Source organism: Choloepus didactylus, chromosome 12 (genome assembly GCF_015220235.1).
Source record: "Choloepus didactylus isolate mChoDid1 chromosome 12, mChoDid1.pri, whole genome shotgun sequence".
Taxonomy (NCBI): domain Eukaryota; kingdom Metazoa; phylum Chordata; class Mammalia; order Pilosa; family Megalonychidae; genus Choloepus; species Choloepus didactylus.
Genome location: NC_051318.1, coordinates 58168939 through 58745654, shown reverse-complemented (window position 1 = coordinate 58745654; position 576716 = coordinate 58168939). Strand labels below are relative to the sequence as shown.

The 576716-nt window shown below is 38.7% G+C and overlaps 2 protein-coding genes, 2 long non-coding RNA genes and 1 pseudogene across 11 annotated transcripts; 2 read left to right on the top strand and 3 right to left on the bottom strand.

Moving 5' to 3' along the window:
* Window positions 1-97741: 97741 nt before the first annotated feature.
* Window positions 97742-99815, bottom strand: POU4F1 (POU class 4 homeobox 1). Of its 2 annotated transcripts, XM_037800375.1 has the most exons (3): window positions 99546-99815; window positions 98554-98887; window positions 97742-98484 (listed from the first exon to the last, which is right to left on the bottom strand). In XM_037800375.1, exons 1-3 carry the CDS (start codon window positions 99666-99668, stop codon window positions 97742-97744), a joined length of 1200 nt encoding a protein of 399 aa, XP_037656303.1. In that variant the 5' UTR covers window positions 99669-99815. The 2 variants fall into 2 exon arrangements, with proteins under 2 accessions (XP_037656303.1, XP_037656302.1); XM_037800374.1 differs by having other exon boundaries at window positions 97742-98887.
* Window positions 99816-109607: 9792 nt separating this feature from the next.
* OBI1 (ORC ubiquitin ligase 1) lies at window positions 109608-157379 on the bottom strand. 5 transcript variants are annotated; one of them, XM_037800459.1, is made up of 7 exons: window positions 157263-157379; window positions 140973-141108; window positions 138794-138885; window positions 136584-136832; window positions 133226-133314; window positions 111252-112613; window positions 109608-110342 (listed from the first exon to the last, which is right to left on the bottom strand). In XM_037800459.1, exons 1-7 carry the CDS (start codon window positions 157332-157334, stop codon window positions 110279-110281), a joined length of 2064 nt encoding a protein of 687 aa, XP_037656387.1. In that variant the 5' UTR covers window positions 157335-157379; the 3' UTR covers window positions 109608-110278. The 5 variants fall into 5 exon arrangements, with proteins under 5 accessions (XP_037656387.1, XP_037656386.1, XP_037656388.1 ...); XM_037800458.1 differs by having other exon boundaries at window positions 109608-112613; XM_037800460.1 differs by lacking the exon at window positions 157263-157379 and adding an exon at window positions 157047-157082 and having other exon boundaries at window positions 109608-112613.
* Window positions 157380-157431: 52 nt separating this feature from the next.
* Window positions 157432-406278, top strand: LOC119507223. Of its 3 annotated transcripts, XR_005211169.1 has the most exons (6): window positions 157432-157678; window positions 190393-190428; window positions 242450-242608; window positions 324820-324998; window positions 332191-332293; window positions 406201-406278. It is a non-coding gene; the product is annotated as an uncharacterized LOC119507223 (long non-coding RNA). The 3 variants fall into 3 exon arrangements; XR_005211171.1 differs by lacking the exon at window positions 242450-242608; XR_005211170.1 differs by lacking the exons at window positions 332191-332293; window positions 406201-406278 and adding an exon at window positions 329045-331464.
* On the bottom strand, window positions 224753-225597 carry LOC119507222 (annotated as a pseudogene).
* Window positions 406279-510920: 104642 nt separating the features above from the next.
* On the top strand, window positions 510921-552955 carry LOC119507224. The gene is made up of 3 exons (XR_005211172.1): window positions 510921-511036; window positions 513870-513931; window positions 552869-552955. It is a non-coding gene; the product is annotated as an uncharacterized LOC119507224 (long non-coding RNA).
* Window positions 552956-576716: the final 23761 nt, after the last annotated feature.

Sequence of the window (576716 nt, the reverse complement as noted above, 5' to 3'; positions counted from 1 at the left end):
GGCATGGGCTAAACACTTCACTAAAACCCAGTAAGTCAGTACTACTATTAGTCTCATTGTTTGGTTTATGGAAGAGTCTTTTTTTGCACTGTGTAGATATGCTTGCTTTTACCTACAGCCTTACAAAGAGGAAGTGCCTGAGGCTGAGGGTCACAGCCCAGGTGACTAGGCAGAGCAGGACCTGTCCCTGCTGACACTCAAGGAGTCTAAGCACCTGCAATAAAAATACGCAGCTTCCAAAGACAGCTAGGAGAGTGCCTTCATTGGAAGGAGGGCTCAAAATTTTCCAGAACATCTTCCAAAAAGCTCTGAGGAAACCAGAGACCTTAACCTGCAGTTGTTTTTGTTTTTGTTTTCATCAAGGGCAGTGACTAAAAATGTCTCCCATCTCTATAGTCATCCCTTTTCTTCAGAGCCAATAGCACAGCAATTTCAGAATGCAGGACTAGTCCATCTCAGTCCAAGGGAAGTTCCCTCTTCTCTAGTCTTTTTTGTGAATAATTAAAGAAACACTGTATATGAGAGTGAGGATTCCAGTGCTAGGCACTTAGTAATCAGAAACTTTGTAGAACTTGTAACTGCATAGACAAGCTATGCCTCCTTAGGCAAAATTAATTTCAGTCAACAAAATTATTGAAATGTACAGAGAATGGAGGAACAAATTGAATTTAGAAAGGTCAGGGAAGACTTCACTGAAGAAGTAACATCTGAAATCAGACTTAATGGACTAAGATATGCACCAAACAGGCAACTATTTGGGTGTTAGCAAGGGGCAAGGGACACTACTGGCAGAAGAAATAGCAGGGGCAAAGACAAATGGCATAAGGGAGCATGAAAGTTTCTAGAACAGAAAGCAGTTTTATTGGCATATGTTTTATGAGAAGAACACATGGAAGATGAACCTGGAAAGGTAATGGATGGGGATGGGGGGGAAATTATCAGGTTAAAAGGAGTATCAAGGCAGAATACACTGGGAGCTTCCATGCACGAGCCAATATTCTGTGGTGGACTCATCCCCAGGAAATGAACCAGATAAAGATGGGGTACTGCCCTGGCTTGGGGCCCTGACCAGAGACACAGAGGGAGTGGACCAGCAGCAGGGGTCCACACATCAGCTTGTGGGATCCACAACACCAGTGATACAGCCCTGATAAGGATAAAGTTTCCTAAATCACATGAAAAGATGCCCAGCAAAAGCAAAGAAGGAAACAAGTCAATGTTTTTCTGGCACTAAAAATCTTAGACACAGCATCTATCAAGAAGTTGCTCAGGTGAAAGTCTCCAGGCTCCCTGTCTTCTTGAGCCCTAGCCAGGTTTGGGAGTGAATTGCAGTAAATCGTATGTTGTTAGCCCAGGATGAAAAAAGTGTGGAGGATGGGGGACTGGGTTCTCTGTTCATTAGGATGGGTTACAGTTGCTGGAGCTTCCCTGGAGTCTGCTACTGTGGTTTTTTTGCTGCTGGCTTCCAGTGCAACACAAGCAACCTGCAGCCCTACTCTGTGCTCAGCTTTTATTCATGCTGGGGAGACCTTCAGGTTTTCAGAAAACTTACACGGCTGCTGGATCCAAACCAGAAGAGCTGCCTTTTAAATAAAGCTGAGACTTTCAGGCAATAATCACTCTAGCACTTGAAAACATAATGCTCATTTTTCATTGTGATCTCTTCATTGGTTCCTAGACCTCAAACTCTCCAGGGAGTGTCAGAAATTTACATGCCACCTCTGAAAAATAGATACAGCACTCACAGCTCTAATTTACCTAAAAAGGGGTGTTAAGAAAAAAAGGAAAAACAATGTAAACATGTAGCCAGATAGCTCCCTCTCACTTACACATATGAGAAAGCTATTTGAGAAAAAGGGTGAACGTTTTACATTAACAATTTGCCTTCCAGATCATCTTTTGCAGGGAGCTTTAGAATAATTTTTTTCCCGTTTCCTTTTTTTACCATACAACTTGTGAACAGGCAAAATAGTGCATAAAGAAGTGGTGGGTAGAATACAGTGTCCTAGGCAGAGTGGTTCAGTGACAGGAGTCAAAAACAATGAGGACAGACAGAGCTGGATTTGAATCCTGCCATTCATTAGCTGGGTGATCTGAGTGCGTACTTCAAACTCTCAATTTCTTATTGTTGCAAATAGCTCATAAGATTGAGAAGACAAAACTAGATAACATGTTGATTCAGATCCCCCAAGAAGCAGACACCAAGAGAGGACTGGCTGTTCAGAAGGTTTATTAGGGGAAACACCTGTGAGACAAAACAGGGTGGACGCAGCGGGAGTCTAACAGAGTTGTCAGATGGTATTGCAAGTCTGGCTGCCATGAAGGAGAGAGAGAAGGAAGGAAGTTTGGGTGGAAAAGACATAGATTATAGTTTCAAAAAACTTCTACAAGGCCAGTGGGGGGCAGGGGTCCTCAAGTCTAAGTCACCCAACAGGAAGGAGAATCCCCCCATCTCCCTTAGCATCCCGGTCCAAGGTCAGTGATGGACTGAAGCAGCCCCTGGGAAGTGTGGCCTCTATAAGGACCTGGAATAGACTGGCCACCAGCTGGGGCCAGTTGATTATGTTCCCTACTGAAGGAGATCTGAGACACACGTTCTCATGGCCACCATGGTTAACATATGAAAAGCATTTAGCACAGTAGTGGACATACAGAAGTCATTCAAGAAATGTACTCTTTTCCCCTTAGCTGTCAGACATTTTATTCAACTGCTGAATAGTTTTCATGGTCTCAATCAAATTTGGTTATAAATTGGCCTTCAATGTATGGAATGGAGCATGTGACTTGGTAACATCTCATTCAGATTTGGATAAAGGACATTTTTCATCATAAATATTGAGGTGAGAAGAGGATGAAAGTTTGCTGCTCTCCCAGCAAACACAAGTTCTCTGTCCTCACTCACTCTCAAGAGAAGAGAACCTGGGAGAGCACTGTCACACCTGGATATACCAGTCAGGTGGCCTGTCCCAAGGCAGTTTCAGACAAGTATACATCATGGCCAAGATGTTTCCAAACAATAAATTTTAGGTCCTACATGTTGTTAAAATATTTCATTCCTTGACAGCTGGTGAAATCATCTGCTGGTCTTCATCCTCTATGCTACCACAGCTTCCAGCTCAGGAGACCTCAAACTTCAGCTTGCCTTTCCTATTGAGCAAGGTTTCCCTATGAACACAGGAGTCTCCATGTTTACATCTATATAGTGTTCTAATACTCACACAAACATCTTTATCTAAGAATACACAAGTAATGAATATTTGAATACAGACTTGTTTTCGAGTACACAGAATTCCTGTCCAGGCTCATCCAAGCTTTCGGACCTTGGGAAAATTACTTAACCTCTCTGAACTCAGTGTCTTCATACACATAATCGGAATAATAATGTCTTGCCTTGAAAAGGTGTTGTGAGGTTTAAAGATAATATATACAGAACACCTAGTACAGTGCCTAATATATAATAGATGCTCAATAAATTATAACTAGTAGTAGCTTTCCTAGCCTTTTAACCATAGGGAACATTCAGGAAATGTGTTCTTATATGCACTGTATAATATCACATAGCTTATCAAAAAAAATTGTAATGGTAAACTCCTATAATAATCAGTGCCAACACATTGATTAGCAAGTATATCCTGATTACAGGTTTATATCTACTTAAAAAATAATAAACGTAAAATTTAAAGGTTAAAAAATAATCATAAATAAACCTCGTAAACCTGGGGCAAGGAGTGTTCTCTGTCACAGATTCACACCTGTGAGGCACACTTATTAAATCATATATGTAAAATTAGAAGGTACACACTACCACATGTTTGCTACCAGTTGCTTCATAGCATCTTCCAGATCAAAACACTACTAATCTTTACAAACCAGGAGCAAAGAGCTGGAATTAGATATTTTTCCTACATCTTTGTTAGTATTTCTTAGTTTATTTCATACTTTGATTTTCCATGCCTGAGTCCAACTATATACTTCTTTTCAAACAAACTGACTTATTCTTTCCCTTAGGAAACAGGGCCTTCTCTGAAATATATAGATCCTCTCCTGCCAAGAAGAGAAAAGTCTTCCTATCTTAATCAGGTCAAGGCCCCTCCTTGCTAGGCCCAAAGGTTATTCAGCAGTAGCTGATACAGAAAATGATTCCCTTTCTGCAACTGTCTGTTACCATGGAGACATGCTAATTAGTGGGTGATGAGAAACCAGAGAAGCTCAGGGTCTATAAAACCATGAGTAAGAAAGGGAAATAAATGGAAAAACATGGACAAAAAGAAATTAGAGGATGTTTAGGACAAATTATAGGTAAAGACGTCCAGGAATGCTAGGGTCATAGTGAAGAAGTGAAAGAGGGTTATGAGGAGAGAGTATCAATGACAAAAATTCAGAGACTGTGAGTTTGAAGACATGAAGGGGAGAAACTGCAGCTTAAGAGAAGAAGCAGAAAACTCCAGTTTTGCCTAGCACAAAGTCACAGGATAACAGAATGTTAAAGATCCAAATTCTACAGGTGTAGAATGAGAGGATTATATTTTTCTAAGGGGAAGGAAATGTAGCATCCAGGTCCATCAAAATAGATTGTAAATCTTGGCAGACATTTCTCTGCTATAACTTGAATTCACATTTACCAACCCATCATGATTTTCTGGGAGCAGTATCAAAGTGCCAATAAGTGGGGATCCCTGCCCCTCTGAGCCAAATATGCCCTTGGATTTCTATATCCAGACCTCTAAGGAATAAAAGCATAGAAAAGGAACATAGCTGAGATTTTCAGGAGTTATGTTTTAAAAAGATAATAAAGAGATAAAACTGCTATACTTAAGGCCATACAAGTACTTCTGTACCTATGGCATTTTGAAAACTTGACTAGGTGATGACATCCGTCTTCTAAAGAGATAATTTCATATTTCATTACTACAAATATTTTGCATTTCATATATTTAATATTATGCATTTATCACACATTATCACTGTTACAGTTTATTTGTTAAAGCATTTCAAAAGAGAGATACTTGTACACAAATGTGAAGATATTGTTGATACTCTAATAAGCAGAATAAGCAAGCAACTGGTGAAGGCCAAATATGACCAGAAGTATCTCAGCTATAAAGGACAAGAATTGGAGCATTGTCTGTGTTAATTTGAGGGAAGTTATGTAGTTGGGTAAGTCTGATGTGCAAAGTTATTCTTACCTGCACTTGCAGATGAATGAATTCATAGTATTCCTGGCCTTGAAAATTCCTCCCAACCTTGGATTTTCCTCCCCTCAACCTTCCATGATTGATGGCCATCGCCCCAGACTGTCTTCCACCCTACGGATTCTCTCTCATCCTTCAAATCTAAATCAAATACCATCTCCTCCATGGATACCTGCCTAAGTGTTCACAGGTGGTTAGCAGTGCCCTTCTTTGTGCTCCTGAAGCACGTCATACCTGCCTCTCTTATGGAGTTTACTTTCTTTGACATTGTGAACATTTGTCTAAACTGTCTACCCCAGATTATAAACTCCTCAAGGACAGAGTCAATATTTCATGCACCTTTATATTCCACGGTATGCCCAATACCATGCACAGTGCTCAGAATATAGGAGGTGCTTATTAAATATTTATTGAATACATGTTAATAGTAATTAATAACCACTAACTAATTTGTATAGTGATTTAAATTTTACAAAGGGCTCCTGTGTCACTATAGTGTGATCTCCTTAAACATCCATACCACTTTTGCTCACCTTTTCCTTCAGGACATAGTACAACCGGTGCCCATTTGTTCAATGAGTATACATATCCAGAATTAACCAGGGATACTGCCTTCCTTTCAAAATTAGTGGTTTCTCAGCAATGTTATAATGCCTAAAAATGTCTCTCCTCTGACTGTAGAGATTCAAACACCACCAAATATACATATATATTAAAAGGTAAGCTTTCCTAGCCAGTGAGTTTTCCCTTGGAGCTAACAAATGCAAGACGTGACTGTTGCAGAGGCTACAAAGCCTCCCCAAAACAACATAGGTGCCAATCAGGACGGGCAGTTAAGCCAGGTGCAATTCCAGGTTCTAACACCAGGGGAAGCCAGTCTCAGGCTGGAGTCAGGCTGGGTGGAGCCCATTTCTCTGGTTATTAAGAAAGCAAGAACGCTGACTCGATACAACCTGTTGACTTTATTCTCATATGTCTCATAGCCTTGCCATCACTCTGCTTTCTCTATTGTCTTTTTACTACTGTATTAAAAATCACCATGTTAAATTGAATATTACTTTTCAAAGATATTGAAAAGCACCATTTTAAGGAAAGGAGAACAATGTGTTCAGGGAAAGCAATTGCTGTTCCTTCTTTATCCCCACTTGTGAGTTAGCCAAATGTGTCAAGGAAGTATGCGAAGTCAATCCAAATCCCTCTCTTACCCAAAACTATCTCTCCCATCAACCCTACAAAAGTATCTGAAACTTCCACAATACTTATCACTTTAGGTGAAGAACTTGATGGCTCACACTTTTTAAAATCACTTTAGCTCCCACTATCTACAAATACTTAAACTGGACCACAGGACAGACCCATTTTGATGGGCAGAGGGAAAGAGTTGGAATGGAGGCCCCTGGGATGGAGGACAGGCCCACGCAGTGATGCTTTAGTTGAAGGTCTAAGCAACCAGCAAACAGCTTGGGAATGCTGGGTAACTAAGAACCACACTGACTGAGGGAATGAAAGGGAGGGAGCCAAGAAAGAAAGATGGAAATACAAATCCAAATTCCCTTATCACACAGTTTTGTCTCAGGACAGCTATGGTGAAAATCAAAACTAGGTCATCATGCTCCAGGCCATTTTACACAAATGGCCCTTTAAATGTATGATACAATGCTGTATATCAGAACATTTCCTGTTACCAAAATATATAGCAATCATATCACTATAAACATAGGGTGTGCATGTGTGTGTTAAAAAGGTGCAACCAGTTATTAAAAACATCTGGGTGTGACAAAATTATTAATTTAACTCCACACAAAATATTTTCACAAACTTTCAAAATACTCCCTTCTCAGACAGAGAGCATTTTTATTTACTTTTTCCAGATAAATTAAACAAACTTCATTAATATTATTTATTTTTAATATTGCAAGTGGATTTACTTAGTGAATATTTTCTTCACAGACCTATAACTGGAAATTATAAATTATAATTTGCTTTGTAATCACAGAAAGTCTAATTTAAGAAGTATCCAAGAGTATAAAAAAGCAATTGAACCAGTGAGTAAAACACTTGCACACAGTTAGTCCATCTCCCCTTAATCTCTCTGCTATAAGCATTCAGAATCCCAAATTCCTCATGCAAACAGAACCTGGCTTCTACTTATGCCTTTAGACTGTCTATTGATGGTCTGGACTTCTGACACCAGGCTGCTATCTGCCCCGCTGGTTCCAGCTCACCACCTCCATTGCTCTCAGTGGTTTCTGGAAATCTTCCAGTTACTTGTTTTGGTTTTTTTTTTTATGTTTTAGTTCCTATATTATGTTTTTGACTAGCAGAAATTTTACACAGAAATAAATGAAAACTCTGTCAACCCACCAAGTTCTTCCATACATCAAAGGATAGGATCCCACTTCTGAGTGATCTTATTGAGAAAAAGGGAGAGAAACCAATTAGGAGTTTCAAAGTACAACGATATAAGTTGGGGGAAAAAATGGCTTAAGTAAGAGCAGGGAAGAAATGATCAGTGGCTCACAGTGAGTAATAAATTAGCAGTAAGTTATCAACACGATACTGTAATTTCTACAAAACAATTAGAATATCAGGATGCACAAAAACAATCATTTTCTCCATAGTAATCATTTCTAGTTAGACTTTTATCAAGACGTATCACTCTGTAATCAGGTCTATAAAAAACAAATAGAGGATTCAGAGCCAATTCAGAACACTGCCACCAGGATGATTAAAGTGTGGGGAAAGGTCCAGGATGGTTTAATTACTGTCTTCACGTGTGTGAGGGGCTCCCACACCGAGTACAGTGGTTGTGGCAGAGTTACATCGAAGCCAGGCTTTAGCATAAGACACTGGATTCAGACCTAAGGACACATTTTCTGGCTTTGAATATTGTTGAATAATTGATTCAAACAATGAATTGGATAGGACTCACTTTTGAAGGTCTTTCAAAATAAGATTGTTTTCCATTTCTCTGTACCCGAGGAAGGAATTGGCAAGTTTCTCCAGTTTCTCCTAACTCAGTCAATTCCTGATTATCTGTGACTCTATACTGATTTATCAATTATTCAAACAATTTAGAGAAAAGCAATTTTCTCCTGTAAAGCTGATATTTAAATATCAGACACTCACTACGATGTCTTAGTCTTGAGTTGGGAGTTCTTCTGTCAAAAAGTACCACTTGAAATAATATTATCAATAACTCTAAAACGAATTTTTAATTTTGTTAGACCCAGTAAGAACTTAAAGTTTGCCCCGAACTAGAAAAATATATACTTGTTTAAAGAAAAGCAGTAAAACCAAGGTGTTCTGATTCCAATTACCCCTACCCCTGCTGAGTCAATTTAAACAAGTAAAGTGGAATAATTTTGTAATGGCACAAACAGGACACAACTGGGAAAAAAAAAAAGTGAAAGAACTGTATGTCACAATGGAAGCCTTAGCTTTAGAATTTTTTTAATCATTTGTTTCCCACTGTCAGTGTAAAAACCCTTAAGAAAGATGAGCTTAAGGAAGATGAGCTCATGTTCCCTTGTGACTCCCTCCCTAGTATCTAACAAGCACTAACATTAGATCTATTTCTTTCTTCAAAAGAAGTAAAACCAGGACTTATTTCATCAGGATAGCTCTGAAAGAGATTATAATTTTCTTTTCAATGTAAAAACAAATTAATTTTGATGTTCCCAAATTATCTTAATGTTTATACTTTTAAACAAAATTATAATATGAAAATAGTTTTAAAAGAGAAGGGCAAAACAAATCTGGATTTTACAAAGATAAACTTTTATTCCTGGAAGTTGGAAAAACTTCAACTGCATTACCTTTAGAACCACTGAGAAAAATATTCAAGGAAAGAGAAAAATACAAGAGAACTTATTAATAGCAGAGAGAGAGAGAGATTTAAACATTGCTGCAAATAGTGGGCTTGATTATTTTTCCCATTTGCTTAACTCATCAGGAATGAGGAAGTACACAATATTTAACATGAAAATATGAGGACTTTGAGTGTAAATCTTGGATGTTTTATTGTAATTCCTTTGTTAGTTGATAATTACAGTGAATGTTAGTCTTGAAAAATAGTTTTAAGATCTGGCTGTTAAGCATTCTCTAGAGTTAACCGTCTTATATTCCTCGAATAGTTGAGACTTATTCTACTAATGTCAAGTAAAAGGTTATTTAAAAGGTTTATTCCACCAATATCAAATAAAAGTTTACTTTTCTCAATGCTAACATCTTAAACATACCAAGTAACTGGTAATATTTTCTGCTTATAAATCTCAAGGTTATGAGGATCATAAATAGAATTCAATATTAAATTTACAGTATTTTATCAAATGAAAGCCATTATCATGGTTATATTATTCCCTTAGAAATTTTTCCTAAGTAAAAATATTTACCTACTGCCATGTCTGTGGAGACAAAATGATGTGGTGAAGGGTGGAATTTAACTAGATAATATATACAACTTAATTACTATTGCTACTTGTTTTTTTCCTTAAATGGGTGCATATACACTTTTAGGTTTTGCCCAGAGTTGGCAATGACATGTAATTAGTGCTCAATAAATATCCGTGATTTATTTGAGAAGAGGGGGATGTCTTAATCTGCACAATCTCTCCATTGTGCTTTGTTTGATAAATTCAGACAGGCTCAATGAATTGAGAACTCCTGCTCTTTGAAGAACAGTTTATAAAATGAAGGCATAGGCCCCAAAATGATGGAAAGTATTTGCAAAACATAGATCTGATAAAAGACTTGCATCCAAAACAAAAATGCTTACAGCTCAGTAATAAGACAGCCCATTTTTTATGGGAAAAGATTTGAACAAACAATTTAACAAGGAAGATGGAATACATGCATGAAAAATTACTCAACATCATTAGTCATTAGAGAAATCCATATTAAAACCAAAATGAGATATCACTACACACCAACTGAAAAGGCAAAAGTTTAAAAACTAACAATGGCAAATGTTGGCAAGGATGCAGAACCAATGGAACACTCATATACTGCTGGTAGAACATAAAATATTATAACTTGGGAAAATAGTTTGGTAATCTTATGAAGTAAAACATACATGTACCATTTGACCTATCCATCCCATTTCTAGCTATTTCACCAAGAGAAATTAAAATATATGTCCACACAAAGACCTGCAGGTTAATGTTTATAGCAGCTTTATTTATAATTTTCAAAAACTGGAAACAACCCAAATGTCCATGAACTGGTGACTGTATTAAAAAATAGGGATAGAACCATACAATGAAATATTCATCAGGAAAGGTAAGTGAACAAATTATTGATATGTGCAACAACATAGATCAATCTTAAAAGCAACATACTAAGTGAAAGAAGCCAGGCACAAAGAGCTGTATATGATTCCATTTACATGACATTCTGGAAAAGGTAGACTATAAGGACAGAAAACAGGTGAGGGCTTACCAGGGGCCAGGGTTGAGAAAGGGATTGATTATAGAGGAGCACGAAAGAACTTGAGGAGTGATAGAAATATTCTATAGAGTGAGATGGAAGTTACATGATTGTATAATTTTGTTAAAATTTGAGAAATTGTAAACCTAAAGAGCATAAGTTTTCCTTTATGTAAATTATACCTCGATGAGCTGACTCTTAAAAAATGATGTGTGTTTGTGTGTGTGTATACATCCTTGCATGCACACACACCCACACATAAAAAATGATGGGTGTCAAGCAGCTTGCCTTCCACTGATGATGAGTAAACTGGCAGAAAGGATTGGGTCATGCCCACCATTACATCCCATTCCACCAGTTGCCTCTATGCCATTAAGGCACTTTCAAAACAACCACCACCACCCACAACTGCCAGGAATCAGCATTTCCACACCCCCAACCAAATAACCAAGCTTCTCACATTTTATTTGGTTTGACATTTTGCTTTGTTCCCTTTAATTGTCCACTTGTCCAGCTGGTGTCCTAACCAACCCCACCACCTCTGACACATTTCCCTTGCCCTTTACAGGTTCTTAAACTTACCTGGAGTCATTTTCTATAGGGTGATAATAGAAACATTTTGGGCAGATTGCAGCACACAAGGGTATGGCAAAGATTTTACTTACATGGATCCTATCCACAAAAGTAGGAGCCCCAACCTCCCCACAGCAGGGCCACGGCAGCAATATCTGTGGAATAAACATCATCAGGAGGATTCATTTCCACTTTACTTTAGACCTTTTGCCACAATTCCTCATATAAAAATCTCTTTTTCTCCTTGACCATTAATACTGATAATTATATCTGTATTTCTTAGGAATATTATGAGTTGCCATTTCTGCATAGTAGCAGATTGAATTTATTCACCTTACGGATATATTATTATCACAGATAATAACTGCAGCATGATAATTATCATTAATTATTCATTTGGATTAAGAGGCAAATAGGCTTGTATTCAAGGGTCTTTCAGAGCACCATTCATTGTTCCCCAGCCCTCTGTGCCAGTGTGACTAATCTGTACTCTTTTCTGAGCCTCCACTGACATCTGACAGGTCCCATATGTATTTATTTGAAAATATAATAAAAGGATAAGTGCTTCATTTCACGATAGAGTCACTAAAATAGACGTATGGTTTCTTCTTTGCCCTTTGAGTGAGGGTAAGATTGTCTGTTAAAGCCAGGCTGCCGTGGGCATTGCTCCGGTAGATGTGTCTGCATTCCCTTTCTTTGCATCCTTGACTCAGACTATTTTAGCTCATATAAGCCTGTATATTTACATAACAGCCTTCTGAAAAATAATAATGCAGTAAATCCTGTACATCATCTTTCATTGAATAAAGTGTTTTAGCAGGGTTGTTTAGGCTCCCCTTTGAAGCAGACTTGAGTTTAAAATCAAAAAGAACCTCTGCTAGTAACAAATGTACCACACCAATGCAAGGTATTAATAACAGGGTGATAAGTAGGTACCCTGTATTTATGCATTATATTACAAGAAAAGAAACTCTGCAAAGTTTAGAAAATCCATAGAGAAATCAAGAAGAGAGGGGAGATGAAAAATGTAAAGAGGATGATACATCTCACAAACATGACTGCTATTTGGATGGTTTTTATAGCTAACATGCACCAAAAGTCAGAGTATTATTTATTTCTTCTATTGGTCTAAGTCCTTATCTCTTTTTTAAGCTTTGATTCATATCTATACCTTTAAAGCAGATATAAAATGACTGTTTGAAAGCTATGCCAGTAGAGCTGATATTTAACTTAAGCTGTAGTTCTTAGTGTCCTTTATGCAGTTGGAACTGCATTTTGAAATGACTGTGGGGATTTCCTTTCTTTGTTTCTATTGTTGATGCAGGAGGGATGCTAATCGACTGTGCTTAATGTTGCTTTTTAAAGAGTCTTGTGTTCATATTTGTCAATATACTTTCACGCCTATCATTCATTTTCTCCTAGTGACATTCCACTGAGGTACAATAGGAGAGCTAGCATTATTCCCATTTAGAGATGAGGAAATTGAGTTTGCAGAAGATTAAGTGCTGTTTAATCAGGAGCACACCGTGGTGGAACTAAATCAGGAGCCCACGCTTCCTGAGCCTCCACTCCTTCTCTGTGCTCCTCTGAGCAGGGCTATGAAAGTTTGATGGGGACCAGGAAGAAACATTTGGGAGAGTTTGAAAGCTCTGCCAGAGGGAACCACACAAAATTTCAGCCAGGAAGGAATGTCAGGAGTGGTGGCTTCATCATTGTGGACAACAGGCTCCAACTATACATTTCCCCTCTGTCTGTCACCCTACTGACAGTTTGAGGGTGGGAATTCAAGTCCACAGAAGGCTGATGATCAGAGACACTGTCGTGAGTAGCAGACGCATGCTGCTAAGATGTGGCCTATACTCTGGTGTGCAAACCTCATTTTTAACCTATCATACCTATAATAATAACAAGCAGTACTTAATTTTTACTATATATGCCAATAACTGCACTAAGCAGTTACATACATTATCTGCAGAGAAAATGGCTGCCTGAGCAGCCATCCCTTCTCAAGAGGTATTTTAGGAAGAAGTCTCAATCATGAGAAATTCATTTCTTTTGCAATTAACAAAGTAAAAGGGGGCCTTTCAAACATTTCTTCTGGTGGATTTGGACTTTAAGTTTACTATGCATTTATTCACCTACAAGTATTTATTGAGTACCTTCTATGGTACCAGGCTCTGTTCCAGGTATCAGGGCTATAACTGAATAATACAAAGCCCCTTCTCTTGAGAAGTTTACATTTTAGTGGGGGAGACAGATGATGCACAAATATTAATATTTCATATCAGTGAAAGTGCTGTGCATAAAAATAACAAGAGTACGGTGATAAAAAGGGACAGGTGTAATTGCGGGCAGCTTCTTAAAATGGGGTGGAGAGAAGGCATCAGCGGGCAGATGTGAAATAAGCAAAGATGTGAATGAAGGGGAAAAGCAAGGTGGTATGGGTGATTGAACTGTGTTCCCTTCAAAGGTAGGTTCAAGTCCTCACCCCTGTCCTGAAAATGAGCCCTGTTTGGAAGTAGGAACCTTGAAGAGGTCATGAGTTAAGAAGAGGTCAAGCAGGATTAAAGTGGGCCCTAATCCAATAGGACTGGAGCCCTGGAGAATGCCATGGACTGAGGCAACCACCAGGAGCTGGAAAAGACCTGAAACAGATTCTTCCCTACAGGCTTCAGAGGGGGCACAGCCCTGCTGACACCTTGATTTTGGACTTCCAGCCTCCAGAACCGTGAGACGGTAAACTCTGGTTGTTTTTAAGCCACCACCCAACTCGTGGTTCATGGTTACAGCAGCCCTAGGAAACCAAGACAGGGCACATCCCAGACAGAAAGCCAGCAAATACAAAGGTATGCAGTGGGAGAGCGTGTTTTCAAAAAGAATAATCAGCACCCACAAAGCATCTCACTCCAGATAAAAATGTTCTTGCTGACTATATTTAATTTGTTGTCAGCCTCTTTAATTTCCCTCTCAACAATTTTTCTCTCTTGCTCTGAATATGATTCTGTTCTGGCTGAGTCTTTGATCTGATTGTTTATGTGTTTCTCTTTAGGCCATGTTATGTTGACATTTCTGTCAACCTCCTAAAATTAGATTCTAACAATGGAATATTCTTCTAATAGTCACACTCACTTGAATATAAAGTAACCTGGCCCCATGAAAACCAGAGCAGTGAATTACAGTTGCTTTACAATTGAATTACAGTAAATTTTGATGGATTAGGGAACAGGCTAAATTACATGGATTGTCTCTCCTGATGCTTTCGTTATTCTGAAAGGAGAATCTACTTTAAATCTTTCATAGCCATAAAAAAAATTAATAGCTAAGAGCTAGCATTTATTGAAAGCCCCTATTGGGCAAGGGAGGGCGCTAAGCACTTGGCACGTTATTTCTGACCCTCACTGCGGTCCTGTGCAGAGGGCACCATTAGCCCTGTTCTCCGAGGAAGCTGAACTCTCATAGACTAACTGTCCCAAAGTTGTCTAGCCAATTCTCCCTGACTTCAAGGCATGGGCTCTTAACCATCATCTCTCATTTACAACAGGAAGATGGAAAATGGTTTTAACATGGGGGAGGATGACATAGTCAGATTTCTATTTAAAACAGATAATTCTGGCAGCAGTACAAAGGGTCAACTGGAAAGGGATGAGCCTGGAGTGAAGTAGGAGATAATTTCAGTTCAAGGAGAGAGAGTAAGGACCTTAACTGGCAGTGTTGTCAATTGTGATTACAGTAACAGTCAGCCACCCCGTGAAGGACACTGACACAATCTCCCATCCAAAATCAGGTGAATATGGGCAGAAATGCCTATTCAAATAAGCCACAGAATAACTTTACCACATTTGATGCAGTCTTCCTATAGCAGAGGAACACTGCCCTCTATTGCTTTATGTCTTGTGGCTCTCAATGGCCCATAACTAAACCCAAAGAGGAAGTACAGATATGCCCATGAGTCATGGGCACAGGTGTTGGGAATTGGAAGTGTGCCACTGGACAACCAGCAAAGGGGTCCCAAACTCAACTGCTGGTTCAGTTTCAAGGTCTCAGAAATCTCAACCAGTTCTGCAGCAAGTACAGGGGCTTCAGCTCTCTGGCCTGCCAGAAGTGATAAACAGGCTCTGATATGTTTGTACAATTGCACCAATTTTCAAACTTTATTGAAAATGTTAGTAACTGTAATTCAATTTCCTAATCTAAATCGCCATTCGGAATAAATTGAATGTACTTTGTTTTTGCTGTGCTCCTAAAAAGATGGAATAATTATGAATATAAATGGTTTCTGCTTCCTTCATGTAAAAAAACATTATATACATATAAGTCAAATACAGTATAAGGGAGAAATAGATGCAATGTAATAATGATAAGAAACCGTAATATCCGTGTGGAGGTGGATACAGAATTGCCACTCTTTACTCGAACAGCGAGAAAGTTAGTAGGCAATTAGCAACAGCAAATGCCAAGTGGAAGGATAATTTGTAAGACAATAACAAACAGTCTACACCAAATGAGGCAGAAAGAAAGAGGAAGCAGAAGTGCCAATAAAACAGAGCCGTCAAGGAGAGCACTGCACTAATACAATGAGAAAATGAAAATGAATCTTCCCCACTCCTCATAGCAACTTCAAGCATTTTCAGTTTTCTGCTTGTTCTGGACTAGCCATCACGATTGCCCACTTTAGAAAATTGTAATAATAATAATAAGCCACTTTATGTGAAAAGGTTTGCTTTCAGCTAGCTAAACATCACCAGTTTCTATTCACAGGGCAAAGAGACCCCTTCTGAAAGAAAGAAAAAAAAAAGCAAAAGGAGCTATAAAATAGAAAGCAATAATTCAGCCCTTGAAAATCAAAGGACAAATAATTATACAATCAGTGAAGAAAGACCCAAGGGATATAAATTTGTCTGCTCAGCTACATTCCCCCCCCTCCACCCCCCTCACACACAGGAAATAATTACAGTGAAAAATTTTTTAAATAAAGAAACACAATGCATGGAAAAGATCATGATAGAACATCTAACATATTAACTCATTTTCAGTGTTTATGTGACCTAAAGCACTCTAGACCAATTAAAAGATGTCTTAGTTTCAGTGACCTTTAGAGAGACTTTCTAACTTCCCTCAATAATCTATTCATTATGCAGGATAGCTTTTTATACATTTGTAGATATAATGGATGAAGACTGCACATAGTAATAATATGTACAAACATTTCTTATGTAATTTTAGAAATTCTTTATGTGTACTTTGCTATATTATGCCATTTAATCCTCACAGCCCTATAAGGTAGATACTATTATTTCATATTTTACATATGAGGAGACTGAGCCTTAAAACTTTAAATGCTTTGCTTAAAATTGAAGTTTGAATTTAAAGCCGGATCCATCCAGTTGCTAAGCCTGAATTCATAACAATCAGAGAAAAACAATAAAAATTATCACTTAGAAAAGCACTCTGGAAAAGTGAGAACAGACCAACTAAGTTGCAATCCTGGCTCTAATCATCCTAGTACCCCATTTAAGATCATTCGGTCCTCACAATAGCACTATAAGGAAAAGCTGAGGATGAAGAAGATGATGACAATGGAGATGATGGGGGGTGATGAGAAAGGGAGAGAAGGAGGAAAGGGAGGGAATAAGTACAATGATGGCGGTGGTGAAGATAATGATAACGTCCATTTTATAGCTTAGGAAAAATGAGAGGTGAAGTAACCTGCTCAGAGTCACCCAGGCTAAACTAAAGCCCAAGTCCATCTAACTGCAAAATATGTGTTTTGAGCCACCCTAGTAAAATCCTGGAACACTCTTTCCCCATCTAGGTACTCTCTTTCACATCTCAGCTGTGCTGTTTTTCTATTGCTGCATAACAAATTACCATAAACTTAGCTGCCTAAAACAACATGTTTTTTATAGCACAGTTTGCATGGATCAGGAATGTGAGTGCAGCCTAGCTGAGTCCTCTTATCAGTAAATCCCAAGGCTACTATCTGGGTGTCAACCAGGCTGTGTTCCTTGCTGAAGTTCAGGGTCCTATGTCAAAGCTCACACAATCTGTTGGCAGAGTTCAGTTCCTTGTGGGTATAGAACTGGGTTCTCCACTTTTTTGTGACTAGAAGCTTATAGAGGCTCCCATAACTCCTTGCCAAAATGCCCACTCATGGGCCCTGCCACAATGTGGAAACTTACTTTTTCAAAGCCAGAAGTCAAACACCCTGTCTTCTAGTCTCTTCTAACGTGTTCCCCTGATTAGGTCAGGCCCACCCAAGATAACCTCCCTTTTGGTTAACAAAGTCAACTGATTAGGAGCCTGAATTTACATGTGCCAAAACCCCTACACCTCTGTACATGGTGCAACATATCATGGCAGTTATAACCCATCATTTTGTCATATTCTATGATGAAGCAAGTTACAGGTTCCACTCTCACTCAAGGGGAGGGGAGTCAACAAAGACATGTCCCATTGGGGGTCACCTTAGAATTATGCCTACCACATCAGCTTTAATATCACTTCCTCTAGGGATTCTTGATTGATCCTCACAAGTGAATTACTTGCCAACCTCCAGTTGCCCTCCTGTACTTCCCCCAAAATAGAATTTGTCTCACAGTGTTGCGATGACTTATTCCCCACTAGATTCCAAGCTCTTCCCGCCAGAGTTTGTCTTGTTCACCACAGGACCCCCAGCCTCCTTCTCAATGCCTGCCACTTTGCTAGCATGTGATAAATGGGAGCAATTATTATTCAAATAACATTTCTTCAGAAATATTAGTGTCTATAAATAAATAGAGTTTAAATGTCATCTTATCCTCTTAGATTTTTAGCCAGTTGTCATACTTGGTCAATATTTTCACACACATAAAATAAAAAGTCAAAAGTCTACATTAACCTAGCAAACAATTATTTTTCACATCACCACTAACAGCAGAATTCCAATTCATTTATTTTCCCACTGCTTTCTGATCAAGATACTCTCACACTTGCAATGTGAATTATAACTTCTAGTATCACAATGCATTATTAAGAAAGAAAACTTCAAGTTGAATCATTTGACTTTACATAAGTGGATAAAGGAAAAAAAAGTTACCTAATTTTAGACTGAAAAAAAAACCTAAAATTATGGGTTAAACTGGAAATGGGCAAACCTATGGAAAGATTATATGAACACGATGTTATGAAATACCTATATACAGGAAAGTCTATGAGGAAAACAAAATAGAATATTTTGTTAACAAAGTAGAGGGCAAAATTGAAGCAACACCTCAATTGCTAAAAACATTTTAAAAAAGAAAAACAAAGTGGGAGGACTTTCACTGCCTGTCTTTGACACCTACTATAAAGCCACGGTAGTCAAAACAGTATGGTTTTGGCACAAAGATAGACATTATTGATCAATAGAATAGAATTGAGAAATCAGAAATAGACCCCCAGATCTACGGTCAACTGATTTTTGATAAGGTCCCCAAATCCACTGAACTGGGACATAATAGCCTCTTTATCAAATGGAGCCAGGAAAACTATATATCTATATCTAAAAGAATAAAAGGGGATCCCTATCTTACACCCTATATGAAAATTAGCTCAACATGGATCAAAGACCTCAATATAAGAGACAGTACCATAAAACCCCCAGAAGGTAATACAGGGAAACATCTTCAAGACCTAGTATTAGGAGGTTGCTTCTTAGACCTTACACCCAAAGCATAAGGAATGAAAGAAAAAATAGATAAATGGGAACTCCTTAGAATTAAAAGCTTCTGTACCTCAAAAGAATTTGTCAAAAAGGTAAAGAAGCAGCCAACTGGGAGAAAATATTTGGAAACCATGTACAAGAGACTGGTATCTTGCATATATAAAGAAATCTTACAAATCAATGACAATAGTACAAACAGCCCAATTATAAAATGGCAAAAGATACAGAAAAATATTTCTCTGAAGAGGAAATACAAAGGCTAAAAAACATGTGAAAAAAAAGTTCATCTTCGCTAGCTATTAGGGAGATACAAATCAAGACCACAATGAGGCATCATTTCACACCAATAAGAATGGCTGCCATTAAACAAACAGGAAACTACAAATGCTGGAGAGGATGGGGAGAAATTGGAACTCTTATTCATTGCTGGTGGGACTGTATAATGGTTCATCCATTCTGGAAGACAGTTTTCAGTTCCTTAGAACACTATATATTGCATTACCCTAACATCCAGCAATTTCACTTCTTGGTATTTACTCAGAGGATCTGAAAGCAGTGACAATAACAGATATCTGTACACCAGTGTTCATGGCAGCATTGTTTACAATTTGCCAAAGAGATGAAAACAACCTAAATGTCCTCACCAGATGAGTAGATAAACAAAATGTGGTATATACACATGATGGAATACTATGCAGCAGTAAGAAGGAATGAGGTTGTGAAACATATGACAACATGGATGAATCTTGAAGACATAATGCTGCGCGAAATAAGCCAGACCAAAAGGAGAGATATTGTATGTTACCACTAATGTGAACTCTGTGAAAAATGTAAAATAATTTTCTTATATTGTAGAATATAGGGGCCTAGAGACAGACAGCAGCTAGGGAAAGGGAATGATAATCTTTTAAGAACAGATAAAGATATTGAGGGTGAATCTTAATGATATGGGAAGGCTCAGGTGTGAGTATGGTTCATTAATTTTCTTTTGGTATGGTAGGAGTGTATCGGAAGGAATGAAGTTATTTCAGGATATTCGTTTTTCCCATAGCTTTGCTTTATTTTGTTGGAAATGTTTTTTATTTGATAAATAAAATAACTTTAAAATAAAAAAAATTGAAGCAACAGAAAATAGATATACAGGGGGAAAAATGTAAACTCTCAAGCCACAATTCTACTATGACTTACTCTAGGTAAGCAATTCAACATTATAGTAGAAACTGTAAACTGCGTTTTATCATTCACTTAAAATTCCATGATACTATGTCTCTGCATTCATGGGTAATTTAAATTTCATAATACTATTCTTCAAAAAATACATATATGAAATTTATCTTAACTTTTTCACAATCAGAGGTCCAAATCACTTGTTGAATTTTTCCCCCTAAAGTTTGAACTATTTTATTGTAGCTTTTATGCATATAAAGAACCACAAGTGTGGACAGTATTTTTAGAGTCTTTCCTATGTTTCTGGGTGTGTCTATCACTGGGATAATCGAAAATACATGCCAGCTCTGTAATTATTTAAGACTGAAAAATACATGTTCAGAATTTGGAAGACATTCAAACTGTTGCCTACAGCAGTCTTTTTAAAAAGTTCTAACGGGACTCCATAACCAGTTTATTTCTCCATTAAACAAAGTATATCTTTCCCTGACATGACTTTAGGATACTCTATTTGTGAAGGACCTAGCTTCAAAATTCCCAAAGAGAAAAGGTGTAAATCACACATGAAAATAAATGCAAGTCCAAATGTCTGGGCTGCAAGGCAGTGGGGAGGGAAGCAAAGGGGGAGAAGAAATCTGTTTGGCCTTTTAAAAAGTCAGATAACAAATAAAATTAAAAATAAGACATTGTGAATAAAACAAGAATTTACTTCATATTCTGTGCCCTGTGTTTGCAGCCAGGCCCAAAGTGCGCTCTGTATGTAGTCATTTGTGTTCACTTGCCCCAGTGAGGTCCAGAAAAAGGGAGAAATGGAAGGGCCAAAAAGCTTTTGTGGGCTGAAGAGAAATTGGCAGAATAAAGATATCTCAAATCTATATTTGTCAGGCTCTTACAGTAAGCTCTGCTTTCTATCGTCTATTAATAGTTGGCACTTAGGCAAATCTGTAGTTCAAAGATAGCTGATGTCCATAATTACGGCCTGAGGGCTGCAAGAGCCCAGAGAGCTTCCTGCTCCACCAAGAGGTCACATGTCCTTTGGCTTCTGAGCTCAAACCACCTTCCAGACAGGCTTGTGCTGTTCTGTAACACATCGAAGGAGGAAGCTCTGTGTCTTTCTTGGCATCCATGCTAGCAGCTCAGATTTCCTCTCTGTGCTAGTATGGTGCTATACCCAGAGTAGGGAGCTCCATAAACACTTGTTGAACTAATGTATGGAATTACATATTATAAAAACGTTTCCTTCTTAAGCATGGCTTAAGTCCTCAGGCTGTGGTGAAAGACACTTTTCTTTCTATATTTTGGTGATTTCCTCTGGACACACATGGGCTTCACCCTTCCCTCACTCCCTTGCTAACAAGTTGCTGTACTCTTTCCAAAGGCCTCTCATGATTTCTTTCACACTTAGTGCCTAGAACAGTCTGGCATACACATGGTATTCAGTAAAACATTGGTTAAATAAATGAATCTATAAATGAATGAGAGAATTGTCCCTACCACAATGTCTTCCCTGGGTGGTTGGTGAAAGGTCCGTCACCGGATCCACTACTGGTATACATATACTTTATTCTAAACTGGATTAGTCACTGTTTCCAAGACATGCCTAGATTTCCCCCCTGGTGTTTCTACCTTCCTGTATGTCCTCCAGGCCTGAGTCCAACAGTGGGCACTCTTTCTACTCTCCAAGGCCTAGTTCAAATCTCCCTTCCTCCAGGAAGTCTTCTGTGATAACTTTGGCTAACTATGAGAACCCCTCCTCCAAACTCTGATAATGCTGAGGCTTATCCCCTATTCCATGAATTCTCCTCACAAGGAAACCTTAAACTTAAATGTTATGGGTGAAAATTTTAGTGTAGAAATCCCCGTTTCTTATCTTCAAGACTAAAATGACTTTAGATGTATTTAAAGATAGTTTTGATATTTGGAATAAGGATACTTATTCTCTAATAAAAGCAGATAAATGAGAAGTTAAACATATTAAATTTGTCCAAAATTCTTTCCTTACTCTGAACATTATATAATGAGTAAAAGTCGATATAACTTGGTTAAACAAAAAAAGGAAAACATGATAACAGTTGTTAAAATGTGGAAGCTACTGGTTAATCGACAGAAACTTCCATTTTTAAGGTAGCTTTCCCAAAGCTAAGTATATAAAAATCTGAGCTTTGGGTTTCTGAACTGAGAGCACAGTTCTCTATGTTTTTAAATTCACCCAATCAATTCTATTAGTGAACATTTCTTACAAGGTTTGCAAACTGTATGTGCAACAAGGATTGTTTTCCCCCCAAGATAACACAGTTAGTCTTGACAGCTTGTTTACAATAGTACCCTGAAGACACATTCTATGGTGCTCAACTATATAAATATACATTTGAGATACACACTTGGGCTCATAGCATTTATTAAATATCTGAAACATGAAGTCAATCTGGTTAAAGTGTGTTCTTTGTATCTCTTTAAATATTATGAAGGGTGTGAGTCTCTAGACCTTACAAGTGCATCTATAAAGTCTTACTTCAAGTGGCATTCACCATTGTAGAAGTCAGAAAATAATTCAGATCCCAATAAAGAGCAAGAGATGGGGGACCCAAAGAGATATTATGAAAATATCTAGTAAGTAGAGAAGGGATACCAGTTATGAGAAATATGAGAAGTACAGGGAATCCATCCTTTATTCAGGCCTATCTTCACAGGGTCTAAATGTCTACCATTATGAATTCATCCCTTTGGATCAAAACACTTCATAGGAACAGTAATATCACCTGGAAGAGTAATACAGATTAGATACCAGCATCATGGACTCCCAACAAGGGTCAAGAATATCTCTGAAAACCCAATAAGAACAGATTTCATTGTAGACTTGTAACAATAGTGACACAATAGAATGTTTATGGCTCACCTCCCATCAATTCTTTAAGAAACCCAATCTCTTCCAATTCCTTTGAAATAGCCCTGGGAATCCCCACAGAGGGCTTTCACCTGCACTCCAGGAACTAGTCCTCCTGGTGTCCAGGTACACCTAGCATTTTGGTCATCTTGTCCCTGTGGGTGACCAAAGGGACAACTATGCTGTGAAGACCAAGTGCTCTACAGTGAAAAGCTCTGCATCTGAAGCTGCCAGCAGCACTGCCAGTGTGTTCTGTGAAGTGGCTGCTGATGGCTGATGTTGAAGGAACTCACGTCTGTCCTAGAAAGCCAGCTCCCCTTTCTGCCAAAACTCTAGTCAACCAATGCTTCTTATGCCTTGAGCTTTAATGTATCAGCATCTTACATTTTCATCACTATTTGATTGCAACCCCTGTGTCTCAGGACTCAGTCTTGAATCATTTGAGGTGTGTCATGAGGACAAGTTTAGTGAGAGCTGAGTAGGGGCTAATAATGTCCCCCTCCCTGACACTGATAATTTTCCTCTGGGAAGCAACTTGGTCTCCCATATAAAGAACAAGTAGATTTTCAGGTAAAAATAGTGGATTAAATATATACCTCTAATTTCTCTCAAAAAAAAAAAAAAAAGTAAACCAAAGAAATTTATATTTGTTTAAAACTGCATTGTCTTTTAACCTTCAGTATTGTTGTTGAGAAATCTGAATCACTTTTTCTGTCAATCCTTTGCATGGGACCAATTTTTTTTCTTTTAATCTCTGGAAAATAAAAAAATAAATAAAAATAAAAACCTCTAAAGAAAACGGCTTTCCATCCTGTAAGACTGGTTAGAGCTAACCATCAATATAATGTGAAGTAGAAGAAAGGCATTTTTGCACATTTAATGTCTCAAAAAATGTATATCTCTCTGACCATTTCTCAAGAAACTATTGGAAGATTTCCCACACCTAAATAATGGAATAATAATAGCAAGATAATAATGAGAAACAGGAACAGGAGATCTAACCCAGAGAGGCATAGGGAACTTCCCTAATAACAACAGTAGCCAGTGAGCTGTCCAGACGGTGTGGGGTTGGAAGCTCCAGAAGAGAATACTTCAAGAAAATGGACTTGTTGACTAGCTGAGGTAAATGAAAGTACTGAGAAGAGATTCAGACAACTGGAATGGGGTATGGATGTGAATCTGTGACCAACATAAAAAACTATGGAGATAAACAAACCAGATCATTTTCATTCCAGAAATAATTTAAAAAGTTGTGTATGAAAGGAAAGGTAATTACCATTTATCCCATGGCTTACCATGAATGTTACACAGAATCAATTCAGCGTCTATGCTGAGAATTGATACAATGAGAGTTGTAAATAACCATGCTGGGAGGATGGGGTATGAGAGGTGGGCATTTGTGTGTGGTGGAGGCAAGGGGGGAAAGAGTGCTTAGGTGCTCATCTTCCATATGAGAAGTCAATATATAATCTCCCAAACTGAAAAAGCCAAGAAGCAGTAATATAAGCATGCTGTTTAGAATTTGGGGGGTAAATACAAAGAGAATCTGCTAACAGGTTTTAAACAGGATACCTCTGAAGAAGGGGAAGTTGAGAGTGCTAGGGACAAAGCCTGATGACAGCTGAATATTGACAAAACATGTAGACCTGGGTGATTCTTCAAAGTGTGTGCATGTATAACTGTAATAAAATAAAAGCTTAAAAATTTTAAGAGAGCCAACCACAAGGACAGCTTGTAGATGAACCCAGAACATGTGCAAAAAGAAAGATATTGTCATTGGGAGTGCTTCCGTAGATATTAGAGTCTATTTGTTTCTGATGATAGTCCTTTTGGATAGATATTTTTGTCACCATTTTAGAGACGAGAAAACTGAGGTTTGGTGAGGTTGAATAACTAGCTTGAGATCCCAATTCATTCACTCATACACTTATTCAACAAATATTTATGGATTGTCTCCTTTGCAGACTAAAAGTTGGTCCAGATTTTCAGGGTCTAAAGTCTATGCTCTTTCCCTTTATACAATTCTGTCTCCTGTGAAAACAGATCTCTAAAACCAGAGAAATACCATGGACAGACCCTTTAAAAGAATATGATTCAAAAGAGAAAGGGAGGTATTGAAAAATGTAATGCTGACTATGCAAGTGAGAATAATTTAAGTGAGAAAGAAATGAGATTGAAGGTCAAAGCACCCAAAATAGCTACAAAATAGATCCCTGTGAGCTCAGATTTTTAAAATAAACCAAATGAGATAGAAGGAGCTCATAACAAAGAAAATGTAAAGAAGATAGGCACAAACCTGTCAGAATTGAGTCATAATAATTGTGGACCCAAACAAGACGAAGTTCTATAAATGCTCAAGATCACCAATAAAGGCTAGTCTCTCAGTTTCCCAGCTGCTAAAATGTATACTACACAATGGGTTGCCTTACACAATGGGAATTTATCAGCTCACAGTTTTGAATCTAGGAGAAGTCCAAAACTGAGGTATCAGTTCTCACTGAAAACTAGTACTGACTGCCGTAACCCTAGTCTTTGGCTTCTCTGCCACCTGGCAATATCCTTCCTCTCCTTTTCCTTCTGGGTTCATTGACTTCCAGCTTCTTGCTTCACTCGTGGCTTTCTCCCTGTGGCCTTCTCTGTAAGGCCTCCAGTAATAGGATTAATATCCATCCTGATTCACTTGGTCACTCTTAAATAGTACCTTCAAAAGGTCCTATTTAAAATGGGTTCACACCAACAGGACTGGATTAAGATTAAGAACATGTTTTTTGCCCTATCCCAATCAAAAGGTCAGACTGAGAAGTTTCAGGGCTCTTTCCCCCACAGAAGCTTTGAACAACCAACAAGAACTGGAAGAAACACCTTCCTCAAAGCTCCAGAAAGCAGGTAAAGGACTGTAATAACAGAGCAAGCACTGAACCAAGAAAAAAGCCACTTAAAAGTGGTGGGCTCCAGGTGCCCAGGCTGGCCCAGGTTGGTACTCGGGACCAACTCAACATGGAGCCAACCCATGCTCTCAGTACAGATCACTGTCCCAGTTCCAGAGGGAACAGAGTAACCCATGTGCATATCCTTGGAGCACGTATGTCTGGCCCAGTCTGTCTGGTGGTGATCTAAGGGACTTACCATCCCAGAACTTGTCCTGCATGTAGAAGACAGCTCACACAGCTAGCTCTCCTACAGAATACTGTGGGACAGCAGTAAAGTAGCTATGGGGCAAGGGATTGGTGTCCGTAGGACATACTGTGCAGTGCCTGGGACCAAGAAGAATCTGTTTCCTAGGGAAGACAGGATATTTGTAGTCATGTAAATGGGGAAATTCCTGGGGCCAAACAAACCCAAGACAAGCATTGTGCACAAAAAGAACCAGGAGATTTGGCCTGAAGCTATTCACTAAACTCACTGTATGAATAAGCTATGAAGGAGAACACTTACCTAGGTCAATTTGCAGAGACTGGGAAAGGTGTTTTCTTTCTTTTTTTTTCTTTTTCTTTGTTAGCTTCTGGCATTCAAGGAAAGCTCTGTCATAAAACAGGATACAAGCTTAGGGAACAGAAGCCCTCAGGGTCTAAATTCCAGCAATAACACATTAAAATGTCAAAATGTCCAAGTTTTATCGAAAGTTTATGAAACACACAAAGAAACAAGAGGCAATGGCCCAGGTAAAGAAGAAGAGTAAAACATTAGAAATCATCTATGGGAAGGACCAGACATGGAACATTCCAGAAAAAGGCTTTAAAAAATGGTCCTAAATATGCTCAAAGAGCTAACAGAAAACATGGACAAAGAATGAAAGGAAATCAGGAAAACAATAGATGAACACAAAGAATATCAATAGAATATCAATAGAATATCAATAGAGACAATAGAGACATAGAAATTATGACAAGACATAGAAATTATGACAAGACATAGAAATTATGACAAGGAAATTATGACAAGGAAACAAACAGAGCTGAAAGCCACAGTAACAGAAATTTAAAATTTCCTAGAGTGGTTCAACAGCATATTGGCGCTGACAAAGGAAAGAACAAGTGAACATAAAGATAAGACAATTGAAATCATGCAGTCTGAGAGGAAAAGGAAGAAAGAATGAAGAAAAGTGAAAAGGGCCTGAGGAAACTATGGGACATTAGTAAACGAACCAATATAAGCATTGTGGGAGTCCCAGAAGGAGAAGAAAGAGAGAAAGGACAGAGAGAATATTCAAAGAAGTAATAGCTGAAAACTTCCCCCATTTTAACAAAAGATATGAATATATACATCCCAGATGATCAACAAATGCCAAACAGGATAAGCCCAAACAGACCTACATTGCACCATGATATAATCAAACTGTCAAATGCCAAAGATAAAGAGAGAAATCTGAAAGTCACATAGGAGAAGCAATGTGTCACATACAAGGGAGTCTCAATAAGATTATATGCTGATTCCTCATCAGAAACCATGGAAGCAAAAAGACAGTCAGATGACATATTTAAAGTGCTGCAAGCAAAAATCTGCCAACCAAGAATTCTATATCCAGCAAAACTTTCTTTCAAAAATGAGCGGTTAATACATTCCCAGATAAAGCTGAGGGACTTCATCACTACTTGACTGGCCCTACAAAAAAAGCTAATGGGAGTTTTGTAGGAAAGGATGCTAGACAACTGACTGAAGCCACATGAAGAAATAAAGATCTCTGGTAAAGATAATGTCATGGTAAATATAAATATCATTACCACTGTATTTTTTTATTTGTAGCTCTACTTTTTACTTCATACAGGATCTAAATGCATAAAATGTAATGACAAATCAGTGGTTTTGAACTCATAATGTACAAACACGTAATTTGTGACAAGAACTACATAAAGGTTGGGGAATAGAGGAATATATAAACATATTTTATGTATGCTACTGAAGTTAACTTGGTATCAAAGCAAATGAGATTGTTAAAGATTTAGGATACTAAATTTAAGCCCCATGGTAACCATAAAGGAAATATCAGAGAATAGGAGGACAGGTTAATTCACAGAGACAGAAAGTAGAATATAGGTTACCAGTGGTGGGGGCAGGGACAATGGGAAATTAATGCAAAATGAATGTAGGGTTTGTTTGGGGTGAAGGGAAAAGTTCCAGTAATAGATGATGGTGACAGTACTGCAACATTATAAATGTAATTAATCCCCCAGAATGGTATGCTTGGGAGGGGTTGGGACAGGAAGATTTATTGTGTATTTATGTTCCCAAATTTAAAAAAGAAAGGAAAACCAAAGAGACAATGACAATTAAATGCAAAACATGAGACTGGATGGATGCTCAGAATAGAGGAGAAAAGGACATTATTCAGACATCAGAAAAAAATGGAAAATAGAATGTAAGTGTATATCAATGTGAAAATTCCTGAACTTGTTAACTATACATAAGGTGATTACATAAGTGAATATTCTTGTTTATAGGAAATGTATATGGAAGTATTAAATGTTCAAGGAGTATGATGTGTCATCTGTTTTCAAATGTTCAGAAAACAGATGGATAGATAGATATAGATAGTGATAGATGAACTGATAGATGATAAAGAAAGAAAGAAAGAGAGAAATAGAGAAAGAAAGATACAGCAAAGGTGGCAAAACGTTAAAACTGGTGGATCCGTGTATCTGGAAGGGTGGGGGTATGTTGGAGTTCTCTCCATGGGGATAGTATTATTTACATAACAGTCCTGAAATTATTTTGAAATTAAAACTTAAAAAATAAAGAAAAAAAAGAACTTTTTTCCAGGATACATAATTCAACCTACCACAACTAAAAAGAATGTGAAAGGGAAGGTATATATCTGCTTCTAAAAGAAGATGTAATGATGGTGGTAAATAAAAAAAGAAAGAGTCCAAATATACTTCAATTATTTTTCTATTTCCCTCATCAGGAAAAATGGTTTCTAAATTGAAAAGAATGGAAAAAATATTGCTGAGAGATGGTTGAAGGTCAAAGCAGAAGAAGAGATAGTGAGACAATGTTTGGAGAGTTGAACAAATTTAAATAAGCTTAATTCCCCAAACACAGTAGAATTGCATGCCATTGGTTGTTAAAGTTTCTTGTATATTTGCTCACAGAGACATCTATGAAAAATAGAAGACTGCTGGAGAAACCAAATATTGGTAAAATGAGAGAAAAGGTAGGTTTCAGAAACCAAAGACTGATAGGATCTAATAGGTTCCAGATCAAATTATTTACCTGTGTAGTAAATATTTAGAAAGGAAGAATTAACCAAAGGGAGGACAGAGCATCAGCTCTCTGGAATCAAGTTGTATGAGTGCTCCCTAACCACAGTCACAGGCTTTATAAACCATTGGTAAGACAGTGCTTCCCTTCCTCTTGATAGGTAGGTGATTCCTGAGCCCTAGTCAAGCTACCTGCTCTTACTGGTTCAAACTACAACTTTTCAGCTTCAACCCTGATATCGCTGCAGGCACCTGTGATGACTCTAAATCCTCTTTAGCTCTAAGACTCCAGCTACCCCTGCTGGGTCTATGTCACATGCAGACTTGAAAAGCATGTTTTCAACTCTTCATGCAAGTTATTGTCAAAGATATTGAATAAGGATCCATCCAACTACCTCATGCTCATTAACTCATGAGTTTACCTTCGTGTTCAACACAGTTTCTTGTATATTTGAACCCAGTCCTATTTCATGCAGAACCAGTCTTATTTCTTTGCTGGGGTGGGTAGATTAATTGATTTGGTAGACTGAGATGCTGTAGATGTGTCATTTCCAATCTCCTTCTTACCATCTCAACTTGGATGCTTCATCTCAACTTTAACATTTCCAAAATGTAACTCCTGACATTTCCCTCCAATCTGATTCTTCTGGTTTTCCTACTAGTCTGCCCTTACTCCTCCTTTTCCTTCATTCCTCATATCTAATCTTTAACCAGAATACATCCAAATGTATTCTGAATCCATCTTCCCATCCCCAGTACCACCAGCTGGTCCAAGCTCTTCCCCATCTCACTTGCATTTTGTCATAGATTTTATATTTCCCTCTTCTATTCTCTCCCTTCTCCAATTTACTCTTCATACAGCAGAGAATCCTTCAGAAAATGTAAACTACACCATGTTGCTCTACCCCTCAATGTCTTCCCATTGTATTTCAGCTAAAAACCACATTTGTAATCCTTGCTTATATAAAGCCTTGCTTGATCGGACCCTGCCTACTTCTCCAATCTCCAATTATGACCTTATCTGCCTTCTGCTCACTCTGTCCCTGTCCTACTGGCCTTTTATCCATTCTCAGAACATGCTAATTCCATTCTGGCTGGGAGGCCTCGGCTGTTTCTACCGCTTGGAATCTTCCCAGATTCTCTTCATTGCTGCCCCTTTTCATCTTTGAGACATTAATTATCAGTCACTCCTCAAAGGGGCCTTCCCTGCCTGTTCTTTATAAAGTAGGTTTTCCTAGAACTCTCTATCTTGTCACCCTATTTCTTTCTTTCATAGTTCCAATCACAACTGCAATTACTTGATTGTTTTTCTTTCCCACAATGTAAATTCCATGAATATAGGGGCCTTGACTATTTTGGTCTCCACTGCATTCCAGCACCTAATATGATGAACTCTCAGTTGATACTTGTTGAATGTTTTTATTATAGTATTACAAACCACATGAGATTTCCATGTAGATACCATGGCTATGGTGATACAATTAATTAGATTCAGAGCTGGGGTGAAGAGGGAGGCAGCCTGTGGATTGATGAGCATGAGGTAAGGATCCATCCTATTCAATACCTTTGACAGTTGAATGAAGAGTTGAAAACATGCTCTTCAAGTCTGCATGGGACATAGACCCAGGAGGGGTAACTGGAGTCCTAGGAAACAAAGGGGACTTAGGGTCATCTCAGGTGGCTGCAGAGGTATAAGGGTTGAAGCTGGAAGGATGTGGTTTGAACTGATAAGGGGAGAGAGAGCTTCTAATAGGGCTCAGGAATCATCCACCTTTGAACAGGAGGGGAAGAGCTGACTTACCAATGGTTTATGTAGTGTGGTCATCATGTAGGGAGTACACGTACAAATTTATTCATTTACCACTCTGCCTATAGTGACTATGGCCAGTTTCTGCCCATAATGAATTCATTCTTACATTTAGCTACAGTAGTCGGAGTACAGGATCCAGACCCAGTTGCAAGGGGGTCCCTCATGGGGATATGTATTGCCAGCCTAGAGGATTTTCAGAGACAAGGCAGCTTGGATGTTGAGTATTCTAGACGTTAGAACATATGATAAAGAATAGTTAAGAGTACTGGAGCTGTTCAATCCAGAAAGAGACCATATTTGAGAGATACAAGAGGCTATCTTCAAATATTTTGAAATTGCTGTGTAATAACTGTTACAGTAACTTCAGGACTGCTCCAAGTGACAGGGCTGAGAGCCGCAAGTGGATGCTGAAGGAGAAAGATTCTACCCCAAGGTGAGATGCATTCTAACAAGGACCTACAGCTGTTCTACAGTCCAATGATGGGGCAGGCTCCCTAGCAAAAGGGTGAGCCACTTCTCCTGGGGTACACATACATATCCAGTATAACCTTTCTTGTACATGAAAAGACTGCTGTGCAATAATGGGTTTGTGCCTCTCTGTTCCTGTCCAGCTCTGCCCAACAGTGATGCTGAGCCAGGGTGAAGCTCACAGAGGTCCAACCAGAATGAGCCTATATTTAAAGACAGAGCATAAGTTAAGACATTTTCATGTTTGGAAGATTTACTTTCATGAACTTATTCTCTGTGGAAACTGGAGTTGGGGAGTGCTGTATTCCTCATAAAGCTTTCCTATTATCATTGATCAGGCTACCTGGCTGGTGATGATAAATGAAAAACAGACATAAATTTCCAAATAATCAGACACTCACTTCTGTTTTTATATATACTAAATCTATTTTTCTCTTCTACATCCTGTGATAGCAGAGGAGCTTTTAGATGATTAAATATTACAAATGATTGAATTGGGAACCTTTTTTCCTAATGAAAGGATATTATGATTGTATATTTTTCTGACAACCTTTCGTCCCACCACACACACTCTTGGAGAAATCAGTTGAATATGGCTGAATGCATGAAATTGATATCTTCATCCTAGCACTCACACTAAACTTGCTCTGGAAAAAGTGTTTTTATTAATAACCTAAAAATTTAATGAGAGCCCTATCTTAAAAAAAAATATATCCAGTGCTCTTTTTAAACTAAATCTATAATGAGCCTTTGAGAAATTTCTGAAGCTTTTATACATGTATTTATTTCCATTAATTAACTTAGAGGCCAAAATGCAAATAAAAGTAGTATTGGTCCTTAAAAGGGCAGGACTCAGAGTAGGAGAAGAACACTTGACAGGATTTATTTCCAGTTTGAGTGAGGGTCTCTGATTCTTGATTCTAGCTCTCTGCTAAGACCAGTACTGAGCTACAGCAAGACTTACAGGAGACTATCAGTTTCCCACTATCTTGCCACACTAGCACATCAGGAGCTCCACAAAGTGATGGAAAGAACATACAGTCGGACTTTAACCCCCAGCTATATCTTTTACTATATGAACTTATACAAGCTACTTACTTCAACATGAAAATAAAAAGGAACCCCACAAAAGTAAGATAAATCAGTACTAAATGGTGGTCACAGTGGCATTTTCCTGATTCTACATCCTGCTACCTTTAGAAATATCTAAGGGATCTCCCCAGCTCCCTGTAGGAATTGGCAAAAACAATTATCTCCTAAAACATAAACTTCTGCTATGCCCGGAACATTATTTCAGGAAGAAAAAAAAAAACAGCTATTATGTCCATGAAGCAAGAATAATATAATGTTTCCCTAGGCCCTGAGATAATTTGAAATGGAGCTACAGCATGTTCTTGCTTAGCAACACCCCCTCCCCAAATGCATAGCCACATGAGCATTACTCAAACACTGCATGAGGATAAATGGCCACCTCAGAATTTGGACCTGGCATTTTAAAGCTGCTGCTTGGTCCGCTCAACCTTTACTTCAGCATAATGGCCTCATAGAAAGAGAATGCTGGCAGGCATTCTTCATCATCTGGCCTCCCAACACTGCGGCTCTCTGATTGTCCTACAGGAAGCTCTGCCGCACAAGGGGAAGTAATTATGTGCCCAAGGAAGGCAGAGAATGTGCTCAGTACGCTTACAGAATGCGAAGGGATTACAAGGAAGATAGCTGTGTTAGAACAAGTCTCTGGCCATCTATTCCGTCACGAGGCTGGTGGTCTAGCACAGCCCAGTGGGTTACAGAGAAGGGGCAAAGGGCTTTCACTGCTTTACTTTGGAGCCCAGGGAAAAAGCAGAAAGGAAAGAGAGGAAAGAGGAAGAAAAGGAAATTCAAGATTGGTTTTTTTAAGTGGAAAATAGCTACAAGTTAAAAGAGTGCTTCAGGAACACAAGGGAAAAGAGAAACATACACAAGCTTAATTAATAGAATTCAGATGAAAGAAGGGTGAAGCACTTAAATATTCATTATGGATCCCATAAAACTATGAGAGAAAACAAACTCTTAATTGAAACATGCATTGGTGAAACAAAAAGTTTAGAAATTAAGAATTTGGAGGAAAACAGAAAAATTACCAAGCTGTTCAAATTGAAATGTCAGTGTATGTGTGTGACAAAGTGTTCCACAGACTTAACATTTATTTGAATTTTTCACAAGTGACAGAGCACAAATTTGTGAGAGGAGACAGTGTAAGTCACAGCAGACATTGCAAATAAAAATTTCAATCCAATTTACTCCCTGGTGAGACACAAGCTTATAGAGGAGAAAATAAAACAGAGCTGGAGGACAAAATTAATGATGATAATAATTACAAAAATAATCATCATTTTGTGAAATGTTTTCATGTGCCTGGCAGCATGCTGAGTATTTTAAATTTATAACAACATTAAGAAATAGTTTCCATTATCATCCCATTTTACAGATGAGGAAAAGGAGATTCAGAGGGACACATTTGTTCAAGGCCAGAAAACTGTTAAGTAGCAGAGACAATACTTGAATCCAATATTTCTGACTTTGAGTTTACAAAATTTATACCAAATTTAAAAAATTGTGTACATTTTGTAACTGAGGCTTCTCCTGAAGTTCTCTAAGTACATGTATACTTAAAACCACAATCTGTTTATTTTCAAAATTCTTCCTCCTGAGACTTGTCCTTATGAAGCTCATCACTGCAAAGGAGAGGCTAAACCTGCTTATAATTGTGCCTAAGAGTTTCCCCCTGAGTGCCTCTTTGTTGCTCAGATGTGGCCCTCTTTCTCTAGCTAAGCCAACTTGGCAGGTGATGTCACTGCCCTCCCCCCCAACATGGGACCTGACTTCCAGGGGTGTAAATCTCCCTGGCAACGTGGGATATGACTCCCAGGGATGAATCTGGACCTGGCGTCTTGGGATTGAGAACATCTGCTTGACCAAAAGGGGGATGCGAAATGAAACGAAATAAAGTTTCAATGGCTGAGAGATTCCAAATGGAGTCTAGAGGTCACTCTGGTGAGCATTCTTATGCACTATATAGATAACCCTTTTTAGGTTTTAATGCTTTGGAATAGCTAGAAATAAATACCTGAAACTATCAAACTGCAACCCAGTAGCCTTGACTTTTGAAGACGATTGTATAGCAATGTAGCTTACAAGAGGTAACAGTGTGATTGTGAAAGCCTTATGGATCACATTCCCTCTATCCAGTGTATGGATGGATGAGTAGAAAAAAATGGGGACAAAAAAACTAAATGAAAAATAGGGTGGGGAGGGGGGTGTTTTGGGTGTTCTTCTTTACTTTTATTTTTTATTCTTATTTTCACTTTTTCTGGTACAAGGAAAATCAAAAAATAGATTGGGGTGATGAATGCACAACTATATGATGTTACTGTGAACAACTGATTATACACTTTGGATGACTGTATGGTATGTGAATATATCTCAATAAAATTGGAATAAAAAAATCCTTCCTCCTGAAATAAAAGATAAACTTAAAACTAAATTTTATCATCATGCTTATGGGGAGACCTAAAAGATGGGCTGGGAAACTGAGTTATGAATTTATATTTTAAAAGACTGAAAAACTTTCTCTTTGATTCGCGTTTTTATCTAAGTTAATTGATGCTTTGGAAAACTCAGAGAATTTCAAAGAGCCAGCCCTTTTAAGTCCAGGCAAATCCGCTGATATTTCTCACCAGATGGCTCAATCACATCTCTCCAGCTCTCTCAAGGCATTAATATGTAATCTGCATCAAGCAAAGGATCTGGTCAGCTAGCAAGTCACAGCACCACATAACACAGGTGCTTATTGGGTGAAATGATTGATCAACCTTCTTCCTCCTTCCCCATAGTTGTACTTTCTGCAAATCAAAAAGTATTTGCAAATCATGTGATGTTCTCCATGGGCATTCGATTGTAAGAAGAAACACTCTCCCCCACCCCCACCCCACAATCATCATCCGTAATCTCAAACCACAGAGAATAGAATCCACAGCATATGGACTTCCCTGGGGAAAAGAATGTTCCAGGCCCACCAATCCAGACAATTCTGGCAAAGCTTTTTAGGAAGCTAGAGTTACCACTTCTGAATTCCCATGCCAGTGAGGCCCCAGATACATTCCAGCCCTACCACCCCCAACCCCTCTTCCTTTTGGGGGATGGGCAGAGAGCAAAGCCACCCCTTGTAGAAATGTTCCTGTTTAGGAGCAAAAAGCATCACCAAATCAGCAAGGGGACTCCAAGCAGATCAGCCCTGCAAGCCTTAATGCTGTCACCCAACCTTGGGGTGCTCATAGATTAAAAAGGAAACAAGAGAGTGAAGACTCTAAAATGCTGTGCACACAATCAGATATCATTTTAACCGTCTGACTCTAAAATGCTGTGCATACAATCAGATATCATTTTAACCATCCTTTGAGCAAAGCATTTTACACGAGCTCCTCCACAGCCTCATTAGCTGAGGCCCTAAACTGCCGTCAGTGCTTCCTTGATCCAACACCTCCGTTCCAACTTTGGTCTCTTCTGCAAAGAATACTGCTTAATCGAGCAAAATTCTCCAGTACAAGTGTATTAACTACTCCCAGGAAATAGTACATCAATAGGCTGGAAGAGTAAAGCTTATTATTGGGTGATGACAGTGTGTTCAACGGCTTCAATGGAGCAAGGAAATACAGTCTTTGAGTATGTGCATTTGACCCCCTGAAGCACTCTGTGTGCTTTTCCCAGGAATCTGTTCTGTCTACTTCCCTTCTAAAGCCCTCACCCACTGGAAAGCCATACTCCCCACTTCGCCTTAGGAGGATGTATTTTTCCAAAAAAGGGAAGGAGGCACACAATTTAACCATCAGCTGCTCCCCCAAAGATTCTACTTTAACCTGCCAACACTTTTGCCAGGAACCCCCGTACCCCTAAAAAAGAGGAGTACATTAACCTGGTTTATTAAATTAAGCAATGAAATATATTCATGCCTTCTTCCTCTGGCTCAACTTGGGATTTTCCTTATGTATTTGCTTATCTTTTACTTCAATGTCTTTAGAAGTACAAATAGGACAACAAAAATCCTGCAAAAAGAAATAGATATAATGGGGGAAATTTTTTGCTTTAGATTTCAAAAAATTCTAAGTTTAATTTCTTTGATGTTCCACCCACAAGCAGTTCATCATAGCCCCCTTTTTTCCTTATTATATATGGTTTTTTAATACCCTGAGAAATAAAAGTACTGAACTATATCTGATATTTTACTGAACTTCTGAACTACTCTGAGTTAAGTATGACAGACGCCTTAATGCGTGAGCTAGGGACATCGTTCTTTTAGTTCAAGCACAGAATGTTTCCATTAAAAACCAAAGACCTCAGTTCTAACCTTGGCAATGCCTTCTTCACATGATTAATTATTTTTATGTGCACGGTAGTCCATTAGGGAAGTGTCATTAGGCCTTAGGACGCGGATGCCTTTACATGAATCATTTTGCTCACTTTGTTCTCCCCTCTGTCTTCATCCAGCAAAATAATCACATTTTCTGTACTTTTAATTCAGATATTTTTAAAAATTAGGGGGTTTACATTTTAAATTGTTCTTATTCAATAGTATTCTCTTGAAGAATTCTATGTTAGTGTAATTTAAATTTGTTCAAATATAAAGAGTTAAAATGGAAAAAATGCAATCAGTAAAATCTGGAACAATCATTTAGAAATAATTTAGGAAGGAAATAAATGATATTTAGTCTTTTTTGTCATTTAAGGCACTCTACGCTTTTATTTTTATATAGATAGTATTATCTGCTTTACATATTTTTACTGGTCATTAAACTACATTCTTTGGAACTGCTGCCTATTCAGTTCCAATGCTTTATTTATACCTTTGTTATGTATTAGTGAGTTAAAGCTCAGGGGAAGAGGACAACTGGTGATCTCTTCACATATTACTATGTGAAAGTAATGTACTGTATGTTCAGTAGGATACTTAAAAAGAGAATACAAAGAGTACATTAGAGAGAATGTTTTCGAAATGTTTTAAATAAGGGAATATGAATAGTTTTATAATTGAGTTGATGAAAAAACTCCCTGCATTTTCTAATCTAGTTCTCATTTTGGCAAGCAAAATTGCATCTCCACCCAGCAGCAGATAAACAAAAATACCAGCTTCCCTTTTATTTTTTTTTAAACTTTTATCTCACTCCTTGAAATTCCATTATGGTGGTGACTCTCACTTAATACTTTGATTTTCCAGCCACAACTGAATACAAGGTATAAAATCTCAGACATTTGGACTGTTCTCTCTTTATTTTGGTCATTACCTTTCATTTATTTTAAAAGTCTTTAAAATGCTTCTGTTGTTTTATTAAAGTTTTAATAAAATTAATATTGGCTCTGCTAGCTCCCAGTTTTCTAGCTGAAAAAGCCAGAGGAAAAGGAGAAAGAAGGTAAAGAAGGAAAAGAAAGAGGACAACACATTATTATTATTTATTAAGAAGTGATTTTGTGTTAGACACTGTTCTAGGTGCCTTAAATAAATTATCTCTAATGTTCCCAAGATAAAAGCAGGTTCAAAATATAGAAGCCTAGCTTCCAGTGGCTTGACTGCAATGCTTATTAACTAGTCTTTAATGTATCTCAGAAATTCTCACAATTTGATCCATTCAATCCATACCTCATCTACCAAAACCCAGACTGCAGCTTCTAAAAAAATAAGATGAAGTATTGTCTGGAATTTAGAATAAATGAGAAAAGTCGAAGGAAGTACTTCAATGGAACTGAGAAGGTACTTCAAGAACCTAATAAGATTGAGGTCTTTTATAAGACAATTTATACCCCAATTTGACCCTCAAAACCAAACCTAAATTTGTTTGTTAATGTACATTATGCAAATGAGGAAACTAAGGTTAAGAAAAGAGCAACTTGCAGGGGGTCATGTGGAAGGGACAGCAGAGGGAAGGCCTCTAGTTCAGACTATCCAACACAAAATCTCATGTACATAATGCCAGACCTTAATAAATTGCCATTCTTTCTTTAAAGGGCATCAAGGGTAAAGGAAATTAATGTGGATAGCACTTTATATCCAAAATAGGAGACTAGCCCTATTACTTCATTTACTATTTATGTCATATCCTGAAAATTATAATCCAGTTTAAGTAATTGGAAACTATGAAATACTTCTATTTCATTTGTTAGCCTTTTCCTTCATAAGACCCAAACAAACTATTTATCACTGATGAGTATGATCTTCACAAAAATATAAGCATATCTTGATCCACTTAATTCTAACAGTTTGGAGAAGTCATTGGAGGATTTTAAACAGGAATATTTCATGAGTCCTGAAATGCCATGTTATGTTAAGAAAAAGATGGGAAGTTCAAAATGACTGGATTTACAGTGTGCATGTAAGATGACTATTGGTGAAGTTGGAAAGATAAGTTATAACGATATTGTGCAAGGTCTTATTTACAGTCCTATGGAGTTTGTAGGCCACAGTAGCAAAACTCTTTTAAATAGGGGGATGTCATGATCAGGTTTAAGTTTTAAAAGACCTCTGGTGGTAGTAGACAATGGATTGGTGTGGCCCATCATTAGCAACAGAGACAACACTTGGGAAGCTGAGTCAATAGTACAAGCTAAAGATGATGCAAATCTGGGCCACTGACTTCAGAGGGGATAGGAGAGAACAGTTTGGGAAGATATTTAGAAGAATTGAGAAAATGGATCAGAGTTGGGAGCTGAGTGGACAGGAGGAGGAAAGAATACTTTTCCTATTACAGAGATAGGGAACTCAGGAGAAAGACCGGGTTTGAGAGGGAAGGCAATGAATCCAGTATGTGGTTGTTTGAGTTGCCTGCAGAATATGCAGATGTACAAGTAGGGTCCAATAGGCAATTCAGAGTAAGATTCTGGGGCACAAAATAAATGTGTGTTGAATAACTGGCTTTGCCCAACTTCCTCTGAAAAAACACAGCTGTTCACAGATCTTTAGGGAAAAGGAGCTAATTCTTTCCATCTTTCATCAACCTGTATTCACATTACATTATTGTCCAAATAGTTGCTTGCTCTATATATTAGAGAAAAATTGGTGTAATCAGAATCTCTTCATGAATACTATACATTAGCAATAGACTTACAACTGTAAACATCTTTTTAAATTTAAATACACTGCTGTGAAAGGGATGACTGTGCTTTAATACTTTTTTGGGTGAATAAGTCTGTGTATTCAGAAGATAAGTTCTGGTTGCCTCCTATGGCCAGGCCCTGTATTAGGCACTGGGAATTCAATAGTAAGCAAAAGTGGAGCCAGCTCCAACTCAAAGAAATTACCAGTTAGTGGGAGAAGACAAACCTAACTCAAATAAGCACTCACATGAAATTGAGTGATCTAAGAAGAGGAACAGAGTTCATTGTTCTATGAGCATCTATAAGAAAAGAAGCTGTCCTAGAGAAGGCTTCTCCAAGAAAGTGATGTTTTAACTGAAAACTGGAGGATAGTTAGGGGATGGCTGAAGAAGAACATGAAAAGGCCCTGTGGTGGAAAGAACACACCATATTTGAGGAGCTGCAAGAAGGCTCGTGTGGCTGTGCACAAGGGGGTGGGGGAGATGGCACAATTTGAGGCTGGATTGGTGGGCAGTGATTGTAGATCTTGTAAGAAGTTTATTCTTTAAATAAAGAGCAATGGGAAGCTAGAGGGTTGTGAACAGCAGACAACATAATCCGATTTCATTTGAGAAATCCACTTTGTCTACAATATACAGAGTGGCTGGACTTCCTTCTTGCCATGATTAAAATATTGCTCTATGTTGCTCTTTGCCTAAGTTGATTTTCTTTTCTCTTCTCTTCATCTTTGCATAGTGCTTAGAACCACAGTGGGGCTGAGCTAGGGCAAACTTGGAAATGGCTTTCTTGTACGTCCATGTAAGACATGAGCTGCCACCATGCACCCCCCCCCCCCCAATATTGAGGACAGGTTTGTTGAGAGTTGTTCAAGTACCAATGGTGAAAGGGCTCATCACTTACGAATCCACGGCTGGTGGGGAGTGTACAATAAGAGCAAGGACTTCTGTGTTCTATCTCATGCTGCCACTTTCTAGCTATAGAACCAGGGGAAAATCATTTCAAGTCTTCCCCTGCAGATAGCTCGTCTTTAGAATGAAGGCAGAACAGTTGACAGACAACCTCATGAGCTCCCTTCTGCCCTTCCAATTCTATTTAATAAGCAACAAAGAAATGGAAATTCTTAAGTCAAACCTCTATATGGTCCCACAGGCAATGAGATATATGTTGATACAAAGAAATTCACTTCTCTGGAGTTTCATGAGAGCATGCAGAGTTATACTCTCAAATTTAATTCATTTGCCTTTTATAAGAGGTATCATTTAAAACTTGATTATTTTTATGTAGAACTAAACACACAGCCTTTTTACTTGTTATATTTATATAGCTATAAATATTTATAGCATATATGCTATATATTTATAGCATAAATACCTGGAAATTTGTCCTTGGTCTTTTAAAAATCCTGGAATAGGTGCACTGTTTCCTTTCCATGTAAGCAAAGTATGCAAATCACCAACACACATGATTGTTGGTACTTTTTATTCCCTAGAATCTCAAATCCTTAAGGACTGTGTAGCTAATTTAAGCTTCATTGTATGAAATTGTGGAATATGCCATAAAATACTGATACTATAACTTGCATCACACAAGTAAACATTTGTTATGGGGACAGTAAAATTTACTTTTCACAAAAGGAGACTACAGTAATAATGCATTCAATTCTATTTCCCAGAATGCTTCTTAAGTATGTTAATAAAGTCTTTATTGTGTCTGCTTATAAAAGTCGCCACCATTTCCCATTAGAAAGTCTCTGTTTATTCATCAAACATTTACTGACAGTGACTGCTGGGAGCAGCCTCAGATTTCTACTCCATTACACGTTTGTGGCATAAAGCACATTAATTATAGATATATTACAATATTCAACTCATTGAGGAAAAATTAGATGATCAAGGCTCATTTTCCTTGACAATAAGCAAGTTAATGAAAATACTAATTACCTGATGATGAAGTGGAGCCTTCAGGATTGAATGCTTAGCATATGTAGAAGAGTTCAGTGAATCTAGTACAGAATATTAAAGCCAGAAGCATCAGAAGTGTATAAGGTGGCCCTTGCAACTGTCCAGTGTTCTTTAATCAGAGGATAAAGGGTAGGCAGAGGTGAGCTAGAGTTTTATAAAACATCTGGTGGCACTCATTTAAAAGCCACACTCTTTCACTAAAAAATTTTTAATAATCTTTTCTGTAACACAGTTCAGCCTTATTTGAAATAATTATGCAAAGACTTGGCTCATTGTCAGCAAAGGCATTGCCATCTCTTAGTTTTGTAATTATGTCAGAAACGTTTTCATCCATTTTAAAATTGTATGGGAGAAACTTGCAATTTTTAAAACTCCCTTCTGTCAACTTCTAGAAATTTAGATTGGATAATGATAACTATCAGCACAGGAAAGCCAGTTCACATTAGATAAGGGGGTTTTGGATCCTTAAAAATAGCCCCTTTCCAAATAAGCATATGAAAAATGCTGAACATCATTTGCCATTAGGGAAATGTGAATTAAAACAATGAGATGCCACTGCACACCTATTAGAATGACTAAAATCCAGAAAACCGACAACTGGCTAGGATGTGAAGCAACAGGAGCTCTCATTCTTTGCTGGTGGGAATGCAAATTGTACAACCTCTTTGGAAGATAGTGTGGCAGTTTTTAACAAAATTACACAGAGTCTTAACATATGATCCAGCAATACGGTCCTTAGGTATTTACTCAATTAATTTGAAAACTTATGTCCACACAAAAACCTGTACACAAATATTTAGAGCAGCTTAAGCACCCAAAACTGGAAGGAACCAAGATACCTTTCAGTAGATAAATACATAAACAAACTGCAGTACATCCACACAACAGAACTCTAATAAGCAAAAAAAAAAAGGAATGAGCTACCAGAAGACCACAGAAAACATGGATGAATGTTAAATGCACAATGCTAAGTGAAAGAAACCAGTCTGAAAAGGTCACATACATACTGTATGATTCCATATGTATGGCCTTCTGGAAAAGGTAAAACAATAGAGCAGTAAAGAGATCATTAATTGGCAGGGCTCTGAGGTGGTAGGAGGGTTGAGGCATAGGGGATTTTTCTATTTTAGGGCAGTGAGACAATTCTGTACGAAACTGTAAGAATAGATTCACGACACTATGCATTTATTTGTCAAAACCCATAGAACCTAATAGCACGTGAGTGAGACTTACCCAATCATTTTAAAAGATCATTTAGGAAATAGTGGGAGCCAAGAATGAAATGCCATATGTAGCAAAATAATTTAAGTGCATTGCCAATGTATGAAACAAACTCACTGAAGGGCGTGGGTAAAAAGCAGCTGACCTTAGTAAATTTAGAAATGAATGGAGTCTGTCAGACTACAGGCAAAAGGAACTGCACATAAGCATGGTATAGTAGTTGACAAAGTTGCCTCCCACAAGAGCATGAATAAACAATTCTGAACTCACTATCCATGTTTATTGGAATTGAACAACGAAGGAAATGATGGATGGTGGGAGGTAAAGATGAGCAAGAGAAGGAAGCTAGAATGATCTATGTGGTAACAGATTGAGTTCAAGACATCAATATGAACTCATGTTTAGGTTAATATATATACAGTTACATACAGAAATATTTATAGATATGTATATATATGTATATGTTAGTATAAATACACATATTTCTTGCTCTCTCAGCTGAGAGTCCTAGAAGTAACATGAATACCTAGTACCCAGATCTTGATTTCTAAGACCATTCTCCAATAAAAGGAACAAGGTTTCTTGGAGAATTGACTCATTCTAGGACTGGGTAAGGATATACACCAGATGAGCCTGGAGCAATCTGTAGTGGCAGAAAGTAAGGAAGTGCTAAAAAATTTGAAAAAAAAGACCACAGTGATGGGGATATGTCAAAGGAACACAAGAGCCAATTGAAAGAGCTCCCAATGGCCAAAGCTGGAACAATTTAAGGTACATATAAATAAAGTATCAGATTACAACCCAGAGTATAAAATAAATATCCATGAATCCATAGTCACATAAATATAAATATAGATTTAATAAATATTTCATTTCAAAAGATAAATTATCAACTGTTTATTTTATATATCATATTTTATATATTTATAATGATATAAATGATATAAACAAGTGATAGAATAATAAATAGGGGAAAGAGGCTAATCTCTCATAAAGAATTCCAAATATTTATGTAGGTATTCCATTCTCAAGGAGGAAGAGTATAAATCCCCACTCCTTAAGTGGAGACTGCACATAGTGACTTCATTCCAAAGAGTATAGTAGGAAAGCAGAGAAAAAAAGAGAAATTTTACAGTGGAGGAATTTTACAGTGGAGAAATCTGACACATTATTTCAGTGAAGTAGTCAAGGTTAACATCAAGGGCAAAAAGTCATGTTGATAGTATATATTCTTGACATGAAGTGGTGAGAATAGCACTTTACTTTTGTGGTCTTCCTCCCCAGAATACATTACTACAATTTAAGCATGACAAATCCCAACTGAGGGTCATTCTACAAAATACCTGACCAGTACTCCTCAGAACTATCAAGTTCATCGAAAACAGAGTCAGAAGCCATCACAGCCAAGAGGAGCCTGAGGAGATGTGACGACTAAATGTAGGATGGGACCCTGGAATAGAAAAAGACACTACATAAAAACTAAGGAAATCTGAATAATATATAAACCTTAGTTAATAAAAATAATGTGTCATTATTGGTTCATTGATTGTGACAAATGTACCACTGTAATGTAGGTATGTTAGTAATGGGAGTAGAGTATAAGGGAATACTCTGTACTGTTTTCTGATAGATCTAAAACTGTTCCAAAATAAAAGATGTAGTTAAAAAATAGGCCCTTTCCACAGGTGCCTGAATTATTTCTTCCATTTCTCAAACTGGCAGTCTAAATAAGAATAAGCAAAGTGCTGAGTATATCTTCTGATTTTGTTCCAGCATCAATTTGTATTTTCCATTCTCTTTCGAATTCAACTAATAGCTCTGCACAGCCTCTCCCTTTTCCTGTGCCTTATCCACTGAACGATTTCCAAATCACTCTGCTGTGGGGTGGCCAAAGATCCCATTTGATGGATGGTCATTTCACACACCTGTTTTTGGGTCTTTGATTGATGTGCTGGTATGCATCTAACAGGGAAGCGAGGAAAACATACATTTGTGCAAGCTGCAATCCAGTTTGCTGCTCATCCAGAAGGCTTAATTTAGAAATAGTTACTTAATAATTCAACATGGACAATTCCTCTATTCCAATTGACTTTCAATTCAATTGGCAAAGCTGCCTCTTGGATTTTTCATTATTATGAAGACTGATGTATTTGATAAGAGCAAACAGCTGTTCTGGCAGATTAATGTGCCTTCTTTTCACCCTGCATTGAAAGCTTACTTGGAATTCTCTTGTGAAAAGCAGTTTGGATCCAAGAAATTTAACTGGCTGACCACCAATGACTTTAGCATACTTTATGCCTGGTTTGTTCTTATAACCCTTGCCTACCAGAGTTCAGCAAGATTTTCAGATGGCCGCTTCTAAATCAAATGCCACATGTAATGAAATGACCAAGCACTTGGAGTTGAGAGAACTGGGCTTACATTTCAGACTTCTCATATACTCTGGACTAGTTACTTCACCCTAGAAAGCTTCATTCTCCCTCCATTAAATGGGAGAGATAATACTTCTGGGTCTGTCTCAGAGAGATATGGGAAGATCATTAGTTCATTTGACAAATTCTTCTTGAGTACCTACTACCTGGCAGGCACTGTCTCAGGCTCTGGGGACGCAGTAGTTTAGGGAGAAAAAAATCTGCTGCCCTTATGGAACTTACATTCTAGGAGAAAGACAAAGAGAATAATAAAGCTAAAATATATAGTACCTAGATGGTAATAAGGGCAATGAAAAAAATAATAGAGCAGAGGAGGCAGATGGGGACTCTTAGGGAGGAGCAAAGGCAATTTTAAATATTGGATCAGGATAGACCTCACTGCAAAATAACATTTGAGCAAATATCTGAAGGTGAGGGAGCAAGCCATGAGGATATCTGAAGAAAGAGCATTTCAGGAAAAGGAAACAAGTGGAAAGGCCCTGAGGCAAGAGCAAGGCTAGAATGTTCATGAGTAGCAAGAAGGCCAGTGTGACTGGAATACAGGGAGCAATGAGGAGAGTAGTAAGAGATGAGGTCAGCTTGATTCTTTTTTTTTTTTTTTTTTTTAATCTTCATTTTATTGAGATATATTCATATACCACGCAGTCATACAAAACAAATCGTACTTTTGATTGTTCACAGTACCATTACATAGTTGTACATTCATCACCCAAATCAATCCCTGACACCTTCATTAGCACACACACAAGAATAACAAGAATAATAATTAGAGTGAAAAAGAGCAATTGAAGTAAAAAAGAACACTGGGTACCTTTGTCTGTTTGTTTCCTTCCCCTATTTTTCTACTCATCCATCCATAAACTAGACAAAGTGGAGTGTGGTCCTTATGGCTTTCCCAATCCCCTTGTCACCACTCATAAGCTACATTTTTATAAAACTGTCTTCGAGATTCATGGGTTCTGGGTTGTAGTTTGATAGTTTCAGGTATCCACCACCTCAGCTTGATTCTTGAAGATGACTGTATAACTATGTAGATTGCATAGTGTGACTGTGTGATTGTGAAAACCTTGTGGCTTATACTCCCTTTATCCAGTGTATGGACAGATGAGCGGAAAAACGGGGACAAAAATTAGATGAAGAATAGGGTGAGATGGAGGGAATGGAAATATTTAGGTGTTCTTTTTTGCTTTATTTTTACTTTTGAGTAAGGAAAAGTTTCAAAAATTAATTCTGGTGATGAATACACAACTGTATGATGGTGCTGTGAATAACTGATTTTACACTGTGGATGAATGTAGGGTGTGTGAATATATCTCAATTAAACTGTATTTTTAAAAGTAAATGAACAATGGGGGAGGGGAATGGGATGTTTTGGATAGTCTTTATTTTAATTTTCATTTTATTTTTTGGAGTAATGAAAATGTTCAAAGTTTGATTGTGGTGATGAAAGCACAACTATACAATGACACTTTGAACAACTGATTGTTCACATTGAATGATTGTATGTTATGTGATTATATCTCAATAAAATTGCATTAAAAAATGAGGTCAGACCAAAAGGGGGATGCAAAATGAGACGAAATAGTTTCAGTGGCTGAGAGATTCCAAATGGAGTCAAAAGGTCACTCTGGTGGACATTCTTATGCACTATATAGATAACACCTCTTAGGCTTTAATGTATTGGAATAGCTAGAAGTAAATACCTGAAACTACCAAACTCCAACCCAGCAGTCTGGACTCCTGAAGACAATTATATAATAATGTAGATTACAAGGGGTGAAAGTGTGATTGTGAAGACCTTGTGGATCACACCCCCTTTATCTAGTGTATGGATGAGTGGAGGAATGGGGATAAAAACTAAAGGACAAATGGGGTGGGATGGGGGGATGATTTGGGTGCTTTTTTTTCACTTTTATTTTTTATTCTTGTTCTGGTTCTTTCTGATGTAAGGAAAATGTTCAGAGACAGATTGTGGTGATGAACACATAACTATGTTATCATACTGTGGACAGTGGATTATATATCATGGATGATTGTATGGTGTGTGAATGTATTTCAATAAAACTGAATTTAATAAAAAAAAATAACAAAAAAAAAATGAGGTCAGAGAGGTAATCGAAAGGACAGTCTGATTATTGGAGCCTTCCATGCCATTGTTAGTACTTTGTTTTTTACACTGGGTGAGATGGCGACCATTAAAGATAGGCAACCATTTTAAACAGGACAGTAACATGATCTGTTTTATGTTTTAATAGGATTATTAATGATGTTGAATTGAAAATAGATGAGGTACAAGGACAAAGCAGAGAGATCAGTGAGATCACTATTGAAATAATCTAAGGAAGAGATTTTGGTGGCTTGGATCAGGGTCCTGGCAGAGGAAGTATTGAGAAGTCACCACATGCTAGATATATTTTGAGGATACAGCCAACAGAATTTTCTGAGAGATTGGATGTGAGATATGAGAAAAAGAGAGACATCAAGGATATCTCAAAATGTTTCATCTTGATCAATTGAAAGGACAAAGTTGCCATTAATTGACACAGGGAATACAGTGTGAGTAACAATTTGGGGAATGGGAAAGAGCAGCAGCTCAGTTTTGGAAATGTTATGCTTGAGATGTCTGTTAAACATCCAAGAAAAGATTAAAAGTAGACAATTGGATTATGAGTCTCGGGTTTGGATGAAAGGTCCAAACTAGAAATATAAGTGTGTAAAAGTCATCATTGTATAGATGGTATTTAAAGCAATGACATTTTATTGGTCACCAAGTGAATCAGAAAAGATAGAAAAGAAAAGAGGTCCTCCAAGGATATAGCCCTAAGGCACTCTAATGTTAAGAAGCCAAAGAGATAAAAAGGAACCTGCAAAGGACATAGAGAAGAAGTAAGGGATGAGGATGAAGCAAAGGAGGAAGAGTGTGGTGGCTTGGAATCCAAGTGAAGAAAGTATATTAAGGGGGAGAGAATTATCAGCCACATCAAATACTGTTGATAGGTCAAGTAAAATAGGGTTTGAGAACTGATCTTTGGATTTTGGTGATGTAGAGGTCATTTTGACCTTGTTTGGAAGCAAGAAAGAGAGTGTAGTTGCATTGGGTTCAAAAGTAAATGGGATGCCCTGTCCCAATCAAGAAAGCAGAGTGAGATACTTCAGGGCTCTGTATCCCCACAGACACTTTGAACAACCAGCAAGAACTGGCAAAAGTATCTTTCTCAAAACTCCAGAAAACAGTTAAGGGACTGCAGTAGCAGGGTAAGCACTGTATCAAGAAAAATATCACTTAAAAGCAGTAGGATCTCCTGGCACACTAGCTGGCCCCTCCCCCACTCTTCATGGCCTCAGCATGGAGCCAGCCCATGCTCCCAGTATGGATACCTGGTCCCAGTTCCAAAAGGAACAGAATAACCCTCATAACACATACTGGTAGCACGTATGTCTGGCCCATCTGTCTGGTGGTTGCCTGAGGGACTCACCATCCTAGAACTTGCTCTGCATTTAGAAGGCAGCTCACAGAACTCTCCTACGGAATGCTGTGGAAGAGCAGTGATGTCATGCTTCCTGGGGCAAGTGAATGCTTGTTGTAAGACATAGTGCAGTGCCTGGAACCATGGGGAAACTTTTTCCTTGGGGGAACAGGGCATAGTCATATCCTTGTAAATGGGGAAATTCCTAGAGCCACTTGTGCATGCCCACAACAAGACATATATGAAGAAAGGACCAGGGAGGCACCCATACTTTGCCCTGGAGCTATTCTCTAAACTCATTGTATAGATATTCCCTGAAGGAGAGCACTCACATAGGTCAATCACAAAGACTGGGAAACATTTTCTTTTTTTCCTTCTTCTTCTTCTGTCTTTGTTTAAGCCCTTGGCATTCAAGCAAAGCTCTGTCATAACACTAGCTAGACACAAGCTTAAGGAACAGACACCTCAGAGTCTAAATTCCAGCAATAAAACATTAAAATGTCAAAGTGTCCAGTTTTCAGCAAAAAGTTATAAAACATACAAAGAAACAGGAAGCAATGGCTCAGGCAAAGAAGATGATTAAAAATTAGATAAACTATTAATGAGGAGGACCAGACATGAGACATTTCAGAAAAAGTTTTTCAAAAAATGATCCTAAATATGGTCAAAGAACTAATGGAAAACATGGACAAAGAACTAAAGGAAATCAGGAAAACAATAATGAACACAAAGAGAGTATCAACAGAGACATGGAAATTATGAAAAGGAAACCAACAGTGCTAAAAACTACAGAAACAGAAATTAAAAATTCCCTAGAGTGGTTCAACAGCAGATGGGAGCTGGCAGAAGAAAGAATAAGTGAACATGTAGATAAGACAATTGAAATGACCCAGTCTGAGGAGGAAAATGAAGAAAAAAAGAAGAAAGTGAACAGAGTCTGAGGAAACTGTGAGATGCCATAAAGCATACCAGTATATACATTGTAGGGGTCCCAGAAGGAGAAGAAAGAGAGAAAGGGTGGAGAGAATATTCAAATAAAAAATGGCTGAAAATTGCCCCAATTTAACAAAAGACATGAATGTACACATTCCAGATGCTCAATGAACTCCAAACAGGATAAGCCCAAACAGACCCACACCATGTCATATTATAATCAAACTGTTGAATATCAAATATAAAGAGAGAAATCTGAAAGCCACAAGAGAAAAGCAACATGTCATATACAAGAGAATCTTAATATGATTATGACCTGATTTCTCTTCAGAAACCATGGAAGCAAGAGGACAATGAGATGACATATTTAGAGGTCTGAAAGAAAAAAAAAAATGCCAGCCAAGAATTCTATTACCAGCAATACTGCCTTTCAAAATCGAGGGAGAGATTAATACCTTCCCAGATAAACAAAAGCTGAGAGAGTTCATCACTTCTAGATCAGCCCTGCAAGAGATACTAAAGAGATCTCTGCAGGTTGAAAGGAAAGGACAATAGAAAATAGATCATAGCTGCATGAAAATATAAAGATCTCTGGTGAGAGTAATGGCATGGTAAATATAAATACTAAAACTATTCTATTTTTGATTTGTAACTCCACTTTTTACTTTGTACAGGATCTAAAATGAAAATACATAAAATGCAATGATAAACCTGTGGTTTTGGACTCAACATATAAACATGTCATTTTTGACAAGAACTACATATATCTGGGGGGACAGAGGGGTATTGGAAGTTAAGTTGGTATCAAAGCAAACAAGATTGTTATAAATTTAGAATATTTAAGCCCTATGGTACCTACAAAGAAAATAGAGATTATGCAAGCCCATAGAGAACAAAAATTTGAATACAGGTTGTCAGGATGGAGGGCAAGGGGAATGGGGCGTTAATGCATAATGGATATAGGGTTTCTGTTTCTGGAGATGGAAAAGTATATGTTTATACATGTTCTCACAATTAAATAAAAGAAACAGCAACTAAAGAGACAAGACAATTAAATGCAATATGTGATTCTGGATAGGATCTAGCAAGGGAGGAGACAAAGTTCAAAAGGACATTATTGGTACATATGAAAATATTGGAATATAGCCATATTATATATTATATCCATATTAAATTTCTTGAACTTAAGAATTGCACTTCAGATGGTTACATAAGGGAATGTCCTTGTTCTTAGTAAATACGCACAGCAGTATTAAGTGTTCAAGGAGCATGATGAATACAACTTACACCCAAGGGTTCAGAAAATGGATAGATAGATAGATAGATAGATAGATAGATAGATAAAATGATGTGCTAAATGTGGCAAAATGTTAAAATTGGTGGATCTGGATCTGGCTATCTGGATAAGGATATGACGGCGTTCTCTGTATGAGGTTTGTATTATTTTTGTAACTTTCCTGTAAGTTTAAAAGTATTTCAAAATAAAGTTTTATAATAAAAAAAGTAAGTGGGAATTCCTGGTTTTTATAATTGTACTATCTTATGTAAGATGTGTTAGCATTAGGAGAAGCTAAGTGAAAGACACACAGGAATTCTCTGTACTTTGCAATTTTTCTATAAATGTGAAATTATTTCAGACTAAAAAGTTGGAAAAAGTACATGAGAAGAAAGTAACAGAAGACAGTGGAAAAGACTATTCTTTCATGGAATTTTGCTGAAAAGTAAGAAAAAATGTACGGTAGCTTGAGAAGGAAGTGGAATCCAGAAAGATCTTTGATTTGTTTTGTTTTTTAAGATGGGAGAAATAATACCATGTTGTATGTCAATGGGTATAAAAACAGATGATATCAGAAAGAGAAGAGTATCCCTGACACAGTGCCCTTGAAGAGGAAAGAGGGGACACAATCTCTTGTGCCTGTGGAGTGCTGGCTGTAGCCAAGAAAGGCAGGTGTAAGAGTGCAGATGCTGTACGCAAGTAGATGTACCAATGAAGCCTCTGCAAATCCTGTCTACTGCATTGCATATCTCACCAAAGTGGGCAATCAGCCTGCATATAAGAGTGAGGATGGCATCAAAAGTGGAGGAGTGTTGGGGTTTTGAGGAGAGGAGAAAAGAAGTAGAATACTCACCTAGTGAGTGACAGCAAATAGGTGACAGCATTTGAGAAGCTAGAAAAGGAGGATAATCTTGGACCTCGGAGGGCAGGGGTTAGCCGCCCTCCAAGGTCCAGTCTTTTCATGTCTGGTCATTATCAGTAGTAATAATTTGAATGGAGAAACAGCATACCAAGGAAAGTTCCTATGGCAATGGCACAGCCCATTTCTGTAGCCTTAGTCCTGCCACAGAAGGTTACAAAAATCCTCACATACCTAATGTCGAACAACTGTCCTTTATATCTATTTTGACTACTATAAAGCAGATGGCAGATCATACTACCATGACCATGTTACATTTTACAGATATATGCATGTAATTGTATACTTTCAAAATACACAATTCTTTAAAGCGGTGACTTTATTCATGAATGGGAAATACAAGCTGAGAGCCCAAAATTAAATTGAAAAAGTTATACGTCTTCAGCAGGCCAAGTGCTTCCCTATGATATTCAGTGCCCCCGCTAACTTCAGAGGAAGGGCATGCTCCCCCAAGTACTACCTCAAAAGTAGGGATGGAAAAAAGAAGTGTCCCTGGAGAATTCTCTCTCTCTACTCAGCAGCCCAGGGGAAGACTCCTAATTGAGTGACATTTCAACCAAGAGTCAGGAGGGATTGTTACTGCTTATCTAATAAAGCCCTTGTTCGTCAAGCTGGTTCCTGATCCTTGCAGAGGGGGAGTATTTCTCTGGACTAGTGCCTAAATTTGTCTCCTGCAGAGAACAGATGAATACCCAAGGCTAAACCATCACAGGCAAGATGAGACAGAGAAGCTAAGCAATTATTTTGATAATTCAGACTAAACGCACCTGTCAATGAAAGAAAAAGGCAGTTTACGTTCTTTGGGGCTGGCTAAGGGAATCAAATTCCAGGATAGTTGCAAGTTGTCCACTTGAATGCCATTGAAGTAGCCAAATAGCTTCCTCTCTCCTCAGAAATCCAGATAAAAGCAGTGAAATTTCCACCCCAGAGATCGCCTATATGTCCCCCTTTCCCACGAGTGTATAACAGTCCCACATAAGAGGCTCCAAGAACCTAGTCATTTTTCTGTCTATGATGAAAATTAGGTGTGTTTCTCACAACTATGAGCATGAGAAAGGAGATTATTTTTTCTCACTTGTTTAATTTCTAACTCCTTTCAAAGTGTATCAGGGCTTAATGCCTGCTTCTAGATATCTGGATATTTGTTAAGGTTCTGATTTTGACCTGAGCGTTTTCCCATAATTGTATCCCTCCAGCACGGCAAGCTTCAGTTACGTTAAGTGACTGTGGGAATACAAGGAAGACATTACAGCATTACAGAGCTAGAATCTCAAGTACTATTCCAACAGTTGTAGCAACTAGCTGGCCAGGAAATACTGATGCCTCCATTAATAAAGCTATTAATTTTGAAAAGCTTTGACAGCTGTACAATCTTTTTTAAAGGAGCAAAAAACATTCTTCCTTTATCTCCAAAATGCCTTCTTCTTTGTATGTAGCAGCTGCCTCTAGCCCCCTTCTACTGCCTGTTTTAATTTGTCTTTAATATCAGATGTGCCATATTGATTTCTTCTGTGTATATTTTCATTCTGAATAATTCAGAGGCACAAATTTTTTTTTCCATTATGGTCAATAGCAGGAGCAAATTTTGAGGATAATCAATTGAGCCCTGACTGACAATTCCTGCTGTTGATATCCCCAGAAATGAGGGAGGGGGGACAGCAGGAGATAATACTACCCAACAGTCAATCACAGCTATCAGCAAATGAGCCAACGCGGGTTCATGTGCAGACTGGAGAGCCATACTGCGGGCCCAAAAGGTCTGCTAATAGTTTGCTCTTTTTACTTTTCATCATCTGGCCCTCCAGCTGTGCCATGGAGAGTTATGGTCCATTCTCATAGAAATCACCTTTTCTACTAATGTTGTTTAAAAATCACGTTTTAAAGGTGTCATCTTTCACACGGATATATGCATCATATAGACATGAATTCTTAACCATTTGTTCATATTTTAGCAGAGCTTTTTCCAAAATGGGGTAGAAAAATTGGGAAGGTTCCAGTAAATCAGTTCAGGGAATAAATAATTGTCACCTTTAATTCTGATAATATTGTTGAAATTAATTATCACAGTGCCTTCAGAAACAATGCGAGTTTGTCTACTCTCCGCTCACCTGCAGAAAGAGCACATTTTCTGTGCCTGTTTTGATGCTGGCTCCCTTCCAAGTCTTTGACATACTTCATTTACTACAAAATTGGCAACTTTCGATCTCATAAAGGAACCCAAGTGTAACAATAAATTTTGGTCCCTAAGCACAACAGGACTAGAATAAGTCAGCATAGACCTAATGAGGATCAAATTGGTGGACTTAAATAATTATAACATTTATATTTTCCATTCCTTTCTAAACACACTTTCATAAAACCCTGATTTAACAGGATATGCTAGAGGAAGTCATTTGCATGGGGATGCTGAGATCAGAACAAAGTGAGAAAAAGAGAGGCTTAGGTTAACAGGCACAGTTCAATATCAATTATTGGAGTAAATGGTCTTTTTCAGGTCTGATGATTTTTGAAAACTATTTGAAGGTCTGATGTGATTTACATGCAGTTTGCTTTGATCTTTAAAAATCAGGGCTCTCCCACTACTCGAATGCTGTATTTGAATGTAATTATGATACATGGGCTGGTCATAAACAGGTATTCCTAAGGTAATTTTTAACAACCAACCAATCCCTAAAGAACTGTTTGTTATAAAATAAAGGCTGTAGAGTTAATATCTTCTACAACAGATATCTAGTTTTGCTTATCTCCAGAGGAGATCCATAAAATCACGGAAACATCTGTAGTTAATTGCTAAATTGCTTATAGTTAAATAATAGCCCAATGTATGCAAGTAAAAGAGGAAATCAGAAGTCCTGGTTTAGTTTACCATAGATAACTTATTTATAAATCTCTGTAATTTATTATTAATATCCTTACACAAAAATCACTCATGCATATAAACACAGTTAACCTTAAAATTTTATACTGATGCCTGTTTCTTTACAAAAGAGGTATTTTTGCTTTAGAACTCATTACTCTTAAAGATTTTCTGAAGACACTAAAGACGTATGTTACCATTATATTTTATGGGAAAAAATAGTGATTCTTTGTTTATGATTTTATTTTATTCATCAATAAATGTCATGGAGAAAAAATTACTCTCATTAAAACTACAATCTTCTTGGAATTAATTTTAGGGTTAAGACTGATATCTCAAAAATGTAAAGAATATTCAGGGATGAATTATTTGTAAAGTTAATATTTATTTTATAAATATCAGCAAGGCTTTCCTGTTGCAAATTACAACATCAGTATTCATATGCACCAATTGCTTTCATCAGAATAGGTCATTATCTGACTTGTTCTTGTTCTCAAGGGGGAAAATACCACTTTGGGGGTGAAAACTCAAAGAATTACATGGTGGATCAAGATGACATGTTGCATGAAAACAGAGAACAGAAGGAAAGAAACTGATCCTGTTTGTTTGTTTGTTTAATATGTAGCAACTGCTAGACTTGACAGAATGCAGGTATGAAGCTAAAGCATGTAATCAATAGTAAACTGGCAAATCACAGCCTATTGTAAAGTAACAACTAGAGTTTTTTAATAGAGCCAAAATTAATAATATAATGGTTTTAGCCTGTTTTTCCTGGTCAGCCATAAACTTTTTACAGGTTGATATTAAAGTCTATATCAATGTTGATATTAAAAGTAGAGATGGGATGCTCTGTCTTGGGAAGAAATAGAGAGGAAAAAGAATTGATCAGAGTAAGGATACCTAGGTTCTAGTGCCAGTTCTGGGAGTTCTACAAACTAGCTGGATGATCTTAGTTATATTAATAATAAATAATAAAAATAATAGTAGTAAGGGCTCCCATTTATTAGAGGTTTTCTCTGACTCAGAGATCATCTCACTTAATCCCCATAAGAACCCTATGGCTATTGCCATTTTGCAGATGAGGAACTAGGGCACAGAACTGTAGACAACTTGCCTAAAGTCACACACCTAGTAAGTGGCAGAAACAATGGGTTTGAAACTCAGGTCTGGCTGACACTAACCCACCATGAATATGTGTCCTCTGTACAAATATTGAGGATAGAGCGCATGGCAACTTTGCACTTCTAAACACCCTCGTTCCTCATTTTTATACACATTCCCAAGCAGAGAATTCCCCAACTTTCTTTTTTTTAAGAAGGAGCTACTTTTTTATTTCCCAAATATTTACAGTCAACATAGGGAAAGGAAGGAGCCTTTGTAGTGAAGTCACTGAGGGAAATGGAAAAGGGGCCCCACTGTGGGCTCACTGCCCTCTCTATGAGAATATTGGCAAAAGGGCCCATGGCAGCAGCTGATGATATTGATTTCTGCCACAGCTAGTATATGGTGCTCAGTTTAAATTATCTCACTAAAAGATGCAGGACTATGACAAGGGATAAAAGTATATGGTGAATAAATAGCTGGAGGACATCATGCTTCACTATAACTTACTTTCTAGCCTTGTGCTTGGGGTCAAACTTTATAAGTTATAGCCCAAACAACCTCCTGGTACTGTGCAGTTAAATTAGTGTTAAATGCCTTATAGAAAGTACATCTTTCTTCAAAGCAACTCTTCAGACAGTTAGTGGGGAAAGCTCAAGAGACTGTGATATCCGGCATGTTGTAGAGTTAGGAGGTATGTATGGAAGATATATATGGTAGAACTGCCCAAGACTACCAAGAACACTGCCAACACTTCATAGTCTTGGGCAATTTACATAATATCTTAGAGCTCTCATTTCCTCGTCTAGAAAAAAGTCTAACAAAATGACTTCATAGGATGGTGATGTAGAGTAAGCAAGATAATGTGTATACAGTGCACATCACAGGAGCAATACGCACTTTGTGGCAGGAGTTCCTTAACAATAGCTCCTGGGCTTTGCATTGCCATCACAGAGAAACGCTTCTTTCCTGATGTCACTGAAGAAAGATACTACCTTGAAAACTCACTCCAATGTTGAACATTCCTTACAAAGGGGGAAGCTAGTACCCAAGATCCTGGATTGAGAGATGCAAGGAAAAGGAAAACCAAGGCCAAGTTCTCCATCCGGGGCTTTAATTTCCCAGCAGTTTGTCCAAGCAGCCCTGGAAGCCCAAGCTAATTCTAAACTGCACTGTCCAAGAAGGACATGTGCCATGTTTGTGTGTCCTGGCTCCAGATGCAGTGAATTTTTAGGGGCCCCATGGATCTCCACATACCCAACAGGATGCTTTCATGTCTGTGTATTTAGGTTTATAATCACTTAATGGCACACAAATGTATTGAAGTATTATGAATAAAATTTCAACAAAGTAAACGACAGGTTTTTACATGCGCATTCAAGAAAGAAAAATGTGTCTCTTATGCAGGCCATAACTGTGGAACTTATGCTAATGGAAATCATTGTAACACTTTATTCATAAGGGTCATTTATAAATGATGTAGGAATTTCCATAAATGTCTCTCTTATTTGCTATTAATAGTTAGGAATGCTATTACTTTTGCATAAGCCAAGTATGATGTCTTTCAAATGAAATCAACAATAGGTATAATCTGTTGGAATGAGTCTACAGACAAAATAAGCATATTTTTGCTTGGTTATTAACTACAATAAAGTATTTCCATGTGGGTTATTTAAGGTTTTACTTAGATTTCATCTTTAATTTGGAAAAACCTCAGGGTGCTATTTTCAATGAAATGTATCAATCATAACACTTGGAATCCCAATTATCCACTTCAGCTAAATTACTTACTGTGATTTTACCATTTAAAGCAACACTTCAAAACCACAGTGAATTATCATAAAAGGATTTCCTTTTCTCTGACTCATATTTTTTAACGTATAATATGCATTAGTCCAATTTCATTTAAAGGAAAGGCATCCTCACACATTGACACTACCTGGTATAGTGAAAGGAATATAAACCCACAGCTCTTGGTCTTTTGGTTTCCCCTTACCACCATAAGTAAAGAGTCAAATACTGTCTTGTCCTTCCCAATGCAGAGCAGGGAGAGTTTGAGAGTAGAAGTGGAAGTTCTTGAATGATCTCATCAGGATTTGGCACATCTTATAAATGTTCATTTGCTAGAATTTTATGAAATGGTTTGTTTCAAATATAGAAGAAAAGGTAAATGCTCTGTGGGGTGATTAATCTAATACTAATTGGTCGCTATTTGCACAAGAGCCATTCAAAAGCCTTCCAGTTCTGCACTTCCAATTCGGTACACCCAAAAGGGTGGGAGAGCAGGCTCTCAGGAGGGTCTGTAGCTTGCCATTCTTTAGACATTGGTGGATGTGACACAAAGAGAGGGGACAACAACCCATCACAGAAATGACATCCTTCTCTCCTGATGTCATTGAAGCAAAGATACTACCTTGAAAACTCACTCCAATGTTGAACACTTCCTTACAAAGGGGAAGCTAGTACCCAAGATCCTGGATTGAGAGATGCAAGGAAAGGGAAAACCAAGGCCAAGTGAGTTTTAAGGATTAAACTGTGCCATGCCACAGAAGATGGGAAGGGTGGAGGGAAGGAAAAGGAAAAAGAGCATGCCTTTCTCCCATTTCTACTTACTTGTGCTAGCTTCTTTTACAATGTATCTTTGCCCTCTGCATGGAAGGGCTGAACTCATGGCTGAACTCACACAGGTCTAGATTAAACTGTCCTGTCCTGCAGACCATTTCCAAGTTCAAACTTCCATCAACTTAAGGTTCTGGTGCCTATTAAAATGCACAGTGCCAAAGAGGAGTTGCATTTGAGTTTCTTCTTCTGGACAACAACAAAAAAAATGACAGGCAGAACTTTGTGTGAGCTAGGAGAAGGGTGAACACTGCTAGAGAAGGAAGGATACCAGGCTCTGAGGCCAGCAGGTAGAAGACAATCTCAGCCAGGTTCATGTTTTAGCTTGGGGCCAGAGTTCTCTAAAAGCTTCACACTTTTGCACAGCTCCTCCCACAGGATTGTCAACTCTTCAAGGGGTCAAGCATGCTTATTTCCCCAGGCTCATCCCTTGGGGTAAACACCAGCAGATCTACCATTCAATTATACTTCCATTCTTTGGCTTCATGTGGACAATGATTTTTGGAGAGGGGGTTGTTAATAATTGATCAAACTTTCAATTCCTAAGAATAAAACCAAGAAGGCCCGTTGGTCCCTCCTAGGGTTCTCAGAGACATAGGCAAGGTGGAGGGTGAGATTCTGTTTAGTACTTTGTTCCTTGTTTCCAGGGTCAGAAGCTTCATTTTTCTGACTAGACCTTTGGAATTTAATCACAGAAATTCAAGACCAGGTGAAAGGAAACTGACCTGTGCTGACCACTTGTCATTCCATTCTTTTGGTCTCTGTAAACAGTACCTGTCACGTGGTATATTCACATAAATGTGGATTGAATAAATGGTGGAATAGATGGATGGATGGGTGGATGGATGGATGAATGGATGGAGAAGTGGAGTGATGAATGGATGAACTCAGTGTTAGTCATTGTTTTATTTAATTCTCACAACCCTGTGAGGCAAGTGCTGTTATGCTGGTTTTACAGATGAGGAAATGGAAAGCAACACATGGAGGAGGTAATATTCGCACCCCAGTTTTTTTGGTTCCAAAAGCCATTTACATGCCTGTTATGTTTACCCTATCTCCACTCCTAACACACATGGGGATACTGCCTCAGAAAACCGGAATAATTAAAACCCTAATCAGCCAGAATCTGACCCTTGTGGTATTATAGGCGCAAGAGTATTAACTCTCTGATCACCAAGGAGCCCACAGTACTCCCAGTAACAGAGAGGCCAGTTCTCCTCTTCATGTCCTAGCTCTAGTGCATGTGGTACAACTAGGAATAGGCTAAGGAATTATGGCACTAATGTTGTGGGTTATATGTTCAACTGATTTTTTTTTCCTTATTCATGGTACATCTAGTTTAAACTTAGCCTCATTTAAGGCACTCTGTGGACAGCACAAGAGATCCTCCATCACAGTAGAAGTTGATAAGACATTTTGAATTCTAGTATCTTAAGCTGGAGAGGGAACTGGGGGGGGGAGGTGGGAAGCACAAAGAGGGAATTAAAAATAGAATTGCTGAGAAATGGGATAATTTCATGTGGAGGAAAACTGAGAATGTAAAAAAAAATAATCTATGAATTCTATAGAATTAATTAGTTTTCTACATTTTTCTATCCATAGGAATAAGAGCTGAGATTAAATTAGAGTGAGAGAATGCAGATAATTTTTTATCTTTACCCCTTTGCCATATGGAAAATTTCTACTTATGTGTCAAGCTCCTGAGCTACTAGGATGATTTAAATCAAGCAGTCCTCTCCAATCAAAATCCCTTTGCTATGGAGAAAGGATGGGATGCAGTAAGAGGAGCTCAGACATTCATCTGTGTCTGACCCAGAGAAGAGGAGCAACAGCTAGCAAGCAGCCTTTAGCAGAATCCAAGACAACATTCAACATAGGAGGAAACAGAACAGGAGCAAACTAAACTCACCACAAACATCACTGAGCAGAATGACAACAATGGCTGCCATTTGTTGACAGCACCCAGCAAGATAATCACATTACCTAACTTAATCTTTACAAGAACACTTTTGGTAGGTACCATACTTATCCCCAGTATAACGATAAGTAAAAGAAGGTTCAGAGAGATTAAGTGTTTTACCCAATGCCATACGGTATGTGTCAAAGCTGTAATTCAAACCCAGGTCATCATGATTCCAATCTCTAATCTCAGATACTAACATCTAAATCCAACTAACTGGACCACCCAGTCAATCAAGTTTTTTTCCTGATCTTTACTTACATTCAAACAACCAAATGACATCATAAGATAACAGAGATTTAACTTTAAAAACAAATCAAAACATATCCAAGCTGTAGTCTCAGGGCAGTATAAATTTAGCTGTATTATTACACCTCATTGTTTCAATCATTATTCAGTCAGCCCACAGATATTTATTTAGAATTCATGTTTACACTGCTAGAACAAAGACCCTGAGTAGACAAGTCTATTATATGTATTAGATTATATCACATTCTGTACATATATATCACATATAATTACCATAAATTTGTTATATTAACCATAAATGGGAAAGTTATGGTTAACTTTCATGAATACATGAATACATGAATGAATGAATGAACATTAATAAATACTATGTTAAAATACTATGTTAAATTCTATATAAAAATACTATGTTAAAAAACCAGAGTATTTTAAATAATATGTTAAAAAACCAGAAGTTGGGAATTTCTGCTTTACCCTCAGGTTAAATCGATTAACGATTCCCTAAACATTACAGCATATTGTAATATTTTATGTGTATTTAGGTGACTTGCTAATAAACAACTAAGCAAAAATGTAGGTGGTTACCAGAAAAGCTGTCTTTTGAAGGCTCAAATTATTTAAATCCAGTAATACTGGATTTATCAAGATAGGAAAAGAGAGAAAACGATCCAAAATGTTCCTTGAGAAAACAGCTTCTCTTAGAATGACAGACAACTGGTTTCTACTTACTCTGTAGCCACATTGGAGAAATGCTTAGAAGTGGTGGAAGATGTTTGGGAAGATACAACTGGCCACTAGCCAACTACTATGCTGCTTCCCAAAGGGTCCACCCCTCAGACCAGAATAACCAAGCTCCTTCTAAGGAGCCCAGGGAGGAATTCCTGGAAATGGCAAAAATATTAGATTTCACATTATCCAACAACATAAAATGATGTATTAACATTCCCCCTGAATTCAAAATGTTTTATTGATTTTCTTAAATCTTAATTTCACTAGGTTACATTTGCATTATGCAGTATAAAATAAACATTTAAGTTATTTCTGCTCACATCTCAGACTATTTTGCCCAAGATATTCCTTCATTGCCTGATTTTTTGACATCAGCTGAGGTGGTACAAGTTGGCCAAAGTTAACTATCAAATATTTATGGGTGTTAAATAGTACTACAGTTATTCATAGTCTAAGACCAAAATAATTTTTAAAACATGAGCATGCCTGAGAGTTATATCCAATTGAGAAATTTGTGAGTTATTCTGTAGCATCTGATAACTGAAATGAGGTTCATTTATGGAAAAGAAATAAGAAAAAATATGCTGCCAGAAATAAAATTAAAAAAATGAAATTGACAATTTAAGTAAAATGTATAATAATATTCTGCAGCACAACGCTTATATCCTGTGATCTCAACTATCCAGAAAAGTGAGAAAAGACAAGAAAAAACTTCTGAACCATTACATAAACATCAAAGAATGTCAAGCCAGACTGGCTGGGCTCAAATCCAGGCACTGCCTCCTATGGGCTGTATTTCACACAAGCTACTTTACCACTCTGAACATGTCTTTCCTACTAACCCCTACCATATAGGACCATTGTTAGGATTAATGTTAATAGCCATCTTAGACTGTGCTGACACATAGTAGGCTCTCTGTGCAAAGTACTTACCATACTCATTGCCATCTTCTTAATAGTAGCATAGTGTGAAGGGGAACTGAAGTTTGTCATTTGAGTGACCATTGATTGATGTCAGCTCCGGGATTGACTGTAAACTCCTTTATGATTCTGCATTTATCCTCACATCTAGTACAGAGGCCTGTCACACTGGCTGTTCCCGGTAACTATTTGTTGAATATATGAATGAATGAATGAATATTAGTAAGAGGATAAGCCTCTAGTGCCAGGTATGACACAACTGACAGCTGACAGGCATAGGAACAACAACAAATGCTACTTCAGGCACTGTGCAGGAAAAATTCCAAAAAGCAAATGCAAAAATACAAAATCTTAGGAGTCTGAGGGTTTTTAGAATAAAGAAAAGCAGTTCATGTTCGCACTTCAATTATCTGCAAGCACTGCTGTGTAACCACTGGACCAGAGAGGCAGTGCTGTTTATGAGAAGGAGGACTATACCTGAAGCCAAAAGACAGTTTCCTTTCTTGTTCTTGCATTTACCAGGGATCTTTGGGAAAGTCACCAAGCCACTGTGAGCATCAGTTTCCCTTTCCGTAAAATGGTAATATTAGTACCTCTTCCACCCATTGCATAAAGCTGTGGGGTAGTTCAAATGAGAAGGCATGTGTGTGAAGATTATCTATAATCTATGGAATGTTATGTGACTTAAAAGTATTCAGTTCAAAATGATAATCCTAAATCAAGTAAATATTTAGATTATAATCTTCATACTAAATTTTTATATGAAAAAAGAAACAAAATATTTTTTAAGTATTCCATTGAAATAGAAAATTTGCTTTTAAAATTCAAGCACTTAAAAGTTTTTCTGGAAAATTCACTTACGTGGAAGTGTTCATTCCTAACATGGTCACCCTTCAATTTTTAAGACGATGTTTCTGATGATAATTATTTGAAAGAGTTGTACTTTGAGAAGTTCTAACTTTCAGATTCATGATTTTCTAAAATGATTGTAGTAGTACCTATTAGAATGTCCCAGTAAAAAATGCAATTTATTCTACTGAGTGATAGTGGTGCAGGAAAAAAAAAAATCCAAGCCATCTGCATAAACAACATATTTTAGGTCTGCTTAGTTGTTTATTTAAAATATATTTATATACATTCCACTTACCACTTCTAAAAATTCAATACCTAAAACACAAAACTTTTTCCATAAACATATCCACAGTACATTTTTGCCCTGCAGTACACACAACTAATGGAAAGGAAACAAGAAACAAGAGTGCAAAGGAAGGAAAGAGATAAATATAGAGAATAAACTCAATATTAGCAACCCCTGAGGTGCAAGAATCTAACTCAATTTTTAAAAATACTGACAATGCTGTCATTTTTAAAATAAATGATAGCAAAAATTTTAATAAATGTTTGGATTTCTGCTTAAATATTTGAGGCATGAATCTCTTCATTTTCTCCTTTTCTTTCTTTTCAACAGAGAAAATATCAAGCTTCATATTGTACATGTACAGTTGGTTTTGTTTCCCCTCCCCATCATTTGATTCCATTATTATTTTAAGTATTTTTTCTTCCAACCTTCACAATTTCTCTAATGTAAATAATATCACCTCTATTTTTAAAATGAAGAAACCGAGGCATAAAGAAGCTCAGAAATTTACTCAGCATTATTAGTAAGTGGCAAATATAGATGTAGAACTCAGATCTTTGACTCAAATTCTCACAGTGTTCAATAAATCACAGTCACCTCACAATATACAGCCTCACTGATATGACAAACCTGCCCAACTTCTCAATAACCAAGAGTTTCCTCTGAAGTACTCACCGGTGGGACTGTGTTGAGGCCTGCCTTTGGAAAATTCCAGGTACCTATATCTGGTAGGCTCTATGGTTTGGCCTGCCATAAATGAAAAATAGGAAATAGGAGATGTGCTGACCAGGAATTGGGATTATTTTCCTCATCTTACACTACAGTAATAAAATTCACACTTGAAAAGTCTGGGAAGCTCTTGGAGAGGAAAAACTGGGATATTGACTCATCTAGTTTTTGGATAAAGTCCCTTGAAACCAGCACTTATACAATTTCCAGATCATTCTTTGATTGGCCTTCTCAGTGTTTGGCAAGGAAAGAGATGATTTTTCCAACATGAAGCTAATTTTGTTCTGTTACAAATAGACCCATAAATGTTGGCCATTGTGCACCTGGGCAAGTAGTGTAGCCTCCATTTACCTATTTCTTTCCCCTTTTCTCTACCTCCTCTTATTTCTTCATCTACAAAATGGAGTTATTAATAAGAGTGTATGAAGTTATATAAAATAGTACATATAATAATTTCCAGATAGCACACTGGCACTACTCTTTATTTCAATCCCTTTTTGCCTTTTCTCCTTTTCCTTGCTCTCATTCTATTTCTACTACTCCAACATAGAAGAAGTAAAAAAAAAAAAAAAAATATGGACACTTGTAAAAAAAAATGGCCTGAATTATTCTTTGATAACAAGCATGTAATAATAATGCCTACAATTAGACAGGAATGGTGCAAGATCTTAGAGACACAAAGCAAAATAAGTTTTCCTAGAAAGTGGTGGAGAAAGCATAGGTTATAATGTTGTAAATTAAAAAAAAAAAAAATTTGCACAGAGGCTTGGGAGCTCAGAGGAAGAATTATCCTGAGCAACATGATTCAAAGAGCTTTTGAAGGCCTCCACCTTCCAAAACCACCAATCAGGGCTAAGGGCTTGTTTCATTTCCTTGTAACCAGAAAAATAAACTGGGGGTATTCTGTTTATTTTATTTAAATGAGAGTATAAAGGGGGGATTAATATGAACATGAACTGATCTCAAAGAGTGAGCCTGTAGGAAAAAGGTTTCCTGAGAGATTGTTGGAGAGTGAGAGCAAAATCCTGGAATCCTGGAAATAATTTCATGAGCAGAATCTGCAAAATCACAGCCCAGAACAGTCCACATTCCCAAAAATACCCTTCCAGCTGTCAGCTCCACATTTTTCTTGACATCTTTCAGGAGCAAGGGTATTTGAGCTTATTTTATTAGAAGATCTTAGACCCACATCAAACCAGATTTGGACAACAGAGCCCCAGAATGAGTGAACTCCCCTTGGGAAGACCCCGAGACCCTGAGCCCAGCGGGAGAAAGACACGTTTTGAAGTTCAGTCACAGCCTTCTCCTGAGTGAACTTGCTGTGCGACCTTGAGACAGTCACTTAACAGCTCCGTGTCTCAGTTTCCTCATTTGTATAATGGGGACAACAATGCTGACCTTCCTTGCCTGGCCCACTTTGAGGAAGTACTCATTAGCAATTATAAAGGACTTTGAAAATGTAAATGCTGAAATATAATTTTAATCAACAAATTAACCTTAGTGCTTCCCACTCAAGCACTCCCTCCTGGGTAAATGATCAAAACCACTGGCTGACCCAGGTGCTTCTGAGCTCAGAATTCACCCCTTACACAGTATCTGGCCTCCTCCAGAGACCCATGAGAGCCATTCACGGCCCTGTCGGGCTGCAGCTGCTTCCACCACCCATCAGGAATCAGGAACCCCAGCATGAAGGGTATCCAAGTTGTGCTTAACAGACACCTCAAACTCAATGAAATTCTGAGAAAGAAAATAACAGGCCCATCCCCCAGTGACCTATGAACCACATTTCCTCTGGGTTTGTGAAGTTTCAATTATAACAAGTATGTGTCCTAGTTTGCTAATGCTGCAGAATGCAAAACACCAGAGATGGATAGGCTTTTATAAAATGGGGGTTTATTTCGCTACACAGTTACAGTCTTAAGGCCACAAAGCGTCCAAGCAATTAGGTACCTTCACCGGAGGATGGCCAATGGCATCTGGAAAACTTCTACTAGCTAGGAAGGCAGCTGGCGTCTGCTCCAAAGCTCCGGCCTCAAAATGGCTTTCTCCCAGGACGTTCCTCTCCAGCAAGCTTGCTCCTCTTCAAAACATCACTCCCAGCTGCACTCCTTTTCCTCTCTTTGAGTCAGCTCATTTATATAGCTCCACCAATCAGGGCCCACCCTGAATGGGCGGGGCCACACCTCCATGGGAACATCTCATCAGAATCATCTCCACAGCTGGGTGGGGCACATTCAAGCAAATCCAACCAGCACCAAAACGGTTTGCCCCACACAAGACCACAAAGATAATGGCATTTGGGGGGGACACAATACACTCAAACCGGCACAGTATGTATCCATTAATTTATTTTTAAACAAATACATGTTGAACATCTAAAATGTGGACATTAGAAAGAAAATTCTTTACAGCTCAGCCAGTAAGAATCCTGTAGCAATAAGACTAATGTTCTATGGGCCGGCGATCCTTGCTAGAGGATTGGAGCACAGTCTCAAAGCCAGGCAATCATATCACAGACATCTCAAGCTCCTAAAAAGAACTGGGCAGTGGTGGGGATGCAGTCACACAAAAGCATAAGTCTTCAGTGGGTACGGGACTTTGCCCAGTCCTCAGACCTCTCAAAGCAGTTAATATCAAATATATCTTTGTAAAAATGATTCTTTTATTACAGGAAAAACAATCAACTAAGCCTGGATTTGATTTAGCACTGCCCTGGATAGGACACTCTCCCACTTAGGATAATAAGTATTCCTATCCCTATAATACTAAATGCACTTTGAGCTGAAACCAAAGATCCCTTATCACTTGGTGAGTAAGTTGGGTGGGTCATAAATTTAAGTGGAAATAAGTGCCAAGGAAATATCCCATTAGTGGGACTTGCAAATTTTCACAAGATTAATTAATAGTTGCAGGAAGAGTAAAACACAATCCCTGAGTTAAAATGGCTGAATTTCTTTCACAATTAATCTGAGCTATTCAAGATTTAATGTACTCATCCGAGTCATTCAACATCTCAAGCCTATTATTCATCATAAGTCTGGCATGGCTATACCTGCAAGGAATTTGTGAGACTAAAACCACTGGATGGAATGAGCACTGGGCTGGGAGTAAGCTGATAGATTCAGACCCAAGCACATCACTTTCTAACCCTGTGACCTTGGACAAGTCACTTAAATCCTCATAGCTTGAATTTCCGTCTCTATAAAAATGAGGATAACAAATGGCCTTCTTACTTCCAGGGTCATTATGAGTCACTACTAAGATGATGTATGCAAAAACACTTTGTGAACTAAAAAGCACTCTGCAAGTTTAAGGGATGATGATGATGATTATTTAATCTTCACGTAATAGGTGAAGCCCTTCACTGAAAAAAAATTTGTACAGTGCCTATGGGTGGTAATAAATATGCATTGATTATCACAAAGAGAAGGATATGAAAAAGCATTTTCTTCAGATTCTGTCTTTGATTAAAAAGATACAACTAGCTTCACTGTGCTTTCAACAGCCATTACATTTATGATTCTTGCAATTAACTTCTAAAATATTCATATTTAAATGGCATCTTTAAAAATAACGGATTCAGAAAATTACCATATGTGAAAAGAATAAAGGAAAAAACAAAACATTTCTCTCCTAAAAAGTCTCAAAAGTTTCAGAATCATAGTTAATGAAATTCAATATATTCTTGGACAGTATATACACACTAACAGAATATCATTTTGAAGATAATTTAACTCCCTGGTATCACCAAAGCCTACATAATACTATAACTGGCTATGATGAAATACATGACAAGATATAATAAATGGGTGTATAGGCAAGTGAAATGCAACATGGATTTCTAAAATAGAGTCATGAAACAAGTTTACATGTTATCAAATATTTTCAATTATTAATATAAACAAATTAATGTAAAATATATTAAAGTGACATGAAAAGTGAAATGATATGCCCCGAATCTTATAACAATGTAAATGTCTTCATCTCACTTTTTCTAAAAAAATCATATATTTTCACTTTCTGAATACTTTTAAAATTATTTATACATTTATCTGTTATTGGTTTATAATCATTTTTGTGTTACAAACCTGTTTTATTCTGTACACAGAGAAATCATAGATTGATTTTTATATTATTCTATAGCACCATCCTTCATATATTTGAACCTGTTTGGAAGCAAATATGCACTCCAGACAGTTCTCCAAGGGCTATCTTAGGATATGGGGAGAATATAAAGTTAGAGTCATTGACGGCATTGAAGGAAAGACAGAATCAACTTTTCTCTTCTCCTTCTTGCCCCTCCCCTGCTCTCACTGTCAATCTCTGTCTTTAGGACCCTCAGCAACAACAAATTGTTAGGGAAAAAGTGGTTACTATATTTCAAACATTTTACCTAACAAGGGTTTTTCTTAATAGTGTATTAGTTATTTATTGCTGCATAACAAATCACTCCAAAACTTCGCTTTTTAAAATTATCTCACAGTTTCTGCGGTTCAGGAATCTGGGGGTGGCTTAGCTGGACCACTCTGGCTCCAGGTCTCTCAAGAGGTTGCAGTCAAGCTGTCAGCTATGGCTGTGGTCATCAGTGCACTCAACTGGGTCTGATGGATTCACGTTTAAGTTCACTGCTCGTTGCCAGGCTGAAGAGCCTCACAGTTGTTGGACTGAGTGCCTCAGTTCCTCGTTATGTCATGGGGGCTCTCCATAGTGCTACTCACAGCATAGCACCTTACTTTCCCAAGGGCAAGCAATCCAAGACAGAGCCCAAGAAAGCACCCATGAAGGAAGTCATGGTCGTTTTATAATCTAATCTCTGAAATGATGTCCTATCAATCTTGCCACATTGTATTCATTAGAAGCAAGTCATTAGGTGCAGCCCACACTCAATAGAAGAGGATTAGACAAGAGCATGAACACCAGGAGGTGGGAATCATCAGCGGCCCTTCTAAAGCCTGCCTACCATAAATAGCATTGCATGTTATCAGACTTAAATCTTCAAAACATACAAGACAGCAAGCAATTAATTTATTTCTGATGAGATGAAACAAAATTAACATGCTCAACATGACTAACTCCACTCATAAAAATGTCCTTGATAATTCCAAGGTTCTTTTCCAAAAATAATCCAATTTATTCATTTTCAAAATTGTTTCTCCTCAAACCCCTAAAAACGACAGAGTGTCTAAGATATGCCAGGCACTGAGCTCAGTGCTGACAGTACAGAGAGACAGTCTCTGCCTTCAAGGTGCTTATAGTTTTGAACTTTGTTATTTATTTCCAGATCTTTGCAAATTCCTGTTGATATTTTAGTTACTGGGCTTTGGTCTGGTTTTGTTGCAACAAGGAAATATTACTCTACTAAATGAATATGCACTTAAAGGTGTCCTTCCAAAGAGTTTCAAGCTCTTAACTGTCAACATCTCACTAGACCTTAGACTCCCTAAAAAAACAGGTGGAGACTTGGTTTACAGTTATAGAAGCTAAGACATAAAAAAGTTAGCTTGCCAGTCTTATGCTATAAAGGTGAAAGTAGAAAATGGAAAAAAAAAAAAAAAAAAAAGAATCCATCTTCCTGCATGTCTATCCATTTTCCTATTTAGTAGGTATTACTGCATCTCTCTGAGCTTAACAAGCCAGACAGTTGAGAATCATCATTAATTTCACAAACTTACTTATTTAGTCCAGTCTATCTCTTTAACCTCTTTATCCCTTTGTTTACTGTTGTCACAAAAGTCCTTGTACTCTGCAACTCTGTTTGTTAGCATTAACCCATTCTGCTTTTGCCTGCCTTTGTCTTTGCCTTAAAACCTTTAACTATTACACCACATGGTTGTTCCACACCTCTACTCTTCCATTCCAAACAGACTGTGCTTTACCATTAATCTTAGAGCCCACCTTCAAGAAGCCACATCAGATGAACTTTTGTTTTTCAAAATTTTTGTTCTTTAGGGTACCTGTATTCAGCTTGGCTTTGATTAAGTCTCTTTTAGTTAACAACTGCTCTTTTCCACTAAAGGACCAAGGTCTTCATTCTGATGCACCAAACCAAATCATGCCTATTCCAGTGGTTTACATTTGAAGTTTCACTATCTCCAGTTTGTTTCCTTGTCTGAAATCAAATAATGAAATTGTCTGCAGATGAAGTAACAGTCACAAAGGCAAGATACCTGAGTCCCAATTCAGAGTTGGCTCTTTTGCTAACATAATATGAGAATTATAATAATATAGTTTGCTAATTGTCCAGCTACATAAAAGGGAATTCAATTATCTTTCTGGTCCATTTCAGCATAGCAAGGTGAAGGGTACAGACCCAATAGTTAAAGAGCAATAGTCCATTCATATTGCTATTTATTCAACATTTCTATGGTGATATAAAATGCCATACACGGTGAATTTATTGTGTTTGACACCACATCTGCCTAACCTTGTGACACTGCAAGTCTAATTCATATGACTAAGAGGCATAACAAGCATTGTGACTTTCAAGGATCTGCAACTCTGAAAAACTTAAAGGGAAAAACATTTCTGAAGAAAGGATTATAAAACGAAGATAGTTCTCATCCAATTGAATTAAATAAACATTACTGGATACATGGGTTGATGCTTAAAATCTAAATGTGCTATAGCAGTGAGTGGTCATAAAAGCATAAATTGCTGTCACTGACAGGTAGGCAATCTGTGACCTATAGGGAAACTAAATGTGTTCATGGTGTCTACCGTGGTTAGTAATATACAATAAAGAGCAAAACTAGGCCCCTGGAGAGACTCTGCAAAAGGTTGTAGACAGATGTTCTGAAGCTGAAAGTCCAACAGGAGTGTATTTAGGTCAAGGAATAAGGTTGAACAAGGAAAGAAAGAGCAGAAACAGAATTTGTTGTGTGACCTCTAGAAGCAGTTTCAATAGAAAATTGTCTTGATACATGCTTCCTAAAAAAGAAATGAGTTTAGTTCTGAACTACAGTTAAACCAACATCCAAAACCTGGGTCTACTTGCAGGTACATAGAAAGTATTGTAATATTTGAGGGTTCTATGATTTTCTTTTTAAAATGCACCAATGGGCAGTGTGCTTTTTAAAATGAGTTGTTTTATATCAGTCATTCAGTTAAATTAAACTTCCTTAGAAGCGTCATTTTAATTCTTCTTCATAGCCTTCTTCTTACTAACATACACATAAAAATATAGAAACTGATACATTCAAAAAAACATGTCACATTGGTGTGATTATGTATTTAAGTATACCAAAATTAGGCTTAATTCTTCAGTGAGAAGGACTATAAGAGTAGGAGCCTATGTAAATCCAGACTATATCCTAAATATAACTTGCTACCCCTATCCAGAAGGATATCTGGAATAATAGCTGTCTTCAGATAACGGAATAATGTCAGCAATTATGCAAGTATCTACATTATCAAATTCCCATCTCTTTTTCCCTTACCCCAACTTTTCCCTTGTCTCCACTGCCTTCTCTTCCAACACCTGCCCTACCCTTACCCTGCCCCCCCCCACACACACACACCCCACATGACTCCAGGCCCAGATCACTTACCTGGGCTGTGCTTGGCTTCTAAAAATCCTTCAAGAAACACACGATGATTGTATTTCTAGAGTCTATACTACCCCATACCCCTAACCCTCTCTACACCCATAATGAAGAGAAGAAAACGACATTAGTTGTCCCCCCACGGGAGAGGATTTATGCAACTTCTTAGCAATAGACAAAGAGGATCAACTCATATTTTCATTCATTCTCTCCTCCATTTATGAGTGGTCCTAATAAAGGGTGGTTTGCTGTTGATTAGAATCAATTCCATGGTATTAGGCCTCCTACTAAAGGAGACCAATGCACTGGTCTCAGCCTGGGTTATTTCTTCCTGTTTCTGAAAGGCACACCAAAAGGTAGCCCAACAACTAAATCATAGACAACTGGGTGCTGCCTCACCCACCTGGTGGCAACAGTATGGGCTGTGGATAAAAGCTCTAAGTCTCCGAAATAGACAGCAGCTGCTCATTTTCCTACTGACTTTTGTTTATGGCTTAGAGATGTTTTCAAGATTTGGCCCTACTTAAAAAGGTTAATACTTTTCTTATCTAACTCTTGGTCTGACATTCATGATAAATATCTTTATGCTTAGACCTGCCTTGGCACTGTTGGGGATGTCTAAGAGAAGAGAGCATAGCTCCCTCTTTCCATTGTGTGACATATGGCTAAACGAAATTACAAAAACAAAAAACACAAATTATGGCAAACACATAGTGCTTACTCTAGACAGGCACTGCAACAAGCCCCACCCTAAGTGTTTTGATTATATTAACCCATTAAATTCTCACACCACCCAATGAGATAGGATATATTATCTCCACTTTACTGACTAGGAAAAGTGAACCCTGGGGAATTTACATAATCTGACCAAGGTTACACATATAAACTGGATTCAGAATTCAAATCCATGCATTCTGATTTCCCAGTCTATATTCCTTTTTTTTTTCATTCTTTTCATTTTGAAACAATTAAAAACTTTCAGGACAGTTGGGAAACAATATAAAACCTATACAGGAAACTTACAACATACCCTCACCCAGATAGCCAGATCCACCAACTTTTAACATTTTGCCACAATTGCCATATCATTCTATCCACCTATCAACCTATCAATCCATCCATCCATCTATTTATCTAACTGTCTACATTTCTTTTCTCTATACATTTGACAGTTGGTGGTGTACATTACGTGCCTTGAACAGTTAATGCTTCCTTGTACATTTCCTAAGAACAAGGATATTCACTTTAGGTAAACACCTTACACACAGTTGTCAAGTTCAAGAAATGTAACATTGATTTAAGCTTATAGTCTATATTTCAAATTTTTGTCCCAAAAATGTCCTTTTGGGCATTTTCTCCTCCATTATTCGATCCAGTTCAGAATCATATATTGCATTTATAATCATTGTATCTTTTTTTAGTTGCTCTTTTTTAAAAAACTGTGAAAACATATATTCAACATAAACCTTCCCATCTCAACCATTCCCAAGCATACCATTCGTTTGAATTAATCACATTCACAGTGTTGTACTACCCTTACCTCCATCTATTACTGGAACTTCTTCCCATCACCCCAAACAGATACCCTTCACTTAGTATGTACTAACTCTCATCCTCTCTTTCCCCTTCCTTAGTAATCTGTACTCTACTTTCTGTTTCTAAGAATGTGCATATTCTAACTATTTCTTAAAAGTTGAGTCATATAACATCTATCACCCTGTGTCTGACTTATTTCATTCAACATGATGTCTTCAAGGTTGATTCATGTAGCAACATGTATCAGAACTTCATTCCTTTTTAAGACTGAGTAATATTCCATTGTGGGTATATACCACATTTTGTTTATCTATTCATCTGTTGGTGGTCACTTGGATTCCTTCCACCTTTTGGCTATTGTGATTAATGCAGCTATGAACATATGTGTACCAATATCCATCTGAGTCCTTGCTTTCACTTCTTTTGGGTTTATACCTAGAAGTGGGATTGCCAGGTGTTTTGGTTTGCTAAAGCTGCCAGAATGCAATATACCAGAAATGGGTTGGCTTTTAACAATGAGGATTTATTAAGTTGCAAGTTACAATTCTAAGGCTGTGGAAATGTCCAAATTAAGGCATGAACAAGAAGATATCTTCTCTGAGGAAGCTGGCATGCGAGGTTCTTCTGTCATATGGGAAGGCACATGGTGACATCTACTGGTCCCTCTCTCCTGGGTTCTGGTTTCAATGGCTTTCTCTCTCAGCTCCTGCGGATACTTGCTTGTTTCTCCTGGGGTGTTTCTCTCTAAGCTCTCTGGGCTTTTATTGTCTTTTATCCTCTTCATAAAGAACTCCAGTAAAGGATTAAGACCCACCTTGAAGGGCCTGGGTCACATCTCAATTGAAATAGCCTAACCAAAATGTCTCATCCACATTAGGTCTGCCCTCATAAGAATGTATTAAAAGTACATGGTCTTTTCTGGGGTACATGACAGATTCAAACCAGCACACCAGGTCATCTGGTAGTTCTATATTTAACTTTTTGAGGTACTACCAAACAGTTTTCTATAGCAGCTGCACCATTTCACAGCACCCTCAACAGCACTTGATATTTTCCATTTTTCAATAATAGCCATTCTAGTGGGTGTGAGGTGGTATCTCACTGTGGTTTTGATTTTCATTTCCCTAATCGCTAATGATTTTAAGCATCTTTTCATGTGCTTTTGGCCATTTGTTTATCTTCTTTGGAGAAATATCCATTCAAGTCCTTTGCCCATTTTTTAATTGGGTTGTTTGCCTTTTTATTGTTGAGTTGCAGGAGTTCTCTGGATATTAACCCCTTAGGAGATATGATTTTCAAATATTTTATTCCATTCTGTTGGCTGTTTTTTCCCAGTCTGCACTCTTAATCAACATGCTATACTGAAGCTCAAAATACTTGAGTGTTGTTACATGACTTCACAGATAAAAGAAGATAAATGAGGGCTGGAGATATTGCTACAGTCTTTGTGGAGAAAGTGGAATGGATTTGGAACTTGACAAATAGAGAGAACATGGCCAGGTGAGGAGCAAGGAATTCTGGCAAGAAGATGAACAATGAGCATGGATTGTCCATGGAGGAGTGAGGAGGCCCTTCTGACCAGAGTGGACATGAACAAGGAAAAATTAGATAAGATAATTAGGATAGGGCAGATTATGGGAATCCATAAACAATAAAGGAAAAAATGATTTCCTAAGAGGGTGAAGTTAAAACTAGGTTAAAAGGCATTACCTCAAAAGCATATTTGGCTACATTCCAACAGAAACAAAGCTTCTCTTAAGGTATAGTGAACCCTGAATGATTGTTTCACTATTGGCAAAGTGAACAAGAGAAAATACTGATTGGGGTAAATATCAATGCATGTTTATTCTTAGTAACATGTGAAAATGGCAGCCAAAAAGTCAGAATTTTCAGTAGTGACTTACAGTCTATTTTGATTTATACCCAATCATTGTGATCTCTGCCACTAAACTTATACTTAAGCTGAAATGTAGTGAGAGCCAGGAGGCCTGCCAGAAGGAAATGCAGGCTGAGGGAAATTTTCTCAATGCCACCTTCTCTTTGGAAGTGTTCTTAAAGGAAACTCAGTTGAAAGGCAAAGAGAAGTTCTGTCCTTCTGCAAATGGCAGAAAGGGAGATGAAGGAGAAAGGTGGAAACACATCTAAATCACCTCTGGGGAAAGGTGATAGCAAGGATGAACTGGTCAAAACAGTGAAGCTGAAGGAGGCAGGATAGTCTAAATGTGTCAAGAGAAAAGTTAAGAATCAGAGTGAAGCAGGCTCACCAGGAACATTGCCAGGATATTGGAGGAAGAACAGGGAGCAATTTCATAACCTCTCAGCCGTTTCCAACTCCTTACAGTGCTCAAGGAAAGAAAAAGTATGCTTGATAAGAATGATTTATTGAGCAATTATCTCTTTCCGCTCTCAGCTCTCTGAAACTGGACAGCAGACAAGTCTGGTGAATTATATTTGTGGAGTTCTCTGGAAGAGCTTCCTCTCAAGATGCACAATTTTCCAGTTAGTCACAAGGCAGCATCACAAGCAGAACAGGACTCCCTCTTTATTTAATAATGTCTGCTTTCTATACACAGCTTCTATAATTTCTACACTCCCTTCTCCTTCTCTTTCTCTGTCCATGCTCATCCTCTACTGATTTATGATTGTTTATTCCCCCACTATAAGCACTCTGCTCTATTCCCCTCCCCAAAGCCCTAGCTCCCTCTTCACAACTACCATCAGTCCTTCCTACTTGTCCTAGACTAGTCCAGCTGCTCCCTAAGCAAATCAGATCCCTCCATGTGCTGCCCCATCATCACTGTCTCTTCTTCCAGCGGTGCTCTCTTGGTTTCCCCATCTGCCTCTTGGCAAATGCCCTGCAGAAGGCAGACTTTCTGGGGCTCTCTTCCCCCACTAGGTTTCTTCTGGCTTCATGCCCCAGTCTCCCAAGTCTCCACTTACTCTTGTCCTTCCCTGCCTCTTGTGACTGCTGTCATTACTGCTGACAAGAGTGAGAAGAAGGATCAGAAGGAAAATTTTGTTTTTGCTCAATAATTACTCAGATATGATGTGGATAGCTTAAGAGTGCTGAAAAGTCTGTTTCAACAGACAGAGCATAGTACAGATTTAAATGTGGTAAGCCAGTCTCATTTTTCATCTACTGCCATGGTTAACTGGCAACTCCAGGAATGAGGTGACTATCTGCCATCTCAGGCACACCTATGAAGACAATTACATGAGGAAACCTAACAGATTACAGAACCATCAGGTTATATGTTAGTTGAGTCCTTCTAGCAGTAAATATGTACCAGCATCTTTAGGTCACTTGTGGCACATTGTTTCTGTTAGAAGTTTTGCTCCTGGACTACTTGGCATCTGATCCTTCCTGTACTTTCTTAAGGAGGAAACAAGTTTGGTTGAGTATTTCCAATCAACAATGACTCAGTGACAGGTGCCAAACTCATTTCACTTAGGATTGTAGGTTGAACTCAATTTGGGGTCCCTGAAGCCAAAGACCAGCCCTTTATCCAGTACATTAAAGAAAGTATTTCCTATTTCTATTAAGTAACCAGGAAAGGAAAGATTGTGCAACAGCTGAAAGAGCACTGAAAATATCAGGGTTACCTAGAGTCACCCAGAAACCTTTAAAACAATTTAAAATGGTGATAGAACAAGTAACACACTGTGCTTCTACTGATGCAGTAATCCTTAACCCTTGAACCTAACTTGGACTTGCATTGAGAAGTCAGTAGAACTGTTTCTAGTCGATCTACGAAGGCCATTTCCCATAGTTTGATTGATTTGGAATGATGTTGAAGATTTTCTCATTTAAATTGTCCACAAAGCACTAAAAAATGTGCGTCCTCTGGAATGTTCCCTCTGATAAAAAAGAAAACAAAATTTTGGGAAATTATATACAACTAATAAATGGGTCAAGATAATATTATACTGGGAAATCAAAACACATCAAAAATAAATGAAGATATACGATGATTTCTTCAATTCTTTGTGAGGTAACTCAAGTAATTCCAATAAGTCTTATTATATTAGGAACCAAATTTCTTAAATATTATAAATCTAAGGACACCGTTAGCAGAAGGCTACCTTGGGAGTGGAAGTCGGGTTAAGAAAAGATAAAATTAAAAGGTTAATTTCTGATGGGTATAGTAGGAACAAGTTCACAGAAATGTTGCTATATTAGGTAACTTTCTTGGGGTAGAGTAGGAACATGTTGGAAGTAAAGCAGTTATATTAGGTTAGTTGTCTTTTTCTTACTCCCTTGTTATGGTCTCTTTGAAATGTTCTTTTATTGTATGTTTTTTTAAATTATTTTTTAATTTTTTTTTTTTATTTTTCATACAGTTGATTTAAAAATAGTTTTAAGAAAAACAAGGGAAAAAATATGTAGCGCCCCCTTGAGGAGCCTGTGGAGAATGCAGGGGTATTGGCCTACCCCACCTCAATGGTTGCTAACATGACCACAGACATAGGGGACTGGTGGTTTGATGGGTTGAGCCCTCTACCACAGGATTTACCCTTGGGAAGACTGTTGCTGCAAAGGAGAGGCTAGGCCTCCCTATAATTGTGCCTAAGAGCCTCCTCCCGAATGCCTCTTTGTTGCTCAGATGTGGCCCTCTCTCTCTGGCTAAGCCAACTTTAAAGGTGAAATCACTGCCCTCCCCTCTACGTGGGATCAGACACCCCGGGGAGTGAATCTCCCTGGCAATGTGGAATATGACGACTCCCGGGGAGGAATGTAGACCCAGCATCGTGGGATGGAGAACATCTTCTTCACCGAAAGGGGGATGTGAAAGGAAATGAAATAAGCTTCAGTGGCAGAGAGATTCCAAAAGGAGCCGAGAGGTCACTCTGGTGGGCACTCTTACACACAATTTAGACAACCCTTTTTAGGTTCCAAAGAATTGGGGTAGCTGGTGGTAGATACCTGAAACTATCAAACTACAACCCAGAACCCATGAATCTCGAAGACAATTGTATAAAAATGTAGCTTATGAGGGGTGACAATGGGATTGGGAAAGCCATAAGGACCACACTCCCCTTTGTTTAGTTTATGGATGCATGAGTAGAAAAACAGGGGAAGGAAACAAACAAACAAACAGACAGACAAAGGTACCCAGTGTTCTTTTTTACTTCAATTGCTCTTTTTCACTTTAATTATTATTCTTGTTATTTTTGGGTGTGTGCTAATGAAGGTGTCAGGGATTGATTTAGGTGATGAATGTACAACTATATAATGGTACTGTGAACAACGGAATGCACGATTTGTTTTGTATGACTGTGTGGTATGTGAATATATCTCAATAAAATGAAGATTTAAAAAAATAATAAAAGAAAAAAAGAAAACAAGTAAAGGAGAATAAGATGCTTTAAATCATTAGTGGCATTACACATGCACAGAGAAATACAAAAACATCTAAAAGTGCCAGGACAAAATTAAACAGTAATGATGATTTATAGTAAGATACTCTGAGACATACAGAAGTCTCAGAACACCAACAGGAAAATCTTGTTTGCTCAAATTATTTGTTTCTTCTGTCTAATGAATGTAATTCTAATATACAAGTGATAACACTGGCATTTCTTTGAAATGTTGATTCAGTTTAATTATGAAAATCACCAAGGTATTTTCTAGCTGCTGCATCACTCCCTGTACTAAGATTAATCTCATCAACATCATTCATTTAATCTTCAAAGAGGAAGCAGTTGTCCACAAAAGGCTTCAAATAGCTTCATTAGTGCAACTTTTCAGTCTCAAACACTTAGCTGGCAGCATATGATTGAGAGTAAGGTCATTATATTCATCTATTTCCTAATCTAATTTTTTAATGTTTCTACATCTAATGTAGAAATATATGTATGGAGTTCTTGCCTTCTCTTTGTTTGGCAAACAGCTCAAAATATGAAGAAAATATGAATTTTGAGTAGCAAAAAATTTTGTCACTATGGCTGCAATTCATGAAATTTAATGTAAAAGCCCAGAACTGGTTCATTTCCCCTTTTGGGGTTTGTTTAATGGAGAAAGGATTGGACCCAAAAACAGCATGTTTCCTTGTCTCTCGTAGACAAAGAAAGACTTGGAGCATGAGAGATATCTTCTCAGTTCAAGAACTAGAATTAAAATAATCATTGAAATAATAATTTCTTTGGTGTTTTAAAATGCAAATTGGGATTTATATTTAAAAACAAATGATCAACCTCACCTGTATTTCTTTACTAAGATCTACTTTTAGCAACCTTCCCTTTGTAAGGACATTAACAATCACTTCCCTTAATGGGAACCAATAGGTATCAGGGTCCCATAAAATAAAACTGCAATATTTGATATGCTGATCAGGTCATAGTATCAATCATTAAAAATTATTCACGTGCAATCAAAAACATTCTCAGGGAGACTTAGAGCAGAGCCTGGCACCAAGGTGGCAAGGGGGTGGAGGTAGACTCATTTGTAATTACTGTATCTGCTCTGAAGGGTTATAAAATGTGTCAGAAAGTAAAATTTGCTGAGCCCCATTACCAAGAAGCAAAACCTGCTAACTGGTGCTTTAAACTTTGCATAAAGGAACGTATGCTAAGGAATCATAAAGGAATGATTTATTTGACTTTTGACTGATCCACTTGCAGAAATCATTACATTGCAATATTCAGTGACTGTGCAAAGGGGAAAGAAAGGATAAATCATGCAGAGACAGTATCAAGTTAATATCTGGCAACCATATAATGTCAAATCTTAAGGCAAGATCTGCCCATAATGGGGCAAATAATAGGGTATGTTTGGGGTTTTGACAAAGGGATTGGGATTTTTGGTCATGAAAACAGTCTGCAACCTATTGCAATCTGATGCAATTGAGCAAATTTTGTTTCCACAAATTGTATAAAAGATAGTTAAAGCATTTGCAGGATTAACCTTTTTTTTAAAATAGCTTTAGAATAAAACTACAATGGTTTTTTTGTGTAACTGAATTCTGGTTGATACAACATAATTTTAAGTTAAAATATGAAGTTGAGGATAACTCCACCCAAAGCTCAGGATTGCTGTTTGTCCAGTTACATGTGAAATTACCAGGGTAAGATGCAACTATATGAAAAAGTAACAAGAAACAAGTAACTGCATTATTTACATGTTCAATATGATAATCAGAAATTAAAAACTTTGTATATTCTTGAAGCTTTATTATCTACTGTATAATTAGACATTCTGGGGATATAAAGATAAAACAGATAAACTCCCTTCCCTCAAGAAGCTTTTGCTTTGGCAGAAATGTATCAGAATAGAAATATGTCATTACAATACAAAGTAATGTGAAGTAAGTGACAAAAGAAAGGAAGAATATGCCTGAGAATTCACAAGTAGAGTTAGCTTTGGCTTGAGGGCCATGGAAGACTTCATGGCAATGACGATATCTGGGTGTTGAAAGATGGATAAAGTGCTGAAAGGTCAAGTTGGGGGAGAGAAGATTAAATTTCACAGTTTAAAATATGTTATATACCCTTCCCAAAATTTACTGCATTTTATGTATCCCCTGCAGAGAAAAATAAGAGTTCTTTTATTTTCAGAAGTGTAAAAAGAATTTGTTGTAACAATAGACAAACAAATTCAAGAAGACTCAAGGCTCATTCCAGGTAGAATTTCTGAAACTGAGCCTAAAATAACCATTTCAACCATTAATGCTAGATATTTAATCCATATAATCCAAAGTGAGATTCAAAAACAACAAGAGCAACAACAAACCTGAGGCAGTAAATTTAAGCATATTCTGAAAAAAGAAAAAGGTGTCACTTTTCAAATTAAAAAACAAAGTATATTTCTTTTCATGTAGAGGCTGGCTGGAAAGAAAAATATTCATAATTTAAAGAAAATGTCTAAAACTATGAATCATGTGGTTTTGTGGATTTATAAAAATTGTTTCTTCTCACTACATATTTTTCCAATGCCTGCCTGGGGACAGAGGTGGAAATTTGGTGGTAGATAAAAGTGAACTCCTTCAAAACACCTGTGGTAATACAAGAATTCAATTATTTGTTTAAGGAAGGAAACTAAAAAAAATAATTATTAGAGTTCACTGAATTCATCTAAGTCACAAGCACTTCTGACATACTTCTGATAATTTCATTTATCATGTTAAAAGTAAAGATACTGACTTGCAATACTAGATAATATTGGGAATTCAACAAACTAAAATAGGCCCAGGAATAATGGATGTATATTCCTGTTTGTAAGCATATAAAGAATAAAAAGAGGTGCCTTGACAACATATGAAGAGTTCAGGAAGCAAAAATTATCTTATATAAACTAATACCTAGTTTGGGTAATATTCTGGGACTCTGGAATATGTCTTTACTAATATAAGAATATGCAGTGGCTCTTTTTAATTCTGGGAGTAACTGAGAAGCCTAAGGAGCTCAGAATCACCTTTATGACCATCTTTCCTGTCTTCTATATATCCTCATAAAATATTTACTGTTCTTCTGAATGACCACTCTGATTATCCTTAGACTCCTTTCAGATTCCCTGATGATGTCATGGAAATGTTAAACCCATTATGCTAAGTTAGGACCTCCATCTGCAGTGACCTCCTGGCACAAGCTTCGAGGGCAGCATGATACTTTTACATAAAAGTTAGTTTTCATTCAAATCCTGGAGCTCTGATCCTGGAGGTCTGATCCTGAAAAAACACTGACAGCTCAATCAACCCTAATAAATACTTAACTACATCCATGGAAAAAATAATAATACAATTCCCCCCAAAAAATCCATTACACATTTACAATTGAGTCATAAAAATGTCTATTAAATGTACCATTATTTTACCTCATTTTTATTGGAAAATAAGCATTTGTCCTAATTTACAGGTTTAACCCAAAGGTGGTACATGACATTCTTTTTCATTAAGCTATTAGGGGAGTGACGATTCATGGCATCCAGCTCTAATTATCTTTAATGTAGTGTTTCAAATTGATCATGCATAATGCAATTACAAATCATGATTAAATTAATTTATATTGATTTAAGATTTTATAAGTTGTTAATAACTACAGACTAGTACATCTATTTCTGCAAGCTAACATTTAATATTTTCAAATTGCCAAAGCACTTCCTCCTTTTTACTCCAGTTTTGTTCTCATTAAAAAGTTTACAGACTTGTAGCTACTTTATGCAGGTGAATGCTAACTTCAAAACTCTATAGGTGGAAGTTTTGAGTAATTCAAGTTTATCTGAGAAATGATGCCTAATACAATGTAAATTTAGGATTATCTGCAATTAAACGTCTAATTTATCTCTGAAACGCCTTGTCTTCCTCCATCTCCTAACTATTCCACCTGCCAGAACTGCTTCACAGCTGGTTAGCACAGTATTGGTTAGCTCAGTAGGAGTTCTGGTTGAAAGACTGACTCCTGAACCGGAAGGAAACCAATGCCAAAGGGAAGGAAGGAATCTGTAAGTCAAGTGGAGGCCCAAGAAAACTTCATCCAGGAAGCAAAACCCAGGGAGGTAAGCTTTCCCAAATACGTTCCTTCTTTCCTCATCTCATCCACATTCAAGAAACAAAGTTCCCTCAGAAATGTCCACATAAAAAGGCAAAGTGGGCAAACAGTCCAGGAAATTCAGGGATACCTTCCCCTTCTTGTTTCTCACAAGAACTGAAGGTGAAGTTATGGGGAGGAAAGGAGTGTGAAAAGGAAGCAGGATGGATTAACGATTCTGGAAGCCCCATCTAGTATGCTTTTGTTACAGAAACAATATTGAATAAATTTGCCACTTCAGTATGACCAGTTCCGTCACATAATAAAATATTTCTTCATTTCCTTATACTTGAACTGTAAATCCAGACACATGGCATAAACCACAAAAGACACATAATCTGTTCCCTCCACTCTCCACAAGCCTTAGAACTGAGAGTAGGGCCTTTGTGGATCGGTGCTCTCACATGGAAAGGTGAGCTCAAAGTGAAGAATTGTTTTTTCCAGTGCCTTTCTTCGAATGCATTAAATGCTTTAAAGTCCTACTTGAAGAAAATAGTAATCAGATTTGGGAGGGACGACTTGGAAACGGAAGAGAAATGTTCATGAGAAAAGCGCAGAAATGACTATCGTTAGTTTCTTGGATCCCAGCTGCCACGGAGTAGCAGTGAGCAGTAACCGCCCCCGCTAAACTGTGGGACGGCATGCTCAAAGAAAGTTGAGGCAGGAAGTCAGCATAACCCCCGGCCGTCCCTGCGGCGCGGGAAGCTTTCTGCTCAGTGGCGCGCCCTCCAGGTCTGATCCGGAAACGAGCAGCTGCAGGAGCTCAGTCAAGACCGACACCGCACTTGCGGCGGGCAGTCGAACTCCCTTCGGAGGATGAAGGTAGCCTTAGCCCCACAGTCCCATTAGAGAGCTCTGCAAGCCGGGAGTGCGAACGTCTGCCCGCCGCCAGCCTTGCCCAGCTTAGACTGGGCGCCAGAGCCAGGCGCCAGTAACAGGCAGGCGACTGCGGAGGCGAGCCGGGAGAGACCCTCATCACCACCATCGAAAAGCCGAGGTCTCAGAGAGCACGAGCGTAAACCAAACAGGAGGGAAAAGTCCGAGGAAGAACGTGCGGACCCCAAATTCAGCCAGAGCCGGCGGAGGCGTGGGGCTGCAAGGCGCGGGAAATCCACGGCACAACCGGCGGAGGCGGGGGGAGGCAGTGGCAGGGGTCAGTAACCCTCCCCTTTAAGACCACGTTTGCACTGAAATCTGCATTTGGAGTCGAATCACCGCGATGGTTTCGGATACCAAGGAGCTAGAGCAACACTTTACACACACACACCACCGGCCCCGAGCAAGAAAGCAAAAGGGAGTCCAAAACTTAAGCGGATTTCAAGGCCCACTTCCTCCCTCAGCCAAACGTGGGACCAGTCTACACCCTGACCGCCCTCGCCTAGCGGGCGGGACTGCATTCACAGGACACACCCCGCTGTTAAATGCAGGATCCGTTCTGTTCTTCTAGGTTTCCAAGTCCCCAGTTTGAGCAGTCTCATCATCAACTGCCAAATCAGTTCTCTAGTCTGATACTTCTGAAGATACTTCTCTTTTAGTCAAGGACATTGCCATAACCGATGGGCCCCGGTGGCATTTCATTCTCCCCAACACTACACAAAGAATTTTTCAAATGGACCATTGTGACTTAGCCAGATTTCAGAACGATTCTTGAATCATGAAGTCTTTTCACTAAAAGGTGCTGAAAGGAGAATAAGTAGGAGAGGGATGGAACAAATATTTTCAACAATTTCCAAGCACACTGCTGGTCTGGAGAATAAAAACAACTCAATAAAATATAATGCATTATTTTCCTTAACTAATAATACTCAGAGGTGGTGATATGGATTTCCTTGGACTTGCTTGACTCACAGTTTGGCAATAAACTCAATACTGCAGCCCTGAGATTGGACTGGAAATGCCAGCCATGAATTCTCTTGTGTGCACTGTCCCTAGGAATGGTTTAATGAAACCCTACCCTCCAGAAATTAGAACATTTTCTGGGTTAAAAAAAAAAAAAAAAAAAAAAAAAAAACAGCCATAAAAGAACTATTTTAGGGAATAGTTTGGAAGCATTTCTTTTTTCTTTTTTCTTTTCTTTTCTTTCTTTCTTTCTTTTTTTTTTCTTTTTCTTTTTGGAGGGAGGGGGCATTGGAATGTGTGACAAGCAGGTTGTTAAATTTCCAAGCAGGAATCAGCTTAAAATGCATGGATTCTATTATATGTTCAATTTAATCACAAGATATTTAAAATAGACATTTCCATCTAAAATCCAATCAGAAATCAACACAGTTCCTCCAGGCATTAGATGATCATCTTGATTTTGCATTTGTAAACTGGGAGAAATAAATGTGACTTGTGGATACCAAGAGGTCAAGTGCGGCTGCTCAAATATTTTTCTTACAAAATGACGGATTTATTAGACAAATAAGTAGCCCGGCTGATGCAAAACCCCCAGTGATTGAATTTTGACGTTAAGTCAACAACAACTCGAACTACATCAGTGCTTCAAGATTTAGTTATGATGGTAGAGATTACTGAACAAATAAGAGCCAGAAATGAATACAGATTTCTGAGGCTCTGCCCCTGGCACCCTCTTCTTGACATTCTCCTCCATATGCTCCCCCATTCATACTGTATTATAATTAAAGGACTTGCCTATGCTTTGCCGTTGGAAAAGAACTTGAAAATAATTAGGCATATTTTTCTGTTAAGAAAAAAAAAAAAATATGGGCTCATGGAGAGAGCCAATTGAGTTCTATTATAAATTCCTTTGTGACCTGAAAGTCAACCACCATCAGAAGCAAGGGAATGTGCAGTTGGTGGGGTAGTTTTTTACGATCTTATTTCATTAAGAGTTATGATAAGCTACTCTCCTCTCCCTTTCTTTTAAAACATCCCTTTCTAAAAGATTTGAGTACTTGGGCCACACTGGTATCCCACTTGCGGATCTGAATCCACTGTTAAACAATTGAACTGCCCCTAGAATTTCAGGAATACTTAAATTTCACTTCTCATGTTTGGGTCAAAGCTGCAAACACACATACATACCCTACCCACGGGATCTGGCCAGGGTGCTGAAAATCCTGCCTGACTCTTGTGGAAAGGGTGGTACCACACACGGAGTCTTCGGAGGAATTACTATCTTTGTTCCTCATGAAAAGGGGCTTAAATAATTGAGGCTTCATTTAAACAGAAGCAGTTCATTTCTCATCTTTTCATGAAGAACAAGACTAACCTACTCCAACTGTGAAAATATTTTATTTATTCTTTATGTGACTTCCATATTGTAGTGGAATTGGTGACAATTTCCACTTAAATCTTGTTTAGCCCAACCAAGAACTCATTCCTTCCATCCTCTCCTTCCCTTCTTCCATGATTTTCAGGAATAGTTTGGTATCCCCTAGTTAATGGAAATGCTTATTTTGCAGGTACAAATCTGCCTTTGACTTTAAGGGTTTGTCTGATCAAGAGTTTGAGACAATTTCTCTTAGAGCATAGAAATTTGCTTTCTGGGTATCCAGACTCAGACAGTTAGAGGCAATGAACTGATTCCAGATTTTTATCCCAGATTTTATTTAAGAGCAAGAATAATTCCACTCTATAAAATAGGTTGTCCATCTGGTCTTCTTTCCCAAATTTTCATATTCCCATTTCACATATACATGTACCCATATTTCTACAAATTATTTCATCATGCTGGATTTCAAGTCATTTGTTGTATTAGTTGTTTTCCCTGATAAATAAACCTGGAAATCCAAAATTGCTAACCACATAACAGCAATAGAATCCACTAAATATAAAAGAATGTTTTATTATATTTTGCCAACTCCCAGAATTAAATAAATTGTGCCAATGTAGCCTTTCTACTGAAGAGGATAGTGTAGTTATTTTTTCTTCCTTTTTTTTTTTTTTTAAATTCTGAGTAGTACCATCATTCCAATAATGTGTCTGTTTACAGTTTGCATGAACATGTTTCTGGATTTATATTTCAACATGCTCTTTAGGATGCAAAATTCCTGTCAAATTAAAGAGTGCTTGTGCCTTGCCCGCTTCCAGCAAATCACTTGCAGCACCTAATAAATCCAGCTGGGGTTCCTTCCATAGCTGGATGCTGCCGAAATCATTATTGTCCTGCCTTGTTTCATGTCAGAGGACTCTTCGCCTCATCTGTCATGAAACCAATTTCACTTTATTTACATCCATTTGCTAGTTTAATTACTGTGCTGATGAATAGCCTGAAGGAATTAAGTTACGAGTCTTTGGAAACCCAAAGCGACAGATATATGGGCTACCTTTTAACTACAGGGAAAGAAATGAAGCCTAGTGGCATGCACCAAAATTTAAAGATAATAAGTGTTTCTTCCTATGCAGCTACTCTTGAAATTCAGGGTGATTCTTTCTGTATGTGTTCCTCTCCTCCTGGATGAAATATAGTGCTTTAAAATCCCTCATATGTCCAGACTGACTGCAAGTTAAATGCAGTTCTCTGTTTTTTAATGCTTTTTTTTTTTATTAAAGGAGTCATAGATGACTTTTCAGCCAAACCAAATAATCTGATGCAGTGGTATTTTTAATTAAAGGCACCTACAAATGTTTCCCTGTAACTGAAAACTTACTTCTTTATAAAAAGATAAATGCCTTTGTAAAAATAAAGAATATTTAATACAGTTAAACTAATGTACAGTAAAGAGTACTCCATATATACACTTACTATAAAAAATGTAATAGATCTCATTCACATAATGTTTCTTGTTTCTTATCATTGAGCACAATTTCACAAGTATCCTCCGTTTTTATATTTTAATATATATATAAAGCATAAGTAAGAACATTCTGCTGCCTCTCTTTTACTTGCTCAATATATGTTAATGAAAAAGGGCTTGTGGTGTGGGTGAATAATTTGTGTTCTCAAATATATATAAGAAGTCAATTATTTGTGTATATATTTAAAAACCAAAGATTAATATACTTTTCAGTCTGCATTTTTCTGTAAATTAACTACTGCAGCATATTCCTATTATCATGACTTAAGATTAAAGAACAATTTCAAGGGTATTCTTTCCTAAATTCTGTCATTAATTATAGATTTTAAATCTTAAAATTGATAATCCAGCCTTTAAGTCTTCATGTGGTTCATCTTTATTGGCTGCTGATTAAAACAATAAGTACATTTGCCTGAATTTACCTTTGATTTTATATTTTCTCTTTTGTCCAGTAGCATCCCACATGAAAAGAATGCAACTTTTAAATCTAATTACCTATATGTTTCATTTTCATTGCTCTGTTTCTGGTATAGTTTTTGACGTTTTAAAATCTGTGATTTTATTTGATTTCCCAAAAATGACGAATTTAAGACACATGAGAAATATACTGACCATTTCAAGAAAGTACTTAATTTTTTGTGTATGTACTTGGTATATACTTACTCATTTATATCATCTGCATGCTGAGTATATAATTACTTCTAAGGGTGTGCAAACTTGCTATTTATCTATTTGTCTAACTGAAAATTATTTTTAACCTTCAAGGGCAAGAGGTATTTCTAAACAAAGAAGAAATAAGAAAGATAGGTGTTTTAGATACTTTCTCATTCCTTTTCACCTTAAAAGAATCACCTAAAAGAATTAAGTAATTTTTGCCAGCCCATAGACTCTGCTGTTTCATTTATCATAAAGTTAGCTTAAGGGAAGGTATTCAAATGTAAACACTTTACATTTACTATCAGAAGAACTAAGGATGGTGAGAACTCGTGTCCATGCAGATATATATTAATAAATTATATATTCATTACAAATCCTCCAGGCACCTCCTTCCATGACCTTCTTACATCCCCTAAACATATATCCCCCTTCCCCCCACTACTTTTAATAAAATCCTCTACAAAACAACATAGGTAAGAAAAACAACTTTGTTTTTGCACCAAGAGAATCTTGCCTATAAAGTCTTACAATAAAGGTACCACAACAACAGATAAAATTTCCTTCTATTTTAATAGAACCAGATACTATTCTAATCCTTTAGTAGATCCTTGTGAACCATCTTTAACTTGACACAAAGGAAATCTGTGTTGGTTAAATCTTATTCAGATATTTTTATTCACTTGCTTTTTATATAAAAGAAATGAGAAAATCGTGGGTTTAAAATGCTTTCTAATTTTCTCCCTCCTCCCCCATCTCTCTCATTTTCCCCCTTTCCAAGACCCTTTCCTCTCTCTCCAGCTCTTTTTGATTAATAGATCCATGTGGCTAACGGCCTGACATATGGTGTGCGAAGCAGCTTGAGATGGTACCTTAGGCATCCCCTACGGCCATTAACATATTAGGGGCTTATGTGCAGTCAGTCAGTCAGACCTCAACGAGAACCCAGCGTTTCCAGAAAGGCTGCGCCCTAGAGCTGTTTGATAGAGCGTTTCAATAATGCTCCACTCTTCAATTTTAAGGGGAGTTACTTCTTAACTGAAACATTGGTACAGTACAGGAATAAGTTTAGAAAGTAGACTCTGTTACAATCAACAACAGTAAAAATGTGCTTACATCTGTTTATATATGGATATGCACGTGGCGGCGCAGCTTCAAGCTCACAAACATGAACCAGCTCCTGAGTATTATCAGTAAACAGGCACGTCAGCTGCCCGAATTTATTTTGTTTAAAGTCTTCTTTACACCGGGAATACTAACAGTTCAGTTACTGATTGAGACAATTAAAAAGCAAACCAAAACGCAATAAAATAAACGTTCAAAAAAGAAACTTAGTTATGAATCAAGTAGCTTGATTTTTAATCCCTAGTAGAAGAAATTAAGTGCATGTTTCCATCAATAGCCTTAAAACAAGAAAAAGAGAAAGAAAATAATGAAAAATTTAACTTCACAAGATGTGATCATATCTCAAATGAATTTGCAGATCAAATCCCTAGAGAGGCAGCCAATATTACTCCACAAAATATGAAAGTCTACAAACGGAAGAAAAAGTCTTGACAACAACCCCGAAAGGTGGGAAAAGCCTCTAGATTAAATGTCATATATAACGTTCAAAAACAAGGGACATGCCACTTGAAGCTTATTTAATTCACTTTAATGTGTCTATACTAAAAGCTTGACATTCGCTTTGTCCACGTTCTTCTCCTTGCAGCCTCCTGCTGATAAACCACTGTACCCCTTTTGAACTGTACTCTGGTTGTTTGCTTGGCAAATAAATGCTCTTCCGCCCTATTAAACCTTTTAGGTACTTTCATCTTCGGATTTCTCAAATACAGAACTAATAAGGAGGTGCTTTGATACTATTTTACTTTCAAACTATAGCCTCGAGGCGTTAAAACGCACAAAAAGTAACAGGAAAAGTAAATTGCCATGAGCAAAGCGCACCCTCTCTTTCAAAATCTCTCCTACAATCTGCAGGGCACTGCGTGGCAGCCGAAAATCGCTCTATCCCTGTCCCTATGTATATGCCCCTATGTCGCACTGGCAGACCCGGAGGTTCTGAGCTCCTGCCACATTACCGGGCTGTGGAGGGGTGGTGGGGGCGACGAGAGAAGAGGTACGTTTAAATTTAACAGCACTGGAATCCCTGGGGGGGAGTAAAGAGGCGGAGGTAGAGACCGAAAAGCTTTCCAAAAGTTGATTCTAGGCAAACAAATATCAGGTAGGAGGTGAAGATTAAGCAGCCAGTAATAAAACTTTCTCAAAAGGCGTGGCGGTGGTGCTCTAGAGGCTGCTCATAGCTGCTAAGGCTCCAGCTCAGATTACGCTTTGGAGGGAAGAACCCTGCGCGCGCGCGCAGGCACGCCCTGAGCATTTTTCATTTCGCCGTTCCTCTGCCATACACAGGACCCCTTGGTTGAATATAACAAATGAAACACCTGGAACAAATCTGTTTCCTTTTAACTAAGATGAAAGCGTCTCCCGCTCAAAGGCATCACAGTCCGGTCTCATCTAGATACATTTTCAGAAGAAATGCAAGCCCCCAGGAGAAACCTCTGCCCAGAGTCAAACGGACACTACCTGCTTTTTAAAATGCCCACATTTCCATTGCTAACTCATAAAACACATTTTAAGATTGCGTAAAGTGCAGGGCAATTGAGCTCCAAGCCCAGCCTCGGAACTCCTTGCCACATTCCGCTTATCTTTCTCTTTCTTTCACTACAATGCTTTGGTAAAGTTGCATAAATGATCAAAATTAACATAAATCATTATTAGTTATTAGGATCTGCTCTAAATTACTCTGTGAATATCACATCAGCCCCATCTGCCGCTCCTGCTCTCGTAGCAATAGATTGCAGATAAAATAAATGTCCTTACCCCATTAGAAGGTTCCTGTCTCTGTAGCCAAAAGCCAAACAAAAGCAATAAATACCGGGCTTTTTCTCTCCACTATTCAGCTGTGACTCTTTTCATCTGCTCTTCTTCTAGAAAAGCTCGATAGCTGCCTGAAAATATTGCATTTTATATCACCAAAGGGCGATTAATATTGCATTAACTGTGTTTAACATTTTTAAGCGCGAATAATCTACATTGAGTTAGTTTCTATTAGTAAGTACAGGGGATATCAGAACTACTACAGACCACTTAAGATATCCATATAAACGTATTATTTGTCTCACACTTTGTATTTTTTCATAATGTTGGAGTGTAGCACGCGATGTTTGAAGTGGAAGAAGCCATGCAAATGTTCTGTTTAAAGTATTCCGACCCTGTCTGGAGACAGCGAGGTCTCTGCCTTCATTAAATGTTTATTGTCAACACTTGGGGGGAGGGGGACTACTTTAAGTGTATTTCCACGGCTGGAAACTGTCAACACTTTGTTTTATTCTGATCCATGCCTACAAAAGTTTGTATGCATTATGCGGGACTGAGGCCAGGCGTCAAACTTCCGAGTTGCCAAACAAACTTCCGTTTGAAATTCGTTTTACCAAACCAAGGCAAGGAGTCTCTCTCTCTCCCTCCCTCCCTCCTCTCCACCATCCCTCCTTTTGCCACTTCTCCTTCTAGGCTCTCAGCCACTTCCTTTTCCCTCCTCCTGTTCCTACCCTCTTCCCTTTCTAACCGAGAGAAGAGATCTCCCGGGAATGCGGTCTTGGGGACAGGGCGTGGGTCTGTAAAGGAGGGGGGTCGCGTTTTCGCCTCACCCCTGGGGCCAGGGACACCAATTTCACTACTTAGGCTCCGCGGGATTCTCCCACACCCGAGATTTCGACCTCAGTTTTACGATCCAGGATTTCACTGAATTCCCCGGGCCGAAAACCCAGCAGCCAGCCTTCCTCTCGCAACGAGTACAGACCCCTATTAAATTTAAATAGCGAGGCTTATTCCTCCCAATTCTTTAAAAAAAAAAATGTAAACCAGTTAAAGTTTTGTGTTGATTAAGGCCTCTGTTGACTTAGGCGAACTGGAGGAAGGAGGGATATTTTACCCTCTGTGCAAAAACGGTTCATCCCCTTTCTTCTCAGGATGTCCTCAAAGGCACTTACTGGTGGGAGCGAACCTCGCCGAGCGCTTAATTTGAGTCGCGCAATTCCCGCTCTCCTCTCCGACTCCGCCCGCGCAGCGCGCATGTGCGGGCTCGGCGCCCTCCCCGCCGTCCTCACCCCGCCGGCCACCCTTGCGCACGCGCGTCGGTCGCCGGGGCCTCTAGTCATTAACCCGCTCGAGTGTTCCGCGGCTTTGTCGAATCCCCGCGGGGATCTGCAAGCTGGTGGCTGTCCCGCCGGCAGAGCAGAGCTGCGGCCTCAAGCTGCTAGAAACTTCCGGGCTGCGAGCCTGTGGAAAGGCGGCGGAGGGGCGCAAACAGGGCGTGCCGCGGTCGCTGCGCGGCGGCCCGCAGACCGCGAGAGCAGGGGCCGGAGCTCTGGCGCTTGGGGCGCTGGGGCTACCCGGCGGGACGGCCCGGGATGATTGGGTGTTTCCGTGGAAAAGCAGGAACTTGGCGTGGTCGGGGGCGGGGGGGGATCTCTTCATGGCTGCCAATTCTGACCCAATCAGCTCAGCCTGTGGTTTGAAAAGGCAACCCAACCCGAAGTCCGAAAGTCACGCCGCAGAGACAGGCGAGCTGCCGACGGCGGCTAGAGGGGAGGGAGCAGCTCCAAGAGACCGCCTCGGAAATAACTCCCGGAGTCAGAAGAGCTTTTGGCCGCTCAAATTTTGAGGCTCACCCCCAGCCCGCACCTGCCAGACAGATTTGCCAGGTTTGGGGGAGGGTGCTGCCTGTCTCTCAGCAAACTAAACTGGCAACAATTACGAAAGTTTTTAATTAGACCCATGTTATCATTCATTTTATTAATTTCTAGAAATCTCAAGCCATGAATTATTTAAAGGTCAACCCAACCGGCGTGGGGCCGCCGCGCACCTCCCCTGCGCGTTCCGGGCGGACTCCGGCCGCGCCTCTCGCCCGATGCCCGGGAGAGCGGAAGCCAGCCGGGCACTTGCAGTCGCGACGGAGCGAGGGTTTTATCAAATATTACATAACGTGATTATTGCGACAAGGCTTATCTTGCAGGTGAAAAGAGGTCCCCGTAAAAAATGGAATTCGGCTGCTATTTTAAAAATCAGTTAAGCCTGCGGTCGCCTTTGAAACAGTCCGCGACTACTCTGTGGCTCTCATTGTGGGCTAAGACTGCAGCAGCAGCAGCAGTGAAAGCAGAACCAAACCAGATGATAGATAATAGTAATTGTGGTCATCACCTTTATCATCCCGGTGGCCACCGGGGCTGTTCGAATGGGGTGAAGGATGCTGATTTTAGCCAGGGTCAGAAGTCACATTTGCAACTTCACGGGCAAAACTATGAAAGCCTATCAAAGTGAAAAATCAAGCAGGGATGCTTCACGCAGGGTCTACGGGGGAGAGGCCTCAGCGACCTGGCTGGAGGCCGCGAGCCAGGACCTGGCTAGGTGAACCCTGGGGGTAGGGCGCCTTCTCTTCTTAGCACAGAATGTGGATCGCTATATCCACCCAGTGACTGATGCCAGAATACAAATTAGAGCAAACCGAACCGAAGCGGTCTTAGTATTACAAGAAAGTAAAAACCGATACAATCACGGCAGAGGGTGCCTACGGTTTATTTATGAGAGTGTAATCGAAGTTGAGAGCAATTGCAGAACAGCATTTAAACAAAAATCTAATCAAAATTTAGTGGGTCCTGAAAAAATCATCTCTTAGGCCTAAAGGAGCAGGATCCCGAATTAAGACTGGAGAAAAAAGGGAGACTAAAGAGGAACGGATCACATAAACGTGGCAGGTGCATTTTATGCGTATTTTCCCCTTGCCTTTCCTAGTCCGTTTCCGCCTGGATTTCCTGAGAAGTTGAAGTGCATATGGAGCCCAATTTTTCCACTCTCTCCAACTTACCCACCATTATGCTTTAAAGGAACTCGAGTCACACATTTTACTATTTTCACCCACGGACTGGTGTGGAATCTACTTAGAGTGAAGTTTAGCTCTTCAGAACCATAAAACTTTAAAAAGCCAAACTACAGCTGAGTGGTAAGCCTTTGCACTCTTTACAGGAGGACATTTTTTGCTTCCTCATGGATTGATAGGTAAAGACCTTTTAGAATAGTCTTACTATTGGCCATACACAGATTCATTCACCTAGAGAGCAAACCATTTTTTGTTTTGCACAGTTTCCTACTACATAAAATAGGAAACTCTGCAAAGCACATATTTTCATGATATTTTATTAACATAATATTGTTTTCTTTTTACTTGGTAAGGATTTTACTTAATACAAAAACAAATGCCTAAGTTCTTAATACACACATTGGTCATTATTGTATAATACAAATGTATTAGCCTGCAACATTTCCATTTTTGGCAGATTTTTTTCTTTTTAAACAGCCTTTTAAATCTTTTCATTTGTTCTTTCCTGGTTCTCCAACAATGAAATCCGGCCATACTTTTCTATAAAATAAACTTTTTTTTTTTTTACAAATGCATTTTATTAAAAACTCTGATGACAATTCAAGTCAATAACAGAAACAAATCAGTTTTGATGGAAGAGATCTATTTTTAAAAATACCTCTAATGCTTTTCTTAAACATTAACAACTGTTTAAAATCACAGCTTTTTTAATGTACTTTTCTTTTCTGAACATCAAGTGTTTTTTGTTTTTTGTTTTTCACAGATTTGCCGGTGAAATTAAAAAGATTTGGCTAAAATAGGATGACTTCAGAAGATATAATCCCAGCTATTAAGAAACTTTGTACATTTGGCATCTGATCTAGTCCCAGGTCACAAGGAAATAGAGACTCTGGTCACTTGGAGCAGTAGGTGGCACACTAAATGTTGCAAACAAGCAGAGGCATTTGGAAAGGTATATGTATAGATCAGTGGATGCTTTTTATATTTATTAACCTCCAAACAAAAGTCATTTAGTACAACATTTTTAAAAGTGTTTTTAGGCTAGAACAACACATACAAACCCCCAAATGCCTCTGTCCCTGACCCTCAATTTAAATTTGTTTTGCGGGCACTTGGTTATTTATTACCTCTCACCACTCTGAAGAGAGTGATGTGATTTAAGAGTTCTGCAGTTCAAAACTTTAATAAACACAGGCAACTAATATAGAATTCATTTTATTCAGAACACTGGTTTTCACGTAGAGCTATCTGAAAGTAATGAATTCTGATTCAGCAGAAAAATACATCTTTCTTAGCCCCCCTTTCAATCCCCTTTCAACATCCTCCATTTCCAGTTTTTTGTTTTTTGTGTGTGTGGGGTGGGGTAGGGGGGTGGGTGGGTGTTGAATTGAGTCTCACTTGTTGAACAGCTCTACCAGGACTTGTCCCAGTATAGAAACAAAAATGCACCCAAATCATAAAATTGCTCTTCTTTCAGTTATGTTTTATTTGTAGGTGTGCTGGGACACATCCCCCTGTTGTGTTTTGGCGCATAGAAGTAGTTCTGACAGAAGTCAGGGGAGAAAAGGTAATAGAGCAAAGACAAAACCAAAGAGAAAGCTCAGCAGACATCCAAGGTCAGGTAGATCGATCCATGAGACATATCAGGATTAACACTGGCAGTTTGTAACCACTGTGCGAGTGTGTGCATTAAAGAAAATATTTACAATAATCTTGCTTTTCTCTTTTTCTTCTCAATACAAGAATATGACAAAACTGTTGTGTTTTCGGTGAAAACAGGCAGTAGACTGTGAAATCACACCATCCACAAACGGGTCTATCAGAAAGCTAGTCCAAATTAGTGCTTGGTTTCAAATGCATAGAATGTTTGCGCTGCAAACAATGATATACAACACAATTAAATAAATAATGACTAACCAGAGTGAGATCTAATTGTGTTTCTTTCTGCACCTTTAAGATCATGCATGATTTCAGTCTTATTAAATGGCAGGTTTGTTTTTCCTTTTCTCATTTGTTCTGCCTTTTTTTTTTTTTTTTCTCTTCCTTTTTATCCTGGATGGCAAAAAACCATCTCTGCATGAGATCCAAAGAATATCTTGTGCACAAAGCAGGCATTTTACCTAACCACCCTCAACTGTCTTTCTCATTTTTTTAAAAACCATCAGCAGTTAATAGGTACCTTGATTATTACTATGAAATACTATACATGATTTTCTATTTGGGAGACTGATAGTGCAAATTAAAGTTCTTGCTACCCAACATTTATCCCCAACCATAAATGACTCTTGAATTGTAACAATAATAATTAATAACAATTAAAAGTAAACACAGTTGTTCTGCTTTATCCCGCAACATGCAGACCCCTTTGAAACAAATGGAGGGTTTAAACCTGTCTTCTCATCTAGGATTGAGTTGATTTTCTCACAGCTAAGTCCTGCCCCAACTGAAAGCAGAAACTTCTCAACAGAGAAAGGGAAAGGGAACCTAGAAGAGCAAGATGGGTCTTGTGAGGAAAATGGGACAGAGTATTTCTCCTGGTATCTTCCACCACAGTCCAGTGTATTTGAATGGACAGAAAAAAATTTTCAGTAGATATTGTAAAATAAACGACACTCAGAAAGAGAAATGAAAGGTTAAGACAAGGTAGATTTCTATTAATGGGGAAACAACCATTTTGAAATGATCTGTTTTCTAGAGCTTGACCAAATAGTAAGAGCAAAAAAAGAAAAGAAAAGAAAAAAAAAAAAAAAACCCTGGTTAAAATTGTTTTATTTTCTTAGAATAAAATATTTATTTCGGAGCTCCTAAATCGTGCCTGTGTGTCACCTCAAAGACTGCCCCTCTCTCCCTAAAGGCTCCTCTCCAACCCAGGCCAGCCACACAGCTGTAGGCCAGGCCACTGGAAACTTGGACCCCAGAAAACAAACAGCAAGTCCCCCCTTCAGTTCTGCCTCCACTCACTTCCCAGCGATGGAGAGCAGCCATCAGAGTCTCAATGAAACGGAGGAAATAAATCAAAGAGGATATGGATGTGGAGGAGGTGAGACTTGGGGTGGAGAATTAAATTAAACACACAGACAAAACAACTAGCTTAGCTATCCAGAATTTCACTTTCCGGTTCGTTTGGTTTTTCGTTATTGACTCACTTTGCGTGTGTAGGGTTGGGGCGGTGGTAATAAAGGTGGCGCTCTTTTTATCTTCTTTGGGGGGAAATAAACCTGCAGATTACGGCTCCCGGAATTTAATTTCTAAAACGTTTTTCTTTACTTTTACTCTGTTTTGTTTTAGTTTCTATTTGTCTAGTTTTTTGGTGGTTGGTAGGTTTGTTTCTGTACATAGTTCCTTGGTCCCCAGAGATTTAATGGGTCTCTGGTCAAAAACCGTCCATTTCCCTACCCGTTCCGCGTCTCCCCCCACCCCCAACCCCCAGACCCATTCTGCTCCTCAAAAACCCCTGCTCCAGTGTCCACTCTCCTTCCCGCCCCCACTCCATCTCCACTCACCCAAATGTTCCCCCTTCTCCCCCACCTTCTCCTCAAGACTCCACAACAAGCACCCGGTCCTCTAAGACCGGCGGAAGATGAAGGCAGGAAGAACCGAGAAGGGACAGAGGAGAACGCACAGAGAGAATCCGTCCAGATGTAAGCAGGGTAAAGGACACTCCAAACCTGGGGAAAAGCAGACAGGGGAGGGGCGGGGGGAAGGAAGGCGGACAGAGGAAACCCCCCAATTCCCTTTTAGCTCCCTCTGCCGCGCCCGGCATCTCCTACTCCCAACCCCCCTCAGTAAGTGGCGGAGAATTTCATCCGCTTCTGCTTCTGTCTCTGGTTGCAAAACCACACCCGCACCACGTTCTTTTTGAGGTCCAGTTTCTCAGCGATGGCGGCGATCTTCTCGGACGAGGGCCGAGGCTGTACCGCGAAGTAGGCCTCGAGGGAGCGCTTCTCCGGGGCGGCGATGGAAGTCCGCTTGCGTTTCTTCTCGCCGCCGTTGAAGAGCTCAGGCTTGTTCATTTTCTCGCGCTGCGCGCCCTCGGCCTCCTCGAGCCAAGCCTGCAGGATGGGTTTGAGCGCGATCATGTTATTGTGCGAGAGCGTGAGCGATTCGAACCTGCAGATGGTGCTCTGGCTGAGAGAGCCCACACCTGGGATTTTGAGGTTGGCTAGCGCCGAGCCCACGTCGGCCTGCGTCACACCCAGCTTGATGCGCCGCTGCTTGAAGCGCTCGGCGAACGCCTCGAGCTCGCGCGGGTCCGTGTCCGAGTCGCAGATGGACGCCAGGCCCGCCGCACCCACCACGGCCGCCGCCGCCGACGCCGCTGCCACCTGCCCTGCCGCCGCCGCCGCTGCAGCCGCCGCCGCGCCGTGATGAGCCGCCGCCGCCACCAGCCCAGGGTGCGGCAGCCCCGACGGCATGTTCATGGCGGCTGCCGCCGCCGGGTGCGACAGGTGGCCCAGGCCGTGCATGTGCGGATGCGGGTGCGCCGAGCCGCCTAGCAGCCCACCGCCCGGGCCACCGCCGCCCCCTGGGCCACCGCCGCCGCCACCGCCGGCCCCTGGGCCGCCGCCGCCGGGACCGCCGCCGCCCGGACCACCGCCGCCGCCCCCCGGGCCGTCGTGAGCGCTGCCACCTCCGCCCGCCGCGCCCGCGCCGCCCGCGCCAGCCATCAGCGCGAGCGACGGCGATGAGATGTGGTCCAGCAGGTCACCAGGCTCGAGCGCCTGGTGGTGGTGGTGGTGGTGGTGGTGGTGGTGCGCCAGCGGCACGGTGGACGTGGACGTGCACGGCACGCTGTTCATCGTGTGGTACGTGGCGTCTGGCTTGAACGGGTGGCTCTTGCCCTGGGATACCGCGATGTCCACCGCCGCCAGCGCCTCGGCCCGCGCCAGCAGTGTCTCATCCAGGCTGGCGAAGAGGTTGCTCTGCAGCTGCAGGCGACACAAACCAAACCAAAAACACCACAAAACCAAAAGAAGAAAAAAGGGGGAAAAAAGCAAAAGAAACACAAGCCAGAAAGCACAACAAGCAAAGGGCAAACACAAAGCAACCAAAATAACAACAACGGGTGGTCGGGGGTTGGGGAGGAAAACCGGAAAGATTGAATAGAAACACATTGGACGAGGCAGGGGGATAGACGAAAAGGAACGGTGCGTGAGGAGGGAGGCAAACGCAAGGGATACAGGAACACGTTCCGGGGGATGGAGGTGGGGAGACGAAAAAGGAGGGGAAAAAGAAGAAATGGAGATGTAACTAGCAGCAGGTGAACCATGTCACGCACCCGAGCACACAGAGAAACTGCCTTTCCTAGGCATGAAATTAACAGAGAAAGTGGAGAGAAGTCAAGAGTCACGGCCCCAGCTCTCCTGACTCTGATCGCAGGCGCCCGACACGCAGGCAGAGGCGGACGGGAGCACGACATTAAGCGCCACTGGACAAAATGTGCCTCGCAGCCGGATTCCTCTAAGAAGCCCTGCCCGCACATCCCCGCTCGGGGACCTGGGCACACACCGGAACTCGACATGCAGCGTCTCAGAGACTGGGAGGGGGCGGGCGCGTGGGTCGGGGCCGCGAGCTTGGGGCGCTTACCGGCGGCGTGGGCAGGCAGGCCCTCCGGATGGCCTCGGAGCTGGAGTGCAGCGACGGGTACTTGTGCTCAGGGAGGGTGGGATGCATGGCAAAGTGAGGCTGCTTGCTGTTCATGGACATCATCTTGAAAGCTTGGCATGTAAATCCACAAACACTCCGAAAGTCCGCGGGAAAGTGAGCACGCCGGCTCCCCCGGCCTCTCCTCAGAGGCTGCAACCGCTGCAGCTGGTGGCGCGGAGGCGGCGGCCGCGCCGGGGATTGCTGCTGCTGCCGCTGTTGCCACCCGACGCTCCCTTTGACAGCGCAGAATGCCGCGCTCCGGCCTCGCGGTCCAGCTTCTCCGAGAGCTCTAGCCCGGTGCGCCGACGGGATGCGCTCTTCTTACACCTGAGCCCCACTTCTCGCGGCCGGTCCAGGGAGCTCTCGCGAGAGCTCCCGGCCCCGCCGCCCTGACAAGCATCAGCTGTCTTCGTCTGTCTGGTGCGCGTTCTCCGTTTCGGCGGTCCCGTGCGTCTGCGCGCGCGCGCGCGGGCGGGCGCGTGCTTGCCCGACTGCGACCGACGCGTAGGAGCCACTCTTACAGTGACCACCGGCAAGAACAGCGCAGGTGATACACCTGTAGCTGCCCGGGCATGCGCACTGCACGCCTCACCTTTCCCACTGCGGGTCTGCAAAGATCAAAAGGACCAGCTATTGTCTGAGGGTAGGCTCCTTTTAGGGGGAGAAAGACAAGATGCTTGCACGCCCCTCTGGACTGCCCCCTCCCCATCCCCCCGCCGCAGGCCCCGAAAATATATGCGCATTACTTAGGCACATCTCCTGTCCAGGATGCCTAACAAGCCATTATATAATGTATACAGTTGGGCATTTGTATGTTAAATTATGCCTGCACATTTCTCAGCATACAGTATAAATAACAACATAGAAATGCAGAGGTGCTGTCTTTTACTGAAAGAACCTGTTTCTTTCAAGGTTTATAAATAGGTTCCTGGAGAATAATCGCGGTGACAGACATTTGTTTGAAGCAGTTAGACGCTATTGATTTCCATATAATTTAATTTTCTCCGCATACTTTGTTGTGAATATCACTGTGTCAGGCATCGCCAGTGACAGCCACTTAGGAGTCACAAAGAGCGTGTGCTTTCTACTCGGGAACGGATGTTGAAATGAAATTGTTTATTTCTCTTGTTTGTCTCCTTTAACTGAGTACAAACCCGAGTTTCAAGCGAGCTCCGGGTGATCTGAGGGTTCTAGTAATCAAAAGAAGAAAAATAGTTAACAGGGTATAGTTGAGATCCTTTCCTCTCCTCAGCGTGAGCACACACGCACACACGCACACACACACTCATTTTACTGGAAACTCCAAGGAAAAGAAATCGCTATAGAGAAAAGGGAATAAGATGCTGAAAAGAAAACTTTCTATTCCCTTCAATCCTTTTGGCCTCTTTCCTCTTATCTCTGCTTCCTTATGTATTTTTTTTTTTCAATTGGAAACAGGATCAAGCCAGCTTATAGGATAGCTGATTCAAAATTAATTCAAATCAATTTGAAAGAAGGCACCCAACCTTTGATTTTTTCTTTCCTTCTTTCTTCCTTCCTTTGTCTTTCTTCCTTTCTTTTTTCTTCTTTTCTATTTTTTCTCCCCTCTCTCTCTCCTCCCTCCTCCCCCCCACCCCTACCCCATCCCTCTCTCTCTCTTACTGTGAAATCAAAACCTAAGACGAAGAATAAATCAATTACCCAACCTGTTATATGGCCCTTAAGTGGCAGGCAGATAGATAAAGGATCTCCCGGGGGAACGACTGTTCAGGTGCCCGAGTCCCCAGCGACACAGCGCTTGCCCGAGGTGATAATAATGGCCCAGATGTTATCACCTCCGTGGCGAGAGAGCTCTAGAGAGCAGCAAGGGGCTGCTTATGGGAAGCAGAGATCCGATAAATAATCTTTCTGATCTCTACCACATTAAGGAGGTCTATATTTCCACCAAAGAGCAGATCTTATTTCTATAAACCTAAATTTGCGTTCCCGTGGATATCTTTCCTTCGCATACACGGGTGTGGATTTAGCATACACACTTACCTACTCAAATTCCAAGAAGAGCCCACAGGCGTCACCATGGCTTTTTCTTTCTTTCGTTTCTTTTCTGCCCACCCTTCCTCCTCCTCCGTCCTTCTGGCCTGAGAGGGAAGTGAGAAGGGATGTTCACTTGCTGGTGCGAGAAGGAGCCGCTTCTCCATCCATTATGTTGTCCCCCGGGAAAGCTAAATGCAACTTTATCTCGACGGGGAATGGATGATGAGCGGGACATCGCTGGAGGGAGATAGTGAGTTCTATGGTAGTCGTCGCACCGGGTGTCCAGGCTTAACCTAATCCTTCCTGACACCCACCGTGGCGTTTCCCTTATCTCCCCCGCGGAGAGAAGGAAGGGTCCCGCAGTGGGCGAGCGCTAAGAGACTGCCCCCGCCCAGGGAAACGCTAGCCTTTAGGGACCCTGAAGAGTATAGGGCGGAGAGAAACGCAAACAGCACAAGTTTGGGGCCAGGTGGATCCGCAGAGAGCCCGGGGGTGGGGGTGGGGGGACTGCCTGGAGCCCCTGAGTAGCGGAAGCGCATCTGGATTTACCCTATGACGCTGGGAGGGCAGCGGGGAAGCACCACTCCCAGCCAGGAGGTACCCCCGGGCCTGAGGTCAAGAGTTCACTGTCCAGTCCAGATTCCCCTCCCAGCTCACCTCTCTTTAGACAACTGGAGACCCTGACCACTTCGGAACGGGGCCAAACATTTGCCTAGAATCAATCGCTTTTTGGTGGGGCTAGAAATGTGAGGATTGAGAGTACAATCCTCTTCCCCTTCCCCAGCAATGGATTGGAAGCCCATTTGGGGCACATCTGTCTTCCACCATTCTGGTTAGCACGGTGCCTGTCACACAGTAAAAGTGGTCCATAAATCAGGACAGTGTATGAAGGAAGAAAAGCCAGCTGGGGGTGGGGGGTGGGCAGAGAAAAAGTGAAAGAGGGTTCAACAAGCCAGTGCTGATTGGAGATGAGCAGGAAGATCCCTGGAAGATGTCTCCTCTCTCTCTAAAAAGGAGATGGAAACTGGGCAGGAGAGGTGTGCTTTCCCGTGGCAGAGATGTAAACCTTGATTCCAGCCAGTTCTTTTTCAGAGGCCAGTTATTTTGCTCTGCCCTCATTTCCTTTCTACCTTACCTTCTTTCCTAAAGTGTTTGCTGAATACCATTTTGGGCCAGTGCAAGAGAATGGAGATAAAATGAGGTATAAAATATGATGCTCTTCAGGGCATGACAATGTATGAAGCGGGCAGTCATAGAGGAAGGGGAGTTTATGGTAAGGTGTGAAAGGCCAGAAATACAGGAGTGGGGTGATGTTTAGAAAGTTATCCGGCACATATTCGGCATGTTGGGGAATCTGCAGGCAGTTCCTTGAAAGTATCAAGCATCTTCCCATTTATCCAGTGGCCTGGGTGAAAGGAAAGGGTTGTAGGCCTGGGCTCAGCTCACTGATACCTCACTGCTTTGTGTTCTGGGTTTGGCAACTGCTATAACTAGTTGGCCCCTGCCTGCGCTAATAATGATGCCCACATGGGGTCTGAGCCTTGACATAGATTCCTGGGCAGTTTATTTCCTCCTCCTCCTCCTTCTCCTTCTCCAATGGCCACCGCAGAACTGCCCCAACTCTCATTTCATAGCTTGCGTTTTATCAAGAAGGGGATAACGAATGGACAGTTATTGGCTTCCAAGGAATTTCCGCCCCCAGAGACAGGGAGTCTATCGTCTGGATCACAGACACATTTCTTTCCCTCATTAATTGTCTCCTCTTTCTTTGGCAGGCCAAATCCGTTGGCAGCACTCCGCACCCCCGCCCCCCCCCCCCCCCCCCCCAGCACAGGGAGCAGATATTCATTGGTTGGGTTGAAGATCGGAGAGAAGGGCGCAGTGCAACAGCCAGCGCTGTTGGGGGAGAACTCTTCTCGCCTTTGACCCCTGGCCCCACCCCTTCCCCAGCTGCGGAGAGCGCGCGTGACAGCTGCTTCCCGCTTCCCACTGCTTTTCTCCTTCCAAAACCACCGTGGAGAAAGTTAGCGCTTTCCCTCAGCAGCCACTAACAGCACGCTTCCTCCCCTCCCTTGGAGGCTTGAACCCGAGTTGCTTGTCCGGGTTTAGGGGCGTGGGTGAGAGCCTGGGAAGTGTTCACGGAAGCATGTGTGTCCAGGGAAAAGTGTTGGGCCCCCACGCTTCTGCCCGAACCCCAGGATCTGACCCCACCTTGGGTTGTGGCAGCTGAAGCAGAAGGTCTGCTCCGCCGAGACTCGGGGAGTCCGTTTTCCGCAGGCAGTTGCCCAGTTTGAGAAGATGCATATTTCACTGCTCAGCCAGCAAGCTGCTTGCTGAAGAAGCCTCCCAGGGCTCAGAGACAGCGGACTTCAGAGGTCGTTTGGGGTTGTCTTAAGTAGGTGAAGGGGCAGGCAGGGAAGAAGCAGGCCCAGGGTGAGAGATTCAGTTCTCGGAAAAGGAACCGCAGATTGGCTGTCCCAGGGTCCCCCTCCTCGCACAATTGCTTTCCGAATGGTGGAGTGGAACAGGGACTGGTGCGGTACTTTCGCTTTCCCTCCCGCCTTTTTCCCCAGGGCCACGCCTTGGCTGCTTTGATCCTGTCTTCTTAGCGCTACGCCTGCTGCGTCCGGGGCCCAGTCCCTCTTGGGATTGTGGTGACTGGGCTCCTGGGGGCTATTGGACCTGCCCTCCACGGCTCGCCGGGGCCCAGCCCAGCCCGGAGACACCGGTCCCGGACCGCGCGCTCGCTAGTGGCAGCTCGGAGATTACCGGGAAGCCACTGGCCCCCTCTCAACCCCCACCTCCCACGCTGCCTGCCACTCGCAGCCGCCCACATCCATCGGTCCCCAAAGCCAAGATCGGGTGAATTATTGGGGCTAATGGTGATCTCTTCTGAGGTTCCCTAAGGACGGGACACCTTCTAGATTATAAAGGTGAGTCCCAGCCCCGCATTCAGACTCGTCTCTAGCTGAAGCGGGAGGCGGGAGTTCTTGAGTCAGCCCACGGGGCAAAACAATAACAACTCCCAAACACTCTTTTCTTCCCTCTCGCCATTTAATTCAAACGCACTTTCGGTTGGAGACGTTTCCATGGGTGTCGACCACCCTACCCACCCAAGGATATCGCCGATGCCCTAGCGACCTGCATGATGCGTCCCAGCAAAGTTCACTGTCATTCTCACTCTTGGCGTTACATATACAGATATGGATAGAGGTAGGGGTCTATGTAAGTATCTTCATCCTGGTCTTTCTGCGGCCACAAAACCCACCCAGCCTGTGAAAGCCCTACGGACGATGCAAGGCAACTACATCCCATTCCTAACGGGCTCGACGAGCGCGCGTGCCCACACACAGCTCCCCGCCTACTAGTTACAAGAACCGCGTTCGCAGCCCAAGTGAACAACGTTGCACTACTAGCTAAACATGACCAATGCGCCCCTGTCATTTAGCTCCCAAGACAAGCATAGGCATCACTGTTCCACCCCGGCCCCTTCTAAGGCTAGAAGAGCCGGCTGATCAGAGATTTACGAAGGCCCCGGGTTAAAAGAAAACAACAAACAAAATTCCACAGGACACACACGCCCGTGAACCCAGGTGACGGATGAAAGTTCTGTCGCTTTCCCTCTCCGAAGGCGCAGTGACCTGGACACACGCACGCCCCGGTTGGAGGAAGCTCGGTTGGCTTAAATGGACCGCGGAGGACCTACTTAGTCCCCACCCCCCTCCCCACCCCCAAACAGTGCAGTTCCAAGGACCGAGAGATGGGCGCCCATCACCCTCTGAAGGCTCTGTTCTGCCCCCAGGAGCAGAACTCCCAAGAGGGTCTAGAAGCCACGGAGGTAACCGCCATGCAGCGAGTCCAAACCCGTGAGTGCGGACCTGGGTCGCGTAGCCGGGTTCTAACGCTCGCCGGCGCCGCCGCCAGTCGCCCCTCCTTTCCGCCGTCCGCACAAATCAAAGCCCCTTGTGAGGACTGGGAAATAGTTGCCTTGTCATGTAACACATTGCCCTGATTTATTATAAAATTTTAACGAAATCATGCATATTTTAACAGCCTTTAATCACTGCATGAAAATTTAATTCATGGACTGTAGAGCGTTTAAATAAATGAAGTGTTAATTCATTAGGATTAATTAATTTGTTAAAGGATTGTGTGCAAGGTTAAGGTGGAAAGAAAACTCTTTGTTGGTTTCGCGTCTTAATCGCCAGGTTTCGCGAGTGGTAATAAAATGCCAGGAAACCGCAGAGCCGGTTCCTTCTTCGGGTGGGGTCTGGGCCGGACGAGCTGAGAGCACCCGGGAGAACGCGGGGAACTCCGGCCAGAGCAGTGCCGGCGGGTCTAGGCCCCCAGGAGACAGTGTGTCGGGGAGTGTGAGGTGGAGACGCCCAGGCAAAGGGAATCCGGCAAGACCTGCTTCTCTGGAATCCCAAGGACTGAAGGAGACTCAGAGCCGAGGCGGGCGGATCAGACTCCACCTCCCCACCCCCCGGCACGAAGATGACCCCATGGGTGAGGCGGCGTCGCTCTTTCTTGCCCTCAGGGGGCCAGGTCGCGCTTAATGGACAGATGATGGGCCAGCCCTGCCACCTCCTGTAGCCTTCCAGCTCCAAGGGAACCGCCGTCTCGCCATCAGGCCGCCGGCCCAGGTGGTGAGGGCCAGCCCAGAGCCTCCCGGGACGCTCTGAGGAGGCAGAGCAAGGCCAAACGTGCAAGCTCAGGCTGAAGCAATCCAGTAAACCTTTTGCAATGAAGATGTTAAGGGCATGGTTCCTTCAATGCCTTTTATGAGGCGGCCTCTGAGAAGTTCCTGTTCCAACCTAGGGAACACGCATAAGAGACTAACTACCCTTCCGCGCTGAACTCTTATTCATCCTTCAGGACCCAGCGCAAGTTATCTCCGAAGTCTCCTAGCTTCTTCACTGCTTCACGCACTTTTCTACTCACCTCTATCGTAGGAAGTGACTTCTTTCCTCATCTCTGTCGTAAGAGGAATCAAAATGGATCAGAATCAGGCCTTCCTCCTCACAGTCTCAATAAATGTCTACATCATATCCATATCCCTGAGGATTAGATTTTTACAGCCCCAAGTTATGCCACACAGATGCACACTTCTACACTTACTTAGTTCAACCAACATTTACTATAGAGGATCTACTCCCTTTTAAAGCACAAGACCTGGGAATCGACAGTTTCAAGAAGTGCAGCTGCACCTTAAGGTATTCTAGACTGCCTCGGTCATATAAAACTTTAGCCAGCACTCCAGATGGGTTCTTAGAAGAAATCTGCATCTTAATAGATGATTCCTCTCTCAGAGTGGGGTTCCGAGAATTAAGCAATAAATGTTCACTATGCACTCTGAGATCATTGCTTAAAAGGTTTTCTCTCTGCCAAGTATTATTAAAGGGATCAGGTTACATCACAATAAGCAAAGGCTGTGTTGTAGGACTCCCACAAATAGGAATGAAAGACCTCCTTTCTAACTTAATAGGCCACATTCCTTAAAGTTAAACTGTTAACGCCAGTTTGATGCTCTCTACAGTATCATGGGCAAGTACAAAAGCAAGACAAAAAAATATCTGGTGCACGTATTACACTTTTGAATAAATGAAAACCATTCAAGCATACAAAAACAGCAGTTTCTGAAACATCTTTATGGTCCAAGACCAAAGTTCCATCTTTGTTCAGTGGCACTTTTAGTTGTTTCAAACCAATGTAGACACCAGAGAGATGGTAGGAAAATATGGCAGATTTGAAATTATGGGGGTATAAACCTTAAAGTCTATCATATTCAGTTTTAACCTCAGGTGATTCATTAATATAGAAGATCATTTTTGGATGGGGTGAAGATCTTGAAAGTTAAAGACGAACAAAAAGTCCTAAGGAAAAAATCTAGCCTACTGTCACATTCCTATAGCCATAGCCTTTTACAAAGATGAAGCAGTCAAGAGGTGCTGTTTTTTTTTTAATAGACATAAACTGGTGTTTGCTCCCTTTATTATTACATCTTTCTCTAACACAGCTTTAGTGAAATTAACTAAAAAATGAGGTTAAATGTCAAAGTTCTGCAAATCTTTGTAAACTCCCATCACTGAGCTATTTAGTAATAGAATTAGACTCAGGAACACAAGCAGGAATTAAATGCTACTTGAAAAGCAGCATGCTAGTATTTCTGAAGTATTACTACTTCTTTAAAAAAAGTATCCTTGGGAAATTTAAAGTCTATCTTCCCTCCATATTCATCCATTGATCTACAAATGTAGACTACCATATATTGGAGAGGAAGACCACAGGCTCTGGAGTCAAAGACACAGCTCCAAGACATCTCCACTCTATCGCAGTTGTGTGATCACTAATCCTCAATTCACTTATCTGTGAATTGGGGATATTCCCACCTAGCTCACAAGGTTTAAAATGTGATTAGAATGAGTTAGAGGTTGGCACAATACCTGAACTCAATAAAAGGTAGTTTTGTTTGCTTGGAGTGTGTGTATTTTAAAATCTGTGACTGATATCACCATATTTATCATGACATAGTTATGGTAAAGATGGTAAGGAGTAAAGATGAGAATGTGTGATTAAGTTCAAATCCCATAGAGATTATTCCTTTCAATGGAGTAATGTTATAAATTAGATTAATATATTAAATACTGTTTTGGGGAGGATGGAGTATTTCCGAAGATATGGAGCTGGAAAATACTCTGATTCAACACAGAGCTTCTAACCTCTATTAGGCAACTTTACTTTAGTAAATCAGGTTACAAACTCTGGATTTTCATGGCACAGTGCCAACAGATTAAAAATTCACACACTCTTGGTAAAGAATTATAGACAAAATTAGAGCCAGGTGTGCCAGTTTGAATGTATTGTGTCCCCCAAACGCCATTATCTTTGATGTAATCTTGTGTGGGCAGATGTTATCAGTTTTGATTAGATTTCTTTGAGTGTTTCTTTGGAGATGCACCCCACCCAACTGTAGGTGATAACTCTGATGAGATCATTTCCATGGAGGTGTGGCCCCACCCATTTAGGGTAGGCCTTGATCAGTGGAACCATATAAATGAACCGATGGGCAGAGGCAACTCAGGGCAGCTGAGAATGACATTTTGAAGAGGAGCTACAACCAAGAGAGACACTTTGAAGAAAGCACAGGAGCTGCAGATGAGAGACATTTTGCAGACAGCTGTTGAAAGCAGACTCTTGCTCTGGAGAAGTTGAGAGAGGACAAATACCCCAAGTGCAACTAAGAGTGACATTTTTGAGGAACTGCAGCCTAGAGAGGAATGTCCTGGGAGAAAGCCATTTTGAAACCAGTACTTTGGAGCAGACACCGGCCACGTGCCTTCCCAGCTGACAGAGGTTTTCCGGACACCATTGGCCATCCTCCAGTGAAGGTACCCAATTGCTGATGTGTTACCTTGGACACTTTATGGCCTTAAGACTGTAACTGTGTAACCAAATAAAACCCCTTTTATAAAAGCCAATCCATCTCTGGTGTTTTGCATTCTGGCAGCATTAGCAAACTAGAACACCAGGCTTACCACCAAATTTACTCTGTGACTATTTGTTCAGAAAAATTTTAGACTTCACATTTAATTGAGTTCCTACTTTATAATCACATTGGGAAAGGAATTTAAACCAGTATCTCTGAAAGTATGCATTGCCCGGTTTAACCATCAAAAAAATAACACATAAATAACTACAGGAACAGATATATGATAAAACAAAAAGTACATTTTGTTAAGTTTTTTCTAGTTCTTACTACTTCTAAAAGTGGAAGGCATAATCTCCAAATCATAAAAGTGACTTGTTATACTTTTATGGTTTCACCGAATCCTACGGTGCTTAGCAAATTTTTCTGTAAAATGCCAGAAAGTAAATATTTTAAGCTTTGTAGGCCATATGTTCTCTGTCACATCTATTCAATGCTGCTGTTGTAGTGCAAAAGCAGCCACAGATAACATGTAAACAAATGAGAGTGGCTATGTTCCAACACGACTTTATTTAGAGACATTAAAACTTCAATTTCATATAATTTTCACGTCAAGAAATCTTCTTGACTATTTTCAACCATTTAAAAATGTAAAAACCACTTTTAACTTGCAGACCTTACAAAAACAGGTGGCAGGCCAGATTTGTCCTGGTCTTTATACACTGAATTAATTCAAAATCTGAGACTACTTCAACGATTACAGTGCTTATGACATCTTTTATTCAATTCACATAAAAAAGCATGCAGTATTAATGTAAAATGTTCAGTGAACATCAGATAAACAAGTTATTAGCATACAGAACCATTTTTAAAGGCCTACACAGGCATACCAAACATGTTTGGAATAATAATATACTTTTCTTAGAGCCTAAATTAAAAATTGTGCTTAGCTCTTACCTATCATTGCTTCCTCAACACTCTTCATGGGAAAAAAAAAGAATTTGCCCTACGTAAAAGATACTCTATTAGCCAACTGAAACTTATTTTTCTTAATATGGAGAACAGAGCAAGCAAGAATGCTACCCATGCATACAGAGTTCCTGTAAAGAACAGTAACATGCAAACAACAACTTCATTACTCCAAAAGAAGCTCCCCTGGGATGTCAATGGATAAAGAACTTGGAAAGAGTACTTTCACAGCTGTACATCCAGAACATTGAAGCTACCATGTTTAGGTTCTTCTAAACTCAATTCCTCCATGTCTTCTTTCCAAAGATGGCTCAACTTCAGATATTCTGTACACACAAAAAAAGATGAGCATATGTAACCTAGCTGATATAAAATGACTGTTTTCAAATAGAAAATGTGTCCTTTCATACTAGCAGAACATTTTCACATAAACTGACAAAACACAATGTTAAAAAATACAAACATATACATATGACATAAAACAAAGTAAATGACTACTGGGCTAGGGTTAGAGTGCTATTTCTCCATCATGCCCTTGCATAAAATTAGGCCATCACTAAACATAAATAAAAAGGGATAGGTAAAATAATTTCCACCCTAGGAAAGGCTTTAAAGAAACTCACGTGTCTTGTGGGCAGTTGTGTAGACAGCACTAAAGATTTTAAGAAATCTAAGTTCTGAAAAGAACTGAGACTGAGGCTCATCAATAGGCAGGCCACTGTATCTAACAGTTAAATCAACAGTCAAGAAAACAAAATACACCTAACCCAGACAAACATGATATTCATTAAAAACAAAACAAAACAAAACTCTCTCCCTACCATCTCTGGTCAAAAAGATCCCCAAACAAAAATGCAGTCAAAAAACCAAACTCCTTTCAAAATGACAAAAGTATTCTGAGTACAGGTTAATCCACCATACTGACTTGACACTTGACCAAAGGTTATCAAATCAAAATTGTATAGAACTTTTCCTGAGAGGGGGAAAAAAAAACTTAAAAAAAATCTCTATATTCCTCTCAGGACAAAAACACAAACGATATCTTTCTAACGAGTCAACTTTTAGTTGCTTTTGATGGGCTGGCATTGGAAAGGCTGCTCTGGATTTTTCTTTTTGTTGACTGATTCACATTTTTATTCCTCTTTTCAGGCACAAAGGAAGTAGACCAAGGAGACTGAAGGTGGTTATGAAGACCATGCATCTCTGAGGACATCTTAAACAAAGATGACCCAAACCTTTGATCTTCAAATAGCTGGTGTGAACTGCTTAACAAAACACTCTGGGAAAACTCCGTCTGAAACAAACATCTTGGGGGTTTGATTTCATTAGTTCCCGGATTGGAACTGGGATGGAGTGAAAAATCTTCACTCATTTCTTGATCAGATGGAGAGAGGAGAAAAAAAGAACTGGGTTTCCATTCATTTCCATTTTCTAACTGATCAGCAGTTAGAGAACCCTTGGAAAGGTTTGGCTTAGTTCTTTCCTCCAACTTATCAGGTTCATCAAGAAATTCACTGCCTTGAGATGGCTTTGACAACCCATCTAAATCCACTGACTTAAAACCATTATTACAGGGGCTCTTGCTATTGTCCGACTCCGACATCATTGAATCCAACTCAGAGATTTTGTCAAGATAAGCCGCATCCATTGATGCTTCACTGGAAGTTCTTGTCCGATTCATTTCAAAAGAGCGAATAGAATTCAACCTCTTGGATAAACATGAGCCTGATTTCTCATTTGTTTTTGAAGATATTTCTCCAACAGAATTTGCCATTGTGTTCCCCTCTGTACTTTCAAAATCCAAACTTTGGGCATAGCTTGAAGAGCAACAATCCCAAAACCCTGTCTTGGAAGAAGTAAAGCATTCTGATTTCTTTTCATTTTCACTTCTACTTATATCATCCTCTGAAAAATCTTTATTACAAACATTCGGAGAATCACAAAAATCATCAAACACCAGTTTTCTGAGATGATTTGAGTGCTTTTTGAAACCTCCAGCTTTGACCACAGAGCTTTCTCTATTTTCTGGAGTACTGAGCTGAAGGCAACTAAGGGACAAAGGAGTACAAGGAGCTGGAAGATCAAAAAGTTCTTCATCTTTGTAGGATACACAATCACTTGTTTTACTACCCCACTCTCTTTCCAAGTAAGTGTCCATACTTGTATCTGTCGCATCCAACATTATTTCTACCCGTTTTTGGTAAAGGTCTTTGTTCTTTGAACAATCTGGTTCTGTTTTGCTGGTGCATTCCTTCCTGGCAGAACTGGCATCAGAGAGTATGCTGCTGGGAGGCTTTATCAGGTGGGAAGAACTTGGAGTGGATGAACCAGGCTGCTTGCTGGTACTGTCACCTTGGTTCTCTGATGCTACTTCCTCCTCACTGCCTTTGTTCCCCTTGCTATCTGTAGAAAGTGCTCTCTGGCAAATGGAATTCATAACTTCTTTCTCTTCACTTGAATCTTTTAGCTGAGCAACTTGAGATTCTAGTTCCTCTATATATTTATCACTTCGTTCCAGGGCTTTCTTGAGGCGACTGGTTTCACGTTCATACTGTTCTACTTTGGACTGAAGGGCAGCAATTGTAAACCTTCCAAACCTGCAAGGAATGGGAGGATAATTAATTGTTCTAGCTCAAACTTTTTTTCTTTCCTTTTCAAAGTTGAAGACCACAAATTGTCCTAGCTCATTCTAATTTCACATAGAACACAGTAATATTTACCATTCAGTGAACAAGACAAAAGCATGCAGGTAATAACAGCTTCAAAAAAGGATTTCCCTTTTTAGGTCATTATAAGCACACAATAATACTGGCAAAGATCTAATGGACACTTTTGTGGTCAAAATCAGGCTTGTGGTAGCACAGAGAGAGAAAATTTCCCTTCTAAGAGCTGGCTCTATCAGTTTGGCTTATATATGCATGAAGAGTTATCCCCTAAAACAATGGCAAAGATTTATGATAACATTTGAACAGTGGTCCACATCTTGAAATATTTACATTCAATCATTTTCTTATGGCACAGCAGTGTTTTACAATACATTTCTTATACAATGTCACCTTGTCAAACATAAAATGCCAATTTGAAATTTAAAAATCTTAGCAGTCCCAGGAGGGATGGTTTTAAATACTTATTTGGCCCCTTTCAATTATAGCCACCCTTATCTGAAGTTTTTACTTGGCCTTTTTAAGCACTGGGCTTTAATTCATTTCAGCTCTACTTATTTTTGGCATTTTACAACAGTGTGGGATATCAATCTCATTTTCTTCCCAGTTTAAATACAAAGTCAGTGCTCATCGTTCCAACACGCCACACATAAAAAATTCTCATATTTTCTGACAGGGATCCTTTTGGAGAGTGACTGAAAAAGAGCACATTAAATACTCACCACTTTTACTGGGATCATCCTTTTTTCACGATTCCCTCAAGAATGAGTATGGGGTTCACCTCAGAAAATAATTTTTGAGTATCTAGTATGGGTTTGGGGTATATTTGCAGTTGGGGATACAAAGATGAGTAAGACAGTCCCATTCCCATCTCCGAGGGACATAAAATGTCTACCTTTAATTCCATCTGACCACCAAGGAGAACTCCATCTTTTAAGAAATTGCTTCTTATAAGCCAATAAACATAAACTTTATGTTCTAACTCCATGAAGATCTCTCTGTCCCAAAGTTCTTTTAAAAAGTCTTTTCTTAAGCCTTTTTTTTTTTTTGATGACTTCAATACGTTGGCCCTTCTTGAAGAATTCAGGGGTTGTCTGTCTGGAGGAGGGTACTTGAGAAGGTGACTTCTAAAAAATCGCTTTCATCTATGGGTTAATCTTGTTCTTTCTTTTTTCCTAATTATAAAAATAACTAAAGCTAAGAAAATGTGCTAAGTATTTAAAAAATATATAAAACTATAAAGGAGCAGGAGACAGTACCTCCACCTCTCAGAGCCAGCAACAGCATGTTCTATGACTCCCAGTTAAATACCCACTACCTCCTAAACTCCAACCCAATCTCACTTCCCAGATCACTCTAACTTGATCCTTGTTCTCTTGTCAGTGAGTGAAAAAAGCAGGGCCCAAGGTAAATATAGAATCATAAAATCTGGGCATTAGAAAGGGTCTTAAAAGACATGATTGCCAAATATTGATTTACTCACTGCAATTAACTGAACTCCCAGAGAGAGAGCACACTCCCTTAAACTTCTAAAAAGCAAAGCAAAAACCATAGTAATAGCAAAAACAAAATCAACTACAACAATAAACCTCTCCATTTTAAGGACAAGTTTACTACTATGAGTATTTGGTTAAAATGAATGGTAGGAGCTTTTCTTTAATAGCAGAAGTGACAGCCTTAAATCTGCTTACCAAGAAAAAACTTGTTTTTTCAAGTACACTTTTTATAATAAAGGTATCATCAGATGAAAAATCAAAATGATTTAAAATCAAGTAATATTACCATATAATAAGTCAGCTCCTGCCAAAGGATGTCTCTGGGAACTCAGAAGCTTACATAAGGAAAGAACAGTGACAAATAAGGAAACTTTCCCAAAATGTTAGCGTTTTTTATTCCAGATTTTAACTCATGCACATTTCAAACATAATGTCACTATTTTTTTTATTAGTGCACTTATAGGTTTACAGAAAAATCATGCAGAAATATAGAGTTCCAATATGTATCCTCTCAGTAGTTTTCCCCATTATTAACATTCTGTGTGTGCCATTTTAACACTATATATTTGCCCTATTTTTTTTTATCATGTTTTGAAAAGAATTAAGTTAACAAATGGTTCTGAGTTGAAGTTAAGGACAGCCTTAAGCATAATTTTTTGTGTTGCTTCAGAGAAAAAGCTGAAGTTCTATGAGCATTAGCAACAAAGGCCAGCAACTGAGCACACATGAGAAGGACAGGCAAGCCTGAGAAGTCACTGATGAGTTAGGATGCTTTGTAAAAGGTCATTGCCCTCAACTCCCCAAAGTTCCATTTCAATACTTTAAAAGTCTATAATACTTTGACTGATCAGACCTTTTTACTGTGCTAATAAAGGATCCATGTTTGTGGGCAAACTGATAGAATGTGTTGTGAATGCATGGAACTGATCAATTAATCAATCCATGTAAGTTATTTGTTTTCTGTTCTCACCCCCATTAGAGTATAAGCTCCAGGAAAGTGGGGATTTTGATTGTCATATCCATTGCTAGATCTCTAACACAATTTCTGGTACATAATAGTCCCTCATTAAATATCTGTTGAATAAATGTGATTTTCTTACTTTAAGATATATCAGTGCCTTACATCAAGACTGAGTCAACACCACAGGATAAGCTAACAATCCTTAGGTCTCTTACACATGTAGATATTATAAAAGTCACTGCACTAGTAAATAAAATGTGACCCATTGGGCCAGTTTGGATATATTATGTTCCCCAGAAAAAGCCATGATCTTTTAGTCCAATCTCGTGGGATATTGGATTAGGTTCTTTCCATTGGAGAGGTGACCCACCCGACTGTGAGTGACACCTTTGGTTAGGGTGTGACCTCTGATTGAATGATTCCATGGAGGTGTGGCCCTGCCCATTCAGCTTGGGCCTTGATTAGTTCACTGGAGCCCTATAAAAGCTCAGACAGAAGGAGCTCACTGCTGCTGCAACTTACAGAGACATTCTGAAGATGGCCATTGAAAGCAGATTTGCTGATTCTTTGAAAGTACTAGCCCAGAGTTTGCCCCAAGAAGCTGACACAGAGACATTTTGGAGAACACCATTTGAAACACAATCTATCTAAGAGCAGCTAAGAGAAACATTTTGGAGAACTGCTGCAGCCTAGAGAGGAACGCCCTGGGAGAAAGCCCTTTTGAAACCAGAAATTCAGAGCAGACACCAGCCATGTGTCTTCCCAGCTAATGGAGGTTTTCTGGACGCCATTGGCCAACCTCCAGTGAAGGTATGAGATTGTTGATGCCTTACCTTGGACACTTTATGGCCTTAAGACTGTAACCAAATTAACCCCCTTTATAAAAGCCAATCCATTTCTGGTACTTTGCATAACAGCAGCATTAGCAAGCTGGAACACTCATAACCCTGACTGTTAACACTCTTTTTCGCCCTGACACCAAAAAACACAATAGAGTGACATATATACAGTATAGCTTTTTCACTATAGGCTTGCCATTCTACACTACTCCATCCAAAAGAACTTCCATTTTCACCTTACCTTATTAAAATAATGTAAACAGATGAGAATTCTGACATGCTAGATTTTCAGCTTACCCTAAATATCTATATTAAATTCAGCAAAGAGCAATTTACTTTGTCATAAAGAAATACCAACAGCTAGGGATAGAGATCTATATGACACTTCCATGGGAAACAGACAATGAGGTAAGAGCTTATCTTCGGGTCTTAAGCTCTCGTATTCACACTACCTCTAAATATTTCCAGAGTACATAACATTAAATGAATCAATGCCAAGGCAAATCAGAGGGACTCCTAACATCATTTACTATACTTCCTTTTCCTGAGCAAATTTCAAAATGGAGCATTTTTATAACATTCCATTAGAGACCAAAAGGCTTTGATTTTCAAAGCTGCAATGATGACCAAAGGCTTCATTATGCTAGAGAAACATTGTAGAGCAGTTTGGGAGCTGCAAATGATATCAGAAGTATATTCTGCCAGAATCTAGGAGATGCTTAAAGCATTATTTAGCTTGCAATGTTAACCAATGTATATATTCTGAATGAAAGAAAAAGGACAAAGGCTCTCCTTGACCAAACAGCTACAGAGCTACAAGACTGTTCCTATCCCTACAAGAAATAAGAGAAATAAAACTCCTACTGGTTGACTTTGAGTCATTATACCTCGAGTAACAGCATTTCTAACAACAGAAAGGATGTAGTCCTCAATACCATTATTTTCTCTTCAAAATCACCATAGTCCATCACATAGGAATGTCAGGTGTATGTTTGAAGGAGGATAAAAGAAAATTTGGTAAAAGAATAAATCTTAGAACCAAATATCAAGCGAACTAAACTCTAAGCTGCCATTAAAAAGTGGTAGAACCATGAGCATTTCACTTTGCCTCTCTGGTTCTCAATGGCATCATTTATAAAACCAGAGGATTGAACTAGGTCAGGGGTTGGGAAAGTATGACTCATTGACTGTTTTTGTCAATAAAGTTTCACTGGAACATAGCCATGTGCGCATGTTTACATATCATTCTATGGCTGCTTTTGTCTACAATGGTAGAACTGAGTAGTTACAACACAGAACATATAGCCTGGAAAGCCTAAAATATTTACTATCTGGCATTTTACAGAAATAATTTGCCAACCATTGCACTAGACGATCTTTATGTCCCTTCCAAATTTAGCTTTCTATGTTCTGTGAACTATCTTTCAATATTGGTCAAAAAGAATCCTTTCCTGTGAACACCCATTATACTTTATCTGTGCTCCTCTTTGAATATTTTCCATTTTCTACTGACTTGCATTACAGTTATTTAAATGGAAAAAGTATCTCTCGTGTTGTACTGAAGGCTCACGGAAGCTTTTATAACTGTTTTTGTTTTTCTTCATTGTCTAACATAGTTCTTTGAACTAACAAGGTGAGTGGTAGGCCAGGTCTGCTATGCTGAGAACTTAAAGAGTCCTGGAACGGAAGTAACTAGGTTATATAACCGTATCACAGAAGAAGTCAAGACTCCAGTATCTGGACATTAACTTTTGCTGACTACTTAATATGACCTTCCCCCAACTCTAGCCCTCTCCCCAACAAAAGGGATAAATGTGGCAAGCTCAGTGGGTTGCTAAAACCATCAACTTTAGAATCAACTTCTTAAGGAACAAAGGGGATACTGGAGAGGGAAACCACTTGCCCTCTCATGTATCTTTCAATTTAATATTGTTTGCCTTACTTGCTGGCTGAAGTAATAGTGAAACAATGGGAAGCAATCTTGGAATGTGGGCCAGTTTCTGTGGTCTAGGCTATCCAACAGGTTTTCATTGTTAATGTCCTCCCTTTACATGGTGCTAACAGGCACAAATTTCGGTTACCACAGTTCTGTTCAGTCAAATAACATCAACATAGCTGTCACTCAACAAGATTCAAATTTCAGTTACCACATTTTATTAACTGAGTAACTATATAAAGTACAAACATTGCTGCTAGCTCTTCAGTCTGAAAATCACTTCATGAATAACCGTGTGCATCATGACCTGGGACCAATAATGTCACTTCGTTCAGTCTGTCTGTGATTGGTCACTGACCACCTGTGATTCAGTTCACATATAGATAGAAGAGTATGTAGTTGTGATGCCGCCTTGTCTCCCAGTGATAAAACTCCATGACATTTTACCAACAAAACTGAAGGTACAGCAAGAAATGAAAGTGATAATATTGGAAGTAAAATCAGAATAAAATGTAACTACACTTTCAAAAAAAAAAACAGCTGACCATGGGAATTTTGAAACTGCTACTGTTTAAGAGACAATAGATAGGCAGCCAGAGGAACCTAGCAGAAACTAACTCATCAATTGATATGAATAAGGAAAGTTGTTATGATAGAAAGATAAAGATGCTCTGAATCATAAGTTATATGATAAGAAAAGCACTATTCAAACTATTCTCTAAGTTTTTTTTACAAAGAAGTAAATCACTTTAGTTCTCAATGTTTCTAGTGTTTTAAATTATACTATATATTAGCTGTACTACTATTCATTTCCATATACAATTATAACTGACAGAGTTTTAATGCTTTGACAAAAAATTTTTAAGGCCAGAGAACAACTGTAATTTTTCCCACTGATTATCAAGATTGCTTTGTATGGTTTTAGCTTGTGTGGCCATTATTATGGTCCTGCACCACTGTGCAAAACGAGGATTGCCTATACTAAAATAATGGTTGATATGCAAGAAAACCAAATAAAGTCATGTGTCTCAATTTTTTTTTTTTAAAGAACTCCCATCCTTAACCAAAGAAAGAATGATCCAGATATTGAGTAGATTTTATCGTTGAGTTGCCCATCTACATAGCTTTAGTTGTTTGTCTTCTCATTCCTCAACTTTCAAAATTATTAGGAAAGTAGGACATTTATTTTAAACATGGAGAGATGGAGTTTCAGAAGAAAAAGGTTTTCATTGCTCCTTTCTCTAAGCACCTTCTCTCGAAGGGCAATCCAGTAGTTAAGAGATTCTTTGGGTTCACAAACTCCTCCTTTTGTCTACATATATTTTGTTAGTAGCCTGCAACATGAGATCTTCAGGAATTTGAGTTTTAATAGGAGTAAGAAGAAAAGAGAAAGGTTCAAGTAGTGGACCTTGCCTTGTGTGTATATGTGGGGTGGGTAGGGGAGCTTATTTCAGGGACAGAACACAGGTAGGACTACAACTGTACTAGTACGTATTTGGTGGTGGTCGTGGCTCAAAACCTTTGGTATTCTTTCTCTCTCACCTGCTTCCTTTGAACTGCATGTGTGTTACCCGTATCTACATCTCAACTTTGTGTGTGTCTTTAACGTAGGAAAACTTTGGGAGGTGACCCACATATTTTTATCCACTGCTGATCCATATGACTTGCCAGTGCTTCCTCAAAGAGAATTTTTTCTTTTTAAAACAAAACACTTATTAAGGTGATACATTCCTAAGAATTTGTTAATCATAAAAGTACTGTCTATGGCCAATCCTAGTCATACGAGTTGGTTCTCCAAAAATATATTAGATAATTTGAAGCATACTGAGAGAAGAAACACATCTCTCCTGAAGCCTCAAGGCAGAAAATTTCTGTTCCCAGTACCATCTTAAAACAAACAAACAAACAAACAGAAACAAAAGAAAGTGAATCTGGGGATGGCAGAAAGAAACAGAAATGGAACTTTCCTTAGGAAAGTATTTGATATAAGCTTTGTATTCTGTGGCCTATACTGTTATTATTCAATTGCCACAACAACTCATCATCCATTTTATACTCTCTCTGTGACTTCCTGCCTTTTGACCCTGTATTTACAATACTTTCTTTCCAAGGGCTTCTTTTCGTAAGTAACAGTACCTTCAATTATCCACTCAAAAGCTTTATTATTTGCCTCCTTTGGCATTTTAAAAATTTTATTAAAATATTTTATTTATTTTTTATTGTTGAGAAACATATCCATTCTATAACATGTAAAATAATTGTGTAAGGTATAACAATTATCTTAAAAGAAAGTAAAAGAAAATAATGAAATATAAAATACGTTCAGAAAGACTATAAAAGACACCTTATCTTTACATGGACTCTGGCCTTTCCAATACAGAGACTGAAGGACACTTTTTTACATATTCTGTTTTCGTGAGAGTACAGGTGGTTCTTTCATGGACACAGAGGTGGTAACAGATGGAGTGAAAACTCTGTAATATAATAAACTACTTCCTCAAATAGGGCTAAATATAAGCTGTAAATTTTCCCTTGTTTTTAAACATAAAAAGAAACCAGGGTTTAGACAAATTTTCATACTCACATGAATTTGTGAGATGCCATAAGTATCTTAAAAAGTTATGACAGTTCAAACTAGCAATCAAATAATTGAGAAAACTGAGTTTGGACAGAAGTTTAGCTTTCTCAATCCAAGTACTCTCCCTCCTCACACATGGGTAATTAATTGGAAGTTGATATTTCCTCGTTTTTTATTTTCTTACAAGGCAACTAGATAAGAAATTTGGTAGGCAGAATCAAGAGTACCATAACATCACATTTTGTACTTTACTGAAGATACCAAGAGTAAGTGTAATAAATTTTTAACGGTAGTATAAGTGGCCATCATTGACAATGAGGATGATAATAAGAGCAGCAGTCACCTTTTATCGAGTATTTATTTGATGCCAAGCACCTTTCTATATGCTTGATATATACTAGCTCATAATTTGTCATGTCAACTTTATGGAGCAAGATCTTAATTCTTATTTTAAAGTTGGGAAAGAAGAAGCTTTAAAGGGTTAAAGATCTTGTTCAAGGTTACACAGCAGGTAAATGGCAGGGATGAGGTTAAATCCAAGTCTTTCTGACTCCAAACACCATGTCTGAAACCAAAAACTATGTGTTTGTTTGATACAAAATCCCTTCTGAGTAATATCAGCACCTATTCATCACTTAACATTGAAATGCATGCAAGGTTTACTGAGTGTGAAGTCTATATACACAGTCAAGTGACAAGCATTGTTGTGATATTTATTAATAGAGACATCTGCTCATCAAAACATGGAGAGGAAATAAGAAAACAAGAAGTGGGAAGACAATCTTCTCTATATGCAAACAGTCAACAAATATTCATCAAAAACCTACTATGTGCTAGTCACAAGCCCAAGAATATTTTGAAACTGTCACCGAAGACCATTTATTAAAGTGACCTTTATCTAACGCACACACACACACACCCTGGATATGCCAGTCCAAAGCAGGTGGATATTTTTAACCAGAGATAAGACAAATCTAAACCAAAATCATGAACTAAAAACACAGTCTTTAAATGTGCTAAGTGCAGAAAGTACACACACTCATCTTGTCTACCTCGTGCACAGTCATCAGGTATCTTCAACTATGGGGAAAATAAGTTACTTATGCGAAATAAGCAAAATTTAAAATGCAAATTTTAGAGTCAAAACATCACAGAGGAGCTGTGTCAGGGTCTAATTTTGAAAAAAAATACAAGCTATGTTACGTTGCATCACATTTTTATCACAAAAAAAATGCTTCAATATTTGCAAGAATAAAAAAATACCACAATTTCTCCCTTCAAAACAAAGCTTTTCGTGGGCAGTGGAACTAGACAAAGACTTAAGCCCCTTCTTGTAATTCCTTCTTCCTCCATCTCCCAAAAATACTGATTTTTAATCAAGGTACACTCTGCTTTGCAGGTTTTCAAATGGAGTGCAGAGTTTTAAAATAATAGCTCATTATTTTAAGATAATTTGTTAAAGGAAGTCTTTTTGTGTGTGTTTGTTTTACTGAACTAACCGCATTTGTTAGTTAAAAATGACAGTGTTGAAAATTCCTGCTGAGCTACCCAGAAATTTTTTATAGAAACTACTTAAGTGTTGGGCAGCATATATGAATCGAATAGGAACAGATTAGTCCCTTCTTTTGGTAAATTTCTCACAAGGGCTGATCCATATACAGGGCCAGCAGGTGTCATAAAGATAGATAGGAACTAAACTCTTTCATGCTGGCCACTTTCCTTCCCTGCCCTGTGTTGACTGGGACTTGATCTCTGACCCTTTGCTTGGAAATCACAACTAGTTAACTTCCATTTCTAAGGCGGCTTTGGTATTTCTGGGCAGCACCCTGGGAAAAGCTGCTGAAAACTCCAAGTACTACTTTCTCTCCATTGTGTGAAGACAGCCTAGTCTTCTTACTTTGGAATAAATTCCATCCTATTTGACAAATGTATTTCATTTCAACTCCATACAGAAATGCCCCAATTTTCTGCCTCAAAAGAAAAGATCTGCCTTAAAGTTTATGTGACATCAATGGGGATCCTAATCTTTAATGGAAGGAGAGAATACAAAGATATTACTTAGTATCTTTTTATAGTTCTAAGAGGAATAAAGGATTTATTATACCTTTCCCCAAAATATTAATAACTGTAACAATGACAAGAACAAAATCTCACAAGTATAACAAGAGCATAACTATCTTTGGGAAAAAACAGCATACTTAAAAATCTCTGAACTAGTTTCTACACATTTTTTCACTTCAGGCAAATTCTCTGTCTTTTAACATGGCAAACAATCTGAAACACAATAAAACAAAATAAAAATGTGTGATCCAGTCATGCTGCAAATATTACTTAGATAACAGTTAAGGACTAATGTTGAGGGGCTAATGAGGAAGGAAAACAAAAAATGGAGAAGACCTCATCCCTGTTCTCAGGTAGTTTAAAATCCCTCTGATAATAACCTTATTGCTTAATCATTAGCCTGCATTGCAGGCTCTGAAAATATCTGATCAATACTGTAAAGACAAGTAGACAGAAAACAGCAATACTGTCTATCCCCAATTAGTGGAGGTTCCAGAGAAGGGCCCTTCAGGTGGCTAAGGGGCCTGAGTATGCCCAACTGTCAGTCTGGACTGAGGGTATCATCAGGCTCCCCTGACAGTCTACCAGTTCCCCTTCCAGGAAAACCAAAGGGCATACCAGAATCAGTCATCAGATCATGGGAGGGTCAAATATCAGAAATCACAGCATTTGTGAGAGCAGAATCATGAGAAACAGAAAAGGCCAGAATAGGTCAAGAAGGGACAACGGCCAGCCAGACCAGAGGTGCTGATGAGGAAGCAGAAAGCCTTGAGTAGTCCGAGTGGTACTAGGATGTTCTGGGACACAGTATACACAGAGCAGCCCATGGCTCAGAGTCAGCATGGAAGGGCAGGAAAAACTGATTCAAGTAAAGAGACTTAGACGAGAAATTCTCACCTAGAGCCAGGCAACCCCTAATATCTGTATCTGCTCCTCCTTTCCCCTTTCAACCTCTCACCTTCAGCACAACTTAGAGAGGAAACCTCCAGGAAATCCCTCTGCTCCCCTCATTTGGAAAAAATGCCAGAAATCTGATTTCCTGCCCTCTTAAACCCTTATATTTCAAGCTTAAAATCTTGAATCTAAAAATCTTTACCAGGGATTATCTGGTCAGTTCCTTCCAAGTGGTAGTATGGAGTATAAAGATTCCTGTCTTATATCAGGCCCCAAAGAAGGAAGTACCCATACATGTACACATCTATGTACATGTATACATATTGTGTATAAATATAAGTATTGTGTTTTTAAAAAAATATGTCTTAGCTCCAAGGAGCTGACAGATTAACTGAGCAGGGAAGTTACGGAACTCGTCATAGTACAATGTGATTGTTAAAACAATAAGATAAAAGAACAATTGGTAGAGCAAGGGAAAGTGTTTCTTCTGTCTGGGGAAATCATGGAGGCCTTACAGATAAAGTGACAACAGGGTTAGATCTCAAATGATGGATGGATAGGAATTTAGCAGGCAGAATAAAAAAGGAGAGGCGAATGGGGAAGACCAGACGAGGCAAGGGAAAAGGCACTGTGCAAGTATGGATGTATTATGTCCCCCAAAAACCCATGTTCTTTAATGCAATCTTGTGGGGGCAGACATATTAGTATTGATTAGCTTGGAATTCTTTGATTGTTTCCATGGAGATGTGAGTGAAATGTTTGACTGGATTATTTCCATGGAGATATGGACCCCACCCATTTAGGGTGGGTCTTGATTTAATCACTGGACTCCTATAAAAGAACTCACAAACAGAAGGACTTCAGAACAACTGAGATTGACATTTTGCTGCTGTAGCCAAGAGAGACATTTTGGAGATGGCCATTGAATGTAGACTTTTGCTAGTCCAGAGTTTGCCTGGGAGAAACTAAGAGGACAACCCCAGAAGCCTAGAGAGGAACATCCTGAGAGAAAGCCATTTTGAAATCAGAACTCCAGAGCAGATGCCAGCCTCGTGACTGTGCCTTCCCAGCTAACAGAGGTTTATGACGTCACTGGCCTTGCTTTGGAAAAAATGCCTTGCTTTGGTGACGGTATACTTGTGTTGATACCTTAATGTGGAAATTTTCATGGCCTTCAGACTGTAACTTTGCAACCAAATAAACACCCTTTATAAAAAGCCAATCCATTTCTGGTATTTTGCATAATGGCAGCATTAGCAAACCGGAACAGGCATGAACAAAGGCACAAAGGCATGCCACAACACAGAGAAACTAGCCCAGTAAGAAATTTGCCATGGTCAGAGCAGAGCACAAGAAACGAGAGGGAAGAAGAGTTGAGAAGATTAAGCTGGAGTCACAAAGTAAGAAGACTCCTATACACTACTAAGAAATTTGGGCTTTAGCTAGCAGGCTTTAGCTAGCAGGAAATGGGGAATCATTATTAAGCAGGGGAATGAGATGATCAAATTTACAGAATTCAGGAAACAATAAAGCAGATGCTTAAGGGTTTGGTGTAGAAAAGAAGGGCAAACAGTTGGATAGTTGTTACCATATGGAAAGTAAGAAATAATGTGAGAGCTAAGAGGTAGGACTGATAAACATACTGAAGAATTATGTATGGAGTAAGGAGAAGGGGTAGAGGAACATATGAACATTGAGATTTTTATATTAAGCAACTAGATGAGTAGGAAAGCCATTAATGAGGAGGGACAAAGAAAGAGCATGAACAATCTTTTGTGTGGTATGGATGGGAGGTGTAATAGTATAATTATTTAGAGACACACAGAAACACTCCCATCCCCAGCTCACCTTCACCCATTCTTTGCACTACAAATTGTGCCAATAACAAACAGATTACATCCTTTAATTCATGAGAAATAGGGATCTCTTATCTGTATTTTACATAAAGAAAATGGTGTGTTATGGGTTGAATTGTGTCCCTCAAAGGACATGTTCAAGTCCTAACTCCAGTCCATGAAGGTGACCTTATCTGAAAATAGTCTCTTTGAAAGATGTTAAAATGTGGCTTTGCTGGTTTGGTTGTTTTATGTCCCCCAAAACTCCATGTTCTTTGATGCAATCTTGTGGGGACAGACAATATTTAGTCTTGACTAGGTTGGAACCTATTGATTGTTTCCATGGAGATGAGACTCAATCAACTGTGGGCAAGACCTTTGATTGGATAATTCCATGGAGGTGTTACCCTAGCCATTCAGGGTGGGTCTGCATTAAATCACTGGAGCCAATATTAGAAAGCTGACAAACAGAAGGAAATCAGAGCAATTGAGAGGACATTTTGAAGAGAGCAACTGAGAGTGACATTTTGAAGAGGAGCTGCAGCTAAGAGACGACAAAATGTCCCAAGAGCAACATTTTAGAGAACGCCATTTCGAAACGCAACCTGGGAGCAAGTGGATGCCAGCCATGTGCCTTCTGGGCTAAAAGAGGTTTTCCGGATGCCAATGGCCATCCTTCAGTGAAGGCACCCTGTTGCTGATGCCTTACTTTGGACATTTTTATGGCCTTAAGACTGTAACTTTGTAACCAAATAAACCTCTTTTATAAAAGCCAATCCATTTCTGGTATTTTGCATAATGGTAGCATTAGCAAACCAGAACAGTGGCCAAACTGTATTAAGGTAGGCTCTAATCCAATATGACCAGAGGCTTTATAAGAAGAGGAGAGGACACACAGGGAAACAGAGACAGAAGATGGCTATGTGACGATGGAGGCAGAGAGAGAGCTACATAACCAGTCAAGGAATGCCAGCAAACAGTTTAAGCAATTAAATGAAGATGATCATTTCAGACTGTGGTAAGGGCTATGAAGATAATAATACTAACATCTACTGAGCATTAACTATGAGATCTGTTGTAAGCACATTTCATGTTTTAATTCATTTAATCCTCACTACAGTCTGTAAGGTTGTAAAAGCTGTTGGCCCCATTACAAGGAAGATACAAACTGAGATACAGTAAGGTTAAGTAACTTCCTTAACACCATAGAGCTAGTACGTAGACAGAGCCAGTGTTCAGTCCTAGGAGTCTTGCTCCAGAGCCTGTGCACATAGTCACCATGCTATACTGCCTCATAACACCATGATTTTATCATTATGGTATTATAACAAGATAGAGTAAGGAAGGAGATGGTGTTAAGATGGAGTTCTGCTTTAAAAGGCATGATCAAGAAAGGCCTATCAGAAACCTGATGACAGAAGGAAACAGCTATGTAAATATCTGGAAGCAGAACATTCTAAGCAGAGGGAAAAAATCTAGCCTGTTTTATAAACATATCAAAGCCAGTATGCTTGGAGTAGGATGAGCCAAGGGGACCTAGAATGAGATGAAGCTAAAGAGGCAGGTGTAGACTAGCTTATGAAGAGTCTTTTAGACCATGGTAAAGAGTCTGGATTTTATTTTAGGAAGGCACTGGATAGTTTTAGGCAGGAAATTTAAATAATTTTAGTTATACTTATAAAAAGACAATTCTGATTATGGTGAGAAATGAACTGGGTGGAAGAGAAAGGGGCAGGGTGGAAGCAGGGAAATTTGAATGCAGACAGTCTATCTTAAGAGCTAAGCTAGGTGGTGAATTTAAGATACAGGGCCTCAACTGAAGGTATAGATTAGATGGATGGAAATATAAATCTACATTTTAGGAGCAGCTGAAGCCAAAGACTTAGATTTTATTTTGTAATATCTGACATAGAGATAGATGATTATTAAAGCCATGAGAGTAGAAGAGAGAGCTTAAAGAACAAAAATACAACAAAAGGGGAAAAAGCCACTATGAAGCAAATTCTTTCCTTTTCAGAGTAATTCTTTTCAAATACTAATAACAGGATATACTGCTTACTGTCTACAGAGTATCTAGACAGAACTTTTATTCTACACCCAAAGGACTTGGCACATGGATGAAGACTGGTCTGTAATGTGAAGACCTAGGATTGCTGTGCAGTAAAATGAGCTGCATGCAGAGAGACATTATAAAATCCATATATCTCCCTCAAGATACAATGACAAGAACACATACCATTCCTGAATATATATTTATAGAAGGAAAAGTCATCAATTAAGTATAAGCAAGTTTGATATAAATGTCCTAGGAAATTTTGTACAAGTAGTTTTATACCCCATGTCATTAAGATGAGTTAGTTGCTGAGGAGAAGAATAGGTGCTCATATACCCTATTTGAGGCGCAATCCCTGCCTAACATGGTCGGAGTTAAGAATATGGCACAACTGAATAGAGAGACCTGGTAGAGAAGGCAGAGAACTTTCAAATGCTTTACAAGTCAATTCTTCACACATTTTCAAGCTAAAAGAACACTAAGGAAGGCCTAACTCCCTCAAGGACAAATATACCCACATTTCCTGGCACAGTTTAGGAGTAGTAACTGAAGCAAAGGGAATTTAGGAATAAAATATATAATACTAAAATGCTGTTTCATCTTCTTCCCATTCTTGATATTTCTTAACATGTAGAAATATGATACTCCTGGCATTTGCCACTAAATAGGAAAGTGAGAATAGGCCTGTCTGCTTAGAGCAGAGAGTGGTGGATGCAGAGGAGTAGTGCTTACCAGCTGTGTAAGTAGGGTGATGATGGGTCATAATAGAGAGATGTGAAAATTACACAGAAGATTTTCACTCTGATGAGACTGAGAAGAAAACCACCATGTTTCTTGAGCCTGACAGTGTACTACTGCAGACAAGGGACTGGAGCAGAAGGAACTACTCGGAACTCCTCAGCAGCTCAAGCTGTTTCCTCTTCCTCACAGAAATCTCCATCCTTCAAAGCTGGGATCAAGTCCTGCCTCTTTCATACTCTCCTTATCAGGGAGACTCACATCATCTTACCTTCTCTGAATCCATACTGCTTTATGCTATGAAGCTTAGGATTTGTTTAGTATTAAACTCGTTTTAGTCTCTTGCTTTCATTAGACTATGAACTTCCTGGGTCAGGGACCATGTTTGTTAATTTTAATTTTGTATTATAAAATTTTTCAAATATTCAAAGAAGTACAGAGAACAATAATTATTAGCAGTTGGGATGTGAGCTAAGAAGGAAAAGTACAAGGAAGTAAGAAAGAATATAACAAAGGAACCTAACCAACTTTAGGGGTCAGGGAGGAATTTATTGTTGTATAATTCAAAGCACCTAGGACAGTGTTAACAAAATAAATATTCAATATTTTGGGTTGGCTAGGAGAGGAAGTTTTCTTCAGGTATTATAAACAAAAGGACATATCACCATCCCTTAAATAGCTGTGTGAGGTTCAATTTATATCAGAATACTTTTCTTGGTGTTATGGTAGGAACATGTTGAAAGCAATGTAGTTATTTTAGGTTATTTGTTTTTCTTATTCCTTTGTTTTGGTTCTGTTTGAAATTTTTTTTATTGTTTGTTTTTTAATTTTTTGATAAAGTTAAAAAATAAAAAATTAAAAAAAATTAAAAAATCAGAACATTGACTAGAAAATCTAGTTCAGAGTCCATGTGATGGACTTCAGGCAACCAAAAACTCTCTGAAATTGTATGCAAAATTATATATGTGTGCAGTAAATGTGAGTAGAGATTTGTGCATTTTCTAGGAAGAAGGTCCACAACTTTAATTAGCATCTATAAGGTTACTTAAACCAGGAATCCTGACATTAAGTAACATAGTACCAACTAACTAAAGGCCAATCTACCCCAAATGTTATCATCCAATAACAAAAGATGTTGGGATCACCCCAATGTTTGGGACTATCTGTACTTCAGCTGCTTTTCATATTTCTAGATGGATAAGAATTATTATTGTCATTAACTAGAGCTTATTTCCTTTCCTTTTAAAGAACTTCCTCAAATCGAGGATTAAAACAAATCACTTGGGTTCTAATCATAAGATTTGACTCCTTTAGGAGTCCATATTACAAAACACTGAAGGAGCAAACAGTTGGTTTCCTCCAGGTGAAGTAAAGTACTTTAGAAAAACAAGAATTCAGGAAGTGGCTATACCCATAAAGTAAAAAAACAGATTCCATTTTTTCTGGATTACCAGTTTAGATATTAGAACAATGACTGTTACCAAACAGAATGAATATTACGAATCTACCCCCCAAGCCCCCCCAAAAAAACATGCTTAGCAGAGTAGGATATCTGCCACACTGTTCAAGATGGCTTTTGAGTGAAACTGAGGAAGGGAAAATACCCAGCGATGCTTTAAGATATAATGGAGGAAAAGAGAATAATAAAAAACAAAACAAAACAAAATAAACTAGCAGAGGAGACAAATGATAATCTAAATCTTCATTTAACAAGATTACAGCACGGGAATGATGGAAGTATTTTGGTAATGGATGGTGGTTGTGCTGGTCTGAAGGTATTATGTCCCTCAAAATGCCATTATCTTTGATGTAATCTTGTGTGGGCAGAGGTATCAATGTTGATTAGACTGTAATTCTTTCAGTGTTTCCATGGAGATTTGCCCCACCCAACTGTGGGTGATGACTCTGATTGGATAATTTCCATGGAGGTATTATCCCACCCATTCAGGGTGGGTCTAAATTAAATTACTGGAGCCATATAAATGAGCTGACAAACAGAAGGAACTCACTGCAGCCGAGACTGACATTTTGAAGAGGAGCTACAGCCAAGAGGGACACTTTGAAGAAGGCACAGATGAGAGAGTAGCTGCAGATGAGAGACAGTTTGAAGACGGTCATTGAAAGCAGACTTTTGCTTCCGAGAAGCGAAGAGAGGACAAATGCCCCAAGAGCAACTAAGTGACATTTTTGAGGAGCTGAAGCCTAGAGAGGAACATCCTGGGAGAAAGCCATTTTGAAACCAGAACTTGGAGCAGACGCCGGCCACGTGCCTTCCCAGCTAACAGAGGTTTTCCGGACGCCATTGGCCATCTTCCAGTGAAGGTACCCAATTGTTGATGCGTTACCTTGGACACTTTATGGCCTTCAGACTGTGACTGTGTAACCAAATAAACCCCTTTTTATAAAAGCCAATCCATTTCTGGTGTTTTGCATTCCAGCAGCATTAGCACACTAGAACAGTGGTGATGGTAGTAAAACACTGTGAATGCCATTAAGAGCAGTGAAATATATATCTGAATATAATAAAAAGAGGAAAATGTTAGATTGTATATATGTTAAGAGAATAAAATTAAAAAAAAAAAAAACAACCATGGAACTACACTACACAGTGAACTCCAAGTCAAACCACGGATTTTAATTAATAGTACAATTATAAAAATGTGCTTTCATCAATTGTAACAAATGTTCCACACCAATGCAAGGTGTTGGTGGGGTAGTGTATGGGAATCCTGTATTTTATGCATGATTGTTCTATAAACCCACAACTTCTCTAATTCAAAAAACAAAACAAAACAAAAAAGGTCTGGGCACCAAAGATGCTGGTTGCTACTGGGGTGTCACTGCTTCTGGGCCCTCTCAGCAGACAAAGATAGGAAATATATGTATGTATGCTAACCCACGAATATAGGTATGTCTATAATTCCTTCTGTATCTATCTGTAAAAATAAATGTGTTCTTAAAATTAATAAAAGATTATAACTGTTGAATGAAATATTACTTTTATAGAGTGCTATCTAAGATCAATATAAATGTTTAAGACCCCCTTGATCACACTGGATGTTAATTTAATTCTGGGGCAACAGCTCTATTTGAGCTTCTTAGAAAGAAAAACCCTCCGTATTTTTTCCTTCTCTATTGTCCAAATTTTAAAGGTTTCTCCTCTAAATTATTGCAGAACATGTCTATTCAACTTGTAGGATATATCAGAGACCAAGGTCATGTGTATAAAAAACATACTTGATACCTAACCAAGCAGATAAGAGAAAAATATTGGTCAAGGTACTTCCTAAATAGAAGGAATGAAATGGGATAGTGGTTATTTGCTTGCATTTACTTTTATACTTTTGAAATTTCATATTCTTTTTCATACAAGATAGGAACTCTCCTCAGGTGAACCAGATCTGAGTATTTTCAGCTGTGGTCAGCTACTCTCTGAATCCCACTAGGGTTTGGTGATGCAGAGTAAACAAGGCTATAAATCAAATGCAATGCATTTAATACCTCAATGCATTGTAAATTGATCTAGAATAGGGGTCAGCTAAAATTGCTTTTTCAAGTGAAAATTTTCACATTCAAGGTGAGGGAAGGGAAAGGAGGGAAGGAAGGATAACAAGTCCTAAAATTATATAGGATTCATAAGTGTGGCTGTTTTTCATAGAGTAGAACTAAGTCAAGTTTCCTTAGGTGAGATTCTTCAGTTCCTGGTAATTTATCAAGTTGGAGCCAAGGATATTTAAAAACACATATCCTTGGGGCTGGCATTAAGTCTGAAATCTGGTGGGCAACTTTTCAAGAAATAAAAGCTACAAACAAAATAGCTTTACTTCCATTCAGCCTGCTGTGGGAAATGGCTAATGGACAAGCATTACCATGGCTGGCAAGGCGAGCTGCCAACATATGAGAGGAACAGAGATTCAAACCACCATATAACAATACTTCCTAAGCTTATTTCACTAATTTGTCAAAGTAGGACATTATCCAAGCCAAGTGAAAGAAAAACAGGGTTGGAAAGAAGAGGAGAAGGAACTATTTAAAAGTAAAAGCTAGCCATCTTGGTTAGCCATCTCTGCTTTGAATAATTATGGCTCACTTCTACCAATTCCTGATATCACACTTGGTTTTACTGAAGACAGTGTTTTCTCCTTTTCAAATGACAAACAGAGCTATTTCTGATGGAATAATTTTCTATTATTTGCTTATGCTTGCCTTGTCTTTTTCCAATAACAAGAAATGAAGACTAGTGGTTGGATGGGAAGAAAGTGTATAGTCCTGACATGTTGCTCCTCAGAGAAGCTGCCTGACCTTGGTGACCATTTTCTTTTCTTACTTGTCCTTTTTTTCCTAGAGAAAGAACCTCAAGCACCAACTCCCATCTTCTCTCCATCTTCAAATCACATTTCCCAACTCATCTTTAGAATTTTAACAAGGGAAACTAACTGTTGGGGGGGTAAGGAATACTTCAAATCCCTTATCACTAGAATGGAGTGAGAACTATCCACACATAAAGCAAGAATAAATTCGCTTAGTTGTTTAGTTTCAAATCAGTCCAAAATTCAATGTGCAATACTTTAAATTCTATTTCAGGCTTTTAAGTGTACTGGTTAACAGCACAGACCCTTGGGCCAGGCTACCTTGATTCAAAATCTATTTTCACCACTTATTAGCTGGGCAGATTTAGAAAAATTAATTTAATATCTTGATGCCTTTGTTTCCTCATCTTTAAAGAGGGAATAACAATAGCTCTACATCACTGGTTTTTGTACCAGGCACAAAATGTTAACCCTTATTATGATTATCTCAAAAAATAGCCAGAGGGCATTACATTAATCTGCCTACTATTTATTAGTACTATTAAACAGTTACATGTAAAGCCAAGTGAATATTAACCTGTCTTAGGTCATATAATATAAACCTCTTGCAAATCTGATAAGGAAAAAGTTGAAAAACTTAAGAATGAAATCCTTTCTTCAAAATTAGCCTGAACTGAGGCTAAGATTTTACCAATAACACAATTATGCACTTGCCTTAAAAGCAAAACATTCTATGTAAACCTAAACTTAAAGAGTCAAATGACAAACACAGACTATCACAAGAGCCTTTTAAAACACTGACATGATCATAATCTGAAACACTGCTCCGTGAGCAAAACACATACTTCTGGGGTGATCTGTTATCAACTTCAGCCTTCAGTCGTAAATTCTCCCTCACCAGGCCACCATTTTCCAATTTTAATTTTTTATTTGCCTAAAAAGAAAAGAGTTGAAAATAATTATGTACAAGCTAAAACAAAAGTGATTTGTAGAAATTAAGACATGAGCCACCTGTATTTTTAGAGCAATTATATCAGAAAACTGAATATTGGAGCATGGACTTGGAAACTTCAAGTCACCACTGGGAATGACTTGTGAAACTATGAACCCAACCAAACATTTTAAATTCTTATTCCCCAATCACTTTGCAAATCTCCTAACTGAGGAAATAGAGTTGTGTTAGTCAGCACAGTCATTAAGGGACCATATTAATGTTAAATACATGTTCTATATATTTTTTTCTTTCTCACATAATGGAATACGTTAAGCACGGTAATATACCACATGCAATTATTAGCAAAACTAATGTCGAAGAATAAATTCTGTGAGCTATGAGATTTTTTTGGTTGTTATTAAAAAATATTTTTCTAGTGATAACAAGTCTAATATGATTAAACCACATGCTTTCTTTCTTCAGAAAGGCTTTCTCAATGCCCTAGCTCATAATTTCTGGATCCTCAAAATTGGGTCAATATTTCATCAATTCCATGACTCTCCTTCAAAAAAAAAAAAAAAAAAAAAAAACAAACCTCTCTTTCTTGAACTGTATGAGATCTAAAAATTATCTAATAAAACACTAATTGCTAGAAAATCTGGAGGCTCATCAATATGGATTCTGGATAGCTGGAAAAGCAGTGTGCCTATATTTTAGAGTCTTCTTAAAAGCTATTTCTTTTAAATTCCTTAGCCATTGCATTTGTGAATACTAAAGAAAATAAGACTCCTGGACTAGAATACCAGCCTCACTAACTTGGTTAAGAGAAATTCTCTGTTTGACTAAAACATTTACACTCCAAGAAGGTCATAAGAATTGTTGTCAACAAAAAAAAGCTAAGTCAGGAAGCCTTAAAAACAGATTTCAAAACTTTAACCGATATTTTTGACTAATTACCATAACTTCTGAGTATATGACTTGCCCAGCCCCACATAAATGCCTCAGAATGATCAAAAGTGAAGCACAGGCAGTGGACATTCTTTGGGGGCATAAAGCCTAACTCCCCTACTTAGACTCATCCAGGTTCCTTTTGGGCTTTTGGCACCTACATATCTTCCTGATGCTCATCAATTAGGATTTCAAGAGTTAATTCTTTAAGTGACTGATAAACATCATTACTGCCCCTCTAAAGATATAATGAAAGCCATTTACTTCCTCATACACACAGACAATGAATTAAGCTCTTAAGGATAGCACCATAAGGGAAAGCACTTAGTGAATGCTTTTTGATGATGACGACAAGCTTAAATTAGAAACTCATTTGATTTCCTTTCTCCATCCCTGATACTGTACTATATCCCTATGTTTTAAGATCTCTCACCAATCCTGTGGTTCTCTAATACTTCTCATAATGAGCTGGCTAGTTCCTTAACTATATCAGGGATATTTTCAAATTCAGGATCCTTAGATGAGTTCATGTTATGAAAGCAGAATTCTACCTATTTGCTGTAACTAAAAGAGGAATGAAAACTTCAGCTATCTATTCTGCATACTCAACACTGATTGGGCAATGATACTGGCCTCATGATGGTTCAAAACCCACCTAGTACAGGAAACATCAGGAAAAAAGTCCACTTCACCCATACCAAGAGGTCTTTTATTCTGAATTTTTTGTACTCATGTATTTGATTTAGTTTATGTTACTATTTTGCTCTTCATATTTGTTTCTGTATTCCATGCCCTAGTTTATAGCCTAATATCTAATACTACCACTAGTCATCCAAAAACGGGCTTATTAAATATCCTAAGTAGTTCTGAGGAGTGAGGGTACAGAATTTGGATATAGAATTTAAAGCATGAAAATTAAAAGAGCAAAGAGACACTAACTGTGCTTTATATTCTCTTCTTTCACATTCATCCACCACACCATCCTTATCAGCCCAGAGTAAAATTTTGTTATATAGCTTCATGTTCTAAGTAAAGAAGAATTTATTGCCAGAAATTTAAATGAAGTGTAATAATGACAAAGGAGAATATTTAGGACTTACTGATGGTTCAAGAAAAGGCAGAGATATTAAAGAGGGCATGGTAGATTGATAAATTCTGTAACCTTCCAGCTCTCATTCTTCTTTATGTTCTTTTCACTTCTTAAACAAACCAACAAGCTAATGTTGGCCATCAATACCCAAAGAAACTACACACTTACCCTAAAGTTGTTACAAACTTGGCACAGTTTCTTTTCTCTGAAAGCACCAAGTTCCCTTCTTCCTTTCATTGTGGCCTTCTCTAAGCCCAAATAGCTTAATATGTAGGTGTGTGGAATGGCTTAGTATACATACTAAGTGGCAGACACTTCTCTGCTACTGAGCCTCACCAAGGATCTTAGAGCCATTACATGGTGGTACTTCTTTAAAATACCATATGGAACTCCTTAATAATTTTAGGAGTCAGGATTTAGTAATTCAGCATAGAATAGTATTTTAGGGGAATGTAGATAGGTTGAGCGGATATCTGTGGACCTGGCTATCAAAAAAAAAAATCTCCGTTCAGCAGAACAGGACTCCACTTTGTATAAAGTTAAAGTCACACTAAAGGCCGGTCTTTGGTCAAGAGAGTGCCTCAGCACTTGATTGCAGCCTCTAGTGCTGATGATATGGATCTCATCTCTCTTCCTAGACTAGAAAATCCTAGTATACATTCTGCTGTGCATTTCCTATTTTGCTGGATAAATAGGATCATTGAAAAAATTAACCAGTCTCATAAACTACAATATTATTTTACATAATAGCTCCCGAATTCCAAAAGAGCTACTTCCAAGGCATTAAGCCTTTATCTATTTAAATCTTAATAATCAGAGAATGTACATGCTAGAAAAGATATGATCCAAACTTTCATTTTATAGGTAGGGAAATGGGAAAGTGTTAGACTAATGACAGGGGAGTCACTGACATAACCTTTAAAAATTGAATCACAAAGACAGGAAAACAGAAAAAATTCTTTAAATTGATATCATTCTCCTAGAAGAAGATATAAACTCACAGAAACACTATAGTCTCCAATGATAGTGACAAATGGAAGCACTTTGACCTTTTTTGGTAGCTAATGACATTTAAGGAGAAAAACTAAGTTTTCCTACTGCATACAAATGCTCATCCAGGAGTTTTGTCCTTCCCCCATAAATCATCTAATGATCAGTCAAGATAATATGGCTACTTATACTTTTGAAGGTGCTTAAATATTCTAGAATTAAAAAAACAATCACAACTTACCTCCTTTAACTTATCCACATCATCTTTCACTTTTTCATAGATTTCATTGGCTGTTCTGAGTTTTTTCTTCCACTCTGCTACAGTTTCTGGGTCAATTTTACTTGGATTATCTGCAATTGGATGCTTGTCTTCACTTTGGTTGCCTTGCATCAAAGTTAAAGGATCCAGAATGGTCTTGATCTGTGACTCCAAGCTGAGATTTTTACTCTTAAGTTCTTCTACCTCTTTTTGTAGACAATCTATTTCATCCTGTAAAAGGATTGCATAGTCATTAGGCAGACAGAAACACTAAACAAAGCTTGCTAAACCATAGCCAATTTTTTTTTTGAATTTTATACTCAAAATGTTGTAGATATATAAATTCTTTATGCATCAGAACACCTTTGTAGCCAGAAAGTCATGTCCATTTCTGAAGAAAATTTTGAGGCATGTATCATTACAACTTTGCTTCTAAACTTGAAGTAAGGTGAAAACATATACCATTTCTTTACATTTACCATTTCCTTACATTTTCCATTTCAGAATAATACATGTGGTTACTCTTGAATGTTTCTGGATTCTGGTTCTTCAGTTAACACCATGAATATTCTGAGTATTAGTTTCCCCACTCTGGAACTGGTTATAACCTAAAATCCAATCACTAGACATTTGAGATTGAACCCTTTTCTGTTATACCACTTATTTATCTATAATGACTATTTTGCCTTAAACTGACATTGTTAGAAATTCTGTTTTTAGAAAATAAACTCCACTGTATCCAAATAGCTCAATATGCCTGTGATCTCCCAAAAGATCAATCTGATTAGGATCTGAGTATGATAAATGATCATTTAAGTACAAAAATCCTAACATTTCAGAGTTAATACTGATTAGCAAAGATAGCACTACTTATAATTTTAAATTACAATTCATTTCAAGTTAAATAGAATTATAAAATTAAACAATTGCTTCATTTGTTTGAATAAATATATTAATGAATAAACAAATATAACAGGAACACATATATATGAATGAACACCAATTCAGTCATTTATTCATGTCCCACTTCATTTAAAAAATTATTTGGGGCAGCTGAGATAGTTTCCATGTATACATTTTAACTTACAGATATTTTATGTCTAAAGAGGAGATCAAAAATTCTTACCCTTTCCTCAATTTAAAATAGCTTAGTCTAGACAACTGGCTTAAAGTCCACTATTCAAAAGTACATGTATTCTATCAACATGAACTTACTGGAAAAATTCTGTTGCCATGTTAAATAAGCCCCCCAATCACCTTTAGACAAAAATTAGGAAACAGCATATTTCAAACTAAAATCTCTTTGCTGACAGTTGACATAAGGTATGTATATATATTTTTAGCATTTTTTGTTGTGAAATATAACATATATGCAGGAAAATGATAAAGTTCAAAACACAGTTTGACAAGTAGTTACAGAGCAAATTCCAAAATATACTATGGGCTACAGTTCCACAATTTCATGTATTTCTTTCTGACTGTTTTAATACACTAAAAACTAAAAAGAAGGATCTATATAATGATTCAGTAGACATAATCATTTGTTGAATCCTAAATTCTCTATTACAACTCCTTCCTCTCATTTGATCATTCTCTCAATCTTCAGGGATATCTAGGCAATGACCATTCTAACTTCTTCATGTTGAAAAGGGGTGTTGACATTATGGGGTAGGAGAATGCAACTGGTTTGAGATAAGGTATATTTACTTTACCATCACTGGTAAATTTAAAGGCAGAAGGAAAAAAGGAATGAAGGTTTTGGTCACTGTTTACCAGAGTGTTCAAAATGACTTGTGGGGGTCAAAACTCTGACCTTCACAAGAGGGTTTCCTTTATCTCCAAACTTCTTGAAGGAGTAAATACTTACAAAATGATGTCCCTGTTGAGGTACAAATTTTATATTAAAAAAGAAAAAAAATGCTTCCATTTGTTACTCTTCTCTGGAATCCTATTCCCCACTTCCTTTGGTACTTAAAGGGGTGGGGTGGGGTGGCAAAAGCAAAAACAAAAAACAAAAACCCACAAGCTTTCTTCTTTTTGAAATGGCAAATGAGAAAAGACAAATAATTTATCAAATAAGATTTTACTGGCATTTAAAATATTTCATTGGATGTTTATTCCAAGAAGTCCAGGGACTGAGGTAGTTCACTTTTACCTGAGCTCACTGCTTTCAGTGAATTACAATTATTTACCTCATATTCTTTGTGGAGTAATTCAAGTCTAGTTTTCCGAAGGTGCTTTCTGACTGTATGGCTTAGCATAGGTTCACTTTCACTTGTTCCTCCTACAGAGAAAAAAAAATTCTCATTTTTCACTGTGATTTGTGCAGAGTGAAAATGAAAGCAAATTCTTTTCTTATTACTTAATATAGTGATAGTGTCCCACCATAATTTGTACCTTTTTCCTTATAAACACCCTTGAGGTTGTCATCTAGGTCTTTTCTCTATCCCAATCCTTAGAAAAAATAAATATCAAATAACTCCATAAGAAATACCTTCATTCAAATATCATGTGTGTTTACTTACCTATGTATCTTCTTGTAGTAAATTATAATTATTATTATAGTAAATTAAGTCAAGGGCTATATTTTATTAATATATTTTATTAATGTATCATATTTAGACAATTATATACTTGAATACCAGACAACTGTTAAATAATGATAAAACCAATTAGCTAGTCAAACATGCCTGGTTACTGGTAACACAACTGAAAATACTAATGCCTCTTTTCACTAATTCTAACAACTCAGTTACAATGGATTATGAGTCACAGCATTAATTGTATGCCCATAATGACTTCTTACAAATACACTCAAAATGAATACTTCCTGACAGCTCTTCACTTGTGCCATGATTACCCTATTTTTCTTTATACTTCTTAGCATCATGATAGCAAGGCATTTTACAGATTTTCTTTTTCAGCACTTTCTATCCAAATACAAGGGTGAATGAACTATTTTACTAAGGCAATCTATTAAATATCTCTTGAATATGAATGAATTAAGGTATGAGAAGGGATTTGAAGAGAAGCTGGGGAAAAACAAATTAGTTTAATCATCAAAGTTCATATTCTACCAGAAAAGACTTGGCTCCTTGGTGAAGTTCAGTATAGGTAAAAAATTAGAGATAAAAAGGTTAACACTGTATCTTGCAACACAGCAGAGAATTATTCTTTTATCAGTCTTCACCCAGTTACTTAAGAAAGAAACCATAAAGCCATTTCTGATTCCTCCTTTGGATCTCAGTTCCAATGTCCAATGTTCATCCTTTGCTTTCTAGCATGGATAGGCTTCCATTCCATTTCCATTGCAAAAGAAATCTTATTTAATTCCATTTTCCTTAATTTGCTGCTATTATAATGACTTCTTAAGTGTTCTGAAAGGTGTTTGCTATACATGGAAATTATAGATTCACTTTCAATTTCTCCTAAAATAAAAACTGAAAACCATTTTAATTTTTGCAATCCAGGAGAAAGAACTTATATGAGCAGAATAAAAACCAAACACTAAAAAGAGTGTTTAAATGTTTTCTTTTTTTTAAGGATCCTCTCCTAATTCAAGTTTTACCTCCCATCTTGTGCCAATTAGTGTGGCAATGACTGTTCCTTTCTACCCTAACCAGTCTTCCATTCTTCCTCACCTGGGCAAGAACCTAACTAACCTACTCACATCCTGTCACTCCCCTACAATCCAACTTATACATCACCATCTGAGTAATGTTGCTAAAGCACATTTGGAGCATGCTATGCCCTTGCTGAAAACCATCATGCCCACCTCACCCTTCTTCCCTTCCATGGAGCAAGTTCCTGATTTGTCACTCAAGGCTCTCTACAATAAAGTCTCAATTTACCTGTTCAGTCTTATTTCAGTATTCAGATCCAACCTAGGCTACTCATCACTTCCGAAAACATGCCATGTTTTACTGCTTATAAATTTTAGATCACGTTTCCTCGGCATGAAACGCCTTCCCTAATCTTTACCAGCTGAAATTTTATCCATCATTAAATGTCCAGCTTGAAGGACATGAAGCCCTTCTCAAAGTTCCTTGCCTGAACTCCCTATGCTCTCTAGGGCTTTTTTGGTTCTTATTGTCTGCTGTTTTAAACCATAAATATTTTGGTCCACATGCATAGCCTCTACCAGAATGTAAGCTCCATGAAGCTCTTTAAGGTTTATTTCTTTCAGCGTCTCTCACAGTGCCTTGCACCCCTAAGTTGCTCTACATGTACATTATACAATTACTAATTTACCCAGTAGGATGCTGCCCAAATAACAACATTGAAAATGGTCATTTCAGTCTTCCCCCAAATAAACATAATATGGAGACTGTTTCAAATCTACTTCTATGTGTATATAAAACAGGCCCTTACCGATAATCTCTTTGCAAGGATTTTCAGGAGTGATGGGGACTCTGCAAGCTGGACACTGGCTATTATTCTTCAACCACAAATCAATACAAATGGAACAAAATACATGGTTGTTGATGCATATGACAGGTTGGCGTACCTATGAAAAAAGAAACATAATTTTCAGTAAAGGGTAAGAGTCATAACTAGACTCCTAATACGGTTTAGAGCAAACAGATTGCTTCTTTAGAGCCCAGCTGAGTAGGTCTTCAAAAGGGAACACAAAAAGTTTTGGGATTTATAAAAATGCTGTTTCTGCTGACACACAGTTTCTTACATATGTGTAACAGATACCAGCAGAGAGCTGGCCATGAAGACTGAAACTTGACATATCATGAAATACTTTATTTTGTAAACAACCACACTCTTGATCAAAAGAAGAAAACCTTTTTGCTCCACTGAGTCTAGGACAATTTTCCTCAAATTATTCTATTTTAGAATTATTAAATATCAAGATTAGATGGTTCTTTAAAGACTTTTAGCTCAAGGATACCTGAATCCTTCCTCAATTCATTCCACTATATTACAGATTAACAGCAACAAGCCAATAAGCATTGACATCTTACTATAAATTTCCAAAATCCTACAAGGCATGAAAGCCAAAGTAATCCCAAAAGGCATGGGTCCCACTCGTAAGTGTTTTTTAATCTAAACGGCAAACAATGCTGACAGAAATACTGACAAACACCAAATACACAAATCCTTGACTCTGTCTAAAAAAATACAAATAACAATACCTTATATTTATATAGAATCTTACATTTTATGAAGGACTTTCACATGCATTCTCTCTCTTCCCTGCTCTTGTTCTCTGTGTTTATTTAACAAAACTCTGTGAAGTAAAGAGGGTAGTTATATTTTACAAATGAAGAAACCAAGAAGAAATGAGAGGGCTTGCTGGATGTTTTGATCGTGGGTAGCTGTTTTTTCAGGAGGAAAAGAGAAAAGTTGCCTTGGTTTTCTTCATGGCATTTATACTACCTGATATATGTTTGCTTGTTTGCAAATGTATTGCCTGTCTTCCCAGTTAGAATGTAAGTTCTATGACAGCATGAAGTTCTTCAGTCTTGTTCATTCCTAAATCCCTGGCACCTAAAAGAATGCCTGGTACACAGTAGACACTCGATAAGTTATTTGTTGAATGAACTAATTATTTCATATTCATTTAGTTGAGAAACTTATCAGAGGGAATAATGGATTACTCTTCCTCAAATAGCACAAATTTAACAATAAAAAACAATAACCAAAAAAAAAAAAAAAGCACAGAAATACTTAGGTTTTCACTTGATTTGTATGGCACTTTCACCATGGGACTCAAAACACTACATAGCCATTTTCAGTATTTTTTTGTTCCAATATTACTAACAATAGTAGTGCATAGCCCTTCTGCAAATGGAGACTAGAGAACTAGAAGACCAAGGGGAATCAGAGGAAGTAGAAGGAGAATGAAACGACAGGACCACTAGGAGACACTTTTCTTAAAGAAATACTTGTCCTGCTTTGTGTCTGCCTCAGAAGGACATAGTGAGTGTCCATTAATTTGAAAGAATTTCTTACCCTCAAAAAAATCACAGATGTATGGCTATCCATGATAGGTAATCATTTCAGTCTCACTGCAACAGTCTTTCTAGTCTCAGTCCGGCTTTCCAAACATTTAGGTGCTCCCTTGATTGTAAACACTAACATAAGAAAACTGAACAGAGAAGATAGTTCAAGATGAACTTAAAGACTTAGACTGGGAGAAAATTAAATGTTTCGTTCATTGCAACTGGTATGACAGGATTGATTAAAAATAAAATAAAATAAGACCATGAAGCACAGCTCTGCAAACTCTTCTTCCCAAGTGCTAATATCAGAAGCAAGGAGTGAATGCTTATCTCTAAGGTATTCGTGGTCAGAGTCTCAAGTAGCAGACAAAGCCTGAAATTTCTTTGCAGGTGGCCTTTTTTGTAAAAATTCTTAAGATTCTAAAGTTCAGACCATAATATATTCATGCATGTTTCAACTGCATCTTTAAATCATGTAGCCTTTTAGGGGCACAAAAAAACCCCAACTAAGTACCAAGAAGATACTGCCATATCTATTCTGTAGCTCCCCCAAACACACACACATCAACCATATCCATGCAATATTCATTAAAGTACATATACCCTGAAATTAAGAAACTTAGCCTAAACAAGAGTTATCTCCTTGTCCTGTTACCTACTTTTAAAGCAGTGACTTAATTTATTTTTTTAGAAGTCATTACTTGTTGGAGAGTAGATGAAAGCCAATGCTTATAACATAAAACTGTGCACATTATTTAAGAGGATTCAAGATGCTCTCCCACCTGCCATAGGCTTTCTCCATTGGAAGCACATTTAAAGGCAATCTATATTTCTGTGTATTTGCTCCCATAACAAAGAGTAAATATCTCCCTAATCTAAAAGAAGGTTTTGAGCAACTCAGTGGATGGGACTATCATTTACTGGGGGACAACACAGGAGGAGCAGGTTTCACACACGATGGAATTCAAGAATTCTATTTTGGCCATGTTAAATTTGTGATCTTAAGCAGATTTTCAAGTGACAAGTTGAACAACGTACGGCTGAGAGTCAATGACATAAAAAATAATGAAATTTAAAGCCACTGGATTATGAGATCCCCTGCCCAGACAGAATAGTTGGAGAAAAGAGTGTTCTAGGGCCAGACCTGGGACATTCCAACAAGCAGAAATCAAACAGGAAGAGGAGGAGGAACAAGCAAAGGAAACTGATTTGGAAAGGGCCTGTGATGCAGGAGAGGAGAGTATGGTATCACAGAAGTGTAAGAGAAAAAAAGTTTTTCAAGAGGGAGATAATGGCCAGGTTTGCTAAATGTTGATGAGTGACTGAATTTGATGTGGACAGAGAAGTGGTTATGGGATTCAATTGCATGGAAATCACTGTGATCTGTCACTGACAAGCAGTTTCAGTGAATGGTGGAGGATGGAAACCTGATTGGAGGCTGAGAAACAATGGGAGGTGAGGAAGTGAAGACAGAATGCTGACATTTCCTTCATGTTTTGCTGTAAAGGAGAGAGCATAAAGAATGAGACCATGGCTAGGAATACAAATGGGAATGATATAATAAAAAGGGGAATATTAATGATATAGTAAAGAAGGCAGGGGTAATAACCATAGATAGCAAAGTCCCTAAGAAGTCAAGTGAGAAATGGATCCAAAGCACACGGAGAGGCTGTGACTGAGATAGGTGAGAGGACCTGCAATCCTCTGAAGCAGAAAGGAAGCCAGAGGGTTTAAGAACAAATAGTTGAAAAAAAAAGAAAAAAAAAAAAAAGCCATTGCATTAAAAAAAAAATTAACTTCAATGTAGTTATTTTAGGTTATTCGGTTTTTCTTATACCTTTGTTTGATTATGGTTTGTTAATTTTCTTGTGGTATGGTGGGAACATGTTGGAAGCAATGTAGTTATTTTACATTATATGTTTTTCTTATTCCACTGTTTGGTTATGGTTTGTTAATTTTCTTAGGGTATGGCAGGAACATGTTGGAAGCAAAGTAGTTATTTTAGGTTATTTGTTTTTCGTAATCCTCTGCTTTGTTTTGTTTGAAATGTTCTTTTTTTGTTGTTTATTTGCTTTTATAATTTTTCGATAAAGTCAAAAAAAAAAAAAGAAAAAAAAAGAACAAATACAGAGGGGTTTGAAGATCTATTGATAGAAAGATGAGGTTCCACTGTCCTAATCATTTTATTTTATCATTAAATATGAGATGAGGTTACCACCTGAAAGTGAGAAGGGGGAAGGGATATAGAAGTGAGAAAATTGGGAAGGTAAATTTACTAGGGACATGTAGCAGGATTGCCAAACATTACTGAGTTCCTATTTGAGGTCTGTGGTTTTGAATTTAAAGTAAGGCTAATTAACACAGGTGTGTATTTTTCTTAGCAGTATTTAACTGCTTAGGTTCAGGAAGGAAGATGAATAGCTGGGTTTACCCAGAGTTGGGGTTTTGCCAGAGGAAGAGAAAGACAAGAGTCTGATGATAATAAATGGGAATAATAAATTCCCGTAATAAGGGAAATGTGGACATATGTAACAACAATGGTGGTGGAAAATTGAATCAATGGATGGGTCTCGATGAGGCTGAGGTAATGCTGGAGAATAAGGAAGAAGGAAATATGATCAGAGAGTGACATGCTTACAGCCAAGATATTGGAGGTGGCACAACTGCTTTCTCAAATGTTGTGTCCTGCTCTTCTTTCTTAATCTAGGTGTCACAAGACATTAAGTTTGGTTCTATGCTGATGACTCCTAAATCTCCCTCTGCAACTGGACCTCAGTAAGTGCAGTAAGTGACACAGATTAGGTTTTGACAGACAAACCTGGGATCAATTCCAGCTCTGCCACTTACTGAGCTATTGGACCTTGGGTAAGCCATTTAGTTATCCTGGCTGTCAGCTTTCTCTGAATGGTGGCTTGACCTAGTACCCTTTCCATTCAGGTGCGGGGATTAATTAAGATAATGGATGTTGGCATAGAGGCTTCCACATAGCAATCCCTCAAAACAACAATAGCAGCAGCAGCATTATCAAAAAATCATCTCTATATGGAGATTCTGCAGCTGCAGCCATACATAACATGTCCCAAACCAAAACTCAGCCTCCTCCACGTATCTGCTCCAACTCCTACACTCCCTCCAGTCTAAGTAAATGGCACCAGCACCTCACCACTTGGGCTAGAACACTCAGAGCTGTCTCTGACTCACCCTTTTTATATTCTCACCATCCAATCTGTCACCTAATCCAGATATTGCATATCAAGTCTAAGAAGCCATAGATTTTAATGAGCCAATATTTTATATACCACTAAGAAAAACAAATGAAAAGCACTTCTAATTACAATTGTAAGATGCCATCACTTGTAGGCTGCAACCAGATTTCAGAGATGTTTATAAATAAGAAAAAAGTCTGCATCTCAAAATAGCAGAAATATGGCAATTCTACCTTCAAATGTTTCCTCACCTATTATCTTTCTCTGCATTTCTATCCTCACCTCACTAATGAGTTTAAGTTCTCATTCTTTTACTCCTGATGTATTGCAATGACTTCTCCCAAGTTGCCTTGTTTCCAAACATTCACTTCTCCTATCCACCTTTCATACTGATGCTAGAGCTACGTTCCTAAATATCCATCAGCAGCTTTCACTGCTCTCCTACAAAACAGCAATGTTTTTCTCCCTGCTCATAGTTTTAAGTGTAGCATTCAAAGAACAACATAATCTGTTATTAATCAGCCATTTTCCCTTGATCTGCTATTTTAATAGTTGACACAACCTGTACTTCAGCCACACAGATCTACTTGATGATCACCAGGGAGCGGGGGTTCCCCGTTTATCATGTTCTCATCTCTTAGCTTGATATATCCTCCTGGCCTCGCCACCCTCTCTGTGCCAGCTTGAATGCATTATGTCCCCCAAATGCCATTACCTTTGATGTAATATTGTGTGGGCAGACCTATCAGTGTTAATTAGATTGTAATTGTTTGAGTATTTCCATGGATATGTGACCCACCCAACTGTAGGTGATAACATCGATGAGATAATTTCCATGGAGGTGTGGCCCCACCCACTGAGGGTGGGTCTTGATTACTGGAGCAGTCTATAAGCTCAGAAAGAAGGAGGGAGCTTGCTACAGCTAAGAGGGACACTTTGAAGAAAGCACAGGAGCTGCAGATGAGAGACAGTCTGAAGACGGCCGTTGAAAGCAGACTCTTGCTCCGGAGAAGCTGAGAGAGAACAAATATCCCAAGTGCAACTACGAGTGACATTTTGGAGGAACTGCAGCTTAGAGAGGGACGTCCTGGGAGAAAGCCATTTTGAAACCAGAACTTTGGAGCAAATGCCAGCCACGTGCCTTCCCAGCTAACAGAGGTTTTCTGGACACCATTGGCCATCCTCCAGTGAAGGTACCCAATTGCTGATGTGTTACCTTGGACACTTTATGGCCTTACGACTGTAACTCTGTAATCAAATAAACCCCCTTTATAAAAGCCAATCCATCTCTTATTTTGCATTCTGGCAGCATTAGCAAACTAGAGCAGATTTTGGTACCAGAGAAGTGGGGTGCTTTTGCTGCTGAGTTTGCAAACACCAAACATGTTGGAGTGGCTTTTTAAATGGATAAGGGGAAGATTATGGAAGAATTGTGAGGAGCTTGATAGAAAAGGCCTAAACTGCTTTGAAGAGACTGTTTGTGGAAATATGGACTCAAAAGATACTTCTGACAAGGCCTTGAACAGAAACGATGAATGTGTTGTTGCAAACTGGAAGAGAGGTGATCCTTGTTTTAAAGTGGCAGAGAATTTGGCAAAATTGAGTCCTGGTGTCAGATGGAAGAATCTGAAAGCGACAACCTGGAATACTTAGCTGAGGAGATCTCCAGACTACCTGTGGAGATGTACCCTGGCTTTTCCTTGCAGCTTATAGCAAAATGCGAGAGGAGAGAGATACACTTAGAACTGAACTTTTGGGTTCAAAGAAACCAGCTGATGGCTTAGAAAATTACGAGCTTCCAGGGAGTGGAATCCCAGAAGCTACAGCTCGACCTGAGGATGTAACCAAACATGGAACCCAGCTGCCATTTCAGTACAAGCCAAGATTGGAAAAGGAGTTAAGCAGAAAGGATTTCTGGAAAGTCCTATTGTCTAATGGCTTTGACCCCTGCGTGCTTCATGCAAAGCCAGCAGAATTTTTGCAAGCTCTTTACAGACAGAACCACTGCCAGTCAGGACTTGAGGAGACAGACAAGGAACAAATTGAAGGAAAAATTTCTTCAAATACAGAGCCGTGGAGGTTGAGGTCTGGAGTGTAGAGGCCTTGGGCTGGGAGAGTGGAGTGGCCCACATGCATGGAAAGGGTGAGTTTGCCCCGGAGGTCGAGGATGGGCCTTCTGCTCGATGCTCCAGAAGAGTTTTGCCACCCCGGGCCCCAAAGAGGGTGGAGCACATTCCCAGGGAATTGGGGAGAGCCTGGCTGCCACCCCACTGTTCTGAAGGGGTTGAGCGTGTGCCCCAAAGATGGAAGGGAATCTGGGTGCTGCCCCGATGTTTGAGGAGGGTGGGGCCGAGAAGGTGGTCTCCCCAATGTGTGGATATGTTGGGGCACTCACCCCAGCATTTGGAGAGGAAAGGGCTGACACAAAGGCCCTTGGGAAGGGTTAGACTCCCACTCTCTCAAGCCCCAAGGATGCAAGATCATTCTGTTAATGACTCTCAGACTTTGAAATCTAATGGAGTTTGTCCTCTGGGTTTTAGGAACTGTTTTGGTTCTGTGAACATCATTTTCCTTACTGTTTCTCCTTACAGCTATGGGAATGTTTATCCTATGAAAGTCCCTCCTTTGTATATTGGAAGCACATAACTTGTTCTACGTTCACAGAGCCAAAGCTAAAGGAGAATTATGTCTTAGGACCGAACACACCTATAATTGATTTTGATGAAATCTTGTACTTAACTATTATTACTGAAACGATTTAAGTTTCTGTGATATTGTTGTGGGACGAATGTATTTTGTATGTGGAAAGATAATGTCATTTTGGGGTCCAGGGGGTGGAATGTGCCAGCTTGAATGTATAATGTCCCCCAAACGCCATTATCTTTGATGTAATATTGTGTGGGCAGACCTATCAGTGTTAATTAGATTGTAATTGTTTCAGTATTTCCATGGAGATGTGACCCACCCAACTGTAGGTGATAACACTGATGAGATAATTTCCATGGAGACGTGGCCCCACCCATTCAGGGTGGGTCTTGATTACTGGAGCAGTCTATAAGCTCAGAAAGAAGGAGGGAGCTTGCTACAGCTAAGAGGGACACTTTAAAGAAAGCACAGGAGCTGCAGATGAGAGACAGTCTGAAGATGGCCGTTGAAAGCAGACTCTTGCTCCGGAGAAGCTGAGAGAGGACAAATATCCCAAGTGCAACTACGAGTGACATTTTGGAGGAACTGCAGCTTAGAGAGGAACGTCCTGGGAGAAAGCCATTTTGAAACCAGAACTTTGGAGCAAATGCCAGCCACGTGCCTTCCCAGCTAACAGAGGTTTTCTGGACACCATTGGCCATCCTCCAGTGAAGGTACCCAATTGCTGATGTGTTACCTTGGACACTTTATGGCCTTAACACTGTAACCGTGTAACCAAATAAAACCCCTTTTATAAATGCCAATCCATCTCTGGTGTTTTGCATTCCGGCAGTATTAGCAAACTAGAACATTCTCCATACAAACAAAATCCAATGCTTCCCATTTTTTAAGGTGTAAATGAAATACAACCTCCTCTGCAAGGACTTCACTACTCCTTTTTAGAAACAGTGTCCTTTTCTGAGTCTCATAAGTTATGCCTTGACATTTATTTAATGCTTACTTCTTTTTGCATTGTGCTGTACTTAGAAAATTGTTTACATCCTGTGTTCCCTATTAGATTTCAGGATCCTTGGGAGCAGAGCAATGTCCTGTTCATCTTTGTAGTCACCTACAGCAGAAGCACAATGCCTGGCCCACTGTAAGATTAATAAATGTTAATTCTGATGTGCTAAAATGAAAGGCTGGGATAATGTTCACAAAAGCATCTCAAGAAGCAAAAGATCAATGGCCACTGCCAAACTGTGAAAAAGCAAGTTTAACCTCTCCATTTAAACTGCCAAAATGGTACAGGAGAACAACCACAAGCAGACTGCTTGGCTCTGTCTGCTAAGAGCCACTGACAGTATCATCCACTGGAGAATCATTTTCAGTGTTCAATACCTGTATCATCACTGTCTTTGTGTTAGATTTTTGAAACTGTTGACTAATTCATTTCTTTAGTACAAGTATTTATTGGATGATGATTTTCAGATAATGGTCTATATACAGTTTAGGAGAATAGAAACCCATTAAAGAGAAAGAACTATTCTTCCCAAAACAAATAACTTATTTATTTTACTGCAACCTGCAGGAGCAAAATACAAAGCTAGCCCTCCCTCGATCCTTCTCCACCTATCCTCCTCTACCCAGATCCTGATATAATACAACACTAAAACATACATATTGTTTTCTTTAATAAAATCTTCTCAAAACAGAGAGAAAGTCATAATTTGCCTAAGTTATTAGTATATATACCTGTCCTAGTTTGCTAATGCTGCCGGAATACAAAACACCACAGATGGATAGACTTTTATAAAAGGGGGTTTATTTGGTTACACAGCTGCAATCTTAAGGCCATGAAGTGTCCAAGGTAACACATCAGCAATCCAGTACCTTCACTGGAGGATGGCCAATGGTGTCCGGAAAACCTCTGTTAGCTGGGAAGCCATGTGGCTGGCGTCTGCTCCAGAGTTCTGGTTTCAAGATGGCTTTCTCCCAGGATGTTCCTCTCTAGGCTTCAGCTCCTCAAAAATGTCCCTTTTAGTTGCTCTTGGGGCATCTGTCCTCTCTTAGCTTCTCTGGAGCAAAAGTCTGCTTTCAAAGGCCATCTCCAAAATGTCTCTGTAAGCTGAAGCTCCTCTCAGTTACAGTGCATTCTTCAAAGTGTCCCTTTTGGCTGTAGCTCCTCCTCAAAATGTCACTCTCAGCTGCACTGAGTTCCTTCTGTCTGAGCTTATATAGTGCTCCAGTAATTTAATTCAGACCCACCTTGAATGGGTGGGGCAACACCTCCATGGAAATTATCCAGACAAAGGTCTTATCCACAGTTGACTGAATCACATCTCCACGGAAACACCCAAAGGATTCCAAAATCTAATCAACACTAATATGTCTGCCCACACAAGATTGCATCAAAGATATGGTGTTTTAGGGGATTTAATACATTGAATTGGCACATTCCACTCCCTGGACCCCAAAATGACATTATCTTTCCATATACAAAATACATTCATCCCACAACAATATCACAGAAACTTCAATCATTTCAGTAACAATAGTTAAGTACAAGATCCCATCAAAATCAATTATAGGTGTGGTCGGTCCTAAGGCATAATTCTCCTTTAGCTTTGGCTCTGTGAACTTAGAACAAGTTATGTGCTTCCAATACACAAAGGAGGGACATTCATAGGATAAACATTCCCACCGCCATAAGCCGAAACAGTAAGAAAAACAGGGTTAACAGGACCAAAACAGTTCCTAAAACCCAGAGGACAAACTCCATTAGATTTCAAAGTCTGAGAATCATTGACAGAACAGACATCGCATCCTTGGGGCTTGAGAGAGTGGGAGTCTAACCCTTCCTAAGGGCCTTTTCGGCAGCCCTTTTCTCTCCAAACGCTTGGGTGAGTGCCCCAACATATCCACACACTGGGGAGACCACTTTCTTGGCCCCACCCTCCTCAAACATCGGGGCAGCACCCGGATTCCCTTCCATCTTTGGGGCACACGCTCAACCCCTTCAGAACAGTGGGGTGGCAGCCAGGCTCTCCCCAATTCCCTGGGAATGTGCTCCACCCTCTTTGGGGCCCGGGGTGGCAAAACTCTTCTGGAGCATCGAGCAGAAGGCCCATCCTCGACCTTCGGGGCAAACTCACCCTTTCCATGCATGTGGGCCACTCCACTCTCCCAGCCCAAGGCCTCCACACTCCAGACCTCAACCTCCACGGCTCTGTCTTTGAAGAAATTTTTCCTTCAATTTGTTCCTTGTCTGTCTCCTCAAGTCCTGACCGGCAGTGGTTCTGTCTGTAAAGAGCTTGCAAAAATTCTGCTGGCTTTGCATGAAGCACGCAGGGGTCAAAGCCATTAGACAATAGGACTTTCCAGAAATCCTTTCTGCTTAACTCCTTTTCCAATCTTGGCTTGTATTGAAATGGCAGCTGGGTTCCACATTTTGTTAAATCCTCATGTTGGGCTGTAGCTTCTGGGGTTTCATCCCCTGGAAGCCCAGAGTTTTTCAGGCCATCAATTTCTGGTTTCTTTGAAACCAAGAGTTCATTTCTCAGCTTATCTCTGTCCTCTTGCATTATACTATAAGTTGCAAGTAAAAACCAGGCTACTTCTTCTATATTTTGCTTGGAGATCTCATCAGCTAAATATTCCAGGTCGTTGCTTTCAAATTCTGCCTTCCATCCAACACCAGAATTCAATTTTGCCAAATTCTCTGCCACTTTAAAGCAAGGATCACCTTCCTTCCAATGTGCAACACATTCATCGTTTCTGTTCAAGGCGTCGTCAGAATTATCTTTAGGTTATAAGTGGCAGAGCCAGTATCTCTATTCAGTGTGATTCAACTGCAAATCAAGTTCAACTTTAAACTAAGTAATAGTTCTTTCTTCCTCAGAGCAGGGTTAGTAAAGAATATTCTGGGAATAAGCAAGCAATAGAGGGCACATGCCTGAAAGAAGCAAAAAGCTACAATGGGCAGGGGCTGCAGAAAAGGGGACTTGAACGAGGCCATGGGAGGGAAGAGGCTATAGATCAATTTTACCAACTGTCCTGGCAATTACACTCAAAATCAACTGCTTTGCCTTTCTGGCACCCTTGCTAGAGCCAACAGCCAACATTTCTTGAAAGAATAATAATCTTTCTTGTACCTATGTGAAAACTTTGTTTCCTAGTGAAGGACCAGAAAAACTACGAAAAAGAATTTAGGTGCAATGCAGAAATAACTTAGTACCAGGGTTCCCTCCACTTCATCACGGAAATCTAGAAACTATACAAAATAGAATTCCTGGATAACCCTTGCTGGTTTTGTTTTTACTTTTTATTTGAAATAATTTCAAACCTACAGGACAGTTGCAAAAACACACACCCCATAAAGAGAACTCCAACAACCCCCTCCCCCAGATCCACCAATTTTAACATTTTGCTAACTCCACCTTTGCTGTATCATTCTATCCTCTATCAATCTATCGATTTTCTGAACATTTGAGAGCAGGCTGCACATAATACTCCTTGAAAACATAATACTTCCATGTATACTTCCTACAAACAAGGATATTCATTTATGTAATCACCTTCAATGCAGTTATCAAGTTCAAGAAATTTAACGTTGATCTAAAGCATACATTTTGTATTCCAATTTTTCTTATGTCCCAACAATATCCTTTTGAGCCTTTTCTCCTCCATTTCTGAGATCTCATCCGGGATCATGTACTACATTAACTGTCATTATCTCTTTAGTTTTTCTCTTTTTGTTTAATTGTGGAAACATACAACATAAATATCCCCATCCCAGCCCCTCCATATATACCATTCAGTGGGATTAATCACATTCATAATGTTGCAGTACCATCACCACCATCCATTACTATCACTTCCCTTCACCCCAACAGAAACTCCACACTCACTGGGCATTAACTCCTCATTGCGTCCCCAACCCTGGTACCCTATACTCTACTTTCTGTCCCTATGAGTTTACCTATTCTCTGACATTTTCTTGGGGCTTAAATTTAACACCCTAAATCTATAGCAATCTTGTCTGCTTTGATACTAACTTAACAACTTCAATAATACCCATAAACTATATTCCTATACCCCTCCATCCCTCCACCTTTATGTAGTTCTTATCACAAATTACATATTTTTACATCAAGAATCCAAAACCATTGATTTATCATTTATTTTATGCATTTGCCTTTTAGATCCTACAGAAAGTAAAAGGTGGAGTTACAAATAAAAAAATACAATAGTACTGGATTTATATTTACCCATGTCACTATCTTTACCAGTATTTCCTCATTCAGCCTCAGTCAACTGTATAGTGTCCTCTCCTTTCATCCTGCAGAACTCCCTTTAGCATGTCTTACAGGGCCGTCTAGTGGTGACAAAGTCCCTCAGCTTTTATATGGGAATATTTTAATTCCTCCCTCATTTTTGAAAGACAGTTTTGTTAAATACAGAAATACTGACTGGCAATTTTTTTGCTTTCAGCACTTTAAATATGTTTTCTCACTGCCTTCTTGCCGCCAAAGTTTCTGAAGACAAAATGGCACTTAACCTTATTGAGGCTCCCTTGTACGTGACATGCTGCTTCTTTCTTGCAGCTTTCAGAATGCTATCTTCATCTTTGTTGTTCAACAGTTTATAACATGGCATGGTGCGAGTCTATTTGGGTTTATTCTGTTCAGAATTCATTGAGAATCTGGGATGTGTATACTCATGTCTTTCACTACATTTGGGAAGTTTTCAGCCATTATTTCTTTGAATATTCTCTCTTTGCCTTGTTCTCTTTCTTCTTCTGGGACTCCCACAATGCATGTATTGGTACACTTGACAGTGTTCCACAAGTTCCTCCACCTCTGTTCACTTTTCTTCATTCTTTCCTCTTTCTGTCCCTCAGGATGGATGATTTCAATTGTCTTATCTTCAAGTTCTCTGATTTTTTCATCTGCCAACTCCAATCTGCTGCTGATTCCCTCAATTTTTAATTTCCGTTACTGTGGTCTTCAACTCTTTTTGGTTGCACTTCAAAATTTCCATCCCAATACCAATATTCTCTTTGTATACATCTCTCATTTTCATAGTTTCCTTTAGTTCTTTGTTCATGTTTTCCTTTAGCTCTTTGAGCATAGTTAGACCATTTTTAAAAAGTCTTTGTCTGGAATGTCTCAGGTCTGATCCTCCTTATTGATGGTTTCTAATGCTTTAATCTTTCTTTTGCCTAGACCATCACTTCCTATTTCTTTGCATGTTTTATATTCTTTACAGAACTCTGGGCGTTTTGATATTTTACTCTATCATCGCCGGAATTCAGATCTTGAGGCATCTGTTCCTTAAACTTGTATCCAGCTAGTGTTATGACAGAGCATTTCTTAAATGCCAGGAGCTAAACAAAAAAAAAAAAAAAAAAAAAAGGAGAAAAAGAAAACACCATTCCCAGTCTTTGCAGATTGAGCTGTGCCTGTGCTCTCTTCCAGGGTTTACCGATACAATGAGTTTGGAGAATAGCTCTGGGGCACAGCCTAGAGGCCTTCCGGATCCTTTCTCTTGTCTTGGGCATGTGCCTGTGGCCCTACGAATTCCTCCATTTACGGGGATACAATTGTCCTCTCTTCTTTAGGAAACAGTTTTGATTTCTAATTAAAGAGATAACCTCCTGGAATTATCTAATGATAAACTATTCTATAGCATTCTGGTGGTAGTGTCAAAATGTTATTTAACTACTATCTTGGGCTAGATCATGCCTGCATGTCTGCTTACTGATCCACTAGTCCAAGGCATGGGCAAAAATTACAGAAGAATAGGCAAGAAAATGTTATACATAAATCTTCCTAGAGGATGGGTACGTAACTTAATCAGGCTGCATAGTGCTCTTACAATACTGACAAGGTTGCTAAACATTATTGGGTAGCGACAATCTACTTTTAAGACAGAGGTAGAGACAGAGGTAGTAAATACAAAATGTCTAAACTCTCTGATTTTAAGTACATTTATATTCAAGGCAGTGCATCAACCACATGCTCTCCTTTCCATTCTGCGCTACCCTTACCCCCTTGCCCGGGAATCTGTATCTCTTTTTAAGATTTAAGGTCTGGCACACAGTCTCTGCTCTCATGAATGAGTTTGAGTGAGGGTTTCAGAAAGTAATCTACTAAGGCACAAATGATAACTATAGAAGTTCAACCAACATAGACTCTAAGCCTTGGTATCCTTATTTAAAATTGACTACCTGTCTCACAGGATTGGGATGAGTAGTAAATGAAATAATTTAATACATACAAAAGCATTCTATAATCTGTAAATCACTATGTTCTATTAAGTATCATTTCTGTTAAGTAAAACAAGCATAGGTTTTGGGAAATAAAGCAGGCAGAACACATTTTCAACACAACTGCAAAAGATACCCTAGTAACCAATGAAAACTAGGTATAACGTGTACTACTAAGAGCAAGAGAAAATTATTTCCCAAGGATATTTTTTCCAGCCTTTAAGGCTAGTGGTAGAAGAAATTCACTCAGAACTAACAAATACTTCTGGGAACTTCATGTCAGGAGACTAAGTTAGCGAACTGTAGCAAATAAAAAGATCACCTCCCTTACCTACCCTTCCCTGGCCACCAGCGTGTATGTAAACAGTCATAGCCAAGTGCCAGCTGAAATAACACCCTCCATTGAGGCCTTCCTTGATCTCTCTATAGTCAGAATTGAACAAGCTATCCCCCATACGCTCTCACCACACCTTTGTTATTTCGCTGGCATTTCATTCTGACTGGTATCAGAGTTATCTGTTGCTCCCAAGCCTGGCTTCCTACTAGTTCTTGAATTCAGTAAATGCACACAAACCCCAACAAGTAAGATAGATGCTCCTATTGGCCGGAATTAAATGCTCTACGAAGCTCTATTTCTCAATTCTAAGCCTCCAGCCGTAGTTTCACAGTCTGCACTTGGGAGTAAACACGCAGGCAGGCGCGCGCACACACGCGCGCACACACACACACACACACACACACACACACACACACACACCACAAACGTAAAAATAAATCAGGGTGAAAAAAACCTGCGGGTGCACAGTATCTTCTCTTGATTACGCGGTAAAGAATTGATCTTTAAGGAACCGAATGGAGGCACAAAGGGAAATAAAAGGAGGCCAATGCAATAGAACATTCAAAACTCCCTTTCTAATTCAAAACTACTTTCTCCACCTTATTTCACAAACACATTAGGCACCTCTTGCACCACAAAGCTGGTATTCTATCTCCAGACTGACCCGTACTTGGAATTAAAGCCCGTATCTTTTTCTAAACACCATTTGGGTGTACGTACTATTTACTTTTCACATTTAGTGCCCAAACCCAGAGTAAATGCTATCCTCAAGGCCCAGTTAAAAAGGACGTTGGAAATAGCACCATAGGCCCTACAACATAAACGCTCTGGTTGTATAGGGGGCGAAGGAACATGACAGTGAAGGCTCCCTGAAAATGTGCTTTAGTGGGCTTCCCTATACACCACACTAGATCGCACATGGACAAAAAAAAAAATTGTTACGATTCGTTTTTGACTGCGCCTCCATCGATGCCGGCGCCGGCCCGCGTGAGGCCGCCGGCCGCGGCAGAGCAGCCGTCGAGCCTTCCCTGCAGACCCCCGGGTCGCTGTCACCTCATCCTAAACGCGTTCAGGTGAACCCAATAATCACCGCGCACTCCTCCTGATCCCAAGAACGTGACCTCCAGTCCCAGAGAACACGGGTTACCGTCTTCTCTCATCTCGGCGCCTCACGCCCCTTCCCCGCCCCTCACCGAGACTGCTGTTGGCTTTGATGGGCGACTTCCTACCAGACCCCGTTTCGCAACTGTGCCCAGAATCACGCATTACCTTCCCCAAGCAAATGTGGCACGTGATGGGCAGAGTGAGCGACAATGTAACGTTCTGCACGGTCTGAGCCATGGCAGCGTTCAGAATCCCGCCAACACGGAAGTCCCGCCGACCTCGGCTTCTCGCTGCGACTGGGGCCACGCGAGGCCGGCTACGGCGGCCCGGTAGGGGCACAGCCCGCCTTCCGCGAGGAAACGAAAACGCGCTTTCGAAATGCGTGGAAGCGGCGGGTTTTACCTTCCTTCCTTTCAATGTTTCAAACTTTCCTCGGTTCGGAAGTTGCAAGATTCCTGAGAAGGGGAAGGAAAGTAGTTTACTACACGAACTGAGGGTCTTGAAAGTTTAAAGGAAAGCACACTTAGTGGAAGAAGAAAGGAAGACACGGAAAATCGGTTTTAAATCTCCGAATCTTTCGGGTGAGTGGGGTGGGAGGAGATTTTATCGACTAATGATTAAGCCCCATACAGTCTTTAAACACACGAAGCAGTCATAACTTAAAGAGAAAAGACGTTATCTTTTCATTTTAATTTTTCAAAACAACTTTTCACTTCGCTGGCTCCCTTTCATTATTAAATGATGCTATATGCTTCAAGAGGGCAAGATAATGCACTTAAAAGCGAATCTCCTTATCTATTTCTGAGACATTCTGGATATATTTAATCGCAGCTTTCCCTTAAGATAACACTTTCTCTTTTGGTCCTTCTACGGTTTCTACCTAACGGAGATTCATGGGTGGGAGCCACGGACTCATTTTTACCCATAGATCTGTAGCCTCAAATTGTGAGCCAACCACGATATCTGAAAGCTCTTGCACAATGCGTTTTAACTCCTTCATTTCAGTGCATGGTTGGATATGAAATGTACCACTGTGTTGTTGAAACTAGTGAATAAATTAGCATTTCCTAATAATGAAAGAAAAAAAATTAAATTTCCTAAATGAATCTTAAGTATATCAGACTTGGAATCGAACTGCAACTTGCTTTAAGTGAGGGAGAGCTGATGTGATAAATTTATGCTAACAAAAACAGCTTGTAAGTTGGGAGATTTAGACACCAAACCAATGGAACAACTTTTAGTAATCTTAAGGAAAGAGAGACAGTATAATCACAATAGGCAGCCTCGTGGTTAAGAGCAAGGGTTCTGGACCACCACTGCTGGGGTAGAAATTCCAGCCCCAATAACTTACTAGCTCTGTGGTCTCAGAAGTTGTTTAAACTCTCTACCTTTTAAGTTCCTCATTGGTAAAATGGCTTTTGTTTTTTTTGTAAGGATTAAATGATGCCAGTGTATTTAACATGTTTATAAAAGGACCAGGCAATAATGAGATTGGAGCATTCAGTAGTTTACTTGAAGTCCAAGTCCAGTTCAAACTTGGCTCACAGGTGACAGGGAGAATTCTTGCAAACAGTGCAGTAACTGCATTTCCTAGGAATTGGAAACTACCTGGTGCTTTGAATTGGGGAACTGGGCAAAGAGTAATATTCATTTTCTGTTAAATAGCCCCTTTTTTTTCAGAATACCGGTATAAAAGTCATCTTGTTTGGCTATTTCCTGGCTGTTGGAAGGCAAAGTCATATTTATATGGGGTCTAGAATTCACATGTTTTGTTAACGCATATTTCATGTTGCTGGCTGTAGATCCCAGGCTTCCAAGATGAGTACCCACTGTTCTTTTGCCTTTTCCCGATATTACTGATTTCTTCTCTGTTATCTCCTTGTCTGGGCTTATCCCCACCATGTTATTTTAGGGCCTGTCATTTCCACCCTCTGAGTGGAGTGTAAGACAGAATGTTCTCACATCAAGCCCTGGAAACAGTGCTACAGGAAAACACTTTTGAGACTTTTCCATTGCTTCTTACTGGGGCAAGTCCATTTCTTCTAACTCATCCTGATTATTGGTGCCAAAACCTAGTCAGGAAGGTAAATTTTAAACATCATGACCTGCAGTTAGTTAAGTAGAATATCAAAAATTTCTACCGTCTCTTTCCACATTTACTATCATATGTCATTCATGCAGTTTCTCAGTGCTGCTTTAGTGCTTTGTCTATGTGGCTTTTTCTGCACAGATCACATTGTATTCCTTGTTTGTGTGCTGTCCCCACAATAGACTATATGTTTCTTTTCTTTTAACTGGTTTAATAGTTTATAATTTACATAGCATACAATTCACCCATTTAATGTGTACAGTTCAGTAGGTTTTAGTATATTCACAACCATCACCACACTCAATTTTATAACATTTTCATCACCTCAAAAGAGAAATCTGTACCTTTAGCTATTGCCCCTGTTTTCAAAAACCTCTATTCTCCCAGCCCTAAGCAATCCCTAATTTACTTTCTGTCTCTATAGATTTGCCTATTATGGGCATTTCATATAAATGGAGTCATATAATGCGTGACTGTTTGTGAATGGTCTTTTCTTTCACTTAGCATGTTTTCAAGGTTCATCCATGTTGTAGCATGTATCAGTACTGCATCCCTTTTTATGGCCAAATAATGTTCCATTGTATAAATATGCCACATTTTGTTTATCCATGCATCAGTTGATAGATCTTTGGATTGTTTCCACCTTCAGGCTCCTATGAATAATGCTACTCTGAACATTAGCATACAAGTTTTTGGGTGAACATAGGTTTTGATTTCTCTCAGATGTCTATGAGTAGAATTGCTGGGTCAGATGGTAACTCTTTGTTTAACCATTTGAGGAACTGCCAGGCTGTTTTCCAAAGCAGCTGCACTATTTTTACATTTCCACCAGCAGTGTTTGAGGGTTTCTATTTTGCCACATTCTCACCAGTACTTATTATCTAACTTTTGGCTTCTGGCCATCTTAGTGGGTGTGAAGTGGTATCCCATTGTGGTTTTGATTTGCATTTCCTGGAAAACTAACGATGTTGAGCATCTTTTTATTAATTGACTGGTCATTTGCATATCTTTTTTTTTTCAGAGCCTTTGTCTATTTTTAATTGTTATTTGTCTTTTTATTATTGAGTTGTAAGAGTTATTTTTATATTCGAGATAGAAGTCAGACCACAAGTTTCTTGAAGTTAGGGAATGCATCTAATGTATCTAGTATCCAGTACTAAGCAATTATTCCACAAATAGTAATCTTTTCTTTAGCTCCAGTCTAATCTTATTATAGACCTGGGCATTGTCTTTATTTGATTTTCACTAAAAAATGGAAAGTTGTATTGCTTTTTGCTAATTATAAAAATAACACAGGCTCATCTTAAACAAACTAAACCCTGCTAAAAAATATAATAAGAAAAAGTTTCCCTAGACTTTTGCATCACCTCCTTACCCCATGAGGTAAGCACTATTGACATTCTAGAGCATATCCTTACAAACATTTGAACTCATATCATAAGTACAAATAGGATCATAACATACCTTCCTTGTTCATGTAATGCTTTCTGCAAATTATATATGCATATAATAGATTATTATATTCAGTTTATGGCTAAATACTATTTTTAGTAGTGCAGGTTAATTAGGACTCTCTCTAGGTCCAGGTTGATTACAGGCCAGTTTCTGGCTTTGCTTTTAATAATGCAAGTGGTTTTAGGTGAGGAGTTATCTCTTCTCTTTCCTCTACAAAGGACATTTTCCATTTTTCTCTTTTTTTTTTTAATCAAATAGTGTTCTAAATACACTTATTTGGCCCAAATCATTAAATGATGCTCCTGTTACTCTAATAGGAAATCAAAGATTACATGGCTTATGGACTTTCTACTTTATTTCTTTCTCAACTTCTTACTAGTCTTATGGGGAGTTCTGTGATCTGAGGAGTTCTTTTAGATATAGCACTTTGTATGGATTAAAACCTTCTAAATCCTTAGAATCACAAACTTTTGGTGCTAGAAAGGATCTTAGGGTTGTTGCATGGACCTTTCCTTTCACACTTGAGGAAATCGAGGCCTGGATAAAGTAAACCACTAGTTAATGATGAAATTGGAGCTAAATCCTGGATCTCACTTAATGGAGTCTTTGAGATTGTTGGCCCAATGCCTTCGTGTAAGTGCAAGATGTGTTATTATTAATAAAGTAGTTTGGTAATAAAAAGTCAGTCATAATTGAATTTCTTTGCTAAGAAAACCATCAAATAGCTATGGAACACCTTTTACCCCTTGTTTAAATCAGATTCATTTTTATGATAAATTATTTAAAAGCAAGTTTAAAAAAATATAAAATCTTAAGTGCTATTAAAAATTGATTAGGAATGCATTATTCTTTCATTGACCCAATTCAGATTGTTTTTAATTTTTTTGGTCAAAGCTAATAAATTTGAGTAGATGTTTCAGACAGACTTCTTGTAATCATTTGGTCATCAGTCAATTAATCATAGCTTCATAAATATTGATCTCAGATTACATTTATTTTTCATTCCTGAAAGACAGTCTTTTTTTGTTTTAAATTTGTATTTCCCACATGGATTGTGGTTAACACTGAGAAAACTCATAAAAAGTTGTATTAAAAATTAATCAGAGGTACTGGCCCAGTAGCATGGACACCAGGCATGGTACCATACACTCAGGCAGGAACTGGGAATTCTGAGCTCAAATGTTTCAAGATGGGAGCATAAAAGATGCTTCTTAGCTAGAGTGAGGAACTTGGATTCCTCTTGCCAATGGTTTTTCTAGAATAGATTGATACTTTTGGTGTGAAACTGCTGGAAGTTAGTACTCATTCACTTAATGTATTTTTATTAAAATATGTTAAGGAACAACTAACCCAGACAAAATTCTCTCTCATGGAGCTTGCCTTCTAGAGGTAAAGTTTTGCTGCACTGGCTGGAACTCAAATCTTGGCCTCTTAAGTATCAGCAGAGTTTTAATACTGAACCTGCACATCAAGTTAGTATACAGTCACAATATAAATGATTGTATAATTAATAAATACATGCAACTTGTTATTTATTTTTTAATTCCTCCAATATTTAATTTTTTTATGTTCCTGGTAGTGGTCTGAGGGCTGGATATACAGCTGTGAATCATACTGACAAGGTCTCTGACTTCATTTATTTATTCAACAAATAATTTTATTGTCTACCAATTACATGCCTTGGTACTATTATTGAGCTATTTTATAAACGGAACAACTGAGTCTAACTCTCCCATTCCATTATAGAATGCCTATTTCTACAGTAGCTTCTCTTCTGGAAGGTCTTATTGTTAGTTAGCCCCTGGTCATTGTGACATAGCAACTTAAGATTTTAAATATTTTTAAATTTTCAAATTGGGTGATTGTTTTTAAATTAGGTAATTTTTAAAAGAATGTTTTAGTTCCACCTAAGGCAAGGTGGTGCTTCACAAATGTTTGTTGAATGTTAGAGAATAAATAAAGGAAATATTGCCTCTAGGGAAATTGTAACAGAAACCACAAATACACAGAGGTTGCAGGATTTACCAAAGGAGCAGAATAGGGAATCCAGCTCTAAGAACCTGACTGCTTTTTTCCATTGGAGCACCTTCATTTTCTTCCTGCCATTACTTTAGATGTGAGCAAACTTTCCAAGGTGAGATCCCCTTCCCCCCCTAGAGTAATCCAAGGCCAGTTCTTTTAAATATAACTAATATTTCATTCTATTTACTGAAGCCTACAAATAAATGCATTCTATGAGAGGGCACCTCTTCACAAAGGCATCATGTACTTGGCCATGGAGCCCTCAGCAGCTGGCTGGAGTCTTGCCAAGCTGTTTTAGGCTGCTCAAGCAAATACCATGAAATGGGTTGACTTAGACAGTGGGAATTTATTCATTCACGGTTTGAAGCTGGGAAGAAGTCCAAATCAAGGCATCATCAAGGTGATGCTTTTTTCCCTGAAGACTGGTATTCTTGGGCTGGCTGCCAGGGATCCTTGGCTCCTCTGTCACATGGCAAGGCACATGGTGGTGTCTCCTGTTCCCTCCCTTCTCTTCTTGTTTCGGTTGATATCCAGCCTCTCGCTTCCTGTGGCTTTCTCACTCTCTGTCTCAAATTTCATTCCTCTTATAAAGGACTCAAGCAATAGGATTAAGACGCATCCGATTGAGGTGGGCCACCCCCTAATTGAAGTAGCCTCATCAAAAGGTCCTATTTACCATCAGTCCACACCCAAAGGAATGGATTAAATTTAAGAACATGTTTTTCTGGCATATATACAGCTTCAAACCACCATATTTGGACAAAGGGCCCAATACCTCTTTTACACTATCAACACTTCCAGGAATTGTTTTAGCAGCAGAATCATTTATTACAAATGTTATTTAAGGTATGACTTAATTTCCCCAGATCACCTTCCTCAACTGTTTTATCTTTTCTCCTCACATCATTCATTATGACAGGTTTCAAGTTTCTTCTTCTTCATGATGCCTGTCCAGTGTGCTTCATCTTCCTTATAAGCCCCTTGCTTCAAATCCTTTTTATTTATGATCTATATCAACTAATTTTGTACATCATGCATTTATTCTAGAAACATTTTTTTCTCGGACCAAGCACTATGATAAATGCTAAAGCTAAAAAGTTGAACAATCATGCCCTGTCCTGGTGAAGGTTACAGTCTAACTCAAGAAGGTTAATATATTAGTAATAAGAACAATTATGTAGTTGATACTGATCAAAGCATGTGTACTCTGCCCCATGTGCACAATAACCAATCCTGTGACACTGTGGTTTCAAAGGGAGAAATAGCTTTATTGTAAAGGGCAAAGCAAGGAGAACAGTAGGCTTATGGGCCTCAGATCTGTCTTCCCAAATTGCAGTAACTCTGAGTTTTATAGTATACAAAGACAAGCAGATTTAGAATAGTGAATATAATGGCTCGAGATGATGAAGTTAGAAATAGTCCAGTTTGAAGTTAGAGATAGTCCAGTTATTGAGCATGTGCACATTGATTACATGCTTAGTCACAGTATGTATATAAGAAAATGGTGGCCTTAAAATAAGGGACATGATTTTTAGAATTATAACAAGTTATAGGTCACCTATAAGTTAAGGTTTAAACTGCTGTGCTTGTCAAGCAAAGCCAATTCTGGTTAGAACTAACTTGTCTAGTAAGATAGCCTTGGAATTGGGGTGGGTTAGTTCTGAGCTGACTCAGGTTCCTTTGTTAATAAACATTAAGGGGCTGTCTGCATGATCACAAGTCTTCAAAGTTGTAAAACAAGATAAGGAAGTATAAGCAGGGCCAGTCACAAGTTATGAGCCTTTACAGTTACAAGGTAAAGATTATATAGTTAGACAATTAAGCATCATCATCAAAGATCAAGGCATTTGGGTTACAGTTCTGTGATTTTCAGTAGTTTGAGGTATTTACTTTTGGCTGTTCTACAAGATACTAGAAAGTAAGAAAACATCTATATAATGACTCAGTAACTATAATCATTTGTTAACTCTTAACTCTTGGTTACATAGTGAGTTAATTTCTGCAGGAGTGGAGAGTGAGAGCACCTAACTCAGCCATGCATAGAGGCATATACGCTTTCTATGTTCCCCTACAGTTTTCAAAAATCTTCCCTGATGTAGACTGAAGGTCTCTGAACATGGGGAATCCAACATTATACATGCCTGGACAGTACTAAGTCCACAGTGGGTCTCAGTAAATAATGGCTAATCGATAAGCAATCTATCATTTCTGTCTCTTTAGCTCTGTGTCTCTGTCCATTTTTCTCTCTATCGTTATTTCCACGCCACCTTTGTAGACTTTATGTTAATTTATTTGAGTTGATGCTCTTAGGATTAGAAAGAACATATGTATACATATGTATATATTTTTTTCTTACTCGAAAATAATGTTTTCAAACTATAATATAAATATATGCTTCCGTGTTAAGAAATAGTAAGATCTGTCCAGAATAGGAAGGTCATTGGAAGAGCCCTTCAGAGTAAGCTAGGAAAATGACCTCTTCTGCGATATAGCAATTAACATTCAATTTAGAAGAAAAGGTTCACTACATAACAGAGCAAGTACAGTAAGGTATTTTCTTAGGTAACAGCTGGAAGCTCATCACATACAAAGCACTTTTCTTTCACTCTTCCTCCACCAACTCTTCCTACTGTCTTCATTCTGTTTCTCAGAGATTGCTGTCCTTCCATTCCTAGAAAATTGAAGTGGCCTCCATAGTGCCAGTGGATTCCCTCCAAGTTGCTTGATCTGGTTGTTATTAAAACAAAAAATGAAATCGTATGATCGCTTTAGAACTGTCTCCTACAAAAAGCAATTTTGAAGGAGTGCTAATTTAATAATTAAATCATAGTTATCTGGTAATCAAATCCAAAGTTCTCCCATTCCTCAGCATGGTTTAATGAAGGTGTGGCCATTTTATAATAGTTTGACTTTTGTGACTAGAAAAGATAATACCCAGTGTGGACAAGAGTATGGGCAAACACACTCTCCTACACGATAAATTAACAGTATAACCTGAATTATTCTGTGGCAAACTAGTTCCTATAGTAGCTGACATTACTGTTCACAATTACATCCATCTCTCTGCCCTGTCTGGCCCTCCTGCCTTTGGTGGGGCTCTAGGTCTAGCTTGGTGAGTAAGTTGTGTGAAGTAATGTGCTCACTTCTTGGCTGGAGATTTCCATTGCCTGTTTAAGGTTGTGGGGAGTTCTCTTTCCCTCTGCTGTGGTGACCAATAACATTCAGATGGTTCTTGCTCCCTCAGAGTGAAGCAACACAGAGCAGAGCCCCAAGCTGACTGTTGAAGTGTAGTGGCTTGAATGAGAAATAAACCGTTATTATAAGCCCCTAGGATGTGATAATATAGCATAAACTAGTCTCTTCTGACTGATATGAATTTTGAAGTTATGGTTTATTTTTCTTTTCTTATTAATGTGTTTTCTTTTTTATATTTATACTTTCTTCTTATTTGTACTTTGTTCTAGTTTGCTAATGTTGCTGGAATGCAAAACACCAGAAATGGATTGGCGTTTATAAAAGGGAGTTTATTTGGTTACACAGTTACAGTCTTAAGGCCATAAAGTGTCCAAGGTAATGCATCAACAATCGAGTACCTTCACTGGAGGATGGCCAATGGCATCCGGAAAACCTGTTAGCTGGGAAGGCAAGTGGCCAGCATCTGCTCCGGAGTTCTGGTTTCAAAATGGCTTTCTCCCAGGATGTTCCTGTCTAGGCTTCAGCTTCTCAAAAATTTCACTCTTACTTGCTTTTGGGGCTTTGTCCTCTGTTAGCATCTCCAGAGCAAAAGTCTACCCTCAAAGCCTGTCTCCAAAATGTCTTTGTAAGCTGAAGCTCCTCTCCCAATTCCAGTGCGTTCCTCAAAGTGTCCCTCTTGGCTGTAGCATCTGGAGTTTCACCCCCTGGAAGCCCAGAGTTTTTCAGGCCATCAGTTTCTGGTTTCCTTGAAACCAAGAGTTTGTTCCTCAGCTTAGGTCTGTCCTCTTGCATTTTACTATAAGCTGCAAGTAAAATCCAGGCTACTTCTTCAATATTTGACTTGGAGATCTCATCAGCTAAATGTTCCAGGTCATTGCTTTCAAATTCTGCCTTCCATCCAACACCAGGACTCAATTTTGCCAAATTTTTTGCCACGTTAAAGCAAGGATCACCTTCCTTCCAGTGTACAACAATACATTCATCATTTCTGCTCAAGGCCTCATCAGAAGTATCTTTAGAGTCCATATTTCCACAAACAGTCTCTTTAAAGCAGTTTAGGGCTTTTCTATCAAGCTCCTCACAGTTCTTCCAGAATCTTCCCCTTCTCCATTTAAAAAGCCACTTCAACATGTTTGGTATTTGCAAACTCAGCAGAACCCCACTTCTCTGGTACCAAAATCTGTCCTAGTTTGCTAATGCTGCTGGAATGCAAAACACCAGGGATGGATTGGCTTTTATAAAAGGGGGTTTATTTGGTTACAAAGTTACAGTCTGAAAGCCATAAAGTGTCCAAGGTAACACATCAGCAATCGGGTACCTTCACTGGAGGATGGCCAATGGTGTCCAGAAAACCTCTGTTAGCTGGGCGTCTGCGCCAGAGTTCTGGTTTCAAAATGGCTTTCTCCCAGGACATTCCTCTCTAGGCTGCAGCTCCTCTTCAAAATGTCACTCTCAGTTGCTCTTGGGGCATTTCTCCTCTCTTAGCTTCTCCAGAGCAAGAGTCTGCTTTCAATGGCTCTCTTCAAACTGTCTCTCATCTGCAACTCCTGTGCTTTCTTCAAAATGTCCCTCTTGGCTGTAGCAAGCTCGCTCCTTCTTTCTGAGCTTATATACTACTCCAGTAATCAAGGCCCACACTGAATGGGTGGAAATTATCTCATCAGAGTTATCACCTACAGTTGGGTGGGTCACATCTCCACAGAAACACCCAAAGGATTCCAATCCAGTCAGCACTAAAACGTCTAACCCACAAGATTGCGTCAAAGAATACGGCTTTTTCTGGGGGACACAATACATTCAAACCAGCACATACTTAGTTATACCTTTTCTTATTTATAATTTTTTATTTATACTTTACTGATTTTCTTAAACTTAAAAAATGCTATAATTATAAAAGTTTTAACATTAAAAAAAATCAGCTTTCAAAGCATAAATCATGCTTTAATGGCTACACTACCTGTGTTATCTTTATGAAGAACCACAATCAAAAGAAACCCACATGAAAACTTCAACTTAATTCAACTTCATAGAAATGTATTAAGACCTGCTCTGTCCAGCCACAGCTCTAAAGGGTGCTTTCCAGAAGGACTTACACAAATCTCCCACATCTATTTCTGCAGTTACATGCTTTTAATTATAACACATACCATTTCTGGACTAAAAATGGTGACTTGCAGAATTGTTCTTAATATCTCTGGAGTGTTCCTTGCAATTAATGTAACTGTGGTGAATTATGTTACTGTTCATGAGTATCTGCTTTCCCTTTCTAACTGGGAGAGGATTACTCTTTTTACTGTCTCAGTGAAGTGAGTCTTGATCATGTGATTTTCTTTGGCCAATGAAATATGAGCAGAAGTAATATATATCTCTTCCATGATGAAGCTCTAAGAGTCAGTGTTTGCTTCATGATGTCTCCTTTGCTTTTTCCATTAGTACTGGAAGGTTTCAGTGGAGGCTGCTCTGTTAGCTTGGGTCCCAGGGGGAGGAAAAGAGAGAGCAAAGCCTTATGCTTAATCTGCAATGGATGTGATAGTGACCTAGAAATGAGCCTTCATTGTTATAAGCCACTGAGATTGTGGAGTAATTTTTTTTTTATAGCCACTAATCCTAGCCCATCCTTGTGATACAATAGCCCTGCCCTCTTTTTTTTTTTTAATTTTATTTTGAAATAAATTCAAAGTTACAGGAACAGTTGCAAAAACAATACAAACCCCATACACAGCATACCCTGACCCCACTCCCCTGATACCCCGATCCATCAACTTTAACATGCTGTCGCACTGCCATTTCTTTCTTTCCCTCCCTCCCTCCTTCCCTTCCTATCTATCATCTATCATCTATTGTTCTGTCTTCTGAATATATGAGAGCAAGTTGTGTACATCCTTGAACAAACACTATAATTCACATATACAATTCCCATGAATAAGAACATTCTTTTATGCAATCCCATTAAGCGCAGCTAAGAAGTTCAAGAAATTCAACATTGATGCAAAGTTTACAGTCTATATTTCCTTTTTTTTTTTTTTTCTTATGTCCCAACTGTGTCCCTTTGAGCCTCCTCTCCTCCATCCTTAGATCCCATCCAGGATCATTCTTGGCATTCAATTGTCATCTATGTAGACTTTTTTTTTTTTTTTCAATTGTGGAAACATATATACAGCCTAAATCTTCCCATTCCACCCCCTCCCTAGCATTCCGTTAGTGGGATTAATCACATTTAGAATGTTGTAATTCCATCACCTTCCCACCATCCATTACTAGAAATTTCCCTTCACCTCAAACAGCAACCCTACACTCATTTGTTAACTCCCCATTGCCCCTTCCCCCACTTCTCATAACCCATACTCTACTTTTCATCTCTATGGTCATATTCTCTGATAATTTCTTTGTGTTTACTGTGGGGTTTAAATTTAACCTCTTAAATCCGTAACAATCTTGGTTTTCTTTGATACCAACTTAACTTTGCGGGTGTCTGAGCTTGTACCTCGACTTACCAGGCCTGGGCCAGGGGACCTGATATCACCCCCTGGGGAGGGTAGTAGGTACGGGCGTGAGTGCCCTCTGCAGCCCCCCCGAGCCTGGGGAGCGAGGTCAGGGCAGCTCCCTTTTCCTCACCCAAAATGCCACTGGCAGGGGAGGCTTGCCGGAGGAAACCGCCTTTCTCCCAACTGCCCTTTCCCCACTTCCTTATCTTACCCACTCACTCCCTGGTGCCAAGGCCACTCCTGCCACCGCCAGCGCGCATGCCCGTGGCCAGAACTACCCCCGCCCCGCTGCAACGGCTCCGGCGCTCTCAGAACCAATCCTAGCCCCTCTCCCTTCAATATTGCCATTTAAGGCTGCTTCACCTCCTTTCCAGCCCTGCCCTTCTTACCAGCCTATATAACCTGTAATCACCCCTGAATAAATCTCTTTGGCGCATACTCCTACTGGATGAAGAGTGTCTTGTCCCTATCGCCGCCCTCCATACCTTGCACGCCTCCCGCCGAGGACCCCGGCCACGTCCTCCGCCTCGCCCTCGCCTCCGGGAAAGAGCCCCCGCCGCCGGTACCCTTTAAGCAGCCCCGAGAGCTGAGGGCTTAACTACCGGCCGCCCCTCCCCCTAGAAGCAGTAACCGCGACCGCAGCTGGTGCCCCGTGTGAGGAAACGTCTCCACACAACAGTTCAGCAGGTCGATCGCTCGCCCGGACGCCTCTCCAGCTTCCCGTTTCCTCGCCTGCAAGGTAGGGCCGCCTCTCCTTCGCCGCTTCTGGAGCCGTGGGAGGTTCACTGCTCCGAAGCCGCTCATCCCTTCCCCCACGCTCTCTTCATCCAGTAGGAACTCCTCCCTTCCCCCACGCTCTCTTCGTCCTTTTGTATGCGCACTTCTATGACCCCCGTTCCTCCTAACACTCTCCCTCTTCCCCTCCATTACTTTGCTGTAGTTCTTTGTATCTTTATTTCTTCATTTGGTGCCGTGTGCCTCTTTGCAACCGCCCCCCCTGACTGCTCCCGTTGCCAAAGGGCACTGCTTTCCGCTCTCGCCGTCTCCTTCGGCCTTGCGGCCACAGCTTATCTCATTCTCTCTGCTCGGTAAACAACTCCTCCTCCTCTTCCCCGCCAGCCGGCCGGCCCGGCTCGGGAGCAACCCCCCCTCCTCCCCCCTCAGCTATGGGTAATCGTATATCTACGTGTCAGGCACCTCAAGTTCGTGCTCTAGCGGGTCTCCTAGACACGCATAGCTGTAAAGTGTCTGTCCGGCAGCTGCAGGTATACTGGGACCTCCTGCTGCCCTTTAACCCATGGCTCACCACTTGCCATCTTTGGGACCCTGTTACTTATGATCGCCTTATTGATCGGGTCACCAACGCCATGGAACATGAGAGCAAGCGCTTCCCTCCCGGCTTGCTCCCCACCTTAATAACCATCCGCTCCTGCCTTCAAGGCTCCCTCCCCCCTGATCGAGGCCTCGTTAAATCCAAGGAGGCCCTATCAACCCAGCCAACAGATTCAGATAGCGATACTAATTCAAATCATGACTCGGACACGGAGTCCTTAGTCGAGCAGATTAACAACGCGCTCGAGGTGACTCCCAAAAAGCAAAATAACACTGCGCCACGCCAAGATGGCGAACTTCCTCCTTCTTCTTCCATCGAGGGGAGGAAATGCTCCGGCAATGACATCAGCCCTAAGCTGGGCCGGAAACCGCATATGCTTTACCCCGCCCTTCCACAGGGCGGAGCTAGTCCGCCATCTTATGCCTTGGCCCCACCCTTTCACAGGGCGGGGCTGATCCACCATCTTGTGTCTTAGCCACGCCCACCGCGCCGCCATCTTGCGACGCTTGGGGCCTCCCACTCCCACCTCCCCCTTCGGCGAGCTCCCCCTCGGAGCCGTTACCAGCAGCTGCCGCCGCTCCTTCCACCCCGCCAACTAACAACCCCTGGCTGCCTTCTACACCTCAAGGCAACCCTTGGGGCAACGCTCCCCCTACCCTCACTTCCGCGCCAAGCCTTCTTCAAGCGCGTCCTCCTTTCTCTCGTGCTTTTCGCTGCTTTCCTCTTAACCTTGCCCCCACCCCACAGAAACCGTATGACTGGTATCCCATTGACTCAGATACTATCAAGCAGCTTCGCAGGGCCGTCGGGGAGGACGGGTTAGGTAGCCCATATGCTTCCCAAATACTGCAGGATCTCGGCATGGACTATTGCATCCCCCAAGACTGGGCCTCGCTTGCCCGTTCCATTCTTAACCCCGGTCAGTTTGTTGACTGGCGTGCTCACTTCCAGGCAGAAGCAGCTCAGCAAAGTGAGCAAGACGCAGCCCTTGGAGTCTATCATCCCCCTGAAGCCTATATGGGCACTGAAGCGTTTCTAAATGCGTCTGCTTATATTAATGCACCTGCCACCTTTTGGCCTATCCTTTGGGGAATCGCCTTACAAGCGTTTGCCAATTGCTCTGCCTGTCGGCCTAATAAATTCACCAAGCTCTTCCAGGAGCCGAGTAAGCCTTTCGCCACCTTTGTCTCCAGAGTCGAAGAAACCTGCGCTCGAAAGGTAAGTGATCCCCAGGCCCAATATTACATGTGCCCATCCTCAAATCCTGGAAAATCGTACTGTAATTCCCCCAACGAGTACTACTGTGCATACTGGGGGTATGAAACACTAACCACTAATTGGAAGCCTCCTGTTCCTAATCATTACCTTACCCTAAAGTGGGCCCCTACAGGGTGCAAACTCCCTACTGTTAACTGGCTCGGCCAAGAAAGTAAGGGATCCTGCACACATCTTAATCTTACAGTGCAGCTCCCCACTGATCCCTCCTGGTTACTCGGTCAAACTTGAGGCTTCAGAATCTATGAGAAAGGAACCGACCGAGGATCACTTATTCTAATAAAAAAGGAGGCTATAAACCAACCAAAGAAAGATACCATTATAAAAAAGCCCTTTAATATTAGTCCCAACAAGGTCATTAACCTCTTTTTCCACAGCTCTCCAGCCTCACCTCAACTCCAACCAGCCGCACCTCAGCTGCAAACAACGCATCGCCAACCCCACCACCCCAGCTTCCTCTGCCCCCTTCTCGTTATTCCTCTCCCCTCCTCAGCCTCATCCAAGCCGCCTTTGCCTCAGTAAACTCCTCCAACCCCAATTTTACCTCATCCTGCTGGCTCTGCCTCTCCACCTCTTCCTCTCTATACGAGCCCGTTGCCTCCAACCTCTCCTTTTCAGAAAGCACAGAAAACAGCCCCTTGGAATGCAATTGGAATACCTCTACCGTCCCCCTAACCTTTCATTCAGTCTCCTATACGGGAAAGTGCGTCCGCCCTCGCTCCAGGAACTCTCCCGACCTCACTGCCTGTGCCAGCTACTCATCTCCCAGCAGCTCGGCAAAATTTCTCATTCCTCATAACTCCTCCCAATGGCTCTGTTCCTCTACAGGACTTACCCCCTGTCTCAGCACGAATGTCATCAATGAATATAAAGAAACTTGCCTCCTAATTGTCCTTATCCCTAGGGTCTTATACCACAGCGAAGAAGACTTCTTCCTCCGTCTGGAAAAAACTGCAGCTCCTGCCCTTCTGCAAAAGCGAGAGCCCATCACCGTCCTTACAATTGCCTCCCTCCTAGGTCTTGCCGGCGCTGGCACTGGAATCGCTGCACTAGCCAGTCAAGACTCCGCCCTAACTCACCTCAGGGCGGCTGTTGACGAAGACATTCATCACTTACAAAACGCTATTCACCATCTAAAAAATTCTGTCAATTCCCTCTCTGAGGTAGTGCTCCAAAACCGCCGAGGTCTTGACCTTCTCCTCCTCAAAGAAGGAGGCCTCTGCGCCGCCCTAGGAGAAGAGTGCTGTGTTTATGCCAATTCCACAGGTCTCGTCGAGGACAGCCTGAAAAGGGTCCGAGAAGGACTGGAAAAGCGTAAAAGAGATCGTGAAGCCACCAGTTATTGGTCCAGTTTTTTCACTCCCATCCTCTCATACATCCTTCCTTTTCTTGGCCCCTTATTAATAATTATTCTAGCTCTCATCTTAGGACCCTGCCTCATCCGCAAAATTGTCCAGCTTGTAAGAAAACAAACGGATGCCATTTTTTCCTCGCTCGTGCAAATCCAGTATCAGCGACTCGCCACCTCTGACGCCCCCCGCTCCAAGATAACAGCCAACCCTCCGCGACCTCAACGCCACCGGTCGACTCGCCAACCGCGAGACCCTTCTCAATTACCTGAACATCGTTCTCACCTCGAGTTCCAGCTTCTCTGAACCCCTGAACTTTAAACCCCTCACCTTCGCCCAGCCCGCTGCAGCGAAGCCATTGTCAAGCGCCCAGGCACCACACCAACACTGAGCTCCAGCCTCGCTGAACCACCGTCAACCCCTTTTTTCCCTTCCCTAACCTCCCCCTTCCCTCACCCTTAGCGGGCCTCTCCGGTAAAGCCTCTTCCTCTAATTAGAAAAGAAAGGGGAATTGCGGGTGTCTGAGCTTGTACCTCGACTTACCAGGCCTGGGCCAGGGGACCTGATATCACCCCCTGGGGAGGGTAGTAGGTACGGGCGTGAGTGCCCTCTGCAGCCCCCCCGAGCCTGGGGAGCGAGGTCAGGGCAGCTCCCTTTTCCTCACCCAAAATGCCACTGGCAGGGGAGGCTTGCCGGAGGAAACCGCCTTTCTCCCAACTGCCCTTTCCCCACTTCCTTATCTTACCCACTCACTCCCTGGTGCCAAGGCCACTCCTGCCACCGCCAGCGCGCATGCCCGTGGCCAGAACTACCCCCGCCCCGCTGCAACGGCTCCGGCGCTCTCAGAACCAATCCTAGCCCCTCTCCCTTCAATATTGCCATTTAAGGCTGCTTCACCTCCTTTCCAGCCCTGCCCTTCTTACCAGCCTATATAACCTGTAATCACCCCTGAATAAATCTCTTTGGCGCATACTCCTACTGGATGAAGAGTGTCTTGTCCCTATCGCCGCCCTCCATACCTTGCACGCCTCCCGCCGAGGACCCCGGCCACGTCCTCCGCCTCGCCCTCGCCTCCGGGAAAGAGCCCCCGCCGCCGGTACCCTTTAAGCAGCCCCGAGAGCTGAGGGCTTAACTACCGGCCGCCCCTCCCCCTAGAAGCAGTAACCGCGACCGCATAACTTCAATAGGACACATAACCTATGTTCCTATACTCCTCCATTCCCCCGCCTTTGTATAGTTCTTGTCAAAATTTACATATTTTACATTGAGTCCAAAACCACTGATTTGTCATTAGAGTTTATGTATTTTATATCCTGTAGGAAGTAAATAGTGGAGTTACAAATCAAAAATTATTGACTTCTATTTGTGTTCCATTGTGGTCAGAGAATGTGCTTTGAATATATTCAATTGTTTTTTTTGTTGTTGTTTTTTTTTTTAATTCATTGAGGCTTGTTTTATGTCCCAGCATATGGTCTATTCTGGAGAAAGATCCGTGATCACCAGAGAAAAATGTGTGTCCTGGTGATTTGGGATGTAAGGTTCTATATATGTCTTTTAAAATTCTTTATATCTCTCTCCTTTCTTTGTTTCTCTGTTGGTAGGGCTTCCTTTAGTATCTGAAGTAGGGCAGGTCTTTTATTGGCAAAATCTGAAGTAGGGCAGGTCTTTTATTGGCAAAATCTCTCAGCATTTGTTTGTCTGTGAAAAATTTAAGCTCTCCCTCAATTTTGAAGGAGAGTTTTGCTGGATAAAGCATTCTTGGTTGGAAATTTTTCTCTCTCAGAATTTTAAATATGTCATGCCATTGCCTTCTTGCCTCTTTGGTGGCCACTGAGTAGTCACTACTTAGTCTTATGTTGTTTCCTTTGTATGTGGTGAATTGCTTTGCTCTTGCTGCTTTCAGAACTTGCTCCTTCTCTTCAGTATTTGAGAGTCTGATCAGAGTATGTCTTAGAGTGGGTTTATTTGGATTTATTCTATTTGGAGTTTGCTGGGCATTTATGGTTTGTGTATTTATATTGTGTAGAAGGTTTGGGAAGTTTTCCCCAACAATTTCTTTGAATACTCTTTCTAGACCTTTACTCTTCTCTTCCCCTTCTGGGATACCAATGGGTCTTAAATTTGGACGTTTTATTTTATCTATCATATCCCTGAGATCCATTTCGATTTTTTTTTATTTTTTTCTCCATTCTTTCTTTTGTTCTTTCATTTTCTGTTCTGTGGTCCTCTAGGACACTGAGTCTTTGTTCATCTTCCTCTAATCTTGTATTATGAGTATCCAGAGTCTTTTTAATTTGGCCAACAGTTTCTTTTATTTCCATAAGATCTTCTATTTTTTTATTTACTCTTGCAATTTATTCTTTATGCTCTTCTAGTGTTTCCTTTATGTCCTTTATATCCTGTGCCATGTTCTTCATGTCCTTTATATCCTGTGCCATGCTCTCATTCTTTGACTGTAGTTCTTTAATTAATTGCGCCAAGTACTGTGTCTCTTCTGATCGTTTGATTTGGGTGTTTGGGATTGGGTTCTCTATAGCGTCTGGTTTTATCATATGCTTTAAGATTTTCTGTAGTTTTTGGCCTCTTGGCATTTTCTTTGCTTGATAGGGTTCTTTCAAGTTATAAAAAATACCAATCTGATTTTTCAGATCTGCAACTTGGTGGCATTCACTTTCTCTAACTAACCAGCAGATGGCATCTGCAAGTCACCTAGTCCCCTCAAGTCAGTTCTCCTCAACTTTGTCTTTGTGGTGTGTGGGGAAATGATTCTTGTAGGGTTCAATTGGTGCACTCAGTTTGGGTGTGTTGTTGGTGCTGTCCGCCCTGAATGTGGGGCGTGTGGGTGGTTTGGGAGGCAGGGCAGCTTTAATATTCAAACCTCCCAGGTGTTCCCAGAGATTCAAGGCTGTTGCAAGAGTCTAAGCCTTCATTTCAGTCTTGCCACAGATTTTCTCTGCCGCTGACCCACAAGTCCCTGGCATTGACATAGGGTCCCTGGGTTTTCCAAGCCGGCCCCCCTTCTCAGCTGTGATCTTCCAGGACCTCTGTTGAGGGAAGGCTATGCTATGTCACAAGTGTGCGCTGTCCCTCAAGGAAAGCCCTGGGCCGCCGGGCCGTGCAGGGGTGCTCCCAGCCTGATGCAAAAATGGCTAAATGGGGTGTCTCAGCCCCCCCCCCCCCTTTTCACACAGCTCTGCCTTCCCAGCTCCGGGACAACTAGCTGTGGGTGCACCCAAGGCCACTGTCCACGGCCGATATTGTGGCGTGTGCACGGTGCCATGGGATACACTTGCCATCACACTGGGTTTCCTGGCGCGGCTCTGGGCTGTGGGTCTGGCCCAGGGCAGGAGTGTCTCCAGCATGCTGGGGAGCCGGCTACAAGCGGCGTGGTTTCTTTCTCCTTTTGGCTCTTCCCTCTGCCCTCCTGGCCCAGAGGCAATCAGCAGTGGGCTCTCCTCCACGCCAGATGCTGAGAGGTTGGCACAGCCTGCTTCTGCTGTGCTTCACTGCACGGTTCTCACCATCATAACTGCAGCCGCTCCTGGGTTTTTTGTTTTTTTTTTTTTCTTTTAAAAGAACTAGTCCGTCTCCAAATGCCAACCCCCGGTTTCCCCATACCGCAGCATGGCTGCGGGACTTTCAGCCGGCTTACTCACTCATTTCAGAATGCAGACTCCCAGTTTCACCAAGTGCATGATCCCTGTGGTTTTAGCAGACCTTGTCCAGCTGATGCATCGCTGGAAGTGGTGTTCTGGATTGCTTTCTGGTTTTTATCTAGTATTTTTCATGGAGGTGTTTTTTTGCCCTGTCTCACCTAGCCGCCATTTTAGGTTCTCCAGCCCTGCCCTCTTAAGTAATCATTTTGTGTGAATGTGTGTGAGTGTGTGTCCATACAGACGACACAGGCTAGCCTTTCTTGGGAATATACGTGTGATAGACACATAGATGAACCACTCAGATCTCTTTTTAAGGGGGATCTTGTTGCCCCAGTTATTGGGTGTTTTGTCAGCAGACAATGTCATCTGTCAGCCCCTTGGGATTGCCTCAGCTACCTTTCTCAACCAGTGTCATGTCCTTCCAATAGTCACCCACAGCCTGGCTATTTCAGGCTGTTGTAGGAAGACTCCAAAGGACCAGTTTAGCTCTAGAGCTCCCCCTTGGGGTCTGCTGAGGTGTTGATGGGCCTGTATCCCGGCTCAACTTCTTCCTTTGCCCAATCCTACTTCTTTTCCCTTCCTTCCACAGGTGTTGATCACAAGGGCACTTCCTGACAAACCTCCTGTGAATTCACTTCCATGTCCGTGTTTGCTTCCCGGAGAACCCAACCTGTGGCAACACGTCTATTTTTAAAGAAAATAAGAGAGCTATGTATGGTATGGTGTGGTATGCTTGTGTGTATGAATGGACATTATGTTTAATTGTCTGTGTATGTATTCCTGGTTTCATGGACACCTCCCTAATAATTCTATGAAGATGCCACTGGGTTTAAGAGGAAAAAAAAAAAAAAAAAAAGCCAGAAAAGGAGGGGAGGAAGGAAAGAGAGAGATAGATTGAGAACTGAGGGGAATTTCCACCCTGAAGTTCTTTCCTCTCTCACTGTCCCAGATTCTACATAGACGTGTTTGATACTGGGCTTTTCCAGGTGGGCCCAGCAGCACTTCAATTCACAGCTTCTCTCCCTCATATTCTTATTTTCATCGAAATAGCCTACCCCTCATTATATGTTCTTCTCTGACCCCCACATTGTCACAGTCTAAATACATTTTACCATGAGATGATTGCCCACATGTTTAATTTACAGTAATCTCAGAGATAACTGACCTGGGTCATTGGGTAGCTGCCAACCCTGGCACTGCACATAGTTGCCTCCTTGACCTTGGGCAGTTCCTTTCACCTCTGTGGATCTTGGTTCTCTCATTGGTATGTGAGGACAATTGGACAAAACAATTTCTGAGGAGTCTTTTGAGTCTAAAAATTTGGTTCTAATTGTTAAATGTAATTATTACATAGAAATAATTATTAGATAAAGAAATTCCTCATATGATTTTAGGGAGAGTCTAAGTGGCTGAGGAATTCCATGGTACCAGTGGGACACCCAAGAGATTTTCAAAATAAATAGAAGTGCCAGGGTGACACTATTGAATAGTCTGTCACAGGATTCATAGGTGATATTATTTTGGCCAACTTAACTTCCTTCAGGGTCTTGGTCTCACCCTTGAAATTCTAGACACTGGAAATGTCCCTACGGTCAATAGTTATCATATTCACCTTAATGAGACTCCCTGTTGTGGATTCAATTGTGTCCCCCAAAAGATATGTTGAAGTCCTTCTCTCCAGTACCTCAGGATGTGGCCTTTATGGGAAATAGACTCATTACAGATGGAACCAGGCAAGTTAAAATGAGGTCATATTGGAGTAGAGTGGGTCCTTAATCCAATGTGATCAGTGTCCTTATAAGAAGAAATTTGGACACAGACTGATGGGAAAACACCATGTAACGACTGAGATAGAGAATGCCATGGATTGCCAGCAAGTCACCACCAGAAGCCAGGAGAGAGAGAACAGATTCTTCTCCACAGACCTCAGAGGAAGCATGGCCCTACCAACACCTTGATTTTGGACCTCTAGCTTTCAGAACTGTGAAACAATAAATTTATGTTATTTTACACCATCCAATTTGTGGTACTTTGTTACAGCAGCCCTTTTAGAAAACTAAAACATTAACCAATGACTGATACATAAAAAAGAATGTGAATTCATGAATTTACAAAGAGGGAAATTTCTTTCTAGTCACTTGTATCTAAAGGGAGACTACCCAGGGTACCCTTTTTCACTTGGTGACTAGTTTTGAAGCAAAGGAAAGTGGAGAGTTTGGAAGTACATTATTCCCAAGTTATGGAAAATCATGGAGAGATATCACCAAGAAAACCTCTCCTTTCTGATTTTTGAGATCAGTGATTTTCCCAACTAGAGCAGGTTGGGCACAGGTATCCTGCCGGATGTGTTTCTGGGCTCCTCTGACGACCCACTTGTTCTTTAGATATGCTGTTACTACTGATTAGTTGCAGCCAACTTCTGCTCCTGTGAACCTAGGAGACAGTCTACCTTCTTATAGTATATGTGCATGTTTAACTTTCAGAGGGCAATCTTGTTTCTTTTGTTTCAAGACATGGGGGATAACTCCATATCATCTAAAGGTATAAGAATTTTTCAGGAGTCCTGAACTACTTTGTTTTTTGTTTTTTGTTATGTTTTTAAGCTCTCCAGTATATTTAAAAACAAAAACTACCAATACAGTATTACAAATATTGTGGTGATTTGACAATTTACTTTTTTTAAAATTCATTTTTACTAAGATATATTCATGTACCATACAGTCATCCACAATATACAATCAGTTAGTCACAGTACTATCATATAGTTGTGCATTCATCACCACAATCAATTTTTGAACTTTTTCCTTACTCCAAAAAAAAATATGAATAAAAATAAAAGTAAAAAGGAACACCCAAAGCATTCCATGCCCTCCATCCCACCCTATTTTTCATTTAATTTTTGTCCCCATTTTTCTACTTATCTGTCCATACACTTGATAAAGGGAGTGCAAGCCACAAGGTTTTCACAATCACACAGTCACACCGTGTAAGCTATGTAATTATTCCGTCATCGTCAAGAATCAAGGCTACTGGCTTGCAGTTCAACAATTTCAGGTATTTCCTTCTAGCTAATTCCAATACACTAAAAACTAAAAAAGAATATCTATATAGTACATAAGAATGCCCTCCAGAGTGACCTCTCTACTCCATTAGAAATCTCTCAACCACTGAAACTTTGTTTTGTTTCATTTTGCTTCCACTTTTTGGTCAAGAAGATGTTCTCAAACCCAAGATGCTGGATCCAGGCTCACCCCTGGGAATCATGTCCTGTGTTGCAGGGAGAGTCACACCTCTGGGATTGACATTTACTTTTTTTTTTTTTTTTTTTAATCTTCATTTTATTGAGATATAGTCACATACCATGCAGTCATACAAAACAAATCGTACTTTCGATTGTTTACAGTACCATTACATAGTGGTACATTCATCACCCAAATCAATACCTGACACCTTCATTAGCACACACACAAAAATAACAAGAATAATAATTAGAGTGAAAAAGAGCAATTGAAGTAAAAAAGAACACTGGGTACCTTTGTCTGTTTGTTTGCTTCCCCTACTTTTCTACACATCCATCCATAAACTAGACAAAGTGGAGTTTGGTCCTTATGGCATTCCCAATCCCACTGTCACCCCTCATAAGCTACATTTTTATACAACTGTCTTCGAGATTCATGGGTTCTGGGTTGCAGTTTGATAGTTTCAGGTATCCACCACCAGCTACCCCAATTCTTTAGAACCTAAAAAGGGTTGTCTAAAGTGTGCATAAGAGTGCCCACCAGAGTGACCTCTCGGCTCCTTTTGGAATCTCTCTGCCACTGAAGCTTATTTCATTTCCTTTCACATCCCCCTTTTGGTCAAGAAGATGTTCTCCGTCCCACGATGCCAGGTCTACATTCCTCCCCGGGAGTCATATTCCACGTTGCCAGGGAGATTCACTCCCCTGGGTGTCTGATCCCACGTAGGGGGGAGGGCAGTGATTTCACCTTTCAAGTTGGCTTAGCTAGAGAGACAGGGCCACATCTGAGCAACAAAGAGGCATTCGGGAGGAGGCTCTTAGGCACAATTATAGGGAAGCCTAGCCTCTCCTTTGCAGCAACAGTCTTCCCAAGGGTAAATCTGATGGTAGAGGGCTCAACCCATCAAACCACCAGTCCCCTATGTCTGTGGTCATGTTAGCAACCATGGAGGTGGGGTAGGCGAATACCCCTGCATTCTCCACAGGCTCCTCAAGGGGGCACTACATCTTTTTTTTTTCCTTGTTTTTCTTTTTCTTTTTTTTTTTTTTAACTTTCCCTTCTTTTTTAAATCAACTGTATGAAAAAAAAGTTAAAAAGAAAACAAACATACAATAAAAGAACATTTCAAAGAGACCATAACAAGGGAGTAAGAAAAAGACAACTAACCTAAGATAACTGCTTAACTTCCAACATGTTCCTACTTTACCCCAAGAAAGTTACCTAATATAGCAACATTTCTGTGAACTTGCTCCTACTATATCCATCAGAAATTAACAGACCATAGTCATTCCTGGGCATCCCCAGAACGTTAAATAGCTTATCTGTTCTTCTTGGATTATTGTTCCCCCTTCCTTAATTGCTCTCTATTGCTAGTTCCCCTACATTCTACATTATAAACCATTTGTTTTACATTTTTCAAAGTTCACATTAGTGGTAGCATATAATATTTCTCTTTTTGTGCCTGGCTTATTTCGCTCAGCATTATGTCTTCAAGGTTCATCCATGTTGTCATATGTTTCACGAGATCGTTCCTTCTTACTGCCGCGTAGTATTCCATCGTGTGTATATACCACATTTTATTTATCCACTCATCTGTTGAAGGACATTTGGGTTGTTTCCATCTCTTGGCAATTGTGAATAATGCTGCTGTGAACATTGGCGTGCAGATATCTGTTCGTGTCACTGCTTTCCGACCTTCCGGGTATATACCGAGAAGTGCAATTGCTGGATCGAATGGTAACTCTATATCTGCTTTTCTAAGGAACTGCCAGACTGACTTCCAGAGTGGCTGAACCATTATACAGTCCCACCAACAATGAATAAGAGTTCCAATTTCTCCACATCCCCTCCAGCATTTGTAGTTTCCTGTTTGTTTAATGGCAGCCATTCTAACCGGTGTTAGATGGTATCTCATTGTGGTCTTAATTTGCATCTCTCTAATAGCTAGTGAAGCTGAACATTTTTTCATGTGTTTCTTGGCCATTTGTATTTCCTCTTCAGAGAACTGTCTTTTCATATCTTTTGCCCATTTTATAATTGGGCCGACTGTACTATTGTCATTGAGTTGTAGGATTTCTTTATATATGCAAGATACCAGTCTTTTGTCAGATACATGGTTTCCAAAAATTTTTTCCCATTGAGTTGGCTGCCTCTTTACCTTTTTGAGAAATTCCTTTGAGGTGCACAAACTTCTAAGCTTGAGGAGTTCCCATTTATCTATTTTCTCTTTTGTTGCTTGTGCTTTGGGTGTAAAGTCTAGGAAGTGGCCGCCTAATACAAGGTCTTGAAGATGTTTTCCTACATTATCTTCTAGGAGTTTTATGGTACTTTCTTTTATATTGAGATCTTTCGTCCATTTTGAGTTAATTTTTGTGTAGGGGGTGAGGTAGGGGTCTTCTTTCATTCTTTTGGATATGGATATCCAACTCTCCCAGCCCCATTTGTTGAAAAGACCATTATGACTCAGTTCAGTGACTTTGGGGGCCTTATCAAAGATCAGTCGGCCATAGATCTGAGGGTCTATCTCCGAATTCTCAATTCGATTCCATTGATCTATATGTCTATCTTTGTGCCAGTACCATGCTGTTTTGGCAACTGTGGCTTTATAATAAGCTTCAAAGTCAGGGAGTGTAAGTCCTCCCACTTCGTTTTTCTTTTTTAGAGTGTCTTTAGCAATTCGAGGCATCTTCCCTTTCCAAATAAATTTGATAGCTAGCTTTTCCAAGTCTGCAAAGTAGGTTGTTGGAATTTTGATTGGGATTGCATTGAATCTGTAGATGAGTTTGGGTAGAATTGACATCTTAATGACATTTAGCCTTCCTATCCATGAACATGGAATATTTTTCCATCTTTTAAGGTCCCCTTCTATTTCTTTTAGTAGAGGTATGTAGTTTTCTTTGTATAGGTCTTTTACATCTTTGGTTAAGTTTATTCCTAGGTACTTGATTTTTTTTAGTTGCTATTGAAAATGGTATCTTTTTCTTGAGTGTCTCTTCAGTTTGTTCATTTCTAGCATATAGAAACATTACTGACTTATGTGCATTAACCTTGTATCCCGCTACTTTGCTAAATTTGTTTATTAGCTCTAGTAGCTGTATCGTCGATTTCTCAGGGTTTTCTAGATATAAGATTATATCATCTGCAAAAAATGACAGTTTTACTTCTTCTTTTCCAATTTGGATGCCTTTTATTTCTTTGTCTTGCCGGATTGCCCAGGCTAGCACTTCCAGCACAATGTTGAATAACAGTGGTGACAGCGGGCATCCTTGTCTTGTTCCTGATCTTAGAGGGAAGGCTTTCAGTCTCTCACCATTGAGTACTATGCTGGCTGTGGGTTTTTCATATATGCTCTTTATCATGTTGAGGAAGTTTCCTTCAATTCCTACCTTTTGAAGTGTTTTTATCAAAAAGGGATGTTGGATTTTGTCAAATGCTTTTTCAGCATCTATTGAGAAGATCAGTTGATTTTTCCCTTTTGACTTGTTAATGTGTTGTAATACGTTGATTAATTTTCTTATGTTGAACCATCCTTGCATGCCTGGAATTAACCCCACTTGGTCATGGTGTATGATTTTTTTAATGTGTCTTTGGATTCGATTTGCAAGTATTTTGTTGAGGATTTTTGCATCTATATTCATTAGGGAGATTGGCTGGTAGTTTTCCTTTTTTGTAGCATCTTTGCCTGGTTTTGGTATTAGATTGATGTTAGCTTCATAAAATGAGTTAGGTAGTGTTCCCTTTTCTTCAATGTTTTGAAAGAGTTTGAGTAAGATTGGTGTCAGTTCTTTCTGGAAAGTTTGGTAGAATTCCCCTGTGAAGCCATCTGGCCCTGGGCATTTATTTGTGGGAAGATTTTTGATGACTGATTGGATCTCTTTGCTTGTGATGGGTTGGTTGAGGTCTTCTATTTCTTCTCTGGTCAGTCTAGGTTGTTCATATATTTCCAGGAAATTATCCATTTCCTCTACATTATCCAGTTTGTTGCCATACAGTTGTTCATAGTATCCTCTTATAATTTTTTTAATTTCTTCAGGATCTGCAGTTATGTCACCTTTTTCATTCATTATTTTGTTTATATGGGTCTTCTCTCTTTTTGATTTTGTCAGTCTAGCTAGGGGCTTGTCAATCTTGTTGATCTTCTCAAAGAACCAACTTTTGGTGATATTTAGCCTCTCTATTGTTTTTTTGTTCTCTATGTCATTTATTTCTGCTTTAATCCTTGTTATTTCTTTTCTTGTACTTGGTTTAGGATTGGTTTGCTGTTCATTTTCTAGCTTCTTCAGTTGATCCATTAGTTCTTTGATTTGGCTCTTTCTTCGTTTTTAATATATGCGTTTAGTGCTATAAATTTCCCCCTTAGGACTGCTTTTGCTGCATCCCATAGGTTTTGGTATGTTGTGTTCTCATTTTCATTCGTCTCTATATATTTAGCAATTTCTCTTGCTATTTCTTCTTTAACCCACTGATTGTTTAGGAGTGTGTTGTTTAACCTCCAGGTATTTGTGAATTTTCTAAGTCTCTGATGGTTATTGACTTCTAATTGTATTTCATTGTGGTCAGAGAATGTGCTTTGAATAATTTCAATCTTTTTAAATTTATTGAGGCTTGTTTTATGTCCCAGCATATGATCTATTCTGGAGAAAGTTCCATGAGCACTAGAAAAGTATGTGTATCCTGGTGATTTGGGATGTAATGTCCTGTATATGTCTGGTAAATCTAATTCATTTATCAGATTGTTTAAGTTTTCAATTTCCTTATTGCTCTTCTGTCTGGTTGATCTATCTATAGGAGAGAGTGATGTGTTGAAGTCTCCCACAATTATTGTGGAAACATCAATTGCTTCCTTTAATTTTGCCAGTGGTTCTCTCATGTATTTTGTGGCACCTTGATTGGGTGCATAGACATTTACGATTGTTATTTCTTCTTGCTGAATTGCCCCTTTTATTAGTATGTAGTGGCCTTCTTTGTCTCTCAAAACATGCCTGCATTTGAAGTCTATTTTATCTGAGATTAATATTGCTACACCTGCTTTCTTTTGGCTGTAGCTTGCATGAAATATTTTTTTCCATCCTTTCACTTTCAATTTCTTTGTGTCCCTGTGTCTAAGATGAGTCTCTTGTATGCAACATATTGATGGTTCATTTTTTTTGATCCATTCTGCGAATCTATATCTTTTGATTGGGGAGTTTAATCCATTTACATTCAATGTTATAACCGTGAAGGCATTTCTTGAATCAGCCATCTTATCCTTTGGTTTTTGTTTGTCATGTTTTTCCCCTCTGTCTATTAATATCCTTTATTGTACCCATACCGAATCTCTTTAGTACTGAACCTTTCTCCAAGTCTCTCTGTCCTTTCTTTGTTTCTCTGTCTGTAGGGCTCCCTTGAGTATCTCCAGTAGGGCAGGTCTCTTGTTAGCAAATTCTCTCAGCATTTGTTTGTCTGTGAAAAATTTAAGCTCTCCCTCAAATTTGAAGGAGAGCTTTGCTGGATAAAGTATTCTTGGCTGGAAATTTTTCTCGCTCAGAATTTTAAATATATCGTGCCACTGCCTTCTTGCTTCCATGGTGGCTGCTGAGTAGTCACTACTTAGTCTTATGCTGTTTCCTTTGTATGTGGTGAATTGCTTTTCTCTTGCTGCTTTCAGAACTTGCTCCTTCTCTTCTGTGTTTTACAGTGTGATCAGTATATGTCTCGGAGTGGGTTTATTTGGATTTATTCTATTTGGAGTTCGCTGAGCATTTATGATTTGTGTATTTATGTTGTTTAGAAGATTTGGGAAGTTTTCCCCAACAATTTCTTTGAATACTCTTCCTAGACCTTTACCCTTTTCTTCCCCTTCTGGGGCACCAATGAGTCTTGTATTTGGACGTTTCTTATTATCTATCATATCCCTGAGGTCCATTTCGATTTTTTCATTTTTTTTCCCCATTCTTTCTTTTATGCTTTCATTTTCCATTCTGTCATCTTCGAGGTCACTGATTCATTGTTCAACTTCCTCTAGTCTTGTACTGTGAGTGTCCAGAATCTTTTTAATTTGGTCAACAGTTTCTTTAATTTCCATAAGATCATCCATTTTTTTATTTAGTCTTGCAATGTCTTCTTTATGCTCTTCTAGGGTCTTCTTGATTTCCTTTGTCTCCCGTACTATGGTCTCATTGTTCATCTTTAGTTCTTTGAGTAGCTGCTCTAGGTTCTGTGTCTCTTCTGATCTTTTGATTTGGGTGCTTGGGCTTGGGTTATCCATATCGTCTGGTTTTTTCATATGCTTTATAATTTTCTGTTGTTTTTGGCCTCGAGGCATTTGCTGAACTTGATAGGGTTCTTTTAGGATTTGCAGACCAATTGAAGTCCTTATCTCTAATTTATCAGATCTACAGCTTCGTGGAGCACACTTTCTCTAACTAACCAGCAGGTGGCGTCCACGAGCCACCTGTTCTCCACAAGCCAGTTCTCCCCTGCTTAGCCTTTTTGGTGAGTGAGGGAGTGAGTCTTGTGGGGTCCAATTGGTGTACCAAGCTTGCGTGTGTAGTTGGTGTTGCCTGCCCTGTATATGGGGCGTGTTTCTGGGCAGTCAGGGAGGGGAGGGTGGCTCTAACAATGAAATCTCCCTGGTGATCCTAGAGTTTTAAAGCTGCTGCAATAGTCTAATCCTTCAGTTCAGTCCTGCCACAGTTTGTCTCTGCCACTGACCCACAAGTCCTTGGTATTGGCGTATGGCTCCTGAGACTTGCAAGTGGGCCCCTCTTCCAGGCCGTGCACCCCGGGTCCTCTGTTGAGGGATGACTGTGCTATGTCACAGGTGAGTGCCGTCCCCCCAGGGCAGTTCTGGGCTGCTGGGCTGTGTAGGGAGGCTCCCAGTCTGCTGAAATGATGGCTGAATGGGGCTTTGTTAATTCACACTGCTCTACCTTCCCAACTCTGGGACAATCAGCTGAGGTTGCAGGGAAGGCTAATGTCCACGCCCAGTTTTGTGGTGTGTGCCTGTTATTTGAAGCACTTCTGTCACACTGGGTTGTCTGGGGCAGTTCTGGGCTGTGGGGCTGGCGATGGGCAGGAGTGTTTCCTGTCCACCAGGATGATGGCTGTGAGTGGACACCCCCCTTTTCTTGGAAAGTTGTGGTGTTTAGTGAATTTTCTCAGCCACTGGATTATTGCGTTTTGTCTAAGAGCTCTCCTAGTTCTGCTCTTGACTTGACCTGCCCAAATTGTAAGTCTTTGAAGCTTTCTGTATTGGGCTTCTTAGAGTAATTGTTTTAGAAAAAGAAAAAAGGATTAAAAAAAACGGCGCTCCTCAGAGATCTAATGGGTTATTGAAATGCTAAGAGACAAAGCAACCAGGGCCATTAAGGAAAGTTCCACAGGGCAGAGAGATCAGCTTTTCTTCGGGATTTGCATATGCGCCTCAGGGCCTGAGCTCAGGCCTGAGCTCTGCCCTTCCCCCTTCCACGTTCACCAGAACTCCAAAAATCCTCCGCTTTTATTTTGGAGTTTTTCGTGTTGTTTTTTTTCTATGCCTGTCTCCTCTCTACTGGGCTGGCTGCTCTCAGATTGTCTGGTGTCTGGTCTCCGTCTATCTATGGTTGGAGTTTGGATCAGCAGAATGAGTTTCCGATAAGGGCTGCCACTGCAGTTCTCCCTTCTCCTTCCCGGAGCTGACAGCCCCTCCTCCCACGGGACTCAGCCTGGCAGTGAGGGGCGCGGGTCCCCTGGCCGCAGAAACTTACAGATTTCGCTGATCTCAGCAGTTCCACGTTTTCATGAGTGTTGTATGAAGTATGCCCAAAGTCAGATTGCTCTGTGGTGTCCAGTCCACGCAGTTCCTGGCTTTCTACCTACTTTCCTGGAGGAGTAACTAAAACATACAGCTCACCAGTCTGCCATCTTGCCCTGCCTCCGACATTTACTTTTAATTGATTAGTTCCTTTAGTGCAAATCTACAATGCAATATAATTACTTTCACATTGTCCACGGTAATTATAGGATTCATCGTAAAATATTAATTTCTGGGTTATTCCAAACAGTGTTGTCTTGTAAAGTTTTGTTTTGTTTTTGTTTGCATTTTTCTTTCAACCCATAGGTCCCATACCCATTAGTGGGTCATGAAATCAATTAGTGGGTGAAGATCAGGTTCAGATGTAAAAAACTTCACCCTCTCTTCCCCTAGCAAGGGTTGACAAGCTGACAAATTTCTGTGGGATTTCTGTCTGACCCCCTTCTAGCCCACAGGGCCTTCGTAACTTGTCCTGACTTTCTCCACTTTTCTTCATCTTCTCACCCTCACCTCCATCTGTCTTGGGTGCAACCAGCGCATTAAGAAACTTTAAATAGAATAGAACAGAAAATACAACATTTCATTGCATATGGTTATGTAAGTACTGTATTGTGCTGTGTTGTGATGTAAACGGATTTTTTACTGTGGTTTATATTTCAAAGTTTGAGAACTATCTTAATATATAAATTCAGGCTGCATGATGGATGTCTTCTTTTATTGTCATCAGTGTGTCTCTATGATGAAGTATACATTCTTTTTGCGATAATGCTAAAAACCAAAATTTGAGTTGTGATAAATGTGAGACTTGGATCGGATGATTCTTCCAGTCCTCCCCCATCCACTCAACCCTAATCAAGAAGGCATTTTACCAACTCAAAGGTGCTTTGATGAATATTTTTCTTCCCTGTTCTCCCATACCCTCCTCTTTTTGCTCCTCCATCAAAACATAACGTTAAACATTATACATCTCAAGAAATAGTCTCAACCTCCTTGCTCTGTCTTTGCAAAACTGAGAAGAATCCAAAGGAAAAGTTCTGACTTTTATCTTAATCTCTATCTCCAGCACATATAGCAGGGCTACAAAAAGTAACCAAATGAGAATGGTGGTTCAGCCCAGCAGACATTTCTGGAGTGTGTACTATGCATTCCTCACAACAACTCTAATTGATAGCCTGTCATTCTTCTGTTTTATAGTTCAGGAAAGTGAGTTTCAGCGAGTTAGCACAACTACAGAGCTGTTAGATGCCATAAATGGATTTTCTGACTCGTGTTCCAGTGGCTGATCATTCAACAATCATTTGTCAAGGATGCATTATGTTCTAGGAACCAGGTATTACTCCTGGAGGGTATGAAACTGAGTGAGACACACTGTCTGCCCTCAAAGAGCTTGAATCACTGTGGGGCTATAGATACATTTAAAACTCCATAACTACAGTCATAATAGTCACTAGTTAATGAATACTTACTCTGGGCCAGGCATGAGATCTGTGTAGTGCTGTGGGGATGCTGAGGAGAGAGTCTCTTTCAGGATAAGGATCAGGTAAGTTTTCCCATCCTGTTTTCCTATAAGTTTTCTCATCCTGATGGCTAGAAAGCTAGCAGCCAGAGAGAACAGCAAGGCCTTTCAGAACAGAGGGGCAGCATCTGCAGAGGAACTGGCTGGGTGAGAGAATACCTTTTGTCAGCAGGATGTGAGCAGGAGTTTGGTTATGGGGTAGAGAAGGGGAGTTGGGGAATTTTCCAGGATTTTTGGCTTGGACACCAGAATGGGAGCTGGTCCACAGGCACTTACTAAATTTGATAAGTTTGTGCAATATTCAGTGTTGTGTTCTTAACGTGGGTACTCATTGCCTGAGACAATGAATACTTTCCAAACTGTTAGGCTTATATTTGTCATGAATAATTAAGTTGTGGAAAAGCTGACTGAGTTAAATCAGTGTTTTATTTTGAGAATTTAATTTATGAAAAGCAATACAATCATAGCGTACTTCCATATGCCAACTTGCCAATAAAAGGCTCTTTTACCTTTATTTAATACCTATCCTAAAAGATTAATGAAATAAAGGAGCTCAGTTCTAGAGTGTTTATGTGGACAGGAGAAACTGATTCAGTTGGGAGGTAAGGGGCAGGTGATCACCAGAAGATACAGTCTTGTTGAATGATAGCAAGATACAATTCATAAATAAATTTTTAATTCATTGATGTTTGAGTAGTTCTGTCATTGTTTTGTCATTTATACTATTATTTGGATGATCTGCAAGAGATAAAACAACATTGTTTTAAAATAAACTTTTAAAATTACAAAAACATAAATCCCTAGGAGTCAAAGCACATGCTGAGTGGAAATTTTAAAATCACTGCCTTGGGCCCTTTTTAAAACTGGTGAAAATGTTTTATTTAGAACGTTTTATGCTTTTTTACAGGAAAATGGAGGCAGTGTTTTGGAAAAGGAAGGCAAGGTAGGAAAGAAATGTATACATTCTTTATTCATGCTGTATGTGTACGTACACACACACACTCCTGCCTTATTAATACAGCTAATTAACAAATATCTATTATCCAGAATTCAAACAACCAAAAAGCTCGAATAACCAATATCAGTACTACACAATTATAATTGGAACTCTTAGTGATGATTCCATGACACTTAAAGATCTTGGGATGCCTCTGGGATCCTCAAGGGTATGTTAAATTATGTCAAAGTCAGTATTACCACCAATTATATTATACTATTTAAATATTGGGAATCCCCATGTTATACATTGTTACTCTCATTTGACCTAAATATTCAATTAACTATTGCTTTAATTTGCTATGTGTGAATATTTGTGATAAAAGGAGTTAAGATCCACTTTTTCATGTTGTCTTCAGGTGTGGCTGTAAATGTTGCATTTAATGAAACATCCCCTGAATATTAAAGAAATATAAACCTAGATGCCCTAAGACTGCCTTATTTATATATTTACTTTCATATTAAAGTTTTAAGGCAACTGGTAGGAAAAAATATTTTTCTGGTTTAAGAAAAAAATTTGACATATAATATTAGTGTTTGGCATTAGTGAGCTCTCTTTTTCAGATGTTCAAAGTTCTGACCTGTAGTGATAATGCTTGTTTTGGTAAAGACATCTCTGGGCAACCAACATTTGTCAGAATGTACCTTCTAACTTTTTCTAGGTTTTGATCCACAGTGATAAAGATTGGGTGTTCAGGTTAGAAAACCCATCCTTCTGCAGCGCCTCCACCCCCAGTGCCTATTGGAAAGGACAGGTTTGTTTTCAAGATTATGATAGAGGCTAGCCTTACTGGATTCCAGACACTCTAAAGCGTTTTTAGTGCTTCTGTTCATTTAATTCACAATACAGCCCTACAAGATTATTACTATTTTACTTTTGAGAAAATTAAGGCTTATTCATTCATTTTAAAAATATTTATTGAACACATACTGTGTTTTAGGCACTGATGTAAGCTTGGAGACATAGCGATGAATGAAACACACAAAAAGTCCCCATCTTCCTAGAGTTTACGTTCTAGTGGAGGTTCAGAAAGGTTTTGAGACATTGTCCAAGACTGTGCTCTCAATCCATGGTGGGGCTCAGAACATGTTCTCCTTACCACTGTACTTCAATGTTATCTTTTTAGTCAGGTAAATTCTAATTGTTCACAGTATCATCATACAGTTTTGCATTCATCACCACAATCAGCGCTTGAACACATTCATTACTCCAAAAAAAAGAACAATAAAAAATAACAATAAAATAAAAGATCAGACAACACTACCACCACCAAGAATCCCATACTCTTCCCTTATATCTCCCTCTTATTGAGATTTAGCTTTGGTATATTGCCTTTGTTACAATTAATGGAAGTATATTTCAATGTTACTGTTAACTATAGACTCTAGTTTGCATTGATTGTATTTTTTATCCAATGCCATTTGTTCTGGTTTGCTAATGCTGCTGTTAGGCAATATAGCAGAAATGGATTGGCTTTTATAAAGGGAGTTTATCTGGTTACAGAGTTACAGTATTAAGGCCATAAAAGTGTCCAAGCTAAGGTGTCAACAATAGGGTACCTTCACAGAAGAATGGCCAATGGCATCTGGAACACCTCTGTTGTCTGGGAAATCACATGGCTGGCATCTTCTTCGTTTCCTCCCAGGTTGTGTTTCAAAATGGCTTTCTCCCAAGATGTTTCTCTCTAGGCGTCTGGGGGTATTCTCTTCATTTCTCCAAGGCAAACTCTGGAGTAGCAAAAGTCTATTTCAATGGCTGTCCTCAAAATACCAGAAATGGATTGGCTTTTATAAAGGGGATTTATTTGGTTACAAATTTACAGTCTGAAGGCCATGAAAATGTCCAAATTAAGACATCAACATAAGTATACCTTTTCAACACTTTGCAAAGTTGGCATTCATTTGTTGTCTCTCATGTAAACATATTCTTATATGTGTACATTTAATCACCATCATTGACCACTTCAGATTTCACTAAGTTATATAGTCCCAGTCTTTATATTCTAGCTTTCCTTCTGGTGTCATATATGCCCCTAGTCTTCCTCTTTCAACCATACTCACAGTCATCTTTGTTTAGTGTACTTACAGTATTGTGCTACTAATCACACAATATTGTGCTATCCATTTCTGGATCTATACAGTCAATCCTGTTGAACATTCTATACTCCTTCAACATCAAATGCTGATCTCTACCCTCTTTCTATCTCCTGATAACTTGTGTTCTCAGCTTTAGCTCTCAGAGTTTGCTCATTAATGTTAATTCATATAAGTGAGACCATATATTATTTGTCCATTTGTTTCTGGCTAATTTCACTCAACATAACATCCTCAAGGTTCACCTACGTTGTTATATGTTTTGTGACTTTATTCTGTCTCACAGCTGTGTAATATTCCATTGTTTTTGTATACCACATTTTGTTTGTTCACTCTTCCATTGATGGACATTTGGGCTGTTTCCATCTGAGCTAGTTTGGATGTATTTTGTCCCCCAAAATGCCATGTTCTTTAAAGCAGTCTTGTGGGGGAAGACATATTAGCGTTGATTAGGTTGGAATCTTTGATCAGGTTGTTTCCATGGAGATGTGGCCCACCCAGCTGTGGGTAATACCTTTGATTGGATTGTTTCCATTGAGGTGTGGCCCCACCCATTCAGCATGGGTCTTGATTAGTTACTGGGGCTCTATAAGAACTCAGACAGAAGGAGCTCACTGCTGGAGCCAAGAGAGACATTTTGGAAACGGCTGTTGAAAGCAGACTTTTGCTAGCCCAGAGTTTGCCTGGGAGAAACTAAGAGAACACCCCCAGATGCTTAGAGAGGAACATCCTGGGAGAAAGCCGTTTTGAAACCAGAACCCCAGAGCAGACACCAGCCACGTGCCTGTGCCTTCCCAGCTAACAGAGGTTTTCCAGACACCATTGGTGCTTTTCAGTGAAGGTTGCCTACTGTTGATGCCTTCATTTGAACACTTTTATGGCCTTAGGACTATAATTTTGCAACCAAATAACTCCCCTTTATAAAAGCCAATCCATTTCTGGTATTTTGCGTAAAGGCAGCATTAGCAAAGCAGAACAATGTGATGTGTTACATTAATTGATTTTCTTGTATTGAACCAGCCTTGCATACCTGGAATAAATCCCACTTGGTCGTGGTGTATAATTTTTTAATGTGCTGCTGGATTTGATTTGTGAGTATTTTGTTGAGGATTTTTGCATGTATATTCATTGAAAAGATTGATCTATAGTTTTCTTTTCTTGTATTTTTGTCTGGCTTTGGTATTAAGGTGATGTTGGCTTCATAGAATGAGTTGGGTATCTTTCCCTTCCCTTCAGTTATTTTGAAGAGTTTGAGCAGGATTGGTACTAATTCTTTCTTGAATGCTTGGTAGAATTCACATGTGAAGTCATCTGGTCCTGGACTTTTCTTTTTTGGGAGCTTTTTGAAGACTGACTCAATCTCTTTATATGTGATTGGTTTGTTGAGGTCATCTGTTTCTTCTATAGTCAATGTTGGTGTTTCATGCTTTTCTAAGAAGTTGTCCATTTAGTCTAAGTTGTCTAGTTCATTAGCATATAGTTGCTCTTAGTGTCCTCTCATTATCTCCTTTATTTCTGCAGGGTCAGTAATTATGTCCCCTTTCCCATTTCTGATTTTACTTATTTGCATCATCCTCTCTCTTTGTTAGCCTGGCTAAAGGTCCATCAATTTTATTGACTTTCTCAAAGAACCAACTTCTGGTTTTGATGTCTCTCTCTATTGTTTTCATGTTCTCAATTTCATTTATTTCTGCTCTAATGTTTGTTATTTCTTTCCTTCTGTTTGTTTGGGATTGGTTTGCTATTCTTTCTCTAGTTCCTTCAGGTGAACAGTTAATTCCTTGATTTTTGCTCTTTCTTCTTTTTTAATATAGGTGGTGTAGGACAATAAATTTCCTTCTCAGCACCAACTTTACTGCATCCCATATGTTTTGATATGTTGTGTTTTCATTTTCATTTGCCTCTAGATATTTGCTAATTTCTCCTGTAATTTCTTCCTTGATCTCCTGGTTAAGAATATGTTATTTAGGCTCTGTATATTTGTGAATTTTCCAGCCTTCCACCTGTTTTTGATTTCCAACTTCATTCCATTATGATCCAAGAAAATGTTTTGCATAATATCAGTATTTTAAAATTTATTGAGACTTGCTTGGTGACCCAACATGTGGTCTATCCCGGAGAATTATCCATAAGCATTTGAGAAAAATGTGTACCTTGCTGTTGTGGGGTGTAGTGTTCTATAAATGTCTGTTAAGTCTAGTTGATTTATGGTACAATTCAACAACATCTCTGTTTCCTTACTGATCCTGTGTCTAGACATTCTATCCATTGATGAGAGTGGTGTATTGTAGTCTCGAACTACTATTGTAGAGGTGTCTGTTTCTCCCTTCTGTGTTGTCAGTGTTTGCCTCATGTATTTTGGGGCATTCTGGCTCAATGCATAAATATTTATGATTGTTATGTCTTCTTGATGAATTGTCCCTTTTATTAATATAAAGTATCATTCTTTGTCTCTTTGAATTGTTTTACATTTGAAGTCTAATTTGTCTGATATTATATAGCTATCCCTGCTCTTTTCTGATTGTTATTTGCATGAAGTATCTTTTTCCAGCCTTCACTTTCAACCTATTTTTGTCTTTGTGTCTAAAGTGAGATTCTTGTAGATGGCATATAGATGGGTCCTGTTTTTTAATCCATTCTGCCAGTCTATGTCTTTTAATTGGGGTGTTTAATCCATTAACATTTAATGTTATTGCTGTAAGGGCAGTACTTTCTTCTACCATTTTGTCTTTTGCATTTTATATATCATATCTTATTTTCTTTCTCTCTTTCCTTTTACCCTTCTTGATAGTCTTAGTTTCTACATTATTCTCCAAACCTCTCTAGTCTTTTCCTATCAGCCTGTAGCACTCCCTTTAGTATTTCTTATAGAGCAGGTATCTTTTTCACAAACTCGCTCAGTGTCTGTCTGAAAATATTTTAAACTCTCCCTCATTTTTAAAGGACAGTTTTGCAGATAGAGAATTCTTTGTTGGCAGTTTTTCTCTTTCCATATCTTAAATATACCAAACCACTGCCTTTTCACCTCCATGTTTTCTGCAGAGGAATCTGTGCATAGTTTTATCAAGCTTCCCTTGAATGTGATGGATCACTTTTCTCTTGCTGCTCTGAGAATTCTCTCTTTGTCTTTGACATTGGACAATCTGATCAGGAAGTGTCTTGGAGTAGGTCTATTCAGAACTATTCTGATTGGGGTATGCTGCATTTCTTGAATCTGTAATTTTATGTCTTTCATATGAGTTGGGAAATTTTCAGTGATTATTTCCTCCATTATTCTTTCTGCCCCTTTTCCCTTCTTTTCTCATTCTGGGACACCCATAACATTTATATTCATGTGCTTCATGTCATTCAGTGCCCTGAGACTCTGCTCATATTTTTCCATTCTTTTCCCTGTCTCTTCTTGTGTGAATGATTTCAGATATCCTGTCTTCTAGTTCACTTATCCTATTTTCTGCCTCTTCAGATCTGCTGTTGTGTGTCTCCATTGTGTTTTTCTTCTCTTCTATGGTGCCTTTCATCGTCATAAGTTCTGCCATTTGTTTCTTCAAGCTTATGAATTCTTCTTTATGGTCACCCAGTGTCTTGTTTGTGTCCTTCATCTCTTTTGCCACATTATCCTTCAGCTTGTTGATTTGATTTAGAATATTTGTTTGAACATCTTTAATTGTTTCAACTCCTGTATCTCAGTTGAAGTGTTAGAATGTTCTTTTGGCTGTGTCCATATCTTCATGCTTCCTAGTATGACTTGTGATATTTTTGCTGTCTAGGCATCTGATTTTCTTGGTTAGTTTTCTGGAGCTCATTTTCACTCTTTTTCCTGGGTTTTCTTGTTGGTTGGCTTTGTTCTCTATCTGTTCTTTGGTCTTCAGTTCAACTTATTCTAGACCTCTAGCATAGCTTCTGTTTAATTGATCAGAATTTTTCAGCTCTTGTTTTTCTTGTTCTTGCCCTGCCTATATGTAACCTTTTTATGATGGGGTCTCCCCACGTATGACCAAACCCGATCATATTTTCCCAGGCAGACAAGCCCAGGTCTCTAGGGGAGGGTATACTCTCTGAGAATGAGATCCTGCAGGTTTTCAGACCCTCCTGTGAAGCTCTGGACTCTGTACTTTTCCTATCCTGTCCAGCAGGTGGCACTTGTCAGCCCACAGCTCCCCGCTGGCATAAAGAGATGTGGTGCCTCTGATTCTCAGCAGCCTCTGTCCCTTCCAGTGGCTAACTCAAGTTGTTTCTGTTTTCCAGCCCCTGGGGTCTGAGTTCTCTGAATGTGGGCCACCACTTGAGCTGGGCCATGCCCCTCGTTTTTTAGGGGAAGATATGCCCTTTTGGGAATTATCTCTCCAACTTGATTCATTGCCTTGTGTCTCAGACCTATCTTAGCTTCTCCTTTGCCTGGGTCCAGTTGCCAATTGAAAATTTCTGAGGTTTTCTCTAATGAGCTACATATAATAGTTTTTAAAAAGGAGAAAAGCTTTAAAAAGAAAAAAAAAAAAAAGGAAAAAAAATAAATCCCTTTTCAGAGCTTTCCCCAGCCCCCATGTTTTGCTAGTCAAGAGCCGGAGTCGGTACCTGGCTCTGTGCACCCTCCTTCTTGGGGCATAGCCGCTTCCCAGCACTCTGAGCTTGGCTGACTTCAAAAGCACCTGTCTTTATTGTTTTTTATTTCATTTCATTTTATTTTTTCTGTCAGCCCCATCTCCTCTTGGCTGTGATTAAAGCCACACTTGTAGCTTTGTTGAGCTACTTTCCCTTGCTCCCAGTAGAGACTACTTAAAGATATACCCTTTAGGGAATTCTCTCCTTCACCTGACTAGATACTCTTAGACATAACTTAATTCTGCCCTTGCTCAGGGCAGTGCTGAAACCTGAGAGTTCTGGCAGCTCTAATGGGCTATTGAGAAGTCAAAAAAAAAAAAAAGAAAGAAATGGAATGCAATGGAATGGAGAGAAAGAAAAGAAAAAAACAAAAAACAAAAAACCCTTTACAGAGCTGAACCCCAGCTCTCAGGTTTGCCAATCAAGAGATGAATTTGGTACCCATTTCTATGTGCGCCTTTTTCTTAGGGCCAGCCCTTTTCTGGTATTCTGGGCTCTGCTGACTCCAAAAGTATATGTTCGTTGTTGTTGTTATTGTTGTTGTTGTTAGCTCCGCCTCCTCTTTGCCAGGGCGAAACCTTCTGGTTCTTTTCATGCTTGCTCTTGAGTTATCTGTGCTCAGAGCTTTTATTCAGCAGTCTGAAATTCTTAATTAATTTGGCATTAGGAGCATTGTTGGGCCACCCTTCTTCTCCCAGCAGAGACTGCTTCTTTTTTCCTCAGGGAACCAGCTCCATGATAGCCTGCCATGCCAGTGGGGGAGGGGTGCCAGCCCCTGGCTGGGGAAACCTACAGTTCTTCACTGCAATCTCAGCCATTCCACCCATTCCAGACTGGTGTATGATGTGTTCCAGACAGTTCCTGGCTATTTACCAGCTGCCCTAGGGGAGTAACTAAATTACACACCTCACCATACCACCATCTTACCCTGCCACTTGCCAACTGATTTTCAACAAGGGGGCAAAGACCACTCAATTGGGAAAGAATAGTCTCTTCAACAAATGGTGCTGGGGAAACTGGATCCCCATTTGCAAAAAAAATGTGGGACCCGTACCTTACACCTTATACAAAAATCAACTCTATATGGATCAAAGAGCTAAATAGAAGGTCCAGAACTGTCAAACTTCTAGAAGAAAGAAGAAAGGGAGGCACCTTCAGGACCTTGTGCTAGACAATGGTTTATAACACTTTACATCCAAATCACAAGCAAAAAAAGAAAAAATAAATAGGACCTCATCAAAATTTAAAACTTTTGTGCCTCAGATACTTTATCATGAAAGTAAAATGACAACCTCCACAATAGGATAAAATATTTGGAAACCACGTATCCAATAAAGGTTTCATATCTAGACTATGTAAAGAAATTCTCTAACATAACAACAAAAAGACAACCCAATTTAAAAATGAGCAAAAACTTGAATAGACATCTCACCAAAGAAGATACACAATTTCCAGAAAGCACATGAAAAGATATTCAGCATAAATAGCCATTAGGGAAATGCAAATCAAACCCACAATGAGATACCATTTTACACCCATTAGAATGGCTGCTATTAAAAAATAATGGAAAATTACAAGCATTGGAGAGGATGCAGGGAAATAGGAACACTCATTCATTGCTGGTGGCAATGTAAAATGGTGCAGCCACTGTGGAAGATAGTTTGGCGGTTCCTCAGAAAGTTAAGTATAGAATTACCAAATGACATGGCAATCCCACTACTAGGTATATACCCAAAAGAACTGAAATCAGACACTTGAACAGATATTGCACACCAATGTTCATAGTGGCATTATTCACAATTACCAACAGATGGAAGCAACCCATGTGTCCATCAACCAATGAATGGATAAACAAAATGTGTTATATGTGTGTGTGTGTGTGTGTGTGTGCATGTGTGTGTATACAATGGGATAGTATTCAGTTGTAAAAAGAAATGAAGTCCCAGAATATGTGACAACATGGATGAACCTGGAAGTCATCACATTGGGTGAAATAACCCAGACAGAAAAGGCCAAATATTGTGTGAACTCACTGTTATAAAATAATTTTAATAAGCAAACTCATAGAGTCAGAATCTAGAATATAGGTTACCAGGGGATGGGATGAGGATAGGAGATGGGAAGTTAAGGCTTAAAACATACAGGGAACAATGGAAATGTTTTGGTTATGGGTGGCTCAACACTGTGAATGTTATTAACAGTACTGAAATATATATCTGAATGTGGTTAAAAGGGGAAATGTTATGTTAGGTTGTATATGTGGTAACAATAAAATTTTTAAAAAATCCATGAAACTGCACTACGTAAACAATGAACCCTAAGTTAAACCATGGACTACAGTTAATAGTACAATTATAAAAATGTGCTTTCATCAGTTGTAACAGGTGTTTCATACCAATGCAAGCTGTTAATATTTGGGTGGTGTTCCAGTTTGCTAATGCTGCCATCATGCAAAATACCAGAAATGTCTTGACTTCACTGAAGGATGGCTGATGGCATCCGGAAAACCTCTGTTAGCTGGGAAGGTACATGGCTGGTGTCTGTTGATCCCAGGTTGTGTTCCAGCTCCTCTCTCAGCTCCTGTGCATTCTTGGTTCTTTCTCCCAAGACATTTCGAAATGGCTTTCTCCAAAATGTCTCTGTGTCTCTCTTAGCTTCTTCAGCTCCTGGGCATCTAAGCATCAGGGTTCTCTCTTAGCTTCTCTGGAGCAAACTCCTCTCCTTCTGTTTGTGGGCTCTTTTATGGGACACAAGTGATTAAATCAAGACTCACCCTGAATGGTCAGGGTCCATATCTCCATGGAAATAATTTAATCAAATGTTTTGCCCACAGTTGATTGAGTCACATCTCCATGGAAACACTCAAAGATTCCAACCTAATCAACACTAATATGTCTGCCCCCACAAGATTGCATTAAAGAATATGGATTTTGGGGGGACTCAATACATCCAAACTGGCATAGGTGGTATATGGGAATCTTGTATTTTATCCATGATTGTTCTCTAATCCCACCAAGAAAAAAAAAAAAAACATTGTGGACAAATCACAGAAGCTCAGTCTGAAGCAAAGTAGCTCTGCTGTAAACAGCTGGGAAACTGTTGACAACCCCCACTGGCACTCTGCTGTTAGTGCCAGGTGTGCTCAATACCATACTCAGTACCAGGAGAAGTGGCAGGCGATTGCAAGGGTAAAAACAGGGCATCAGGCTTTGCAGATCGGGCCTGAGAGACATAAGAGGGCAGCCCTCTTTCTGCTAGTTGATTTATTGTATTTCACTTGCCCAGCAAGGGAAAATTGACAGCTGACTATCCTCCTTGTTGCAAAAGGAAGATCAGGATGTCCCATTTTAAGTTTCTTAGGTCCCATATGCCAATGCTGTCTATAAAGCAGTCTCCTGCAGTTAACAGACTTTAATGCATTTGTATTTTAAGAAATTGCCAAAATGTTGTCCAAAGTGGTTTATCATTTTCCATTGCCATCAGCAACATATGGGAATTCCAATTGTTCCACATCCTAGCCAAGAGTTGATATGGTCAATCTTTCATAAGTTTTAACCATTCTAATAGGTGAGCAGTGGTATCTATTGTGCATTTGCCTAATGACTATGAAGTTAAACATCTTTTCATGTGCCTATTTGACAACCCTGTATCTGCTTTGGTGAAATGTCTGCTCAAATCCTTGGCTGGTTTAAAAAAATTGGATGTCAATCTTCTTTTTGAATTGTAAGATTCCTTTATATATTCGAGATTCGAGTCCTTTGTCAAACATGTTTGCAAATATTTTCTCACCAGTTTATGGCTCTTATCTTTTCATTTTCTTACCAGAAGAGAAGAAATTTTTAATGTTGATGAAATATTTGCTTTCTCCTTCCCCCATTTCTTAATGTTTTTTTCCTCCCTCCTGCATCTCTTTGATCCTTTCATATCTAGGGTGTGGCAGTCTCTTTTGCCCTGCTTTGGCTGATGTTTGAGCTAGGTCATGCCATTTTTTCTTTTTTTTTTTTTAGCTTTAAACATAGTTTATTTCCACCCTCATAAACACATGAATCTGAACATTATGCAAGGTACCACACATTGAATAACAATCTATATTAGAATATATTTGTCTTAAGCATGATTTAAGATAAAGTAGATTTTAAAAGCAAGTGGGTGCTGATCACAAGGTAGAGTGGGGCTCGGGGCAGGTACCTGCAAGAGGGTTCATGTATTTTTCTGCAGTATTTATTGAAGCAGGCAGGAATCAGCACATGTAGATTAGACAGTTATTCAAGATTAGCATATCCAGAAGCAGCGTGAAGTCTCATAGTTTCTTGTCTGTATAATAAAAATACCAAAAGTACTTCCCTAAAATGCAATGACTTTCCTTTGGTAGTCTTGGTACCATAACAGAATATGATTACTAAACATCTTCAATCTGGTTTTCATTACAAAAAAAAAAAAAAAAAACATGTTTCACATAAAATTGTCATAATATAATCCAGAGACAGCATGTTTAAAATGTGAAGCTGGGATGGCCATTTCTGATCATTTTTTCATTTATTCAGTGTTTTTTACTTTTATAAATATGCATCCAGTTTACTACCAGTTTAAACACACACAAAACACTTTGCTTTGAGCACCACGATTTGCTTTTCTGAAGCCTCTCTGGAAGTATAATCTCAGTTCAGGGAGAAAAGCCCTAATTTCTATTAATATTTGCTCCATCTCCCAAATCATTTTATTGTTAACCAAACCCTAGCAAATGTCAGATAGAAACAAAGGTTTGTGGACTAAGGCCCAAATAATATTTATTAATAATTTCACAGTTATCTAGGTAAGAAAACACACAAAAATGAATGAATTTGCTTTATCAAAAGTCTTAATTTGAATGTGGTTTCTGTGGCTAAGAACAGAAAGCTGGAGTAGGTCAAGGTAAAGTGGAGGTTTTATGGTGACTGTCATCAGGTCTTAGGTTCAGCCAAGACTGACAATCAGTCCACTCCAAAAAGATTTTGAGGGAGTTTCTCTTCTATTTAATGGAAGGAAATTCCTTGACAAGGATCTTCTTGGAGTCACTTGAATCCCTTGCAAAATATGAGTTATGTAGGAAGCCTGGGAAATTTGAGTCTGAGCCTTGTGACTTGTGGTAGTAGAGCTCCTTAAAGTACTCCTCAAATGATTTGAAAGTATTCTGATAATTTGCTTCTTCACCCATAGTCTTGATAGTCAACGAGTTTGCCTTTTGGCTAGTGATTCTGTTTATTTATTTGCCTGGGATAGGAAGTTAACTGGCCTTAATTTTCAGAAAGATAGAAAACCACACTCCATTTCTCAAAATGTGATCTTCACCAGGGGCATCTAGAAATGCAGATATATATTTCCAACCCCATACCTAATGAATCAGAATTTCTAGATTTCGTGTCTCCATGTGATTTTTGTGTGCACTCCAAGTTTGAGAACCATGGGGAGAAACATCTTTCCTCTGGTTGGTCAGTTCTATAATATCAATGCCAGCCTCTGTGCTGCAGCCAAAAGGTCATAGGAAGGAAGAATATATACCATCTCATGGTTTTTACAACTGAAATGTTGTGCCTTGAAAGAAAGTGCAAGGAGAACAGGAAGAGATTCCCACATCTGCTTCTGGGAGAGGAGTTAACTTGTAAGATACTAACTAGCTGGGCTGGATTAGTACCTGCTCTGCACCTAAATCTATGGTTGCAGGCAACAGAGTCTCTGAGGTGTGTGGGGAAGAGGCATCTGTGGTTGGGAGGCAATATTTACTGCCTATTCTGTAGGGCTAAAAAAAAGTGAATCTTATTTTATTGGAGTTGGAAGGTGTGGAGGGGAATGGCTGAATGAACTTGCTACCTAGAGGTCTGGCATTTGGTTACGGAGGTACAATACAGGTCAAAGAATGGCTTTTTAAAAGTTTTTTCTAACAAAATACAAGCCTCTTTGTAATTAGGTTTGATAACCAGTATGTGAGCACAATACTGAAAAAGAAATGGTGTTTATCATGAAACATTAAAAAAAACAAAAACAAAAACAAAAACTAGTAGGCAAATAAGACATCCCCTTCAGTCAACAGGTAAGACCAAAGCTGATAAAGCTCTCTGGCCATATTGGATATATATCGTACTTTGTTACCTCCTCACCCACCACTGTCCATTATTTTTCCCTAACTCTCATCAACATTCTATCCGACTTTCAAGGATAGACTTAAATCCCAAGTTCCAAGTCACCCCCCAGTTTGCAACCCCCACCCCTACCCCTTTTACTTGAAAACTCTCCACATCTTGCTACTTGTCCACTTTTCAACCTTCTTGCAGGAACTCATCGCTTTGCCTAGTTAGGTCTCCTCACTGTCCTCACAATGCCAGGCAGAGTCCAACACCTGTTTCATTGTACTTGCCATTTTTCCATCTAAAAATGTTTTTCCTCTTTCTAGTATTTTAACCCTACCCATATTTTAAGATCCAGAAAAAATCCCACTTCGTTCTCAAGTTCTTGCCTGACCATGAAGTCCACAGTGATTTTTGCCTTTTCTTCTCCTCTAAGAGTCTGTAACTCTTTGGCATTTTTCATGCTTTTCCTTGTATGATTCATTATCTTTTTGTGAGTTTTATCTTCCCAACACAAGTGTAAGTTTCTTGTTGGCTGTGTTGTCTTCAGCTTCTGCATATTCCACACAAGGCTCTGCTCATAAAACTCTAGCAAGTCTAATGTTTTCTGGTGGAATTCAATATGTGAAAAGAAGATTCTAGAGACTGGATGTCAAAGAATAGTTATAGACTCTTAGAGAAGTAGAAGAGGCAGCTATCACTATGGACTTCATGGTCAGGCAAGAACTTGTGAAGTAAGTGGGATTTTCTGGATCTTAAAATATGGGTAGGGTTAAAATAGAGTTAAATTCATAGAGTTATATACTAATCTACAGCTTAGACCAATATCTGAGTCATGTCTATGCTTCCGATATCTCACCAGGCGGTGAGCCTCTAGATGGCAAGGAGTCTCATGTATGTTATGGTATTCCTAGTTGCCCTTAGTATTTATTGAGTTAATGATTATAAAGAACTTTGTTATATCCAAAAACATGGTATACTCCATTCCTCCTTCAGAGCATTCTTTCCATTGTTTTTCATGTGCCTTTTAAAACTCTAGTGTTAGCAGATAGAGCTGCTTGGAACTGGATGTAGTTGCTCACACATACCCAGCTGTTTCACACCTCCATATCTGCGCATGCATTTCCCTCTGCCTGGAATGTTCTTTCCATCTTTCCATTGATTGGTGAATTGATCTGTTCATGCACCTGTCTTCCTTGTTAAACATACACATTCCTTCAGATCAGAACTGTGTCTGATCTGGTTATTTTTCAGTCCTAACCCTTACCCATCCCCTGTTCCTCACCTCATACAGAGTCAGGTTATAATATTATAGGCATTCAATAAATATTTGTTGAACTGTTAGCCAGTGGTTCTCAACTCAGGGAAGGTGGTGATTTTGTCCCTCAGGGTTAGTTTGGCAGTGTTGTCTGGAGACACAGGTTGTCACATTATGATGGATATGATGGGGATGGGGGTGCTACTGGCATCTAGTGGGTAGAAGTCAGTGATACTGCTAAGCAATAAACAGGACAGCACTCCCCAGCCCTACCCCCTGCCCCAAACAAATAATTAGTTAGCCCAAAATGTCAATAGTGCAGAGGCTGAGAAATCTTGCCTAAACTCTGATATGGAAAAGGGCTCGAATTTTTAGAGGCTGCACTCTCTGTATTAGTTATTCTATATTAATCTCTGTATTATTTATTTACTTTTCAGGAATTCTTTTACATACGCATTTACAATTGGGAATAAACTTGTAATAACAGCAAATTCTGATATGCTGGTGAAATGGCTTGGTTTGTAAGTGTGATCAATGTTGCAAATTAGAAGTTAAAAGCTTTTGTTCATGCAGGGTTCTATAGGTTTACTAAAAACCTCTCTAAGCAGCTCTTTGAATTAGTTTCAGGAGAATTTAAAAGATCAGACTTGTGTGTGTGCAAAATCAATCCCACAGGGATTCAGAATAGCTTCTCCTGGTCATTTATGAACTGAACCGGGGAACTTTGTGAATTTTATGTACTAAATGTAGCTATACTCCCACATAAAACTACAGGGGGAACCGTACTTACAGGAGAGACTCTGGTACGTAGCTGCATGGAAACACAGCTTTCAAATGACTTCAACACACCTATTTAGACCAAAGAGACTGTCAGTTAATTTAACAAACTATCCCTGTTCCCTGTTCTTGGGCCATAAAAATTGTTCATCTGCTCAGTCACAGGCCATTTAATTGTGGATGCATAGTTGCCAGTTGGTTACAGTAATTAGCATTCTCTATATTGTGGCAGCTTCCCTGAAGCTATGCTAAGTAGGGTTGCACTTTTGTGGGGAAACATAAGCTGGGTTGTACAAATGAGCTTGGCCACCCATCTTAGAGACAGAAGCCCTAACTACCGTCTTCTTGGCTCGGGGTGCCTTCCAAGCCCACCTGCAGATCTTATTTACTGATTATTAATGACAAGAACTGTAGACAGCTGTGAAAGGCACAGCATGGCAACTCAAAGCTGCGACTCAAAACTATCCTCTGTGGGACTGTAATTTTCTTGAATGACACCTGACTTCATTTTAATTTCTTTCTTTGCTCAAAATGCACTTGTGCTGGAGAAATGCAATAGAAATTCAATGAGCTCCATGTTTAATAGGCAGACTTGCAACATTTGTTGGTGCATCTGTTAGTTTCCTGGCAGGAGTGGGACATTTGGAGAGAAAATATACGTTCATGTTTGTTACAGAGTTGGCACACAACCTGTAAGATGATTCAGTAACATCCCTGGGGAGATACCAAAGAAAAAGGTTACCTGGTGGTTCACTACTTGCCAGTCTATGGAGATCATATTTAAAAAAACAAATTTGATTGAGTAAATGTTAATCTTTATGCATCAGTGTTCATGCTTAGATCAAATTTTTAATTTCAGTTTAGAGGGACATGATATTCTTCATGAAAGTCTGAGAATGAATTGGCTTCATTAGGAATGAAAACTGGATTTAGTTCTTTGAAATGAACACATCTGCATTTTAGTTTGTACATCTGCAGTTTTAGTTTCCTGGGAAACCACCATGCAAGAGTTTGGATGAAGGGTTCACCACATACTGCTTTATATCCAGGGTGATTTTATTTCTTTTTCTAATACACTAGAAAGTAATATTTCAGCAGTGGAATTCATTTTTGCTTGCTTAATTTTCAGATTAATAGTACGGACACCTTGAATGTAATTAAAAATAGGTTATGTTGTTTTCTTCTATTTGCTGCTAATGCAAATATGGGGCTTTAGCTCACAATAGTTGCCTTCTTGTCTTTTACTGCAAAGCTGAATTGTTCAAATGAATAAAAGCATCTTAAGTTGAAATTTGGGGGGTGAGGAAATTATAAATTTTATGATGGATTGGCTATTTTGTTGTCCTATTTAATCATCATCTTCTCTAAGCATGGTGAACTCTGTTAATTAAAAAATGATCTACATAGTCTGGGTACAATTAATCTTTATTTGCGTAAGTTTTGAGGTAAAATAAAGTAAACATTACAAATGGAGAAAAAAGCCACTTTCAGTATTTGGTGATTGTGCATGCAGTGGGACACGGCGATGATGACCCACGAAGGGCAAGACACAAAGACAAGGAATGTGCTTGTTGATGCTGTTTTACTTTACAATTTTGAGCAGGAGTTTACAGAGGATCATTTTCATAAATGTGAACACAAGCATTAGAACTGAATAAGAATAAGGGATGTTTGAGAAAAAAGGGAAATCTGGGTCCAAGTCCAGTAATTTTTCATTTCACTTGTTACCAATAAAAAAAAAAAAAATGAAAATAAAGCATGCAATGCCCAACAGAATAGCTACAGCAGGAGAAGCAAGGAGCAAAAGGATTCCGGGATCCCATTTTAGAAATTCCTTTAGACCACATGACAAGAGCTATAGTAGAAAGAAAAAGTGGGACAAGTTCTCATTGTCCATGATGTATTTCTGTTAGAGGGGGTATCTTTGAAAACTGTAACAGGATAGAAAAGCTAAAGTCTACTTCCAATTGCCTTCTCCTTGTATTCTTTTTTTTTTTTAGGTAACAAAAATAGGTCTTGCTTTTGATAGTGGGGGAGGAAAGAATGTAAATACTTGTCTAAGTATTGTGGTGAATGGCCTTTGGAAAGCTTTATTGACAAGCTCAACCTCAATTATAAATGAAGGGAAAGGCAAAGTGTAAAGGCAGCCTTTTTATTTTGGTCTCCCAGCAGGTTATTCTTGTCAATGTCCAGGATGAATCAAGAAAGTGAGGAATTCAGAGCCACTAAAATTCTGTGCTCCATTTTACCAGCCTCAATGGCTATGGAGGGTGGGGGCAATTCCTTAGGTGATTGCAAAGAAACTTTTATTTTGGCCAAGAAGACTTTTTCCAAGGGAATCAGTAGGATAGGAAGAAACAAAGCCCTAAGTTTTTGAACTTCACAAAGTTATTTCTTGTATGGAACAAAGACATATATTTTGCTCAGTCTCATCTGTCAGTTAACATTAACAATGCATATCTTCTAGTGGTATCTTAGAAAACTATATTAGAAGTCTGAAAAAATAAGATGATGGTAATTGTCATAAAATCATATAATTTAAAAACTGAAAGGAAGCATTTACATCACCAAAGCATAGAAAGTAAATTCATAAAAAATGAATTTTTTTCTCAAGAAATGGGCAAACCATGGTTTTGTATTAAAACAGTGGCCAGGCTTCCTCTAAGTTGTTGTGTGATGCTTGTTCCACTTTGCTATTGTCTTCAGGAATATGAGGCCTGGCTGTCAAAAATTCACTGAAGTGAATATTCTCATTGCAGATCAGAGGTGGGTCTGAGCCTGGCCCAACTTTCCATGTGGGTGATGTTTAGTCCTGGAAGGCATTTTTGGGAAGCCAAGTTGATTCTCTAGACATTCAGATATTCAGGTCTAGTATGAAGTTAATATGGAGTGGAGGTGGGGAGGGGTGTATCATCAAGGTACACACTTGCACTCCGATGGTGATATCTCAGTTGATGCAAATTTAGGGGTTAATCAAAGAACAAAATCACCTGGGGTAGGTCTGATTTCCTAGCTTTGTTTCAATCATAAAGCTCCAGTCTTTAGGGTAAAGGTGAGCGTTTGAGGTTGACTTGATGTTGGTCTTCCACTCAGAAGGAAAAGCGGGACCTTGGCAACAGATGGGAGCTTATTTTAAATTCTTGGCTAAATAACACTGAAGGGAGTGTGATGGTAATCATAATTACTATTTATTGATTCATTTCTAGGGACCAGGTACTATGTTATGCACTTTGCACATCTTATTGTGCCAGTTTGGTTGTATTATGTCCCCCCAAATGATGTGTTCTTTAATGAAATCTTCTGGGAGCAGACATATTAGTGTTGATTAGGTTGGAACCTTTTGATTGAATGTTTCCATGGAGATTTGACTCAATCAACTGTGGGCAAGAACTTTGATTGGATAATTTCCATGGAAGTGTTAGCCCACCCATTCAGGATGGGTCTTAGTTAAATCACTGGAGCCATATAAAAGAGCTGACAAACAGAAGAAACTTAGTGCTGCAGCTGAGAGACACATTTTGAAGATGGCCATTGACAGCTGATGCTGACATTTTGGAGATCACCATTTTGAAATGCAACCTGGGAGCAAGCAGATGCCAGCCATGTGCCTTCTGAGCTAACAGAGGTTTTCAAATGCCATTGGCCATCCTTCAGTGGAGGTACCCTATTGTTGATGCCGTAGCTTGGATGCTTTATGGCCTCAAGACTGTAACTTTGTAACCAAATAAACCTGCTTTATAAAAGCCAATCCATTTCTGATATTTTGCATAACGGCAGCATTAGCAAACTGGAACACTTATTTATTTCTTATTTAATGCCCTCACAATGTAAGTAATGGTATCTCTGTTGTAACATTAGTAAACAAAAGCTTAGAGCTGGTTAGCGACTTGTCAATGATTACTTCTTCAATTAGTAGCAGAACAAGGATTTGAATACAGCTCTGACCATCCTAACGTAAGCTCTTAACCTCTACAGTGGACTCTCAGATTTCACAGATCATGTAAAAATAAACAACAGTAGAGATGAAGAGATGGACTGAGAATTGCCAACATTTTAGTTTCTCAAAGGATGACCATTTAATGTACCATCCCAACAAAAGGATATTTTAAAAACAGAAAAAGAAAGAAATATACAATGACAGAAGACAAGGCTACCCTTTCCACAGAAATATATACAGTTTTATGAAAATTCACCACAGTGTCCTTGTTTTCTCCTTTTCCTGCAGAGAGGTCTCTGATAGGCACTGGTCTAGGATTGGCGTGGGACAACAGAGCAGTCCTGAGTAGTGATGAAGGACCCTGACACCATATGGTACTGCCCAGATTCTAATATCATCCCCTACAGGAGGCCATGGCTCAGTGTTGCAAAGAGACACACAGGGGTTAGCGTGACAGGTGAGGGCTAAACAGTCTTTCTAGAAACACCATTTTGAGAAGTCCTGAGCAAAGTCTTGACAAAGGGTGAAAGGTATTTAAGGTGAATAGGAAAAGAAGGGGATGGATTAGGTAACAGTTTGAGTGAAAGACAACAGGAAAAATGGTTTGTTCATAAGATAAAATTGAACAAAGCTGATGAGGATAAAGGTGAGGGATGATTGAATAAGGACATGAGGACTTTTTGCAAAGATGACTGGTGACCACATCTCATTAAGGACAGGCAAAAAGGGGACATGGGCTAAAATAGCAGCAGGAAGGTAATAAATCAGACACAGAGGAGCACATGATGACTATAAGGTTTCTGAAATATTGGAATTAAAAAGAATAAGCCCTGATCTGACTTCTTAGCCTCATTAATTCTTTGCTGTTGACCAATCTGAACAATGGAATTCATTTTTCCAGTCCTCTCATTGCTGTTTAGAGCTGAAGCCAAGTTCAAGGACAGGTCTTTTCTACTTGCCACTTTGCATTTTTCACTCAGATAAAATATTTTTTACATTTCTTTTTCAGAGCTATCCACAGAACTGAAATATGGGACTTTCTTTTTTAAGGTTTAGAAAGGCAAATGAGGCAGACTGAAGAGGGAGATGTCCCACCTTGATCTCAGTTTGACCTTTAAAAATGACAGCAATTCTTTGTCTATATAGATGTAAGGTAATACTAATACTACCTATGACTGAGATATTATGCTGGGAATTGGTAATCATCAATTCAGGAAATGGAATGGAAGGGAAGATATAAGTATTAGGAAAAGAGCCTGGCAAAGTCAAACCCAGAATACCTGGGTTCCAACTTTTGTTTTTCTTCTAACAGTTTCTGCTTGTATATTTACACCTTTGCACTTAGCTTGTTAACCATCATCAAGCTATGGTTACTGTAAAGAAGATAGCAGATATAAATTAGACTTCTTGGAGGATAACCTTAAATAACACTTGTACCTTTGTGAACACAACTTTTCTAGGTACTTTATCTTTATCCTTATGACAGCCTGGTTAGGAAGATAAATTTTTCTCCATTTCATAAATCAGGAATCTGGGACCCAGAGAGCTTAGGTGACTTGATGAAAGCTATACAGTAATGGAGATGAGATTGAAAACCTGGGCTATCTAGTTCCAAACCTTGTTCTAGTACAAATGTGAGGGCTTCTCCAGCTTCGATGTGCACATGGATCACCTGGGGACCTTTAAAATAGACATGAGAACTTTTTTTTCCTTAAATGTTTTATTTTGAAACAATTTCAAACTTATACGACAATTGCAAAAATAATACAAAACCCATATGAAGAACTATCACCCCCCCATACCCAGACTCATCAATTTTAACATTTTGCCACATTTGCTATATAATTCTGTATCCCTATTTATCTAGTTATCTAGCTATCATCTACAATCTGTCATCTATGTATTTATCTATGATTTTCTAAACATTTGAAAGTGGGTTGTATACATCATGCTCCTTGAACACTTAATACATCAAGGTACATTTACTGAGAACAAGGATATCCACTTATGTAACCAACTTGAGTACAGTTATCAAGTTCAAGAAATTTAGCAATTTAAGCTTACAGTCTATATTCCAATTTTTTCAGATGTCCCCATTATGTCTTTTTGAGCCTTTTCTCCTCCATTATTAGATCTAGTCAAGGATTTTGAATTGCAATTAGTAATGAATGTCTATTCAGTCACTCTTTTTTTTCTTAATTATGGGAACATACATACAACATAAACTTCCCCATCTCAACCCCTCCCAAACATACTGTTCAGTGGGATTAATCACAGTCACAATGTTGCAGTACCCTCACCACCATCCATTACCAGAATTTTCTCATCACCCCAAACAGGTAACCCTATACCCATTAAGCATTAGCCTCCCTAATCTTCCTCCCCCTAACCCTCACCTCTGGTAACGTGTACTCTATTTTCTGTATCTATGAATTTGCATATTCTAACTATTCCATATAAGTAGAATCATACCATATCTGTTCATCTGTATCTGACTTACTTCACTCAGCATGATGTCTTCAAGGTGCATCCATATAGCAGTGTGTATCAGAATTTCATGCCTTTTTAAGACTGAGTAATGTTGCATTGTATGTATATACCACCTTTTGATTACCCATTCATCTGTTGATGGATATTTGGGCTGCTTTTGGCTATTGTACATAATCTGCTATGAACATTGCTATGTACAAATATCTGTTTGAATCCCTCCTTTCAATTCTTTTTGGTATATACCTAGAAGTGGGATTGCCAGGTCATATGGTAGTTCTCTGTTTAACTCTGAGGAATTACTAAGCTGTTTTCCACAGTAGCTGCCCATTTTATATTTCCACCAGCAACATACTAAGGTTCCTATTTCTCTGTATTCTCACCAGCATGTTTAATTTTCTGTTTTTTTTAAATACCAGCCATTAAGCCAATATAGCCTATTAAGACATGCAAACATTTTTTTCTATCTTACAAATTATGTTTTCCCTAATTTGTCATTTAACTTTATGATGTGTGGTATACACAGTTTTTAAAAGTTTATTTAGTTAAGTATGTTAATGTACTGAAATCTTGTATTAGTTTCAATAGCTTTTCTGTTGATTTTTAAAGATTCTTTTTGGGAAGATCATCTTGTCATGTTCAAATAAGTACAATTTTGTATCTTCGTATTTCTTTCCTATGCAAGAACTATATACATCTTGTTTCTTATTATTGTCTTATTGCATTGGCTAGGATTTTTAGAACGTTTTTAAAAGTAACAATGATAGCATCTCTTGTTTTTGTCTTTAATCAACAAGGGCCTAGTATTTTACTGTCTAGAATGATCTTTATCATTGGTTCCTAAAATAAACTTTTATCATAATGAGAATGTTTCTTTCTAGTTCTAGATCACAAATAATTTTATCAGTAATAGCTGATTCCTGATTTTAATGAAAACCAGCAATTTTTGTCTCTGGTAAGTGACAAGGATGGAACCTCAAACCATTTCATTTAGTTTTCAAAGTTAGTTAGTTTCAAAGTTATAGAATTCTTTTTGGCAACAGATGCAAACCCAGATTGTCAGTTGGGTACTGCTGTACACTTTAGCAGTACATCCATCCAGACCACAACAATCAAGCCAGACTTTGGCTACTTTCTTACAGAAAGTCTCCATATTCATTATAGCTCTGAAGAAAACCAAGTCCCCAAGTATTAGAGGTTTCTACTATTTCTATCATGTGTCAGAATACTTCAGAATAAGTACTCCTGTTTTTATTCTTTCCTCTTGGAATAGGACCCCCCTAGAACAATCATTCCAGTCTCCTGCTTGTCAGGGCCCAGGGCCACTCCTCTCCCCATCCCCAGTGTACTGAGGATGGCTGATTCCAATTCTTTTAAAATGCCTGCAACCAACTAAATCCTCCCTGTTTCCCATGGGCTTGGAATTGAAGGTTTCAAAAGAAATTAGAAAAGCTGGAGGCAGGGAAGCAGGTAAGCCATTCGATCAACTCTAAAAGCTTCAGTTGTACTTAGAGGCACTGCTCCTTAGAATTCTGGAAATTTCAGAATCTACTTTACTAAGGAGCAAAGAGTGGAGCAGTGATTAGGGTATCTTTCAACTTTGTTTCAGAAGAAGGGATTTGTTCTCATTTGTGAGAGGCTTCATAACAAAGTGGGTTGTTCTGGTTTGCCAATGTGGCCGGGATGCAAAACATCAGAAATGGATTGGCTTTTATAAAGGGGATTTATTTGGTTACACAGTTACAGTTTTAAGGCCATAAAATGTCCAAGGTAACGCATCAACAATCAGTTACCTTCACTGGAGGATTGCCAGTGGCATCTGGAAAACCTCTGTTAGCTGGGAGGAGACACGTGGCTGGTATCTGCTCCAAGTTCTGGTTTCAAAATGGCTTTCTCCAAGGATGTTCCTCTCTAGTTTGCAGCTCCTCTTCAAAATGTCACCCTCAGTTGCTCTTGGGGCGTTTGTCCTCTCTTAGCTTCTTGGGAGCAAGAGTCTGTTTTCACCAGGTCCTCAAACTGTCTCTCATCCACAGCTCCTGTGCTTTCTTCAAAGTGTCCCTCTTGGCTGTAGCAAGCTTTCTCCTTCTGTCTGAGCTTATGTAGTGCTCTAGTAAACTAATTAAGGCCCATGCTGAATGGGCAGGGCCACACCTCCACAGAAACTATCCAATTAAAGATCTTGCCCTCAATTGAGTGATCGCATCTCCACGGAAACATCCAATCAAAACTCTTCAACCCAATTAACACCAATATGTTTCCTGCATCAAAGATAATGACTGCATCAAAGATAATGGTGTTTTGGGGGACATAATACCAGCACATGGGTAAAAGCAAAACTCTGGAACCTGGAAATATGGGTTTGAATTGTGACTCTAAATTTTTAAAACAATTTGATCTTGGGTAAGTGAACTTAACCTCTATCTCAGTTTTCTCAGATGTAAAATTGGGATAATAAAGATACCTATCTTCAAGGGTTCTTTGGAAGGTTAAGTGAGTTAATATATATGAAGAGTTTGAAACGAGTGCCTGGCACAGAGTAAGTAATCATTATTGAGGTGAAGAATAATAAACATCTATTTATTGTTCTTAATCCAACTCCTTTGACCTTTTCATAAGCAGAAAAATCTCCCCAATTACTAATATAGACTGTCACTTTTAGATTTTAGTGGTTGTATGAAATTTATGTTTTAAAAAATACTTTATTTTAATATGCATAAGATACTCTCTATATTTTTAAATATTGAGGTAGGAGAGGCTGTCAGAGTATGACAGGTAGATACCACTTAAAACTCTTCTTCCAATCTTGTTAGTTTTGGCATAAAATAATAGGGATAAAAATCAGTAGGCTTGGCTATTCTATCTAGCGTGCCATTCTTGTAAGCACCATATTAATAATTTAAAATTTACTTGATAGATATGTTACTGCCTAATTAATACTTTTATATTTATGACTACTATCAGTAGCACCATTTTTAGATTCAGTCTGATTTTTTAATGTAGTATAACTATAAGATAAAGCAGCTACCTGATATTAAAATAATTAATATTTTTGCATGCCAAGATGGATGTAGACCAGAATTGTGTTTAGGGTCAGATGATATCACAGTACCAGATTTAGTGGTTGCCAACTAAACTGCATGCAAAATGTAAATATCATCTGCACATACCATTATAAATTCACCAGAATGGGTTACTACTATGATTATTAAAGACAAGATTCAAGTTGTTGGTAAAGCAAATTTAATATTTCATTGCTTGGATTACTAATTTGGTCTAAAGCCTCTTTCTTTACTTAAAGCTTTGTTTGCAGATCAACAGCTTTGGCATCACTTGGGAGCTTGTCAAAAATGTGGAATCTCAGATCCCTACCCAAGACCTGCTAAATCAAATCTGTATTTTACACTCTGCACTCCCCCCCCCCCCAGGTGATTCACAAGCACATTGAATTTTGGGAATTACCAGTCTAGTACAGTGTCTCTTGAACTGGCTGTACAATAGAATCACCCAGTGAGGATTTGCTCAGGTTGCACCCCTTTCTTACCAAATAACCAGAATCTCTGATGTTGGAACTTAAGGCCTTGGCATTTTTGAAAACTCACCATATATAATTCTAAATGTGCAGCCCTGTTTGAGAACCAGTGGTCCAGAGCCAGCTGAGGAATCTTCAAAGAGAACTCCTGTCATGGCCCAAGAGGGCTTTTGTAGCCAAAAGACTAAAGAAAGCACTGGACATGTTCTGAGACATGAGTTTTTATTATAGGGCTTACCTATAGGGTGGGAAGTTGAGTCACATTGCCCTGAACTCAGGAGCTTCTCTGAATGGATTCAGGAGCTGCTCTGAATGGCGGCAGGTTCAGAGCTCAACATGAAGATACTCCACACTTTGACGGGGCTGGATGAACTGGTTATAAGGGCTCAACACTCCAGTGGGTATGAGAGCATAAGACAGGCTTTCAATGTAAGGAAGGGTTGGTTGTAATCAGCAGGGTGGAGGGGAGGATTATAGATTATCTTGTAGATAACAATATCTCAGGGAGTCTCAGGGAGGAGGTAGTTATAGATCACATTGAGCAAGGAGGCCTGATGTTACAAGGAGAACAGGTCAAACATTAACTGTCTTAGGTCAAGGAAACTGCTGTGTGCCGTCTCCAAGACACTTGAGGGCCCGGGGTTCCCGCAACTCCCATTCCCTCTTTTTCTTCACTTCCAATTCCAAATTGTAGTTAATGAGCCAGTGCATTCTGAGGCTACATTCTCTGTGCACTTAAGCTCCAGGTCCTCCAGGGACTCAGGCATTCGACTCTATAGTCTTCATGACTTTAAAGTGCTGATAAGATAGAATAAGGAATGGGAAGTATCTCCTCTAATATGATTTGCATTTAACAGTTTCTGATGAGTGTTACTCAAGGAAGAATTGTGATGAGTGCTGTTATTACCATATTGTAATTTATATTCTGTGTCTCTCATTGTAGCCCTTGTTATTTTCATTTACAGTGAGGGCAGTATGGAGTCAGTGGAAGACACCATGTGAACTGTCTTGGGGAAGCTTCCACTCTCCAGTAACCAGTCTCTGTAAGCCTTGGCTTAGCACCTGGATGATGCAGCTACATCCTTAAGAGCATCACTGGTGCTGCTTTGAGAAACACCTATGCCCACAAAGCTCGGTGGTTTTTTTTTCCCTGCTGGGAACGGTCCTCATTTGCATTGACTTCCAATAACCTACCTGTAGGCAGACACCCTTCTGCATTTAGCAATATGGTTTAAAATAGAACAGAGTATTTAATGAAAAACAATTTCCACAAATGGTTTTTGGTGGTTTCTCATCCTTAGCAGCGTCTATAAGCTTGTGGTCCTGGATCAGCCAGGCGGAGGGTAGGAGATGGGCACAGGTTAGGAGGTAGAAGAGGTAATGCTAATGATAACGGGGCTCCTACCCAGAGCCTCATGGCCTTTCTGCCTAAAACCTCCCTTGTTCGTTTCATTAATGTGATTATAGCCTTTTCGTTTTTTCTTTTGTAAACTCACTCGCGACTTTGCTCATTATCACATGCCCTTTGCAACAGGGGAGCCTGACTTGAGGTGAGAGGGAAACAGCAGGAGAATATGAACTCGTAAAGATTCAGCTTTCATGGCAGCCTTGCAGCTTGAAAACAGACATAGAAAAATAGAGACAATATTGCCAATAAGCAATGGTATTGTTGATTTGAGTTTTTGTAAATAATTGCCTGCATGCAGGCAATTCTTCATGTAGAAAAATGTCTTTAGGGGTTTGGGGAAGATGAGGGAGCCACCAGAAATATTTAAGTTTAGGAAAAAAACAACTATTTAGCATGCACAGTGGCTACTTTCCTGCTGTATTTTAATGTATGCAAATATAGTTAATATTGTAACAATAATCTCATGGCAGGTCCAAATGAAGCCAATGTAGGTGGCACTTTTAGGTTGTTTTGGTAGGAAACTACAATTAGAAAATTATGAGTGCATCATGTTGTGGCAGCACACTGTAATGCAGGGAGAGAATATTGATTTTTTTTCACTCATTCTAAAATAGAGAAAAGCGTTGTGTTGCAAATGATGTGATTAGGCAAACTATTAACATTTTAAAACCCCTTGAGATTTAGTTTTTATGTGTTTTGGACAAACAAATCAATATTGAATTCTATTGTTAGTCTACTATATACATGTATATTTGGGCATTATTTAACTCTAGATATAAGGGAGGAGGGGAGAGCTCTTGATCTTTTATAACCAATTCCAAGACATTTTTTTCTAGACCCATTAAAATTTATTTCAGTGTAAGCCATAAATATCTATTCTGCTTAAATTGATCATTAATACTTTTTGTAGCTGTATACTTGTAATCTTCTAGAATCATGTTGTAAAAATCCAGTAGTGATGATTAAAACCTGATCATTCACACTTGGTCTTGCTGAAGTTTTTTATGTAATCATTCAGTAATTATTGAGTGTCCATTGTATGAAGAGAAATTATGGAGGAGTCATAAAATATAGAAACTTTGATCCTTAGCCTGAAGGAGAAAGAAAAGAAGCTACCATTTATGGAGTACCTACAGTGCTCCAAGCACTAGCCTATTTTCATGTTATCATGTAATAAGCCATACAACAAGCCCCTGTTTACAGATTAGAAATCTGAACCTCACAAAAGTAAGTCAAACAAGAATTCAAACTCAGGTCTCCTGTAGCAACACCTTGCTTTTTTTATTAGAAAGAAAGTGTACTATTTAGAACATTTTTGCCATGATTACAGCTTTACAGTCCAATATATAAATGTTGAGGGGATGCTACAAGGATTAACCAGATGGAGTTAATCTGGTAAGACTTCTTGGAGAGGGTGTTTTAGGTACCTTATTTGTATGCGTCACCATTGCCCTCTTCTGCCTAGCAATGTTGTTATTCTACTATTACCCTCTTCTGCCTTGTAGAAACGTGATGCTATTTTACCAACAATGCTTATGGCTGCTTTCCTGAAATTGTAGCTGTGGAAAAGCAGTTTCTATTTTCTGGCAGTCCCTGTGCAGATGCATTTTCTAATTCATATTGCAATTTTACAAAACGTGGACTTTCACATAAAAAATTATTATTAAGAAATAGCTTGTTCTTTCTTAAGGCAAAATAGGATAGTATTTAACTGAATCACATCTATTCTACTGGTAACTTGGTATTATTACAGCTATTTCCTTTCTTCCTAAATTACCCATATCAACAAGTTTATATGCTTTGTTGATATTGTGTGGATTTCTCACCAATGTTAGTAAACCAACTTCTGGATGATAATTCCTAGTTATTATGTTTACAGACAAGAAAGCAAAATGAGAACTCTCAGAGACAGATGAAATTAACCTGGATAAGTTTTCCCATATAATGCCATCTTCTATGGTGTATCAGTTTCAAAATTATAGCACTGCTGTTTCAGGCACTGTTATCGTGGGCCAGAATTGTTTAGTAATATGAACAGTATCACACTTAGTATCCCAGGTTGTGCTACTTCCTCATATTCTTGCAATATTTGTTTCCTGTTAAATTGAGTAATATCGTTTTTGGCTTATTTGAAATACTGAGTTTATTAACGCACGCTCTCTATCCCTATTTAGGCCATAGTTCCCTGCTGGGCACAAGCGAGTGGCTTCCAAAGAAACTGACAGTTTGCCTCCTATAGAATAATTTGGGAGTCTCTGAGCTCTTTGGCCGATTATCTACAACAACTAATTCATAAATCAATACTGATATTACGATCTAAGAATGGCTTTATTGTATTTTACATATTAAAACATAAGCTTCTGATTTTTTTTTTTCTTTACAAAAATAATATACTGATTTATCTGTTTTGAATTCATAGCTTGGATCCTAAGAGCATAAAATTATTTAAAAAATTCATTTTTTGTGTGGACTCCTTTAAGTCAAATGGGAAGTAAACAACAAAGACTAAGCAATTATTGCTTAGAAATGTTGCTAGTTCGATGTGAGCACAATGTGACAGGCTGTTTAAGTTGCTGCTAGCTAGAGGCGATTCATGAAATAATTTAGACAACTTTTAATTGTAAAGGAATATCTTAAACACAACATATATTTATTTGATCTGGAGCCAGGCCACTAGACAAAGAGCTGGAAAATTTAGATCCTATTGGTGATTCAGTTACTGTCTAGTTATCAAAGCAAGTCATTAAGACCCTGTGCTATGTTCTGTGGGAGTGCTTGCTTCCCAAATGTGTGAATAAGCCAAGTATTGAAAAACTGCTGTTTCTAATCATATTCTGTCATATTTCATTTCTTGAAACTTTTACTATATCTGATAGACAGATTTCACATCTGTCCTTTGAAATTACTGATACTATTAGGCTCATAGTTTTCATTTACAGCTTTTTTTTTGTTTTTGTTAAATATTACTGCTGTTTTTAAAACTTAGAATTATTTCATGCTAGGAATGTGTCATTCTTGCTGCAGTTAAGTGCATAACTTATTGTTTGCAGTGATATTAATGGATCTTCCCTTGTTAGTTTCTCATTTTAAGCCTTGACAGAAGGGAACCATTTTTCCTCATCCATATGTCTCTGATTTGTCTTATTTTTCCAAAGTTGTATTTTAGTTTTTTTTCATATTGGGACCTCCTTTTACTGTTTTTTTGTATTAATAAAATTTGCTCATGTACCAGTGCTTTCTTCAGGAGTTTAAATGACATTTACAGCTTCAAATAAGTTTCTAAAAAAATATTTAAAATGTTTCAAATATGAGACAGGAAAGGAGAGGATGGGAACAAAATTGTTTTGGGAAGGAACAAAAATGAAAAGAAAAGAAGGAAAAGAAAACAAAAGGGAGAGAGAGGAGGAAAGGAAGAGAAACACCTGAAAACTTCATCCTGTCTTTATATGCCAGGACCTGGCATCTTCACAGACTTCTGCAGCCCAGGAGATGTGTGTAGAGAGTGGTAATCTATTTAAGGACATGTGTTCAGTCAGTCACTATTCACAACAAAAGGAGATAAGGCAACATGTGCTTGTCTGGCCTCTATTCCCACACTTTCTCTTTTTGCAGGCTTCCCGCCTCTATTTGAGAGGATGATAGGTCAGGACATTGTTCCAGAACAAGTTCCCTCCCCGGATTCTACCAATTTTGAAATATTAAGGGAAGGAAGAGAGTGCCTACAGTAGTGGCTGATACATAGTAGGGATACGATAAGTGGATAATGTGTGAGAGGATAACTCAGAGGATCTGAGAAGAACATGAAGTGATCTTTCTGAATCCAAATTCATCTGGAGGCTTAGTGAGGCAGCAAGCCTAAATTGGCTCACCTTCTGACTAGACTATTAGAAAGACTCTGGAAATGTATGGGTGAAGGCACAGAGATTTCTCTCAATGTAACCTTACCATCATTTAATTTTAAAAATTGATTCATAATTAACGTGCTTGTACCGGTTTGGACACATTATGTTCCCCAAAAAGCCATGTTATTTAATGCAATCTTGTGGGGCCAGACCTATTAGTCTTGATTAGGGTGGAAACTTTTGATTGAGTGTCTCCATGGAGATGTGACTCACCCAACTGTGGGTGATACTTTTGATTAGATTATTTCCATGGAGATGTGGCCCTGCCCACTCAGGGTGATTCTCGATTAGTTCATTGGAATATTTAAGAGAGATGCTAACAGCTGACACAGACCCAGATGCTGGCTGACACTTGGAGATTCTTGGAGATGTGGACAGAAGGATGTTTAGCTAAGAGATGAAGCCCAGAGTTTGCCCTGGAGAAGCTAAGAGAGGAGCCCCAGACACTTAGAGAGAAACGTCTTGGGAGAAAGAAACAAGGACACAGAGAAGCTGAGAGAGAGGACTGAAGAAAGAAGCCTGAGACATTTTGGAGAAAGCCATTTTGAAACACAACCCAGGAGCAAAGGTCCGGCAGATGCCAGCCATGTGCCTTCGCAGCTGATAGAGATGTTCCGGACACCATTGGACGTTCTTCAGTAAAGGTATCATCTTTTTGGACACTTCTTTGGCCTTAGAACTGTAACTTTGTAACCTAATAAATCCCCTTTATAAAAGTCAATCCCTTTCTGGTATTTTGCATTATGGCAACATTAGCAAACTGAAACAATGCTATAAAAAGCACAGATTTTAAGTGTTCATTTCATGAGTTTGGCAATAGCATACATCCATGTAACCCCTACCCCAGAAAAGAGAAAGGTCATTTCCATCATTGCCAAAAATTCCCTCATGCTCCTCTTTAATCAGTCTCCCCAACCCCCATGCCCATTCTGTAGATTAGTTTTGCCTATATTTGGGTTTCATTTAAATGGACTCAGATTTCCATTTATATAAATGGATGTGTGACTTCTTTCACTTAACATAATGTTTTGAGAAACATATAATAACCTATGTTATATGTATCAGAGGTCCTTTTTTATTGCTGAGTAATACTGTATTATATGGATATATCTCAATTTATTCATCCATACTTCTGATGGACATTTGGATTGTTTTGAGGTTTTGGCTATTATGAATAAAGCTGCTGTGAACATTGAACAATATCCCCCCATCCCAAATCCCTGGGAACCACTAAACTATTCTTCATTTCTATAATTTTGTCATTTCAAGAATGTCATATAAATGGAATTACACAGTATGTGATATTTGGGGATTGACTTTTTTTCACCCAGATAATTCTCTGGGGATTCATCCAAGTTTTTGCATGTATCTGTGGTCCATTCCTTTTTCTTGCTGAGGACTACATTTGGTTAACCATTAACCAGTTGAGGGCATCTGGACTGATTCTAGTTTTTGGCTATTACATAGAAAGCTGCTATGGACATTTGTGTACAGGGCTTTGTGTGGATTTAAGTTTTCATTTCTCTTGGACGAATGCCCAAGAGTGCAATTGCTGGCTTGGATAGTAATTATGCCCTTAAAGGGAAGGAGTGTGTCCACCCCATTCCCTTTTTCTTTCTTCCTGCTGTCTGGAATGTGAATGCGTTGGTGAGCTCTGTTTGATGTGAATGAAAGAGACACTCTAGGGATATTGGAGCAAAAATAGAGGGAGCTGGGGTTCTTGACATTGTAGGGCTACCATGTCAGCCCCAAACTGCTTGTGCTCAGTTTTGGGTCTTTTTTTAGGAGCTGAACCTGCCTCTTAACATAATCCTACCAACTATGAGATAAGCACTATGAATATTTTGGGGCAGCATTTACCAGTCATTTTTCTGTTGAATATCTTCATATAATGTTGAGATTACACTATATTTTTATTTCTGTACACTTTTACTAAACAATATATTGTGACAGCCTATCTAAATAAAAAGATACATAGTGACTAGTATTCCATTATGCACTTGTATCATAATTTAATTAACATTTCATCATTGTTGGACATTTTTGCTATGATAGATAATACTGCACTGAACACCTTTCTGTATAAATATTTGAACACATTTATGACTGTATCTTTAGGATAGATCATTTGAATTAGCCTTTCTTATTTGAGGAAAAGTAAAAGATTCTTAACTCTGGCATATTGCCTCCAAAAAGTTGTACCAATTTAAATGCCCCTGTATCAAGATAATTAACAAATTTTTTAATGTTGCAATTTGGATATGTGAAAGTATTTTGTTGTCATTTCAATTTGCATTTGTTTTAATGACTAATGAGATTAAATCACTTTTCTCATGTTTATCAGACAAATGAAATTCCTCTTCTATGAATTGGCTATTTGTATTCATTTCTCATATTACTATTGAATAATGTTTTCATTAGTCAATTTCTATGAATTCTTTCCATATTAAGACTGTTAATTCCTTATAATATTATGGCATGTATTCTCCTAATTTGTTTTATGTCTTTTAATTTTACGATATTTTTGATATACAGCATATGTTTGCAGATTAACATAAAACTTTAAAGTCTAATAACATTTCCCTTAATAATAGGAAAGTCTAATAATATTTTCCTTAGTATAAGTTCTTCCATTAATTTTAGGGTTAGAAAGTGTTCTTTCCTTCAGAAATAAGAGATTCTTTTAAAATTTTCTTTTATTTAAAAATTGTTCTATTTTTTTACACTGATTTCTGGAAACAATTTGAAAGGTATTGCAGTTAATTTTGTATGAAGTCTTAATTTTTTTTCCAAATACATAGCTAGTTTTCTTAGTGACATTACTTGGATATTTCATTCCTTCTCCATTGTTTTATGATGCTTGCTTTATCACATACATTTTTACATGTTCTGAGGTTTATCTAGGTATCTATATTGATTGATTCCTGAAGTGGTGGCAAGGCATTTTTATTGGCTCTTCTAAATAATATTTGAAAAAATTTAAAATATCAAAATGCCAAAGAAAAATATAGCATAAAGCCATATTCCCACTACCCAAAGTTAATAATGATTGATATTCAAATTTGAATCTGTTCAATTACTTTAGTGATTTTGGCTTTATAATATTTCATCTTGACTGGTAGGGCAACTTCCATATCAACTCTTTTTTCCAACAGTTTCTTATCTTTTTTTACTTATTTATTCTTTAAATGAACTTTAAAACCATTTTAAAGTACTCTTAAAATGTAGTCTTTCCCTTATATCACATTAAGTTCTCCCAAAAATTCATAGAGAATTTTATTGGAATTTTTCTGGCCCATAAAATGATTTATGAAAAATTGATTCACCCCCCGCCCCAGAAAAAGCATATTCATTTCTTTTCTTAGATCTTCATATTTCTCAAAAGATTTTTGATTTTTTATCTACATCAATCCCACATATTTGGGTTGGAATATTTCTAGGTATTTAATGATTAAAGTATGGGTATCTTTTCCCCCATTACATCTTCATGATGGTTACTGCTGGTATTCTTTTGCATGTTTATCCTTACAGTATATTTGGGGAACATTGTGTTTGTTAGATACCTTACCAAAATTATACAAAGAAGTGGAAAAACTGAGATTTGTACTCATGTATTTTTTTTTTTTTTTAAATGGGTATATTTTATTTATCTGTACTTAAAAATTTATAAATCAACCAAACTACTAAAATATTACTATAATGCAGCAAAAACAAAACACCTATCTACAAAGAGTAAAGTAATTAACAAACGAGAAGTAGCAAACAAAGAAGGGATGAAGGAAATCAATGAAGCAGGGTCATGATAGCTTAACAAGTCAGTGAAGCCTCCCAATGCCTTAGAATGAGTACTCCATCACACATTTTTATACTTTTACTCCCTATTCTTGAGGCTAGATCCTAAAGATATCCAAACTAATATTATATCTACTTCTCTATAGTCACAAACATCTATCTCATCCTGTATGTTGTCCAAAACAGCCAAGGTCATCTGGCCCATTACTACTTAATTTTTTAAATCTTTGAAATCTCTGATTAGACTCATAACATACCTATACCCACCCCAATTACCCAATGAATAAAGTCAGACACACAGCTTTCAAAATAATTCTGCAAGGAAAGAAGCAATGCAGCCTCTGCCCAGATTGAGCTTGTAGTCTATACCCATCTTCACCCTTATCTTCATACATCTTCAGGCTGGGTATTCATGAAGTAATTTGGGAATAAATCCATGGTGTGTAGGGTACTAAAATATTTAGCAGCTTGCTCTATTACATTATGGTTTTCCCCAGCACTTCCCAAGGTGGCCTCCAAATCACTGGCAGGAGAATTTTGCTGGAATTGGACCTGGAGCTGCAGGGATTCCTCTCCACTGTTCTGGAACTGATTGTTCCAGACTGGGTTATTATTCCAGGCTTGGGTGTACCAGTGCTGGCTGCTCCAGGAATGGCTGCTCCAAATTGGACTGTTCCAGGTCTGATTGCTCCACATGGGGAAGTTACCGGAAGTGTTCGCCAAGCAACCTGGATCACACTGTTGCCATTCTTTGACCAGTTGGTGTTTTTCTGCCACTTCTTACATTTCATTCTCTGGTTCTGGAACCAGGTCTTAACCTGTTTGTAGCTGAGGTTCAGAATGTTGGAAAGTTCTTGCATCTGCTGGAGACTGAGGTATTTCTGTTTTTGAAATCTATCATTGAGTATACACAGCTGGGTCTGAGAGAACACGGTTCTGATCTTCTGTTTCTTCACCTGGCCCTCATCTTCCTTCCTCCCTGCGCTCTTCCCTCCAGACATGGGTAGTTTTACTTTGGGACTGGTGGAAGAGTCGGGGCTATCCTGAATAAGCAGATCCACAGAGGAAGGAAGAGGAGAGACTGTCTCTGGCTGGTGCACCTCAGCAGACGACATTTGCAAGGATGCATAGTTTTTTTCAGCCTCATAAATCTCCGGCATTGGTGAAGACTCACGAGAATTGTCTGTTTCAGGGCAAGGCAGGCTTTGGGGAGAAGTTAGATCCACGCTCATGTTGTTGAGCAGAAGGAGGGGGGAGAAAAAATCAAAGGCCTAGTCTGTGAGAATGGCCAAGGTGGGCTTAAAAGACAATTTGGGTGGAAGAACTTAGAGAAATATGAAGATCTACAGATACAAAAGTATTAAAAAGGCAGGATGAAGGGAATCCCCTCTGCAGTAGCAATACCCAAACAGCCCAATGCAGGAAAAGATCTGTACTCATGTATTTTTCTGTAAGTATGTACTCTTTCCCTTATATCACATTCTGACTTTTGGCAAAGAGCCTAAAAAAATACCTGTAAGCGATATACTAGAACGCACTATGCTAAGTGCTATAATGGATAACCAATATTGTTTGCATTCAAGACACTTTGATTTTTAGAAAAACAAAAATCAAATCTAAGAAACATGCAATTAATTGAAAAAACAATGAAAGAGTGGACCTTTGTGAATTGAATGAATGCAAGATGAGCTATTGAATTTCCTTTTCTGTTGTTGTTGCCCATACAGCCCCTTTTTTTGGCTGCTGCACTTTTTACTGCTCATGCTTTTTTATGTTCTGGCTTCTAGATGCCTATAGTTGTGTATTCACCAATGTTGTATAAACAGGCTACATCCTCCAGCTGGAAGCCTTGCTTTTTGAGAAATGCCTGTGATTTTATCGCAACAAGTTCTAATGAAATTTGGTACAATTACATAAACTTATTAAATATTATATGAATAACGTTGCCACCACCACTGATGTATGTTGTGATTCACTCCCGATTCAACTGACAATAAATAGCCCATTCCCCCAGATAGATACACTTTTGCAGATGGTTGCTCTGCTCCTCGGCTGGCTGTTCTTCCCTCAGAGCTGACTTGGCTCCACAGCCATAGAAACTACGGTATTTACCAGGATGCTGATGAAGAGTGAGCCTGAAGCAGGGCAGAAAGGGAATCATTTATCACAGGATAAAATTTCTTCCCTTCTGCAGGTGGAGGAAGAAAACCCAGGGTAACAAGTTTATATGACAGATTTTTTCTTTTTTAACAAATACACCAGAACTTATATAACCAAGAATTGTGCTTTTGAAGATAATCATCTCCACTGAATTTGTATGGATTTCTAGCTTTTCTTTAGAAATTTCTTTCAGAGCATGCCTTCATTATGTTATTTCAAATATCTTCAGTGGAGTCTCATTTATTTTCCTTTTAGAGTGGCTTTGATTTCATGAAACAGCCAAAAGCCATTTGAAATTATGCCTAGTCAGTAAAATTATTAAACCAAATAGATAATTGGAGTTTTGATGGTTATTGAGATATGACTCTAAAGTGATAAAATTGATTTTTATTTGGATTTTTTAAAATTTGGGTTTTGCATTGACCCTTAATGACCAGGGAATTCAATACAATGGAGGGCTCATTGATTTATTTTTTATAGCTTTATAACTCCTGAGATTGCTTTATTTAAGGTCAAAATTCATTTGAAGGTATACAATCTAGTATGCCTACTTCAGTGCGAATCATATTGTCTAACTGACTCTTTCATATTATCGTTGGTAAATTGTGGGATTAGCCAGAACCTCACCATGTGCTTCTACTGCCAAATTCAGATTGCCTTTTGTTTAATTTGTTACCTGTCCAAGGGTCCTGGTAAGACCCAATTATAACATGGCCCCACCCATTCATTCCCTGAAGGAGGAGAAATATTTGAGTATTAAAATGATTGATTGATTAATTGCTGGGCCACCTGGCCATTTTATTTTCTGGAAAATTTCAGCCAGTTTATTTTTACATTGTTCTTGTTTGACAAGATCCAAATTTAAATATGTTCTCTTAGGTGATAGTCTCTGGTTCTTACTCATGAGGAACTTAGAAAAACTTTTTAAGGTATATTTGCCAAAAGTTAAAGGTCTTGGCTTAACTTTTTTTTTTTTTTTTTAAAAAAAAAGGCAGTCTAAACACTTAGATTATAAAATCCAGTTATTCAGTGATAATAGTAGTACAAGCAAGGGAAGCCTTCAAAAGTAGAGGTGGACCAAAGAGGAATAAAGAATAAAGAGCTCTGGAAGAACCAGCCAGAATATGTGCACATGGCATGCACTGCTTTTGGTACCTTCCCAGTATCATCTCACTTGATTCTTGAAAGTACTGTGTTAAGTTGTGTTTTAGTCAGGATCTCCAGGGAATCAGAACAGATGTATACATGCATTTATGTAAATATTATGAGACTTACTATAGGAATTGGCTCATGTGACCATGGGGATTGGCAAGTCTGAATTCCATAGGACAGGCAGTAAGTTGGCAACTCCAGTGAAGGTTGTGATTAATTCTCCAGGAGAAGCTGTTTGGCTGAAGTAAAGATAGAAATTCCTCTTTCTGACCATTGAAATAATGTTCTCCCTTTAAGGCCTTCAACTGATTGGATGACACTCCTCTCATTGCTGGAGGTAATCTCTTTTGTTGATTGTAGATGCAGTCAGCCATAGATGCAATCAATTGGCTAATGATTTAGATCCATGAAATATCCTCACAGTAGCAGTCTGGCCATTGCTTGCTTGACCAAACAACCTGACATTATAACTTAGCCATGTTGACACATGAACTTACCCATCACAGGTTACTATTTTCCACCCCACTTTATGGATTAGGAAGCAAAGCATCCTGTTCAAGATCACACAGTAAGAGGTTGTTCTAGTTTGCTAATGCCGCCAGAATGCAAAACACCAGAGATGGATTGGCTTTTATAAAAGAAGGTTGATTTGGTTACACAGTTACAGACTTCAGGCCATAAAGTGTCCAAGGTAACACATCAGCAATCGGGTACCTTCACTGGAGGATGGCCAATGGTGTCTGGAAAACCTCTGTTAGCCGGGAAGGCACGTGGCTGGCGTCTGCTCCAAAGTTCTGGTTTCAAAATGACTTTCTCCTGATGTCTTTCTTCCTCTCTAGACTGCAGTTCCTCAAAAATGTCACTCTTAGTTGCACTTTGGATATTTGTCCTCTCTCAGCTTCTCCGGAGCAAGAGTCTGCTTTCAATGGCCGTCTTCAAACTGTCTCTCATCTATAGCTCCTGTGCTTTCTTCAAAGTGTCCCTCTTGGCTGTAGCTCCTCTTCAAAATGTCACTCGCAGCTGCACTGAGTTCCCTCTGTTATGTCAGCTCATTTATATGGCTCCACTGATCAACTTAGACCCACCCTGAATGGGCAGAGCAACACCTCCATGGAAATTATCCAATCAGTCATCACCCACAGCTGGGTGGGGCGCATTCCAAAGAAACACTCAAAGAATTACAATCTAATCAACACTGGTAACGTCTGCCCACACAAGATTACATCAAAGATAATGGCGTTTGGGGGTACATAATACATTCAGACTGGCACAGAGGTGGTTGAAGTTGACTTTAAATCTGTATCTTTTTAACTACAAAGCCCATTTTCTTTCTTCTATGCCTTACTAGATTTGTATATTTGTCCAGGGCTGTAAAAGGTATGTCAGCCATTATGGTAGAGGAGAGAAAGAAGACACTCATTTTCTTCACTTGAATTCTTACAGCTATTTCAGAACTTTGTTCAAAAGGTGGAAGCGATATGAAACATTAAAATGCAATAAAAGCTAGGTTTGGGCCCCCAGAAAAATCAATTAATGAAAAAAGACAGAATTGGCCTCTGCTACCTTCAGTAGCACTGTGGGTGAGTTTCCTAATTAAGGTATGAAAGCATTTGATCGTCATCATTTTGCATAATCCAAAATATGTGAGGGAAGGTTATCTTTACACAACATTACAATCCTTTGATGTTCCCGTTCACTGTGCCATTTTTACTTTCTGATACTACATTCATATATAGTCTCTCTCTGAAGGCTTTCTTCCAGATCAAAACAAAATGGAGTAGCATCAATTATTTTGGTATGTGCATTGCTCCTTCTCTGAGGTGGAAATGTTTGCTTTTCTACATAAGGATGCTGGGAGACTAGCTCTGCACATAGAATTTCAAATATAGCCTTTGTACTCAATTTCTCCTGGTTAATTTACATATTGTTGCTTTATTACCTCTGCATTCAAGTAGAGCAGGAAGTTTTGCTGTTGCCAGATGACAAGGGTTAGATATTTATGGTAGATGGAAAACCAGACCCAGGTAAGAAGAGTTTCCTACAAAGCTCTTGTTCCCTCTCTCTTAAACAGATTTTGAAAACATCGAGAAGGATCTTTTGTTTGGCATCAACTCTCACAGCAAAATTGTTTGTCCCCTTCCTTTCCTTTGCACTTTTTTTTTGTTTGACTTATTTTGTAGTCAAACTTCATTTTTAAATTGTTTGTTTAATTGTGGATCTCCCACTAGACCAGAAGCTCTCCGTGTCTTGTTCAAAACTGTACACTCAGCACACAGCCAAGCACTTGACACTCATGGACTATTTGTAGAATAAATGAGTGAGTGTTAATTGAGTGGTTGGCTTCAACAGTTTCTTTACAGGAACGTTTTCTGCCTAATATTCAACCAGATCATTTTGCTATGAACATATTGTATCTTATTCTTGCAATGTAATAGTCTGAATACTTAAATATTTTTTTTTTTTGCAAAGAATATACAAAAAGGCTAAGATAACTGAGGAAGTGGGCCAGGAAAGGAGCTCCCACCTATGCAAATAGGGCTATCAGCTTCCCTTTTTTTTCCCTGGTTGCCAGGAGATTGAATCTTCTCCAGCTTAAATTTCCCTCTGCAGCTGCTAGTCCATGGGGACTCTGCAAGCTTTCAAAGAGCTGTGCAGCCACGAAGCCTGCTGAGAGATTACCATAGGGAAACTGAGGGGTAGTGCTGACTTTGGCTGCCAGTGCCACTACAATTTATTTCGAATTTAGCATTTTAATCCAGGCACATCCTCAGAGATTGCAGTTTAAGAGGAAAAACCACTATAGAGGAAAACCTACTTCTTTTTTTTTCGTTTTGAATTAGAAGATGGGTCATACTAATGACATTGTAGATTCCTCGATGTTAACCTTTATCACCTTTTTAATTAGTGTTCCTTTCACATATTTCTCCCTTCAAATCTTTTTTTTTTAATTAGAGAAGTTGTACAAATCATGCAGAAAGTATAGAGTTCCCATATATCCCCCTTTTACTCCTATGATTAACATTTTGCCCTAATGTGGTACGTTTGTTTCAATTGTTGACAAAATATTATTATAATTGTACTACTAACTGTAGTCCATGGTTTGCATTAGGGCTCATTCTTTGTGTGGTACATTTCTATGGTTGTTTTGTTTTTTTTTTAATTTTTATTCTGGTAACATATATACAACACGAAATTCCAATTTTATTTATTTTCAGATATACAATTTAGTGTTATTAATTACATTAGCAATGTTGTGCCACCATTACCACTATCCATTACCAAAACTTTTCTATCACTTCAAACAAATTCTGTACCAATTAAGCATTAACTCATTAACTCTCTACCCCCACCCAATCCCTGGTAACCTGTATTCTACCTTCTCTTCCTTTTGTTTAGGGAGAAGAGATAGGGATGATGACAGCATAGAAGAAGTATTTGTTGCAATTTCATATTCTTACCCAGATAATATGAAGTATTTTTCTACTTATAGTAAAAAACTGATATGGGTGTGTTAGCCTAATTCAGATTAAATTTATTCCTCAATACCAACATTATAATATGGGCTCATTTAATTCAATTTAATATATAATTATTGACCATTTTTTCTATGGGTAATGAATTGTGGGTTTGTGATCCATATTAATACAATAAATATTTAAATGAAATTGAAAGTGAGATTGATTGTTAAAGTAATACATGCAAAAAAAAAATGAACAACAACCAAAATGTAGGCAGCATTTCAGGAAAAAAAAATCTATGTAGAAAACAGAGCATTTTACAGGAATATTCCTATTGTTTTTCTTCCTTTTATTTCTTTTCCCTTTATTCAGTACTTATAATTGCTTGCTTTCTTCCAAAGTCTTCAATCCAAGCCTATGAGCTGTCAATCCTACAAGCTTGAAATACTTGGAGAGTAACTAGTCCAGATTTCAAATTTGGACCATCCATTACCTTAAGTGAATGGTTGTTCTTGTGTTGCCAATTCCACTGATGAGCCTTTGCCTCTAAGAAAATTTGAAAAAGAAGTCCTCAGACTTTGGAAATTCTTTATAACCAATGTCTTTTATTCTACTTACAAAATCAAAAGAAGTTTGCCTGGTATATTATACCAGTAGTGTCCTAAAGATTTCTTAAGAGAGTAAAATGATTAGAAAGAAAAGTGATAGGAAATATTTGCCTTTCTTTACTAAAAAGAGATAAAAGGATAACAAACATTTACTATTCTGAGAAAGTAAAAGGATGCCACAAGCATTAAAACTTCAGTTTATTAACACCTACTTTAATTCATGATTTCCATTTAGTTGACATACTGGAGAGATAAAATGATCCAAAGATTTAAAGACTTGGAAAGCCTTCTGTATAGATGCATATTGCTATCATGGGGTTTTAGGGGCACATGTTTAGGTACCTCCAGTATGAAGTTATGCTTTAAATCCTTGTGCTTTAAGACTGTCTTACTCTGCTACTTTCATTGACAATTGCTGGGTTTGCTTGGGTATGATCAAACAGAAATATGATCCCTCAACCCTGTAAGTACATGGCTAGCACAGTGTAGTAGAGTGACTAGGAACAGAATGGACAAAGGACTAATGTGGTCATACAATGGTGCCTTCATGGCTAGATTGAGAACGAGTTTGGTTGAAGAATTACCCTTTGGAGGAGGACCAAACTTGGACTATTCCCTTTTGCCCTTCAAAAAGAATCATTTATGCCAGAGGGCACATGGATATGTAATCTTTTCTGTCCTTTAGAGGAATATTATCTAATATAGTTACTATTTCTCAAGGCATATTTTGTAACAATGAGATGAAAGAGCAAATCATGCTTAAATCATTAAGAAATTAGACAGGATGGAGGGAGCAGCTACTTACATATTGTGATTTGAAGGAGTGAATTCAAACCAAAATATGATTTTGTTATGGAACAGTTAGAACTCTTTAAGACTGAGGTACTGGAACAACCAGAGGCAATGGAACACGGAATTGATATGTTTTGATGGTGTGACTGATATGTCAATTATATGGTTGACTTAGTTTCCTAGGGCCGCTCCAACAAATTACCACAAACTGGGTGGCTTAAAAGAACAGAATTCTCTCACAGTGTGGGAGAACAGAAGTCTGAAATCAAGGTGTTGCCAGGGCCATGCTCCCTCTGAAGGCTCTAGGGAAAAATCCTTCCTTGGCTTTTCCAGCTTCTGGTAGTTGCTGACAATCCTTGGCATCCCTTGGCTTGTAGCTACATCGCTCTAATTTCTGGCTCTGTTATCACATGGACTTTTTTGTGTCTCTATGGGTCTTCTCCTTTTCTTGTAAGAATACCAGACACATTGGATTTAGAGCCAACCCTAATTCAATATAATCTCATCTTAACTAATTGTATCTGGAAACAGTCTATTTTCAAATAAAGTCATACTCTGAGGTTCTAGGTGGACAAGAATTTTGGGGAGACACTATTCAATCCAGTACAGTGGTGCTATTAGAGAAGGCAGGCCTGAGCCAAGTACCATGAAAGGCAGTAGGCAGCACATGAGCAAAGGAATATATCTAGACTTTCAAAAGGCCAGAAGGTGCTGCACAGGATTCTGGGGGAGAAAATTACCTTTACTAAATTTTTTGACTCAGATAATTCATGTTTTGTGAAGTGGGGTCCCTTTCCCTTAATCCCAAAACATCTGCAAAGCAACAGTGTTGTGTAAACAGCATTAGGCCATGAGGCGGGGGGCAGTGAGACTGGGCCTGTACCAGTTAAAGAAATCAAAACTTTACCGTTTAGGGGAGGCAAAGCTGCGGTTGCACGCATCAGCCAAGCGTAACCCTTTTAACAATAACTGCTCCAGGTCCAAGTGAAACTTTTTGTAACCCTTTAATAATCAATAGCTGCTCCAGTCCCAAGTGGAACTCTTTGTGAAATTGTTCTTGTGAAATTGTTTTGTATGATCAATAACTGCTCCAGTTCCAAGTGAAACTCTTTGTGTAATTGTTTTTTGTGATCAAGAGCTAAACTGCCAACTCTGCTTCTGTTAGAATAGCTTGCTTGCTTGCGTTTCTAGGATACGGTTTCTGTCTATATAAGGCACCAGCGCACACAGGTGGGGGCTGCTTGCTGAACTCCCTGCGCGGAGTGAGACACGGCAGCCGCCTGCTAGCTGGCTAATAAAAGGCTCTTTAAATTCTGTTTGGCTGTCTCGTACTTTAACTCGCGGGCACCGTAACATTTTGCAGATTAGACTTTGGAAATTCTTTAGAATCAATCCCAGTTTCCACACATATGTGTCATGCTCCTTTGGCTAAACAAGTAAGATTTTAGTTTGGTTTCTATTTTCCTTTTAAAAATTGTTGTGACTGCATATTTCTTCATAGACTAAAACTAAATTAATCTTTTAAAATGGCATCTTGGAAATATATCATGTAAAACTAAAATAAAACCAGATAGTTTTAACAAATGCATATTGGTTTTCAGAGAACTTGTTTTGGTATCCAGTTCAATTTCCTTTTTAATCATATATTTCGTTCTACTTGAAACTGCTGCTTATGGAGTTCCAAGCAGCCCTTACTCCATGATGCCCTTGTCTTCCAGATCTACTCCTAACCATCTTGTCTTATACAGGGGACTTCTGGAACATGTAAGCAAATGAGGAAGTACAAATTCTCTCTCTCTCTCTCTCTCTCTCTCTCTCTCTCTCTCTCTCTCTCTCTTTCTCTCAATAGATCCACACAACTCCATTATCAAATTTAATTCTCATAAAAACAGTGATGGGTTTAAGTAGTCATGCAGGAAATATTTCTTACCTTTTCTAACATACTGTTTTTAATGTAGAAGCAGATGGTATATTTCCCTTCCATTAATCCAGCTCTATCTCTGAAAACTCATTTTCTTATTCACTTGTTAAACATGGATTGAAGATGCACAATGCAACAAGCATTGCACTAGGCATAGGGGTTGTGCTGGTTTGTATATATTATGTCCCCCAGAAAAAGCCATATTCTTTAATGTAATCTTGGGGCAGACTTATTAGTGTTAAGTTGGAGCCTTTGGATTAGGTTGTTTCCATGGAAATGTGACCCACCCAACTGTGGGTAATAACTGTGATTAAAATTTTTCATGGAGATATGGTCTCACCCATTATGGGTGGGCCTTAATTAAATTACTGGAGTACTTTAAAAAGAGCCAAACAGGCCCAGATGCTTGCTGCAGCTAAGAGACACATTTTGAAGATGGCCATTGGAAGCTGACACTGACATTTTGGAGAATGCCATTCTGAAACACAACCTGGGAGCAAGCAGATGCCAGCCACATGCCTTCCCAGTAAACAGAGGTTTCCAGATGCCATCAGCCATCCTTCAGTGAAGGTACCCTATTGTTGATGCCTTAACTTGGACACTTAATAGCCTTAAGACCATAACTTTGTAAACAAATAAACCCCCTTTATAAAAGCCAATCCATTTCTGGTGTTTTGTAAAATGGCAGCATTTGCAAACCATAACGGGTACAGAGATGAAAGTTCCTCTCTGTGCTCATGAAATTCATAGTCAAGAGGCAGATATAGACTATAAACTGGACATCACAATTCAGTATGGTAAGTATAGGCCACAGGGTGCTTGATGAATGCAGAGAAGAGCCGTTTTAACTTAGCTGAGGGAGAAGGGAGATTAGAAAAGGAAGAGGTTATGATTAAATTGAGTTCTTAAAGAATGAGGGATATTTAGGGAAAGGATGAGGGAAGAACTTGGAAAGGATTTTTTCAGTAAGTAGTAGAGCATTAGCAAAGGCATAGAGGCCAGTGTCATGAGGAGAAGTCATCATGTGTGGCTGAAGCATTGGTGTAGCATGGAGAGTGGGAGAAGATAAGATAGAAAATGAATGATCATGATTGGCATTGCAAACCACATAAAATTCTTGGCTCTAACCCAAAGGCAATGGGGATATGTAGTTGGGCATCAAAGCATTTTAAACAGGGGAGTGAGGAGGAGCTTAGGTTGGTTGCGGGTGGGAGGTGGCTCTTCCTTTAAGAAGACCAGGCAGGAGATTTGTAATCAGCCAAAATATGAAGAGCTTTTGAGCCAAATTACTAGCAATGAGTTGCAGACAAAGGGATAGTTATCAGAGATATTCTATAGGACTTGATGGAGATTCTCTATAGGAAGTGGATTCTATAAGACTTGGTGGCTGATGATATTGGAGGTGGAGAATTTGAGAAATGGTAGAGGTAAGGATCATTTCTAGGTTTCTGTCTTAGGTAACCTATCATGCTATTTACTAAAATAAGAATAAAGGAGAGTCAAAGAAAGCTCTGTCATAACACTATCTGGATACAAGCTTAAGAAACAGATACTTTGAGCCTAAATTCCAGTGATACACTTTAAAATATCAAAAAAGTACAGCTGTAAAAAAAAAAAGAGTTAAAGTGTCAACAAAAGGTTATACAACATACAAAAAAATGGGAAAGAATGGCCCAGGCAAAGGAGAAGATTAAAGCATTAGAAACCATCAGTGAGGAGGGTCAGATCTGGGACATTCCAGACAAAGACTTAAAAAAAAAATGTCCTCAATCTTCTCAAAGTGCTAAAAGAAAATATGGATAAAGAACAAAGGGAAATCAGAAAAATTGTAGATGAACACAGAGAGAATATCAGTGGGGATATGGATATTATAAAAAGGAACCAAACAGAACTGAAGTTCACAGTAATAGAAATTAAAAATTTCCTAGAGGGCTCAACAGCAGATAAAAGTTGGCAGAAGAAAGGATCAGAGAACTTGAAGATAAGACAATTGAACTCATCCAATCTGTGGAGCAGAAAGAGGAAACAATGAAGAGCAGTGAACAGAGCCTGAGGAACCTGTGGGACACCATCAAGTGTACCAGTTTACACATTGTGGGAGCCTCAGAAGAAAAGGAAGACAGAAAGGGGCAAAGAGACTATTCAAAGAAATAATGGCTGAAAACTTCTGAAATTTAATGAAAGTCATGAGTATATAGGCTCAATACACTCCAAATTGGATAAGCCCAAACAGATTCACACCATAGCATGTTAAAATCAAACTGTCAAATGCCAGAGATAAAGAGAGAATTCTGAAAGCTACAAGAGAGAAGCAATGTGTCACATACCAGGGGGGCCCAGTAAGATTGAAAGCTGATTTCTCATCAGAAACCATGGAGGCAAGAAGGCAGTGGAAGAACATATTTGAAGTTCTGAAAGCAAAAAATTGCCAACCAAGAGTTCTGTAAACAACAAAACTGTCTTTCAAAAATGAGGGAGGAATTAAGACATTCCGAGATAAACAAAAGCTGAAGGACTCTGTACTGCTAGAAGATCTACAAGACATGCTAAAGGAAGTCCTGCAGGTTGAAAGGAAAGGACACTAGACAATTAACTGAAGCCGCATGAGGAAGTACTGGTAAAGATAATGGCATGGGTAAATATAAACCCAGTACTATTGTATTTTTATTTGTAACTCCACCTTTTGCTTTCTATAGAATCTAAAAGGCATAAAATATAATGGCAAATCAATGGCTTTGGACTCTAGATGTATAAATATGTAATTTGTGACAAGAACTACATAAAGGTGGAGGGATGCTAAAGGGAGTTCTGCAGGTTAAAAGGACAACCCTTCAGACAAGTGTCTAAAGCCACATGAAGAAATACTGGTAAAGACAATGGTGTGGGTAAAGATAAATACCAGTATGATTGTATTTTTATTTGTAACTTCATTTATTACCTCTTGTAGTATCTAAAAGGCAAATGCATAAAATGTAATGATAAATAAATGGTTTTGGACTCGTAATAATATATAAATACGTTGTTTGTGACAAGAATTGCTAAAGGTGTGGGGGAGGGGAGGTATGGTATAGGAACATGGTTTACGTGTGCTGTTGAAATTAAGTTAGTATCAAAGCAAATGAGATTGTTATAGATTTCGGATGTTAAATTTAAGCCCCTTGGTAACCACAAAGAAAATGTCGGAGAGTAGGCAAACTCAGACAGAAAGTAGAGTACAGGTTAGTAGGGGTAGAGGCTAGGGGCAATGAAGAGTTAATGCAAAATGAGTGTAGAGTTTCTATTTGTGGTGAAAGGAAAGTTCCAATAATAGATGATGGTGAGGGCACTGCAACACTGTGAATGTGATTAATCCCATGGAATGGTATGCTTGGGAGGGGTCATTTGGGGGACACAAGAAAAAATTGAATCCAGAAAATAAGCTTTATATCAATGTTAAATTTCTTGAACTTGGTAACTACACATAAGTGAATATCCTTGTTCATAAGAAAGTACATGGAATTATTACATTTTCAAGAAGTGTAATGTTTCTTACCTGCTCTCAATTGCTCAGAAAATAATAGATAAATGATAGGTAGAATGATATAGCAAAGGTGGTGAAATGCTAAAATTGGTCATCTAGGTATCTGGGAGCTGGTGGGGTGGGAGTATGTTGGCACATTCCATATGGGTTTGTATTTACTTTTGTAAATTTGAAATTATTTCTAAAAAAAAGTTAGAAAAAGAAAAATAATAAATTCATGGCAAAAAAAAAAAGAATAAAGGAGAAGATTTTAGCATAAAATTATGAGTATGTTGAATGTAAAGGTTTATGGAGCATAACTAGAGACATCTAGGAGGCAGTCTAGGAGGAGCTAAGAAGAGTCATGAAAGCTGGAGAGCGATTGGGTGAGCTCCGAAGAGAGGTGCTAATTACAGCCAGGGCTGTGTGTGATTGCGAATCCCAGAAAGAGTAGAGGAAAGGTGAGAGCAGTAACAATGCCCTTATGGACATCAGGTTACCTCTTATGTGATAATTCACCAGGAAAAGAGCCTTGATGGCTTGTATAAATATTTTTAACCCCCTTAGAATAACAAACTTCTCACTAATATTTAAATTACTTCTCTTATTGTTCCTTATGCCTAGATGCCCTCACTCTGTTCTGAGTCATTTTCTGCAGGGATGTGATCAGCTGGTCTTTACTATCCTGTTGATAAAAAGCACATATTACTGAATTAGCTTCATGGTTTCTCTTCTGCTCACCAACATCTATTGTTACTTATCTTTAATGAATAATGTTCATGACGTTGCCCTTTTTATTTCCATCTTCTGAAGAATAGTTTTTTCTATCCCTATTAAAATTGAGCATTGTAATTTCATAAAGACTCAGATCAATGCCCAGTGTAACTGAAGACTTTGTTCCTAGTATCTATATGTGACACTCATGTTAAAGTGTTATCATGCAACAAAAATTTGTGGAGTTCCTACGTTTTCCAGACACTTTTCAGGTTCTAGGTATTCAGTGGTGAACATCTTCAGTCTTCACAAAGAGGACTTGACAGAGGCATTGATGAGAAAGCTGGGACATTTAGTACTCAAGGGCAGAGGAGGAAAAACAATGGGCACCTAAGCAGTGGGCTGGAGGTGAAGGCGGATCATATCATAATCTTTCTCCATTGTGTCTTGTTAGTTGCAGTTTTCCTTGCTTTGCTGTTCACCTATTCCTCCAAAGCTTTGGGCAATAATTTTTATGCCAGTGCCTTTTGTCTCTTATTGTTGCTTTATTTTTCCCACAGCCCCGTGTTATGGATTAAATCATGTCCTCCATAAGGACGTATCCTAACACCTAGCCCGTGGATGTTAACCCATTTGTAAGTAAGACCTTTGAAGATGGTATTACTTAATGTGAGGTCCACCTGAACTACAGTGGGCCTTAATCAAATATGACATAGGAAATGTGGACAAGGAGTAGGAGAAAGAAGGAGACAGATGGCCAAATGATGGAGTCAGGGATTGAGTTGTGGATTGCTGGCAAGATACCTCCAGATGCTGCAGACTTCAGAGACAGCATGATCCTGTCAACACCTTGATTGTGGACTTCTAGCTTCCAAAGCTGTGAGACAATAAATTCCTGTTTTTTAAGCCAAGTAGTCAGTGATACTTTGTTACAGCACCCTGACAAACTAAGACACCCCTTCCTGTCCCCAGCGACCCATTTCCCTGGTTCTGTGGTGAGTGCAATGTTCTTTTAACTCATGCTGTGTGACACTGTGGCATTTGGCATCTCCAGGCAGCATCCCCTTAAGTGCCTACTGTGACCTGCTACTTGCATGTGTCCAACTCCACAAACTGAAGATAAGGATACAAAGGGGTATGGACTGCTCATTCATGACCACTTTCATAAGTTTGGCATGCATGTGTTTTCTTTCTTAGATGAAAATGATCTCAGTGTGCCCCACCCTGTTAATAAGGCAAAGGCTTTGTATAATTCCCTTAGTTGTAATGGTGTGTATGCACAGTACTGTATACATACTTGCCTTGTTTTTTCTTGGGACCAAAGGTGGTCATCTCTGGGCTGGGCAGCTGGGTGTAGGGGTCTGTGAACTTTGTGATCTTCAGGCATCATCAAGTGCAACACCACACGATGGTGCCTGCACAACTTCACTGCCCTACTCTCTGACCATTCTGAGTGTACTGGGTGTTGCTCCTCCTGGACTGGCTATCTCAACCCTCCCAGGGGCAGAGAAGATCTTCCTACAGTGTCCTTTTGTTCTAATATGACTACAAGTCAACCACCTTAATTGGTGGAGCATCTACTATATATAAAGCACTGTGCCAGGTGCCAGAGATCATATCCAAAAAAGTTTGGCATCTCTGTTTTAGAAGAGAATACTGATATCTGTATCAATGATGAAAGGGTACACATCTTTTGAGTCTTTGCCTTTTTATTGGGGGGAACTGTTTAATTTTACCCAGTGGAGAGAACCCATTTGTCCTAGTTTGCTAATGCTGCAGAATGCAAAACACCAGAGATGGATTGGCTTTTATAAAAAGGGGGTTTATTTGGCTACACAGTTACAGTCTTAAGGCCATAAAGTGTCCAAGGTAACACATCAGTAATCGGGTACCTTCACTGGAGGATGGCCGATGGTGTCCGGAAAACCTCTGTTAGCTGGGAAGGCACGTGGCTGGCGTCTGCTCCAAAGTTCTGGTTTCAAAATGGCTTTCTCCCAGGACGTTCCTCTCTAGCAAGCTTGCTCCTCTTCAAAACATCACTCACAGCTGCATTCTATTCAGTCTCTTTGAGTCAGCACGTTTATATGGCTCCACTGATCAAGGCCCACCCTGAATGGGTGGGGCCACGCCTCCATGGGAGTATCCTACCAGAGTCACCACCCACAGCTGGGTGGGGCATATCTCCATGCAAACAACCTAATTCAAATGTTCCAACTTAATCTCCACTATTCTGTCTGCCCCACAAGATTGCATCAAAGAATATGGCTTTTTCTGGGGGACATAATACATTCAAACCAGCACACCATTCATTCCCTCTTTTAGTCATTTATTGTCTTCCTCACCTCCTTCAGGGAACCCTGGCTACCCTATCTAAAATTGCAGTCTCCCTTCCATACACACTCCCTGTCCACTTTCCCTGTTAAACGTTTCTTTTTAGTAACTATCACCATCTAGCACAGTATATATTTTATTTATTTTTCTTGTTATCTGTCTTCAGTGCCACAAAGACAGGGATTTTTGTCAGTTTTATTCATTGTTGTATCCCTAGTGCTTTGGTAAATATTTTTTAAATGAATAAATAAATAATAAACACACTAATTCTTTCAACAAAAATCTATTTGCCATGCATTTGGATAAAATGGTGAATAAAATTTCCATGATTCTGCCCTCATGGAGTTTACGTTTGATGGGAGAGAGTGACATAATTAGTCACAGAAATATGTAATTACAAACTCTATTCTCTACTTCCTGTCCCTGATTTTCCTGTCTCACATGGTGAACTCCAAATTATCTAAATTTGTCTCTTAGTCTGCAAAATTATTGCAATTTATTATAACCAGATTTGTAAAGACATTAACATTGAACACCTCTTGTAGACATATTTAAAAACTAATATAATGCTATACTGCCCTCTTCCAGTCTGTCTAGTATCTGGAAAATTAATTTGACACAAAGTTAATGTCATATGTATATAAAGGCATTTCCTTACCTGTTCAGAATATTTGCCCAGCAGGATGCCACACAGAGTAAAGTGCTTAGAATGTATGCATATATATTCTGGATTGGCTGGTTTTAAGAGGAGTCTCTTGTTTCAACAAAGGAAGTTTACAAATTTAGTCCTGAATGTCAGATTTTTCCAGATAAATTGTGTGTAATCTAAACCCATTGCATCTTTTTAGCTTTTTAAGTAAAATACAACCCAAATTGAACTTTCAGTTTCAAAACACACGTTTTGTTGAAGTGCTTTTGATGTTTTACCTTATTATTTTAAAGGTGAATCTAGTTTCTCTGACTTGATACTGAGTTTTTAGGGACAGATACAATATTATATTTATGAGATTATTTTAAAAGTTTATTAATCAGCAACTGTTCAAGTTCCTCTTATACTAATTTGTCAAGGAGTATATGAATAACATTTGTTTGAAAGTTTTATCTATGAGTAACCTCAATATTGTAATGCCGTTCCTTCTTGCTCAATTAGTATAATAAGCAATCTTCTGAGTTGGTAAATAAAGTTATCATATATATTGACAGTAATAACTAAACTGTCACTGCCCACAGGTCCCCCTCTCCTCACCAAATTTTATGGTTGCAGAATTAACACAACACATGCAATATAGATCTAAATATATACCAGCTACCATCTTTTAAAGTCTCGTATCATTTTGTTAGCACAATGCCTGTGTACATGAGCAAAAACATGGAACTGAATCCTAATGCAGTTGACAAGATTTTTTATTTTCATGATTATTTCTCTGCCTTTTTTTATTTTGCCTGCAGGCAAAGGTTGGCATACATGTCAAGAGAATGTTCTCCAGCTGGGGCCTGCAGTACAGAGAATTGTATATACCAGAGGGCTCATGGGACTCTAGGCAGATTATTATGGTAATATTGGAGGCTGTTGTCCTCTCCCTCCCACAGCTGGGCCGCCTCCTCATTGTAAGTATTGAAGCAATATGTTTTGCAAATTATACATTGGGAACAACAGGGACCCAGTAAAGTGAGGAAAAAGAGAAACATTGCAAAATGTTGCCTTTAATATTATATTTTTCTTGTTCATCAAGCAAAATAAATTAAAGCTTTAATTTTTTTTAATTAAATGATCATATATTGAAAAAAGAGCTATAAGAGTAAAAACTTAATATTGATTTTATTGAGTGAGAGTTTTAAGAAAATATCGTTACAGAGAAATTAGACAGTAGCCTGATTCAAGAGAATCATGGTAAGATTACATAATAGCCTTTATTGTGGATTTCAAAAATCCTTTTGAGTCCAATGAAGCTGGGTGAGCAAAAACGGCACAAAAAATATCATTTTAATTAGTGCTAATGTGATTTCGTCATGGTCCAGCTGTTTCTCGCAGGATGAAAATGCGTGTTACTTTATTAGTAATGCATCTTAGAAAAAAATGTTGCTTCTGATTTCCAACATTTGTTATTAAAGTACATTTTAATACAACAGTAGAGCAACATGATTGATTTAGCAAAATAAGGCATTAGTGAAATTCAGGCAAAGAGCCTTAAAAGCCTTCTTAATTGAGGAAGATATCTTTTCCTTCTGTCTGGCCTTCCTCTCTGGAAACATTAATAACAAAACGAGAGCCCTATTCTATTGCGGATTTTGAAGACTCATAGTTTGTAAGAGAGAATTAAAATGTCAATAATTTACAAATTAGCACTTTCTCCTAATGGAGCACAAAGTTTCTCCCCCAAATTTAAAATTGTAGGCTAATTTTAACAAATGCTCAGCTGTTTCAGTTTTCAATATTAAATTTAAATTTATTCATCAGCAAACATTTCCATGTGTCTCTTGATAGATACTCTACAACTCATTCTTTTGGATTCAGCTTTCATTATTTCAGTCAGTCTTATTTCATATTCTTCAGTCAGTATGAAATTCTGTTTCCTTAGAAAGAGAGCTAGCTACTTTTGATTTGAAAACTTTGGAGTATGGATCAAATCTTTGCCTTAAATTTTTTTTTGGTTTAGAGAGATTGAGTCCTCTCATATGAGACAACAACATTAAGTACAGTTCATTCATTTGTGATACTTCTTCTATTCCTTTGCCGCACACCTACAAAGAGCTCACATGTGCAATTCTGTGCCACACTAATATATTTTCTTCTTTATTTATTCAATATCATGTCATTATATTTTAGCTTGTTATTGATGGGGTATTCGCATACAACTTAGTCCCCTTGGCAGATAGTCATTTAGGAGGAATTTAGTAAATAAAAGGCTGGTAGGAAGTGATGTTCAGCATAAATGCCAGCCTCTATGATCTTTACTGAATTATAGCTATCATTCAGAAATGGTGGTAAAGGGGGAGAAACAGCCGGTAATTCTCTATTGTTTTTCGGCAGTGTTTCTCATTATTCCAATCACTGTCTCAGTGTTTAGTCAAAAAGAGTAGAAGCACTCAACTTGATTGATGCTACCAGGGAACTTATTTGTTTCAAGCTTCCATTGCTCGCTGCAGGACAGCTCTGTTTTACTGTTCTTTTAACTCTTCTTGTCATATGGACTCAAGCAAGTTTACTCCTTTGAAAGTCTTAAATATCAATCAAAAAACATCTTTCAATTTAATAAAATAGGCACTTTTCTCAAAGATTCTTTCCTGTGCTGTCTTGATATAGGAGAGCCTAGGTAGGTAAAACAGTTTTATACTGAGCTCATTTAGGCTGTTAAGTAATCAATCCTTTTGAATGGGACCCAAGAAAGCAACATTATTTTCTGCATATAATATCACTCCATGGTGAGTAGTGGTAATATGAGGTGTTCTTGTGATTTTACCGGTGAGAGAATGTGTGTCCCGTGAAGCCATGAGAAAGGACTAGAGGCTGGCTTTCCTATTTTTTTTTTTTGTCATGCTGATTGTCATTTTGCACACCTACCATGTGCTCCACTAATGATTAGTGGGTGAAATAATATTCCACACTAGTTATACCCTCATTATTTTTATTTGGAATTTATAATAATATTGAAGCATACTTTTTGGGGGAGGGAGGGCAAAATTTTTCATGTATTGAAAATACAGGTGTTTGCTTGCTTGTACTCCTGGCCTGTATCTACAGTTAGCTGAATCGAAGAAAATGAAGATCAGCAGTGACTGCAGGGAATTTTTCCCTCTTTTTCCCACTCTTTAGTGATATGAATGGATAAGAATGGGTCTGGACCCAGGTTTGGATTTCTATCATATGAAAGACAATATTCCCATAATGCCAAGTCACAGAATGAGCTTAGATGGAGGGAGTTGTGGTGGTTCTCGGTCCTAATAAAAGTGCTGGTGACTCTGTGGGCTGCCCAGCAGATGCCTTATGGCTTTCAGGAATAGCGAGACACTTCTGGGGATGCTCATGGTATTCAGTGTCATTGACTCTCATCAGTGGATACCTACTATGTGCAAAGGTCTGGGCTAGGCATTGTGGGGTATTCAGAAGAAACCTCAGATACAGTGTCTGCCCACAGAAGATCTTACAATTTTGTTAGGAAGAGAAATACTCAGAAAAGAAAAAAGCATGGGGTAAAAACTGCCAAGTTCTGAATGAGAGGCACAGACCTCAATTGCTGAAGGACACCAGAGCGATAACCAGGGACTGGAGTCTTAGGCGGAATTGCTGCATAGGCATGCAGATTTCTGCGTGAGTGTGAATGATGTGAGAGTCAAGGGGCTGAAGTGAGGATGTGACTGAAATGTTTCAGCAGAGGTCAGCACCAAAGGCAGGATCTCTAACCACTCTATAATAGAGGGGGCAGCTTAGAGATGAATTGCAATGGGGACATTCTCCCAGGAAGTCATTTCTGTCAGACTATTGAAACAAGGAAAGATGGGCTGAAGGCTGATTTCCAGGCCTAGTAAATTATAAAACACATTTGTATTGCCCCCATTTAAATTTCAAATTATTTTAAATTTTTGGGACTCATTCCATCCATGGCCAAATTCTGAAAATATTGCTCATGCACATGGCTCCATGAAGCTAACTCGGTTAGTATAACTTGACACTTTCTACATCATTTGTCAAGTATAATTTGCTTTGACCAAGTAAAATCTTTTCTTAATGAACACTGGAGACTTCCACATATATAGATCCAAGGAAAAGTGAAGAATGCTAATGCAGTCCAGAAAAGCATGAAAGGAAATACCAACAAAAATCTGCCAAAAATTCTTTCAAGTTAAGGGTCTTTTCTAAAGACCTGCAGATAGAGTTAAGGCTTGCGAACTTCTTGTAGGTGAGTCCTCAACCTTTCTTTGATAATTTCATTGGTATCTTTATGAATATAAAATTTCCTTCTGTTGAAGCCTCCATCCCATTTTCCAAAGCAAATTCAAGGAAAAACAACAGTACGATAATCTAGATAGCTTCTCCTTAATCCTTTTCTATACACTGATAAACTCCCAACTATACTGTCCTCATTTCATCACGTATTAATTCAAGATTAAGTTTTAGAAATCCCTTGTTAGTATAGATTTGCATTTTATGGGGCCTATGGCCTTCCTTCTCAGTAGTTATCAACATATAAACTGTGTAGTCATTACATGAGCCTTAGGAGGCTAAAGTAGCATCAGTTAATTTGGGCTGAGCCTGCTCTGGGTAAGTCATATTGTATGAAGGACTAATATAATATAGTATAATATAATAATATAATATAATATTAATATAATATAATATGATATAATATAATATAATATAATATAAAGCAGTGCTTAAAGTGTTTTTTTTGGAGCATACTTACTAAAAGTATAGATTCCTGGGCCCCACCCTAGGCTTTCTGAATCAAAATTCAGAGGGATTCAGGAAATCTGAACCTTAAACAATATCCCTAGTGATACCTGTTTACAATAAATTTGAAATATACCAGTATAGAAACTTCAAAATCTTTGCATTTATTCAAGAGGAAACTGGACTGGCCAACAGGTGTCAAATATAGACATAGCTGATTAACGTCTATGAACTTCAGGCTAACATGCTTGAAACACAGTGGCATGCTAGGCTCTTTTATAGGTGTCGTCCCTTTTAGTTACCACAATACTGTCATTGGGGTAGGTGTATTATTTTTCCACTGTACACATGGATAAATAAGCTCACAGAGGCTTGTGACTGTCTGGAGAACCCACAGGAATCAAGTGGCAGAGTTAAGATTCACACTGTTATATCCCAGCCACCTCTGTGGCATCCACGCCAGTTTCTCTCTGCTGTCCAGCTTCCTTGTGGCTCAGTATTTATGGATTTAGGGAATTAATTTCTTTTTACATTCACCTAAGGAATACCTAATTAGGAGGAAAAGTCTACTGATGCTAACATTGCCCAATACACTCAAATCCCTCCTTCTGAACCACCTTTGCCCTCACTAACATAGAAATGTGAAGGTTGAGGGGGTGCCAACAGACAGATGTAAAGAAAAGTTAACACCACATTGAAACTGAACTTACATTCAGTGTATAAAACTGGAAAACCAGAAGGGCAGCATAAGGGATGTGCATGAGGAACGATGCACTAGCCATTCAACACTTCTGAAACTTTAAACTCTACCAATAAAGCATTAGTTTGCAACATAGCATAGTAGATACTGACAGAGGCTCTGGAGGCAGTTTACCTGGGATTTAATCTGTCTTCCATCACTAAGAGCTGTGCAGTATAAGGGAAGTTGCTTGTATTTTCTGAACCTTGACTTTTCCAACTGTAAAATAGGAATAGTGGTAAAACCATCTTTTTAGAGTTGTGAAGATTAAATGTGACATTTCCTAAGAAACTTACAGGACAGTGCCTGGCACATGTAAGTATTTCATACATGTTAGGCATGTTAAAAAAAATGTCAAACTCACTGGACATATTAGGCCCTCAAGGATGTTTGTTGAATATAAGGCTATATCATCTTTGTATCCCTACCTCCAGGGGTACAGTACCCTTTCATAATTCCGCTTTCTTTCTTTCCATCTGTTTAAAGACTGGCTTGATATTAGAGATTCTTTTCAGTCTGGATGGATCTATTCTTAGGAACTGTTACTTTTTTGGAGATTGGAAGATAGATTGGGGGAAGGAAGAAAAGGAGGGAGGACAGAGAATTCTTCCAGTCATAGTTCTCAAACTTGAGCATATACTTCTGTGATGGATTGGAACCTTATGTACCCCAGAAAAACATGTTCTTAACGTTTGTCCATTCTTGTGGGTGTGAACCCATTGTAAGTAGGACCTTTTTATGAGGCGACTTCAGTTGAGGTGTGACCCACCTCAGCCAGAATGAGTCTTAATCCTATTACTGGAGTCCTTCGTAAGAGAATGAAATTCAGACAAAGAGAGAGAAAGCCACAGGAAACAAGAAGCTGGAATCGATGAGAAACCCAGAAGAGAAGGGAGAGACCTGCAGATGCCACCATATGCTTGGCCGTGTGACAGAGAGCCAAGGATCACCAGCAGCTAGGCTTCAGGAAGAAAGCATCACCTTGATGATACTTGATTTGGGCATTTTCCCGGCCTCAAAACTGAGCACATAAATTCCCATTGTCTAACCCAACCCATTTCATTGTATTTGCTTTGGGCAGCCTAGGAAAATAAAACACTGTCCCATCTGACCGGCCCCCCTCACCTTCCCCTTCACCCTTACCCTTACCTTGGAATTTGCTTTCTGCTTAAAGATTCCCAGGTGCTGGCTGTCTTTTCTCGTTGTCTTTTGTCTTCTACTCTGGAGTTGTGCTTGCTCAGGTTTTCAGCTTGCCCCTGATTTAGACCCCTACCCCACCTTCCTCCATCCCGTGCACACTGGTTTTTGTTTTTTTTTTCTTTTGTGAGAGTTCATTCTCTTGAAACATTCTAAAACAAGGTGTAAATTATTAACTCAGCTAATGCAATTAAACCAGCAGTAACTTAGGACCAAAAATATGTAGGTGGAAATTAAGACCTATCTAATAAGTTGTGTTTTTTTCCCTTGAAGAATAGAAGCTTCAGCAAAGCTGCTCAGTGTTTGGGTACTCATCAGAATCCACATAAGGACATGTTTAAACTATGGAGACTTTGACCACTCTGACACTCCCCCAGTGCTGAGCCACCACTAAAAGATTAAGTAGAAATAAGTGTGTGCATCTGTATGTTTTCTAAAATATATCTTTTCAATTATTTCTATAAATTATGGGAAAATGATCAAGTGATTTTTTTAGATCTCTGAATGAATTTAGCTTTGTGTAACTAGATTTTGCTGTGTCAGAGGCTTTTCTTGCAAGAAGAATTAGTAGCAGACTATCTTTTTTTGTTTGTTTGTTTATTCTTTTTTTTTAATTAAATTCAGTTTTATTGAAATACATTCACACATCATACAATCATCCATGATATACAATCCACTGTCCACAGTATGATAACATAGTTATGCATTCATCACCACAGTCTATCTCTGAACATTTTCCTTACATCAGAAAGAACCAGAACAAGAATAAAAAATAAAAGTGAAAAAAAAACACCCAAATCATCCCCCCATCCCACCCCATTTGTCCTTTAGTTTTTATCCCCATTCCTCCACTCATCCATACACTAGATAAAGGGGGTGTGATCCACAAGGTCTTCACAATCACACTGTCACCCCTTGTAATCTACATTATTATATAATTGTCTTCAGGAGTCCAGACTGTTGGGTTGGAGTTTGGTAGTTTCAGGTATTTACTTCTAGCTATTCCAATACATTAAAGCCTAAGAGGTGTTATCTACATAGTGCATAAGAATGTCCACCAGAGTGACCTCTCGACTCCATTTGGTATCTCTCAGCCACTGAAACTATTTCGTCTCATTTTGCATCCCCCTTTTGGTCAAGAAGATACTCAGTCCCACCATGCCGGGTCCACATTCATCCCCGGGAGTCATACTCTGCGTTGCCAGGGAGATTTACAACCCTGGGAGTCGGGTCCCACGTAGGGGGGAGGGCAGCGAGTTCACCTGTCGAGATGGCTCAGTTAGAGAGAGAGAGGGCCACATCTGAGCAACAAAGAGGTACTGAGGGGAAGACTCTTAGGCACCATTACATACAACTTTAGACTTTCCTTTGAGTAGCAGACTATCTTAACACTTTAAAATCTTATTTTGAAATTGGTGCCTGTAATATTTAGTATATTTGGTTTCTTTATTCTGTGCCTCCTATGTAAGAAAAAAAATGTTGGTATTTGTTCTTTAACATTCATGAAAATTCAGGGTATAGTCACCATGGGATTAAATAAAAGAAGATTTGTAACTGCATCAGAATTCCTGTTTATATCTGCACTATGAAGAGGTTTCTTAAGGGACTTTTATTTGCTTATTCTTTATCAATTTTATTTCTCTGTGATTATGTGGTACATTACTGCTATTATTGTTTATTTCTACATCACTACTGAAGACAGTATTGTATTTTCCTTTGCTAGATATTTTTTGTCTAGCATGAACCATATCAAAATTTAAATATTTATGGTAGAAATTGTTTTAAAAAGTATTTTGCTTTTCCTCTTAACCACTTCCAACAAGAGACATTATGAGAGAACAATATGAGAAAGTTAAGATAATAGTTGTCTTTACTGTGTTTTCATGCTGTTTTCCAGTTGATTTATATCATTATTTAATGTCAAAATGTGAGACCTGATAAAATAATAATGCAAAATGCTGTATGCTTGCTTGGTTTTTATTGTATCAATTTATATTGAAAATACATGAAATATTTAAAAAATAATAATGCAAAAATTAATTAGGTCTGATGAACACTAGGGTGTTCATCTTGACAGTCCTTGTATAACTGTGTATTGTTTTTGAGGAGAGTGCACTGTTGGTTTGAAAGAAATGAAGACTTAGTTGAAGAGGGACTAAAATATCAACTGTCACCCCTTTCCCGCAAACATTTTAATTTTTTGAAAGAATTCCACGGAGTTTTTATGGGTTGTTGAAGTGGTTATTGGTCAGCAGGGACTAATCAGCAAGTATCTATTTTTGACAGTTTACCAAGTGTTTTCACTTGCATTATCCAATATAATTTTCATACTAATTCTGTGAAGTAGGAACTAAACCTGAAACTGAAATCACTAACCATTAGCCCGTAGCTAGTTAACAGCAGAACCAGATTCCACATTCAAAATATGTACTCCTACTAGTTGGCAGGGGCTGTGCTAAGTGTTTTTTGACTGTTGTCTATGAGTCTCATGCCAAATGTGCAAGGTAGTACTGTCATCTTCTTTTAGAGTTGAGCAGATCAAAGCTAGATTACCAAGATTCAGCTGTCGGTACCAGGATTGGAACTGAGGCCTGATCGTAAGGACTGAATCAAAACTCCATTTATTGCCTCAGTGTCCTTTCCACTGAACACAATGTATTATCTAGATTTCATTCTCCCAATCAGCCTTACATACCAAGATTTCTAAGATCAACAGTAATAATTATTAAAGACATATGAGATAACACCTTTCCTTTTATCTGGGTTAAAAGGGAACCAGACTTGGAATCTTTTATTTATTTATTTATTTTTGCCTATTAAAAATGCTAAAGAAGTTCTTTCAAGATCTACATAATAAGGCAAATTAGGGAGCATTTGTAATGGCACATTGTCTCTGCTAAGGCAAAAGAAACAAACTTAAGCTGTGAAAGGAGAATGCAAATTGGTAATTACTACCATTTATCCTGTTTCTGCACAGTACAGGCTAGGGACAATGGAAGGAACATGAGAAATTCAAGCCAAAATCCTTGTCATTGTTGTACTTATAATCTAGATGTGAGTGGACCAAGTCTACCTGTGTGTTCACCATATGTGTCACATACCACAAGAGGAATCCTGTTTTTATTGGACATTTTATTTTTCCCATGTCCTTGGTGCACTCCTAGCTCCATGATTGAATTAAACACCTATAACTAGGGAATTTAAAACAAAAGACTTCTGCTTACAGCCAATATGGAGTAACAGGGATCAGATTTACCCTCCTGTATGAAATCAAATTAATCAGGAAAAAATTCCAAGACAGTAAAAGACAGTGGTCTCTGAGAGACAGCAACAAATGAGGCAAGCTCTATGATTGCTCCAGCTTACAGTGTAGAGAGAGTTTCCATAATGTAACTCAGGAAAGAGGAACTAGGCTGTACCTAGCAGGCTTCCCAAATTGAGAAGATGGAGCTGAATGGTTAGGGTGACCAAGGACGTTGGAGTTCATTGGACAGAGTACTTTAGCAGAGAGAGAGCTGCACAGAGAAAGAACCCCCAATATCTGCAGAGTCCTCCTCAGAATATTCAGATGAATACTTATCAGTGGATGTGTGTGAGGAAATTACCCATGGTTGGGGAAAGGGCCATCTGAATGGATTAGAAATACCTCTCACCCACCCAGAACCAGGCTGTTTTTCAGCCAGACTGAAAAACATCATAATTTATGGTGTAACATAAGGGTTTTTGCCTCTGTAATGGGGAGTAGTTAGCTCTACAATAACCAGAGCTCTGGCCCCATGTAAACATATTAAAAGTAAAACCTGAAAAGATTAGACTGCTTCCAAATAACTGCCTTCCAAAACAAAGCTCAAGAATATTATAGGAATACAAAAAATATCTAGCATCCAAGGTAAAATTCACAATGTCTTGTATATAACCAAAAATCACCAGGCATGCAAAGAAGCAGGGAAATATGATCATTCTGAGAAGAAGAATGAATGAATTGAAGTCAACCCAGAACTCACATAAATGTTTGAGTAATAGACTAAGACTAAGATAATCTTTATATCTATATTTCATAGGTTAAAAAAGTTAAAGTGAGACATGGAATATATTTAAAAAGACTCAAATTTCAGTTTTAGAGATTAAAAATACAACATGTGAGATGAAAAACACACTGGATTGGATTAATGGCAGATTAGACATAAAAGATGAAATCAGTGAAATTGAGACCATAGAAATAGAAACTATAGAAAAGGAAACATGAAGAGAAAAAAGAATTAAAATAAAATGAGCAAAAGGGAGCTAGAGACATCTACAAGTAGCCTAATGCATTTTTAACTGTAATTAGAAAAAAGAGGAGGAGGGTTCAGAAGAAATAGCTGAAAAAATAATGACCCCCCCAATTGCTCAAAACCAGTGTTAAAGAATAAAATCTTAATAGCAGCTAGAAAAAAAAAGTTTTCTTTACATGTAGAGAACAAAGATAAAAAAAAAAGTAGCTTTCTCTTGAGAAACAATGTAACTGAGAGGGTAGTAGAGCCAGATCTTTAAAGTACTGAGAGAAAAAAAATCTGTCAATCTAGAATTATATACACAGCAAAAGTTAATTTCAAAAAAGAAAGGGAAAGAGTGACACCATCCATGGTGTTGTAAACAGCGACTGAAAACTTCTCTTCAGAGATTCAGTGGAAAAAAAGGACAATTCTGAATTGTTTGAAACTCTGGAGGAGAATATAGACTAGAGAAGGACCCTGCAAATGTCAAATTGAAGAAAAAGAAGAAATATCCAGTAGGAATCTTCCATTCCAGACCAGCCATTCCTCTCCCCTCCCCCTCACTCAGTCTCAGTTGTGGGAAAGGCACAGAATCAGCAAAAGGAACCCTCCCACCTGTCCCGGCCCACGGGACGATCAACGGAGGCTCCAAATCCTGTGAGGGAGGAATGGTATGGGACAAGAGACACGAAGAATGACAGCAAGACAGGTTTCTGATCAAGCTGCAAAACTTTATTGAAGAGGCAGGGTATATATGCCCTGGAGGGAGAGGGGGTGGCTAATAAGGACAGGTAGCGGTCTGGGATTGATGATTGCTGTTGCTAGGGTGGATGGCAGATGTAGGGTTAGCATTTTTGGCGTGAACTAGCACTTTTGGCGCGAACTACTTCCGTAAAGAAGGCTGAGGGTAACTTAAGCTATTGTTGTATCAGCCCTGGTGGCCATGTTGCACATCTCCGGCATAGCTGAAGGTGGGCTTCATGCATGCTACCTTAATCGCCCTCTACATCTCCTCCCTTTGTTTTTCAAAAGGATGGAGGAAGAATGCTGATTGAGCATCCTTTTGGCATTAACCTGCTGGGGGAAGTAGAGGCCTCATTCCCCAAGTTGTTTGTGGCTTCTGTTTTTCTGGGGAGGGGAATTTGTGCAGAGTGAACCCCTATGCAAATGAGGCATACTTCTCAAGGAGCTCGAAAATGGCCTTTAATTGTTTTGGCCCTCCTTTGCAGTGCTTTGCCTCGCACCCAGTGGTACCAATCATAGCATAAGCTAGAAGCATACTTTCGAGTTATATGCTGCTCCCGTAGGAGGGGGCTTTCTTACCCGAAAGGGTGGGTAGCAGGTAGGTTTTCTGGATCCACACCTTGGTCAGCGAGGTGAAGCCGGTGATAAGGCACTTGAATAGGCTTGCCTAGGGCAGAATCAACTTGGTTCTTAACTAGCTGTATTATTCTTTTTATGGCCCAAGGTGCAAAAGATATTATAAGGAGTATGGTTATAAAGGGGCCTAATATAGGGAGGAGGTAAGGGAGAATTCCGTTGAGCCCCCAGGAGGTACTTCCTTGGGTTTCTCGCTCACGTTTGCGGTTTTCAATTCCTTCCCTAAGTTTGGTCATGGAATCTTTAACTATGCCAGAATGGTCAGCGTAAAAGCAACATTCTTCGCCCAGTGCAGCACAAAGCCCTCCCTGCTTAAGGAAAAGCAGATCCAAACCTCTCCTGTTTTGGAGAACAACCTCCGATAGGGACGTAAGGGATTTTTCAAGATGGGTGATGGAGGTTTCAATGCGGGCTAAATCTTCGTCTATAGCAGCTCTTAGGTGGGAGAAGCCTTGGCTGTGGAGGATAATAGAGGCAGTTCCAGTGCTTAGGCCAGCAATACCTAAAAGAGAAGCAATAGTGACAGCCGTGATAATTTCTCTTTTGTTTCTTAGCATGGTTGGAGGTTGCACGGTTAAGTGGTGATAAAGGTCTTCCTCTGCATGGAAGAGGACATGGGGTAGCACAGCCACTAAGAGGCACATTTCCCCTGTTTCAGTGAGGGCTTTTGCTGATACGCAAGGAGTAAGCCCCGTGGAAGAGCACAGCCATTTTGCCCCTATTGGGGGAATATAGAATTTACCTTCTGGAAAGGACGACTGTGCACAGACCTTTTTTAAGGAGGAGGAGGAGATGTTACCAACACAATACCCAGAGTGAAGAACGGATTGCATAGTAAGGCCGATTTTTCTGTTTGCATTCCAAGGACGTTGTGGAGGATTGTTCTCATTGGAAATATTAAATGTGACATTAAGAGCTATAGCATCATAATAAGGGGGTTTGACAGAGAAGCACAGCCAACAACTGCGAGTAAGGTTAGGTTGGGAGGAGTTTAGAGAGAGAAAGGTGGTTTGGAGTATTGGCCAAAGTGGTGTATTAAGCGACATGGGAGGGGTTGGGGACGACAATATTGAAATGTTAGTAGAGGGGGAAGTAGTGGAATGAATTTTGGAAGGATTTTTGCTTGGCGTGCTCGGCGTGAGAGGGATAGAAGGGGTAGCTGGAGGCGCAAGCACTGTATTTGGTCCAATGGCGGATGGTTTTTGTTGTACTGCTTCCTTCTTTATTAATATAAGGGACCCTGGGTCACTTCCTGTAACGTAAATTCGGAAGCCCCATGTTCGACCGAGTAGCCAAGAGGGATCAGTAGGAAGCTGCACGGTGAGCATAAGTTTTTTTGGGCAGGTGAGTGACATAAACCTAGGCACGCCGTGGTTGGATACGCAGGGATAAGGAACTTCTGTAAGGGTTAGAAAACGATCAGAGATGGGAGGTTTCCATCCAGTGGCTAATGTTTCACACCCCCAGTACAGGCAGTAATACTCGTTGGGGGAATTGCAATACGGTTTTTTAAGGTTTACTTGAGGACACATGTAATATTGGGCTTGGTTAAGACTGGTAGGAAAGTGACCTGGGGTGAATAGATCGGAGGCGTTAATGGAAAAGGAGGCTTGTATAGTGATATTGGTTCGTATAATTGTGGAATCTTCCCACCGCGCTAGAGTCCATTTCCAGGGCTGATGGGGGTTGGAATTGCCGAAGGTGGCACGCACACTTTGCAGGAGAAAATATAAGGTGGCAACTTTAAATGGCAGTAGGCTTAACAAAGCCATACTAATAGAGGCTATTGGTTCTTTCTATTAAGGGAAGCAAGCTAGCAGAGTGATACACCCTACAACGCACAAATATGTTATAGCAAGCAGGATTTTTTCTAACGGGTTCCAATCTTTTGGGGCAACGGTTGCTAATCCGGCTGCAAACAGCAAGGCCAAAAAACCAATTAGTAAAAGCCAATAGTAATTCAAGTGGTAATTCATGTGATTAGTGATGGAATAAACCTGTAAGCAGGACTTCTTTCCACTTCCGGTTGTGTGTGGGCTGGTCGTCTCCGGATGGGTTATAGCAGGAGTTATTGATGCGCTGGAAGAGAGAAGAAAGATATTTTTCTCAGGGAGAGGCTTCTACCCTGGAAAGGTTATCATTAAGAGGAGGGGAGGGAAGTGTCTCAGGGGTTTGTTTTGGCAATGAGGAATTAATATGTTTTATTAGCCTTTCTGGAAGCCAGCGAGGACCTTCCCTCTTTTGGTCGTATATGCAAGCAGAGCCTAGTCCCCAAATAATCACGGGGTCAGGCCCATTCCATTCTGACGTTAAGGGGTCACGCCACATAACAGTGGCTTGTTGCATCTGTGTTTTGGGATGCCAATGTCTGTCGGCTGCAGATTGCCCTTTATCATCCAGAGTTAGGAAGTTAAGAACAAAAAGAGCATGATGTAAAAGGTCTCGGGGACGTTGTTTTGTGAGGTTGAGAGTGCTTTCGGCTAGGCGACACAAAGCATCTTTTAGGGTGCGATGTGTTCGTTCTACTATTCCCTGGCCCTGCGGGTTATATGGTATTCCCGTAATATGCTTAATTTGTAATTGCTGACAAAAGGTTTGAAAATTTTTGCCAGTATATCCAGGCCCATTGTCTGTTTTAATGAGTTTAGGCTGGCCTAAAATGGTGAAACAATGCAGCAAGTGAGAAATAACATGTTTTGAAGCTTCTCCTGTTTGCAAACTAGCTTGAATAAATCCACTATATGTGTCAACGCAAACATGAATATATTTGAGTTGCCCAAAGCTGGCAAAGTGGGTGACATCCATTTGCCAGATTTCATTTGGGATAAGCCCTTTTGGGTTAACTCCCAAATGAGGGACTGGCAGTTGGGTTACACAGTTTTTGCAGGCTTTAACAATTTCCCTTGCTTGTTCCCTTGTAATATTGAATTTTAAGCAGAGGGTGTTTGCATTTAGGTGGTGTTGGGCATGGGCTTGGGAAGCTAAGGTTAGAGAATTAGAAAGATTGGGACATATTAATTGGGTGGCAGCATCTGCTAGCGCATTGCCTTCCGCAAGGGGACCTGGTAGATTTTGGTGGGCACGGAGGTGCCCCACAAAAAAGGGGTGCTGCCATTTGAGAATTAATTTTTGTAACTTTGAAAATAAGGGGACTGCATTGGTGGATGGTTTGATAAATGGAGTTGTTTCTAATAGCGGTACAGACTGAGCTATGTACGCACTATCAGTGTATAAATTAACAGGTTGGTCTTGCAGGCGGGAAAAGACCTGCAGGACTGCATAGAGCTCGACGAGTTGAGCTGAGGTATAGGGGGATTGCATGGAAAATGCTTGGCCTTGGATGACATATGCTGCGGTCCCATTTGCTGAACCATCAGTAAAGACTAAGATAGCAGGGTTTATTGGTTTTGTTTTAGTGACTTTTGGAAAGGTGAATTGATGGATTTTAGCGAACTGGATTAATGGATCACTGGGGTAATGGTTATCAATATTGCCTAGAAATGAAGAGCACGCGATAGCCCATTCGTCGTCGGTTTGAAAAAGCCAATGGATTTGATCTTGGGTGTACGGGACGATAAGGGAATCAGGGTCTTTTCCAAACAATTGGCGACTAGTTTGTCGGCCTTTAGTTATGAGGGCAGCTATAAGAGAAATATACGGTGAGAGCACCTTTGTTGGATTAGCTGGAAGGTGAACCCAGAGTAGTGGGTGGCCTTGCCCGTTTGGTTGTTTTAAATTGGATTGCCAGAATACACCTGTAGGTGTGTGGGTTGTAGCAAGAATTATAAAAATTAAGGGTTGGTGGTAATTTATTTGATAGCAAGTTTGATTTTGGATAGCTTGGTTTACGATGGTAAGTGCCTGCATTGCCTCTGGAGTTACGCTTCGGGGAGAGGAGGGGTTTGCGTCTCCTTTTAAGATATTATTGAGTGGCAGAAGAGCTTCAGTGGGTAGCTTTAGGTAGGGGCGAAGCCATTGAATGTCCCCTAAAAGTTTTTGGAAGTCATTTAACGTTAGTAGATGGGAGGTTCGCAGTTGAATGCGGGGTGTTAAAACTTGCTGGTGCCAAAGCTCGAACCCTAGATAAGAAAAGGGGTCTGAAGTTTGTACTTTGTTGGGGGCTATTTGAAGACCTTTTGCTGTTAAATTTTTAAGAAGGTCTTGAAAACAAGAATGTAGGTTGAACATGTCCTGACTCGCTAACAGGATATCATCCATGTAATGGAGAATGTAGATCTGTGGCCATAGTTGTCTGACAGGGTTAACGGCGTCAGCAACAAATTTTTGGCATAAAGTCGGACTATTGGCCATGCCTGTGGCAAGACTTTCCATTGAAATCGGGGCATAGGGCCTTGAAAATTGATTTGAGGAACACTAAAGGCAAAATGTTGCCTGTCTTCCGGGTGAAGAGGTATGGAGGAAAAACAATCTTTTAAATCTATGACTATTTTATAAAAATTAATAGGGATAGCAACTGGTGAAGGGAGGCCAGGTTGCAGTGCTCCCATGGGCAACATTGCTTTGTTTACAGCTCGTAAATCTTGCAAAAGTCTCCATTTGCCTGATTTCTTTTTTATAACAAAAATAGGAGTGTTCCAAGGGGACTGAGTAGGTTCAATATGTCCGGCATTAAGTTGTTCCTGTACTAACTCTATAGCCGCTAAGGTTTTTTCCTGAGTTAGGGGCCATTGATCAACCCATACTGGTTCTATGGATTTCCAAGAGATTTTTTCAGCATGGGGTACAGGGATGTCAATGGCCGTCAGGCTAAATTTTGGGAGAGCCCGAGTCCCGTTCTAGCTATATTAGGTGTTATAGAGATGGGCTGTCTTATTCCTTGATTAGCTTTGCCTAGGCCTTTGCCAGGGAGAAAATTCATTTTTAGCATTTGAGCAGTAACTGTATTACTAGGGCTGCACATAAAAACTTTCATTTGAGTTAAGATATCTCTGCCCCATAGATTGACGGGGAGATGGGGGATAACATATGGTATAACTGTACCAGTGTTTCCTTCCTCATCCTCCCATGTAAGGGTTTGTGAACTCTGTAGGGGATTTGTGGCTTCGCCTATTCCTTGTAAGTGGGTGGCAGCGGCCGTGAGAGGCCAGGATTTAGGCCAGTGATTTGAGGATATAATTGTGGCGTCAGCCCCTGTGTCTAAAATTTCTTCAAACGGTTTACCATTTAACTTTAATCGTAAGATGGGCCGATTATGGGATATTGGCTGTGCCCAAAAAATATCGGAGGATCCAGGGGCCTCTATAGGGCGCTGGAGTTTTTTGAAGTTTGAGCTGATATGCTGAATGGGGAGTATTATAAGTTGGGCTGTTCGAGAGCCAGAAGGAATAGGGATAATATTGTTTGAGGTGGCTGCAATTATTTGTATTTCACCTTTAAAGTCATTATCTAGCACACCTGGGGTGATTTGAATCCCGTGAAGGGCTGTACTGGCTCTTCCTAAGATGAGGCCAAAGGTATTTGGGGGCAGTGGTCCATAAACTCCCGTTGGTATGAGGAGAGGACTGTTTTCTGGGATTAATATTGATTTGGAAGTGGTACAGAGGTCCATCCCTGCGCCTCCTGCTGTTGCTCTCCATAAGTTTGCGACACGGCAGCATGGTTTATGGTGGGGAGAGCTGGTATTGTGACTGAGGATGGTCGAACGAACCGTACTGCCCCTGGGTTCATTCTGGTTGGGGCCTGGGGCCGCCCCATTGGAAGTTTCCCTGGGGCTTAGGCTTAAGGGGTTGGCCATTTATGTCTGCTCGAGAATGGCATTCAGACGCCCAATGGAACCCCTTTTTACAGCGGGGACAAATAGAGGGCGGCAATGGGGGTTTATTAGTAATGGGTAAGGAGGAACTGGTTTGTGGCACAGGGCAATTTTTTGAAAAATGGCCAGGTTGTTTTCAGTTATAGCACGTTGGAGGCTTTGCTTGTGCTGTAAAATTTTTATGCTGCGCTGCAAAATTTTGAAGGGCAGCACCAATGGCTATTCCAAGAGTTTGAGTGGGCCCAATGCCAGAACAGAGCTTTATGTAATTATTAAGATTGGTATTACAAAAGGGGCGGATTGCTGCTTGGCAGGCAGCGTTAGCATTTTCATAGGCCAGGTGTTTAATAAAATCACTTTCGTTTTCGCTGGCCCCAAATAGGCGCTCAGCCATGTTTTGCAGGCGGCTAAGGAATTCGCTATACGGTTCATCGGGCCCCTGTCTTAATTTAGCAAGAGAGGCAGTGGCGGCACCCTTTTGCGGAAGTTTTTTCCATGCTCTAAGCGCGGCCGTTTGTATTTGTGCTAGGAGACCTGGGGGGAATTGAGCCTGCTTATTATTCTGATGGTAGGGGCTTTGACCTAAAAATTTGTTTAATGTCCAGGTTTTAGAGGTGGCTTTACGGGCATTACGGGTGGAATACTTTTTACAATGCTCTTCATAATCGGATTTCCACAACAGGAAATCACCGCCGGACAGGGCAGCTCTGGCTAATTGGGACCAATCGTTAGGAGTGAGTTCTTTTTCACTGAGACTCTCTAATAGGGTGAGCATGAAGGGGGCAGTAGCGCCATAATCACTCACTGCCTTTTTTAATTTTTCTAAATATTTTAAACTGAGTTTTTTATATTTAACTGTTGAGGTAGTACTAGCTTCTTCCTGCTCTTCTTCGTTAGAACTAGGGGGATTTTATTGTTCATTTTCCTCGCTTTCGCTACTAGAATCGCCATTTTGGGAGCTGGCGGCGCCATTTTGGGTTTGACTACGTGTAACTGGAAAGGCGTATGTGTGGTGAGCGCAATGGGGACGTGATGAGGGGGCATTTTCTGGAAGCACAAGGGCTGCAACGCTTTGAGTTGCCGACTGGAGGTCGGCGAGCAAATTGGCGGCTCGCAGCCGCTCTTGATTAAAAGTTTCTCTAAAGTTATCGGCATGTAGCTGGAGGTTTTCTGTGGCCTCTTCCAAAGTGCGAAACTGAGGTAAGGACATGACTGGATAAAAATGAGAATATGGTTTTGGAAAATCGGGTGCGTAAGGGGGTGGCCGAAACGGAGGAAGGGAGTTGATCTCCAAAGAGGGAGAGATTTTAGCCTCCGGTTCCTCCAAAGGGGGAGAAATTTTAGCCTCTGGTTCGATATTGTGCTGATCGGGCGATAGACTAGCTTGACTGGTTGGGGTATTTGGCCTATCCCTGTTGGGGTTTTTGTTTAGGGGGTTTTCAGGTATGTTAATAATTACTGAGCTGCATGCTGAAGCGGGATGAGAGTGCTCTCTTAAAGCTTCCTCTCCTTTTTTGCAGAGGTTTTGAATGTCTGGAGCTAAAGAATGGACTCTTAGGATTTCATTAATTAGATTCCAATAAGAAAAGGCAGTAACCGGGACCTTTTCAGGACCAAAGGTCCGGGAATAATCTTTTAAACAGTTGCCGACTCTTAGCCAGCATTGGTGGTCTATAGTACCTTCTTGAGGGAACCAAGGGCAGGTTTTTAACAAAAAATCAAAAAAGCGCGTGAGATCTTTTTTCTTAACTCTAGTTCCTCGTGCCTTGAGCGATTGTTTGACCTGACTAATATATAATTCATGTTGGGAGATTGCTTGTCCCATGTTGGGGATGGGGGCTTACCTTTTGTTGCTTTCTTTTCTTCTTTCCGTTTCTTCCTTTCGCCGGCACTGATCGACTGGTGAACGGATCTGTCTCGCAAGCGCGCTTCCTCGCGGCGATCCCGGGTGCGGTGAGTGTGAGAGGCCTCTCTCCTTGAGTGCGGCGTTCCGTCTCTCACAGAACTCCAAGCCCCACGTTGGGCGCCAGTTTGTCCCGGCCCGCGGGACGATCAACGGAGGCTCCAAATCCTGTGAGGGAGGAATGGTATGGGACAAGAGACACGAAGAACGACAGCAAGACAGGTTTCTGATCAAGCTGCAAAACTTTATTGAAGAGGCAGGGTATATATGCCCTGGAGGGAGAGGGGGTGGCTAATAAGGACAGGTAGCGGTCTGGGATTGGTGATTGCTGTTGCTAGGGTGGATGGCAGATGTAGGGTTAGCATTTTTGGTGCGAACTAGCACTTTTGGCGCGAACTACTTCCGTAAAGAAGGCTGAGGGTAACTTAAGCTATTGTTGTATCAGCCCTGGTGGCCATGTTGCACATCTCCGGCATAGCTGAAGGTGGGCTTCATGCATGCTACCTTAATCGCCCTCTACACCCACCAGGGGCACAGACTACAAAATCTCTCACAGCATTGAGACATACCCCCGCTGTTTGAAGACCCAGGAGAGGGCAGGTCATTTCAAGGCCCAGGCCTGTGAGGGACAAAAAACTGAGGAGACATGGACAGAGACTGAGTTTCCAACCCTGGGTCTGAAAGCCCTTCCCCCATCCTTGAGGGAAGCAGCAGCAGGTGGCTGTTTCCTGGCCTGGCGGACAACTGGAGTACTGGGTTATCTGAGGGAGTCCTCTGCCTTAGGTGGAGTCCCACATCAAGCCAGATTTGGGCTGGAAAAGTAAGGACATAGGAATTCTGCACTTTCAGCTTGCCTGTGTAAACACAGCCTGTGCTCAGAGGCAAAGCAACTTAAGTTACCAAATAGTGTCATCTGCTGGACAGTCCAGAAGTGAGAGAGAATTAAAACACTTTTTAAAAATGTGCTCCAGACCCTTTCTTAGGACTACAGGAGCTGGTCTACACACTGCATGGAAACCTGGCTCTGTTTTGGCTGAGAAATATGGATGATCCAGCTGCTAAAGCAGGGCTCTAAAACAAACCCGGGTCTTGCTGGCCAGCAAAAAACAGAGCACCAATGGAAGGGAGCATATTTGTTTTACCACACACAGGAAACTTGCTGGGGTACCCTGTGCCTAACTCTATCCCTGTGGCAGGCCACCAGTATCACTTGATTTTGGGGAGGAAGACTGGGAGGCAGAGCCAATCTAACAACTGGCCAGTAAAAGAAACACAGAACAGATAGTGATCAAATACAACCAACGGGAAAACCCTAGGCAAAAGAGTGAAAATGACCTCAAGAATGAACTAATCAAGAAAATCAGATGCCTAGACAGCAAAAAAAAAATCATGAATCACATCAGCAAACAAGAAAATGTGGCCCAAAGGAACAAACTAATACCTCAACTGAGATTCAGGAATTGAAACAAATAATTAAAGATGTTCAAACAAACATGCTAAATCAATTCAAAAAATAAATCAACAAGTTGAGAGAAGATATGGCAAAAGAGATGAAGGATATAAAGAAGACATTTGGAAAACAGGAGGAACTCAAAAGTTTGAAAAAACAAATGGCATAACTTATGAGAATGAAAGGCAAAAGAGAAAAGATGAAAAACACAAAGGAAAAATATAACAGCAGACTTGAAGAGGCAGAAGAAAGGATTCAAGAACTAGAGGACAGGACATCTGAAATCCTATGCACAAAAGAACAGATAGGGAAAAAATGCAAAAATATGAGCAGAGTCTCAGGAAACTGAATGACAACGCGAAGTGCACAAATATACATGTTATAGGTGTCCCAGAAGGAGAATAGAAGGGAAAAGGGGCAGAAGCGACAATAGAGGAAATGATCAATGAAGATTTCCCAACTCTTATGAAAGACATAAAATTACAGGTCCAAGTACCTCAGCATACCCCAAACAGAATTGATTCAAACAGACCTACTCCAAGACACTTGTTAATCAGATTGTCAAATGTCAAAGACAAAGAGAGAATTCTGCAAGCAGCAAAAGAAAAGTGATCCATCACATACAATGGAAGCTCAATAAGACTAAGTGCAGATCCCTCAGCAGAAACCATGGAAGTGAGAAGACAATGGTATGATATATTCAAGATACTGAAAGACAAAAACTGCCAACCAAGAATAATATATCCAGCAAAACTGTCCTTCAAAATTGAGGAATTGGATTTCTGGAAAGATGGCGGATTAGGAGAGACAGAGCAAAATTCTCCTTTGTGAGCACCAGATAAAGGACAGAAAGTGCTCCAGAACAGTAGTGCCAGGGTTCCACCAGCTGGGCAGGGACTTCTATACCACATAGTGAGTATGTAGCTGGAGAAGCCAAGAGACTGTGTTTAGGACAGGTGAGTATTCAGCCCAGAATGCCACTGGGGAACAGGCAGTTGAAGCTGGCTGATGAGCATGGAGAGGAGCAGCCTTCCACACCCTGTGCACCTTTCTCAGCACTTGGCTGAGGTGATAACCCTTTGCAGACCCATGGCTAAGAGCCCCTTTGCCAGGGACTGGTGGTTGGAGCAGGCAGACGAGCGTGGAAGGGGGCAGCTTTCCATGCCCTGTGCAACCATTTCAGCAATTGGCTGGGGAGATAACTCTTCATAGCTTGATAGCTGCCAAACTGGGGACTGGCCACCAAGCATGGAGTGAGCAACTTTCTAAGCCCCATCTCAGCAGTTGTCTGGGGAGATAACCCTTCAGAGCCCTGTGGCTGGGAGAACCCTTGGGGGAACTTGGGATTCAGCAGACTTGTGACAACATCCACACTTTCTCCATGGAAGCCCATGGTGTGCACAACAGAGAGGCAAGGCTGCCACACAGAAGTGCCAGGAGCCACTCCCCAATCCCAGGGACTCACGGGCACATGGCAGACAGGGACCATGGGGCATTTGAGCTGGAGGGTGAGACGTGCAGTTCTGCAGCCCCAGAGTATTCCACTTGCAGCCTCAGGAACTGCCAGGACCATTGTACACTGGAGAGGACTCCCTGCCAAACTGCGCAGGGCACAACCTCCACCCACAGGGCTGGCAGTCCCTGGTGCACATGGAAAATTGGTGCACTGATTGGATTTCCACATGGTTTGGACTCCCCTCAGTGCATAGACAAAGTTGGGGAATAACTGGCTTGAGGGTAAGAGGTGGCTCAAAATTGCCATCTGCTGGTATGACAGGGAAGGTGCACTCCATCAAGCTGTAGCTTTGCTAAATTATAGGTAAATGTTCAAATAATTCTGCATATCCTAAAATAACCCTATCAAAATAAGCAAATGCCAAGAGGCCAAAAACAACAGAAAATTATAAAGCATATGAAGAAATCAGAATATATGGGCAACCCAAATGCCAAATTAAAAAGCCAGAGGAGACACAGAATTTGGAGCAATTAATCAAATAAGTATGCATAAATCTCCAAACAACATCAAGGTGATGGCTAAGGATATAAAAGATATCAAGAAGACTCTAGAAAAGCATAAAGAAGAATTTGAAAGAGTAAATAAGAAATAGCAGATCTTATAGAAATAAAAGATACTATTGATCAAATTACAAATATTCTTGAAACACACAATAGCAGATTTGAAGAGGCAGAGGAAAGAATTAGTGAACCAGAGGGTAGAATGATGGAATGTGAAAGCACATAACAACAAGTGGTGAAAAAATTGAAAAATTTAAAATGGATCTCAGGGAAATAATGGAAAACATGAAGCACACAAATATAAGAAACATTGGTATTCCAGAAGGTGGAGAGGGATAGGAAGAGTATTTGAAGACATTGTTGGGGTAAACTTCCCAACCCTTCTAAATGACATAGATATGCAAATCAAAGATGCCCAATGAACCCCAAATAGAATAAATCCAAATAAACCCAATCAAGACATATTCTGATCAGATTGTCACATGCTGAAGAGAAAGTTCTGAAAGCAGCAGAAAGAAGCAATTTACTACATACAAGGGAAACAACATAAGACTAAGTACTGACTACTTAGTAGGCACATGGAGGCAAGAAGGCAGTGGTATGACATATTTAAAATTCTGAAAGAGAAAAATTGCCAGCCAAGAATTCTTTATCAAGCAAAACTCTCCTTCAAAATTGACAGAGAGCTCAAAATTTTCACAGAAAACAAATGCTGAGACAATTTGTTAACAAGGGACTTGCTCTGCAATAAATACTAAAGGGAGCTTTATTGGCTGAGAAAAAAAGACAGGAGAGAGAGGCCTGGAGAAGGGCACAGAGCTGAAGAGTATTAGTAAGGGTAATTTAAAAGAAATAAATTTAAAGGAAATAGAGAGAGGGAAAAAATAGATCTGACAACTAAAAACCAAAGGATAAGATGACTGATTCAGGAACTGTCTGCACAGTAATAACAGTGAATGTGAATGAATTAAATCTCCAATTAAAAGATATGAATTGGCAAAATGGATTTAAAAATACGAACCATCAATTTGCTGTTTACATGAGACTCATCTTGGACTCAGCGATACAAAGAGATTGAAAGTGAAAGGATGGAAAAAAAATATTCCATGCAATCTACAGCCAAAAGAAAGCAGAGGTAGCAGTACTAATTTCAGATAAAATAGACTTTAAATGTAAGGATGTCATTAGAGACAAAGAAGGACACTATATACTAATAAAAGGGAAAATTCACCAAGAAGAAACAACAAAATATTTATGTACCCACTCAGGGTGCTCCAAAGTACATGAGACAAACATTGGCAAAACTGAAGGAAGCAATAGATGTTTCTACCGTAATCATGGAGACTTCAATACACCACTCTCCCCTATAGATAGAACAACCAGACAGAGGACCAATAAGGAAACTGAGAACCTAAACATTGTGATAAATGAATTAGACTTAACAGAGATATGTAGAGCATTACCTTACAAATTACCAGGATATACATTCTTCTGTAGTGCTCATGGAACATTCTCCAGGAGAGATCATACGCTGGTGCATAAAACAAGCCTCAGTAAATTTAAAAAGATTGAAATTATTCAAAGCACATTCTTTGATGACAATGGAATGCAACTAGAAGTCAATAACCATCAAAAATCCAGAACATTCACAAATATCTGGAAGTTAACACACTGCTAAACAATAATTGGGTCAAAGAAGAAATTGCAAGGGAAATTGCTAAATATCTAGAGACAAAAATGAGAATACAACATATCAAAACCTATGGGATGCAGCAGAGGTGGTGTTGAGGAGGAAATTTATAGCTCTAAATGCATACATTAAAAAGGAAGAAAGAGCTAAAATCAAAGAACTAACAGAACAACTGAAGAACCTAGAGAATGATCAGCAAACTAACCCTAAAACAAGTAGAAGAAAAGAAATAACAAAGACTAAAGCAGAAATAAATGACAGAGAGAACAAAAAAACAATAGAATAAATAAAACCAAAAGTTGGTTCTTTGAGAAGATCAACAAGACTGAAAAGACCATAGCTAGACTGACAAAGTAAAAAACAAGACCCAGATAAACAAAATCATAAATAAGAGGGGGACATTACTGTGGCTCCCAAAGAAATTTAAAAAGTCATCAGAGTATTCTATGAACAACTGTATGCCAACAAACAAGACAATTTACAGGAAATGGATAATTTCCTGGAAAGACATGAGCAACCTAGACTGACCTGAGAAGAAATAGAAGACTTCAACAAACCAGTCACAAGTAAAGAGATCCAATCGGTCATCAAAAATCTTCCTAAAAATAAAAGCCCAGGGCCAGATGGCTTCACAGGGGAATTTTACCAAACTTTCCAAAAAGAACTGATGCCATTTCTGCTCAAACCCTTTCAAAAATTGGAGAAAATGGAATACTACCTAACTCATTTTATGAAGCCAACATCACTCTAATACCAAAACCAGACAAAGATGCTACAAGAAAGGAAAACTACAGACCAATCTCCCTAATGAATATAGATGCAAAAATACTTGCAAATCAAATGCAAAGACACGTTAAAAAAGTCATACAACATGACCAGGTGGCATTCATCCCAGGAATGCAAGGGTGGTTCAACATAAGAAAATCAATCAATGTAATACAGCACATTAACAAATCAAAAGGAAAAATAAAATGATCATCTCAATAGATGCTGAAAAAGCATTCAACAAAATGCTGCATCCTTTTTTTTTTTTTTTTGATAAAAACTCTTCAAAATGTAGGAGTTGAAGGAAACTTCCTCAATGTGATGAAGAGTTTTATATATAAAACCCACAGCCAGCATAATACTCAATGGTGAGAGACTGAAAACCTTCCCTCTAAGATCGGGAACAAGACTAGGATGCCCGCTGTCACCACTGTTCTTCAACATTGTGCTGGAAGTTCTAGCCAGAGCAATCCAGCAAGATAAAGAAATGTCATCCAAATTCGAAAGGAAGAAGTAAAACTGTCATTATTTGCAGATGATATGATCTTATATTTGGAAAATCCTGAGAAATTGATGACAAATACTTGAGCTAATAAACAATTTCAGCAAAGTGGCAAGATAGAAGATTAATTCACATAAGTCACTAATGTTCCTATACACCACAGATGACCTAACTGAAGAGACACTCAAGAAAAAGATTCTACTCACAATAGCAACTGAAAAAAATCATGTACCTAGGGATAAACTTAACCAAGGATGTAAAAGATCTCTACACAGAAAATTACATAACTTTACTAAAAGAAATAAAAGGGAACCTGAAGAGATGGAAAGATATTCCATGTTCATGGATAGGAAGGCTACACACCATTAAGATGTTACTTCTGCCCAAACTGATGTACAGATTCAAAGGAATTCTAATCAAAATTCCAACAACCTATTTGCAGACTTGGAAAAGTGAGGTATCAAATTTATTTGGAAGGGAAAGGGGCCTTAAATAGCTAAAAACATTCTAAAAAAGAAAAATGAAGTGGGAGGACTTATACTTCCTGACTTTGAAGACTACTATAAAGCCACAGGAGTCAAAACAGCATGGTATTGGCACAAAGATAGACACATTGATCAATGGAATCAAACCAAGAATTTGGAAATAGACCCTGAGATCTATGGTTGACTGTTTTCTGACAAGGCCCCCAAATCCACTGAACTGGGACAGAGTCTCTTCAACAGATGGGGCTTGGAGAACTGGATATCCATAACCAAAAGAATGAAAGAGGACCCCTATGTCACACCTGATACAAAAATTAACTAAAAGTGGATCAAAGCCCTCAGTATAAGAAACTACCATAAAAACACCTAGAAGATAATGTAGGAAAACATCTTCAAGACCTGGTATTAGGAGGTAGCTTCTTAGACCTTACACCCAAAGCACTAGCAATGAAAGAAAAAAAATAGATAAATGGGAACACCTCAAAATGAAAATCTTCTGCACCTCAAAGGATTTTGTCAAAAAGGTGAAGAGGCAGCCAACACAATGGGAGAAAATATTTGGAAACCATGTATGTGATAAAAGATTGATGTCTTGCATATGTAAATAAATCCTACAACTCAATGATAATACTACAAACAGCCCAAGTATAAAATGGGCAAAAGATATGAAAAGACATTTCTCTGAAGGGGAAATACAAATGACTAAAAACACATGAAAAAATGTTCCTCTTCACTAACTGTTACAGAGATGCAAATCAAAATCATAATGAGATATCATCTCACACCAATAAGAATGGCTGCCATCAAACAAACAGGAAACTACAAATGGTGTGTGAATAAAACTGTTTAAAAAATAAACAGAGGGATACAGTTCTGGAGAAAATGTGGAGAGAGTGATGTACCTTTTCTCTGTTGGTGGGGAAGTAGAATGGTGTAGCCCATCTGCAGGTTAGTGTGGTAGTTCCATAGGAAGCTAACTGTGGGGTTGCCATATAGTCCTGTAACCCTATTGATGGGTACAAACTTGGAAGAACTGAGAGCAGGGACATGAATGGACATTTGCATCCTGGTGTTTATGGTGGCAGTATTCACAGGTCGTAATAGATGGAGGTGGCCTAAAGGTACATCAACTGATGAACAGAATAGTGAACTGTGATTATATATACAATGGAATATTGAGCAGCTAAAAGAAGAAATGAATTTGTGAGGTATGCAGATAGGTGAATAGACCTTGAGGACAGTATGTTGAGTGAAATAAACCAGAAATGAAAAGACAAACATTATAATGCCTCACTGGTATGGACTAATTATAATATGCAAACTGAGGATTGAATCTCAGAGCATAGGTTATCAGGGGAAGGCTTATGGTAAAGGTTTTTAGATTGTAAGCTCTTACAGCAGTTGCATGTATTCCTGAGTTGTAATGGTTATTTCTAACTTCCGAGATGCTGAGCTCTTTGTGTATAACTTGGTCAGTTCCTGGAACTTTGGGTTTATGTGTGACACCTGAGACTCAGAGCCAGAGTTCGGCAGCTATGAATGTCAGCATTACCCCACACAGCAAATGTCAAAGAGGTTGAAATAGAGATCAGGCTTCAATTAGAGGTATGAACAAAATGGATTTGGTTAGGACTAAGGTAAATCAGATTAAAGGATAAAGGATGATATTGATGGTGTGCCGTTTTGGATGTATTATGTCCCCCAAAATGCCATGTTCTTTGATGCAATCTTGTGGGGGCAGATGTATTAGTGTTGATTAGGTTGGAATATTGGGATTGGGTTGTTTCCCGGGAGATGCGACTCACCCAACTGTAGGTGAAACTTCTGATTAGATTATTTCCATGGAGGTGTGGCCATGCCCATTCAGTGTGGGTCTTGCTCAGTTTATTGGAATCCTTTAAACATGCTGGCACAGACCCAGACACCTGCTGGCTTAGCTCAGAGATGCCTGGAATTATGGACCCCTGACACTGCTGCAGCTTAGAAAGACATTTTGAAGATGGCCATTGAAAACTGATGCTGACATTTTAGAGAATGCCATTTTGAAACACAGCCTCAGAACAAGCAGATGCCAGCCACGTGCCTTCCAAGCTAACAGAGGTTTTCCAGATGTCAACAGCCTTTCTCCAGTGAAGGTACCCTATTTTTGATGCCTTACCTTGTTCACTTCATGGCCTTAAGACTGTAACTTTGTAACCAAATAAGCCCCTTTATAAAAGCCAATCCATTTCTGGTATTTTGCAAAATGGCAGCATTAGCAAACTGGAACAGATGGTGTTTTAAAATTTCAACTTCTGTGTGAGACCAAAGGAAAAGATGTTCATTCAGTGAAAATCTATATTTTCTGTAGCACACTATATAATTTAACTTGTATTGTCAGTTTGTTCAAACACCATAATTACATGGAACTTTGAATAATGAGTGAGATCTGGTTGGTTTGACAGATTAGTGTGAGGCCCTGATATATCCTAGAGTAATTTGGGCAGAGAACAAAAATGTATTTACAAAATCCCCTTGAGGGACTGAGGAAAAAATGTGGAAACATTAAACTTCCCCACCTGGGGAATTGCTGATATTCTCACAAGCATAGGGACTACTAATTCAGAAGGCTGAGCCCTCGATCTTGGGGATTGCTCCTATGAAGCTTGTTACTACAAAAGAGAGGCTCAACCTACTTATAATTGTACCTAAGAGTCACCCCCAGAGAACTTTTTTTGTTACTCAGGTGTGGCCTCTCTCTTTAGGCCAACTCTGCAGGTGGACTCACGGCCTTCCCTCCTACATGGGACATGACTCCCAGGGGTTTAAATCTCCCTGGCAATGTGGGACATGACTCCCAGGAATGAGCCAGGTGCTGGCATTATGGGGTTGAGAAAGCCTTCTTGACGAAAAGGGGGAAGAGAAATGAAACAAAATAATGTTTCCGTGGCTGAGAGATTTTAAATGGAGTTGAGAGGTCATTCTGGAGGTAATGCTTATGCATTATATAGATATTCCATCGTAGTTTTTAGTTATTGGAATACATAGAAGGAAATACCTGAAACTGTTGAACTGCAACCCAGTAGCCTTGATTCCTGAAGACAATTATATAATTATATAGCTTATATACTATGATTGTGAAAACCTTATGTCTCACATCCCCTTTATATGGTGTATGGACAGATGAATAGAAAAATGGGGGGAACAATTAAATGAATAATGAGGGGTATTGGGGTATGGGATTTTTGGGTATTCTTTTTTACTTTAATTTTTATTCTTATTTTTTTGGGGGAATGAAAACATTCAAACATTGATTGTGGTGATGAGTGTGCAAGTATATGATGATATTGTGAACAACTGATTGTACACTTTGGATGATCGTATGGTATGTGAATATATCTGAATAAAAAAACTGAAAAAAAAGAAAGGGAAATAAAGACTTTTTCAGACATACAAAAGCTGAAAGAATTTATCACCAAGAGACCTATACTATAAGAAATATTAAAAGAAGTCATTTATGCAGAAGAAAAATGATACCACCTTAAGAACTAGAAAAAGGAGAGCAAATTGAACTCTAAAAAGTACATAGAAGGAAGTAAAAAATAAAGATCAGCACAATACTCAAAGAAATAGAGAACCGAAATAAACAGTAGAGAAAATAAAAGAAACTAAAATCTGTATCTTTAAAAAGATCCATAAAATTAATAATCTTCTAACCAGACTGATTAGGAAGAAAAGGAGAAAAAACATGAATAACTAATAGCATGAATGAGAGGGTGACACCTCTACAGATGCTACAGGTATTAAAAAGATAACAAGGGAATGTTAAGGACAATTTTATTCCAGTAAAATTTTATACCTAAGATGAAATGGATTTATTATTTAAGGACACAAAGTACCAGAGCTCACTCAAGAAGAAATAGATAACCTGTGTAGCCCTGTATCTATCAAAGAAATTGAATGTGTAGTTATAAACATTCCCATAAAGTAAACTTCAGGCTTAGATGGCTTCATTGATGAATTCTAGCAAACACTTAAGGCAGGTATAATATGATTTATACCCATACTTTTTCAGAGATAACAGGATACTCTCCAACTCACTCTATGAGACCAGTATTACCCTGATATTAAAACCAACCAAAGATATTACAAGAAAAGAAAATAGTAGATCAATATCCCTTGTGAACATAGATGCTAAAATTATAAATAAAACATTAGTAAATTGAATCCAATAATATATAAAAATGATAATAAACTACCAAGTAAAGTTTATCCTAGGAGTGCATGGCTGGTTTAACATTAAAAAAATCACTCAATGTAATCCACTATATTAACAAATTAAACAAATAGCAGCAACATATAATCATTTCAATAATTGAATAAAATAATTTGACAAAATACAACATCTATTTCTGATTTTAAAAATTCCAAGCAAAGTAGGTATAGGAAAGAGATTCTTAAACCTGATAAAAGGCATCTAAAAAAAATCTAGAGTGAATGCTTTCCCCCTAAGATCAGGAACAAGACAAGGATGTCTGCTCTTGTCACCTCTTTTCAACCTTAAATTTGAGGTTCTAGCCAGCACATTAAGGCAAGAAAAAGAAATAGATTCTAGATTGGAAAGGAAAATGTAAAACTATCTTTATTGATAGATGACATGAATGTCTGTGTAAAGATTTTGAGGGAATCTACAATAAATCTACCAGAACTAATAAGTGAGTTTAGCAAGGTTGCAGCAAGCACAACTAATTCACAAATATCCAATTATATTTCTGTATACTAGCAAGAAACTACCAGAATTTGAAATAAAAGTGTCATTTACAATAAGCATGAAAAATATGAAATACTTAGGGATAACTCTGACAAAAGATGTGCAAGATCTGTACAACTAAATACCATAAAAACATTGATGTGAGATATTAAGATCTAAATAAATGGAGAAACATACCTTGTCCATGGGTTTGAAGATGAAATATTAGGGGTTGGTAAACTAGAGCCTGCAGGCCAAATTTGGCCTACCACCTGTTTTGGTAAATAAAGTTTTATTGGAATATAGCCATACCCATCCATTTACATATTTTCTATGGCTGCTTTTGCATTACAATGGTAAAGTTGTGTAGTTGAGGCAGAGTTCTATGGCCCACAAAGTCGAATATCTTTGCTCCTTGGCTCTTTATAGAAAAAGTCTGCTGGCCCCTGCTCAGTATTAAGATGTCAATTTTTCCCAAATTTATCTATAGATTCAATGCTATACCAATCAAAATCCCATCAGGTTTTTTGGAATAAATTTACAAGCTCATTTAAAATTCATATAGACCCGCAAAGACCTAGAACAACCAAAATAAAGGTGGAAAAGACAAATAAATTTGGAGGAATAACACTACCTTAATATAAAGTTACAGTAATGAAGACAGTGTGTCACTGGCATCAAGGTAAGTAAATATATCAACAGGGCAGAATAGAGAGTCTGGTAATAGACATTTTTAATAAAGTTGCAATAGCATGAAGAAAATAGTCTTTTCAAGAAATGGTGCTGAAACAACTGCATATCATAAGCAAAAAAAGCAAAGAAATTAGATTCATATGTCCCATCATGTACAAAAATTAACTCAAGATAGATCATAGACCCAAATGTAAAATCTTAATTTATTTATCTTCTAGCAGAAAACTTAGGAGAAAATCTTTTTGAACTTGAGTTAGGAAATGATTTCTTAGATACCACACCCAAAGCATGATCCCTAAAAAACAAATTGATAAACTGGACTTCAATGAAATTAAAAACTTCAGCTCTTTAAAAGACACACTTAAAAAAATAAAAAGGCAAACTAGAGACTGGGAGAAAATATTATCAAAGCATATATCTCATAAAGGACTTGTATCCAAAATCTACAAAGAACCCTCAAAACTCCATAATTAGGACAAAAAAATCAACTCAGTTTTAAAAAATAGGCAAATTTTGAAGACACTTCATATATATAGATTGTACAAGCCCTTGAAAAGATGCCCACATCATTAGTCATTAGGGAAAAGCAAATTAAAAGCACTATGAGATACACACCTATTAGAATGACAAAATTTAAAGAGACTGACTGTATCAAGTTTTGGTGAGGACCAGAAGCTTTTGTGAATTGCTGGTGGGAAGGTAAAATGATACAATTTTGAAAGAGTTTGGCTGTTTTAAAAAAGTTAATCCTATACCTCCACCTTTCATATTATCTAGCTATTCAATTTCCTAGATGTTTACCCAAGAGAATAGAAAGCATGTCTATACAAAGACTAGTACACAAATGATCAAAGCAGCTTACTTGTAATAGCACAAACCTGGAAACAATCCAAATGTCCGCCAACCGGTAAATGGATAAACAAATTATGGTATATCTTTACATGGGACTAATACTTGGAAATTAAATAGGGGCAAACTATTGATACACACAACAAAATGTATGAATTTCAAAATAATTATGCTGAGTAAAAGAAACCAAACAAAATAAAAAGAGTACATCCTGTGTGATTACAATTAAACTTTTAGAAAATGACAGAAACTAGTTCAGAGTTGCCTATGGAGGAGGGGAATTATAAAAGGACATGAAACTTTTGGGGGTAATGAATATGTTCACTAACTCGACTGTGGAGATGGTTTCATGGGTGTATACATATATCAAAACATCAAGTAACACATTTTAAATATGCGCACTTTATTATATGTCAATTATATCTCAATAAAGCCATTAAAAAGTATAATTAAAGTTTTAAAAAACCTAGAAAAGAAATATTTGAAAAAAAATGATAGAATTTTCAGCCATTTAGCACTTTGTAAGCTCATCCATATTTTTCTACATAAGCGTCATGTCCCTCCCTTAAGGTTCCTTTTTTCTTATGTTTTCTATTTACTGAAGTGCCTTAATGGCCTCCTGTGTGCCTGGCTCTTTATGAGGCTCTCTGGATATGTAATATTTGACTTTCCTTTAATTTTCTACTTTTTGAGTTTTCATTAATAGGGGTCTATTGTCCTCTCAATTCTAGAAATTATTTAGACCTAGGCTAGACAAAATTTTGTTTTTTTAAATTTGTATATGGTAGAAAAAAACACTAGTGAAATATTTATATTATAAGCTTTTAGGTTTTGAGGCACTTCCTGATGTTTGGGTATATGTTTTATGTTGGGTGTATTTAATATATACTCATTATTAAAGTCATTGATCATATTAATTAGCAGATGGAGGTCAAGAACTCTAAATACATTCCCTTAGGACAAGAAAAGACCAGTGAGAAAGCATGTAGAAATATAGATTAGTTTGAGAAAGCCTTCAAGGTATGCAGGAAAATAAATATTACAGTTTTTTTATTAAACCGTTAGAGATAATATAAAGCAATGTTTCTCAAACCAGGCTACATATTAAAATAACTTGGGAAGATTTTTTAAAATATCTGTGGCAGGGCTCCAACCTATGTGAATAGAATCAGATCTTTGGGGGTAAGTCTCTGTGCTGAATATTTTAAAAATATCTCCAAATAATTCTAATTGTGCTGCCAAGGTTTTAAGAACCACAGATTTACTTAGGAGAGTCATGAACTTTGGGACAGAAAGACTGTCCACTGTCACTTCCAACCTGAATGACCTTGGGTTAGGTACTAATAAAGTGATTATTCCTGACTTCTCTTCCCCTGGAATCATCTGCAGAGTTTAAATTATGTTGAAGCCTAGGTCCCACCCCCCAGAGATACTGATTTAATCCATCAGAGGTGCATCCTGGGCATGGAGTTATTTTTAGAATCTCCTCAGGTAATTCTAGTGTGAAGTCAAAGTTGTGAAACACTGTTCTAAGATGTGAGTCCTCATGACACTTCCAGATAATATTTCATAGGGATTTTTTTATGCTTTAGGGAATAATGTACTTCAAGCACTTAATATAGCTGTTTGGCTTAGAGTGAGAAGTCAATAAATGGTAGGCATTGTTATTGTATTTTCTGAAACCCCCAAACTCTGGAAAAGTGGGATCCATATAAAAGAACCCCAAACCCATGAAGGTTTTTACAAAACTGAAAAATTAGGACCAATTATAAAAAATGAAAAACTAAGTCCAAGAAGGACTATATGAGAAGCTTTTATTTTATACAGAATAGAGCTGAGACATAGTGAGGCTTTACCAGACTTTCAAAGGTAAATCTTATTCCCTTTGAATAAGAAGGCATTTATCTTATGAGAAAAATATTGTCTTGAAATGGTATGAATACAGAGGCTGAGGGATGTTCTAGTGGGCTTGTACCCATTCTCAGCCTCACTCAGGATCTGGTTGAGATGGGTTAGTTAATAAAAAAACTGGATTTTTTGAAAAATAAGGCTTTCTGTTGGTGATTTTTTTTTTTTTTTTTTGGCTGTTAAATATGTTTTTTTATTGTGAGAGCAGTAAAAGCTAGAAAGGCAAACAATGCCTCATAAGCATTCAAATTTCAGCCCACAAAGCCTAGTAGAAGCCTGTGCCAAGACTCCCTGGGACTGACTGGAGTTGGCTGCTCTAAAACATGTAATATGAATAGCCACATGCTATTAGTCATAGCCCATTATCACCGTCATCACTTATCTACCACGACTTTCACCACCACCATATAATCCCCTTTCCTCCAGTAATCCAGATTAAGGCCCACCCTCATTCTGTTGGGCCACACCTTGACTAAAAATAACATCCTCAAGAGGTGCTGTTTACAGGGGTTCACACCCACAAGGATGTGGATTATAAATAAGAACATGTGTTTTTTGGGGTACCTAATTCATCCTACCACATCTTCTATGTGACCATCTTCTTCTCTCACCTGTAAAGGCAACTTGCATCTATGGAGCACTCTGTTCAGTCATGGTGTCATTATTCCCACATGACTAATGAGAAACTTGAGCATTGGAGAGGTGAAATAATTTGGCTAAGGGCACACAGCTAGTAAGTGGTAGAACTGAGATTTACCTCTGGATTTGATCCCAAAGTCCATGGTTTTTCAAACTGTTAGTGTGTCACACCTTATAAATTTCCCCTCACCAAGAGCCATGACTTAAATTCTTTCAAATGTTATTAGGGATTTATTTTATGTTGCCCTGATAAAATCTTCCTAATTATGACTACCATAAGGAGTTCAGTTGAGACCACCTCCTTTATTCTAGCTTTCTAGTTCCTGAAATATATTAATTAGAATTAATAGACATTTTTTTAGCTTGGGTAGGATTTCTGTGTTACTATCATCCCTATTTAAGTTCCATTTATTGGACTCTTAAGTGTCTCATGAAGAGGGATTGCTCCATTGCACTTTATAGAGCTTGGTCAAAATTTGGGGGCAAAAATATGTCAGCTATCTTAAGAGGAGTATGATGTCAATAAATATCAGGCCAATTCCAGAATCCAGTCAAATACATCAATATGAATGGAGACTCTACTATGTGTTTCATGAACACATAGTGACCGAGTGATGAATGGTCTCTCCTTTCAAGAGGATTATGATCTAATGGAAACAAGAAAATTTTGAAAATAAAAGTAATACCTATTTTTTCTTAAATGAATCATTTAATTGATTTAGATTGTATAATTTACCAAATTGTATCCAAAAAAGGTGCAGGTACTGTAATTTGAATTTCTCACATGGTATATCGACTTGATACACAAAGCAGATAAGGGACCGGCTTCCAGTCTCTCACTAAGGGCAGGTATGGCCTCATGGCTGCAGAGAGCTCCTGCTCTCTGGCAAACTGTGCTGCAAGGCTGGAACCTGTGTGCCTGGCCATTGCCCTTTGTGGATGAGATCCAGGGGACGTTACGAAAATTTTATTTCTAAGAGTATTTATTGAGGGTTGATGGACTTCTTGGGAGTTTTCCCAAGTTTGATAAGCAAATGTAAAGGACACAGTAAATTAAATAACATTATAAATTAAATATAACACCTGACATATACAGTTCACTGACAAAATTTTCTTTATTAAAACACCTCAGACTAGCTGTGCCACATGGACATGTGTCTTGGGTTAGTTTCACAATAGAGTGTCATCAAGCAATTCAAAATGTACTTACCTAAAGCATATAATTTGCTGGGTTCAGTGTTGAAAAAAGACAGGAAAGGCATCTGATCTCCTGGAGGTTTTTTCTTTTTAATTTAATTTTATTGAGATTGTTCACATACCATATGATCATCCAAAGATCCAAAGTGGACAGTCAGTTGCCCATGGAACCATCATACAGCTGTGCATCCATCACAATTAATTTTTTTTCAATTTTTAGAATATTTTCATTACTCAAGAAAAGAAATAAAGACACAAAAAAAGAAAACTCAAATCCTCTCATTCCCCTAACCACCCCCCCTCCATTATTGACTCATGGTATTGGTGTAGTACACTTGTTACTGTTGATGAAAGAATGTTAAAATACTACTAACTGTGGTACACAGTTTGCAATAGGTATAATTTCCCCTATATACTCCTCTATTATTAACTTCTAATTATAGTGTCATACATTTGTTCTAGTTCATGAAAGAGATTTCTAATATTTGTACAGTTAATCATGGACATTGTCCACCACAAGATTCACTGTTTTATACATTCCCATCTTTTAACCTCCCACTTTCCTTCTGGTGACATACGCGACTCTAAGCTTCCCCTTTCTACCACATTCGCACACCATTCAGCACTGTTGGTTATTCTCATAATAACATGCTACCATCACCTCTGTCCATTTCCAAACACTTTTAAGTCAGACAACATCATCAATGCCAAGAGTCCCTTACTCCTCCCTTATGTCCCCCCTCTTATAGGCGTTTAGCTTTGGTATATTGCCTTTGTTATATTAAAGGAAGCATTAAACAGTGTTTCTGCTAACTATAGCCTCTAGTTTGCATTGATTGTATTTTTTCCCCAATACCACCCCATTTTTAACATCTTGTAATGTTGACATTCATTTGTTCTCCCTCATGTAAAAACATATTTGTACATTTTATCACAATTGTTGAGCACTCTAGGTTTCACTGAGTTACACAGTCCCAGTCTCTATCTCTCCTCTTTCCTTCTGTTGTCCCACATGATCCTAACCTTCCTCTTTCAACCATACTCACACTCATCTTTGTCCAGTGTACTTACATTGCTGTGCTACCATCACCCAAAACTGTGTTCCACACCTCTCACTCCTGTCTTTTCCTATCTGTCTGTAGTGCTCCCTTTAGTATTTCCTGTAGCGCAGGTATCTTGTACACAAACTCTCTCATTGTCTATTTCTCAGAGAATATCTTAAACTCTCCCTCATATTTGAAAGACAGTTTTGCCAGATATAGGATTCTTGGTTGGTGATTTTTCTCTTTCAGTATCTTAAATATATCACTCTACTTCCTTCTTACCTCCATGGTTTCTACTGAGAAATCCGCACATAGTCTTATCAAGCTTCCATTGTATGTGATGGATCGCTTTTCTCTTGCTGCTTTCAGGATTCTCTGTCTTTGATGTTTGATAATCTGATTATTGAGTGTCTTGGCATAAGTCTACTCAGATCTATTCTGTTTGGGGTATGCTGCACTTCTTGGATCTGTAATTTTATGTCTTTCATAAGAGATGGGAAATTTTCATTGATCATTTCCTCTATTATTGCTTCTGCCCCTTTTCCCGTCTCTTCTCCTTCTGGGACAACCATGACACATATCTTCATGCACTTCAAGTTGTCATTCAGTTCCCTGAGATGCTGCTCATATTTTTCCATTCTTTTCCCTATCTGTTCTTTGGCATGTAGGATTTCAGGTGTCTTGTTCTCCAATTCCTGAGTGTTTTCTTCTGCCTCTTGAGATCAGCTGTTGTATGTCTACATTGTGTTTTTCTCATCTCTTGAGTCGTGCCTTTCATTTCCATAGATTCTGCTGGTTGTTTTCTCAAACTTTTGATTCCTACCTTACGTTCACCCAGTATTTTCTTTATATCCTTCATCTCTTTTGCCATATCTTCCCTGAATTCATTTATTTTCTTTATATCCTTCATCTCTTTTGCCATATCTTCCCTGAACTCATTGATTTGGTTTTTGATTTGATTTAGCATATTTATTTGAAAATCCTTAATTGATTGTTTCATTAAAGTGAAATAATATCTCAACTGTTTCTTAATTGACATGTGAGTTTGTCCCTTTGTCTGGGCCATATCATCATTTTTCCTAATGTAGTTTGTAGTTTTCTGTTGTCTAGGCATCTGGTTTCCTTGGTTACCTCAGTCAGATTTTCCCAGACCAGAATGGGTTCAGATCTCAGAATGAGGTTATATTCATATTCAGGTTTCTCTGAGGGCATATCTTAGAAGATTGACAGACTTCCCTGTGAGGTCTCTAGCTGCTGTTTTTTTCCTAACCTGCCTGCAGGTGGCACCTGTCAGTCTGTCGCTCCTTACTGGTATAAGGAGGTGTGGCCTCTTTAGCTTCTGTTTTAGCTGTTTTCCCCCAGGCTCTGAGGTCTGCATTCTGAGTGGAAGGCTGGCACTAGAGCTGGGCCCCACTTCCTTCCTCTTAAGGAAGATATACCATCTAGGGAGTTATCTTCTGCATTTGAATTGCTCCTTTGTCTCTCTGACTCTGTTATCTCCACCACTGTCTGGGTCAGGGCACTGCGAACTGAAAATGGCTGAGGCTCTGTCCACTGAGCCACTCAAGTTGAGAGAGAGAAGAAGGGAAAGCAAGCCCCCTTTCAGAGCCAGTCCACAGCCCCCTAGTTTCTCCCATCGGCCAGAGATAGCACCTGGTCTTCTGGACTCCCTTTCCCGGGACATAGGCGTTTTCTGGCTCTTTCTGGCTCTTTAAGGTCTGTCATCAGTGAAAGCCTCTTTCTACTTGTTAGGGGTTTGTCTATGTTTGTAGCTTGCATCCAGCAGTCCACATTTGTTAATTAAAACCACAGTTGGAACTGGGCTGAGCTATATTTGCTTGCTCCAGGAGTGCTGATTTCTCCCACAGCAAGGTTTTGCAGCTCAGCCTGCCATGGTGGGAGGGGACTCCCAGCACGGTTACGCATTTTTTACTTACAGATTTTATGCTGCAATCTCAGCCATCCCACCCAGTCCAGATTGGTGTAGGATGTGGGGATAGTCACAGTTGTCCCCCAGCAGTTACTCCAGATTATTTACTAGTTGTTCCTGGTTGTTTATTAGTTACTGTAGGGGACTAACTAAATTCCACTCCTCTCTATGCCACCATCTTTCTCATGGAGTTTTTATTCTAGAGAGGGGGGTGAGGAGGAGAAGATGAAAGTAACCAAGTAAACCTTTAAATAGAGATATGCTATAGAGAATAATGTAGACATGGTAACTGGAGAAGATATCACTTAGAGCTGCCATTTGAACAGAAATCTGAAGGGGGGATAAAAGAATCAGCCATGTGAAGATCTAAGGGAATCCTTTTTGGTATTCAGAACAGCAGGGAAAGTGCAAAGGCCCTGCGTCGGGAGTGAGCTTAGCATGTGCAGAAGAAAAAGCCCATGCAGCTAAAGCAGAGTAAGTGAGGAGGAGAATAGTAGGAGAAGAGGGGGGCCTCATTCATGCAGGCACTATGAGGATTTTGCCTATGCTCTGAGTGAAATAAAGAACAAGGTTGTGAGTAGGAAAGTAGCATTAGTTTTATTTTGAGAGGATCACTCTGGCTCTTTTGCTGAGAATAGACTATAGAGCAGAAAGGGTAGCAATAGAGAGAACATTTAGGATGCCAGGAATAACCCAGGAGAGAGGAATGGCTTGGATGTTGTGGTACCTGGTGAGATGTTGTCAGGGTCCAGATATGTCTGAAGGATATCTTGTTGTGAGTGAAAGAGAGGAGTCAAGAAGGAGTCCAAGGTTTCTGGCCTGAACAACTAGATTTGGCATTGCCATCAACTGAGACAGGGAAGGCTGCAAGTGGAACAGTTTTGGAGGGAAGATCAGGAGTTTAGTTTTGGGCATCTTGAGGATAAGGTGTCTGTTAGAATTCTCAGCAGAGATTCCAAGTAAGCCATTAGATATAAACATCTGGCATTTGGGAGAGAGGTCTCTCCTAGAAATATACATTGGTCATTGATAACACATAGGTGGCATTTAAAGCTATGGGATTGAAAGATCTCAAGGGTGTGCTTGGTGCTGGGGAAGTGACGGAAGGCAGATGAGGAGCCCACCTTCATGGAGCTTGTATTCTAGGATGTGTCAAAGAAGACTCCTAGAATTTCTGTTTTGTGAGCCCTCCCTTTCTCCCAGGCTGATTTGGTTTGATTTCATCCGTTTTTCTTGAACCAATCTCTGATTTTACTGCCAGATGGCTATTTCACTGATTCCTGAAATTGCAAGAATAGTTAACACCAGGATAAAGAAACTATCTTAATTCAATGATTGGGAGGCTTCCATGAATTTGGAGGAAACACCTAAACTGGATAAGATATAGGTACAATTTTTAATGGAACCAGAGTGTCTCTTCTACTACCTTGTTAATGTAACATTTTGAATTAGCAAAATTTAGAATTAAAGACGATTCTGCTATAATATGTCTTCTTCAGCATTGAAGCTGGTTTCTTGGCCCTTTCAATTATGGAGGCCCCATCTCCAAGTTTTACTTAGGCTTGGAAGATGGTAGCCACATGCATGAGGAATTTCCTAAGTAAGAGTTTGTATATTTGTAAATGTTAAAAATTTAGTTTTTTGGGAGCCAGGGAAAGCATGAGTTATTCTTTCTGTTTTAAAATCCTCAAATGACAGTTTTCAATAGATGTATAAATTACTGACATGCTTTGGTTCTCCAAAATGGCCTTTCAAACATTCATGGGTTATTCATTATGTTGAATATTTTAAACTATTCTTTGCTCCTAAAAGTAAAATTGACATTTGAAGATTAGATTCTTTCTCTCTTAGGGATAATTTCTGATCACTGTATTCTTGACATCATTAATTCTTGTTTCTTCTGTACCCACTTTCTGAAGACAAAACTTAGAATAAAAGATAATCGCTAAGAGATTCATAACCGTATTAAAGTTCTGTCAGTGTACATGTCCAAGTTGGTATTCAAGTATGCTCAAAGGTAGTTTGATCAAAATGCAGTAGAGACCAGCATGTGACTGTCATTTAAAATAATTTTATGGAATCAGCATTCAACAATTGATTTGCCATAGCTGTAGAACCAAATCTTCAAATTGATAACCTATACTTTTTGTTTTTGTCTCTAAGAAAATAGGACTAGTTTTGAGTAAGAATATGTGTTTCTGACTAGTATCTTCAAAGGAAAGAGTCTTTTCTGTAAAATGTATCACAAGTCTTCTGAAAATATATCCCAAATCTTTTATACAACCAAAAGTTGGCACAGCAAGCTACCACTTAACATGACAGAATAAAATGTCTTTATGTCAGCTCAAACCTAAATCACATGCCTGTGAATTTAGTCCCCAGATGGTATTTATGGCCACTAATTAAAATTCATTTCTCACCATTGTATACTATTGTATGCATGGGGGAAGAGCTAAGCCATCTACATATTTCTGACCTTCTCATACACTTGCATTCATTAGGAAGTCAGTGTTTCCCCCAAGAAATGCTGGTGAGCCGCAAAAGACTGGCCACCAGGCCTGGGGGGAAGGAGGAGAAGGATGAGGAAATGCTAAAAGGTGGACATATTTTCTCCTTAGACATTATATTTGTCTCCTTCTATTAGATTTATTTTTGGCATGCAGAAGAGCACATCCATATGGGGAGCATTTTTAAATTGTTTGTGAAGAGCAGGCACATTTCCAAGAGGAAATGTAACCTTGCCTTCATCTGGTGTATCAGATCAATGCGCTGTAAAAGATCATGTTCAGTTACCTCATTTTTTTGAATTAGAATTAATGGCTCATTAGTCTTGATCATATCAATATTATAACACCACTTACATTTGCTAGGAAAGGGAAGGAGGCTGATGGAGTGCACTTATTCTCTTTTACTCTCTGTGAATAGACTGTGCCAGCCTCAGGGAAAACCAGCAAGAGCACAGAGGTGGCCCTTTTCAAACAGGCCCCACTTAGGGCAAATGTGGACTCTGGTAAGAGGCTCTTGGAGAAGAGTTAGAAGGTTCTAAAGCGCGGGACATATGTCAGTCAGTGTTTTCTCCCACTTTTGGCAGCCAGCCAGAGCGGGGGAATGAGACACCCTCAGCATTTCTTGGGCCACATGTTGCACCATATGTCAGAACCTGGAAAAAATCGACATTAATAATCTCTCAAACTTTTCTCCCACAGGGATTCCATTCCACAAAGGAGCATATATTTATGCAGGGCTCAGACAGAGATGCAGATCAACTTTTTTGAAATGAAAAATAAGAAATATTGCCAGATACATGATGCCATGATTTAAGATTTCTGCCCCTCCCAGTCCCTGAATTATGCCAAAAGAAACAGTAACCAAATGGGCTCTAAAATTAAAATGAAACAAACAAAAACCAACTACATAAAAGGAAACACCAGACCTGGGGTCAGGAAACGTTGCTGCATTATTGGTTTTGCCACTACCTAACTATGTGACCTTGGGTAGCAGGCATTCCTTACTTTTAACCTGCGTGACATCTTTCTCTTTTGGGAGCCCATACCTTATGAGGTTGTAAATGTATAGCACATGAATTAGTATCTTATCTCCCTGATCACAGTGACTAGCTCAGTGAGGAATACATGACCAAGCAGGCAAATGGGGTCGTCCCTAGGATTTTGCTGGAACTATCAGGAAAGAGGCACTTGTTTATTACATGGATTGTGAACTGAAAGGATAATACAAGCCAGTATCTTTTAGTATCCATCTTTGCCACATACAGCCATCCCAAAGGAAGGCAGGCCCATCCCAGAAGAAGGCAGGCCCATCCCAGAGGAAGGCAGGCCCAGAGAGAAGCAGAGCAGGGCGATAGATGTTTGAATCCCTGGATCTTTCTATGCTTGAAGTTGGTCACCCTTGGACTTTCTATTTAGTCTATGTAATACATCCCTCTGCTTTCAGTTGGGACTTTGTTACTTGGGGCCTGACTATGCCACTGTGTATACTGAGAGTCACCTCTCTGGGCTTCCCTTTTTTCGCTTGTGAAGGAATATAGTCATGTTAGTTGCTTTCTAAGTTACTTTCCATCTCTGAGCTTTTTAAGACACTAAATCTAAATCTTTTGATTTACAGAATAATTTCTTGAGATAATTTTTATCTTCATAGATAGGCATTAAGTCTCTTGGGAACCTCCAAAATTTCTCTCAAAGATGTCCTCCAATTATTTGGAACTTACAATGATTTTGCATGGAATTAAATGTATCTTTGTATTAACAATTAATGAAATGTTTGGTGAGAAAATTGATAGTGTAAACAGTATTTCAGAGAGTACCATTTAAAACCCTCTTAGGAATACAAGCAGCCTTTTAGAAGAGGGAGACATGCAAATCTAACATCTATTCATTAAAGGACACCTTAATGTTAAATATAGCTATCACATCTACTCGAAAGCAATAAGACCAAATACTAAAAACTTACTCAATGATTAAGACTGGTTAATCCCACCAGTCATTTCAGTTCTCTGTACCAATCAAGAATATAGTCAAAGTTCCATTATGCAAATGAATGTAACAAAATCTTTTTTTTTTTTTTTTTTTTTTTTTAATACCAGTGGCATGACTATATGCTGGCAAAGAAATAGAATTTAGGTAGAGAAGAGAACAATTTTGCCTTGAGAAAAGGTATTCAAGAACTTGGGGGTGTTGGTAAAAATTAACTAGCCTGAATTTTTTAAAAATTAAAGTATCCTTACTTTAGGCTTTTTTTCACTGTTCTCTAACCAGCTTTATTAAACATAAGCAAGGAGAAGACTGAATTAAGAAGTAACTGACATAAATATTCTTTCCTCTCTTATCCCTTGGAGAGGCTCACAAAATTTTACTAAGCTAATTTTTAGAAGGAATTTAATGTGAATGGAAATGTCATTTTGACAGCTCTGAAAATAGAACATCTCTCTGCAGAACAGCCTCAAAAGTACACTAGCATTAGCATTCATAACACTTGAAAGCTATTAATTAGCACACTCAGCATCCCTTCATGATATGTGAGTGTTGATTATAAAATGAGCATGATAATCAAAGTGGGAGAATTAGGAGCTTGAGCAAGCAGTCCCAGTTTTAGAGCTTATAGCTCTTGGTCATTTTCCTTGTGAAATTGCCTCTTGTTTCTCCATTTGGATGAACAGCTCTCTGCAAGAAGGGGCCTCATCCTCCACTCCTTTCTTCCTTCCCTGGAGTGCTTACTTTCCTGGAGAGCATGCTGGTGAGCGGTACCCTGTGAGTGCTCTGGCTGAGGTTTTGGAAGAATGGCCTCACTTCGGCTATAGGTCTTTAATGTATTATCAGGAACCACTGAGAAAATGATCATCTATTTTCCAAAGCAGAAGTGATTTAGGCAATCCTTGCTGGGTAAGTTCATCTCTGACTATTTTTGAAAGTATTTTTCCAGCACTAATTTATGCAAGTAGATTCTGCGGTTTGAGTGCCTCTGCAGATGTCACAGATGAAGCATCTGAGAAGTTAACAGTTAGTTGTGCATTGTCAACTTTGTGTGGCTCCAAGTAAGCAGATACAAAAATAAATGTGACCGAGGGGCGGGGCAAGATGGCAGACTGGTGAGCTGTAACTTTTAGTTACTCCTCCAGGAAAGTAGGTAAAAAGCCAGGAACTGCGTGGACTGGACACCACAGAGCAATCTGTCTTTGGGCATACTTCATACAACACTCATGAAAACGTGGAACTGCTGAGATCAGCGAAATCTGTAAGTTTTTGCGGCCAGGGGACCCGCGCCCCTCCCTGCCAGGCTCAATCCCAGGGAAGGAGGGGCTGTCAGCTCCGGGAAGGAGAAGGGAGAACTGCAGTGGCTGCTCTTATCGGAAACTCATTCTACTGATTCAAACTCCAACCATAGATAGACTGAGACCAGACACCAGACACTCTGAGAGCAGCCAGCCCAGCAGAGAGGAGACAGGCATAGAAAAAAAACAACACGAAAAACTCCAAAATAAAAGCAGAGGATTTTTGGAGTTCTGGTGAACACAGAAAGGGGAAGGGCGGAGCTCAGGCCTTGAGGCGCATATGCAAATCCCGAAGCAAAGCTGATCTCTCTGCCCTGTGCACCTTTCCTTAATGGCCCTGGTTGCTTTGTCTATTAGCATTTCAATAACCCATTAGATCTCTGAGGAGGGCCATTTTTTTTTTTTTTTTTTAAATCCTTTTTGCTTTTTCTAAAACAATTACTCTAAGAAGCTCAATACAGAAAGCTTCAAAGAATTGCAATTTGGGCACGTCAAGTCAAGAGCAGAACTAAGAGAGCTCTGAGACAAAAGGCAATAATCCAGTGGCTGAGAAAATTCACTAAACAACACAACTTCCCAAGAAAAGGGGGGTGTCCGCTCACAGCCATCATCCTGGTGGACAGGAAACACTCCTGCCCATCGCCAGCCCCATAGCCCAGAGCTGCCCCAGACAACCCAGTGTGACGGAAGTGCTTCAAATAACAGGCACACACCACAAAACTGGGCGTGGACATTAGCCTTCCCTGCAACCTCAGCTGAATGTCCCAGAGCTGGGAAGGTGGAGCAGTGTGAATTAACAAAGCCCCATTCAGCCATCATTTGAGCAGACTGGGAGCCTCCCTACACAGCCCAGCAGCCCAGAACTGCCCTGGGGGGATGGCACTCACCTGTGACATAGCACAGTCATCCCTCAACAGAGGACCCGGGGTGCACAGCCTGGAAGAGGGGCCCACTTGCAAGTCTCAGGAGCCATACGCCAATACCAAAGACTTGTGGGTCAGTGGCAGAGACAAACTGTGGCAGGACTGAACTGAAGGATTAGACTATTGCAGCAACTTTAAAACTCTAGGATCATCAGGGAGATTTGATTGTTAGGGCCACCCCCCCCTCCCCGACTGCCCAGAAACACGCCCCACATACAGGGCAGGCAACACCAACTACACACGCAAGCTTGGTACACCAATTGGGCCCCACAAGACTCACTCCCCCACTCACCAAAAAGGCTAAGCAGGGGAGATCTGGCTTGTGGAGAACAGGTGGCTCGTGGACGCCACCTGCTGGTTAGTTAGAGAAAGTGTACTCCACGAAGCTGTAGATCTGATAAATTAGAGATAAGGACTTCAACTGGTCTACAAACCCTAAAAGAACCCTATCAAGTTCAGCAAATGCCACGAAGCCAAAAACAACAGAAAATTATAAAGCATATGAAAAAACCAGACGATATGGATAACCCAAGCCCAAGCACCCAAATCAAAAGACCAGAAGAGACACAGCACCTAGAGCAGCTACTCAAAGAACTAAAGATGAACAATGAGACCATAGTACGAGATATGAAGGAAATCAAGAAGACCCTAGAAGAGCATAAAGAAGACATTGCAAGACTAAATAAAAAAATGGATGATCTTATGGAAATTAAAGAAACTGTTGACCAAATTAAAAAGATTCTGGACACTCATAGTACAAGACTAGAGGAAGTTGAACAACGAATCAGTGACCTGGAAGATGACAGAATGGAAAATGAAAGCATAAAAGAAAGAATGGGGAAAAAAATTGAAAAACTCGAAATGGACCTCAGGGATATGATAGATAATATGAAACGTCCGAATATAAGACTCATTGGTGTCCCAGAAGGGGAAGAAAAGGGTAAAGGTCTAGGAAGAGTATTCAAAGAAATTGTTGGGGAAAACTTCCCAAATCTTCTAAACAACATAAATACACAAATCATAAATGCTCAGCGAACTCCAAATAGAATAAATCCAAAAAAACCCACTCCGAGACATATACTGATCACACTGTCAAACATAGAAGAGAAGGAGCAAGTTCTGAAAGCAGCAAGAGAAAAGCAATTCACCACATACAAAGGAAACAGCATAAGACTAAGTAGTGACTACTCAGCAGCCACCATGGAGGCAAGAAGGCAGTGGCACGATATATTTAAAATTCTGAGTGAGAGGAATTTCCAGCCAAGAATACTTTATCCAGCAAAGCTCTCCTTCAAATTTGAGGGAGAGCTTAAATTTTTCACAGACAAAGAAATGCTGAGAGAATTTGCTAACAAGAGACCTGCCCTACTGGAGATACTAAAGGGAGCCCTACAGACAGAGAAACAAAGACAGGACAGAGAGACTTGGAGAAAGGTTCAGTACTAAAGAGATTCGGTATGGGTACAATAAAGGATATTAATAGAGAGAGGAAAAAATATGGCAAACATAAACCAAAGGATAAGATGGCCGATTCAAGAAATGCCTTCACGGTTTTAACGTTGAATGTAAATGGATTAAACTCCCCAATTAAAAGATATAGATTCGCAGAATGGATCAAAAAAAATGAACCATCAATATGTTGCATACAAGAGACTCATCTTAGACACAGGGACACAAGGAAACTGAAAGTGAAAGGATGGAAAAAAATATTTCATGCAAGCTACAGCCAAAAGAAAGCAGGTGTAGCAATATTAATCTCAGATAAAATAGACTTCAAATGCAGGGATGTTTTGAGAGACAAAGAAGGCCACTACATACTAATAAAAGGGGCAATTCAGCAAGAAGAAATAACAATCGTAAATGTCTATGCACCCAACCAAGGTGCCACAAAATACATGAGAGAAACACTGGCAAAACTAAAGGAAGCAATTGATGTTTCCACAATAATTGTGGGAGACTTCAACACATCACTCTCTCCTATAGATAGATCAACCAGACAGAAGACCAATAAGGAAATTGAAAACCTAAACAATCTGATAAATGAATTAGATTTAACAGACATCTACAGGACATTACATCCCAAATCACCAGGATACACATACTTTTCTAGTGCTCACGGAACTTTCTCCAGAATAGATCATATGCTGGGACATAAAACAAGCCTCAATAAATTTAAAAAGACTGAAATTATTCAAAGCACATTCTCTGACCACAATGGAAAACAATTAGAAGTCAATAACCATCAGAGACTTAGAAAATTCACAAATACCTGGAGGTTAAACAACACACTCCTAAACAATCAGTGGGTTAAAGAAGAAATAGCAAGAGAAATTGCTAAATATATAGAGACGAATGAAAATGAGAACACAACATACCAAAACCTATGGGATGTAGCAAAAGCAGTGCTAAGGGGGAAATTTATAGCACTAAACGCATATATTAAAAAGGAAGAAAGAGCCAAAATCAAAGAACTAATGGATCAACTGAAGAAGCTAGAAAATGAACAGCAAACCAATCCTAAACCAAGTACAAGAAAAGAAATAACAAGGATTAAAGCAGAAATAAATGACATAGAGAACAAAAAAACAATAGAAAGGATAAATATCACCAAAAGTTGGTTCTTTGAGAAGATCAACAAGATTGACAAGCCCCTAGCTAGACTGACAACGTCAAAAAGAGAGAAGACCCATATAAACAAAATAATGAATGAAAAAGGTGACATAACTGCAGATCCTGAAGAAATTAAAAAAATTATAAGAGGATATTATGAACAACTGTATGGCAACAAACTGGATAATGTAGAAGAAATGGACAATTTCCTGGAAACATATGAACAACCTAGACTGACCAGAGAAGAAATAGAAGACCTCAACCAACCCATCACAAGCAAAGAGATCCAATCAGTCATCAAAAATCTTCCCACAAATAAATGCCCAGGGCCAGATGGCTTCACAGGGGAATTCTACCAAACTTTCCAGAAAGAACTGACACCAATCTTACTCAAACTCTTTCAAAACATTGAAGAAAATGGAACACTACCTAACTCATTTTATGAAGCTAACATCAATCTAATACCAAAACCAGGCAAAGATGCTACAAAAAAGGAAAACTACCGGCCAATCTCCCTAATGAATATAGATGCAAAAATCCTCAACAAAATACTTGCAAATCGAATCCAAAGACACATTAAAAAAATCATACACCATGACCAAGTGGGGTTCATTCCAGGCATGCAAGGATGGTTCAACATAAGAAAAACAATCAATGTATTACAACACATTAAAAACTCGAAAGGGAAAAATCAATTGATCATCTCAATAGATGCTGAAAAAGCATTTGACAAAATCCAACATCCCTTTTTGATAAAAACACTTCAAAAGGTAGGAATTGAAGGAAACTTCCTCAACATGATAAAGAGCATATATGAAAAACCCACAGCCAGCATAGTACTCAATGGTGAGAGACTGAAAGCCTTCCCTCTAAGATCAGGAACAAGACAAGGATGCCCGCTGTCACCACTGTTATTCAACATTGTGCTGGAAGTGCTAGCCAGGGCAATCCGGCAAGACAAAGAAATAAAAGGCATCCAAATTGGAAAAGAAGAAGTAAAACTGTCATTGTTTGCAGATGATATGATCTTATATCTAGAAAACCCTGAGAAATCAACGATACACCTACTAGAGCTAATAAACAAATTTAGCAAAGTAGCGGGATACAAGATTAATGCACATAAGTCAGTAATGTTTCTATATGCTAGAAATGAACAAACTGAAGAGACACTCAAGAAAAAGATACCATTTTCAATAGCAACTAAAAAAATCAAGTACCTAGGAATAAACTTAACCAAAGATGTAAAAGACCTATACAAAGAAAACTACATAACTCTACTAAAAGAAATAGAAGGGGACCTTAAAAGATGGAAAAATATTCCTTGTTCATGGATAGGAAGGCTAAATGTCATTAAGATGTCAATTCTACCCAAACTCATCTACAGATTCAATGCAATCCCAATCAAAATTCCAACAACCTACTTTGCAGACTTGGAAAAGCTAGTTATCAAATTTATTTGGAAAGGGAAGATGCCTCGAATTGCTAAAGTCACTCTAAAAAAGAAAAACGAAGTGGGAGGACTTACACTCCCTGACTTTGAAGCTTATTATAAAGCCACAGTTGCCAAAACAGCATGGTACTGGCACAAAGATAGACATATAGATCAATGGAGTCGAATTGAGAATTCAGAGATAGACCCTCAGATCTATGGCCGACTGATCTTTGATAAGGCCCCCAAAGTCACCGAACTGAGCCATAATGGTCTTTTCAACAAATGGGGCTGGGAGAGTTGGATATCCATATCCAAAAGAATGAAAGAGGACCCCTACCTCACCCCCTACACAAAAATTAACTCAAAATGGACCAAAGATCTCAATATAAAAGAAAGTACCATAAAACTCCTAGAAGATAATGTAGGAAAACATCTTCAAGACCTTGTATTAGGAGGCCACTTCCTAGACTTTACACCCAAAGCACAAGCAACAAAAGAGAAAATAGATAAATGGGAACTCCTCAAGCTTAGAAGTTTCTGCACCTCAAAGGAATTTCTCAAAAAGGTAAAGAGGCAGCCAACTCAATGGGAAAAAATTTTTGGAAACCATGTATCTGACAAAAGACTGATATCTTGCATATACAAAGAAATCCTACAACTCAATGACAATAGTACAGACAGCCCAATTATAAAATGGGCAAAAGATATGAAAAGACAGTTCTCTGAAGAGGAAATACAAATGGCCAAGAAACACATGAAAAAATGTTCAGCTTCACTAGCTATTAGAGAGATGCAAATTAAGACCACAATGAGATACCATCTAACACCGGTTAGAATGGCTGCCATTAAACAAACAGGAAACTACAAATGCTGGAGGGGATGTGGAGAAATTGGAACTCTTATTCATTGTTGGTGGGACTGTATAATGGTTCAGCCACTCTGGAAGTCAGTCTGGCAGTTCCTTAGAAAACTAGATATAGAGCTACCATTCGCTCCAGCGATTGCACTTCTCGGTATATACCCGGAAGATCGGAAAGCAGTGACACGAACAGATATCTGCACGCCAATGTTCATAGCAGCATTATTCACAATTGCCAAGAGATGGAAACAACCCAAATGTCCTTCAACAGATGAGTGGATAAATAAAATGTGGTATATACACACGATGGAATACTACGCGGCAGTAAGAAGGAACGATCTGGTGAAACATATGACAACATGGATGAACCTTGAAGACATAATGCTGAGCGAAATAAGCCAGGCACAAAAAGAGAAATATTATATGCTTCCACTAATGTGAACTTTGAAAAATGTAAAACAAATGGTTTATAATGTAGAATGTAGGGGAACTAGCAGTAGAGAGCAATTAAGGAAGGGGGAACAATAATCCAAGAAGAACAGATAAGCTATTTAATGTTCTGGGGATGCCCAGAAATGACTATGGTCTGTTAATTTCTGATGGATGTAGTAGGAACAAGTTCACTGAAATGGTGCTATATTATGTAACTTTCTTGGGGTAAAGTAGGAACATGTTGGAAGTTAAGCAGTTATCTTAGGTTAGTTGTCTTTTTCTTACTCCCTTGTTATGGTCTCTTTGAAATGTTCTTTTATTGTATGTTTGTTTTCTTTTTAACTTTCTTTTTCATACAGTTGATTTAAAAAAGAAGGGAAAGTTAAAAAAAAAAAAAAGATGTAGTGCCCCCTTGAGGAGCCTGTGGAGAATGCAGGGGTATTTGCCTACCCCACCTCCATGGTTGCTAACATGACCACAGACATAGGGGACTCGGGGTTTGATGGGTTGAGCCCTCTACCATAAGTTTTACCCTTGGGAAGACGGTTGCTGCAAAGGAGAGGCTAGGCCTCCCTGTATTTGTGCCTAAGAGTCTCCTCCTGAATGCCTCTTTGTTGCTCAGATGTGGCCCTCTCTCTCTGGCTAAGCCAACTTGAAAGGTGAAATCACTGCCCTCCCCCCTACGTGGGATCAGACACCCAGGGAAGTGAATCTCCCTGGCAACGTGGAATATGACTCCCGGGGAGAAATGTAGACTCGGCATCGTGGGATGGAGAACATCTTCTTGACCAAAAGGGGGATGTGAAAGGAAATGAAATAAGCTTCAGTGGCAGAGAGATTCCAAAACGAGCCGAGAGATCACTCTGGTGGGCACTCTTACGTACACTTTAGACAACCTTTTTTAGGTTCTAAAGAATTGGGGTAGCTGGTGGTGGATACCTGAAACTATTAAACTACAACCCAGAACCCATGAATCTCGAAGACAGTTGTATAAAAATGTAGCTTATGAGGGGTGACAGTGGGATTGGGAATGCCATAAGGACCAAACTCCACTTTGTCTAGTTTATGGATGGATGTGTAGAAAAGTAGGGGAAGGAAACAAACAGACAAAGGTACCCAGTGTTCTTTTTTACTTCAATTGCTCTTTTTCACTCTAATTATTATTCTTGTTATTTTTGTGTGTGTGCTAATGAAGGTGTCAGGGATTGATTTAGGTGATGAATGTACAACTATGTAATGGTACTGTAAACAATCGAAAGTACAAAAAAAAAAAAAAAAAAAAAAAAATAAAGGTGACCATGTTCAATTCCTGGCAACATATCTGGCAGACTTCCTCTTTATGTGCACAGAATTAATTCATCCAAAAAACATTTGTGAATTCCCTGTGGGATCTATTGCTCTCTATAGGTTAGTGGTTCTCAAAGTTTGGTATGCATAACAGCCACCTGGGGAATGTATTAAATAACCAGTTCCTAGGACCCATCCCCACAAAGACACTGATTGAGCAAATTTTGGGTGTGGTTTCAGAATCTGATCCCCATTTGAGTGGTTCCCAAACATCCTTGGTTCCCTAATGCCTACTGTTGTTAGTGCTATGGGGACAGTACACACTCCTCACTGTGATTTACGCAATCACAATGGTCAGATGAGGTCCAGTAGCCCACACAGGTGAAACAGTAGCCCACACATGGCAAAGCCCCACAAAAGACCAGACAGAACCATGCTGGTCAGTGTTACTCAGGCAAGGGAATTTTCTAGTATCATGGGCTAGTTTTGACATGAAGGTGTTTGGCGTGGATTTAGAAAGTAAACTCCTGAACTTTAAAGGATATCAAATCTGGTCCAATCTTTCTGTCTTTTTCAGATCAGGAGAATGAGATCCAGAGAGGTTAAGTGACTTGCCTAAAATCACTCAGCTAAGAGCTGGAGGGCTAGGACTGAAAGCAGAGCCTTCTAACTTTGTGCCCAAGGCACTTAACCCTACAAGCAGCCCTTGGAGAGTTTTCCCTGGATGTAACAGGGTACACAGACCACCATCCTATTCAAGTGACATGGGAAAACATAGCTAAATATTAATACTGCTTTTAGATTTGGGTTGACAAAGCAGAGGATATATGTCAATAATTTCAGTGTTATACAGAGAACTCCATTAGAAGGGATTCTCTATTAACATTCTCTCCTAAACATTTTCATCACCAACTTAGAAGATATACATTGACAGTGTTATACTAACTAGTAAATATCAGATGCTTAACTCATTTAATCTTCTTTAAAAAACCCTACAAGATAGGCTGTATTATTTCTGATTTATAGATGAGAAAACCGAGTCTCAGAATGATTAAGAAACTTGCCCAAGTTCTCACAACTGGTAAATGGTGAAGTGTGGATGCAAATCAACCTTTCTGCCTCCAGAGCTCTCTCTATAACACTTCTCTTTAGAGAAGCTTATAAATCTGTGCATGATGGGTCTATGCTTGGAAAGGTGGCTAAATTATTAGAAGACAGGATTTTAAAAATATTGGATCAGGATTTTAAAAAGGTCCTGGTGGACTGAAACCAATGATGTAACTTAATAGAGATAAATGTAAAATTCTATATTTGTGTTAAAAAACCAGCTGCACAAGTATAGGGATGCTATTAAGACCTGACTTAAATATAATTCATGTAAAAAAGGTTTAGGGGTTTCAGCTGACTTTGCTCTCCAATGAACAAATAATGTGAAGTGGCTGCCAAAAGCTTATGCAATTTTAGACATCCAGCAGAACAAGGTAGATAAGAGTCCCACTGCATTTTAGATATTGTAGATCACAAGAGGAGCTAATTGGACAATAAATAAATTGGTTTATTTATTTTTTAAAGGAGATAAAGACAAACTAAGTTACTTCAGAGGTGGAAGTCTTTTGTATAGTAAAATGGAAATCTGTGGTTTTTGCAGTCCAACAGCCATTCCCTCGTTCTCCCCCGCCCCCCTCCCCACTGCTTTCTGTCTCGATTGTAATAACTTACTTTTCTTTGTGGAAGTACACACCCGTTCTTTGCGGTTCTGGTAGAACTATAAATCATAGGGCCCTTGTGCACCACCTCCTATCCCCATCCCTTTGACCAAGGAACAAGTCCATGGCCCAAACTCAGGCTGTACTCCATCTTGTGGCAATTTTTGTCTTGGAGTGACACATGAGACAAGATGGTTGAAGCTGAATCATTCTGATATCAGCATCTAAAGAAGACTGTCTGTGTGCTACTCACTGACATCTCTGGACGCTGCCCTGGTTCCTGATTTTGAGGCTGGCAGTCCAATTTGAACCCAGGTACATTTGCGTGGCTCATTCTTCATGATTATCAGCACATTCCTTCAAAAACATTAACATCAGGGCACAGTCCTAAAGACATTGTTTTCTCCTCCTCTTTTCCTCCTTTTCCTTTAATGGAAATGCTAGGTTCCACACTTGTGTGTAGAAGTGAATATGAATATGGCAAGTAATTTTCTGCTTAGCAAGTTTGACACAATGGAATTGTGTTTCTGAACCCATTCAGACACAGGAGATTTGAGTCTGGCACCTGATGAGTGATGGAATCAGTGAGAAAATGAGGAAATTGAGGAAAGAAAGAAAAAGTTATCAAGGCAGACACAGGATTTTGTATAGGAAAAAACTCTGAGAGGAAAGAGGTAAAATTACAATCAAAGGCAGGGTAAGAGAATGATGTTGCTGCTGCTGCTGGTTAAGTGTGTGTGTGTGTGTGTTTACAAAACATTTTCACAAATTTTCTTCCCTGTTGCTAGCAAACCCTTTAAGTCATCTTCATTATCTCTGGTTCCTTGGCAAGCATTCAGAGGGCTGGAAAATTTGACCTGCATCAAGTCCCAGAGTTACACATCAGTGCCTAAATTACCCAGTCACATTCTCCAATCCTCTGCACATCTCCTTCCAAACCCCTTCCTTTCTCCATCTTTCTTTCATTCTCGCTGGCTGTGAATCTCTGTTAAAACAAAACTGTTTTGGAAAGTTCCTAGCTTCCCTTTTCTTTCCTCTCTTTGAGCACACACTGTACCTTCCATTTTCATTTAGAATCAATTGCAAAACTCATCTTTGACTCATTAGACAAATGAATTAAACCAATTACTGAGTGCACTCTCTTTCTCTCTCCCAGCCTCGCTCTCCAATCAGTGTCTCCTGGACTTAGTTTTCTATATTTGTAGATTTCCTGGGTAAAGACCTCAAGAGATCATGAAGGGCACCACTTGTCAGTCACTAAGCGCCCTCTCAGTCAACCAAAATGCAGGGGGCTGCTCTCTGGCCAGGTCTGTGGTTCTCCAACATGAAGCCAAAATGTTGAGATTCTGTGTTGCTGTGACTTTCAGAGGCTGGAAGAAAGGACATGTTCTTAGTGTTAGCTAGAGATATTTCTGAAAGCAAAATGCCCAAGAAAAGAAACTAACTGTGTCTGAGTGGAATTTGTATTAAGTACCTGATTCCTACTGTGAACCGTGATATGTGGTTGTTTTATAAATTAGCCACATTTGAATTCTAAATCACTATGGTGCAGCAGAGCCTTTGATATAAGGCTAAGCTTATTTTTCAACAAACAAAATAATTGCTCAACATTGTGAGTTGGGGAGGGATGAGGGGAGAGTCTGCTTTTTGAGGAACTATACCTGCTACCCAGATAATATTCTGAATACCTGACAGTGTAAAATAATGGTATTGATAAAATGAATAAATCTGATCCTGGCTATTTCATGTCAAATAGGTGGAAGACAAATTTTTATGCAAGTATGGAGAAAAGTAATAAACCTGCTTAAGGAACAAATTTAATGGTTTCCAAGACTATATATTTCTAATAATTGTTTATACTTTTAATTTAATACTATTATTCCTAGCAGGAAGCTCATTTCAAGTTGTGGAGAGACTGGAATAAAAATGAAGAATCAGAATTTTCCATAAGGCAGTTTTCAAGGGAATTCAACATGGTTAGATACAATTCTATAATGTTCAGTTCCTCTTTGTCTCGAACATTTTATTGTAAATAAGTCTTGTAGTTCTCCCCCATCCTCCCTTGGGCATATGGGAAGGGAGAAGGGAGAAGGGATGGGTTTATAGAATTTTTTTCTATAATTTTTTTAATGTTTATTACTAAAGGCATCTCCACAATCCAAATTCATACATTTTTCCTCTAATTTAAGCATTTAAAAAGTCAAACCTTAACCTGATGGTATTTTCAAAAATCAAATGAGTTTGGGAGCAGGCAGGAGAGAGTTGCCAGGAATAGTTAAATGCAGCATTAAACAATCAGGGTAATCATTTCTGGCTGTTCTTTGGCTCATGAGAAATTCATTTGGGCTTTGCTAGACATACCATCACACACTCCCATTCACTATCGCCTCTTCAGGCCTTTAGCCTAAAAGTCAAGAATTAAGTTTAACGCAGCAAGTTTGAGGTTTCTTGGCAAGCCAAAGTGGAAAACTCCTTCTGCCATCGCTTCGGTTCTGCCCCTTCCGGGGATACAGAAAACCCTTTCTCCCCAGGATTGCCAAGTCAGCACTTTCCAGGAGCACTTATAAACAATGGCATCCCCACCTCTCCATCAATGACAGCCGAAAGCCCGAACTACTAGTAATGGCCTTAATGGGGAACTTTAGAAAGAGTCTCAGGAAATATTTTCCCGTAGTGAGTCAATACGGATGTGAGGATGTCTTCCAGAGTGAGTGGTAAAGTCTCGTCACCGGGATTCTGCCCCCTCGTGCTATTAATACAGTTGCTGCTATCGCTGCCGTGCACACTGATGGAGCAGGACTGATGCATTAGACTCTCCGTGGAACAGTGAGACAGGGTGTCTGCAAGACGGAGCACTCCAAAGTGTTCTGCAGGAAACATTCCCGTGCTGACAGGACGAGAGGGATGGATGGTCTCCGTATCAATTGTTTCTATTATAAATTAGATGCCTACTTAAAAAACGAGCAAAGTATAAATAATTTAAAACAAATCAAAGGCCTTTATTACCACCATCTTACCCAGGCTTTTGAAGATAACTCGCCTACCCTGGCACATTCATGGATGCTTGCTCTGCTTTGTTCTCGGCTATTTCTCCCATAAGGAGAAAAGAAAACAAAACCAAAGAAAGAAACAGAAAATCTAATAGGGGTTCTGGTCTACCGCGGCCTGCAAAGCCTGCACCTCAAAGGAGCCAAGAGTCCGTCCTTAGAGGGTCCACATCCGGGCTCTACCATGAGTAGTCTCCCCCTCCCTCCCTAGTGGAAGGGATCGTTTTAAAACTGGAGTGGAAGATCCCAGGGCGAAACTACCTAGGGATGCCCTTGGCAGCATTGAAAAGCAAACATTCATTGACCTAACTCTTCCCAGTCGTCCTTGTTATTGCTTTTAAATTTGGTTGCGCTGCATTTTCCTCTCCCTCTTTTGCTTTTTGTGTGGTGATCGGGGCTTGATGACAATATCCCTGACCGTCCTGCTGTTCATGATGTTTTGTGATTTAACTTTGTTTAACTCATATTTGTTCTTGTGGCAAAATGGCCTCATTCCTTTATAAAGAAAATGCTCAGAAAGTTTTTCACTGGGAGAAATGGAATCCAATAGAGAATTAGTAAAATCTGTGGTGAAACAAGTAACTTAATGTTCCACTAATATATAAAAATACTTCAGGAGCTTAAATAAGAAGGTAAGAAAGGAAAACTGGAAGTGAGTGTATCTGAGTCAGGAACACTTTGTAAAGGCTCCTGCTTTGCAAGAAAAGATAGAAATGAATAAAATTAGGGTAGGTGAGTTTAAGACCTCTGGCTGAGGCAAAAAACTGTTAGGTCCCAACTTGGCTGCACATCACAGCACTTGAGGCCCCTGTTAAATATGCAGGTTCCCTGGCTTCACACTGGGAGATTCTGCATCAAGAGATTTGGGGTGTGGCTCAAGAATAGGCACCTAGAGAATCACTGCTCTAAATTGAGAAGCAAAAAAAATGCTAGATCGATAGTTAACACTTTGATGGGTTCTATCTATTGATATTAACCATATAATTAAAATTAACGACTTTAAAAATATTTTAATTCATTAACAAGCAACATAAACCCATTACATACATAAATAACATTTTCTTTTTTTTTTGAAAAATAACTATCTTACAAACAATTTTGTGAAGAGTAGTGTTTTACATTTTGCAAGTCTTTTTAATGTTTGGCTTTGTAAAAGATAGTCGGATTTTCATAACTGCTTTGGCATTCAATGTTCTGCAATATGTTCTTTTGACTGAAGTATATAAAGAAACCCTGGCTTCACACAGATACGTGGCTGGAAAAGGGAGGACTCGCGGGTCCTGGGAAAGGGTCTTGGGGACTTCCAGGAGTCCTCAGACCATACTTTTAGAACCGCTCTTGTAGAATGACCCCAACACCTCGCCTTGTTGGTGAGCTGGAGACATTGGCTGAAGGCCTTGAGGTGGCACGTTCAAATCCAGAGGGTTTCAGATCTAAGCACAAGCCATATCTAGATAGTCCAGGAGAAGAAAATCAAGAATAAAGAAATGTGGGCCCTAGAAAGAAATGAAATAAGGGATGTCTATGACATAGTGTCTGGGACTGGAGATGAAGAGCTCATACAGTAGCATCCTTCAGTCTCACCATCATAACATCTGAGAGGAGACTGAGGTAGTTGTACAACATTTCTGCTGCTTTGTAATCTGAGGGTAGCTCGGACCTACTATTTTAGGCACACAAAAAAAAATCTCCTTAGTTTTTCTAGGGCATTCAGATGGCTTGTTAAGCTTTGCTCAAAGTTTCTAAGATGTCTTGCTGAGGTGTTTTGACATCAGAGCCTTTTTGTTCAGTAAGTAAAGGAGTGCCCATAACATTTATTCAGCCTTTTCTCTAAGGGAATTTCTGCCTTTTCTCTAAGGGAATTTCTTCCTTTTCTCCTTGTTCAGAAAATTCATAGTCTTCCCTATTTTTGAGCAACAATTTTCCTGGTTCTCTCACCTGCATAGATTAGCTAATTCAGCAGTTTGAGGAATAGTTTGTAGGTTAGGATCTTTTACAAGCTTTCTCATTTCCCTAATAATGTGACTGTAAAATTGATCTAGTCTCATCAATTCTGTGACCTTTCTCCCTGGTGCCTGAGTACCTCCCCAAATCCAGTGATGAAAATGGTTCAGCTTCAAACTTTGTTGAAGAAGAACCCCCTCATGGCATGAGGCTCTAGAGCTTCTCTCAAAGGGGTACAGAATCAGTCTGCACTTGTCTCATATGTAAGTTTATATTCCAGATTATTTATAAGGTCACATTGAGGTATGTGGCTAAAGACATCTTGCAGGCATTGGCTGGTTATTTGTAAGAAACTATATGCAGAGGCATCATCCTCTTATTTAACATGCCTTCATGTCAAGCCCTGAAATCACAATGCCACTCCATCATAGGGCCACAGAAGTTTCCCTTTCTCTCCGCTGTCTTCCTTTCTGTCTCCCTCCCCAGGCTGATGGACATCCAGGAGCACCTGGGGCCAACACCAACCTTAGTCTCTGCTTCTCAATTCTTGCCTTACCCTGCAAGTCCCCTGCAGAATTTCTAAAATCAGAGCCACTTCTGACCAGATGTTCTGGTTTACTAATGCTGCTGTTATGCAAAATATCAGAAATGGATTGGCTTTTATAAAGGGGATTTATTTGGTTACAAAGTTATAGTTTTAAGGCCATAAAGTATCCAAGGTAAGGCATCAACAACAGGGTACCTTCACTTAAGGATGGCCATTGGCTTCAGGAAAACCTCTGTTAGCCCTGAACATGTGGCTGGCATCTGCTTGCTCCCAAGTTGCGTTTCAAAATGGTGTTTTCCAAAATATTGCTCTTGGGGAGTGTTTTCCTCTCTTAGCTGCAGTTGCTCTCAGATCCTTCTGTTAGTCAGCTCATTTATATGGCTCCAGTGATTTAATTCAGACCCACCCTGAAGGGGTGGGGTAACACCTCCACAGAAATTATGTAATCAAAGGTCTTGCTGATAGTTGATTGAGTCACATCTCTATGGAAACAATCAATAGGTTCCAACCCAATCAGCACTAATACATCCACCCCCACAAGACTGCATCAAAGTACATGGTGTTTTGGGGGATATAATATATCTAAACTGGCACACCAGAGAAGGAAGGTGTGCCGGTTTGAATGTATTATGTCCCCCAAAATGTCATTATCTTTGATGTAATCTTGTGTGGGCAGACTTATCAGTGTTAATTAGATTGTAATTCTTTGAGTGTTTCCATGGAGATGCGCCCCACCCAACTGTGGGTGATGACACTGATTGCATGATTTCCATGGAGCTGTTGGCCTGCCCATTCAGGGTGGGTCTGAATTAAATTACTGGAGAACTACATAAGATCAGACAGAAGGAGCAAGCTGCTACAGCCAAGAGGGACACTTTGAAGAACGCACAGGAGCTGAGAGAGGAGTTGCAGATGAGAGACAGTTTGAAGACAGCAGTTGAAAGCAGACTCTTGCTCCAGAGAAGTTAAGAGAGGATTAATGTCCCAAGAGCAACAGAGAGAAGAGGAGCTGTGGCCTAGAAAGGAACGTCTTGGGAAAAAGCTATTTCAAAACCAGAACTTGGAGCAGACACCAGCCACGTGCCTTCCCAGCTAACAAGAGGTTTTCCGGACACCATTGGCCATCCTCTAGTGAAAGTACCCGATTGTTGATGCATTACCTTGGACACTTTATGGCCTTAAGACTAAGACTATGTAACCAAATAAACCCCCTTTATAAAAGCCAATCCATTTCTGATGTTTTGCATTCCAGCAGCATTAGCAAACTAGGACAGATTTTGGTACCAGAGAAGTGGGGTGGTGGTGCTGCTTCGTTTGCAAATACAAAACATGTTGAAATGGCTTTTTAAATGGATAAGGGGAAGATTCTGGAAGAATTGTGAGGAGCTTGATAGAAAAGGCCTAAACTGCTTTGAAGAGACTTTTTTTGGAAATATGGACTCTAAAGATACTTCTGATGAGGACTTCAGCAGACATGATGAATGTGTTGTTGCAAACTGGAAGGAAGGCAATCCTTGTTTTAAAGTGGCAGAGAATTTGGCAAAATTGAGTCCTGGTGTTGGATGGAAGGCAGAATTTGAAAGCAATGACCTGGAATATTTAGCTGATGAGATCTCCCAGCAAAATATAAAAGAAGTAGCCTGGCTTCTACTTGCAGCTTATAGTAAAATGCGACAGGACAGAGATAAACTTAGAACTGAACTCTTGGGTTCTAGGAAACCAGAAACTGAATGGTTTGGAAAATTCTGGATGTCCAGGGAGTGGAACTCCAGAAGCTACAGCCCAACATGAGGATTTAACCAAACATGGAACCCAGCCGACATTTCAATACAAGTCAAGATTGGAGATGTAGTTATCCAAAAAGGATTTGTGGAAAGTCCTATTGTCTGATGGCTTCGACCCCTGTGTTCTTCATGTGAAGCCAACAGAATTTTTGCGAGATCTTTATAGACAGAGCCTCTGCCAGTCTGAACTGGAGGGGACAGACAAGGAACAAACTGAAGGAAAAATTTCTTCAAAGACAGAGCCATAGAGGTTGAGGTCTGGAGTCAAGAGTTCTCGGGCTGGGGAGGATCTAAGATGGCGGCATAGAGAGAAGTGGAAGCTAAGTAGTCCCCCTGGAACAACTAAAAAAACCAGAAACAACTAGTAAATAATCCAGAATAACTGCAGGGGGACAAACATGACCATCTGCTCATCATACACCAACCTGAATTGGGTGGAATGCCCAAGATCACAGAATAAAATCTGTAAGTAAAAACTGTGGATCCAAATCGGAAGACCCCTCCCCCACAGCCTGAGCTACAAAGCCTTGTGGTGCCAGAGAGAAGCTCTCTCCCAGCAAGCGAATATAGCTTAGCTGAGCTCCAACTGGGGTTTTAATTAGTGAGTGTGAACTGCTGACTACAAGGTACAAATCCCCAACAAGTAGACAGAGGCTTTGAGTGACGACTGACCTTGGAGAGCCAGACGGTCGCCTTGAGTTAGCTCTGTTCCTTTTTTGACTCAGTGGAGAGGGCCTCAGCCATTTTCAGTTCCCAGTTCTGTGACCCAGACAAGGGTATAGCACAGGCAGAGAGAGACCATTGAAATGCTAATGACCGCCCCCTAGGGCATCTATCTTCTCTAAGAGGAAAGGGGTGGGGCCCAGCTCTACTACCTGCCTTTCATTCAGAACTTACACCAGTCAAGAATTATAGACTAACGGGCACCACCTGCTGGGCAGAAAAGCACAGTGACCGGAGGCATCAGAGGGTGTACCAATTTTCTAAGACACACCCTCAGGGAAACCAGATACTGAATATTTCTTCCTTCTGGGACCTTAGCCCATTCTGGTCTGGGGAGGCCTGATTGGGGTAACCAAGGAAACCATGCCTAGAGAACAGAAAACTACAACCTACACCAAGAAAAATGAGGTTATTGCCTGGTCAGGGGAACAAACTTGCACTTCAACTGTGATGCAGGAATTGAAACAACTAATAATAAGTGAATTCAAAAAGTTTAGGGAAGATTTGGAAAAAGAGATGAACCATATAATGAAAACACAGGACATAAATAAGGTAGAAATTGAAAGTTCAAAAAACCAACTGGCGGAATCTATGGAAATGAAAGGCACAACACAAGAGATGAAAGACACACTGGAAACATACAACAGCAGATCACAAGAGGCAGAAGAAAACACTCAGGAACTGGATGGAGAACAAGGCACCTGAAAGCCTACACACAAAAGAGCAGATAGAGAAAAGAATGGAAAAATACGAGCAATGTCTCCGGGAACTTAAAGACAAAACGAAAAGCAAGAATTTATGTGTCATTGGTGTCCCAGAAGGAGAAGAGAAGGGAAAAGGGGCAGAAGCAATAATGGAGGAAATAATCAATGAAAATTTCCCATGTCTTATGAAAGACATAAAATTACGGATCCAAGAAGCACAGCGTACCCCAAACAGAATAGATCTGAATAGGCCTATGCCAAGACACTTAGTAATCAGAGTATCAAACATCAGAGATAAAGAGAGAATCCTGAAAGCAGCAAGAGAGAAATGATCTATCACATACAAAGGAAGCTTGATAAGACTATGTGTGGATTTCTCAATAGAAACCATGGAGGCAAGAAGGAAGTGGGGTGATATATTTAAGACACTGAAAGAGAAAAACCACCAACCAAGAATCCTATATCTGGCAAAACTATCCTTCAGATATGAGGGAGAGCTTAAAATATTCTCTGACAAGCAGACAATGACCAAGTTTGTGAATAAGAAACCTCTTCTACAGGAAGCACTAAAGGAAGCACTGCAGATAGAAAGGAAAAGACAGGAGTGAGAGGTTTGGAAAACAATTTTGGGAGATAGTAGCACAGAAATGTAAGTACACTGAAAAAAGATGACTGTGAATGTGGTTGAAAGAGGAAGGGTGGGGTCATGTGGGACACCAGAACAAAAGATGAACGATAAAGACTGGGACTGTGTAACTCAGGGAAACCTAGGATGCTCAACGATTATAATAAAAGGTACAAATATGTTTTTACATGAGGTAGAACAAATGAATGTCAACATTGCAAGGTATTAAAAATAGGGTGGGATTGGGGGGAAAATACAATCAATGCAAACTAGAGGCTAGAATTAACAGAAACATTGTATTATGCTTCCTTTAATGTAACAAAAGCAATATACCAAAGCTAAATGCATATGGGGCGGTGGGGAATAGGGGAAGGGTATGGGACTCCTGGCATTGGTGATGTTGTCTGACTTTATTCTACTTTAGGTTAATGCTATCTTTCCTTTTGTCACTTTCTAGCTATCAAGGTTTTTTGTTTGTTTGTTTGTTTTTCTCTCTTTCTCTTGCCTTTTTCTTTTGCCTCTCTGCCTTCTTTGACTCTTCCTCCATCTTTGTGGAAGAAATGTCCTTATATAGAGGGTGGAGATGGTGCTCAATACATAAATACGTGACTATGCGGGGAACCAACGATTGTTTACTTAGGATGGAATGTATAGTGTTTGAACAAAACCATCTTAGAAATGGGTTGATGAAGAAACCTTGAGGGCACTATATTGAGTAAAATAAGACAGACACATAAAGGCAAATATTGCAGGGTCTCACTGATATGAACTAATTATAATATGTAAACTCATAGACGTTACCAGGATATAGAATGAGGCTAAAGAATGGGGAGCAGTTGCTTATTATAAGCAGAATGTTCAACTAGGGTGAACTTAAATATTTGGAAATGGACAGGGGTGATGGTAGCATGTAATGAGAATAACAATGCTAAAAGGTGTGTGAAGGTAGTGGAAGGGGTAAGCTCAGAGTCACTCATGTCACCAGAAGGAAAAGTTGGAGATTCAAAGTTGAGAATGTATAAAACAGTGAATCTTGTGGTGGACAATGTCCATGATTAACTATACAAATATTAGAAATCTCTCTCACTAACTAGAACAAATGTATGTCACTATAACTAGAGGTTAATAATAGAGAGGCATATAGGGAAAAAATATATACCTATTGCAAACTATGTATCTACAGTTAGTAGTATTTTAACATACTTTCATCAACAGTAACAAATGTACTATACCAAAACTATGAATCAATAATGGAGGGTGGGGGGCATGGTTAGGGGTATGGGAGGATGTGAGTTTCCTTTTTTTTGTCTTTGTTTCCTTTCTGGAGTAGTGAAAATGTTCTAAAAATGGAAAAAAACAGTAATTGTGTTGATGGATGCACAGCTGTATGGTGGTGCCGTGGGCAATTGATTGTACACTTTGGATCTTTGGATAGTTGTATGGTATCTGAACAATCTCAATAAAAATAAATGAATTAAAAAAAAAAAAAGAGTTCTCGGGCTGGGAGAGCGGAGCAGCCCACGTGCATGGAAAGGGTGAGTTTGCCCTGGAGGTCGAGGGTGGGTTTTCCTCCTCGATGCTCAAGAAATGTTCTGCCACCCCAAGCCCCAAAGAGGGTGGAGCACATTCCCAGGGAATTGGGGAGAGCCTGGTTGCCACCACACTGTTCTGAAGGGGTTGAGTGTGTGCCCTGGAAATGGAAGGGAATCTGGGTGCTGCCCCGATGTTTGAGGAGGGTGGGGCCGAGAAGGTGGTCTCCCCAATGTGTGGATATGTTGGAGAACTCACCCCAGCGTTTGGAGAGGAAAGGGCTGCTGAAAAGGCCCTGAGGAAGGGTTAGATTCCTACTCTCTCAAGCCCCAAGGATGCAATGTCATTCTGTAAATGACTCTCAGACTTTGAAATCTAATGGAGTTTGTCCTGTGGGTTTTAGGAACTATTTTGGTCCTGTGAACCCTGTTTTCCCTTCAGTTTCTCCTTATGGCTATGGGAATGTTTATCCTATGAATGTCCCTCCTTTGTATACTGGAAGCACATAACTTGTTCTAAGTTTACAGGTCCACAGTCAGAGGAGAATTTTGCTTTTGGACAGACCACACCTGTAAGTGATTTAATGGGATTGTCTTAGTTTGCTAATGCTGCGGAATGCAAAACACCAGAGATGGATTGGCTTCTACAAAAAGGGGGTTTATTTGGCGATACAGTTACAGTCTTAAGGCCATAAAGTGTCCAAGGTAACACATCAGTAATCAGGTACCTTCACTGGAGGATGGCAAATGGCGTCCGGAAAACCTCTGTTAGCTGGGAAGGCACGTGGCTGGCGTCTCCTCCAAAGTTCTGGTTTCAAAATGGCTTTCTCCCAGGACATTCCTCTCTAGCAAGCTTGCTCCTCTTCAAAACGTCACTCACAGCTGTACTCCGTTCGGTCTCTTTGAGTCAGCATGTTTATATGGCTCCCCTGATCAAGGCCCACCCTGAATGGGCAGGGCCATGCCTCCATGGGAGTATCCCACCAGAGTCACCACCCACAGCTGGGTGGGGCACATTCCAAGCACATCTAATCAGCACCAAAAGTCTGTCCCACAAGACTACATCAAAGATAATGGCGTTTGGGGGACAAAATGCATTCAAACTGGCACAGGGATCTTGTACTTAACTATTGTTCCTGAAATGATTTAAGTTTTTGTGATATTGTGATGGGATGAATGTATTTTATATATGGAAAGATCATGTCATTTTGGGGTCTGGGGGTGGAATGTGCCAGTTTGAATGTATTATGTCCCCCAAAACGCCATTATCTTTGATGCAGTCTTGTGTGGGCAGACCTATCAGTGTTAATTAGATTGTAATTCTTTAAGTGTTTCCATGGAGATGTGCCCCCCGCAACTATGGGTGATGACACTGATTGGATGATTTCCATGGAGGTGTTGGCCCACCCATTCAGGGTGGGTCTGAATTAAATTACTGCAGCACTATATAAGTTCAGACAGAAGGAGCAAGCTGCTACAGCCAAGAGGGACACTTTGAAGAATGCACAGGAGCTGAGAGAGGAGTTGCAGATGAGAGACAGTTTGAAGACAGCAGTTGAAAGCAGACTCTTGCTCCAGAGAAGTTAAGAGAGGATAAACACCCCAAGAGCAACAGAGAGTGACATTTTGAAGAGAAGCTGTGGCCTAGAAAGGAATGTCTTGGGAAAAAGCTGTTTTAAAACCGGAACTTGGAGCAGACGCCAGCCACGTGCCTTCCCAGCTAACAGAGGTTTTCCAGACACCATTGGCCATCCCCTAGTGAAGGTACCTGATTGTTGATGCATTACCTTGGACACTTTATGGCCTTAAGACTAAGACTGTGTAACCAAATAAACCCCCTTTATAAAAGCCAATCCATTTCTGGTGTTTTCATTCCAGCAGCATTAGCAAACTAGAACAGAAGGGTTAACCCTCTCTGCTAGCCTCTTTCTCTTTTATCCTCCTCCTCTCATCCATGCTCACTGACCTTTTCAACAGGAAAGGAAATTAATGTTTATTGAGTGCCTCCTTTGTGCCAGCCACTTTTGTAATCATTATGTATCTCAGTTAATCCTAAAATAACTTTAGAAATCTTTATTTTTGTAGATGGAGAAACTATTATTGCACAAGGGCACCCAAGGGTTTTATTTGATTCCAGACGGTCAGATTGCCTGGGTTCAAATTGTGTCTTTTTCAATGGCTAATTGCATAGTCTTCCGCAGTTGATTCAGTTTCTCTGTCTTGAAGTCCTCATCTGTAAAATGCTGACAATAATAGTACTTACCTCATATGGTTTCCTGGGGATTAAAATGGGTTAATGCAGGTAAAGCATTTCAAACGGTGCCAGGCATGTGTTGGATAAGTGTTAGCTGCCAGATTACTTTTCCTGCTATACAGCTCAGATCTGTTTGCTTCTCAGTGGAGCAAACTTCAATGACTCCCAATTCCATTATTTCAAATAAACTTGGACTTCATTGCTCTTTATTGTCTTCCTCCAATGTTACTTTCCAAGCTTCCTTTCCATTAGATTGCTCCAGCAAATCAGAACTGCTAGACATGTCCTCTGTATCTCTTTTATTCTTGCTTCCATATCTTTATTCTTCTGCACACTCAACTCTCTATACATTCAAATTCTATTTATTCTTCAAGACTTAAAGCTCAATGTCATCCTTTTCAGGAGGGCATCCCTAATCTTCCCAGCAAGAAGTAATCTATTTACCTTGTGGACTACCATAGCTCTTTATTATGCCTCTCTTCTGGCACTTTACCATGTTTTATTATCTATTATAGTTATTTATGTGTTTATCTACCCAACTAGAATTTAAACCTCTCAAACTAGAGATTGTGTCATATTCATCTTTGCATTCCCCTAAGTGAATGCAGTGTCATGTTCGTAGTGAGAAAACATTAAAAACTTTTTTGAATGACTGGCATGTGAGTAGGTTCTTATCATCATAATAGCTATCATTTTTTGGGCTCCTCATTGCTAAGCACTGTGGGAAGATATTTGTGTGTACTGCCTCATTTAGTCTTCACAACCCTGTGAGGCATTTATCGTTACTCCCATTTTTCAGATGAGGAAGTTGAGGCACAGATAGCTAAGTAATTTGCCCAATACCACCCAGCTATTAAATGGCATAACCTGAACCTGCCCCATGCTGTCCAATTTTAAGTCCATGCTTTTCTCCCATGCACTAGAGTCCTCTCACATTGTCAAAGAAAGGCTCTGTGGAGTTAGAGCCACGCATATACACATATACTTACTAGTACCTAATTGGCCATCGGGCCTGCTGCCATCTCTATGGTAGTTCTCTCTTAGCTGAAATGCATTTCCTCCTTTTGGGAGAGGGTGAATTCTGAAAATAGCCGTAGAGATCTCTCCTGCCAGCTCTGCTCCCAGGGACAGGAACTGGGCTCCACTTGGTGACTGACAGCAGTGAACTCTCCAAAAAATGTGTCAACAATTACGTGAGGCTGACTAAAATGCAGCAAACAAATCATTCACCACCTAGTGTGCAATGCATTGTAGCTTATTTGATAGCAGGTTTATGCATACATCTTCAGAAACAGTATTCTTGTAAATCTTGTATCAAACCCTTGGGGAGATATTGGTAGTAAGCAGGAAATCAGCAAGCACATTGATCCTGCATGCTCTGTGATGTTAGCAGTAGTCATGAAATTGAATTTCATCTTAACATATTAAAATCAATATACAGTGTTCAGTTTAATTTAGAATGTAAATACCGTCAAGGGTTTTCAACACAGAGAAAATAATAGTTTCTAACTCTGGTGTGTATGTATCATTACACAGGCCACTTTCTGTTATTTAAGGCAGGTAGGCCCCGGGAATAGAAAAATAGTTTGCTCAGCCTGTCAGAGTAAATGGGACCTCAAGTTCTCAATTGATCAGAATCAGTAGCTATGAAGTAGTTCTCGTTTTAAACTAACATATAAATTTTAGCTATTTTTCCCATAATTTTATTTCAAGATAAAATTTTGCATAATATTGAACTTAATGATCCTAATTTTCTTAACTGTATTTGGAGAGCATTACCTTGTGTAAAACTCTAGTGGGAGAGTGCCAAGAAGATTTTTGCAGCGTGTTACAAAACAAAACCAAATTCCCTTCACCATGGTGAGAGGTGTAGGCCCAAGTGATACCCTTATTTTGGTATGGGGGATATGACGTTTGGCATTTGAGGGCTCCCAAATTCTCTCTCGGTATTCTTTCTGCATTTTTTTTCTCCAATCCTTTCTAATGTTATAGATAAAATAGAAGACAGCAATAACTATTGATTATTGAAGAATTAAGATATTCTAGGGGTGACACTAAGTTCTTTACTGATGTGGTTTTAGTTAACACTCTAGCCCCATGATGTAAGTATCATTATTTCTATTTTATAGATGAAAAATGGAGACTTAGAAAAGTAAAACTACTTGTCCAAAATCACACAGCTTGTAAGTAACATAGTGAAATTTGAACCTAGGATTGTGTGACTCCAGAACTCTTGCCCCTTTCCAGGACTGCCCTTGAGGAGAGATCACTGCTATCTTGGAGAAAATTATTCTGTCTTCAAATGGCCATAAAGCCTCATCTCTTGAGAAACTCAAAAAGAAAACAGGAGATGAAAGGATCGTCTTAGGACTTCGGTGTGTAGGTGTGTATTTCCCAAAGCACAGGGATAAGGCAAAGAGTAGCCACAAGGACCATTAAGTAGCAGCAATCTCATGGCTAATATATTCTTAGTTTCATTGTTGCTTCTGGCTCTTGTGAATGCAATATTTCTGTAAGATCTCTTTCACGAAAGGCTAAATAGGAAGTATGTGGTCTATTGGGTAGTTTTCCAAAGTGCATAGTGGTGTGAGTCAGGCCTGCAGAGCACATTCATCTTTCTTTCTTCCCAACACTGGCACATGTAGATGCTAAAGAGTACATAATCATCTAGTCAAAAATGCTTATTGCCTTACTGCCCAAGCACTCTGGAAAAAAAAAAAAAAGCCCCTCAGTGGTATTTAAGTAGTCCCACTTTTATCCTTAAAAGAGTATATATTACCTACTGGTTTCTAGATTTCTTGTGGTGATTGAGTAGGGCTGTACTTTTAGCAGTCACTTCTCAGGTTAGGATCACAGGGATGTTGTGAGGTAATGTCTGGAAAGCACTTTGCGCTCCTTTGAGAAAGGTGCTATGTCAATACCATGTATTATTATTTATTATCAGCCTGAGAGAAAAGCACAGGCAGGAGATGCCTTTTGTTTCGTTCTCTGGATACAACAGTGCTGTGGCTTAAATAGATTTCAGCTGGGGGAATGTTCTAGCACCTGCAGCCTTTGACTGAAAAGATGTTGCATCAGGTGCCCTCTAGGGACAGACGCTGGATTTAGTGCCCCAGATGAAGTGGGAGAGAGACTCTCGGTTGTATAAACCAACTGTGCTCTGTCTTAAGGAGCAGAAGCTAGGGTCTCCTTAGACTGGCAATTGAATTCTGTGTTTGGGGGGAGGTGAATGGGGGTGGTGGTGTGGATTTTGTGTATCTGGCAATCATGAGGCACTCTTTTAAAAATGCACTCAGTACAGTAGCATGTGAACTGGTTTTCTGTCGCTTCCTGCCCATTTTATTTGCAAAATATATGCACATTCCAAGTTGATCTGGTTGAATTCAAGTTGTCCCCTCAGCCTCCTAAAAAAAAAAAAAGCCTCATTGTAGTTGTCTGCTAGAAAATTCAAGTCATCTTGTAAGTCCCAGCTCAGATGTAATTATGTGAAAGTAATTGTGTGAAGAAAGTAATTATGGGAAAAAAGATTATGCTCTCAGAGACTCTTGCTACTCAAAGTGCGGCCTGCAGACTGAAAAGCATTGGCTTCGCCTTGGAGTTGGTTAGAGCTGCAGAGTCTCGGGCATTGCCCAGTCCTTGGGAATCAAAATCTGCATTTTAACAAGATCCCCAGGTGATCTGTAGGCATATTAAGGTTTGAGAAGTGTAGTCACGGAATGTTTCAGTTTGCCTTAGCTGGGTAACAAACCACCCCAAAACTTAGTGTTTAAATCAGCAAGGATTTATTTTGTCTCACAATTCTGTGGGTTGGCTGGGTGCAGTTGTCTGCTGGTTTCATGTCGGCTCTCTCATGTACTTGCCTTCCTACAGCCTTTACAGAGCAACTGTATCTCATGAGTTGAGTGACAAATATATATTATATATATAAAATTTTATGTGTTGTTATGGCTACCTTGTATTTATGATTAGTGATACTATTTTGCTATTTATGGTGGGAATATAAAATTCCTTTTTTAAATAAATGCACTTTTTCTTAAAAAGGGTGTCAATTCAAAGACAGTTGTTAAGTAAATAATGACATGGGCTATCTGAGAATATAGCAAAAATTGTGAGTTAGCATGTGAACTATTAAAGTTTGAAGAACACTTTATTAGTCCAAAATTCACAGTTTCCAATGGTCAAAGTCCCACCTTCCACTTTCAATAGATGTAGGGGTGTTTGAGAAGATGGAAGGGAAGTGGAAAGACACGAGGTTGTTAAGATTTTCCTTCTACCTTAGACCCAGGGATCAAATGTGAGCTCAGGGTGGAGGTAAGAAGATCTCCCTCCTTCTCTTCTTACTCTGTTTCTTTTCCCCTAGGATTATTACAGTAATATCAGCCCCTGACATTTATGTGGGATTTTATGCTTTGAAAAGCTCTCAAACCTGCTTGATGTCATCTGATTTGTAAAGCATTTATCTGTATGGCATTTTATCCTATATAGAAAGTGAGCAGAGTGATCGCTTGTCTTTGGAGGGTGAGAAGGACTGATTATTGTTGGAATTATTCTCCTAGTGGGGGCAGAGCTTCCTCTGTATGCCTGGTTTTCTATAAGGCTGACCCTATTTGTTTGAGGCCAATTCTGCCTTTGGTTTTCTGGGAATTGCTGGGTAAAGGAGAGTCAACCCTAACTGCATATTTTCCAGAGAAGGGGAGGGCCAATGGCCTGAAGAGGGTGGTGGAGACCGGTTAACCCTAAACCAGGGAACTGCTTGGCCACATCACACCTTTAGTAGCCTAGCTTCGTGGTTTTGATAGGGACATTTAATAATAGGCAATATTGTCACAGAGTTGTGTGCCATCTCAAGTCCTCCCCATACTACAAGTCCTAACTTAAATCATAATTTCCTTCTCAAGTGGAATTTATTTCTCCCTTTCCTAGAATTCCATAGATATTTTAAGGTTTTTCTATTATAACATTTGTCTTAAATGACTTTGCTTTGGAGTTATGTTTGTGTCTATGTCCAATGCTGCAGATGGATCCCTAAGAGCAAAAAAATGTCTTACCAATGTTGACCACAGCACCTAGCACTGTGCTTTGCTTGTGGCAGGTGCTCATGGAGGTTCTGTGAGCTTGAAAATAAAACATTAGACACAAAATATTACCAAAGAAGGAAAAATTCTAAGCATGATTTTTTTTCATCACTATCCTTTTAAGAATTTTATACCTGTGTAGCTCAGGTATAAAATTTTGTGGTCCAACTCACTTTGTTTTCATTTTCTATTGTTCTTTCTAGGTGTAAGAATTTGGGGTCATCTAGTATAAACTATGGCTGAACCACGTGCTGCCGTCCCATAGGGCTTTGAGTAGATTTTCATGCTCAGTTTTAAAATGTGTGCTTCCCACTGCTCTGCTGAGTTTTGAAAATTACAGGCACATGTTTTGTGGAACGTTCTTACTTTTATTTAGGAATTATGTGTATATTAATGATTATTCAGACACTCATGTGTTAAATATGTCTCAGATAATATCACTTAAGTAGTATTTTAACAGGTGGAACTAATACCATGTGTAGCAATGATAATTTGCATGAGAATTGTGATTGGTTTAACATTCAAAACAAAGGCTTTTTAGGCAGGGAGAGAATTTAGCTTTCTAAGTTTATATGTAACTTATAATGAAAATGATTAATGCTAGGTATCCTTCACTAAACTCTACAGAATAAGCACTTTAATACTCATGAACACTTGGTTACTGTCTCAAATACTGAGGATTGCATTCACTGTTTGCATTCCAGTTTCTGAATTTTATTAAAGGAAAGTGTCAAACATTATTTAAAAGCTAAACAGTCTTTCTGACTGTGTGCTAAGCCCTGGACATATTTTGTTTGTGTAATAACTCCTCTTAGCTGTGAGCATTTGGAAGTGCAAGTATAGGAAGAAAGTCTGAATACCTTAGTGTATGTGTACCATATTTTGATTTTGAAAAATCTAAACATTTTCTGCAGTAAGGTGGTGACAAGCTAAAAGCAGTCCCTAATAAGACCGCTACCAACTTCCAATGAAAATACCCACAAAAAGCACAATATCTTTTACAAAACACAGGCCCTTGGAAAATTCCAAAATATCTCCTGGGGGACTGAAATGTATAGAGATGCAGAAGAGGTAGAGAAGAAAATAACCCTTGGCTGACACTTTAAAAAGCAAGGAAAGTGGGCTAAAATGCATATATTTTAAACCAAAATTAAAAGTATATTAAAAGGTAAAAAAGAAACACACCAATGAAGACTCAAAAATATGAAAGGCTTGAAATGCTGTTAGCCATATGGCAGAGTCTGGAGGGGAGGGGTGGTGCCATCTGTGGTTTGGGGGTGCTGGTTTGAGGAACCTGTTTATGACCTGCACATGCACTTTGAACCTGAATAGCATGGCTGGCTTTAAGTAGGATGGAGAACATGTTGACTCTTTAGTCTGTCTTCTTGGGTGAAGAAGTAGGGACAGATAACTGGGAAGCTACCACTTACTGCTTAGAACATGTCTTCTGCATTGGCCAGAATACAGGTAGCTTCTCTTTTTGTATATACAGTTACTTCCGGTATCTAATACATCCTGAGTTGAACAGTAGATTGCAGAATCCTGGCATCCTGGGATATATTTTGTTACCAGGTAAAGATCAAGTTCAGACAGATACACAAATACACATGTGCATGTACATACATGTATATTCTATAAAGTTGTGGAGAATCTGGAAACTATACTTTATCAGGTTATATGGACAGGCCAAGTTCTGTCACCATAGTGTAATAAACAAGAAAATTTTTAAAAGAATTTAAATAGAAATGTCCATCCAGACCCTTAAAAGCTAAAAAATGCACTCATAGTAAATTGGTTAAGGTAGAAATCAATAATGCAGTTGTAGATTATGTCAAACATACAAATACGAGAATATTACAAATCAAAATGTATGGTATATCTAAAAATATACTCAGAAATATCTTTATAGCCTTAAATGAGTTAATTAAAAGAGAGAAAATGTAAATAATTTAATTCTTGATCTTAACAGAAGAAAAGCAAAGAAAACCCCACAAGATAAGTAAAAAGATGGAAATAATAAAACTAATTGCAGGAATTAATGAGTTAGAAAACAAAATTATGTGAATTGAGAAATGAATCTAAGAACCATTTTGTATTTTAGGGAATTCAACAAAATAGATATGTGCCTAGCAAATCTAGTGAATAATCAAAGAGATAAAATACAAACAGAATTAGAAATAAGAAGTTATAACTCCTTGCATGAGCAGACTATGTACAATTTTTTCTTAATAACTTGAGAATCCAAATGAAATGTATGATTAATTAGGGAAAAAACTCTAAATGATCAAAACTGATGAACAATAAGAGACTTGCATAGATAAAAAGAAAAAACCTATAAAAGTCAGGAATAGCTTTACCGAGATATTACCCATAGTAAAAAAATCTGCAAAATTTGTTGTGGAGAAGTGAGGAGCCTTTGGGCAGACACCCTCATTGCTTCAGTGATCCTGGGAGAGGCTTCTGCGGAGCTGGGGCCTGGGCAGCTCAGGCTCCGGAGTGACCATGAGGAAGAGAGCCCCCTACTGACCTGCGCCGCATATGGAACTCGAGTGAGAAAATAAACTTCTGTTTTGTTACTCTGCAGTCATCTGGAAGTTGCTCGTTACTACCTAGTCTAGCTTAAGTGATACACTCATGTAAAAAAATATATTCAAGAGCATGGAATAAATAATTAGAAAACAGTTCCATTATCTAAAAGAATCTTACATGTGATAAAGAGGCAACACAGATAAATAGGGAGAAGGCTAAAAGATAAAAATAGAAATTTTGAATTAATTAAATGGAAAAATAGAAATTTTGATTCTCACTTAATATAAGATTAATTAAATGGAAAAATAGAAATTTTGATTCTCACTCAATATGAAATAACTAATTAAATGGAAAAATAGAGATTTTGATTCTCACTCAATACCATAGAATAAAATAAATTTCACATTGAAGAGTTAAGTGTAAAAACTCAAGTCATAGAAAGAAAAAGAAAAATGAGGGTGAATACTTAATCTGTGAATAGGGCTGGATGCTTTTGAGGGACTTTAAAAAAATTTGAAACTGGAAAGAAGTTATCCCCAAAGAAGAACCCATAAAATTTAAAGTAACAAACGTTGAATTAAATATTTTGAAACCATGACCTAGTCAACTGCCACTTAATTCATCTCTTATGTAATTAAACATGAGTTTACATCACAATTTAAAACATATTAATAAATTCAAATAAATAATTTATGGTTAGCAAAACTCAAATTTGAGTTTATAAGCTCTTATAATCAACATTGAATGCATCTTCTAAGATTCCAAGGTATCACTGGCTGGAGCTAGGAGCTTGGGTTCTAGAATTGACTATTCTGTTCATCAGTGATGAACGTGGAACTCTCAGAGACGGTTTCTTGATCATTAAATGAAGATATTGAACCAGATGATCTTTAAGGTCTTTTCCAATGTCAGATATTGTGATAGTGAAGCTGTCCACAGAATTCAAAATACTAAAATAATATTGTTATAGGGGAATGTTAAATGTTACCAAAAAACAGGGTGGTTTAAAAGGGAGAGCATGTATTTATAAAAGTATAAATTAGACAAGTTTGTTTTATTTTTTTCCTTAGGATTTGAAAATATGATGCATTTACGTAAGTATATAAGGTACAAAGAAGATATGTCAGTCTATTATTGGTGCAAAACTCTTGCATTCTATAGTCATGAATTTACCCAAATGACCTGACAACCTATTTTTGGCAAGTGAATTTTTGTAGATTATTCAGTAAGCAAGCCAACCCATTAAGTAAAAGGACACTGTATCACAAAAAATATTTAGGTAATTTATTTAGAAATGTGAGGTTTTATTTTAATTATTTATACAACTTCATAGTGCGATAGTGTGTCCTGTGGTATTTTTCTAAAAATATGAGCTCTCACTAGAGCATTTTGCTGTTAAATTGTTGCAGAAACATTTATTTAGTGAAATTAGTGACTTAAGGATAAATTACATTCAAATCAGTGAAGTTCTGATAAACTAAATGCGTTTTTAATTTTTTTTTCCAAAAAAGAAAATAGGTATGTCTTCTGGTTTGCTAATGCTGCCGTTATGCAAAATACCAGAAATGGATTGGCTTTTATAAAGGGGGTTTATTTGGTTACAGATATACAGTCTGAAAGCCATGAAAATGTCCAGTTGAAGGCATCAACACAAGTATACCTTCACTGAAGGAGGGCCAATAGCATCTGGAAACCCTCTGTTAGCTGGGAAGACAAGTGGCTGGCGTCTGCTGATTCCAGGTTGTGTTCCAGCTCCTCTCTCAGCTCCTGCATTCTTCAAAATGTTGCTCTTGGGGCAGTTTGTCCTCTCTTAGCTTCTTCAGAGCAAACACTGGGCTAGTATCCCCAAAATGTCAGCAAAAGTCTGCTTTCAGCGGCCACCTCCAAAATGTCTTTCTGTGCTGCTCTGAGGTCCTTCTGTTTTGTGAGCTTTTATAGGGCTCCAGTAAACTAATCAAGACCCATGCTGAATGGGCAGGGCGATACCTCCGTGGAAATAATCTAATCAAAGGTATTACCCACAGTTGGGTGGGTCACATCTCCATGGAAACAGCCGAATCCAAAGATTCCAATCTAATCAACACTAATATTTTGCCCCCCACAAGACTGCATTAAAGAACATGGCATTTTGGGGGACATATACATCCAAACCAGCACAGTATGTGCTTAAGAGTAGGAAATGAAATAACCACCTAGTAATTTGGACCTTTGCTCATCTGACCACTGCCTTTTCTCAAGGCCATGGCAGAGACTTCGGTCTTGGGGATGAAATACTAGGCTTTCCTACTGTGCTGAAGGATGAGAGTAAGTGTGCAGTGTATCTGGTGAGATTAAAGCCTGTCACTGATGGATGATTGTCAACAAACATTTGTGAAGCAGCTCTTCTGTGTCAGGTTCCATGCTAAACTCTAGAAATATAAAGGTGAACAAAACACAGTTCTTACCCTCCAAGAGCCTGAAATCTAGTGTGGAGATAAGCATGTGTGTTAGAGTAAATAAGGTTAATTTTTGTAGTATACAAACACCCAAAGTTCAATGGCTATCGCAGTACAAGTTTACTTCTTAGTGGTGGGTGACCTTCCATGTTGCCATTCAGAGACTCAGGCTTTCCCCGCTGCTGGCTGTGCGTTCTCCTCGGGCCGTGGGCACCTCTACTGGATTCTTGTATCTGGTCAGAAAAGAGAATGTGGAGGATAAGACCAGAGGATTTTATGGGCCAGGACAGTGATGTACACTCCATCACTTTGCTCAGAACTTTGTAAATAAGATCTTTCAAGATGTTATTAGTTAAGATGAGGCCAAACTGGATTAGAGTGGGTCCTAATTCAACATGACTTGTGTCCTTATAAAGAGAGGAAATTTGGACATTGACAGATAGCCAGAGGCAGAGAGGGAGACGGCCATGTAACACAGGCAGAGGCAGTGGTGGAGTTACTCTGCCACAAGGTGAGGAACCCTGCGGAGTGCTGGCACCCACCAGAAGCCAGGGGAGAGGTACAGCACAGACTCTCCCCTTTCAGAGGAAGCGTGGTCCACTGACACCTTGATTTTGGACTTCTAGATTCTAGAACTGTGAGATAATAAAGTCCTGTTGTTTCAGTCATCTAGTCTGTGTATTTTGTTACATCAGCTCTGTCAAACTAAGGCACGTAATAGTACTTAACTGCAAGGAAAGCTGGAAAATGTGGACCAGCTTTGTGCCTATGAAGTGGCAGAAATGTGTTTTAGTGAACATGTAGCAGTGTCTGTCATAGCATGTGCAGAAAAGAGACCACATTTTTACCTGGTTACTGTAACAGAGATAGAATACAAGGCCCAATGTGGGTCAAAGGACAGAATGATTCATCCCTGCTGGGGTGAGCTGACACAGGAAAGGGATATGGTTAATGGCAAATATCAGGCTACAATTGAAATTATGGGCTCATTAATCTTTATAGAATAAAAAGAACTAAAAATATTCCCAAATTATTTTAAATAAAACCTCAGTTACTTTATAATAAAGAACAATAGTGCTTTTTTAATTGAAATTTTTATTGAGATAATGGTAAATTCATATGTAGTTGTAAGATATAATGCAGTGATCTTGTGTACACTTTACCCAGTTTCTCCTAATGGTAACATTTTGTAAAATTATAGTAGAATATGACAACCAGGATAATGACTTTGATAGAATCCACATAAATCCACCAATTTCTGATTTTCCAATTTTTCCTAGACTCATTTATGTGTACATGTGTACTTAATTCTATTTGGCCTTATCACGTGTGTAGTTCACGTGTCCCATCACAGTGAAGACACAGAACAGTTCCATCACCACAAGGATCCCTCCTACTTTCTTCCTGCATCCGTCCCCCGCCTCCAATCCCTAACCTCTGGCAACCACTCATCTGTCCTCCATTTCTAAAATTTGCCATTTAAAAAAGGTTATATGAATGGAACCATATAGTATGCAACTGTTGGAGATTGGCTACTTTTTTTCACACAGCATAATTTCCTGCAGCCATCTGAGTTGTTGCATGTCTCAGTAGTTGGCTCCTTCTTTTTATCACTGAGTACTGCCGCATGGTATGAATGGACCACAGTTTGCTTAACCACTCACCCTCTGAAGGACATCTGTGCTGATTCCAGGTTTTGGTTATTACAGATAAAACTATTATGAACATTTGTGCATAGGTTTTTATGTGAATGTAGTTTTCATTTCTCTGGGATAAATGTCCAAGTGTGCCATTGCTGGGTCATATGTTATTTGCATGTTTAGTATTATAAGAAACTGCTGAACTCTTTTCCAGAGCAGCTGTACCATTTTACCTTCCCACCAGCAATGCATGAAAGCGCTGGGTTCTCTGCATCCTCACTAGCATTTGGTGATGCCACTATTTTATTTTACTTTAGTTATTTTGATAGGTGTGGTTTTAATTTGCATTTCCCTGATGACTAGTTATTTGAACATCTTTTCCTGAGTTTATTTGCGATCTGTATCTCAGAACCATGGCATTTTTTTTAATTTGAAATGGATTTTAGAAATTTTCTAGTTCTTGAAAATTACCCCTCCTCCCCTTTTTATATTAACTTAAAAAAAATTTGGAACATTCGTGTTGATCCTTCTGTACCTCATGTAAATGCCCCATTTTCTTTGAAGGCCTCTTTATCCCTTACCCCCAAGCCTGAGTTAATGAAACCTTTTCTTACTTCTAAAGGCAAAATGAATCTCTGCCTTCTGTGGGTTCCAGTTCATTTGTCCTTTAACTTCAGCAGTCCCCGAAGTGGATTTTCATTAAGGTGTTTCATGTCTGTGCTTTCCTCCAAACTGACCTGCAGGAGGAAGGGACTGTCTTAAATGTATTTTTGCCTTGCAGAACCTAGTATGATGTCTGGAGCATTTAAATGCTTACTAAACAGTTTCAATGATTTGGGGGTACTTCTTTAAGTTCTGCTTCTTTCCCCAAAAGCCTTGAACATCTACTTTTTGGCAGGCACAGTGTGGGGCACTTTCACAAACGCTACCTCATTCCTCATAGCCACCCTGAGGAATAGGGATCTTTTTCTCCATTTTGCAGGTAATGAATTAAGTAATTTGAAAATTACAATCCCAGTAGCTCTCAGAGCATAAGTTTGGCTATGGATCTTCTCTGTGCTGTGTTGCAGTTGCCCAGGGGTGTTGCAGAAAGACAACTGAGCTGTGTCATAGTGATGCCTCTCCACCCCCATCTTGCTCACTGACTGCTATAGAATTAGTCCACGCTTCCTACTGACCCTCTGTGTCCCCCAGACCATGTTCATCCCAGAATGGACAATGGACAATTGTTACACTTCCCTTCCCTGTCCTGCTCGTCCCTGAACACCACCTTGCCCACCAGCCTCAAGGCTTAAAGTGTCTATAAACCTCATCAACTACCCCACCCAGTTCCTCATTGCTCTTCATTCTCTTTCATGTCCCCAGCCTTTGGGTGGGTTCTTCTTCCTCTCTTCACTTCCTTTTTCTTTTCTTTTCTTTCTTTCTTTTTTTTTTTTTTTTTTTTTGCATCCTTTTAGTTTCATGCTACCTATTTCTCAAAAGAATTAGATTCCAATTAATTTGACTTTTTTGATGGCCTACTCCATAAAAAGTGGTGCAATAGGTTTTATGAAGAATATGAAGGTGGAGGCAACATCTTTGCCTCTTAGAAAATTACCATTTAATAACGGCGATAAGGAAAATATAAAAAAATAAAACTCCTCCTCTTACTCTGTATGACATGTAAGGTACTGTATTACACTTACTATGTATTACACTTATTACATATTACACTTAGCTTGTAGTTCTCCAGCCAACTTCCCTTCCAAATGCCCCAACATTTATGAAAATGAAAAGCCCAAGTGGACAGAGGTAGTGGCCTAAAACTTGTCCATTACCAAGGCAAGGCTATGTCCCAGAGGGCTCCATTTGATGATACTGACTTCACTCCTTTCTATAATATTAGAGTTGGACACTGAGAGTTTAGTTTTGTTATGTCCATGTGAAGGAAGCAATGAAGAAAAAAAAGATTCTAGGTAGAAAAAATAAATTATATTTATAAATTTAGTGCAAAAATCTCTTTCGTAGTTAAAATTTACAATGTAATATGAGTGGGAGATATTATACTCCCAAACACTATACCTTGAAGCAATAGAAATAAAGGCAACAAAGCATTCTAGCTCACCAGCAACCACGTTTCACTTCTTTACTCTTCCAGGCAACAAACAGATATTAATAAAACTCCATTAATTCTAAAATGCATAATTTTATCTCTTGAAATTGGAATGTGTCTTACAGTCGATGGCATTGCATGGTTTAATTGGCAACATTTTTTTTTTCTCTTTGTGGTGCAAAAAATAATGGTGCATCTTATAATTGTGTCTTAGATCCAATGAAATATAGTATTTATTTACTAGGTACTAGAGGAAATGAGCTCTATCCCCACTCTAGGTGATCATATGGCTCTATTGACAGATACAGGGAAGAGAGAAATGATTGGGTAAAGGGACAAAGCCAAACAAAACAATGTGAAAACTCAAGGAAAGTCTTTCAGGCCATGATGATTTCCAATTAAAATCTGTATTCATTTCCTAGGGCTGCTGTAACAAAATACCACAAACTTGGTGACTTAAAACAACAGAAATCTATTGTTTCACAGTTCTGGAGGCTAGAAATCCAAAATCAAGGTGTTGACAGGGGCATGCTCCCTCTGAAACCAGTAGGGGAGAAACCTTCTTTGCTGCTTCTTCTCTTCTGTTGTTTGCCTGCAATCCTTGGCTTGTAGCTACAGCACTTCAGTATCTGCCTCTGTCATCACTGGCCTTCTTCCCTCAGATGTCAGTCTCCTCTCCCCTTCTTATAAGGACACGTGTCATATTGGGTTATGAGCTCAACCTACTCCAGTGTGACCTCATCTAAATATAATGAATTCCATCTGCAGTGACCCTATTCTGAGATACTGTGGTTTGGGACTTTGACGTATCTTTTTCAGTGGACACAATTTAACCCATAACAAAATCCATTCCCTTCTTTTTCCTTGCTGGCAACAGGGACTCTGAGAGTTGGGGAGACAAGTACAAATGTCTTAGGCCTACACCCTGAGTGACGGCTGGTGCAAAAACCTGTAAAGCTTTTTAGTTATCCATCCTTGCTGGATGCTTTGCCGCTCCCCCGCTCCTTAGTTGTTGTTTTGCCCTAACCAGAGGCCAAATACAGATTCTAATTTTGTTTGGGTGTTTCCCTACTTCCCATGCTGTCACCTGCTCAGAGAAGGAGCTTCTCTTCAGCCCTGAGGGCATGACTCATGATTTCCTAAAGCCATCATGGCCATCCAATTCCCTGTCCAGTGTGGTTGAAACCCAGACATGTGTCTTAGTTCTGGCCAATGAGATGTGGAGGGAAGTCTCCAGGAGGATTTCTGAAAAACATTTTCCTTACTAAGAAAAAGAGATGCAAAGGAATTAACATTCATCTGTTTTTTAAAACTGGCTTTGTAGTGTCTACATGTGATGCCTGAAACTGCATTGGCCATGAGCGCAACCCCGAGGGCAAAAGCCCATGTTGGTGTTGATGGCAGAGGGGAAGATGGGAAGAATCTGTGTCTTTGATCCCGGAGATGTTACTGACATCCTACTGACATCTTACCTGGGAGCCCGACTTCTTATTACGTGAAAGTGTAAGTTTTTCTCATTGTTAAAGCCCTTCTGAGAGGGTATACTGTTTCTTGCAGCTTAAAATTTCATAACTAAGATTGTGACTAACTCTGTCTAAGGTTTTTGAGGAAACATCATTCAAAATAGTTAAATTCGAATCGGGTCTTGAAGAAAAAAGTAGAAGAAGTTACATAGAGAGAGGGAAGAGTACCTCAAAGGCAGGGCAGGAATGACCAGGCTATGTTGGGGTAACAATAAGAAATTTCATTTGTCCATAGCATAGAAATGAGGCTGGAGATGCCATAAAGAGCCTTTAAAAATATCATGTCACGGAATTTGGATTTTGATCTGTGGGCATCATGGAGCCAGTGATGCTTTAAAACAGGTGAATGTCATGATAAGATTTATGCATTAGTCACAAAACTCTGGGGGGAGGGGTGCAGAGTGACAGCAGGAGGGAGTAGAGGCTGTTGTCAAAAGACTCTTGTTCAAATGACAGGAATCTATTTTCATAGGCATAAACAAAAACATTTTAAAAATTGGCTATGTAATTGAAAATCCAGAGGTAGAACTTGCTCCAGGACTGACTATAACTAGATGCTCAGACAATGCTATTCAGGAATTTGCCTATCTTTCTCTTTCTCTTTGCAACTCTTGGCTCACTCTTCTCTGGTCTGGCTTTATGTTTTGCCTGCTTCTTGGCTGTGTTAATTTTCCATAATTGTCAGAACATCGTCCCAGACAAAAGAGTGTACCTATTTCCCAACAGCTCCAGAAAATGCCTTGGGGATGGCTCTTCTGGGCTTGACTTTATTTCTGTTCTCATCCCCAAACCAATTATTGTGGGCAGGCATCGGGAACATCCTAATTGGTTAGGTCTAGTTATCTACCCATGCCTGGAACCAGGGAAAGAATTGCTGAGTGACCCAGATTGAGAAAGGGGGGCACTCCCCCAAAGTGAAGAGATACAGAGCAGACCTCACTAGTAGCTAGTGACCAGTGAAGAGATTATGGAAGGAACCCAGGCAAAAATGAGATCTATATGAAGACCTGTGAACTAGGAATTGAGAAAATAGGCTTACCTCCAATTTGGGAGGTGAGTACGGTTATGTTGTCAGTTTTACAGATGAGGAAACTCAGGCTTAAATAGGATAAATCATTTGCCTATGGTCCCATAGCTTGTAAACGAGTAATGTGGGACCCAAACCAGATCTGACTGACTCTAAAGCCCATGCTCCTAACCACTAGCCACAAGGCCTCCCACTGAACAACTGAAGGAGGGGAATGGGTGAGGAAACCAACGTATCAGTATTCTCACCCAAGCTGCCTAAATGATGAGAAAATGAAGAAGAAATTATGTACTGCCTCTGTTCCCAACTCCATCCTCAAGACTGAGGGAAGAGGGAGAAGAAAGGTGTCCAGAAAGGCCTTACCTTAAACCAGGGTTCCTCAACATGGGCGTTATTGACAGATTAGGGCAGATAATTCTTAGTTGTAGGGGGCTGCATTATGTACTCCAGGATGTTTTTACCAGCATCCCTGGACTCTACCCATTAGATTCTTCTAGCAACTTCCTCCTCACTTTCATCCTCCTGTTGTGACAACCAAAAATGACTCCAGAATTGCCAAATGTCCCCTGGGGAGCAGAATTCCCCCACCCCCTAAATAAATCTCCACCATAGTAGGGGACTGAGGCCTGAGTTCTGCCTGGTTTCCCTGGAGCCATGCTCCCCTCTGCCCTAATGGATTCCCAGCTCCACGGAGAGACTCCAGTATTGTAAACCTGTGCATTTTCACCTTAGAAGTGACTCGATAACACTTCCCTTCTCTACGCTCCAAACAAGGTGGATCTCATCTTTTCCCTTTGCCCACTGGAGTTCTGGGATTCATGGGAAAGTTTTTGAGAAAGATATTCTCTGTTAACTGGGATCCTAAGATCTTTTGTTTCCAAATGAAGAAGCCCACAAGGAAAGGGGAGACTACACAGACAGTAGGTTAGTCAAGGTAAAGTTAAGTCATTCATCATCGGTTCTTTCATTTGAACGTTGCTACTTGGATTGTCTACATTATATTAAAGGCCATCGAGTGAGGAGAGGAAATCCTTGTGTTAACATTTCCAAGCAGTTTGACCCAGGGCAACTCTCTTAACTTCCTTCATCCTCACTTTATCTACAAAATGGAACTGATAATATGTACTTAAACATGTCTCAGAGGACATGATTTTATAGAGCAACAGTGTTGAGTATTTCAAATCTGGATCCAAGTCACCAAGAAAAAGCTAAATATTCAATGTATACCATTTCAGATTAAAAGAGAGTTGAGAACTGTCCAAGAAACAGCTTCAAAAATCTCTACCAGAAAAGGGAAAAGGATTAAAGTAAAACATTCCAGTATGCTGCTGAAAAATCCCCCCTGCAGAATGTTTGTTAACCTACATTGGTGTCTTAGTTTGCCAGGGCTCTGCTAAGACGAATACCTTAGAACTTAAACAACAGGAATTTATTGTTTCATGGTTCTGGAGGCTAGACATCCAAAAGCAAAGCTTCAACAGGCCATACTTACTTTGGAGTCTGCAAAGTTCTGGTGCTGACTTGCTGCAATCCTTGGGGTTCCTTGGCTTGTAACCCTGCCTACGTCTCATGGAGATAAGCCTCATTCTCTGGCCTCTTCTGGTTTCTGGCTTCTACTTCTGTGTCCAATTTCCTTTGCTTATAAAGGATTTCAGCTATATTGGATTAAGGCCAGCCCTCATTCAGGTTGGCCACACCTTAACTAACAATAACATCTTCAAAGGTCACATCTATAAATGGGTTCATACCCACAGGAATGTTGACTAAGACTTGACTTGTATTTTGTGGGGGATGTGATTCAATCCACAACAGTGGGTTAAGTGAGATTATTTTCTACTTAGTTACCAACATTTTCAAATTCTAAAAGATTTTAAATTTGTGAGTTTTGGCATTATCTCTTACTTAAGAAAAATTATTATGGTAAAATAATCTCTTCCTTGTGTTGTTTGTATTTTAAGAACCTTGTTTTAGCTCTTACTTGGGCCTCTAAATCTCCAACTAGGGAAAGGAGAGAATTCTCAAACTCAAATGTAAAACAGAAGAAAGTGACTTTCTGAAATAGAAAAGAGGAGAGAAAAAGGATAAAAATATATATACTTTTCTCCTTATGTTTAAATGGTAACATATGTTCTTCTAAAATATTCTCTAAGTCTTAATGCCCTGGTAAAATAAAATTTGAAGTTTGAAATTGCTTTTAATATCAAGTAATAGATGAATATACTTGAGTGAAATTTGCAAACCTTGTTTTGTCCAATAGCGGACCCACTTTTCCCATGGAGACCACATAGCTCCAGCCCTTTAGCATCTCCAGGCTATTTTCTCATTCTGCTTCTAATAACACTACCCCTCTGTTGACTGACTGCAGCTTTCTTAACTCCTTTACAAATCTCCATGCCTTTGCCCTCTTCTCCTCCTCTTTTTATTCTGGTGACCCACTGGGTGTTTTTCCATTAGAATATAGTTATTTGGTAACACCAGGAAGTGAGCGCTTATGGATAGGGAGGTAGGGAATTCCGAGAATACTTTAAGCGTTGACACTTTTTTAAATGTACCATTGATGAAGACCTTTGCAAAATGTATCATTGCATTTCCATGCCTAAATTGACCAAATTTGAATTTTTCTTAAAAAGTAACCAGCAGGAAATATAGTGTGATGACATAGAAATTTACAGAGTTTTATAAGGCTCGATTTGTTTTTTAATTGTGATTTCAACAAAGATTTATTGAGAACCTGTTATATACCATACAGCATCCTATGTCTTGGTACTTAATTCTCTGGTTGCCATGATAGTACACAAAATGTCCAGCACATAAGAAGCAAGGAATCCACATGTTTTCCATATTAAATATTTAAAAATAATTTCTTTCAGAAGTTAGGCGCAGAAATTAAGAAAACAAATGCAGTCAAATGTACTAAAATCCAGCATATTTTTATGATACGTATTCAAGCTATTTTATCAGGTTTTATCAATTCCTGCAAACTTCACTTTCCCATACAGATTTAAACTCAGGTATAAAACAGAAAAGAGTGAAAATGTACCTGAGCCTGATAAAAAGTTGTAATAAAGACCAAGAATATTGCTGTAATGAGATAAAAGGAGCAATACCAGCATTTTCAAGAAAAGACTATATTTGGTTAAATTTGAACACACATGAGACTTTCTACTTACACTTGATACCCATAGTTCTGTGGGGAGGCAAACAGCAGAGGCTCCAGACTGTGAAGACAAGACAAGAGCCAGAGGCCTGGGAGACTGAGCTGCGAAGAAGCCACCTAAGGGCTGCGGCAAGAGTCAACCAACGCGGAACCACCAAGGCCATTGACGAAGACTCCCTTTTCATGTGTACTTCATGAAATCGCAGAGAGCGACTGAAAACTTTTCAGAATTATTATGAAATCCAATTAGAAAGTAATTGGCCATTGATCACCAACTATGGCAGGGTGCTGCATATACCAAAGGCTGAGCTGAAAAGAGCAGTTTGGGGAACAGAAAGTGAATTTGCATGGCTGAGGGAACAGTAAGGTTAAACAGTGTAAGATGAGGTGAAGAAGAGCCAGATCAAAAGGGCCTCGAAAGCCATTTTACAGGAGGGTAATTGGCAACCACTGAAGGCTTAAGCAGAGGAATAACAACATCAGATTTGTGTTTTGAAAAGATGACTGGCAGCAGTGTGAGACTGAAAAGGAGGGGTGAGTCTAGAGGCAGCCAGAAGGAAATTTCAAAAAATAATAATTCAGACAACAAGGTCAATGGCTTGAACCAGGTTGCCGGTTTTGGGAATGGAGAGAATTGAACAGGTTGCAGAGACACCTGCAACTTGATGGTTGATGGAATGTGGGGGAAGAATTTGAGAGATGGGTCAAAAACAATGCCTTGATGTTTTCCTTGGGTAACCAGGTAAAAGCTGGTGCTGTTTCCTGGGATGGGGCAGCAAGAGAAGCAGACTTGGGGGAGAGAAAGATGGGGAATAATGTGAGACACGTTCACATTGGGGACATCCACATGGAGGTGCCCAGGAATCCAAACATATGGGCTTGGAGCTCACTGATGGAGAGATTTTGGCTGGCAGCGAATATGCAAAAGCTATAGAATTTGAAACACTTTAATGCAGGCTGCGCTGTTATCATATATATGCTTGCCTTTCTCATTTTATTGCTCTTAAGAAGCTGCACAGGAAGCATTCACAATTCTCGTTTCTGTCCCTGAAACAGTTGGATCTGCATTAACTTGGAGTATTGATTGGCATGTTTGATTTGTAGTGTCTGCCTCCTATCTGGAACTTTTAAAGCAGATCAGAAATGTGTAAAGATGTTTGGAACATGTGGAAATTGACATCTGAGACTGAAATTTAACCTGTTGTGTAATAGTCTTTTAACTAGCAACTGGTCTTTATGGTGTTGGTATTTTGCTTGTTATTGAAAGGCTATTTTTAGGGACTCAGAATTTCTCATATTTTTTTTTCCTTTAGTTGAGAAATATGTTGCTCATGGCCAGAAACTGTATAATTGAATTCACAGAAATAATTTGGTGATGAAATTAATAAAGAATCTTAATGTTCTCTAGGCAATTGTATGCTGCCAATGTGCTAAATCTTTGTTAACTTATTAGATTATTGTTTTATGAATCTTCTACAGGACTATATCCAAATTGAATGTTTTGCCAATATTAATCCCCTACTGGTGGTTCTAACAAAGAGTTCTCTTTCAGGGACAGGTCTTTTTCCTAGGGGAAGTAAATAGAGTCAGTGATTTACTGATAAAGCCACCCAGTATATACATCATCTCTGTCCCATATATCAATGTCACTGGCAACAGCTTGCTTTACTAAGTGATTCTGCAGTGTCTTCTCGAAGACTACTTTGTTTAGTAATCAGATCAAAGTGCCAACATGAATACTTTTTAGCATAGCGTAAATTGTTTGTATCTTTAATAGCACAATTAGTTCTGAGACATTTTTATGGAATGGTTTCCACTGCTGAAAATTTATCCCACCGTATTGGTCTATGTACAAAAATGTTACTTTATGTATCACTCATGTGCACTTGAGCACAGATTATTTGTTACACCCTTCATACTTAAAACTGAAATTGTATTCTTGTTACCAATTAGGACAATTCACGTATTTGCAGCTCTTCCTAACTGACCAGTTTTTAATTTGGTGTTAATTATCTAAATGATTTGGGAGACAGGACTGCCTTTCTGTTTTGTGCTATTAAATGGCATTAAATATTTCCTCCAAACCCTTGAAAATGGATTGTGAAACTAATGAGTGATAGCTTTGTGAAAATTTACATGGTGGTGAATAGAAAACTGTAAAGGAAAGCGTCCTCTTTGATGATGACTGACAGCTAATGATTTCTTAGTTTAAAAAAGGAGGTGTTACTGAGGGGCGGTTCCGTTTCACATCTTTGTAAGTTGGTCCTGGAAATGACTTTAGGAAGACAGCTGGAAGGACACAGAATTTTTTTTTTAAGTAAAACATTAAGATGAAGAAAAGTTTTTAAAAATGATATTTTCTAAACAAGGTATTGGTTTTCTTCTTGCGTTTGTGATGCAGGCATTTTAGCAAGTTCCATTTTAAATGGTTTCTCTGTAGAAGCGAGTTGTGCTATGTACATAATCTTTCATAAGGAATTCTACTTGCAGCATATTTTTCTTCAAAGGCTTTGCATTTCTGCATAAAAAGCTTATTAATTATTTGTAGCTCCTTGTCATCGTGTTCTGATAATAGAAGCCTGGTCAAGTATAATAATTACCACTTCACCTTTTTGGATCATATATATCCACTATTCCTAGTGCAATATTATCCAAAGCATCTCTGCTATCCCTGTACACAGGACCAAAAGTGCAGGCACATCATTTATTGATAAGACAAAAAGAATGTAATGAAATTATCAATGTTCTTGAATTAATTATGAACATGATTAAGAAAGCTAAAATCTCAGGAGCCAGGATCTCATTACCCATTCAGTCTTAGGGATTGCTTTCATTCAGCTAGGCAAAAAGGCTTTGAGCAGCCCCACAATTGCCTTTCTCTCATTTATTTGTGCTAGAATTAAGGTTTATTTGTTTTCTGTTTTCTTCTTCCTCAGATTGTTTCTCTCTCTTTATCCATTTAACAAACTGTTTCCTCCTGTTTCTCAGAAGGATGCACTTATAGGGCCTACAACTCTGCAGGCTACTACCTTCTTCTTCTGAGTGCATTTCTCTCAACTCATTTTGCTGGAGCTCCTAAATATCTCTCAAGGTAAGTCTGAGAATGTAGCCAAAAAGTTCTTTCAGATTTATGTCTGCAGCTATACAGCAGTTCTGTCTGAATCCCATTCAGCCAGGAGTCTTAATGACATCATTAGTACGCTGTCTGTACTAGGCTAGATTTTACTTAGAGCCCTCACTGTGTTATTACTTATCTTCCTTTCTGTGTGAACGTACGAATAATACTTGTTTAGGGTGGGGGAAATGATTCAAAACAAAGAGGGGAATACATTTTTTTTTTTAAATTCAAAGCAGACTTCCAAGAATAGTATATAAGCAATAAGCAAAAAGTAAATCCATTTAAAATTTATATTTTGGTGTACAGATATCCTGAGAGCTCTGGAATACTTACTATCTCTTCCTCACTTTTGCAGTTGAATTGAGAAGGATGACCAAAATGTAATATCAGACCTAGATTTATTGTTTAAATTCCCAAGTGTTCCCTTTTTAAAGACCTTCAGAGTTTCTGGTGTTGTAAGGTCCAGTGAAGAGGAATATTGAATTGGTGTCTATTATAAAATGTCTTGGTATTGTCTTAATGGCATCTTGACTGATCTCTTTTTAAAAAAATTAACCAAGGGTACTTTGGCAGCAAACTCTTCTGAAATCTGATAATAGGTCATTTATAAACAAGGTCATTGGTAAAGCAGGTAAAGTACTGTCAGCATGTGTTTACAATTGCATGCAGAGTGATTACAAAGACCACACAGTTGAGTGTTATTTTGGTTTAAATATATTAATATTGAACTCATATTCTTCAATGAGGGAATTAAGTATTGTGAAGATAAGATGGGGGGGAAAACTGTAGCTCTAGGCCATTGAATAAATATGGTGTATGGACACTAAATCCATTGATCCTGGTTTTCCTTAAAGTAGTGATTTGATAAGATTGCTAAAATATCCATGAATCTGAATGTATAAAATAATTGAAAAACTAAAGCATGTTGAAGCAATAAATGACAAAGTGATTTAACCATAGAACACAAAATATAAAAATGCCTTTTTCTCAAATCTTAGAAACAATCTTGAAATTTGAAGATTTGGTAGAAAATGTGATTAAGTAACACAAAGAGAGAAGGCTGTTTGCTTCTATAAACCTGGAGTCCCTGGATACAATATTTAGATAGTTCTGTATGTTACATTAAAAATGTTTGTTTCATTTTAGCTAAATACTCAAGACATTAAACATATACTGCTGGAATATTATCTGGTTCATGAACATAGTATCTTTTAATTTGGGGGCACATTAAGCATTTTAGCCTTTACATGCTCCCTGCTGCATTTTTGAGTTCTGTTAATTTAATAAGTAAATGGTTATTGGTGCTTATTAAAATTACAGTTGCTAGGTATTATGCTTAGTTCCTATGTTAACGAAATTCATCTAGATGGACGATTTAATTTGAAAGTGTTAAAGATGCAAAACGGCATGAAATCCTGTTTTCAGACATCAAACAAGAGAATCAGTAAAAATAATTTTCTCATTTTATGATCCCAGAATGCCTGGAAAGAAAGCATGTTTCTTAAGTAGAACTCCTTGTACTTCATCTCATTCTAGAAAATGGAAATATTTCTGAATTTCTTTTGATATTTCTTTCATATCTTATCAAAAAGGGAAAAATGAATCATAAAATATCCTGCATGCTGTTTCTACATGAAAGGAATGAACAGAAGTCCTGTGTGGCTCTCTCCAGGGGAAGCCCATTATTGTAGTTCTCTAGGTGGTCACCTGTGCTTCAGCAATTAGAGACCTTCAGGTGAAAGTCTGGAGTCAGAAAGAGATACAAACAGCAAAGCCTGAGGTGGAGGAGAAGGGAAATGCATCTCTAGCAGAAAAGTTGGTAAAGAGCCCTCTTATTTAGTTTGCTGGTGCCTAAGTGTCGATACATTTCTAAAAAAGAAAATACAAAAAAACAAAACAAAACAAAAAAAAACCACTACTCTTATCAATTTTATTATATTATCAGCCAGATGCAACTAATGACTTGAGCTTTTAATAAACTTTTAAAAAGTTGCATTAATGAAAAGTGCTTAAATGCTGATCTTGGAAAATTGAAAAGCATGAGCCTGTTTTATAAAGGAACTGTCAAAACATCGTGATTTTTATGTTTTCATTAGTTTCTATGGCAATAAAATGAAATGACAATTCCATGTGTCATCACTAACTTCACAAAATTCACAAAGATTGAAAACTAACAATTGAAAAACAGTGGAGAAGTCTGAGTATGTATCCCAGTCTTGAAGGCAGAATTATGTGAGAAAAAATAGTGATGGTATCCAAAACCACGCATAGTTGGTACCAGAGTAGATTTTTTTTCCTGTATATATCTGACTTTGACACTTTACACTCCTGATACTGAATGAAAAGGAGAATGAATTCAAATCTAGTTGATATGGACATAAAACAACACCCAAAAGTCAATAAAGGAATCTTAAATATTTAATACCTGACCACTATTTTGTTCATAGTTTGAATTAGTTCTGAAATTCAGAAAGTGCTAAAATCTCATATGTATGTGGAGTTATATTCACAAAGACTTCTATTTAAAAACATCAAGGTATATATATGAGAAAAAGTACTAACAGGTATAAGTGGGTTTCAATTCTGTCAATATCTGGTTGTGACTTTGGGTAAGTTATTGAACCTCTCGTAGTCTCTGTTTTCCGTATGTAAAATTAGTGGGGTAAAAAGATATTTAAGGCCCCTTCACATTCTAAAATCTGTTATTCTACATCTGTGTGTGTATTTGTGTTTCTCTGTGTGGTTGATCTATAAGTATCTTTGGCATTTATCCGAGTTTTAGGGAACTACTTTTCATTTAGAACATAAGAACTGTAATATTGTATGCCTGTGTCTTACTAGCACTTTTAACATCTGAGGTTCCTGCTAACTTAATTCCTGAAATTCAGGGCTTTATTTGCTCTTACACATTCCTCCATCCACATTTGTGCTGATCTGTGCCTATGAACAGTGGGATTTACTTCCCAGCAAATACATCGTTAATGAAATTCCCCAAGTGTAGAAAGAGAGATGTTTCATCTTCACATTTCTCACAGCAAGTTGTTGGGTCTTAGTAAATTGCTAATAGGCTCATTAAGCCCCTGCTATGTAGGTAGATCTACCGAGTGAACTCAGAATTGATAATTATAACTAAAACTAGATTCCAATTTTTGGTCAGTAGCCTGAATTCTGCACTTTCACAGCAGTGAGATTTTAATAAAGTGCTTGGTTTAGTGGACAGAAAGCGGTGTTTTGCAGCTTGTTTCTTCCTTAGGAGGTTCAGGACATGCAGTGACTGGGAAGGGTTTGAGGTTTCTCTCTGACAGGGGTCAAGTCTGCTCTGAATGGGTTAAGGAAAACTACCTGCTTAAGATTGATTTGAATCAGTAATGGATCATCTCATAAAGCTGCTGTTACTAGATATTACCCTGCTATCTCCGTCCTCTGATAGCACAGATCAGAAGTGCTTACCGCAGAGGAGGTTCCTAGAGGACAGATATTGTTTCCTGTACCTCAGGGAGTAAAAAGCCATACTGCTGGATCAGTGACTTTTCCTAACAGCAAGTAAATTCAGGCCTTATCAAGTTACAGCACAAACTGCACTCATGTTTTATTATTCTCATTAGAGATTTAAGGACTAATTCCAGTTGTTAGCGCTTAGCAGTTTAATGTTTTCCATAGATAAGAATTAAGATTCTTCTGGGGGATTTTTTTATTTGCTAAAGCTTGCAAAATATAATGCAGTGATGCACTTACTGTGATGTAATGTGGTAGATTTTTCTAAATGCCCTGAATATTTTTAAGGCATACATTTTAAAAATTTAAATCTAATGACTGAATTTTTCCAAATTGAACATGCCCTCATTTCCACTGAAACATGGCTTTCTTTGTCTGGGAACCCAAATCAGCTTTCCTTTTTGGAAATATGATGAAAGAGGATGCACTTGATGCTTCCACAGCTTGTCTTTACTGCGGTGTATTTTCTGAGAGTAAATTCACTTAATGGAGACTAAATGTAGTGTCTGATTCAGAAGGAAACCTTGAACAAGACCGATTTTGTAAGTAAACTTGGCTTTAAATTATTTCCTTAAAGTGAAGCATACCTTCCTTCCCTAACAGGTGGGGGAAAGCTGCGAATGTCAAGTTCATTCTATCTCTGTTTTCAAAGAGGCTGCAAAGTTCGAGCTTAAAAATAAAAATGCAGGCTTATTGTCAGCTTGGATACTAAAATTAGGACAATGATTTAGTGACTTTTAGGAAATATGAGTCTGCTGTTACCCAGAGTTATGCTTCCTAATGGTCATGAAGGAAAAATAATCATATTCAAATATGAAATTTTAATCTGTTACAAATGTGATAACATTGTTCTTGGAATTAAAGTTCAATGTTTATAACATATTTTTGTTTATCTTTATTAAATGTCTTCTTTTTTTATGACCTCTGTAGTGTGAAAAACCTTGTCTCCCCCACCCCCTTTTTTTCTTGAGTTTATCTTAGATCTTTCTTTACATGTGCTCTATAACTACATGGTAATTTCAGGGGTGGCTGAATTTCCATAGTGCAAGTCACATATATGATATTTGTCAAGTTTGGGGCTCATTTAGAAGAAAATATGTTACAAATAAATGAAAGTTATTGTCATTCGGAGGCATTTGTTGACTGACACTTTGATGTCTATTCTTGGAAAAACATTTTCCTGAGGGAAAATGGTTCTAGCGGGAATGCTAAAAGAATGGACTGCTTTATAGCAAGCAGTTAAGGAATCCTGAATATACCTACTAGGTAGGATTAATAATAAAGAGAGCAGCTATTATTTATTTATTAAATAGACACTATGACAAATGTGCTAAATACATTATCTTATACATCAGTTGTTTTCCAAAACAGTCTCAATGTGTTAAATTTAGCTTTTAATTTTTGAATACAGGGGATCTATCCTAGTTAATGTTTTGATTATTCCTGGCTTTGCAGGCTTTGTGCTTGTTTATGCCCCAGATTGTTTTTCCCTTTCAGCCATTGATACTCTCTCTGCCAGAAAAATTTAACATGCTTGTTCCAGTTATGTTACTGGGTGCAATCCTCCCTTATACAGGAAATAAATTTATTATGAAGAACTCCCAGTAGAAGCCTTGGAAAACTTACACAGAGCTTTGCTGTGTCCAAAATGCTGTTCAGTAGGTTTTCCAAAGCGCCCAGGTAACAGCTGGTGCAGGCCATGTGCCAGCTCTGACAGCCCATATGCTCTCTTTAGTGCAGTAATTATCTCAACACAAAACTCTGATAGCCTAGTCTACTGGGTCCAGTTTCCCTAGGTTAAATTGACTCAGTGGCTTTGTTAGTAAGTTCCTTTGGCACAGTAAGAACTTCATCAAGAGTTTAAGTATTGGGATAGGCTTCAAAGACCGATATGACTGCTCCTTTCAAGACAGGTGGCTTATTAACCCTAAGAGATTCTAGGTGGCAGTTTGTTAGGCTGTCACCCAGCAGCAGCACTCTACTTAAAGTTCTGTTGCTGTTTCTCCCAGATTCCAGGCTTTGGGTGGTGGTTAGCCCTTCTGTTTTGGTAATAGGCTAAGAGCTTAATTTTTGTAATTTATTTCTAAGACAGGAGCATGGCTTTCTTCTGTATTTCAGTGGTTGTGTTGGGGGTGACGGGGTTGGAGTGAGAAATTGCAGGGTAGGAAAAGCAACAAAGAAAAGTGAGTTTGGTCAAAACGGGCATAGGCTTTCTTACTTAGATCATCACAGAGAAAATGTTTTCCTCATTTTATGTTCCTTTGCCCTCTGAGATGTTAACAGCTCCTCTGTGTGTGTAAAATTCACATGTTGGAGGCATGGCCTCCATATTCATAAGTGGTTTCCTTCCTTCCTTCCTATTCCTTTTTTATTCCTTTCCTTCTTTTCTTCTAAGAAAGGCAAACACCCAAAGATCAGTTGCAATTAAACTAAAGATGCAACTCTTCAGTTATAACACAGATAAAGCTTCCCATAAATTCAGTTGCAATGATCTCGAAAATGTTACCTGGTAAGGAATTGCAGAATTCAGCCACAGATGTTTGAAACTGAACTAAGCCTATATGGTGTTATAATTTCAGCTTCTTTTCTGTCTTCTGTTCTTAGGGAACGTAGCATAGACCTTGAATGATGACTGTACTCTGCATGTCATGATTTATGTCAGGCACAAGTTTAAGCCTCACTTCTGGTCTACTCCAGATGACACCAGACTGATTCTTAGCTGGAAGCTTGAGCCACTATCTCTGTTGGCCAAGATCAACCTTCACTGTACCAAGATTGTCTACTAAGACTGCAAGAGCAGCCCACAGGACTGCTTCTCCAATGGGCCCTTTGTGGGGGTTAGTTTCAGATATCCCTAAGAAGAGGGATGGCTTTCTGCCCCATTTTAATCACTAAGTGGCACATAATAATAGATTGTTGCATCTTTTCCTAAAGATAAAATAGAGATTCCAGCAAGGGTTGTCTACTTTGTCAATGTGTCTTCCCTTTCTTGTGTTGAAGTGGAATTCTGAGGTGGAGAGGAATACACCAAAATAAATGGACTATAGATTCCAAGAGGAATTGGATTATACCTTATAATTCTATTTTTCCCCATAGACCAAATAATTCCTGATTATTTGATTTCTGTCATTTTTTCTTACCCCATACAGGCTTTTATCTGGTTCTGGCTAGATCTTGCCTGTCTTGTTCACTACTATAACTTCAGAAGGTAGAGTAGTGCCTGACATAGTTAATCTACCAAATTATTTGGTAAATGATTGATTAAATGGGTTGAAGTGGGCACCTGGCTGTATTCTTTATGGAAATGACTCAAGCTGCAAGTGGCAGTGTCCAATCTGGGGTGGGTACCAGGGACGGGCTGCAGTGCCCTCCTAAGTGTGGAGCCATCCAGGAAGGAGGGGAGATCTGACTCTCTTGTTGATGATTCCTGGCTGAAAAGATGCTTGAGAGGTTCAGGCTGCTCAAAGCTCTTTTCAGTGACCAAGGTTCAGGATTAGGAGCATGACCAGGGTTGATGTATTTCAAGTTGAACTCTAGGATAAATTGGTTTGCGGGCAGTATAATGTCATTGCATTATTATTTTCAATTTAATAATGCAAATTACAATACCAAACAACTTCTATAGAGACCTAGATCATCTAGTTCATAAGAACCAAAACACGGACCTTTGTTATTTAGTTTCCAACTACAGGTAGTTATACTTCTAAAGTCATCATTTATATGTTGTCAGGAGTATTCACCAAATTTATTGACTTGTACATTATTCTTTGCAAATAAGTTCTGGCTGCTCTCTGCATATTATAATTAAAACGACAGGGACTTTAATCATTTATGAAATTTTAAACTACATACTGAATATAAATGTATCATTCAATGTGATAGAATGAATTAGATTCATCACTGTCAAATAACTGTATAAAAGATGAAATATCTCTCATCCCACATCATTAACTTATTAAAAGAAAAAAACCAGCCAGATTTGCAAGCATTGTAATATAGAATACTTTTTAAAGACACTTTTAAAATGAAGACATTTGGCATATACAAGAAAAGTGCTTCAGACACACAAAAAAGCTGATTTTTAATTTTATCTGAAAAAGTTCCAATTTGAATTTGGTGATGAGTAATTTTTTCCTTGGTAGAGTCAAATTGATTGAAACTCTTCTACATCCCCAAGAAACTTTTTCTTATCCCCATGATACAATATGTGTACACAGGCAAAATAGAGTTTTGGTAATCCAAATCATTTGGGCAAAAATCTTTGCTGTGGGCGAAAAGGTTAATTTGTGAGAGGAGGGTAATTGAATATTTATCTGGAGCAGGTAAGTAGCTGACATTTGATCAGTTTCAACCTTTTGTATCTGTCTAGACACAACACCAACACCCAGATCTCTAAGGGAAACAAAACAGATTTAGAAAGCAATGATTCCGATAATTATTTTCATTTTCTAGCTTGCTCTAATCAAATTACTATTTTCAGCTGGTAGCTATATTTGTTAAATATTTCAGCTCAAAATAAATTTTAATATATAACTTTATGTCAGAACTCTTCAAAATGTGAAAATGTCTATTATTTATTGATTGATTTCAGAAAAATATAGTCTATAGACTTTTTACTGCTTCTCCCCACCCCAATCTAACTGACTCTTTTCACATTTCAATTATTTTATCTATGTTTCTTGATTTCTTTCCCTTGTTGGGTAGGATACTCATTAATTCATTGATTGATTGATTCATTCATTCATTCATTCATTTAATGAACTTTTATTGAGCCAGACAAGGTTGCAGCACGCGGAAGGAGGGGGCTTGGTTTGGGATAGGAACAGAAGCTGAGTCCCTCCTCTCCAGGGCTAATGGAGGCTAGACAAGTCTTGTTAAATCCTGAACTAGGTAGTGCTTTCATAAACTTTTGAACTAATTCTAATTTTGGGGGAAAAATAATAAATCAATTAAGGCACGTAAAACTGTCTTTCCCCGTCTCAGTTTGTATATATCATCAGTGATACTTTATTTTGTCAAAATTTTAGGTTGCATATTTTGGGAATGTAGTTAATGGTATTAAATTCCTTCTAGTCTCTGTCCTATTGAGTTCTTTTTGTCACATAATACAATAAACCAAGAAAATCAATCTATGCTGGAGTTTTATATTTATATATCATTATATTAGCTACCTTATCTCTGATTGACTTGAAGTTATTTGAATAGTATTTTTGAAGGGTAAGAATTATCTTTGGGGGAGAGGGAGAGGAGGGTAAGGAGGGTGTATAAGACTTGGGAATGTATAGCATAAAACACACATTGCTCTTGATTAATATACCCTGGCCCAGACATGGTTTGCTAAAAGCTGACTAGCAACCAATGTTGCCTGGTTTTTATATTATGGAATTATCTTTAGCTCAACTTTATCTGCAAGTTTAATAACAATACAACAACCAAAATGACTATAGTAATTAAAAAGAAAATACACACACAAAACCCAGAGACTGGAATAAATAATTTAAAGAAATATTTCAGACTAAAGAATTTGTCATTAAAGGAACGTTTCCAGTGCCACACACTATTTTTTTTTCCCAACACATGGGTTCCTATCTGTGAAATGTATTCCACATGCATCGTGCCTGCTTTTAAAAAAGGCGTTACTAGTTCCATTGTATTCTTTCTGGTTCAATTATTTATTTATCTATTTTTTGTGTGTCTTTGTTTTCACAATGCAGTACTTCCTCCTTAGCTTGCTTTAGGGACTTATAATGGACATGTTTTAATACATACCCTCATCGCTAAGAACCTGATAAAAAAATCATCAGTGTGTTTGGAAGCAGGAAATCTTTCTGAAATGTTTCCCCAAGATTTCTAGCAGTCTTCATTTATAGTATAGACTGCAACTGTGTATGGTAGTAGTTTATATGAAGTAAACACACATGGCTCAAGATAGAAAGATGCTTGCGATTTAAGCATCCCTTTCTAATAACTTTATGATAGAGCCCTTTATATTGAGAGATGTTATTAGGCTTGAAATATAATTTTCACGAAGTTGCCACAGAGTGAGAGTAAAGTGCATTTACTAAACCCTTTAAATTCTTTTCCCTCTGCTTCTCAGTACAGTTTCAAAATAGAAGGTGAAACTGTATTCCTTAGTGTGCAGTTTAAAGTCAAGAGCAACAATATTTAGCACATGCTTGGGCAACCTTGTTTGAAATCCATGCCGCCCCTCTCTAGTGTTCTGATGTGCCTTTAGGGGACGCTTGCCTGTTTGTAGTTTGTTTTCTTTTGTTTAGGATTTCAGCTACTGCATTGACTAATGATTATATAGCAGTAAACTCTCGTCCCTGCTAAATTCAGTAGTGATGCCTCAAAAGCATTTTTCCCTTGTGTGACATAAAACAATAAAAGAACTAGACAAACCCCTTTTGAGGAAGAAGAATCCTTTGTTTAAAGAAAAGAAAAAGCATCTCCTTGACGCCGGAAGGTGGAGAATTCCAATCAAAGGCTTAGCTAATTGATAAAAAAATAAAACAAGTGTTAATTCTGAAATTTTTTTCCAATCACAGTGGTTATTTGTTCAGAGTCATTATTAATATAACGATTTTTATCTACACATAACCTTTTTATGATACAACTCCACAACATTTATTTAACACATAATTACTTTGATTGACACTTTCTGCTCTTGGATATAAAGTCTAAATAAGGTTTCTGTTTCTACCGAATGCTGCTGCCAGTGTAATTTATCAATAGAATTTTTGTCAGACAGCTGTATTTTATTTCTTTGAAGATAATTGTATGTATCCTTTTCCCCTTGCATGTGTTCTTTAATAAAAATTGAAACAGTTGATTTCGAATTATAATTCATACATTACTAATTTGACTAAAAAAATTAAAGCAGCCATAAAGTAAACTATGCAGATTTATATAATGCATATTTGTAGTCTTTAGATTTACCAATGTTAGGTCCAAAGAATTTGAATGTGCCATTTAATTGTTCTCTGCAATTTTAAAAATGAGACTTGTGGTCATGATTCAGAGTGATAAATTCTTCTTGATTTGCCTCCAGTTGCCACTAGCCAAACCTTAGGGAATGAAAGATTAGTTATGGTTGCAAAAGATGTATAATTTTAAACTGGAGAATTTTTAATGTCCTTAACCCAATTAAGCAGAAAATGAAGAATCTATCCATATTGTTGTCAGTTTATTAGAGAAAAATCTTCCAAATTTTAATTGAGCTGTAGATGATGTTCAATTTCTGACTTTAACTTTGAAAATAAGATTGTTATTACATTAGTTGTTGACTCTGGTGCCTAAATGTCGCATCGCAAAACAGAGGAAAATGGTCTTGAGATCTAAACAATTTCAACCAGAGAGCATGATTTCAGCCCTCATCCAATTTTTAATAGCACTTGTCTTTTATCACCCAAGTCCTTGAATAATGTCAGCAAACTGCACAACACTTTGCAAATGTTTGGTCCTGCAGTAAGGTTAATATGTATATTTATAATTCAGTTTTTTTGAAACAAAAATTTCAAAACTCCAAGGGAAAAAGTTTTCCTGTTAAGTTTACGCACTGAATCCAAGAGACCACATTCAGGCTACCAAATAGTCCAAGTTGGCCCCAAACACAGGTGCTCCCAGCTTGAACATGGTGCCTGGGTTTTCTGCAGAGAAACTAAATGAAAAAGTGACTCCAAACACAGGTGCAAAACCCTGCATCTATGGGGGTGGGGACTGTGATGCAGCCTGAAACCGTGGCTTTCTCCTGACCGTTTTCGGCTTGTAAACCTCATCCTCCACGGAGCACCTGTGTCAGGACCAATCAGGGATGTGTATGAATGTTATCAACACCTACACATCATTACTTATTCATCAACATCAGCACCAAATATTGATGCAGACATGCAAGGATTTTTTTTCTGTGGAGCTGCTCTTTTCTGAAGCCTTCTGTCCGTTTGTCTGGTGGCTGAAGGGAGGAAGTAAAATACACAAATAAGAAAACTTGAAAGATTTCAGAGTCGAAATCCTCCAACCATTTGTGTTTGTATCACTTTTTAATCTTTAAAATCGAATTCCTTCCATGGGAAAATGGATAGAGAGGTTTAAACACAGATGACCTAAAGGCCTAATTGCAATAATTTAGTCTTTGGTGGTGTACTTTTGTGCACAGCCTCCTCCATGGTAGTCCGTTGCCTTGTTGCTATTTGATTAGCACTCAAAGATTCTACATTTGAAGCTGTGCAAGATTTTTGTCTTTCAGTAGCAGTGGCAAGCAGCAGAAGCAGCGGGATCTGGCTTCCTGGCAAACTCCACAAGCATTTGTGTTAGTGGCTTTGTACTTGCCTCTGGGCTTTTCCAGCACAGGGCTGAAGAGGGGCTATGGGGCTCTTAGAGGCTTTTGGAAACCATTTCTTCTTTGACAATTTAAATTTATGTGGTTTTTAATTGTCTGTAAACAAAGCCTTTTAAATCTAGCACTAAATCTCCATCCGAGGTCATCTGGCATCCAAAGGGATGGTTGCTGATTTGGTTCATGTCTGCTTTTCTTTTTCTAAAAAACCCTCTCCATCAGTTTATTGTCCTCCGATAGAGATACACAAAACACACAAATCACTTGGCCCCTCCCCCCCACTTTGAATGAATAGATAAAAATCCATCTGTTTTTTATCTGCATGTTTCCAGGGCCAAATTTGTGTCCTTTGTTAAAAAAAAAAAAAAAAAAATCCTCAGCAATACAATTTCCTAGCTAGCAGCTTGGAATATAGACTAATGCTTAGATTTGAACTCTGTGATAATTACAGTTGAGAAACTTTCAGTATAGTTTTGGCTAGAAATGTTTATTACATCTATATTGTTTATGCTTTGAATAATTAAGAATTAAAGATATGATACAGTAAATAAGTATCGCTTATTATTAGTCACAATTAGTTTGTATGACTTTCTTCATAAAATAAAAAGATATAAAAATTGGGAAAATAAATGGAGTAATGCAAATTTCTGCTTTTCTATAGATTATCATACTACTGACTACAGTCTATCAGGAACATATTTTAGGACACAAGCAGACAGATATCTGGCTGTGGGTCACTGCTTCCCATGAGCCCCAAAAAGCCCTGGACACACACCCTAATTGTTGTGTGTAGAGATCTGGCTGGGCCCTCTCTCCTCCTGGCCTTGCGCCTCCTGCAGATAAGTGTTATAATTCTCCCATTTCTCTGAGAACCAGCTCTTCCTGTCTGTCTCTGCCACAAGTGAGGAAAAAAAAAATGAAGCTTTACAAATAAGGAGGAGAATCGAGCTTTAGGAAAAAAGGAACACAGGACCCACAGAGCAACTGTGTTCAAGTAAGAGCTGTCACTGCTGAGCCAACTAAAGACTCAAACTGTGGCACAGGGTTCATTTTTTTAAGCAGCCCTGACTCAGTGACCAAGAAACAGAGAAGAGCTTTCAGATATTCCTTTGTCTCCAATGAACCCTCCGTTCCTGCTTTGAAAGCAAACCTAAAAGCAAAAAGAATACTTTGGTTTCTTTTTCTAAATATATCTGTATGAATATGTTGTTAGCTCATATGGAGGATTGATTTTTTTTCTTCCACATCTATTTCTAACTTTCAGCAGTCTCAAAGGATAAAGAGGAATCTGCCTGGCTTTTTAAAAGAGAGTGCATTTGATTCCTGACTTTGCTAGTTGTATGACCTTGGGAAAATTACTTTCCCCCCGGTTGCTTTTTCTCATCTGCAAAATGGGAATAATAATATCTACTATGCAGGATTGCAGCGAAGGCTAAAATAAGATAAATCAGAGCATAATTTATTACAGGACATGCCACATATTTGCATCAAAAACTTTGCAGACCAAGGAACTATTTGAGATCAAAACAATACATGACATCCTACAACTCAACAACAAAAATCAAACAACTCAATTAAAGAATGGCAAAGGACTTGAATAGACATTTTTCCAGAGAAGATATACAAGTGGCCAACAAGCAAATGAAAAAGTGTTCAACATCATTAGCCATTCGAGTAATGCAAATCAAAACAACAACGAGATACCACTTCACACCGACTAGGATGGCCATTATTACAGAAAAAGAAAATAACAAATGTTGACAATCATGCAGAGAAATTGGAACATGTGTTCTTTGTGGTAATGTAAAATGGTGCAATTACTGTAGAAAACAGTTTGGTGGTTCCTCAAAAAGTTAAAGATAAGATAGAATTACCATGTGGCTCAGCAATTCCATTCCTAAGTATATATCCAAGAGAACTGAAAACAAGGACTCAAACAGATACTTGTACACTAATGTTCATATCAGTATTATTCACAATAGCTAAAAGGTGGAATTAGCTTGTGTCCATCAACAGATGAATGAATAAACAAAATGTGGTATATGCTGACAATGGAGTACTACTCAACCATTAAAAGCAATGAAGTTCTGATGCTTGCTACTGCATGGAAGAACCTTGAAGGCATCTTGATGAGTGAAATAAAGCCAGACACAAAAGGACAAGTATTGTATGATTCCACTTACATGAAATATCTAGAATAAGCAAATTCATGCAGATAGAAAGTGGATTTGAGGTTACCAGGGCTGGAGGAGGGAAAATGGGGAATTATTGCTTAATGGGTACACATTTTCTGCTTTGGGCAATGAAAAAGTTTTGGAAATTGTTGGTGGTGATGGTAGCATAAGATTGCAAATGTAATTAATGCCACTGAATTGTACTTAAAAATGGTCAAAATGACATTTTTTGTTATGTATATGTTGCACAATAAAAAACTGTTTCATGAAAGAGCAGCTAATTCAACTCAGAACTCAAACAATTGCACAAGTACCTTCCCTCAAGACAGTCATCATATTTCAGTATGGAGAAGTGCATCCTTCTCCCTTCATCACACAGAATATTAAAAAGATGTGTACCTGAGTATCAAGATTGATACTGATAAAATCAGTATTTTTGCTACTCAAAAAAAACCCAAACAACCTACAATAATACATGACAACAACAAAAAGAAAGAAAGAAATGATAGAAAAAAGCCCTTGCAAATGGTAGAAATATTATTCAGAGAGTGAACCTGAAATATAAAATTATGGGAATTAAGTTAGATGTTTAAAATGTGAGGAATTAAAATAAAGAGTATTGTAGTGGCTTGGAGTTAGTGCTCCAGAAAAACAAGTTCTTGATCTTAATCTTAATCCATTCCTGTGGGTGTGAACCCATTGTAAATAGGACCTTTTGATGCAGTTACTTCAGTTAAGGTATGGCCCAATGGAATCAGGATGGGTATGCTGCTTTGGATGTATTATGTCCCCCAAAACCCCACGTTCTTTAATGCAATCTTGTGGAGGCAGACATATTAGTATTGATTAGGTTGGAACCTATTGATTATTTCCATGGAGATGTGACTCAATCAACTGTGGGCAAGATTTGATTGGATAATTTCCATGGAGATGTTACCCCACCCATTCAGGGTGGGTCTTAATTAAATCACTGGGGCCATATAAAAGAGCTGACAAACAGAAGGAACTTAGTGGTGCAGTTTTATAGAGACATTTTGAAGATGGCCGTTGAAAGCTGACGATTTGGAGAATGCCATTTTGAAATGCAGCCTGGGAGCAAGCAGACGCCAGCCATGTGCCTTCCCAGCTAACAGAGGTTTTCTGGATGCCAATGGCCTTTCTCCAGTGAAGGTGCCCTACTGTTGATGCCTTACCCTGGACACTTTATGGCCTTAAAACTGTAACTTTGTAACCACATAAACCCCCTTTATAAAAACCAATCCATTTTTAGTGTTTTGCAAAACGGCAGCATTAGCAAACCAGAACAATGGGTCTTAATCCTGGAAGAGAAAGAAGGTGCTGCCACGTACATTGTCATGTGCTGGAAAAGCAAAGGAACCCCAAATATTGCCAGCCAGTCAGAAGTTACTGACCCCAAGAGGAAGCAAGACTTCTAGCTTCTGAAACCACAAGCCAATAAATTCTTATTAATTAGCCAACCCATTGTATGGTATTTGTTTTGGCAGCCAGGAAAACAAAAGAAAGTGTATAATGTCACATTGCTGGTTAATGGAATTTGGTGTTTTATGAATAGCTCATTATGAAGAGCAGATGTTTAGAGAGATTATCCTCCTGATTCAGGGAGGGAGGAGTTTGAGCATGATTGAAAGGGCAGTGGGAAGTGGTCCCTTCCAGCAAGGTTTCAGCAGGAGCTTAGGAAGGAGAAGTATGTGGGAGCCTACACCTCTTCATATGATTCTAAGGCTTCTCAGCTTATAGGGCTTCCTGTGTACTTAACTCTGTGGTGCCACATACAGACAGATCAGTACTTTAATTGCCAAAGGTATACTCTTGAATGCTTTTTAGTGCTTTTTAATTTTTGTAGTGGGGATAGAAGAGCTTGTGCTTTTTCTTTCTTGTGCCAGGGAGTATTCTAAAGAATTTTTCTTATATGGATGGGTAAAGTTGTGCAAAATTGTTCCTATAGCACTAAAACTTGCAGGAAGAGAATTTTTCATGAGCACCATCTTTTTTTTTAATTCATTTTTATTGAGATATATTCACATACCATGCAGTCATACAAAGCATACATTCAATTGTTTACAGTACCATTATACAGTTGTGCATTCATCACCAAAATTAATTTTTGAGCATTTTCATTACCACAAACACAAAAATAATAAGAATAAAAATTAAAGTGAAAATGAACAATTAAAATAAAAAAGAACACTGGGTGCCATTTTTTTTTTTTTTTTGCCCCCGTTTTTTCTACACATCCATCCATACACTGGACAAAGGGGAGTGTGGTCCATATGGCTTTCCCAATCACATTGTCACCTATCATAAGCTACATTTTTATACAATTGTCTTCAAGATTTAAGGGTTCTAGGTTGTAGTTTGATAGTTTCAGGTATTTACTGCTAGCTATTCCAATTCATTAGAACCTAAAAAGGGTTGTCTATATTGTGCATAAGAGTGCCCACCAGGGTGAACTCTCGGCTCCTTTTGGAATCTCTCTGCCACTGAAGCTTATTTCATTTCCTTTCACATCTCCCTTTTGGTCAAGAAGATGTTCTCCATCCCATGATGCTGGGTCTAGATTCCTCCCCGGGAGTCATATTCCACGTTGCCAGGGAGACTTACTCCCCTGGGAGAGCACCATCTTTTAAAATGTTGAACTTGGATTAAGAAGGATAAAATACTGGCAGGGGCCAGTTTGTGTAAAATATCAAGTAGGCATGGACTTGCAAATGCAAGTCTTATGAAGTAATGCTCAATTCCACTTTGTAGTTACATACCACCTGAAGTCTGATGTTTCTGAGATTCCTTCCAAGTTTCAGTTCTCTTCAGACTCTACTCAAGGGCCTTGGATGTCCCACCTTCTCCCATGACCAAATTGCCAAATACATAGTGTTTATAATTTCATTTTATACCTCACCCTTATCTCCAGACACATTAATCCAACTGCCAACTGGAAATTGCCACTAGGATGTCTCATATTTTCCCCAAATCTAAGGTGTCTAAAATAGAATTCATCTTCTCATTAACCACTCCTCTTTCCATTTTTCCTAACATAGAAAATGACATAGCCCAATTGACTAAGCCAAAAACCTTGACTCATTGTCTCTTCCTCTCGGCTTGCCATTAATCACCATGTCTTACTGAATCAGCCTCTTAAATGTATTTCTCTTCATCCTCACCACTGTCCTCCATGATTCATATCTCTAGACTAAGAGTCTCCTAATTACATCCTTCCTCTAGTCTTGCTTCTCTCTAATTCATCATCTTCCTGCCCTCCAAAGTAGGATATGCAAATCTGCCAGTCTACCACCAGCTAAAAACTCTTCAAAGGTTCCATAATGCCTAGAGATAAAGTCCAAACTTCATAGCTTAGCAAGCCTCTCCAGCTAGCCTCTTTCTGTATTTCCCTTGCACATAGATTTCAGACACAATAATCCATTTGCAATTCTCAGAACATATTGATAGTTCCACAGTCATTGTGCTTTTACTCCCAAACTTCCATCTTTGAGGAAGCCTTTACCCTTTTTCTCCTTCCCAACACCTCTACCAATGATGACCTACTAATCCATCAAGACTTTCAAGACTCAGCTAAGGGTTCCCTTCTCTGTAAAACCTTCAGTGAACCACTCTCTACCCTCTGCAAAGAATTAACTACACCTTCATTTGGCTTCTATGTACTGGTTAGAACCTAAAACACATTTAACTTTTTATTGTGCTCACATTTTAATACATCTGTACCTCCTACAAACAGTTTTTTGTTTCTTCAACACCTAGTGCTAGTTCTTGGCATATAGTAGGTTAAATATATTTTGGGTGTTTGGTTGATTGAACAAATTAATGTGTACTCCTGAAGCAATATTTATGACACCAATAGGTTCTTAATTTTTGTTTCCTTTCCATTATCATAAGACTTTGTTCTTTCTGTACTGCTACATGCTGTTAATATCCGCTTTACATGAAATAATAATCTTGCTTTATATTGTTTCCAAGCTTCAATCTTTTCCAAGCCCTCCAGATTTATTTACTTCATTTTGTTACATAGTAAATACCCTTGATAATGTTAGGATTTAAATTGATTTACACAATAACTTTTTAACGGATGGTTATGGTTTTTTATATTGTCATCTTAAAAATATCTTCTTTCACTTTATTTAGACATCATTACCTCTTATGAATTATAATGAGTATTTATAGAGAATTACTCTTATCACTTTTAATTTGGTTATGTGATTTGGTCCCTTTGTAGCACTGTTATTGGAAACTACCTTATATGGAGTGCAGACTTGGTAGATCTGATTTTTTTGTTTTAAGATGGAATCTTCTTTACTCCCTACTTTGGATATTTCACTCAAAATTTATTTAGAGTTAGTCTTTTCCAGGCACATGCTAGGTAGAGATATAAAGATGAGTGAGCACAGCCTCTTACCAGAAGAAGTTTATAATATTGAAGGAAGAGAAGACAGTTGCACAGAGAACTATGATATAAATATGAGATAAATGCCAGGAGAAATATATGAAGTACTGTGGAACAAAGAAGAGGGACTTATTTCCAGTAAGGGGATCCAAGGAGAGAGTCAAGAAAAAAGGGGACTTTAAGCTTAACTTTGAAAATGAATTAGATTTCAGCAGGTGAAGATGGAACAAGGGCATTGCATCCTCAAGGACATGAGTGGTGGGGAGAGGTGGTGAAAATATCTGTATGTGGGGAGCCAGGAGAGGAGCGAGGTCCAGAGCCTACAAAGGCTATACTTACTTTTCCAATTTTCTACTTCTTCTGGGAGTCCCACAGTCCCTCTAAAAAGGGTGGCACTTCTAGATGAAGTAGAAAATTGGAAAGATAAATTATAGCCATGTTAAAGAAGCCCTTGAATGCCTCACCAACAATTGAGATGCATATAAGGCTTTGAACAGGGCCATGAACCTTCTTTTCTCTGCTAATTGTCTACTCACAGTAGCATATCATTTCCCCCCTTATCTTCTATGCTCTCCGTTTGCAAAGAAATCACCGTGATATCATATCTGTTTTGAGACCTTCTTCTCTACCCACTTTGAAATCATGCTTTTCCAACTCCAATTCAATCATTCTAGCACAATGTTTTGCTTGTGAATGTCAGCCATACTGTTTTTTTGTTTTGTTTTGTTTTTTAACTTTGGCTCCTTTGGGGCACTGTGGAATCTAATTGGCATGGGGGGTAAATCATTCTGTAATTACTAACTGCAATAAAGGTCTCTTATTGAATCCTTCTAAATTTCTACCTGATGCTTGATATAAATATTATAGTCTCTACTTAATATCTGTGTGTCATATTAATGATGCATATGGTAGAATGTTCTCTTGGGGATGTCATATTAACTTCTTTTACCCAGAGCTCTTTTTCTTAACTCAAAGATTCAGTTTATTTCACCCACTTTTTTTGGTGGGGGTGCACAAGTTCCATCACACACATATATTGTGACTATTTTCTCCCAGTCTATGGCTTGACTTAAAGGATTCATGTGTGTGTGTTTTAATGACTTTATTGAGATATAATTGACACCCACTTCAAGTGTATAATTCAATGAACTTTAGTATATTTATTGTATATATTGTATCAACCATCACTACAGTCTAATTTTAAAACATTTCCATCACTCTCCAAGTAAACCTTTTATCTCTTTAAAGTCATCCCCCCACCCCCAATCTCTTTTCTAGCCTAGGCAATCACCAATTTAGTTAGTGTCTTTCTAGTTGCCTTTTTTGGGGGCATTTTATATAAGTGAAATTATGCAACCATGCTTTCTTTTATGTCTGACTTCTTTCATGTAACATAATGCTTTTCATTTTTATCCATGTTGTAGCTTGTATCAATACCTCATTCCTTTTTATTGCTCAATAGTATTCCATTGTATGGATATACCACATTTTGTTTACCCACTCACCAGTTTATGGACACTTGGGTCATTTCCAGTTTTGGAATATTGTGTATATTGATGCTATGAACATCTGAGTACAAATTGTTGTATGGGTATGTTTCTATTTCTTTCAAGTAGTTACCTAGAAGTGGAATTGATGAATTGTATGATAAATTTGTGTTTAGCTTTTTAAGCAAGTGTCAAAAATGTTTTTCAAGGTTGTTGCACCATTTGCATTCTTACCAGCAATGTATGAATGTTCCCATTTTTCTGTATCCTTATCAACATTTGTTATTGTCTCCTTTTTGATTATAGCCATTTTAGAGGTGAGGAATAGTAGTATCTCATTGTGGTTTTGATTTGTGTTTTCCTAATGATTAATGATGTTGAGCATCTTTTCATGTGCTTATTGGTCATTTGTATATCTTCTTTGGAGAAACATATTCAAAACTTTTGGCCATTTCTTTTTTTTTTAAATTCAATTTTATTGAGATATATTCACATGCCATACAGTCATCCAAAGTGTACAACTAATTGTTCACAGTACCATCATATAGTTGTACATTCATCACAATTAATTTTTGAACAGTTTCATTGCCACACACACACAAAAATAAGGATAAGAATAAAAGTTAAAGTAAAAAAAGAACACCCAAAACATCCCATCTCCCCCATTCCTCCCTATTATTCATTTATTTTTTGTCCCATTTTTCTACTCATCTGCCCATACACTGGCTAAAGGGAGTATGAGCCACAGGTTTTCACAATCACACAGTCACACAGTGTAAGCTATATAGTTATAGAATCATCTTTAAGGACCAAGGCTACTGGGTTGCAGTTCAACAGTTTCAGGTATTTCCTTCTAGCTATTCCAATACATGCAAAATTAAAAAGGTGATATCTATATAACGCATAAGAATAACCTCCAGAATGTCCTCTTGACTCCATTTAAAATCTCTCAGCCACAGAAACTTTATTCTGTTTCATTTCTCTTCCCCCTTTTGGTCGAGAAGGCTTTCTCAATTCCATGATGCCAGCACCTGGCTCATCCCTGGGAGTCATGTCCCATGTTGCCAGGGAGATTTATACCCCTGGGAATCATGTCCCGCATAGCAGGGAGGGCAGTGAGTTTACCTGCAGAGTTGGTTTAGAGAGAGAGGTCACATTTGAACAACAAAAGATGTTCTCCGTGGGAGATTCTTAGGCACAATTATAAGTAGGATTATAAGTAGGCATAGCCTCTCCTTTGCAGTAACAAGCTTCATAAGGGCAAGCCCCAAGAGCGAGGGCTCAGCCTTCTAAACTGGTAGTTCCCAATGCTTGTGAGAATATCAGTAATTCCCTAGGTGGGGAAGTTTAATGTTTCCACATTTTTCCCCAGTCTCCCAAGAGGATTTTGCAAGTACATTTTATTCTCTGCTCAAATTACTCTGGGATATATCGGGGCTTCACCCTAACCTGTACAAACCATCCAGATCTTACTCCCTATTCAAAGTTCTATGTAATTATTGTGTCTGAATAAACTGACCATACAAGTTAAATTATATAGTATGCTACAGAAAATATAGATTTTGCAACGAATAAACATCTCTTCCTTCAGTTTCACACAGAACTTGAAGTTTCAAAACACTGTCAATGTCATCCTTTATCTTTAGTCTGATTTATCTCAGTCCTAACCAAGTCCATTTCATTCATATCTCTAATTGAAGTCTGATGTCTTTTTTTAAAATTTAATTTTATTGAGATCATTCACATACTATACAATTATCCAAATATCCAAAGAGCATAATCAATTCCCCACAGTACCATCATACAGCTGTGTATTCATCACAATTTTTTTTCCCAGTTTTTACAACATTTTCATTACTCCAGAAAAGAAATAAAGACAAAAAAGAAAACTCAATTCCTCCCCTACCCCTAACTACCCCTTCTCCATTATTGGCTCATAGTATTGGTATAGTACATTTGTTACTGTTGATAAAAGAATGTTAAAATAGTGTTAACTATAGTACATAGTTTGCAGTATGCATATTTTCCCTTATATACCCCTCTATTATTAGCTTCTAGTTATGCTGTCATACATTTGTTCTAGTTCATGAAAGAGATTTCTAATATTTGTACAGTTAATCACGGACATTGTCCACCACAAGATTCGCTGTTTTATACATTCCCATCTTTTAACCTCCAACTTTCCTTCTGGTGACCTACGTGACTCTGAGCTTCCCCTTTGCACCAAATTCACACACCATTCAGCACTGTTAGTTATTCTCACAATAACGTGCTACCATCACCTCTGTCCACTTCCAAACACTTAGGTTCAAACTAGTTGAACATTCTGCCCATGATAAGCAACTGCTCCTCATTATTTTAGCCTTTTTCTGTATCCTGTTAACTTACATTTCATATCTATATATTTACATACTATAATTAGTTCATATCAATGAGACCATGCAATATTTATCCTTATGTGTCTGACTTATTTCACTCAATGTAGCCCCCTCAAGATTTCTTCATCAACCCGTTTTTTTTTTTTAAGATGATTTTGTTCACCCACCATACTTTCCATCCTAAGTAAACAATTGATGGTTCCCTTTATAGTTACATATTTATGTATTCACCACCATCACCACTATCTGTATCAGGACATCTCCATTTCTTCCACAAAGGAGGAAGAGTCAAAGAAGTTAGAGAGACAAAAGAAAAAGAAAGAAAAAAAAGCATGACAGCTAAAAAGCAATGAAAGGAAAGATAGAATTAAACTAAAGTAGAATAAGAGTCAGACAACATCACCAACGCCAAGAGTTCCAAACCCCACCCTTATGTTCCCCTCTTATAGGCATTTAGCTTTGGTATGCTACCTTTGTTACTTTAAAGGAGGCACAATGCAATGTTTCTGTCAACTATAATCTCCAGTTTGCATTGATTGTATTTTCTCCCCAATACCACCTTATTTCTAACACCTTGCAAGGTTGACATTCATTTGTTCTCCCTCACGCAAAAACATATTTGTACATTTTATCACAATTGTTGAGCACTCTAGGTTTCATTGAGTTGTAAAGTCCCAGTCTTTATCTTTCCTCTTTCCTTCTGGTGTCCCACATGCTCCTAACCTTCCTCTTTCAACCATACGCACAGTCTTCTTTGTTCAGTGTACTTACATTGCTGTTCTACCATCACCCAAAACTGTGTTCCAAATCTCTCATTCCTATCTTTTTCCTATCTGTCTGTAGTGCTCCCTTTAGTATTTCCTGTAGTGCAGGTATCTTGTACAAACTCTCTCATTGTCTGTTTGTCAGAGAATATTTTAAACTCTCCCTCATACTTGAAGGACAGTTTTGCCAGATGTAGGATTCTTGGTTGGTGATTTTTCTCTTTCAGTATCTCACGTCACACCACTTCCTTCTTGCCCCCATGAGAAATCCGCACATAGTCTTATCAAGCTTCCTTTGTATGTGATGGATCACTTTTCTTTTGCTGCTTTCAGGATTCTCTCTTTGTCTTTGATGTTTGATAATCTGATTATTAAGTTGTCTTGGCATAGGCCTATTCAGATCTATTCTATTTGTGGTATGCTGTGCTTCTTGGGTCTGTAATTTTATGTCTTTCATAAGTGATGGGAAATTTTCCTTGATTATTTCCTCTATTATTGCTTCTGCCCCTTTTCCCTTCTCTTCTCCTTCTGGGTTACCCATGACATATACATTTGTGTATTTTATGTTATCCTTCAATTCCTTGAGACATTACTCATATTTTTCCATTCTTTTCCCTATCTGTTCTTTTGTTTGTAGGATTTCAGGTGTCTTGTTCTCCAGTTCCTGAGTGTTTTCTTCTGCCTCTTGAGATATGCTGTTCTATGTCTCCATTGTGTTTTTCATCCCTTGTGCTGTGCCTTTCATTTCCATAGATTCTGCCAGTTGTTTTTTCAAATTTCTGATTTCTACTTTATGTTTGCCCAGTGTTTTCTTTATAGCCTTCATCTCTTTTGTTATATCTTCCCTGAACTTGTTGATTTGGTTTTTTATTTCATTTAGCATATTTCTTTGAAAATCTTTAATAGATTGTTTCATTAAAGTGAAACAATATCTCAGCTGTATCTTGATTGAGGTGTAAGTTTGTTCCTTTGACTGGGCCATATCTTCATTTTTCCTAATATAGATTGTAGTTTTTTGTTGTCTAGGCATCTGGTTTCTTTGGTTACCCCAGTCAGATTTTCCTAGACCAGAATGGGTTCGGTCTCAGAATGGGGTTATATTCTGGGTGTATCTTAGAGGAATGACAGACTTTCCTGTGAGTTTTCCAGTCACTGTGTTTTTCCTAACCTTCCCAGCAGGTGGCGCCCGTCAGCCTGTTGCTCCCAACTGGTGTAAGGAGGTGGTCAACTTCTTCTGTTTTGGCTGTTTTACCCCAGGCTCTGGGATCTTGTTCTGAAGGGAAAGCTGAGCCCCACCTCCTTACTCTTAGAGAATATAAACCCCCTTGGGAGTGTTCATCTGCATTTGAATTATCGTCTCTCTGACTCTGTTATCTCCTCCCCTGTCTGGGTCAGAATGCTAGGAACTGAAAATCTCTGTGGCTCTCTTCTGAGCCCTTCAGGTTGAGAGAGAAAAAAAGGGACGGAAAGCCCCTCTTTGGAGCCCATACACAGCCCCCCAGATTCACTTGTCAGCCAGAGGTAACACCTGGTCTTCTGCGCTCACCCTCCCTGGTCAGATGAGTCTTCTGTTTTTTTAAGGTCAGTCATCACTAATAGCCTCTACCTGCTTTTTTGGGGGTTTGTAGCTTGTATTCAGCAGTCCACATTTGTTAATTAAAAACCCAGTTGAAGCTCAGCTGAGCTATATTTGCTCACTCTGCTCAGAGAATGCTGCTAGTTTCTACCACAGCAATGTTTTGTAGCTCAGACTTCCAGTGGGGAGGGGCTCTCCATGCAATTCCACAGCTTTTACTTAAAGATTTTATGCTGTGGTCTCAGGCATTCCTCGCAATCCAGGTTGGTGTACGATGTGCGGATAGTCACACTTGTTTCCCAGCAGTTATTTCAAATTATTTACTATTTGTTCCTGGTTGTTTATTAGTCGGTTCAGGAGACTAAATTCTACTCCTCTTCATGCTGCCATCTTGCCCCTCCTCCCTGAAGTCTTTTTCAGCCTCTTTAACATTTAACATTTGCTGTATGGGGTAATGCTGACATTCATAGCTGCTGAACTCTGGCTCTGAGTCTCAGGTGTCACATCACACAGATACCCAAAGTTCCAGGGACAGACCAGGTTGTACCCAAGAGCTCAGCACCTCAGAATTTAGAAATAGCCCTTACAACTCAGGAACAGATATAACTGCTGTAAGAGTTTACAATCTAGGAACTTTTATCATAAACCTTCCCCTGATAACCTATTTTCTCTCAGATTTCCTTCTCAGAGTTTGCACATTATAGTTAGTCCGCACCAGTGAAGCGTTATACTGTTTGTCTTTTCATTTCTGGTTTATTTCACTCACCATACTGTCATCAAGGTCCATTCACCTAGTTGCATACCTCACAACTTCATTCCTTCTCGTAGTCACTCAATATTCCATTGTATGTATACACCACAGTTCGCCATTCCATTCAACAGTCGATGCACCTTAGGCCACCTCCATCCATTGTGAATCATGAATTCTGCCACCATAATCCCCACTGTGCAAATGTCCATTCATGTCCCTGTTCTCAGTTCTTCCAAGTATATTACCAACAACAGGGTTGCAGGACCATATGATTTGCCCATTTCTTAATTGTTTTTGTTTCTTTTTTGTCTTTTTATTAATGTTTTCAAAATTTTTTTTAATGTATTCTCAATACAAGTTCCTTATGAAATTCACAGTTTGAGAATATTTTCTCCCACTCTGTAGGTCATCATTTCACTTTCTTGATACTGTGTTTTGAAGCACAAAAGTTTTTAATGTTGATGAAATCCAGTTTGTTCTTTTATCACTTGTGTTTTCAATGTTCACCCAGTTTTTTGGGTGTGGCTCAAGTTAACTTGTGAAAACGTTTTTGTTATGTTTATGATTACATAAATGCTGAGGGTCAGAAACCCTGCTTTTGTGCATACTTTTTATTAGTGTTTTGTTAGAAATTCCCCTCTCTTGTTTTATCCAGATTCTCCCTTTCTTCCAACCAGTTCCAAAATGGAACCTTCTTTGTCCATCCTAATCCATTGTGATTTTTTTTTTTCATTTTCAGAATTCCTATGTTACTTGTTCTTCTGTCACTAAATAAGTACAATGGAAAATAATACATAACTTCAAGCAATTTGTCTTTTAAAGCAATAATAAATATATATTTACAGTCCGGTCAATTAAAATGTCATAAGTTAAATGCTTTCACTTTTTGCCATCAAAGTAATTATGGGCATTTGAACTTTCTTTATCTTGGCTGGTCAGTTTGAGATACTTGTGGCCCCATTACTCACAACTAACAGCAATGTGGATGCTAAAGATTTTTTCAAAAGTACATGCCAGGGTCATTTGAGCCTCTTTTCCAGGCCCAGTTTATTCCAGGCTCTTCATTGAGGACCCAAATACAGTCAGGAAGGTCTAAGATGGTTTCACTCAGGGTAGCAGAGAGCCTGCTTAGTCTCTCTTAGGGACTATGGATTAGCCAAAGAAATGAAAGGAGAGTCTGGGTGGAGATATCAGAGCAGGAACAGTACATGATGTATTTAGGAAATTTGTTTTCTAAAATGGATTTCCTTGCACTTCTCTGTATGTCACCCTGTTTTCATATCTCCCTATTTCTTATCCATATCAAGTAGTTTTTGAATTATAAGTTATCTCTGCTAAAATACAAACCAGCTTAAGAAGCAGAATCTAGAGCCCATCATTGGAGTCAGTTGTAAAAACATTAAGCAGCACCAGGTGCAGGACTGACCCCTTGAGGACCATTATTCAATATGCCCCCAAGGCTGACGTTTAACCATTGATGACTTCTGAATAGGACCCTCTGACCAATATCACATCAATCAGTGGTTTTCTTCCAACCCCGCATCTCCAGAAGCACTTCTCTTTAGAAATATTCCCATTTATTCTCCTCTGACTCAGCATAGTAAAATTTAAGGACAATAAAGAGTATAAGACTCTGTGGTAAGACAGACATCAGTTGACTAACAAACATAAAAATATGATGACTTTTCAGCTTTCATTTTCCCTTGGGTTACCAAAAGAATCTCTGTCATCTTCCCTTTGTGTACTCTTTTTTCCTAAATGTCTTCACTGAATCTTAATCTGACATGTGGACTGTAGTGGTGTTTGTGTGTGTGTAGTAAACACGTAGAGAGATGGATATAGATATAGATGTACAGAAGCAGAAAGGTTAATATGTTCAATTAGCATTGGATTTTACATGATACTCTCTCTGGGAATATCCATTAATTAATTTTAGAATTTTTCCAAATAAATCTAACCAGTAGAATTTCTACTTTACTCTTGTATTTAATTATAATTTGATTTAAAAATTTCAAGAGTAAAATAGTCTTTTTAGAATTTCACTTCTGCCTAACATAGCAACCAAATGGATCACCGATCTCCAATATAGTTATTGAGAGAATTATTTCCATCCCACTATTCATAAGTTATCCAAGTCGAATGCGATGAAAAAAATTAAGTCTGACAACCCTGAATAATAGAGAATCTGTTTTCCCCTCAACACTTTAAAGATCCAGAAGTTTGTTTTTTAAGACATAAGTAATCAATTATATTGCAGGAAATTTGCCATGTTTAAGGTGAAGTTTCTGATACAGACTTTCTTTCACATGCTTCAAAAGTTTAAGTACATGTGGTTGAGGAAAAAATAAAAGCCTGCAAAGACAAACTTAAAATTTATAGCTCAAGGTTAAGTTTGGGGGATGGAATAGAATGGAATAGAATATTTCCATTCTATTCGTTGATATTTTGAAAAATGAGACTCAGTGAGTTTAAAGGTGCAGCTCTATTAAGAAGGGCCTCAAATACTTGATAGGGCATGATAAGGATCTAAATTGTAATTATATTTGATTTGTATTCAGAGATATATACATTGTTGAATTTGCAAGTGATATGCCAAGACATTATGATTCACTCCATTTGTTTATATGTTTATATAACTATATTTATAAATCAATATATATTTATTTATATACATGATTTATAAAGTATATAAATACAGTATTTCTGGAAGCCAATGTGAGTATTTCAAAATAGTTATGTGATTAAGAGCTCCGCTGCCTGGTACTGTGATTCCCATTCCTAGGCAGCCCTGAAATACCCATATATAATAGAATAAAAATCCTACGTTCTGATTGCACTGAACCCTCTCGGAGCTTAATAATAATGGTAAGATTTATAGTATGCTTCAGTGTACTTACTATTCTAAGTATATTATATGCATGAAGTCATTAAATTATTACAGCAACTTTATAAGACAGGCACTATTACTACCCCCTATTTTAGACATTAGGACCTGAGGAACAGAGAGGTTACATAATGTCATAACATATAAGGTCACCTGGCTAGCAGCTGTCAAAGACAAGATTTAAATTCAGGTAGTCTGAATCTAGAAATATGAATCTTGAACTTTCTGTCATCTACTGTGCCATCCTGGTTTCCACTTACAGAGACAAAATTAAACCAACAAAAACATTCAACTGTTTTAGTTTCTCAGCTCTTAAAACAAATACCATACAATAAATTGGCTTAATAACCGGAATTTATTGGCTCATGTCTTCAGAGGCTAGAAGGCTTGCTTCTTTCTGGGTCTGTATCTTCTGGCTGGCTGACAATCTTTGGGGTTCCTTGGTTTTTCCATCACATGGCAATGTGCATGGCAGTGCCTTCTCCTTTCTCTTCCAGTTCCACTGACTTCCAGCTTCTTGCTTCTCCCATGGCTTCTATTCCATGTCCAATTTCCTTTGCTTATAAGGACTTCAGCCACATTGGATTGAGGCCAGCCTCATTCAGTTTGGGCCCGCTTAACTAATAACATCTTGAAAGGTCCTTTGTACAAATAAGTTCACACCCACAGGACCAGGGATTGGGACATGAACATGTTTTTTGTGGGAGACATGATTCAATCCCCAACAAACTCCTATTTAACACGTTCTTTATTTCATCTTTTTGTACCTTGTAGACACTTTAGACAAAATCACAGGTTGGTCTCATCTCCATCTCTCAGACACATTCTTTTCATGGGGTTTGCCAAATGGCTACTAAAAGTCATATCCGAGCCGTTAAACAACTACAATGGAAAAGTTAATTATGCTTCTATTAATAGATTTATTTTGCTTATCAGAGGTCAAGAATCAACTTCATGATTTTGCTCAGAACTTTTTAACTTACAAATATTCTGAAAGGGCCTCTGTGTAACCATAAGCTGTAAACTCTTTTAAAGTTTTGGCCACCTTATTAACATTATCCATACCTCACACTAATTCATTTTTCAGGCAGAATTAATGTAAAGCACCTATATAGAGATGGTCATCTTGATTTAGCCCCCTTAATACACTACCCCCATGTGGTCTGACTGGTTCTTCTTATCCTTGCTCTGAGGTGGAAGAGGAAAGAAGACCCCACCCAAAGTGATGAAAAGGTGAATTAAACATGAGTAAAGTCACTAAACTGGGTGAGAACTTGATAAGGGCTGACTGACTTCTCTCCTTGGGGCATCTCCTCCTCCTTCCAGGCCTGGCCCTCAGCAGTTCTCCCAATTTCCCCACTTTCTGCTGATAATGTAATGAAGGCCATGGTCAGTTCTCCATGTATTAGGACATTTACTACTCTCTGAAGCTATAGGGTGTCTTGTCAGGTCTCCAAGAACATATATGGGACCTTGGCCCTCCCCTGACTCTCCAGGTATCCTAGAAATTCCCAAGGGTTTATGAATGTCCCAAGAAAGAATAGAGAAATGTCCTCCTGGCGTAGATAAATGATTTGTGCAAAGACTAAGGGCATAGCCAGGCTCATGATCCTCCTTCATACCTGATAATTTTCTCACTCATGTGGATGATTGGCAAGTGGGGTCCGGCAATGCAGCTAGACATTGCAAGTTGTCCACATTCACTGGGCCTGGAGTTGGATCTCTGGTGCAGCACAGCTCCTGGACACTAACATTTTATATGGTAGTACTTTTCCTGATCCACTTCCTGGCACTTTCCTGAAATATATGCACTCTCTGACCACACTGTGACATGAGGTCTTACTCAGACATTTGAAACTTCAAAGCTAGTGAGTGCCCTCTTGCTTGGTCCTTCCTCCTTTCTCCCTTCCTCTTGTGGATTTCCATCCACTCCTGGTTCCTCTCATATAAACATTCCTTAGTCCCCCTTCACTTCCACATGGTGCTTGGTAACCGTAACTCCAGATTCTCAGGACCTTAGCAACTTTAAAACTTATCGACTCTCTGAGAATTAAAAAAATGTCTTTACCATATAAGTACTATGAGGAGAACAGGGGGCTTTCTTTTTGTCCTTGGGACCTAAAGGTAAGACAGATGGTTTCAAAATCAGTAAACTGAAAAACAAATTGAGTTTTTTAGTTACACATTTGAGTTGAACTTTAAATATCCTGCCTTTCTTCTGTTACATAGCTATCTAGCTGGAGTACCTTGAAGAGGTGCCCAGTTCCTTATCTGTTCCCTTTCTCAGGATCAAGCAGATATGTAAATGATGTATGGCTCCATCTTCCTTCCAGATTATTCTTGCCTCATCACTGAAGGAATACCTGTTTTTTCCTTAGTCATCTCAATATAATAATCTTTAATATTATGATAAAGTATATAATATTAAAGTGCTAATAATAAGAGCACCATCAATTTATTTGTATTATTCTTTAAGATGTTCTTATATCTCTCAAGTTGATATAACCAAACTTATTTATTGTTGTTTTCCCCCAAATTTAAACTATTTGCTGAAAGTGACATTAGTGCCAAACTTGACCAATGGCCTCTTCATCTCATTATCAAATTAAATCAGGGAAGCCTACTAGGTTCTTATGGGTTTATGTGGGCTAATAAGCTCTAGAGGACCAAGTTATTTGAAAGTCTCATTAGTATTTATGATGATCATTGAACAGGCTAATGTATTTGAAGTCAGGATTATGTCATGCAAACAAAAGAAACTGCATTTTAATTGAATCGAACTTTAGCCTCAAGCATAGGATGTTGGAATGGAGTGTGTCACAAATGTGTATAGACCTCTCTGTATGTTGGGAATACCTGTGAAATCTCTTGATCTTTGCTGCATTTTTAGTTAACAGGATTGTTAACTTTTGTAGGAATTAACAACCTATTTTATTCACCACTTTTTAGCTGAAAGGTTAATATATTAACATATAGTGAACAATATTCTCATAAGGGATACATAAAAGTTGATTTTGATTGAAAATTTGAAAAATTCCTTGAAATGAAAATAAATGGCTTCAGACCAATTTTCAGTGAAATTGTGTTAGATTTCTATATATTTACTGAGAGCCAATATGATAACTTTCTGATCTTAAGTGTCATTTTAGAGAAAAGGAATATGATTCATTATTGTTTAGTGCTTAGTTATTGATTACAGTAACTACTCAGGTAGGCGTAAGATCTCGGGTTAAGTAGACTTGTAAGCTTTGTTTGCATTTATTACTGCTTCACAATTAATTCAAATGACTAAAAAGTGAATTTGAAAAGCCCACAAAAGAGCGTGAGAAAGTTTCAATTGATCTATCGTAATCATTACCAATGATATTATCACTTTGCTTAAAATCGTTAGAAAGTAATTTTGAAAAAGTAAAAACTCTCATCAGATTTACTGAGATAATTGTTAAATATGACTTAATTTGTAATTGTGTTCTTTATTAATTTTAGAGAAGGCTGTTCTTTCCAAATTAAAATTAACTAAAACTATTGAAGGAATTTTGTTATTTAGGGAATAATAATAACAAATCATTATATTGTGCTTATTGTGTGATAGGCACTGTTCTTAGTGCTTTATATGTATTGATTCATTTTTTTTCCCTCATAACAGCTCTAGGAGGGAGATACTATTGTAATCTCCATTCTAAAGACACAGTAGATAAATTGCCAAAGGTCACACAACTACTAAGTCACAGAGGCAGGGTTTAAACATAAGCAGACTAGCTTTTAACCACTGTGCCTGTACTTCAGTTCCAAGCAACAGGAACAGACTCTGGTTAACCTTTGCAAAACTCACAATCAACCAGAGAGTGGAGGATGGGTTTGGGAACATATGGGAACCAGGGTAATTCCAGAATTTGTGAAGCAGGGTGTAGGAACCTATGAAAAGTTTTCATATTGGTCTGAATACGATCATCCTTGAACCTCTTTAGTTTTATAGTATTTGCTCAAGATTCCTATGTCAAGAAGGTAGAACTCAATTGGTGTATTTTGGGTAACATGCCCTATCCTTGACTATGGGAGAATAGGATCCCCGAATTTAGTCCTATTAGATTGCAATGAGGAAGAAGTATTTCAATAAAGTAAATTGTAGCACTGTTAGGATGGGAATGGAAGTTGGCCAAGCAAAATCTAACAAATGTCCACTGTTGGAACTCTAGAGGACAACAGTGCACTCAAAAAGTAACTACTGAGTGTTAATTGATGGGTCTATGCTGCTCTTGATATTAGCACTACTCATCACAGACACTGAAGCAGGTGAAAAAATTAATGAAATTTGTGAAACCAATCAATAATTCTGCTAATGCCAAGTCAGGATAAAGACCATTTAAAAATGTTATTGATCCAATTAACCTAATGTTTTTCTTTAAAATTTATTTTATATTTTGCTTTGGATTTTGGATTTCATTGTTTATTTACTAAAGTTTTTGTTTTATCAAAGAGAATTCTTTTTGGTTTTTAATAAAATCATATTCCTAAGTATGGTAAAACAAGTGGGAATAACTTTTTTTAAAAAAGCAACCAGGGAGGAGAAACTAAGATGGCAGCTAGGTGAGACAGGGCAAAAAAACACCTCCGTAAAAAACACTAAATAAAAACCAGAAAGTGACCCAGAATACCGGTTACAGTGATGTGCCAGCTGGATGAGGTCTGCTAGTTCCACAGGGGCCGTATACTTGGTGAAAACAGGAGTCTGCACTCTGAAACGAGTGAGTAAGCTGGCTGGAGGACCCGCAGCTGCGCGGCGGTCTGGGGAAGCCAGGGTTTGGCGTTTGGAGACCGCCTGGCTCTTTAAAAAAAAAAAAAGAGAAAAACTCAGGAGTGGCTACAGCTGCGATAGTGGGAACCACACAGTAAAACACAGCAAGAGGGGGCTGGGCTGGCCTCTTGGTTCTGGCCTGGAAGATAGCCCACTGCAGATACCCTTGGGGCCAAGGAACGGAGGTGAGAGCTGGAAGCAGAAAGAAACTCCATGGCTAGCAGCTGGTGCCCCGGAGGGCTGGATAAACTCCTGCCCGGGGCCGTGCCCACAGCCCAGAGCCCTGCCAGTTGTCCCGGAGCTGGGAAGGAGGAACTGTGCAAGGAAGGGGGTGTTGAGACGCCCCGTTCGGCCATCTTTGCATCAGGCTGAAAGCGCCCTGGCACAGCCTGGCAGCCCGGGGCTTCCCTTGAGGGATGGCGTGCACTGGTGACGTAGCACGGCATTCCCTTGGCAGAGGTCCTGGAGGATTGCAGCTGGGCGGGGGGACCCACTTGGAGAACCCAGGGACACTACGCCAAGTCCGGTGGTTTGTAGGACAGTGAGAGAGAGGGTCTGGGGCTGAAATGAAATGAAGGCTTAGACTCTTTCGGCGGCCTTGAATCTCCGGGAACCTGGGGGATTTGAATATTAAAGCTTCCTCCCTGGCCACCCGTACACATGCCCCACATTCAGGGCAGACAGCTCCAGCAACACACCCAAACTGAGTTCTCCAACTGAACCCCACAAGAATCATTTCCTCACACACTGCGGGGACAAGGTGGAGAACAGACTTGAGGGGTGTAGGTGACTCACAGACATCATCTGCTGGTTAGTTAGAGAACGTGTACGCCACCAAACTGTGTTTCTGAAAAATTAGATAGATATTTTTTTTTTTTACAACTTGAAAGAACCCCATCAAGCAAAGCAAATGCCAAGAGGCCAAAAACAACAGAAAATCTTAATGCATATGATAAAACCAGACGATATGGAGAATCCAACTCCAAACACACAAATCAAGGTATTGGAAGAGACACAGTACCTCGCACAATTAATCAAAGAACTACAATCAAGGAATGAAAACATGGCAAAGGATTTAAAGGACATCAAGAAGACCATGGCCCAGGATATAAGTGACATAAAGAAGACCCTAGAAGAGCATAAAGAAGACATTGCAAGAGTAAATTAAAAAATAGAAGATCTTATGGAAATAAAAGAAACTGTTGGCCAAATTAAAAAGACTCTGGATATTCAGAATACAAGACTAGAGGAAGCTGAACAACATCTCAGTGTCCTAGAAGTCCACAGAACAGAAAATAAAAGAACAAAAGAAAGAATGGAGAAAAAAATTGAAAAAATTGAAGTGGATCTCAGGGATACGATAGATAAAATAAAACATCCAAACTTAAGACTCATTGGTGTCCCAGAAGGGGAAGAGAAGGGTAAAGGTCTAGAAAGTGTATTCAAAGAAATTGTTGGGGAAAACTTCCACAACCTTATACACAATATAAATACACAAAGCATAAATGCCCAGCGAACTCCAAATAGAATAAATCCAAATAAACCCACTCTGAGACATATTCTGATCAGACTCTCAAATACTGAAGAGAAGGAGCAAGTTCTGAAAGCAGCAAGAGAAAAGCAATTCCCCACATTCAAAGGAAACAACATAAGACTAAGTTGTGACTACTCAGTGGCCACCATGGAGGCAAGAAGGCAGTGGCATGACATATTTAAAATTCTGAGAGAGAAAAATTTCCAACTAAGAATACTTTATCCAGCAAAACTCTCCTTCAAAATTGAGGGAGAGCTTAAATTTTTCACAGACAAACAAATGCTGAGAGATTTTGCCAATAAAAGACCTGCCCTACTTCAGATTCTAAAGGGAGCCCTACCAACAGAGAAACAAAGAAAGGAGAAAGAGATATAGAGAATTTTAACAGACGTATGTAGTACCTTACATCCCAAATCACCAGGACACTCATTTTTCTCTAGTGATCACAGATCTTTCTCCAGAAGAGACCATAAGCTGGGACATAAAACGAGCCTCAAGAAATTAAAAAAAAAAAAAAAATGAATATACTTAAAGCACATTCTCCAACCACAATGGAATAGAAATAGAAGTCAATAATTTTTGAACTGTAACTCCACTATTTACTTCCTACATATAGAAAATACACAAACTCTAATGACAAATCAGTGGTTTTGAACTCAATGTAAAATATGTAATTTTAGACAACTATATAAAGGTGGGGGGATGAAGGAGTATAGGAATATAGTTTATGTGACCTATTGAAGTGAAGGTGGTATCAAAGAAAAACAAGTTTTATATGGATTTAAGAGGTTAATTTTAAGCCCCACAGTAAACACAAAGAAATTATCAGAGAATATGACCATAGAGATGAAAAGTAGAGTTTGGGTTAAGAGAAATGGGGGAAGGGGCAATGGGGAGTTAAGAAATGAGTGTAGGGTGGCTGTTTGAGGTGAAGGGAAATTTCTAGTAATGGATGGTGGGAAAGAGCGTTACAACATTCTAAATGTGATTAATCCCACTAATGGAAGGCTAGGGAGGGGGTGGAATGGGAAGATTTAGGCTGTGTATATGTTCCCACAACTGAAAAAAAAAAAAAAAGACAGTCTAAATAGATGACAATTGAATGCTAAGGATGAACTTGGATGGGATTGGAGGATAGAGGACAGGTGGCTCAAAGGGACACAGTTGAGACATAAGGAAAAGGAAATATAGAATGTAAGCTTTGTATCATTGTTGAATCTCTTGTACTTCTTAGCTGCGCTTAATGGGATTGCATACAAGAATATTCTTGTTCATGCGAAGTGTATACATGAATTATAGTGTCTGTTCAAGAATGTGTGCAGCTAGCTCTCATATGTTCAGAAGACAGAGCAATAGATGATGGATGATAGGGAGGGAGGGAGGGAGGGAAAGAAATAGCGAAGTGACAGCATGTTAAAGTTGGTAGATTGAGCTATCGGGGGAGGGGGTCAGGGTATGATGGAATTCTGTGTATGGGGGCAGTATTGTTTTTGCAACTGTTCCTATAACTTTGAATTTATTTCAAAAAAAAAAAAAAAAAAAGCAACCAGGACTTGATGATTTGGGAAATTCTCATTCTACCCCTGTGACATAAGGCAGTGTCAGGAAAGCTTGTTATAGAGAAAAGGCTGAGGGTGTGGTTGTCCAACTTTTGGCTGACACCTCAGAAAGACTGAAAGATCAAGGTGTTCAGTTACACAAAAGCCTCTTTGAGAATATTAAGGGTGTGACTCTCTCTAAATCAAATTAGAAGTCATCTTGGAACCTTAAGGGCTTTGTCCCTCAGCAGTAAGCACAAATAATCTAGGCAGGATCCGTGGATATATTTTTTTTGTCTAGTAGAGTGAATCCCTTTGAAACTACATGGGAGACCCACAAGTTTCTTGAGAATTTTATATCAACGGAAACATTGCTGTCTCGGACTGAAAGGGATGGAGAAAATATGAAATGCAGGAAGACTGTTGGATCCTCAAAATTCTACAGTCAGCAAGTACGCTGCTAGGACTACTCAGCTGAAAACATGGGCCACCTTTCATGAAAAAGGAAGGATGCCTCAGAAGAAGCCTAAGCCCAGAGGGTGGAGCCAAGAGCCACAGAAGATGATTCCCAGGCCTTGAAACCAAGTAGAGTATGCCTTTCTGGATTTTGAAGTTGCTTAGGACCCTTGACTCCTTTTGTCCCTCTATTTTCTCCCTTTTTGGCATATCTATAATTGTTAACACTCTTTTAGGTCATCAATTATCTGTATGAATATAAAAAAATTAATAATAGGTAGAACTTATGGGGTACTGTGAGGAATTTTACTTAGGACTTTCCATACATTATTTGGTGTAATTCTCACAACAATATTGTGCTTCAGGTTCTATTTTTATCCTAATTATATAGATGAGGAAACAGCCTAAGAAAGAGGAAATAAATTGTGGCATTAATTCAGATAGTAAATGGTAGACCCAACATATAAACTCTGATTCCAGAGTTGATGCTCTTACTAACCTGTCATTCATGATGGCAGCATCAAACAAACATTTCTTAGAAATATTTTTTAAAAAGAATGATACGTATTTTAAACTTAGCAAAATTATTCTGAGGTTGATTTGGAAAAATAAGCATGAAGGAATAGTTTTAAACTTTCTGGAAAAGAAGTGATGAGGAGGGACTTGCTTTACTAAATATTAAAATATATTGTAGCATAATAATACTAAAATTGTATGATAGTGCTGCATGAATTGTCATAATCATTACAAAGATAAATAGCCAAAAGCAGACAGACCAACAAACAAAAATCCAAAAACCAAAAAACAAGCCAGTTCCTAAGATACATAATTGCTTAGAATATGAGAACAAATACAACACAACAGAGAAATAATGCACTATTTAACAAATGGTGCTAGAAAAATGGCTAATTATTTTGAAAAAAAAAAATTAGAACTTTACTGTACATTCACATATTTTCCTGAAAGATGAAAAAGTAAATGCAAAAATATAATGAAAACTAGAAACAAATGCTAGTGATTATTCAACTGATAGTCTAATTGGGGAAAGAATTCCTTTTTTCTGTTTTGTTGTTTGTTTTTTGTCTTTTATACAATAAGAAAAAAACACAAAAGAAAATATTGATACTAATAGCCACAGTACAAATACAAACTTCTCTATGTCAAAAAATAAAAATAAACAAAATTAAAAGACAAGCAAAAAATAAGTAAAAATATTTGTAACTGCAGCAGATCATAAATCGATTTCCCAAATATATAAACTGCTTTTACATATTAAGAAAAAAATACTAGCATGAAAATAGAAAAATAGACACAGACCATAACCACAACATTTACAACTAGCTAATAAAGTCAGGGATAATAGTCACAATAATAATAAATACATAAATGATGAGTTTTTAAAGAATAATTAAACTGACCAAAATTTCTAATATATTAATCCTGCCAAAGGTTCAGTGAAGATGGTCTCTCCATCCAGTCTAATGGAACTGTCCAATAGAACTCTCTGCAATGATGGAAATGTTCTATGTATACTGTGCAGTCCAATGTAGTAGCTACTGAACACTTGAAATGTGGCTAGTATAAATAAAAGGTTGAATTTGTAGTTTTCAAAGTTTAATAATTTAAATTAAAATAGCCCCACTTGGCTAGTGGCTATTGTGTTAGATAACACAGGCGCAGCTTTTCTGGAAAGCAACTTAATAGCATGTATTAAGAACCCAAAAATATTAATATATTTTTATTTCAGGAAATATATTCTATGCTAAAACAGTCAGTGAAAGATTCATATGCCAGCATGTTTATCACAGTACCTACATTCTGAATAAACAGGGAGGAGTCAAAGTATTGATTGTACATGTCATGGTGGTTAAAATAATATTTAAACACATGGGTTAATGCTTATGCTATGGAGTTAAGTAACTATACCTGTTATCCCAAATATACTGTTATCCCAAAGTGAAATGCATATATTAAATGCATAATTAAAGTAATTGCAGGAAATAAGCCAAAATATTAATGAGCTTTATTTTTGAATAGTGAACATAGAAGTGATTTTTATTCTTCTTTACATTTTTCTTATAATTAAAAATTTTTTCCACACTGGAAAGTCCCTAACAAAAATCATTTTTAAGATAGTTGTAAATATCACAGAAAGTACGGAAAATAAAAATTGAGAAAAGAGCACTGGATTTGACAACTAGAAAACTCAGTGACGGAATTGGATAGAGCAGATTAAGATAGTGTTACAAGCCGCTCAAAAGAAATTGGAGAATGGGTGGGGGGTGGTGACAAGGAGGCACTGGGTTCAGAATGCCCCTTTGGAAATTGTGCCATGGTAGTATTGTCTTTTGTGTATACTAGATATCACACTGGGTTTTTACATTTAACCAAAAAAGCAATTCAGCATTGAATTGTACATTATAATAAGAAAACCAGTACTTGGAGAAACTGAATAATTTGTCTTACAAAAATGAAGCATCTGACACTAAAATCTAGAGACTTTCCACCAAGCTCATCTGTCTCCTATAGGTTGGTAAATAAAGTCAGGTGAATGTTGTCTTTTTTTTTTTTTTTCTTTCCTTTCAACTAGCGATGTCCATTCAAACAAGGTGCTCTCCTACCTATTTTCCTGAGCTTGGGCTCAGACTGGCTTGGATTCAAAACTCTGCTCCGCATTATACCACCTCCATGACTCAGGACACACCATTTAGCCCTTCCAAGACTGTTTTCTCATTTATCTAGTGGAAATTAGAGAGTTGTTATGAAGATTAAGAAGATAATGTATGCTAAAGCACCTAGCACAATCCCTGGCATAAAATATGTCCTTAATATACAGTTGTTGTTATTGTTGACACTGTTTTTGTTATAATATGATTGACTTGACCTTGATTTCTTTGAGGTGTTAGAGGGCAGGATTTGATCCTGTTGTTTCTTTAGAAACCTGCTACGTTTCAGTGTTCAAAGATGAATAAATTTTAGTCACTGACTGATTGGCTAATTCATTCCCTCAACAAACATCTGTTAATGCCAACCATGTGCCCAGTGTGGTACCAGGAAGTAGAGATGGAAAAATGAGTTAGACTTCGTCCCTCTTCTAAGAAGCAAGTGGAGAGACACTTATGGGAAGTGATTACTACAGTGCAATGTGATCAGTGCTCTGAGAGTGATATGAGCAGATTGCTAGGGGAACTCGGGGGAGGTCACCACTCGGCCTAGGGTAGTCACAAAAAGCATCAAAGAGGATGTGACTTTGTATAGGAAAAATAGCTAATAACGTCTTCTAGGGGCCAGGCCCTGTACTAAAACCTTTGCAGATTTTATTGTATTTGATCTTCCTTAATGTATTCTACCTCCGGTATTATGACCTTCTATGAGAAGTTACAATATTAGCAAATCCCTCCTATGCCATCCAGAAAAAGGGAAGGTACAGGCTTCCCCAAGTGTGTTCCAAGGGAAGAACACACAGATGTTACTTAAAAAGATTCCATTTGGGAAGTAAGTGATGCTTTTACTTCTTGGAGTTTGCAACATATGGACATATTTTACAGGTTCTGGAAAGGCTTGAGGTTTTTAAATTCAGACTTTCCCAAATGTCAACTACATTTTTTTGTTTGTTTGTTTGTTTTAAATACCTTCTATAAACATCTTTAAAAACAAAGAAGCATGGAACACTATGGAAGTCCTGAATCTCTTACCTTCGAAGCAAATGTCTGTGTGCTTTCTGGAATACTCTTTTTAAGAGAGGGAGGTATGGGGGATGGTGATTTTTGTTATACATTTTAGGATATTTCTAATGAAAATGGGACAGGATTGGCATAGGTGGAAATGGAAAGTAACGGAGTGGCATAAAGTACAGAACCAGAAAAAGTCAAAGCTGTGAAAGATTGTGTTGTTTAAGAGAGCAGGACCTGCTAAAAATTTACATTAAGCCCTGGTAAATTTTCAGAAAGATGCTGTCATGACAAAGTGTTTAGAAAAGATATACATAATTAACATTATAATAACATGATACTAAAATGTTACTAACATTATAGTAACATGAAATAATAAACTCAGTTTATTATTATTGTGGTAGGTTTTAATCTATTCCAAATCATGCCTAATTAAAATTTCTCTTGGTCCTTTTTTTTTCATATTCTCCCAGTATTCTGCAGTTAAGTTTTGCAATATGACCTGTTCATGAATAAGCCTTCGAGAGTCACTGAAAACTATTTTAAGCAGTTTACAGGTTTTAATTGCATGATTGGTTTTCAGTGATATTGTGGTCATGACCTGACTTTTCTTATCAAGTATAGTGCATCTTTCTGATGTCAAATTATTGCAGTTTAATGAATGTGTTTGATATAATGAAGTTGGAGCAATTTTAACTCATGTTTTACTTCAGTAGCATGATGTAAATGGTTCTAGAAGTTGATTAAGTGATACAAACACATATTCCAGGCATGTCCCTCCCCATTCTGATCCCACCTCTTTTGCACTTGGACTTAGTTTTATAGTTGTCATCAAATCAGAATTTTTAGGAGATGGCAAATGCTCCATTCAGTAATGTACACATAAACCTTTCATCAACATCGCAAACATGTTGCCCCTCAAAGGCTAGAACTTGGGTAGCTGCGGATTTGGCAGCACAGTAGCAAAATGTATTCCAGGGCTAAGGACCAGGTGCCGTCTGGTTTCAGAATGCCCTTTGGTGTCGGGACAAGCATTGAGGGGCTCCTGGAGAGGAACCACAAGATACTAATGAATAATTCGCCTCTATTGGGAGGGGAGAAGGGTTAGAAACAGCCAGGGTCAGAAGACTTCAGGGTATTTGTTTTCCTTTCCCCTCCACCATCAACCCAGTTTTACAATGTACATCTCTTATTTTCCTATACTACAGTAAAAAAAAAAAAAAAAAAAGAAAAAAAATTAACTAATGTTTGGTTTACTTTTTAATTAAATGTAGTACCACTTAGGAAGATGTATGCTAATCTGGAGCCAAATCTGCCGCCCTCAGCTCTACAAGCTGCTGCCCCAGCAGAGGCTGTAGAGCTCTCGATAAGAGAGGCAAGGAGCAAGGTGCAGGTCCCTCAGCGATAACCTCCTGACTCCGACATTATAGGTCTTTCTGCTGGAATTGAGTTCTACATCTTACTCGATGGGTTATTGTCACCGATGAGTAATGAATGCACCTCGCCGGAGTCCCAGGGTGCAGGAGGCAGGCAGGCAGGCCACGGGGAGGCCCAGCTGCGGGCCGCGGGGCGGGCAGATAAAGGGAAGGCAGTTAAAGGCGCAGCGACCCGGGCGACGGCGGGACCTGCCTGCCGCGGGGAGCAGCCACCGGCCGGGCCCGCTGGCTGGGGCAGGGAGCGTGCGCATTAATCACCGCGTTCCCTGGGCTAATGGGCAGTGCAGATAAAGTAGCCTGAACCAGCGGAACAAAGGGAGAACATGATGAAGAGGGCACCTCTGCCGGTTGGTAGTTCACAGGGTTGTATTTTATAAGGGGAAATCATTGATAGTTCCCGCGACCACGGACTGAGGGCGTAAGGCAGGATTAGGTGCCCTAAAGGAGTTCCTTTAGGGCAGTCCGTTTCGTTCCTGCCGGTGTTCCTTTGTGAAATGGGCCTGGTTTTGTTTGTTTGGATGTGTAATTTCCTTGCAGCCTCCAGAGGGAATACTTTCCAAGAAACAGCACTGCAGACTTGATAGGTCTAAGTTTCTGATTATAATTTTTGTAAATCATGTTTGGCTAACTTCAGAGATATAACAGATGACATAATCAATTGTAGTTTTAAAAATCCTTATACTCAATACATTTATATATTACTCTTAAATTTACCATGGAATTGAGTTATCAAATAGACCTTCACACACACACACACACACACACACACACACACACACACACACACACACTAACCAGTCTCTGTGTGCAGTGAATTCCCTTCACTTGATGGATATCCTGAGAAAGAGGGAGAGAAAGAGTGAGCAAGAGAGAGACAACATGCTTTACACCATAGACAGCAAAACTTTTAAGAACAGAACAGAGAATATGTGACCTAACTATTTCTGTTTCTCTGAGCTTAAGATATTGGACAGTTTTTAGAAATAATGATTTAGAGGGAGATAAAACAATTGACATTTTCTTTTATATTTTTGTAGCAATTGTGTTACACCAAAGTACAAGAAAAGGTGATTTATTTATAATCCTTTTTATTCAGAAAGATTTTTGTGATCCTCTTCAGACTTTGCAAAATAATAGCTATAATACTCCTTTTAAAAAAAAGTTTTAAGTCAGAAACTCTTGGAGAAAAAAGAGGGAGAAGGATGGAATTAAGTAGTAAGTTGAGTAACTAGTTCAGGCTGTGGCAAACAGGAGGTATAACCTTTCTTTCTTCCTTGTAAAGCCAAGTGCATCTCCTAAGGGCATGAGACCTGGGTGACAGTGTGGCAAACTTTCTTTCTCACCGAACACTCAGTTCGGAATAGGGACAGCCCCTTGCATTATTTTTGCTTTGCAAAGATGAAATTATGTGAGAGATATCTAGTGGGTGGGAAGAGCTATGTTATATTTCATGATTCAGTTCCATTTTTTAATAAACTTGCTTCTTTTTTCACTTTTAGTAACTGTGGTACTGTAATACCTTACCCCCACCACAATTCTATGTTGATGGGGAAGACAGCATGTTAGAAACATCAAACTAGTCGTCAGAAGATCTAAAATGTAGTTCTGCTTTGCCAATTATTAACTGTTTGGCCTTTGACAAGTCACTTCATTTTAGGGGTCTCCTCATTCTTGTCTCTAAAATATGGACTTGGCAATGAAGTTTTATCAGTTCTTTGCCTCATGCCCCTTAAATGCAATTAAACCACAAAACCTTCATGTCCCTTCTTGCCTTTGAAGAAGGTGTTCAGAATTGTAGATGAAAAGTCTATCATTAATTGATATGCTATTTATTCCAGTAATAGCAGTTTTACTAATTCACATGTATGGAATATGAGATTTACTCTGGTACCTGAAATATGGGGAAATCTTAGGTTTTTAGAAACTGATGTAGAGTATTCCAGCAATTGCAAAATTAGCTCATCAATTACCATAAGTTATGGTCCCTATTTGCGAGACTGTTCTGTGGTTCTTCTCTCAGACTTTCTGATTCTTGCAGTCAGACCCTCACCATCATTATAATATAGTGACCTGGGACCAAAGCAGACCCACCTCATTGGGCCTGTGGTGCATGAGTTAGTTTGTGTTTCATGCAAAGACCCAGGCCTTTGTGGGCTGGCAGGGACCCTCCTAACTCCTGGTTAGACACCTGGATAATATAGTTGGTTTCCACGGTCCCAGATATAAAGCAGGTGAATCAGAGAGCTCAGAGCTGCTCTCACTTTAGGAGATCAGTTGACTGTCTTATCATTTAAAGTAAATTGGGGAGTCCTATGTTGGGCTAGGAAAAAAGGTGATTGAACAAGTACATCATGATTTGGAAAATCAATTCTGTTAGTTAACCTTCAACCCACAGCAGTACCCCAATAGGCTTTAGTCAAATGAGTATTAATGAATTTTTTTTTTTGACTGTGTGATTTTGATGGGCCGGGCCACTATAGTATTTTTTTTTCACAATAAATATTTAAATTTTACAAATGGCTGAGTTAATTGGAAAGATATACAAAATGAATGATTTTTCAAAGAGAAAAACTCTCACAAGTAGAAGATGCTGAGCATAAGATCTGCATGTAATTGTAAAGTTTAATTTAAAGATATTGATTATGGGATAGAATCTGAAAATCTTATTTAGCTACAGAATACATTAAATATATATATTTTCTCTGTTATAATTTTCTCAGGTTGTATTCATTTTGAATCCTGCGGAAGTATCAGGAAGCAAACTTCATCATGCATTAAAGACTGATAGGGCAGATATTTAATCATGGAAAGCATGAGTGATTGTTTATTTCTTAGTATGTAAAGGTTATATTGATGAGAAAAATCTTCTGGAATGGAAATAATTCTGGCGCTCATTCTTCTAAAATAGGACTCTCTTTTTTAAAGTTTGGTGTAGCCTGTGCCATTGCACATTCTAATGCTTTTGAAATGCTGCTGAAAAGAAACTAAGTTCTTGTTGGAATTTCAAACGGAAAGGATCCATTTCTGCCTAACAGTCTTGTAGTTGCGCATTCCCTGAAGTGTATCCCATCTGCTTTTGGGAGCTCTCATTGCAATATGCAGTGATTGCAGGATAAGCACACCACTTTCCTGTCAATACTTTCCTATTAGCCTCCTGGATCCATACATCATCATCTTGCTGGCCTGCAGTTTGCTTATCTTTGTCTCTGAGGCTGCCTTTGATTTATCTAACACCCAAGCTAATGAGGCATGGAGCCCAGGGTGGCTCCAAGGATAATGCACTCCTGTATAAAAATGCTTAAGGAAGGATCAAGTGATAATCCATTCTAGACTAAAAGGCCTAGCCCTTCAACAAATGTTGTATTTCTTAATCGCTAAACTAAGACTGTAATAGCTCCCCCTTAAGCTACTGCCATCAGTAAAACTATATACACTAACTACATGCAATTTACCAAAAGAACCGAAAATTGGATTTTAATTTGTGCATCCAAAAAAAAAAAGGAAGACAAAAAATAGTTGCTATCTTTGCAACAGTTATCACCTTTATTTGACAGCATTCTTATGCAAAAATAAGTTAGCTTTAATATTTAATTTACAGTAATAGTTTTATATTCCCTTGCTGGGACCTATGTTTTTTTAAAAGACAAAAATAACAGGAACTACAATGTTACTGTGGCAAGGATAAATCAAGCTTGCTATTTCAATAATGGAGGTAATTACAAAGTGTACATATCTAAATGTACTGAGTGGTTAAGGGTTGTTTAATTAACATAAAAATTTCAATATCATCGGCAAGTGTGTTGGTATCACAAAAGCATTGTTAAAAACGTATTTTAAGATAATAATGGCTTCACTATTTCATTTATACAGATTTTAGCTACAGAAACACTTTTTACTGACACATGGTGTATCTACATCACTGAAACTATATAGCACAGCAAGAAGCAAGTGACCATTTAATTTGGTCAATATAAATAACCAACCTGGAAACATAGGTCCAAAATGTTTCTGTTAGATATAATGCCCAAATAGGACATCTTTACTGATTACATACATAGATAATTCCCAAATATTTTCTTCCTTGTTTCCTTTTTTCAACATAAAGAACCTTAAATTAAGTATAGAGACATTTTCTTAAATTATGTTGCTTTTTTATTAAATCATATGCAATGAAAAGTAGAACATAGGTGATTCTTCCCTTTATGAATCTTTTGCCAACATCAGGAGCAAAACTCTTCTGTTTAAAAGTAAATATGGAAGGAAGGAAGGGAGGGAGGGAAGGAGAGAGGAAGAGAGGGAGGAAAGAAGGGAGGGAGGGAAAAAGGGAGGGAGGGAAGAAGGAAGGGAGAGAGGGAAAGGAAAAAGAAAGAAGGAGAGAGAGGGAGTTGGGGGGAGAGAGAGAGAGAGAGAGAGAGAGAGATATGAGGGAGGGATCAAGGGAGGAGGAAAGAAAGAAGAGCCACCCTGCAATTAAATACTGTCAAAAAACCCAGAAGAAAGGCTTGCCCAGTATCATAGTGCAACAAGAAAATTCTTCCCCCATTTGTTCACTCTGTGCCTCTTAGGAACTGGCCAAGGTAATAAGTCCCTTTATTGGTCACTAACTGACATTGTTGAGAACCAAGGTGGAATTGAATGATGTGACATTATTAGGAATTGTTATTAAGATGTAAATGATCTTGGGTTGGTTTATTTAAGTCACATAAAGAACCTTTAGTTTAGAATGAAAATTACTTATTGATTATTAGAGCAATTAACAGAATAAATTTTAGTGCTGGTATTAACATTTTCCTAAAGTCAAAACTTGCTGCTTAAACACAGCAGGAGACTTAATTGGTCTGAGACTCAAGATTATCTTCTTTGGGGAGATTTACCATTAAAGGATTTTTAAATACAAGAAACTAATCACCAAAAAGCATTTGAAAATTTCTTTCATTTTGGCTTTTGGTGGGGAAAAAATGCCAGAATAAAATGGAGCTGCATAAACCTAATTGCACAAATAAAGAAATGGAATATTTCATTTTTAATTTATTAAAAAAAAAAAACTTTGTGTTCAATTACAGTAGAACCTGTGTCACAGACTTCCTTTTTCCTTTTCTTTTGCTAACATCTATCAGTCAAGCAACATCATTCATCATTTATGGAGTTCACTTCCCTTAGTTGTAGTTCTTTCTTTCTTGGATTAGTCTTTAATTTAAATATAGGTTCAATTCTTAGAATAAAACCTTTGTCAGAACTGAGTATCCTTTCTATGACTTTTGAGAAGTAATATTGGGGTGTAAATTTACATACACAAAGGTGTAGAATAAAATTATTTAGATGTATAGTTTCAACAACCAAATCTTTGAAATTTGAATTATTTTGATGTCATGGGCAAATTTTTTATTTTTTTAAACCTCTGTGATTGCTGTTAATTTCATCCCAGTGCCTCTGCCTATCCACGGTGCTACGCTAGATACCTGTTTTGGCTTCCTTAATCACATTATCCTTTTGTGCTTAACCATTATAAAACATAAATTAGAGGTAATAAAGTGGTGCCATGTTGCAAAAAAAAGAAAGTAATACTAAAGCCTGAGCAATAATTTGGGTTAAGTCATGTGAATAATTATCTATATTTTTACATGCTTTATTAATATCTACCATGTGCCAAACACTGCAATTTTTGTGCAATGGATTGGCTTAAACAATGGGAATTCATTAGTTCACGGTTTTGAGGCTGGAAAAATGTGCAAATCAAAGCATCATCAAAGTGATGCTTTCTTCCTGAAGACTGCCTGCCGGTGATGCTTTTTGGTCCTGGGCTCCTCTCTCACATGGCAATGTACATGGTGGCCTCTTCTGGACTCTTCTCTCTTTTGGGCTCCATTGACTTTGAGTTTCTTGTTTCCTGTGGTTTTTTTCTCTCTATGTGTCTGAATTTCTTTCTCTTATAAAGGACTCCAGTAATAGGATTAAGAGCCATCCTGATTGAGGTGGGCCACCCCTTCACTGAAGTAACCACATCAAAAAGTCCTACCTACAATAGGTTCGTATCCACAGGAATGGATGAAGTTTAAGAACATTTTTTTCGGGGGAACATATAGCTCCAAACCACTACAGTTCCCATCAAAGGGAATTTCTAATGGGCCTAACTGGTTACACATCAGTATTATACAGAGTGTCAAAAGTGATACTAAAGAGAAATAATTGACTTGAAATACATTCACAAAATAATTTGCCAGAAATACAACTCTTCTCAGGAATTAAAAACTGCCCATAGCAAATGATATACCATGAAAAAGAGTTCCTTTCCCCAAAACATTTACAAATGAAGCTTCCAGCTAAATGTACCTGGAAACCTAAAATTTATAACACAACTGCAGTAGAAGAGAACATTTTGAGAGTTTCAGTCCCCCAAAGATGGGGATACCACACAAAAGGTAACAAACTCTTGTGATGCCAATAATGTCAGAATCCTGTTCCTTATATATATTGCACCTACTAAGAAAAAGGAAGTATGTTTCAATAAGACCTTGGAAAGTGTGAAAACCTTTTTCTTAAGATTCTAAAGAATCTTCTGTGAGAAAAGCAACTTCAGATTTAAGATATCATATAGAAAGAAAAAGACATGCAAAAACTGTAATAAGCACTGTGCTTTGTCAAAGCTTGCATTTTAAGTCTGAGTTGAATTGTGTCACCTGGCTTAGATGAATGAGTTACCTGAACAACTTTGAGTCTTGCTGAAAACAAAACCTGGTATTAACTTCTTAACACAAATAACAACCCTCAGACCATTCTTAAGTGATTAAAACAAACCAGTAAAAATGAACTCCTACCTGTGATAAGTATGTATTCCTTTTAATTATCAAAAGCATCTATAATATCTTCTACATTATCCTTTTGTGATTAAACATTTTAAAACATAAATTAGAGGTAATAAAGTGGTGCCATGTTGCAAAAAAAGGAAAGTAATACTGAAGGCTGAGCAATAATTCAGGTTAAGTCGTGTGAATAATTACATTTTTATCTACCATGTGCCAAACACTGCAATTTTTTAACACATGTAAGCAAGGTATAGTTCCAATTTTACACATAAATAAATGTGATCACAGCGCTTGTGAGTGGCAGAGCTAGTGTTTAAATCTAGGCCTTTCCTATTCCAAAGTGCAAACAGTTTCCCACATGTGGTCTGTATGAATTAAAGGGAAAAGAAAGTTGTACTAGACTCAATCTATGATGTAAATGTCATATAATGACATAAATGTCAGCTAAATATTTATATGTAATTTCAGATTTAAGAGAAGACACTGCTTAGTCAAAACCTTGAGTGGTACTGACTAGCACAGACCCCACATGTGTGGATACCCTGACAGTGTTACATGAAACATAAAGAGTTCCACCCAATGTCTACTTTTGTTGTTCCAAAGGCGCCACATATTTTAAGAAGGAAATCTGCTAGAGGATATTTATAAAGCAGATCAATGGCTTTTTAAAAAGAAGTTGAAATAGCTGAGCAGTTATCACTTTGGAGAGGCCTTATGGGGATAATTTTAGATGTGAGCACTCTATATTAATATCTGCGTTTTCCTTTCAAATTGCTTTAGTGTAAACTTTCTAATTCAACATTATGCTTGCTGAAGCTTAAAATACTTTGCAAAAATCAGAGCTTATTCCTATAGACTAACTCAAGTGGAAAAGGAAGAATGAGCTTTAATAATTCCTGTATTTCTTTATTTATACTTTACTACAAAATTGATAGATTTAATAAAAACCTTACTTATAGAATTTGCATTTATTTGGCCATTATTAGTGAAGGTGAGCATTCAGAAATTATATTTCTTGGCCACTTGCAATATATGTATTTTTGTCTGTTCACATTTTAAGTCACTGTGGTATGTGTGTGTGTTGGGTGTGGTGAGGTGTGATATGGTGTTTTATTCCTACTGGCTTGCAAGAACTCTTTCTATATTCAGGATATTAATGATTTGTCTGCTATACCTGTTGTTTGATTTTTCTCTACTTGCTTATTTCTCTTTAACTTTGTTGGGCGTGTTTTTCTCTTAACTTCCCCCCATTTAATTCTTACATAACCACACATATTGCTGTCTTCCTTTATGGTTCCCTTTTTGGGGTCATGTTTAAAGTCACTTTGTTCCTCAAGATGATATAAGTATTTTCCTAACATTTTATGATGTTCCTTATCATCATCATCATTATTATTGTTCTGCATTTTAATCTTTAATCCATATGATGATTTTTGACCCAAGTTTCAAGACTTCATTCTCATTAAGTACCAGGAAGAAACACTGAGCTCCATACGTGAAGTAGCAACTGTGATGTGCCAGACTAGAGAAGGCAGCTCCTTGCCAGGGGAGTTGCTGCTGAATCTCACAGAATCTCAGGTTCTTTAGCCCATGTCAATAAAATGAGCTAAAAGCCATAAGCTGTCAAACTGCTTTCCTCATCCCTGTCTCAGTTACTCTGTTCGTGAACTGCTGCGGAGTATCACACTTGCCTCTAATTCTTCAGACGTTCTTGCCCATCACAAAACTGCTATTTGATTGTGCCACTTTTCATTAGTTAAGAGTACCAGACTATGTTTAAGGCAAAAGATAAGGGGAAATTACAAGTGATCAGCGTAGCCTTTCTGAGCTTGTTTGCTAATCTATAAAATGGAGGTAACAATAATACTTACTCATATGGTTGATGTGAGGAATAAATGATGTAATTTATATAAAAAGTAAATGCCATTAGAATTACTGCTAGCATCATTAATATTGACATTTCTTCAAGTTCAATAAAAGATTTGGATTGGAGAGCTTTTATATTCTCTGAGTTAGAGCTTATTTTTGGATTTCAATTACTGCACTAACTCTGCTTCAGTTAGAGGATTAATGTAGACCATCTGGGCTGTTATTTAGCCTAAGGAAAGGTGGATGGCTATGGTAACTAAATAAACTGTTGTATGATAATATAATTAAACTTTCTTAATATATTTTTCAGAGCCCAGTCACCAAATATTATCATTTAAAAATTTTTGGAGCAAGAAAGTAAAACAATAATTAGAATATGACCTAGAAATTTGAAAACACCATCTAGGGATACTTAGGGAATTATTGAATATATTTTATTTTATAGTATTTATTGTTTTACAATAATACTATTTGCATTACTATGTTGTGAAATGTTATAATGCAGGTAGCATTATAATCGCTACCTTATTCATTTTTATTGTTTAAGAACTGAATTGCAAGACTGAATCCCAGACTACTTAATAAGCTTTTTAAAGATTATTGACAAAAGAGACTACATCAAACCTGGAGCATATACAAATTCTTGATTTTAATGGAAATTCCACTTGAGTCAGCAAAAACATACATGGGATATTGTTCTCTGAACTAATCTAAGTGCATTAGGTCAACAGCAAACAACTGAACGACTGTCAATCTCCTGTAAATACACCCATCAGGGACAAAAAAAAGCTGTAACTACAAACTTCCACAGCACTTGTTTAGTGTTCTAAAACTACAGTTATTCTAAAATGACATTGTCAGAGATGGGCAACTTTCATCCTTATTTACCAACAGGCTTCATTGTCTTTGACAACATTTCAGAATAAAATTGTCTTGAATCATGCTGGAATCTTAAAATGTATTGTCTGTACCAAGGGAAACCTTAATCTCATGAAATTATGTGTGTGTGTGGGTGTGTGTGTGTATGTGTGTGCCAGTTTTAACCATGAAGATGTGCTTACTTCTCCTATACCCTGAAAACAAGTGGCACATTTAGTGTTTTGAGATGTTTATGATTTTGCAGCCTACATAATACCTGGTATTAGATAAAAATTGCTCCATGTTAATCATAGGCATTATTAATTAAAAACCACATGCTTAGTAATTAGCCCGTAGGGTTTGTCCTCCTGCCAGGACAGGGAAGACTCCCTGGATAGAAGATGTCACACTGACTAAACTGATGCTGTGCTTGCTCTTAGCCAAAAGGCCAAGAAGTAAGGCAGCCAGTTGGCTGGAATTTAGCAGTCAGTCAAATGGTTGAGTCCCTGCTGGATGTAAAGTAATGGACAGGGTGCCATGGGGGCTGGCTTCTGAAGCAGAAGACACACCAAGGGGTTCAAAATCAAATGAGAAAAGACCATTGAAAATGGAAGTAAATGATAATACAACTAACAAATGATAAAGGATGACCCAAACTATTATAAATGCCACAAAATTTGTTATTGAAGGTTCTTCTCTGGACAGTTAATTGCTTCAGGACCGAAAGCTAGATTATTTTTAGTCATCTCTAATGGACACTGTGATTACCTACCCAGCAGCTGCTGCTTTCTTCCTCCCTCCAAACAGGATTCCAGTACTGCCAAGGCATCTGCCCCAAGTCCGTCTTCACCTTGAGGGGTACCCTGCATTGCCACTATGCACTTGGTCTTCCACTGCTAATTGTTGTTTGTCCAGTTGTGAGGGCATGTGGCCAAGTTGGACCAACCAGTTGAAGGGAAAGGTTTTCATTCCGCATCGAAGGAAAGAGCATTTCTCTCTTTTAGCTGGGTGTGAACAAGGAAGTGTGGCAAGAGGGGGCTGCCAGCTAGGCCATGCTGGGCCCTGTAGGCAAGGTTAAGAACTCCTTATTTTATCCTAAGAGCATTAGTTACTGAGACCTCTTCAAGTGGGGGTAAAGGGGTGGGAAATTAGATTTTATTTAGAAAATATTAGTCAAGATGCAAGATGGAGAGTGAAGTCGAAGGGACAAGAGTGGAATTCTACCCATTTTTAAAGCTTTACTAATCACAGCAGTCTCCTTGGCAGTTGATTCCCTTACTTCTCCCAAGCTCCAAATATGAAAATGACCAAAAATGTTTCTACAGTTACTTTCTGACTGATCTCACTGAATTTCATGGCTTTAAATGCTATTATACGCCATTGACTTCCAAATTTATATCTCGAGCTCTGACTTTGCCCCTGAATGGCCAAATTCCCTTGTGGCCTCGACAACTTCTCTTGACATCTAATAGGCATCTCAAACACAACAGGTCCAAAGTTGATCTCCTGGCTTTCCTCCCCAAACTTTTCCCGCCCTTAGATTCCCATGTACCTTGTTGGCAACTTCAGGCTTCCAGGCTGAAAAGCTTGGAGTAATCCTTGATTCCTTTCTTTTCCTCACACGTCATGCCCAATCCATCACAAATGTTATTGGTTCTATTCTCAAAATCATATCAGAATCTAACCACTTCTTACCACTTCTACTTACCACTTACCATCCTGGTCCAATCCACCAGCATCTCTCACTTGAATTGTTTTAACTCATTTCAATGCTTTTAAGATTCTCTAGCCCCAACCCAGTCTCTTCACAACACAGCAGCCAGAGATTTCCATTAAAAAAATGTAAGTCCAAGTGCACACTCTTATGTTTGAAACCCTCCAATGGATCCCAATCTCACTCAGAGTAAAAGCCAACATCCTTACAATGTCCTACAAGGTCTCTGACATTTATGTTATTGCATCATCCACTACTCTGTCTTGCTTTCTCTGCTCAAGTCACCTCCTTGCTATCCCTTGAACACTCTAGGCATGATTCTACTCAGGGCCTTTGCACATGCTGTTCCTGCAGCCCGGAGGCTCATCCCTCATGATACTCACATCATTTGCTCCCTCATCTCCTCCAGGTCTTTATCTAAGGATTTTCTTTTCTGTGAAGACTTCCCGGGCCACTCTATCATAATTTTAACCCTTCCCATATTCCTGACATTCCCATACCCTCTCCCTGCTTTATTTTTCTTCATGGCTCTTATCACCAATTGAATTCTACAGTTTTTACTTAGTTATTCTGTTGAAGTCTTTCTTCCCACTGTGTACACCCAAACCACACTTTAAAATATGAGCCCCTTGAAGGCAAGAATTTTTGCTAAAATTTTTATGGATGCATCTTTTTTGCCTAGAAAAGTGCTTGACACATAGTAGCCTCTTCATAAATATTTGTGGTTGAATGAATTCACCTTTGCAATCTTAGCATTTATTGACTGTTTGGTATATAGTAAGTGCTCAATAAATGCTTCACAAGTGGCTGAGTAGAGGACTTAGCTATACATCTTACTGTCTATTGCCTTCTGAAACAGGGCTCAACAAAAGTTTTTCATTATTTCATCCATATGGTAGGCATTCAGTAAGTAGTTGTTGAATTTTGAGCAGTTTTCTCCAGCTTTTTCAGACTGTGCAGCCTACAATGATTTCTAAGATTTCTAATTTATTTGAATTCCTATACAGCAGTACTACTGTTTGAATTGTTCCTTTGTTATAGAGCCAGACTGGTAGATTTGGAAAGAAGTTTATTTCACAAAATTAACAGAAGCCCAGAAAAATTATCATTGATGAACTTCATTGTGTGAATGCCCAGTTTGCTACTTCACATTTAGAAAGAAACAGAGAGCTCGGAATAGAACCAGAGGAAATCAGCAGTAAGTACAGGCTTCTCTAACCCTTTTTGTCTAAGCAGATGTCATCAAAGGCCTTCACACGGGTACAGGGACAACCCATCTCCACCCTGAGCCTGTGGCCTGTTAATGCCTAAGCCCAAGAAACTGTTGGCTGAAGTTGAATAAAGGGATTAATGAAAAAATGCACAGATCAATGCAAAGAAAGTGAGAAGCTGGGCTGAGCAGGTTCCACCATCCTTTTTCCTTTCTCTGGTTTGTCCATAGAGTTTTTCTTCCCTCTAGTCTCTGCAATAAAATCAAATCCTGCTTCTGGTCAGTCCGATATGGACTCATGTCCCTTTTTTCCAAAGAAGAAGACTGGAAGAAGAGGAGAATGGCAGATAGAGGAAACCCCCTTTCAAGTATAATTCCCAGGGAATGTGCCTAAGAATCAATGGGATGGGGATTGGGGAGGATGCTGCGGATAGGTGCCTGCTACAAATGCAGATTCCAGTTCTGGCCCAGACCTCCTGTATAAGAATCTGGGGGTGAGGGTGGGGAGGGGTATGCCACAGCGACAGGAATCTGCACTCTTAACAATCTTCCCCAGTGATTCTCACATGAAAAAATGAGACCCAGTGTACGGTCCCTGATAGAAAGGCGAGAATTGATTTTCCATCCCTTTAAAGATGGCAGTGGGGACTGAGATGGTTTCATAGCTCACATGCAGAAAAATGCAGGAATTTATATGAGGGGACTCATCCTCATTGGGAGATTTCTGCTGCCGAACTAAATTGCACACACAGTCTAGTTTTTGATAGAACATTGGAAGCAGGATTTCTGGATGAAACAAGCTTGAAGGAATAACAACATTACTGCTCCAAATCTAGAGTAGTTTATGGCAGCTAAGAATTCTAGCACAAGAATATAGGACTGTGAGGTTAATAGCACTGGAAACATTTACACTAGAAACGAAGAGAGGGCAGTGATCTGAGAGTAGGATTTATATAAGAGAAGATAAAACTGCGACGAGACCCTCCATTCTCTATCCGTGGGAAATTCAGGTGGAGAAACTGATTGAAAACTACAATAGTGTGGATTTGAGTTCAATCGAATGTGTATTTTCCAAATTGTGCAATTGCTAAATCCTGAATTGAGCTTCCCGAGAGGGGAGTTTCGAATCTCCTTTGGTGAACGTCTTTAATTTGAGATAGATACAAACCTGTGTGGGGCGTTTAAGGAGAGATTTTGCTACAAAGCAGGGGCACGGGCTTGATAATATTTCAGGACCCCTCTGGTCCTTAACTTTGCAATTTGAAATATTTTCAAAGTATTATTTTACAGGTAATATTACAAACAAGCTCTATACAGATAAGCAGGTGGAGAACAAATGAATAAGATTTCAGTAGGACCTGTTTGGGAATTTGCATTCCCTAAGTTGTAGGGAAACAAAATGAATTTCAGGTTCTGTATGACTCTGCTTTATTAGCTTGATCATGGGCAAAATGAGATTCCTGTTCTCCACCTACAAAGTGGCATATGAGGTAGCAGTTTATTATTTATGCCTATTAGCAGATTAACACAGCAGGCATATGCAATAAGCAAATGGATTTGATGGTTTTTTCTGTTTACTTCTGACAGTATGGAAAGAAATTCATTTATGAATTTCTTCCCATTTTCTGGGATTTTTATATGAGACAGTATTCTTAAAAAGTGTCATACTGCAGATCTGTTAGCAAATAGAGAGCTTAATCTGCAAAAATAGAAGCAACAAGAGCTTTTGTCTTAGAAAAATACTTAGTTTTCATTTTAACAATAAATTTTTCCATCATTACACAGTATGCGTTTTTTTACTTTAATAATTATGATTTAATATATTCAGTTCCAAATTTGAGAAGTCATTTAAAAATACACCTATTATTTAATTTTCAAAGTCATAAACTTGCAGTAATTTAAAGAGGTTCCTATCTCTCAACCAAATGTTATCTTTTCTGGAAACGGCCCACAGAGCTCATTAGAAAAATCACTCAGATACACATCCACGTGAGAAGTGTAGTCATCTGGCTTTGTGAATCACATTTCTAATTCCAAGCGTCACAGCAGCACACTCTCGTTTTCAAGGCCCGTGGCCGATCCATGGAGACAGAGCATTTGTAGGCAGTGCCTGCCCCTTAACAGGAGAATTCTAGGGACCTCCAACAGAACTCTCAAGGCGTGTGGTTTTATGCTGCCACCAGCATCTTTAGAACTTGGCTTCTAGCTGGGTTTCTGTGTAAGATAAAAATCTTGGTGCAGTAGCTCTCCTCTCAGGTTTCTGGCAGGGGTGTGCTAGAGCCTGACTACTAAATACTTTGTAATTAGAATGCCTTGGGCAATCACTGTCATCCTACATCTGTAACGGAGCGAGGGCAGTGTTAGCATGACTGAGCTCGTTTCTTTAACTTCCCATGCCTGTAGACCCAAACACAGCCGCCTGAAGGGCCTGTGTTTGATGCGCGAACTACAGGAAGACCTCAGAAATGAATCTAATTATTTCCGTATCTGAATGCTTTGTGGAAGCAAGATGTATTATTCATCACCGAAACTGAACCGCTAGATAAGGAAAAATAGTCCAGCGTGTGTACTGCCACATTTTTAATAGCACTTGTCAGTTTTCTTGTTTATTATGTTTATTATCTGTCTTCCCAATACTGGAGTGCAAGTTGCTGGAAGGCAAGGAATTTTGTCTTAGTTACTGATGTAACCGCAGCTCTTAGATCAGTGCCTGGCACAAAGTAAGGGATCACGGAATAAATGAATATTATTAGCCTTTGATGTTAGCCGTGAAACCAGGATAGTTATAGGCAATTAATGGCTACACTTTGTTTGTTTAAAGAATTTTATCCAGTGTAATCAAGTGAGGGGAACATGTACTTCCTAAACAGTGTACTGAATATACTATTATCAGATAATCAAATGCAATCAAGAAAATGGAGTGGGAAAGGCAGTACACTATCTATGGAAACTATTGCTCTAAATGATTATAAATTCCTAAAGGGAAGGTTTTGAATTTTAAGATGTCCAGCCTGGTGTATGTTTAGATTCTTAGTGAATCATTGGAGGAATAATTAATGATGAAATAAAATTATAATCAGTATTCATTGTGTCATGTCATTAGAACTTCATTGCTAAGCTCAGCCTGTGATTATTTTCATGGTTAACATTGTTACATCTACAACATTTAGTGGTTTTCAACAATAGTTGAAGGAACTTGAAGTAACTCCAATTAAAGTTCTGGGAGTTGTTCAGTTAGTCCGTCATTCTTTACAAGAACACTTCAAATTGAATTTTGGCTTATAACTTTGTTTATCACCATTTAGAGAGAAAAGGCTTTATGATTCTAATTAAGAATAAGACTCTAAAATGTTCTAAAACTTCTAAAAGAATGGCCCTTGCATTATTACTATTTTAACATAATTTTGTATTATATTAAGTATTCATGTATGCATATAGTCAATTTTCTGAATAAAATGGATACAAAATGTAAACATCTCCCCTTTCTTACAAATATAATGCTTATGATCCCCTAACTGCAAACAAGATCGATTTGTCCATTGTGTAACTTCAGATTTTGCCTTTGTGGTCAATCAATGGACAAATATAAGTTGCTTACAGTTTTATCTCTCAGTTTTATGCTTCATTTCCTCTAATCCCTACCTCATTCACTTTCAAAGTTAGAATATGATCAAAGAAAACACAGTTTTAAAGGCTCAGAAAGCACAAGGGATTATTTGAAAGATTGGAGAGATTGTAGAGCCCATCTAGGCTAGTTATTTTAATTTAAAGAAAAGAAGGGCCAGCAAGATGATAGGGCAAAGATTATGCAGCTACTTCGTGGCAGAGATGGGACTGTGTAGAGCTTTCCCCGTCCCCTGGCAAAGTCCAATTTCCTTTTATTTTTCCTTTTGTGAACCCCATCCCCACCCCCACCCCAACATTTACCTGAGCACAGGAGGGAAGTGCAATTAATACTGGTTGATTTACATTGAACTAAAATTGAAACTTAAGTCAGAATGAATTCCTTTACAATTTATATGATATTAAAAACAGTCAGCCTGCTTTTTATTAGCTGTCTTAAAAACCCTCTTTGGAGAACACGCACAGATGTAATATTAAGTATAGATACAGCATGATTAAATAACGTGAATATTTATTGCTATACAAATTGCTGAAGGATAGTATCATTGCATTAGTGATGGCCCGGGTAGTGACAGAAGATAGATGAGGATTGGAGGGGGCCATAGGATAAGTGGATTATAAGAATTACAGCCACCATAGAACTCCCATGCAAGCCTGCCCAGCTTTATAAGAGAACAGATTATTAATTTGAATGAAGTTGTGGGAGCAGTTTCAGCATTTACTCCCAACTTTTGTATAACCTAGTTGACAGGTTTGCTTGTTAAAACTCTATTCTCTTAGACTTCCTTTTGGTCAGTTCCTATAATGTTCTAGTTTTACGATTTTATTTCTTTGGTCTTTTAAGCTACAAGTCTACATTTTAAAGTGTTCTGCAATGGAGTAATTATTTATATTATGTAGATGCATGAGATATCAAGTTTTTGTAAAGCATTGGGGGATTTTCAGTTTTGCCTAATTGTATTTATCCTTCCTTTTCTTAAAAAATGTGACAGAATCTTTATTTTGTTTAATTTACATACCGACAAATGTAAATCAGGAATACTTTGTATAAAGACATTTTTCCTAACTTCGGTTGTATCTGTCTGGGGAAGATCTGACTGAGGGAAAGAGAATAGCTCCCTGCCCATCAGAGTCCCGGGGGATGTCTCGGCTTGCATCTAGGAGGTCAGAAACTGAACTTGACGGCACGATTGTGACTTGGCACAGGAGACTGAGGAAGAAAGAGCAAAGTGATCTACCTTAGGTCTGGGATACAGCCCGGGAACGTTTCTCTCAACTGATGAAAAGCAAGAAAATGTCACTTTATTGCTTTATATCTGACAGTATTCAACACTGTCAGAAATGAAGATGAAATTTGACGGACTTTTTAGGTGTCAACAACTTCTCAGAATTATATCATTAACACATTTATTTTCTAATCTGATTGAAAGTTCTAACAGGATATTTGACAGCAGTTACTTTGAAATGTAATTTTACTTTTGGGGAAGTTTAGGATTTGCTAGAATTTATTCATTTAACAAATATTTTTTGAATCTATTTACTATGAAGAGCGGATTAAAGAGATATAGAAATGAATAAGAAAGTTCTTACAAAGAGTTCATTGTTGAGCTGTACGTGGAGTTTTAGAACACCAAGTATTGTAAAGGAATGGCACTGATAATATCGGTGTTAAAATGTCTTTAGAGACAAAGGTATATTTTCATGTAACATTTTAAACAAAAACATAAAAGAGAACAAAGTACTTGGAATAATGTTCACATTCATTTCTTCCTTCCCTTGCTCCTTCCTTCGCCTTTCTTCTCCCCTTGCTTGTAGCTCTAGCTTTTAAACCATCTTTAATTCCTTCTACTTTGTGCTCTTGGGAGGCCCTGCACTTTGAAAATACTTGACATTCAGGAAAATACACTTTATATGTTAAAAATCAATGGTGACATAATATTTACAGCCCAAAGGCCAAACATTTGGAGTTTCTTTATAGAGAGTAAGTGCTTGGAGACCAGCTTTGTGCTACTAAGCTGTAGACATCAAAGAATGATAATACAGCAGTTTTCAACTAGATGGCCCAAATGGGCTTCAGCCCAGTGAAGTGAAGTATCGAGCTGTTTCACAGATCTGTAATAGAGAGCCAGTGTGGAAATCCTTATTTTATCTTAATTACTAAGGAGCCCTTCATGTCTCAGAAGTCCCCATGTTTTGTTTCAAAACTTCTGTCTAGAGAATGAGTTTATAGACTTCTGTCTACAAAAGAATAACAATACTTTGAATTAGATTTTATGAAGATTCAAAGTGCAGCCAGAAAGGGAATTCTTTAGTTAGCCCCTTCTACATTGCAGGGTTTCAAAGAAAGCTGATGGTGGGTCTATGATTTGGTTGAAAGAAAAGAAAAGAAAACGTTGTAGTTGGCAACTCCCCTGCCTCCCAGTAAGTTTAATTTTCTTGCGTTAAGCACATACCCAGAAACACACATAAACACAGAGCAAAGCATTCATTAACTCGTTAGAAACTGCAATGATGTGTCTGGGCAACAGTATCATTTGGTTTGCACATCTGACCCCTCATTGTTATTACTTGCTCTTTACTAAAGCAGCAGAAAGAGAGAGGAAGGTAATAACTATTACTAAGCTAATAATAATTATCAAGACCATGGTTATTGATGGCTCTCGCATCCTTTCATATCAGCGCTTCTGGTAATACTGAAGAGCTACTTCTGTTATTGGGCATGAACTTTCTGTGACCTATCATTTATCATCAGACGAAGCTCTGCCTGACCTAATAGTTATATTATGTAATAGAGCTTTCTGGTGGTGAAAGGAATCTGCTCAAACCAGTGATGTGCTAGGGATCCATATAGAGTATAGAGTGTTCATTCTCTCTACTTGTAAAAGAGACTCAAAGAGAGCCATATGAGCACTTAAAATAAAGCATTCACCTTGGAGAAAACTGTTGATGAAACCAGACAGGACTGATAAAGCATTACTTTGGGAATGGATCCAAGCCTGTGAAGCATGGAGGATTTAGGGAAGAGAAACCTCTCAAAGTACCAGTAATATAATTATCAGATAAAGCATCTAGAGATTTCTAGTACACCTCTCTCCCTTATTTCCTCAGTGATTAGGTTAAGAGAGAGTTAAGGTCACACATCTTATTTACACCTTTTTTCTCCAAACTGCAATGTCTCTGGAGAAAAAAAGACAGGAAGTATGTAACCTTTGACCTCCTATGTCTCCGGGGCATCTAGGATACAGTCCCCTCATTGGTAATTACCACTAAGATCACTGCCAAGCAAAGAAGCATGTCTTCCAGGCCCTTCCATGAAATCATAGTGGGGAGTACATTAGCAAGAAAGTGACTGGCACTGTGGGCAGGAGGCTAGCTCCCAGGAATTCAGAACATATAGAAATAAATACAGGAATTCTGGATTGGCCCCACCAAGAATCTGTCAACTGGGTATGTCCCCCTTCCTGTGGAACAATAGCATGGACGGCTCATCTCTTGTGCTGGTGTGTTAAGAAAGAATACAATGACATCAGAAGGTCCATTGAAACCATTGGAAGTGCACATATATGAGGATAACCTTTTGGTTGATAGCTGTAGCCACTGTGGGCAAGGTCTAGCATAGTTTCTCTGGATGCTGGTGTTGGGTAATGCTCCAGAACCTCTGGGAATCTCTTTTATCCCAGCAGGCTTTGAATCTCATAGGTCCCTGAAGACAGTAAGCCAGAAGCATTTGCCAAGGGGTAATTATGTCTGTTTGATGTGCACAAGAAGAAAGTAGCAGAGAATCCACAGGCTGCTGTGCAGAAGGCAAAGCATCTGCAGCCCCAGGGTTCATCTTAAGCAGGTCTCATGAAGGCACTTGATGAATTCGGAAGGTTGGGGCAGGGATGCTGAAGGATGTTCCAACTGAGAGTCAAAAGTCTCTAGCTAAAGGACCTTGCGCTGGTCATTCTGAGTTTCATTTCCATGGCAGGAGGTGTGTTTTTGGATGCCAAAGAGGTTCTTGTTCTTGAGTTTGTGTGTGTGGCGTGCATGTGTTTGTGTGTGCACTAGTTGACCCTTCCTTAGCACGAGTCTCTGCTTATGGTCACTCCATGCTCTTCCACATCTTTGACCCATTTTAAAGCAAATCAGTTTCCTTTCTGGCAGTGGAAACTGTTTCTTCTTTCTCTATGCCCCTACTCCCTCCCGTTCCCTCTGACTGCCTCTCTCCCCTTACTTCTCTCTCGTACTTTTTAACAGATTTACATTTTGCTTTTGCTTATTGATGATCTTACTGCCCCTCATGTTCCTTCTCCCTTCATTTTATAACCTATTTTGTTTCCATATTTTCTAACATTCCATTCCATTTTGGCTTACATTATTTTCTTCTCATTTCAGTCTCCTTTAAGTATTATTTTTTTCTTCCATGGGTTGCAGGAAGGCAAAGACCTAAAAAGGGCTTCTTTACTTCTGGCGTCAGATTGGGAAATTTTTTATTATTCTTTTCACCGGAGTATTATTTGTCCTAGATTTTAACTTTCCAGAGAGTAGCCTTATACCATGTACAGATAATCTTTTAATGAATGTGCTTTGCTGTCAGTAGTTTGGAAATTCTTAGTGGTGATTTTGCAAAGAGGTCAGGGAGTTCAGTATTTTTTGAAACCTCACTTAAGTTCAGCCATCACTAAGGTTGAAAACACAGGTACATTGTACCGTCTTGGCTTCCAAAGAAAGGCTACCAACATATGATATTATAGAAGAAAGTAGAACTAATTGTTCTAATTGAAGGACTTTTTCATCCATTATTTTCCCTCCTTACTGCCCTTTTTAGCTCCTCAAGCTGGTATTCCACGATACATTGCTGGTAAATATTTAATTGCCATTCTCAGAAATGTTTTGCATTTTCACATTATCCTGTTCCACGTGGTGATGAAAGACAAGATGGGTAATATATATGTGTGTGTGTCATTGAGTATATACTCTGGGTATTGTCTTCATAATAAAAAAATAATGTATACATTAGATTTCCTGTAATGGGAGAACTTTGTTGTCTGCTTCTTAATGAGAGGTGCTGATATGAAATGACCCCTGCTTTCCTAAACACACAGCAATCTAATTTGAACCTGTACGCCAATTACAGGCCTCTGTGGAGCACTTTATGGTGAAACAATCACGTCACAATAGGATTACAACAGTAAGCTCCAGGACCCTAAGGGAAGCCAGCCCGGGCATAACTGCAGGTTTATTCCTCTAAATTGTCTGTAAACAGCATTGATAGCCACCTTGGTGCCACCTTGGTATTATTTCTATAAATCCTCCATAGAAACAATCTGAAATGAATAGACAATGAGCCAGTAATGGCCTGTTAGTTCCCAGCACAGGGTTGCACCACTGATCTGCCTCGTGAATCCCATTCGTAGGGACTGATCCTATATAAACATTCACAAACGGCAGAGCAGACAGGCTTATGGCAACAACCAGGTTTGATATTCATAGCAATCATTATGAATTGTGCCTTCTCTCTGATCTGCCCTTGCAGAAGTTATCTCCAAAAGTCCTCTTAGGAAATTTCTGCCATCACACACATTCCACCTTCTCTTCAATTGCATTAAGAATTTTTAGCAGTTACTCAACAGTGTTAACTGGTCTCTGACTAATGTGGAGAAGCAAGCAAAAAACTGGCATGTTTTGGTCATTAAGGCAGGTCTGAAGAAGAAGGTGAGATGAGCAGAAGTCAAGCTTCTAGAATGGAAATTAACCACCAGGTCCTGTCAGTAGGACTGGATAATTATGTGACATACTGTAGATGATCATTGTAACATTATTACGGGGTCAGTCATATCCCCTTATAAATTAAAACCAAATAGAGTAAAATTAAGCCATTAAACTGTAAAGAAGTGTTAGTTTTCTTTCCCAATATGGGATAAAATCATTTATAGCAAACCCCACTTCTCCTTTGACACGTGGTAATAAAAGTAAAATATTTTTATATGCTCTGCTGTATTGCTTAATATTTTTCTTCATTTCAGTGATTTACAGGTACTCAACATTTTTGTCTAAATGGGCCAAAGTAGTTCTGTAAAATGAAGACAGTATTCTACATTTGTTAGTGAGTTACATAAACAGTTTCAATATTGCTTATTCAGTGTTGCTGGTTGACTATAGGAACAATTTCTAATGAGAAAAGGACCTAAGAATGAATATAGTATGTTTGAAAAAATCACACATCCTCAATTCCCTAGGTTGTTATTTGGGTCTCAGAGAAAGGCCAGTGATGTTTAAGAGCACCTGTACGCAGATTGAGGTTTAGAGGTTTCCTACCACCTAGGCAGGGAAATGAACAGTGTTCATTAAGGAAAAGAAAAAATTGAATACTTTTGTGCACCAGCCACCATAGGGGACAAAATACAGACCCTACCCCAAGAATCGTATAGGCTGTTGACTGGTGAAGAGTCAAGAACATTTACTTAATTCAGACTAAAATAAAAATAAAAAATAAAAATGAAAATGAAAAAGACATTTGCCACTTGAGAGAAAAAGTAGGGTTAGGTCAGAGTGACTATTCTGCTTGACTGCTGTCAAGTTTGTTACTGGACCTATTTGGAAACACGTATTACTTATTTCAAAGAGCAGGTGAAATTTACTTCAACAGAAAATTTCAACCTAGAGCCACTCATGTGTTTCAGAATAAGGAGGTTGTTGTGTCCTGGAAATAGCACTCATTTGGAGTTAAAAGATATTAATTTGAGCACTAGTTGGGCCATTTGCTAGCTGTTGGGAATTTTACACCTAGTACAATCAAAATAGATGTCGCAGTCCTCGTATGCACTTACACCTCCTACTTCAGCATGGAACCACTCTCCCTCAGCCACAGACATAGAAAACTTCAGTCACCAAGCATTCCTCTTCCTTCCGTGAGCCCCTTATTCACTCATTTGCAAAGTCCTATTAGTTCCAGTAGTACCTCCCCGATGCCGCTACTCTGTTGCATTATCATCCTTCTCCCACCAGACCTTTCCCACACCTCTGACAAGGTCATTCTCTATTCAGAAATATTCACCAGTGCCCCCATTTACATATAGAATAAAGTCCAAACCTGACATTCCAGGTCTTATAATAGCTGTTTCCAACTGACCTTTCTCATTTGGTCCCTCACAACTCCACTTCATACAGCTATTGCCCCAGCAAGCTGAATAAATCATGACTTGCTACACTGCCCTTGTCCCTCCCCATACCTTCCAGATTTATCACTGTTTGCTTCTTTTGCATTCTAGCCATTTAACATTCAACAAAAATTTGTTCTAGTTCTAGTCATGTTCTATCACTCTTAGGTGCTGAGATATCCAAAGGGGTAAGACACAGCTCTGGCTTTCAGATTTCATTGTCTAATGAAATGGGGTCAGTCATGTAAACCAATAGTTACAATTTAATATGACAGATAAGAGCTCAAAGCTGTAATGCTTATTGTACCCTTCTTCACATCTTTGCATCTTACTCATCGAATTCTAGCTCATATGTCACTTACTCTCCAATTCCCTTCTCTTATTTCCAAGGCACTTTATCTGTGCTTTTCTTGTAGTCTGTATCACTTTCTCTATGTTTTAAACACATGTGTTTTCATGTCTTGTTTTTCTCAATTAGACTTTAAGCTTCTTGAAAGGAATACCTCCTCCATATTAAGCTTTGTATTCCCCACAGTGACCAACGTCACCTTTCATCTATGACTTATAAATGTGTTGATAAAAATAATTCCCCATTTGTGGAACCACAAACTAAGATTGTGGATCCTTCAAATAAAAGCATTTTCCTTGAATAATATTGAGAGTCGTGATTTTATCATGTTTTGGCTTATTAATTCAGTTAACCAAACAATTTATTAGAGGTTTTGGAATAAGCATTTCAAAATTAATTCAAAAAAAAAAAAAAATCCAGAGGTTGAGCATTGTATACAGAAAGTGTACATGAAACACTAATTATTACTAATATGATCTAAGCATTTAAAAGTAGATTTGATTATGATACTGTGTGACATGCTTCTGGATAGTATATAAGAAGAATCAGAAGCTCTGGCTACAAAGCCATTCATTAAATATAAAAAACAGAAACTATAAATTTTAACAAATATTTCCAACAATAAAGAAATATGATCCCCAGGAGTTTTTTGGTTTTATTTGAAAATATTATTCATTTTGTATTTTAAATTGGAACTTTATTTTATAAAAACCTTTGCAAAAGGTGAAAAGGTTAATCCTCAGTAAGAAATATAAAGTTATTCCATGCTGGTTTCACTAGTAGTAGTAGCTGTAAATAAAAACATGTAGAATTGGCACTCATTTTTTCAGAGAGGCTTAACACATACTCAACACTTGTCCTTTTCATTCATATTACTGACATAAACTCTCATAACCATTCAACCAAATGTAATTTATGGAATTGCAATAGTGTCTGTAAATTTGGCATTAATCTACTCTAGCAGCCAAGAGAAAGAGGAACACATAGGGTCAATTTTGTGATTGGCAAGTTATTGTAAGGCTAAAACATGCTAATATTAGAAAATTTGGAAATTATAGGAAAAAATCAAAATTATGAAAAACATCACCCATAATCCCACTGTATAGAAAAATTTAAAATTTTGGCACAGTTCTTTCCAATCTTTTCTTCCTATGTATTTTTAAAAATTACCTAGTGACCTTTATCACTTTTTTCTTTTCTTGCTTCAATTTAGCTACTATACAGAATAGTAAGTGTTATAGATGTCTGGGACATAGTATTAAAAATACCTTGCAATGTGCTTCGCTGGTCTCTCCCCACCTCAGCCCACCCCTCAACGTGTTCTTGTTAATGTTCTCCAGGCTTCTGTGTTTGACAAACTTCTGTTAAGGGTAATGCATGTACTAGACTCTGCCAGACTCTAGGACTAGAGTCTTGAAGAACTGTCAATATTTAAGGTCAGGCTATGGTAGAGCAGGGACACAGAGGAACTGGTCAGTTATTTTGATTCCAGATCATCTTTTTGTCTTGCATGATCTAAGCAATTTCACCTCTTTTCCTAACTTCATATCTGTTTGGTTAACATTTACTTCCCGCTTGAGTCAACCTGAATGCCCCCATGTGGGGAACAAATTACAAAGAGTGATCTTGGTTAAAATGTGCTGGGCAGGTTGATGGTTAGTAAGACATAACTGCTGTTATTGTCTACCTCCCTAATGTTCAAGCACATGAAAGTTCTGCCAACTCAGATCCAAGTTCAGATTCTGGAAAGACATAGATGCTATTTACTTATGAAATATAGTTAGGAATTACAAATGCTTCTTCCCTTGAGAGAATGTTTGCCACATATTGTGTCATTCTTTTTCCTTCTGCCATTCGTGTGAGAAGCTGGGTCACAGTCTGAGGGCGGGCACTCTCTTCTTCGTCATGTGTTCCTTGCCCAGTCCTTTACTCCATACTCAGTGAGTGTCCAATGCGTATTTAACTTGAATTAAACTGACCTATATTATATCTGAATTTGTTTAACGTGATCCATGCTGAATTTTTGGCAGTGTCTCACTAAGCATAAAACTGAAGCCATTTCATTTTGAATGATTGCAATATGACTTTTGTCAATCCCTTGAGGACAGATGCAAAGTTCCCCTCATCTTTGTATTCCTAATGACTAGGATATTGCCAAGTATACAGTAGGTACTTACTTAATGCTCATCAAACTGAATTAAACAGAGTTGCATTTGCTGGCCTCTAAAAAGTCATTAATATTTATGCAGGCTTTTGCCGAGTGTAAACTATCTGTAACTCAAAACTGCTTGAGCTCCCATTTTCAGAAGACTGAAAACCAATTTGTTCATGAAGTCATTTCCTCAGTTTCCTCCTCTCCCTACTAGATGACTTCTTGATATGCCTTCTTCTCACCATCAGCACACATATTTTCTTGTCTTTCTGTCATTCTTGGAGTGGAAGTTTTTTTATTATTATTAAAGTACTTGTAGGTTTGCAGAAAATAGAGTTCCCATACAGTTTTTAATTATTTATTTTAAGGGAAATGAAATATTTACCTCAATAGGATTATTTTTAGGAAATGAAAAAGACCCTTACTTACAAAAGAAGGTGTTAACCCCCCAAATGCAAACATGGCTATTTCTCAGCCTGAGCTTAGCTGAAAGCCTCATCAATGAGCTTTAAGAATTGAAACTTGGCATAATGAAATCACACCCTTGAGTTTTGCAGGAATGATTGCCATACTGTAATATGTATTGTACTTAGATACTTAGATTAAAGATCTATTTTTATTTTTACTTTGTTATCAATTATGCATTCAGAAGAGATATCCTATTACCAATGGATCCATTGAAATAGATACCGAGAGGAGTGGATGGATCACTTTATTTCTTGACAAGGTTCTATATTAGGCTTTCCAAACCCCATCTGAGTATTTATCTACTATTGTTACTGTTGAGAAGGACTGTACCTGGGGGAAATCTGGAATGTGAATGAATAGGCTTGAATTCTATATCTGATTCTGCCTTTTCTTGCTGTACAGTTTTAGCCTAGTAGCTTTTTCCCAGTAACTGGTCCATTCCACAAAAGGAAAAGACTTTATTTAGATTTTTATATCTATATCACTATTTTTAAAGTAAAAAGCCATCAGATTCTTTTAAATTGGGGCTATAATTTTATCTTTGCATAAGTTACTAGGTTGGAACCATTCACCTCTTTTATAGATGAGAAAATAGAAATACCTAATGGCTTAATTAAGTTAAAAAGTTATGCAACAGAATTAACATTAAAGATTGGTTTTGCTTGGAACACTTGCAGTCAAGATACTTTTCTTTAGCTCTGTGACTGAGTGACCTGAGATTTATGAGCAGAAGAAATACCTAACCTCTAGAAGGATTCAAGAGATAAATGGTCAAAAGTGAAATTTCAACTATTGTAAAAGAAAATGCATGGAAGGATAAGAGGTTATTAGAGGGGGAAAGGGAGATTCTTTGGCAGTGCTCTCCCAGTATGAGCCATACACACAACCACCTCAGCATCACCTGGGAACTGGTAAGAAATGCAAACTCTCTGTTCCCACTCCCAACACACTGAATCAGAAACTCTAGGGTTGGGGACCAGAAAACCATGATTTGTAAGCCCTCCAGATGATTCTGATCCTAAGGAAACACCTTAGACTCTGAAAAGTTCTTAAGAACTTCTTGTTCCCAGGCCTGTGACAGCCGGGGTAGGGGTCAGGTATGGTGGAAAGTACCACCCTTATGCCCAGACCCAAGCTGAAAGCAGACTGGGTCCTCTGGGCACCAGCAGCCATCTGGGTGCCCTTGGATGAGCACAGAACAGCTAGCCCTTCTGAGATATCTGGGGGCACTAGTGCTGTTCAGGTTGCACACATGGCTCTCCTGGTCCAAACATAGGGGAGATGCTTCAACCATGGTGTATTAGTCATGGTTCTCCAGAGAAACAGGATATGTATGGCTTACATGACCATGGGGATTGGCAAATATGAATTCTGTAGGGCAGACCAGCCGTGAGTTGGAAACTCCAATGACGGTGAAGTTGAGTTCCTCAGGAGAAGCTGGCTGGATAAAGAAGAGGCAGAAATTCTTCTTTATGACTTTTGAAATTTCCATTCTGCTTTAAGACCTCTAACTGATTGGAGGAAAAGACTCCCCTCATTGCTGAGGGCAATCTCCTTTGTTGATTGCAGATACAATTAACAGTAGATGCAGTCAACTGACTAATAGATGCAAATCCATCTACAAAATACCCTCAAACAACTGGACACGATAACCTAGCCAAGTCAACACATGAAATTAATGATCATGCATGGAAAACCAGGTATGGGTTGAGAGCTAGCTGAGATCCTATCTTTCTCGTCTCTGTATCTGGGGCCTAGCAAGGGACCTCCTTCACCTGGGTTGCTCAGTAAATGTGGTGATAAATGCTATCAACTCATTCTCAGCAGATTTGAGTAAGCTTGGGCAATTTTAGTGCACCTTTTTGAGCCATGATTTCCTTAACAGTATAGTGGATATAATGATACTACATGCCTCATAGAGTAGCTTTCAGTTTGAAGTCAGAAATTGTGTGTGGACCCACTTTCTGAGACCTAAAGAATGTTATAAATATAAGACATATACAAGTAGAGATGTGACATGAGTTGCTACATCTCAAATAGGGCCAGTTGGTAACATTTTCGTGGCTTTGAAAGCAGTGCCATTTGTTCATTAAAATTCTTCCGCATAATAAAGCAGCACTCTTAATTATGGCAACATTTAGAAATATTTCCAAGGAATTCAATACAGCTATTTTTACTTTGAATTATAGAAAAAAATGCAGCTTGAAAATATTTTTATTATTTCCTATATTGACCCTCATGCAAAATGGCTTATTCAGCATTGCTTTAGACCATTTGAAATGGGAATGAAGGAACGCTGTGAGACAGTATTTGCAATAGAGTGGTGGACATTTTTTCCCATTGCCCACCATGGAAGTCAACAGTTAAGAGGAACAACTCTTCACAAGCACTTGAGCCCAGAGGAAAGGCGTGGCCAGGAAAAGATGTCCAGGAAAGATGGACATCAAGTGAATACCTAAAGGGAGAATTCTGTGTTTGTTTTCCTAACTGGAGTGGGTAACCCTTGTGTCTACTGTGAATATATGCTGCGTACACTGCTAAAGAACAGAGTGCAAAACATGACAGCCCTTTGTTCTGTTCTAGCTCATTGGAAATCAAGGAGATGTTTCAGATAGGAAAAAAAAGTAAACCAATAAACAAGGCAGAAAAGTCAAGATTCCAAAGGGCAGATTAAAATCCAAAATACCAGGTGGCAAGTATGAAAGAGAAAAAGGATGACTGTTAACTGGAGTTCTTAGATGGTAATACTATTAAATAAGTCTGGGAAATACTGGTTAAAACAAACTCAAACAAGATTATTTCCTTCAGGATTTTTCATGGCCTTTAGGATTCTAATACACTTTGTGGCTCTTCAAGAGAGAGCTCTAGTAGGCAGTGCCTTCTCAACTCATTTGACCACGAACCTTTTTTCATGGAGCACTTTAAGAGGCTAGTATCTTACTGAACAAGCTGTGTAAATTCTGCACAATGCCATATGGACAAGGCATAAAACCAGAGTCTGTCCAGTAGAGAGTGATTCTAAAGCTTCTGAAGTTGACCCAGGTCTTTCTCAATTCTAAAATTCTACAGTTAGAATTCTAAAATTTTACAGTAAACGGGCTCTCCTCATTTCTCCCAACTTAGGAAATTATCAGTTGATGACTGAAATACTCTGAGACCCTTGCTTTAAAAAAAACATAGAAATTCATGACATACTTTTGCTACTATTTTCTTGACATTTTAAAATATATTGCTAAGGATGAGGGCATTAAAACCATTGTCTTTCCTTTCAAAGGACTTTCATATTAAAAGGAGGGAATATGTATACATACAAGTCGATGAATACAAACTGCCTATAGGAAAAAGGCCAACATCTTTAGGATGTCCAAGGAACCTTACAATTTGTCTCCAACCTGCTTTTCCATTTTTATCTTCTCCAATTCCCACTCACACATAGCATGCCTCTCCATCATGCCACTGTATTTCCATATAAGGCCTCTGCTTAGAACACACTTTCCCACCTCTTCAATCTGCTGAACTCAAGGTGACTTGCAAGACCCCATTCTCAGGTCATTTCCTCTTCACAACCTGCACCTTGTCCCACTGTGAACTCAGCACACTTTTTACCAATGCTGCCTTAGTACTATGGATGTATTTCTGTTAGCGTATTTGCTGCCTTTTTGGGGGTGAGTTTTTTCTAATAAGTCTCTCTTCCTACTCCAGATTAGGAGCATGTTACTTATCTCTATACCTTCAGTGTATGGGAAATGGTAGGAGTGCAGCAAAAAGTTGTTGAGATGGACAAATAAAATATGATCACATGTCAAAATTTTAGGAGAGGACTAACTTTTCCCCATTCAAACCTCCAGCTGCTTAGCATCATAAATATAAAACCTATAGATTTTGGATTGAATTTCAAGTAATATATGTGTGTGTACATATATGTGTATGTGTATAAATAGATATAAATGTGTGCATTTGTACACACTCAATTGACTTAGTTTCTTCACCTATGGAATGGGGTGATTATGGGCATATGCCCTTTTCACAGATTTAGGGAGATTAATGAGCTTAGATCTATAAAATGCATTGAGACCCTCAAATAAAAGAACTTGGGTCATTATAATATGTAGTGTTATTAACAGTAATTATTATTATAAATTGTGACATCTGTGATAATAGACAACAGTGAGTTATGGGGATATACTAATTCTTGCAGGGCATTCTGAGGGGTCATAAAAACTGCAAGAGTAAAGCATGAGTGGCTGTGATCAGATGCACCTAAGACTGAATTATTGCCTCATAATTCGACATCCCTATGCCTTTTATTCTCTCTAGTTATAAACCACCCAAGGGATCACCCTGGTTCTTCAAGTCCTAACCAATCCAATTTAATTGGTGGAATCCAAGTCTGTGTGACTATATTCCTGCTTCAAATAATCAGAGAGTCTTGGGGTATTAGAGTTTGGAAGGAACATAGAGATCTTTTAATCCAAGGGTTCTCACATCTGGCTGTATATTAAAATCACTGGTAAATTGGTAAATTTACAAATTACCAATTCCTAGGTATACTAGTAGACAACTTTAGATCTAAAGCTGGGGCTCATGCATTAACATTTTTGAAAGACTCCCCTAATTCTAATGTCGGTGTCCCTGATCTCGTCCAACCCCCTTGTGTTGTAAGTGACACCTGAGGTCTAGGAAAGTGACCAGAGTGGTGACTGGCTGTCAGAACCAGATTAGCATCTAACACTTGTGATTCCCAGTTCTCTTCCCATTATACTAGAGATGGCAAAGTGTGTTCAGCTCCTGTGTCTGATTGATTTGTTGGCTTCCTGGAATGCACTGATGAGAAGAATGTTCCTAAGCTGCAGTTGAGTAGGCAAGAAAGAACATGTGGATTGATAGCCATGTCTGCCGTCGTAGTGCAAGGGTTTGTCATCCCTGTACACCGTGCTGCAAATTTTCACTAGCCCCATCTAATCACTTACTGTAAGCTCTTTCATTCTTAGAGCATTTCTGTATATTGAAGTAGGGGGTATAAGTGCCTGTTTCTAGCATATCATGTTCAAATATTAAACTAAATATTGGGTGGAAGGCTGACACCTTACTTTTTTTTGTGGGGGAGGGTACGGGTATATGATTATCCTAAGTATGCATGATAGATTCTTGGTCATGGTCAGTGTGTCTGTATTTCTTTCAGTTTGTGAGCTTTGGCTCATTGCTATGGTTGGCTGAAATTTTTGTGGAGGCTTTTTATTGGCTTCCTAAAGCATCCTCAAACTATCTGTGATGGAGGACCCCCTTTTAAAAAATTTTCCAGCCCTTGTGGGCTGATACTTCTGCAAAATACAGTAAAACATAATTACTAGAAAAATTAAGTGAAAAAAATCCAAAGATATACAAGAAGGTAAGCTCCAATTTTAAAATAATTATAATTATTAAAAATATTTTATAATATAGTTTTTATAATCTAATAATAATTTTATAATATATAATTATAATATAACACTAGTATAGTAAATATAATATACAATATATTATAATAATTATAATTTTTCATAATTATATTCAACAGATAAATTAGTTCACCAATTGCTGTAATAGTTTATATATGCCTTCTCTCAGTTTTGGAACTTCTAGCACAGACTGTTTAGAGCAATTCACAGACCAGCACTGGTGCATGGACCACACTTTGAATAGCCCTAGTTCTTAGAACTTGTTTTGCTTCTTCTGCAGCTACAGTCAGAGTGACTGTCCTCATGTCCTAAGTCTTGGGGGATTCCTGGCACCTAGAACATGGAATTGATACGCTTAGTTACCTAGAGCTTGTGATACATTCACTCTGTCCAAATCCTAGGCATTTAAGAATGTTAATTGAAATATACACTTGCAAATAAAATTTGATATATGCATAGTCATGTAAGGAAATTTTGTTTTCTTTCTCTCTTTTTAAGTATTCTCTATCTGGATTACTTTATATAATTAGTGACAGCTGATTATTATTATTTTACTCTCGTGCAGAGGAATGCACACAACATTTGGCACAGACTAGAGAAGGTGGCTCATTGAAGGGTCAACCATCTGGAGCATTGAACAACCATGATCTACAGTCTGCAGTTCTTTCCGGTGACTTTGGGAGGGTTAACTGTCCTCTGGGAAGTGCAGTGTTTATCTCAGGAGTCAGCATTCTTTTCTGTAAAGGGTCAGATAATAAACATTTTATGCTTTACTGGCCAAATATGGTCTCTATGACATATTCCTCTTTCATTTTTTCCTCATAACCCACTGAAAAATAGAGATGTGGGGAGAATTTGACCCACAAGCCATAGTTTTCAACCCCTAGTTTATCTCCTGCTAAAAACTGGAAACCTAGCTCTTTTGATCCAACAATATTGGTATATAGATGTTGCTGTGTAACAAACTGCCCCAAATTTAGCAGCTTAAAACAATAAACATTTATTATTTCACAGTTTCTGTGGGCCAGGAACCCGTCCACTTTAGCTGGCTGCCTCTGGCCCTAGCTCTCTCAGGAGGTTCGTCGAGCTGATGGGGAACTGCTGTCCCATCTGAAGGTTTGACCGGTGGGGAGGACCCAATCATGCAATTGTTGGCAGACCTTGGTCTTTCTCCAGGTGGACCTCTCCACGAGGCTGCTTCATGACATGGCAGCTGGCTTCCCTCAGGGTCAGTCATTCAAAAGAGTGGGAGAAATTGAGCAAGACAGAAGTCAGAGTCTTTTTATAACCTAGTCTCAGAAGTGACTTCTCATCACTTCTGCTATAGAAAGTAATCAATCAGTCCAGCCAATTACTCAGGGGGAGGAGATTACACGAGGGCTTCAACATCAGGAGACAGTGATCACTGGGGTCATCTTACAGTCTGTCCACCCCAGTCACCACATCTTTTTTACATCAGTTCCAGCAAGATACAAATACAGATACAGATACAGATACAGATATGATTTTTAAATACCCTGTGATTTCTACCACAGACTTATTGTGCAGTTATTGCAGTTAGCATCATGCCATTAAATGTGGCAGTAATTATTTAAAGATAAATTTGGAAAGCACGTTAGGAGTTTTTAATTTTTGGACAGCCAATTATTAAGTAAAAATTGCTTCCAAAGAGCACAATATATGTGAGAAATTATTTCTCTGTTCTGCAGGCTTAAGAGGTGTTCATGAAAGTAGCAGTAAAACTGACTAGAAATGGGACTGTGGAATAAGCTTAAAAACAACATTTATCACAGGGTGCCTTGAACGGTCTTATATGTTTTCCTTATATAATCTCATTTGATCCTCACAACAACCATCTGAGGTAGTTCAATTTGATTCCCAGTTTATAGGTGGGGAAATTGAGACAGGCAGAAGGTAAGTAACTTACCCTAAATTAAATAGCTAAAAGGTGGTGGAATCAGAACTCAGAGCTGGGCATTCTGACCCAAGTCTCACTCTCTTTGAGATGCAAAAACTGTGACACAATCTTAATATAAATCAAATATTGGGAATAATACTTAAAGCGGTCAATGCTCTCACCAGTTAGAAAACCACATTAGTGCCTTTTCTGAAAAATATTTTAAAGTGTACACTGTCCTCAATGACAAATGGGAAAAAAAGTACAAAACAGTCACAACTTCAATACTATTGGTTTTCCACTACATATCATGGAGAATAAGAGTCACTGCAGCTTTATTTCTCCCTCCTTAAAGGTCCTTTCCTAGGAAGGTGCCCACTTTCTCTATGGTTCTCAATCTATAGCCCTTATATAGATCAGACTTTTATTGATTATTAGAGTCCCAGGAGAAGTATTTTCTTTATATAAAGCAAGAAGGATTCCAGTAGCTAATGTGCTCTGAAAATGCACAATCTTATTTTCAATGTTGATAAAGAGTTTATGGAGTTATATCTTTATATGAGTCTTAATCAATATTACTGGATGGTATCACTGATGATGAAATGACATCTGAAAAGTGTTATCCTCAGATAGGCATGATTTTTAAGTGAATAAAAAAGACTTTGAAAATGTATTCTTAATTTTTACTATAATTTCTAAGGACCAATTTGGCTATGAAAGTCTTAACATTTCATAAAACTGATTTTCATTTTTAAAAATTATCCATACAAACTTCTGTTTGCCTGAATAACAGGGCTCTTTTGGTTACACATTTGCTATCATAAGGTTAGCAATAGTTATTGTTAATTTTTTTACTGAAATGTAGGTAAAATAACGACAGAACATGATTAAAAAAAAATGACAAATAGCATGTCATCTGGCGAGGTCAGTGTGCCAGTTTGAATGTATTATGTCCCCCCAAACACCATTATCTTTGATGTAATCTTGTGTGGGCAAAGGTATTAGTGTTGATTAGATTTAATTCTTTGAGTGTTTCTGTGGAGATGTGCCCCACCCAACTGTGGGTGTTGACCATGATTGGATAATTTCCATGGAAGTGTTTCTCCACCCATTCAGGGTGGGTCTAAATTAAATTACTGGAGCCATATAAATGAGCTGACAAACAGAAGGAACTCAGTGCAGCTGTGAGTGATGTTTTGAAGAGGAGCTACAGCCAAGAGGGACACTTTGAAGAAAACACAGGAGCTGCAGATGAGAGACAGTTTGAAGATTGCCATTGAAAGCAGACTCTTGCTCCGGAGAAGCTAAGAGAGGACAAATACCCCAAGTGCAACTAAGAGTGACATGTTTGAGGAACTGCAGCCTAGAGAGGAACATCAGGAGATAGCCATTTTGAAACCAGAACTTTGGAGCAGACGCCAGCCATGTGCCTTCCCAGCTAACAGAGGTTTTCCAGACACCATTGGCCATCCTCCAGTGAAGGTACCCGATTGCTGATGTGTTACCGTGGACACTTTATGGTCTTAAGACTGTAACTGTGTAACCAAATACACCCCCTTTTATAGAAGCCAATCCATCTCTGGTGTTTTGCGTTCCCAGCATTAGCAAACTAGAACAGTCAGGAACACTCGGGAGGCCCTGTTGCTCATCCATGGCAGCCTGCCTCCGTGGCCATGCCCTTTTGCGGGGGATGCACTGCTCCTCACCTGTCAGCCTCCTCAACCACCTTGTGCCCCTGGGGTGCAACCCCATCAGCAGCAGCATCTTTACATATAAAAGATGCAGGAGCATCACAAATGGAGTTAGGGGCTAAATATTGGCATATGGTTGATAGTAATAAGTATTTTTGAGTGGCGGTCTAAATGAATAAATAACAAAGTAAAAAGTTTTAAACCATGACTTTAAGGATAACTCTTAAGCTGTCTAATGATCTCTTCTTTTTACTTTTTGGCTTCATGATACAGGAAAAGACAATTATATACACATTCAGGAAGCCTGGAACTGAACCCTGTGCCTACCAAAAGTTCTTAGCTCTTTTCAATCCCAGCTTTCTAATCTGTAACCTGAAGATAACAGCTAGATTCCAAAGTTAACAAAGGGGTTACATGAGAGAGAGTATGGCCCACAGTAGATATTCAATTAAGTTAGTTTTTTCCTCTAAATTCAGTTCTTGCAAAGAGTTTTGGATTTATCTCCATGCATCACGGAGAGCCTATCTCTGTTTTCTGTTCTCAGCTTGGCACCTTTTGTGGTACACCCAGGACCACCAGGGAACTTTGTTCAGGTCAAAGAATAGCCTAAAAATCCATGACCTCTCGGGAATGAGTAAAATGAGACCACTCTGAAAACCTTAAGAGTCACATCACTAGGAAGAAGAGGTCTTACGTAGCCGTAAGCATGAGTTAACACTCATATATGGAGAAAGTACAGGCGCTACAAGGCGAAGAAGGTAACAGGAGTATTGGACTGCCAAACACCGAGTTCAGTTTTGCCCGGACCTTCTCTGCCTAATTGCGTCGGGTCGAGCCATTCCGATTCTGCCTTTTTCCCCTGCCTACCCAGAATCAAAACCATGAAAGGACATTAATCCACAAGCCAACTCCCTGGGTCACAGTTAAAGTAGGAGAGGCTCAGAAAATGCTCAGGATCATATACAGGCAAGACAGGAACCCAGATCTCCCACCTCCCTAAAAAGGGCCTCTTGCCTAAATTCTTGTGTCTGATTTTCTCATCCTAATTAACTGTATGAAAATTTGAACAAGTTGTTTTCAATGTCATGTAACCACAGTTTTACAAGTGTCTGCAATAACTAACTCATGGAGGTACCTGAAAGAAAATGCAAATGAGATCATCCTGTTTCAGCAGGAAACTGGGCATTCCCTAACTACTCACTGAAAACACAGTCTACCCAGGTCCTCTCTGCATCAACTTCTTGCCTCAGACCTTTCATTTCTTTCCTAATAGCTTTTGCACTGTAAGAAGAATGCTCATCAATAATGCACATTTTCCAGGCATAGTAAAAATGTTTGTGAAAGGCTATTAATGCAGAAGCAAAATGCCCACATTGCAAACACTAATCCCCCATTTATTTTAACATTTTTTTTCCTTGAAAGTACTTAAAACAAAGTCTGCATTTTAAAAATCTGATAGAAAAAGGTCAGTTAAAGGAGGAACAAATTGCACCCATTTGAAAACCTTAGGAGTTCAGGAATTGGGCAATAGATATCCTTGGTTCCTTTGACTGTGAAATTCATGCACCTAATTTCTTTTGGAATTGATATGAAGAGAAATGAGAATACTCATGAGCTAAGATCCAACACAAAGTTTTCAAAGAAGAGTACATTTTTACTATGAAGTTGTTAAGCCCCGGAAAAGTGGGGTATATGATGGGAAAAATAGCCTCCTAACTATGGCGGAGATGGTACCATTATAATGAGAAAAACTATTGCTTGGAACCAGAACAGCTATATTCTTCTCTCAGCTTCCATGGTCCCCACACCCCTGGAGTACCATTCTAGACAGTGATGAACTGTGGTCTCAATTCCCTTATTAGCTGTAAGACCTAAAAATTATATGTGCAATTAAAAGGCAAAATGCTGATATTACTCATAGGAAGCCCTTTGTACATTAGCAAGGTACAAAAGTCTGCTGACACTTTGCAACAGAGATAGTCAGCAGGGCAGAAGATTAATAGAGGCTCATAAATTTGCAGGGTGAATACAGTAGATGGGGCAGAATAAGCATGTTGTGTTAGAGATAAATAAAGGGCATGGTCAGCTTGACAAAACCTTTAACAAGGAATACAACCAGCCCTTTTAGGTAATTTGCTGGGCTGGCATTAGTCCGTTTTATATAACTACACATAATTACCCCAGAGCAGTTACTGCTCATGTCACAAAGGCCTCCAGCATGACAAAGAGAAGGAGCACTGGGAAGGCCACCAATTCTGATGGATTATACACTGGGTCATGCTGCTCCATCCAGTTACGTTTCTCAACCAAATGTTCTGTCTACAATGGTGGCATCACACTCCAGGCCAGCGATCTCCTAGGGTTAATGGGCAGCATGTCATTTCTTTGTGTTTTGATCACTTGAATGAAAACAAGGGAGCATTTTAAAAATCCAAAGCAAAACAGATCATCTCTGGGATTTCTGTGATGGGACCTAGTTTCATTGTTTTTTTTGTTTGTTTGTTTTTTGTTTTTTTTTTAGGCACATCTAAAGAGTTAACTCACTTAGCTCTAGCCACTCTTACCCTGTGATTGCCAGTTTACAGAATGCAATTTGTTTTCTTATGATAGTTTGATTAGGAATAAGAGAACCTCAAAGGTCTTCAAATTTACTTTGTCTGTGAAATGATTCCCAAGGGAAGAAGCTTAATTTTTTTAGTGCCTGTATGTGAAAAGTGATATGAAAATTCCTCTTGGGAGTAACCTTTCTTGCAAGGAATTCGGCTGTTTCTGCTTTCAGTAGAGCTTGTCTCCTAAATTGCAGATCATGTGTATTCATTGAACAAAGGTCTAAACACTGACTATAAGCATTCCTAAAACATGTAACAGGGTCCATTGCTATGTGGAGCATGAAATGGCCACAAAGAAAAAGTCAGCTTCTAAGTAGCCAGTTGGGTCTGAGAACATTTGGGATTACAATGGTCATTCGGAGTTATGATGGACAAAAACAGCACATGAGCTTGCTACATGAGAAAGTAGTGTCTAAGACTGGGAGATCACTGGGGATTTGGACAGAGGCTAGTTAGACAAATCCATCCAAGGCAGACTGCTATTTAAATTTTACAGGAATATTTTAGGATTTTTCTTGTGTACAGTTTAAAGCAGTGCTACAAGTATTTTTAGGAAACTTGGTCTCTAACTCAAGCTGACATTCACTTGTATTCCAATCCTTATTCTGAAAGAGGAGGCAAGCTGACGATTGGGCCACAATGAGAATGCTTTCTAAAATTTTGTGGTATGAGAATTGCTCAAGGAACTTGTTAACTGTGCAGATTTTTGGCCCTCAAACCTAGAGATTGTGACTCAATAGATTTGGGATGAGCCAATTAATAAGTATTTTTTATCAACACCTGAGATGATATTGGGTCATGAGACATCCTTCGAACAACTCTGCAATGGGTTGTATAGGAAGCTGGCAGGCATTAGAGGGGTTTAGAGATGCTCTTCTAACTCCTCTTGTGTCCTCTGATACAACTGGTGGAAATGAATATGTGGTAGTCCTCTCTGGGGATCAGTTTGCTTGCCATTCAGACTAAATGAGTCCTAGTTTGCCCTAAGCCTAGTGGATGCTAAATAAGTTTCTTTTTTCTCTCCCTGAAGGACATTATGGGCCTTCACCCTGGGGAGAAGTTCACTATCCATTCCATTTGTGCCCTAGGATCGTGATGTTTATGAATTAGTCTCCTGTCCTAATTTAAGAGCTGTATTAAAAACCTAGCATTAGAAATTTTGGTCACTTAAGAATAAAAGTGAGGAGCCTAAAAGGTGAAGAAATGGAATATGACTTGAAAAAATACCTGCCTTTTAAAGCTTACTGCTAAAATATTTTGTTTTGTTTTGTTTTGTTTTGTTTTTTGGTATGATCTCTTAGCAAGGAGCTTTAAAGAAAGGGAAAGTCCAGATATAGAAATGCAAGAGAACATTTATTTAGCCCCAAGGGCATCTTTTATAGGGTGACAGTCCAAACTTCCAGAACTTTAGTCTACAGCGATGGAGAATTATAGCCACACAAGGCTCTCTGCTTATAGAGTCCTCTTCATACATACACATGAGCTTCTCCACCACCTACCTGGGGGGTTGTTTCTCATGACAAATTCTCCACTGCAGTGGTCCAATAAAGTAGCAGCCACTTGTTTCATTCCTACCTAATACTCTGAGTCTTTCCTTTTCTCCTGGGTGTGTCGGGGGGTAATCTGCTAAAATGGTGGGTCTTTGGGCTCTGACTTCCCTATGAGCAGATCTGGATGTAGGGGCTTACAACATAAACGCCAGTAAGGGCCCTTTAAGAGACCTGGAATTGGAAGTATACCTTGGTGTTCTGCTTAATGAGAACTATGCACTAATAGGGCTCTCACCTCAAACTTCAGCGTTCTGTTATCAGTAAACAAGCCTCCATTCTTTGAAAGGCTTATTTTTTTTTTTCTCTTTCAAATTTATGAACTAAATAATGCAGCCTCACTAAGGGAATAGGCTTGCCACAGACTTACTGCAAATAACATTAAGGAACCATAGCCATTCACATGCTTAAATAGGGTCGCTAATCAGACTGCACATTGTTCACCATGTTCCTCATCCTCTTGGCAAAAGCCTCATCTAAAAATAACCTGACATTCCATTTATAGGAGGCTGGGCACTTGGTTCTTCAAGATGAATGGTGTTTCAAGATGCAGCTCTCTTGTTAACCCTCCTAATCTGCTGCAAATATAACCCTTTTGACCAAGTATTTGAAAAGAATAAAAATAAATTTCTCTTGACATTCAACCCCATAGTGATTTGGAGTGTTCTCTCTCTTTCTTTCTCTCTCTCTCTCTCTCTCTCTCTCTCGCTCACTCACACACATACACATGTACAGTCTGTAAACATAACTAAAATTAATTTTAATCAATAAATGGGGTTAAAGGTGGAAGAAAAAGTCGATAAAATTTGAGAAATTTAATGAAGGAAAAAGAGGAAAATGTATATTATGTACTATATGATATGAGATCTGAAAAGTATAAGCTTTAAGACTAATCTATCAAAGCTGTTTTCTGCCTTTGAGATCAGAATCTTGCATTTGGAATTGACAGTATATAAAATCAGATATCTTTCCATCTAGTATAGAGATACCTTCTAAAATATTCCTCAAAAGAAGTAGGATTATCCAGCTTTTGCTCGGACATCTCCAGTGACAGGTGACTCAGTCTTACAAAGCAGCACTTCACACTGTTGACCATCTCTGCCACAAATTCTTTCCTTATACTGGAGTCTTTTCTCACCAAATTAACTTGGACAGGTTATTGTGTGAAATTGTAAAACCTGCTTTTTTGGTGGTCTTCAGATTGAGAGCAAAGGCTCATATATTTGGGAAATGTAGGAATGATTCTTCCGAAGTGATACACTTGTGAACCATCATTTTTGCAGGATTTAGATATTAAAGAGGGTCTTGATTTCATCTCATCCAGGTCTCCTTAACAAAAAGATGAGACTTGATCTTCTTCAACTCTTGTGCTGAGGACCACCATAGTAGCAGATATCTAAATTTGTATTAAAATTATTGATAAAAACATGTTTCCCTCATTCATGTTTTTTCATGCAGCTTTTTCATATTTTTAGCCCCTACAGTTGTGTCTAACATATTCATACATTCATGTAATGACAAATTATTGAGCACAACACTAGCTTCTGGGGGAACAAAGCTAAGTAGGAAATAGATCTTGCCCTCAAGTAATTCATTTCCTAATACATTCAAATACATTGATTATTCTAGTACAATTTGGTAGATAAGGACTTATGATAATGTGCTATATGGGATTCTATGTGGCTGCAGATAAATGTAACTGTAAAACTGAATCTAAATCTAAATCAATTTCCAGGGAGGATTTTTTGAAGACAGACAGTGCTAGGTAATGTTTGATCACAGAATTATTTTAACGTGGTCTATTTATTAAAGTCTTGCAGTGAGTATTCTTTGGTTTTTCAGGTAAGGAGATGAAGGACTGGAAAAGTAGGCAGAGTCCTGAAAATTAGGTGTTTTGGATGCTTCAAATTTATCTCTAATCTGTCAGGTATTATTAAATGGATTTATGCAGGGAAACAGTGAGATAATTTTTGTACTTTAAAAATAATGTCCTAAAAGACTAAAGAGACACTTGACAATTTGACAATTAAATGCAAATACATGATCTTGGACTAGACCTAATAACGGAGGAGAAAATGCCCAAAAGGACATTATTGGGACAATTGAAAAAAACTGGAATATAGATTGTATGCTTTTTATCAATCTTAAATTTCTTGAATTTAACAACTGTACTTAATATGGTTATGTAAGTGAGTATTCTTTTTCTCAGGAAATATTTATGGAAGTATTATGTGTTCAAGGAGCATGATGTATACCACCTACTCTTCAAATGTTTAGGAAAATAGAGATAGATGAAAGATAGATAGATAGATAGATAAAGTGATATAGCAAAAGTGGCAAATTGTTAAAAGTTGGTAAATATGAATAGGGGATATATTGAAGTATATTGAAGTTCTTTATATTGTTTTTTGTATTATTTTTGCAACTGTTGTGTGTTTGAAATTATTTCAAAATTAAAAGTTAAAAAAACAAACAAAGGTCCTTAGACTTGCCCTGAAAGTAAGTGTCACCTAGAAGAGAAGTGAAAAGGACCTGAGTTAGGGCCTCAACAGTAGGAATGGCTATGAGGGGAAAAATATGAAAGGTATTTACAGGGAAGCCATAGACGTTGGTAACTGAATATGGCGGGGTGCCTGGTGGGAAGGAGGCACTGCCAGTGTGCTCATTTGAGGGCCTGGGGGGGTACCAGAGCTGAAGGAGAGGTGTTTATGAAGGGTGGTGAACTGGCGAGCTCAGCTTTGAGTCTATTAAGTCTGAGGCACCTAATTCTAGGTAGAGGAGCCAAGCAAGCCATTGAATAAATGCACTCAATAGAATATGTAGCTTGGGCTGTGGGAATAGATTTGGAAGTCTGAAAGTGTATACCTGGTGACTGAATCCATGGGTTTGGTTGAAGGCAACTAGGGAAAAGAATTCAGGAAAAGAAGACCATAGGGTTGAAGTCAATGGGCTCGGGAACTAAGATTTAATCAACAAGTGGAGAGAGAATTGCTTAATGGAGAGTACCAGGGAGTTGGAGTAAAGTTGAGAATGAAATGGTGAGCTTAGGAATTCCTGCCTCTTATTCCCATAGTGCTTTTCAAAGTGTCTCTCACAACTCACTGCTGAGAGCAGCAGACCAAGGTACTCCATCATCCAGATGCACAGATGACCACATTCGGGGGCACATGGTCTTTCACTCAAGGGCCAGAGTAGGCAGCAGGGCTGTGAGATCATCAAAACCATGTGTAAACATAAGCCATGAAAAATAAGAGGCTGAAGGGGGGCCAGGACAGAGGTGAAGTTATTGCTTGGTAACAGAATGAGTTGTGAAAGTAGAACTCAAGTCATTACTGCGGTGGAGCATGAAGATAGGAGTCAACAGATTTCATCTGCTAAGGGGAGTAAACTGACCTAGTAAATTAGTGGTGATTTGAATCCTGAATCATCTTCTGGTTACTAACCTATGTTCTCATCTTTAAGAGTCTGAATATACTGCCTCCTCTGTTCTAGCTAAGGGGTCTCATGGTTTAGTTTTTAACTAAATCTGGTTACACAATCAAGATTCTTATCTCATCATGTCTAGATATATCTTAATAACCCTACTGTCTTAGGCATATCTTGCTGTGTAACAAATTACCCCAAGATTTAGTGACTTAAAACATCATCTCATGGATTTCTATGGTTTAAGAATCTGGATCTGGCTTACTTGGGTGCCTCTGCTTCAGGTTCTCTCACAAGGCTGCAGTCCAGGTTTCTCAAGACTCGAGTGAGGGAAGGTCCGATTCCAAGCTTGCTCCTGTGGTTGCTGACAGCATGCAGTTCCTCACAGTCTATTGCACTGATGGCCTCTGTTCCTTCCCGTCTGTTTGCCGGAGACCTCCCTCAGTTCCTTGCCAAATAAATGGGCCTCTCCATGAAATTGTGTAGCCTAATTTTAGAAGTGACATCTCATCCTTTTGTCATATTCCATCATCAGAAACAAGTCACTAGACCCAGCCCACATTCAAGGAGAGGGCATTACATAAGGATGTGAACACCAGGAGATGGAGATCACGAGGAGCCACGTTGGAAGATGCCTACCACATCTCACGTTACTAGAAGGAAACTGGGCTAGCTAATTTCATTGCAAATCCAGGAGTCCAGGTTGAGGAAAACCTGGGGAAGAGAAGGTTCCTGCCAAATGCTTCAGAGAAGTCAAGTACGAAGAGGGCCAAAAAGCAATCACTATATTTGGCATCATCAACATTATAGATGACCAATAAAGGCAGTTCAGAGAAGAGGAGGGAAACCAGTTGGTGGTGGGATGAAAGTGACCAGGGGTAACTGACAGTAATGACATTAATTGTCATTTATATCCAAGATGGTTGATACAGTAGTTTCTTGTTGCTGCTATAGCAAATCACCACAAACTTAATAGTTTAAAACAATGCAGTTATTATCTTATAGTTCTGGAGGTCAGAGTCCTAAAAGCAAGGTGTTAGCAGGAGAAGGTGCTGGGGCTGAATCCATTCCGTTGCTTTTTTCCAGCTTCTCAAGGCCTCTCTGAATTCTGTGGCTCATGACCCCTTCCTCTGTCTTCAAAGCCAACAGTGTCTGTAGCATCTTCAAATCTCTCTCTGGCCGCTGTTTCCGTCCTCACATCTTCTTCTCTGACTCTGAGCCTTCTGCCTTTTATAAAGTCCCTTGTGATTAGATTCTGTCCATCTGGATAATCCAGGATAATCTCCCATCTCCAGGTCCTTAATTTAATCACAGAATCCTTTTTGTCAGGTAAGGCAACATAGTCACAGTTTCCAAGATAAGGACAGACATCTTTGGGAGTCATTATTCTATCTATCACAGATGTGTAGAGTAGGAAGATAGAGGGTAGCATCTGGGTGCTCCAAGTCCAGACCAGTATTTTGCAAACTGGGTAAACTTGTCGATTTTATCACTGACAATATTAGTGATAAGATTTATCCAAAGAGCCTACTACAGAGTGATAGACTCTGGATAAATAGGTGAAAAATTCAGTCTCTCTGTTGATTGACTCCCCACACTTATAAGTCTCCTTTAAATGCTGAATTGAACTTAATAATGTCTAAGGTTTCCTCACATCTTTCAAATATTTTGAATTGTAAGTGTAAAAATGTGTATTCGTATTTCATGATTGATTGTGAGATCAAACTTCTCAAATGAATATTTGTTCTCCTTTCTCTCAGGTGAATAACTGGCAAATATTTTGCTTTGATAATTAGAGTCCATGCATTTTAAATCCGTGAATGGATAGTCAGTTTTCAATTTCAGGTCACATGACTGCAGATGGTAGGTCATTGAGAGAGAATGGATATTTTATTTACGTATCTTTAAATCTGGAGGTTGTTAGACAATAAAACTGTCTTTGGATAGGACTACCTGTTTATAAAATATGTCATTTTCGTCTTAGGCTTACTGGATCTATTCTTCTATTCTAATAAAGGATAAAATCTAGTCTAAAAGTAAAACGCATGTTCATGGGATAAATTGAAATATTTAATGCTTGCAAACATAGGGCACTGCCATTACCATACAGTGACTAATATAAATGAATAAAAAATAGATAGTGAAAGAAATGTACTCCACAGGACCTAAAGGTCATGTTAATTGTAATCAACTGTGTTAGTTACTAAGGCAATTTTTAATGATGTGAATCTGATGATTAGTGACAAACCCTTTGAAGAATTTTAAAAAGGCCCATAAGACACTCAAGAAAAAGTAGAAAGTATGTGCTGGCCATTTAAACAATAAAAATAAGTAGATATTACCCCATTCTTTTAATTTAACTATGGAGGCAAGAGAGACCCACATAAATATATATAAATGCATTCAGTAATTATAATTCACCATAGGGCTGAAGAATCACTAAGGGAAGAAGGTAACACATTTAAAATACATCAGGAAGTAGATCACAGGAAGAAATTTTCTGACATATTCTTTCAAGGGAGGAAATGAAAGACTCCCCTCCTGCACTATTTTTTTCTCACCAAAATTTTATTATGAAAATTTTCAAACACAAAGTTGAAAGCATTGTCATTATTATTTAACTATATTTACTTTCTTTATCCATCTGCCATCCATCCATCAATTCTCCAAAGATTCTTAAGGACAGTGTGACAATTATGTTTTGGAGGTGATTCAAGTGGTTGAGTGGTGATTTGTGATTCTCTGTTAGAAACAGGCTGTGAGAGGAGGAATAGGTCCTGAATCATTTGCAATTGCCTCCCCACCCTGGAATCCTGGCCCAGCAAACAACCGTTACTGTTATTTGTGAGGGGCAGAAAAACCATGAAAGAACTGCTGGCCTACATGTCTTAATCTTTCTACTAATACTCTGATTCCACTTACATTTTCAATTACCTTTTTTTCACAATATCACTAACTCATATCCTCCTTTTTAATCAGATCAGCTATCTCATTGATACAAGAACAAGCCAGTGTCATTCCTGCCTCTACACGTTTTTCTTTTACCTGGAAAATCTAATAATTTCTTCTTCTCCTATATTAATTTAACCTATGTTCTTAACACTGCTCAGAAAACAATGCATTTGTGTGGTCTTTCCTGACTATGTGTTCTTATTGCTCTCCCCTTTTCTAGGAATTTCCTTTTATTTATTTATTTATTTGGTGGGGGGTGTTTGTTTTAAGCCCATAGTTTGTACAGTAAGATGCAGCACCTTATTTTGTAAAGTCTTACATAGTTTGACGTGTCATCCGTGAGCTTATATTTAGGCCTCCTCCCACAGCACACCTAAACCTTTAGTCAAAATTTACCTGATTGGCGGATTGACATTTATAGAAGCTCAGAAACTCACGATGGGCAAAAGATTGTCATCAGGAGGTAGACCTGAAAATCAACTCTATTTCAGGATCTCTCTCCATGAGATTAGGTTTTTTGTACTGAGAGTCAGTTTTAGGGAAAGAAAACTAAAACTCAAGTTGTTGCTATCCTGCCCATTTAAAATAATTTATTATGAGTGGGTATGTAATTGTGTTGGTGAGCTGCAAATTTGTTCTCAGATCCTTTTCTCTACCTTTGCTGCTCTGCTCTGCTTTTAGGGGGCTGAGTCCTGCAAACTATATTTCCCAGGCTTCCTTGCCACTGGCTTCCTGCCGGGTTTGGCTAGTGGGTAGCACTGGTGTGAGACTGGAGGGTGGGAGGAGGCAAAAGACAGCATATTCCTTCCCCCAACCCCAGTCCCCCCTCCCCACCAACTATTACTTCAGTAGCATCTCTGACAGAGATGTCTCCTCCATGGCTTCATTTCCTGTGAAGAAAAAGCATCTCCCTCCACAGTTCCTGCTTCAGCTCAGCCTCCCCCATGTTGTTTCAAACTCCTTCCCCAGTGACCCACTTCTGGTCATACCTCCTGATCCCCATGTCCTTTCGGCCCTAGGGGTTGTAGCAGCTTTTTACTCTTGCTAATGTCTGGATTGTTTCACAGTCCCCTGTATGGCTTTTTGGCTCTTCCAATACCTCTGTATCTAATTACACATATGAAATTCCCTCTATTGATTCATCTAGCACAGGCTCTGTTTTCCTAACTGGATTCTAACTGAAACAATATCAGGGTCTCATATCTCCCTTCTCCAAGAAGACGTGATCTGGAGCACTTCACTGTTTCTGTCGAGAGATATACAAAAGTGCTTAAAGGAAAAAGAGCTTTAAGATTTTGTATTGGATGGAAGAGAAAACTCACCCATACTTCATGAATGCCCACATGCTTAATTTAGAACATGTCCCAATATTTCCACCTAACTTTTTGGTCACCTCATTAATATAAGGCTCTCCCAATTCTGAAACAGATGTGGTTTTCCCACTTTTATTTTGAATGTGTTTCTGCATCTTGTATAATGATGTGATGCTTAGCTTAATAGAATCAACACAAAAACCAAGTCCTTCCCCCAATACTACCAGTACCAATACATACACATACATATCTTTCTTTCTGTTCTTCCTTGGCTCCAAAGAGCTGCAAAGAGTAAACAATAAGTTCACTCAGGGATCTATGGACAGGACAGGAAACAGAACAAGAATAAGACTGAGCCCAGAGAGACTGGGCTAGTACAACTTGTGGCAAAGAGACAAACTCTCCTCGGTTATCTCTGCCTTGGCTTCATTTGAAAACTCTATAGTCACAGCTCCAGCATGTGGGCTTTCATCAGCTGGCAGTTCTCCAAGTTAGCACTTCATTTCACACAACAGTTCTAATTTTCAAATATTGACTTGAGAACTTAGGCTCCCTGGTGCCAGCTCAACTCCTAAACATTATTTCATCTCAAGCTTTGATTATTATGATCTACTATTGGTGTCCAGTTACCAGACTAAATTCATCTTTATGAAATTTTTTTTATTGTAGTTCACCAAAGGAACCACACTTGCATGTGTTCTTACATAAAAGATGACTTGTACGTTTAAAAATATGCATGCATGCAAAGATTTGTATTTAAAGTGTTCTTGAATTGTACAAATTATATATCCAGGATGATTAATGCTACATAACTGGACACACTGTCAATAAAGTTGTGTGCTGGCAATTTAGGATATGCAAAATTGTTTTAGTATTGTAGAGGCAGAGGCATTTTCACAAGTCTGACAGAATGCATCCTTTGCATTTGGTCAGGGCTCTTGGAGGAGGTTTAGTACATGCAAAAGGGAAATAGATTAATATTTATGAATTAGTAATTGTTTTTCTTAACAAGGAATACTATATTACTGCATTTTAAATGTGATTAAAAACAGATAATTACCATGGAGAAGAGTACATTTTAACAAAATGTTCAAAACACAGTGATGGAAAAAGTGCTGAACTTTATGCCCAAGAATCAAGGAAATCAAAGGAAACTTACTGAGAATTAGGCTCTTGAGGACGTAATTCAACCTAATTGTGGTTCCTTTTTGCTTTTCCACCTTGATTTGGTAGCCCTGATGGGAAATTGTTGAGGAGACAAAAACGACTGATTATTTAATGGATTTATTAATAAAGACCATATATTTGATGATTAAAAAACTAAAGTTAGGCAAAGTGGACAAAGGTTGGAGAAGGACAATCAAAGCAGTTGAAACCTTATGCACAAAGTCTAAAAATGTGGGACAGTATTTTTCAGAGCTTACAGTAGACCCATTACTATCGGTGGGTCCATTTCCAGGAGAAAGGAAAGCAGGGATGAGGCATGTGTGAGAGGCTGGGTTCAGTGAGCCGAGGATCTCCAGATCTGTGCCCAGAAGCTTGATCTTTATCCATCCACAGACAGGAGCCATCCACATGCTTTAACTGGGGGACTCCCAGGGCCAACACTGTCCCTCTAGTAGCACTAGGGAGGATGGGTTGAAAGGCAGAGATGGTGGGAAAACAACACCAATTCAGAAACTATCGTGATGATACAAGGGAGAATTGATGGCAGCTGAATTAAAAAAGACACCATGGAGATAGAAGGTGTGAATGGGGATACTGAGGAAGAGACTTAATAAATATTTAAGAATGAGAATTAAGATTATTTAGGTACGCCTCACTAACTCTCCTTATCCAACTAGTTTTAATGCTCACCAGTAGAAGTAAAACATGAATAAAGGTGTATTGGAAACCTTTCAATCATTTGTTTGGATTCAATTCAAAAGTAGTCATGTTCAACGAAATTAGAGAAACTTATCATCAGAAAGGACATTAGCAAAGTTTCCTCTAACAGATAATCAGTCAGCCTTGCTTTGAACTCTCAAGTGACTATCCCCTCTCTCTGTAGGCATCTTTCCACTCTGGCAGGTCCTAATTATTAGATGTTTCTCTCCTCAGTTAACTGGAAGTTTATCTTCTTGAAACTTTTACCCATTGGTTCTGTACTCTGTAATGCTGAGAAAGACTAAATTCCATTTTGTATGGCTGTTCTCCAGACATTTAAAGATGGTTATCGTATCCCTATTGGACTTTCTTTGGCTAGTTTTTCATAGCTCCTTTACTTGCATCTTCAAAATCTTTTCGTTCAGATTATCCTTCTCTGATGTCAATGCCCCTCTTATAATATGGTGCTCAGAATTCTATAGTTATTTTAGATGTGGTCAGATTAGCACAGAGATGGGGATCCCCCATCGGTAGGCCAGAATTCATAATTGTATCTCAAAGATTTACCTAGTTGTTCTCCATGTTTGTTACTGACACCCTATCTCTTTTTTACCACCTTCTCCATGTTTCTTTCACATTTCCCACCTCCTTCAAGATTTCGTAGAATTCTTATTAAGAATGGGAAAATTGGCATTCCTGTTAGGAATATTTTATTTTTATTAAGCTTTAGAATGCTCTAAAGCCTTTGGGGAATATAAAAGAAACTTATTTTCACAAAATCTTGGGTAATGCCTTAACTCTTACCAACTGCAGTAAATGACTTCTTGTGGAGCAATTAAATTAGAACTGGGGCAAGGGAATTCAATTGTAGAGAGGGCAAAAAAAAGTTCAGTTAATCCCAAAATATATGGTTCCAGAGGTGGTAGCTGTCTGATTTAACAGCCTATCAATAAGTAAGCAGTTTGCTGTTTGGTAGGTATACCTGTCATTTAACATGGGTCATTCCTTCTTTCATTCTTGTTTAGCCAGCACATAACTGATTCCCTCTTCCCTCTAACCATTTACTCATATTTATTGTTTCATTCTGAACACCCTCCAAGTTGTCATCATATTTCTTTTATCTAAGTGCCCTGAACTGTTATAAAAATAATCAGAAAGGAATGCCTGATAATTTTTTGATGGAATTATTAAACAGCCACTGTGCTTCTGCCATGATTGACTTTGCACCTGACCTTTAAAAGCTTCAGCTCCTACTCTCAAGAAGTTTCCATTCCAGCAGGCAAAGTATAAAAGGTGTGTGCTTACTTCAGTCATATCCCAGTACTTTCCTAAGACTTTCTGAAATAATTTTCCATCCTGACAATACCGATTTATTTTGTCTTTGAAAAGACTCATTAGAAGGAGTGTAACCCATGACACATCGGTGTTACCCATGACACATAAGGCCAGCCCTCGTGCAACTGGCAAAGAAGGATTTCACAGGGTTGTCCAGGGCTTGCTGTCTGGAGATTGGTCAGTGATCTTTTATAGTAAGTAAGATGGCATTGCCCAAATGTGAGATGGGTTTTAAGTTCAAATACTATGCTGGGAAAATATTCCCCTCAGGAAACATTAACGCCATCCATTACCCATCACAAATGGCACAGACCATGCAAGTTGAAACTGGCTGCCATAAAGACCCCAGGTATAACACACTGAAGCTAGAGAGAGCACTGCAGCATTTTGCAGAACATACTAGAAGAAAGTCAAGCTTGTTAGAGGAATCAGCGATAATGGCTTTATTTTCAAAGCTTGTCCTTTGAGAAACTGCTTGAGAGAAACAGAGATTCAAAATAAGCATCCAAAAGCAAGATATAGAACTCAGTACACAACAGAGTATCCCGAGAAAACACAGAGGATTCTCCTTCTCTTTCTGGTTAATGATTTAAAAATTTGTTAGTGAAATTATTGTATCGCAATGCCCATCCTTCCTAGGGTACCACAATTAAGTGACTAGAGCAAGGTTTCTCAGCCTCAACACTATTGATACTTAGGAATGAATAATAATTTGTGGTGGGGCCTGTCCTGTGCACGGTACAATGTTTAGCAACACCCCTGGCCTCTATCTATCAGGTTCTTGTAGCACCCTCCATACAATCTTGGGCAAGTTACTTAAATTTTCTAAAGTCCAGTTTTCTTATCCATGAGATGGGAATAATAGTTCTTACCTCATGGGGCTGTTGTGAGGATTAAAGATACTATATGAAAATCAAATAGCAGATTGCCTGTCATGTAGTAAGCAACTGAATAGATTTAGCTACTTTTCATTTGGTTTCTATGTAGTTTATGTTACAGAGAGGAGGTTCCATGCTTCTCAACATCTTCCTTGGTTGATTTCCCAAGTCAGAGACTCCTTTCATGTATTGTGACATCTGCAACCATGGGACTTGTATGATTATTCTCCCCAACATTTTGGACCTAAGAGAAAGCAAATCAGGAAAGATCTTCTAGGTAAGAGAGATTGATGCTGTGAGGCTGATTCCATTTCAGTGTGCAATATTTCACCTAAGATTAAAAGATAGAGAAGGTATAGGGGTTTAGTTAAGGAAAGAGGAAAAGGATTCTCATAGAATATCCATCTTAGACTATAAATCCTAGTAGATGAAAGTGTCTCTATGGAAAACTGACTCTGCTTTACAACAGCTTTTTGTTGATAATGAAGAATACCAGAGCACTGAGTTAAAGAACACCCTACAATTTTATTTGTTTTCTTTGTTACATTTAAAATTTGTTCCAGAAACTTTTGTTGAACAAATTACTTGGTCCACTTGTTGAGTTTGTTCCCAAGACAAATCATTCCAGTTAAAGAGTAAACTTACATGATAGTGCTTTTAAGTTTTTAATCTACAGTCATTTATATTTCTGCTTTCTCCTTCATTACTTCCCATTCCCACACACAAACACCTGCAGTCTCCAAGGCTGCCAGTAATTCCTTCTCTCCTGAGGTATACTAAGAGAAAACACCTAATTAGAATAAATAATTTGATAGTGTGTTGGCTGGAAAATTAATTCAGAATAGTTGGGAAATGAATGATGACAGTGGCTTGGGATGTTATTGGAGCTCTGCTTAGGAAAAAAAAAAGGAGAGGGGAAACTATGATCAAGATAAAGAGCAGTTTATGCATTTAGAAGGAGTCATCTAGGAACATGCGAGAAAGGTCAGTATTGAACCATATTTTAGGGTCTTAACTAGAGATATTAGAAGTTTGATAAACAGAACATCAATTAAATTGTAAGAGGACTTAATTGGATAGATACTATGAACACAAGAGAAGGTAAGGAAACGGGGCAAAAGGACTTGTAAAAAATTGCAATATTGGGAAATAAAGAGTATCAAAATGGGAAAATGAAGTCTAATATATTTGGAAGCAAGTTCATTTTAAAACCCCTATATTTAATTCCATTCCATTAATAATGCAGCACATCTGGGAAGAAGCATTTGAAATAGAGTAGCACTTAAAGAGATTTAAATATGAACGTGATTAAACCCAAAAAGTAGATATGATTTTGCAATGTGAATCTGGAAATATTGCCCATGTGATCTTGGCTGCAAACCCTAACAGTCCTTGTCATACAGATAAGGTATGAACTATTTTTTAGCTATTGCAGAGAGACAGGTTCCTTAATGGGGACTTTGGCTGAAAATCGATATGAACTAGAATGGCTTCTTACCAAACTTCTTCATAGATACATTGAAAAACAAAGAGAACAAACTTAAAAATGAGGTTAGTAATAAATAAGATGACTTTTTGATCTATACAGTTTAAGGTGTTGTGCTAGGCATTGTAGTTACAAATATCGATAATATTGGAGGTAAGATATCTAAGTCACAGTTGTTGCCCATAAGGAGATCATGATTTAGTGAGTAAAATAAGTCTTTACACAAACTGATTTAAATATGGGTGGGGGGTTAGAGGGATGCTAGTGCTCTTTGAACAAACAAACTAACAAGGCATTCAATAATCCTAAAGAAATATTAGGAAAACCAATAGACAGAGGCATTTGACCAGGACATTGACTGATGAGGAGCATTTGAAAAGCTGAAAGTTGTGGGCAGACTAAGGGGACAGACAGATGGACAAAAGGTGAGGGCAGGCCAAGCAAAGGGAACAGAATGGCAATGGGCAAATATCCTCTCTAAGGGAAAATGGTTCTCATGTGAAATATCTGAACAGTTCTTTAAACAAGACCATCACCATTCTCATAGACACAAAGCGATTTAAACTTGGAGATAAATGCGTTCAGAATCACCAGTTAGGTGGAAATAGTAGTGTTTTCTAACTACCTGATACTAGGGCTTAAGAATGGTGGCTATGATAAGTTAAGAATCTTAAGTATATTCCATATTAAGTTTTGAATTTTTCTCCTCTTTCTAACTTATTCCCTTGTCATAAATCAAAATCCTAAAAAAGGAAGCATCTACCCTTTGAAGGTACTATGACTCCAGTCACATAATTGGAGCACAGTTGCAGCAGCTCCTTAGAAGTCCAGAAACATTTATCTCCTCTCTGTTCCCTTTTACAGCCATCAGATGACTAAGACTCTAGAAAGAATACACATATTATATCATAAGTTTAACATCAAATATATTATCCTGACTTTGTTTCATCTGCAAATACTAAAGTTTCATTCCTTGATAAAGGAAATAGTTTCTTGTTGACGTTTATTGATTATATTGGTTTGCACAGCACTGAATTTGATGCCAAGGTACATTAAAAGCTTTTGAATTTGGATATGTTTTGGTAATGGATGGTGGTGATGGTAGCACAACATTTTGGACGTAATTAACAGTGCTGAAATATATATCCTAATGTTGTTAAAAGGGGCAATGTTAGGTTGTATATATGGCACTAGAATAATTTTTTTATAAATCCATGCAACTGCAAAACATCATGAACCTTAAGTTAAAGCATGGACTATAGTTAATAGTACAATTACAAAAATGTGCTTACATCAGTTGTAACAAATGTAACACACCAACGCAAGGTGTTAATAAAAGGGTGATACAGTATATGGGAATCTGGTATTTTATGCATAATTGTTCTGTAAACCCACAACTTCTTTAAAAAAAACAGATGAAAAATTTTTAAGAAACACGAAAAACATTTGAACCTATCAGAAATATCTTGAAGAATTAATATTTCCTCAATAAAGAAAATCATAGGACAAGGCAAACTTATTTAATGGTAGAGGTGGGAGTGGAGGAAGATCCTTTCTGCTTTTTTTATCCCATACCTCCCATTCATTATACCTCTTTAATTCATTCCCGTCCTCTGCCACCCTATCATCTGACCCCTCATCACTGCACACATCCTAACTCTCCTCCTTCATCTCATCACTCCCTCCTTCAATCCATCTTATGACGTGGGTTAAAAACCTATGTCTACTCTCGTGTGCAAACACATCCATTGTATTTCCTTCACATCTAAGAAATAGTTGATCTCCTCAGCCCTACATTCAAGACCACATATAACCCAACCTCTCCAGCTCTTTCTTCACTGTAATCAGGGTGGTCTCTCTGATAACTCCATGGTTATCTTTACTTCAGTTCTTCCATTTATTCTGCAGTGTTTAATTTTGATATGTTCCTGCACTATCTCACATATTTTATTTTGGACTGAATCAAAAGTGTGTATTTGCTTGGGGTTTTTATCAGGATCCAAGGACTTACTGATAGCACCAGTGTTTCTCAGGATGTTAGCAGAAACATTCCTACCAAAATTTAAACTATCTGGAAAAAAAAAAATCAGTTCTCCTGTTTCCATAGATATTTGAAGTATCATCAAAATAACATGAGGCAGACAAGCTTTAATACTATAATCATCCATTTCTTTCACGTCACTTCAATTTTCCTCACTCTAGATAAATGTCGTCTGACATATTGACTATCCATTCTTGGCCATGGGGTACTTTCACTCTCATACTGATCTAAGTGTTTGGTTTAGGGGAGTTTGTTTATATAGATGTCATATGATGATTCAGAAGGTTGGTGGTTCATCATAAAAAGTAACCCTATTAAACCAAATGCTACTGTACTGTGACAGCTACACATTGAACAGAAATAGAACTAGTCAAGATCTACTCTAAAAGAAGTGCTGCCCTGCAGGTCTGTCTGCTGTGGGCACCAAGACCTTGATGGCAAGTTCCAGGTGACTTTAATTGAGATAACTCTCCTTAGCAATACTTCTTGGAAGCTCAATTAACTTCATTGAATAATATAATTTACACATTATAAAATTCACCTGTTTTAAGTGTGCAATTCAATGATTTTTAGTATACTTGTTGAGCTGTATAACCATCATAATCCAATTTTAGACCATTTTTATCACTCAATAAGATCCCTCGTGCCCATCTACAGTTAATCCCCATTTCCACCCCCAGACCTAGGCAACCACTAATCTATTGTCTATCTCCATAGATTTGCCTTTTTTGGAAATTTCATAAAAATGAAATCATACAGTCTGTGTTCCTTTGTGTCTGCCTTCTTTCACTTAGCAAAATGTTTTTGAGGTTCCTCCATATTATAGCATATATTGCAATTTCATTCCATTTTATTGCTGAATAATATTGTTGTATGTAATTACCACATTTTGTTTCTCCATTCAACAGTTCATGGACATTTGGGTCAACTCCACTTTTGGGCTATTATGAATAATACTTCTATGAATATTTGTGTTCAAGTCTTCCAGTTCACATATGTTTTCATTTCTATTGCACCTATAAAATGTAGTAAGTTGAAATCAAAACTCCACATTTTAATAGTAAACTGAGAAAGAGGTTGGATTGATATCCTTTTCTGAAAAGGGAGAAGACTGACAAGGACATTTACCTAAGATAATAAGCCTAACTCTTCTACAGCAACAAGGTGAGAGAAAACCTTCTCCAAGGCAAGGCCAAATTCTCCACAGGATTTAATCCCCTAAATTCAGCAGTTATAGAAGTAAACTTAGCCACATCTCTGTGCCTTTTTTTCCCTAACATCAAGGGAGACAGCAGATGATTACCCTAAAATCCATGTCTCTTTTAGGTAACAAATATTAAAATTCTGTCAGACGATTGTATAAAAATGTAGCTTATGAGGAGTGACAATGTGATTGGGAAAGCCATATGGACCACACTCCCCTTTGTCTCATTTATGGATGGATGAGTAGAAAAATGGGGGAGAAAAAAAAAAGGAGAAAAAGGCACGCAGTGTTCTTTTTTACTTTAATTGTTCTTTTTCACTTTAATTTTTATTCTTATTATTTTTTGTGTGTGTGGTAATGAAAATGTCAAAAATTAATTTTGGTGATGAATGCACAACTATATAATGGTACTGTAAACAATTGAATGTATGCTTTGTTTTGTATGACTGCCTGTTATGTGAATATATCTCAATAAATATGAATAAAAAAAAATTCTGTCAGAACATCCAAACACATCACTTTACTACCTTCCAAAGAGTAGTGTCAGTTGCTGAGGGATGCAGTTTCCCAAGTATGAAGAAGGTGTAACTTTATTCTGCTCCTTAACACCAGGTGAAGTCAATATCCCTGCTGGTGCTACTCATCCTGTGTCTAGGAAGTCAAGGTTATTAGCAGAAAAACAGTTTTAGAATTGGGATGACTGAGCTATTTTGGTTGACTGGTAAGCAAGCAAAGGTGGAGGATTATCAAACATTGTATCCAGGGAGAGTGTTGTCAGACAATGGATACAGCCAACCCAAGAGTCATTCCACTTGTCAGGGAAGAGCAGGGAAAGATGTTCTTTCCTGATCATGGGTAGGATGTCCTTTCACCATATTGTGTAAAAATGGAGAAAGACTCATCATGGGGTGACAAGTAACCTTGACAAGATTATGCAAGATGACCCAACAGGATTTCTGAAGATAGAAAAGTACATAAAAACATGTTTTTAAAATTATTGCCTAGGACTTGATGCTGATTAACACCACTTAGAAATAATAATAATCTAACAATATCACTCTTTTCATATTTGGAAAGCTGGACTCCGTCACTTCTCAGTGTACCAAGAACTTTCCTAGGGATACTGAGACAAATGTATGCCTTGCTCTGCCTTCACTTCTCTTTAGGTTCCAATTTTCTGGGTGGGATTGGATTACCAAAATCTAGATTCTGTCAAAATAATATGGTTTCTTTGCTGAGAAGGGATGAGCAATCTAGAAATAAATGCACTTGATGAAGGCCGACGGCCAGCACCACCAGACTATGTCTCTTCCAAAGGGTAGCTAACAAGAGTTTAACAACCAACTGTTTTTTTTCACTAAAGTCAAGTCAAGACTTTGAGAACCCTTCACAGGGACTGTCTTCTCTTTGGCATTCCATCCTGACTCAGCATGCTTTGGGCACTATTTGCCCCACACCTTTGGCTTACATATGCTGGAGACCATAAATTTTAAAATGTATACAAAGATCAACTCAAAATGGATCCAAGGCCTAATACAGGAGCCAGAACTATCAAACTCCTAGATGAAAACATAGAGGAGCATCTCCATTGTGCTAGACAATGGTTTCTTAGACGTCATACCCGAAGCACAAGCAACAAAAGAAAAAATGGATAAATGGGACCTCATAAAAAATAAATACTTCTTAGCCTCAAAGGACTTTATCATAAAAGTAAATGACAACATATTCAATAAGATAAAATATTTGGAAACTATATATGCAATAAAGGTTAATATTCAGAATATATAAAGAAATCCTTTAACTTAACAACAAAAAACAAACAACCTAATTGATAAATAGACAAAAGACTTGGGTAGACATCTCTCCAAAGAAGATATACAAATGGCCAAAAAGCACATGAAAATGTGTTCAACATAATTAGCCATCAGGGAAATGCAAATCAGAACCAGAAGGATACCATTTCATACCCACTAGCATGGTTATTATTAAAAAGACAGAAAATTACAAGGTTTGGAGAAGATGCAGAAAAATTGGAACACTCATTCACTGCTGATGGTGCAGCTACTGTGGAAGACACTTTGGCAATTCCTCAGAAAGTTAAGTATAAAATTATCATATGACCTGCAATCCCACTGCTATGTATATACCAAAAAGAATTGAAATTCAAGGAATTGAAAAGATATTTGCACACTGATTTTCATAGTGGCATTATTCACAATTGCCCAAAGATGGAAGCAACCCAGGTGCCCATCAACCCACTAATAGATAAACAAAATGTGATATATACATGCAATAGAATATTATTCAGCCATTAAAAGGAATGAAATCTTGATTTGTGCAGCAACATGGATGAACAATGAAGACATCATGCTAAGTGAAATAAACCAGAAACAAAGGGACAAATATTGTATGATCTCACTGATATGAAATAACTAGAGTAAGCAAACTCATAGAGTCAGAATCTAGAATACAGGTTATCAGGGGGCAGGGTGGGGATAAGGAATAGGGACTTAAAGATTGAAATGTATAGAGTTCCTGTTTTAGACTATGGAAATGTTTTGGTAATGTATGGTGGTGATGCTAGCATGACATTGTGAACATAGTCAACAGCAGTGAAATACATATCTGAATGTGATTAAAACAAGAAATGTTAGGTTGTATATAAGGTAATAGAATAAAAATGTTTTTAAAAACCATGGAACTGCACTTCACAAACTGAGCCCTAATTTAAAGCATGACTATAGTTAATAGTTCAATTATGAAAATGTGCTTTCATCAATTAAAACAAATGTACCACACCAAAGCAAAGCATTAATAATAGGGTGGAATGTGGGAATCCTTGTAATTTATGCCGATTGTTCTGTAAACCCATAACTTCTCTAATAAAAATTTAAAAAATTAAAAAAGCAAATGTACCTGGATATGGTCCCTGGACCAGCAACATCGTAACATCTGTGAAACTTGTTCAAAATGCAAAGTTTCAGACTGTCCCCAAGTTCCACTAAATCTGGAGTTCTGGGAATGGGCCCTAGCATTCTGTGCTCTGTTAAGTCCTCCTGACAATTCAGAGCCAAACTAATATTTGAGAAACATTAGGAGCATCTCTATTTCAGTAAGTAAATTAATATTTGTGTACAGAATGACTTAAAGTACTGCAATACATAGTCCTCTGGATTACTGAAGTCTTTCAGGTTTAGAATTTGTATTATTTCTAAGTCTGGACTATTCACTGAGGAAAATCCAGGCAGGAGATCATTAGTATAGTTTAGATGTAAAAGGAAATCTGCCTCTGGAGGGCCAGAGGTAAATTTACTTTAAGTCTTTGAATTTCTGTTTCCTAATTTGTAAAATGAGTAAAGAAAAAGTTGCCTTTTAATGATTGCAGGGATACTTTTGATTCTAGAAAATAGAATAACAGCTTTATTCTTCTGTATCTAATGACCAAAACATTTTGACAGAATATATGGGAAAAAATCAGTTTTCAAGACACTGAACATCATAAAATAGGTGACAGTGAGCCTCAAGAGACAGGAAATAAATGAGGTGACCCCTATAATTGCCCTAGCTAACTACCTTGAGAGAGTTTATAGGCCCTACAGGGAACCCAGGTAGAGTGTGACAAACTCCTTAAGTTAAGGAGAAAGAGCTGAGCATCCAGAAAAATGGGTTAGCTAGAGTTTTAAGATAGAATACTGGACAGAAGAGAGCTCCACAGAAAAAGAACTCACGATGTCTGTGAAATATTCTCCTGTGTGCTAATCAGCATATGTTTGTAAGGAAACTATCACATGAATGAATTAGTGAGAACCATACCTGCACTCACAAAAGGCTAGGATTGGTGCCTCTTCCCACCAGCCAGATGGAAAACCTCATGAGGCCTGAGGCTTCGTGTGGAGTAATCAAAAGGCCCTTGTCTCAGTAGTGGGAAATAATTATCCATAGTCTGAGAGCTCCTCCAGCCCTGTCTAACAGATCTTAAAAGTGAGACCTGAAAGCATCAAATGATTTCCAAGCAACTTAATTGAATACAAGAACAAAGATCAAGAATATTTATAGGAAGATAAAAGTAGGCAGAACCTAACAAGGTAAAAATTTCAATGTCAGATATCCATGAAAAACTGCCAGGCATTCAAAAAAGCAGCCCATAGTAAGGAGAAAATTCAATCAATTGAAACTGTATTAGAACTGACACAAATATTAGGATTTACAGTAAAGGACATTGAAACAGCTATTAAACTGCATTCTATATGCTAAAAAAATTTAAGTAGAGACATGAAAGATATAAAAAAAAGACCCAAACTGAAATTTTAGGTATAAACAATGTATGAGATTTAAAAAAACTGAATGGGATTCAAGACAGATTAGATACTAAGAAAGAAAAAAACGATGACCATGAGGCCATAAAATTAGAAACTATATGTGCCAGTTTGAATGTATTATGTCCCCCAGAAAAAGCCACAGTCTTTGATGCAATCTTGTGGGGCAGACATATTAGTGGAGATTAAGTTGGAACGTTCGGATTAGGTTGTTTCCATGGAAATGCACCCCACCCAACTGTGGGTAATAACTCTGACTGGATAATTTCCATGGAGGTATGGCCCCACCCATTCAGCATGGGCCTTGACTAGTTTACTAGAGCACTATATAAGCTCAGACAGAAGGAGGAGCTGGCTACAGGCAAGAGGGACACTTTGAAGAATGCACGGGAGCTGAGAGAGGAGTTTCAGCTTACAGAGACATTTTGGAGATGACCATTTGAAAGATGACCAGAGAATCTAAGAAAGAACAAATGCCCCAAGAGCAACTGAGAGTGACATTTTGAAGAAGAGCTGTAGCCTAGAGAGGAATGTCCTGGGAGAAAGCCATTTTGAAAGCAGAACTTGGAGCAGATGCCAGCCACGTGCCTTCCCAGCTAACAGAGGTTTTCTGGACACCATTGATCATCCTCCAGTGAAGGTACCCAATTGTTGATGCATTACCTTGGATACTTTATGGCCTAAAGACTATAACTGTGTAACCAAATAAACCCCCTTTTATAAAAGCCAATCCATTTCTGGTGTTTTGCATTCCAGCAGCATTAGCAAACTAGAACACTATACAAAAAGAAACACAAAGAGAAAGAAATAATTTTAAAAGGAAAAAATATATAGTAAGCTATGAGACACTTTTAAGTGTAGTGTACATGCAATTGGAGCTCTTGCAGGAGGGAAAGGACATAAAAAGTATTTGAGGAAATATCCAAAAATATTCCAAACTTCATTAAAACTATAAACCCACAGATCCAAGACACTCAAACTTGAATCATAAGAAATATGAAGAAAATGACATCAAGTTATGTCATAATCAAATTGCTAAGAACTGGAAATAAAGAGACAATCTTAAAAGCAGCAATATTAAAAGACACATTACATACAGAGGGACAAAAATAAAGATGACTACAAACTCACAGGAAACAATGCAAGGAAAAACACAAGCAAACAATATCTTTAAATACTGAAAAAAACTGTCAACCCAGAAGACTATACTCAGCAAAAATGTATTTCAAGAACAAAGGTGAAATAAAGATTTTCAGACATAAAAAAGCTGGAAAAATGCATCACCAACAAACCTGAACTATGAGAAATGTTAAAGTAAGTCCTTCAGGCAGAAGAAAAACAATACCAGATAGCAATATGGATTTATACTAAGCAATGATTAGAACCCTGGAAATGGTAACTACATGAGTAAATATGTATGACTTTTTTCTCATTATTTAAATCACTTTAAAAAAGTAATTGACTAATCAAAAGTAACAACACTGTAGTATGGGATTTATAACATGTATATTTAAAATGTATGATAATAGCACAGAGTTTGGAAGAGGAGAAATGGAAGTATACTGTTATAAGGGTTTTGTACTACACATGAAGTGGTATAATACCACCTGAATGTAGGCTATATACCATAAACCCTCATGCAACCACTAAAATAACAAAGTTATAGCTAATAAGCTAAAAAATGAGATAAAATGAAATCATAACCAACTCAATCCAAAAAACCTGAAAAAGAACAAAGGAAGGAACAGATGGGACAAACTGAAAACAAGTTGCAAGATGATCGTTTTAAACTTAACCATAACAATAATTACATTATATGTAAATGGTCTTATCACACCCCAATTAAAAGGCATAGATGGTCAGATTAGGTAGAAAAGTCAGACCCAAATATATGCTGCCTGCAAGAAATGCACTTTAAAAGTAAAGACAAAAAAATAGGTTAAAAGTGCTCATGGTTGTGGGGAGTTTTAGAATTAATATATATAAAGCACTTAGCATTGTGTTTAATATCCAATAGATACTTAGAAAAAAAGCCAGTTTCACCTGGCTTATGAGACAGTTGTATGTCCCGTTCTTGGAATGTCCAATAACCTGGGTATCTTTGGTCCACTTAAGGGCATCAATTCTTCTTCTGTAACTATTAGAGACTAACACATTCTGAGTTGTTACCTATAAGGGAGGGTTATTTGGATGTGAGCTCCTGAACACTGTAGGTAGCTGAAAGGTAGATGGGGGAATACTTTTCTTCAAACATATCAACAGGCTTCTTTGGGGATTTATGTCATGGGGTGACATAAGTAATCAGAACTACTGACTACAGTTTGGTTTGAAAACCAATGCACTGGCCCAGTATTGTTAGGGTAGTTCTTTTAGCATTTTTCATGCCAAAAGCAGAGATTTCTTACACATTCCTTTACCTCCAACAAAGCTCTGCAGTTTCATCATTCTCAGTTCTCACAGGAATATGAAGAAAGCAGGAGAAAGAAGATTTGAAATTCGTTCTCTATGCTTGTGATGGGATCTCAGGCCTTTTAAAAATAATTATAAAATTAATGAATGATGAATGTATTTCCAAAGAGTCAAATGGTGTTATTAACTCATAAATTTTGACATCCCTTTAATACATCTAGAAATTAATATAGGATTTTGGATAGCAATTCTCTTATTCTCTCTGGTAGACTATATACATGTAATAGTTGAGCTACTTTTGTATCTTCAAAATATCAATATTTCCATCAGGCCCAAAAGAAGTCCAAATCAAAAGGGCAAATAACCACAACAAATCTATACTCAAATCCATATTTGATGCCAGAATGTTCTCTCTTTGCTGTTTGTTTGTTGTACATCTGATGAAGTTCCTGAGAGAAAATCTAATTATTTCTTTAAAGTTTTCTTTATTTTGTGCACCTATATATTTATGTTTATTGACTATTGTATTACCACAACCTTTCTTTCATTCTATTTCCCCTCTTCCACAACCTCCCTTTGTTTTATCTGACATTTTGTGGAATTTCTTTTTATCTTGCAAACTGTTATCTTATTTAGATATGAGTGAGTTTGCAGTCCTTTGTATCCGTACCTCATTAGGGAAAATACTTTAAATTTTCATTTTAAATTATAAGAGATTGCACTGATCCATCTACGAATTTTCTTATCCAGGCCTAGCAGAGATTGTTGACTGGGCTGAGGACTCAGACAATGGCTCTTGAAAAGAGTAAGACTGATATTCTTTGATTAAACTTCATCTTACAGGTCCCTATGTCTACAGTAATTATTGCTATCAAAGTCAGAGTTAGAGATTAAGTTATTGTTCTTAGCATGCCTTGGCATTAAGAATTTGCAATCTCAAATGTTCCGTATCTGCTCTGATGTGGGTCCTGCTTTCTTATCGTACTCTAACCTTGCTCCTCACATCTTACTAATAGCTGCTACAATAAGTGACTTCAGATGAATTCAGAATACATCCACACTTCTTCTTAAAGAGATTAATAGGTGTTTAAAAGAGCCACCTAATTGACATTGCTCTTTGAAGAATTAAGAGAATATTTAAAAAGAGTGCTTCGTAGGGGAAAAAGACCTATGTTTAAAGAGAGCATATGTTTTCCTTGAGGAAACCTACAGTTTCCACCTAAGTACCATATTGCTAAAACCTTTCCTTTAAAATGAGCACCTTAAGCTGCCCAAATAAGCTGTCTGCACACAAGCCTTGTCTTAAGGGGAACCCCAGCTAAAACAGTCAATGATCTAAAAAATATTGGGATCCACTATCCAAGAACCTATAAAGTTTAGCTCTTTGGTACATACTGTCCAATTATTTCCTTTTCTAGGGCCCTATGACTGTGGCCTCTGAATTTAAGCTCATGTTATATCCTTGGTGTAAAATACTGGTTGTATCTCTTCTATACAGTAGCTTGGGAGGTTTTGATTCATGAAAAGCTTGAAATGAGTTTTCTGTCCAAGTGGCACAAAAATACTCTAATAATCATAGTGTCAAGGAACCTAGCTTGTCCCCAGTTAACCAGTGGCTCTGACCTTTTCTTTGTCCTATTGCTTCCTTAACAGACTTTAGTCACTTACTCATCTGTGATTACACTCCTTTCTTAAATATATCTAGTCTGGCATAGGGTAGACAAAATTCTAAGATGATCCCCAATGACTAAGGCCCTTATGTAATTCTCTGCCCTTGAGTGTGGGCAGAACCTGTGATACCATGAGCTATCACTTGGTGATTGTGTTATTTTATATGTCAAAGATGAAAGGATTTTGTAGATGCAATTAAAGCCCCTAAACAGTGACCTTTGAGTTAGTCAAAAGGAGATTATCTTGGGTGGGTCTGACCTGATCAGGTAGGCCCTTTAAAAGGGGCCTAGGCTTTTCCTGAGTTCAGAGATTCTCTCTTACTAATCTTGAAGAAACAAGCCACCATGCTGTAAGGAAATGAACTCTGCCAACAATCACGTGAGTGTGGATGAGGACTCCAAGCCTCAGATGAGACTGCTGCCCTGGCCAGTGCTTTGATTGCAACCTTGTGAAACCCTGAGCTGAAGACCCAGATAGAATGTCCAGAATCCTGACCCACAGGAACTATGAGATAATAATGTGTGTTGCTTTAAGCCACTAAATTTGTAATAATTATTACACAGCCATAGAAAACTAGTACATAGCACTTGTCATGTAATTTCTGTTTACATTAATGCTAGGCAAAGCATTAAAGGGCAATGACTTTGCTCTTTTCATCTGAGTTTTACCAGTATCTAGCATTGGTGTATATAAATGTTTAATAAACCTTTGCTTAATAAGTGAAAGAGGTTTAATAGTCTGAAAATGAGAAGTATAAAAATATCCATTTTGATCTTTGTGGTGCCTTCTTGTATTAATTCTTTGAAATTTCAAATCTCTAAGTGTCTAGATAAAATTTAAAAAGTGCTTTTAGTTTCCAAGATTGTCTCATGTCTATTACTTTCGATGAGCTCCTGCTCATATTACCCATGGCAAAGGAAGGTGCTAGATCCTTGGGAGCCTTGAAAATTTTAAGAAACATTCCCAGGTCTAACTTTACTTCTATAGCATTGCTCAACAAAATAAATGGAGCAGATCTTCACTGAAAGTCAAGATTCTGATGTGACCTTGCCAAATCAGTACTAGGTGCTCAAGATGGTAAACTAAAGGAAATTTAAATCTTGAAAATAGATTTTTCAGTCTTAAAAAAGAGAGAAAACAGCAAAAATATATGTCCACCATACTGAATTTTACAGATATTAATGTTTAATGCTTAATCACTCTGTAAAGCTCAGGAACCATTGAGTGAATTAATATTTCTAATGTACTTAAAGGTACTTTGATTAAAAGTGTCAGAAAAATACAAAGATCTGAGTATCTAATAAGATGATAACTAAAATGTTAAAAAATGAGGAGTGTGGTTAAATTAACAAGAATATTCATCAAGTGAGACAGTACAAATGTGATTTTACCAATACAGGACGACTTTTTATTTTTACAGTCCTTTACCAAAATCTGTTGCTTGAGTTGAGTTGAATCTTTGTATCTGAACTCTTACTCTCAGGTATAATCTTGCTTGGAGAGGAAATAACCAGTTTCCTAGTTGTACAGATGACAGAAAAGAGAATAAATTGACATGCTTTTAATAAGTACAATTAGGTTGAACTGAGTAACTAGACCTTCAGATATAGCAAGTTCCATATTTGATCCTTAATTTTAGTTAATATATTTTAAGTTATAATGACATTTCAATAAATTAATGTGGCTATGATTACAGAATTAACTACTTATAAAAATTTTTTCTGTTTTGAAGCCATGTCATTATACTTCTGCTGAGCCTCAGGGGTTAGTTATCAAACGTCTAGGTGTGAATGCAATTCTGAGATCAGAGGTAAAATTCTCAAAAGAAAAAAAAAGCTATTTTGTAAGTGAGAGATAAAAAGTTATTACAGGCTAACCCTTTCTCATGTCAGTTTCTTAAATGTGAAAAATATCCAATGAACCCATTAAATACATTTTGACAGACCAACAGCAGGAGGCTTGTTGACATTTCACCTCATATTGATTTCCCTTTCAGCCATTTTCCTTGGTGATTTCCACTTTTCCTGCATATATTTTTGCCTCCCAGTCCACTCCCCACATGCCACTTTTGTAATCACTTGCAATAGAAACACACATGAAGACCTAAACTGCACACTTTGGAAAGACCTTGGAAATAAAGTAGCCATATTACTCACATCTGTCAGTATGTTACTCAATCTGCAAACATTTCTATAAAACATAGATACTCTTGCTATCCAGATAATGTTGCTGAACAGACAAAACACTTGGGTGAGCCAACATTTTCATTAATTATTATTTATTCATACACTCATCAATTTCACCAGTATTGATTAATGGGCCATGCTAGAAATGGCACCACAGTGGAGAGCCAAGGGATAGAAAGGAAGAGCAAGGCAGCCTTCTCTCAAGGAACTTTAGATGTAGGCAAATCCTGTAAGAAATAACTGGAAAAAAAATAGTTCAACAAGGTGAGAATCAGGACTGCATTTATAGATGCTCAAGAATTGAAATGACATGAGGATTCTGTGTGAACTAATCTTACCCCGAAGGAGTGAAGGAACAAATAGAAAGGGGGCTGGGATTGTTCTGATTTCGATTTTTGAAAAGCATTACTGTGTGTTCTGTCTATTTTCAGTAAGGAGAAATCAGGGGATAGTGGTAATAAATGTTATTCAGGTTCAGACTCAGTTATGCTGAAACCTAAGCTATACTGGGTAAAGGGTGTAGGGGGGCTGCATCTGAATTGTAAAAGCCTCAGACAGATTCTGTATCTGTTATCTAAAAATTAGAGTGAATCTTCTAAAGTAGTATTAGTCAAAAGTAAATATTTGGGGCCTTGTGAAAATAATGTTAACATTTTGAACCCTTATTAGTTTTTGTGTCTTATCTTGTATTTGTGGTTGTTGGCATTTGAATGTCACCAGTATGTGAATGTCTTTCTCTGGATTCTTCCATGCACTGATTTTCAAACAAGGCTCTCATGTGCCCCCACTCACGTAGAGAAGGAAGCAAATGTTTATATTAGAAGGAAACATAACAAACACCTCTTTGGCTGCCAGTCCTGGGGTATTCTTTTCACTTGTTCAGGATCCTCAGCTCCCTTAGGTCCATTTCCTGGCTCATGGTCTTTCCCCTGCTTTCTCTGTGATGTCTTTCTGCAGTCTTTTTAGGCAGACTACCTGAGCTCTGATTCAGCTCCAGGCGTTCATATCCATTGGCTTATCTACTGGCCAATAAAGAAGTCTCCAGCTACCAGAATCCACCTGCTTTCTAAGTCAATAGGAAATTGGACATTACAGATAATTATTTTTCACCCAAATATTTTCAGTTTTGGTTTTTGGTTTCAGTTTGCCTGTATTTTGGTTTCCCAGTTACATAAAATTAGGAATTATGAGATTATGAAAGTAGTTAATCCTTAATACAGGAAAAAAAAAAACATGGTGAAAGATATTCTTTATATTGAAATCAGCTCTCTTTCCCATTTCTTTGGCAAATATTCCAGTCCCCTTTTCTTCACAGATGCCCTGCTCCATACTCACTCCATTCACTCTTAGCATATGCTCTTGCCTCCAGCTTCACTGAGAAAATGGAGGTCGTTGTGTGGTTAACTCTTTGAAAGTTCCTCCCATTCTACCTACAAATAACTCCAGCTCCACAGATTCTTTCCTCCTTCCCTCTGCTGGAGAGTTGACCTCTCACTGTTAGAAGTTCATGTCTCCACTTCATGCTTGGATCTGATCCCTCTCTTTTCTGTAGATCTGATGGTCAGTTCCCTGCTTCAAGCTCTCCCGTGGCTCCCCATCACATCTCAGATAACGTCCACATTCCCTACTGTGACTGCCAGGGACCTGAGCCCCTGCCCACCTCTGACCTCATCTCCCACCACCCAGTTCCTGGATCTTTGTGGCTTCTTTTGGTTTCCCAGTCATCCCAAGTTCATTTCCACCCTGGAGATGCACACGGACTGTGCCTTCTATCTGGGATGGTCTTCCCCAGAACATCCATGACCAGCTCCTTTTTATTCAAGTTTCAGTCCTCAGAAAGGGCTTCCCTGAATACCCAATAATATAAAGTGCCCCTCCCTTCAATGAGAAAATAAAAAGGAAACATTCAATTCTCTATTATATCACTGTCTGAAAGTGCCTTGATTTTCTGGTCTATTCTCGTTGTTTATTGGCTCTCTTCCCCCATGAGAACGTAATCTCCACAAGAATAGGAACTTTGTCTGTTATTTCACTTCTAGGTCCCCAGTGTCTTAGGCAGTGCCTGGAGCGTGGTATCAGTTCTAAACATCACTGTTGAACTCATCACCCCCTCTCCTATACTTCCAGCCCATCATCTCTGTGACTATTTCTCCTCAGCATAAAAAACATGCTCAGATATTTCCCATTCTAAAAGCAGCAGCCCTCATCTGACCACACATCTCCCACTAGTTACCAGCCAGTGTCTTTCCTTTCCTTCAGAGCCATGTTTCCTTAACAAAGACCCTAAACCATCTATTCCCACTTTCTCTATACCCTTTCTCTCTTCAACCATTACAATCTGACTTTGCTACCCACCTCCAAGCCCAGTGTCTTTTACTAGGTTATAACTGACCACCAGATTGCCTCATCCAAAGACACCTTTCTCTCCTCATCTTACTTGACCATCTGTGACATTTGATACGGTTCACTGTCCCCTTTCTCCTGAAACTCTCTCCTTCAACTTCCATAAAGCCACCTTTTCCTAGAATTTCTTTTTTACCTTCTAATGGATTCTTCCTTTCCTACATGGGCTTCTTTTCCTCCACACTCTCTAGGGGTTGCAAGTCTAGGGCCTCTAATTACCCACAGGTGTGAAGGGGCAGAGGGTAATTAACAGGCTGGTGACAACTGAGGGTGAGTGCAGAGGGCTGCCAGCCCCTGCCAGAAGGCATTCAAATCCAAAGAAAGTGCTCTGCTAGCCAAGCAAACTCTATCTGTGGGCAAATGGAGGCCACTAATTTGTAGTCTGTGTATTATATGTCTGTGTTCCTCAGGACTTTTCCTTGGACCTCTGTTTTTTATTACATGCACTCTAATTTGGTAGCCTCACTTACAGCTTCAACTGTCATTTATGCCTCTTTGAATCTGGAGTCTCTATTACTCTAGTCTGTAAATCATAGGGGTTATACCACAGGTACAGGGTCACACAGACATGAGTTTGAGTCCCTGCTCTGCCATATACCAGCTCTGTGAGCTTGGGCAAATAATTTCCCTCTCTTAGCCTCAGTTTCCTTATATGTAAAATGAGGATCACAATAGTTATTCTTGTAATGGTCTTTAGAGGATGAAGACCATGTAAAGTGCTTAGCACAGTACCCAGCATGTAGGAAGTACTCAGTAAAAAGTTAGCTCTTAAATATCTACCTGCTTAATGAACATCTCCATGGATGTGGGTAATAGATAACACAAATTCAACATTTCAAAGCTGAATTCATCAACTTCTAGCACCGCTTGCTCCTTGTGTTACAAGCATCTACTTTTATGTAGGTATCCAGGCCAGAAGCTAGGAATCATTTAGACTCCTTCCCCACCTCTGTCTCACTCCCACACACCGTCACCTAATCCACCCCCACAGTCTCCAAAAGGCTCAGATATTTGACCTCCATTTTGACTTACTGAGTCCCTGCTCTTTCCTTCTTAATTCCAGCCCTCATTTTTACGTCTCATGGTCTCTTAATTCTCAGCCTCAGGTCTCCATCCCCTTCAATCCATTTGTGAATTGTTGTCAAAGTGATCTCTCTAAAGTGAAGGTTTAATCATGTCACTCCTCTACTTGAAAACATTCCAAGTCTTCCTCCCTGCCTGTGAGATAAATAACTTAGCTCAGGCAAGGCCCTTTTTATCTAGCCCTTGCTAGATAGAATCACCTTCCACTGTGATTCAGCCTGACCTCTTTGTCTTAGCTACCCCCCAAAGACTTTGACTTTCCTGTTCCAAGTTTCACTCTTTTTAGGGAAGCCCTTCCCTGCCTCTCTATCAGACAAACCTCCACCTACCTCAGTTCCAGTACTGCCTTTTCTGGAAGGTCTTTCCTGACATGCCAGCCTGATTTCCCCTGGACCATGCCTAGTGAACAGGGTTGTTCAGTTACCATAGATTTTAAAAACTTATGCTGTTTGGGGAGAGAAAGGACTAACAACCTGACCTGACAGATTTGACACTCTTTTATGGTGACAGAGAGTAAGAAAAATGAAGTTAGTGTATAGCATGCAGGTAAGAAGGACCATTTTATTTTTAAATATTTGTCATTTGGAAAAAAATTAGCAATGATAAAATATTTTAAGCTAATGATCACATTGTGTCTGAATCATATCTGAATAGAATGATGTAGACACTTATGAATGGCCTATCCATTTTTTGGGCAGCATAGACTCTGCCTGGGAACTGAGGAAAACTTATCTAAGTAAGTTATAGGAAGAAATTAGATTATAAGAAATTGTAAGAGTCAGTTAGGTTAATTATTTAGATTAGTTAAAATACTTTTGTGTTAAGAGAGAAGCTAAAATCTATGAATAGATAAAAATACACATACTGCATTACCATCTAATGTGAATTTAACTCATCTACATGATTATAAAATACAATTAAATCTACCTCAAGATAGAAATATATATTTGGATATGATGTATACATTCATGGATATATGCAAATTTATATTTATCACACACTCATCTATTTATATGTGTGCAAAACACATTACATTTTACCATTTCACCTTTTTTCTGTATTTTAAGAAATGATATGCCCACTAGTGTAATGTTTTTCAAACTGTGGTTCTCCACCCTTTAGTAGCTCATAAAATCAACTTGTAGGTTTTGACCAGAATTAAAAAACAAACAAAACAAAAATAGAGTAGATTAAAATATGCCAGAGTAATGCACAGTAAGGGAAGTATTGTTTTCTTAAATGCTTGTTTCAATATTTATGTATAAAACTGTGTATATAGTATGTGTCCTGGGTCATGGCATAAAATATATTTCTCACTGTGGGTCATGGTCAAAATGCAAAATGTTTGAAAAGCACTGCATTAGATAGGCTCAGGGAGAGAAATAGATTTAGATTACTTGGCCCATGAGATTTCTCAATTTTGACCCAGCGTTGAAAGCTGCTTGGAAATACCAGGCATCTACCAAGCCTATCCATGAAGACCCCCTTAAATGACATTGCAGCATTTTTGCACTTCCATCTTGGGGTACAGGGAGAAGGTAAACTTTGATTCTCCTGACAAACTGGAATGCCTTTTACCACTTGGCAATGAAAACTCTGTAATTGGTTTTGTTTTCTTTCCTCCTCTAGTTACCAGCAAATGAGAGTTAAGTTCAGCACACTATTAAGTTTTTTAACACTACGTGGCTTCCATGGCATTCCTCTGACTATCCCCACTCCCTTCCTTTCCCCAAACACACTACCTAATTTAATTCCTGGCTTTCGTCTCTTCACTTAATTAGCTTTTATGCCTGGGATCCTTTTTTTAAACTCCTCAAAATCTTTCTCAAAGTTAATGCCCTTAAATAACTCATGAAATGTAGGCATTCCCTCTACTTTTGATTTATCAGTTATCCTGCAAAACCATGAAAACAGTCATGTATGAAAAATTAGGATACCCTCTCTTGTTTTTGTAGACATTTTGCAGTAAAATATACAGGTGCAATATTACAGTCATGAGATAAATACTTGCTTCTTTATCCTCCACGAATTTTAGTTGGTGTGATTACATTACCATTTGTTAAAAAGTTGGACAATTTTAGCTGAAAGAACAGTAAAAAAAAAAAAAAAAAAAAGACAGTTGGAGTTTTATTCCTGTGCCATAATAGAGTGCCTCTCTCATTTCACCCATTTCATATGGCAGTTAATAAAAGTTGAATCAATTACTGTTATTTGTTTTTCATTGAAACAAAACAAAACAAAACTTACAATGCACCTCCCATGAAAATTCTCAGACATGATGGTTGTAAGGACTGCAAATTACTTAGTGATCCTTGAGGATGTTTAGATCTTACATATATGCTAAGGGGCCAGTAATTTTGAATATATGGAACCATAGATCATGGCTCATGTTTTCCAGTCTTCAGCATTCTCCTCCTCACCACCAGACCTTCATAAAAATGATTACCAGTCCTGAATTGATTAGACCGAAAGGATTGCCAGGACTTGAAAGCATCAAGTCTTAATGGAGATAATGGAGGTGGATGTTTCCAGATTCATACATTTCTAATCAGAAGGCAGTAGAATCTGAGCTAGCCCTAAGGGGTTTGTCAAGCCACTACTACAGTTGATATCTTGGTCCAGTTTTTAATTAAGGCTGCTAATTATGCAGAATAGTACCCTTTCCCTATTTTTTTTTTAGTAATGTAAATGACAAGAAGCTGATCTGAGACCACCATCTCCTGACTGTCTGAGACAGAGGTACGAGAACACTAATCTATGTGGAAATAATTAGATTCCAATTAGCTTTCCAGCTGTGGCATTGTTTTTAAAAAATAATCAAAGAAATGTCAAAGCAAGACAATGTTGACAGTAGTCATTACTGTGACTACTCATCTGGGTAGAATTAGAATCTGGAGCTTTAGGTGTTCAGATTTAATCTCTTACAGAAGGGGAAAGTGTGTTTTGTTTGTTCCAAAGCACCTGGATACTTATTTCCAGGCCTCTTCATTGGAAGATAGGAATGTGGCTTAGGAATTATAAGTGATTTCAGGCATCTGCTACTACTGCAGGCACAGTTGGTCTGATGCCTGGATATATGATCTCTCCCTTCACAGTGTCAGGAAGGACAAGGAGAGTATCAAGTTCCACAGAGGCCAAAAGGGACAGATCTGTTTACCTCATGAAGTTAATTGAATATGGTAAGATCACTATGATACAGGGGCATGGAGCAGCTCACCTCCTCAGGTAAGCTTGCCAGTTTTAGCAAATTAAAAATACAGGAAGCCCATTAGATTTGAGTTTCAGATAAACAATGAATAATTTTTAGTATAGGTTATGTCCCCAATATGGCATATTTTTTGCAATTATTTGTTTATCTGAAATTCAAATTTAACTGGGTGTCCTGTATTTTATCTGGCAACCTTATTTCAGGAGGTGAATATAGTTCCTATCAAGCTTACTCTCAGTCTAATGTAAGTATTTTAAGGAAAATAATTCAGAATAGCAGAGTCTCTATTTGCTGGTAAAATATGTACATACACACAGAGAAACAGATAGGTATCACCTTCCCCTCACCACCAGCAGGGTGCTTATAAAGAAAAGTGAGGTGTGGCTTTGACGCCCATCTGTAATTCTTCATGTATTAAAAGAACTGCTAGTCCCTGCTAATCCAAAGGGGATAGTATTTTAGGGGTCTCTAATTCTAAGAAACATTGAAGCTTTTTGTTTCAAGATAATATTTGTGAGAGAAACTGATGCTACATGTTCTACTTTTAGTAGGAACACATGGATAGTCTCAAAATATTCATTTTTATGGTATTTAAACATGTTTGTATAAGTATACATGTTCAGAGGGTTTGGTCTCTTGTGTTCACACTATTAATATTCTAAAGTTTTCATACTGCTTGTACTTTGGATAGGCAGCAAAGTACTATATTCTTACACAGTTTCTGGAAACTGTAAGGATTTAGTTCTGAAAGTTGATTTATTTCGTATAGTTTTTCTCATCGTGATTCTTCACAATTTAAGGTTTCTGAGCACTTTGCATGCATTTCCTCAGCCTGTGCTCCCAGGACCCTGTGTGTTAGAGAGTGTTACCCTCCTTTCAGAAAAGGGGAAACTCAAGTTCAGGAGAAGTACGATGCCTAAGGTTACTGGACAGGGAAGTGACAGGGGCAAGAAAATCCGTCAGGTGTTCTGACCCTAGCGTTCTGCTCCGTTAGGTAGAGCGATGGTCTCAGTAATGAGTTTAAAATGCAAACCTTGGATATTCACTAAGAATGAACCACCGAGCACGTTATGGAGAGCCTTTCCAAATGTCTGAAAACAATAATACTTGACAAATTGGTACCCCCACCTCTAAACTTTGTCTCACTGGAGGGTTTATTTAAGAGGCAGGTTGCCCTGATTTCTATACCCATCAGAGATTGCAGATGCACTGTTGATCTCGTGCCCCTTCTCTGCCGACCACATACCTTTATAACTCCCTTCGCCTTCCTCCCCAGCCTGCTGTGCTTTGGCACCAATTCTATCCTGTTTGTTAGACCTTAAGAGGACGCAGTGTCAGGAGAGGAAGAAAGATGGGAACCGTCAGGTGGGGGGAGATGAGAGAGGCTCTGCCTTCTATCTCCTTGTTGCCAGGAGGATGTGAAGATGCAAAACATCTCTGTGCCTTCTGCCCTCATTTTATTGGCTCAGGAACCCTCCTCCATCCCAAACAGCTCTTCATTCTAGAACCCTCACCTTGTCTCAGTGCTCCTATGGGAATAGCCAAGGTAGCTTGAACCTTGGTGGTTTTTAAAATATAGATTAATTAGTATTAATCCATTTCTCTATATCCCCAAAGATTCTTCATTCATTTCTGGGTGGAGTTTTGTCTTTCTTGGTAAAATTTTAAAAACAGAATGCAAAAGATACTGTGTCATAGGTAAGTTTTTACTTTCTATCCTTTTGTCAGAAATAGTAAAAATCCTTTAATTTTCCCCACTTTCCAAATGGTTACTTTTGCCTTTCAGAAGCAGATGAGTTGAGGAAAAGTTGTTAGATTGAGTGCAGATCCTCTCATCAGTGAACAAGATTAGAAAGACATTCTGGTGTAGAAACAACTGGTCTTGAGGTTAGATAAGGAGGTAGGCAAGTGGAAGAAAGATGGAAGGAAGAGTTTGCAAGTCATTCCAGGAATAAAATCTTTATGTATATGTCATTTATATCCCTAGTCCCATTCTCATGTCCCCATCTTGTCTTCACAGGCCTCTCCAGCATCTACTGACAGTTTATCTCCCCTAAAACTAGCATTTATTTAATGCTTACTATGTGCCAGGTGTTGGTTATTGGGTTTGATTTTACCCTATTTAAAAGTTGATAACTTAGCCTATTACTCTTTCATTAATTGGCAGAAGAAATGAGACTCCTGGATCAGAGACAAAGGACTTTATTACTTATGGCACAGCAAGCAGCATGAGCACCTTGTTAGTATCAATTCCTGTTACCCCCCAAGTCTCATGGAGATGATGTGATATGAGCTCAAACAGATGCCTGCACATGTGGTTGGTTGTATTACAGAAGAGGAACACTGGGCTTGGGGAACATGATGTTTTATAGCAGGCAGTAAACAAGTCTGCTCTTTGTCCCAGATGGTTGCCTCATCCATCAAAGTTGCTTGGTATAACACAACGCTGAGAAATGTCCCAGATGAAGAACTGTCAGGGTTTTGCCTTCTTGGCATCTCCAGCAAGAATGTGAAGGGATACTCAGGGCCCATAGCAGATTGCCTCTTCCGACATCAATCACTGTTTGAAGGACTTTGCATTTATTGATTCAGATATTCTTCAGTACAACACTATGAGGTAAGTATTTTTATGATCCCCATTTTATACATGAGGAAACTGACGCACAATGATAATATTTAAGTAATTTAGCTAGGATCCTACTGCCAATAAGATTCAAACTCAGGCCATCTGCTTCCAGAATCTGCCTTCTTTTCCAATGAACTATCATTTTTACTGTCAAGTCAGTAGAAATAAAGCACATGCTGACCTACTAGGAGGTATGTTCCCAGCCATTCAGGGAAGAGCTCTGGGCTCCTGTAGACACTTGCTACAATTCTGTGCTTTGCTCTTGTTCTTTCTTTCCTTACATATAATTCCTCTCTCACTGTCCCCCTTTTCTGCCTCGTTAAGTTTCTTGTCTACATTGCCAACCTTATACTGATTCATTGTACATTTTCAACTGAGCATTTTCATGCTCTACACTCTAAATTTATCAGTATCATCTTGGCTTCTGTTTTCCAAATGGAGGAAAATCATAATTATATTTTTCTGAGCTCAGTCTCCAATACATGACCTGTCACCTACTTTACCTCTCACACCTCCACAGGTTAGTATAAAATCATAACTGAAATTAAGAAATATCTTCTACAAAAATCCAGATCTGCCATTGAGCAGAAATATAGACAACATATTTCCTTGGTGACCAGAAAAACAGACTCCATATTTGCAATATAATAGGGATGCTCCTGTTGCACCATTTTATACTCCTATCACGGAAGCTACACTTTCATAACAGTATGCACTTGCAACATTTATGGCATATTTGATATGATGTTATATTATGTTTTTATTATATTTATTATATATTGTGTTGTTATGCATTGCATTGCATTGTATTTATTATTGTGCCTGTCTCTCCAACTGAGAACACTGAGCAGGTACGTCTCTTATTGAATACCTTTTTGGTCTCTCCACCTATTAGTCCAATGCTGGGGTCAAAAAAGGGCTCAACAGATGTTTATAGAATGACTACATGCACAAGTGATTACACTGCTATTAGTTTCTTGGGAAACTGGGAATCTCATGGACTCTGAATAGCATGGCAACTATGGAAAAATGTTTTATAAATTTTCAACAAATGCCAACAATTTTCTTTAGGATAAAACTCATTTTTAAGAAAATAATGTAGTTGGGTCTGAGAGCGCTCACTCTGGGGACTGAGTGGAAGATAGCTGTGTGCTTTGAAAACTGTAGAGACAAAATGGGCATTGTCATAGTCACCATCATCCATGCCAGTGAAGTATCACTGACAACTCTTCAAAGAGACTAAACTGTTGAGAAGAAAAATTAAGCCCCAATGGCTGTATAATTCCCAGACATGGATCAGAATCGCCCCTCACAATTTGTCAGTTAAACAGCATACAGAGGCATGGTTCAGAGAGCTTGGACACCCAGATATCCAGACAGCCATTCTACCCTCAGCCTTCACAGTGGCCGGTTCCCAAACTTGGCTGCCGTCGGAATCTCCTGGGGGGCTTTAAAACTGACTAACGGCTGGGTGCCCTCCCCAGAGATCCTGAAGTAATTGGGTTGAGGTGCGGCCTGGCCACTGGGATTTTGAAAATCTTCCCAGGTGATTCTAATGTGCAGCCAGAGATTAGAACCACAGTTTGACTTTCTTTATGATTAGCATTCCATTTGACTCCAAGGGCCCTGCATTTTCACTTATCAGGGTTTTGAAACTATCAGCCCACCAAGCACTATTCAACTAAAAAACTGATTTAATGACTGACAGCTTCTCAGTTGTAAGGTGCTCTCTAACAGGAATGTACTGCCGTTCCTAGCTGCTTTTTTTATTGTAATGCTGAGAGAGTACTTCTTCCATATCAAAGACAAACATTTTACCAGGTAGGAATTTTGATATTTTGTTCAGGAAGGCTTTTTTTTTTTTGCCTTGATTGTGATTTTTTAAAACCGTTGCTTTATATGTTATTTCTCTTGATTACTGAGTTTTGGAGGCCTCCTAAAATTTTGCCACAAAGGTGAGCACCTCACTTACTTCTCCCTCCTAATCTCGGCACTGAACATAACATTCTCTGCCTTATATTGTTTCATCTTGTCCTTTCAACTTCCCCATGAGAAGCCCGGGCGGATTCTATTTCTCCTATCTTATAGATAAAGAAACAAGCTGAGAGAGGTCAAATGAATGGGCCAAAGGCATGCAGGTTTTTACACGGCAGAGCCAGGGTTTCTGACTCCTGGTACAGTGCTCTTTTAACTGTGGCGGTGTTATTATCTATTGCTTTCTAATGCTCTGCAAAGCCATTCTGTAAATAAATTGTTGGTGTCCAATCCTAATGAAAACTGATTCTGGAGCCCAGAGATTCTGTTTGCTGCTTTTTCCACTTTGCAGTGCCTATTATGTTTTCAAGTTTTGCCCCAGCAGTTGTGCTAGCAGCCCTTTTATTCTGCTTATAAATTGGTGAACAAATAGCTTAACCGATTTCCTGTTCTAAGCCCACGAATAAAAGCTGTGATCTCTCATGACAAAATAGTTCTTCCATATTAAGCAGTGGAAAGTCTGTAATATCGTTTCATCCTAAAGGACAAAGAAAATACAGTGAAGTGTATAGTTATCTGACCTGGGACATCTGAGGTCCATATCTCATTAATTGCTCATTTGATGGGGAAGTAGAGTAGCCTCCCTGAAATATTAACGGGGAGTCTGCATTCCCTTGTGGCTTTAATTCTTAAACATAAAAGATGCTGTAACCTCTCTGGCCATCTATGTGGCACTGTGGAGAAGTCCACCTGCTTACATTGATCACGGAGAAGAAATGGAAATGGCCATGGCTGAAATGATCTGGGGCAGAAGGGGAAATCCATGCTCTGCATTGCAGTAGGGCGCCACTCTTATTTAAATTTAAAACGAAGGTTTCGCCAGATAGCCAGCTTTTTCCCAGCCTCAGAAACATGGCATTAGTGAAATGTCAGCTTGCATTACCATCACCAGTGGCCTTTGCTGTGCACATTCTTCCATGTTCCTGCACAAAGATAGTGGAGCATGGTCCTGTCTCTGTTCTGGAGATTGATCTGCCTTCATGTCTGATATTACCTTACATCGCGGGGGCCAGACAGGTGTGAGATGGGGGAAGAGGGACCATGTGTACTCACTGAACCTTGAGATGGAACTTTAGAAAATGGCTGGGCGGCTTTGAGTCACTGCACTGACTGCAGTTTGGGCTCCCTTTTAGGGTTTGCAGTGATAAGAGCAGATCTCTGAGGAGTTGAATGTCTGCATGATCTAAAACCAGGGCAGTCAAGCTGAAGAGGATGTGTGCACTAACCTGTTTGCACTGAATACTTTCCATAAATAATTTACAGCCATGACTGCTAGCTATTATTACAAAAATACCGGATTGCATTTTGACACATGCATCCAGCTTGTAAGTCAATAGATTGTTTCACCTAGTGTGTGTAGACCTGGCTTAAGTCAACCATCTAAGAGTGTTTTACAACAATGTAATTTTAACACTCTCAAACTAGAAGAGCTTTCTGGGGAAGTCCCCACACCCCTCCCTCACAAAACAAGAGACCATTCTTCCAACTCCTTATTTTATTATTTCTTAACAGGTTTAAGAGTTTCCCCTTCTCTTTGCAGCATTCTTGTGAATTTCAAGTCATTTGCACCTAGTTAAATTGAAACTGTTTAGATGCTAGAAATATTCCTCTGCTTTTCTGATTCAAAGGATATCTTCTTTGAAACACTGCATGGTGTTTCCTCTAAGATGCAGTCAAATCACCAGAAGTATTTCACCACTGATTTCACTACCCCCACCCACAAATAGCAGGGTGGCTTTCTTCAGACTGGCATTTTTGCCAAAGTCCAGAGTATTGCTCCATGGAGATAAGACTCATGGCTTTGTAAATTCTCTTTAGAAAGTCTGCTTTCTGTGGTCTAGAAAATGCATAATAAAGCAGCCTACTAAATATGTAATAACATAACCACGTAGAGCCCCGTATGCCGGTTAGTAAAGTTACATGACTCAGTTTTGTTTTTTTTTAAGAGAAAGACTGAGAATACCATTCAGATATTACACTATCTTTATGACCAATCGATAGTGGAGTTACAGGGTCTCCCCTACTCTTTGATGAGGTACATTTATATGCAACAACGGACTGCATGTATATTTAATAAGAAACTCCATTATGTGTACACATGGCGGGAGAAAGGAAAAAGAAGATGTTTGTGCTGGCTGTGGTAATGCTATAATAAGAAATGCATCTAAAAATTATTTGCTACAGATAGGAAAGGATAATCCTGGGTGGAAGATGAGGTAGGTAGGAAATGGTGGTTGCAGATGAAGATGGCTTTTAAATATTCACATGCTATAAGCAGAAAGCATCTGACAGCAAGCTGCTGATAGAATACAAGGTGCTCTCAGTAGAAGCCAGCCGTTCTGTTAGGGTGAAATGCCTAGACATTTGAAAAAAAGGAAAGTTATGGCATGGACAGATTTTCTATGAAAACAGCCTTTTCTAAGCCCACTCACATAAATAGCCACAGAAATAATAACAGTAGTGTTTGTTAAAGGCTTGCTTTTCTTGGTAAAGATTATTCAGTAGCAGTGGCCCTGGGTTGGATGAGGAATATGTACATGCAGTTCATCAGAAAGGAGTAATTTTGGAATGCACAAAACTTTCTGTTAAAGTGTTCTGGTTTGCTAAAGCTGACAAAATGCAATGCACCAGAAATGGGTTGGCTTTACAATGGGGATTTATTAACTTAGAATTTACAGTTCTTAGGCCATGAAAAGTGTCCAACTCAAGGCATCAACAGGATGATACCCAGACTCTGAAGACAGGCTGCTGGCATCTGGGGCTCCTTTGTCACATGGCAAGACACATGGCAATGTCTGTTGGTCCTTCTCTCCTGGGTTTCATGGCTTTCAGCTTCTGGCTCCAGTGGCTCCCTCTCTCATCTCTCTGGTGGTCTCTGAATTTCATCTCTTAGCTTCTGGATGTGTTTTATCCTCTTAAAAAGGACTCCAGCAAGAGGATCAAGACCCACCTTGAATGAGGCAGTTCACATCTCAATTGAAATAGATCCCAACTACAATAGGTCTACACCTACAGGAATGGATTAAAAGAACATGGCTTTTTCTGGGGTACATAACAACTTCAAACTACCACAGCTAGACTATCCGGATAATTAATCTACTGGTAAATGCTTTCAAAGCTGAATCTTGAGGGGAAAAACAGAAAAAACAAACAAACAAACAAACAAACAAAAACCACAAAGTCAACAGATACCATCCAATATCATTAATTCAATTGAAAGAAATTTTCTTAAAGGAAATTATGGTTTCACCTAGATTTGATTAGCCAAATGTGCTGACTAAAGAAAATCACAGCATCCGGGTAATAGAAGAGAATACCTTTGAATTAGTTTTTAAATAAGGTAATATTGACTGTGGGTTTATATGGCTATGTCTTGCTGTCTCTTCCTTGCATCTCACATTCACCCTTACCATTTCCACTTCTCCCCACTTCATCTTGCAAATGCATCAGCTTCTGGGTGCCCACCCTGACTCCAGTTGCCCCATTCTCCGTCAGTCTCCCGTGCAAATGCCACTCTCCAGCGGGCCTTCCCCAGTCACCACTGGCAGCCCCACCTTGCCTTTTCCTTCCTGGTCCTCACGGCAGGATCACGTTGCTGACTAAATTGCTCTTACGCACGGCTTCACGGTCAGTCGGACTTCACACAGGCCCCCAGCTTCCTACAGGCCCCCAGCTTCCTACAGCGTGTCGCTGTAGCCCCCGGAAACAGATGCGCCCCCTGCTTCCGCCCTTCCTCTCGAGTTCAGTTCCTGAGAATTTCAATGCACGCCCATTTCACCTTTTCCACGGGGGACTTCCCTGCTGATTTGGGCTCACCTCCATTACTACCTTAAATTCACAGCTTCTATATCTTTAGCCTCTAAATTGTTGTTCTTTCATCTGCCTGGAGAAAAACCCTTCTTCTCTTCTCCCCTCTTCCTAAACCCTCATTTTTCTCTTACGCTTCGAATTACAGGGTACTGGAGCTTTCCATGACTCCTAAATTTAGTGGGTTTCAAATTCAAAGTGCCTGGTGCGGGTCTGTGAGAAGTTTACAGAGGTCCACAAGAAAATGAGAAAAAAATTTATTCTCACACAATTAAATGTGATCAATTAAAAGGATTGTCCTTTATTCTTAACATATTTATTTCTTCTTTTTAGATAGTAACATTTTATTAAATGAGGGTAGTAGTAGAACACTTTTATTATGATATTTCTAGTTTTAAATATCTTTGTATTTATCCTATCTGGGGCTTGTAGAACTTCTTGACTCTGAACCTAAGTAACTTTTCATTAGTTTTAGAAAATTTTGGTCAGTATCTCTTCAAATATTGTTTATGTCCTATTCTTTCTCCTATTTTTGTGACTACAATACGTTCAACTTTCTTACCCTGTCCCATACATCTCTTATGCTTTTTTCTGTGTCTTCCAACCTTTTTACTCTCTGTTAACTACCTAACAGAATAATAAAAACTTGACAACGCCATATTAGTTGCCCTGTAATTTTTTTGTAATTTTTTTTTGTCCAGGAAATAATGAATCTGAAAACCACTTCCCTAAGGCTGGGTTAGAGAAGCACAGTACCCTACAGACATTGCTACAGTAGCACTTACCATGCTGGCATCTAACTATAGACACGTTTGTCAGTCTCTCATTAAGCTGTGAGTACTTGGAGGAAAGGGACTGTATGCTATTCATCACAGTATCCTTGGCATCTAGCACAAGGAAATAGCAGGGAAATGTTTAGAACTTTATTGTACCAAAGGTATTAGTCCATTTCCTGTAGTGAGTGGTTCTTAGAAATCTTAGAACTCTTAATCTGAGTTCTAGGATCCCACGGGCAGGTCCACAGAAGGACCTCAGAGGACCCCAAAACACCCTAAAATATGCGAGATATTCATGTACAGCATATATTCACTTTTTTTTCTGGGGAGGGGGGTCTATAGCATTTTCAAAGCTGTCATAGCCTTCAAAGATTAATAATCACAACACAGGAATGGTGTCACTCCCCATAGACTCATCTAACATTTCCTAAATAACTGAGATGTGCAAGACCCTGAACTGACACTGGAACTGCAAAAATGAGTACAGTGCCTTCTTCCCTTCAAAGAACTCATTCAGAGTTGCACTGGCCCGACAGAACAGGCAAATAAAAATGACTCCGGGTGGTAAAGGCTGCAGTAAATGTAGGTAGTTATAAAGGAGCATGTTAGATGCTGCTTGATGGTGGGGCAGGATACCCAGAAGAGATGATGTTTAAGGTGAATTCTGAATAATAAGCAATTTATTATGCAGCAAAGGAAAGAGATGGGAATGATATTCTAGGCAGGTCATCCAAATTAAGCAACAGCAAGAACAAAAATTGCTAAGTTTGCACACATACATCTGTGCAATGTAAATATGCATGCACATACACAATTCTTTTTTTTTTTTTTTTCCATTCCTAATATCATCTAACCTAGTGATAGTCACACTACACCACTACCTCAAACTTAGGATGCTACCGAATATGGGTAAGTAATACCAGGGCATAATAACAAATTCAGATTATCAAACAATTTTAAGTGCAAGAACTAAATAGAAACTTATACTCCTCCAAGCTAGCTGAAATGGAGAGATGTCATGGCTTTATTTGAGGGCTGTTCCCACAAATAGTGAGGATGAACCATGTGCTTAGGAAGGGAGGAGAGTCTCAAAAAGGCAGAATTGGGCCTCTAGACCTGGTTTATGTGGCTCTTGCTATGCGCAGGGCTGCCACCAGTCGGGTGCTGCTGTGAAAGTTAGAATTGGGCGCCCCTCCCTCTGCGTGGATCCAGCATCATGCCAAGACACACAGCTTGGTGGGAAAAATGTGGGCTTGATTCTGGCCCCCACTCACCCCTCAGCTGAGTGCCTCAAATGCTCAATTCCTGACAATGCAACACAGACAATGAAGATAACTTATTTTACCTAATTTTAGGATGTGTTGAGCTGATCCGTGTTGAGCTGACCTTGGGATGCCATCCTGGGATGGCAAAAAGCTAGAGGAGCCCCCCCAGAGCTCATCTCTCAGTCCATCTCTCAGGTCAAGTGTGTGTAAAGCAGCAAGAAGCGCTAGGGACTGAAAGACACTAGCCTACTGTGGAATTTTAAGTCTTGCAACATTCTTGCAATACATTACTAAACTTGGCACATTTTAGGATACGGCTCCAGAGAATAGTCATTCTAAGGAAGAAAATTATCACTTGGTTTGTCCATTATTTGGAAGGAAAATTTCAGAGTTAACAGCAGACTATGGATTTCCAATAGAACAGCATAATATGGAATGAAAAACAGGGCTAACCGTGCTCATAGTGTTATGCCATTGGTTTCCTTCATGGCGTTTCAACCATCTCCTCTTCTAATGAGTCTCAGTAAATACAAACAATTCTAAAGCAGACATGACTTTGACTAGTTCAATATATAAAATTGGCATCAGATTAAAAAAATAACACAACAGTTACCTGTGATTCAGCACCAAATCTGAATAAGAAGGATACAAAGCCCTGAAAAATATCTCCCTGACATGCTTTGTGTAGGTATTTCCAGTTCTTTGTGGTAGAAATTCAAAACATCAGGGAGAAGGGTATTCTAAATGCAGGCCATCGGTGCTGGTTCCAGAAGTTCACCTGTGCACTGCGTCCTCTACATAGGAGCACACAGGAGGCCTTCAGTGTATTCTATGCTATCTCAGTATCACACAGATCAACTTATTATGTCTCCTATTTGCCACCCTAAAGGACACAAAATCCCCAGCTTAGAGAATGGGAAGAAGGCATACATCCATATATTTCAAAAGGAAGAGATGATGAGGATACCTGATTTTGGTCTCCAGGTAAACTGTAAACTCCTTGCATGTAGTATCTTTTACCTGCACCCAAACAGGAGATGATCAGTTAGTATTTGCAGAATAATTGCCTGGGAAAAGGAAAGTCCTGGAGAGAACAATGAATTGTATGAATCCTAAAAATTTTCCTGGAAGAAGATTGCATTTTTCACATGCTGATTTTAATCTTTTTTTCCCCACCACTATTTCTCTCTTTTTAAATGGCACTTGAGTGACTTGGGGTGAGAAATCTGGCCGAATTGTTCATAGAGTCCTTAACTCAGGGCTGCACAGCATTTGCTTCTCTACACAGTTCACCAGTGAGTCAGGATTGTTCAAAAATGCTGAATGAATGACTGCAGCAAATCTGTGTTCTGGAGGAGGAAACAGACCCTGCTAGAATACTTCTTGGTTTTCAATAACAGTTATCAAGAAAATACAAATTTCCATAAATCTGTAACCAAACACCCTCCCAGGTGAATAGCTAATGGGAGCTAATAGGCACATCCAGTTCCTAGGACCCACGGGGGCATCACAGCATGTATGCTAAGCTTCTGGACTCGGAACAAACCGCATTTCACAAATCAAGGCACTCGAAGACCCACTAGATCCCACTGCCTTAGTTCCTGATATCTTTTTTTCAGTTGTTTTCCTCTCCTTTTAGCTTTTTAATCTCATTTTGGTTTTCTCTTTTCAAGCTCAGTAGGTGAGCAGTTGGCAACATTCTGAAATAAGTAGAAAATCTTTCAGATTCCCTGATTCTCTGTGGGTGGCACAGGAGAGCTCTGATGCTGGATGCTACTCACACTTAATTGCTGCCAAATTTGGAGCCACAGACATGGCCTTGATCATCCATAGGCATAGGTGATGGATAGCTACTCCAGGAGTTCGCTCGGCCATCCATCTCTGTAGGAATACAACTGTGATAGCTGGAGAGCAGGGAGCTGACATCGGCAGAAATGACCACAGAGTCCCAGGAAAAGGCACTAGCAGGTGGGGAACTTGGTCTTTAATCTGCTCTCAGAGGCTTTTTGTGAATGAGGGCGATTGTAGTTACTTTGGTCCAGACACTTTGCAAATTTTTCAGCGCAAAGAAAATGGCATATCTCTAGGGGCAGGCAGCCATAAAAATTTAGCAGAGCTAGTGGGTCAAGAATATTGATCTTCTAACTTTCCTCATATTCTGAAAGATGGAAATTTAAATTGAGGCAAACTATATCCACACCAGTCCATCGGATGCTTTGGTCTATTTTATGGATTGGAACATTATTATTGAATAAAGCTTCCACCATGCCTACAGCAAAGCTAATGAAAGTGACATGGTTCTTGCCCCCTGAAGCATACAACCTAGAGATAATTTTACTTTGTACATAAAAGTAAAGTACAGATGTGGGTAACAGTCCCAGTTAACTTATGTGATTTATAAAGGGGTACTTTTGCAGACAATGGTTTATATCTCAAAGGAATAATTCTATGATGAAAATGTCAAGCAGAATGTTAGTATTAAGCAAACAGGATCGTGTTCTGCTGCTTAAAACAGAAATTAATAGAAGTATTTGCATTACATATTTTCATATTTTCTAGCATTATTATAATTATATAATGGTCATTTCAGTCTAAGTTTGTACCTCCAGGCCTGACTTCTTGCCTGAGCTCCAGACTTAGATATCCAACTGCCTCCTAGATTCTTCCACTTGGTTTTCTACTAGTCATCTCAAATTTAACAGAACCCCTGATTAGTCTTCCAAAGTAAGTTTTTCCCTTAGTATTTCTTACTATCTGTTGTTCAGGCTGAAAAAAATGTCCAGATCATCTTAGATTTTTTTCTTCCCCCAGCATAACAGATATTCAATCCATCAGCAAGTCCTGCTACATGCAAGATAGACCACAAGTCTGACCACTTCTCACCACCTGTTTGACTACTACCTTAGTCAAATCTTCTCCCACCTGGATTTCTGCTGTAGCCTCCTAGATACTCTTCCATGTCCACTTCTCTGCTTCTTATAATGCAGTATCACCACAAAGGGCAGAAATGAATAACCTTTTAAAAATATGTATCAGATCATATTCCATTTCCTGTGCTGGTTCCTGCTCCAAGGTCTTTGTAGATACTCTTCCCTTTTCCTGGAATGCTTGTCCCTCAAATATTATAATGTCTATTTCTGAGTCTTCTGCTTCCTCCTTTGACAGAGTAATCATCAAACCAGCCTTCCCACTGAGAACAACTATTAAAACTAAGCAAAATTCAAAAGCAAAACAAAACAACCGTTTGAAGGCATCAGTGAGCAATCAAGGCAACCAGGATTTTAGGGGCCAAGATATCAGAGAGAAGGGAAATGCATGAGGGTGGACAGCAGTCTCTGCTGCTTTTCTCCTTGGGGCATTTGTTGATGTGTGGCATGAGTTCAGAAGGCTGCATAGAAAGGAGTGGCTTGGAACGTTCAGCGCCTCATGGGACTTGGGAGACAAAAGTTGTAATTCAGGGTTACTAAGGCAGCTGGAATTAAGGGGAAGAGATCTTGGAGAAAAGGGAACTTCAGAGAAGTGAGCTCAACATTCTGTGTTCCTTTTCTCTCCAACAGATCTGCTACTTCTTAAACTGCCGTGGTTGAAAGGCCTGGAAGCCAAGAATAAACTATCAGTTAAGATGGTAAAAAGCAAAGCAGGCCTTTTAACAGTTTCACAGTACTGGGGAGATAAAATTGAGCTTCAGCATCTGCCAAGGTGGAGTATCCCTGTTAAACGCTCAAGGCTTTAGGTTGAAACTCCTAAAAGACATGCTCAAGTGAGGGCAAGCCAGAAATAAACTCATCCTTATTTTGTCTGGATCCTTGATTGGGTCAAGGTGATCTGCTCCTATGCTAAGCACTTGCCAGAAGAAAATTAAATCCTCTCTAGAAGAAGATAACACAAAGTGGAGATGCTATAATTTTTTATATGCAATTTCTGACAATCAGACAAAAAATAGCAGGTTGTCAGCATACAGGGCCAAATGCTGGAAAAAAAAAAAAAGAGAAAAGAATAGATTTTAGACACGCCACAGGTGTTTCAGATATTGGCATTACCTGACACAGATTTTAAAATAAATATAATTAATATGTTCAAGAGAATAGATGACAAGATGGAGAATTTCATTAAAAAAAAAAACAAACAACTAGAATCTCTACAAAATAATCAGATAGGTTTCCTGGAACTGAAAAATATAACTGAAATTAAGAAATAATAGGTAAGTCTAACAGGCTAGACATAGTGGAGGAGAAGATTAGTAAACTGGAAGACAGGTAAACTCAAACTATCTAGACTGGTAGGTAGTTACAGAGAGTAAAAAGTTGGAAGACACAGAAAAAAGCATAAGAGATGTATGGGACATGGTAAGAAAGTTGAACGTATTGCAGTCACAAAAATAGGAGAAAAAATAGGACATAAACAATATTTGAAGAGATATTGACCAAAAGTTTCTAAAACTAATGAAAACTTACTTAGGCTCAGAGTCAAGAAGCTCTACAAGCCCCAGATAGGATAAATACAAAGATATTTATAACTAGAAATATCATAATAAAACTGCTAAAAACCAAAGATGAAGAGAAAATCTTAAAATCAGTCAATAATAAGACTAACATCTGACTTTTCAATAGAAAAGAGAGAAGACAATGCAATAGCATCTTTTAAGTACTGAAAGAAAATACTACCAACCAAGAAGTCTATATCCAGTGATAATATGCTTCACAAATACATGTGAAATAAAGATGTTTTTAGACAAACAAACAGAGAATCACCAGCAGACTTAAGAGAAACTAAAAGGAGTTCCTTGGCCAGGGGGAAAATAACCCCAGATAGAGTGTAAAGATGCAGGAGGAAATGAAAAGTGCTGGAAAGGCTGAATATGAGTAAATTTAAATAAAAAATTAATCATATAATGCAATAATAATACCTAACATTTATATAGGTAGAATTAAATTACATGACAACAGTAGCACAAAAGGCGGGTGTGTTTAAGGTCCTTGCTTTTTCTGGAAATTAGTAAAAATACTAATTTTTAGCAGACTCTACTATGTCATGAGTTATGTAAGACCTAGGATGCCACAAAAGAATAATGAAAGCATGCATGATTTTAAAAACAAACCAAGGGAAAAATGAAACAATAAAAACACTCAATAAACCAAAGGAAGTCATTAAGGGAGCCAAAAAGGAAAAATATTGAGTAACAGAATTGGAGAACAGCAGAAGCTCAGTCCCTAAATTTAAAACCCTGGTATCACTTTAAGCACCTTCTTCTCTTTGATCCCCAAAGCTGGTCACTCCCTGACCGCTATATATACATGTGCATGTGCTCACACCCACATTGAATTGTGAATGAACACTGGAAAATAACTGTTGAAGAGACCAGAACTCTCAATGGCTAATGATCAGTGCATTTACTCCCCAAAGCTGAGTGCTTCCCAGGGGAGTTGAGAGCACACCCAGCTAGGAAGGTGTTCCTGTTTGCTAAAGCTGCTGGAATGCAAAAACCAGAAATGGATTGGCTTTTACAAAGGGGATTTATTAGGTTACAAATTTATAGTTCTAAAGCCATACAAGTGTCCAAACTAAGGCATCAACAAGAGGATACCTTCACTGAGGAAAGGCCGATGGCAAGACACATGGGAAGACACAAAGGCCATGGGAAGACACATGGTGACATCTGTTGGTCCTTCTCTCCTGGGCTATGGTTTCAAAATGGTTTTCTCCAAAATGTCTCTGGGTATTTTCTTTCTCTCTAAGGCTCTTGCTGAGCTTTCTTCAAAATGTCCCTACCTTTTATCCTCTCATAATGATGCCAGTAAACTATTTAAGACCTACCTTGAGTGGGCGGGTTCATACCTCCATGGAAATAATCTAATTGAAAGGTCCCACCCCCCGTTGGGTGGGTCATATCTCCATGAAAACAAAATAATCAAAAGACCCCACCCACAATAAGCTGTACCCACAAGACTGGGTCAAAAGAACATGGCTTTTCTGGGGTACATAATAGATTCAAACCAGTACAGAAGGATAAAGCAAAACCACTTGGAGAACATTATTATTTCTTAAAGTTTTAAAATTAGTTCCTTGTTTGACCAAAATAACATATGCATATAGCTTTTTAAAAGTCATAGAGTACTAAAAGTTTTATACTGAAAAACATTTCCTACCCTAGTTTTTGCCATGCCTCAGGACATCATCGTAGAGGCCACCACTGTTAACTCTTAACCATTTAATATTTACCCCCTTATTTCTAAATAACATGCTTGTATTGATAACCCCTTATTTCTAAATAACATGCTAGTATTGATAATCCTTAATTTAGCAGACATTACCTATTTATCTTCCTCTTATGGTAAATGGGGATTTAACCTTTTGCACTACCATCCCTAATTTTCTGACTTCTCTATCTTTCTAATAGATTTACAAAATATTTTTGTAAAAAATGGTCAATGTTTACATTCTTATGAAATGCAAATACTGTTCATTGCTGAACCAAGGAGTGTACTTTGAAAATGGATTCTTTCTAGTTCAACTTTTGTTTTTCCTTAATAAGTGCATCATTTCATTAGTTTTCTATGAATACAGTGCTTATTTCTTTTTACTAGATGCTCTAATGTGTGTGTGTGTGTGTGTGTGTGTGTGTGTGTGTGTGTACACTGTTTGTTAACATATTCTAAAATAGTCAAATAGAGTAGATCATTTATTGTTTCCATCTTATTTTCTTGGAGACCTCACTCCCACAGCCCTTTGATTTCTTGTGGTTGCTTCTGGGCACTGCTGCAGAGTTTTCACTCAGAACCTCCTTTTTCCCCATCCTGGGAAATCATGATGCCTTTCTTTTGTGTTGCAACCTGATCTACTTCCTCACGTTGCTGGAGCACATCCTCCAGCATCTTACTAAGAAAGTTGTGCCAAATCTGATAGTGTCTTTAGTTCATTCTCAGATTTGATTAGTAGCTTGTTTGATTAGGAAATTGATTTGGAAATCATTTTCCATCAGAATTTTTAAAACTTTGCTCTTCTGTCTTTAGCTTCCTGCGTTTGCTGTTGAAAGTTTGATGTCGTTTTGATTCTTCATCCTTTTGCTATGACCTTTCTTTTTTTCTTTCTCTCTAAAAGTTTTTAATATCATATTTTTATCCATATACTCTAAAATTCCATGGTGATGGAAAAAATGAAATGTTCATTTATTATGCTGGACATTTGGTAGGCCCTTTCAATTTAGAAACTCATGTTTAACAGTTTTGAGAATTTTTTCCTTTATTATTAATTTGACAATTTCCTCTCCTTCATTTAAAAAAAAAAATTCGTATTTTCTGGATCTCCTATACATAAGATGTTATTTATATTCTCATCATACTCTCCATATATTTACCATTTTTAATACACTCTGGGCAATTTCCTTGAGTTTATCTTCTAGTGGTTTCTTATATGGACTATTTTATTTTAATTTCCAAGAACTTTTTCCGTTTTTTGAGTGTTCTGTTTCATAGATACAATATATTTTCTTATGTCTCAGAGAATTTTAGGCTTCTTCTTTTCTTGCCTTGATTTGAATTGCCCAGATATCCTTGTTCTGTTTGTTTTTTTGTTTGTTTATTGACTTTTCATTTGAAGGAATTACTCAATAGCCATTCACTCATAATTAATAGGAAGAAATACAGAGCTGAGTGGAGGCTCTGCCTGCATAAGTGGGTCTTATCAATTCAAGGATTTACTGTGTAGTGAGCAGCAGAAACCTGGCTTTTTCATTTAGGAAACTCCCACATGTCAGCATCTGGAAATACTATCTTTGTGGCAGTTCAGGATTCCAGGAAATGTCTAGGGGTTTGAGGTAGAAGGGAGAAAATGGTGTATGCCTGACTATAGGGGTTCTGGAAATAGGACAGGAAAGTGGTGATGAGGCTAGAAATCCCACTATTGGGGTAGAGAATTCCACTTACTCTTCATCTTTTCAGCTCCCTGCTTCATTCTGCCTATCACTGTGCCCCAAGTCTGAACTTTCTCTGGCTGAATTTGTTCAGAGAATAAACTTCCAATTTCTTTTCTTGGGATGGTGAGAAGCAGTGATCATTTGTGTAGGGATGGAGGGAACCCAGGGAAGCAAGTCCTCTGCCTATAGAGTTTCAATCAATCTTGCTTTTTGCCACTCAGGTTTCCGCTCCATTCCCTCAGGACTTGGTATACTTAGGGCCTATTCTGCTGAGCAAGTTGGTTATTTTTTTTTTTTTTTTTGCTCTTCTCACATGATATACTTTTTATCTCTCTTGGGATATTAATCATGGATTTTTAAAAGGATTTCTACTGATCGCTGCCTACATTTTGGGTTTTTGCCTCTTTCTGTCTTTCAAAAATCGGTTGAAATTGCTTGTCCTCCACTGCCTCCTCTCCCATTCTCTTTGTCCCTGTAGCCATATACATTTTTAAAATAGCCTTACCGTGTGTAGAGTGAGAGTGTGTGGTTAATCCTCCATCTTCTCCCATTCATCCTTTCTTTACAATATCTATGAAATGTCAAGAGGCAATTTGGTTCATTGAGAAGATCCTGAAATTTGGGATTTTCAAATTCCAGCTTTGTTACTTATTGAATGTGTGATTTTTCTGCATGATTTTTCTGCGTGTCACTCAATTGTCCTGTCAAGTCCAGCAGAGACACGTAATAAAACATTGACTGAAAAGCATTCATTGAATTGGGTAATTAGAAGGTCATTGCTGACCTTCACCAGAGCAGTTTCCATAGAGTAATGAAGGCAGAAACCAGGCAGCACTGGGATTTATTCATTAATTATGCTTCAGTCTCTGTCTGCTGGGTAAGTCTCCTCTACCATAGTTTCTAGAAAAGCTGAGTTACTCACACCTTTTGGGCTCTGCTCAGTTTGCCAGCTGCTTTAGCACTTCAAATGTGCTGCCACATGTATGCATACTTTCCCATCAAGGCTCATATAAGCCAGCTGTTGCAACAAGCTTCAAAATGCTCCCCCAAACTGGCAGGAGTCCAAAGGGACCAGGTAAAAACAGTGTAGCAGGAAAATTGCTTTGGGAAGGCAATGTGGAAGGGAAGGTCTGAGAAAGGAGGAGCTCACCACAGGAAAATAAAATAATGGCCTTTTGCCAATAATATAGTTGGTGAAGAAATATGGCAGCAAGAAAAAAAGAGGAAGAAGCATCTCTGAGTCCTCCTTGAGTGGCTAGGCTGCCAAACCTGATATTAATTAGCTCAGATCTAGGCCAAAGCAGAGAAGCTGATGGTTAAAGATGCATGACCAATGGAAGACAAAGATAAATAAAATGGATCACTTTGGATCACCTGCAACTCTTCTATGGCAGGTGATCTCTTCTTAGCCAGAAGCAGGCTCTGACCTTTAAAGGAAGAAATTCTATAAGGGACCATTTCAGGAAGGCTTAGATTGCTAAGTTTTATAAACAGTCCCAGAGCTCCTTTCTGGGGCTCTAACTTCTAGTCAGTGTTTTGTTACCTCAATTGCAGTGTTGTTTGTTTGTTTGGTGGTTTTACTACACAATCCATTTTCATAAACTGTTGCCCAGCTGCACACACTGGTGGAACCACAGCTGAAACAAAAATGCCATTATTTACTCTGTTCAGAAATGGAGTTTAAATTCTACAGACTGGGAAATAGTAAAATGAGAAGCCAAAAAGAAAATCTTTTTTAGTACAGAAGCTCGGTACCAATTTTGAGATCTTTGTACCTGAGGAATACTTACGACATCTTTTTTAATAGAGCAGAGTCTCACATATAATGTAATCTGATTGAAGTTTTTTCTACTGACTTTAAAAAATAATTCTTAATATTGCTTATACAATTCTCCTAAAAAGTGCTCATTTTAATCATCAGTCAGCATTTTTATTATATTATAATCCTTAATTGATTGACATTTAATCACAGCCTTTGTATTTTACTATCCCTTGCCTCATAAGAGGCAATTTTCTCTTTACTATAGTTTAACAGCTGATGAAAAAGATTTAAGGAAACCTATAAACTTAAGATTGGTTAATGGTCCCTTATAAAAGAATATTACACTTCTAGGATCCATTGCACAGATGTGATACTCAATTGTAGAAATGTGCATGGGGTTTATTAAATTACAGCACAAATCTTCAGTCTTCTGAGTTATTGTCCATGTTGGTATTGTTAGGCAAATGGGGAGACACATTATTGCTTCCAGTTGTTCACATTACTGTGGTGTAATGCAGTCAGAGACAGCTGGCGCATCGCTGTCGGCAAACGCAGAGCCGCAGCAGCTGCCGAGAGCTGGGCCCCCAGTGAAGGTCTAGCTCCGCTGAGTCAGTGCTGGGCGGCTCGTCAAAGGTGTCCAGAAAACGAGAAATAAATAAATAAACCAAGCTATTTTTCAGGGGCACAAATGGAGAGGGGGACAGGCGGAGGGAAAGGGCAAGGGAGTAAGAGAAAAGAGGAAGAGATGATCTTAGATAATGACTTTTCTAGATTGTTTTTGGATTTTAGTATTTCTCCCGCACCCTGGGTACCTTTGCAGAGCTAATTGCTTACAAACGGCCTTTTGGCTTCTTTACTAGGCAGACCCTTAGTTCTGGTTGGTGCAATTTTTTTAATCCAAGTTGAGAAGATATTTTTGTGGGCTTTTTTGTTGTGTGTTTTTCAAACCAAACCAAAATAAAAACAACAACAACAACAAAACCACACAAGGGTCCTCGTGGTACTACTATATTTGAATATAAGGAAAGCTACCATGGCAAGTGGAAATACCTTGGGCTCTGGGGTCTGAGAAGCCTGGACCAAAATCTCCACCTCACCATTAATTTTCTGTGTGATATTAGGTGATGTGCACAATCTCTCAGAGCCTCATTTTTTCTCATCTGTAGATGGGGAGGTTGACAACACTCCTACAGGGATTAGAGGTAATAAACGTAAGTGCCTGGCACAGTGTATGGGGTTAATAAGTACGCACTAACTGATTGCTTTTGTTATTGTTGTTGAATTGTGATTTTTAGGCAATAAAACCAAAGCTCATAACAATTTGAATGGAGACTTGAGTGAAACGTTCCCTTCACCCCATCAAATTTCCCCTTAAAGGAAGAAGAGCCCAGCAGGAAAAGATCAGGTTCGGGAGTCAAACATGGATGCAAATCTGTGTGACCTCTAGCAAGTTTAAATCTTCTCCAAGCTTTAGTTTTATCATATGAAAATGGGATAATAATGCTACTCGTTTAATAAAATTGTTCTGAAAATTATACAAGTTAATGTATATGTATGTAAGACAATAATTTAGCACAGTATCTCCGAAGCAATAAGCATTTAATACATGTTAGCTACTAAAATTACATCGATGAATCTCAGTTTATGAATTAGATTACTAAAAGTAGTGATACCTGATTTTGTTTCTTCGTGCCTCCTTTTTCTACATTTCTTATTGCATCATCCAAAACCTAGTCCTTTTTAAAATTTCCTTTCTATGTGCCCTCTGCCTAGGTTGTTCTTTAGTTCAGCCTGAAAATTTTATTTAATTTCAGAAAAAAATAGAGGTAAATATTATTATCTTATATGTACACCATTTCATCCATTATTTATTAACTGAATGACTACTATACTCAAGAAGGTGTGTTAGATTTTCAGGATACGAATATGAATATGACAAAGCTCCTTGCCTCAAGGAACATATGGTCTGGTAAGGAGAAATAACCATGTAAATAAATGAATGTTGCAAAACATCATTTCTATGAAGAATGCTTATATAAGATATGATGGCGTCCAAACATGAAGTTCAAATCTGCATGGGCTGCGGTACAGAGCCACATTCATATATTCAGCCAGCATTTACTAAGCACCCACTATGTGTTAGTGGAGGTTGGAAATGGCACAAAGATGAATAAAACAGAATGCCTGCTTTTCTATTCCCTGCATTTCCTACTCCTGAAGGGGCTGTATTTTCCCCATTCTACCAAAATACTCTTATTAGGGTCAGCAGTGACCCCTACCCCCACACTTGACCAAGCTTATGGGCAGGGGCTGTTGATGAAATCGAGCACTCTTGCCCTCTTGGAAGGCTCTTTTCTAGATCATGGGTCTCCACACTCTTACCTGATGGACAGTACTCCTCAGTTTCCCCTGAACTCTCTTCTGCTTCATCTCTAAATGACTACATCAGCACTCATCCATATCTGAAATGATCTTGTTCCTTTACGTGCTTGTTTGCTATTTCCTCCATCATCCCTGTTTCTCTTGTACCCAGAAGGTTGCTTGGCACAAAACAGCTCAAAAAATATTAGTTGAATATATGAAAAAAGGGACCCCAATGATGGGAAATCAGTCATCTATAGATAATTAAAATGCAATAATTGCAATAAATTGTAAATTCTCAGGGCAAGATTTCCTGAGCTGAGACTTGAATGATGGTGTGCCAGTTTGAATGTATTATGTCCCCCCAAATGCCATTATCTTTAATGTAGTCTTGTGTGGGCAGACCTATCAGTGTTGATTAGATTGTAATTCTTGGAGTGTTTCCATGGGAATGCGCCCCACCCAACTGTGGGTGATGACTCTGATTGGATAATTTCCATGGAGGTGTTGGCCCACCCATTCAGAATGGGTCTAAATTAAATTTCTGGAGCACTGTATAAGATCAGACAGAAGGAGCAAACTGTTACAGCTAAGAGGGACAGTTTGAAGAAAGCACAGGAGCTGCAGATGAGAGACAGTTTGAAGACAGCCGTTGAAAGCAGACTCTTGCTCTGGAGAAGCTAAGACAGGACAAATACCCTAAATGCAACTAAGAGTGACATTTTTGAGGAACTGCAGCCTAGAGAGGAACATCCTGGGAGAAAGCCATTTTGAAACCAGAACTTTGGAGCAGACACCAGCCATGTGCCTTCCCAGCTAACAGAGGTTTTCCGGACACCATTGGCCATCCTTCAGTGAAGGTACCCAATTGTTGATGTGTTACCTTGGACACTTTATGGCCTTAAGACTGTAACTGTGTAACCAAATAAACCCCCTTTTATAAAAGCCAACCCATTTCTGGTGTTTTGCATTCTGGCAGCATTAGCAAACTAGAACAGATGGCTAAGTTGAGGCTGCAGTATGGAGCTGTAGAAAGACAATGAGACCAAGGGAGCTTGAGGGGAAGCACAAACCAGCACAGCCCAGGAGGGATGATACGAGAAGCTAGAGGTTGGGGCGAGTGGGCTACACCATCACATTTAAATTTTTAAAAATTTTATTTGTGTATTCTTATATTATTCTTGAATCTATTTCTAGTGGTCTCCACTGACATTATAAAATATATAAAATGTAGATGCCATCACTATATGTCAATGAACACATCTCATAAACCACCGTGAGCTAAAATCTTACACACCGATATGTATTCCGACACATACAAATTGTGTGTGACAGTTTCATGTCTTCCTTCTCCCCCCATGTGGTTACTGTACAGTGAGAAGATGATGGCAAAGACATTTGGGCATTCACTGCCTCTTTACTCTGCCCAGCAAACATTGCATCTAAACTGCCATCTTTCTTTGTGGTTTAGGGGAAAAGGAAGTGAAATGAGAAAGGCAGCAACAACTTGGCTAATGTAGCCATTTTGTTTGAAAGATCAATCAGTTCCCTATGAGAAATTTTCTGGGATGGGAACCAAGGTACCTGGGATCCAAAAGCAGCGTCTCCTCCACCGGCTCTGACGGCGATGCTCCATTAGCTGTCAGCAGTAATCACACTTACATCCTCTTTCCAGGCTTCCAGCTAGTAAGGGGGGCCCCATTACACACTCCCCATCTCGTCGCAAAGCACTTGACAACAAACGCACAAACGAACCAGGACCTTGTGGTGCTGTGTGCAGGTCCCTGGCACAGGGGTCTCTCTAGCAGGTGTATGTTATAAAATAGACTCACCCAACCCAAGCTTGGCCGAGCGGCATGGGACCTGCAACTGGGCACCACGGTGAGGAATTTGGCTGCACCCTGATCTGAACTGCGTGCAACCCCCCACTCCGGAACAAAAAGCTGCTGCTTGGACTGAAGAGATGTTTCAGTTAGCTCCTGGCAGGCGTTATCTGCCACCTCTGCTTAGGTTCAGGCAGCCAGCCAGGATTCTGAAGGAAGGCTGCCTTACCTTACTGAGCCTTTATGAGGAAAGCACTGGTTTGAAAAACACATGTATACATGTGTGCTTTTTGCTTCTCCTTTTTAAATATTTCAGTTACCTAGCAAAGTATTCCTTCATAATGACCCCCTCAAGGAAGCATGGAAAAGCTCAGAACATGTTGAGTTAACTATTTTTCCTCAGGCCTTTGATTTATGGAATGTATCTCCACTCCTCATTTTCAAATGAGAGTGGCTGTGGCTTGGCAGTGAGCCTTGAGCACTAACTCCTTATTAAAAAGGACTTCTAGGTATCCCTGGGCTCAAAGAGGGCCTCAGGACAGAGCAATTAAAATGTGGCCTTGAACAATAGAGACATATAATATGTGGCCACATGATGAGAGGTTTTCTATTTATTTTAATTACAGAAAAAAGGCTCATGCTTCCAAAATGACGAATTGCCTCAGACTGCACAGTTTATTGAATTGATAATTGTCAAAGGGGTATATTTGCATATGGAAAACTCCTATTCAATCTTCAATACCCTTCTTTATTATTATCTCATTTGTGAAGTCTCTCCAAGTCAGAGTTTATCACTTTTTCTCTTTTATTAGTATCACTTTTGTTTATAAGTCTCTGTAATTATTGCTAAACATGTAGAGATATTCTTTAACATCCTCTGCCCAAATATGTTCATTTCCATTTGTTTTCAAAGAGATAGTACTTTTGGTCACATTTGATTGACATGAAACCAGAGAGCAATTTTTATTTTTTACTATATGAAAAGAACATCCAAGCATAATGATTACTGGGGAGTAAAAGGGAGTGGTGGGGACAGTAGAGAACAAGAGAGGACATTATCCCAATAAAAGGAGCAGCTGCGATTAGCATCAGCAAATTGTTGCTGGGTAGGAAAATGGGTGAAATGTGATCAAATCATCCATTTCTTTAAGAAAAATTAAAAATGAACATATTTTTTTACCTCCAAACTATCAATTGTTAAACGTTGACTCAAGCTTATTTTTGTAATACTGTGCCTACCAAATGCAGCCCACCTGCAAGCACAATTTGGCCCATAGGCTGGCACTATTTAGGTCCTAATTTCTGCTGTTCCGTGTCCACTCTCACTTGGTCTCCTTCATCGCCACATCGTGTGTGGCGCCATGGAACGGAGAGGAGGAAGGATGACTAGGAAGGAGAATGTAACCTGCTTCCCTGAGCTCCACGCTGCCATGGGAAACCGGGATTGGTTTGGTTTTGCCTGTGCCTGGGAAAGTCCTTCCAGCTTCACCTGAACTCCTGGTTCATAAGACAAGATCCAAATGCCACTGCTGTGATTTATGTCTATTCCCCACTAGCCCTCTCTCCTTAATATTCCTTCAGCACTTGAGCTGCTGAGATTATTTACTTACATCAACATTCTCATATGTCAGCGTGCATCAGGATCATCTTGGGGGTGCCTTGAAAGAGACTGCTGGGCCCCACGCCCAGAGTTTCTGTTTCCATAGGTCTGGAGTGGGACCCCAGAATTTGAGTCTTTAACATAACAAGTTTCCGGATGATGCTGATCCTGCTGGTCTAGAAACAGCACTTGAAGAACCCCTGGCTCATGCTCAGGGGCTGTGGATGGCATCGCTGCAGAACTCTGGGGCTGGCACAGTTAATAATCCTTTTATTAATGACAGTCACTTTGGCTTCCTTATCGAATCAATCTAATGAACATCTGCCTAATGTGAATGGGAGAGTAGTGGCTGATACACATGCCACCTTGCATTAAACTTTCATACGCTTGCAGAATCAAAGAGTTTAAAGTGTCCTTCAAGATCATCTAGTTTAATCCAAACATTTTATAAATAAAGAAGCAGAGGCTGTTTGTCTTCTCTTGGCCCCTTCATTTTTCAGTCATATCCCAGTTGCTAAGGACTGCCATTTAATACCAGCTAAATTCCTGTTTTCCTCTAAACAGCAGAAAAGACATAATAAACTTTGGAAACATCCTGCTGGAATATGTGAAGTGGGTTTGAATGTTGAAAACTGCATAGAGAAAAGTATCCTCGTGAAGAACACTGCATTAGCTATATATTTACATTTTTCCCTATCACTAATTTCACATGCCTGGGAATAATGCCAGATCTAGACCACAGAAAGTGAAAAATATATCTAATTACTTCTGCTTAAGCTACTTACATTTATCTTTTCATAGTGCAACATTTTCCTTGCAAAACTGAGAATGGCACAAACGATACTTGCAAACCCTATTAATGGGCCACATTGACCTCTAACCCTGAAAACAAATATACAGCATATTTTAATATAGACTCCTTACAAAAAAAAAAAAAAGAGTGCAACAGCAAGTCTTAGAGTGTTATTGTTCTTCTTTCTTCTCAAATGATAGTTACCTGCCATTCAGCTCCTCAGGTGATATTGGTACCTCATTCCCACCCTGACTCTCCCCATTATCTTGGAGAATGTAGGAGTTCTTGCTGACAGTTCAACAAATTCAACATATTTACGGAGTGTCTATTGTATACTGGGCACCGTTTTATGTGCTATGGATCTAGTAGTCAAACAAGATAGTTTGTCTTCACTTCTGAGGAGTTTCTAGTCTAGTATGGGCTACAGCAGATAAACATGTGAGTAAACAAAAAAGAATGTAATTTCAGCGAGTGGTAAGCACTATGAAAAACTAAGGCAGGAGAACGGCAAAGATAGTGATGAAGGGGGAGGGCCATTTTACCTAGCGGGCAGAGAGGTAACCTTTGAGCCTAACCTCCATGAGGTGAGGTAAGATGTGGGGCGACCTGGGCAGAGGGAATGGCAAGTTCAATCCCCCTGAGAAGGAAGGAGCCTGTGATGTTCAAGAAATGAGAAGGTGGAAGGTCTGGGCAGGATAGATCACGGGAGCCTCTGTAAAATAAAGGCGGCCACAGCTCTAATGGAAATTACGAGCCTTTGAAGGGTTGTAGCAGGAAAGTGAGGCAAACTGATTTATGTTTTTTATAAGTTCACTTGACTGTTGTGTGGAGAATTGGCTGCAGGAGAAATTAGCGGTGGTCAGTAGTGTAAGCAGGGAGGCCAGTGGGCAGGCTGCTGGGGTGCCATGGGGAGCAGGTGCCAGGGTGGGAGAAGTGAGTAATGGCCCAAATGGGGATAAACTTTGAAGGCATTTCAGCTCAGCTCAGAAGTTTGAGTAGGAGGGGAGAAGAGTTCAGAGGATTGGATTGATCCGAGGATGGAGGAAGGTTGGTTTCAGAACAGATGGAGCAAGAGATTTGTGGGTGTCAAGGAAGAGGGGTTGAAGTGAAACTCAGTGTCTCGGGAGGGGAATGAAACAAGAGGTGCCAGAATAGGCTGATCAACTGGAAACAGTTGGTGGGGACAAGAATAGGATTGAAAGAGTAATGATGATAGCAAATATAGTAACAGGACGGGATAGTAGATTGTAGCCAGAGACTGAGATATAGGACTTTGAATTTAGAAGTGTGCAATTCTGAGTTGCTGGTCCAAGTGGCAGTCTGTTGTTTGTAGTCTCCATCCTTATTCCATGAGTCATATGGCAGTTTATATGGAAAGGATGACCAACTGGCTCCCTATGAATTTAGATTTTTTACTTCCTGACTTTGTCCTGTTTCACTCCTCACCCTCAGTTTTCTATTCCTGACCTGATTTATTACAGTATTTTAACTCATCATCCATTTGGGCTTCCATTAAGCACCTTCAATTTGATGGCAAATTGGTTTCCTTGTAGTCCTGGAACCTGAGTCTCCTTATTAACTGCTGCTTTCTTCTCTCCTCTAGGATGCTATGATTCTCTGAATAACCTTGAGGGTAATATTTTTCTGGCTTGATCTGGTTCCTAGCACTACCTATCCTCAGTTTGTCCCCAACAAGCTTACCTCATTCTCTCCGATAGGAACCACACCTGGGTAACCACTAGGTATAGGGTAGAGACATAGCAGTGGATTGTAGATGTGGATTGGAGGTGAAAGCCACTTGAAAGCAAGAAATCAAGAAACTATTGAGCTAGCAGATTGGATGAACTTGATTTTTGGTTTAGCTGTTACAAACCACAAGTGGACCTTCCACACTGCCTCAGCACTAAAATCTTTATCTTAATTTCTTACCAAGATGATAATTGCAGATCTTTCTTCTTGAACATTCAACAGCTCCTCCCTGCTCTGATTCTCAACTGATAACCTCTCATCTTATGTTCATGGGGAAAACAGAAAATCTAAGAGAACTACTTCATCTTCCCACCAGCAAATCTACCAATTCATTTTTATCTTTGGGCATATGCTCTGTCATCTCTCCTTTTATAATGTTCTCAATCTTTGACCACCCCTCATTGTTGCTGCTTCTAACCTTTTCTCCACAAGCAAACTTAACAATCAACACCCATCCCCACTTCTCCACTCCCCAGTCCCTCCTCCTTCCACTGCAGTTTGGTTTCTCATCTTACTATCCAGGGAATTTGTGTGACCTCAGACCTCCAGTAATTTCTCAACAGCTGGATTGAGTAGAGGGTTTTAGTTTTACTCAGAATTTCTCTAGGTATTTAATTTACTCTTTCTTGGGTTTTCCAGTGCAGCCAATATAGAGTGAACCCACTATGATCTACCCCTGAGGACTCTGGAAAATAAACAAGAGCAGTAGACTGGGGAGGGAAATCAAGACATGGAGAAATGACACATATGTAGGGTGAGTTTCCCTTTATTTCTTCTTTTCTATCATGGATTTGTAAACAGTGGACGAGACATGGCAGCACATGGGTATCTAACACTATGGGAGAAATTCTGTCTTTCTGGCATAGGCGCCCTATGAGCCAGAACATATGGGAGGAAGTTTCTATTTTATTTTTTTTTCTCTCTTTTGTCTCATGGCCCATCAAGGGTGCGCTCTCAGTGGATTCCATGTGGTGGCAGTGTTCGGAGCTTAGACTCTGATGGAAACCATGCCCTTCTAAACTGAGGAACTGGATAAAAGGGCTCCTGCAATCAGATAAACGGGAGGAGGGGTGTCTCACTTTTCTTTCTCTCTCTTTTTTTCCTTTCACTTTGCCCGAGGTGGTCACAGTCACAGGAACTATGCAGTTCCTGTGCAGTTCAAGCATACACAGTTAAAATTCCAAGATAAACTCAATCTTTCTGGCCAGAGGAGCAGGAAAAGGAGTTCCTTCTAACTGGAGAGTAGACGTGAGAGCCCTGGAGGTAATTCTGTGTATGAACCAGTATAACCTCCAGGTTTACTCTTGAGCTCTACTTGTATAGGATAGCCCCAAAAGATCACAGAAAAAGCTTTGGGAACTGAACTCGAAGCCAATACCTAGGTTTCAGACTAGCACCTGAGTGGCACATGCTCTCAACAGATGCAAAGCAGTATAACAAAGGTTTAGCAACTGAACTAGTATTGGGACCATCACCCCAGCAGGTGAGACAGAACCTGTAGTCAAGAGCTAAATGGGTTGAATGACTGTTAAAACAACAAACAGAAATAAATCAACATTCTCCAGAGAATTTTTAATAGGACCCAGAATTTAAACAACAGCATACAGAAAATGGCTAAGATACAATCTAAAATTACTTGATATTCAAAGAGCCAGGAAAATATGACCACTTCCCAATGGATAAGACAATCAATAGATGCCAATCTTGAGATGACCCAGATGTAGATTATCAAACAAAGATTCTAGAGCAGCTCTTATAAGTATATTCCATGAAGTAAAGGTAAAGACTCTTGAAATGAATGGGAAATTAGAAGTTCTCAGCAAAGAAAATTATAAAAAAGAATTTAGAACTGAAAATCACCATATTTGAAATAGAAGTTTATTCCTTATTTTCTAACCTCCTATCACCTTACCTTCGACTATGCACTTCCTTTCCCATTTTCAACCTAAATCTGATGAATCTCAATTTTTCTCACTGTCTTCTCTTCTTACATCTATCTCTTATTTCTGTTCTTGGCTCTCATCTCTCTTCACTACATATATTCCATGCCTAAGTTTATCCATAACATATCCAGAACTGATGACTTTTAAATCCACTCTTACTATCTCTTCCTCTTCACCCGCCATTCATTCTTTATACTATTGCTTTCAGAGCTGCATCAAAATTGCACCTAAATAGGTTATTGATGAACCTCCTTATGGCTAATTCAGCAGATAATTTTCAGTCCAAGTTATTGATCCTCTTTGTTGAATATGTCTCTGTTGGCCACAGTGCTTGACAGAGTAGCTACTCAATATTTAAATCTGTCATTGAATAAATGAATGACCACTCCCTTAAGCTTCATATGAACAGACTTTCCCAATGATTTTTTTTTTAATTTTCTTTGTCCATTTTTCCAGGTCTCTTTCATGTGTTCCTCTTTCTATTCCCGCTCTCTATTTCTGGGGTTCACCAGAGCTTTGTCCTCAGCCCACTGGTCTTCCCTCTTCAACATATGCTCCTGGGCATCACCTACTCTCCCAATTTTGCTTAGATGTTATATTCTGTTGACACTCAAGTTATTTTTCTATGGCCCTAAACTTCTCCTAATCTCCACTCCAATATCTCTACCTGGAAGTCTTACAAATATAATCTGATATTCCTTCTGGATTCTAATACAGTTGATGGCACCACCATTGACCTGGTACTCAAGGAAAAAAGCCTGAAAGAATAATACTTTTTATTTGTCACTTGTCCCATCTAATCACAAAGATTTGCTGATTTTACTTCCTATGTATTTATTGAACCCATCCTCTCTCCCCTATCCTCACTATTGCTGTTTAATTTGGTCTTAATCCATTTCTGACCTACAAAACTGCAATATACTCCTAATGGGTATCTCAGCTTCCATTCTTGTCCCCCTATATTCCAAACAGCTATTGGAAAGAGGTCTTCAAAACAGAAATCCAATTTTCGCTCCTTTACTAAAACCCATAATAGCTCCTCTTTGCAAAATAAACTCCAAAGCTGTATTATCTCCCCACTGGCAGCCTCTCCAGGCTCATCTCTTGCCATTCCCTGCCTCACACTTTATGCTGTGGCAACAGTAAGCTGCTTGTAGGTCTCCAAATAATCCTGTTGTTATGATTTCATAAAGTTGTGTTTTGTGTTTGTTTGTAATATCCTTTCCCCACACCCTCTTTGCAAGTATCAATCATAATAACATTTAGAGTTTATTGAGCACTTATTATATGTCACAGGGTGTGATCTGTACTCTTGTTATGTACCATTACATTTAATCCCCTGAACTACCTGTGAGATGGGTGATGTAGAACTATTATGATCATCATTTTAAAGATGAGAAAACCAAAAAACAGGTTGAAGTGGCTTGTTGAAGGAAATAGTGGACCCAGGATCCAAACTTAGGAATTCTAACTCCAGAGATTGCATACTAAACTACCATGTATATGTCCAGAGAGCTCCTATCTAATTTTCTAGACTCAGTTCCGGCATCACCTCCAGGAAGACTTCCTTGAGCTGTGAACACTGTAATTCTTCTAAGCTTGGTTCGAGGCCTGTCTGCTGGTCTCCCCAAGCACCTTGCACATCTGTTATAATAGGGATCATCTTGTAGGGAAATTATCCATTGATGTTTCTTTTGCTCACACTAAATAAAACTCTTCTGTGGCATAAATTATGTTTTATATATGTTTGTATCCACAGCACCTTGCAAAGTATCTCATACAGTGATCGCTCAATAAGTAGTTGCTCAACTAAATAGTTTTTTGTAGCCAAACCTCAATGTTTGAACATCTACTGGACATCTCTGCCTAAATTTCCCATCCATACTCAAGCACAACTTGGCAGAAGTGATTTCATGCATTTTCCCTTCCTATGTCCAAGACTGTACCAATATTTATCCAGTCAAACAAACTAGAAACCTGGGAATCATCCAAGGTTTCTGTCTCTCATATGTAATACTTAATTGGTTGCCAAATGCTCTGTTATATCCTCTAGACATCTCTTAACTCCTATCCTTTTCCCATGCCCCCATGATCCCATTCTACCAATTATTACAAGATACTGTGATTAGTTATGTGCATGCTGGAACTGGTTTAGAGGCTTTATGGACCTCAGAAGATCATGTTCTTAAAGCTAATCCATTCCTGTGGGTGTAAACTTATTGTGGGTGGGACCTTTGGATTAGGTTATTTCAGTTGAGGCATGTCCCAGATGGGTCTTAATCCTCTTACTGGAGTCCTTATAAGAGTATGAAACACAGAGAGAAACTCACAGAAGCTGAGAAAGACACAGAAGCTCAGAAAGAAAGCCACAGATGGAGCAGCCAGAAGCTGAAAGCAATGAAACCCTGGAGAGAAGGACCAGCAGACACCACCACATGCTGTCAAGTGACAGAGGAGTCCAGGATTGCCAGTTCACATGTTGACAACTTGATTTGAACATTTTCACGGTCTTGGAACTGTAAGCTTGTAAACTAATAAATCCCCATTGTTAAAAGCCAGTTCATTTCTGTATATTGCATTTGCGCAGTTTTAGCAAACTAAAACTCATGCCATCCCTCCTTGCCACTGGACTGTAAACTTCCTGAGAGAAAGAATAATCTTTCCATCTTTGTATCCTTAAGTCACACCTCCTTTTGTGTGAGGATTTGAGGCATGAGGTGACCCATTTCCCCTGCTAGTAGCTATTAGCTTACATTTTGCAGTGATCCAAAGAGGTCATTTCTTTCTCCAGGGCCTATGCCTATGATATCCCTTAGCACTGTTCACAAATATTCCAGTTCTTCTCTCTTTCTAGGCATATTGTAGGATTGCACTTCCCTGCCCTTTTTGAAGTGACGTGGGCATGACTTGCTTTGGTCAGTGTAATTGGAGAAGAATTGACTGGGTGATTTCTGGCCCTAATCTTTAAGGACAGTGCACAATCCTCCCCTGTGCTGCAGTGATCAAACAGGTATGCGTGGATGGACACTTGGTCATGAGTGAGAAACAAGCATTTGTTATATTAAGCTGCTGAGTTTGGGGGATTATTTGTTGTTCCAACATAACAGCTTATCCTGAAAAGTAAAATGTTCTTGGGTACTAGTATTTTTTCTCGTCTGGAAGAATGTGTTCAGCGAAAATCATGCTGCATGTCTCTTCCTTGTCCCACAGAAGTTTTCATCCATATGGATTCAGGTTAAAATTAGCATTAAGGGAAGCCTTGAAATGGAACTCAGTTCCCAACCTAACAATATTCAACCTAAGAATTATGTCTGGAATGAAAAGGGTAATATTATTTGCTTTGAAGGATAATTATGAGCTAATTGTATGTAAAAATAGAATAACCACTTGTGTTCAAATAAGTCTTCTTTTCTCTCTACTGAGGGTACATTTCACAGGCAGACCCAGTCAGGATAATATACCTCTGGAGCACTGGTAGAGTGACAAAAGGGTCACTGCCAAGATATCTGATTGGGGTTACTTAATTAGGGCACTAAGAGAAAAGTTTGTCTCAAAAACAGCTAAACATGAGAAACAGGATAACATTTTAACCAAATTCATTAAGCAGTTAGAGTTAGCAATGGACTAACTAATATAATAACTAATTATAAATAGTCTATGTCCTAGGAGAAAGTTGTAAAAATACTAATATTTTTGACCACCAGTTCCACCTTAATAGAAGAAATAGAGAGCTGAATTTGAGTTACCCTCACTGACCACATCGCCCACCCTTCCCCTCTGCAAGGAACTAAATGTCCAGGTAATCCTAGAGCTTTAGGGCATTGCTGCAGGTTGTTAGGTGCTCACTTTCTCATTCTACTCGATTTCCTCTCATGTCTACATTCTGTTCTTTGTGCCTTCTCATCCTTGAATACTTTCTCTTCTCTTACTATTTTCTGTCCACTTCTTTTCTTTTGTCTACTGTTTCCTTGCTTTCCACTTTCATTTTAGATAACGGAGCTGTTTCTTCTCTAAGAAAACTGCCATTGATCTGAATAGGCTTGAGTTTATGGCACAGTGTCAATGAGCACTTGCCCTCAGGAAGCAACCCAATGCTCTTTCTATGGTGCTTACTGTTTGGGCATTACAGGGCACACCCAGCTCTAGTGCCACCTCCTCCATTAAGCATTCCTTGATTCCCTCAAACTAAACCACCGCCTATGTTCAAATAGCTTTGTCCCATTCACTGTAATGACACCACCTGTACTGTAACTTGCCTTCCTATTGGTCTGTCTCTTTCATCAGGCAGGAAACTCCATAAAGGCAGAAAACTTGTTTTATTTACCTTTACACCTCTAGTCCTCACAGAGCCTGGCACATCATTTTTAGGATAAAGCCCACTTTGCCACACTTGAAACTATAGAACAGAAATCTTGGGTTGCAGCCCATAGCCTGATGGAACCAGCCTAGCACAGGGCTTAGTTGTTATTGTTGTTGTTGTTGTTGTTGTTGTTATTGTTTTGAATTAATTGCTGTTTTAGTTTCTTGGACTGCTCAAGCATATACCATGAAATGGATCGGGTTAAAAAATGAGAATTTATTTGCTCATAGTTTGAGGCTAGGAAAAAGTCCAAATTAAGGTATCATCAAGGCAATGCTTTCTTCCCAAAGACTGGCATCTGGGGCTGGCTGCTGGTAGGCCTTGGCTCCTATGTCACATGGCAATGCACATGGTGATCTCTCCCTACACTGACAGATTCTGTTGATATCAATGTCTTGTTTCCCGTGGCTTTCTCTCTGTGTGTCTGAATTTCATTCTCTTATAAAGGACTCCAGTAATAGGATGGAGACCAATCCTGATTGAGGTGGGTCACACCTTAACTAAAGTCATTTCATCCAAAGGTCTTACAATGGGCTTATACCCACAGGAATAAAGTAAATTTAAGAACATGTTTTTCTGGGGTATCTAGAGTTTCAAACCAACACAGTTGCCAATTTTAAGAACTGAGAAATTTATCATTAAAAAAGTTACTGGCTCTTTCTTTTTAGAACTAACCAAACAATCAGTGGCTAGACACCATGGAGCTCACATTCCAACCCGGAAGTAACCGCTGTAGCTGAGTGGCAGTTACTATCTTCGGAATGGGGCACCATGGCTCCACTTCTCCACTGTTCATCAGTTTGCTGCGAATGTCTTCTGCAGCTCATAAGCTGTCAAAATAGCACATAAACATGATGGGCTCTGCAGGAACAATCGTCAGGTCAGGGGTTTCGGGACGGACTGGTCTCCTGAATGTTAGATTGCTGACTGGCCCTGTAAGCCCTAGCCTGGCCCCCTCTCACCCTCAGGGGTCCATTGCTTTGGTAATGCCTGCTTCAATCCAGAGCCTACTTTCCACCCTGCTCTGCTGCTCTGAAAAATCTACTCAGACTTCAGCTTCCTGTATTAAGGTGTGAGGATTTAAATAATGAGAGGACAAAGTGGTAATGAAGACACATTTCATTCCAAATGCCTTCTGAAGCCCAGGGTCTCAGTAAATTTTGGGGCATGACCCCAAGAACATAACTCATGTCAAAGCTTTCAGCATCTCAGTCTATCCCTTTGCCTTTCTCCTCCCTGTCTAGCTCTTCTCTCTTCTCTCCCACACTTCATATTTAAATGTATTTCCATCCTTTTCATGCTGATGACTTCTAGTAACTACCTTATCATCCTAATATTTCAGTCTTACTCATCTTTATTTTTTTCTTTTACACATCTTTTATATCTTCAAGTATAAGGAGTTAGAAGTAGAAAATAAGTCCATAAAAAATCAGTATCTTTTAAAATTATGAGCATGATTTTGGTAGACACTTCAGAAAACACCAAAAAACCTAAGAAAATTAAAATGATCGAGTCCTCTGTCTTTTTTAAAATAATTATCTGCTTCAATAATTAGAATCACATTGCACATGTAACTTTAAGTCTCACAGTATTCACTTAAATATTATTTTATGATCACTTTCCAGAAGTATTTGAAAACATTATTTTTAATGGAAATCTAACTTTTGGATGTATAAAAATTATTTAGCCTTGCCCTTATTTATAAACATTTGAAATTATACCTGATTTATTTTTCATTTAATAAGAAAATCCTTGCCCTAAACTTTATTCATTTCTTTGGAATCGATTTCTCAAAATGAAATTACCGGGTACAAAATTAAGAATATTAAAAAAAATCTTATGACCCATATTGTCAAATTGCTTTTAGAAAGTCCTTACCAGTTACATTCTTGCCTATAGAGCATCAGAACATATGGCTGTCTCACCTGGACTATGAAATTTTTAATACTTTAATAACTAAATAGTTGAAAAAATCATTTCAACTTTTATTAATTTAATTACTAGCAAGGCTAAATATTTTTTATACATTTATTGTCCATTGTATTAATTCTTTTGTTTCTTAATTGCTAATAGTTGTTGCCTACTTTTCTAATGGCACATTGGGGATTTTTCTAACTTAACCTCAAATGCTCCTTATATATTAAGGATGTTGGCCCTGTATCATTCATATTCACTGCAAAATTTTCTCCCAATTTGTCAATGGCCTTTTTATGTTTTTATGTTTTTGTACATATAGAAGTTAATGTTTTGCATACATAAGTTAATTTTTTACTTAATACAATCTATCGATTTTCCTTTATGATTTTCCCTTCTTTTCATACTTAAAAGCTTCTTATAAACCTGAGATCAATTAAGTAGTCCTCTATATTTTTCTTTCAGATTTTTGGTTTCAGGTTTTACATTTAAGTCCCCAGTCCATCTCATATTTATTATGGTTCATAGTTCCAGTTGAGTATTACGAAAATGATTTCACCTCCAAAAGGAAAGGGAACTTGACAGAGTGGAGAGAGAGTAGATCCCAGTGGTAGAGCTCTGTCTCCTCACCTGCAAAATGAGATGAGTCATCTCTACCTGACAGTGTTGCTGAGAGAAATAACATTCCATATAAAGCTTGGCATATACTAAGTGACCAAAAAAGGGCATGAAGAAAGTTCCAAATAGTTATTTTAAACACCGTTTGTTATGTGATGCTTCCTTATTGTGAAAGAAGTTGTACTAGGTCTGCTGAAAGACAACATACTCAATTGGCTGATTTTTCTGTAATTCTTCCTTTCTTGCTGCTCTGGTTTATTAGTCTTGCTTTATAACAGGTTTTAATATTTTGTAAAGGAAGTCCTCTGAATCATTTTTCTTTGTTGAAATGTTCTTAATTATTATTGCTTTTTTTAGTCTTTCAGATTAATTTAAAAATTTTATTAATTTATCCACCCCAAATCCCACTGGGATCTTTGTTGTAATTTTGTTGAATCTAAAAATTAATTTATGAAGAAATGACATCTTTATAATATTGATTTGCCTGTAAGAAGAAAACAATGGCTAACCTTTATAAGGGAGTGTGTGTGCCACGTGCCATTCCAAGGCCTTTTCACATATCAGCTGGTATAGTCTACACAAAAGTTTTCAGAAGGTACTATTCCTATCCCCGTTCTACAAATGAGGGAACTCAGGCACAGAGAGGAAAGCAATACTTAAAAATTCACTGGCCTGGTAATCACAAGTAATCACTCTCTCTCTCTGCCTACCATTTATCTACTTTCTTATAGCAATTTTTTTTTCTATTGTCCATTCCATTCTTAATTCTTCTATATCTGCCTTTTCTTCCTCATTTTACTCCTATATAATTGATTCTGGTATGCTATTCTGAAGTTTAAATTTAATTAATTTGAACTGTTATGCTTTATTAAGGAAACAATATGAGGCCTCAGTTGACCTTGACTGTGAGCCAGGGTTCCCACAATCTCACCCCCATCCCCCAAAGGGGAGAGATTTGATTTCTGCTGTAGATCCTGGAGGTAAATGGAAAATCAGCAACTATGGTGTGGGGAGGAGAGGAGAGGATGCAGGAGGGAAGCTTCGGGATAAAATTCTGCCTCACATGTTTAACTTTAAAGACTGAGAGTTTATTTGTTCACTATCAGTTATTGAGCACCTGCTGTATGCCAAGAAGAGAATCCTGAACCCTTTATCCTTCATCTATTTGGACCACTTTGGAGATATGCAGTTGGGGACCAGGAAAGCTACAGTCTTGGAGCCTCAGGTTGTGCCAGGGAAGCCTGGGGAATTGCTTCCACCTTGCCCCTGCAGAAGTAAACAGGCTTCTTTCTACCACTTATCCTAGAGTAAGCAAGCGTTATAATTTGTGACATAACAAGATGACAATTCAGCTCAAGTAATGTAGATTCTTGAACCATTTCCAATTTGAAATAACCACTCTTAGCCCTTCATGGACTGGGCTTTCATCCCCAGAGGGCTTCCTCAGATACAATTCTGGCGCGGGAGAACAAGACCAGGTCTAAACTGGGGTGGGGGTATCTGAAGCCCCAGCGTGCCCCAGTGTGACATGCAGGCTCATGGCCATCTGGTGTCCCCCGAGCCTTTCATTCTTTGATCTATGCCAGAAGGGGCATATGCTGGGATATTCCAAGACCCGGAGGGGATAGTCGAAAAAGTCAAAGAGCTGTGTGAGGTTAGGCTTGTATTTCTCTTCTTTATGGCATAAATAGAGATGGAAACAAGGGGAAAGCCATCAATGATTCTAAAGCTTGGGCATTTGAGGTTATGACATATAAGATCAAACTTTTGGGCTCTCTGTGGTATGACCTGTTTATACCTGTAAAATAGGCTAATTTCCAACAACGAAAAGGTTGCCATATTGATAAATTTTGCCCACTTGGCTTCATTTAAGACTATTTTCTCCATTCTCTGAGGAGAAAAAAAGAGAATTTGGTTTACTGGTGATTTCTTTTTCTTGAGAGGTGGGTTAGTCAGAGGGGATGCCCACAGGAATGAGGCATTGCTCCAGGATTTATGCTGTCATTGAAAAAAATAGGGTTTTGTCTGTGTTGCTATTTGGAATCCACATGACAGAATGGCAGCTCAGCTCAATTGATTTTAGATCCTGCCTATTATGTAAGGGCCAAGCAAGCTTCCCAGTCAGAGTCACACCTCCCAAAGCCTTCTGACAGGCATTTTGGGAAGAAGAACAGAGGAAATCGTGTGGGGGAGGGGAGGCAGCCAGATGGTGGGGCAGAAGGAGGGAATGCCTCCCAGCCCAAGTTAAAGGCACAGCTTACAGAGACATTCTCACCTGTGGGGAGGCTGCAAGAGTAGAAGCACGGAGGGGCAATAAGTAGAGAGTTGTACAGAACATCAGAAAACAGGAGGCCCATTTTCAATCTGGACCTCCTACCTAAATGGCTAAAAATGAAATCATGAATGCAAGAATTCAATCAGGGAAATTGGTTTTATTCACAACTGAAGAATGACTATCCCTGAAGAGTTCACTTAATGGCCTTTGGGAAGGGTGCTTTTTCCAGTATTGAAAGGGTACACATTTTCAGCTATCCCAAGTGTTATGAAATATTGCTGACTTGTTTAAACATTGTTCATTTTTACCAGTAAGGCCTCTGATGTATTTTAATGAAATCAGTTTCATAAAATACAAGGGCATGTTCTTTTTTCATCTTAATGAAAGGAAAATACTAGTGAATTATCACAGCTATTTGCTTTCTTTATAATGGAATCTGAGATAGGAATGTAATGTTTAACACATCTGAAACTTAGAATGCCCTTTTTAATTATACACATGCATATCACTCCACATGAGTAATTCATTTCTCTAATTTTTACCAAAGAATTAATTACCATTTAAGCTAAACTCTTTTAATGAACAGACATAAAATTAAGGCCTTCTTCATATGATGGAAATTAGTTACAAAAAAGACATAAACAAGAGTCAAAGTATGAGGTTCCATCTAGACATCATTAACCAAATGCTTCTAACAGGAAGATAAGTACAGAGCAATATTCAAGCCCTCTAAAGCATAAAGCAAAACAACATTAATTAAAAAGGGGAGGGGGTGACTAAAAAGAAAATGGAAACGAAGACTTCTGTATTTCCAGGCATGGGAAGGGGTTTGTGTGTGTTTAATGTACAAACACAAACACATAAATGAATATACGTAGAGCAAGACGCAGTTATCTTCTCAAATAAATCTGCTTGGATTCAGCAGTGTTGCTGACAGCCTTCTGTCAATGTTGAGACCGCGCCACCTTCTGGTTGCCACATGTATGACAGGCACTCGTACTGTACAGACAGGCCTTTGCGTTTCATGCAAAACTTACATTGAAGGGAAACAGCAGATATGTTACTTTTGCTGTGCATTCTCTCCTCTGGGGACTGTATTGGAATGAGACTACGATCCATAAATGTACTCCAGTGATTGCTATGCCTGAAAATCCCAATTTGCTTTTTAAGCTTGATCAACTGTAATGGTATATGATAGGCCAGACACATGCACAGGCAGGACATCAATTAAGCAGCAGTACTAAAAGGGTCTTTTGTCTGGCTGCTACTTACTGAACTTCTTAGAGTTGGAGAAATGGAGCCCCAGCAAATGAAGGCAGGCTACTGCCAGTCAGGGAAAGCAGATGGGAGAATATACCATCATGCCTGTGGAGCCACAAAGCTACAAATAAACACATAGGCTGATTTCTGACAACTGTTAGCACACAATGGTAGCCAAAGGATGATTCGGGGGATTGCAGTCTGCCTAACTTCCTCCATAGTTTCAGTTGGATCAATCATGCTATCTTGGCCTTTGGCAATGATATCACTTTGCCAGCACACCAGACATTGTTGCTGGAAGACTTTTAGAGGATTCATGAACACCCATTTTATGCACATATATCTGCTACAATTTGCATATGAAGTACTAGTATTTGAAAAGGTTGCAAAGGGAAGGTAATGTCATGTCAGTGCATTGCTTAGGATTTTCCATGTTTTAATCAAAATTAGCCCTAGAAACCTCAAAATCCTAAATTATTTGTGAATATGTCCATAGAGGCAAATATATTTATACAGATTGAGTAAGCTTAGTTGAGCAACTGTCCTTTGCATTTTATCAATACAGATTGCTAATATTTCTTGGGGAAAAAACCCTACACCATATCACCAGCTCCCCATCATTGTCCACCCCTCTGCACACATATATATACTCTCAGCCCCCAAAACAAAACAGGAAGCCAATCATTCTTTTAGCCCCCAGAAGTGGAGTTTTACTATAATGATCCAAATGATTTCTTCAATTTCCCATTTCACCTTGCTGACCCCTCAAAAGAAACTCAAAACATTTTTTTGCAGACTGAAGCATTTCTGAATCTAAAATAATGTTATTACCCAGAAAGGAGCAATTGGAAAAAAGAAAACATGGGTTTACTTAAACAATTAAATTTGGCTGTTTTCATTGTCCTAAATTTTGATATTGGGATTTGCTCTCTTTGGAATTTGATTATGGAGAATAAAGTCTTCAAAGATCTGTTCCTAAAGATTATTCCAATTTTTAATTGTTTACTTTGATAACAATCACTGTAGGGCAAACATGGTTGCTTTATATTCCTTTACAGAACAGAAAGAACAACAGCAAAATCAATGGGTCAGATTGACAAGGATGTGAATATATGATTCAAACAGAGCCACTTGACAACCAGTGCAACTCGGGAGCCAGCCTGAAGGGGCACCCACCAGCCAAATCACAGAACATTTGAGAATCAAAATAATTAATGGCAGTAAAAGTTTCTAATCTATTGAAGAAAGTTCACAGTAATATAAGTAAAGAAATGGGCAAAAAGGGAAAGCTCTTTCTCACAGTTGAAAACCAACAAATGAATGTAGAAGAAATGACGAAGTTAGAAAACCACAATTTGGCAATCAGCATAATAGCTGATTCAGGGAAGTATCCTTAATGGATACTAAAACCAGTGGGTGAAAGTCTGAGGAGCAACAGAAGTATTTATCTCATCTCAAAGTATCTATCCACAAAGTAGTAATTAATTTTAAAAAGTTAAAATAGGAATTTAACAGTGGAGAAACTTGGCAAATCTCACCTAACACCAGTAAATGTGCAGATCTACAGTTTGTGCCTCCTGGTTAGAATTGAGAAGAATTTAGCATCGCTTCTATGCTATTCCTGCCAAAAGTGCAAAACCTGAATCTAGTCATGACAAAACATCAGACAAATCCAAATTGAGGAACATTCTAAAAATAACTGGTCTTGACTAAAAAAAAAAAGTCAGTGGTGAAGTATAAAGAAAGACTCAAGATCTGTTCCAGATTTAAGCAGGCTAAAGAGACAGGATGATTGAGTGCAGTAAGTGAACTTGGATTTTTAAAAATAAAAGTGCAACAATGGGGGAACAACCAATAGGAGAAGATGGTAACATGGACGATTTTCAGGGGAGTCTTGAAGAAGGATCAGAGGTGAACTATGCAGGCAGGCATTGGAGGGATTGAAGACACTGAGGGGTAGGAGGTGAGCAGTTTGTGGAGGTAATTACAAGCGCCCCGTGATTGCCCAGGCACCGCAGGGGGCGAGAGACAGTGCCCACCAGGCGTGGGTGGGTCTGACCGTGCGTGCCCCACTAATGAATTTCAATTATATTTACCTGGTGAGGGGGAGCCACGGAAGGGCTCAAGCAAGACAAGGACGTGCTTGGATGGGTATGTTTGAAGGATCCTTGCTGCTGAGCTTCCCTTTGTCATTCCTTTATTTATTGATTATTTCTTCACGAAATGACCGTTTTAGGTCAGCTTCTCTGCTGGTTTGAGGCATACACGACAAAAAAGATGTGGTTTCTGCCCTTACAGAGTGTCTTCGATCTGGAGACTCTGGTTTTTTGTTTCTATCACTTCAATTTGAGTAATGTTAAAAAACTATTCTAATTGCAGTTGGTCTGCTCTTTATTTCTTATTTGTGCTTCTTAACTCTCTTTGGAAGCCCTAAGCCTGCTGCCCTTATGAAGCTAGCAGAAGGCAAAAGTACTTGAAATAAACTACAGTGCCTTTCCCTAGCCAATGCTAAAGCAGCCGATTTAAACTACACAAAACTGTAGGCTCAATTCTAGCAGGTGATATTGAAATTATAGGATTCCTAAAAACCCATCTTTTTAATCCATTTACTTAACAATATTCCTGTCATCTTAACATTTATATGATAAAATAATTGTATCATTTGTATAATTCTGAAATGTAGTTAGCCATTATTTTCAATTATTTTTTCACAATCTAGTACAATCATTTATATTTCATGCTTAGTACACTAATTAGGTTAATAGCCTCTAGTCCTAAGTACTGTAGTATTTCATTTCATGGTGTTTGAAAGCTATCTTGTATGGAATATAATTTTGACTGTATAAAGTCCCATATTATCATTATTTTTTAAGAGTATATTTCTGTTATAAGGTTCAGCAAGGGGAAAATAATACACATAGGTTATATTATCTCAGAAAACATACTATGTCATTCAACCAAAGCACCTACTATGGATAAAACACTTGATTGGGAGCTCTCAGAGGACACTGAAGTGAAAGAGATAAATGAAGGAAGAGTGAGAATGAAGGGGGCTCTCCTAGAAAAATATGAATGGTGATTAGAGAAATAAAGGTTTCCGTAATAGATATGTCTATAAGCTTTGATGGCAAAACTTGACTGTGATTCCTCACACTGCTACTTTCTAGCTCCACAAGTTCAGGCAAGTTGCTGAACCACTCCAAGGCTCAGTTGCCTTGTGTATAAAATGGAGGTAATAATGACACATCCGTGCTTTTTTATCATCTGCGTACTCCTAGGCCTAACACACATCCCCACTTAAGAGGGAAGTCGCCCCCCTCCATGTTGCAGTCTACATGGGGATGCCAGGACCTCTCCAACCTTGTACTCACGTTGCAGTCCATGGGCCCTACAGCCCGGGATCCCGCCACATCTGTCCCTAACTTCTCTGGGCCTCCATTATAATCCTTACTTGAGGAAAGAAAAACTACAGAGAGGAAGAGCAAACAAAAGTCTTGATTGGAACTTAGGGGTAGTTATGAATCTTGGAATGAACTAAATCAACCAAATCAAGGATCTGTGGTTTTTTAATATTAAGAAAATTTGAGCTACTGTCTTGTATTTTCTTGTCCTGACCTACACATTCCATCCAATTAGTTGTCTTATCTTTTTAACTTGGCTGATATAATTTTTCTTCATGTATCCTAGTCTTTGCGTTTCCACTGCTACTACTACCTTTCTCCACACCCCGCGGCCTTCTTTCCTGGACTACTGGAAAAGTTTCCTCATCTGCAGTTGGCCTTCTCTTCCCTCTGATCCATCCTTTGCATGGCTGCCCAGACTATTCTGCTAAAGATTATGTTGCACTTTAAATAGGCAGAAAGCTGAGCAAAGGCTGGAAGGCAGGGAAGTAGGGGGACATTCAGATATTGGGCAAAGAGCAGCACCAGCAGAGGTGAGCCAGTATAGCAGGAGGGAGCGGGAGATAAGACCGGAGAGGAAAGGCGGCAGGGGGTGGAGATCCTGTAAGAACTTTGGCTTTTACCTTTTACTACGAGAGAAATCTGGAGCCAGTGGGTAGAGGGGTGGTGGGATCATGACCTGCTTTTATTGCATTTTACTCTCATTTCTTACTCAGCTTTTGTGCACAGAGACTTTGACAAAGTCCAAGTAATCATTTAAGCGTGTTCAATCCAAGGACTCCAGAGAGTGTGGAAACAGCACTTCCTCCTCCCTATGTCTGGATTAAAAAACAACAGAGATGGAAAGCCGGCAGGAAAGGGGAGCACCACCAGCCTGGCTGTCACTCGGGCTTTTTCTGACGGATGCAGAACATCAGCTGTTTCTTTCCCTTTAATCCACGTACACTAACCGGAAGCCTCTGGTCTTCCTGAAATTTCATTTAAAATTTCAGATATCATAGCAATTGCTTTCAGAGAGTTCCTACTAACATGTTAGATTTCTGCCTTGCACTGCCAAATAATAAAATAATAAGTTATGACTAGTATTCACAAAATTGTCACATTAGCTGTTGATTTTTAAACCTAAGCTTCGGCTACATCACTTTCACCAGAGATGACGTATTAGCAAATAGGACAATTTTAAATAAAGCCTATTTGAATTTTTTCTTCCTCTCCTATTATACCCTCTCATGAGTACTAATGAGCAGAGGATTGAATAAGATTCGTCTTCAGGAGGAAGAAGCTGGGGAAGGAGTGACAATGCCTCGTGTGCTGGCTCCACGGCGGCAGATGGTGAGAGAAAGGACTCGTCGCCTCCCTTGCCATGGGGAGCAAGTCCTTCCTGAGGCACTGAGGAAGGTGTCCCATTGAATCCTCATCGTGGCAAACCCAAAGTGTCCGGACATCTTGCTCATATCAGTCTTAGGCAATCTTCACACTGTGTATTATGAATCTTCTACTGCACCATAGACAAGATGATGTGAGCCAATTTGGAACTAGTGCCACCACCCTTCCCACACTCGAGGTCACTTGGCCATGGTACCAATCACATGTGGATCTGGGCCTCTAAATTAGGGGAGAATTATTACAAAAAAACTGGTGGCAGCGGTCCAGGCCTATGATTAGCCGATGGGCTTTTCTTCCTCTCTCCCTACTCGCCGTGTGACCTTGGGTAAGTTGTCTAGTTTTTCTGAACTTTGACTTCCATATTTGTCAATTGGGGGTGACAAAACTTATTTTGTAATACTGTTGTCAGAGTTTTAGTAATAATGTTTTATTAAGGACCTTAAATAAATGCCAATTAAATCTTAAGTAATTTAGTGTCCTATCAAATAGAACTCTTCCTGGTCATGTATTTTAGCAACTTCCTTTGAACCTATAGCTAATATCAGTAATTAATGATTTTTTCCAGATTTTTTAAATGTAAGTGGCACAATTGAGTCCACAAACATTTTAGAAAAATTGATTTTCAAGGTATTTCTTTCACTGGGCTGGTAACAATGAAGTGGAAATTATTGTTTGTTTAGTTATAAAGAATACTTCCAGAGAGAGTATTGTGAAATATCAAAATGGACAGAAAGGATTGGTGAATAAATTTTAGTCTTTTTTTTTTTTCTATGACTTTCCAAGGGAATTTATGTTTTGTATGTTGAGGACTTTATTCCTTTCCTGTACAGATATTTTTGGAAACTATTCTGTGCCAACCTCTGGTAATAAAAAATGACTGGGCCTAAATGGTTGATACTTTTACATATGTTGTATTGACTTATGTGGCTGACTATAATATAGGCTATATATACTTGCCTATTGTATTGTGTGTGTGTGGTGTGTTGAGATTTAATAAAATTACTTTGTTTCATTATGTTTTTTTAAATGACTGGGCTCCTTCTTCTACCCTGGAAAAGTTTTCGGTTTGGTAGGTGAAATGCTTTATATTATGTTATATTGCAATATGGCAAGTTCCAGCCAGGTATAGCCATACCTGAGGGCAGAAGGATGAATCTGATGATCTCTCACTGTCTATTCTAGAAGAATGGCTCTGTGATAGGAAAAAGGTGTTAGGATACTGTGATTTTTGGAAGCCATTCCCTGTTAGATGAGTACTAAGTGCATTGCGCAGTTGTAGGAAGGATAACTAGGGTAAAACATTTCTTGAGACCTTCCATTTTTGCAAGTGGTTAGTGGTGTTAATATTTCCATTTTTCAATGGGTTGTTAGTTCTTAATAATAATGAAAAATTTCCCATTTGTCACAAACTATGTTTTCTCCTATTGAAATTATGATCATTAACTCCCTTCTGTTGACATAAAAGAAACACAGATAGGTAACCTAGAAAAGCTACTCTCTGGTATCTGCACGTCCTCCCTGTTGGAAATAGGGATTTGTATTGTTGTAGACTGATTCTAAGGGACTTAAAACAAAAGGGAATTTGGGAAACCACCACCAAAGGACAGGCTCTTATACAAGGAAGGAGACCGTTTTTTTTTTATGTTTTGCCAAAACTGGAGCTATTCTCAAGCTGTTTAACTTCTGATTATTTTCTCCTGTTGCCAATTCTTTGAAAACTAATCGTAGATATGAAATGGCCATGCTTAAATAATTCATTAAAAAATAAATCCAGAGGAGAGTGGCAAAGGTATTGAGAAGCATGGTGAAGCACAAAGCAGGGGTTCAGTGGGTTGTAGTTTTCTGAGAGCTTTTCTTACTCTAGAGTTCTTAATTAAGCCTGTTTGTCCCTGGGTTGATTTTGTTCTTTCAAGAAAGCTGTTGACCTAATACTAAATTAATACACACTGAGCAGTAGCCCCTCACAGTACATGAAACATTTGTAAATGCTGTTATTTTGGCACTGGGAAAAACAAAAGTGCCTTCTAACTGAGGGAAACTCATACATTTATAATTGTATTTTTTAATATTATAGAATAGCCTTTTAGCTCTTCCAATTATGCAAACCAGTTAGACAACATTGTTTAATGTAGGAAACTAAATGCCCAGAAGATCCTTAACTATAAAAACAAGAACTTGTTCAAGTTTTGGAGATTCTCCCAGCCAGATAATTAATTAAACTAACTCAATGGTGCCTTTGTAAGGTTTATAGCTCCTGAAACTATTGCTGTGCTAACAGAGGCATTTTAAATGTTACATCCTGAAAACTTCTAGATCGATGAGTTTGCTATAGAAGGAGATCTGTTGGTCTAAAATTAATTTTTTGTACTGATATATCATTTTCATTAATAAACTTTTTTTTTGGTAGAACTAATTAGCAACCCATGCCCTAGAGAAAGTGCTGCATATTGGTTAAGACTTTTCACCCTCACACTGAGAGGTAACTTTCGCTGTGTTCTCTGCACCCCCTCCTCATATGTGTAGGAAATATAGTAGGAAAAAGGGACTCAACAGTGCTATAGAAGATGAGTTTGGTGTCTACAGTCTTACAGGTTTGTTAAACACTGCAAAATTTTAGAACCAAAAGCTGTTCAAATTTGCACTGCTTCAATTATTCAATATGCCCATTTTAATTTCCCTTTAGAAAAATACCAAGGCATTCCCTTTCACATTGTACCAAATATGTTTCTGTTTAATGTTCCATTGTTGAAAAAGAAGTCTTCAAAGTTGACATCCAAAAATATCCATCTGGCTACTTAAATGCTATCACATCTCTTATTTTCCCAAGTCTCCAATGAGATGTTTGTCAATTAATTGCAACTGAGGATCACAGATGATGGTTTATAGGTTTAGGCAAATTGTGGGCAGCACTTGGTTAACAAATGGAGAGCAGGGTGTACTTCTTAATTATCCTACAGTGCTCGATTGGCACCTGCCCTAATGGCATTTCAGGGAGCCTTGTTTCAACACAAAAGCACCTTCTCATTAATTAACCCGTGTGTACTTGTTACCACAGAGAGCTACTTGTTTCCACTTAATATATTTGCAGCTACTTTAAATATTCATTTATTGTGCTTGTTAAGTGAGGGGTGGAGAAGAAGAGTTTGGATGATTTCCATCAGTACGCACTGAGCTTTAAGAGATCAGCAAATAGACTAATATGTCACTTGTGTTGCTGTGTCTTCAGTGGGCCCCCAAATCTGCTTAAGAAAGATGAGTATCTCTCAACCATGAAAACAGTGCAGGGGGCAGTTGAGAAACAAAGCATCCATAACAGTAATCAGTGAATTTTTGTCAGAGAATTTTCCTGAATGTTAGATGCAATTCATGTGAAGCTTCATTTCATTTTTCAAACTGGACACATGCAAACAGAAACTGTGTCTTGATTTTTCCCTTCAGTTGGCCTCAAATGAATGAAGAGATGAATCATTTGCTTGCTCTTTGCAACACTTTAAGCAAAAGTAATTTAGGAATCATAAGGTAATTAAAGTATAGATAGCATAATGTCAGGGGTATGGTAATTTAAAAATCAGCAGAAATAATAAACATGCATTAATGTAGCACATTTAATGCTAAACCTAGAATTAAAGTAATTGTTCTTATAAAAGGTTTCAAAAATATCATTCAAAATTTTACAATTTTAAAATTTTGGCAATCTATAATTGTACTTATATATTTGTTATTGCTCTTCAAAATTCATTTGGGAAAGATGTTCTAAAATCCATTTTTTTCAAGGTAAGAAATAAATTACTTTACAAATTATTTTAAAGATGGAAAATAATATTGTATTTGAATATAAACAAGGACTTTTTAATTCGAATGAGATATCACCATGATATGGCTTTATAATTTGCCCTTTGGAATATTTTCTTTTTGTTTTTGTTGCATCAGAAATCATGCTTGTTTTTCATACTGCGTAAAGAGAATTGGAAATACACTTAGATATTGGTGGAAGCAACATTCCCACAGCCACCAATCAATTATTTTGATTCTTCTGTTTTAAAATTGGCCCAATAATGCATTTTAGAATAGGTCGATACTGCCCGCTACATAGAGTAATATATCTAATTTGTTTCTATTCATCATGATCATGTAGTTAAGAACAATATGCTTAAAATCTCAACTTGTCACTGGGAAGAATGATATGGAAAATTGACAAAAGAATTTATAAAATTACTATATGGGCATAATGGTTTTAAAATATGTAACACTCTTGCATCCCGTTTTTCCCATGGATACCTTACTCATTTGCATTTATTTGCTCTGCACACCCAAGTTCTATATTTACCAACACAAAAGATACCATCTCTCTGTGCCCAGGCTAAACACTTTCTTGCCGCCCCCTGCAGAAAAGGAAGAGAAGGAGGTTATTTGAGATAAAGAGAAAGCTTTTTCTTCTGAATATGAATTCTTCATTAGTGGCTGCAGCAAATGTTTGTTAAGTTCCTATACGTGGAGAGTGTGGTGGAGATGACACTAGAAGAACTGAAACAACATTGGCTATCATCAGATGATTTTTACCTGGAAATGAAGTTCTGCTATCGCCAAATCACAATCAAGGATAATTATCATACTGATGATGGGGGACCAATAAGGGCAAAAGTGGAGGCCCATCCTCCTGCTAATGTCCTCCATGCACATCACTCATTAAAAAAAGATCAAATTCATGATGTAGCATGTCAAAGAAGAAAATGCTGAGCTGGGAATCAGGAAACCTCCTGGTGTGACCATTGTAAAAGTAATAAGCATTCTTGTGCCTCAGTTTATCCTTCCATTCCTTCTTACTTAGCAGGGCTGGAGAACCAAGGAAATAATTCAACAGGTTAGTTTCACTTGAGTCATGGTATATGTTGGATTCAACAGGGGGATGTTTTATTCCTTTAGAATACTAGGGCTGTATTTAATGCACTAGAGTCAGTATAAGATAACTCATTCTCATATCAAGTGGGTATTTGGAAAAAGTTGTTAGAACCTCAGGCGTTTTCTTCAGCATCAGGGAAGAACTTGAAAATTCATAATTATCTATTACTTTCTGAATTCCTATATCACCTGTTGTCTATTTCATTCTGATTAACAGCACAGATGCTATCTTGAACTGCTTTGCACAGTTGCAATTATCTATTGATTTATATAAAAATGCTGTACATATATATTATTTATGCATATGCTCTATCACCCATAAGTGGAAAAAAAACTATATTAATACAGTATTCATATAAATCAAGCAATCACATGCTATTTATTAAGATCATTTCAACACTTAAGTCCCCACACCTTTTATTAATATGCTTGCTTACTGATCAAAGCCAAATTTGAGCATTCACAATTATTAGGTTCTTCTGAGTAAATACACAAGCTTCTAACTGTTAGAAGTGGATGAAGGCTAATACCCTTCTCCTTCCAAATTTTGCCACTTAATGTATGTTACGATGAAAGCAAGACCGAGAATTAAGTCTGCAACACATATAAATATTTATCAGATTTATCAGCAAGCAGGGACAAAAAAAGGCATACAACTTGCTCTGAAAAAAAATACTTATACGTGATATATTTATGTAAATAAATGTGTGCTTCCCAATTCAAGCAGCACCTACTGTGTCATTTAGAATGGAAAAGACAGTTTGTGCTACAAGATTCAAGAGGGTGAGGATTCATCATAGATGGTGATGGCTGAGAAAATCATCATAAGAAGCCAGACCCCCAAGAAAAGCAGGTCTTGGATTGACAGAGTGGGGCAAAGGGCATTCCAAGGAGGGGGAACCAACAAGAATTCAGAGTTAGAAACACCTCATGCAGGCTCACGTGTTTGCAGAATTGCACTTTTCCTTATTCAAGCCATCAAAGTTGGAACAACATTTTGAACATGAGGAACATTATCATCAAATTATAGGTGTCTTAGCAGCCATATCACAATAATCAATCTATTCTAATAGGCCACCCAGGCATAAAGATTGTGGATTTTCTATTTTTTATACGCAACTTGACTTTCAGTTATATTTTATAACCTATTCCCTAAAACATGAAGGGCTGTGAAAACACTACCTGCAATCACATTAGTAGTTTAGTGTGTTGCTGCTACTATGAATAGCAAAGAGGCAGCAGTCTTCTCCTCATGGTCACCCATCCATTTATTTATTCATTCATTTGCTCATTCAGCAATCTGGATTAAGCAGCTGCCAAGTACCATGTGGTGTGCTAAGCCATAAGTTGTTCCAAGGAGTTGGAGGAATGCTGCTTAGTATTCCTTGTCACCATGTAACTATGATGACATTGATGAACTGAGGCAAATGACCAAGGTTTTGACAGGTGAGGGCTGGATGATGGTGGTGGTGATGAGGAGATAGCAGAGGGTATCAAATGACTGAGGAACAAACCCCTGTTGAGTCTCTCATCCTATAACGGTCATTTGTTGTTTTCCCATTGGTAACCTGGGAGGCAAAAGATGGGTTTTAAGGGTAGTCAGAGCCCTGGCTCATTTTGACAATTCCTAAAAGGCAGAATTATCTAAGACCTTCAAATTGATTTTAAAATGTAGTTCCAAGGTAAGAAGGAGGTCAATGAGGTGACTCCATCTGTGTATGTTTTTTGCTCTTCAGTGGCAAGGATTGCTCAGTGTTCCCCTGTCTGCACCATAAGGAATTTGAGCTTCCAGACTTTGAGGTCTTTTACCAGTAACCTACTAGCTAGGGGGACTATATGCCCTGGTTTGACTGAGACAGTCCTGGGTTTTGCCTGGTGTGTAATTATTAATAGCATCCACTTTCCCTCTTCAAATTGTCCCACTGACATGGTCAGTGTGCTGGTTTGAAGCTGTTATATACTCCAGAAAGGGACATGTTCTTTTAATCCATTCCTGTGGGTGTAGACCTATTGTGGTGGGACTTCTTGAATAGGTTGTTTCAATTGAGATGTGATCCAGCCAATTAAAGGTGGGTCTTAATCCTTTACTGGAGATCTTTATGAAGATAAAAGACAGAAAAAAGTCGAGAGAGCATAGAAGGAGAAACACCCGAAGAAGCTTAGAGGAAAGCCCCCAGAGGAGTTGAGAGAGTTACTGAAGCCAGGAGCTGAAAGCAATGAAACCCAGGAGAGAAGGACCAGCAGACACCGGCCATCTGCCTTGCTGTCTGACAGAGGAACTGTCAGATGCCAGTGGCCTTTCTTCAGAGAAGGTATCATCCTGTTGATGCCTTAATTTGGACATTTTCACAGCCTTAGAACTCTAAATGTGTGAGCTAATAAACCCCATTGTTAAAATCCAGCCCATTTCTGGTATCTTGCATTCTGGCAGCTTTAGCAAACCAAAACAGTCACTTTAATACTAACTGACTTCAGCCTTTGAATAAGCATCCCAGTCCAACAGAAAGGCAGTGGAGAAAGTTTCTGATAAGTCAAAATACTTCTAACCATGAACTACTGGAGAGGAAGAGGGTAAGGGAATTTCTTCAGCTTGGGTGCTACTAAAAGCTTAGTAAGTCTGGCCAACAGAAATAGGCAACTGATAAGACAGAGAAACAAAGCACCATGGTCTGGTGGGCAAGAGCACACACTCTGGAGCCAAAATGCCAGTTCACGAGTAAGTTCTGCCACCTGACCTTATCCTCACTGGTCTGTTTCCTCAATCAAAGAGAGGGAGTGATAAAAGTACTGTCTCACAGGTTTGCAATGAGGATGATATGAATTAATATGCGTAAGGTGCCTAGAACAGTGCCTAGCACAGTATCAGTGAAATAATGAGGGTTTGCTCTGACTACTACCTCAGTCAAAGAAAAGAGAGCCATGGATGAGTTAACAGACCTTGTTATAGACACAGCCATAAATGGGTAATGCCAATAAACTAGCAAATTTAATGGTCTATGAAACCAATAGCCTTTAATTAAAGATATTTGAGCTGTATCATTATATGATATATGGGCTTATATGAAGTGAAATCTGTCTTATTTTTTGTCACTGACAGCCACAGAAGTTATTGTGCTCCATTTTATTACCTTCTAGATATAAAGGATTCTGGTACCTTATTATAATATCTTACAAATTTTTACCTTCTAATATTTTAATATTCCAAACCTTTGTTGGATATAAATTCCATTTATGTCACACCATCACTGTGTAGAAGTTATATGTGTACATATAATGTGTATAATGAAACCAGATAAGTTTCATTATACACATCAGAGACAATACAGTATAACTTGAAAAAGAATCACTGATGAATAATAAGATATATTAAATTGATAGTATTTGACTTTTGACAACTGAACTGGGGATTAAGTTCCCATAAGTAAATACCATGATAGAATGATCAGAATGGAATTTAGAAATTAAATACAAAAGGCTATGTTAATGTGGTATAAGTGGGAACACCAAAAAATATCAAAGTTGAAGTTTTTGTTGGAAAATGAATTTGAAATGATATCTTATGCATATGCAACTTTTTAATACATACTCTCTGAGGTACATTTACACTCGCATTTAGAAATCTAATTAGTAATAAAAAGAGAAGCGTTTGTAATGATAGAACCCTGCTCTTAGAATCTTTTAGATTCTGAAAACAAACTCATTAATATCTTAATATACATAATGTCATTGTCTGGACTTAAATACTTCAGCCCAGAAGATCTGAGCTTTATTTCTTTACAGTTTATTTTTTCTGGAAGTTTGGGGCTTGGAGATCTTGTTTCTTTCAAATCAGACTTTTAACATTTTTCTACCTCAAAACAAAAGATTTGAAAAAGAAGTAGCCACAATGCTTTGAAATGTGTTCTTTTTCTAATGTGTGCTGCTTCTTGGAAAGGCTAACAGGCGTTTGGATAGTGAACCATCAAAAACATTACTTCTAAGGCTGTTTTTTAGGCTATTACTGATAGAATGCCTCTTAACCCTTGAGGCAATTCAACAATTGAGTTAAGGAGATTTTCATGTATCGGTTTTGCCTGTCACATGGTTGACTTAACTTCAGGATATACTTTGCGGCTGAAGGTTCATTTCCCTCAATTTGTTAAGTGGCTAATTATAAAGGTTCACAAAAGAATTGACACAAGGGAAAGAGAGGAGTCTGGCTACTATCAGCCGGCCCCAAGAGGCCTGTACAAGTGTCATTTGTAAAAACAAAACACAAATTAAACAATGGCCATAATAAGCTGCCAGAAACTGGGGTAAAATGAAAGGAGAATTCCTATGTAGATGCAAAATAGGCACTGAACAGCTGAGAATTTTTTAAATTGATTTGCACTTGATAACTAGGTCTTAATGTAAGTCAATATATTTACACTTCTGCTGCAAAAATAAAATCTTTAAACCTGAGTTGACCATAAAAAGCTTAATGAAAGATTGTTTATTTTGTACCTGCAGCCGGGATTTGTTTTATTTTACCTCAATGAAATACCAAAAACAGTCTTGAAATCCAATAAAAAAGTGATCTTATTTACTAAATAAGCAGATATTTTAAATAAAGTGATTAGAAATAATGAGTAGAAATATGAGTGTGAGAAGAAACATTCTGTATTAAGAAACAATCATTCTCCATCAGATAACAATCAGCTTCTTTATCTATAACCAGTACCATGAATTCTAAATACCAGTCTTTTTAAAGTGTAAAAAAGCATAAGCAACAAATATAACTCCCTTTTCTTGGAAGCATGATATCTAATGAAACAGAATGGAAATTGCTGCATTGTTCCACCTTGCATCAAAACATCCCTATGCATAGTATTCACATCATTATGTAAGACATTTGCAAATATGTATAATGCTTTTTGCCTGTGGGAAAACTCTCCAGCTCTAATGTATTCCTGAAAGATGAATGGACAATTTTTCAGGTATGATAAAAAGACACAGAGGGTCTGATAAAAGAATGATATTAAAACCCCAAGCTCATCATTTAATTTTTTTAAAATGTCAACCACTAGCAGGTCTGTATTTGACTTAGATTTTTTTTCTCTACAAACTTACAACTACTTTTCAAATTCTTTTTCTGATTCAAGATCACGAACCGTCTATTTTCTGGGGCTGCCTGCCTTAATATTTCTGCAGGTATCTTGCAAAGTTAGAAGTATTCTTTGGCTACAGATCTCTGATCTGGATTTTTGCTAGATCTCTGGATTTTCAGAAGCCTCAGAAACAGCTGTTGCAATTTGGGCATCAGCAGATATCCATCCCATTGCATTGTTTATCAATTTAATTTCGTAGTCAGACCAAGAGCTATTTTAAAAGCATATGTGGATTCCACTGAGATTGAAAATTGTAAAAATGTGAAGAGAGTTTTTAACAGAGTTTTGAAAGATGGAAAGCAGATGGAGGGGTAGTTACAGATTTGGCAGAGTAGAGGAAATTACAACATAAGTTCCACCAGAGAAGGGGCAGCAACGCAGGTAAGCCAATTTGCCCTACACCCTCTGAGAGAGTCTGCATTTGGAGACATCAGGGACCTGCTGGGGTCAAGTGCAAAATCAAAAAGATATGATCAGGCTAAAAGTCTATACACAATGATGGGATCTTCCATTCCTATCCCCCAAGGAGACTAGAATTCTATTTTCTAGGAGAAAGTTTCCAGACTCAAGCATAAAGGCACAGAAGCAGTGAGGTGTAGGACTGAAAACAGAGGATCTGATTGAGAGAAAGCAAGCTCACAGAATGCCTGCCACCAGTCTACAAGCAGGAAATTGAAGGAATCTTCCCGGGGAAACTGAACTGACCAGTAGAAAATACTTCTGTAGACTGATACTTAGAGATCTTCCATTGAAAAGGTCAGCTTGGTTCCTGATAAGTCCACAGTGAAGGGCTTCATTGGACAAGTCCCATGAACACATATGGAGCCTCCAGTCTGCTTTGTAGCCTCATTCACAAATATTAACAGGTAGCAAATGATCACCAGGTGAGTAATCACACAAACAAAGGAATTCAGAGAAAACAGACAATGCAGAAAACAGAAAAAACTTAAAAATAATGTCCCTAGAGAGACAAGAAAATATATTTTGTTCATAAAACAAAAGGATGCTGTGAAAAGGCATGATTAGAGAATGAAAAAGACCTATCATAAATTAAGAATAAAATAGCCAAAGTAACAATTCAATAGGAAGTTTGATAGATAAAGACAAGAAAATTTCCCAGAAAATGCATCAAAAAGACAAAAAAAATTTTTTTTAAATTAGTCAATTATGAAGATACAATATTTTATTAATAGGAGAGCTAAAGAGATTGGGAGAAGGAAATTACCTAAGAAATAAAAGAATACATGCAGAACTGAAGAACATTTGTCTCCAGATTATATGGATATTAAAAGTTTCCAGTCCAATAAATGAGAAAAAAAGATCCAACTACGGTACATGTAAGGCACCTTGTGAATTTTCAGAACATCCAAGTTAAACACAAAATTTTAAACACTTCAAGAAAGAAAAGGGAAAAAAAAGACAAAAATAGAAAAGTAGAGACAAAATGACAGGTAGATCACATACAAAGAAGAGAGAATCAGAATGGCATCAGATTCCTCAACAGCAAGAATGGAAACTGGAAGAAAAGGGAGAATTGCTTTCAAAATTCTAAGGCAAATGACTTTAAACTAAACATTTTCTATTATCAAAATTCTCAATTATGTCTGAGGGCAGAATAAATATCTTTGTAGACGTACAAGAACTCCTAAAATTTTACCTCCTATCACTTTTTCTTAGGAATCTACTGCAGGTTATAACTGGGAAAAAAAGAGAAAATGAATCAAGAAAGAGAGACTCAGAATAGAAATACTCTAATAGTGTAGGAAAAATATGTCCTGCTTTGTTTGGAACAGTCTTGGTTTAGCCCTGTTACGTTGGCTTAATTACTAATAGTACCCCTTTCATTCTCAAAGTGTCCTAGTTATTTTTAAAAGGAGGGTTTCTAATTTCATATTTTATGAGATTCAATATTCTTAACCAAATTTCCCCATTTTGGTTCGGTGTCAAAAAACATGATGAAACTGGTGGATTAATTTATATACAATACGAATAATGAAACAGAAAAGATGCACAATTATCTTGAAACTCTGGATATTTAAACTGTTAGTGAACCTCTCATTAGCAGATGGAACTTTCCTCAGGTAAATTACAAATACATAAAATTAAGGTTTCAATGCTCAAACTTCATTCAGATATTTTACTCACTTTTGCTACTCTTAGAAGTCAATAGAAAATGCTTTCACAATAGAAGGCATCTATACAGGTGATTATTGTAACGTGCTAATATATCAATCCCAATGAAGTAATCTTCAGATTCTTGGGATTTAGTGTCAGTTGCCTTTGCAGCTAAAAATAAAAATGTCTCAGGTGCATACATTTTTTTTAAAGATAGCCTAAACATGAAAAGTAACTAGCTCAAAGATCTGATATCCACACCCATATTGGACACTGTGCTAACTGCTTTCCACATATATAGGGAGATGATTACATTCGTAGGTCCGGATGGTCTCATTGCCAGTGATTGGAATTATGATTCTGCCTCTTAGATCAGCTTTGTGACCTTGCAGCAACTTACAAAACCCCTCTGTGTTTTAGTTTCCTTATCTGTAAAATATTAAAAACTGCCCATTTCTGTGTGCTTTGGTTCAAAACATTTTTGCCAGTCTCTGCTTTATTATATGGGTATTTCCCAAATATGGTTATATTATTAAGCCTTTGTTGGAAGTCTTTTAACAAATGTTAGTAGATTAGTCTCCTTTCCCCCAAACATTCAGAGAAGCTATACTGTGTAGTTTAAAATATGAGTGCCTGTTATACCAGTATCATAACCAACAGAAATGGATATAGAAGGAAAGCTTCTGTACCTATTTGACTGAAAGCATACTTCCCTATCCCTGACCACCTTAAAATATGGCAAACAGTAAACAACTTGTCAATAACCTCAACAGGCTTCTCAGAGAAGCCATGGATTCAAGATCTTTTTCTTTAGATAGAGATAGTATAGCAATTAAGAAGCTTGAAAATGTAAGAAGGAGAAATAATGGTATCTTAAGATTAGAGTAGGTGCCTGTTGGTTCTGGAACCACCAAAAGGGATCATGTGGTCAACAGCAAGACTGTGTTGTCTAACCAGACAGTAGGTTAATATTGACCATTTCCTCCATGCAAAGGAAATAACTCAAAATGGCACTCTCTAAATACTTATCAACATTTTAAAAATGTATAGCTATATGATAACTTAAGCATGATTGTGTCAACATCATTTACTTTAAGGAGAAAAATGCATGTTTTTGTGTTTTTTTTGTATGTACGTGAAACAAGTGATGGTAAAAGAATTGAAGTTTTCTGGTGAATGAATCAACCAGACCACTTCTCATGACAAAGTTGGTAATTAGAAGGCCAATTTAATGGTGAATCAGGCAGAAATATTCAAACCATGACAAATGACTTTAATAATGCAGCTTGCAATGCTTGAACAGAAATAAATTTCACTTCCTCAAACTCTCGCCTTTTTCTGCCTGCCTGGAAGATAGAACTGTCCAGGAGGTATTTTGTACCCTTTATTCAGTAAAGCTTTTACTAGATTTTAAGCGACCAAATAGCTTGCAAATGCAAAAACATCATTCAACTTCTTATGATTTTTTTTTTTCCTGAAGGAAGACCGTGTTCAGAATTCTGAGTAAGTCAAGATATATTTTTCTTCTGTTCTGCTTAGCCCTGCAATGGTGTTTTATTGTTGCCACTGTGACTTGAGGTATTAAAGGGAGCTATACTGGCCTCAAAATTGAAAGCTAATTTTGGTGTTTGTCGTAAGTTTGTTAAGACCACATGCATTCCACAGTTTGAAAAATTTCATTATTCTGTCCATGCTGGGGCTTCGTAATTGGATAGTAAGGATGTTCAAAGACTAATTTAGTGAATTGCACAATATTTTAAATGGAATTATGCAGGTTTATGGGTCCTTGGGGGATTCAGCTAGGAGCCTCTGGAGAAAATCTGTTTATCAGTAAATGATATTAGCAGCTTTCACCTAGCTTTTGTCTTCATTAAATTGCTGCTCTCCCAATTGAGGGTCACATCTGAGGCCTGCTTTGATAATTTGTCATTATTGTCTTGTTTATTGGAGCATAAAGTTGATACAGGCTGGGCTGTGCTGTTTATACACAATGTGCACAGAAGTTTTTATTAACAGTTCCACCGGTGCTAAATCAAAGTGGAATTTTTCAGGGTTCAAAAAAGGGAATCATTTATAGTATTCTAATTCCCTCTAAAATTCTCTGAATACATGTCATGCCCCCTTCTCTAATATGTATAACACATAATGGCATTGCTAGAGTCAATTCTCCTCAGACTCTAAAAAAAAAAAATTTTACCTTTAAAAATGAGGTTGGAATTTGAAATTCCTTCCATAGTATTGACCTGTCAGATAAAACCAAATCCATACAACAGGCCCCCCTACTTAAAATATGATATTCACACATAATTATCATTAACTATTTATCTTAAGAGACTTGGGGTTAGAGTTGAGATATTAAAATTATTAAGAAACATTCTATTTATTATAGCCCACAACCAAGCATATTTTTTTTGCACTTACATGTTCTAAATCCAGCAACAGAAGGGGAGTTCCTTGAAAGCTTGTTTGTGGCATATTTGAAAGTGTCCCCAAGTATGTTTATAATCAGTTTGTGGCTGACTGTTCTTTACATGTGGATTGCCATGTGGTGTTCTTTCTGGTGACGATACAGGATCTGGAGCTGGAAAACAAAGCAGATAGACACTATTTCCAATCAAGCCTCTAATTCAAAGCATTTTCCCAGGCAATTTGCACATCTCATGACTGCTTCTTGCTCCTTAGCAGAATCATTTGGGGGGACCCTGCTCTTCCCTCTGCATATGGCCTAGGATTGGTTCTAATCACTGGTGAGTTGACACATCATCCTCTCCACCTCCGTATTCCATACCTTCACCCTTCATTCTCAGACCCCCAGCCCTTCCTCCCACAAAGCAAGAATATTTATTCCTCTAAGAGGGACTGGGCCTAGCAGGAAGGAGAACAGGATTTCAGCAGTTGATAGCACACCAGCGTTTTGTGATAAAATTTACAAGAAAAGAACTATGAATCTCCAGCAACACCAATGGTGAATTCTCTTTGGGAGGCCACCTAGGATAGGTGCAATTCCATATGAGTTTTAGATGCACATCCTCCATTCCCATTTCCTGAACAACCCTTGGCCCTACTCCCACTGGGATTAAGGAGGGCCGCTACCCATTTGGGGACCTAACTGTTTATCTTACACGATATGCACAGGAATGGTTTGGATGCCAAGAAGAAAAAGGCTAGCTTTCAAGTCTAAGGAAAGTAGAAATACTAAGTTCCTCCCTCTCAAGTGCTCAGAATGATGACTTAGGCTCTCCTTATGAAAGTTCTCAGGCTACAAACCTAACCAATCTCATTTTTATATACCGTTACCTTGCACATCCATGACTTTCAAAGATTTATGGTTATTATCACCATCTACTCACCCACATAATCACCAGCCTTTCACTTTAAAATGGTTAAAAATTGTTTCATAGATTGCAGATCATTAATGTAAATTAGACTATTTCTATATTTGATTTCTTAATTTTTAAAGGAAACGAACAGCTCTCTCACACACACATTCTCTCTCTCTCTTTTTTTTACTTGAAAATTTTAAATGGCTCTCCAGACACCTCTTTCAATAACTCTTACCCTCCAAAGCTGGGCTGACTTTTAATTTCACTTTAAAATAGCTACATTGGGACCATAATATGATTAGAATTAATGAGTATTGTGGAGAGAAGCAAAAAGAAAAAAAATTATTTAAAATCTGTAAAAAGAATAAATGCTTCATATAAGGACCTGCAGTTTATCCCAGCTCAGGCAAGGACTCAATTTTGATTCTGAGGATAAATCATCTGAGCACATCAGACCTCACCTTTCTCTTCTGCTCAAAAAGATCGTAACTCCAGTGGCTTCTTCACTGTATGATAGGAAGCAATTGTATTTAAATAAATTTCCATCTCTAAATAATAATAATAATAAAATAAGAATAACAAACAATGAAAATTGTCTAGGTACTATGGCAATAGAAACTACTCACATAGTGGATTTAATAAAATCTTGCTTGTTTTCCTTTTAAGGTACTCTGGAAATTGCATGAAATTGCCAACTTATTAATGAATATTCTAAATTTACCCAGAAAGTTCTTTCTTTTAGAAAGAGTTCTTTATTCTTGACAAGTTCCTTCTTTTTAAACGGATTTCTCAAGCTTGATCCAGCCATCTGGAATTTGCTTGGTGCTCTCTAATCTACAACGGTTTCATCAGAAAGACTTGGATGTCATGATTTGTATTTCTTAAGGAAGTTCCTTTTGGAAACTTTTTCTGAAACATAGTTCCACCTTTCTAAGACCTTTACAAGTCTTAGACCCTCCTTCATCTATTATACCTATCCCACAGTGGAGGTCTTAGTTACTGTTCCTACTCTAGAGCTTATTTGTTATGAGACAAGAGGCAGTTTCTCTACACTTTCCTCTCACCACCCATATCCTAAGCAGTATAAGCCTGATTTCTGTGTAAAACACTTTAAGATCATTTGAATAGAGACAGCAAGAATTGCCCCCAGAAAATCAGCCTAATGCTGGCTGCAGAGTTTTGAGAGCCAACGCCATGGATGAGTCCTCAAAAGGACTGTTAGTCCAGATGTCAGGGACCTGAAGGCTAATTTTGATTCTGAAAATGACCTCACAGTTTGACCTCATTCCCATCTTCCACTGATGATGAGGTAGAGAAGCTTTGGTTTAATGGGTCTTTGTCATGATGGCCTGGGGTCCACCTCAGATGCTGGGGGAGAAGGACAGTTGATACTTCTCCCATCATTCAGACTGGACAGATGTGCCCAACAGTCCTGCTATTGAGGCTGGAGATTCCAGGGCAACCACTGAAACATACAGCTTTGTAGGAACACTCTGGCTTAAAGAGAGGACTACAGATCGGCTTGTCAGCAGAAACAAGCTAAGCTATGTTCATTTTTCTTCTTCTATCTTCACTATTCTTCTTTTCTGCTTAGTCTTGAGCTTATTTAATTCTACCGTAGAATTTTAAAAGCGAAGCATTTTTGTGGCAGTTCTTACATTTGGTGAGGAATGATAAATACACAAAATGCTTCTGGCTTTAAATACATTAGACATTTGAAGTGGCAATATATTTTGATAGATAGAATCCTGGATTTGGGGCAAGGAAGATCTAAAGTTTCTATTCTTTGACCTGCAAAATAGGGAAAATAGTATTTATCCCATTCTCCAAAGGCTCATTGCAACCCAAGGACTTAGTTATCTTTTACTACATAGCAAACAAAGAAGTTTTGAAGAAGACATGCTTATATCCAACTAGATAAGCAAAAAGACCTAATAGTTTGATTTAGTTATAAATTTATAAATACAGACATTCCTGCTTAAAGGCAAATAAACACAACTTTGAAGTATTACTTGCACATTGATACAACCATGTTTTAAAATGGAATTCTACTTAATTTGGAAAAGAAATGTGTACTTTCAGACATCATTTTATTTATGGTTTAGTTTTAGTTGCTAACGCATAGCTCAATTTGGAAAAAAAAAATTTGACCATTGAAAAATATCTCTCCATATCTCACCTGAGTCCCAGAATACAGTCTTTTATCTGAAGAAGAAAACATCTCAGCAAATTTTTCTCTTCCTCTTTTGAATCAGCTTTAAATTTTCGAGAATATACTTCTTTTTGGTTGGTGATTTATCTGTGTTCTTGTTAATGTGAAGATATAAAAAACAAATTCATGGATAATGTGTACAGGGGGCTGGAAGCAGGGTCAGGGAAATCAGAGGATGGTGAGGAACTGGGAATATGTAAAGAAAGGATCTGAGGGCAGCTGAGAGTTGTTCAGAGTTTCAAAAATAAATAATATAATAAATAAATAGCAAAATAGGTTCTACTGAGCATTTGAAATATGTGACCTTCCAAGTTATTCATCTTAACCTAAAACTTATAAGGAATTACAGTCTCTGTGTTTTTCCTATACCCAGATAAACCATATTAATGAGGAATCTGATTGGCCATTGATGCACCTGGTCCCAAAGGAAGTCATGTTAAGCTTGCCCCAGGGAGAAGGGATCTTTCTCGGGCTGCAAATGCTCTCCTGAAGGATATGGTGCCATCTCAACAGTATGCCCCTGGGCACGTTTCTTCCTTGGTGAGTTTCCCCTCAAAATTCCCAGGAGCTGCTTTGCCACTAGGAGAGTGACAGTTCCACGACTGTCATGACCCTCCCCCCAACTTTCACAGATTTGAGGCAATCTCTTAATCTCATGTTACTGCTAAAAGCTGGAATCTATGTCTGGGAGGTGAAGGGCAGAAGGAGGCAGTAATGTCATGTACTCCCTTGAATTTCTGTCCAGCATCTGGGATTTTTCCAAAATTACTCCATGGTTGCAGTTCAACATGAAATTTTACTTTTGTATATTGCTACCATCTCATGTTATTTGTATTTGTATAATAGGTTCACTAGGGTAGGTAATGCAGGTCATTTTTAAGGACTGCATCCATATGAAACTGGGCAAGTGAAATGTATGGCAAAGTGTGCTCCATGGACTACTACTCCCACAGAATCCTCCTAAGTTAAAAGAAATCTTTGGACAAATGATTTTGATGATTGTGGCATACAATCTATCTCTGTTGGTTAGTCACAAGAAACAGTAGTAAATTAAAGAATCTGGGAAGTTCTGCAAAAATAGACTTCAATGTACTGAACAGTTTCTCAAGGACATTTGCTTTTGGAGTAGCCTATTTGCATTCTGTGTAAATAAACAGGTTTGTGAAGAATATCCTTTGGTAAACTCTTGCTGACTTGTTCTGGAAATGAAGGAAGTAACATTTGAGGTAGAACAGAACAGCAAGCAAGTGCCAGGATCAAACAGGGGAGTCTCGAAATATGGCCAACCCATTTTGTAATCCACCAAACCTGTACTCACCATCTTTCTGAATGGGCCAACAGGAAAACTGGTATCCCTAACATTACTTCCTAGAAATTCTGGGGCAAAATTAGCAAGGATAAGATTTAATTTTTTATGTAAGCCAAACTACCACAAGAATTTTCCAAGGCTACCTGCAACTCTTTAGCTCAGCCTGTAGAATTTATCAAGTCATCATTTCCAATATCTAAATTGCTATAACCCAAATAGCTACTCATATATTCAAATCCAATGAAAGTGTGAGGCTGTCAAGTTGTCTAGTTATAAGTAGACTCCAAATTGGCCTCAGTCTTAGGATTCATCTTCATATTTGGTTTCTTCAAATATTAAAAATTTTTAAATGTAACCCCTAAATCAATGAGATGACATTATATCAATTTTTTTAAACAGTCAAGTCTTTATGGCCAAAGGGACTCACCTGGCAGCTGTTTTCTAAATAGTATAGAGAACCATAATAGTCACAGTCTCCATGTACCATACATCCAGAAAGACTGGAGAGAAAAAGTAGCTATTTTTAGTCCTGCATTACAGCTGAAGATCTGAACACACAATGACTTCATATTATGTGAGACCAAATTTTCTTTCTTTTTCCAAGCTACCCTGCTTAGTGAAATTGGACAATTTATCACACAATGGCCTGCAGCAAATTTAGTATATGCAAGTGATTAGTTTGTCTCTTCCCCAAGCAGCTTGAATGCAGTTGGGTAGGAGTGGCAGCAGAAAGGGAAGGTCACTTATAACACAAATTCTCTGGGGAACTGCTAATGGGCTATTGACCCTTCCCCCACTTTAGGTCGATGTGTCATATTTGATTCTAGTTTCTTGAGATGTAGTTTCCAACTGGACTTTTCAAAGTCTACATGAGATGGGTTGTTCTATCAAGTTTTAAGCACAGTATTAGTCATGCGGTGAATGGCGGGTGCCAGTTGATTGAAAAGGAGATTCTTTTACCATTTCCTACTAGTCTCAAGGTAAAGGAAAAATGCACTGTTGACAATGTTGGTTAAATTAATAACCAAGTGTGAATTATATCTTCACCCTTGTATTTAGCACTCCCTCCACCTTCCCCCTTAGCCTATTTCCATGAGGTCTTGGGTAACCATGTCAACATTTTTGGTATGGTATGTCATGTGGGTCAATTATTTAAAGCAAATTTAATGGCTCTCTTTCCTGCCCAACTAATGACTTTTATTGCATTGTCATCAAAAAGTCTGTGAAGGATGTAAAACTGTATCAGATAAAGTACTATGTTCAATCAGCATTCTCTAATGGAAGAGAATCAGTGCATATAATCCAAAATGCCAACAGGCCTTATTATTTATCTTTAAAATGTGACCTTTTTTACCTCTGCTAGATTTATCTTTCTAACTATGTATTCCAGGGACAAATATCAAAGTCAATATACATCTGTGAAGTACACTCAAACCAACAAATTGTCCATGTCTGCCATCTCTTCTAACAGTGGAGGAGAGTCCAAAGAACACTGTGAGATAGAAGGAAGTCAGCACGGCAATGACATACTTGCCTTGGCTCAATTGTTGGGAGAGCTTTCTGAGGTGGAATGGTAGAGATGGGGGCAAAGAAAGAGAGGAAGAAATAGGGGAGGAGGAAGAGGGCAAAGTACGTGAAAGGAAAGGCCTCATTCTAAAAGTCATGTTACACTTTGTTCCTCACACTGTGCTGCGTGACATACAGTGTTGAGTGCTGAAAAGTGGGAAAACAGCCAGGGGAGGTGGAAATCAAAAGTTTTCGAAACCTGGGGCTGTGGTAGTAGATTTAGACGGTAGATAGATAGCAAGCTCTCAATTTCTTATAGCAGTAAATTTATTTTTAAATCATCTATTTAGAAAGAGAGAGGCTTTAGCTCTCCCAGACCCACTAAATTACTGAACAAGGCCAATTTATGATCTTTCATGTATTGCTGCAAAGAAAATTCTCCCTACAGGTAAGCTGTCTATTTACAGCAGAGACATCAGAAACAATTTTATGAGCAGCGTCATTAATTATGACCTATGAAATTTTAATAAGTGTCTTCTTTCTCCTGATCTCTTGTAGGAGCTGAGATCAAAGTGGCTCCAAACCATTGACAAAAACTTGGTCATCAGGTATTCTGATGTGTATGTATCTGTATGTATATGGTTATATACGTGTATGTAGGGTTATGCATTGTAAGTATGTATGTGTGTGTGCTCCCATATTCTCAGAATGTGGAATGTTATTCCTGGTGTTTTACCAGACTTCATTTTATATGTTTGTATTTCTAAGGGGTGCTACTTTTCTTTCTTAACTATAACCAAGAGAAGGCATGGTGTAGTTGAAAGATAAATGAACATGAAATGATCTATTCATCCCAGGTCTGTCACACAACAAAAGCATGCCCTTGGGTAACTGGGACTTACATGTTCTGTTCTCAGTGTCTTATTCATGGGAGGCACCAGTGTGGTATGAGAACTAGGTGGAAACCATGGCTGCACGTTTATTAGCATGGTTGCCCTTCAGGTCTAAAATTCTGTGAATACATATTTCTCTAGATTCTGGTAAAATGGGGATAATAGTAGTCCCTACCTCATAGGCTCACCATGAAGATTAGATACTATCCTTTTAAAGCACCTCAAAAAGTGCTTAGCCCTTGGGACACATTTCGTAGATGTTCTTTCTTCTCTACTGTTATCATTATTATTTCTGCTATGTGGGAGGAAACAAATCCATGTATTTTAGCAAGACACTTATATAAAGAAAAGTTGGTTTAAAATTCTCTAAAAAATGAAATATGTATATTTAAAGACTAGTGCTTTGGAGGATCCTAAATGCTGTAGAGTGACCTTGTTAGATGCTGTAGGTATTACAGGTGTGTAATTGCTGGCTCCTATTCTTCCATGATTAATAATTCTTTACCTTATGCACATGGAAAATAGAATCTCTTCAAGTAAACAGAAAGAAAGAAAAAAAAAAAAAGTTGCCTCTGAATCCCCCTCTCTGAGCACTGTCAGAATTGACTGATTGAATTTAAGGATTTATGGGGGAAATCAAAATCATGGGATGGCCTTGCCAGTTCCCTAAGAGAACAATTAAATTGACCACTTTCTTCAATACGTGATAGAAGTAAACAGAAATGTCTTTAAGGTTCAAGTAATTCCCGAGTCTAGCTTTGGAAATGGAACCTTTTCTACTGTTTATCTAGGAAAAAATCCTATGGCTGTTAAAGTTACAAACTACCAGCAGAATTTTTGAGCTGTCTGGTTAAATTTATTTTAGATTTTCTTTCTTAATGAATGGCTTACTGGTCAAGGCACTGCTTTCCCACTAGCTCTCACGTCTCAATCATGTGTCAACTGTGTGATGAGTATATTCTGTCAGGTTGGGTGCTCCATGACAGTCTGACCCAAAGTGTACCTCGAATGGGTGCCATGATGTTCAAATCCTGTCTTCTCTAGATTCTCTCCCTGGCATCACTGGTGGCCTCCATCTGTAGTCAAGGGCCCTTCGACCTCGATCATCCTGACCTGCTAGAAGATCAGCAGCTGACTCTGCCTGCACTGGCAGGGAAAGGGATACTGCTGCCAGTCTTCTTCTCATATTATCCCTGCTCTTACCCCTCAGTTTTGGCCTAGACCTCAGACTGGATTTCTGTCTGTTCTCTCTGGGCCTCCAGGTGGAGGATCTGGAACTGAAACTCTGTTCTAATCTCCAAGCGGCTTGGATGCATCTCCACATTCAGCCAGTAGCTAGGACCCTGCTGAGAATGAATTCATCAGCCACCCGCCAGGCTTTGATATCCCCTGCCTGGGACTGTAAGTGCCCTGTACAGTCTGCTTGTCTGGACTTTTTCAGCCATAGATCAAGCTCAAGGACACCATAGACCTGAGATCCCATATGCAAGGACCAGTCTCTGAAGCCAGTTTCATGTCTTCAAGCTCATTTCCTACCTTGTCTTCAAGCTATTCCTCACCACCAGTCAGAGCTAATGATGCCTGAGAAGGCTCATGAGTTGGATAACCAGGGTTATTCCGTCTATGGACCTTTTGCTCCTTCGCCACCCCCTCTAAATTATCACCTGAAAGGGTTAGGATTTGACTAACTTGGGATTCTAACTTGAGTTCCCTTTCTTTTTTGCAACACTAAAAATAAGTTTTCAAGAACACACTCTTTTATCCTTTTGCCTTCATACACTGCCTTTCACCCACCACATCCTCTTTTGTTTATGGGTACAGTTACACCATGGTGAGACCAGGTCCCTACACACGATGATGTTTCATGACCCTGCTCCATATGACTCCTGGGAAATGCACTCCAAGGATAACAGGATGTCACTAAGTGACAAGTAGTAGCATTCCGTGATTTCTTGGTTAAATTGATTAAATAACATTCAGGGATGGAATTCCCTGGGTGTTTATATTTTCCTATAAAGGAAGAGCCTTTGTCTTGCTTACCTGGCAGGCTGTTGAGTGGACCAAATGAGATTATGTACACAAAACTGCATGTCAACTCTCAGGCGCCATACAAAGGCAGTTACTTCAATATGGTTAAGCATCATTCATTCTTTACTAATTTTAGTCTCTAATATGATATTGGGTTTATTTATTCTGATTATGTGGTAGGTACACATTTGTTAGAATTTAGAAATGCCATAAAAATGTAACCCGTTTTCCTACAAAAATAAAAAATTAATCTCTCTTTTAAACCCTATTCTACCTGGTGGCAAAGAACTTAGTTTTAATCAAAGTCAGTCAAAATTAGTGTTTTCTGTCAATTTGAGATTTCCCTTTCTCCTTCTTCCCAGAATTTATTTACGTTCTAGGGAATTGATATCACAACTAGTTTTCTGGGTGAGAAAGTGGGAGAGAGACTCCTGGTTGGGGCTGAAGTCACCCCTTCCTGTCGGCATCCCCTGCTGATGTCCGATTCCCTGGAGCCGCCAGCCGATGGTCCTGCTCCCAGGGCCCTGCCCTTCAGGGCCTCTCTCTCAGGCAATGCCTTATATTTCTGGAGTGATGGAAACTTTGGACACCCTCCCACACCACTCCAGGGGCTGAAAGAGATTCAAGGAACCAGCTCTGTATGCTGAAAAAAACGCTACGCCATTGTTTTCTATCACCCTAGAGCTCCACAAAACTGGGGCATAGTCATAAGTCCTCACTTTTCTGACCCATGTCCATGCCCACAGCCCAAGAAAACATCAGCAATACTAAGCCAGGAAGAGATTCCAGAAGAGAGCTCATTCAGCATTCTTCCCAAGGCTAGTGTTCGACTAATTGAAATTTTAACTCTCATATTCAAATGTCCAAGCTTTTGAGACTAAGACCTCATCCTCAACTAACAGCATTTGTCAAGAGGCTCCATTTAGAAAGTTTACACTTTACTGCTCTTTTTCTCAAAGCAGTTTGCCGTGTCTACTCTAGATGCCATCTGCAATAAGATAAAAGGAAATGCTCTATATCTGGACTGGGGGCGTGGGGGGAGGTTACATGGGGACATATATCTTAAAAATTCATTCAACTTTATGCTTAACACTTGTACTCTCCTTGTGCTCCATTTTTTTCTATATAGCTTTTTAAATTAATTTTATTTACACACACTCCATATCCACCAAACATACACTCCCTCTTCCCCTCTCCCATCTCCTGGTAACTTCTAATCTCCTTTCTGTCTCTGTGGGTGTCCTATTTCTAGACATTTCTTTTAAGTGACTTCATACAATATTTGGCCTTATGTGTCTTGCTTATTGCACTGAGCCTAACGTTTTCAAGTTTCTTGCATGTTGCAGCATGTCTCATAATTTCATTCTTTCTATGGCTGAATAATATTCCATTGTGTGTTTGCAACACATTTTGTTTATCTGTTCATTTGTTGACGGACATCTGGATTGTTTCCATCTTTGGCTATTGTGAATAATGCTGCTGTGAGAATTCCTGGTCAAGTAACTGTTTGCAATCTTCCTCTCTACAATTTTGATTTTACTTGTTTACAATAGCTACTTTATTTCCGCTTTGTATGAAATATGTGTTCCTGTAGTTTTACTGAATAGACATTTGTGCTAGCTAACTCTGGAGTATACGCAGATATTTTGATTGTGATAATTAGAATCCCGGAGCAAAGAAGAATGTGATTAGACAATTTGTGCCTCTCTCTGCCTAAACCCCCATCAGATGTTCAGTTTTCTATGGCAATGATGTTTCTCCATTTTTTCCAATCAAAATTTATTTATAGCCCACAATTCAATATGAGTTGTCAACAAAATACATTAAAAAATAATTTTTGTCCTAAAATGAGTTAACTGCTAAGAACATGAAACATAAAAGTGTCTGCATTTCAGGTTTGTCAGAGAGAGAATGTTGAATATCTATTTATGTCCACTTTTGAACTGATGGATTCCTGAGACCTAGTTTTGATTCAACAATTTGAGTTGGGAGAATAATGTGATACTTCCTTTTCAGGTATATTTCTGTGAGTTCTCAGTGCATTGATTTTCTCTATATTATGGCACAAATATTTATTTAAATAAGCAATTCATTATAAGGTCATTTTATATCTCCTTCTTTGTTGCTGGCTCCTCTGCCTTGGCACTGATTGCCAGTAAGTGTCACTCATTTTGCAAAGAATATCAGATGATCCAGGGATCTGGAAGTAATTAATAGCAAACAATGTGAGAAGGCAAATCGCAGACCAAAGTTGACTTTAAAGATGGTGACACAACAGGTAAAGCTAATATCATTATTGCCCAAATCACTTATTAAATAGCCTATTTAATATGATGTTCTGCTTCTACCCACCAACAACTTCTCACCTGACCATTTCTGGCCATCACAATCCCCCAGATATTCCAAGGGAATCTCTGAATTTTGTGAAGTACATCTGACTTCTGACATTATTTCGCACTGGCACATGCAATATTAATTGCTTTCTTTTGCGAATTTCAAGTTGGAATTATGCTAGAGTCCAGAGGTGAAGAATAAAATGATTCCTATTGATCTTCACCCATCACCTGGAAAAAGTTACTCCTAAAATACAAATATATTCATTGTTTTTTATCATTATGGGTAGTGATGTATATTATTGCCATTTAATATTGTCGCTATTATATTAAGGTCCTAAGTCAATCAGAATGAATTAAAGCTATCACAAGGTCAGTATTTACTTTCTTCATTGTATAAAGTTTTATGAAAAAGAAGTAAAGAATAAGAACCCAAGATGGTGTTGGTGACATAAGAGGGGTGGGGGCAGACAGTTTAAATAAAGATGCAGCCCAATTCCATTTCCCCAAAGAGGGTAAGAATTTATACCCATGGTAACAACTTTGTGATTTAGAAAAATCCTGAATTATCATACATTCAATTATTTTCTAGATATGTCTGAAATATTGGCAAGTCAAGACTGGAATAAAAATTAGTTTTATTAGTAGGTTAGCCTTTTGGCTAGTCTAAACATCCCACATTACAGAGAACCAAACATAATGATTAAATTTCACTTCATTTTGTGAGGTTACAGGTAAAGATAAGAATTGTTGTTACATAAGAGTGTTCTCACAGAACGTAATCTCCCTCTTTTAGAACATATTAGATGCCATCTCTCCCAGAAAAACTTAAATTACGCCTATCTCTTGGAGGACAGATCCTAGAGATTGCTTCTAGTTTTAAATTCTCAAGGTTATTGAGGGAGGATAAAAAAACTTAAAGTAAAAAACCCCTCAAACTCATTTCAATAAATTTCACACATAGACCTAAATAAAATCAGTGCTTGGCTAGATGTGATGTTTGAATATATGCAGAATTATTAGATGTGATTTCCATTGGAATCCATTATCCAGGTTGAATGTTAAAATATATGTTCTCTAGGTGAAATTTGATTATAAGGCATATGTGTTCTGATTTCCTTAATTTTTTTTGGAAAATTGTAATGCCTGGGGTTTTTTCAGGTAGACATGTTTGAAATAAAATCTTTTGAAAAAAACCATCAAATTCAACTTTGGCTTGAAATAAATACCTTAGGGTTTTGATACTCAAATAAGCTCTGAAAATGTATGTCCTAAAAGAAAGAAGAATTGAAATTTGGTCAACCAGTTTAACCTTGAGATTGCAGTATTATTTTTAAGGCTAGCTGAAAGCCTAGATGATTCTGTGGTATTTCTGAAGAAACTAAAAAAGAAATGGATTAGGTTATGCATGGCCAATGTGCTCCCAAGCAGTTCATTGCAAAGTAATGCATACTGAAAAAGACCATTTAAAGTTCCCACACACTAATGGGTCTGATGGGCTCTGAATTAGCTGGCACCTCTTCCGAAAAAGATCTCAGCATCATTATGAACAGCTCAATTAAGATGTCTGCTCAATGGGCTGCATTGGGCCAAAAAGCAAATAGACTGCTTGGATGAATTAATAAAGGGAGAGATAATGTGGAAGTATTATAACAGCCTTACATAAACCTTGATGAGTGGGGGTAGTTTCAACACCTACCACCTAAATTTAGACAAATAAATCAGCTTCTCCCATCATGGATCATTTGACTCATTTCCAAAGCAACTCTCTGGGTACAGTTTCTCTGAATCAGGGAGGCTGTAGCCAGGTGCCTGTAACATCAGAAACATCACTCTTACCACATCTGTGGGGCTGCTGATTCCTTTGGATGAGTGCTGCTCACCTTTTTTTCCTTCTGACTCAGCTTAGGCAAACTTCCTGCCCATTTGCAAAATGTCATGAGCGTTGGAAAGGGAAAATGTGGTGCCATACTGAAGCCTAATACTCCAGGAGCAACATATTTATACATGTTTCATGGATTTATAATCCCATCTTGGAAATGGGTTCGAAGAGTTTTCAGATGCATTAGAATTTCTTCAAATGTAAAACAAAACAAAACAAGAACCGCATTTCCCATAGCAAACTCCAGCAAGCCCATTTCACCCTAGCCATACAACTCTCTCCCCGTGGCTCTTGCCTCACAGTAAGTAGAAAAATACATACCTCTCTAAGGTAAGCACAATCAGGATCCCTCAAGCCGCTTTCTGTGTGAGAAGTTCACTTTCCTTTGCAAAACCTACAAGAACACAAAAGGAGATGTGGTCACTTCCATGTCCTTTAGATGTATGTGGTCAGGTTTCTTGCACAAATCTTCACCAAGAGTCATACATATCCACCATCACTTTATTACTTGTATATTTGTGTGTTCTTGATTTAATGTTACCTATAATTAATGGTTCCTCCCAGCAGTTCACTTAAGAAATGAATATCCACAGTAAATGCTGAAAACAGATGTACTGAAGTTGCCCCCAGTTACCAAATGAGCTGGTAGCAAATTCTCTTATCTGGTTATGTACAATGCTTGAAACATTTTTAATTAATGCTGTTTAGCATCTAACATCTCATTTCATCCTAAAGCAGCCCTGAGAAACTTGAAACATGAGGAAACAGAATCTTAGAAAAGTTAAATGATCAAACAGGTCATTTGAACTTTTTGCATTCAAATTCTCTAAATAAAGCATAGAACACTAGACCACCCATTTGATTTGTTACTGGTACAGAAATGGAGAGTGTTTACAAGCTTTTATAGATTTAGTATTGCCATGAAAACCAAGTGCATGGTTTTCTTTTTACCAAAATACCTGTCTGTGATAGATTGGGAAGTAAAAACAAAGAGATAAATCAAGAAACTTGAACTCCACCAGAAAGTTTTGGTGCTCTGGTACAGGAGTACACTAACTCATAGCCTCTGAAAGAGTGGTTTAGCGTTTTGGTCAGGATTTTCTGCACTTTACTTTTTGTCTCTGAAGCGCCACATAAGAGAGAAAATAAGTAAATCCACATGAAATCAAAACACATCCACATGGGAAATTCTGAGACTCACCTTTCCACACTTTGACATATTAGTGTTTCAAGTTCCTATTTCCCTCTGGTGGCTCTTAGTTTATAAAACTCAGGAGGGCCTCAGAGACTGAACTCTAGCAAAAGGCAAGACCAACTAGGAGCTTTTGACTTCTTCTTTGAGTTAGGGACTCAAGACTTTGAATTCTTGGTAGTGTTTCCAGTTTGATTTCGGGTTTGTTTCTGTTTATTTACTTGTAAGATTACCTGTCTTATTTGGCAATCTCCAGTAAAGAACTGTGATTTCAAAAACAACATAATGTGGATACACATATATTTGCAGCTTGATTAGCTATGATTAATAACCATAACCATCAGTTGCACAAAAATAAAGAAAGTAGGGGCGGTAGAATATCATAGCTATCTAAGAAATGAAATAAAATTTTTTGTTGATGTTTTATAATTCATTTTGAAGGAAGGACACTCCGCTGGTTACTTCTATCAGATGTCAAATAGCTAATACCATTTTTTCAGAAGTATTTACCCAAATGTGAATGCAGAGTTGCACCTAAGTGTGGTCCTGTACAGCCCATCAATAAGAGAAAGGCAGACCATCATTGATTTTACTGCTGCCAAAGTGTCCAAGCTTCGATCTATGACCATATTGACCCCATTCCCAGAACAAAATGTAACAAACTTTACACAATGGCAGGAGCAAATGGCTTCTGTGATTCCATCTATGGTCATCAAGAAGTTGATTTTCAGATTGTGTCAATATTTTTGTTGAAAATACTACAGTTCCTGTCAAAACGGTGCTGGAGGAGAATAGCACAGACCCCCTTGATAATCAACTTTTATTTTCTTTTGAGTAGCAATGTCATACAGATCCCCCTACCAGTTATTTAAGGAAGCTTTTAAGAGTCCTGAGGGTCAGTTGGGAGATGCGATGTTGAAACATTATAATTCTTAAAGCATATTGCACATGCTTATAATTAGTGACCTGGAAATATGCTTATGATATGTTAATAAGAGACAGGTTATACAATAGTACCTCAAATGTGATCCTATTTTTCACCATATATGCACTGGGGAAAAAATTCTAAAAGATGTATGTTCCAAAAATTTAACAGCAGTGTCCTTTGAGTGATAGTAAGTAGTATTAGTGTATCTTTTCTTTACATTTGTCTGCTTTTCCTCATAGTTCTATAATAAGCATGGATTTCTTATTTAAAAGAAGAAAATAAAATATTATCTTCCCGAGTTACAGAGTCTACGTAAGTGTTAACCGAATCAGGTGTAGGATTCAATAATCTTATTACTGAAGGAATGTAAAATAAAGAAAAAAGAACTTTCCACAAATCCCTCCTGGATGACTGCACCTCCAATCCCGACTCGCACTGAAATGGCTGCCTGGATCCATGTTCAATTAAACCTTCTCACAGAGCACTAATCTCTGGGGAATCACTTTCTGGAAGTTCAGAATTTTTGAAATCATCAATTTCTGCTTTCTTTGTGCCCAGGAATTCAGTTCTCAGCTTATCCCTTTCCTCTTGCATTTTACTATAAACTGTGATGAGAAACCAGGCTGCACTTTCCACCCTTAGCTTGGAAATCAACTCAGCTAAATATTTGAGTTCATCGCTTTTAAGTCCTGCCTTGCATGTAACATCAGAACTCAATTTCATCAAGTTCTCTTGCCATTTTAAAGCAAGGCTCACCTTTCCCCCCGTTTCCAATAACACATTCATCAGTTTTTCCTAAGTCCTCATTGGAACTACCTTAGCATCCATCTTTCTACCAAGTCTCTTCAAAGCAGTCTAGGCCTTTTCTATGAAGCTCCTCACAACTCTTCCAGCCTCCATCCATTGCCCAATTCCAAAGCTGTTGCCACATTTTTGGTACTTGCAATAGCAACACCCCACTCTCTTGGTAGCAAATTCTGCTTTAGTTTCCTAGGCTGCTTAAAGCAAATACCATGAAATGGGGTGGCTTAAACAATGGGGATTTATTAGCTTACAGTTTTGAGCCAGGGAGAATGTCCAAAACAAAGGCATCATCAAGGCAATATTTTCTTCCTGAAAACTGGCTGCTGTTGATCTTTGGCTCCTCTGGCACATGGCAAGACACATGGTGGCATCTGCTAGTCTCTCTCATCTCTTCCAGGTTTTGTTAATTCCAGCTTCTGGCTTTAGTGGCTTCCTCTCTCTTACTGTAGCTTTCTCTCTCAGCTTCTCTGTGTTTTTCTCTCTTTCTCTCTCTGTATTCATTCCATTTATAAAGGATTCCAGTATTAGAATTAAGACCCATCTTGAATGAGGTGGGTCATGACTTAACTGAAATAACCTTATCAAGTGACCCTAACTGCAATGGGTCCATATCCACAGGAATGGATTAGATTTAAGAACATGTTTTTCTGGGGTACATACAGCTTCAAAACACCACACATCACTTCACACAACCTGTTCTGTGAACTGAGTGTTCTTTTAGGCATTCATGAAATGTTACCATTTTCTAGGAGGAGGTGTCTTTTACCCTCCTAGCTGGTATCACACAGCGGTAATCCTCCCAAACAATGGCTGAGCTCAGGGCCATTTGGGGATCAATCTTTATGCCCCATACTGGCTACAGACATTTCTAGATTCTTAACCCTTGTTCATGCAAGAGGAACAGAAGGGGGGTATCTTTTTAATGTTTTAAACAATTTGCATATCTTGAATAACTACTCTTCACAGCAAGAGTTCATTTTAACATTAAGAATGCTAAATAACAAGCCACTAATTTCACCAATAAAAACCCACTATTGGAGAGGCGGGGCAAGATGGCAGACTGGTGAGCTGTATGTTTTAGTTACTCCTCCAGGAAAGTAGGTAGAAAGCCAGGAACTGCGTGGACTGGACACCACAGAGCAATCTGTCTTTGGGCATACTTCATACAACACTCATGAAAACGTGGAACTGCTGAGATCAGCGAAATCTGTAAGTTTTTGCGGCCAGGGGACCCGCGCCCCTCCCTGCCAGGCTCAGTCCCGGGGGAGGAGGGGCTGTCAGCTCCAGGAAGGAGAAGGGAGAATTGCAGTGGCTGCTCTTACCGGAAACTCATTCTACTGATTCAAACTCCAACCATAGATAGACTGAGGCCAGACACCAGAGACTCTGAGAGCAGCCAGCCCAGCAGAGAGGAGACAGGCATAGAAAAAAAACAACACGAAAAACTCCAAAATAAAAGCAGAGGATTTTTGGAGTTCTGGTGAACACAGAAAGGGGAAGGGCGGAGATCAGGCCTTGAGGCGCATATGCAAATCCCGAAGCAAGGCTGATCTCTCTGCCCTGGGCACTTTTCCTTAATGGCCCTGGTTGCTTTGTCTATTAGCATTTCAATAACCCATTAGATCTCTGAGGAGGGCCGTTTTTTTTTTTTTTTTTTTTTTTTTTTTTTTTTTTTTTTAATCCTTTTTGCTTTTTCTAAAATAATTACTCTAAGAAGCTCAATACAGAAAGCTTCAAAGAATTGAAATTTGGGCACGTCAAGTCAAGAGCAGAACTAAGAGAGCTCTGAGACAAAAGGCAATAATCCAGTGGCTGAGAAAATTAACTAAACAACACAACTTCCCAAGAAAAGGGGGGTGTCCGCTCACAGCCACCATCCTGGTGGACAGGAAACACTCCTGCCCATCGCCAGCCCCATAGCCCAGAGCTGCCCCAGACAACCCAGTGTGACGGAAGTGCTTCAAATAACAGGCACACACCACAAAACTGGGCGTGGACATTAGCCTTCCCTGCAACCTCAGCTGAATGTCCCAGAGCTGGGAAGGGGGAGCAGTGTGAATTAACAGAGCCCCATTCAGCCATCATTTGAGCAGACTGGGAGCCTCCCAACACAGCCCAGCAGCCCAGAACTGCCCTGGGGGGACGGCACTCACCTGCGACATAGCACAGTCATCCCTCAACAGAGGACCCGGGGTGCACAGCCTGGAAGAGGGGCCCACTTGCAAGTCTCAGGAGCCATACGCCAATACCAAAGACTTGTGGGTCAGTGGCAGAGACAAACTGTGGCAGGACTGAACTGAAGGATTAGACTATTGCAGTAGCTTTAAAACTCTAGGATCATCAGGGAGATTTGATTGTTAGGGCCACCCCCCCTCCCCGACTGCCCAGAAACACGCCCCACATACAGGGCAGGCAACACCAACTACACACGCAAGCTTGCGACACCTATTGGGCCCCACAAGACTCACTCCCCCACTCACCAAAAAGGCTAAGCAGGGGAGATCTGGCTTGTGGAGAACAGGTGGCTCGTGGACGCCACCTGCTGGGTAGTTAGAGAAAGTGTACTCCACGAAGCTGTAGATCTGATAAATTAGAGATAAGGACTTCAACTGGTCTACAAACCCTAAAAGAACCCTATCAAGGTCAGCAAATGCCACGAGGCCAAAAACAACAGAAAATTATAAAGCATATGAAAAAACCAGACGATATGGATAACCCAAGCCCAAGCATCCAAATCAAAAGACCAGAAGAGACACACCTAGAGCAGCTACTCAAAGAACTAAAGATGAACAATGAGACCCTAGTACGGGATATGAAGGAAATCAAGAAGACCCTAGAAGAGCATAAAGAAGACATTGCAAGACTAAATAAAAAAATGGATGATCTTATGGAAATTAAAGAAACTGTTGACCAAATTAAAAAGATTCTGGACACTCATAGTACAAGACTAGAGGAAGTTGAACAACGAATCAGTGACCTGGAAGATGACAGAATGGAAAATGAAAACATAAAAGAAAGAATGGGGAAAAAAATTGAAAAACTCGAAATGGACCTCAGGGATATGATAGATAATATGAAACGTCCGAATATAAGACTCATTGGTGTCCCAGAAGGGGAAGAAAAGGGTAAAGGTCTAGGAAGAGTATTCAAAGAAATTGTTGGGGAAAACTTCCCAAATCTTCTAAACAACATAAATACACAAATCATAAATGCTCAGCGAACTCCAAATAGAATAAATCCAAAAAAACCCACTCCGAGACATATACTGATCACACTGTCAAACATAGAAGAGAAGGAGCAAGTTCTGAAAGCAGCAAGAGAAAAGCAATTCACCACATACAAAGGAAACAGCATAAGACTAAGTAGTGACTACTCAGCAGCCACCATGGAGGCGAGAAGGCAGTGGCATGATATATTTAAAATTCTGAGTGAGAAAAATTTCCAGCCAAGAATACTTTCTCCAGCAAAGCTCTCCTTCAAATTTGAGGGAGAGCTTAAATTTTTCACAGACAAACAAATGCTGAGAGAATTTGCTAACAAGAGACCTGCCCTACTGGAGATACTAAAGGGAGCCCTACAGACAGAGAAACAAAGACAGGACAGAGAGACTTGGAGAAAGGTTCAGTACTAAAGAGATTCGGTATGGGTACAATAAAGGATATTAATAGAGAGAGGGAAAAATATGGCAAACATAAACCAAAGGATAAGATGGCCGATTCAAGAAATGCCTTCACGGTTTTAACGTTGAATGTAAATGGATTAAACTCCCCAATTAAAAGATATAGATTCGCAGAATGGATCAAAAAAAATGAACCATCAATATGTTGCATACAAGAGACTCATCTTAGACACAGGGACACAAAGAAACTGAAAGTGAAAGGATGGAAAAAAAATATTTCATGCAAGCTACAGCCAAAAGAAAGCAGGTGTAGCAATATTAATCTCAGATAAAATAGACTTCAAATGCAGGGATGTTTTGAGAGACAAAGAAGGCCACTACATACTAATAAAGGGGCAATTCAGCAAGAAGAAATAACAATCGTAAATGTCTATGCACCCAATCAAGGTGCCACAAAATACATGAGAGAAACATTGGCAAAACTAAAGGAAGCAATTGATGTTTCCACAATAATTGTGGGAGACTTCAACACATCACTCTCTCCTATAGATAGATCAACCAGACAGAAGACCAATAAGGAAATTGAAAACCTAAACAATCTGATAAATGAATTAGATTTAACAGACATCTACAGGACATTACATCCCAAATCAACAGGATACACATACTTTTCTAGTGCTCACGGAACTTTCTCCAGAATAGATCATATGCTGGGACATAAAACAAGCCTCAATAAATTTAAAAAGATTGAAATTATTCAAAGCACATTCTCTGACCACAATGGAATACAATTAGAAGTCAATAACCATCAGAGACTTAGAAAATTCACAAATACCTGGAGGTTAAACAACACACTCCTAAACAATCAGTGGGTTAAAGAAGAAACAGCAAGAGAAATTGCTAAATATATAGAGACGAATGAAAATGAGAACACAACATACCAAAACCTATGGGATGCAGCAAAATCAGTGCTAAGGGGGAAATTTATAGCACTAAACGCATATATTAAAAAGGAAGAAAGAGCCAAAATCAAAGAACTAATGGATCAACTGAAGAAGCTAGAAAATGAACAGCAAACCAATCCTAAACCAAGTACAAGAAAAGAAATAACAAGGATTAAAGCAGAAATAAATGACATAGAGAACAAAAAAACAATAGAAAGGATAAATATCACCAAAAGTTGGTTCTTTGAGAAGATCAACAAGATTGACAAGCCCCTAGCTAGACTGACAAAATCAAAAAGAGAGAAGACCCATATAAACAAAATAATGAATGAAAAAGGTGACATAACTGCAGATCCTGAAGAAATTAAAAAAATTATAAGAGGATATTATGAACAACTGTATGGCAACAAACTGGATAATGTAGAAGAAATGGACAATTTCCTGGAAACATATGAACAACCTAGACTGACCAGAGAAGAAATAGAAGACCTCAACCAACCCATCACAAGCAAAGAGATCCAATCAGTCATCAAAAATCTTCCCACAAATAAATGCCCAGGGCCAGATGGCTTCACAGGGGAATTCTACCAAACTTTCCAGAAAGAACTGACACCAATCTTACTCAAACTCTTTCAAAACATTGAAAAAAATGGAACACTACCTAATTCATTTTATGAAGCTAACATCAATCTAATACCAAAACCAGGCAAAGATGCTACAAAAAAGGAAAACTACCGGCCAATCTCCCTAATGAATATAGATGCAAAAATCCTCAACAAAATACTTGCAAATCGAATCCAAAGACACATTAAAAAAATCATACACCATGACCAAGTGGGGTTCATTCCAGGCATGCAAGGATGGTTCAACATAAGAAAAACAATCAATGTATTACAACACATTAAAAACTCGAAAGGGAAAAATCAATTGATCATCTCAATAGATGCTGAAAAAGCATTTGACAAAATCCAACATCCGTTTTTGATAAAAACACTTCAAAAGGTAGGAATTGAAGGAAACTTCCTCAACATGATAAAGAGCATATATGAAAAACCCACAGCCAGCATAGTACTCAACGGTGAGAGACTGAAAGCCTTCCCTCTAAGATCAGGAACAAGACAAGGATGCCCGCTGTCACCACTGTTATTCAACATTGTGCTGGAAGTGCTAGCCAGGGCAATCCGGCAAGACAAAGAAATAAAAGGCATCCAAATTGGAAAAGAAGAAGTAAAACTGTCATTGTTTGCAGATGATATGATCTTATATCTAGAAAACCCTGAGAAATCGACGATACACCTACTAGAGCTAATAAACAAATTTAGCAAAGTAGCGGGATACAAGATTAATGCACATAAGTCAGTAATGTTTCTATATGCTAGAAATGAACAAACTGAAGAGACACTCAAGAAAAAGATACCATTTTCAATAGCAACTAAAAAAATCAAGTACCTAGGAATAAACTTAACCAAAGATGTAAAAGACCTATACAAAGAAAACTACATAACTCTACTAAAAGAAATAGAAGGGGACCTTAAAAGATGGAAAAATATTCCATGTTCATGGATAGGAAGGCTAAATGTCATTAAGATGTCAATTCTACCCAAACTCATCTACAGATTCAATGCAATCCCAATCAAAATTCCAACAACCTACTTTGCAGACTTGGAAAAGCTAGTTATCAAATTTATTTGGAAAGGGAAGATGCCTCGAATTGCTAAAGACACTTTAAAAAAGAAAAACGAAGTGGGAGGACTTACACTCCCTGACTTTGAAGCTTATTATAAAGCCACAGTTGCCAAAACAGCATGGTACTGGCACAAAGATAGACATATAGATCAATGGAATCGAATTGAGAATTCAGAGATAGACCCTCAGATCTATGGCCGACTGATCTTTGATAAGGCCCCCAAAGTCACCGAACTGAGCCATAATGGTCTTTTCAACAAATGGGGCTGGGAGAGTTGGATATCCATATCCAAAAGAATGAAAGAGGACCCCTACCTCACCCCCTACACAAAAATTAACTCAAAATGGACCAAAGATCTCAATATAAAAGAAAGTACCATTAAACTCCTAGAAGATAATGTAGGAAAACATCTTCAAGACCTTGTATTAGGAGGCCACTTCCTAGACTTTACACCCAAAGCACAAGCAACAAAAGAGAAAATAGATAAATGGGAACTCCTCAAGCTTAGAAGTTTCTGCACCTCAAAGGAATTTCTCAAAAAGGTAAAGAGGCAGCCAACTCAATGGGAAAAAATTTTTGGAAACCATGTATCTGACAAAAGACTGATATCTTGCATATACAAAGAAATCCTACAACTCAATGACAATAGTACAGACAGCCCAATTATAAAATGGGCAAAAGATATGAAAAGACAGTTCTCTGAAAAGGAAATACAAATGGCCAAGAAACACATGAAAAAATGTTCAGCTTCACTAGCTATTAGAGAGATGCAAATTAAGACCACAATGAGATACCATCTAACACCGGTTAGAATGGCTGCCATTAAACAAACAGGAAACTACAAATGCTGGAGGGGATGTGGAGAAATTGGAACTCTTATTCATTGTTGGTGGGACTGTATAATGGTTCAGCCACTCTGGAAGTCAGTCTGGCAGTTCCTTAGAAAACTAGAGATAGAGCTACCATTCGATCCAGCGATTGCACTTCTCGGGATATACCCGGAAGATCGGAAAGCAGTGACACGAACAGATATCTGCACGCCAATGTTCATAGCAGCATTATTCACAATTGCCAAGAGATGGAAACAACCCAAATGTCCTTCAACAGATGAGTGGATAAATAAAATGTGGTATATACACACGATGGAATACTACGCGGCAGTAAGAAGGAACGATCTGGTGAAACATATGACAACATGGATGAACCTTGAAGACATAATGCTGAGCGAAATAAGCCAGGCACAAAAAGAGAAATATTATATGCTACCACTAATGTAAGCCAGGCACAAAAAGAGAAATATTATATGCTACCACTAATGTGAACTTTGAAAAATGTAAAACAAATGGTTTATAATGTAGAATGTAGGGGAACTAGCAGTAGAGAGCAATTAAGGAAGGGGGAACAATAATCCAAGAAGAACAGATAAGCTATTTAACGTTCTGGGGATGCCCAGAAATGACTATGGTCTGTTAATTTCTGATGGATGTAGTAGGAACAAGTTCACTGAAATGTTGCTATAGTATGTAACTTTCTTGGGGTAAAGTAGGAACATGTTGGAAGTTAAGCAGTTATCTTAGGTTAGTTGTCTTTTTCTTACTCCCTTGCTATGGTCTCTTTGAAATGTTCTTTTATTGTATGTTTGTTTTCCTTTTAACTTTTTTTTTCATACAGTTGATTTGAAAAAAGAAGGGAAAGTTAAGAAAAAAAAAAAAAGAAAAAAGACAAACAAGGAAAAAAAAAAAAAAAACGATGTAGTGCCCCCTTGAGGAGTCTGTGGAGAATGCAGGGGTATTCGCCTACCCCACCTCCATGGTTGCTAACATGACCACAGACATAGGGGACTGGTGGTTTGATGGCTTGAGCCCTCTACCATAAGTTTTACCCTTGGGAAGACGGTTGCTGCAAAGGAGAGGCTAGGCCTCCCTGTATTTGTGCCTAAGAGTCTCCTCCTGAATGCCTCTTTGTTCCTCAGATGTGGCCCTCTCTCTCTGGCTAAGCCAACTTGAAAGGTGAAATCACTGCCCTCCCCCCTACGTGGGATCAGACACCCAGGGAAGTGAATCTCCCTGGCAACGTGGAATATGACTCCCGGGGAGGAATGTAGACCCGGCATCGTGGGATGGAGAACATCTTCTTGACCAAAAGGGGGATGTGAAAGGAAATGAAATAAGCTTCAGTGGCAGAGAGATTCCAAAACGAGCCGAGAGATCACTCTGGTGGGCACTCTTACGCACACTTTAGACAACCTTTTTTAGGTTCTAAAGAATTGGGGGTAGCTGGTGGTGGATACCTGAAACTATTAAACTACAACCCAGAACCCATGAATCTCGAAGACAGTTGTATAAAAATGTAGCTTATGAGGGGTGACAGTGGGATTGGGAATGCCATAAGGACCAAATTCCACTTTGTCTAGTTTATGGATCGATGTGTAGAAAAGTAGGGGAAGCAAACAAACAGACAAAGGTACCTAGTGTTCTTTTTTACTTCAATTGCTCTTTTTCACTCTAATTATTATTCTTGTTATTTTTGTGTGTGTGCTAATGAAGGTGTCAGGGATTGATTTAGGTGATGAATGTACAACTATGTAATGGTACTGTAAACAATCGAAAGTACAATTTGTTTTGTATGACTGCGTGGTATGTGAATATATCTCAATAAAATGATGATAAAAAAAAAAAAAAAAAAAACCCACTATTGCCTTTCACTATGTTAATTAGCGTTACCTCAAGCATTTGTTGGTAATAGATATGGATAACTTACTACACACTTGAGGTAGCTGTTTCAGGAGTGTGGGCTGTCTGATATAAAGTTAAGCCTACCACCTTTGGAGAATGGATTCTGGACAACTGACTGTTCATGGAATTAAATATTTAACTAGTTGGTATATATATGATACTCCACTCTCTCTATGCTGAAATATTATAGAGTATTATATTAAACACATGGCAATAAAATGAAATCTAATGCACCTGAGTTCGTTAGAAATGAGTAGCTCTTGAGTATATATACCCTGCTAGACACTTGGGGAGAATTAAAGGATAAAGCAAGGCACCTTGGAATCAAGCACTCATTACACCATCTTCAGTAACCTTGATTCATTAACCTAGAGATAGATATCCTTGAATGGTTCATCAGTTGTTTCCTGCCTCTTGTGAGATAACCAGATTCCCTCAGTGAACCGTGCCTGACTGTGCAGCCATGCATTGCAGCCAGAAAAACACAGCAAGGAAGAAATGATTTCTCAACTAATCCTGGAACAGTTTGTGATGAATGGACACTGCAGAAACAAGTCCACTTTGATAGAGAGATGGAATTCAAGTGGAAGAAACCTGGAGAAACATATGGAAGATCTCACCGATGATGGCTTGAAGTCACCTGGCCTTGTCCACGTCCACATGCAGGGACAGGAAGCCCTCTTCTCAGAGAGTATTCCGTTAAGAGAAGTCGTTTTTCATCTCATGGAACAAATACCAGCATGAACCCCAAGAAGAGAGAGCATGAGGGCACCCTTCTGGGGTCCTCAAGGTATTCCCTTTCAAACAGGACAAGCAGATGAACATTGAGACAGCAGCAACATTTCTGTGAAAACCAATCAAGTAAATGACAGCATCACTAGTCGAGACAATCAGTACCTTCCCTACTCATTATTTGGGAAGAGGATAGCCATGAGCCTGAAGATGTGCAGAACTCCGGAAGAGCAGGGCTTGGCTCCTCCAAATCCTAGGAAAGATCCCCAGGAGGATCCTCTTGTGAAGATGTCCCTATGGAAGTGGATCCAACAGTTTCTCCCCAGGCCAGACCAGGCCACTCCTGAACCTGTCCCTCCCCAAGCCACCCCTGAGCCTGTGCCAACTGACCAAAGCAGTGATGGAATATCCAGGTGTGGGGTAAATCAAGAAAGAGTCCATGGTTCCCCAAAATCATACAGATGTGGAGGACTGCTCCAGGATCTTTAGGTATCCCTCTCAGCTGGACGCCCACCAGAGAAGACACAGGAACAAGAGACCATTTGTTTGTGCTGAGTGTCACAAAGGTTTCTTCCAGACATCAGACCTACACATGCACCGGAAGATTCACGCAGTGGAGAAGCCCTTCAAGTGCAGCATGTGTGAAAAGTCCTTCAGCCACAAAACCAACCTGCAGGCTCGTGAGAGAATCCACACCAGAGAGAAGCCCTACGTGTGCTCCCTTTGCAAGAGAAGCGACAGCCAGTCATCCATGTACCACTGCCACATGCGGAACCACCAGAAAATTAATCTCAAAAGCGATTCTGCCACACCAGAAGCAACTGTCCCCACATAAGATGTATTTTATAATTATCTGGTGTTGCCTAATGTTTCCTACAAAATGGTAATTATTTTAGTTATGAGATCAGATAGAATTATTCTGTTCTCCACCTTCCTTTATTATGTGATACCCTTATACAAAGATTAAATTTTACTGAGGAAGACTTCAGATAGAAAGAGAAATAAAATGAAGCAAATCAAAAAAAAAAAAAAAAAACTATAAGGGAACTGTTGATAGAGTATAACTGCTTCATCTCACACAAGATTAACTCATGAGGAATGTAAGCCATTAGGCTCACAGTCAGCTATAACTAAATCTGCTATTTATTGACCACTTATTATGAGCCAGACATTTTGCTAAGTACTTTACAGATATGTCATTTAATCCTCACACCCTTTGAGAAGACTTTATTACCCCTATTTTACAGGTGAGGCACCAAGGTATAACAAGAATAAGCAACTTGCCAAAGTTACACAGCTAGCGAATGATAGAAGTAGTTTTTAACTCGGGCCTCTGTCTCACAATCAGTCCTTTTAACCACTTTCTCCTACGTCATAAACAGTCCTTTTACCCATACTTCACTAGGCAGCAGTCCTCTTAACCACATTGTAACTACTATTTACAATTTAAAGCAACCTCAAGGCAGAAGTCCTTTATTATACTCAGCTCCAAGTTTACGATTTAGTAAATTATGAGAAAATAAGGTGACCTTCCCTGAAAACATTATTTTAAAAAACTCCTTTTGGTGATTTTATTTCCACAATCACCTCAATGATCTATTTTGTAAAAGTTCTGATTTCTTTGGGTCATCAAATGATTAAAAAATGAACATCTCCAAACTTCAACAAGTAATTCTGTCTGTGGATTAGGCGTCTTTGGTCCCATTCCACAGGGCTCTTTCAGAGAGGGTGTGGACACTTCTTGTAAAGAGGCTGAAGCCTGACCTCTGTCACTTGCCCTTTCTGCTACAATGCAGGAGGCAACTCCAATGAGAAAAAAAAGGACAATTATTTGTAGAGAACTAGAGAGATGAGGAAAGTTTCCAAAGTGAGGAAGTTTCCAAAGTGGTTTATTTTAGTTCGTGCTTTGTTTTTGTTTTTTGTTTTTTTTTTCCTGAGAAATCTAAGTGAGCATGTCATGATCTCTTAGATAGAATGCAGACTACATGTCTCGCGTCTCACAACTCAGAGCTAACCTCAGGCATAAACATAAACTAGGCAAGGCACATCCTTGGGCTCTCAAGCCCTTTTTTCTGTTTCTATTTGTATTCTCTTGAGCTATCTCCCTTTTAGAGCTCAAGTGGTCCCTCCCTATTAAAACTTATTCTTAAAAAAATCTCAAATTTTTAAAATTATCTCAAATTTAAAAATAGATTAATAACTAATGTTAGAAAAGATATAAGGACATAGATATTCTCATAAAATTTTTGGTAAAATTTTACATTGGTTTACCCTTTATGATCAGCAACTTGTAACACATCAAATGCTGCTCAAATGAGTATACCTTTAAATTGAAATATTCTACTTCTACAGATGTATCCTAAGAAATATTGACTGATGCAAAATTCACAAACTATAAGAGAATGCTATCATGGAATTTTTTTAAAAGCAAACTAAATGAATAAGAATATGAAATTTGCTAAAACAAATCATGGCACAAACTTACACAAAAATACTAAATAGCAATTACAATTATTTTGGAGGGAAAAAATGTATTTCTAATAGATGGAGTTTCTGAGACTTCAAATGATAAAAACCAGTTAAAGTTATATATGGAAAACTAAAATATTATGTGTATAAAATAAAGATTAGAGTCAACAATCCCCTAGAATTCAAGTATGAACTATCTTTAGGTCTTGGAATATTGGCTGACCTTGTTTTCAATCTTCTTTGTTTATCTCAATCTGGTAGTTTCTAAAGTGAACATGCACTACTTTGGTAAAAAGAAAAAAACGGGGGAGCAGTTTCTGTTTTACTTTGTTTTGTCTTGTTTTTAAGAAAGAAAAATCTGATACTCTGTGAATCTAAGTGGCTCTATGTTTTGATTTCTACTAGTGAAATGAAAGATTTTGTTTCCCATCTGGAAAAGGAACTTTCAGCATTAGGAAATGTGTGCCTAAAAATTTTCCTTAGATATCTTTTCAAAAACATAAAATTGCAGCTGTTCAGAAGGTCAGTCGGGCCAGATAGCTAGCTTTCGGGGCCTGCTGAACATGTTTCCTTGTATTTGTAGGTCCCTGTGAAGCAATTTATATCGGCAACTCCAAAAACCAGTGTATCACAATCTTCCCAGTCTGTACTCAGTGATGCATGATGTATGTTTTCCTTGGCTGTAGATGATGAGATCGCAGAGGAGCATTAGAAGGAAAAAAAAGCAAGTCTCCTTAGTGTTTAACTTCCTTAGATAGGTGCACAGTGAAGTCACACCAGATTCCCTCAGTGAACCGTGTCTGACTGTGCAGTCATGCTTTGCAGCCTGGACGGTCTTTCCCATCTTCTCAGCTTGGGGTAATTCTACTACATCTTCAAAGCCCAGCAAATATCACCTCTTTCCTAGGCACTCTCCACAGCCTTCTGCTGTGTCCCTGTTCTAGTTTGCTAATGCTGCCAGAATGCGAAACACCAGAGACGGATTTGCTTTTATAAAATGGGGTTTATTTGGTTACACAGTTACAGTCTTAAGGCCATAAAGTGTCCAAGGTAACACATCAGTAATTGGGTACCTTCACTGGAGGATGGCCAATGGTGTCTGGAAAACCTCTGTTAGCTGGGAAGGCACGTGGCTGGCGTCTGCTCTAAAGTTCTGGTTTCAAAATGGCTTTCTCCCAGGACGTTCCTCTCTAAGCTGCAGTTCCTCAAAAATGTCACTCTTAGTTGCACTTGGGGTATTTGTCCTCTCAGCTTCTCCGGAGCAAAAGTCTGCTTTCAACGGCTGTTTCTCATCTGCAGCTTCTGTGCTTTCCTCAAGTGTTCCTTTTGGCTGTGGCTCCTCTTCAAAACATCACTCACAGCTGCACTGAGTTCCTTCTGCTTATGTCAGCTCATTTATATGGCTCCACTGATCAACTTAGACCCACCCCAAATGGGTGGAGCAACATCTCCATGGAAATTATCCAATCAGAGTGTGGGGTGCATTTCAAAGAAACACTCAAAGAAATCTAATCAAAACTGATAACCTCTGCCCACACAAGATTACATTAAAGATAATGGCATTTGGGGGACACAATATGTATTCAAACTGGCACAGTCCCTCACTACTCCCCCAGGGCAGAATCCACAGCACTCTGTTCTTGCTAATACAGAATGCGTTGGAATGCTTTATGATAGGTGGCATGCCACTTTATTTCTGCTTGTCCCACTCTCTGATCTGCTCCTACTAGTTTGAGTTTTTAGCAGAGAAAGAGCAGGGAGAGAAGGACATGACACCAATATTTATCCAGTCCCTACTGTTCAACAGGCACCACCTATGCTATGTGCTTTTATTTTTTCTACCTTATTTTATTATCAAATAATCTAAACTTCATGCAGTGTTATCCTCACTTTAAAGTGGAGGAAATGAACTCTCAAAGAGGTTATGAAATTTTATCAAAAGTAGTATAGCTGTTGAATATCAGAGCTAGCATTTGATCCTGTCTATTTTTTTCTGTAACAGTATGTGCCCTCTAAACGTGAACTGTTCATCATTTTTCTTTATAACCCCTGTATTTAGCAGAGTGATTGGAATATTGTAGACAGAAATCCAACACATAGACATTGGATGTTGAATGAATGAATACTTACTTACTTACTTACTTATCACATTTACAGCCAAACTTTCACAATCCGGGCATGCACCAGGTTACAGATTTTTAGTTTGGGGCAAACCATTTCTATTGCATGCAGGAAGTCCATACAACCTTCTTGGTTGCAGAGAATGTTCCCCATGTGTTCTGGATAGTGTATAGAATACCAGGGCATTTGTTGAGCTATTTTGCTTAGGAAAACGAATTTCTCTTTGGGAATCAGCTGGGAACGCTGGGAGGCTGGGAGGTTACAGCTTTTATTAAAGAAATGCGTTGAGAGTGGAAACGCAAGAGGGATGCCTTACATACAGAGATTTAGGCTCCATGAATATTTGGCAATTGATTTAGAGCAATAACTATTAGAAGATTTACTTAAAGAGGCGTAGTCAAATCAGGATTTGAATCTTACCGAGGAAACTTTCGTAAAATATGCTTGTGTATACTTATTCAAATAGTTTATATTGGAGTAATGATAAACATGAGTTTCTTCTTTGAGTCATTTTGCAGTTTTTTTTTTCATTTGTACATAACAGTGAATTTATTTCATGTTTTAAAAATAGAAATGGCCACAACTTATTGTTTTTAAGGAATATAAATCTAAATTTTAGACTCTTCCTGATTATAACATGCATAACTTTTTCTTCCTTTTTCAGAGCAATTATTCATCCTATGGCTTATCAAATATTATCTTGTCAAATATTATTTTAGTAGTGACTTTGATTCTTCTACCTTCCTTATAATTCCAGTTAAATAAGCATTAAGAGAACCAAATTTCATAATCTTCTTGCTACCATGGGTTCTTTGGCTGTAGTGTTTAAAACACCATCCTCCAAGAAGAATCCAGAAATAAAAATTTCAGAGGGTTACATGAATTTTACATCAGCTTCATAACCTGCAAGCTGAGAGTTAGCAAGCCTCAGTTCACCTTTAGAGACTAGTGTGGTCAAGGAGCCACTGGATGTCTGTGATAGTGATAAGGAGAAAAATCCAGATCTCAAACACTCATTGTTCTTGCCATTGAGACTTTATTTCCATTCATGGCTATTCCTGTAATTCTAGCTTGCAAATTGTACTATTTATGACTCCTCCCAAAATATTACTTATGGCTCACATATCTCAATCTTGTTTTTAGCTCCATAAATGTATCATCGTGTGTGTGTATTTAAATCCTATTCTCTTGGCCAGTATTTTTAAAAAGATATAAATCTGAAAAAAAGTTGTAAAAAGTAAACTAGATATAAATCTCATAACAGGGCTATTAAGGGACATAGCTAAAAGATTTAAGGTAAATATATATCATGAAATGTGGTAACCTGGTGGTCAGGCACTCCTGAAATTAAGTTGAAATGTGTTATACGGAGATGCAAGGAAATTAAATATGAAACCCTGAGACACTTATTAAGCCGTCAGTGGGAATCTAGATGATGATGTCACAACCGAGAGAGGAGAGCGGCTCGTGCGAAGTTGGACAAGATCCAGTTTGTGCTGTAGATTTATGCAGTTCATTTTGTCCCCTGACTGCATTCAGATGAGCATTTCTCCGCGACATGCACCAAGGAAATTGCTGCATTATGGCAGTGTTAATGGTAATCAGCATGCTAATGAGCACCAGAAGGTCGCTACAGCAAAGAGAGGTTCAAAGATGTATAACCGAGAGGAAACAGGAACGTAATTCTGGGAATGCAAATGTCTTGTTTGTAGGTCATACATTATTTGTTTTGGTCACTGCATTGCACAGGGAGTTTAATTTAAAGAGGAAAAATAATGAAGCTTTTTGAATTGTGAGAGCAGCCCAGCTTGATTAAGAAAAGTAACACTGGGTAGCTTTGAAATCTGTCATAAGAAATCTGTCCTTTCAGCAGACATGGGATAATACTAAAGAGCGCTGTCCAAGGTGGAATTGTATCTGGGGGGATGCAAAACACAATGGTTTTATTTGTGTTTATTTTTAAGTCCAAAAGTGCGTCCTGGCTATCTGGCAAGGACAGGGTCAGAATATCAGGGGTGAAAATGCTAATGTGCAGAAATTATGTCACAGTATTGTGCAAACAATTTGAGTCTAAGTCTTCTGAATTAAGCGATACATCATTGTTTACTTCAGATGTGCATGTTGGCTTCAAAAGGTTAAGTATTTATTGATACTGATAAAGGAGAGTATTCAACCAGAAATACTGCTGCTATAACTTATTAAAAAGCTCAGGAAATAAATGCTGTGCAGATTTTAGTTTAAGCTGGGTGGCTGGAGTATTCCTTCCCACCAAAGACTTAAGGAACCATGTTCGATCTTGATTCCTATAGTGTTTCAGTAGAAACAAAATCTTAATATCACTTGTTTAAATCATTACAGAGATTCTGTGTTTTTGTTTAATGAGTACTTTTAAATACACTGTTTTGCTAATATGCTCTTTGGGTAGGTTTTATAACCAAGAATGATGCCTTGGAAATGAACAATGGTAATAATTTGCATTTCCCTTGTCTGCTAGCACATGGAATTTGTCACAATATTTCAAATGAATGTTTTTCCCATCTCAAAAAGGACAAATAAAATGGTTCCTGACTGATATTCATTATATTTGTGTGTGTACATATATACACACACATACATACACACAAACATATATATGCACACACATATATGTAACTGACTAATGTAATACAACACAATAATAAGGACATCTTACAACTGCCAGCTTAAGATCTCTCCAAATTAGAAGTCCATATTTTTTATTTTTTATTTTTGCCAGTTTCCTTGACTAAACACCCTCCTTTATGATGTCAGAGACTTCCTTTGTTCCTATTTCTGGAAGGTTAAATGCTAGAGGGCCCAGTCATGAAACTTCTTTGCTGCAAAGAAAAGCAAACTTTAATTGTTTAGGTTCATGCTGGTACAGGGGGCTGTCACCTGTTTTCAGAACATTTGTGACCCAAGTCCTCTCACAAAACGTACTATCCCATCTCAACAGAATCATTTGGCTGGAGAAGAACAGGTCTACATGTCAATTTGGAAAAAAGAAATGTAAGAGAAAAAGAAAAGATGAAGGAAGTGAGGAAGGAAAGGAAGGAGGGAGGGAAGGAAAGAGAGAAAAGAGGCCAGTCACAGCCACAGCGTAGGACTATAGGAAAAATAAGTAAGATAATTATTTATCAATATAACATTATGGGACTTTAACCCAGGACAAGCCCACTGGGCTCACTCTGAGGTTTTGGTTCCTTGCTCTGATAAAAGCGACTGAACTGAAGCAGTTCTGAGTTAGGGAACTCGAAAGTCTGAGCTCTCTCAGTCCGTTTGGGAGTGTGACTGGTTTTAGGAGTGCCCTAGGTATCTAGCTCAGTGCTTCTCAAACTTCGGTGTGCACAGGAATCATCAGGGGATCTTATTAAAGATGCAGATTCAGCCTTAGCATCCCTGGGGTGGAGCCGGAGCCTGCATTCCTAATTCCCAGGTGCTACCGCTGGTCCCAGGCCTCCACCCTAACCAGCAACTCGGGTTGCTCAGCATCTGGCAGTGTTATCCTGTAGACATAGAGACCCACCCTCTACTAGAGACATGCCCCCAGTAAGTCATTTAACCCCTTTAATTTCAGGAGGCTTGTACTACAAATGAATAAATATGTTACTGAGAAAGTTAAGAAAGTATTTCTTAGAACAGTAGAGACAGAGGCTTAAAGGAACCTTAGAACACATCCATCTCAATCCCAGCGGAGAGCTCCAGCCTGTCCTTGAAGGCTTTGGACTCCCGTTTTTAAGGCAGTGCATTCCATTGTTAGATAGCTCATTTTATTTTTATATGTGAAGATGCAATCTGCTTTCTTATACTTGTGACCCACTGGGTCTACTTATGATGTCTGGAACTAAACAGAATAAAATAAAATAGAAAGAGCTAACATCTCCATAACAATTTAGAGCTTATAAAGCAATTTTATGTTTATTATCTGATTGTATCAACACAACCCTTTACATATTTATAGATGTCAGTTTTCCCACCACTTTCTTATCTTCTTTAAGTGAAACTCCACAGGGTTTCCAGACCCTTCACCATCTTGTTTCCTTCATTTATTTTATACTCACTATAGTTTTTAGTGCCTACTGTTTAATTGGGTACAAATTGATGGCAATTAAAGAATTAGACCTTATCTCGGAAAATATTTCTTATTAAAGACTTCCTTAGCTCAAACACTTTGCACAGTTTCTGGAAGTTTTGTTATGTTCATATGCTGCATTAGTAGTAAGTACTCTCTTCTTATAAATAGGAATAAACAATGTTCTTACAGGAAGGAGTGGGGATAAATATTTTTCTTCTTTTCTAAGCAGATTTGGGGCCTCACTTTTCTCTTATCTAAATGATCTGTTGATTGATCTGGCATGCAAGACCCTCTTCTTACTATTAAATACTCATTTTTTAATGCAAAAAGCTAAAGCTTATCTTTGCATTCAGTCTCTTCCAGTGCTATTCTTCCTTCTTGCTTGCCACAAGAACCCTGATTTCACATCAGGCAGCCAAATGCATCAGGGGAGGCTGGACTCCTCCCCAGTTTTTGCTGATGCTGTCTGCCGTGACTCCTGGGACTTGGCAGCCATCTTGAAACCAGGAGGGGACTAGCTGGAAAGGAGATAGTTGATGCTGAGAGGATGGTAGAACAAATAGAGGATGGTGTTATCATTGAGCTACTGAATTAACCAGACCTGGAATTGCCCTAACTTAAAACTTCCTATGTGAAATAATAAATTTTCCTGATTGTTTAAGCCATTTCGTTACTTAGAGCAGGAAGTATCAAAACTGTTCCACTGTCTTTCTGTAACATTCCTCATCTCCTCCAAGGCAGATGAATAACTTGGCCAACTTGGGCAAAATATTAGAGGAAATGAATGATATGAATAAGATTACCCTCAGGAGTGGTAGGAACAATTGTCCAGAATTCCCTCCCTCACTTAGATTCTTACCACCATTGCCCTGGTTTAGGATCTCATCACCATGTCTTGCAGCAAGTTGCAATAAGTTATCTGCCTGCCTCTCATCTCAGCTACTACCTCTAATCCATCCTCTCCATGATTCTGGAGTTGCTTCTGAAAACACAAATCTCATATGACTCTACCACATAAAACCCTTCCTTGGCTCTACTGTGGCATCCACAATAAAGTCCAGCTTATGTGCATGGTTTACAAAACCCTTCAGGACCTGGCCTCTACCTACTTCTTCAATTTCAGTCTCTGCCCAACACTGCCTTGCATTCTGTATTCCAGTCACCCCAAAACTGAGAGTTCCTGAACATACCATGGTGTGATTGCTTGCCTCTGCATTTCGTAGGTGCTATTCCCAGTGGCGAATCTGCTTCCCCAGGTGCTAAAGGCAGGCAAGGCCTCCCTCATCGCTCTTGACTCAGCTGAAGCATTGCTGCCCCTGGAAACACCTCCCAGAGAGTCCCGGGGAACGGTGGTCTGGGTTTTCTGTACTTTGCCACTGCCTCTCTTGTGGTGCCTCACACAGAACAGCACTTTGCATACATCTGTCTCCCACGTAACCTATGCACCTATTGGGAGATGACCTTATTTATCTTTGTATCTTCATCATTTAGCACAGCTCCTAAGAGAGCAAGGCACCAGAGCATACCATGAAGTCTGGCTGAGTCCAAATCCTTTCCACACCACATCCCAGTTATATGACTTTGGCAAGCAAGTTAAACTCTCTGTGCTTCAATTTCTTTACATTTTAAGCGGGGAAGATAATCATAGCTGTAATCAATAGTAGTAATAATAATAGCCTTGTTGTGAGGATTAACTGAATTGATACATGCGAATAAACATCTTTAAAACATGTCTGACTCATAATGATCACCCAATTCATATTACAGTATAATTTATCATTGTAATTAATCTTAGAATTATTGGCACTCAGTACTCATTTGGAAACTGTACTGAAAGGTTCCAGCTGCCTTTAGTCCATTGTCTTCGTTAGAGAACTAAATGGTTTTGGAAGTCTTAGTTTTAAAGGGCAGTGATTTCTGTTTCCAAATATATTTATTGTGCAGCCCATGATGCCCCATGCTCTGCATCGCAGGTTTAGGGGGCACCTCTTGTTTGTGAGGACTTGTGGAGGTGCACACTACAGCTTCCACATGTGCGCCAAACTGACGGTAAATGCATATCATGAAACTGGACCCTTCACCTCCCGTCCATGCCGCGGCTGCGATGACCCATGGGCTCTGGGAGAGTCCAGGAGGGTAAAAAGATTATCTAACAGGAAGCAAGCCAGCGTCTTGAACTCTGACCTGGAAGACAATACTTATGAGCTTTTTAATCTTGGGAATTCACTTAATCTGACTAAATCTCACTTTACATTTGTAAAATAAGGATGATAAAATTTGCTCTGCCTATCTCATAGGGCAGATGGAAGCAAGAGATAAATTAAAGCAAGTGAATATTCATTTGTCAAGCACTTTGTAAGTTACAAAGCAAGAGATTTGCTAATTAGACCATCTGAAACCTTCTCTGAGCTTTGCAGCCTCAGTTTGCCTGACCCACGGAACCTCCTATAAACCTTCAAGGGAACTGCCTTGTGTGGGAGATCTGTATTGTGAGTGTGTGTGTGTGTATGTGTGTGTGTGAATACTTGATAGTCTATCTATTCTCCATATTGTACCTCATATCCTAGTCAAATTACTTACCATATACATATCAGGAGTAAAATGAAAGAATTTTTTCTAATGGTTAACAGACAGTGGAATAAAATTAGCTTCAAACAAAAATGAATGAGCATAATGTTCTGGTTTACCAGAAACCAAGGAAACCCAGTATATCCAGCAGCAATTTTTCTTCTTTCTTATTCTTTCTTTGTGGTGAAGCTGAGAATAATGCCCTTAGGTTTTTCTCACTATATATGTAGATGGGGAGAAGAAATGAGCTGCAATGGTGCAGACTCAGAGACAGTGCAATTAAAAAGGCTAAAGCTAATTTGTCAATCTTTTTTATACACTGTTTCTTTACAGTCAAAGTCACCTCACATCAACTATTCTAACATACTGTAATTCAACAAAAATATTATTTTAGGCATGAGAAAATTCTATGAAGGAAACATATTTGGATGAAGTATTGCTCATAGTGTAATTTTAATTCCAAAAGATCTTGCTAAGAGGGCTTATTTAAATAGGTTCTCCCTGAGATGAATATTTAGGGGAAAAAATTCCTACAGGATGATTTATAGCAAAATTATATGAACAGAATGAAGGACAGAAGAATTTTATTAGAAAAGGGTCTCATTTCCACAAAATATAAATTATACCTTTTAGAAAATATATTGAATTTTATTAATATTCTGTGGACAGCCTGAAGTGTTAATCTCCATCCCTACCTATAAGACTTTCATTATGATGTACAAGGTGTATTTACCCTTTAACCAAATAATTCTTGAGCAACTCAGTGGAGCCTTCAGTTTACAAAGCCTACAAAATATTTTCATTGCAGTTACAAATCTTATTGTTGGCAACTTTTAATGACATATATATGTGTGGGTATGTATATTTTATGTATACATACTCATGTTTTGACACTGCTGTGCAAGAACACATAACCACTTACAAATGATGACCTTGGATTTGACTTCTCAGAAGAATGTTTCTCCAGCATGTATTGTTCCTGTATTATTGTTTTAACCAATATTCAGTAGTAGAGATACAATCTGGTTGAGTTTTTTCAGTGTTATGATTAAAATTCTGCCTTGCTTCATCTTGAAATTTATAGTCAGAGGAATCACTTAGGGTTTATACCACTGAGTACTGTATTTCTCCCTGGCATTTGAAAGTGACCTCATGTAGCCCTTGGTAACTAATATTTTTGATGAGGAAATTGGCTTATTATGATACAAAGAACTTGGTTATAAATCCTTTTCTAGTCTCATCAGTCATTAAAATTGAGTCTTTCTTAGGATAGGCCTTCCTTGCAGCAAACACAAGTAAATTGACCATTGATGTATGTGGGTTTCAGCAAGTTCAAACTAGAATTTAGATTTTAAATTATTTGAAAGTGAAGACTGAGAATGAGAAGGAAGAAAAAGGCAGACCTTGGGAAAAAGACTAGACCCATTTTGACTCAATAAATATTAAGATTAAATTTTTTTCTTTTAAAAAAATAAATTTAGAATAGAGCAGTCCATATATTTCATCCTTCCAGGATATTCAAAATGGAACACAGGCCCCTGTTTCAGTCTAAATACCTGTAAAGTATACTACTGAAAAAATAGTTTTTCTCTATTTGTAAAACAGGAAAAATCTGGCTTAAAAAAACTGGGCCTATGTTAAAAACAGAACTTTTTTTACACTTCAAAAACCATACATGCATACATTTCATTGACTCTTCACTGAGTGGCAGGCATGCAGCTTCCATTCACATCTCCAGCAAGAGAACTTTGAAGACAGGCCTCTTCACAGTACCTGGGTATTTGAAGCCATATAACCTTGGCAATTCACCCCAAATCTTTATGTAAATCTGAAGCCTCAGAGAACATCGCAGGAGGGAAGTCTCTGATATTTATTATTGGTCAAACTGAATAAAATGGAATTCCAAAGATACATTTTAGCAAAAATATTTCTGGCAAACCCTCAGAATTAATGCTCAAATTCAGCAGTCCATAGATTCTTCATATGGACAGAAAGAATTAACACAAAATGATGAACATGAAGAATTGAATATATGTCCCTAAAATAAAAAATGGGCTGGGGGCAAAAAAAAAGAAGATTGTCCCTATTAACCTAATTAGCAACACCAACATCATTTTCTAATCATGGAATTTTAGAGCTATAAGAATTCTGAAAAGATCCTCTAACCTACTATGTATGATTTCACAGTTGTGGACACAAAATCAGAGTTGTTGTGACATTTCTAAGGCCATGTTCTAATTTGCTAATGCTGCAGAATGCAAAATACCAGAGATGGATTGGCTTTTATAAAAAGCAGGTTTATTTGGCTACACAGTTACAGTCTTAAGGCCATAAAGTGTCCAAGGTAACACATCAGTAATCAGGTACCTTCACTGAAGGATGGCAAATGGCGTCCGGAAAACCTCTGTTAGCTGGGAAGGCACGTGGCTGGCGTCTGCTCCAAAGTTCTGGTTTCAAAATGGCTTTCTCCCAGGACGTTCCTATCTAGCAAGCTTCCTCCTCTTCAAAACGTCACTCACAGCTGCACTGAGTTCCATCTCCTTGAGCCAGCACGTTCATATGGCTCCACTGATCAAGGCCCACCCTGAATGGGTGGGGCCACTCCTCCATGGAAATACCCCATCAGTTATCATCCACAGTTGGGTGGGGCGCATCTCCATGCAAATAACCTAATTCAAACGTTCCAACTTAATCCCCACTATTCTGTCTGCCCCACAAGATTGCATCAAAGAATATGGCTTTTTCTGGGGGACATAATACATTCAAACCGGCACATGCAGTCAGCCAATGGCAAAGCCAGGACTTGAGCCAGAATCTACTTGCTCCGATTTATTTATCTTCTAATTGGGCTACACAAGAATCCCCATTCAAACAACTTGTCAAGAAGTAGATAAGATGTCAACCAACATGGAGAAGTAAGTTTGAAATAGAAGCATGGAGAAAGTACTTGAGATTAAGGAGGAAATCTTAGTGATGATGATGGTGTGGTGGGTAACATGTATGGCCTAGCTCATTACATGCACTAGCTCATTTAAGAGAGGACATGGAGAATGCAGATAAAGCTTCTTTCATAATCACCAGTGATGGAGCCTGTCCACTAATGATATGGAATAACTAAGAGAAGAATATATGGAATAGGGAAAAGAACATATAATTTGTGATTAGAAAATCTCAGTTCAAACTGTTGTTTCCAAAAAAAATCTGTATCCCTCAGAGAAGCATGACTTCCGGTGCCTAAGTTCCTTTATCTCCAAACTGGGATTTTTAATACTTTCACTGTCTAATCTAAGTAATTTGATAATATATGCGAAACATTTAGATTAGAATGTGCTTTGAACTATAAAAAATATTGGGCCTTTTAAATAAAAATCTAGCACTGGAAAATACATTGAGGTTGTCAAATGAAAAACAAATCTAGACTTAATAATGATAACAGTAATAAGGTAATTAGTCAGTTTCCCTTCTTAGTCCTGTCCGGTGACTTCTCCTGGTGGCTCATGGCTGATATGAATAGATCAAAATCAGCCCAAGGCAACATGGAAAGGTGAAGTCACAATTATCTATGTAATACAATTATCCAATAAATCAAACACAAGCTGCTTGCCTCATTCACATTATTTGTATCTCTATAACTGACCCAAATAATAGATAATGGATTATTCATTTCTAAGGTTTATTTCTGGGTGTTACATACTAATTTTAGACCTGCATTTAAAAAGTAACATGGTTTTCACAGAAGTCTCTATAAGCAATCTTGAGCCCTAAAACAATCAGTCCTGTGGAAATGTCTTTGTTTTTCTGCTTATCAATCATTTGCATGCTTTCTTATTCAAGCTGTTGACAATGTAAGTTTGGAATACAAAATATATATATATATATATAACAACAGAAAACAAAGAAATGAAAGATTCTCTTTGGAAGCATTTGGTGACTTTAATATAACAAGTTGGCATCCCCTCTGCTTCGTAAGCTCAAAGCGTCACGTCACATGCAGTGGCATCTTTTCAAATGGCCTGAATTGTATTCCTCACTTCCCTTGATTTATCCCTCCACTGGCTCCTGCAGGAAAGCATCATTTTTTTCCTCATGCCCCCTGTATTCTATATTTCATTTCAGGTGTCTATCGAGGCTACGCAAGATAAAGCTCTCTGCTTTCCCTTGTGCTAAAGTTCTATATGGAATCAGTTCACCTGTCTGTCACTCCTCATTAAATTCTTACCCTCTTCATTCACATCCTGATCTTTGCAAATGAACATTTGCTTAATAAATGCTCCCAAGACTAACAGTGCAGAGTGAAAATCCCACACAGCAGTAAATTATTAACTCAGTCACAGAGGGAGTGCCATATATGACTTTTCAGAATGAGTTATTATGTGGATCATCATGTAATTATGAATTTTTCAAGCCATGATAGAGGAAAATTGAATATTTAATATTTTATGGACATATTCTACACTGCGGACATCTTTCAAAATTTTATGATAATTTTTAGAGTGAGCGAAGAGCAGAACAAAAGTTACAAAATAATTGCAAACTTGAATATTTAATCACTGGGGACATTGTTGGTTATTTTTCAAATTACATGATGTAACCAAGGCTGTGAACTTTTAATCATAGTGTATTCAAATGGAAAAAAATAAATGCCTTAAAATCAATCTACAAATGTTTTGATTGTTTAAGAAATAAGAACACAGAGCTTAATATTGTCAAATTGAAACCTCAAATACATAAATATTGATGAGAGGCAATCCTGAGTGGTTTGTTCTAAATTGACTACTGCTGAACAAAAAGTCTTTAAAATAAGTATTTTTAAATGTACAGAATGAATGCTGAGGAATAAACACTGAAATTTATCTTAAAATTCTTGACAAAATAATATGGAAAGTCGATAATGGCGATTTGTCAAAAATTTAAAAACTGTTAGAAACATTTTATAGCTTTAACTGATGAAAAATTAAAATATAAACAAATTTATGTTAAATAATAAAGAACCTGATTTTGTTATGAATTGTTCTATGCCTTTATACAGATTCATGCAGTCTTACTATAGCAAAACATTTGGCCCTTTAATTATCACTCATGTTTTAACTTTGCAGATTAGAATACTTAGTGATTCCAAATTACTTCACCATAAGTCTTTCTCCTTGCTGGTGAGGATCATTTCTTAATAAACTTTAAGGATATCAGAACCTAGAGGTTCACAGCCCTGACTGCACACTGCCATTGTCCTCCCAAAGATTTTGAATTAACTGGCTTGAAGTAAAATTAGGCACCGATGTTTTTTTTTTTTTTTTAGCTTATCTGTTCTTCTTGGATTATTGTTCCCCCTTCCTTAATTGCTCTCTACTGCTAGTTCCCCTACATTCTACATTATAAACCATTTCTTTTACATTTTTCAAAGTTCACATTAGTGGTAGCATATAATATTTCTCTTTTTGTGCCTGGCTTATTTCGCTCAGCATTATGTCTTCAAGGTTCATCCATGTTGTCATATGTTTCACCAGATCGTTCCTTCTTACTGCCGCGTAGTATTCCATCGTGTGTATATACCACATTTTATTTATCCACTCATCTGTTGAAGGACATTTGGGTTGTTTCCATCTCTTGGCAATTGTGAATAATGCTGCTATGAACATTGGCGAGGCACCGATGTTTTTAAACGTCCTTTAGATTATTTTCATTTTAAGCCAGGGTTAAAATCACCGCAACCTATAGGGCAGCCATCCAATTTCGAAAGGACAAAACTTCAGATACACTTTTAAAATCCCAAAGAGTCAAGATTTCACGAGTACTGAGTAAACAAGCACTAAGGATACAGTGATGACTAGTAAACAGTCCTGGCCTCCAAGTGTTCACAGTCTAATGAAATACATTCATAACTGGAATTCAATACAATTGCTACTACCAGAGAGGGCTCTACCAAGTGATAGGAGAGAAGAGGAGAACACAACATTTAAAGAACCAAGATGGACATATTTTAGCCTGGAAATTGACTAAGAAACAAGGTACAGATCGTTTTAGTCTCTCAGATGCTAAAACAAATACCATACAATGGGTTGGCTTAACAACAGGAATTAATTGTATCACAGTTTCAGAGACTGAAAGGCTTGCTTGCCCCAGGTTGGTACCTTCTGGCTGTCCAGTAAACTTGGGGTTCCTTGGCTTTTCTGTCACATGGTAATGCACATGGCAATGTCTTCTCCTTTCTCCTCTGGGTTCTGTTGATTTCCAGTTTGTGTTTCTCCCGTGGCTTCCCTTAATGTGTTTAATTTTCTTTGTTTATAAGGATATCAGCCATATTGGGTTAAGCTTAGTCCACCCTCATTCAGTTTGGGCACCCCTTAACTAATCACATCTTTAAAGGTCCTGTTTACAAATGGGTTCACACCCACAGGACCAGGGGCTGGGACTTGAACACACCTTTTGTGGGGGACTTGAACACACCCTTTGTGGGGGACATGATTCAATCCCCAGCACAGATTATACTGTTTGTTTCATTCATTCCTTTGTTCAATTATTTGTTTAACAAACATTTATTAAATGACTACTATTTTCCAAATACTGCCTTATTTATCATCTCATAGACTATGGCAGGTGTTTGAAAATAAGGATAGTGTACCAGTTAGCTATTGCTGCATAACAAACAACCCCCCAAATTCAAATGACTTAAGACTCTACAACCATTTATCTGTTCATGGTTCTGCAGGTTGGCAAGTTAGGCTGAGCTCTGAAGCTTCATCAGAAAAGCATGCCCGAGCCGTAACCTCTTAAGAGCTTTAAGAAAGTGAGATTTGACAACAATGCCACTGCACTTACTTGAGAAACTGAATCTGGTTTTTTGTTTTTTTTTTTTTGAGTGAATCCTTTAAGAAAAAAATCACATCTATGCACCATAGAACGCTTTAGGTAGAAAAACACTAAACTAAGCCACCAAAGCATCAATTTCTTCTCTCTCTTTATCCATAATTGTTTCCTATCCTTGGATATAAGAGAGGGGGATCCTTCTTTATCCCATGAGACCCTCCCATTGCAGACACCATCCCAACCCTCTAGGAAAACATGACAGAAGCCAGGTAAAAGAGTCTCATGAAGTGATACTGATCTCCAACTTATATAAAATAGTCATGAGGAGGGGACAGGAGACCAACAAAGTGTGGATTCCCTCAGCATTCCCATTGTCCTCTGGAGTCCTAGTATCGCCACAAGGATTGGGGAGAAGGAGGAGAAGATCAAGACGTTGTCATTTGATAGCTGGATTAGCAGGGACAGTAGTGCTCAGAACATTTGAGGCCATGGATATATTTAATCAGAAGTTATGTATTTAGTGACTAAAAAATTAAAAAAAAAAAAAAGTTTGAAATAATCTTGGTTAAGAAAACTTCCAAACATTTTAGGAGACTGAAAGAGATTTGATATCTGCCAGGAGCAAGTACATGTCTAAAGGGAAGACAAAATACTGTAAACATGATAGTTCTTCCCAAATATATTATAGGTTTAATGCAGTTCCAGTCCCAGTGGGAATTTTTAGAGAGCAAATTTGACAACACAATTCTAAAATTTATCTGGGAGAGTATTTAAAAATGCACTAAAGAAGAAGAAAAAAGGAGAATATGGGTGATTTCTCTATTTTACAAATGCTTTTATAATTCTTTTAATTTTATAATTAAACTTGGAATTTAATATATAAATATTTGATGATTAAACGTCCAAAGTGTGATTAAGCCTTAATATATGCCAATCTATTGTTGGATTAAAAATAATGTTATTTCCCTTTTCATTAATCTTTTAAACATACATTCAGTCAGTGCTAACCTTGAAACAGGGACTACGCTAGACTATGCTGGTGTCTGAGGATTCAAAGATAAATAAGATACAGCTCTTTCTCTCTCGAGAGTTCACAATCCAGTGCATAAGACAGAAGATTGAATACAGAATTACAATACAGTGTTCTCAGTGCTAGAATGGAGATAGTATCCTATGGGAGTGTAGAGGCAAGCACCTGGGGAGGCAATGCTTTAGCTGAGACTTAATGGATAAGTAAGGGAGTTAAAGGAGGGGACATTTGCCAGTGAGGCTGGAGAAGAGGCCTTTTACATCATGCCAAGCAGTCTGTACCTTTTCTCCACTTAAGCATCAGGCACTGACTGAGAAGGCTACCACCCAGCAAACTCCCTAAGCCTCCAAAGCTCTGTTCCTGGAATTACTGTGTACCTCTAAAAGAGACATGTCCCAGTACTCCTTCCTCAAGAGCATTTTCATCAGTACAGGTAGAGTTTAATGCAAAATAACACACAGAACTGAGGGCATCTATCAGATAAAGAAAAAAATCAGTATTCATTGGTGAAATATTTTATAAATACAAACTTTATAAACTTGTGCTGACTCACAAATATTCATTCAACTCCCCAGTCATCAAGATGAAGACATTAACAACCATCATGCAAATTTTTAAACTGCAACAAGATATCAGAACACTGCAAGTGCTGGTCCAAGCATGGCTTTTCCCCTTTCTATTTCTATCTTGTCCAGGGTATAAAGCGTTTCAACCAAACGTGCAGAACAGCAGCCAAGGGCATGTACATCACAGGACGAGACGGCCGTGGCATCTGAAGCTTGTGTGTTCCTCCTCAGCAGGGGTGGCCAACTTGTGTGTGCAGGGCAACCTAATGACTGAAGAGCAACAGATATAAAGGAAGAAAAGAATGGAAGACGGGGGTGAGTATTATGGAAGTGGGGATGACGCTGAGGACAGGAAAGGAACCAAAGAGCAAAGAGAAGAATGCTGCAGGCAGCTGACCTCCACTCCCCCACAGGGGCATGAGGTCACGATTGGCTAGAGACCATCCAAGTAAAGCACTGAGACCCAAACATAGATCTCCCTATACTGGTGATGTGGGTCTCTTTATCAGGTAAGCGCCACACTGACCTGTCTGCTCCCAGACAATGCCGTCTAAGTACACTCCTAGGAGCCTTCAGGGTCCCTATAGTCAACAAAGGGTCCATCCCCCCTCTGCACCTAGAAAAAGTCATAGTTAGTAATTTTCTGATTTATTGGAGTAAAAGATAAAAGAAGACTTTCTAAAGCTCAGCTACAGTCAAGAAGCCCTGTGGAGTCTGTTGCTATTGTTATTGCTACTGGAGCACTTGCTTCATTTTGTGCACCATATGCTGGCACTCGGAACAGACCCTTCTTTCTCTTCGCTTTGTGGACTCAGCCTGAATTCTTGAAGTTGCACACATGTAAACTGCTTCAGAAAATATTATCAAGCTGGGGACACAAACATTGTACAAGCCAGAGTCCTTTTCGTAGTGGGGGATACAAATAACAAGGCAACAACGATGCATTTTATTGTTGTTTGACTTTATAAGTCCCCTGTAATGGGATATTTTATGAGTTTCATGTAAGGTGGATATGGGCAGGATGGTTTAAGAGCACCAAAGAGGGGACCCTAATCCTACCCTGTAAGATTGGCGTAGTCCTCCTGGAGGCTCGGCTTGGTTAGCCAGGTGAAGAGCAGTGGAAGAGCTAATAGCAAATGCAAAGCCATGGGAGCCAAGCACATGGCCTTTCCAGATAATTCGAAGCAGGCCAGAGCAGTTAGATCACAAGGCATGAGAGGAGGAGCAGTAAGAAATGAGGGTGGAGAGAGGAAAAGAAGACCATGAAGCCATCTCAAGAAGCTTGAACAATGTTCTGAAGTCAAAGGGGAACAGTTAAAGGGTTTTAGGCAAAGGACTGATGTGACCTTCAAAACCTAAGTTATTTCAGCAGGACCTCAGATCTCAATAATATTATTTAAAAAAAACTTGGAAAATCAATTATGTGGCAAAGATACCCCAAATTCTCTGCCTTCAGCTCCAGCTCAGGTCTTTTGAGCTTCATTACTTAACTCTTTTCAGAGCAGCAGGTTTTCTGAAAATCAACATATTAGGCCCTTACTAGGGAAATTGAGCAGCATTGATTCTGTATTGGCACTGCGTCTTCAGCTTCAGGCCTGTCACCACCATCTTGAGGTGGATTAAAACTGAGCAACACACACCATAACCTATCTTGTTACTTAATTAGGAACCACTGGCACTGGAAAGTCTTGGACACTATGGAAGCTGTGACAGGTACGGAGTCCACTTTGATGACAGCAAATCCACAGGCTGGTGCATCATCTCCACTTTTTAAATTCATGAATTGTACTTCCTATCTTTTGAGCAGTGTTATTCTTGAGGCTGCATGTTTAGATGGAATTATTGCATTTCTCAGGTGAGTAAAATAATTCAGCCTCTCAGATTCTGGAGTTATAACACCGTGTGAGCTATGCAATAACTACCAGATCCTATATTGCCCTGAGTGTTTTCTCCTAATGAGGTGCCTCATTCCTATCCTGATTTCACCTGAGATACCTCTGAGAATGAAAAAAGCAAAGGTGATATTGGCTGGTGTGCATGTTGACAGCCTACCACCCTTTAAAAGGAAGGGTACCATTTACTTTTGTCTTAGTAAATGCAAGCTATTTTGCCTATAAATCTCATTAAACCATGTATGCCAGAATGTCTTCAAATTGCCCAGAATCTGCTTTAGCAGAAAATTCAAGGAGGGGGTGCCCACTCCACTTCCTTTTTCAAGGTTTATTCATTTGTTCATTTATTCATCAAATGTTTATATGCCAGGCCCCATACTATGCAATAGATGAACCATGTACTATCTCCCAAAGCAGGCATAATTTCTGCGCTGTGCTTATTAAAAATAACAAACTTCCCATAATCATAGTTAGCACGATATTAAGCATGATAATAATATGATAATAACTAATATTTTAAATACTTCTCACTAGCCTTTCCGTTATGTATATTATCTGATGTTTGTAACAGCCCAATGAGTTCAGTACTATTATCTGATCCTTAATCTACAGATGAAGAAGCTGAGTCTTCAAGTGGTTAAGTGAATTAGCCAAGATTAGGTGGCTATTAACAGGGAGAATAGGAACTTGAACCCAGGTCTGACTGGAACTGAGCCCATGCCCCTAATTTTTTTATTATGATCCCTGCTGTGGACTCAACAGAGCATGCCGGCCTCCTTCACACACTCATTGTAAATTCAGCAAGCACACATTAAGCACCAAGAGTTCAGAATCCATATTGCTAGTGGAAATTGCCTTACTGAGGGGCAGAGAGAGCAAGAAACTATCTCTAAGATGATAGTAACACCAGGCTTGATGCTAAAACTCAGCAAGCTCTAGCAGGGCATGTGGCCTGATGAAAGGAACGCCTGTCATGCATCCATTATGCAAAGCAACATGCTACAACCCAGGGTCAGAGGCATGCATCAGACAACATCCCTGCCCTAGAGAAGGCCACATCCTTGAGTGCCACACGTACCCAAATCCAGATACTCAAGTACCATGTTCACAATTTTTCCTATATCCACATATTGCATATCAAATATTTTTTAATATTTGTTTTTAAATAGGGAACCACTTTATAACATCACAGTGAATGGAGGAAAAGGCAGAATTAATTATTGCATTAATTAAAATAAACATTAAACTATTAAAATGCACATGTTTATCCATGCACTATGTGAAATCATCTTGAAGTGCCACCCTGGGAAGCACTGCTTGCCCTCAGCCTTCACTCACATCCTCTTCCCCCCACTCTCTGGGCGTCACTCTGCAGCCTCCAGGCCCAGCTCTCATTCTGGGAGAATGCACTAGCTCCCAACCTTGTTTTCTCTCCTCTACTGTCCACACCACCTGCCACCGCAGTGCACACACCAGTGAATGAAAAGCTCAATGCCCCATTTCCTCAGAGTCTTCATGGGAAGCTCACAAAATAGTCTGACAAAGAAAATAAATTCTTTTCTTGGAGAGGTTCAACAACTAATAATTATCAATAATTAGTAAGTCACTAAGATCCAAACACTGGACAAATGCTTTACATGGATGATTAATTCATTTAATCTTTGCAATAGCCTTAAAGGGATGGTACTCTATTATCTTCTTTTTATAGGTGAGGAAACTGAACCTCTCATTGCGACTACGAGAAGGAAGGTTAAATAATTTGCCTAAGGCCCCACAGCTAGTAAGTCACAGGCCTGTTTATATACAGAGTCTATATGCTCTTAAACACAAAGCGGCCCAAATGTCCGTAACACTATAACTTATACCACTACTAACGGAGGCCTAAATTCAGGCCTATGTGATATTTGGCCAGAAGGGTTGCCTTTCCCATCCCACCCAACCCCTTCCCTCCCCTCCTCTGCACTTCTTCTGCCACACTGTCGCCAGAGCTGTCCTTCTAGAACTGCAAAACATAACTCTTCCTCTCTCTCTCTCCCTCTCACCCCTCTTCTGACTCTCTGTCTCTCTCAATCCCTCTCTCTCTCTCTCTCTCTCTCACACACACACACACACATATACACCCAACACACACCTTAACCTCTGCTGGCTGGCTTCTCATTGCCCACTGGATATAGGATAAAGTCCAAACTTTTTACAGCATTCAAGGCTCTTGACAATCTGACCACAACCTGCCTTTCCGCCTTCCCTCTCATGCCACAAAGACCTTGCCACTCTCCAAAAGATGGTGCTCCCTCACGGCTGTGGAAAAGGGCAGTGATGGAATGTGTGGGGTCAAAGCAAGTACACAGAGCTGGGAGCAGGTAGATCTGTGTTTGAATCCCAACATTGGGCGGGCTATTTAACCTCTTGGGACCTCTGTTTTCTCACATATAAAACAGTGAAACTATGCCTCCTTTGTAATAACAGCAGTAGATAATGTGTACCAAGCCTATTTGATTGGCACTTTGCACAGGATCAGGCATCTGGCCAGCCTTCAAACACAATTCAGTCTTACATCTGTGCTCATGTTGCCCCCTCAAAATTGCCTGAATTTGATTTTTCTTTTCTTCTTGACAAATGCCTGTCCATTCTTCAAGCTCGGATATCATCTCTATGAAGCTTCTCCCAATTATTTCAGGCAATATTAACCCCTTCTTCTGCGTTTCCACAGCACTCAGCACTCACCTCAACTGTAATACTTTAAGATGGATTTTAATTCTCTGCCACTTGTCTCTCATTTCTATTAGACCAAGGGCTCGCCAAGAGCTTGCATATCTACTAAGTGCAGTAGGCTCTCAGGTGTGTCCTGAATAGCTTAGTGAGTACCCCCGCCTCTTCCAGACATCAATTATATTTGAATAGTGCTATAAAATAAGACTGACACTTTAGTCACTGAAGCAGAGGGAGTGGGGTAGATTTTGGATATGTGGATAGAGGGTGAGCCCTCTCTCCCAAATCCCAAAACACATCCATTCTCTTTGCATAAATCCACTTTGGTTCCAGAATCTTTGTCTGCAAATGATATTGGTCTTCCCTTAGAAGCATGAGGGAATTTTTGTAATAGGAAAAGATAATGCTTACAAAACCTTTTCATTGTAAACTTGATTATTTACGAACTCTTACAGGAGAGGGGTCCTCTGGAAGCTGGCACATGGTGCTTGACGAGGCAGAAGTCATTCCCTGCCCCCAATTTATAATAAATGGATGTTGAAGCAAATCTCTTCATAATTCAGATAAAGAAAGGGATATACACTCCAAAAAAATCTGTCTCTTCAGCTGCAAAACTCCCAACGATTCTACTTCCTTAACATGCTCGCTCATGGGACAGACCTTTGCTGTGGGATGGGGCACAAGGATGACCTCGGCAGGTAGACGCAACGGAGCTATCAGCCAAAAGCAAACACACAGCAACACTGCCTGGAAGCCGGTGGGTGGCCTTGGCTGGTAAGAGCCCATCCTTCAAGCAACTGAGGCAGGAGCCCATAAAAGGTGTTAATTTTACATGATGTGGCATGGCACGTTTATAAATAAATAACAAATGAACATTCCCCACGGTTCCTCCCCTCTGAGTTTCTGTGTACCTGCTGCAAGCCTGGCAACAGAAGCAGCAGCCTCTCATATGCCAGATCAAGAATTGCCCTTCAAAACGGGAGGGGGGAGGCATTTCTGTCACTGGGACTTGATAACTTCTGATGCCTTCGTCAATGGATACAGGCACCTTAAAAAACAGCCACCAATCCATCCTCTGTGGTTGCATGTGCTTAATTCAAGATTATCATCATAAGCTGCAAAAACAAAACACAGATGTTAGAGTTTCAGAAAAATGTACTGTGGGGGACCATTAGTAAAAAATACTGTTTAAAATATATAACATATGTAACTATTAAATACATAAAAATCCCATGTACCAAGAGGCAAAACATGATGAAAGTTGTTGAATATTTTAAGTACCTATATTGCTGCATAAAATGGTTCTGCGCAGTAGAATTTTCTATTGCAGGAGATTTATGAAATTTTGTCAAAGTGGTAGATCATGCTGAAGTCGGGAAATACTAGCACACTTTAGGTTGCTTTCTGTTTTTAATTAAGTTTGAAACTGCATCTTTGCACTTGTGAGTGTGTATATAAATATATGTAAGTGCAGATGTGATTAACAATAATGCTGATCTATGCAGACATTCAAATTCACTCACAAAATGGACCCCCTCCCACTGCAGAGAAAATTGCTTAATTGAGGCTGGGTCTGTGTAATCGCAATGAACTGGATGTAGAATGGCAAAATTCTACCAACATCGTTCACCATCACTCATTTTAACAGCCTAAGAGGAAGGAATTAAACAAGCCCAGTAGGGTCTTGACCTGGATTTCTAACCTCAAGGTGAGTCACGGCAACCAAACGATACGATACTTGTCATGTTTACGCATGTCAATAAAAATGTGACTGAGCTGAGGTAGTTGGCCAAAGTCCATGTAATGCTTATTCTGGGGAAGCAAGGCTGAGCAAAGGCTTAGCTAGCTTCCTTTTCAAAGGCAACCTTGAGAATTAACTAGGGTCTGAGTTACCCAAATACCGAGCAAGAAGTAACAAAGGTAGAATTAAAAGCAAAAGATGCACAGCAGTGGAAATCTAAGGTAAAAGAAGGCAGAGGAAAAGAGAAATGAAAAGAATGCAAGCAGTGGACTCTCTAATGACACAAGTCCAGTTCTTTTTCACCATAAGATCCCCTATTCCTCCATAATTCAGGATCCATCTCTCCCCTGAATTTACATAGTACCTGGGGTTCACTCCTTACAACCTGGCATGTAATTATATACTATTCTGTCCTGTTCATGTTGTTTTATGTGTGTTTGTTTTTATTCCAACTAGCTTTAAATTCTGTTTGAAGATCAGTACCCACATCTTAAATATCTATATTTTCCACAAGGTCTAGCACAGATCTACGCACACTAAAAATACCAGTAATTGCTCAATGGTTGTGTCAATATCAAATCATTCTTGCCTTCCAGCAAGGATTGATAACAAGAGCTATCCATTCTTCCTCCATCTTTCTTGTCTATACCTTTTCCAATGTTCTTACAAAATATATACTCTAAAACACCTGAGGCTATTTTACTATTTATGTTTACTACACACTTTGTAACTATTATTTTACACAACCATACGTATATACATAACACTCTTTCTTTTTAATAGCTGCATATTTGTGTGGCTGTACCACAATTCATTCAATTTCCTTACTGATAGGTATTTGGCTTGTTGCCATTCCACCATGATAACTAATGTTGCAATAAATATATTCATCTATTCTTTTTTTTATACCAGTGCTTTTATTTCTTGATAGAATCCCACAATAGGACTGCAGAGATTAAAGATTATTTTGCAAAATTTAATTATTAATGATACTTCCAGTTTACTTTCCCAAAATGTTGAACAAGTAATCCTCCCACTAATATTTTTAAGTTTCTCTTTTCCCACATCCTTGACAGCAGTGAATATTTGCAATTTTTTGAATATTTACAAAGACAAGAGTTAGGACTGGGGTGAGGGATAAAGCATTTCTCTGACTGCTAGTAAAGTTGTCTCTTCATTGTCCATTTGTATTTTTTTAAGAACAGCCTTTCATAGTTTCTGCTCATTCTTTACATGTAATATATAGGAGTTCTTCCTATATTAGGGATATTTTTCACTCATAAATGATGCACATATTATTCTCCTAGATAAATCTTATATGTTTATATCCTGTAAACTCCTGAGGATAATGTCTGTGTCTCAGAGTCTGTCTTACAATCCCTTCTTGCTAGCAACCCAGGCACAGTATATAATAAGGTGTCCATGGAAAAGTTTCAATACATTTATTAGATAACCTTAACCAACATCAACCAACAGCGAGTTGGGCAGATAAAACTGACCAGGCAAATAATGATTGCAGAATAGAGCATTCGGGGTCCTAAAATGCCTACCAGATCCAGCAAGGCATTTCCTTTTCAATCCAAACTTCCCTTTTGGGTCGGCTGCGCCCGGCTCTGTTCTGTCAGTACAAAGAGGACTTCACAGAACGCATTTGAGCCCAAAGGCAATATGTGAAACCACGACTGTAAAGGATGTTTGAGAAAAAAATGAGCCAAAGGACTAAGAGAGAGCTTTTGGTGCAAGCACACACCGACACCCATGCCCACGTGGAACAGGGTTTTACTCAACTCAAAGCTGCTGCCTCCATAAGGTACGCTCGTTCTGTCTTTACCAAAGTAACAGACACAGAACATTAAAAGGCACAAAAACGAGGATATAACGAAAACACAATAAAGAAATATATAAATCTAGCAAAACATTTACACTGTGAATACCAAGAGGAGAATGATTTGCTGGGTGATATGAAAGGATCTTCATTTTAGTAAAATTCACAACTTTTTCAGGGATTTGGGAAACCATTCAGGTTAAGGTAGGATTTAGGGAGTTTGTTCGAATGAAGAAAGTAAACCGGAAACTTAGGATGCAGATCTAGGGAATATTCCATTCTGGGAGTTAGAAAAAGAATTGGCAGACAGATAATGAGGGTGCTATGAAGAAATATTTTGAGGTTTGAGATAGGGCAGATAAAGTCTATACATCCTATCAGAGAGAATTAAGATTAGAGTCGTCACTATGGACGCTTAGTTTTTTGTTTTATTTTTGTTTTTCATTGCCAACTGATGGAACCACCTGCATCTCTGCCACCAATTTCCCCTCTGAATGGGTCTGCAGGGACCATATGGAGCCCTGCTACACAAAACCAATGTGTTCAATGTACATTTCAATCTACATTTGTTAGATACCACTGGCTGAGCAAGGTATTCCAAATGGAAGATTCCCTCTGGAGGGTTGAATTATAGAATTCCATACAATGGAATAAAATGTAGCAAATAAACATTATATTTTCAAGAAATGTTTAATAACACAGAGAAAATGCTCCTGATAAGTGCGGTGAGAAAACACAGGGTATAAAACTGTATATAGACTCTAACCTCATTTCAGTAAAGGATACACACACATTATTTTTTATATATAAAAGCAAAGAAAAGAGAGAAAATACCATAAGAAGTCAACTGTAGTCATCTCAATGGCAATTGTTGGTGATTTTTAATTTTCTTCTTTATACTTGTCTGTATTTTACAAATAATTGTTTTGTTATTTTTAAAACCATCAAAAGTTATTTGTAAATAAATACCCTTATACAATATTATATTTTACATGATTCCTGGCTAATATGATTCTCAGCCATGTTTTTTTGCTGTCTGTTTTCTCTCAACCAGTTAATCTGAAGTCAAACTTCTCCTCGCCCATTTCCCATTCAGCAGCTTCCATTCATTCCCAATCAACAACCTCTGGAGGAACTGCCACTGGTAATGGGGGAAAATGGCACTTGTAACATTCCTTGCTCCCAGCATTCCCTACTGCCTATACCTTAATGTCATCCCTTACTACCTAAGACAAACTGAAAGAAGAGGAAAAAGAACTATGAAAGTTGCTTTCACATTCTAGTTTCACTACTACGTATCTGTCTTTCCCATGAGATAGTTTTCTACTAGACAGTAAGTTTTGGAAGACTATTTCTAAGCAATAACTCCAATTCACAAACTTGGTTCTGACAGTCTGGGGTTTTGATTTTGTTTTTGTTTTTTGAGAGAGAGCTACAAACTCAAACAAAGGAAAACATGTCTTGATGTAGTATTAAATAAGAAACTGAACAAAGGATTTAAGTAGAAATACATGGAGAGGTTTTATCACATGGAAAATCTGTGCTGCTTTGATATATTCTGTATGATTTTGTGGCACCTAATTAGTTATCACTATTTTGATTTTGGATGACAGAGTGAAATTTGTCTTCTTGTAAAATATGGGATACATTTAATGGTTATCTCTGCTTATTAGTCACACTTGCCACATGACACAGAGAAAATAGACAGACTATTGATTGTAGCTTCATCAGCAAGAATATTGAATTTTTATGCATATAGTTATGACTAAACCCATCAGTAGAGTTTCCCAAACCATCAGAAAAGGAAGGTGGGATAAAATCTTTTTTTTTTTTCTCATCTGCAACAAAATAATTGGGTCTTGCTGCCATGCATTTTGCTTATATGGGGAAATTTTCAGACTTGTAACTAGCAAATCTGGGTCTTATTGACTCTTTCTCAAAGGATCATCAGGATGTGCATGTTTAATTGAACTGCTGATACTTCGGCCACCCCTTCGGTCTCGTCAGCTGTGGGGGATGTGGGGTTTCATCGCCTGGGGATTCCAATTGGTCTCTTCACAAACATCAGAATTCACACTAGCCAAATAATGTGGCATTAAGGATATCTCAGGAGGCATTTGATTCCATTAAGAGTTATTAAGGCATCACAGTTCAATAGAATGAACCAAAGAGCTGGGATATCAGGACTCTGGGTTTAATCGCATCTCTTCCATTAACTGGCTGTGGAACAAACTCTCTGTGGTCCAGTCTTTCTCAACTTTTCAAATCAGGTAGAAAAAAGTTGACTTCCTTCACTAGGATATTCTGGACAATAGAAATATGTCGGATATTTTGTTCCGTAGAAATACATGTGATTCACATATGGAATTTAGTCACAGTAAAAGCCACAGTAAAAAGGCAAAGAGAAACTGTGAAATTAATTTTAATAATATATCTTATTTAACCTAATATATCCATATACTATCACTTCACTTTGTAATCAATATGAAATTTTTTAATATGATATTTTACATTCTTTTTTTGGTACTAGCATTGAAATTTGATGTGTATTTTATACTTACAGAATCTTTCAATCTAATACTAAATTTTCATGAGAAAGACTTAGCTGTATTTAGTTACCAAACATTTTTGTTGAAAAAGTGTTCACAAGTTGAATCAACGTCATGTAAAAATTTTGCAATAATTGAATCAAGGATCAGCTTTTTAAATTTAAATTAATTAAAAATAAATTAAATTAAAATTGCAGTTCCTCACAGGAACCACATTTCAAATGCTCAATAGCCATTAGTGGCTACTGTATTGGAGACCACAGTTCTAGACCATGTGTATAAATATTATATAAATGCTCACACAGAAATCCTTAGTTGTAAAGATCCCAATCATGCAAACATTTAGGGACTACACTATGCTTTTAGATGTTTTTCTTTCCTATAGCTTAGTGTTTATCCCTTAAGTTCCAAAATTCCTTCTAATTCTAAGTAGACACACTAACATATTTCAAGTTTTTCTGACTTCTCAAATGGAAAACTGAACATAATACTTTTCTCACTGAGCTAAGGACATAATTCTAAACAGGCAATACAGTATTGTGTTTAATACAGAACTGCCCTCATGGGTCATTCAAGTATTTGATACCATTGACTAGACCAGGGTTTGGCAAACTACATCCTTGGGCCAAATGTGACCCTCTATCCACATTTGTAAGTAAACTCTTATTGTAACACAACCACCTCCATTCACATATGTATTGTCTATTGCTCGTTTCATGCTGAATGGCATCAGTATTGGGATACACATCGTATGACCCACAAAGCCTAAACTATTTATTATCCAGTTTGCTGACTCCTGTAGTGGACTATACTAAATGCCCCAGACTGGAGAGCGTTTTAGGTTCTTATGTCTGAGTTTTATCATTTCCTTACTCTCGTGTTAGCAAAAAGTTGTCTCTTCATTGCTCTCAGGGTTCCTATGTATAGCAACAACATATTTGCTGATATTAGTGACTATGGATTGAGAAAACGCGTAACAAAAGGTGTTAGACACTGTTCATACCACAGGCAAGTTGACCAACCCAGATTCAGCTTTGGGGTCTGCAGCATCTATTTGGCTCTGAGAAGACTTTTATTCCTATTTCCAAGCCCTCAGACACGTTGACCTCTGCTCAGCCCTCCTGCTTCCTCATCCACTGGCTCCTACCCTAACCAATTGCTCTAATAAGCTAAGTCACTTCTAGTTTGCACATGTACCTTGCATTTTTATGACTCCCTGGTCAATCATGATTTTCTCTTAGGACCCCTACTTCCCCTTCCTGGCCTAGCAATTGCTGTACATTCTCCAAAGCCCAGCTCCATGGTTCTCAACTCCATAAGATCTTCCCTGACCTCTCCCGACCCCACTCCAAGCTTCCAGTGACACCAGGACTATGCTAAGTGCTCCCTTCTTCAGGACTTCCTGGACATATGTGATTATCTCTGTTATAATGTTTCTCACACTGTCTTGCAATTATCTGTACACATTTCTGCCTGTCAACGAAATTGCGAGTTACTCAAGGGCAGGACCACATTTCAGTCACTGCACACATGAGCACCTGGCATGCTTCCTGCTACATAGCAGGGAATCAATATACACTTGTTGAACTCCCTGGGTGAAAATAGATAATAGTATAGCCCTTTAGGTAAATAAATTACAAATAATAGAATAATACTCAGGTAATGAGAATCTTACCTCAAGTCATTTTTAGGTATTTTACAACTTAACAACCTGTTGCTAAAATCTTCTAAAATACCAGAAAAAAATGTAACCTACATAACCTAAAGCATATCATGCAAAACTACCATACTTTCTCCTCCACTAAAACTGGTCAAATTTTAATTTGGGAAAAAGATCTCTAACAACGGGAATCTTTTATTGCTTTCGTGCGAAATGTCTATGTCTAAGTTTCATCAACCTGTGAGAATAAAATGTGGCATACTTAAACTAGGTCATAGCTCTATTAATACTGAAATTACAGTGATTTTGAATTCCTATTTCCCAATGCAGACACTCAAACATCTCCCCCTGTCTTACAGAATTTCTCCTGTAAACAGTTCCTCCTTTAGCCTTGGGCCCACAACTAAGTCAGATTTCCTGTCAGCCACTCATTCTCACTCTGCCCCTCTCTCTTTCTCTCACTCGTTTCCTCTCTTCCACCCTCCTCTGAAAGAAGACTCAATTCATGTTAAGAAAAAGAACATTTCTCGGAAGGAAGCATAACTTGCAGAGATCCAACACTGTCTACACTAGAGGCAACTTTATGTTACTACCTGAGCAGTTCAGCTCTTGGAGCTACTAGCCTCAAATATCTCCATTTTTCAGAAGAAAGGTCTTTCCTTTACATTTGAAAACTGAAAGGCCTATTTAGATGATTTTCCCAGAACACAAAAACAGTCTGCCCCCAAAACAGTATTCAAAGGGCATTAAGTATTTCTTTTAAATGACAATTTTCCCAGCTTCTTTAAGATTTTAAATATCTTTAGGTCTTAGTTTTAGCAATGGCACCCCAGTTCCATGTAAGAGAGTGAAACCCTGTGTATTGTGTACATTCCCAGGAGAGTTTTTTCTGTTGAACCATGAATACTACCTACACTGTTCCCAGGAATATTGATGGAAGAATATAAACTAATCCTTCAGTGACTTGGTCAAAAATTCCCATTGAATTAAAACTTTTAGCAGAACACTTTATTTCTTGGCATGGAGAAGAAATCCCATCCACATGGAAAAAGGAACTGTAAAGGCACTGGGGAAATGTGCACTACGAGAACAACTGAGATCAAGAAGTTAAGACAGGTTCATTTTCAGTGACCAGAGCTCGGACTGCCTTCTGCCTGGAGAGTTCACTTCTGAGAGTGACTCTCAGGATTTTCTCCAAATACCTACCTAGGCTGCTTCTCTCTAATTCTCTACCTAGGGTTGAGAATCAAAGCTGATGCTCTGAGGAAACTTGTGATCTGAATATCAACCTTTCCTGGTAATAAATAATTCCTTATTTAGATCAGAAATATAGTAGAACAAAAGGTTAAGACTGCTGAGCTCTATAATCCAACACAAAGGCAAACCTCATTCTTCAAATTGTTGCTTACCAGTCTTTTAGATGAGGCTTGAAAGATTTTGTTTGCAAAAAAGCTGTTGAGAGGTTATAAGGTCACCCCTGGCTACAAAGCTCCTGAGGGTTTTCAAAGCATTTAATCATTCCCTGAAGGTGCTCTTTCCCTGGGCAGTGTTCAAAGCCTCCCTGGAAGACCCTTCAATATTTCTTTTCCTACAGTCAAACTAGGTTCATTGTTTAGAAGAAATAGATTAGGTGAGTGTCTTTGAACTGCGTTTTGACTGATCTATGATGTCAAGTGGCCTTAAACAGACACAAATAAGCAACTTATAGTGGAAGAAGGATTAAAAAATGTTACCTATCACAATGGGGAGAAATGTGGTTGAAGTGGAGGTGTTGTCTATCACTTAAAAAGCAAGCATGCCTTCTCGAGGGAGCCGGATTTCAAGGGTTTAATCCTGCATTTCCTACATATAGCCTTGCCTCCTGGCCAAAGGCCAACACTGCCTTTTTGAAGTGTTGCTGTTTAACTCTTGGACATCCTAACAGCTACCTGGACAGAGCCAAGATTTAAAGCAACATCAGGGCTAATCAGGCCAAATTACCCTCTGCTATCAAATAATTAATTAGTTAATAGTTATTGAGCACAAACTATGTTCCAGACAATAGTGAAGTTTTGTAGTCTGTTTCTCTAAATCAAAGTCTAATTCTAGACTTTCTAGGGTTTGGTAAAAGAAAAATATGCCTCATTTCTGTAATTGGAGATAAATTGGACCAATTTATTCACGAGCCCGTTTTCAGAGTGAATCAGAGCAGGTGTCCGTGTTTATCCCTGAAGTTCTAGAGGGCCACAGTATTGCTTCATCTGTGAAATGAGATAATTCAGATAACATTCACCCACCCCTTTGTTTCTCAAATTAGCACCATCACGTATGCTATGAAGTCCTAGGTGTAAGAAATTAAAACAATCTATACTAATAAGGGGATTTTAAGTGAATCTCTATCTGTAATTTTAGCAATTGCAGGAAAAAAAGGAAGCCTCGACATAAAGTTTTATAAATGTTTATCTCACCATCCTTCTGAGCAGATCTTACTCTGTATGTATAGATTGTGAACAGTGCACTCACATACACCAGCACACACTTGGTCTCACCATTTGCTGTGGAGACAAGAGTGAGCAGGGAAGTTAAGAGACACTGACTGTGACAAGTTGTGGACTCTTTAAGCCAGAAATCATTTCTTCTTTCTTTTTTTAGATGGGGAACCTGAAGTCTGACTTGTACAAGAGCGGTTAGTTACTCAGGGGCAGGTATCCTCACTCCCAGTTAAGTTTTATTTTTCTTTGTCACTCCTCATTCAAACCCAATTCACACAACAGTCAAAGGCAAAGGCAACGAAAAGCAAGAATCTATTTGTAATTTTCTCCAGTTTGATATTTCAGCAATAAATTTACAACAAAAATTACAATCTCAACTACACTCCTTACCTGTTCTAAGCCAAAAGATGATAATCAAAATATTAATAGCTTGTATAGCCTGAGCACCAACCAATCAGAATGAATGCTGGCACAGCTGGCAAGGAGGGTAGGAGGGTGGTGGCTTCTTTAGATGGATGTAGTCCTTTAGTTGCTGGATCCTAGGTGGGGTGTGGGAAGGGGAGAATTGGGGACATCCAAGGAAAGAGGCCAAAATGGTCACTGCAGGGGAGGGGCATGGTGGGGGTGGAGGTAAGACTCGGAATAACAGCCATTTACCAAATAGCACAGAAGTATTTTATTTTTCTAATAATCAGCATAGCTATATTGCTGCATAGGGACCGAATGTTAATTCTGCCTCTCTCAGATTTTACTTTAGTTCTTTCATTGACCACAGATAATTACAGGGCAACCAAACCTACTTGGCCAGTGGTTCTCAACCCAGTCTGGAAAATAGAAGACACTTGGGGAGATGTAAAAACTCCAGATGTCTGGGCTCCTCCCTTCCTCACCTAATTCTGATTTCTTTAGTCTACATACATTTTTTCTAAATCATCCCCAGATAATTCTATGTATGGGCAAGTTTATTAGCTACCACCCTTAGTTGTGTAGACTTTTCACTGACAGTTCAAGTAGCAGGAACAGCACTAACCACACATCCTTGATCATCTTTGAGGAATGAATACTAGTGTTGCACCTCTCATCATCACTGTCCATCCATCTCTATAAATAGTGAGACTCTGGCATGATCCATGTGGCTCCAGCACGTTGGCTCATAAGTAGACCCTCACTTATGCAAGAAATAAGCAGGCCCCATAAGCTCCAACTACCTTTCACCTGCATTTGCCTCCCCATTTGTTTTGTGTTTTTGTTGTTGTTATTTTTTTTTTTGAAGCCTCTCCAGTTTCTGAGCCGACTCTGACAAGAGCAAAAAGTCAAGAGGATGTCATGTAGAAATAAATCTTACTATAAGTTCACCATGAGAGATGAATTTTGAGCATCCACTTAATCCCCAGTTCTCATGATTCCTTACCTTCTACCATGTTTGTTTTATGTTCTTTGCCTAGAGTTCCAGATGGTCCCTAGAACAGGAGAGCTCCACTAAGCCTGAAGCCACTTAAGCTAGGGCTCTTGAAATCCTTTCTGTTCTTCCCAGACCTCTCTCCTCATGGTATTGGAGATGAAAGTTATTGCCCCACACTTATGATTTCTGCTATGGGACTTACAATAAACTGCTCATCACCTGGAACCACTCAGCATGAGGACTTAGCTGAAGATTGCCTCCCATCTGTCCTGTTGAACTCCATCTTCCCCAGCTTCACAGTACCTGAATATCCACTTTTGAATCTAGGTCTTGCCTTCAAGTCTCTACCCACCCCTGTCACCACCCCCTGCCATATCCCCAACAGTCCAAGTCTCAGCCTGAGCCCCCTGTGCTCATGCACCTTTATTCTTTTCCTCTGGGAAACAAATTGATGTAGATTAAATTTTATTTGGAGGTGACCCCTCATAAAAGATTCCTTTTACATCCCTTCTACATTTGTGACTTGACAAGAAAGAACTTTAAAAAATAATATTTTTTAACCCAAATGTCTGCCATTAGTAGGTCAGATAAACAAATTGTGGTATATTCATTCCATGGAATACTATTAAGATATACATTAATAATAAATAAGCTACAACTGCTTGCAACAACATGGGCCAATTTCACAAACATAATGTTGAACGAAAAACTCAGACCCCAAATGATACATATTGTTGGTTCCATTTATATAGAGTTCAAAAGCAGCCCAAACTAATTTATGGTGTTAGAAGTCAGATAGTAGCTACCTTTGAGGAGGAAGAAAACAGAAGTGATTAGGAGGTGGCTCCAGGGAGACTTTCGGGCACTAAAAATATTCTATATCTTCCCTTGGGTGGTGATTGCATGGAGAGTTCACTTTATGATAATTCATTGAGCTGTATATGTAAGATCTGTGCATTTTTCTATGTGTTATACTCAAATAAAAAGTAGGGAAATTTGTTTCCTAATAAAGGAAATAGTAATAAAATGTCATCAAGTGTGAACTAGGGTAATGGTACCTTGATTTGATTTGAGAAACTCCATCTGTACTTCCACTGTTGCCAGAAATTTCACCATTAGAAATTTGGCCCTTGTGGTTAAGACAGGGTCCTGTTATGTACAAGTAGTGAAAGAAAGTGTCACAGATTATGGAGGACTAGTATATCCTTACAGTACAGTGATTCAGTGTGTGAACTCTGGAAACAGAATGCCTACATTCGGAATCTGGTTCTACCACACTTACTTGCTGTTGCGGTTACTTTTGTTTATAACAGACTATCCCCAAACTTAGTGATTTAAAACTACAGTACATTTTATTTTCTTTACAGAGTCTGTGGGCCAGGGACTTTTGAAGTGATGATTATCTGGGTGATTCTTTTGCTCCTTGTAGCATTGACTAAGGTCCCTCGGTGGTTTTCAGCTAGTGGATGCGCTGCTCCAGAGGGTTCAGAGGGCTTCATCTGCATGGTTGGTGCTGGGAGTGAAAAGATGCAAAGGCTGGGACTGCCAACCACAGCAGCTGCACGTGGCCTTTCCCTGTGACTTGGCTTCCTCACTACATTTACAGCCCCCGAGTAGTCAGACTTCTTACATGACAGCTCAGGGCTCCAAGCACAAGTGTTCCAGAAGCTATATTGCCTTTTATGATTTAGACACCACAGTTGAATACTGTAACATCTGCCATACATTGTTAGGTGTACCTAGTCACGAGCTCACCCAGGTTCAGAGGGAAGGGGCATGGATCCAATCACTGAATGGAGGAGTAGCAAGGTCACATTGTAGAAGAGCTTGCAGGATGAGAGAGAGCGCTGGGGCCGTCTTTGAAAATTACCATCTGCCACACTAGCTTTGTGACCTTCAACTAGCTTTGTGACCTTCAACTCACTTAAACTCATCAAAGCTTGGTTACTTCATTTGTAAAATGATGATAATAATAATACCCACCTCATGGGATTGTTTTGAGGACTGATGAGATAATCCCCATTAAGTGCTTAGCACAGTGCCAAGGGCATAGTAAAAAACCAGGAAGCATTATTTATTTAGCTCCTTACTGCAGATCTGGGGAGATAAGAAATGTGGAGGCGTGGCTCTAGAATAAAAGTCAGAGGTTTAGGACTGGGTAGAAGGGCACAAAGGAAGGGAACAGGCAAGTCACATGATAAAGGAGACTTTCCAAGAAGGCCAAGTGTTTCTGAAAACAATACTGGGCAAGGACTAACTACAAATTTCCCAATTTGTCTAGGATTGGCCTTGATATTTTGTCAAGTGGGCAGTGAAAGATGATTTGTTTATAAAAGACACTTTCATTAGAAACATCAGATTGTCTTCATTCTTAGGGCTGCCAAGTAAAGATAAAAAAGGCGGGGGGGGGGGACCCTGCTTTTGACACATCCTGATGCCAACAGCCAAGAGTAATCTTTCTTAAGTCTCTAAACAAATGAACAACAACCTTTCTGGGCCATGGTGGTGCCCTGGGATTTGCAACAGAAATGGAAGGCTATAACAAACTTTAAGTGAAATAAATGGATCTCTTCCAAACAACTCCCGGGTGAGTCAGGTAAAGGGGATCTATATTACAGGATGATTTATTAATTCTTAATGGAAATAGCCAAAAATTCTTTGCCACTTGGCAGTTGTGATATAAACCTTTTTAGTAAATGATGAAAACAGGTGGCTATGTAAATTAACACTTTAAATGATACTAAAGCAAGGTTTTCAATCACAGGTCTGGTTTAGTAAAGCATGATGTATCAGTTGACAACTAGTTAAATGATGTTTCACGCCATTTTTTTAAATTGCAGAATTACTGAAATCTATGGAAACAGAATGGGTAATAAATGTTACTGCCAGTTCTCAAAATAAATTTAATGCTACCTTTTCATCTTGTCAGTGAAGAACACTTAATGAGCACCTACTAGATACCAACTCTGAGTCATGTGAAAGCTATAGCACCCTTATAGTCTCTTTTTTTCCCCTCGTGATTTTATTGAGCTATAGTCTCATACCATACAATCATCCAAAGTATGCAATCAATTGTTCACAGTATCATCATATAGTTGTGAATTCACCTGTCAACTTTTGAACATTTTCATTACTCCAAAAAATAATAAAAATAACAATAAAAATAAAAATAAAAATGAAAAAGAACACTTAAAACAACCCATCCTTCCCTACTATTAATTTGCCTTTTTGTCCCCATTTCTCTCCTCATCTGTCCATATACTGGATAAAGAGAGTGTGAGCCACAAGGTTTTCTACAATCACATGGTCACACTGTATAAGCTATATAGTTAAACACTCATCTCAAGAAAAAAAAGGCTACTGGTATTTCCTTCTAGCTATTCTAATACACCCTTATAGTCTCAGTGATGACCCAAATTTGAGAACAACAACAGTGTTGGAAACCGTGGTTTTATACTAAGATGCTGATTGTGATCTCGGGCTTTGAGCTTTCCAACAAATAAACAGAAATTTTTTTTTTTTTTAACAGGTATTTACTCAATTCCTACCATGGGCACAAGCCTTGCTACACAAACTGGGATACCCAAATCTGAGTAAGACCCAATTGGTATCAGCATGAATGTCATAGTCTAGTGGAGGAGACAGAGGCATATATCAATAACTCTATTATGAAGCTCATAAAGACCAAATGCCATAATAGAGGTAAAACACCACTCTTTGAGGATGTTTGGGGATGAGCAGAGTGATTCATCCAGTGGTGGGGTGCAGGGAGGTGAAAAGAGAAGGCTTGTTAAAGAAAGGGGAATTGGAATGGGAACCTTAAAGAATAGATAGTACTTTAAAGAAATCTAAGGTCCCAGAATATCCAAATAGAATGAGGCGATTCACAAGACTTTAGAAGCAGGGAAATATTCCAGAAGGATGGAGCTGACTGCACTCTGAGCTCCTTGAAGGCTGGGATTGCTTCTGTTTATATCCAGCACTTTGCTGGTACATGGTATTAACTCAATAAACATTAAATAAATAGGGCATTGGGTAATGGACATAGAATTTAAAAGGTAAGTAAAGGCAAAAAAATTTTGAAATATGAGAATACGCAGTCCAAAAGTTCAGACCTTATTCCATATGTAATGACATGATGGATTGATGCTCTAGGACAATGCAACCATATGGCACATGATGAGTAAGGAGAACAGGGAAGATAGTGGCTCAGAGGAACTTCTTTTCTATTTTTTTCCCACCAGCTAAGTCTCTTCTTAAGGTAGGCATTCAGAGGGGTGCTTGCCTAATTCATGGAAATATAAGAGTAGTGCAACAGACTGAGAGTTAACGATTTCATTTCCAACTCTTAAGTTAGGCTTTCTTTACTACATTTTCAAACTTCTCAGGATTTGATCTAATACCTCTTTCAAATGAGCTAGTTGTGATATGCAGTTTTAAGCCTTGAAGAAACGGAAAAAATTGCTAGAAAAATGACTCATTTCACTACATGAGAAAAGAAAAATTTTCATAAAAGCTTAAAAAGGGACTAAAATTAAAATGCAAATAACATATGATAAGAAAAGTTTGTAGTAAATAAGACATATAAAAGTATAATACATTTATTATATAAAGAGAGCATTCAATTTGGTAAGAAAAATACTTAAGGACTCAATAGATAAATAGGCAAAAGGCTTAGATAACTAAGAGATGATTCACATTAAAAGAAATATAAATTAAAATGGAAAGTGTTTAATCTAGACAGTTTTTAAAAATTTAAAACAATGAGATGCCATTTTCTATTGAGTAACACAAACTATGTTTTAATTTTAATAACTAATTCTGCCAAGAGTGTGATGAAATTGTTATATTTATATATTGTTACTGTGGTGTTAATTTGTACAGCTCTTGGAAAGCTACTTGACAAAGTTCCAAAGGAAGGAAAATGTGTAAGTTTGAAGAAATTAATTGTAGCACAATTCATTATATAATGAAAATTTGAGAAAGGCAAAGCTAAATTTAACGGTTATTGAATGATTATCTACACTGACCTCTGTGATAACAGTAAAGAAAGTCAAGAAGACATATCTGGCATCAGTGAGCTCACCCAAGGAAGAGCATACTGTGTATGTTCAAAAATGAAAGTCATTCAAAAACAAACGAAGGGAGGCTCTTACCACTCCCCTGGCCCTGGGGCAAGGGTATTAAACACTGGATAATCCTCAGAATTACTTGTAGATCTTACAAACTAAATGAAGGCCTGAGCCCCACCATTAGGAGATTCTGTTTCAGATTCTACCAAATTCAGTTAGCTATTTTGGTTCGGTTTGCTTACACTGAAAAAGTGACAAGAAAATACATTTGTATACAAAAGTATGTGAACACTACTAATCAGATCATTAAAGAGCATTAAGCTTTCAAATGCTCTGTGCAAGAAAAGCAATGCACAACGATGCAGAATTAAATTGTAATGAAAACTCATCCTTAGTTGGAAATTGAGGACCCTTCATAGGTTGCAGATGACTGTAAATTGACACTTTGTTCACGTGAATGTTAAAAGCCTTTTAGATACTGAGAAAGTTATTATAAACTTAAGTGGTAAATTTTTTACTAGCCACAATAGAAGTGAATGACTAAAATCTAAACTGATTTTTATGGTTGTTCTCCGCATTTACTACCTTTAAAAACTTGCTGTCTAATATTGAAGTTATTCAAAAAAAATATATAATTAATTTGAAACTCAAACCTCCCTTCCTTCTCTCTTATTTTATTTTATTTTATTTTGCCCATTACATATTGCTCTCAAAAGGAAATTCCATTTTGACTATACTGTGTAATATAGTACTCTCTTAACTGTTCCATTTTTCCATGCTATAATTCTCAAGTTGTTTCTGATGTGTGCAATATTAACAAATCCTAATTGGTGGTATAATAGGAGCAGACAGCCTATACAGTATGAAGCCACTTCTACACCACCTATTTTCTGTATGCAAATCAGACAGAAACAAATGTTTGGCCCCAGCTGGGCAAAATGTCCCATTTAGAATTCTTTTCCTCTTCTTTGTTCTTTGATGTTCTGCAAATGAGCTTTAGAACTCCACTCTTCACACAATTCAATTTTACAGACCCATTATCTGAGATATAATGTGGAGGTTAAATATATCAGGGCAGCCATTATGTGAAAATAATTAACAGTAATGAATAATGCACTAATTCCACTGATGAGAGATGGTTATATGTGTAATGAAGTGTTGGGGCAGCCCTGACAAATGAAATTAAAATATTTAAACACTGTTTTATGATATTACTTTGCTCATATAATTTCCTTTACCTACAATGAGCCACTTGGATTATCGTCATTATCTTGACAGCTCTGAAGGATGAAATAGTGCGGGTTAATGTGACAGCGATTAGTCAGAGGGGAAATCCATCACCCAGGGCAGAACAGGCTGAGGCAGACAGGGCCTCTACCCTGTCCCGCTTCCAACACGAGAAGAATGATACTATCAACATCACTTCAATATTAAATGGATAGAATTATCTTGTCATTCAGTTACAGCCTCTGAAGAACTACCTATTTGTACCTGCAAAAGAAAGGTCAGCCGTTCTTAATCACCCATAAAAATATGTTAATGGATTCTTTATATCAATAGTAGTGACAGAAACAGAGACGAGGAGGAAGCATGGCAATTTAAAAACAAGAAGTTTCTCCCTCAAGTCCTTGCAGTTCTCCCCCCCCACCACCCCCCACACAATTTCTGCTTAAATTAAAATGGAATCTCCACATTCAATCTATTGAGAACATTTTTGCCTGCTGACTCTACTTATTCTGAGATTATTACATTGGATTCCTAATTTGAAAACAGATTCTGCCTTAGCTGAACTGTATTGCATGAATATTCTTTGAAGCAATTATTCCTAAGCCTGTTTGTAACTGCCTTTCAAGATGCAGCAAGTTTGAATTTTACAAACCTGATGATGAGGTCGTCTGTTCTTCTTTAACTTGATGTTAAAATCATCACTCTAACATTTTCATCCAGTGTTTCCCTTGCCTTTGTCTACAACATGAGTTGCTTTGATCCACTTCCATGGGAGTAAAACTCAGATGTGCTTATTTAAGGAATAAAACTTAACTTCTGCTCCACTTTCCCTTAACTAGTTCCAGTATACTGGAAATCCTCCTACGCAACAGCGCATCATTATTTAGAGTGTGAAAAACAGCATGTTTCATTTACTAATATTTACAGTTGAGTGCAAAAGGTCATTTCCTTTATTTCAAACCAGAATCCATTTCCAGAATAATGAGAGCACCATCTTTGATAGAAAATTTTTGCTGGCAGAGCCCTGCAAACACTGGGACACAACAGCAAGCCATATAGGCACCAGCACTTTTCAAAACGTAAACCATATGACTCAGTATTTCTCCCACTGCACAGATAGGACAATATATCCATCCCTAACATTAATGGAATAAATAAGTACCAAGAAAGCCTCACTTAGAGACTGAAATGTTCATTATTATCAGGGCAGAAAATTAATCAGAGAGTTTGGAGAATCAAAAGCACAATATGATAGAACACAACAACACAGATACTGAGGGAATAAGATAATGCCTATACAAAATGCTAAGATTGACTATGTAATAGTATATTCATGATTGAACCTGCAGATAATCAAAATAGTAAGGTCCATTATGTACGAGGTATTGCAGTTACCTGATAGATTTATGTAAATCTCTAATCAAATTTG

Excerpts from the sequence above, each read along its gene's own strand:
- POU4F1 (XM_037800374.1), bottom strand. The coding sequence starts at position 99,668 with ATGATGTCCATGAACAGCAAGCAGCCTCACTTTGCCATGCATCCCACC. Across the intron at positions 98,888-99,545 it reads CCTGCCTGCCCACGCCGCCG|CTGCAGAGCAACCTCTTCGC; the intron begins GTAAGCGCCCCA and ends TGTCGCCTGCAG.
- OBI1 (XM_037800458.1), bottom strand. The coding sequence starts at position 157,334 with ATGGCTCAGACCGTGCAGAACGTTACATTGTCGCTCACTCTGCCCATC. Across the intron at positions 138,886-140,972 it reads TCCTTGCAAAGAGATTATCG|GAGGAACAAGTGAAAGTGAA; the intron begins GTAAGGGCCTGT and ends TTTTCTCTGTAG. Across the intron at positions 133,315-136,583 it reads ATGTGGATAAGTTAAAGGAG|GCAAATAAAAAATTAAAATT; the intron begins GTAAGTTGTGAT and ends TTTTCTTTTTAG.